The sequence below is a fragment of the Xenopus tropicalis genome, chromosome 2 (genome assembly GCF_000004195.4).
Source record: "Xenopus tropicalis strain Nigerian chromosome 2, UCB_Xtro_10.0, whole genome shotgun sequence".
Classification (NCBI taxonomy): Eukaryota; Metazoa; Chordata; class Amphibia; order Anura; family Pipidae; genus Xenopus; species Xenopus tropicalis.
In genome coordinates this window covers 20,826,678-21,403,393 of record NC_030678.2, presented here as the reverse complement: position 1 = coordinate 21,403,393, position 576,716 = coordinate 20,826,678, and the positions used below count along the sequence as shown (strand labels likewise).

The window sequence follows — 576,716 nt, the reverse complement described above, 5'->3', positions numbered from 1 at the left end:
CAGTGTGGATAAATGAGCCCCAATGTCTGCTATAGGCTTTACTTCATAACAAGGTTACAAATATATGACAACATTGCCATAGTTGTTGGACAGCCAATTAGGGGATCATTTACCAGTGCTTAATTTCAAATTTTTCAAATATTCATTGAGCACAAAAAATCAGAAAACCTTAAATGTAAAGCTTCAGCATCTAAATGCTTGCGAGTTCCTGTAGAAGTCAATGGGGGTTGCACTAAGCAAAATGTATGCGGATTTTCAATTCAAGTTTTTTGAATTTTTTGGAGAGTTTGTAGACCCATTGAAAATGATAGGCTGAATACGAATTTGACGCATTTGAGTGTTTTTTTCACAGTTTAAATCAATCATTAGTGATGAGCGAATCTGTCCCATTTCACTGCCCCGTTTTCTCAAAACGAGAAGAAATTTTGCGAAACGGCGACAAATCCGCGAAACCCGCGTCCAATTTGATGCAACCGCAACATTTTTTGATGTGTGACGAATTTTTGCTGAAGTTTCGCAAACCAATTACCAATGGCGAAATGGGGAAATTCGCTGCGAATCCATGCCTGGCAAAAAAATTCGCTCATCGCTATCAATCGCATTTTTTATAAATTTAATTTTTTTTAATAAATAAGCAAATGTAGGAGTTTGATAAAATTTTCGAGATTTAAACTGAGAAAAAACCCTCTAAAATTCACAAGTTTGAAAACTGGCAAATAAGCCCTTCTGTGTTCTCTCTGAATCTTACTCTAACTGATTAGACTAGGGGGGCATTTAGTAATGCTTTTATTTTTTTTGTTTTCATTATTCATGTTCTTTTGCGCTAAAACTCGTTTTTTTTAATGTTAAAAAACGTGTATTCTTCGCCATTTATTATGCTTCAAAACCATAAAAAACACTTATACAAAACTTCGGCATCTGAAAGCTGTTGAGGTCTTGTAGAAGTCAATGGGAGCTGGCAAATTGTAACAATCTTTATTAAAGTTGTGGTTTTAGAGAGTTTCAGGTTTTTTTTTCATTAAGACCATAAAGATTTGTAGGAAAATGTAAAAATCACGAAAAATTTGTGAGTTTCATTCTGCACTTTCATTTGTTTGTTCTTTTTCAATTCAGATCTTTTAATAAATCACTATACATTCATAGTCTTAGTGGAAATGAGCTTATTTGTGGTTTCAAAACCTCTAAAACCATACAAATCAGAATGTTGGCAGATGTGCCTCTCAGTCTAGGCTTCCAGGGCTATCTATCAAGGCAAATAGGCATTCTCCATAAATTCTGCACTAACTAATTTATATTGGACCCCCTACAACCAAGGATCTGGTCCTGCCAGGTGGCCAGGCCTACAGTTTGGGACCATCTGCCTAAGGGAGTTTACTCCCTATTTATGACATTTTTAGCTTATTCTCTTGTAATTAAACATAGAAATAGCTGGATTTATTGAACACTGAGCACTTGATCTTCTCAGTAGGTGTTACGCTTATGCTCAGATACATATCTAAGAAGTGGAAGGTTCCTGACTGATCTCATACAAGATTCCCAAGTCATTTTTTCTCTGATTTTGTTAGAATTTTTTTTTAAGTCTCGGGGGATGGGGGGCACATGGTTCATCTTTGTGCATTTTTTCTGTTTGCATTCCCATGAAACCAGTAAGCTGACAAGAAATAACATTCATTTGCGTGATTGGACTTTTTATGTGTTTTCAAGTCCTTGACTACTTTATAAAAATAGCTTGTGGCACGCCCCAGGACTCCAAAAGCAACCTTGTGCTATCCAAAGGCAACAGCAAGCTGAAACAGTATCCTGTGGAAGGGTTGAACTTGGTGGAGGAAGGGTTGAACTTGATTTACGAAGGATTGAACTTGATTTAGGAAGGATTGAACTTGATGGAGGAAGGGTTGAACTTGATGGAGGAAGGATTGAACTTGATGGAGGAAGGGTTGAATTTAATGGAGGAAGGGTTGAACTTGATGGAGAAAGGATTGAACTTAATGGAGAAAGGGTTGAACTTGATGGAGGAAGGATTGAACTTGATTGAGGAAGGGTTGAACTTGATGGAGGAAGGATTGAACTTGATGGAGGAAGGGTTGAACTTGATGGAGGAAGGGTTGAACTTGATGGAGGAAGGGTTGAACTTGATGGAGGAAGGATTGAACTTGATCGAGGAAGGGTTGAACTTGATGGACTCTGGTCTTTTTTCAACTCTATGTAAGTATAATTCAGTACTTGAATTATAATAGCATAGACATTTAAATCTATATTAAAGGTGTTAGAAATAAATATAGTGCACACATATAAGGTCAGAGTTACTGTAACATTTCATTAAGAAGAACATTGATTTTAATGATTCAGCACCAGGGAGACTCATGAACATCTTCATAATTCCATCTTTCTGAAGCAGATAAAAAAATATATATTTCTCGTTACAAATATAGCTGCTGTCCTTGTCAAGATAAGCACTTTCTTTGGTAAGAATTTTGTGTGAAGGTACTATTTCATTAACGTTGACAGCACAATATTAATGTAGTTAATAATTTTCATGCAGAATCAATGGCATAATCAATAGTATAGACCCCCTAAGACTCTGCTTTGTCATCATTTCTCTTTAAGTACTCCTAATTATTTTGCATTTGCCATATTCCTGACTTCGGAAATCTGATAATAAGACTTCATTGGGAGATAAATATTCAAAATGTACAGAATATACCTTGCAAGGGAATGGGAACGTTAACTCATCTGTGACCATTATAGTCTATGAAGTCACATATACGCTGAATTTGTTTATATTCAAGGGAAAAAGGCCAGAAAAATGCAAAGAAAATACAATGTTGCATAAAAAAAAAATCCAGCACAGGTTTTGACCCTGAGTCTTTTGAGATGTAATTAACTACAATTTACCTAAATAAATATCCTAAATCAGCTGCTCACATTGCCACAAATAGAACCACATCCATAGAGATAACATGGGATCATATCCACAGAGGTGCTAATTAAGGTAAATGCTACTACTTTTGAGGAAATGCGGGCAATTATATTCTCAGAAATACTGATACCTGTGTGCGTGTTCGATAGAACCATTAGGTTAGTGACCAGATATCAATAGTTTAAATCAAATGTCTAAATCCTTTTCCTAGAGCCCGCCATGGAAAAAAGGAGGAAAAAATGTTGCGGTCACATCAAATAAATTGCAGTTGCATCAAATAAACCACGGTGGCATCAAATAAATTGCAGATGCTTTAAAAAAAAAATTGTGGTCACGTAAAAAAAAAAACTGTGGTCACATAAAAAACTGTTGGCCCGCATCCAAAAAGTCTCCCAGTAGCCACATTTTGCAAATTTTTCACTGGGATAGATTCGCTCATCACTATTTAACAAATATACTGTGCAGGAACTAGGGGTAAGCAGGGAAACCTCTACTTAGTGCTCAGGGGAAGGTCAACAATTTGGTCACTGGCAATTGTGTGAGCGAACAGTGGGTGAGTGGTAAGTAGTGATGTGCTACTTTTTTCCCCAGATTTTTCTGTGGAAAACTTGCGGTCACATTAAAAAAAGCCGTAGGAGGGTCAAAAAAGTTGCAGTCATGCAAATAGGGGTGGATGTGTCAAAATAGGGGCGGTTGAGGCAAAATAGGGGTGGATGTGTCATAATAGGGGCTGTTGAGGCAAAATAGGCGTGGTACCATTGAAAAAGGCGTGGTCATGTCAAATTGGGTGCAGTCACTAAGGGGCACATTTACTAAGCCACGAACTGGCCGAATGCGTCCGATTGCGTTTTTTTCGTAATGATCGGTATTTTGCAATTTTTTCGGAAAATTATCGCGACTTTTTCGTTACCAATACGATTTTTGCGAAAAAACGCGAGTTTTTCGTAGCCATTCCGAAAGTTGTGGTTTTTCCGTAGCGTTAAAACTTGCGCAAAAAGTTGCGATTTTTTCGTAGTGTTAAAACTTGCGCGAAACGTCGCGCCTTTTAAGTTTTAACGCTACGAAAAAAGCGCAACTTTTCGCGCAAGTTTTAACGCTACGAAAAAATCGCAACTTTCGGAATGGCTACGAAAAACTCGCGTTTTTTCGCGCAAATCGTATTGGTAACGAAAAAGTCGCGATAATTTCCGAAAAGTCGTAGAGGCGCCAATGCATTGGTCTGACCCTGTTAAAGTCACAAACCAACAAAAAGGAAATCTTGACACTGCTTTACAGCACTTATAGTAATATACTGTAGTTAAGATAATTATATTATTATTATTCCCAAACTATTAATGTAAAACTAAAGATAAAACCACTGCTTTTCAAACTTGATTAAGTATAGAAAATAGGGGAATTAAAACAATAATGTGGTCTGTATAATGTCTCATTGCAAACTGCTCAGGGAATGAACAGATTATTTTCTTTGTCAATTAACAACATTTTTATAGCTATCGGTCCTGGCCTGAATTAAACTAATCTGCCAATCTTTTCCAAAAGTACATAATGGAAGACTTTCCTTTCTAAGTAAGGAAGGGACTCTGATGTGACATTATGTAAATTGAGGGTAACAGTGATGGCAAAGACTTGACAACTTATGGGAACGCGCTCTATGTTGCCTGTAAGTCATGGCTCGTGTTAGTCACTGGGCTGTCTGCTTTGAAAAGATGGAATGTAAGAGACATTTCCATTGCCGTCTCGCAACATGCAAGCTGCCGTACTCCCTGGCTCAGAAAGTCAACATTTTAGAGAATCTGTCATCAAGCAATTTTATTTAAGCAACTCTGAATATGATAGTTCTGATGGTGATTTGTGCGTTTAGGTTTCGCCTTTCTATAACTGAGAATAACTTAAACTGAAGCCACAATTATGTCTATGCCAATGTTATTAAAAAAATGAGTAAAGTAAAAACAGCAAAACATTGTAGAATAATGGGAAGGCTTAATTATGAATTTTCAAATTTGTGAATTTTTGTGGGGGTTTTTTTTCAATTTGACACAAAATTTTACTAAGCTTAAATATTTGCTTATTTATCAAAATATGTCTATGAAGATTCTTATCCATTCTGATCATGATATAAAGTGGTAGGGAATTCCCCAGGCAATGCTTTAGCACTCAGTTGGACTGAAGAAGTCATTTGGATGAGTGGTAAAATGTTTTCAAGAAAACCCAGAAAGTCCAGTTGCTTTAGACCAGTGGTCCTCAACCTTCCTAATGCCGAGACCCTTTAATACAGTTCCTCATGTTGTGGTGACCCCTAACCATAAAATTATTCCTAAGACCTTAGGAAATATGTGTTTTCCGATGGTCTTGGGCGACCCCTGTGAAAGGGTCGTTCGACCGCCAAAGGGGCCCCGACCTGCAGGTTGAGAACCATTGCTTTAGACTTAATTCTACTAGATACTGTATATCATGGCCTGGATGAATAAGAATCTTCATAGACATATTTTTATAAACAAGAAAATATTCAAGCTTAGTATAATTTTGCGTTTATTCAAATTGAAAAAAAAAACCCCGAACATTCACAAACCCGAAAATTCATAAATAAGCCTTCCCATTATTCTATTTAGACTGAAATCTACTAAATGCACCAAATGCTTATTCTACTTATACTCATAATATTCAATGGGTCTACAAACTCTTTATTCAACTAGATTCAACTAGTGATGAGTGAATCTGTCCCGATTCGCTTCTCCGAAAAATTAGCGAAAATTTGTAAAATAGCGAAAAATCCACAAAACGCGCTTGTCGACACGACTTTTTTGTCGCCCGCATCTTTTCTTTTTTTCTGTGGTGCACATCTTTTTTGCTGCAACTGCGCCAATTTTCATGCGCACAATTTGCCACGACCACAAGTTTTTTTGTACCTGTTTCTGTGGCAAATTATCACAGAAGTTACGTTAAACAATTTGCCAATGGCGAAATGCAGAAATTTGCTGCGAATCCATGCCTGCCAAATAAATTTGCTCATCACTAGATTCAACTAATGGAAAAACCACAATACATTTTGCCTAGGACAACTCCTATCGGCATCTACATGAACTCGCAAGCTTTTAGATGCCAAAGTTTTACATGATAGCTTTTTGGATATTTTGCACTTAATAAATATCAGGCATTCAAGTTTTTGAAGCCAATTTAAAATGACTTAAATTCAATTAGTAATGAGCGAATCTGTCCCGTTTCGCTTCGCAAAAAAAAATGTTTTAGCGATGAAAAATTAGAAAAATGCAGAAAATTACGCTTGTCAAAAAGAATTGATGTGCACGTCAAATGAATTATTATTTTTTGACGCGGGCAACAATTTATTGACCAGCAGAATATTTTTCCTCTACGACTTTTTGTGCTTGTTTCGTGAATAAATCTGCCTATACTGAAACGTGGAAATTCGCTGCGAATCCATGTCTGGTGAATAATTTTACTCATAGCTATTCATGATTAGTGATGAGCGAATCTGTCCCGTTTTGCTTCGCGGAAAAATTCGCGAACCAGTGAAAATGTCACGCGGAAAAAATGTTGTCGTCCACGACTATTCTTTTGACACCTGAGACTAATTTTTTTGACATGTGACTATTTTTTTGATGCTGCGACTATTCTTTTGACGCACAACTATTTATTTTGACGCCGCAACTATTTATTTTGACGCCCCAACTATTTATTTTGACGCCGCGACTATTCTTATGACGCGTGACTATTAATTTTGATGCCGCGACTATTTATTTTATTGCCACAACTATTCTTTTGACGCGAGACTATTTATTTTGATGCCGCGACTATTTATTTTGACACCACGACTATTCATTTGACGCAAGACAATTCTTTTGATGCCCGCGACAATTTTTGGACGCGTGACAAATTTTTCCGCTGTGAATTTTTTCATCCGTTTCGTGAAACAATCCGCCAAAGGCAAAACGTGGAACTTCACCGCGAATCCATGCCTAGAGAAACATTTCGCCCATCACTATTCATGATTTTTAGTGCAAAGAATGTTGACTCGATGCATGAATTCGTATTTGAGAATTGATAAATCACCCCATTTAATTTACATTTTAGCATTTTCTCTACATTTGCATTTTTATTTTTGGGGGGGGTCCTAATGATTATTATGTATAATAATGTTTGTATTACTATGCATAAACGCAGACTTTCCAGAACACAAGAGACATACTAAATGACTAACAAGAGAACAGACAATGACAACACCTTGAGGCCTATAAAAGAGATTGTTATGTGCATACTTGTAAATATATTATATGTACATATTTTTTAATATACAATATGAACAACTTACATATGCTTTAAGGCTTAATTCATTTTTTGTTGCTTAAGTAATTAAAAAAACATTACAGGTATGTGGATATACAATTCAACATGTTTGGGACCTAAGGCTTTTATGAATAATGGCAATTTAATTCAGTGTCATTTGGATCCCCATGCTTAGAATCGGCTAAAATACATTTAAACATAGAAACAACCATTGCAGTTGTATTGCCGGCAGCACGGATTTATGCAGGGTTAGTAAACAACGAATACACTGCTTTGTCTCATTGTTTCAGAGGGTCAGCAAGACAGGAAAGAATTATTTATTAGAACAATCCACAATGGAACATTCTAGAAAATGTTTACATAAAATAGATCCGATGATTGTATAATAAATTGTCACATAAATAATATATTTATCCAGTTATGGTGTTAATATTCTTATTATTAATTTGCGAGCCGGCTGGCAGTGATATAATCTAGCAATACTTATTTCGGTATTAGAAGTTCGAACCTTGTTTTTCTGTTAGTTTAATGAACATTCCGACATTTATGATTTATTAAATCTGATTGGTGTCTGATAATTTAATGAGAGGGGGAACTCAGTTATAGTGTTGTGCTCTGTCAGTATACTAGCGAATTCAGCAATTATATGATACATTGATGATTTTTATTCCGTTATTGATACATTATCTATCTATGCAGCACTTTTAGGAATCTGTCTCTTGTGCTCAAATGTTCCTTTACATTTGCTCATTAATACATACAAAGTTCCAGCAACTGGAAAATAATGAGTAATTTAAAGCAATCCTATTAGTTCACTGAAACGGTAAATGTCAATTCTGCGCAGTCAGTGAAAATGAAGGATGGATTTGATCGCCAGCTTTCTGCGAATAAGAAATTCTACAAATAAGAATTTCTGACCAGCCAATGAATTTATTACTTGCCAATAGAGTAAAAAATAATAATTATATGTTTCTATTGGTATAGTGCACTAAGGTGAAAACTAGAAAAATAATAAAAAGTAAACTCCACGTTGCCAGCTTAAATACTGTGGGATTCCTCAACTACACAAACGCTGATAAAAAAAAAGTATTATTTTAATAATAATATTTTTAGATAGATAGATGGATAGACAGACAGACAGATAGATAGATAGATAGATACAGAGATAGAGCGATAGATGATAGATGGATAGATAGATCGATAAATATGGAGAGATAGATAGAGAGATAGAGAGATATGGAGAGATAGATAGAGAGATAGATAGATATGGAGAGATAGATAGAGAGCTAGAGAGATAGATGATAGATAGATACAGAGATAGAGCGATAGATGATAGATGGATAGATAGATCGATAAATATGGAGAGATAGATAGAGAGCTAGAGAGATAGATAGATAGATAGATAGATAGATAGATAAATATGGAGAGATAGATAGAGAGATAGAGAAATATGGAGAGATAGATAGAGAGCTAGAGAGATAGATAGATAGATAGATAGATAGATAGATAGATAGATAAATATGGAGAGATAGATAGAGAGATAGATAGATATGGAGAGATAGATAGAGAGCTAGAGAGATAGATGATAGATAGATAGATAGATAGATAGATAGATAGATAGATAGATAGATAGATAGATAGAGAGATAGATAGATATGGAGAGATAGATAGAGAGCTAGAGAGATAGATAGATAGATAGAGAGAGAGAGAGAGAGAGAGAGAGAGAGATAGATAGATAGATAGATAGATATGGAGAGAGATTATAGATAGATAGATACATAGAGACAGAGATAGATAGATAGATAGATAGATAGATAGATAGATGTAGTAAAATGCTACATTTAACCACATTATTTTAAAGTCCACATTAATTTGCAACTGTAAGGGGGTTATTTAGCAAAATTCATATTTATGCCATTTTCATATTCTTTAATTAGTCAAATTACCTCAATATTTAAAAAAAAAATTTAACTTTATTTATTAAAAAAACTCAAAAAAATATAAAATAAAACCATGAAAAAAAACAAAAATAACTCAAATGTGTATTTTTCTCATCATTTTTAATGGGTCAACAAAATTTGAAAAACTTGAATTGACAATTTTTCCTAGGACAGCTCCCATTGACTTTGCATTTATGTTTGCTTAATAAATTTATGTTTTTATTATTCAAATGATTGAATCGCGGTAAAAAATATGAACGTTGATATCTCCCTAACAGTCCTGTTATTTGTAGCTTTTTTTTTCAAAAAAATCTGCCGAAACACCCAATATAATTGCAAAAAAAAAATCCTCACTTTAATAAAAACATTAAAAAACAGCCAACTCAGAACATAATAACATATCCTATTTAAGAATGGATAAATAAAGAACCAATTTATCTTACTCTATAGGAAAATACATTGTTACAAAAGTTACAATGATTATTTGAAGTCATTCAGGAACAATGAGACATTATTTTGATTGTAACGTAAAAAGTGTTGGCAGTTTGGTGTTCCATGAAGTCATGTGATATTTACTGCAAAATACTGGTGTTGCTTTGAAACGAAAATGATGATGTTTAGAAAGGTCCTACCTGCGTCTCTTAGTCTAGAATAACAGTGAGCATCTCTCGAAAAGCCGAATAGCCGCTCATTCTCCCTGCCCTCGCTAAAGCTTAACCGGCGCTACATTTTGAGCCTAATTACAATGGACATGTATCTTTCATTACCCAGTAAAACTGCTTTGGATGTGACTGTGCTATTTTGAAATTACCAAACAGATGGTCAATTTCTTGTGTTCATTAAAAAAAAAAAAACCCAGTTCCCATAATTTCCCTAACTTTGATATCATTGCTTGTAATGAATTTTACAAGTGGCGGAAGAGCACGGCGCCCGTTAGCAGCCTTACAGCACTGAAGCAGATTAGATGCAACATAATGTATGAATGATGTCCCTTGTAATGGAGTATTAGCAGTTTAATGTGTAAGATAAAATCACATCAAATGTTCTTAGGCAATTATTTCCCAAACCGGCTCGTCAGTTGTTACAACAATAACCATCCTTGGTTGCAGAATGGCTCTTGCAGGTACTGTATTTATTCTTTTTTAGCAAGAGTTTGGCACATCAGCAACTGATATCATTAAATCTACAAAGTACTGATCATCAACATCTGGCTGAGAACAGTATTTACCGGTATGCACTTCAGACAGACACAATACAACATAACTATCTGGGATAATTAACCCCAAGCTGCCATTTTTACAAAATGTCTCCTTTTACATTATTTACTTTTTCTTTCGTTATTAGAAGAGAGTGTATCAGTTAACAGGATCCCTATCTAATAGAAAAAAACATTATCTGATGTATATGTAGGAGCTCGGCTCTATTTATCTCAAATGTTATACTTTGCTAAATGTAAAAACAAAAGGATAAATAAAGATATACCATCTATACAAGCTATTAAACAGGCACTTAGCCAAAATGCAAGATTTGAGTGTATGATGGCACATTCCAGTGGGACCTTTCCAAAAATCTCCAATTATTGGCAACCCTGAAATGCACTGTACTACTCTGTTCTGTTTTAAAAAGAGAACTCAATAAAAACGTAAAATTAAAAAAAAAGTACCCTAAAATTAAAAACATTTCATGCTTGGGACATAGGATTGACTAGGCAAAGGCTATAAGGTTTATTCTCCTCTCTCGTAGGTATCCAATGACATGCGCTACTGCTAGTGATGAGTAGTGATGAGCAAATCGCCTATGATTAAGTGCTTCAAACGCACAAAACGCGTCAGGCACTTTTGTTTTTAAATATGAAGAAATAAAGTTCGCATTTTAGCAGATTCCTTGAGTCCGGAGTGCTTGACGTCCTACTTTCAATTCGTGATGAGCAAATCTGTCCCATTTCGCATTGCTGAAAAATGAGCAAATCTTTCAAAAGATTTGCAAAATGGCGAAAATGACGCACGTCCCCCAAAAAATATTGCTCATTTTTACGTTGCAAATTTTGTTGCCATGAAACAATATGGCAATGACGAAACACAGAAATTCCCTGCAAATTCATGCCTGGTGAATAATTTCGCCCGTCACTTGTAATGAGCGAATCTGTCCCATTTTGCTTTGTCAAAAAAAATTGTGAAACCATGGACAAATTGGCAAAAAATTGACAGCCTAAATCTTTTATCGAGGATTCAGTATTTGGCCAAATATACAAATTATTGGCAAGGTCCATGGCTAATTTTTAACAAGTTATTACTAATACAAATTCACTGGTTAACAGATGAGGCGGCAAAGTGTATGCGCTATGCATTATAAAAACATTCCATCATCTTTAACATGAGCAAAATCAAATTTAACGGCAACTGTAGGAAAAAATGATATTTTTAAAGAAAGTGCTAATGAGAGCTTAAAAAAAGATTCATCATAAACAGCGATGAAAAAACCAGAAATTTCATGAAGAAAAAAAGAAAAATTGGAATGACACATTTAAAAATATAATTAACCTTGAAAGTTCACTGAAAATTGTGCATTTGGATAAACTTTTAGACAAGAAACAGGCAAATGCCGAGGCCCAATTACAGCCTTTAGGCTGATGCTGTCTGACAAAACACAGCAGGATTAAAAGTTTATCCACCAATTAATAGCTTTTCAAAAGTTTCCATTATCCTTTAGCTAAATTCCCCCCAAATTAAAAAAAAAAAAAGGGTTTGTGTAATCAAGAATATTTGCTTGTGGGTACAGTTATGGGATCTATTATCCAGAATGCTCAGAACCTGGGGTTTTCCGGATAAGGGATATTACCGGTATTTGAATCACCATACCTTAAGTCTGCTAAAAAAATCATTTAAATATTTAATAAACCCAATAGGGCTGTTTTGCCTCCAATAAGGGGTAATTATATCTTAGTTGGGATCAAGTACAGGTACTGTTTTATTATTACAGAGAAAAGGGAATCATTTAACCATTAAATAAACCCAATAGGACTGTTCTGCCCCCAATAAGGGGTAATTATATCTTAGTTGGGATCAAGTACAGGTACTGTTTTATTATTACAGAGAAAAGGGAATCATTTAACCATTAAATAAACCCAATAGGGCTGTTCTGCCCCCAATAAGGGGTAATTATATCTTAGTTGGGATCAAGTACAGGTACTGTTTTATTATTACAGAGAAAAAGGAATCATTTAACCATTAAATAAACCCAATAGGGCTGTTCTGCCCCCAATAAGGGGTAATTATATCTTAGTTGGGATCAAGTACAGGTACTGTTTTATTATTACAGAGAAAAGGGAATCATTTAACCATTAAATCAGCGTTTTTCAACCGCTGTTCCGCGGCACACTAGTGTGCCGCGAGATGTTGCCTGGTGTGCCGTAGGCAGGGCCGCAATTTTTACGTTCCCCTTTAATAAAATCCGGGCCCTGTCATTGGTTGCGCCCCGTGTGTATGGGTGACGTCAGTACGCACGGGGCGCAACGTTATAAAAGGGCCTGTGTGCGGTCGCGTGTAGGCAGAAGTGCAGAGGCGCCGCGCGTGAGGGGAAGATGCTGCTGAAGCCGCCGAAGAGCAGAAGTAAAATGCTGCTGGGCACCAATGTATTAGGGGGGGCCACGGGGCACACTGACTTATGGGGGCACTGCTGCTGGGCACCAATGTACTAGGGGGGCTGGCTCTTGGCACCAATGTACTGGGGGGCACTGCTGCTGGGCACCAGTGTACTAGGGGGGCACTGCTGCTGGGCACAGAGTTAAATTTTTTAACATTTTCTAATGGTGGTGTGCCTCGTGATTTTTTTCATGAAACAGGTGTGCCTTTGCCCAAAAAAGGTTGAAAAACACTGCATTAAATAAACCCAATAGGGCTGTTCTGCCCCAATAAGGGGTAATTATATCTTAGTTGGGATCAAGTACAGGTACTGTTTTATTATTACAGAGAAAAGGAAATCATTTAACCATTAAATAAACCCAATAAGGCTGTTCTGCCCCCAATAAGGGGTAATTATATCTTAGTTGGGATCAAGTACAGGTACTGTTTTATTATTACAGAGAAAAGGAAATCATTTAACCATTAAATAAACCCAATAGGGCTGTTCTGCCCCCAATAAGGGGTAATTATATCTTAGTTGGGATCAAGTACAGGTACTGTTTTATTATTACAGAGAAAAGGAAATCATTTAACCATTAAATAAACCCAATAGGGCTGTTCTGCCCCCAATAAGGGGTAATTATACCTTAGTTGGGATCAAGTACAAGGTACTGTTTTATTATTACAGAGAAAAGGGAATCATTTAACCAACAAAAAAGAGGCACGTAACAAAAAATAGTAGCTTGTGTCAAAAAAGACATGCATCAAAAAAATGTTGCGCGCAACAAATTTTTTTTGACGCAGGTCATTTTTCGCGTTGATCACTAATAACTACTGGTTATTATTGAGGGGAGAGGGATTTATTATAATTTGGATTATGGTGGATTTATATTTTTTTGAAACCGCAAATAAACTAATTTCCCCAAAAAAATCACAGGAAAAACTGCAACTTTTTCTATTTGTTGCACAAAAACCATGACTTTTTCGTATTGTCACACAAAAGCCAGCATCAAAACAACCTGAAAACCTCTAAAACACACAAAGCAAAGAACGATCTTCCAGTTGTAAAAGGGACACCTGCCTTTGACTTTAACATGATCTCAACAGGTTTAGGTTTTCATTTGGATTTGTTGCTTTTTTTCTGTGACAAAATCGGGTTTCAAAAAACTCGAACCGAAAAAATGAGCTATACTGTAGTAAATACCCCCCCTTTGGATTTTAAAGATATTAACTCATTGTAGAAATAGATCTTTTCTTGTTATAGCTTTTCAAAAATAAAAACATTTAAAAGTTCCTTATATGGGTGCATAGCTATATTGCTTGTTACCATTGATACTAAATGCAAGCAATTCATATACTTTTAATTGATTGGATTTTCAATAGATTTTCTTATTTTATCTGTAATTTGATTTTCAATAAATTTTCTAATTTAGTTTTTAATTGTGATTTGAAACTTACTGCTTGTTTGAAACTCTCAGATGCAGTTTGTTTTAGTTTGATATTTTGATGTTACTAAGCTAAAAGTAAACTGATAAGGAGGAGGTCACTGTTTGACTGATTAGGGATTTCAGTTTAGCCTTCGCCGAGCATTTTAATCAAATTTGGGAAACAAGTGAAACAGGAAAGCTTTAAGATGAAATGACCAGAGGGGTAATGTAATAAATGGTCTTATGTTTGCTACTAGTATAGTGACCCATAGCAACCAATCAGCAGGTAGCATTGATCGGCTATTTGAAACAAATATCTTATTGGTTGCTATGGGTTGCTAGATGTGGGCAAACATTATAGTTTATATCACATTGCATCAGGTATCTTTCATTATTTTCTACACAAAGAAACCTGCAATGTGAGAGACAATTCATTTTCTTACTAATGATGAATTTATTCTGTTTTATCATATCACTGATAACTGGAAATATTACATATAAAAGGCATTAACTTAAAAAAAGTTTGGGAATTTACGCCAAAAAGCGCGAATATTCCCGAACTTTGCGAACTCCATAGACTTCAATGGGAAGGTGAACTTTAAAACCTAGAAAAGCCATTTCTGGCCAGAAAACTGATTTTAAAGTTGTTTAAAGGGTGCCACGACCTGGACAGTGGCATGCAGGAGGGGGATCAAGGGCAAAAACTTCTCTGAAAAATACTTTGTTGACACAGTGTTGCGTAAAACCGCAAAGGCAGCTGGCAGACCTAGCGGAAATACGCTGCGTTTTTTGCTATTTCGCACTATTAGCACCATGGAAACGGGATTTGCTTACACCAGTACTAGGCTGAAAAACGCCATGTGTGGCTTGTGTGGCGTTTTTAGGCCGAGAAAAAACGCAGCGGAAAAAAAACCCAAATTGCGAACATCGCGCGAATTAGTTCGCCGGCGAACAGTTCACTACATCTCTACTTATGGGATGATTATAGATCCCTGGTAAGGCCTCACCTTGAGTATGCAGTGTAGTTGTGGGCCCCATTCCCTAAGATGGATATTAAAGAGCTGGAGAGAGCGTAATTGTTAATGGTTGTTTTTCTCAATTTTTTCTCACACAAACGCATTGAAGTTATTGGGTGTTTTTTCACCTGGGAAACAAAACACACGTCAAAATTCTAGCACAGATATATGTTATAGGGCCATGAATATCCTGTAAATTATATACTTATAAGTGGTGCTTAGTAATGTCACAGACATAATCAGGGCTTAGTGATGTTGTTCTGTCACATGACTCACAGAAGCTTGTGTATTATAACCAATAATAATAAAATAAGATGTCCCCCCGTTGTAAGGATGTGAGGATATCAGCAGTCACCTTGAAGTTTAATGACCTTTATATAAAACCTCTTGGCCTTCAACAATGTGCATTTATATGGTCATGGAACTACTAGGTTACTTATAATATCCTTATATTTTCCACCTGGGGACATTATTCACTATATATTTATATAGATAGCTGGGCATAATTTGAATTTGTTGAACTGTTGTCTTTTATCAATCCAAAATAACTATGTAACTATTAATGGACCAAAAGTATCTCAAATTCTATATTGCTTTTGGTAGGTAAGATATATACAGTAAAATGGCCTCATAATGATGGTAGAGCAAATCTACATGAGCCTTTATAATAATCATAATAATATAATGCACCAAAAATCTGTTATTTAGAGTCATTTTGGACCCCAAAACACTCCTTTGGCAAGATGAGTCCTCATTAGTGATGAGCTTATCTGTCCCGTTTCACTTTAGTGAAAACTTCTGAAAAATTCACAAAAAGCAACTTTTTTGACGCAACTGCAACTTTTTTTATTGGTGGATCTTTGGAGCACCGTATTTTTGCGGCAGTTTTGTGAAGAAAATTAGCCAATTCTGAAATGCAGAATTTTGCAGAAAATCCATGCCTGGTGAAAAAAATTGCCCATCACTAGTCCCTATTAGTGATGAGCAAATCTGTCCTGTTTTGCTTCAGTGGATAATTTGCGATTCTTTCAAAAGATTTGCAAAACAGTGAAAAATTATCGAAACAGCAAAAGTGTCGTGCATCAAAAGAATTGATGAGTGTGACAATTTTTAGACGCGTGCAATTACGTGCATCATTGTTTTTATGCGCCCGACAATTTATTTTGAGGTGGTCAACAATTTTTAATCTCGAGTTTTTCCATGGCGAATTTTGATGATGTTTTGCAAAAATCTGCAAATGGTGAACCACATCATATATGTTCGAGAAGTGTGTGCACTAACCAATGCTGTGCAATAGTGATGAGCGAATCTGCCCTGTTTCGCTTTGGGAAACAGTGAAAAATCCATGAATTAAAACAAATGATTATTATGCAACAAAACTGAGAGCAAAAATATGCCATCTAAAAGCCGTCCAGATCAATATGGTCAATAAGGTCAATATAAAAAAGTTGCGGTTTCCGCATTATTTCCTTGTCTTTTATTATTCCTGTTTTTTCAGTCTTTTAATAAATGACTTGACATTTGTGGTTATAGTGGAGTTTAGTCGTGGTTCCAAAAAACCACGAAAATGAGAATATTGATAAATGGGTCTCTAAATGCCTGAATTCAGACAAATTCACCAACAAATACAATTTTTGCGACTATATCAAGCACCACATTTGGTTGATGTCGCTGCAATGATAATTAGCACTTGTGTAATTGTATAAATCATGGGAATTGATAGAGACAGGTTTATTTAAATATTCTGTTAGGACTTAAAGGGAGTGACAGCACTAATAAAGCCAAATAATCAGAATAGATCTATTTGACAGAGTCAGTAATTAGAAGTTAGAATACCAATTAATTCAGAGCAGATACACTATAGTTCTTTTATTGCATTTAGTTGGGAGTGATTTCTCAATTACCAGAAATACAGTGGAGAAAAGATTGGACAAACTCGCTTGGATGTAAACTCATTTACAATTAAATAACATAGTCAGACTTAGACAGCCATATTTGACCTCATCGCTTTTAAAGGACACGCTAATCACTGCTTTGCTTTACATCCATACAGTTAATAGAAAGTACAATTTACAGTTTACCATTTGTGTGAGAAGGTGGTGTTCCATCCCACAACTCACTGCCTTGTTGGTAAAGTCACGAAGGGATCCCTCTGTTAATCAATGCACTTAGTACTCTATCACAAGTTGTGGCTGTTGTGACTGTCTTGGGTGTTCCAGGTGCTTGTGATGTCATGACAGGCACAACTACAAAGCTTTAGGTGCCATCTTTGTTGTGGTTTTTTGTTTATCTTTTGCTCCTTTCCTTGTTTGGCACCAAAACTCCCTATTTAAACCTCTTCTATCAATTCATTTTTGCCCTAATTGGCTTCTGGTTGTCTCAGATCCTGCTGAAGCCTTTTCCTGTGTGTAATTATAGTGATCTTTTGACCATGATCCTTGCTGCCTGCCTTGGACTCTAATCTGGTTTTCTACTTCGCCTTGTCTGGTCCCTGCCTGAACGTCGTATTTGGTAGTCTGAACTTAGTTTGGTAGGTTCCCAGCTAGAACTACAGCAGTTCCGGGTCCACAAAAGGGAGTCAGAGAAGATCGGGGCTAGTTGGGGTTCCCCTACTTTACGGAGAAGTTAGACTTGTGCCAGCAGCCCTATGTCCTGGTTCCAACTAGTATGTAATGGTATCTTACTTTACAAGTCCTATGTTCTGTTTATTGGGTTGGCTTAGGTTTAAAGAAATTCTTAGCTAACTTTGCACACATCAGCATCATTGATAGGTATGAGAAAATCTGTCCTATTCGCTTTACCCCAAAAAAATTTAAACCATGGAACTATTTGCCAAAAGGCAAAAAAAATAAAAAGGGGTTTTAGTTTAAATATGTGTAGCAGATTACAATACCATGTATAAATTGTCCTCTTATAAGCTTTTTTTAAAGTTAAATTGCAAATTCTGTGTTTTAATTTTACAAACCCTTTCAAAAACCATTAAAATGATCATACAACTGATTTCAAAGGTGTAGATAAGCAACATAACAAATCAATAGGTTTATGTACCAGCTTTAAAAGGTATAAGTGTGTTTTATGATATTGGTATCGGCTACATTAGTATATCTGTATATATACATAGTACAGAACAATGGCCCCAATTCCTGCTTTTATAGTAAAAATAAATAAATATTATGGAACTTAGACACGCAAATGCTCTGGTAGGTTGAACACACTAATTAGTCCACAGTTTGTATATACAAACCACCTATTTAGTATGAGCAGTGTTAATAAGCCCGTGATCAAAACACAAGGGAATAAGAGTGAATTTCTATAGTAAAATATAAGATTCTCATTTAATAAAAGTCTATTAACTAGAGAATTACAGATCCTATTCCTCAGCACAGCTAAGAATTCACAGCAACCATTAATATTAATGTGTCTGTTTTCTTTGAGTACCAGGTTTTCCATAACCTCGTTAGTGGGGTTAAGAAAACTTTGATGCTACTTAATGTCCTTTAGATGTCAAAGCCCCATAACCTTAAGGGTTTGTTTTATTAGGTCATTATAACGCTACAGGAAAACTATGTTAGGTGATGAAGTTAGGATCAGTCATCCTCACATATTGGTTATTTAAGAATAAAATAAAAGCAGAATCAATTTCCCTTAACGTTAGTGCAGATAAATAATGGTGAATCTGCCCCATTCCACTTCACCGAAAAAATTTGCAAAACGACAGGAAAATTTGTGAAACAACGAAAAATCCACAAAATGCAATTGCTGCGCAACTTTTTTGACGGCCACATCTTTTTCTGTCGCCCGTGACTTTTTGTTTGCGGCGCACATCTTTTTTTGCTGTGACCATGGCCAATTTTTTACGCGACCGCAACCTTTTTTGATGAGCAACACATTTTTCCACATCTAATTTCTGAATAAGTTTCGCAAAACAATTCACCAATGGCGAAATGCAGAAATTCACTGCGAATCCATGCCATCACTACAGATAAAGCAAAATTGTCATCTAAGTAAGATTTATCAGAAAAAAGTCTATATAAAGACACCAATAACACTCATACTAATGATTCTCTGAGTCCTCTGTCAAAAGTAACACAGTATTTCTTTCATTCTATTCTGTACACATGGTTCTCTGTATTAAACTTCCTTAACTTGCTCCTCTTTCCATCCTCCCTTTTCCCTCTCCTTCCTTCCCACCCTGTTGTTATCTGAGCTAAAAGCTACAGTCAACCAGGAAGTGACAGTCAGCAGAAGAAGGAAGTGACCTCACACCAAGCTAATGTGGCAGCTGCTTTTTTAACAAACACAAAGAGTTTCTAGCACTGTTTACTCAGGTACGGTAAAGCATTTTACAAAATTAATATAACATTGTAGCTTGCACTGGCTAACTAATCTATTGGTAAATAAATCAATTGGTAATAAACTGCCTTAGTAGCTTTTCTTCTAAATCCTTAGATGCAGTTTCAAGTGACAGAGCATATATACCCAACACTTATCTACATATAATATTCCCAAAATGATGTATACATATTTATTACAAGATTGGTCATACTACTGTATGTCAAGTGGGCAACTTTCTGAGGGAACTCAGAGCTTGGCTGAAAGCTCAAAAGAATGTATCAGAAATGACTTTAGCTATTCCCTCACTGACCTTCATTCTGTTGGAATTAATCTCTTTCCTTGCTCCTGTATATGAATTTGGTTATTGCATGACCTGATTATAATTCATACATACCCCGGGGATTCAGTGTAATAAGTAGATGTCAAGTTCAGACGTCGTAGTGGCTACTTCACTCCTGAAAAATATTGTGAAATGTGTAGAAAGTTGAAAAGTGTTGCCAAATTCTAATGGAACTTTCCAACCTAATTACCTGTGTTGTCAATCTTGAGCTGTTACATTTCTAAGAAAATTATTACATTAACTGCTTTTAAGAAGTGCCAGATGTCAAATTTTAGACATAAAAATTCTGCAAACATCAGGGTATATAATTTTATTAACATGCTTTTTATATTTTCTAAATGTCTCAGGTGATGTACAGTTATTGCATATGCTTTACATATTAAGTACAAAATAAAGAAAATGAAAATAACAAACTCCTATTTGCCAGGAAAGAATGAAAATATCAAAATCTAATGGCATATGAAGGTTACCCTGACCCCTGAAGTTGCATTTACTTGGAAGTTAGTTGTTTGGAGCTAAGTAAAGCTGAAACACTTAGGGGCACATTTACTAACCCACGAACGCGCCGAATGCGTCTGATTGTTTTTTTTTCGTAATGATCGGTATTTGGCGATTTTTCGGAAAATTATCGTGACTTTTTCGTTGCCATTCCGAATGTTGCGCAAAATCTGGCGATTTTTTCGTAGCGTTAAAACTTGTGAAAAAAGTTGCGCCTTTTTCGTAGCCATCCGGGTTGGAGCTGCAGAGTGCCATTGAGCCCTATGGGGACTTTCCTTGGGCCGGGTTGGAGCTGCAGAGTGCCATTGAGCCCTATGGGAGACTTTCCTTGGGCCAGGTTGGAGCTGCAGAGTGCCATTGAGCCCTATGGGAGACTTTCCTTGGGCCAGGTTGGAGCTGCAGAGTGCCATTGAGCCCTATGGGAGACTTTCCTTGGGCCAGGTTGGAGCTGCAGAGTGCCATTGAGCCCTATGGGAGACTTTCCTTGGGCCAGGTTGGAGCTGCAGAGTGCCATTGAGCCCTATGGGAGACTTTCCTTGGGCCAGGTTGGAGCTGCAGAGTGCCATTGAGCCCTATGGGAGACTTTCCTTGGGCCGTGTTGGAGCTGCAGAGTGCCATTGAGCCCTATGGGAGACTTTCCTTGGGCCGGGTTGGAGCTGCAGAGTGCCATTGAGCCCTATGGGAGACTTTCCTTGGGGGTTGGGAGGCTTCCAAAATCATGCTAAGTCTGAAAGTTTCGCCCGCCGCTTACGAGCGCTCAATACGAAAAAGTCGCGACAAGATACGAGCGAATCGTAATGGCTACGAAAAACTCGAGTTTTTTCGCGCAAATCGTATTGGTAGCGAAAAAGTTGCGACAATTTCCGAAAAGTCGTAAAGGCGCCGAAAAAAACGCAAAAAATACGAAAAAGTCGCAAAATGTTAGTTTTCCAATCGGAATTTTTCCAATTCGGATTCGTGTCTTAGTAAATGTGCCCCATTGTAACTTCTGAAGTTTTAATAGCAGCATTGTCTTACTGCTACAAGTGTTTTGGAACTTTATTCAATAAAGTATTGTCTTGAAAGTTGAGACTGTTTTAATCTGAAGCCAGATTTTCAATGGGCGATTTTAAAGAGACGTTTTTGTGTCCCATATGTTTGGTGCCTTTGGATCCCACCTGAATTAGGAGGCAGATGAGGTGGGGGTAGGAATCGGTAGTTGTAGCTATTGTGAGGGTAGACAGCTCACTGTTACAGCTCACTTTAGGAGTAGCGATGAGCGAATTTTTTCGGCAGACATGGATTCACGTCGAATTTCCACATTTCGCCATTGGCGAATTGTTGCGCGAAACTTCTGTGAAAATTCGCAGCAGAAAAATTTGTTGCACAAAATTTTTTTTGACACGCGTCAAATTGGGCGTGGCCATGTCAAAAAAGGGGGCGGTTGCGTACAAAAAGGCGCTGCCGTGACAAAAAGAATAGACGCGGGCGACAAAAAAATTGCGTGACAAATGCGTTCGCGAATTTTTCGCCATTTCACAAATTTTCTTGCCGTTTCGCAAATTTTATGACAAAGCAAAACGGGATAGATTCGCTCATCACTATTTAGGGGTAAAAGTAAGGATCAGGACAGCCAGAGGCGCCAACAAGCAATGTGGAAGGATTAGTGATCCTGGGTGTCACCTGGCAGAGAAGGGACTCAAGTGTACAGGCTGAGGGATAGTAGTACATCCAACTGACGTTCCACTTGGAGTACTTTGTACTCAGGGATTGGACATGTTCGAGTTAGTACTATTTCGCAGATTGTCATTACTACCTAAACCACACGAGTGCTGTTATTCATTTGTGAGCTAACTGCTGGTCGGGGGTACTGTGCCATCTTTGGGCTGATCGGGCCACTGTGCCATTCTCAACCGAGACGGTTATATATAGTTTATCAAATAAACATTAGCTTATTGCTACCTCTGGCACTCAATTGATTTATAGCTCAACTATACTACCTTTTCTTCACTAAAACAGCGAGGGTCCAAAAGACAAGAGTCACATGTAATGTCGGCTCTACTGAGACTTGCTGGCAGTTGTCCCTCACGTGGCTCGGTTGAGGGCAGGTAATGGTAAAAATACAGAGCCCCCTGTCTGAACAGAGTACAGCACTGCATTTAGCCCTAGTATTTCACTACATTAATATGAATACTATAAAATAAGCAGGTTACTAGCCTCAAGTATTCTCATAGATGGAAAACGAATATGTTGTTTAGCATCTGCTGCAAGTTTTGAAAGTTTAAGAGTCAAAAAATCTAGGGAAAAGAATAGTCAGTTACTTAAAAATAAGAAAAATAAAAGGATTATATGAATATTATACCTATTTCAGAAGCTGATATACATAAAAAGATTGTCCTAGAACATTTTATCCTTATGTAAAGTTTGCTCATGAATTACTGCCAAGGTCAGTGTCAGCTCTGCTGATTGTCTACATTACTGTCGGCTGCATGGAGAACCATGCTAAGGGCCTAATTATATGACTGGCACATAATCTGTGCTCACAAAAAGAAACCCTTTTCCTTATAATAAACATCTTTTTGTTCCAGCTATTTTTATAAGACAATGATGAATATATATGTTTTAATCAAAGTACAATTCAAAGTAAAAATATATTATGAAGTTCATAGCTAGTAGTGATGGGTGAAATGTTTTGCCAGGATTTGCGGCGAATTTCCGCGTTTCGCCATTGGCAGATTGTTTTGCGAAACGGATGAAAAATTGTCGCCCACGTCAAAAGAATAGTCGCGCGTCAAAAGAATAGTCACGTGTCAAAAAAGAATAGCCATGTGTCAAAAAAGAATAGCCGCGAGCAACAAAAGAATAGCCGCGGGCAACAAAAAAATAGCAGCTGGCGATAAAAGAATAGTCACGGGCGACAAAAGAATAGCAGCGTGCGACAAAAGAATAGCAGCTGGCGATAAAAGAATAGTCACGGGCGACAAAAGAATAGCAGCGTGCGACAAAAGAATAGCAGCGGGCGACAAAAGAATAGCAGCAGGCAACAGAAGAATAGCCGCGAGCGACAAACGAATAGCCACGGGCGACAAAAGAAAAGCCGCACAACAATAGAATAGCAGCGGGCGACATTTTCACCGTTTCGCAAATTTTTTGGTGAAACGAAACAGGACAAATTCGCTCATCACTAATAGCTAGTGGAGTTCATTCATTAAAGCCACAACAAAACGTATTTTTAAATTAAAAAGTGTCACTTTTGTTGAAACTGAGTTTTTATGTAGTATAATAATGAGTGTATGGAGTAGATCCACACCAGAGCTGGACCACAACTTACTTCAGTGTAGTCCATGATATATGGTAGACATCATTTTTCTTTACCTTGTGGGATTTCATTGGTGACCCAAAACAATAAGGTGCCTATAAAGTCCACAAATTAAGCTGATTGGTGGCCAAAGCAGACAAGTAACAACCATAACATTTCAGTGTAAGGTTTGTAAAACCTAGCAACCAGTGTCTAGACATTGGGAGTGAAAAGGGTAATTACAGATCGGGCTCTTGTGGTAGGGTGTATAGGTGCAAGGTTAATATGGAAAACCTAGCAAGGTCACCAGTGTCCAGATATTAGGAGTGAAAACCCCAATCGCACATCTGGCTTTTGTGGTAGGGTGTATAGCATATAAAAGCTACAACTTTAAGTCCAACAATGAGCTACAGTAACAACAATGCTACTTTGTTAATATTTAGGGGAGAGGAGAAGAAGAGGTTGAGTTGAGGGGAGAAACTAGAGGAAAACAGTGTGGCATATAGGGTTACTAGCAGAGATTCAGAATGGAGGATATACAGTGATGTGGCGATATCAAAAGCAAAGCAGGTGTGCTTGATAGAAGACTCAAACCCTATGGTCAAGCTCTATAGACCTCCTCCATAACTGTAAAAAAGTACTGACACTTTAAGAATGCTGCAAAATGCTTCCAGTTTGAGCACTGCTACACTTACTGTGAAACGGTAATGGGATCTATTTATCAAACTGTCTCATGGTGCAATGGTCAAAATCAATGCAAATTTGCTTCCAATGTTATATCCCCTTGCACCCCTATGCTGGAGTTGTACCGGCTGTGATTCATGCACAATGCACAATGCTACGGGCGTTAAGTACACAGCAACCTCTGTGCTAGACTCCATGCTAAGTTTTTTGGTGGCAATAACGGCAGTCAAGCACTTTATTCATAACCCACATATTGATGCAAATTTCACACCAGCATTGACACAAACCAGGCACCTTGTAACAGATGCAGCATGTACAAATATGGTGGAATTCTGGAATGCAGGTAAAACATTGTAATTTGCTCCCATTCTGCCAAATGTTAATGAATGAGCCCCAATGACAACATTCTTCATTTGGGAGCTTCACTTTATACAATAGAACATTCCATTATGGCTCAAATCCCCCATATGTAATAAAAGGCACCACCAAGTTTGCCCAGGAGTAGTGATGAGCACATTTTTTTGCCAGGCATGGATTTGCAGCAAATTTCCGCATTTCACCTTTGGTGAATTGTTTTGCGAAACAAACAAAAAAAAAGACACATGCGAAAAAAAATTGTGTGACAAATGCATTTTGCACATTTTTCGCAGTTTCGCGAATTTTAATACCTCATCACTACCCAGGAGCAGTAACTCATAGCAACCAATAAGATGTTTGTTTTTATACAGGTGACCATACAGGTGTACAGGTTTTTATACAGGTGTCAATTATGCCTGCTGATTGGTTGCTATGGGTTACTGCACCTGGGCAAACTGGGTGCTTTTTATTACATAACCCCCCACAAGCTTAAAGTTGCTACTGAAGTTTTAATTCACATCTTTATACTGCTAATATTTACTATTTTTCTCCTTTATTTTCTTCCCTTTTGTATTTTACGTTCTATCTTTTTTTTTAAGATAAATCCTGTTGTGTCAGACTGTAGTTAAAGAAGTCTGTATAGCCTTGGATAGAACGACTCAATATAAAACACTACAAAACATTAGCGGTTCAAGAGAAAAACAACTTAATTCTCGGCGTATGTGACATTTCAACGGGGCAGAATGACTGGTGTTCCATTGATCTCTCCCTTTATCAGTATCGCAGGCTATTCTTCTGGCCAGCACTCCACTGCTTTTACTGGAGACTATGGGCCTGACATTTCTATAGCTTGTGTGCCCGTGTTCTTAACCCAAGCAGCCATGAAAAGAAAGGCGGATTTTCCACACGCAAGATTAATAACAGTCTGGTGGAATTCCTTGTGTAACAAAGAAGCAACAGCGTGTGATTTTCTGCGATAGGAAAGATAAGCTCATATCTGTAAATGTCCAACTCACTTATTGCCTCGAGGGGAAAAGAATGCTGAGAACTAAAAGGCTTGATGATTTTTTTCTACCTTTCCTTTTATATTCTGCTTTTATCTATATTATATTTTGTAAACAGTACAAAAAGCATTCCGCACTTACTCCCAATATAATTACACTATTAAATACAATTTTTTGCTGTACTTTTCTAAAATTGAGCGCATTTTACGTCTGTCATAGAGATTCCCCGGGGACTCTTTAAATTTATGTATTAAGTACATTGCATGAATGTGAATATGGTTCGGAGACCCTTTCCTATCCCTCTCTTTATACCAAGGCCCCCAATGATTTTCAGTTTTTTAACCAACCAACTGTACCTCATTGCTAGTGAGGGGCGAAATAGTTCGGCAGGCATGGATTTGCGGCGAATTTCTGAGTTTCGCCATTGGTGGATTATTTTGCAAAACAGGCAACAAAATTCACAGCTGGAAAATTTGGTGAGCATCAAAAATTTGCCGCCTGCATTGTAAAATTGTTGCCCACGTCAAAAAAGTGTCACTGGTGTCACACCCATGGCAAAAATAAATTATCACGTGCGTAAAAAAAAATGACAAGTGGCAACAAAAAAATTGTTGCGCGTGTAATTTTTTTGACACGAGCGTGAAAACATTGTCGCCTGCGTCTATTTTTTTGTCGCCGCACTTTTTTGCCGTAACCGCGCCCAATTTGACGCGACTGTGCCCTTTTTTACGTGACCAATTTGATGCGCGACAAAAACGATTAAGTGTGATTCATTTTTCCTCTGTGAATTTCCACATTTCGTCATTGGCGAATTGTTTTGCGAAACTTGCTGAAAAATTTGCTGCGGAAAAATTCATCACACAGAATTTTTTATTTTGTCACGCATCAAATTGGTCGTGTAAGAAAGGGCGCGGTCGCGTCAAAGGGGTGCGGTTGCATCAAAAAAGTGCGGGCGACAAAAAAATAGACCCGGGCGACAAAAAAATCGTGCGACAATGGCGTTTCGCGAATTTTACGTTGCAGTGAGCATGGCGAAAACTTTTCAACTTCTGTGTTTATGTGACAAAAAGTCACATGATTTTAGGGATTCGGATTCAGTTCGACCACAGGCATAGATTCGGCTGAATCCAAACCCTGCTGAGAAAAGCCAAATCCCAAACCGAATATTTTTGAAAGAGTAAAATTAGAGCTCGTCACAGTGAAATTCCACCACTGTCTATTAGAAAGAATAAATGTTCACATTCCCACACTGATAAATAGGGATGAACAGATTTGCTGCAAAATTCACATTTTCCCAAGTGGCTAACTTTGCACTAGAATTTTGCCATTCTTTTTGTTTTGTCAGGAAAAAGAAATGAGGAAAAACCAACCACTGACTCCAATGCATTTAAAGAAAAAAAAACATTTATTCCAATCCCAGCAGAATTTCACTTTGGCACACTCTAATTTCATTATTTGATAAATATTCCCCATATATCTCAATTCCTTTTGTGTTCCCCTCCCACTCACAGTGTTTATAATGTTAAGATGTTGACAAAACTACCTTCAATTATTATTATATATTATTTAGACCTTTTTTTAGCATTGTCTAAGCTTCATTTTGCAAAGCATATGTCAAGCCTTCCCCTTTTGTAACCATAGTTGGGAAAGAACCTGCCATTTTTGTCATAAACTATAAAATGGGCAATTTTTATTACACTGATTTATTTAATGCTAAATACTATTCAAAACCTGCATTAAATAGAAAGAAAAAAAATGTTTGTGAAAAAGGAATTATTTGCATTGTATATATTTTGTGTTAGTAAATGTTTTACATTTCTTTATAAATGTACAGGTATAGGACCCATTATCCAGAATGCTCGGGACCAAGGGTATTTCAGATAAGGGGTCTTTCCGTAATTTGGATATCCATACCTTAAGTCTACTAAAAAATCAATAAAACATTAAATAAACCCAATAGGACGGTTCTGCCCCCAATAAGGGGTAATTATATCTTAGTTGGGATCAAGTACAGGTACTGTTTTATTATTACAGAGAAAAGGGAATCATTTAACCATTAATTAAACCCAATAGGGTTGTTCTGCCCCAATAAGGGGTAATTATATCTTAGTTGGGATCAAGTACAGGTACTGTTTTATTATTACAGAGAAAAGGGAATCATTTAACCATTAATTAAACCCAATAGGACTGTTCTGCCCCCAATAAGGGGTAATTATATCTTAGTTGGGATCAAGTACAGGTACTGTTTTATTATTACAGAGAAAAGGGAATCATTTAACCATTAAATAAACCCAATAGGGCTGTTCTGCCCCAATAAGGGGTAATTATATCTTAGTTGGGATCAAGTACAGGTACTGTTTTATTATTACAGAGAAAAGGGAATCATTTAACCATTAAATAAACCCAATAGGGCTGTTCTGCCCCAATGAGGGGTAATTATATCTTAGTTGGGATCAAGTACAGGTACTGTTTTATTATTACAGAGAAAAGGGAATCATTTAACCATTAAATAAACCCAATAGGATTGTTCTGCCCCCAATAAGGGGTAATTATATCTTAGTTGGGATCAAGTACAGGTACTGTTTTATTATTACAGAGAAAAGGGAATCATTTAACCATTAAATAAACCCAATAGGGCTGTTCTGCCCCCAATAAGGATTCATTATATCTTAGTTGGGATCAAGTACAAGGTACTGTTTTATTATTACAGAGAAAAAGGAAATAAGTTTTAAAATTCTGAATTATTTGATTAAAATGGAGCCTATGAGAGATGTGTATTCCGTAATGCGGAGTATTCTGGATAATGGGTTTCCAGATAAGGGATCCCATACCTGTACAAGATAGTATTAATGAATTCTTCTATCAATTTTTTTTTTTTTTGGTAGAACTGCAATGTTCAGTTATCTTTATGTGGATGAGTCTCACCATGGTTTGCCCAACCAGTAAAGTGATCCTTTTAGTGCAGTGACTCTGCAATGGAAGTATGATCGTTAGGCCCCTAATTATCTACATTAAAAAATTTAGGATTGTACCCGAAATCCTCCGGAATTGTGCTTGGGATAAGTGAAACAAACTGCCCCAATTAACTTCAAAACCTCACTTCCCAATTTACACAACAATGTAAAAAAAATAAATCCCAAAACGGCAACATTGTGCCAAAAAATTTTGCCCAATTTTTGCCAAAAGCATTGGAGTTAATAGTCAGTTGTTTGTGTTATTTCAACATAATATAAGTTTGAAATACTTTCTCAACTGTCCAATTAAAAAAAAAAATTTGGCGCATGTAAAAATGTTTTCGTTTCACGTCAAATTGGGAGCATAAAAAAGAGGGCACGGTCACTTCACAAAAAGGGCACGGTCGCGTCAAAAAATAAAGTGGGTGACAAATGCGTTTCGCATTTTTTAGCAAATTTTATGGCTAAGTCAAACGGGGCAGATTCGCTCATCACTACCAAGCAGGGATGTGGTTATTGCTAAGGACAAGCTCTGCCTGCAAAAAATCATCAGGACAAAATCTCCTATAAATTGCCTGTGAAAATATATTTAGCTTACGGTAATGAATTCAAATCCTATGTCCTACCCAGCCATAATTGTGTCTAATGTGTCAGCTGCAACACTGCAACCTTTTTGCTCTCAGCTTGCTTGAAAGCTCCTGAAAGCTAGATTTAATAGGATGACCAGATCAATGCCTTAACATTCCACTGGCATTTTTTTTTATTAGAGATCTGAGGTAAGAAAAATGTATTGTTATATGGGTGGAGCCACACTTTAAAAAAGGGTATTAAGACATTTTACTAAGCATTATGATGGAAAATTTATATATTATGCATTTTAAGCAGAGGTGTACTTCTGTTGTGTTGTTGTTCCCAAGGTAACTTTGCAAAGAAATGAACCCAAGTACCCCATCCTCAGCAACTAGATTTTCCAAAAAAAACCAAACAAACAAACCCCTGCTGCTGGCGACCATTTTTGATCACACACATGAGCAAGTTGGGACACTAGCCTCATGTGCATGCTTGGGTCCAAACATGGCTATTTGTTCCATGAGCTCTCTGACGGTGTGCTGAACCATGCCTTTCCAGACTAGCACCAGTAGAACATGGGTCACAGTCAGCACCGCCCCGATTCTGTGCCCCTAAAACCCCCCCTTCCCCCCCCCCCCACGATCGCGTATGCGCAAACACCCCTCTCCCCCCTATGCGATCACGCATGTGTGCACGTTTAGAGGCCCATACGGAGCAGTGGGGAGAGGTCCCCATTGGTCCATATGGGAGCAAAATTTCTAAATTTCGCTGCAGCGGGGCCCCCTAGGCCGCCCTAGGCCCGGGCCTTTGTGGCCTCGCCTGGTCACAGTGGCTTCTCCCACCCAGACTGGGCCTTTGTTAAGTGGAAATGGAAGCTAGAGGTGCTAGCAACTACACCTCATTTCCTGCTATACCAGTAAATGGGAACACACAGTGCACCAAAGGTTCTTACAAACCAAACAAATTAAAGTTATAACATTGGGTTAGTTATCAAACAGAGCACAGACCTGTAGCACCCCTATGGAAAGCTACCTGTCAGGTTTCCAAATGCACCCTCAGGGTCTTTTTCAGTGGCCTGGATCCCTCACACTGGATCAGGGAACACACGCCTACCATGAATCCCTATTTAGTATGATGGTTCCTATGCTACAGGCCAGACTTGCCCGTGGGAGAAGCTACCTTTAGCTATCAATTGTGGTTGGAGCACAAACTGCTTTTACTAGCTTACCTTTCCTATCTTATGTTCATAAAGCAAACTCTGACAAAAGCTAATGCCTATGAAGTGCCCCCTGTGGCAAGAAACGCGTAAGGCTCTTTTTGTGTATTGTGTATGGATTCAATAAACTAAGAATGCTTTTAAAGTAAACTGAGCTGCTTTCAATATTGTTTATGTTTCGGTGATCCAGAATGCCAGCCTGCTGTTCTAGTTTATATTAGTGTTATAAACCTTACACTAACTACACCTCATTCACAGAGTCCATTCAAAGAATATTGTAATTAAACTGGAATAATGCAATTGCAATTATATAATCATCCAATAATGCACAATACTGTACAGTTTGTCTTGTATAAATATATATATACACAGGTATCGGACCCTTCCCAGAGACTCAATTTCAATCAAATAATTCACATTTTTTAATTATTTCCTTTTTTTCTGTACTAATAAAACAGTACCTTGTACTTGATCCCAACTAAGATATAATTACCCCTTATTGGGGGCAGAACAGCCCTATTGGGTTTATTTAATGGTTAAATGATTCCCTTTTCTCTGTAATAATAAAACAGTACCTGTACTTGATCCCAACTAAGATATAATTACCCCTTATTGGGGGCAGAACATCCCTATTGGGTTTATTTAATGGTTAAATGATTCCCTTTTCTCTGTAATAATAAACAGTACCTGTACTTGATCCCAACTAAGATATAATGACCCCTTATTGGGGACAGAACAGCCCTATTGGGTTTATTTAATGGTTAAATTATTCCCTTTTCTCTGTAATAATAAAACAGTACCTGTACTTGATCCCAACTAAGATATAATTACCCCTTATTGGGGACAGAACAGCCCTATTGGGTTTATTTAATGGTTAAATTATTCCCTTTTCTCTGTAATAATAAAACAGTACCTGTACTTGATCCCAACTAAGATATAATTACCCCTTATTGGGGGCAGAACAGCCCTATTGGGTTTATTTAATGGTTAAATGATTCCCTTTTCTCTGTAATAATAAAACAGTACATGTACTTGATCCCAACTAAGATATAATTACCCCTTATTGGGGGCAGAACAGCCCTATTGGGTTTATTTAATGGTTAAATGATTCCCTTTTCTCTGTAATAATAAAACAGTACCTGTACTTGATCCCAACTAAGATATAATTAATCCTTATTGGAGGCAAAACAATCCTATTGGGTTTAATTACTGTTTAAATAATGTTTTTAGCAGACTTTAGGTAGGAGATCCGAATTACGGAAAGATCCCTTATCTGGAAAATCCCAGGTCCCGAGCATTCTGGATAATGGGTCCCATACATATATATATATATATACAGATGGGTGACGGCACTCACATGGAATTTTCACACTGGAGACATCAGATGAAGTGAAAAAGTGAGGTTTTTATTTAATCCAACGTTTCAGTTCCAACTGGAACTTTCATCAGGGACAACAGCAGTACTGTGCAATGTGTGCACATTATACAGGAGAGACCTGTGGCTATGCTTAGCTCCTTTTGTTCTTGCACATTTCTAAAGTACAGCGCTGTCATGTCACTCGCTGGGGTTAAGTGTAATCGGCTATGTGTAATGACTCGCCCAGTAGGTACTGCCCATCTATTTTGGTCTACCTTGTTTTTCTTTGCGTATTTCACATTTTTTTTCTTTATTATTAGCTTTTGTTAGTTTTATGTTTTCCTTTATGCACGTTCACTGTATGACTGTGGTTGCCTAGCAACATCTTTGGCGCCCTTTTGGGTTTGAATAGCGTTCACATTGCACAGTACTGCTGTTTTCCCTGATGAAAGTTCCAGTTGGAACTGAAACGTTGGACTAAATAAAAACCTTACTTTTTCACTTCATCTGATGTCTCCAGTGTGAAAATTCCTGCCGTCACCCATCTTTAATCTACATTCTACTAATTTGCACTGGCACCCAGGTAGCATCTAATACTATTGGTGTGCAGCTTAATGACTGTTATATATACAGTATATATATATTATATGTGAGGTTTTTCCAATGCCAGGTGATAAAATATATGGATAGAAGTCTCAAAACTTGAAACTGTCTCTATATTCAAATTTTTGAGTTTTTAGTTGCACTTATTTGGGAGTTGGCTACACTTGGACAGTAAGTACCAAGTAGAAGTTAATGCATAACTAACATAGTAGTGATTAAAAAACTGAAAAGGGCAATGCAATAAAAATGCATTAAATTGCTAATTGTGACTCATTGCTTCCCATCAGAATGGTGAGAAAATACAAGTATTCTAATCCTATCTCAAACTAAACAGGTGTAAAAGCGATAGCATATCTGTGTTAAATAAGTGCAGTCACCACTGTACGAGGTTGCTAAAATTCTCAAGCCACATCAAGGTGAGACAGAATCTAGGTCTGTACACCAAGTTGCATGAAATGTTAAATCACCCTTGGTCCAAATAAAGTCATGGTCATGTACAAGGTTAGAGGTCTTTGTGTGTTTAGTTTTGAAGAATGAAAATTGTTGATATGTGAGAAGACTTTGATTGGTACTGATACTACTATAAAGCATCAAATCCAGTTCACTAAGCATTAGACTATAGAGCTGTGATATTTAGGGTTTTAGTTTATTTAGCGATCGTATATTTGGTCAGGGCTTCCCCTGATATAGTAACCAGGTTACAGATATTGGAAAGCATTACTGACCTTCTCCAACTGTGATTTTCTGTAGTACCCAAGAGAGGAAATAGGCATTTTCTCCAAAGCTTGCCTTAATAGGACTTGAAACTGTCCCCCAGACTCTGCTCTGTGTTATCCTTAGGGGCAGCCCCACATTTTGGAAGCCATTGCCATAGACCAGGGATCCCCAACCAGTGGCTCACAAGCAACATGTTGCTCACCACATCTTTTCATGTTTGACCTAAAAGTAGGTGCCCATTTTTAAATATCTGGCTTGTAGACAAGTTTTAGAAGCCCAGAGACACAGTTTTACCCCAAGCAGAGCCTTCTGTAGGCTAGAAGTCCACATGGGGTTACAAAATAGCCAATCACAGCCCTTATTGGCACCCCCAAAGAAGTTTTTTCATGCTTGTGTGGCTCACATACACTTTTTACAGCTGATTTTGGCTTTTGAATAAAATTGCTTGGAGATCCCTGCTATAGACTGTTCCAAGAGTCTTTCAACAATATCAATATAATGAGGTCAGATTCAAAGTAGATCTGTCTGCAATAGAAGACCATTGCTATAAAAGAAAAACTCTATCAACACAAAGCAGAACAGCGCATAAAACTACAGATTGTGGAGTAAACAAAGCCCCATATTGTGCAAATAATGATTATTAAAACCAACTGTGGAATAAAATGTATCAAAATATGAAATTATTCAAAAACAAAAGAAATCAGAAATTTGATTATATTGTTACTGTCAGTGGCATCTCCATATTTTATGGCTGAGATAATGGCAACTAATGTGCAATGAAGACGTAATTATTCAAAATAATAATAGTGCACCAATTAGACATTGTTGTGATAAACTGCTGGCTTCGTTTATTTTATGAATGGCTTTGACCTCTTCCGTTTCTTTGAATACTGACAAAGACTGAGTTCATGCGGTGGGATAGTAATACATAAAAATTAACCAGTCACCAGCTGTTCTGACATAATTAATGGATAGATGAAACCAGCATCCCTCTTTCAGCAAAATGAAATTATGCTCCAGGGGGTATGTTTAATCTTCTCAGGACAAGGTCATGTAATTAATGCAACGAAGTGTGAAATCTCTGCAAAACCCCCAAAATACCAGGAGATGAGCAGAAATTGCGCTCCATACAAATGGCTCAGTAACTGATGTTGATATCCACATGATAAATTGGTGTACCGCATTAAGAAGGCATAATTGTTTTCCTCCCAGGGGAAAATTCTTGCAAAATATCAGTAGGCAGGCACCATATTGGTAATATCATTTATCATACTCATATCACATAATGTGCTGTCTTTTCCAGATTTCCAGTCGTTCTTTCATTGGATCATAAATACTTGCCCTGTTTTCTATGGTGGTATATTCTCTTTTGCATCTCAGTGGATCTTTACTGACTAATCTTTAATGAAATTGAGTAGATATTTGTTTAGCTGATGGTTTTATAATATACAGTGCATAGCGAGCTCTATTTCATTTCATGTTTATAATTTTCATTCATGTTTCTTGCAGATCCAGTGCTTGAACAAAAAAGTACTATTAAAGGGGTGGTTGACCTTCAGCTTGCTCTTCTCAGGCCCGGATTTGTGGCAAGGCCACAAGGCATAAGAATGGGGCGTTGAATTATTTCCCTTCCTCTTCAGACTCTTTCCAGCTTTCAAATGATTTTGCACTAGCTGCTGATTTTGCCCCCTTTTGTACATGTCATATTTATCAACTGTGACAATGGGGTTAGGAAACACAGCATTCTTTCCTAAAAGTGTAAGAGAAAGTATACATTAGCGTGTAATGTGGACTGCGGGGGGAATCTTAGTGCATATAATAAATACACATATTTATATCTTCCACATTAGTTTATGCATCAGCATTCCCCTTGAAAAAGGCTGTTTCTGTGCCGAAACATTGGGATAATTCTCACCTTTGGCAAATGCATCCGCTTACTTGTGTGTCCTTTTTGTTTACCTGTGCATATTTTTGTGTTATGTATTATTTTATAGAATCATGTGTAACTGTACTGTATTGATTAAAATTGACTTTTGTTAAATCTTCTGTATACTATATAAAAGATAATTACTTTCTAATACTACCACTGTGCCTGTGATTATTTGTGTGCAAGCCCTTATTCTATCAAAATATAGGGTGCAGCCAGGTTTATTAATCCCATTTGACTAATTAAAAGGCAGGTGAGAGAGGAGCTGCCTGGAGAGGTAAAAGGGGTAGTGCTCCCACACCTGGGGGCCCCTCAATTTGAAGGAGTCACTGAGAGGAGCTCCCAGAGGGTCTGGGGGTGCTGCCTGACACTGTGAGGAGCAGAGGGAGCCGTGACCAGGTTACATAGTTACATAGTTACATAGGGTTGAAAAAAGACCAGTGTCCATCAAGTTCAACCCATCCAAGTAAACCCAGCACACCTAACCCACCCCTACCAATCTATACACTCACATACACAAACTATAAACACAACCACTAGTACTAACTATAGATATTAGTATCACAATAGCCTTGGATATTCTGATTGCTCAAGAACTCATCTAGGCCCCTCTTAAAGGCATTAACAGAATCTGCCATTACCCCATCACTAGGAAGGGCATTCCCCAACCTCACTGCCCTCACCGTGAGGAACCCCCTACGCTGCTTCAAATGGAAGCTCCGTTCCTCTAATCTAAAGGGAGGGCCTCTGGTGCTTTGATTGTTTTTATGGGAAAAAAGAACATCCCCCTATCTGCCTATAATCCCCTCTAATGTACTTGTACAGAGTAATCATGTCCCCTCGCAAGCGCCTCTTTTCCAGAGAAAACAACCCCAACCTCGACAGTCTCACCTCATAGTTTAAATCTTCCATCCCCTTTACCAGTTTAGTTGCAGTCTCTGCACTTTCTCCAGCTCATTAATATCCTTCTTAAGGACTGGAGCCCAAAACTGCACTGCATACTCAAGGTGAGGCCTTACCAGGGACCTATAAAGGGGCAAAATTATGTTTTCATCCCTTGAGTCAATGCCCTTTTTTATACAAGACAGCACTTTATTTGCTTTAGTAGCCACAGAATGACACTGCCTGGAATTAGACAACTTGTTATCAACAAAAACCCCTAGATCCTTCTCCATTAAGGATACCCCCAACACACTCCCATTCAGTAGATAGTTCGCGTTTATATTATTCCTACCAAAGTGCATAACTTTGCACTTATCAACATTGAACCTCATTTTCCAGTTTGCTGCCCAGTTATCCAATTTTGTCAAATCGCTCTGCAAAGCGGCAGCATCCTGCATGGAACTTATAGTTTTGCACAATTTTGTGTCATCAGCAAAAATAGAAACAGTACTGTCTATGCCCACCTCCAGGTCATTAATAAACAAGTTAAAAAGCAAAGGACCAAGGACTGACCCCTGCGGTACCCACTAACCACACTGGTCCAATTAGAAAATGTTCCATTTACCACCACTCTTTGTACTCTATCCTTCAGCCAGTTCTCTATCCAATTACAAATATTATGTTCTAGGCCAATATTCCTTAATTTGATCATTAACCTTCTGTGAGGTACTGTATCAAACGCTTTAGCAAAGTCCAAGTAGATGACATCAACTGCCATTCCAGCATCAAGGTTCCTGCTCACCTCCTCATAAAAGGCGACTAAATTAGTCTAGCAAGATCTGTTACGCATAAAACCATGCTGGCACAAACTAATAGTATTGTGAACTGCAATGTATTCAACTATCCTATCCCTAATTACCCCTTCCAAAAGTTTTCCTACTACTGATGTCAGACTAACAGGCCTATAGTTTTCAGGCTGAGAACGGGATCCCTTTTTAAATAACGGCACCACATTAGCAATCCGCCAGTCTCTCGGCACCATGCCAGACCTCAATGAATCCTGAAAAATTATGTGAAGAGGCTTGGCAATCACAGCGCTCAGCTCATTTAATACCCTGGGATGAATCCCATCCGGCCCTGGACCTTTGTTTACCCGAGTGACCCACGCGCCAGTAGCTAAATTACTAGAACTGGGCATATTACAAGGGAAGCCTTCATTATCTGGCTCCTCAGATGTATAGACAGATGAAAAATAAGAGTTCAAAATTTCAGCTTTTTCCCCATTCTCATCAACCAACTTACCCCCCCGTGATAATAAGGTTCCCACCCCTTCTTGCTTCATTTTTTTACTATTCACATAATTAAAAAATAATTTTGGATTCTTTTTACTCCTAGCTGCAATATCCCTTTCCATTTCTATTTTAGCTTGCTTGATAGCTTTGTGTGAGAGCTGAGAAGCGTCAGCAAGGCTTAAGGTGAAGCCAGAAGGTCAAGGTTTAGTGAGAAGCCAGCATGTTCATGGGTTTGAGAGTCACCATGGATGTGTGAAAGTCACTGGGGATGGTGAAAAACTTCAAAAAGGTTCCAAAGTGTGGAAGTTACCCTGGAAGGTGAAAGTCCCAGAAAGGGGACAAGTTTGGAAAAAGTTTGCTGAACTGTATGTTGATGAACTGTGTCCCTGTGAGCTTTATGTTCCTGTGAGCTTTATGTTCATGTGAGCTTTATGTCCCTGTGAGCTTTCTGTCCCTGTGAGCTTTATGTTCATGTGAGCTTTATGTCCTGTGAGCTTTATGTTCCTGTGAGCTTTATATTCATGTGAGCTTTATGTTCCTGTGAGCTTTTTGTTCCTGTGAGCTTTATGTTCCTGTGAGCTTTATGTTCCTGTGAGCTTTATGTTCCTGTGAGCTTTATGTTCCTGTGAGCTTTATGTTCAGGGGAGCTTTATGTTCAGGGGAGCTTTATGTTCATGTGAGCTTTATGTTCCTGTGAGCTTTATGTCCCTGTGGGCTTTATGTTCATGTGAGCTTTATGTTCCTGTGAGCTTTATGTTCCTGTGAGCTTTATGTTCATGTGAGCTTTATGTTCCTGTGAGCTTTATGTTGGGAAGAATTTGCCGTAAATAAACCTGTGTTTTTGCCTGAGGAAGTGGTGTCCCTGTCTCTATGCTCCAGATCCTCTGCATGCCTACCTGCCTACCATTGCTAATTCACCCAAAAATTACGTGTACAGACAGTCAGCATGATACACAACCAATGACAAATAATAATCACATTTGCCATTAACAAGGAACAGTCACAGACAATCTCAGTCAGCCAAACTGAAAATTAAAATCCAAAAACATAAAACTTTTCTGATTGAGAGTGTTATAGAAAAATGACATTTACAGAGTCTGCTGTATTCAATCCACGTGCAGGTTGACTTTTGATTACAAGGATATTTAATAACAAGTGGGGGAACACTTTATCCGCAGCCTCGTCACAATTACTGAAATTAACTATGGGAGAAATTAGAGAACAGCTGGAAGTTAAATACAGCATCAGACAGAAGTGTCCTAAAAATTAATGAGTGCCTTTAGATGGGCACCATGGGTGGGGTGTTTAAATTGTCATTTGGCACAAATGTGTTTCTAGAGGGACATAAGAGGGAAAGGAAGGAAAGCAGAATTGATTGTTGAGACACCAGAAACTTCTAGTTACATCACCGGCTCCAAAAACATTGTGCAGTGTTTAGTTCGTTAATGAAATAAATATAAATATAAATTCTGTCAGCTAAATATATATATATACAATTCCTAAATAAAGCAAGTCATTTTTCTTAGTACAAGCACAGGATCTATTATGCAGAATGCTTGGATCCCAGTGTTTTCTGGATAAGGGGTCTTTTTGTAATTTCAGTCACCATAGCTTAAGTCTGCTAAAGACATTTAGACATTATATAAACCCAACAGGATTGTTCTGCCTTCAACAAGGATTGATATTACGATCGAGTACAAGGTACTTTTTTATTATTACAGAGAAAAGTGCAAGCGTGTCTTCCCATAACTGGTACTGGTACTGGTTAGTCGGTTTCTGGATAATGGATCTCATACCAGAGGGCAGATTTATTAAAAATTGGTTTTATGTTTTTTTCTAATTTGAGAAAAAATGGCAGAAAAGCCATTAATGCATATACTCAATTGGAGCTTTTATCATGCTATCTATCTATCTATCTATCTATCTATCTATCATCTATCTATCTATCTATCTATCTATCTATCTATCATCTATCTATCTATCTATCATCTATCTATCTATCATCTATCTATCTATCTATCGATCATCTATCTATCGATCTATCATCAATCTATCTATCATCTATCTATCTATCTATCATCTATCTATCATCTATCTATCTATCTATCTATCTATCTATCTATCTATCATCTATCTATCTATCTGTCTATCTATCTATCTATCTATCTATCTATTTATCTATATCTATCTATCTATCTATCTATCTCTATCTATCTATCTATCTATCTATCTATCATCTATCTATCTATCGATCTATCATCTATCTATCTGTCTATCTATCTATCTATCTATCTATCTATTTATCTATATCTATCTATCTATCTATCTCTATCTATCTATCTATCTATCTCTATCTATCATCTATCTATCTATCTATCTATCTATTATCTATCTATCTATCATCTATCTATCTATCGATCTATCATCTATCTCTCTATCTATCTATCTATCTATCTATCTATCTATCTATCTATCTATCTATCTATCTATCTATTATCTATCTATATCTATCTATCCATCATCTATCTATCTATCTATCTATCTATCTATCATCTATCTATCTATCTATCTATCTATCTATCATCTATCTATCTATCGATCTATCATCTATCTATCGATCTATCATCTATCTATCTATCATCTATCATCTATCTATCTATCTATCGATTATCTATCTATCTATCTATCTATCATCTGTCTATCTATCTATCTATCTATCTATCTATCTATCTATCTATCTATCATCTATCTATCTATCTATCTATCTATCTATCTATCTATCTATCATCTGTCTATCTATCTATCTATCATCTATCTATCTATCGATCTATCATCTATCTATCGATCTATCATCTATCTATCTATCTATCGATCTATCATCTATCGATCTATCATACACAAGAGCCATGAATAGCTTGTAAATTAAATCTTTATAAATAATGCATAGTGATGTTGTCAGTTCTAATTGGTGCCTACTGCTTACTGATGTAACTTCTATCACATGACTCACTAAAACGTGTGTATTGTACTAAACATTGTACCCAGAGATCCATGGCCTGTATAAAAGCTATTATATGGTCATGGAACTCCTTAAATTTAACAATAGGGGATATATATGTGTGTGCGTGCTTACAAATGCTGTATATATTTATATATTATGTACACACATATATATAGACACACAGACACTTCTCATGAGAAGATGAATGATGACTGATACATTTACACACAGTAAATAGAGACAAGAAACAGACTAGAAGCCTTTAGAAGGTTTGTGCTAAATTCAATTTGCAGCTTCACCCCAGAGAATTTGATGAACTCTTTTTAAAGCTCCTAAAATGCAACGTTCTAGCTGATACCAGCATGAATACCAGTTTTATTTAGTAAGCACTACAGACAGTATCGGCTTAACAGGAGAGATGTTTAGGTCTTTGTCAGTATGAATTACTAACACTTACAAATAAAGCCCTTAATAATGAAGCCCCTCCCTATATCTCAGCTCTAATCCCAAAATACACTCCTTCCATCCTTCCACGTTCTGCCTCTGACCTTCACCTCTCTTCTCCTTTCGTCACTTCTTCCAATTCTCGACTGTAAGACTTGTCCCGGGCTCCTGCCTGTCTCTAGAACTCTCTGCCTCGACCCATCAGACTCTCCCCTTCCTTCCAAACTTTCAAACACTCCATAAAAACCCATCTGTTCAGGGAAGTATATTAAATGTAGATTGTAAGCTCTACAGGCCAGGGACCTCCATTCTCTTGTGTCTTTGACTCTTAACTTATTGCAGCTGTATCTTGTATTTATTTGTATTTATTGTTATACTTTGTATTTATCTATTATTATCTTAATAACCCCGTTTGTATTAATGTATTCTACTGTACAGCGCTGCGTACATAAGTAGCCAGGGCCGCCATCAGAAATCACGGGGCCCCTCACAAAAAAAAATTCTGGGGCCCCCTCCCACTAGTACACACAGATATGAGACATTGGTAGCCAGCAGGGCCCCCCTAATACATGGAAGCCAGCAGCGCCCCCCCAGTACATTGGTAGCCAGCAGGGCCCCCCTAATACATGGTAGCCAGTAGTGCCCCCCCAGTACATTGGTAGCCAGCTGTGCCCCCCTTCCCCCAGTACATTGGTAGCCAGCTGTGCCCCCCTTCCCCCAGTACATTGGTAGCCAGATGTGCCCCCCTTCCCCCAGTACATTGGTAGCCAGATGTGCCCCCCTTCCCCCAGTACATTGGTAGCCAGATGTGCCCCCCTTCCCCCAGTACATTGGTAGCCAGCTGTGCCCCCCTTCCCCCAGTACATTGGTAGCCAGCTGTGCCCCCCTTCCCCCAGTACATTGGTAGCCAGCGTCTTGTGCGGCGGTTCCTCCTTGGCGGCGGCGGCTTCGCGCTCCTCCGGCGAGGCCTTCCCTGTATGACACCTCGGCGCTTCTGAGCGCCGGCAGAAGACAGGCCCTTTTATAAGGTTGCGCCCCGTGCGTACTGACGTGATGTACGCACGGGGTGCGACCAATAGGATCCCCCGCTGACCACCAATGACAGGGGGCCCGGAATCGATTTAAGGGGGCCCGAGCTACTAAGAAAACTTTAGCACGGCCGGGCCCCCTTTTAAAGTTAAAATCGCCCGGGCCCGGGACGGCTGTACCCCCTGTGCCCCCCTGATGGCGGCCCTGTAAGTAGCATTTTATAAATAAAGATATACATACATACAAATGTATCTAAACTGATCAAACATTTATATATGTATCATAAATCAACAATCAGTATCCACATTTCTTTTGTTTCAATGTACCCACAACCCCTGTAGATTGTAAGCTCTTGCGAGCAAGCCCTCTGATTCTTTTTTTACCTTATGTATACCCTTGTTTGTTAAACTTTTTAAGATCGCTGTTTGTTTAAATATATTGTGAAGCACTGAGTAATTTGCTGGCACTATATTAATAAATGATGATGTTGATGAATGTATGTATACCTTTATGTATAACATGCAACAAGGATACGCAGCACTGTACAATCTTACAATATACAAAATTACACGCAGGGAGGATAAGTATTATAATAAATACAATAAATAAATCTAAATACACAGGGAGTAAGTGCCATGTGGTATGAATATATTATAAAGTATACAGTATTATAAAGTATATATTACAGAGATATAATCCTGAATGTACTTAGTAATACGATAGCATGAGTAACTTGAAGATATATAATATCTTACTCTGTATCAAATATAATAATGCATTTAGAGTTTTCTTTCTTTTTTTTTTTTAACTCAATTATTTGTGAAACTCAATTGATTCTCTATGTTATGGGATCTGCCATGGAATTCAGTAGAATTCCCATTTTACGCTTTTCAGGGGACCAGAAACAAAAATAGTAAAAGTTTAAAATTGATAAAGGGGATGGAAGATTTAAACTATGAGGTTAGACTGTCGAGGTTGGGGTTGTTTTCTCTGGAAAAGAGGCGCTTGCGAGGGGACATGATTACTCTGTACAAGTACATTAGAGGGGATTATAGGCAGTTGGGGGATGTTCTTTTTTCCCATAAAAACAATCAGCGCACCAGAGGTCACCCCTATAGATTAGAGGAACAGAGCTTCCATTTGAAGCAGCGTAGGGGGTTCCTCACGGTGAGGGCAGTGAGGTTGTGGAATGCCCTTCCTAGTGATGGGGTAATGGCAGATTCTGTTAATGCCTATAAGAGGGGCCTGGATGAGTTTTTGAACAAGCAGAATATCCAAGGCTATTGTGATACTAATATCTACAGTTAGTATTAGTGGTTGTATATATATAGTTTATGTATGTGAGTGTATAGATTGGTTAGTATTGTATAGATTGGTTAGTATAGGTTGTGTGCTGGGTTTACTCGGATGGGTTGAACTTGATGGACACTGGTCTTTTTTCAACCCTATGTAACTATGTAACTATGTAACTATGTAATTAGATACATTTTGTATAATGCAAAGGCTCTACTGTCTGATACAGGTTTAGGATCCCTTATCCGGAAACCTATTATCCAGAAATTTCTGAATTAGGGAAAGGCCATCTCCCATAGACTCCATTATAAGCAAATAATTCTAATTTTTGAAAATGATTCCCTTTTTTATGTAATAATAAAACAGTACCTGTACTTGATCCCAACTAAGATATAATTACCCCTTATTGGGGGCAGAACAGCCCTATTGGGTTTATTTAATGGTTAAATGATTTCCTTTTCTCTGTAATAATAAAACAGTACCTGTACTTGATCCCAACTAAGATATAATTACCCCTTATTGGGGGCAGAACAGCCCTATTGGGTTTATTTAATGGTTAAATGATTCCCTTTTCTCTGTAATAATAAAACAGTACCTGTACTTGATCCCAACTAAGATATAATTACCCCTTATTGGGGGCAGAACAGCCCTATTGGGTTTATTTAATGGTTAAATGATTCCCTTTTCTCTGTAATAATAAAACAGTACCTGTACTTGATCCCAACTTAGATATAATTACCCCTTATTGGGGGCAAAACAATCCTATTGGGTTTAAATGATGTTTAAATGATTTTTTAGTAGACTTAAGGTATGGAGATCCAAATTACGGAAAGATCCCTTATCCGGAAAGCCCCAAGTCCCAAGTATTCTGGATAACAGGTCCAAAACCTGTACCTATGTCCTGGCCATATATTTGCTGGGGAACTAGCAATGAACTTTCAGAATACTTTTAATATTCTGAACGTACAATAAACCCATTTCCTCAGTTTCAAATCCTTGCTTCAGTCCCCCAGAAGTTGTAATACATGTAATTAAATTATAGTGCATAGAATACAATTCCTGATGGGGAAAAAAAAGATCGTTATGGCTGCTTCATTGCTTGTTTCCCTAAAGTAGGTCTGGCTTGTCAGCCTGGATTTGCTAAATTGTGATTCTAAATAATAAAGCAGCATAAAAATGATTAAATATTCTGTTCCCTAAATTATTTGTCTCATGAAGAGCGCAATGTGTGGCATAAATATCTCTGAAGCATCACTTCTGTTGTAATGATCATTCCGGTGGTGCTGCACCTTATGCAATGGGGGATTTGTATAGAGATGGTATGGGAGCGATTGTGCCAGTAACAAAAATATGCAAAAAACAATTTGTAATAAAATTTCTTACTGAAAAAATCAGGGGGAAAAAACACCTTCAAGCATATTAACTGCCCTATATACAATGTAATAACTGTCTAATAAATACTAAATTGCAATTATGTGAATTATTTAACTATTTACAACTTTGATTGTATTTCCCCAGCAGAATCATCCTGTATTCTAACTTTTTAAAAATGTTTCTGGTTAATTTTTATGGACATTTGCGAATACACAAGTTTTTGTTGTTGAAAATATGCAATTTTAAAGCAGTTACATAATTCAGACTATGGAATTCTATGCATTGCCTTGCTGAGCTTCAGTGGCGTAACTTGGTCACTCCGGGCCCCCCGGCAGAACAATCTCTAAGGGGCCCAGCACCCACCTCCCAGCACGGACTTTTAGGGGAAAAGTGGGTAAAAATCATGGTAATTTCTGGCTATATTTTGCACTTGTGTTTGCATTTGTAAATGAGTCCATACTTAAATCCCAAGTACTTGATTTTGTCTCCCCCCCCAAATCCATCAGCTTTTCCCCCTCTGTCCTCTGCATCACAGTCCATCAGCAACTTATCTCTGTCCCCCACATCCATCAGCATCTCCCTTCTCTCTGCCATGTCCTTCCATCTCTATGACCTAACTGCCTGTTCCACCCTTCCATTCTCAGTGACATGGCTACTCAGGTTTTTTTCCCAGAATTCCAGTGTAACTTGTGCCTGACAGTGCCTCTTTATAAAGAGTTGCTTATTTTTAGTTAATTATTCTTTCATAAATATTGAGGGCAAATTTAAATGGGTGCCATGTACTGTAGGTGGCCAATGTAAGTATAATATTATGCCTCTTAATTATCCTCAGTGTTACATAGTTACATAGTCAAGTTCAACCTGTTTAAGCAATCCCCAGTGTACACACATAGACCCACACTGACACACACATAAACCCTATATACCAACATTAATACTAACTGTAGATATTAGTATCACAATAGCCTTGGATATTCTGCTTGTTCAAGAACTCATCTAGGCCCCTCTTATAGGCATTAACAGAGTCTGCCATTACCCCATCACTAGGAAGGGCATTCCATAACCTCACTGCCCTCACCGTGAAAAACCACCTACGCTGCTTCAAATGGAAGCTCCGCTCCTCTAATCTAAAGGGGGGGGCCTCTGGTACGTTGATTGTTTTTATGGGAAAAAAGAACATCCCCCAACTGCCTATAATCCCCTCTAATGTACTTGTACAGAGTAATCATGTCCCCTCGCAAGCGCCTCTTTTCCAGAGAAAACAACCCCAACCCTGACAGTCTAACCTCATAGTTTAACCCTTCCATCCCCTTTACCAGTTTAGTTGCAGTCTCTCCAGCTCATTAATATCCTTCTTAAGGACTGGAGCCCAAAACTGCCCCCCATACTCAAGGTGAGGCCTTACCAGGGACCTATAAAGGGGCAAAATTATGTTCTCATCCCTTGAGTCAATGCCCTTTTTTATACAAGACAGCACTTTATTTGCTTTAGTAGCCACAGAATGACACTGCCTGGCATTAGACAACTTGTGATCTACATAAACCCCTAGATCCTTCTCCATTAAGGATACCCCCAACACACTACCATTCAGTAGATAGTTTGCATTTATATTATTTCTACCAAAATGCATAACTTTGCACTTATCAACATTGAACCTCATTTTCCAGTTTGCTGCCCAGTTATCTAATTTTGTCAAATCGCTCTGCAAAGCGGCAGCATCCTGCATGGAACTTATAGTTTTGCACAATTTAGTATTGTCAGCAAAAACAGAAACAGTACATTCAATGCCCACCTCCAGGTCATTAATAAACAAGATACAGGAGAACTATACCCTAAAAATGAATATGGCATATAAATGGCCATATTTTAAATATGGTACTTACTGCACCAGTCTAAAGTTTCAGCATCTCATTAGCAGCAATGATCCAGAACTTGTCACAGGAGCTTCCTATCTTGGAAAGTGTCAGTGACACTGCACATGCTCATTGGGCTCTGAGTGGCTGTTGAGAAGCTGAGCTTAGGGGTCATAGCAAATTATCAAGCAGAAAATAAGGTTTGTCTGTCATATAAGCTGATGCTACAGGGCTGATTATTAAATTCTGATGCTAATTGCACTGGTTCCAGAGCTGTGTGAATGAATTACTAATCAGCCTTATATTGTGACATTTATATACTATACGCACAGTATATTGTGAGGGGGTCCCTAAGCTCAGGTAAGTGACAGCAGAATAGAGCAGGGAATCAGCAGAAAAGAAGATGGGGGGCTACTGGGGGCATCTTTGGGGCACAAATCTTCCCTGCTAAAGGGCTGTGGGTGCCTTGGGTGGTACAGAAGCACAAAACATAATGTACAGCATTTGCCCTTCTGCTTTAGATAAGCTTTAGTAGTTTGTTGTACACTATACTCAGAATTACCACAATACAGGGGCTTCCCTATGAAACCAAAAGTCAGCTTTTTTCTTTTGGAAATTTGCAACCTATATTTGTGTGGTATATATCTGCATGATTACACTAAGGCTTCTTAGTAATGACTTGCTCTCCTAATGAGCCAATGCAAAATCATTAAAAAGTAATTGTGTGCAAGTTTTACAGATAAGGCTTCACATTTGGACAAAGCATCCCGGGCAGAATGTAATATTTCTTCGGCAAGTCTGTACTCCTCCTCCTCTGCTTAATGAGCCGTGGAATTTCAATCGGAGACTTTTTGATTGTAGCATAAAGGAAAGCACAACGGACTTTTGTCGGCCGCATACCTGTCCCCGCTACACAGTTGTAATTACACACAGACCACTTATTTATATTTGTGCGCGGAGTTCTTTGACAAGAACGAGTTTAACGGTTTGTTCTTGGGATTTAAAGTTGTTTCTTCCATGCATAGGCTTTGTATAAAGAAAGTAATTATTTCGAAACTGTCAGGGCAAGAATTTGCTGCATGACTAAATCTGCTCGCTAATAATGACTTCTTAACTAAAAACAAAAAGGCAAATGGTATTACAAGGGTTTTCTGACCTGCTTTATTAGCAGTGGTACTACTAACATTTTCTTCTACACCTTTTATTCAGCTGATACTTGTCATTGGAAACTATATACATACTTAGCTTTCAGCAGATAAGGGCAGAACTGGAGCGCCTGCATTGGCAATGCATCATGGGTGAATGTCAATTTCTTCCTAATTAGAGGTCCATAGCTGCAATGTATTTTCTCCATCTATAGGGGAGGAATGCAGGGTCAGACTGGACCTGAAGGGCACCAGGAAAAAGGCCAGTGAGACCCAGTCCTTGAGGATCCTGTGGCCCTAGTGGGCCCCCGGCAGCCCAGACCCGACCCTTGCTGGAGCACCCGCGGCCGGCCATTCCTCCCCTGACACGTTATACACACTCAGGGGAGGACGTTGGGTGGGGGACCCAGCAGGGGGTTAGGGTGGCTTAGCTGGGGGGAGGTTAGGAGGTGCGGGGGACGTGGCCACCTGCACCACCCAGTCCGACCCTGGGAGGAAGTGCAGTACGTGGTGGGGGTTGATGTTGTGAGTGGGGTGGGGGCCCCCAGGCAGCAGCCCCGGTGAGCCCCAGACACCCCAGTCCAACCTGGGGGAATGCAATACAATTTGTTAACATGAAACTATATGCAATGCAAAAAATGAATTAGAATTTCTTTGTTAGGTTAATTTTACCTTTGCATGAAATTAATGTAGCTTTTGTGAACCGGGAACAACCCCATTCATGAGAGGACAAAAAAATGCGAATTTTACCGTTAATGAGGTAGCCAGTTTTAGAGTAAAGCTGGCCATACACGGGCGAATTTCCGCGTTTCGCCATTGGTGGATTGTTTCGCGAAACGGATGAAAAAATTCGCAGCAGAAAAATTCGGCACACGTCCAAAAATTTTCGCCAGCGTCAAAAAAGAATAGTCGTGGGCGTCAAAAGAATAGCCGCGGGCGACGAAATAATAGCCGGGAGACGAAATAATAGCACCGGGTGATGAAATAATAGCTGTGCGACGAAATAATAGCCACACGGCGAAATAATAGCCGCGAGACGAAATGATAGCTGCGGGCGACAAAATAATAGCTGTGCGACAAAATAATAGCCGCAGGCGACAAAATAATAGCTGTGCGACAAAATAATAGCCGCGGGCGACTAGATTCGCAAATTTTTCGGCGAAACGGAACAGATTCGCTCATCGCTGGTTGTTAAATATCTTACCAAAACACATTTGGGGTGCATACCCAGACCTACCGCTCAAGGAAGATCATACCATAAACAAAACAGCGGGCACTCAAGGATCCCATGGACAGGAATAAATAAATGAACTGCAGGCTTTATTTACGGACAAACACCACAGCTTTACGCATTTCGTGTAATCATAGGGACTTTTATTTATTTCTGTCTGTGGGATCCTTGAGCGCCTGCTGCTTCGTTCATGGTATGATCCTCCTCGAGCTGAATTAGCCTCCCCTGATAGGCAGAAATTGCCTGGGAGAGCTACAGCAGCGGGAAACATTTCAGCGCATAGAGACACGTATTTAAATCTCAATTAAGAATCGCTAAACCCCCATTAGAGATTAGAGCCTGATCTTACTACATCTGGGCCATTCTTATGCAATTAAAGGCTAACCCAAATTCAGATCAAGATAATTGTAAGGTCAAAGCTACTCTTGCCAGCCATGACAAGAACAATGATTATAGGCTTTTATATGTTTTTCCCAAGGTAGTAATTTTGGATTAAGTACACGTTTCCGTGGTTTTTTTTTTCTCAATAGGCCTATTAGCCCCTGCCTTAAAAATACAAACGTATCGAATATGAGGGCTTTGTGATAAGAACAATCAATTATTCCACTTAACACTGCCCTTTTTTTGATCAGCAGCAAATTGCACAAGAAAAAGAGTGAAGAGGCCAAGTAGTTAACATAGTATTTCACTTACATGAAAGTGCTGAGTTAATCCCTATCATAATGTGACTTCAGAACAACTGTTGTTTAAAAAAAATAAATAAAAAAGCCCCTGACAGAATGTTATAATTTACCTTTCTGTCAGAATTAAATTATTCAGGAGTGCGTGTACAACTTGCTTAAATTATTTATTGCCTGGAAACCATGCGACGGACAAGCTCTTAATGGGAAACGTAAAGTATTAGAGTGAACGGAATACTGAATCACCTCGTATTAAACAAATCATTGTTCATTAAAAAGAAAAACACCACGCGCTTATGCCAGAACACAGGGCTTTTTCAGTTGTAAAAAATAAAACTGTGATTAAAAAGCATTTCCAAGTAAGGGATTAACGGTATGTGATTGGTCGGCTGTGTGTTTTTGTTGAAAAATGAGGTTCCTGAAAACAACTGAATTAAAAAAATTATGTACAGGTATAGGACCCATTATCCAGAATGCTTGGGACCAAGGGTATTCTGGATAAGGGATCTTTCCATAATTTGAATCTCCATACCTTAAGTCTACTAAAAAATCAATAAAACATTCATTAAACCCAACCGGATTGTTTTGTATCCAATAATAGTGATGAGCGAATCTGTCCCGTTTGGCTTCGCCATAAAATTCACGAAACAGCGGAAAACAGAGGAAACACATTTGTTGTGTAATTTTTTTTTTACGCGCATCTTTTTTTGGCGCCTGCGTTTTTTTACACGACTGCGCCTTTTTTACGTGGACACGCCCCTTTTTGACACGGCCACACCCTTTTCGGACACGATTGCGACCAATCTGACACGCGACAAACAAAATTCCCGGCTGGCAAATTTTTCCTTGGCAAATTTTTAGGAAGTTTCACGAAACAATTCACCAATGGCGAAATGTGGAAATTCGCTGCGAATCCATGCCTGGAGAAAAAATTCGCTCATCACTATCCAATAATAATTATTTATATCTCAGTTGGGATCAAGTACAAGGTACTGTTTTATTATTACAGAGAAAAGGGAATCATTTAACCATTAAATAAACCCAATAGGGCTGTTCTGCCCCCAATAAGGGGTAATTATATCTTAGTTGGGATCAAGTACAGGTACTGTTTTATTATTACAGAGAAAAGGGAATCATTTAACCATTAAATAAACCCAATAGGGCTGTTCTGCCCCCAATAAGGGGTAATTATATCTTAGTTGGGATCAAGTACAGGTACTGTTTTATTATTACAGAGAAAAAGGGAATCATTTAACCATTAAATAAACCCAATAGGGCTGTTCTGCCCCCAATAAGGGGTAATTATATCTTAGTTGGGATCAAGTACAGGTACTGTTTTATTATTAAAGAGAAAAGGGAATCATTTAACCATTAAATAAACCCAATAGGACTGTTCTGCCCCCAATAAGGGGTAATTATATCTTAGTTGGGATCAAGTACAAGGTTTTGTTTTATTATTACAGAGAAAAGGGAATCATTTAACCATTAAATAAACCCAATAGGGCTGTTCTGCCCCCAATAAGGGGTAATTATATCTTAGTTGGGATCAAGTACAAGGTTTTGTTTTATTATTACAGAGAAAAGGGAATCATTTAACCATTAAATAAACCCAATAGGGCTGTTCTGCCCCCAATAAGGGGTAATTATATCTTAGTTGGGATCAAGTACAGGTACTGTTTTATTATTACAGAGAAAAGGGAATCATTTAACCATTAAATAAACCCAATAGGGCTGTTCTGCCCCAATAAGGGGTAATTATATCTTAGTTGGGATCAAGTACAGGAACTGTTTTATTATTACAGAGAAAAGGGAATCATTTAACCATTAAATAAACCCAATAGGGCTGTTCTGCCCCCAATAAGGGGTAATTATATCTTAGTTGGGATCAAGTACAAGGTTTTGTTTTATTATTACAGAGAAAAGGGAATCATTTAACCATTAAATAAACCCAATAGGATTGTTTTGCCTCCAATAAAGATTATTTATATGTCAGTTGCGATGAATTTCAAGGCACTGTTTTATTACTACAGAGAAAAAGGAAATCAGTTTTAAAATTCTGAATTATTTGATTAAAATGGAGTCAATGGGAGACGGGCTTTCCGTAATTTGAAGCTCTCTGGTTAATGGGTTTCTAAATAAGGGATCCCATACCTGTATTGGGCGCCCCAAGACCGCCTGTTCTGCTGTCAGCCGACTTCGATTGCACAGGCGCACCAGAACTCCCCCCCCCCCCCGTGCGCCCATGAGCAGTGGGGAGAGGATGCACTAAAGTTTCTGCTTGTCCCTGCCCTAGGCTTGGGCCTTTGTGGCCTCGCCACACATCCAGGCCTGAGAGTAAATAGAACTACAAGTTCTCTGGGAATGTTCAATAAGCTGCCTTTGGCAATGCAGTATTTATATAAAGTACAACCCCATTTCCCAGCCCCAGCAGTTTATAGTTGTCTGTTATGTTTAATATGTTTAATTTTTTATGTTTTCATGCATTTTTTGTTGTGTTAAGTAATTTATTACAAAGTGTAAAGTTCCTGCCGTCCATACTTCCTGTTCCTGTTCTGAGGTGTGGGCATCTGGAAAAACAAATTCCTTTTGACAGGGAAGTATTTTTATATAGGCACTCAAGGGCCTGTGCCTAGGGCGGCAGCTTTAAGAGGGCAGCGATTGGGTGCCTATATGTAAAAAAAAATGTCACAGTATCCACTGTTGCTGGATACTTGCCTACTAATTCCTGTGGCAGGGGGTGTGAGGGGGTACCTGGAGGGCCATGGTGCGCATGCGTGGTAGGAAGTGACATCACACACATGCATATTATACTTCCTATCACGCGCATGTGCTGTGTCACTTCCTGTGCATTCACATTAGGGGTTGAAGGTCAGTACGCTGTGGTCCGGGGCCTGGGGCAGCATCAGACCAAGATACAGCGCTGCTTTTTGACCTCCAACATTTACACCCTAAATAAAGAGATTTTTGTGGGTCGCAAGTGTTTGGTGAGTTCAGCTATCTGGCCTCCATTCACAATGGCATTCTCTTTGTTTCATATATTGGATGTATCTCAGACACAGAAATGAAACACGTTTGTAGAACCTATGTTGTATTGTTTATTGTTGCTTTATGTTACAAATGCATAAACCTTTAAAAAGTAAAGACATGGGAAGCAACACAAGCATCAAAAAAGTTCCTAGGGGTGCCAAATAAGAACTGTGATTGGCCTTTTGGTAGCCCCCCTATGTGGACAGGCAGCCTAATATGCCTCCAAAACTTTCCTCCAAGCCAAGAATTAAAAAATAAGCACCTGGTTTGGGGCCACTGAGAGCAACATCCAAGGGGTTGAGGAGCAACATGTTGCCCCCAAGTCATTGGTTGGGGATCACTGCTCCATATCATTAGGGTCCCACCCTTTCTGGAATAAACTACCAGCCTTCCTATTATTTCAGCTTATTATGGCAGCTATTATGGCAGCTTAGGGAAGACTGAAACTGCAAGCTGAGTGTTCATAGAAGGGCAAACAGGTAAAAGGTCCCTTCAAAGTAAAGTATCCCCCTTATATATGTATTTGGAAAATACATGAAAATGACATCTTGTTTAACAGTGGAATTTAATTTCCAAACAGAGAAACAAATGCTCGTGGAGTAGAAGGGAAAGAGCAATTCTGCACATTTACAGTGGAAAGGTAACTGAAGGAATGAATGAAACATGACTAATGTACTTAAGCTCTTTATGTTTTACAACATGATGGCATAATCATTGTGGGAAACTGGCTGTGTGCTGAATGCCACACTATTAAACACTAAATCAATAATGTTTAACATGCTGGAGAACCATGAAAATGAAAGTATAAAGCCAATATTGAAGCCGATATGGTGTGCGCTGTCACAGTGTTATTTTACATGCTTCTTAAAAAGAACAAAACTCTATTGATGGGGCTGTCAGATGAAGGCTGAGGCCATATTAACCCCTGTAGATACAATATCCATTAAAGGGCTTTCTCCACAGTAAAGCTTGTGATAGGGGCCACGTGAGGATTCCAGTTTTCAATGCAGCTACAGATGTGCAACCCTAAACTGCCCCACCATAAAGGGGCCATTGACTTTGACCCTGTGTGCAAAAGCATTCCTCTGTGATTAAGTGATTGTGTCTGGGGTCTGACTCCCCTCTGCAATTAATTCTTGATTGGTGTTAGGTGCAGAGAGCATCACTGGCAGACAAAAGGCAGCCCTTGTCAGCGGGGGCCTTCGGTACCCACAGGGTGGGAGGTGTAGTCAGGATCTAGGAGGAAGTCCTTTTCCAGCGAGTTCGGGCAAGGTACCGATTCGGGGAAATCCAATAGAGAGGTCAGGTCCAGGCAAAGGTCAATAAGGCAGGCAGCAAGGTTCAAGGTCAGGAACAGGCAGAGGATCAGCAACAGGAGAAGCAGGCAAGGCTAAAGAGACCCAGGAACACAATAGTAGTATTGAGCTATACTCGGGCATTGAACCTGGGTCTCTGGCGTCCTTTTATTTTTGAATTTGGCGCCATCGTGCCGGCGTCCTTGCGCCCACGTGGAGTCCTGGGCGCCGCCATCTTGGATCCTTCACCGCGCAGGGAAGGAGGACGCCGCCGAACACCTGGGCCAGGTAGGGAGCGGTGATCGCTCGTGACAGCCCTGTCCCTACTACCTGGCAGCAAGTACAGGACTCCATTGCAACCCGTGCTGGCATTTTTGACTAATGTAGTTTTTTCCCATCAAAATTTGACACAGGGCTAGCTATGTTCTTAGTTTCCCAGGTGCTCCCAGCCATGTGACTTGCTCTGATAAACTTCATTCTCTCTTTACTCCTGTGCAGCAAGTTGGGGTAATATCACTCCCTCCCCACCCCCCCCCCCCCCCCCATAGCCTATCAGCAGAACAATGGGAAAATAACCCTGTGTGCAAATGCATTCCCCTTTGCACTCATTTAAAAAAGTGATTGTGTCTGGTGTCTGACACCCCTCTGCAATTAATTCTTGATTGGTGTTAGGTGCAGTGAGCATCACTGGCAGACAAAAGGCAGCCTTGTCCCTACCACCTGGCAGTAAGAGTACAAGACTCCATTGCAACCTGTGCTGGCATTTTTGGCTGATGTAGAAGTTCTTCCCCATCAAAACAAATGTGGAAATTGGACATTGGGCTAGATATATTCTTAGTTTCCCAGGTGCTCTCAGCCATGTGACTCCCCCCCCCCCCCCCCGCAGCCTATCAGCAGAACAATGGGAAGATAACAAAATAGTAGCTCCCTTCATTCATACCCCACCTAGTGGTTGATATGATAATAGCACTCAACAGTAAAACACCCAAGTCTGACTCATGACTCCTCCAGTTACATGGAGGAAAAAACATTAGCTTATGTGAAAGCAGTTGTATTGTGAAGTCCTGTGCTTTTAGAAAAAGGCATAATGGCCTGGGATGGCTGCCTCCACACCAATATTACAACTAAAAAAATAATTTGTTGGTTTAAGAATACAATTCATGACAGAATCCCTCTAAAGGACACGTAAACCAGCTTCTTTGAAATCTATAAATACCTGTCACTCAGGTTGTTCCAAGGTTTGAAGGCTGTAGCATCTCCTAAATCACTTAGGGTTCATTCCTCTCATATAACCCACTCAGTCCCCTCCCTTAGGAATTGACTTTGGATGCTGGCTTACTGAGCATGCTCAGTTTTTCTCCACCAATCTAGCAGCCAATGAAGAGATGGCTTCAGCTGTGCATTCTGCTGGAGGAATATGTTTTTCTTCTAACCTCCTCTCCTGAGCTCAGCTTATCCAGTATAGTGCATTTTAGAACATTTTATTAAAGTAAGTTCTGCCTGTGTAAGCCTGCATTCTTGATTTCATGAATGTTATATCATGCATGTGTTGTTAGCACATGTAAATGTCACTGATGATGTAAGTATTTCATGTCTTTTAAGAGTCTCGACTCTCTGAATTGAACAAGGACAATGCTTTAGATTACTCTGCAGAGAGCCCATATACACTGAATATTCCTAATTTTTGCCCCTCATGTGGTATAAAGAAAAATATATATAGTCTAGCATTTTTAAATGATAATGTTTTAAATGTTTTAAATGTCTGAAAGTGGAGTGTGAAAGTCAGAGCAATAGCGCTTCCATTATAATGTACTTATACTTTGACATTGGATTGGCCCCCCTGCCCCTTTGTAGTTTTATACCCAAACATTAGTGTTAAGGTGAAGAGGCACTTTTTCATACAAGTTTATAGATTCTATCGAATGTGTTTGCAGAATCTCATTAGGAGCAGTGTTTAATTAGACATACGCGGGAAGCTGAATAAATGTATGTCATTACTTAACCAGATGGACCCACATTAATCAGTTATGCAAATGATAAATACAGCTTCTGGGATGGAAGAAAAGCGTCCGTATGACCAGTATCCATACAGCGATCCTGCAAAGTGTTTGTATGAAACCCCTGTGTATAGTGGGTCAGATTGTGCCATTTTGCACATACAGTGAATAATTCCTCCCATGTATAAAATGAATTCCACAGGTTTTCACAAACCATAATACGTTGGCAGCCCTTCATACAATCATAAGTAGCACCTGCTAGGTTTAAATAAGACTGACCAGATGGAATACCAAGATGCCTACACAATGCTGGCATAGAAATTGACATTACTGGCACATGGAAAGCAATGTGATCAGGCCCCCGCTTCGGGGCTGTTGCCAAGTGTTCTGATGTTGAATACAGCAGTCATTTATATGAACAGAATTGTATTTAGTGTAAATGTTGCTGAGTGTAGGCCAGGAGAGATAACATTCATACAGGTAAGTGCAGCGGGGGAAATAAAAGAAAGGGAATCTCACACAGATCTGAAATAGTGTGTCGTGGTGCAACCAGGGTCTCCACTAAAGGGAAACTGTTAGGCTGTAATGGCACATAACTACCCATTTTTATATTCTCATTGTATTATGTATACAAATAAAGGATGACAAAAATAATCTGTTATTTTGTTTGAACCCCTTCCTAAAAGACAATAGTACCATGCATCTTTTCAAGACCTTGATTTTGGACCTAAAAAATCAGTACAGGTATGGGATCCCTTATCGGAAAACCCGTTATCCAGAAAGTTCCGAATTACAGAAAGGCCATCTCCCATAGACTCCATTATAAGCAAATGACTGACATTTTTAATAATGATTTCCTTTTTCTTTGTAATAATAAAACAGTACCTTGTACTTGATCCCAACCAAGATATAATTAATCCTATTAGAGCAAAACTCCTACAGAGTTAATTTAATGTTTAAGCTATTTTTTTTTTAGTAAACTTAAAGTATAAAGATCCAAATTACAGAAATACCCCTTATTGGAAAACTGCAGGTATGAGCATTATGGATAATAGTTCCCATACCTATAATTCTGAGCAAATAATTCTGATTTTTAAAAATTATTTGCTTTTTCTCTGTAATAATAAAACAGTACCTTGTACTTGATCCCAACTAAGATATAATTACCCCTTATTGGGGGCAGAACAGCCCTATTGGGTTTATTTAATGGTTAAATGATTCCCTTTTCTCTGTAATAATAAAACAGTACCTGTACTTGATCCCAACTAAGATATAATTACCCCTTATTGGGGGCAGAACAGCCCTATTGGGTTTATTCGCTATTTAAATTATTTTTAGCAGACTTAAGTTATGGAGATCCAAATTACAGAAAGATCCTTTATCTGGAAAACCCCAGGTCCTGATCATTCTGGATAACAGGTCCCATACCTGTACAGATATGGGACCTATTATTTAGAATGCCTGTGACCTGGGGTTTTCTGGATAAGGGGTCTTTCTGTAATTTGGATCTCCATAACTTAAGTCTGCTAAAAATAATTTAAATATTAAAATATTGTTGGCTTCAATAAGGATTAAGTCTGTCTTAGTTGGGATCAAGTACAGGTACTGTTTTATTATTACAGAGAAAAGGGAATCATTTAACCAATAAATAAACCCAATAGGACTTTTCTGCCCCCAATAAGGGGTAATTATATCTTAGTTGGGATCAAGTACAGGTACTGTTTTATTATTACAGAGAAAAGGGAATCATTTAAGGAAATCATTTTTAAAAATTAAAATTATTTGATTACAATGGAGTCTATGGGAGATGGCCTTCCTGTAATTCTGAGCTTTCTGGATCACGGATATCTGTATGAAGGATCTCATACCTGTATGTGAAATTAATTCTCTCTTTACTTCAAATATATAATGCAATATACACAGTCCATTAGTAACAGGACACTAGTTCATCAGAAACTTCATATAAAGCAGAGCCAGTTATCCTAGAGAAAGTACCCATTATCCACAAAGCTTCACTTTATAGAAAGGCCATGTTCTATAGACTCAATTTTAATCAAATAAGCTGGAGCCCTGATCGTTTTTATGGGAAAAAAGAACCCCCCTATCTGCCTATAATCCCCTCTAATGTACTTGTACAGAGTAATCATGTCCCCTCGCAAGCGCCTCTTTTCCAGAGAAAACAACCCCAACCCTGACAGTCTCACCTCATAGTTTAACCCTTCCATCCCCTTTACCAGTTTAGTTACAGTCTCTGCACTCTCTCCAGCTCATTAAAATCCTTCTTAAGGACTGGAGCCCAAAACTGCACTGCATACTCAAGGTGAGGCCTTACCAGGGACCTATAAAGAGGCAAAATTATGTTCTCATCCCTTGAGTCAATGCCCTTTTTTATACAAGACAGCACTTTATGTGTTTCGTAGCCACTGAATGACACTGCTTTAGACAATATGCTGCCCGGCCATTTCTGTCCGGGTACAGCTTTATCATGCCGGGTCTGCAATACAATAGCAGCTCTGATCCCCAAAACTCAAGCAAAGTGCCTAGCTAAGCAGTATCTATGGAAGTCTCACACGTTTTGTTATATAAACTATAGAACTGCATGTTACATGAAAATAATCCTCGATTGTACAAGCCCTCTAGTGGCCTTGGGTAGCAGCACAGCCCTCATTACTCAAAAGGTGCCATAGTGATATGGATGTCACCGATTTATGGCCTTTGCCATTATTATTATTCATCATCATTTATTTATACATCGCCAGCAAGTCATGCAGTGCTGTACAATAATATTATTACAACCATGAGTCCTGCAATAAATGAACAAACACAGGCCACAGAATGATAGAAAGCCTCTGCTCACAAGAGCTTGCAATCTTTGTTAAGGCCATAAACATTTTTTCTAAAACCTGACCAGTGAGTTTAATTATAGTTCTTGCATGAAATACAGCCTGACTGGAACACGTAGTGCGTATTATTTCATTTCTGGCACAGTTTATTTGTTGCGATTGTAATAATGTCTCGGCATCCATATTTATTGATACAAACACATTATGCAGATTGTGCAGATTGCAGGCATATTATTTTATGACAGTTTGGAATGTATGGTTTGCGCTTGTTAAACTGATCACTCATTTTTATTGCAACTTATGAAGCTTTTATGAATTCTTAGAAAACTGCCTCCGCTCTCAAACCAAATCATTATCTGGTATAGGAGGGTAATGATGGGACCATCTGAGTTGGTTGCTGCTATAACATTTAGATTTGTTTGTGGGTAGAACCATAAAATGAGCAGTTTTGGGCAAAACGCTACCATGTTTGTAACCTAGACAAAGAAATGGAATAGTTTTCAACCTTAAGCTCAACTAAAAATAACATTAAGGTCAATTTTGGGCTCATTGACACAACTTTTTTAAGTCCAAAACTAATCATTATTCTATGGAGCAAGACAAGGGTCTAAATTACACATTAGGGCTTACTTACAACTGCCCCTGCCATAAATCCAGGAGTGCTAAGTGGAGCAAAATTATGTCATTAGGTGCTCATCCAGTTGTGTACGCAGGGCAGGCGTAAGTAGAGCTCCCACTTACAACTGCGGCCGCTCCCTAAAGTAGAAATAAGGACATGGATAGGAGACAGGAACAGGGTTGGACTGGGGGATGCAGGGCCCACCGGGGCTTCCACCCCAGGGGCCCCTCAGGTCTTTAGGTGCCCCATTGGCCACGGCCCCCACTGTGCCCCCCTAACCCCCCCCCGCATAGGCCCCCACCCGACGTCCTTCCCTGAGTGCGAGTAAGTGAAATGCATCATTTTGGGTCGGTTTTGGGCATCGGTTTTGGGACACCGGGTATTGTCCTGGTGGCCCGGTGGCCCAGTTCGACCTTGGACAGAAGGAGGAACACCTACAGTATGTGGCTCGCCCTTATGAATACAGCATAGCAGAATGCAGGCAGTGGTGTGTTCATTGGGGCAGACACAGGTCTCTTTGCTCAATTTTGGACCACAATTAGGGTTCCCACCTGTCTGGTTCTGAACCGAACAACTAGGTTTTTGAAAGGGCTGTTCAAGAACTCCTGCCTGGATTCCCCTCCTGACCAATCTGTTCTGCCCATGATGTCATAGCTTTGCCCCAACACCACAATACACCCCCAATATCACTGACCTGCCCACAAACATCACTAGTCTGCCCCCCGACATCATCAATCCGCCCACTGACGCTACAGTCCTACCCCCATTTTCCCCAGATTTTGGTGACCCCAATTGCAATTTATGCACCATACCAGCTAGATTTTGGGCTAGAAACACATGTCTACGTGCACTCCCTTCGGTTTTGCACTGGTCTTGACCACCTTACAGAGTTTGCAGAATTTCACAATGCAGTTGAATGTTACATTTTTGGTGTCTTTCCATAGAGTCACTGAGCAACCATAAGGGAGTTTCCCACTGTTCTTTGTTACGTTAGTCTACTTCCAACTGGTTGTGTCCCCCAGGAACATCAGACCAAAGCCACCGGGTTGCCAGGTTACTAAACATACTGGTATCTTAAAAGGGAATAATGAGATTGAGCAAAGTGCTGTGGGAAGATGATAGGGTAGAGTGTAGGGTGGAGAGGGAGACAGTGAGAGTAAAGCCCTTGAAAAAATTCCACTCTTCATCTCTAGCAATCTCCACTGAGTAAATGTAATGTAGATAAAAATATGACAGTGGGCTCCTGAAACAGCGATGTGCAGTTTTTGATCATTTTTATTTATAGAACTACTTATATTATGGATTCTGCAGCCCTTTATCTTTCCCACTCTTCTAGCTCAAAAAATATAGCATGTCTTTTAGATATACAGTATGGTCCTCGATACTGCCTCTCTATTAAACCTATAGTTAGAATCCATGGGTGGAAGCGGAGGATCATTCACATGAGCAGAGAGATTTCCCAAGCAAGTAAAAAATAAAGTCAGTATAAAAACAATAACTTCATATAAAGGGGCATTCTCCTACTATTGACATGGTAGTAATATCTCATTTTTTTTAAGGGTTACATAAAGAGCTGTTTATAACAAATGTCTAGGTGTGGTTTGTGCCATCTTTTTGTGCCATCTTCTCTGCTTACCAAAATATGGTTAAATGGCTAAATCTGGGTAACATAAAAGAAAAACAACTGCCAATGCTTCTTTTTTGTCTTGCCAGAAGCCAAAACATTAAAGGGATTCTGTCATGATTTTTATGGTATACTTTTTATTTCTAAAGTACACTGTTTACATAGCAAATAATTCACTCTTCCATTTAAAGTTTTGTTAAACCAACAAATGTATTTTTTTAGCTGTAATATTGGTGTGTAGGCGACATCTCAGTGCATTGTGCCTGAGTCTGAGCTTTCAGAATTGAAAAAAAAAACTCCAAATGCACCGGACAACGAGGATATCCACTTTGAAAAAATGGCTTTATCCATTAAGAACATCATGCCTGACGCGTTTCGTGCACAAGCACACTTAATCCTGCCTATGATTAAGTGTGATCTCCCTTAGCTACGGGTTCGGGGCTTCAGGCACCTGGACCACCTTTGGAACACGGTTAGTTTCCTTTGACTTAAGCTAATACTGACTTTGCTGGGAACTTTGATTTTCTACAAACTAGCGAAAGACCCGGGGTGTTCACACCTGGGTCTTCCTCTTCACTTGGTACGAACCACTACAATTAACCTAATATTAGTAGTGGGTTCTTGTTTGTCATATTAAGTTTTATACAACTTTCTTGACTTCATTTTATGTTTCTTTCTTTGTTTGCATATGAGCTTTCAGAAGGAGCCAGCGCTACACATTAGAACTGCTTTCAGTAACCTATTGTTTCTCCTACTCCCATGTAACTGGAGGAGTCCAAAGCCGGACTTGGATTTCTTACTATTGAGTGCTATTCTGATACCTACTGGGAGCTGCTATCTTACTCCCTTCCCATTGTTCTGCTGATCGGCTGCTGGGGGGGGATATCACTCCAACTTGCAGCACAGCAGTAAAGTGTGCCTGATTCTGAGCTTTTAGAAGGAGCCAGCGCTACACATTAGAACTGCTTTCAGCTAACCTATTGTTTCTCCTACTCCCATGTAACTGGAGGAGTCCCAAGCCGGACTTGGATTTCTTACTATTGAGTGCTATTCTGATACCTACTGGGAGCTGCTATCCCATCCTTCCCATTGTTCTGCTTGCAGCACAGCAGTAAAGTGTGACTGAAGTTTATCAGAGCACAGGTCACATGGCTGTGGCACCCTGGGAAATGAAGAATATGGCTAGCCCCATGTGAAATTAAATATAAAAAAAACTTTTAAAAGATGGATTTCAATGCAGGATTCTGCTGGAGAAGCTCTAATAGCTGATGCTTTTTAAACAAGCAAAAAAAATGTTTCCATGTCATTTTAACGTAGCTGAACATTTTGTCCCTGATACATTCCTGAAATGATTCCAGAATTGGATTTTCTTAAATACATTTACAGAAAATCACAGTCTCTGCTTTTGAGAGATTCATCTGTGAACACATAATAACATAATCGCTCTTACAACAATGATAAATTGTTAATTGTGTGATTAATCCTTTTTAAATCAAGTTTCTCTTGTCTGTAGGTGTCATGCACCAATCAAATCTGCTTCAACCGCCGCAGAATGCTGTATCACAAGAGCCATATGAAATGACAAATGGATTTTTTTTTTATATGAAATGATCTCATTTATTGACCAGCAAATTGGTAAAATTACAACCTTTCACTAATTTTTCATCCAGTTATTTCAATGCTGAAGATGCAAAGGAAGGTATCCATACACAAGGCCCGAATGTGAGTTTTATTGGGCTCTGTTTGGGTACTTATACTACTTACTGGGCTCTGTTTGGGTACTTATACTACTTACTGGGCTCTGTTTGGGTACTTATACTACTTACTGGGCTCTGTTTGGGTACTTATACTACTTACTGGGCTCTGTTTGGGTACTTATACTACTTACTGGGCTCTGTTTGGGTACTTATACTACTTACTGGGCTCTGTTTGGGTACTTATACTACTTACTGGGCTCTGTTTGGGTACTTATACTACTTACTGGGCTCTGTTTGGGTACTTATACTACTTACTGGGCTCTGTTTGGGTACTTATACTACTTACTGGGCTCTGTTTGGGTACTTATACTACTTACTGGGCTCTGTTTGGGTACTTATACTACGTACTGGGCTCTGTTTGAGTACTTATACTTCTGTATCAGTTTCAGAAATGGCATCAATAGAGTAAAGTTTAGTTTACCTTTACCTTTTCAAATTCTATACAATCACTAATGACTTTTTTCAGTTACTGTTTTGTTAAAATTATACTTTTTAATGGGATATCTGCACAAAAACGTGTTTTTTTTGTATAATGCATTATAATAATTAAAAACATACAGCAAGGATAAATGTAAGGTCATGCACCTGGGATATAAATATATGCAGCCGCTTATACCCTTAATGGGACTGCACTAGGCAAATCCATAATGGAGAAGGACCTTGGAGTCCTTGTAGATAATAAACTTGGCTGTAGCAAGCAATGCCAGGCAGCAGCTGCAAGGGCAAACAAGGTTTTGAGCTGTATTAAAAGGGGTATAGACTCACGGGAGGAGGGGGTTATTCTTCCCCTTTACAGAGCACTGGTAAGGCCCCATCTAGAATATGCTGTTAAGTTCTGGTCTCCAGTGCTCAAACGGGACATTATTGAGTTAGAGAGGGTCCAGAGAAGGGCAACTAAGCTGGTAAAGGGTATGGAAAGTCTCAGTTATGGGGAAAGACTGGCCAAGTTGGGTCTGTTTACACTGGAGAAGAGGCGCTTAAGAGGTGACATGATAACTATGTATAAATATATAAGGGGATCATATAATAATCATCTAATGTTTATTTACCAGTTGGACCTTCCAACGGACACGAGGTCACCAATTCCATTTAGAAGAAAGGAGGTGAGAGCTGGGAAGTTGTAGAACTCTCTTCACAAATCTGTTGTACTGGAAGATACATTATATAGCTTTAAGAAGGGGTTTGGTTTTAGCAAGTGAGGGAATTCAGGGTTATGGGAGATACAAGTACAAGTTGATCCAGGGACTGGTCCGATTGCCATCTTGGGGGCTGATTTACTTACCCACGAACGGGTCGAATGGAGTCCGATTGCGTTTTTTTCGTAATGATCGGTATTTTGCGATTTTTTCGTATGTTTTGCGATTTTTTCGGATTCTTTACGAATTTTTCGTTACCAATACGATTTTTGCGTAAAAACGCGAGTTTTCCTATCCATTACGAAAGTTGCGTAAAAAGTTGCGCATTTTTCGTAGCGTTAAAACTTACGCGAAAAGTTGCGCATTTTTCGTAGCGTTAAGTTTTAACGCTACGAAAAATGCGCAACTTTTCGCATAAGTTTTAACGCTACGAAAAATGCGCAACTTTTTACGCAACTTTCGTAATGGATACGAAAAACTCGCGTTTTTACGCAAAAATCGTATTGGTAACGAAAAATTCGAACAGAATCCGAAAAAATCGCAAAACATACGAAAAAGTCGCAAAATGTTCGTTTTTAAGTCGGAACTTTTCCAATTTCGGGTCGGATTCGTGGGTTAGTAAATCAGCCCCTTGGAGTCAGGAAGGAATTTTTTCCCCTCTGCGGCAAATTAGAGAGGCTTCAGATGGGGTTTTTTGCCTTCCTCTGGATCAACTAGCAGTTAGGCAGGTTATATACAGGCATAAACAGTTGAAGACAATAGACATGTCTTTTTTCAGCCTAACTTACTATGTTACTATGTGCCTTGCGTCATTGGTTCACAAGTTACTCTATTTGTAATCTTCATTCTTTATTGGAAAACACAAAAGGAGGAATAATTTGCTTTCTCCCATGAGTGCTCCATTCAGACTCTGTCACATCGACATCATTGTGTGACATTTCATATGGGCAAAGGCTCGGGCAGGGCACATTGTAAAGGGAGTCAAGGGACCCAGTGATCGTTCTATATCAGATATCATATATCCAGCCTTCGTATCTGCTCTGGAGCTAAAAGCCCTAAACAGCATATCATCTCCCACTCACATGCATTAATGTAACTAGGAGCATTCTCGCAGGCAATAAGATTCACTCTCATGCAGTACTTTTATGTCTATTAAATGGAAAATAAATGGAAAGTAAATCCTTTTTTATAAAAAGGGTCTTTTTTCCCCTTTCCCATCCACTAGTTATGATTTCACTATAATTACCTCCGCTTTGCTAGCATTTGACTTCTATAGGGATTGTGTCCATTACATAATGCATTAGTGATCTATTTTAATATTCCGAACACATCGCTAAATAACAGAGCATATTATAAAATACACATGGGAAAGGAAGAAATCATCTACTGCATTTTTATAATGACAGATATTCACTTAAAAAGTACATAGCTTGTCAGTGTGTGCTCAGGAAGTTTTTTGTTTTTTTTAATTTATTATTTTAGTTACAAAAATGCATTTATATCAAGAATTACCTGTCCTGGATAAGGCAGTGGGAGTTGTTGATACCTTATGGTACAGGCAGGAGGAAAACTGGAACAGTCCCTATTTACCTAATGAACCAAACAATACAAATATGTCCTTCATATGTTTCAGTCATTAATCATTATGCTTTTCATTTCCCTGCTAAAATGTCTTATTTAACCCTTATTGTAGAGTGAGAGAGTGTACTGCAGCTTTATCAGCATGGACAGGGTTAAAAGTAAAATCTGTCTTTTTTTTTTATAAATATTTTTTTTTCCATTATAGCTTTTTTTTCAAACACTCCAGTGTGTATAACATTTATGTACCGAGGATTCTGGTGCAGAACTATCCAGTTTTTTTATGCATGGTACTGGGTCAGTTATATGTTATACTGGGTAAGCACAAGCCCTGATTTACTAGGTGGGGCAATTGTTCTCCCCTTAGAGGGCCAGGCATTTAGCACTTGCATCTATCTTTTGTTCAGTGCAAAGTGTCCACTGCACCTTTTGTTTCTTGCCATGGGGAAAGCGGTAAGTACTGGACCACTTAAGTGCCTTTGACCCAACATCCACCCCATCCCAGCAGTGCTACAGCTCATGAAGAGCCTTGGCCTAGTCCACTACTCCCATCCACTCACTGTGGTCTAAAGAGTGATATTCCCATTCCTGCTCTCCCAGCTGCCGTAGCCCCTCTATCACACAGTCCAGTCAACACTTCTGTAGACCTCCCAAGGATCATCTGCCTATAGGTTTTTATATAGTTGACCTTTGTCCCTCTTTTATTCACCATGGGCACAAGGAGTCTTGATCCCTTGATTTGGACAGCTTCCAGTTGGCCCTGAAGTGCAATTTATTTTTATCCCATACAGGTCCATATATTCTCCTTTGCACCCTATGCCTCCATGTGTTGAGTAGCTCCATCCCTCTTTTGGTCAGGGCACATGTTTTGCTGCTCTACATGACCATGGGTTTTTCTTTGATTAATTTCAGCAAGTTTTGGAAGCTGTGATAACAACTGTTGCCGACGCTAACTTGTTACCTTATATTATGGGCACCATACACTTATAAGTAAAAAAAAAAAAAATGGTTTATTAAATAAAAAAAAGCAAAATACATAATGAAAATGAGACCTGAGCTTTTCGACCTGTAGTGTAAAGGGTCTTGATCAGGGAAAAAATATATTAAAATAAATTTTTTTTGACTTATTATTATTCCTATTGTTACTTGGGTGGGCGCTACCTTAGATGCTGCTAACCAATCATTATTGTCTGTAAGGACCCCAAATATTTGAAGCTCCCAGTGGCTTTTCATAGGTGCTGATTGCCAGGTCATTGTCGACATATAGGTCCATGTCCACATTCTTGTCCCCAGTGGTGCTCCTTATTGTACCCCAGGAATACACCAGGGGCCTAAAGACATCAAATAATGGGAGTCCATACCTTGGGAATTGATCCAGTAGCCACAGTAAGTGCAGCCTGCTTCCTGTGCTTTGTGCCTGATTAAACCAGGGAAAGGTGTAGAGCACAGTGCTTGCCGATAAAAGGGAATTCTGCCTTTGCCCAGGAATTTGGAGCACCTTCCATCCCTGCCACTGCAACCTTGACCCCTAAATAATATTCAAGGAAGGGGCATCCCAGAGGCACCCACGTGCCACCCAATCTGAGCGGCAGGTGTAATGCATCCCAGAGGCACCCATGTGCCACCCAATCTGAGCGGCAGGTGTAATGCATCCCAGAGGCACCCATGTGCCATCCAATCTGAGCGGCAGGTGTAATGCATCCCAGGGGCACCCATGTGCCACCCAATCTGAGCGGCAGGTGTAATGCATCCCAGGAGAACCCATGTGCCACCCAATCTGAGCGGCAGGTGTAATGCATCCCAGGGGCACCCATGTGCCACCCAATATTAGTGGCAGGTGTAATGCATCCCAGAGGCACCCATGTGCCACCCAATCTGAGCGGCAGGTGTAATGCATCCCAGAGGCACCCATGTGCCACCCAATCTGAGCGGCAGGTGTAATGCATCCCAGGAGAACCCATGTGCCACCCAATCTGAGCGGCAGGTGTAATGCATCCCAGGGGCACCCATGTGCCACCCAATATTAGTGGCAGGTGTAATGCATCCCAGAGGCACCCATGTGCCACCCAATCTGAGCGGCAGGTGTAATGCATCCCAGAGGCACCCATGTGCCACCCAATCTGAGCCGCAGGTGTAATGCATCCCAGGGGCACCCATGTGCCACCCAATCTGAGCGGCAGGTGTAATGCATCCCAGGGGCACCCATGTGCCACCCAATCTGAGCGGCAGGTGTAATGCATCCCAGGAGAACCCATGTGCCACCCAATCTGAGCGGCAGGTGTAATGTATCCCAGAGGCACCCACGTGCCACCCAATCTGAGCGGCAGGTGTAATGCATCCCAGAGGCACCCACGTGCCACCCTATCTGAGCGGCAGGTGTAATGCATCCCAGGGGCACCCATGTGCCACCCAATCTGAGCGGCAGGTGTAATGTATCCCAGAGGCACCCATGTGCCACCCAATCTGAGCGGCAGGTGTAATGCATCGGGCAGGTGAATTTTTGGCAAAAAACATGCACCTTTATTTTTAAACTTTTCCTACCCAACCATCCATAGCAAATAAGCCCATAAGAAAGGAATAAAGAAAGACCAAAGAACACTCTGTATTCTATTTTAATAAAACAGGAAATTCTCGAACATTAAAAAAAATGTAAACCTTCTCTATATGAATAAAAAGGTGGAGTATACAAATAAATACATAGCATTTTTCTAATCCTTGATAGCACCAGTAGCAGTGAAGGCACAATGTCGGCTATAAACAGTTATGTTGTGTCAGCCTAATGCAGACAAGATATCATTTACCCCCGGCAACAGAGATTTAACATTTGGTATGAAACCACGGGTAGATAAACATTCACACATTTGGCTGAAGGGAAGCGAGGGGAATAACCAGCTCTTGGCAAGTCTAGCTTCACCGCTATGAGTTTTCTGCTGCAAAAGGAATCCATAGGAAGCACAGTGTGATATGATTTGTGCTGAACTTTCCATGGTACTTTAATCAGCTCTCTCTGATATATTTAAGATATCCGAGCTAAGGCAAAATACAAAAGCTGAGCTTGACTGTTTTAATCCATTTAGTTCTGGAGGGGGCAGCAATACGCTGCACTGAAAATTAATGAATTGCTGAGCCTGGAGTCATGAAAAGGGTTAAAACAAGTTCTCAGTAAGGCTGCGGAAAAAGCTCCAAACTCAAATACAAAGGTTTCTTTGCTTTATGGGATAATAATGTGGTCTGCACTTTAGCAAACTTAAGAGAACTATATTTTTGATGGATTTAAATAGTTGGTACACGATAAAAAAACGACAGATTTTGACTTATAATGGATCTGTGTGTGATGGGAAAAAGCTTGGTGATTCTGACACAGTTTCAGATGTAGAGAGATAATTACCCAGCTGACTGGTCCTGTGTCAGACTGTCAGGAACACTGAAAGAGAGAGGCAAATCTGCTCGGCTTGTTAATGGATTGGGTTACTATGTGCCCCATAAGTGGACGGACCTGGCCAGGATCTCACTGCTGAATATCTTCTGTTAAGCCATATTGTTCTGGTGCTTGATGTGTAATTCAGAACAGCTTGGAAGGGGGGAACGCTTCTGGTAGCCAGGCTGTAGCACTGCCAGAATGAAGAAGGGATATTCAGTGGTTTGCTTAAAGGGACAGAGGGGATCATTTCTAAAGCAGATCTTGTTTTGACATAACACCATGAAAATCAATAGGATAGTTTCAATAGATTAACATGGTGAACTAATAACTGGTTGGATAAAAATATCTCCATCTCTATATTAAAATATTCTGCAGCTTTATGGTAATATATCTGTACAGGTATCGGACCCCTTATCCGGAAACCCATTATCTAGAAAGTTCTGAATTACAGAAAGCCCATCTCCCATAGACTCCATTTTAATCAAATAATTCACTTTTTTAAAAATGATTTCCCTTTTCTCTGTAATAATAAAACAGTACCTTGTACTTGATCCCAACTAAGATATAATTACCCCTTATTGGGGGCAGAACAGCCCTATTGGGTTTATTTAATGGTTAAATGATTCCCTTTTCTCTGTAATAATAAAACAGTACCTGTACTTGATCCCAACTAAGATATAATTACCCCTTATTGGGGGCAGAACAGCCCTATTGGGTTTATTTAATGGTTAAATGATTCCCTTTTCTCTGTAATAATAAAACAGTACCTGTACTTGATCCCAAGTAAGATATAATTAATCTTTATTGGAGCCAAAACAATCCTAGTGGGTTTAATTACTGTTTAAATATTTTTTGTAGCAAAATTAAGGCTGAATTACAGAAAACCCCCCTATCTGGAAAACCCCATGTCCCGAGCATTCTGGATAATGTGTCCCATACCTGTATAGTGCTGCACCAGAAGAATGTTTCTACTATGGGGGATCACGGGTTACAGTGGACCCTTTACTCTCAGCCATGGCCTCTGTTTAGGAAGAGGTTCCACTCACACAATAAAAGGGGTTAGTGTTTCCTAATAATCTGGATGGAGATTATTTAATATAATACAGATGCCTCCGTGGAAACAGGATCTTTTGTATTACAGTTACACATTCCTTAGTTACAGTCAGCAGCAATATATGGAGATGGAGAAAACCTTATTAAAGAATCCAACTCAAGTCATTTAAATGGATAAAAGAAGTGTCCTTTTAAGGCAAATGCGTTGATAAGGTTCTAAACACTGACTATTGTTTTTTTATGTTTTATCTACCAATTGTATTCCAAAAAAGCAGCCCCATCTGCTCAATTTATTGGGATGTGCCATGTTCTCTTTGCAACCTTGATTAACATCTCTACGTATATAGAATAACACAGAGAAAAACGGTTACATTTGCTCCTCTTCTGATGTACAGTAAACAGTGTAAAACACAATGAGAAATTAAGTAGCACTGGAAGAGCAATCAATAAAGGCTCCCATTGGAAACAAGAAGCCCTTGTTTGTCCCACGATGTAATAAGACAAGAGAACTTGCTATCTGAACCAGGAGTGACTGCAAATTCATTAGGGAATTCACTATGAAACGGAATAAGCTCCTTGAGGAAGGACACGCATGTAGTTACTTGGATCGATAGATTATTTTTACTGTGCCATGTCAGGAGCCTGGCTTAAACAAAGGGAAGCAGAATTGTTCCAACAAAGAGCATACAATACTTGCAGGATGTTCTGTGAGGTGATGTGCCTGCGGATCTTTTCTACACATCAATCAGGTCCCATACGTAGGTGTTGCCTACAGGTGAAGTTCCAATCATTATCTTTTAGGGCAGAGCAAAGGGAAAGTCAGACCTGAGAGCCCCTCTTCATCTGAATATAATGTTGTAATATGTAAAAAAAAAATCTCTTTCTGATGTTCATCTACATCTCATAGCATATCTCAAATTGTCACTCCATTGAAATCAAATATATACTTGGTGCTTCATTGACACCTAAGAGTTCCAAAAGTGCTGCTGCCCTATCCAGCCTAAAGAGCAATCATCCATGGCTGGATAAAAGGGAATGAAGGGAAGGGCTATGAATCTACATAGTTACATAGGGTTGAAAAAAGACCAGAGTCCATCAAGTTCAACCCTTCCAAGTAAACCCAGCACCCACAACCTATACTTACCAATCTATACACTCACATACATAAACTATATATACAACCATTAATACTAACTGTAGATATTAGTATCACAATAGCCTTGGATATTCTGCTTGTTCAAAAACTCATCCAGGCCCCTCTTATAGGCATTAACAGAATCTGCCATTACCACATCTCTAGGAAGGGCATTCCCCAACCTCACTGCCCTCACCGTGAGGAACCACCTACGCTGCTTCAAATGGAAGCTCCTTTCCTCTAATCTAAAGGGGGGCCTCTGGTGCGCTGATTGTTTTTATGGGAAAAAAAGAACATCCCCCAACTGCCTATAATCCCCTCTAATGTACTTGTACAGAGTAATCATGTCCCCTCGCAAGCCTCTTTTCCAGAGAAAACAACCCCAACCCTGACAGCCTAACCTCATAGTTTAACCCTTCCATCCCCTTTACCAGTTTAGTTGCAGTCTCTCCAGCTCATTAATATCCTTCTTAAGGACTGGAGCCCAAAACTGCCCCCCATATTCAAGGTGAGGCCTTACCAGGGAATCTGCATCAGGATATCCAGTCAAAAATTACCATCCCCTGACCTCCAGCATTGTTCTCTTTCTTTATAAGATGAATTACCACTATATCATATATATGGGGTGCAGTGGTCAGCATTGATCAGAATAAAGATTTCCTCCCACCCATTTTACTGTATTGCTCTGCTGAGGCGAGGGGAGCATGATTAAATGTTTGGTTACTCTATATTTATTGGGTTGCTTGCACAAATGTCAAGAGGCAGCTGGAAATCTTGATTCCAGGAAGTGCATCTTCTTGAAAAAGACATAAGGAAAGCATCACTTGCCTTACTCCATAGGTTCTGAGCTAGTTATTGTCAATATAGTCTAAGTAATTAATGGACAAATCAATTACCTTGTTCAAATGAAAGAGAAAAACAGAAGCAGCAGAGTATCCTTAATATTTTGTAATAGTAACCACATACTATATGCATTATTTTCTGTATACATGGGAACAGGTGGAGCACACTTCCTTGCTGTGAATGTAGAATATAGAATTCCACTCTACCATAGTAACCATTACCTATATAAGTAACCGTTGCCAATATTAATTACTACTGTGCCATGGTGTGTGAGGAACTGGTAAAAAATCTGCTCCAACTGCATACCTTAGCAACTTGCTCTACTACACAATGTAAATACAGGTATTGGACCTGTTATCCAGAATGCTCTAGACCTGGGGCTTTCCGGATAAGGGATCTTTCCATAATTTTAATCTTCATATCTTAAGTGCTAAAAAATCATTTAAAAATGAATTAAACCCAATAGGGCTGTTCTGCCCCCAATAAGGGGTAATTATATCTTAGTTGGGATCAAGTACAGGTACTGTTTTATTATTACAGAGAAAAGGGAATCATTTAACCATTAAATAAACCCAATAGGGCTGTTCTGCCCCCAATAAGGGGTAATTATATCTTAGTTGGGATCAAGTACAGGTACTGTTTTATTATTACAGAGAAAAGGGAATCATTTAACCATTAAATAAACCCAATAGGGCTGTTCTGCCCCCAATAAGGGGTAATTATACCTTAGTTGGGATCAAGTACAGGTACTGTTTTATTATTACAGAGAAAAGGGAATCATTTAACCATTAAATAAACCCAATAGGGCTGTTCTGCCCCCAATAAGGGGTAAATATACCTTAGTTGGGATCAAGTACAGGTACTGTTTTATTATTACAGAGAAAAGGGAATCATTTTTAAAAATTGTATTCTTTTGCTTATAATGGAGTCTATGGGAGAGGGTCTTTCTGTAATTCGGAACTTTCTGGATAATGGGTTTCCAGATAACGGGTTCCATACCTGTACTGGAAAATAAGGGTCTGTTCACCTTTAAATTAACTTATGGTATGATGTAGAAAGATTCATTTTCTATTTGTTCAGCAGCTCTCCAGGTTGGAATTTTGGCAGCTATCTGGTTGCTAGGGTCCAATTTAACCTAGCAACCAGGCAGTGGTTTAAAGAGATACAGGAATAGGAATAGGAGAGGGCCTAAATAGAAAGATAAGTAGTAAAAAGTAATAATAACGATAACATTGTAGCCTGAGAGAGCAACAGTTTTTTGGCTGCCATTTGAAAGCTGGAAAAAGTCTGAAGAGGAAGGCAAATAATTCAAAACTATCAAAAATAAAAAAACTAAGACCAATTGAAAAGTTGCTAAGAATAGACCATTCTACAACATACTAAACACTAACCTGATGGTGAACTGCCCCTTTACCCATTATACCTAGGGGGACACACAAAATGAATTGATTAACTGGCAAAGCCAAAAATTGTCAATGAAAATAAATACCATTGCAGTTAGCCCCTCTATTTATTACCCACAGAGGACAATAATAAAGCTCCACAGCCCTAGTGTATAAGTCTTACCAGAGGCCTGACATGAAAACCACACTGACCATTTGGGTTCCTTCTATAATCACTAAGTTCCATCTATATGAAAAACTAAAAAGAGACAAAAATCTCTGCTGCGCAATTAAAAAGAACTGCTCCCAAGCTTTGTGATTCTGTGCCGTATATCAAGAGCCGCACCATATGCCGTCGGACAGAGCCAAGAGTAAACTTGAGAAATTGTGATGAGTGGCATAACTTCATAAAACCGATTCTCTATGGATTCCTGCCTTGCAGGCTCTTCCTGTCAATGCAAGAGAATTGAGCTAAGGCAATTAATCTCTACAACCCTCCGTCCCCACAGTATTATGTAGCAATTTAGAATACAGTTTAAACCCTGTGTGACCAGGGGATTTTTTGCTATTATTAAGTTCATTAAACTGACTCAGTCAATAATTTAATTTGCAGAGTCCACTAACTCGGTGTTATCATGTCAAATGCCATAATAATCAGAATTTTATCAGTGCGCGGAGTAACCCAGACACATTACCTGGAAAACATTGGTTAGGATTGAAGAAATTGAAAGACAGCGATCAGTATGAGGAATTCGGCATTTTGTTGAAGATGGGATAACAGGACCGGAAAGTTGCATCAGCAAAGAATTGAATCTTCTAAAGGACAGTGAAGTTTCAAGTCAACGTTATTTTCAGCTGCCTTTATCCATTTGTCTCTTAAAAATCAAATAAATCCACCTGGATATATGGTGTATAAACCAAGATGCATCATTTCTGCAGCAATTTTCATTCCCCCCCTTATATTTCAGCTTACTAATATGCACAAGTACCATACGATAAAGCCCCGGGTGGGTCCACTTTGTGACATCTGGATCCAGCCCAGACCTGCAGAATGTACTTGGATCCACAACCTACATTGTTATCCACTTAGACCTACAACCAGCAACCTGGGCCAGCTACCCAATAACTACCATTAAACTGGAAGTGTTGTTGCTGCAAACAGGCAGTGACATTATTAGAAGTAGATGGGGTAAAAACAGTAAAACTAGATTATATTGACACCCACTATACAACCTGTAGGCCCTCCCTACCCGCATCCACAAGTCCAACCCACAAACCCGCAGGATACCTACTTATATTTGGGTAACCCGTGGATTCCTGACCCAATGCAGGACTCTAATATATGAATATTTTAAATTCTGCTACTGGCAGAATCCAAAGAGTCGGTTTTATTCATTGTACAGCAGAATCAACATTTCAAATCATCTAGTGCTCCTTTCTCAAGGCCAATTACGGACACCCCAGGCACAAGCAGGGTCAGACTGGGGGGTGCAGGGCCCACCGGGGCTCCCGCCCCAGGGGCCCTGCAGGTGCACCAGCCAGCCGTGTCCCCTACCCCCCCCAGGGGCCCCCCTAACCCCCCCACAGGGTCCCCACCCGACGTCCTCCCCGAGCGCGTATAAATTGAACGCGTCAGGGGAGGGACAGTCAATAGGGGGCGCCGGCAAGGGTCGGACTGGGCCGCTGGGGCCCACTAGTCCGACCCTGGGCACAAGTGCAAGAGCACTAAGGGGCACAAAAGTGCCCAAGTACCTCCCCTGTGAGCACAGGCAGCATTGAATTCATGGGGTGAATGCAAATAGCTCAGCTCTATTTTCTTTGTGGAATATTTATATTTTTGTGCCCGAAGCTTCATACCTATTGATTAGCTCTTTTTTGCACAGACAAAATTAATGGACACATGTTTTGAAGAAAGATTTTTTTTTTTTATTTTGATTTCATTTTTTCACTTTGTTCATATGTGGATTTTGCAGATTGATAAACAGTCACAACTTTAAGAAACATGTAAACGATCCATTTGGAAAAATAGACTTTTTATACTTAACACAAACCTTCTTTTTTTATCTTCCAGAGAAGAAAACCCATTAACCATGTGCTTCTCTGGCATTGGCTTCTCCTGCATCGCTTGTGATGGTGCCTAAGGGTTAAATATTTGCACTTTATGTAATAATTGTGATTTCTCCCAGCAGTAATGCACTCGCAATAAATGGTTGGGAAATAACAAACAGTACAACTGTGAAACATGTAGGCAGAGCTCTGCCTGATAAACACGTCAGTAACCAGCCAGTACAAAATGCATCTGAATAGAAATAAAACATGATTTAAATACCTACCTGAAACGCCTCGGGCTTAGTACAAATATTACCTTTGTTTTAGTGAAGGATTAATTCTGTCCCAACTGGCTCCAAGGGGATATTTTATGCAGGGTGTATTGTTTGTCTGCATATTCAAATGGCAAAAATAAACAGAACTGTCAGTGTTTCCTCCCATTCACTTGGCCACCAGAGCTTTTAAGCCCAGAATAGTCCAGTAAATGTTTTTAGACTCGAAAGTGCAAATAGTGAAGCAGGCATTTCCTATTAAAGTTAATAAATACCCACGCCTCATGTGACACAAGCCTTTAATGTATCTAGAGCCTTTATCACACAACAAACAGTTAGTTCATTTTCTTAGCGGGCAGTGATTGGGTAGAGTGCTGTTAGGGTTTCCACCTGCCAGTATTTCACCAGCCTAGCCAATAAAATATCAGCCAAGGCCGGGTATTACTCATTTACGGACAATGTAATAACTTGTCCTCTGCCCCTGGATTGCCCCCAAACCAACTCTTAGCCCCTCTCCCAGCTCCTTCTCTAGCCTGCCCGGCTCACTATTTCCACTTATATGGGCCCACCAAAGTCATGCCCGCCCCCATATGTCCCAGCTCCGCCCCTGATAGCGCAGACCTGCCCTCTCATGGACCCACCCCTGCCGAGAAAAGGTGGCAACCCTGAGTGCTTTTTAGCTATAAGGTTTTATTCCATTAAAAACATCAGTTAATCACAAAGTCAATATCATGAAACCAGTGGCCAGCTCATACTGTCATGACCAATGTGACCACAGCCAGTCGCAGAGGCTTCTGGTCATAGTGTTTGGAGTAGAGACCAAAGAGAAGGCAAGCCTTCCTTTTTCTCTATAATAATAAAACAGTACCCGTACTTGATCCCAACTAAGATATAATTACCCCTTATTGGGGGCAGAACAGCCCTATTGGGTTTATTTAATGGTTAAATGATTCCTTTTTCTCTGTAATAATAAAACAGTACCCGTACTTGATCCCAACTAAGATATAATTACCCCTTATTGGGGCAGAACAGCCCTATTGGGTTTTATTTAATGGTTAAATGATTCCCTTTTCTCTGTAATAATAAAACAGTACTGTACTTGATCCCAACTAGATATAATTACCCCTTATTGGGGGCAGAACAGCCCTATTGGGTTTATTTAATGGTTAAATGATTCCCTTTTTCTCTGTAATAATAAAACAGTACCTGTACTTGAATCCCAACTAGATATAATTACCCTTATTGGGGGCAGAACAGCCCTATTGGGTTTATTTAATGGTTAAATGATTCTCTTTTCTCTGTAATAATAAAACAGTACCTGTACTTCATCCCAACTAAGATATAATTACCCCTTATTGGGGGCAGAACAGCCCTATTGGGTTTATTTAATGGTTAAATGATTCCCTTTTCTCTGTAATAATAAAACAGTACCTGTACTTCATCCCAACTAAGATATAATTACCCCTTATTGGGGGCAGAACAGTCCTATTGGGTTTATTTCATGGTTAAATGATTCCCTTTTCTCTGTAATAATAAAACAGTACCTGTACTTGATCCCAACTAAGATATAATTACCCCTTATTGGGGGCAGAACAGCCCTATTGGGTTTATTTAATGGTTAAATGATTCCCTTTTCTCTGTAATAATAAAACAGTACCTTGTACTTGATCCCAACTAAGATATAATTACCCCTTATTGGGGGCAGAACAGCCCTATTGGGTTTATTCAATATTTAAATGATTTTTTAGCAGGCTTAAGTTATGGAGATCCAAATTACAGAAAGATCCCTTATATGGAAAACCCCAGGTCCCAAGCATTCTGAATAACAGGTCCCATACCCGTATATATATATTGTGTGTATAAAAATAAAAAAATGTGACACTTGGATATCTTTAATGCAAAAGTGAATCACATCAGAATCAATACGTTTGGGATTTTAAACAAATGAAAGAACCCATATAAGATAGACAGTATGTTATAGTAAAACTATTTTAAGAATCTATATTAAAATAATCTGCCATACTCAGTGATATTGATATATACCAGCAGCAAAACTCCAATCGGAATGCAATGATGTGCTACAGCCGTGCCAGATGCAGCCGTGCTCTATACTTTGTCTTTCCAATAGCCATGCTTTGCTTATCAGGCCGTTTGAGCAATTGTTTGTTCATTGTGTCTGACCGTGCACCTCTTTTATCATGTTGAGCTAAACAAGACCTGCTAACTGCAATGGTGTCAAGATAAAACAGAATCGGAGAATACATTCCTTTTTCATTTTTTCCATCATAAAATATGTGCTATAAGCATTTAAAGATGTTTCATGTCAACCTTTTATATATGTTCCACCATCACAACACGGTAGAGTGTGTTTTGTTGCTCTCCATATTGAAGGATGCAGTTCATATTTGAATTATATAGAATATAGTGCCCTCCGTACTATAAAATTTCACCAAAGAGTTCCATGGGCAAAGAGGTTACTTGCAAGGTCCTGCGATCCAAAGAAACATGGAAGTGATGTGAGCCACCCAACATTTTACATCTTACTTACTTACCCCTATTCTTTACCAGTGTACCCGCTTACTCTATGTCAGTGATCCCCAACCAACATGTTGCTCACCAACCCCTTGAATGTTGCTCCCAGTGGTCTCAAAAGAGGGGCTCATTTTTTAATTTCCGGCTTAGCGGCAAGTATTGGTTGCATAAAACCCAGTGTAAAGCCAAACAGAGCCTCCTGTAGGCTGCCAGTCCACATAGGAGCTACTAAATAGCCAATTATAGCTCTTATTTGCACCCCCAGGAACTTTACCCATGCTTGTGTTGCTCCCCAACACTTTTTTCCATTTGAATGTGGCTCATGGGTGTAAAAGGTTGGGGGTCCCTGCTCTATGTAAACACCAGACTCTTTTCTTATTTTAATCTTTCTTAAAGAGACTCCTCTTCATTGAAGTGGTTGCCAGAGGTACTGTAGACAATCCATTGACTGTGATAGCATTCTTGCTCCTGGGTGCCTGAGGGATGGTATGCGGATGAGCAGACATATTTAATGAGGCAGGCAGTGGATGTAAAGAGCTTAAATGTTGTCTCGCAATACTTTTATTAACAGCTCTTCCTTGCAATCTTGGCATTACCTTCAGCCATTCTAGAGTGGTGTGGGGTGAGGAAGAAGGGGCATGGAATTATTTGGCTTGACACTTTTATGGTACGGGTAGAAGGAAGTAGTTATTTGGGCTCTGTTCATTGTTATAGGAACTGCTGTGGTAGAAGTGCCCATAGCAATGTTTTGTGTTGTCACATTAATTTATAAATTATAAAAAGCCTTGATGTCAGAATGTGCCATTTCAAAGGATAAAGTTTACCACAATGGTTCTCAAAATGTGAGTTTCATCACCACTTGAATGTCCAGCCTTTGCCCAGTGCACCCCTTGAAAGTCCAGTCATTTTGTGAGAACTCCCCCTAGCTCATGAATTGAGTACAGATAAGAAAGTATCATTCATTTACTTATTATTATTACTTATGTACCGACATGATTTCAGTGCTTTATACAATGAAGGGATACAAATACAAGACCTAACATTTAACATAAACAGACAAACATTTTTCCAAAAATAATTTACTTGGATATTTTTTGGAAACCTGCTCGCGAGAGCTTATGTTCTAAGATGGAGAAGAATTGAGACATATGGTGAGGGTAACCAGTGTGTTGGTTAGTAAAGTGAGGGTAAGTGCAGAGTAAGCGATGAATACGATTAGTTAGTGAGTATGTGAGCAGAGAGAAGGGGGGCTTGCGGAGTGGTCAATTGCTGAGGGCTTAGGTTATAGACTTGAACGAAAAGGAGAGTTTTAAGTGACCTTTTGAAAGACTGGAGTCTCTGAAAATGTCTAATGGGATGAGGCAGAAAATTCTAGACTATAACCATTATCTCACCCTAACTGAACTTCACACTGGGCTTTCAGGAGAGTACACTGCCATTTTCTCCAATCCTCACCCTAACTGGCCTTTAGGATGAGTGCCCCTTGCCACTTGTCCTAGCCCTCCCCCCCAGGGGTTAAGCACCACATATTGGGAAATACTTATTTACATAATGGTGCATTGGCAAGGCCCATAATTTAGATTGGTTGCTATGGGTTACTGCTACCAGGCGAACTTAGTGTTTTTTTATTACATACAGTATGGGGGTTAGAGACCAAAAATAGTTACAGCCCCACTTAGATCTAAATTAGCAGAGCAACCTAAGCAACCGAGGATGTTTCAGCTGGAAATAAAAGTAGCAAGTCTAAACATGATACAGATAACAACAGGTAAACACATTATACATGCTATTTTGATTTTATGATTTCATCGGATTCTTTTGTGAAGGTGAAAATCGCCTTTAATGGTTCAGAGTTATTACTTAAGGCAAACTGCAAAATGTGTTTGCTTCGCTTCTCCATCCTCTGCAACGTGTACAAATGGGAGATTTTTCACTTTAATTCCGCTCTGTCTTTTCTTTTCTCAGCACTTTAAACAATGGAACACCTGGTTCACCCAGACAGAAAATCATTGCTCTCGAACTGACTATTGCCTGTCTCCATGAAAACAGAGCCATGAATTAGACCGTCTCTCTAGGGTCCCTTGGGAAGAACACGCAGGTCAAATAAAACCGACCCCAAAATATCCTAGTTTTGTTACGACAAGTTTCTAAAGACACAAATGTATCGCTATCCTTCTTGTAAGTGATGGAAATCTGTCCCGGGAGAGAGGATTAAATATGAGGTTGAAATGTAATACAGCAATATGGGTTTGGGTATTATCCCTCGCTTGCATTTACAGAGCACGCTCGGAACATAGCTGCAAAGTTATTATGATAAATGCATGTATGTGTGTGCTGAAACAATGCAGCCGTCACAATATTTATATCCGAATATACCATTCTGTGGCTCGGGTTTACTCAGTCCTATAAACATATCTTTAATCTCTTCATGCTGCTTATGCCAAGTCGCTGGTCAGAGAATAATCAGATGAAATAAAATGGAACTCCAGCCGTGCTTTTTTTTTATGACGGAAACAGGCTATTAAAAACCACCACCTTAAATCTCTTCACTAATAGAGACGGGAAAACTCTATGGTGTTCCGTAACCACTTCTGAAATCAGATAAATTGTGATAGATTAAAGCAACATAAACATAAATCAGTGTTGCCTAAATATTATTACCCTTCAAATATTGCCAGACTGTAAAAAGTGAACAATCCCAAAGATATATGCATTCTTGTGCAATAGCAGGGTCGGAATGGCTGTTCAGGGCCCACTGGGGCTATCACCTTAAGGGCCCACCAGCCAGATCTCAGTCCACAGTAGGGTAGCCCTGCAGATCCCAGTCAGGAGAGGACTTGGGGGCCTGCATACCCTGGCTATCAGGGAGGGAGGAAGGTGCTGGGTCAGGAGGGCCCATAAGAGCCAGAACCCACCAGGTTTTCTCTCAGTGCTGTCAACCCAGTCCAACCCTGTGCAATAGTGTGCAGAATTAAATTTATTGTTCCGTATGTCAAAATTGCAATTTTTCCAGAAACTAATCAGCAGATAGCATTTTTTGGTCACCTAAAAACAGACCTGGCACAAACATTTACAACATTATTTATCATGCACTGATCAGGAGCAAGTCGGCAATTTATTTTTTTGCCATTTTTATCTGCCCCATGGGTTATGTGAAGAACATTATGCTCCTAAATGGACAAAATGACACTCCCCCCCATAAATACAACATTGGCTGCATTTGGAAAGAATGTATTCATGAAGTGAGGACAGGGGACACCCCACACAGGCTTCCTGCTCCCCCACATCATTTAGATACGCAAGTTAAGGAGCTCTGATGGATGCAGGGTGCAAGGAAACCCTGTGCTTAACGCCTGCCCTATGACAGGGGTAAGGACAACCTGTTTCTTGTTTCTGGAATTAGACCTTGAACCCACAAAGTGCAGGTACTTCCTTAGGGGTTCTCCTGCCATGAAGCAATTGCTTCTCCCAGAACCCCTCTAGCACTGGCAAGGCGACCTAAGGGTGGCTCAGTAGCTAGAATTTTCCCTGCATTCCCTAGGTGCAAGTTCTTTCCTGATGAGCACTAAGAATCACAATTTCCCATCCCATAATCCTCTAGCACTTACATCCAAGGCATTAGTAAACAAGGCCCTTTGACTTTTGTTACATTATCTCCTTACCTATTACAAGGCCTATACACACCACTTTACATTGAAAGACTAATGGAGGTTGTATTGCGAACAGATATGTCCAACAATTTGGCAGCCTTTAGAATTTTACAAAATCTCCATGATTTCATGCCTGTTAAACAATTTATGAATAAGCGGCTGAAAATAAGAGTCTTACATTCAGAATAAAAATCCGAGATCTAATCATAATGTATCACATGGTTTCAGCTTTCAATGGATACTCTTTGTCCCATTTGTCATTATTATGTATGATGTATGTGTGTGTATAGAGACGTTTCATACATTTTCGGATTCAGGAGCCATTAGTGACAATCTTAGTGATTGGAGCCCATAGTGAGCAAGTTATGGCCTGTAATAGCTGTATACATGCCGAAGGCTGTTAATCCCTGGAGCCCTGCTAAGAAACTACAGAATACCTGCCCTAATTATTCTAAGTATGATGTTTAACAATGTAAGTCATTACAGTCTGCTTTCGGTTCTTTGTGCAACGGTAGCTATTATTCCAGGGAAGACTTCTATAACATACAAAGGAGAGCCAAGACATTTGTGTAAGGGAAAGGGGAGCAAGAAAAGACCTAAATAACTTCTGGTATGGAACCCATATATTGAAAACAAATATACACATACATGATAAACTGGGAATATCTTTTTATTACAATCCATTTAGTTGGATATAAATATTGATAAAGTAAACAAAAAAAAAACCTATTGAGTCGCTCTTTGTGGCTTGCACGGAAATGCTCAGGACCAGAAGCAGGTCTGTGACTTTCTTGTTCTAGAACTACAAGAAAATCTCCACAAATGTCATGCAAAGTCCACTATGGCCTAAAGCAGCCTACAGTTATTCTGATGAGAATTAATGTCAGCCTTATTTACTCCATACTGAAACTACACTATTGTTTAACTGTAATCCTTTGGCATTAGACAGATACAAAAGGGTTGGACAGGGGTAGGAAGGGATCGATTGGATTTTATATGTAGGTAGTTTCATTTATCAGCATTTAGGGACTGTAAATACAGGTCACAGGGCAGTCAAAATACTTGGATTTGACTTGAATTTGGTGTCAAATATTTTCCAAGGTTCCTATTCAGTTGACTTTTTTTCCTAGGACATAAAGGGTTGGAAATATGGCTTCTCTTCTTCTTGATTTCACGAATTGGGTATCCCAGCAAAGGGGCATTAAGTCATGAACATTTGCAATAACTTTACAGTTTCAACCTACCAGCTTTAAATCCCCTCCTCCAGTACTGAACATCTGTGTTTTTCTTTTAATTTGTTTTCCATATTTCACCATAGAGCAAATGAGTTAAGAGGTCACCATGAGACTAGAACTGACTACGCAAATACATTCTAGGGCTGTCCAACACTTGGCAGACATTTATTGTGACTGGGTGGATGCAATGGCGCTTAGTACAATAGCAGTGATATGTTTGCAATCTGCCTTGCTGCTGTGATCATGAATAAGCCATATAGACTGTTGTTCATTGACAGAGTTACAAGAAGCGATGGGTTCGTGCTTGACCAAACGAAAGACAAAGCCAGCTGCTAGTGGGAGCTTCCCAAAAAGGTTCTAGTGATAAACTACAGTTTTGTTCCTAGAAGAGGGGCAGGTTTATTTACTATTCAGGTTAACTGCACCTTGCCATAGCTTTTACAATGTGACCCAGATCTGAAGTGACCTAGATGTCCATGCCTGTCATGCCCTGGTCCCACCCCTGCTGTGCTTTCTGCTCCACTGTTTCCGACAATATAGGCCTATAGGGGTGACAGTTGTCTGCATTTCTATAGAGAAGGTAGGGTAGGTTTTAGGTGCAAATGACAGAGGCAGATGGACCTTTTACTGTGGGGTGAGAATCTTAAATCAGAGAGAATTCTAATAAATATGGGGGGAAATGCCATGTCCGACTGGGAAAGATGATTCCATTTCCAAACAAAGATATGCACTTTTGCATTAAATCAAACAAATAAAGATAATTAGGTATAACATTGGAATATTCCCCAATCATTTACTATTCTACATTACCCAGTTTCCGCCTGAACTATTAGTCAAATGCAAGCAAAAAGGAGTTTATTAGATTTACCATCTTTAAAACGGCCCCAGTTGATTTGGCAACATTTGGGGGAGGCTGGGGCTGTCCTGTTCTCTGGATCTAACTCTTTAGAACGTAGTGCTCATTTAATTGCAGATCAACCGACTTTCGTTCTACGAGCAGAGAATTAATTGATGAGTAATCAGCATATATATTTTTTTTTTTACCAGTCATAAAAGTTGGACTAGTTCCTAACCCTGACGGTAAGCAGGCATGAATGTTTGATGATGCTAGCTATATATTTCGAAACCATTGCAGGAGCATTTGCTATAATACCTTGCTGACAATAAGTAAGCCAATATAGACATTAACCCATTTGCCCTACAAGAAGCAGCGTTGCAGCACAAACCAACGTGTTCCCAAAGGGAAGCATTGCGAAAGAACCAATGAACCCAGCGTAGTGCGTTCTTGCTACGCTTTTTATTCATTTTAAGTTTGTATCAAAGAAGCCAAATGGGGAGAAACTGGACTTTTAGAAACAGAGCCAAATTTAAATTTTTCGGCAGGTATGGATTCGCGACAAATTCCCGCATTTTGACATTTGCTGATTTTTTCGCCTGCAAAAATTTGCTGAGTGGGGAAAAAGTTAAAAATAAGTTGCGCACGTCAAAAAAGTCAAGAAAGTTTCAAGAATTTTTTCACAGTTTCGCTAATTTTTTGGCAAAGCAAAATGGGACAGATTCGCTCATCACTAATCATTAGACATTTATCACAGTGGTTCCCAAACTGTGGGTTTGCCCACCCAGGGACTATGGAGCAGCGGCTAGGGGGGCTCAGCCTGAAGCTCAGTTAGGATGAGATTTTGGCTAATTGCCTATTTGGTCTCATCAATGCGCAAATTTGGGCCAAACAGTCAGTTGTTATACTAGATATGACTAATGGCTGATTCAGAAATGCCATGGCCAGAAATAGCGGTAGGTAGAAGAGGCAACAGTGGGGCAATAGGTACTGGGGTACCTCTTCTGTTGCCTGCACCTAGTCTGGGCCCTTGTCCAACACTGGTGGGGGGGGTGAGGTGGTGGGCCAGGTTGCCTAAGGCCATCATTTATCAGAGTGTTCAGGGTAGCCACATGTGACAAACATGATCAAGTGATCACCAAAACTTTATAATAAATGGTCCTGATGAAAGTGACCCCAATGTTATTTGTAATGAAAGGGAAGGGGACTAATACCATTGACTGATCATTGCCTATAAAACTCTGAGGAACACGTAGGTGAGATAATAAAGGATTATAAATAAACATATCACTACCACTTTAAATGCTGTGCATCTATCCTTTACTGCGCTTTGAGAGTCTGGTGAAAGCAATTTATCATCATTTAAAATCTCTTCCTAATTTATTAAAACGGCCTTTGTTTTCACGCCATAATATTCAGAGTGACACAGCTCATTAGGAGAAGCGGTGCTTCAGTGGCTGTTGATAAAAATGTCTGCGCCGGTCCCTGGGGTAATGTATTGAGCTAAATCCTCTAACAGGCAGAAAAGGCCGGGATGCTGAAAGTGGGCCGCATCGCTCACACACACACATGTACAGACTGATACTATCATGTAATGTGTGTGCTTTCATACATGTTTATTTTTGCTTGCAGGGCTGGTTTTGGGGTTTACCCTATGCCCTATTACAGGTATGGGACCTGTTATCCAGAATGCTCGGGACCTGGGGTTTTCCGGATAAGGGATATTTCTGTAATTTCGATCTCCATGACTTAAGTCTGCTGAAAATCATTTGAACATTGAATAAACCTAAAGGATTGTTTTGCTCCCAATAAGGATTAATAATATCTTAGTTGGGACCAAGTACAGGTACTGTTTTATTATTACAGAGAAAAAGGGAATCATTTAACCATTAAATAAACCCAATAGGGCTGTTCTGCCCCCAATAAGGGGTAATTATATCTTAGTTGGGATCAAGTACAGGTACTGTTTTATTATTACAGAGAAAAGGGAATCATTTAACCATTAAATAAACCCAATAGGGCTGTTCTGCCCCCAATAAGGGGTAATTATATCTTAGTTGGGATCAAGTACAGGTACTGTTTTATTATTACAGAGAAGAGGGAATCATTTAACCATTAAATAAACCCAATAGGGCTGTTCTGCCCCCAATAAGGGGTAATTATATCTTAGTTGGGATCAAGTACAGGTACTGTTTTATTATTACAGAGAAAAAGGGAATCATTTAACCATTAAATAAACCCAATAGGGCTGTTCTGCCCCCAATAAGGGGTAATTATATCTTAGTTGGGATCAAGTACAGGTACTGTTTTATTATTACAGAGAAAAGGGAATCATTTAACCATTAAATAAACCCAATAGGGCTGTTCTGCCCCAATAAGGGGTAATTATATCTTAGTTGGGATCAAGTACAGGTACTGTTTTATTATTACAGAGAAGAGGGAATCATTTAAACCATTAAATAAACCCAATAGGGCTGTTCTGCCCCAAATAAGGGGTAATTATATCTTAGTTGGGATCAAGTACAGGTACTGTTTTATTATTACAGAGAAAAGGGAATCATTTAACCATTAAATAAACCCAATAGGGCTGTTCTGCCCCCAATAAGGGGTAATTATATCTTAGTTGGGATCAAGTACAGGTACTGTTATATTATTACAGAGAAAAAGGAAATCATTTTCAAAAATCAGAATTATTTGCTTATAATGGAGTCTATGGGAGAGGGGCTTTCCCTAATTTGGAGCTTTCTGGATAATGGGTTTCTGGATAACAGATCCCATACCTGTATAGGACTAATGAAAAATCTTGCTTTTCTTGTCACTTATTTTATACTATAAAAATCTACCCTTATTTCAAATGTTTACATTTATATGTGTTCAAATCAGATGGCACATTCAGTGACTAAATAGAGAATGCTTTGCTATAAAATTCCAGGCGAATATCATTGCTGCAAAGGTTTGGGATCATTGGCACACCTATAGGGGGAGCCCCGCAGCTGCAGGGGGCCTGGATAGCAAAGAGGATCCTGTTGGATAGAGGATTATGGGTAAATGCAGAGAGCATGGCCCCAGAGTTGATGATACCTGTGAATAATTCTTTGCTTGGGGGCCAGGCCTATATAAAACACAATGGGCCCGATTCACTTAACGTGCGCTATTTTTAGCGTGCGTTAAAAATTTTATTGCATCTTAATTTTCGCGACTTTTCACACGATTCACTATAAGCATATTTTACGCACAATATTGCATGCGTTATTTAACTCGCGAAGACTATTTCAACGCGGTATTTGCCGGTACATGTGCTAAATAACGCACGCGAATAGTCGCCGCATATGAATAGTAGCTTAGAAATAGTGTATAAAAATTGTCGCCGCATATAAATAGTGTATATAAATATTAGCCACATATAAATGGTAGCATATAAATGATATCATATAAATAGTAGTATATAAATAGTAGCCACTAGTGATGAGCAAATGTGTTCTGGTTTCTTTAGTGAAAAATTATCAAATCTTTCGAAAGATCCACGAAACGGCAAAAATGTTGTGCGGGCAAAAAAATTGTTGCCCGTGGCTATTATTTTTTGACGCTTGTATAAATTTTTGGACGTGCGGTGAATTTTTGCGTGGCGAAATTTTTCATGCGTTTTGCCATTGGCAGATTGTTTTGCGAAACGCATGAAAAAATCCGCAGCGGAAAAATTCAACGCACGTCCAAAAATTTGCTGCGAATCCATGCCTGGCGAAACATTTCATCACTTGTAGCCGAATATAAATACTCGCGCAAATGAACGCACGCCATGTTAGCCATACACGCCAATACTTGCGGAAAATTACTGTATTAAAAATGAACATTTCGCTGCAAACTGGCGGCTGCATCACTCTAGGGGAAACACAGACTTGAATAAATCCCACTGCAAAGTCCATATTTTATTGCCAAAAGCTCAATTACTGTACTTTTCTATAATTATCGCCTGCCCCAAGTAGGTGTTAATTTTCGCATAGCCTAATGCGATATTTAGCGCGCAAAAGTTATAGTGAATCATGCGATCGTATTCTTTTCAGCACGGAAATTAACGCATGCGCTAAAACTAGCGCGAAAAATACCGCATGCGAAAATGGCGACTTATCGCACGCGATAATACTATGGTATAATTTTTATCGCACTTAAGTGAATCAGGCCCAATAGCCATACTGTAAAATGTATCCTTACAGACGGCCTTAGGGCTCGTACTCACTAGCGTTTTTTCCTGTGATACCCTGTGGTGGAGTTCTCCTGCGTTTCACTGTTTTTGTTTTGACTCATTTGCCCAATTGGGTTTTCGTTATATAGTGAAAACAGATAATGTTTTAGGTCCTGTTCGTGCAGTGTAAAAGTGATATACTAAAAACTGTCACATCACAATTAGCAATTGACAGTTTGTAATATGTGACTTTTGCATTATCTAAGTGCTGCTTCATTTTCTTGCTATTTTATATTACTTGGAGTCGGGTCGACGTTTCCTCGACTGGGTCTTTATATTGCTAAGGCGAGTGTGCTTTTATTTCCCCCCTGTACAATATGATGGGGTTCCATGACTGTATAAGAGCACATTCCAAGGTCACATTTAATATCCTCATAAATCACAGATTCAGTGAGTCACATGACACAAATTACACAATTAAGCATTGATTATAACTGATGATATCACTAAATACTATTAATAATGATACATTTTACAGTAAAATCATGGCTTTTCTGCATTGTTTATATTGTTTCTCAGCTCAGGCTCCCAAGTAAAACAACCATTTATGGTCTTGCTCTCTCTCTCTTTCTCCATACTCTGATACATATGGTTAAGGGAGTGCACTTCTCTCTTATACTTTCATGGGAAAACATGAAATGCATCAGTTAATAGAGCTTCTCCAGCAGAATCCTGCATTGATTTTTTTATATTTAATTTTGAAATTTCACATGGGGCTAGCCATATTCTTCATTTCCCAGGGTGCTGCAGTCATGTGACCTGTGCTCTGATAAACTTCAGTCCCACTTTACTGCTGCGCTGCAAGTTGGAGTGATATCCCCCCTCCCCCCACCAGCAGCCGATCAGCAGAACAATGGGAAGGGAGCAAGATAGCAGCTCCCAGTAGGTATCAGAATAGCACTCAGTAGTAAGAAATCCAAGTCCGGCTTGGGACTCCTCCAGTTACATGGGAGTAGGAGAAACAATAGGTTAGCTGAAAGCAGTTCTAATGTGTAGCACTGGCTCCTTCTGAAAGCTCAGATTCAGGCACAATGCACTGAGATGGCGCCTACACACCAATATTACAGCTAAAAATACATTTGTTGGTTCAAGAATACATTTTTAAATGATAGAATGAATTATTTCCAATGTAAACAATTTAATATATTAATAAAAATGATACAATAAAAATTATGACAGTATCTCTTTAACTATATATACCTCCATGTGAATATATTCTTATAATTTAATATACACACACACATACATTTTTTTTTTTTTTTTTTTTTAATATAGCACTTGTGTTCACGCTGTATATAAGCACAAGTATCTGGGAATGAATACACTGTGGGTTATAGACACATCATTGTTGGTGCAACACAAAAAGAACAGCCTCTCCTAATTTTCAAAGGCAGCAGTAAGAGCGCAGTCAACCCTCTAACCCCGCTAATCCACAAGCATAGGAGAAAATGAGCCCCTTATGGGCTGTGCAATATAGACATACACGTGTGTGGGGGTGATAGGCTGCAGTGTGGGGCTTTGGCTCTGATCATATGGATCTGATCCCTTTATAGGTTCATTAGTTCCATTGCTCCGAGAGGGAACAGGAATCTCCATGCACCCTGTATATGAGGCACACAGATCCACTGCAGAAAATATAAGGCAGCACAGTCTCACAAGGGTTAATTTGCACAGAATTAATGTATGTTCTACCATACAGTAGCATTGGCGGTATACAGTATACAGAATGAGAGCACAACTCCAATGCATTAGAGCAGTATCTGCATGCAGCCCCCATGTCTGCTATGGAGCCCAGGCGACTGTGTAACAGACTTTGCAGCAGTCAGGCCTCTCTCGCTTGTCACAGCAGCTCTGTGTGACCTTAGGCAAGTTGCTTTATCTCTGCCTGGGGCGCTTAAACTTGATTATAAACTATATGGGGCAGAGACTCCGTCTGACAGAATGTTCTGGCACAGTACTGCAGAAATCTCTGCCAGTAAGTGATATTGCTATATCTGCATAAAACAGCAAAATACACAGGGCAGAGACGGACAGGCAGGTAATGTTCCACGTTCCAGTAATGTTCCTTCTCGTTTTAAAACCAGTCATTAGCAAAGGGGTGATGCTCCCCTATTCTCCCCCAGGGGGCGTCTCATGTCTCTAATCACATACATGTCAGTGTGAGCTCTGTAATAATAAATCTTGGGCTATGTTTGGAAGGGACGGGCAAAGCTTGCATTAGTGATTAGTATCCGTTAGCTGAGCCCCAGGCCCCCACACCCCAATCATAACTGCCCTCCCCAGGGCAGGGCCCATTGGGTTTTCTCTCAGTGTCCTGACAGCCCAATCCAACCTGTTTACTACATCACATGTTATACCTCTGTGTCATCATAATTAACCCTCAATGTCCCACTCTTGTGCACATACAATGAACCAGTTCCAAGCTTAATGGGGTTGGTCACCTTTAAACTAACTTTTAGTATGTTGTAAAAAGTGTTATTCTGAAACAATTTGCACTTGGTCTTTATTTTTATTATTTGTGGTTTTTAAATTGTTTAGCTTTTTGTTCAGCAGCACTCTAATTTAGAAATGTTAGCACATATCTGGCTGCTAGGGACCACATTACCCTAGCAACCAGTGGTTTGAATGAGAAACTGAAATATGAATAGGAGAGGGCCTGAATAGAAAAATAAGGGATAAAAAGTAACCACAACAATAAAATTGTAGCCTCACAGAGCAATAGGTTTTTTTGGCTGATGGGGTCAGCGGACACCATTTGAAAGCTGGAAAGAGTCAGAATAGGAAAGCAAATAATTAAACAAACTATAAAAGATAAAAAAAAAGACCAATTAAAAAGTTACTAGGAATTGTTCACGCTATAATATACTAAAATATATAATAACAGTATTTTAGTGGTTTAGTAAGCCACTCCCAATGAGAAGATGTCTATGTGTGTGACTTTCTGCCCTTCTTTAAAGGGGTAGTTCACCTTTAAATTAACTATTATGCTGAGCCAATTTGCAATTGGTCTTCATTTTTTATTATCTGCAGCTTTTGAATTATTTAGCTTTTTGTTCAGCAGCTCTCCAGTTTGGAATTTCAGCAGCTATCTGGTTGCTAGGGTCCAATTTAACCTAGCAACCTGGCAATGATTTGAAAGAGGCAGGAATATAAATAGAGGAGAAGGATAAGTAATAAAAAGTAAGAATAACAATGACATTGTAGCCTCACAGAGCAATTGTTTCTTGGTTTCCAGGGTCAGTGACCCTCCATTGGAAAGCTGGAAAAAGTCTGAAGAGTAAGACAAATTAAGACAATTTAAAAACTATACAAAATAACTAATAAAGGATTACCTAGCAGTCTGGCTACCCTGGAAAGAATATATCAACAAAAAGACACAAACAGAGAATGGGTAATATAAACAGGGCAAATAGAACCATAAATAAAATAAATACCAAGACACAACCGAGATAGCACAAAAAGAGTAAAAGCTGAAAAAGGTTAGTGCACAACTACCGAATGTATAAGTTCTTTTTTTTATTGTTGGCATGTATAAAAATATGATGTTTAACTAAAATAATATGAGCAACAAATGTACAAGTATAAATAGAAAGTACATGAGGAAATGAGAAGAAAACTAATGTACAAAATGTATCTTTCTATGATGTTTTTGTCTAAATAAAACTTGAATAGAAAAAAAAAATAACTAATAAAGACCAGTTAAAAAGTTGCTAAAATACTAAAAGTTACCCTGAAGGCCACTTTTATAAAAGGTTAAATAGGTTCAAGATTAGTAAAATCATTTGTTGAACTGCACTGGTATAAGGCAATACCCTATGAAGCACACTGGGGATGCTGGGAGTAGTAGTTCAGACACTATGCAGTCTTATCATTTGGGGTATGTCTTGGCCTGATAAACAGCAAAATATAGCTCAACAACTTCCCTGCTCCCACCCCATAAATACAACAGGTTAAAAAATGTAACAGCTGTTTAAATACACTGAGACGCATTCCTCCTCAGTCAGTATTATGTGCAATAAATAAAAATGGGGCAATTATTTACATGTAATGCTTTAAGCAATAAACCATCCGGCAGGCAGCCGTAGCTGGCACCCAGTTATTGATGGGGAGGGGGCTGCGCCGGGCTGACATCTTTGCTGTGAATTTAGTGGTTTATGACTGCTCAGTAATTTATAGGGACAGAACAAGCGGTATATTTAGAGCCTAAATGTCCTGACAGTGTTTTTTGTTTGTTTTATTTGTCCTTGGGAAATTCTCTTTGTCTTTCAAACAAAAGAAACAAACTGTAAACTGGACTGAGTGTGCCTGCTGTATTCCCTATCCCCCCCCCCCAGGCTCTTTAGCACATGATCCATAGAACTATCCATGGCATGAGCGTAACCATAGCTGCATACCTGTGAATCTATTATCAGTTATAATAAGGGCTTAATATGATTGTATCTATGTCACAAGACTTACTGACCAAACCTTTAAATGATATAGATATGTCCAGTAGCGCTGGCTTCAGGAAACTCAATCGGACAGGGGATATTATTGGCATGTATATAGATCAATTAAGTCATTGTCAGACCTTTTAGCCTCTGGATATTTCAGTGCTAAGGAGTATGTATCATACATATGAGCAGGGATGGTAATTCATTTTATGACTGTGAAATTTTTGCAGGAGTTTAAATTAAGCACCTGCTATTACCCATATTAATTACATACATAGTTACATAGGGTTGAAAAAGTCCATCAAGTTCAACCCTTCCAAGTAAACCCAGCACCCACAAACCTATACTTACCTATCTATCCACTCACATACAGACCCATACTGACCTATCTATCCACTCACATACAGACCCACACTGACCTATCTATCCACTCACATACAGACCCACACTGACCTATCTATCCACTCACATACAGACCCACACTGACCTATCTATACACTCACATACAGACCCACACTGACCTATCTATCCACTCACATACAGACCCACACTGACCTATCTATCCACTCACATACAGACCCATACTGACCTATCTATACACTCACATACAGACCCATACTGACCTATCTATCCACTCACATACAGACCCATACTGACCTATCTATCCACTCCCATACAGACCCATACTGACCTATCTATACATCTCACATACATAATCTATATATACCAACATCAATACTAACTGTAGATATTAGTATTACAATAGCCTTGGATACTATGCTTGTTCAAGAACTCATCCAAGTCCCTCTTAACATTAACAGAATCTGCCATTACCTGGATGATCACAAGGTGACTTTATTATCCTAATATACAATAAGGCTTGACATAATTCATCAACAATACCCCCTCTCCCCAGTACAAAGTATAACATTAAGCAAATGGTGGGGTGTAGCAGAACAGAAGCCATAGCATTGCCTCCCATCCCTATGCAGCGCTATCCCCCTGAGAAGTAGTTAAGGGGAGTCAAGGCTGTTTTTCTGCATTTTAACCTGTGCAGCGTTGGAAGAAAGCCTCTGTTTTCCCACGGTCTGCCCTAATGCATTCAAAGGGAGTGAGTCCTTGTCTAGTCAACTAACCCCCCCTAGTGCTGAGCACTGTATGTGACCTGCGCAGAGCAGCCGGGAAAGCTCCTCTGTACCTCTCTGCGCTCAGCTATCATTCCCCTCCAGTGGAGAGATACATCAGAGCAGCTGGATTCTCTCAACCCTGTGTATCCTCTATCACTTGCGCCTCTTTATTCATCTCATTCCCCTCCGCTGCTCGGTCGCACAGGCTGCCATGGAGGCGACTTGTCGCAGGACAGGGAGACTGACTTTAACGATGTGCAGCTTGGGCTTCTTACATTCCCCTGCGCTTTGATAGCAGCAGCCCCAATACACAGCGCCGACCCCAGTACTGTGGATAAAACTGTCAGCTTGAGACTGCCTTGGGGGCCAGCCCTAGACTTTGTACTTAAAGAGGACTAGCTGATGGCTATTTAGGATGCCCTGTTGGCAACCTTAACGATTGCTTCATAGGAGTATGGTGAGGGGGAGAGTGGGGTTCTCTGCCACTGACTCAATTTGGGGAGAAGGAGACTTGGTGCTTATGTTAGCGGGGGGATGGGGGAAATTATATGTGAAGGGAAGGATCGGCTGGACACCTTCAAACTTCACTTGTGTGACCCCCAGCTGAGGAACAGCCAGGTAACGCTGCTGCCGGTACTAGCGATCGCTGAGCATAGGTGGGTCAGGTCTGACACAGCCCAAGTACTTGCCCTGGCACTAAGCTTCCATATCCTCACACCGTCCGAGCATCCCTAAGGCTCCCCCGGCTCATTCCCGCAGCCTAAATCCCACAGCAAACGCCGGCGGTGGTTATTTGGAAGTGTGAAGGTTTGGGAATCGGCTGCGGTTGCCCGATATGCATTGGAGCTTCTCCGGGTCGCACCGTCTGCCCCGCTGTTTGGTGTTACCAGCGTTTCTGCGCAGCCAACAGTTCTAGGATTCGGCTGAGTTGCCCTTCTGCCCCGGTGCGCTTTATATGGGATTCTGTCCTAGCGACTAACGCCGATGTGCGCAGTCCTTGGCCGCTGATTTACGCAGGGGGCTCTGTGCTTTCCAATGTACCGGGAGCTGTTCGAGGTGCTGGTTTCTGCCCAGTCCGGGAATCTACATAGGATTTGGCCAGGGCGCTCTCCTTGGTGCTGGATTCTGCTGAGTTGCGATTCCCGCAAGTGAAGAGCGCTCGACTCGGTGCTTTTCCCAGCGGTGCAGTAGGTGCGTTTCCCAGCGGCGCAGTAGGTGCGTTTCCCAGCGGCGCAATAGGTGCGTTTCCCAGCGGCGCAATAGGTGCGTTTCCCAACAGTCCAACAGCGGCGCAGTAGCTGTGTTTCCCAGCGGCGCAATAGGTGCGTTTCCCCCACAGTCCAACAGCGGCGCAGTAAGTGACCCAAGAGCGCCCCCCACTAACCCTGTCTGATTGGGAACTAAAAACATTCCACTTATCTGGCTCCAACAAATCAGACGAGAAATAGCGATGCTGCTACTGCTGCACAGGATCCCACCGCAAAAGAAATACAGCATCGTGTCTGCACCAAGGCAGTGCCCCCCACTGGGTGTAAGTGGCAGTCTGTAGCGACTATTGGAAGCCTGAGAGGTAAGGGGAACACCTGGAGTGTCAGACATCAGTCCATTTCTTTCCCTTTAACTGTGGTGAGGGGCCACAGTCAGTCTAGGCCAAATTGAACCTGCTTTTGGGAAAGTTCTTATGTACCTCATACAGCTGATCACATGTAGATTTACTCAGCCTAAACAATTCATCATCTATATTTATGCAAACTGACTGGAAGACATCAAACTGCATTCCTAACTGGAAGATACAATCACTTGAGTGCAAAGAAAGGATTCTGGAAGAAGGTTTTGTGCTTATAGTTTAGTTTGTGTCCATATGGTTGGCTGACCCAGAGAACTCACATTTCCCCAGTGGGGGGAGTGGTCATGTTCTGCCCCTGAGGAGCTGGAGATCAAACTCAGTTCTGGATTGTTACATTCCATGCTGTGGCCATCAGGGAAGGATCTAGCAGTCAAGGGGAAACTGGAGCTGCCTAGCAGGGGAGAAGGACAGTCATGGGGAAATGGGACTGGAGAACTGTCCTGGAGAAAACTGTTCTGCTCCTGTCCATAGTCGGCAGCTTCAGGGTCGGCTCCAACCACCTCTCCGACAACCAAGGTAAAAAGAAGTCATTGATTTTGTACGTATGTGTGTGAGTGTGAAAGAGAGAGAGTTCTGGGACAGATATTTCACAAAGGGGTGCAAATATGTCCATCAAGTTCAACTGTTCCAAAACCATCTTCATGTCAGACCTTATCTGCCCGCACATTAGGGAAAGTGCTTGTTATGTATTACTCAAAGCAAAACTTTCTAAATGTGCTTCTCCGAGTCTCTGCTAAGAACCCGCATAAGCGACTGTGTGTGGGAGTAGTGATAATGTGTTTATTCTGCAATGTATTTTACCTTACCATAACTCAATTGCTTGCAATTGTCTGTTATTTAAGACATACAGTAACTTCTGGGCTGTAAATATCTAATGCAGTCAGGAAAAACTTTCATAATCACTGTCAAACTGTGGAAAGAAACAAAAAACAACATTTGCTTTTAATTGGGATTTTTATAAAACCGTGGTAAAAACAACTGGCATTCCAGTATTTATATGTGGAATTACGTAGACTAGCAAGTTCCACTATTTTTCTGCCAAAGGACTGAATATATTCGCCAACACTGGAATGTGTGCGTTTTTACAATGGATTTCCTAGTCATGCTATATATATATGTACGTGTATATATGGTACATACAACACATATATATCATATAATGGTTGCAATTTCCAAGCCCATAAGGGCTCCTTGACAACAGATGGGGTCATACGCTAATCTGGGACTAAAATAAACCTGGCAAATATCAACATACTTATATTATATTCATGTTTGTTTTATTATTTTATTTACATGTTATTTATGTAATGAAACAAAACAACATCTTATTGACATTGACTGATTCTGATGTAAGGGCAGAAATTTCAGCACAACTGAATGTATAAATGAATTCATGTAACAATGTTTCTATAAAGCTGGAATTCTTTACATTCTTAATTCATTTATTTACTCATCAAATTAATATTTGGGCTGCAAAATTCCAAAGCTAATTTAATTTCCATCCCCTCCTCGACAGCTCATAGTATCTTTTGTTTATGAAATTTGTCAAATTTAAATCATCGTCAGCTGTGAGGCCTCCAGTAGATTCATGCAATGGAACAAACACAAATAAAATAAGCTTGTTGGAACCCTTGGCACTAGGGCAGGTATTGGCAGCTAATAATAGTTTAAGCTGATAACCTATGAGATCATGGATCTTTTCTTGAAGCAAAGGTAAACTGTGACTTTCTTTTTATTAGTAGACACATTTTACCTTTTTATTATAAAACCATAAACCCATCTTTGCTGTTGAAGAAAAGATTAAACTTGTAGTAGTCGCAGCCACAATGGTTTTCTACAATGTTAAGGGATGTATAAATGTGAGTTAAATACATTACTGAATTCTAGTGCTTAAATGTTTTGATGTTGGAAGTTGCTGATCTGCAGCAGTGGCTTATCCACCACTTGGCCCTCCCTACTAAACGCAATTGATGTAATTATCATATTATAGAAGACATGGTCCTTTACCAATTATGGCTTATCTTTGCTTCTCTCTGTGTTGAGCCTTTGCGTGTAGAGATGGTCAGATTCGTTATAACATCCATTAGTTGTATATAAAAAGTATGTGACCATCAAAAATCAACCTTTTGCTGGTATAAATCCTATTCAGCATCTACATAATCCAGAAATCGGAGATACAAATCTCAATCTGTGTTACATCTTAGACCAGTATTATACACTGAGTAGCACTTTTGGATTATCCCACTTGCACAAAAGGTGTCCAACTGTTTCCTAAAACTATCCATTTCTGGCTATTGCTGTTCTACACCATGAAACCTAGAGTAAAAAAAGGTCTTCCCCTTGGAAATGATCCTTTAATCACCCTACTTATTGATATAGATTACTGGTATACATAGTTACGTTGACATTTGTCAACTGTTGTCGGAGTCTTTGTGGCTTATTGGTTTCCCTGCGGCTGAGCAAACTTGCCACTTTCCTATACACACCATTTCCCCAGGATTTCATGCACCGGTATCTGTAAAAACAACAGTAAATAAGCCACTGATTAATACTTCATTGCATGTACAGTAAATTCATTTAGATTGATTAATGGCAGGCAGAATGAGTATTTACACTCCATTCAAAGTTGAGTAGATAAGTGCATCGCAAATATTTACTGAGTCGCTGTGCCAATGGTTTTTATTTGTACACTTTTCCGAGGGATAAACGGGAAATGATATAAATGTAGCTAAAAAAGGCTACAGTCTGATCATTTACAGAGTATAGTTATTTTGTTCAAACCTGTGACCAGTCAGGTTCAGGAGGCTTAGAAAGAATCATCTGTTTTATATATATAAATATTTATTTTCAACTATAAGACTGTTTAATTGTTGTTGTTAGTATCAGAATTTCTAAAGCACCAAGATATCCAGCAGCACTGTGTAATTACAGGTACTTTAGCCTCAAACATGTTATTTTCTGGATTTCGCCTTTGGGAAGGAATATGAATTTTCTGTGCTCTCTGCTCTATCTGTACAGGCAAACGTAGCAACCATTACTTACTAAGGGCTCTTTTTTTGCTTGTTTATACTATGAGCGTTCAGAATTGCGCTTTATGACATTCACATTTTGTTGTAGTTTTTTTTTTTTGCACTTGAGGAGCCAATAGAACAGAGGGTTGCTTTTGGAACTCCCAAAAATGCATTTACTTGCGTTTAGAAAAATGCGATATATGAGTTTTTATATACAGTATATATACATATATGCGATATATGAGAGCCATAATATGTCGAGTCAGACATTTGATCTAATCTGATTGAAATAATATCTGACCATATCTGACCATATGGGCACATACAATGATAATGCTAGTAATATTCATTGCCTGGTGGATTCTGGGGGTGCTTTTAATGGTGTCTATTCACCACTGAATTTGACTTCATCAATCATAGGCCACTTAACAGAGTCTGAGCACTACCAGAATCAACACTCCAGAAGATGAGAAATAATATATAAAATACATAAATTGTCGTGTAAAGGGGTGTGCCATTTGCTACCAGGGAGGCTATCTCTTTATTACCCTTCTACTGTTACTGGCACTCTTGGTTTGGGCCTTTCCCTCATTGGCACCAAGCTGCTCCGCTCAACCGTGTCCCCAATCCATTCTGGTTTGAGATACTTTTTAAATTGTTTGAAGAATTTTGGATCTAATCCTTTAGATTCAAATTCTTTAGATTGTAAGATCTTGCGAGTAGGGCCCTTCCATCCGATTCTTACTCTGTAAACCTTTGTTTGTTACATTATTGTAAGATCCCGGTTTTAATGCAGAATTAAAACATGTAGTGCTGAGTTATTTCCCGGCGCTATTTAATATATTATAATGATGATGATAAAACAAAAGAACCAATACAATGTCTCTAGGAAGATGCATAATGGGCAAGTAGTATTAGAAACACCTTTATAAAAGAAAGGGAATGCATGCAGCATGAATGTCACAATAACTCACTGTAATAGGTCTTTTAACAAGTAAAATGTGATACTAAAGTAGCCAGAGTGCCTTTAAGCATATAAGGTGCCCAAACACTGAAAAGATTTAGCTACTTTAGTGGAATCTAACAGGCTAGAAATCAGGCATACATGATAAAGGACATACACAAACGGGAAAAAATACAATAAAATACATTAGCCTCACTTGACAAGAAAAATGCTGCAAAAAATGCTGAAAATATAAACAAAATATCATAATCTGATAATAGGGCAATGTAGTATGGCCATAATAAATAAAGGGCAAAGAAAGGGCAGTACTTATATATATATATATATATATACACACACATACAAGTATCTGACACCTTATTCGGAAAACCATTATCCAGAAAGTTCCAAATTACAGGAAGGCCGTCTCCCATAGACTCTTTTTTAATCAAATAATTAGAATTTTTAAAAATGGTTTTCGTTTCTCTGTAATAATAAAACAGTACCTGTACTTGATCCCAACTAAGATATAATTACCCCTTATTGGGGGCAGAACAGCCCTATTGGGTTTATTTAATGGTTAAATGATTCCCTTTTCTCTGTAATAATAAAACAGTACCTGTACTTGATCCCAACTAAGATATAATTACCCCTTATTGGGGGCAGAACAGCCCTATTGGGTTTATTTAATGGTTAAATGATTCCCTTTTCTCTGTAATAATAAAACAGTACCTGTATTTGATCCCAACTAAGATATAATTACCCCTTATTGGGGGCAGAACAGTCCTATTGGGTTTATTTAATGGTTAAATGATTCCCTTTTCTCTGTAATAATAAAACAGTACCTGTACTTGATCCCAACTAAGATATAATTACCCCTTATTGGGGGCAGAACAGCCCTATTGGGTTTATTTAATGGTTAAATGATTCCCTTTTCTCTGTAATAATAAAACAGTACCTGTACTTGATCCCAACTAAGATATAATTACCCCTTATTGGAGCCAAAACAATCCTATTGGGTTTAATTACTGTCAATTACTGTTAATTTTTTTAGCAGACTTAAGGTAGGAGATCCGAATTACGGAGGCCACTTATCTGGAAAACCCCAGGTCCTGAGTATTCTGGGTAATGGGTCCCATACCTGTATATATATATATATAATGTACAGGGCACTGCAGGCCACAGTTACTGGCATTTCCATCTTGCAAAAATGTTGTTTATTACATTTATACAGAGCTAAAGAGGATGAGAGGGTGCTGGTACCTTCTGTATGGTATGCAGCTATTGATTGTCACTAACCAGTAACTGTGGCCTGCAGCACCCTGTACATTATATACATAATAACTTAGATTTCATATATATATATAACTTTTTGGCACTTTCTTTACCTTAACCTGCTACAAAATCTTATACAAACTTTTGCTTCATTTTGTTTCTTACATTTTTGGATAACACCTTTTAAATACATTTCCCCATTTCTGTATTTCCTATTCACTCTGTATCTTTTCTCCTTTGGAATCGCATTATTGCTGTGTTTAATGCGTCCTGTAAATGACTGTACCAGGAGTGAAATAAATAAAAAATAAAGTAGTTTTCTTTACAAAACAAATGGAGCAAATGTTTGCAAAAGAAAAAGAATGCAGTCTTTCACTCCATTGTTTGCATAGCCATCGCAGGACAATTTATGTATTTTATATATTATATCTCATCTTCTGGAGTGTTGATTCTGGGAGTGCTCAGACCCTGCTAAGTGGCCTATGATTGCTAATATCAAATTCAGTGGTGAACAGACGACATTAAAAGCACCCCCAGAATCCACCAGGCAATGAATATTACTAGCATTATCATTGTATGTGCCCATATGGTACAACCTAGGAATGCCAGATATTAAAACAAAGGATATAAACCCCATACCATTTATCTAATGGCTTAATTACCCTGTATTTACTCAAAGCAACTATGGTTTCTATTTTAATCACTTAATAATTGCAGTATAATATTATTTCTGCAGCTTGTTTGTTTGTTTTAACAATTGTACAATTGAGCTTATCATTCTCTCTTCTGGAAATCACTGCCAGTGTATTGTATTTTGTTTTGAGCTGCATAGAGGAATATAATAACACTTTTTAATTAGACCTTGTGTTTCCATATAGATAGTAAGCTCTTTTGGGCAGGGGCCTCTTCAGTTATCAGTTATTGGCTGATTTGTATGTAAAACGGTTTTTCCAGTATATACACCCATTTATTGTACATCGCCACGGAACATGTTGGCCCTTTATAAATACATGTTATACTAATACTAATAAAAACAAGATCACAAGATATTATGTTTGGCAAATATTGGTAAATAGTCACCATATTTTTCCTGCTATTCATTACCTGAATTATAATTGCAGTATATTGAGCAATATATATACTGTATATATATATTTAGACTTTTAAGGGTACAGTGGGCTTGTATTATTTCCCCATCTATATAAATCTCTGTAGCTGGTACATCACTGTACAGGTGATACCCACATACCTGGGGTTTGCCGGATAAGTGGTCTTTTTGTAATTCGGATCTCCTAACTTAAGTCTAAAAAAAATATTTAAATAGTAATTAAACCCAACAGGAGTGTTTTGGCTCTAATAAGGATTTATTATATCTTAGTTGGGATCAAGTACAGGTACTGTTTTATTATTACACAGAAAAAGAAAACAATTTTTAAAAATGTGAATTATTTGCTTATAATGGAGTCTATGGGAGATGGCCTTCCTGTAATTCAGGACTTTCTGTATAATGGGTTTCCAGATAAGGGGTCCGATACTTGTACTGTGGCTGAAGGAGAGTTGGATTCTTGATGATGCACCCTAATATATAAAAAATAATATATATATATATATATATATATACATAAACAGAACACTCAATAAGTATACTCTACTGTTTCAGTGCAAATAACATAAAAGCTGATACTGTTACGGTATTTTTATTTCTAACTTACAATTTTTACATAGTTAATCATTTACTTATCATTTAAAATTTTATCCATGAACCATTGGCTAGCCCTATGTGAAATTTCAAAGTTAAATATATAAAAATAAGTTTGCGCTTTTGAAAAACAGATTACAATGCAGGAGAAGCTCTATTAACTAAAAAAAACCATATTTTCCCATGACAGTATTTACACTGACTGCTTCTTGGGCAAATTCATAACCCTTGATTCTCTTTTGGTTTCAAGTAAAGATTCTACAGAAGCACCCTGGGATATTTATAGGGATGGGATATTTATCATTCCCTTGGAATGATAGAAGGTAGGTACCCGTTTGTATGGGAAATGGTGGCCTAGACCCTAATATTCTGAAGATCTTTATCTTCAGAATATTAAGGTCTAGGCCACCATTTCCTATACAAATGGGTACCTACCTTCTATCATTCCAAGGGGCCCTCCCTTCCTTTCTTGCTCTGGACTAAATCTTATTGTGACAGTAAGCGTCAAGAGAGTCTGGGAAATGTAATTCAGCATTTTACCATGCCAGTATACAGGGTCTGACCCCCTAACCCCCCACAGGGGCCCCCGCTGAGCCTCCCTAACCCCCCACAGGGTCCCCCTACCAACACACATAAGTTTAACGCATCAGGGGAGGAACGGTCAGCAGGGAGAACGCGCGTCTGGCCCGGCCCGGTGTCCCGGCGGCCCAGTCTGACCCTGCCAGTATATATATCTAATAGAGGAATTGTATTCCCCCCCCCCAAAAGCATAATAATAATGCAGAGTATAATAAGCATATTTTCAAGGAAGAAACCACTAGAAGACCCATCTTAATAACATCGGTTGTACGTTTTACACCCAAATTAACACACAATTTGGTGTAAAATTGCTGCTGACTGGAAAGTTACCTTTAGAGTAAATGCCATGGAACACCATCACTTTCTACAATTTCTAAAGGTGCATGTATAACTGATATTGCCTGTTGTAGAGTATATTAACCCTTAAAGTGCCATGGGTCGTGAATTCAAAGGCACTGATTGAATGAAAATGCCAGGGGGTTCCATTAGCTGAAGCGCTTCCTATTCCCAAGTTCCCCTACAGGAAAAATGGGTTCCTAGGAAATGGCTGGAGCTGGACGCGGCGGCGGCGGCTGCGGTCTACACTCAAAGGGTTAAGCAGCCTTCTTCTGTGCGCCAATAACAAGTGACAGGTGTCATGCCTGCAAACGTGCCCTTAAATGTTATTTTGATTCAGTGCGGTGCTTACAATGGATTTGTGGGGCAGAAAACAAAAATCAATAGAAAGTAAGCTTTTATTAAATGATGACATTTACCACCCTATACCTTGAATGTCAGAATGGCAAAATGTAAGTAATATTTGGATTCTCAATAAGTAAAATGGTATATTGTCAGATAAATCCTTTCATATTGTTTACATTGGAAAAGGTTACCCCTTAAAGGAATTTGTTAACATTAACTGAATTTTCATTGAATTTTTTTTATGAAAGTTTAAAAGTTGTAGTTATACCTTCTGCTCAGCCGGATTTACCAAATGCTGGCGGGGTTCCCCCATTTACAGTATGGAAGCTGAACTCATGGATAAGATATGAAGGTTTGTTTATGAATGCAGCGTTTGACACCAGGGGCAACATTAATTCCCAGAATTCTATGAGAATTTTCTATGAGGCTTCAGGGTAGCACTAAAGGGTAAGGTTATAAAAGTTGCAAAAGTTGTTTTGTCTAGCAACCACATATATACATGTACGGGGACCTGTTATCCAGAATGCTTGGGACCTGGGGTTTTCCAGATTTTTAGGACTGTTCTGCCTCCAATAAGGATTAATTATATCTTAGTTGGGATCAAGTACAGGTACTGTTTTATTATTACAGAGAAAAGGGAATCATTTAACCATTAAATAAACCCAATAGGGCTGTTCTGCCCCCAATAAGGGGTAATTATATCTTAGTTGGGATCAAGTACAGGTACTGTTTTATTATTACAGAGAAAAGGGAATCATTTAACCATGAAATAAACCCAATAGGGCTGTTCTGCCCCCAATAAGGGGTAATTATATCTTAGTTGGGATCAAGTACAGGTACTGTTTTATTATTACAGAGAAAAAGGAATCATTTAACCATGAAATAAACCCAATAGGGCTGTTCTGCCCCAATAAGGGGTAATTATATCTTAGTTGGGATCAAGTACAGGTACTGTTTTATTATTACAGAGAAAAGGGAATCATTTAACCATGAAATAAACCCAATAGGGCTGTTCTGCCCCCAATAAGGGGTAATTATATCTTAGTTGGGATCAAGTACAGGTACTGTTTTATTATTACAGAGAAAAGGGAATCATTTAACCATGAAATAAACCCAATAGGGCTGTTCTGCCCCCAATAAGGGGTAATTATATCTTAGTTGGGATCAAGTACAGGTACTGTTTTATTATTACAGACAAAAAGGAAATCATTTTTGAAAAATTCAGTTATTTAATTAAAATGGAGTCTATGGGAGACTGCCTTTCCGTAATTCTGAGCTTTCTGGATAATGAGTTTTCAGATAACAGATCCCATACCTGTACTTACAAAAAGGCTACCAGTTACTTGATGAGATGCTATGGGTTAATAGACACACATTTGAATTAACAGCAACATTAAGATCCCTTTCTCAGGTCTATGAAATGAATCTAAGTGCCACCTTGAAATGACATGTCATGCTAACTGGCACAGCTTTCCCAGGTGAGTGCTCCCTGTGTTCATTGGTTATGTTTTGACCCTGCCCTGGAGGGATTTCTGTATGTGGGTGATTTACGAAGGCATTTCATGATATTGGCATGTCGGTGCGCTATTACAGAGCGAGATACACGTATAGAAAAGGGAATTCAAGAAGCTCATGGATATTTATGTCTTGGCAGATATTCTTCATGCAGTATAGCAGGCTTGGCACGAACAGAATAGATATAAGATACTGTAGATCTATTTTTACCTAGCAAATGATCATTAGTATCTCACTGTTAAACTGGAAGTAGATTATACACAGCTACAGGGCACACTAAGGGGGTTATTTATCAAAATTGGTATTTGTATAATTTTAGTATTGTTTCCTTCTTCAATTAGTGTTGAATTTTAATTTGAAAATGCAAATATTACCTTATTTATTAAAAAATCTGCAAGTACTGTACTTAGAATTTGTCATTTAGAAAAAAAAATATTGAAAAGCTCAAAAAGCTTATATTGACTACATAACGCAAATTTGAATTAGCCCTTCTATACAACCTTGCAATCTTTTAGAAGTTTTACACAAGAGTTTTTTCACCTTTTTATTTTCACTTGATAAATATCCAAAATTTGTGGGTTTTTTTAATATATTTCAATTTCATGTTTTTTAACTCTCTGTAGCACAGAGAGGTCTAGGGAGGAGTGATGGGCAAAATAATTCACTAGGCATGGATTGGAGGCAAATTTCTGCATTTCACCAGGTGTATTTTTTTCGCAAAATGGGCGACAATATTCACCTCACTTGAAGAAATTATGTCAAAAAATTGCCGCCCGCGTAAAAAACAAATGATGCCCATGTCAAAAAATCATGCTCACAATATTTTCGCTGTTTTGCGAATATTTTTAAATAATTTTTTGTTGAAACAGGCCAGATTCGCTCTTCACTACTAGGGAGCTCTCGGGAAATACTGGGGGCCATAAAAATCTCTTATAGAGCTGCATGAAGCACACTGGCCTCATATGCTAGACCTTACTCTAGCAAGTACTAATAGCGCTCACTTGGACTAAATCAGGGACCCCAAACTTTTTTACCTTTGAGCCACATTCAAATGTAAAAAAGTCTTGGGGAGCAACACAAGCTTGTTCTGGGGGTACCAAATAGGGGCTGTGATTGGCTATTTGGTAGCCCCTATATGGACTGAATGTCACGGTCGGAACCCCAAAACTCAGAACAGTTCCCAAAGGCCTGGTCTCGGCTCACGCTTCTGCCTATAACCGCCGCCTTTCACGTCGGGAGGAGCCCTTCGCTACTCGGATGCCGCCAGGTCTTACAGTGAGGGGCCCAAGGAAAGGGTTCTGAGCAGGCAAGGGGACCAGAACCGTGCTACAGGGAGAATGGGCACAAGAGGACACAGTCGGAGATCAGGCCGGGGCCCGCAACGTTCAGAGAGTAAAGTACCAAATCAGAGTCCAAAAGGGTAGTCAGAGGTCAGGCCGGGGTCAACAACAATAAGGCAGCGCAGTACCAAACAGAATCCGGAAGGGTAGTCAAAATTCAGGCAAAGGTCGGTTCAGGCAGCAGTACAGGAAGGTCAAGGACAGGCAGGGGTCAAAACAGATCAGCAGAACAAGAACAACACACCCAGGAGCTCACAGGAGGAAAACCTACGTTGGGCAATGATTTTGCTCTAAGAACAGCTTTAAATATTCGAATCTCGCGCCAAAATGACGTCATACGCAGCGCAACACGGAAGAAGGAAAGTGCGCATACGCGCACAGCACAGGAGAGAAGGCGCATGCGCAGATGCGAGCGCACGTCAAAAAGGTGACAGAGGGCGGGCGTCCCCGCATGGGCAGCGGCGGGCGTCCCCGCCGGGCCCCTAGACCACCAGGTACCCTTACACTGGCAGCCTACAGGAGGCTCTGTTTGGCAGTACCCCTGTTGTTTATGCAACCAAAACTTGCCTCCAAGCTAAGAATTCAAAAATAAGCCCCTGCTTTGAGGCCACTGGGAGCAACATCCAAGGGGTTGGGAAGCAACATGTTGCCCACGAGCCACTGGTTGGGGATCACTGGACTAAATGATATATTCATACTCACTGAGAAGCTCCTGACTGTCTCAGGGACTCTTTTACCTCTTTTCTAGCTCTGGCCAAGGAAGACCCTTTAACAGATGGTCACCTCTCTATGTAGAACAAGTTTGGGGGTTGTAGATAATCATAGGACCATAGGATAATACCTTTGTCTACAGCAGCTACAGATTACAGACAATGGTAAATAATAGTACACGGAATAACACAATAAAATGGGATAGGAAAGATAAACCAGGTTGGTGATATCCCAACATAAAAGTTAGTGTTGGATGAACTTAGGGAATTGTTTAGAAAAATAAAGTTTTGCCTCTTGGTTGAAATTTTCTTCAGTAATTAGTGGTTAACAACGCCTGTGATCTCATTAAGTGTGCTGCTTGTAATGATACATGATTCTACTGAAGGGGCCACCATTATGATCATGTAGTATATGTGACCAGTCTCCACTTTACATTAGACATGCAGATAAAGGTTTCATAAATGCACACTGGCCCTTGTGGGCACCTTCTTAGTTCATTTATTAGAATCAAAAGCAAATTATTAAACACACTGTATCCGCTGTAAGAGTTTGCCTGGTAACACTAGTATTCAAATATTCTCTGTTATTGGTGAATGTGAGAGTTGAGTTACTGATGGAGCGGGCTGTTATATTGTGGTGTCTGTACGTTATGGTGCATAAGGGCACTGTTCTCCATAGTGGGAAAAATCTTGATCATGTTACATAGTACTGAGCCATGGGCACCATTAAATCCATCCGAATGAGGTTGTCGTGACCATCATAGACTATTCCATCAGACCCTGCAAACCCACCTCTGACTCTTTTATCTTTGCAGTTTCTATCATGTAAATTGACATCAACTCAGTGTCATTCTGAGAACCCAATTAGATGACCTTATCCATGTCAAATGCAATATTATATTTAGAAACATGAGGCTGTAATGGGTCAAGTGTATTTGTGGTGTACTTGATTCAGCGCAAATCGAAATAATCTTTCAAGCATTAGAATCTCTTGTGTGTAGTTTCATATAGTTCTGTCTGCAGTATGTCTGTGTTTACAGCCTCCAACATGAAAAGCTCTACTGCTCCAGAGGAAGGGGGTCTAACTAAAGGCATACCCAGTACTATTATTACCTACATGTACATAACCGTGTTCTTTATTTATTCATACACATTGTGAAGGAAGTAAAATACATCTCTGTAACACTTAAGAACATTTTATAAGCTGAAATGTGCTTGTAAGCATAAAAATCAATATATATATATATATGCAGCAGATCTTTCCCCTGATATGCTCTCACAAGGTGTTCGATATTGGGCTAATCTGATCATTCGGTCCTAGGACCAAACAATCAGGTTATAACAACGGTAAAAGAGTCGTCAGACTATGGAGCATATCATTGAGCTAATCGGTCCTCAATCCAACAGAAGAATCAAACTCACCCAATTATCAATCTGAAGGGACCTTTACAGGACATTACATTGTATTTACTTTACAAGAGGCCACAGTGGGCGGGGCCTAAGAGTTTTGTGGGTGGGAAATGCCCAAATAAGGCCATAAAAGGCACTTTGTATGTATGTACGTATGTATGTATATCTTTATTTATAAAGCGCTACTTATGTACGCAGCGCTGTACAGTAGAATACATTAATACAAACAGGGGGTTATTAAGATAATAATAGATAAATACAAAGTATAACAATAAATACAGATAGATACAGCTGCAACAAATTAAGAGTCAAAGACACAAGAGGATGGAGGTCCCTGCCCCGTAGAGCTTACAATCTATATGGCAGAGTAATGCAAAACTTATTAAAGACATCATATTAGGGCTAAAATGCCCTTCTAAAAGAACAAATGACAATAATTATCATTAGTGATGAGCGAATCTGTTCTGTTTCGCCGAAAAATTTGCGAATCGTTCAAAAGATCTGCGAAACGGCGAAAATGTCGTGAGACAAAAAAAATTGTCGCCCGCAGCTATTATTTTGTCGCGCGGCTATTGTTTCGCCGCCTGCGGCTATTATTTTGTTGCGCGGCTATTGATTCGTCGCCCCCGGCTATTATTTCATCGCACGGCTATTGTTTTGTCGCCCGCGGCTATTATTTTGTCACACGGCTATTATTTTGTCGCGTGGCTATTGTTTCATCGCCCGCGGCTATTATTTTGTCGCGCAGTTATTATTTGGTCACACGGATATTATTTTGTCGCCCGCGGCTATTATTTCGTCGCGCGGCTATTCTTTTGATGCCCGCGACTATTCTTTTTTGACGCCGGCGACAATTTTTGGACGCCCAGCAAATTTTTTCGCGGCATATTTTTTTAACCGGTTCGCGAAACAATCCGCCAATGGCGAAACGCGGAAATTCGCCGCGAATCCATGCCTGGTGAAACATTTCGCCCATCACTAATTATCATTAATGTATGGAAGGAAAATAACTAAAGTAGATATTAATCACTTTCGCCAGTTGTATTTTCCTATGACCTGTAAAGAAAGATACCATAAAATCTATCCCAGCAGAAACATTCTTCTGTACTTATTACAAATCTTCTGAAAGATATCAGGGTCTAGTGAACCCTGTGATTCTGTATCTATATATTTCAGTACTACAGTTTAGGCCCTTCTACAACTAGTTAAACTCATACATATAACTCATACATGTTTGATTGTTATCCCGGAGCATCACTCACATGAAAGGAGCCAGAGATTGCATTTGCAGGCAGCTATTTTGATCTGTGTGAATCTAATCAATGCGCATTTGCTACAATACAAAACCCATCTATATTTTTTTAAGCAAACAATATCGAAGCTAGAGGGTCTCCAGTTGGTAAAATTGAGTTTCATAACTCTGGGAACCCTAGAACACACAATTTGATTTTTATGCCTTGAGTTTAGAAAGCTGCCATGATTTGTTTGTTCTATTGATTCAGCTCATTCAGTTGACCCATGAATGCAACGTGTGGAGAACAGTCTGATGAACTGCTTCACTTTTAACCATCAAGAGACAAGTGAAATGACTGGAAATTCAGCCCAATATGAGTCAAGATTGAAAATAAACTAAGTTGAGGGAAAAGGAGTCAAATATTGATGTTATTTTTTGTATCTGTCTTTTTTTCCACCCTGAGGAATGATCAGACAATTTAAAGAAGATAATCTAATTTTAAAATCAAAATGGATTAGTGGGTTTTTATTTGTAATAAGCGTTTTTGTATATAAAATGAAACAAAATTGATTGCTTGTTACAGAGACAACCATGAAGTACTAATTAAATCTGTGAAAGTTGTGTATTTATGCCTTTTTGAAGACTTTTATTGGAATCTAGAAAGCAACTAACAAGGACTGAGGGAAAATGAGTGCATTTAAGTTCTTGATCATGGGCTCTAGATAAAGCCACTGTATTACAGGGTGCACAATGGTTAAAATGTCAACAGGAAGACAAGATAAAAACCCACAGAAACGTTAGCTCACATCTATTCACAAGTAATTGAAAACTAAACCATTTGTCAGGCCTGCTCAGCCCTTTCTGTGTTGGAGTAGGGACCGAGGAGGAAGATTAGTTCAGAAAATCCAACCAATCTGGCCGATCTACTAAACGACCAATCGCCATGGTACGAAAATGAATGGGGTGATAATTGGGAGCCCACACCAAAAAGTGTATGAAACTCTTGCAATTTTATTAATAAGTGTATGGCCAACGTTACACGGTCTGTATTAGCAATCTCTTTATGGATTCTATTGTTGATCGCCATACAACTGGTACCATTGTTTGAAAAACTGTAATTCTGGAGGGTTGTTAAAGGAGAAAGAAAGCTAAAAACTAAGTAAGCTTTATCAGAAAGGTCTATGTAAATACAGCCATAAGCACTCACAGTAACGCTGCACTGAGTCATCTGTGAAAAGATTTCTTGTGTCTGTAATTCATGTGCCAGAGACACACAGCTTTCTGCTCTCTCCTCCCTCAAGAATGCTAAGAACTCACTCCCCCCCCTTAGGAATGTGGATCTGAGCCAATCAGCAGGAAGCTGACTCATAGGGGCACATTTCCTAATCCTCGAATCCGAATCCGAATCCGAATCCCGAATTGGAAAAAATCGGATTCGAAACGAAAATTTTGCGTTTGCGTATTTTGCGCAACTTTTTCGTCGCGTCACAACTTTATCGTATTTTGCACAATTTTTTCGCCGCCATCGCGATTTTTTTGTATTGAGCAATTGCAAACGGCGGAAAAACCAATCCGAATTTTTCACGAAGTCGCGGAAAATATACGATAAAGTCGTAACAGCGGCGAAAAAAAATAGAAAATACAAAAAATGCGACACCGACAAAAAAATCGCTAAAACACCGATCATTAAGAAAAAAACGCATTCGGACGCTTTCGGACGGTCGTGGATTAGTAAATGTGCCCCTTAGTCTTACTAACTGAGCATGTTCACTTGGTCTGGGTGTCTGTGCAGGAGTGAGGCATTATGGGAACTTTCTTTACACAGCTCAGTGTTTTTTCTTCCTGTTTGGCTTCTGATCATCTGAATGGGAGAAACATGGGGAGACTTAAGGGCACTATTGAGAGAACTGAAGGTATGCCTGCAGCTTGAGATTAACTCTTTATTAGCCTTTCCTTCTCCTATACGGGAGGAGGGATGGAGAACATAATGAACAATAAAGCTGGTTTTAGCTTTCATGAAAGACTGGACTGCATTCATTGATGAAGTAAGTAGATTTGATTATAACATGCAGAGTATTACAAGCATTGATTAGTCTTCTGTAAATATTGGCTCTTGTGTTTCACAGCTATGTCCCAGGGAGAAAAAGGAAAAAAGTCATAAATGTTATAGACTCCTCTTGATTCCTTTGCTAATTGTCTATAAACATTTAGATAAAGTAATATACTTAGTAATAATCTTGCGGTAAAATATGTACTTATAGAAATTGCTGGGGTAAATGGCAGATTAAGTTAAGGATAAATGCAAAACTGTACAGGTAACATACATTTTGGAGAAAAGATTATGAAAATGCTTGACATCAGCTGTAAGCCATAAGCAGGGAAGTATTTAGATCTATGTACGCCCCCCAGAGGGCGAAAGTGATGTTACATATGGGGGAAATTGAGATGGAATCTATTTTTTCATTTTTTAAACTTTATTGATTATATAGGTACCTGAAAGTCACCCCCCCCCCAAAGCAGCCACCCTAGGCACAATATATATAGGGAACCTATATATATATATACAGCCCTGGCCATAAGCATGCATATAGATTCACAGGACAGGTATGGGATCCCTTATCCAGAAACCAGTTATCCAGAAAGCTCCGAACCTATATATATATACAGCCCTGGCCATAAGCATGCATATAGATTCACAGTACAGGTATGGGATCCCTTATCTGGAAACCAGTTATCCAGAAAGCTCCAAATTACGGAAAGCCCGTCTCCCATAGACTCCATTTTAATCAAATAATTCAGAATTTTAAAACTGATTTCCTTTTTCTCTGTATTAATAAAACAGTACCTGTACTTGATCCCAACTAAGATATAATTACCCCTTATTGGGGGCAGAACAGCCCTATTGGGTTTATTTAATGGTTAAATGATTCCCTTTTCTCTGTAATAATAAAACAGTACCTGTACTTGATCCCAACTAAGATATAATTACCCCTTATTGGGGGCAGAACAGCCCTATTGGGTTTATTTAATGGTTAAATGATTCCCTTTTCTCTGTAATAATAAAACAGTACCTGTACTTGATCCCAACTAAGATATAATTACCCCTTATTGGGGGCAGAACAGCCCTATTGGGTTTATTTAATGGTTAAATGATTCCCCTTTTCTCTGTAATAATAAAACAGTACCTGTACTTGATCCCAACTAAGATATAATTACCCCTTATTGGATGCAAAACAATCCTATTGTGTTTAATTAATGTTTTATTGATTTTTTAGTAGACTTATGGTATGGAGATCCAAATTACACAATGACCTCTTATCTGGAATACCCTTGGTCCCGAGGATTCTGGAAAAAGGGTTCTATACCTGTACAGTAATTGCTCTTTCTTCTTTGACATGCCCTGTGTTTACGGGACATAGAGAGAGGTAAGATCAGAACACCCTGGCAAGGAATGGGTTAAGTAGCCTCCCCAAGCACAAAAATCACCCTCTCGCCTTGCTTTCTAGGCTACAAAGTGGAGCACTCAGCAGCGGCCGTCTGTTACAACTACATAGAAATGTTGCACGACAGCAACAAGGAAATGCCATGTATTTAAAGTTAAATATTTTAATTTTACACAAGTGAGGCTGAGAGATAATGTAATGGGTACCGGCAGTCCATTCTGTCTTAGGAGAGTGCAAATTAGCCTCCTTGCCTGTGATTCAACGTATTCAATTTCCCCTAATGTGCCCTAGTTATCTACACAGTGAAATGAACCATTCACACGCTAAAATGACAATGAGGGAATTATTATAGAGCAAGAAACAAGAAAAGTTATCTTTTTTTTCTTTTTTTTGTCCAGAGCAGGTACGCGGATGTAATTGTGCAGATTGCATATTGCCGCTGTAATTGTTTTAACGCTGAAAGAGGCAAAATGTTCACGGCACTATCGGAAACAATTTCCTCTTAATGCATGGGTTTCTATTGTCGAATGAAATAATAAAGTCACGATTATAAATCTTTAGGAAAAAAAACACGCGGAATATATGCACTTATATATAATTTATAGCATGCCTGGAAAGTTTTTTTTTTATTAGTAAAGGTGACGGCACATTAAATTATCAATGACAGTGCGTCAAGGTATAGAACTAAAGAGAGAGATTTATTTGATCCATTGCTTGCCCTTGAAAGGTATGAATATATAGTGAACCTTTCTTAAGCCCTTGATAGACAAGGAGAAACTAATTATTAATGCTTTACATTGTTATTGAATTCATTCCTGAGTGTTTAATCTGCTCCCTAATAAGCTGCTTGGCATCCTATCCTCACAGCAGGTAGGGATATTATAGAAAATCTTAATTGAAATCATGTTAAGATGGGCTTTTGTCTGTTAAACATGGACCACCTGTTCTGGGCATCCATTCTACATGGCCTTCCATATGTTCTCCATAAACAGTTCATAATACAATGGTACAGGTATGGGACCTGTTATCCAGATTGCTCAGGACCTGGGGGTTTCCAGATAAGGGATCTTTTCGTAATTTTGATCTCCATACCTTAAGTATAGAAAATCATTAAGACATGAATTAAACCCAATAGGATTGTTTTGCCTCCAATAAGGATTCATTATTTCTTAGTACAGGTATGGGATCCCTTATCCGGAAACCCGTTATCCAGAAAGCTCCGAATTACGGAAAGGCCATCTCCCATAGACTCCATTTTAATAAAAAAAATTTAGAATTTTAATATTGATTTCCTTTTTCTCTGTAATAAAAAAACAGTACCTGTACTTGATCCCAACTAAGATATAATTACCCCTTATTGGGGCAGAACAGCCCTATTGGGTTTATTTAATGGTTAAATGATTCCCTTTTCTCTGTAATAATAAAACAGTACCTGTACTTGATCCCAACTAAGATATAATGACCCCTTATTGGGGGCAGAACAGCCCTATTGGGTTTATTTAATGGTTATATGATTCCCTTTACTCTGTAATAATAAAACAGTACCTGTACTTGATCCCAACTAAGATATAATTACCCCTTATTGGGGGCAGAACAGCCCTATTGGGTTTATTTCATGGTTAAATGATTCCCTTTTCTCTGTAATAATAAAACAGTACCTGTACTTGATCCCAACTAAGATATAATGACCCCTTTTTGGGGGCAGAACAGCCCTATTGGGTTTATTTAATGGTTAAATGATTCCCTTTACTCTGTAATAATAAAACAGTACCTGTACTTGATCCCAACTAAGATATAATTACCCCTTATTGGGGGCAGAACAGCCCTATTGGGTTTATTTCATGGTTAAATGATTCCCTTTTCTCTGTAATAATAAAACAGTACCTGTACTTGATCCCAACTAAGATATAATGACCCCTTTTTGGGGGCAGAACAGCCCTATTGGGTTTATTTAATGGTTAAATGATTCCCTTTACTCTGTAATAATAAAACAGTACCTGTACTTGATCCCAACTAAGATATAATTACCCCTTATTGGGGGCAGAACAGCCTTATTGGGTTTATTTAATGGTTAAATGATTCCCTTTTCTCTGTAATAATAAAACAGTACCTGTACTTGATCCCAAATAAGATATTGGATGCAAAACAATCCTGTTGGGTTTAATTAATGTTTTATTGATTAATTAAACGTATGGAGATGCAAATTATGGAAAAACCCCTTATCCGAAATACCCTTGGTCCCGAACATTCTGGATAATGGGTCCTATACCTGTACAAGGTAGTGTGTTATTATTACAGAGAAAAGGAAATCAATTTTTAAAATGTGAATTAATTAATTAAAACTGAGTCTATGGGAGACAGCCTTCCGGTAATTCGGAGATTTCTGGATAATAGATCCCTTAGCGGTACAAGGATTAACTGGAAATGCACATCCTCAGCCTTTCATTTGATATATTTCTTTATGTCCCTATGCTATGAAAATCTGTACAAGTATATCTTGTGTATATCTCATTAATTATCTCAGGTTTCTATAGATCCTCTGTACTTTCTGTGCTGTTCTTTGGAGGCTTATCTGTTATTTATGAGGTTTAGCAGTTCAACACACACCATGTTCAAAGCACAGGCCACAACCTGTTTTCATTTTCAGCTGGTTCTGTAACTGTGGGGGCTGTGCCCACAAGGTGCCTTAAAGAGGATATATTCACCTTTTTTTTTTTATCAGTTTTTGGGAAATAAATAGATAGCACATATCAATTTAGCAATAGTTGAAATTTAGGTTAATTGTTAAAAAATGAAACATTTTCAGTACAGGTATTGGACCCCTTATCCAGAAACCCATTATCCAGAAAGCTCCGAATTACGGAAAGCCTGTCTCCCATAGACTCCATTTTAATCAAATAATTCAGAATTGTAAAACTGATTGCCTTTTTCTATGTAGAATTAAAACAGAACCTTGTAATTGATCCCAACTAAGATATAATTAATCCTTATTGGATGCAAAACAATCCTATTGGGTTTAATTAATGTTTTATTGATTTTTTAGTAGATTTAAGGTATTAAGATCCAAATTACGGAAAGACCCCTTATCCGGAATACCCTTGGTCCCGAGCATTCTTGATAATGGGTCCTATACCTGTACAGGTATTGGACCCCTTATCCAGAAACCCATTATCCAGAAAGTTCCGAATTACGGAAAGGCCATCTCCCATAGACTCCATTATGTCTATAGACTTAAGTTATGGAGATCCAAATTACAGAAAGATCCCTTATCCAGAAAACCCCAGGTCCCGAGCATTCTAGATAAAAGGTCCCATACCTGTATGGAACCTGAAGGAACAATGCATTGCTACCTTTCCAGGTATCGTGAGAAGGCCCCATTTTTAAATTAAACCAAATTGTTAAAATGACAAGATCTATTTATTTCCCCAAACTGTTAAAAAAGGGGACCTTACCCTTTAAAGTGAATGGGGGAAGTTTATATCTTCATATCCCTGGCTCTATCAATGTCAGAGCACAGATTTTGCAGTCTTTCTATATCCATAGCTACAGCTGGCTCATTCCATTCTTTCTAAACCAAAACATACAGAGGAGTTGTCTGTCCATAAAATATAACATTGGCCTGATCAGTCCCATTATAAGCTGAAAATGAGGCAAGTACTGTAGGTGTCCATCAACCCTTGATTCAGGAAAAATTAATTCTGAATATGTATAATGGTCCCCGAAGTGAATGAGACAGAGATTGAGGCTATAAATAAATCCCAGTACTTAAAAAAATGTATAGCACATATACAGGTATGGGATCCATTGTCTGAAAACCTGTTATCTAGAAAGTTCCGAATAATGGAAAGGCCTTCTCACATTTCACACATTTTTTTCAAATGATTTTCTTTTTCTCTATAATAATAATAATAAAACAGTACCTTGTGCTTGAGATATAATTAATCCTTATTGAGGGCAAAACAATTCTATTTGCTTTATTTAATGTTTAGATAATTGCTTTAGCAGGCTTAAGTTATGAAGATCTAAAGTACCGAAAGATCCTTTATCCAGAAAACCCTAGGTCCTGAGTATTCTGGATAACAGGTCCCATATCTGTAGTAAAATGATGTATAATAAATACATCTATATACAAAGTTAAATAGCTTGCATTTTGCCAAGGACTGGGAACGTAAGTTGCCCTCAGACTGATAATGTGTTATGGGTTAACCCCTGCTGTGCTGGCTTGCCCATAAAAATAGGTTCAACATAATTTCTCATTTTCAACTGAACTGTATGATTGGGGGGTGCAGGGACCCCTGAGGCAGAAGCCCTGGTAGGCCCTGGTAGGGTCTGACCTGCCCTGGAGCTGCGACCAGACCAAGGGTGACAGTAGCTCCGGGGCTCCCCGGTATCAGTAGGTGCAGTTGCACACATTCATCATAAACGGCAGAATAGAAACATGTAGAATTACAGGAGCCCGCTTATACACAAGGGGTGGTTCACTTTTAGTTTGTTATAGAATGGCCTAGTCTTAGCAACTTTACCATTGGTCTTCATTTTTTATCATTTTTAGTTTTCAAATTATTTGCCTTCCTGTTCTGACTTTATCCAGCTTTCATATGGGGGGGACACTGACCCCGGCAGCCAAAAAACTATTGCTCTGTGAGGCTACAAATGTATTTTTATTGTTACTTTTTATTACTTTTTATTACGTATCTTTCTATTTAGGCCCTCCTCTATTTTCTACACCATACAGAAAGTTAATTTAAAGGTTAACAACACCTTTAATGTGCCAATATGCCCTTCCCTACTGTGTCCATTTTGAAACATTCTCACTTTGGGGCATGTTCGTGATTCTGGTTGTGTGACCCCTAAAGTGATATTGCTTTATCAGCAAATTACAGTGGCATCAATGCTTATGATCTATCCCCATCCCAGAGCTGTAAAAGTGGCCATACACGGGCTGATTGTAGCTGTCGATATCGGTCCCTTGGACTGATTCGGCAGCTTATCGGCCCGTGTATGGGGCAGAAACGACAGTAATTCCCAACCGATATCTGGTCTGAAATGGGGCAGATATCGATCAGGCAGGTTAAAAGATTTAGCCGGATAGGGGACCGCATCGGCACGTTGATGTGGTCCCCGAACTGACTGTGCCATTGCCGCCATTAGAATTTGATTGTTTAGCCCCAGGGCCAAATGATCGAATTAGCCTACATTCTGCCGATATCATCCGCCCGTAGTTGTGGGATATCGGGAGAAGATCCACTCGCTTGGCAACCTCGCCAAGCGAGCGGTTCTTAACATGTACGGGCACCTTAAAAGCCTGTAAAACAATATAGCAAACTAACTGGTTGGCTGTGTGTTATATTAGTGAGATGAATCCAATATGACTGTGTATGTCCCAGTTATGTAAAAGCTGACTAATCAACCCATGGGCCAATGCAAACTTCTGTTTCATTATTAATATGCCAAGGTACCCCTGGGTGCCCATCTTAACATATACATGAATATTTGTGAGTATTACAAGTAATATGAAATTAGCATTTCTTTTAAGGTTTGCTCCCTTTCAGCGCCGCACATGTAGAGTATGATAAGGGGATAAGTGACAACAGACAAGCGTTAGAGAGTATTTAAAACCCAAAGAAAATGCCTCCATCCTTTGATCTGACTCTTTTGTTTCCCCAGTAAAAGGCAAACATACAGTATTTATTCAGCACTTGCCTGGGTCTGTTTGTGGGATCAGGTGAATGATATAGAGATTGGGCTATTATGTGCCATTAATATGCCTTTACTAATCTACTGTCCTTTGATCCTGCTTCTGACAGAATGCTTACATTTCTTTCCACGATGAAGCGATAAACATATTTACTGTAATACCAATTATTGACGTTGCCGATAATGAATAGTGGAGCCATAAACACAGGGATCTGATGCCATATTTAGTTAAACTATTTAATAAATAATGACAAGAAATGTTTAAATATTGATATCACCATCAATTAGAAAGCTATAATCTATCACAAAGACATTATCTTATCATATTCTTGGCCATATTTTGTTTTTCTTCCCTCTGCTTTCCCGTTACCGGCCATGCTATTAACTGCTCACATAAAAAAAGTAGCTTGCAAAATATTCGAGCGGTTTACCGAATAATATCTTTGTGAGCTGGAAAGTGGCATGGTGGCACTGCGGGAAATCGGACTGTAAGCTCTGCGTGGATAGGGATCGAACTGGTCATTTTCGATGTTGAAGTTAAATTTACTTCTATAATGCTGACTACATCTGTGTGTATAAAGGATAAGTATAACATAAAGGATAAGTATACAGGTATGGGACCCATTATAAAGAAAGCTCCGCATTACGGGAAAGCCAACTCTATGTTAATGTTTGTTAATTCAAATATTTAAAAATGATATCCTTTTTCTCAGTAATAATAGAACAGTACCTTGTACTTGATCCCAACTAAGATATAATTACCCCTTATTGGGGGCAGAACAGCCCTATTGGGTTTATTTCATGGTTAAATGATTCCCTTTTCTCTGTAATAATAAAACAGTACCTGTACTTGATCCCAACTAAGATATAATTACCCCTTATTGGGGGCAGAACAGCCCTATTGGGTTTATTTAATGGTTAAATGATTCCCTTTTCTCTGTAATAATAAAACAGTACCTGTACTTGATCCCAACTAAGATATAATTACCCCTTATTGGGGGCAGAACAGCCCTATTAGGTTTATTTCATGGTTAAATGATTCCCTTTTCTCTGTAATAATAAAACAGTACCTGTACTTGATCCCAACTAAGATATAATTACCCCTTATTGGGGGCAGAACAGCCCTATTGGGTTTATTTAATGGTTAAATGATTCCCTTTTCTCTGTAATAATAAAACAGTACCTGTACTTGATCCCAACTACAGTAAGATATAATTGATCTTTATTGGAGGCAAAACAAATCGGTTGGGTTTAATTAATGTTTAAATGATTTTTTAGTAGACTTAAGGTATGGAGATCCAAAGACCCCTTATCCGGAAAACCCTAGGTCCCGAGCATTCTGAATAACAGGTCCTATGCCTGTATATGGGATTGCTCAATATTGCAATTAAAAAGTTGCCAAGAGAATGCAACCTCTATTTATTCTAGTATCTAACTAAAGCATTTATAAATATAATATACAATATACTAGTATAAATATACAGCAGGTATATAAGAAGGACTATTATTTTGCTTTTACTTTGATTTTCAAAGCTTCCATTATTCAGCTCATAGCCTTGCTGAAGCTTCCAAGGACTGTCTGCCAGGTTGCAGGCTTCCGTATCACCTCCCATAAGTCCCTGAGTGACTCAGGAGCACGTCATTAGTATGAGTATTAGGGCATGTTTAATCAAACAGTAATATGAGTAGCACTGTTCGTAATAGGAAACTCCCCAGGTTTTCCTGTAGTTAATACATAGATCTTTGCTGGCCTTGATGCAGGTCGTTGTATGGAGAGCCTTGAATGGTGGCTACTTATCACCACTGAAGTACCAAAGCCATTAAACTGGTATTTTCCACTTTAAAATCCCCTTTCCTTTGTCATGCTTGTAGTGCAGTACCCTTTACAGCAAAGGTGTATCTTTATTTCTCCTTTATTCTCCAAACTGACCCCATTTTGGAAAGCATTCTAGGAAAGGCTGCAAATGTGTGACTAGAAATGGTAAGACTCTGGGCAATATACTCTCATCGCCCAGCATGAAGAAAGATCTGCCACATCAAAATATGGTAACAAAATATCTCATGAAATATACAGATCTAAGCTTTTATGTGAGAAAAACGCTTACCCATAGTACATGGTTGGTCCGGGTGCTCAAGCCCCAGACCCTCAGCATAGGGGAGCCATATAGGATTTGAGTTGGAAGATAGGCAGTTACTCCAGAATTCCAAACAAAGTAGAGTATCAGGTATTTAGTAAAAGTAGGGTAGTTTATTTAAGTAGTACACATAAATGCTAAAAAGCCTTACGCGTTTCGTACCGTCCCGGGTACTTAATCATAGGCTTAATACGACGTATAACTTGTACCTATGTGTCGGGCAGAAAACCTTTATATCCACTGTAACTGGCACTAGCTACGCTATCGACCATTATATAAATGGTAATACCAGGAACGGAATTTATTTATTGACCTGTAGTGATGAGCGAATTTGTTCCGTTTCGCTCCGCTTTCAAAAGATCCGCGAAACTGCGAAAAATTTGCAAAACTGCGAAAATGTCGTGCGCCAAAAAAAATTGTCGCCCGCTGCTATTCTTTTGTCGCCAGCTGCTATTCTTTTGTCGCCCGCGGCTATTCTTTTGTCGCCCACGGCCATTATTTTGTCGCGTGGCTATACTTTTGTTGCCCGCGGCTATTCTTTTTTTTGCCCGTGGCTATTATTTTGTCGCCTGTGGCTATTATTTCGTCTTGCGGCTATTATTTTGTCGCACGGCTATTCTTTTGTCGCCCATGACAATATTTGGACGTGTGGTGAATTTTTCTGGGGCAAAATTTTTCATCCGTTTCGTGAAACAATCCGCCAATGGCGAAATGCGGAAATTCGTTGCAAATCCATGCCTGGCGAAACATTTCGCCCATCACTACTGACCTGTAAGAAATGTGGCAAACAAAATGTGAGCCAGACATAGGTGTCGGGCGGCTTGGGCAGGAGAGGGACAGCACAGGTGGGCTTCAGGGGGGCTCTCTTTGGCCACAAAAAGTGGGCATGTCCAAAATCCTCCCTCTCCTAACTTGAAAATCCTAAACCTGACTGTTTTGCCAAAGTGACTGTCCCTTCTCAGCCTGTCAGTTCCAGTTTCTAATGCTACCGGATTCCTGCTGCACAAATATGGCCGCCCCCTCATAGAGGAACATTGGGGATCAGATAAAGATATAAAAGCACCTGGCAAAATAATAAATATCGTGCAAATACATTGTTGAGACAGATGTAAAAAAGGTTTCATTTCTGGGGTCAGTATCTCATTAAGTGCTGGTCACAAAACACATTAGGCTCACATAGGACATATTTTTTTACTGCCGGTTTGTGGGATTCTGTAGGTGACTGCCAAAAAGACGACTGATGGTGTTTTTATCCTCAAGCTGCAGGTCATGGGCCTCGTGTCAAGACTGGTGAGCTTTATGGATTGATGCACACAAAAACATTTATTTTGTGCCTTTTGTTGACTGCCGGCCACATTAGCCAGCTGAGCGCAGTACGTTGCATCGCTACCGATGTCTGGGCTGGTGGAATTTTTTTTTTCAGTGGGAGTAAAAATAGTACAAGGCAAATTGAAATGACTGTTCTAAATGTGTATGTCACAGGGAAACAAGAATAGAAATCTCCTACTGTACATAGAGTGGGTATGGGGAGAAGGAAGCCTCACAATTATATTTACTCATGTAGTGCTCTATCACTTTCTGCAGGAGCAAGGTGTAGGGTTGTGCTGGGCAAAAAGCAGAATAACAATGTGGGTGGAAAAAATGCTATTAACTACCCTTAGTAAAAATGGGATTGTTTCAGAAGGCACCACCTCCAGTGTCAGTCTGCTTTTTGCACCTAGCGCTGCATTAATAAATCAGGTGCAATGTGCAGAGAGAAGTGGCATTGGGCACAAGGCAGCCATGTCCTGCTATAGGGCAGCTGGTATTCATATTCATATACAGGTGTCTCTGCTCCATTTAAGAGCTGAGACACCTGCGGCAATTTAGAAAAGTGCAGGGTAGGGTGCGAAAAAAAGTGTGCAAATAAAATTCCGATTTACAACCAGTTTTGCACCCTGCCCTGCAGTTTGTAAATGACCCCTTAAGTTTGAGCAGGTGCAGTACGTAGAATTTTCTGGTCAGCTGTTTAAATGCAAATAGCTGATTGGTTGCTATGGGTAACTGCACCTGGGCAGATTAGTGCCTTTTATTACATATGTATGTATATACAGGTATAGGACCTTTTATCCAGAATGTTCGGGACCTGGGGCTTACCTGGGGATAAGGGATCTTTCCATAATTTGGATCTCCATACCTTAAGTCTACTAAAAAATTATTTGAACATCATTTAAACCTAATAGGCTTGTTTTGCCTCCAATAAGGATTAATTATGTCTTAGTTGGGATCAAGTACAGGTACTGTTTTATTATTACAGAGAAAAGGGAATCATTTAACCATGAAATAAACCCAATAGGGCTGTTCTGCCCCCAATAAGGGGTAATTATATCTTAGTTGGGATCAAGTACAGGTACTGTTTTATTATTACAGAGAAAAGGGAATCATTTAACCATGAAATAAACCCAATAGGGCTGTTCTGCCCCCAATAAGGGGTAATTATATCTTAGTTGGGATCAAGTACAGGTACTGTTTTATTATTACAGAGAAAAGGGAATCATTTAACCATGAAATAAACCCAATAGGGCTGTTCTGCCCCCAATAAGGGGTAATTATATCTTAGTTTGGATCAAGTACAGGTACTGTTTTATTATTACAGAGAAAAGGGAATCATTTAACCATTAAATAAACCCAATAGGGCTGTTCTGCCCCCAATAAGGGGTAATTATATCTTAGTTGGGATCAAGTACAGGTACTGTTTTATTATTACAGAGAAAAGGGAATCATTTAACCATTAAATAAACCCAATAGGATTGTTCTGCCCCCAATAAGGGGTAATTATATCTTAGTTGGGATCAAGTACAGGTACTGTTTTATTATTACAGAGAAAAGGGAATCATTTAACCATTAAATAAACCCAATAGGGCTGTTCTGCCCCCAATAAGGGGTAATTATATCTTAGTTGGGATCAAGTACAGGTACTATTTTTTTATTACAGAGAAAAGGGAAATTATTTTTAAAAATGAGAAATATTTGCTTATTATGGAGTCTATGGGAGATGGCCTTTCCGTAATTCAGAACTTAATGGATAACGGGTTTCCGGATAAGGGATCCTATACCTGTACAAGGATACGCAGCCCTGTACAATCTTAGAATATACACAATTACACACAGGGAGGACAACTGTTATAATAAATACAAAAAATAAGTATAAATACTCAGAGATTAAGTGCCATGCGGTATGAGACACAGTAGGAAGGAGGTCCCTGCCCCGTAGAGCTTACAATCTAAGTGGGTACAAGATCCGCATGTCAGCAGCTTACCAACACTTGCAAGAGACATGGGGATAAAAGCACAACATATACACTGTACATCCTCTTTCTACACAGAGACACACACTCTGAATAAAAAATACTACTTAAACTAAAAAATGAAAAGAAAACATATGGAGATGTGTTGCTAACTGCAAAGGAAATTACTGTGGCAATCAATTTTTTGCCAGAAACTGCTGGTTCTGCATTTCCAGAGCCCATAATAAAATAGCCCTTAGCGGATTCCAGCCCGTACGTGTCCTGTGGGTATAATACAGTTATTTATTTTTTGGGAGGCGCTGATAATTTGTTCAGAATCTTAGGATCTCTCTCTTAGCTCGGAATATACGAGTGTAGGGTTGACGAGCAAAACTGTACACAAACCTGCCTAATTTATTCATAACATCCTTTGTTTTATTAGGCAATTATATATATATACGCCTATAACATGGGCAGCAGCTGGCTCCAGAGCCGGAACCGACTGGGTGAATAAATAGAATATGGGAAGGCCATCTCCCATAGAATCCATTTTAATCAAAATCAAATAATTCACATTTTTTTTAAAATGATTGTCCTTTTTCTCGGTACAGGTATAGGACCTGTTATCCAGAATGCTTGAGACCTGGGGTTTTCCGGATAAGGGATCTTTCCATAATTTGGGTCTCCTTACTTTTAGTCTAAAAAAATAATTTAAACATTTAAACATTTAAATGTTTAGGTTCCAATAAGAATTAATTATATCTTATTTGGGATCAAGTACAAGGTACAGATATGAGATCAGTTATCTGGAAACCCGTTATCCATAAAGCTCCAAATTACAGAAAGCCCATCTCCCATAGACTCCATTGTATTGATTTATTTTTTTCTCTGTAATAATAAAACAGTACCTGTATTTGATCCCAACTAAGATATAATTACCCCTTATTGGGGGCAGAACAGTCCTATTGGGTTTATTTAATGGTTAAATGATTCCCTTTTCTCTGTAATAATAAAACAGTACCTGTACTTGATCCCAACTAAGATATAATTACCCCTTATTGGGGGCAGAACAGCCCTATTGGGTTTATTTAATGGTTAAATGATTCCCTTTTCTCTGTAATAATAAAACAGTACCTGTACTTGATCCCAACTAAGATATAATTACCCCTTATTGGGGCAGAACAGCCCTATTGGGTTTATTTAATGGTTAAATGATTCCCTTTTCTCTGTAATAATAAAACAGTACCTGTACTTGATCCCAACTAAGATATAATTACCCCTTATTGGGGGCAGAACAGCCCTATTGGGTTTATTTAATGGTTAAAGGGATTGAGGAGACCGCCTCATACGTATGCAAATGTCATAACAGGATTCTGGGAAGAAATTCCTTAAGGCTCCTAGAAAAGTCCATTTACTTTGTGGGTGAGCTTTAGCCTATAGGATAAACCCATGTAAATGGAATTTTCTAGGAGCCTTAAGGAATTTCTTCCCAGAATCCTGTTATGACATTTGCATACGTATGAGGCGGTCTCCTCAATCCCTTTAGCTTGTTCGTGTATCCCCACTCCTGGCTCTACCTAAGCTGATCAGAAAACCCTGCGCTACACTGATAAGCCCCAAAAAGGGCAAAACTGGTCTGTAGTTGGGAGTTTGATCAGCTATTATCCTGGCTTCTGCTTTAAACCCAGTGGGTGAGCTTTAGCCTATAAGATAAACCCACGTAAATGGGACAAAGCCCATGTAAATGGACTTTTCTAGGAGCCTTAAGGAATTTCTTCCCAGAATCCTGTTATGAGATTTTAATGGTTAAATGATTCCCTTTTCTCTGTAATAATAAAACAGTACCTGTACTTGATCCCAACTAAGATATAATTACCCCTTATTGGGGGCAGAACAGCCCTATTGGGTTTATTTAATGGTTAAATGATTCCCTTTTCTCTGTAATAATAAAACAGTACCTGTACTTGATCCCAACTAAGATATAATTAATCCTTATTGGAGGCAAAACAATCCTATTTGTCTTATTAATATTTTAATGATTTTTTAGTAGACTTAAGGTATGGAGATCCAAAATATGGAAAGACCCCTTATGTGGAATACCCTTGGTCCTGTGCATTCTGGATAATGGGTCCTATACCTGTACTGTTTTATTATTATAGAGAAAAAGGAGATCATTTTTAAAAATGTTAATTATTTGATGTGGGAGATAGTAATGTGAAGCTTTCTGGATAACGGATATATACCTGTAATAATAAAGCAGCATATTGTACTTGATTCTGATATAATTAATAATTACTGGATGCCAAACAATCCTATCGGGTTTATTTAATGTTTAAATGATTTTTAGAAGACATAGGGGCACATTTACTAATCCACGAACGTCCGAAAGCGTCCGAATGCGTTTTTTCCGTAATGATCGGTATTTTTGCCACTTTTTGTGTCACCGTCACGATTTTTTCGTATTTTGCGAGACTTTTTCGTCGCTGTTACGACGTTATCGTATATTTTCCGTGACTTTTTTATCGCTGTCACGAAAAATTCAGATTGGTTTTTCTGGCGTTCACAATTGCTCAATACGAAAAAATTGTGACGGCGACGAAAAAATTGCGCAAAATACGAAAAAAACCGCGACAAATTTTTGTTTCCATCTGATTTTTTCCCATTCGGATTCGAGGATTAGTAAATGTGCCCCATAAGGTATGGAGATCCAAATTACGGGAAGCTCTCCTATCCAGGAAACCCTAGATCCTAAGCAGTCTGAACAATAGATCCCATACATGTAAAAAAATAATAAAAATAAAAAAAAACAGAAAAATAAATAGTGATGAGCAATTTTTTCACCAGGCATGGATTCACTGTAAAATGACACATTTCGCCGTTGGCAATTCATTTGACAAAACTGGTGCAAAAATTTGGCGTGGTAAGAATTCGGTAAGTGAGGAAGTCATGAGAAATAGTCACGTGTGTCAAAAAAAGTCATGTGGGAGTCATGTGGTTTGCCATTTATACCCCCCTCAGCAGTACAATAAGATAATTAAGGGTAGTCTGCCTTTTCTTGTGCCGTGGAACAGACAAGACTGTGATGGGTATTTGGGGAGGGGAGATAAATCTTCCATAGAAGGAGCAGCGTGAGTGAAACCAGCATGGGGACTGAAACTGATGAAAGCGAACGTTACAGGCCCCTGATCATTAGTATGTATAAGCTTGTATTTTAGCTTGGCAGCCTGACCTAGCCGCACCTGTAAAACGCTCACGCTGTGAGGGCCTCGTGCTTAAAACTGTAAATTATAAATGAAGAGACTCTGAAAATAGTGACAGAAGGCACGGCACAATGAGAAGCAGCGAGGCACAGGAATAATGCTTCCCCGGCAACTCAGCCCCACTTGCAGCAAAGAGCAACTCGGAGAAGGAGCTTCTCTCCTCTATGTGAAAGAGAATTTCGGGCAGTGGGGCATTATAGCAGGAGTTCAGTATTACTACATAAAGGCATATTGTATAAAATCATTAACTATTTTTATCCAAAGGATGACATTTAGCAGAATGTATTTTCCATCAATATGCAGAGTGATAAATAGAATTTTCAACCCCGACCCTATGACAAGTTTCTAATTTCCTTGTGTACAATACGTACAGGTATGGGACCTGTTATCAAGAATGCTTGAGACCCGGGGTTTTCCGGATAAGGGATCTTTCCATAACTTAAGTTTGTTAAAAATCATTTCAGTATTGAATAAACCCAATAGGATTGTTTTACCTCCAATAAGGATTAATTATATCTTAGTTGGGATCAAGTACAGGTACTGTTTTATTATTACAGAGAAAAGGGAATCATTTAACCATTAAATAAACCCAATAGGGCTGTTCTGCCCCAATAAGGGGTAATTATATCTTAGTCAGGATCAAGTACAGGTACTGTTTTATTATTACAGAGAAAAGGGAATCATTTAACCATTAAATAAACCCAATAGGGCTGTTCTGCCCCCAATAAGGGGTAATTATATCTTAGTTGGGATCAAGTACAGGTACTGTTTTATTATTACAGAGAAAAGGGAATCATTTAACCATTAAATAAACCCAATAGGGCTGTTCTGCCCCCAATAAGGGGTAATTATATCTTAGTTGGGATCAAGTACAGGTACTGTTTTATTATTACAGAGAAAAGGGAATCATTTAACCATTAAATAAACCCAATAGGGCTGTTCTGCCCCCAATAAGGGGTAATTATTAGAGATGTAGCGAACTGTTCGCAGGCAAACTAATTCGCGCGAACATCGGGTGTTCGCGTTCGCGCAAATTCGCGGACTTTTGCCGATGTTCGCCACTTTGGGTTCGCCGCGTTTTTTTTTGGCGCCGCGTTTTTTCGCCTTGGTTTTTCCGCCGCGTTTTTCCGCCGCGTTTTATCGCCTATTCATATACATAGGAATAGCTTGCGTTTTTTTTTTTGGCGTTATTTTTTGGCGGTTTTTTTTTTGGCGGTTTTTTTGGCAGTTTTTTTTTGGGCGGTTTTTTTACAAAGTATTTTTCAGAGAAATTTTTGCTTGATCCCCCTCCTGCATGCCACTGTCCAGGTCGTGGCACCCTTTAAACAACTTTAAAATCAGTTTTCTGGCCAGAAATGGCTTTTCTAGGTTTTAAAGTTCGCCTTCCCATTGAAGTCTATGGGGTTCGCAAAGTTCGCGAATATTCGCGAGTTTTGGCGAAAGTCCGCGAACGGGTTCGGGAACATTTTCGGCGATGTTCGCTACATCACTAGTAATTATATCTTAGTTGGGATCAAGTACAGGTACTGTTTTATTATTACAGAGAAAAGGGAATCATTTAACCCATTAAATAAACCCAATAGGGCTGTTCTGCCCCCAATAAGGGGTAATTATATCTTAGTTGGGATCAAGTACAGGTACTGTTTTATTATTACAGAGAAAAGGGAATCATTTAACCATTAAATAAACCCAATAGGGCTGTTCTGCCCCCAATAAGGGGTAATTATATCTTAGTTGGGATCAAGTACAGGTACTGTTTTATTATTACAGAGAAAAGGGAATCATTTAACCATTAAATAAACCCAATAGTGCTGTTCTGCCCCCAATAAGGGGTAATTATATCTTAGTTGGGATCAAGTACAGGTACTGTTTTATTATTACAGAGAAAAGGGAATCATTTAACCATTAAATAAACCCAATAGGGCTGTTCTGCCCCCAATAAGGGGTAATTATATCTTAGTTGGGATCAAGTACAGGTACTGTTTTATTATTACAGAGAAAAGGGAAATCAGTTTTAAAAATTAGAATTATTTGCTCATAATGGAGTCTATGGGAGATGGCCTTTCCGTAATTAGGAACTTTCTGGATAATGGGTTTCCGGATAAGGGATCCCATACCTGTACCAGCATACAAATATAGTTAAAGGCATTCTGTCATGTTATTTATGGTATAGTTTTTATTACTATATTACACTGTTTACATAAAATTCGCTAATAACTAGCAGTGATATTGATGTGTAGGTGCCATCTCAGTGCATTGTGCCTGAGTCTGAGCTTTCAGAAGGAGCCAGCGCTACACATTAGAACTGCTTTCAGGTACTAATTTATAACATAGTCCTTGAACCTTTAGCCAAAACAATCAGAGACTCTACAGAAATAACAGGAATCAAAGCAGGAGCAACTGAACACAAACTAGCACTATTTGCTGACGACATCATCCTAACCCTGTCAAACCCAAAACAATCAGTTCAAAATGCCTTCAAAATTCTAGAAAACTACAGCCAAATCTCCTACTACAAACTAAACATAACTAAAACACAAGCCCTCCCACTAAATCTACCCAAACCAGAGCAAAACAACTTGAAAAAAGACTATTCCTTCCAATGGAAACAGGAAACCCTAACCTACCTGGGAATTGAACTAGCAAACAATATCCCCAATACGTACAGCAACAACTACCCAAAACTATTAAAGCAAATACAGTCACAACTGGAAAACTGGAAACCACTATACATATCATGGCTAGGTCGAATGGCAGCAATAAAAATGATGATTTTACCTAAATTACTTTACCTATTCAGAACCTTACCTATTATGCTACCCCAAACTTTCCTCCGGCAGACCCAAACAACAATAGACACATTCATATGGAGCGGAAAGAAACCAAGAATAAAACGCAAATACATGCAACAGCTCACAAAAGAAGGAGGTTTTGGAGTCCCCAGTATAGAGAATTACTACAAGGCTGCAATCTTAGAACAATTAGCAATGTGGAACCTCTCCCCTGACCACAAACACTGGCTACAAATAGAACAGGAAAATATACAACCATTCACTCTACAACAACTAATGTGGTCCGAAAAACCTCTGCAATTAACAAAAGGCAAAACCATCTACCACACAACAATCACGGCACTAAAGATCTGGACCCAGCAAAAAAACAAAAAACATATCCATAACTTTCCAGGGAAACTCTCACCTCTTAACATACTAGAAACAAGGATTCCCAATCTATCCATATCTAACTGGAACCACTTAGGCATTTTAAATCTGGAACAACTGATAACAAACAACACAATGAAATCATACGAAGAACTACAAAAAGAATTCCAACTACCGAAACATGACCTATACAAATATCTCCAAATCCGCCATCTACTCACCCCCTACCTAAAAAACATACCAGACCAACAAACCGAATATGAGAAGTGGTGCCTCACCAAAGCAGGCAAAAAGAAAGGACTATCTAAAATATACCGCACACTACTATCCAACGAAAACGATGAAAAACCAATACACATCCAAAAATGGGAAAAAGACCTCAATGCAACATTTACCCAAACACAGTGGCTCCAAGCAGCAAACGCAGCCTACAAACACTCCCAATGTACCAACCACATAGAAAACCAAAGGAAAATCCTCTACAGATGGTACAAAACACCCTCAATCCTTCACCAGATATACCCAACGACCTCCCCAAAATGTTGGAGATGCAATACAGAAAAAGGGACACTAATACACATCTGGTGGGAATGCCCCAACATTGCCCCCTTCTGGACAGCAGTCTCGCAACTTCTATATGACACAATGAACCTACATATCCCATTAACTGCACCACTAGCACTCCTCAACCATGGCATCCAGGACTTGCCCCAAGACTTACAAAAGCTCACGTTCCACATCCTAACCTCAGCCAGACTACTAATTCCCAGACTTTGGAAAACGAGCACTATCCCAACCAAAGAGGACTTAATCCACCTCACGGATTCCAACCTCACATATGAGCAACAAGCACCTCGACACTCCGAAAAAGCAACAAGCAAAGATAAAGCCACCCAACATATATGGCGAACCTGGACCAAAACAAACATGAACATCACTTAACCCAACAATTAAAACAAATAAGAGACATGGGACTGCACACAACGAACACCACCCATGCTAACCTTCCCTCGCCAGTAGAAAAAAAAAAGGAAAAAAGAAAAGAACAAGAAAGCAAAAACCAAATCAGCAATAAAGAGACATCATTACTAGACACGGAAACCCCCCCCCCTCCCTTCCTCCTCTCCTCTCCAAACTCACCTCTATTACCTCTCTCAATTCTTTTACCCCAAGTTCGTACTGATGTATATCACATGCAAAGAAAATCAATAAAAATCTTTAGTTAAAAAAAAAAAAAAAAAAGAACTGCTTTCAGGTAACCTATTGTTTCTCCTACTCCCATGTAACTGGAGGAGTCCAAAACCGGACTTGGATTTCTTACTATTGGGTGCTGTTCTCATATCTACCACTAGGTGGAGAGCATTTATAGCAATGCAGGTGTCAGGGAGCTGTTATCTTGTTACCTGCCCATTGTTCTGTTGATCAGCTGCTGGGGTAGATGGAGGGGGGTTATATCACTCCGGACAACCTGCATCTGCAGAGAATATATAACTTTTTACTAAAAAAGGCATTATTTTGACATAAAATCAAATTTGAAAATTCAATATTATGATGTAACAGTTACCTTGGAAATATATTTATTTTACACATTTGTATTACCCCTATGCCTTACGACTTTTATAACATTTCACGAACAGTGGCTGAGATGAGCTGAGTCTGAGCCTTTAAAATGTTATGCTTTCATGAACCTTCAAACCTCTTGCCCTGGATTTACCTTGAAGATAAGCAATTTAATTGTTGAGGCATTTAGCTTTTGAGAGTCCCACTGTGTGAGGAGCTACAGAATCGCTTATGTGAGGCATGAAAGTAGGGTAACACTGCGGACGCGCCGTTATATAAGAACAGCAAGCGCTGCCTAGTTCCTCCTAGTTGACCTTCACAGTGCATTGGTTTATGTTATTGGAAATAAAACGAGTTTTCTTTCTGTCAAAGTAAGAGCTTCCAACAGAGTAGTGTAGAAAAATGAATGCTCCAAATAAAATGTTGAAAAACAGGATATATAACTTTATATACCATCTCAGGTTGTAACAATATCCTCCCTCCTAACGCGTTTCATGTCACCGGATTCTTTATCAGAGGAGGTGGGGTTTCCCAAGGAGTTTCCCTTTTTTGATGATCCAATGACACGAAAGGCATTAGGAGTGAGGCGCTCAGGCACCAATGAGCACTGAGATACCGCTATCTTTTTGGTATTGATGTTTTTTTATCAGTGCCAGATTTCTTTTCAATATATATATTGGGAATTCACTTAAAATTGTTTAATCATTGATTGCAAATCTGTGATTTTGTGCAGTTTATCAAGAAAAAAAACGACGCCAGCTCAAATCTGCAAAGATGCTATAAAAGTGAAGTTAAACTTCTGAATTTGCCAAGAGAAGAATAGTGGTGGGTGTTTTTGTGCCAATGTCTTGAAAATACATGGAAATAGTGTGATTGACAACTGTTCCCACTTTTTTTATTCTGTGCAATCATAATTTGCAAACCAACACAGGACTGGGTAGCCAAATTGGGCTTATTCAATTATTGACCCCCCAACAGGGCCGACAGGGGACGCACCTGCACCCCCCAAGGTACCCCCCATCAAAACAAGCTTCTGTTTTATTATTACAGAGAAAAGGGAAATCATTTAACCATTAAATAAACCCAATAGGGCTGTTCTGCCCCCAATAAGGGGTAATTATATCTTAGTTGGGATCAAGTACAGGTACTATTTTATTATTACAGAGAAAAGGGAATCATTTAACCATTAAATAAACCCAATAGGGCTGTTTTGCCCCCAATAAGGGGTAATTATATCTTAGTTGGGATCAAGTACAGGTACTGTTTTATTATTACAGAGAAAAGGGAAATCAGTTTTAAAATTTTGAATCATTTGATTAAAATGGAGTCTATGGGAGACAGGCTTTCCGTAATTCGGAGCTTTCTGGATAACGGGTTTCTGGATAATGGATCCCATACCTGTATATGGTGAATTGGTTCCTAAGCTTAGGCAATAGCCCAGAACATGTACTGTGGATCAGCCGAAAAGAAGTAGAATAGCTACTGGGGGCATCTTTGGAGACACAGACCTTCCCTGGTAAAGAACCCCAAGACATAGGGTATAGCATTTCTAGCCAAATTCTTGAGACTTAGTTCTCTTTTAAACTCCCATAATTTTCCTTTGGCTTTGGCAATTTTTAGGCTTTGAATTTCACTTATAAAACAGCCAAAACAATTTTTGTTTTTGCCTAACAATCTCATACATTTAATTAAAGGGCTATTTTACTGTTTTTAAGGCATGGGATATAGATAGAGATGGCCTGGTCTTGTGGAAATAAGTATATAAGTGCCTTTCTGTCCGTTCCATGCTGAGACACAGTAAAGCAAGTGCTATTTTCAGCTGACATGATGGGACATGGCACAAGTGATGCATCATATGGGCTGTCGCTGCCTGTCAGCTCCTTGCTTACTGGGGAATTTTGTGTAGTGATTGCAGCTCTGCCTAATGGGATCTATAATGCTGGATGAACTTACAAGTAGTGAATACTCCTAAACAGAAAAACAGCAGAATTATATCTCCTCTTCGCCTCAGTCATAATAAAATATTTTGCCTGTAAGATGTTAAACTGACACATTTTATCTCCGTACGTGACAACTGAAGAGGGGACAGATAAGCTTGTCGAGTAGAATGTATATGTTGTGAAGCTTAATCTCAGCACTTTAACAACAGCTCATGTTTCAACAAATAGCCTCTGGCAGTAACGATGTGACCTTTACATAACGGCGATGCATAGTAGGTACCAACAGATAATATGGGATTTGGCTCCGCAGGAGAAACACACTTTGTCAACATTGGCCATGGATCTTAATTATAAAGCGACATAGTGTAAATGCAGATTCATGTGACTCTGTTAGTGTTCCGAATGTTTAGAAACACCACAATAAATCATCCAAAAATCTGAGAGGAGAAATGACTGCTCTTACTGATAAGCTATATCTCACTTAGGCATTTGCAGAGCAGGAAAATGGAACAGTTTCATAGGTCATTAACAGGTACATCTTTCCCCTCCGCTCTTGCTGATTCAATATATTTAATGAGGGTTGCTGAAAAGAGACTCACAAATTTATGGTTTAAAATTATATATATATATATATACACATATATATATATATATATATACTTTGCAAGGTTATTTTAGCATTTAGAAAGTATTACAGTACCTTAAACAGACTATCTCTCTCTCTCTCTCTCTCTATATATATATATATACACATATATATATACTTTGCAGGGTTATTTTAGCATTTAGAAAGTATTACAGTACCTTAAACTGACTATCTCTCTCTCTCTCTCTCTCTCTCTCTCTCTCTCTCTCTCTCTCTATATATATATATATACAGTCTAGGAGAATCAGGCACTCACGTCTCATATAAAAGTCTCAGATGCCTGGGTGCAGAATGCCAAAGGTAGAGATAGTGCAAAAAAATATCCCGCACTCACAGGACTTACAAAAAATAAAGAATTTTTATTGGTCTGGTGTCTAACGTTTCGGCTGACACAGCAGCCTTTCTCAAAGAGAAAGGCTGCTGTGTCAGCCGAAACGTTAGACACCAGACCAATAAAAATTCTTTATTTTTTGTAAGTCCTGTGAGTGCGGGATATTTTTTTGCACTATATATATATATATACTTTGCAGGGTTATTTTAGCATTTAGAAAGTATTATTGTAAGCTCTTTTGGGCAGGGCCCTCTTCACCTGTATGTCCAATGTATGTAACCCACTTATTGTACAGCGCTGCGGAATATGTTGGCGCTTTATAAATAAATGTTAATGTAATGTAATATTACAGTACCTTAAACAGACTATCTCTCTCTCTCTCTCTCTATATATATATATATATATATATATATACATATATATATACTTTGCAGGGTTATTTTAGCATTTAGAAAGTATTACAGTACCTTTAACAGACTATCTCTACTTTTTATAAAGCTGGTATAGATACAGTGGATATTTATTGTAGCCAGCAACTTAAATTATTGTTGAATATACTGTATGTTATTAGGTTAGGTCATATTATTTTTGAGTCCTCAAGTCACCTAACCTAGTACAGGTATAGGACCCATTATCCAGAATGCTCGGGACCAAGGGTATTCCGGATAAGGGGTCTTTCCGTAATTTGGATCTCCATACCTTAAGTCTACTAAAAAATTAATAAAACATTAATCAAGCCCAATAGGATTGTTTTGCATCCAATAAGGATTATTTATATCTTAGTTGGGATCAGTTACAAGGTACTGTTTTATTTCTACATAAAAAAAGGAAATCAGTTTTAAAATTCTGAATTATTTGCTTATAATGGAGTCTATGGGAGACGGGCTTTCCGTAATTCGGAGCTTTCTGGATAACGGGTTTCCGGATAAGGGGTCCGATACCTGTATCACCATATCCAACTATTAGTTGGGGGAGCAACCTGGCTGCTGGAATACAGTTGGGATGGGAGCAACTTAACCTGGCTGCTGGAATACAGTTGGGGTGTTAAAAATTAGAATTATTTGCTTATAATGGAGTCTATGGGAGATGGCCTTTCCATAATTCAGAACTTTCTAGATAATGGGTTTCCGGATAAGGGATCCCACACCTGTACTGTTTTCTAATTACAGAGAAAACAGAAATCAATTTTAAAAACTGGAATTATTTGCTTATAATGGAGTCTATGGGACATAGCCTCTCTGGATAATGGGTTTCCAGATAATCAGATTAATCCTCTTCTTGGGGAAAGCCAAAGTAAGAACATTTATAACATTCTTTTTTTTTTTTTTTGTTTTGTGGCTCCTTGAATTCAAGAGAGAAACATACTATAATCAAGTTTTCAGCAAACATCCTTTAAATATCCGCTAAGGGAAAAAAGTATAATTGTTATAAAAGAGAACCTTAACAATTAATTAGCTCCAACGTCCAATGAATACCTAATGCAGCCTATCCAACATTTATAGATTAGCTCGTTACAAAACCATTAACAGTTTCTGGAGACCAGTATAAAAATATCATTTCGGATACTTTGGAATCATTTCTAGCCCTGGAGAAATGCACTTTGCTCCATAACCCACTCTCTTCCATTAAACCGTAAACTCAAACAGATTGAAACTAAGAACTTCATGACTATATTTGTTGGGCCAGTCATCTGAATTAACAGTATCAAGCATGGCTTTGAAAAAGTAAAAATCAAATATATATATATATATATATATATATATATATATATATATATGGTGAACTTATGCTACTGTATGAGCTCACAGGTGGGAGATAGTGGAATGGGCTGCACGGAATATGAAAACACTGAGGCAGCAGCAATAAAAGTGATAAAATGGAGAGAAAGGGGAATTCTACCTTCAGTGGCATTTATAAAGCTGCGGTGGGGGCATAGAAGGTTTCCGTGTTGATATAAATCAGTTGATAATGAAAGGAGCTTCATTCGTAGGATTAAGGCACATTTATTTAATGGATCCTTTGTGTACATAAAGAAGGCTAAAGAAGCTGTCATGGGTTTGTTTAAAAAACAGAACATGAATTAGACTTACAAGGCACAATATCAGAATGTTCATGGGAGATCTGAACCCCAAGTAAGGAAAGGATGTTGAAGCCTTGAAAAATGAAGCATCAAATGATAATGGAGTAAAACTAGTCAACTTTGTGATGGACAACATGAACATTGGGAGAACTTGGCTTTAATAAATAATATTATGAAAATCATTTAGTCCTATACTGCTGGGGTTGCCTGGTTCCTTTAGGTACCCCTCAACTAGAACAGAACTGAAGACATTTCCTCACAAGGAGCAGCCACTGAACTCATAGTAGAGTACTGAACATAAATAAGAAGGATAAGGCCAGGAAGAAGAAGCAGAGAGAGGAGAAGGCAATAAATAGGGAAGGGATTAATGATGATACAATACCAGTCAAAGAGTATTTCAAAACAGTAGAGCCCCAAGGGGAGACAAGATTACAGGCACAGTGATAATCTATCTATCTATCTATCTATCTATCTATCTATCTATCTATCTATCATCTATCTATCTATCTATCTATCATCTATCTATCTATCATCTATCTCTCTATCTATCATCTATCTCTATCATCTATCTATCTATCTATCTATCTATCTATCTATCTATCTATCTATCTATCTATCTATCTATCATCTATCTCTATCATCTATCTATCTATCTATCATCTATCTCTATCATCTATCTATCTATCTATCTATCTATCTATATCTATCTATCTATCTATCTATCTATCTATCTATCTATCTATCTATCTATCATCTATCTATCTATCTATCTATCTATCATCTATCTATCTATCTATCTATCTATCTATCTATCTATCTATCTATCTATCTATCTATCTATCTATCATCTATCTCTATCATCTATCTATCTATCTATCTATCTATCTATCTATCATCTATCTCTATCATCTATCTATCTATCTATCTATCTATCTATCTATCTATCTATATCACCTATCATCCATCTATCTATCTATCTATCTATCTATCTATCTATCTATCTATCATCTATCTATCTATCTATCTATCTATCTATCTATCTATCATCTATCTATCTATGATTGGATGTCTGTGACTCTACTACCCTCAAGGGTTTAAATGCCGGGGAATTCCCTACCAGCCATTTGAACTGAAGAAGCCACTCGGATGAGTGGTGAGATATTTTCAAGAAAAACTCAGAAAAGTCCAGTTGTTTTAGACGTAATTCTACTAGATACTGTATATCATGGCCTGGATGAATGAGAATCTTCATTGACATATTTTTCCATTTAGAACCAATAGAGATTCAGGCTGCTATGAGAACTTGTTTCTATACATGCTATGTAAGTTGCTTAAATGGGCAACCGGCATTAAGATGTAAGAAAGAAGAAAAGCTTTTGTCCTTATTTTGCAGATGTTATAAAAATGGGTTCTGTAATATTTGAATAAAACAGAAAATATTTACTTTCTCATGCTAATATGTGCGGATGTTTCTGATACATTTATACTGTGTGGGGACTCGGCGGTCTGAAGGCAGATGGGAGACAGGGACACCGAATTGCAGTTTAAAGCAATTTTCTCTCTACACTTTCTTCTCAGTAGTTCAGCTTTCACAAACTAACTGCAAGGGGAAATTAACCCTATCTCAGCCAGGCATATCTTTGCACCCCATACAATGTTACCTTAAAATGAACTTTAAGTATGATTTAGCCTTTGATATTCTGAGACAATTTGCAACTGGTCTTAGTGGTTTTACATTTTTTCAGCTTTTTGTTTAGTAGCTCGCCAGTGTCGCATTATAGAAGTTATCTGGTTGCTAGGGTCTTCTTTACCTTGAAACCAGTTGAATAATAGACTGAAATATGAATAGGAACAAGACTCAACAGAAAGATAAAGTAACAATAAAATTGTAGGCTCACAGTGCAATAGTTAGGCTGCCGGGGTCAGTGACCCCTATAGTAACCCCCATTTGAAAGCTGGAAAGTGGTAGAAGAGGAAGGCAAATAATTAATAAACTATAATAAACTATGAAGGAAAAGACAGAAGCCACTTTTACAGCTGTTTAAGTTAAAATCAAGTAGTTGATCTGTTATGCCCCACCCTATGCGCACTCTGTGTAACTTGTCTATACTGGTGTTGTAATAAATAGACATGATCACAATGGTCATAATGCAAAATGTTTCACCAGGCATGGATTCGCGGCAAATTTCCGTGTTTCACCATTGGTGGATTGTTTAGCAAAACGGATAAAAAAATTTGCCACAGAAAAATTCGGCGCACGTCCAAAAATTGTTGCCGGCATCAAAAAAGAATAGCCATGCGACAAAATAATAGCCGCGGGCGAAGCCAAAAGAATAGCCATGCGACAAAATAATAGCTGCGGGCAACAAAATAATAGCCGTGGGCGACGAAATAATAGCCGCGGGCGATAATTTTTTGTGCCGCACGGCATTTTCGCTGTTTCGCAGAACTTTTGAAAGATTTGCGATTTTTTCGGCGAAACGGAACAGATTCGCTCATCACTAGTACCTAGGAATTTGAGTTGGGAAAAGCTGCCTTAGGATGAACCACCCTTGTTGGCAGATCCTTTCTGTCCCTTACAAATACACTAGAGATGTCTCATTGCTGCCAAGGAAGTTCAGCTAAAATAGTCCACGGCCTTTCTGCTTCCTTCATCAACAGTTAATCAGCAACCGCTGAGTCAGCTTTTATGAGCAGCTGTTATAGAGGTTTTCCCAGTGAATGAGAGCTCATACAGCCATAGATTGCTTCTCAGTGAACTCCCCCAAAAGTCACAAAGTTTGCTCCGTGTCTAGTAACCTATAGCAACCAGTCATCAGGAAACATTCAATGGTGATTGCTTGTAATGAGCTATTAGTCACAATGCAAACTTTGCAATTTTTATCGGTGGTGTTTGTATGTTTATCTAAAAAGCAGCAGATCTTTCTCTGTTCACTATAGCCGTGTAACACACTTTTGCGTTATGCATAGTGATAAGTGAATTTTTAAGGCAGGCATGGATTTGCAGAGAATTTCCACATTTTGCCATTGGCAAATTGTTTTGCGATACTTCAGTGAAAATCTGCCCCGGAAAAATTTGCATTTAAAAAAGAGACGCGGGTGAAAAAAAGTTGCGCGACGATCGCATTTCGCAAATTTTTCGCCGTTTCGCGAATTTTCCGTTCGTTTTGCAAATTTTTTAGCGAAGCAAAGCGGTATAGATTCGCTTGTCACTAGTTATGCATCAAACCTGTGAGTTCTGACAATAGAAAATCCCGAATGCGCTTTAGTTTAGAGTTTAAGTGTAAGGAGACTGCAAAAGTAGTACAGGTATGGGACCTGTTATCCAGAATGCTTGGGACCTGGGGTTTTGCATAAAGGATCTTTCCATAATTTGGATCTCCATACATTAAGTCTAATTAATCCAATAGGATTGTTCTGCCCCCAATAAGGGGTAATTATATCTTAGTTGGGATCAAGTACAGGTACTGTTTTATTATTACAGAGAAAAGGGAATCATTTAACCATTAAATAAACCCAATAGGGCTGTTCTGCCCCCAATAAGGGGTAATTATATCTTAGTTGGGATCAAGTACAGGTACTGTTTTATTATTACAGAGAAAAGGGAATCATTTAACCATTAAATAAACCCAATAGGGCTGTTCTGCCCCCAATAAGGGGTAATTATATCTTAGTTGGGATCAAGTACGGGTACTGTTTTATTATTTAAGGAAAAAAGTGAATATTTAAAAAATATATTTTTTGCTTATAATGGAGTCAATGGGAGATGGAACTTTTTTGATAATGGGTTTCCAGATAAAGGATCCCATACCTGTATGTGCTTTTGTTCCAAAACATGCTTTGTGTGGGCATTGCTAGATGGATTCAGAGCATACAGAACATGGGGCAGAATGTAGCGGATCAGCCTTTCTCTGCCTGCATTATACAGAAAAGCATTTCTTTCTGCACTACTTACCATCAGCATGCTGTTTCATATTTTCAAGCATAATTATCCTTGCTTCATAGTTCTGTATCCATATTGATCCTGAATCTAGCATTGAGGGAAAAAAAATAATTAATGGGCAACTAAACCTAAAGTAGGTTTTTGAACAAGATGCAGAATCAATAGTTATAACACTGTATTTCTTTTCTGAAAACCAATCTGTCGGGAAGAAATAAGTATAGCGCAGAGCAAAATTCCTACAGTGACAAGTTTAAAGGGCTCATTTATAGGTATGCTCCGAATCCAGGATTTGGTTTGGGATTCAGCCAAAATTCTGCCTTTTCCAGCAGGATTTGGATCTAGCCGAATCCGCATGCCTGGCCAAACCAAATCCAAATCTTTAAAATCAAGTGATTTTTTGTCATATATACAAATTAGGATTCAGATTCAGTTTGGTATTTACCTGAATCTTTAACAAAGGATTTGGCCAGATCCCAAAATAGTGGAGTTGGTGCATCCCTACTCATTGTGCAAAGTGCAATTTCAGGTTCTTCCATAGATGCAGTGTTCCAATTACAGCATAAATGCAGCCACAAGGTGGTGAAGCCACATTATTGTAGCCCCTAACTGTCTTGATTTAGGAAGGAGAGTTGCAGGAATGGGTTTGGCCCAACTTTTTTTGTTCTTTTTTTTGTAACTTTTGCGTTTTGTAAAGAAACAGTATATATGTTGGAGTTTGTGGATAGTGGTCAACGGAGCTTACTCTCATATCTTGGGGCTAAAAAAAGGTCTGTAGAACAGTGGAAGGTTATCTCAGGGGTAGGTGACCATATGGACCATATGTGTAAATAGTTGGTCTTGTTTTGCATGAAAGATATTCTGGATTTGAAGAGTCTATTGTTGTTTACCTTGTGACTGTGACTTGGGCAATCGTTGGTATAGTTGTTGACTTCCATCTGGAGGCTATTGCTAGCCATGTGGCTGTGAGGATTTGATTAAACAGTGCCTGAGTATGTTTGTGCATTTTGTCAAAAGCCTTGTCAAAAGAAGGTTAATATTTCATTGGGGACTGGGAATCCTAGGAGGTGAGTTAACATGTTGGCCACTTCTGTCCATAGTGGTTGGAGAAGTGGACACTCCCAAAATATGTGAATTAGAGTGCCCCAACTTTTTAATTGTGATATGTTGGGAAGTACGAAATGCTGTATCCGTATTGGTCCCTGTAAAAAACATTATACATGTTTAGATGAGCGTGTATGCTATTGAAGCATTATATTTCTTATTCAACATCTTTTATAAAATCTGTTCTATAGAAAGATGGAACAATTGAGCTTACTCTTCCCTTCCTATCTTTTACTATCCATAATTGATGTCCTGTGCAAAGGTTGATTACTAATCAGAGCTCTGTTTGTTTGCAGTTGTGCTTCTTGATACAACAACAGCAATCGGTGAATTGGGATGGAAGACATATCCAGTAAATGGGGTAAGCCATTCTTTATTTATACAGCGTTATATCATTGTTGTTGTCTTCTCTTGTGGAAATACCAATACTGTTAATCTAAAAAGTTCATGTACAGTAATAATATTACAGTATTTAGATGTAGATAAAGGTGTTAGGGAAAAAAACCCCACTTTATTTAGGAAGAAAACACAAACAAAATATTCTTGGCATTTTTTTTTGTTTAAAAAACTCACACACAAGCAAGAATCCCATTGTTTCATTCATTTTCAATGAGGCTGAATAAATCCAATATTTTAATAAACTGGGTATATAAATGATTAAAGTTTTTAAAGAATATTCAAGTTGACTTATATAAAAACTCACCAGCTTTTACTTGCTGAGTTTTTTCTGGCGAGTTCCTTCTTTAATACGTCCCAAGCAGCTGAGGTTTCAGAAAATAGTTGCAATTTTTTTTGCATCTGTGTTTTTTCCCCCGTGTTTTTCTCGAATCAAGAAAAAAAGTTGATTTAGCCCCTAAATGTACATATTGGATAAATACATTTCTTTTTTTACGTTTTGTTTTTAAGTACGTGTTTAAGTATGTTTAAGCTGGTATTACCCATTAAATCTATTGTTAAATCATCAAAATGTATTTTTCATTTATTGGATTATTAAATTATCTAACTGGCCTCTTATTGAAAGCTTTTTGGTTTTTTAACTGTTGAAATCTAATTGCTGATTGGTTGCCCTGGACCACATCACCAGTAATGCTTCCCTCCACTTTCTACACAGCATAAATATACCCCATGGGTATATTGTGGTACCCATAAATTTATCATGCTGTGTAGAAAAGTGGAGTAAAACATTACCGGTGATGTTGTTAATAGCAGCCAATCAGATGCTTTGATTTGGTTTGAAATCCAATTACTGATTGGTTGCCCTGAGCAACATTACCGGTAATGCTTCACTCCACTTTTTACACAGCATGATAAATATACCCCATAAGTAATGCTTCAACTTGAACAACATCTTGATGAAAAATATGATATTTGGACAGTCAACTTGAGGGTTTTAATGGTTTGACTTACACAATCGAACAGAGTCACATTATTGGCACCATGGGTCCCGTGCACCAACTAGTGAAAACTGTGGCCTCAAACACCTGCGGTCATTCTGAAGAGTACAATCTTCATATGGTAGTGGTGTATTCCTGAGGGGCACGCGGGGGAAGCATGTAGGTGTCCCTCTCCCACCACTTACCCAACCCCTAACTTCATCATTTAGTCTTGCAAGCTAGGGAGTGGTGGTAAATGAATTTTATCTGATGAGAGGTGCAGAGCACAGCCAGATCCAGGTAAGAGATGCTCTTGGTATGGTGCCCTTGTAGGGGTTGTTATTAACTCCAGGACACAAAAACAAGAGTACTGAAGGGTCCAGTATTGCACCAATTGCAATAAAAGATAAGCAAGGAATATAGATATGGCACATTGACTAAATCATGGACTTTTTCTAAGGGTTTAGATACAAGGGGTTGTTCATGTAGTTGAAGTAGTGATGTCTTACTTGTTGAGGCCACAGTAGATGATGGGGACGTTGCATGGAGCTTCTGCCACAGTAAATTCCTGCACTAGATGGAGACCAGTGCTGTGTGGTTTTTTTTCTTACTTTGACGTACAATCAAATCCATGCAATAATGAAAAGTACATATTTCAAATACACAATATAGATTATTAAAGAGAGTTAAAGCAGACAGCTCACCATGTCCCACCACGTCACTTAGTTCAAATAGATCATTATTAAGCCATTTTCCATTGAAATGAATGTTATGACATATTGTGCCGAAGTGCACCGTGTCTTCCTCCATCAGCATACGTTTGGGAATTGCAGGCGTGTGTCTGTTCTGCTGCCAGACTAGATGAAAAAATAATAAACTGTAAACAAGTCATTGAGGACACGTTGTTTTCCCTTCTGCTAGCATGACTGGGCAGCGCAGGAGCGCCGTCTCATTCCAGCATTCCACATCAGATAAAAACTTATTATTAAAATCAAACTAATTTTAAACCTTCCCTGCTGCTCCAAAATTGTTTCTTCCCTTGGCAAGGTCATAAATGACTCCTTGTGAAATGAGAATTAGCTGAGATCCTTGTTTGGCGAAAGGCTGATTATTTGCAATGGCGTTTAATCACTCGCACTTGCGGTATCCTGTATTAGGAAAATCCTCCACTGACTCCCCATAGAGCAGCTGATTCTCGTGTTGCAGAGGAACATGCTGCTTTATTATATTTATCTTTTCGTTCTTTTCAATAAAGGAAAAACACTCAGATCTATTGGGTGCTCTACATTAGCTGAATATATTTGTAAGTGGAATCATGGAGCCTCCAAGACCTAGGGGCCCATTCATTAAAGTACGACTGAGAACTGTGGGTATTTTCTGTGATTTTTTTATTTGCCGCAAAGAGTTGGAAAGTTTTGTTATTTATTCAAGCTTCGGTATCGTGACTTTCCTTTGCCCAGGTTGGAGCTGCAGAGTGCCAGTGCAGAAAGTTTTTTTGCACCGTTTGCAGTCGTTCGGATACGAAAATTTCGGAACTTTCGGATCGTACCACGATATTTTTGTACGACCACGATGCAAATTTTCACACAATTAACGCACATCAGAAATTTTTCGGATCGCCAATACGATATTATCGTGACTAATATGATTTTTTCATAAGCATTTTTGTGATATTTGCGATCTAAAATTGGAAAACTGGGCAGCAAACTGGAAAATGAGGTTCAATGTTGACAAGTGCAAAGTTATGCATTTTGGTAGAAATAATATAAACGCGAACTATCTACTGAATGGTAGTGTGTTGGGGGTATCCTTAATGGAGAAGGATCTGGGGGTTTTGTTGATAACAAGTTGTCTAATTCCAGGCAGTGTCATTCTGTGGCTACTACAGCAAATAAAGTGCTGTCTTGTATAAAAAAGGGCATTGACTCAAGGGATGAGAACATAATTTTGCCCCTTTATAGGTCCCTGGTAAGGCCTCACCTTGAGTATGGGGGGCAGTTTTGGGCTCCAGTCCTTAAGAAGGATATTAATGAGCTGGAGAGACTGCAACTAAACTGGTAAAGGGGATGGAAGGGTTAAACTATGAGGTTAGACTGTCAGGGTTGGGGTTGTTTTCTCTGGAAAAGAGGCGCTTGCGAGGGGACATGATTACTCTGTACAAGTACATTAGAGGGGATTATAGGCAGTTGGGGGATGTTCTTTTTTCCCATAAAAACAATCAGCGCACCAGAGGCCCCCCCTATAGATTAGAGGAACAGAGCTTCCATATGAAGCAGCGTAGGGGGTTCCTCACGGTGAGGGCAGTGAGGTTGGGGAATGCCCTTCCTAGTGATGGGGTAATGGCAGATTCTGTTAATGCCTATAAGAGGGGCCTGGATGAGTTTTTGAACAAGCAGAATATCCAAGGCTATTGTGATACTAATATCTACAGTTAATATTAATGTTTGTATATATAGTTTATGTATGTGAGTGTATAGATTGGTAAGTATAGGGTGTGGGTGCTGGGTTTACTTGGATGGGTTGAACTTGATGGACTCTGGTCTTTTTTCAACCCTATGTAACTATGTAACTATATAACTATCTTCAGAAATTTTCATTTCCAATCGGAATTTTTCCCTTTCGGGATTCGAACTCTTGTTTTGATAAATCTGCCCCATAGTCTTACTAATTGAGCATGTTCACTTGGTCTGGGTGTCTGTCTGGGCATTATGGGAACTTTCCTTACACAGCTCAGCGTTTTTTCTTCCTGTTTGGCTTCAGATCTTCTGAACAGGTGAAATATTGCACAATTGAGAGAACTGAAGGTTTGCCTGCAGCTTGAGATTAACTCTTTGTTAGCCTTTCCTTCTCCTTTAAAAGTCCGAAATTCAGACTTTGTCCCTGAAAATCTCATGAATAATGATGAGCGAATTCTTTCGCCAGGCATGAATTCACAGCAAATTTCCGCATTTCGACATTGGCGAATTGTTTTGTGAAACTTCAGTGGAAATTCGCCGCAAAAAAATTCGCCGCACAGAATTTTTTGTCGTGTCTAATTGGGCACTGTTGCATCAAAAAGGGCGTGGGCATGTAAAAAAGGGTGCGGTCGCGCCAGAATGGGCACGGTCACATCAATATTGGGTGCGGTCATGGCAAAAAAGCGCAGCGGACCAAAAAAATAGCCGCGGGTGACAAAACAATTGCACAACAAATGTGTTTTACAAATTTTTCGCTGTTTTGCAAATTTTCTTGCCGTTTCGCAAATTTTATGGGAAGCGAAACGGGACAGATTCGCTCATCACTACTCATGAACCTGTTGAAAAATTCACAAAACGGTGGAAAATGTATGAAATGTGGCTATTGCACGACTTTTTTGATGTGCACAACTTTTTTTGACGTGACTGTAACTTATTTGACGCAGCCATGACTTTTTTTTTTTGCGACTTGAATTTTCGTAGCCGTTTCACAAACAAATTTGCACAATGGGGAATTTTCGCTGCAAACCCATGCCTGAAAATTTTTTTCGCTCATCACTACATAATAAATAATAAGAAAAGTCATGTTTTTTCTGTGACAAATTCAGAATACCTAAACTGAAAAAAATCAAGTTTTAGTAAATGCCCCCTAAGATTAATTTAGAAATTTCTGGATAACGGGTGGCCGGATAAGGGATCCCATACCTGTACAATCATTACATTTTCTGTAGAAGAAGTAAAGAGAAACCTTTTTGGTTCTGTGTTTTCCCAACCCCTATAAACCATTCTGGCCCTGACTGCAACTGTCCCTTATCCCTGACTAGAATATAATGTCAACATTTCAATACAAACTGGCTCCAATCTCAGCTCTACACTCCTCTTTCTGCTCTTACTCTTTGCTTTCCCTTTCCTTCTTTATGTCAGGTTCAAAAATGTACAAATAAAAACTTAAAAAAAAAAAGATTATTAAACATTGGAGTCTATGTAACCTAAAGAAATATATAAAACAACTAGTGATGAGCAAAATCTTTCACCAGGTTAAATATCAGCGTTTCATTGTCAGCTAATATTTTTGCGAAACTACGGCGAAAATTTTCACCCTGAAAAATTCACCATGAAAAAATGTCCATAGACTATGGTGTATTCTGCACAGTTGGTGAAAAAAAAACCATTGACTTAAGTGTATTTTGTGTTGAAAAAGTAGCCATGATTAAAAGTTGGCACAAGAAATTCACTGTCCCATTGACTTTCATGCCGATTTTACCATGGTTTTATGAATTAGGCCAGGTTGCCAATACCTTATTGCTGTCCTGTCCTTCTATCTCCAGTTAGAAAATATAATAGATGTTGACTGAATAGTGCTGCTTACGTCTCAGTATGCAGATTCCCCTGCTGTTTTCTATGCTTAGATATATCAGAACACCGCGGCTAATATAAATATCTCCTGGGCATTCACAGCAGGATTGGTATCATGGCGTGACTCACGCCATTCATCATTTGTACCCCCATCAAAGGCTTCCTGTTGGGTTCTATGACTTGCTGCATTATACCACATGTATCACATGACCCTCTACAGACACTGCTACATTATGATTTGACCGGATATGAATGATTTATAGAGTAGTTCCAAAGAAGATATAGATCTTTACAGGTTGGTATTTTTAGGACCGCTATGGAAGAGCAGAATGAGTCACACTCTCACGTTGAAGCTGTTATGCAGAAAGTAATTAGAGCTTAAGATTTACATTTATAAATTGATGCAGAATATACGAGTATGAGCTCCTCATTAGTAGTAGTTTTTTTTTTTTTCCAAAATCAAAAAAGTATTGCAAATCAGTGTTAATTATGGTAAATTTAGTCCATAAAAATCAACATCAAAAGTCATCAGAACAGATGATATTTAAAGTGTGGGAGGGTTTCTTTGATTAGGAGCGTGAAATGATGTACAGGTATGGGATCCCTTATCCGGAAACCCATTATCCAGAAAGTTCCGAATTACGGAAAACCTGTCTCCCATAGACTCCATTTTAATCAAATTATTCAGGTTTTTAAAATTGATTTCCTTTTTCTATGTAATAATAAACCAGTACCTTGTACTTGATCCCAACTAAGATATAATTACCCCTTATTGGGGGCAGAACAGCCCTATTGGGTTTATTTAATGGTTAAATGATTCCCTTTTCTCTGTAAAAATAAAACAGTACCTGTACTTGATCCCAACTAAGATATAATTACCCCTTATTGGGGGCAGAACAGCCCTATTGGGTTTATTTAATGGTTAAATGATTCCCTTTTCTCTGTAATAATAAAACAGTACCTGTACTTGATCCCAACTAAGATATAATGACCCCTTATTGGGGGCAGAACAGCCCTATTGGGTTTATTTAATGGTTAAATGATTCCCTTTTCTCTGTAATAATAAAACAGTACCTGTACTTGATCCCAACTAAGATATAATGACCCCTTATTGGGGGCAGAACAGCCCTATTGGGTTTATTTCATGGTTAAATGATTCCCTTTTCTCTGTAATAATAAAACAGTTCCTGTACTTGATCCCAACTAAGATATAATTACCCCTTATTGGGGGAAGAACAGCCCTATTGGGTTTATTTAATGGTTAAATGATTCCCTTTTCTCTGTAATAATAAAACAGTACCTGTACTTGATCCCAACTAAGATATAATTACCCCTTATTGGGGGCAGAACAGCCCTATTGGGTTTATTTAATGGTTAAATGATTCCCTTTTCTCTGTAATAATAAAACAGTACCTGTACTTGATCCCAACTAAGATATAATTACCCCTTATTGGGGGCAGAACAGCCCTATTGGGTTTATTTCATGGTTAAATGATTCCTTTTCTCTGTAATAATAAACCAGTACCTTGTACTTGATCCCAACTAAGATATAATTACCCCTTATTGGGGGCAGAACAGCCCTATTGGGTTTATTTAATGGTTAAATGATTCCCTTTTCTCTGTAATAATAAAACAGTACCTGTACTTGATCCCAACTAAGATATAATTACCCCTTATTGGGGGCAGAACAGCCCTATTGGGTTTATTTCATGGTTAAATGATTTCCTTTTCTCTGTAATAATAAAACAGTACCTGTACTTGATCCCAACTAAGATATAATGACCCCTTATTGGGGGCAGAACAGCCCTATTGGGTTTATTTAATGGTTAAATGATTCCCTTTTCTCTGTAATAATAAAACAGTACCTGTACTTGATCCCAACTAAGATATAATTACCCCTTATTGGGGGCAGAACAGCCCTATTGGGTTTATTTAATGGTTAAATGATTCCCTTTTCTCTGTAATAATAAAACAGTACCTGTACTTGATCCCAACTAAGATATAATGACCCCTTATTGGGGGCAGAACAGCCCTATTGGGTTTATTTCATGGTTAAATGATTCCCTTTTCTCTGTAATAATAAAACAGTTCCTGTACTTGATCCCAACTAAGATATAATTACCCCTTATTGGGGGAAGAACAGCCCTATTGGGTTTATTTAATGGTTAAATGATTCCCTTTTCTCTGTAATAATAAAACAGTACCTGTACTTGATCCCAACTAAGATATAATTACCCCTTATTGGGGGAAGAACAGTCCTATTGGGTTTATTTAATGGTTAAATGATTCCCTTTTCTCTGTAATAATAAAACAGTACCTGTACTTGATCCCAACTAAGATATAATTAATCCTTATTAGAGGAAAAACAATTCTATTGGGTTTGATTAATGGTTTATTGATTTTTTATTAGAATTAAGGTATGGAGATCCAAATTACGGAAAGACCCCTTATCCGGAATACCCTTGGTCCCAAGCATTCTGGATAATGCGTCCTATACCTGTACAGATATTGCAATTTTGCCTTTAAAATGAAAGAAAGAAGGGGTCAATGGACATAAAGGATTTGAGATAATAGAATAGCTGTTGGGTTTAGTGATGAGCCTATTTTTTCGTTGTGCGTCAAAAAAGTTGAGGCAAAAGTAGACACGGTCGGGGGGAAACTTTTCACGAATTTTCCTGACATTTCAAGAATTTTTTGGCGGGACAGATTCGCTCATCGGTATTCATAGGTAGTGATGGGCGCAATGTTTCGCCAGGCATGGATTCGCGGTGAATTTCCGCGTTTTGCCATTGGTGGATTGTTTCGCGAAACGGATGAAAAAATTTGCTGCGGAAAAGTTCACAGCACGTCCAAAAATTTTCGCCGGCATCAAAAAAGAATAGTCGCAGGCGTCAAAAGAATAGCCATGCGACGAAATAATAGTCGCGGGCGACAAAAGAATAGCCGTGCGGCAAAATAATAGCCGCGGGCGACTAAATAATAGCCGTGCAACAAAATAATAGCCGCGGGTGACGAAACAATAGCCGCGCGACAAAATAATAGCCTCGGGCGACGAAAAATAGCCGCGCGACAAAATAATAGCCGTGGGGGACCAAACAATAGCCGCGCGACAAAATAATAGCCGCAGGCGACGAAACAATAGCCACGCGACAAAATAATAGCCACGGGCGACAAAAGAATAGTCGCGGGCGGCAATTTTTTTTTGTCGCACGGCATTTTCGCCGTTTCACAAATTTTTCCCTGTTTCGCGGATCTTTTGAAAGATTCGCGAATTTTTCAGCGAAGCGAAACAGAACAGATTCGCTCATAACTATAATGGCCATAATGCAGTATTTGTATATGGTAAGTAACAGTATTGTCGTTTCCCAATATCCCTCTGATTGAAATGAGATGCATTCCTATGCACTTGATTCTTAATGCTAGCTTAATTTTGTAAATCACTGTCAGATTTTATGTCCAAGGCCCCCAGCTGCTTCCTTATTGCTTAAGCATTTGGACTGAGTACTTCATTATTATATATAGAAACATCTCCCTGTAATGTACTTTATATGCACCGTATTTCTGTGCACGATCTATAGCCATAAAATTGATGAGTTGTAAAGTGAAAGGGAAATTATCACTAAAGTACATTGTTCCTTCAGTAAAAGTCATAAAAATTCGTTAAAGGTTTCTTGGTCTTTTTAAAAATTACAGCAAGATACCCAAATTTAATTTTCAACACAAGTCTTTAAAAAAGGGACTAATAAAATTAGGATAATTAAAAATCCTATTTTCTTAACAATGCAAATGAAAAAACTGTTTGTAATTTCAATATAGACTTTTTTTGAATAATTCCTGGAATGGATTACACCAAGATAATTGAAGTACAGGTATAGGACCCGTTATCCGGAATGCTCGGGACCAAGGGTATTCCAGATAAGGGGTCTTTCCGTAGTTTGAATCTCCATACCTTAAGTCTACAAAAGAATCAATAAAACATTAATTAAACCCTATGGGATTGTATTGCATCCAATAAGGATTATTTATATCTTAGTTGGGATCAAGTACAGGTACTGTTTTATTATTACAGAGAAAAGGGAATCATTTAACCATTAAATAAACCCAATAGGGCTGTTCTGCCCCAATAAGGGGTAATTATATCTTAGTTGGGATCAAGTACAGGTACTGTTTTATTATTACAGAGAAAAGGGAATCATTTAACCATTAAATAAACCCAATAGGGCTGTTCTGCCCCAATAAGGGGTAATTATATCTTAGTTAGGATCAAGTACAGGTACTGTTTTATTATTACAGAGAAAAGGGAATCATTTAACCATTAAATAAACCCAATAGGGCTGTTCTGCCCCAATAAGGGGTAATTATATCTTAGTTGGGATCAAGTACAGGTACTGTTTTATTATTACAGAGAAAAGGGAATCATTTAACCATTAAATAAACCCAATAGGGCTGTTCTGCCCCCAATAAGGGGTAATTATATCTTAGTTGGGATCAAGTACAGGTACTGTTTTATTATTACAGAGAAAAGGGAATCATTTAACCATTAAATAAACCCAATAGGGCTGTTCTGCCCCCAATAAGGGGTAATTATATCTTAGTTGGGATCAAGTACAGTTACTGTTTTATTATTACAGAGAAAAGGGAATCATTTAACCATTAAATAAACCCAATAGGGCTGTTCTTCCCCCAATAAGGGGTAATTATATCTTAGTTGGGATCAAGTACAGGTACTGTTTTATTATTACAGAGAAAAGGGAATCATTTAACCATTAAATAAACCCAATAGGGCTGTTCTGCCCCCAATAAGGGGTAATTATATCTTAGTTGGGATCAAGTACAGGTACTGTTTTATTATTACAGAGAAAAGGGAATCATTTAACCATTAAATAAACCCAATAGGGCTGTTCTGCCCCCAATAAGGGGTAATTATATCTTAGTTGGGATCAAGTACAGGTACTGTTTTATTGCTACGGAGAAAAAGGAAATCCGTTTTAAAATTCTGAATTATTTGATTAAATTAGAGTCTATGGGAGACGGGCTTTCCGTAATTCAGAGCTTTCTGGATAACGGGTTTCCGGATAAGGGATCCCATACCTGTATATAATTTGTTAATCTTCTAACTATAAGACCCAAAGCTTTTACAAATAGACTTTGGAAGCTTTGGAAGTTGAAGTTTAGTCTTAGGGACACATTTACAAATGCACAAATGCTCAGAGCATTTATTCAAACACTCCGAGCGTATTTGCGTTACTTTTTCGTCTCCTGCGTGAGTTTTCGTGCGTCCGCGCGACTTTTTCATACGCTTGCGCAAAAAAATCGGAAAGGTTTTGCCGCTGTTTACAATCATTCGGTAAGAAAATTTGGTGACTTTCGGATCGCCAATACAATATTATCGTGACTAATACAATTTTTTCGTAAGCATTTTCATGATATTTGCGATCTTCCGAAATTTTCGTATGCAATCCGAATTTATCCCATTCGGGATTCAAACTCGTGATTCGATAAATCTGCTTTATCGAATCATTGCATTTTATTTAACTTAAAATTAAATACATGCTTTATAAATAATCCCTTAAAGGAGAAGGAAAGTCATTTTGGCATTTTACTGCCAATAGATTTGCCACATTTGTGCCACCTAGAACACTATATTTATTCAGCAGAAAGCATTACCATACCTGAGTAAAGGGCCCTAGAAGGCCCCTCTGTTTGTTTAAGATAGCAGCTGCCATTTTGGCTTGGTGTTCATAGCTTCCTGCTGTAGATCTAGCCCTTGGTAGCTCAGATTACACATTCTAAAGGGCAGTGGCACATGTGGAGATTAGTCTCCTGCAATAAATCTTTGTTACCACGGGCGACTAAACACCTTCACATACCATCCCACCTGTAAGAATGTAAATCGCCGGTGGGATGGCACACACGCCACATTTGTCTCCCGAAGTCGTCCGAAGTTGTCTCTCAAGGAAACTTCGGGCATCTATGGGGAACCGGAAGCAACGATTTTTTTTTTTTCAAATTCAAAAAAAGTCCAAATTTGCTTATTTATGACAAAGTTTCAATATAAAAAACTTGATTTAATTAAATTTGAATAAAAATGCAAGACAAAAATTGGAACGAGTCAGATTCATATTCTTCTCATCATTTCCAGTGGGTCTACAAACTCTTAAAAATAATTGAATAATTCAAAAAACTGCACAAATTTTATCTAAGACAACTTCTATTAACTCTGAGTATTTCAAATTTTTTGTGCTTAATAAATACTGAACATTCAAGTTTTGGAAACCATAATTCAAACTTGGGAGTTTTTACTAATAAATAGTGATGGGGGAAATAATTCACCAGGCGTGGATTAGCGGAGAACTTTTGCATTTCACCATTGGTAGCTGTTTTTTGTTTTGGCAAATTTTTCGCCAAAGCGAAATGGAACAGATTCACTCATCATTACTAATACGAATTTGAATCATGACAATAAATACAAGAAGACATTGATAAATCAGCCCCCTAGCCTTCAGAGGATGCTTATATATTCTATGGGGCAGATTTATCAATATGTGAATTTAGTGTTTAATACATAAAAACTCACCCACATTCTATTCATTTTTATGGTATTTTTAGAGGCAAAAGGGTTTATCAAAGGGTGAGTTCTAACTTTCACCCATTGATAAATACGCTTCTAAAAACCCCATAGGAATGAATAGAACGTGGGTGAGTTTTTATGTATTATGCTCTAAACTCACATTTGGTAAATCTGCCCCTATGTGTTCTTTCATATAAATTTATTTTTTAAATATGAATGGTTTATAAAAGTCTTCCCTACGCCCACAATTTACTTTGACTGCTTACTAGTGATTGGCGAAAAGTTTCGCCAGGCATGGATTCGCTGCGAATTTCCACATTTCGCCATTGGCGGATTGTTTCGCGAAACAGATGAAAAATTTCGCTGCGGAAAAATTTCGGCGCGGAAAAATTCGCCGCACGTCCAAAAATTGTCGCCGGCATCAAAAAAGAATAGTCGGGGGCGACAAAATAATAGCCGCGGGCAACGAAACAATAGCTGCGCGACAAAATAAGAGCTGCGGGCAATGAAACAATAGCCGCGGGTGACGAAACAATAGCCGCGGGCGATGAAACAATTGCCGCGGGCGACGAAACAATAGCCGCGCGACAAAATAATAGCCGTGGGCAACGAAGCAATAGCCGCGGGCGACGAAACAATAGTCGCGCGACAAAATAATAGCCGCAGACGACAATTTTTTTTGTCGCACAACATTTTTGCCATTTCGCGAATTTTTCGCCGTTTCGCGGATCTTTTGAAAGATTCGCGAATTTTTCGGCGAAGCGAAACAGAACAGATTCGCTCATCACTACTGCTTACGACTCGTGGGCATCCCAAATCTCTAATCCGTGCTGGAATCAGGGTTAGCCTTTGACTCGCAGCATGACTGATGTTCTTGCAGAAGAAGCAAATTATTAGGTTGAAGAACAAAACAATGTACAACCTTAAAAATCATAAGTGAAACAGAATTATTGATCATTCAACATAGATAAGTGGCTTTTCTCAACATGATCACGCTTCCCCTTTAAGAGGGCACAGGAAGCGGGTAAAGTAACGTTCTTTTTCTATGAAATGTTCTTCTAAAACAGAGGATACAAAGAACTAGTTTAGTCCGGAGCATAATAAATATACTGTTATTATAACCATGACTACTCCTAACAGATGTATTCACATAATTCCATTATGTGACTAAAATATTTTAGATGATGTCTCCAGCTGGGATAAACAAAAATGATTTATGTCGTTTTTCACCTAAGCTTTTTCATCCAAATTAGCCGCATAATAGGTTTTTGCCAATATGTTTTCCACAAGCAATACACATTCTTCTTAAAGCGATTGTAATCTCTGTACAGGAAATCACAGATACGTGTCTACAGCTTATTCCCTTCTACATTATTACATTTTCTAATAATATTACCGAAACGGTATTAAAATCAGCCTGGCGCTGTAGCAATATTTCTGGGGCGTATTGAGCTTGTACTTACGGTACTGTTTAACAAACTAGTTTTATCGTTTTCTCAGTTTGTTTGCTCGCCAAGTCTTATTTATTTCCATCACCTAATTTGACAGTAGGGTTTTAAAAAGATGAAAGGAATAAATATGTTGACAACCCGAGTAAATAAATAAAAAGCAGAATAAATCAAAAACATATATTAAATATTTAAAAAATATTTTAGAATAAACAACTTAAAAGAAAAATTTGGAAGTAAAAAGCTCTGTACATGGCATACATCCTACTGCAGGGAAATATCAGTGAACACGTTAGTCTGAGACTTTTTTGGGTCAATGTTTGATGCAAAATTTTTTCATACTCTGTGTTAGTCAGATTTTTGTTAGGAGACGACTAGAAGCTAAATGTTTTGACGGGGGGCAGCATTAATGCACTTGGTCATACCTTGGCACATTAACTCTCTCTCTCTCTCTGGCCCACATACCCCAAACCCAGGTACCCTAAATGAATTGACACAGGATGCGGATTGTGAAGGCGACAGCTATACTTAAACAGAAAGTGGAGAATGTTAAAATATCCAAAAATAACAGTAAAACAGGAATGCCTGCCACCACAAAACACTCCACCAGAGTGAATGGGTCCCTCTGCCATACCAGCCCCCAGGTGCTGAGAGAAAATGGATCTCTGCACCCCTTTATATTCACTCCCAAACCCCTTCTACCTTACTACCCCTTCACAAACCAGCTTTACTCCATGTCCCCCCTGCCTCCCTAGCCCTTCTCCGAGGAGATCAGTCATCCATGAAGACACTTTCTATCTGGTTTATCTTAAGACAGGCTTGGATTAAGAAGATGGCTTCTGGGATACATAGCCTAAGCAAACAACAATGCAGATTGTCTATCTTGCTATCACAAAGTGAAGCAATGATAAATTATTAGTGATGGGCGAATCTGTCCCGCTTCTCTTCGCCATAAAATTTGTGAAACAGCAACTAGATTTGAGAAACGGAGAAAAATTCCTGAAATGCATTTGTTGCGTGATTTTTTTTTTTGTCGCCCGAGTCTGTTTTGTCGCCCGCACTTTTTTTTTGTATGCGACCGGGCCCTTTTTTTATGCGACCACGCCCAATTTGCCGTGACTGCGCCCTTTTTTGATGCGACTGCTCCCAATGTGACGCGCAATTAATTTTTTTATGTGCGGCAAATTTTTACAGATGTTTTGCCCTTTTTTGACGTGACCGCGCCCAATCTGACGCAACCGCACCTTTTTTTACGCGACCGCGCCCAGAAACAAATTTTCCCACGCTGAATTTTCACAGAAGTTTTGCAAAACAATTCACCAATGGCGAAATGCAGAAATTCGCCGCAAATCCATGCCTGCTGAAAGAATTCACTCATCACTTTAAATTATAGTTTACACAGTTCAAGTGCAGAGATACACAACTCCCTACACAGTTTTGTTGAGTATCTTGTAGAAATCAGTCTAAAGCAAATGGACTTTATAAGTATTCTTTCACCACTAATCTGAGTGGCTCGGATGATTGGTGAAACATTTTCAAGAATATTTAGAAAGTTAATTTGCTTTAACCAGAAAGCACAACCTGGATAAATGAAAATCTTTATGGACATAAACCAGGATGTCTAAGATAATCATTAAAGTTCCATTAAAGTGTGCTTTGCCTATACCTGCTATCATTTTAGTCTTCTAGTATTCCAGTTTTGGCCCCATCTCATATCTACTCTTATTCGCTGACCCAAAACCTCCCTGAAACACCCTAGCCACATCTAATTTTATCAACTCTCCAATCCTTTCATATAGTAATAAGCACAAAAAATCTATAATGGTGCCTATGCTGCTTATCATGATGACTTGATGACCATTGGTATCTTAAATTTGTCACTTTCCCTTCAAAGGTCCATTTTGGATTAATGGGGTCTAAAGATAGCAACCTACATTAGGGTTGTGCAAATGAATGCAGTTTAATTGCACTTTGCTATTACTGCAGCCTAGCTTATTAGCGTGTGATCTACAATGGCTACTCTTTATATTTCAGTTCAAAAAATGCCTTGATTAGAAATTTGGTATCTTGGAAAATGCATTTTTTTAAGATTGATTTAAACATATTTTTTATAGGTGGTGACTCCTTTTAAGTTGGTACACACTAGGGGGCTGATTCACTAAAGTACGAGTTTGAATCTCGAAATAGGTAAAATGTGGATTAGATACAATAATTTCTTATGATTGGAAATGTCACGAAAATGCTTACAAAAAAATCGTATTAGTCACAATAATATCGTATTGGCGATCCGAAAGTCACAAAATTTTCGAATCAGAACGATGTTAACGCCGGGAAAACCTTTCTGACTTTGATTTTGGAAGCTTCCCATAGGGCTCAATGGCACTCTGCAGCTCCAAACCGGCCCAAGGAAAGTCTCCCATAGGGCTCAATGGCACTCTGCAGCTCCAACCCGGCCCAAGGAAAGCCTCCCATAGGGCTCAATGGCACTCTGCAGCTCCAACCCGGCCCAAGGAAAGTCTCCCATAGGGCTCAATGGCACTCTGCAGCTCCAACCTGGCCCAAGGAAAGTCTCCCATAGGACTCAATGGCACTCTGCAGCTCCAACCTGGCCCAAGGAAAGTCTCCCATAGGGCTCAATGGCACTCTGCAGCTCCAACCCGGCCCAAGGAAAGTCTCCCATAGGGCCCAATGGCACTCTGCAGCTCCAACCTGGCCCAAGGAAAGTCTCCCATAGGGCTCAATGGCACCCTGCAGCTCCAACCTGGCCCAAGGAAAGTCTCCCATAGGGCTCAATGGCACTCTGCAGCTCCAACCCGGCCCAAGGAAAGTCTCCCATAGGGCTCAATGGCACTCTGCAGCTCCAACCCGGCCCAAGGAAAGTCTCCCATAGGGCTCAATGGCACTCTGCAGCTCCAACCCGGCCCAAGGAAAGTCTCCCATAGGGCTCAATGGCACTCTGCAGCTCCAACCTGGCCCAAGGAAAGCCTCCCATAGGGCTCAATGGCACTCTGCAGCTCCAACCTGGCCCAAGGAAAGCCTCCCATAGGGCTCAATGGCACTCTGCAGCTCCAACCTGGCCCAAGGAAAGTCTCCCATAGGGCTCAATGGCACTCTGCAGCTCCAACCTGGCCCAAGGAAAGTCTCCCATAGGGCTCAATGGCACTCTGCAGCTCCAACCCGGCCCAAGGAAAGCCTCCCATAGGGCTCAATGGCACTCTGCAGCTCCAACCCGGCCCAAGGAAAGTCTCCCATAGGGCTCAATGGCACTCTGCAGCTCCTACCCGGCCCAAGGAAAGTCTCCCATAGGGCTCAATGGCACTCTGCAGCTCCAACCCGGCCCAAGGAAAGTCTCCCATAGGGCTCAATGGCAATCTGCAGCTCCAACCCGGCCCAAGGAAAGTCTCCCATAGGGCTCAATGGCACTCTGCAGCTCCAACCTGGCCCAAGGAAAGTCTCCCATAGGGCTCAATGGCAATCTGCAGCTCCAACCCGGCCCAAGGAAAGTCTCCCATAGGGCTCAATGGCACTCTGCAGCTCCAACCTGGCCCAAGGAAATTTTAAAGCTTGAATGAATCTGAAACTTTAGTACTCGTTGTGACAAATACGATTTTGTTGTGTATTTTTTTATTCACAGTACGAAAAAGTCGTGCAAATTAGCGGAAAAAACGGCGAAAATACGCAAGGTACGAAAACTTAGAAAAAATACAATTTTTTTGTATTCGGAGGCAATCGGACTTTGATAAATGGGCCCCTAGGTGCCACTAGAACAGATACCACAGAATAATCCTTTATACTTTGTACAAAAGAGTAAAACTTATTGGTGTAGGAGGCTGGTGTAGAGGCTGAATACCCTTCTCTAACAGCAAGAAGGTCGGTCTCCTGTGTTGGAAGCTAAAGGGACTTTTTGCACATGTTGTGATTATTGAGACATAGGGGATTTGCTCCCAAATTAGAGTTTAGAACAAAACACAGGGGCTACAATAGGGGGAAAGTTCCATCTCCCAAAATACTACAGAGTAAAGGTATATATACATATATCAAGCAATTCTTATCAGTAATTATAAATTGCAAAAAAGGATTTAAAAGACTAATAATTTTAAAGCCATTTCAAATGTAGGAGCAAGTGATGTGTTCTGTGCTGTCATACAGATGAGAAGTGTGAAAGGTCTGGGAATCTATTAATTATGATATAATTAGCCTCAGCAGGGTGATAACTCGGAAGAAAAGTGAATCCTAAATTGGCTCATTTTGAGCCATGTTTTAAAATGTCGAAAAGTTCAAAAGTTTGGATTGATATGTTTCTTACTTTTTAGAACTTCATATTAAAACTTTTATGTCTGAGCAACAATGAACAAAGCTAAAGAAGTATTTTGCAAATTTTTGCTAATAGCCTGGTGGTACAGAGATGTCCTTGGTTTTCTAACATGTCCCCCCTACATAGAATCCTCCTGTGGGACATGTGGGACTCAGTATCCTGTGGAACTTTAGAATGGACAAATGTATAGGTCTGCATACAGACAAACATCTCTTGGAAATATACAAAATCCAACCTGTTTTCATCACAAATATTCTTATTTAGAAGAGTATTTCATTTTTATTTTAGCAGATTTATTGTCCTTTTGGACAATGTTCAAGTAAGTGACTGCCAGATTTATCCTTGAGTTGTAAAAATAAAGAAAAACTTCCCGTTGACTTTAATGTATTTTGGAGTGAAACAAAGTTGCAGAACAATGGGAAGGGAGCAAGATAGCAGCTCCCAGTAGTTATCAGAATAGCACTCAATAGTAAGAAATCCAAGTCCGGCTTGGGACTCCTCCAGTTACATGGGAGTAGGAGAAACAATAGGTTAGCTGAAAGCAGTTCTAATGTGTAGCGCCGGCTCCTTCTGAAAGCTCAGACTCAGGCACAATGCACTGAGATGGCGCCAATACACCAATATTACAGCTAAAAAAATACATTTGTTGGTTCAAGAATAACATTTTAAATGGTAGAGTGAATTATTTGCTGTAGAAATAAAAAGTATACCATAAAAATCATGACAGTATCCCTTTAAGTAGCTTACAATAAACTTTATCAACCTGCTATATGTTTACAGGACTATATATTTTATATATTTTATATATATATTAACTATATAAGGCTTTTGATAATATGGATTATTATTAGTGATGAGCGAATCTGTCGTGAAACAGAAAGAGAATTCGTGAAATGGCAAAAATTTCGCGAAACGCATTTGTTGCGCAATTTTGTTTGCCGTCCGTGTCTTTTTTCTCGACTGCATCTATTTTTTTTTTTTGCCCGCGGCTATTTTTTTTTGTCGCCCACCGCTTTATTGACACAACTGCGCCCAATTTTGACACAACGGCACCCAATTTTGACGCGACTGCGTCCAATTTTGACACAACTGCACCCAATTTTGATATGACCAGGCCCAATTTGACGCGACTGCGTCCAATTTTGACACAACTGCACCCAATTTTGACGTGACCAGGCCCAATCTGACGCGACTGCGTCCAATTTGATGCGCAACAAAGAAAAAATTCTGTGCGACAAATTTTTCCACGGCGAATGTTTCGCGAAACAATTTGCCAATGGCGAAATCCGGAAATTCGCTGCGAATCCATAACTGCCGAAAACATTCGCTCATCACTAATTATTATTTTTATAATTTTTTAGAAGTTCATGAAATATCAGGAGAAAGACTGAAGATTTTACTGGGTACATTCTCCATTCGTGTTTAGCTCACAGCAGTGCTAAAAGGCCTCTCCATGTGGTACATCCCATTGTTAAAAATTGGTTAATTTCATGTGTGAAGCCACATATATTCATTATTTATTCCTATGATAACACCTCAGGAATTGAAAGCAAAAGCTGAAAACTAGAAAAGCTTAAATTTTGAAGTGTAAATAACAGTGTCAAATAGGTATTCACCGGAGTATCAGAAGATAATTGCGGCAGAAAACATCAATATCCCGGTGACATTCATTTCAGGTAAATGTTAAGTCTAATCCCTGTGCTTCTCAACCCGCAACACTTTACTTTCAATGTAGTGTCAAGGATTTTATAATTGACAATTTCTTCACAATATTAATTACCATAGCCATCAGGACACGGTCCGATCAATCGGAAATGATTTTTAAATAACACAGTGTATTGCTTTCATTTGTGTGTGTTATAGCTAATCTGCAATGAATAAGATAATTCAGGGTCTGTGCTATGTAACATGTAAGTGCCGGGACCCTTTTATCCTATTTGTAACACTAGCAACTGGGCCCCAGGGAAGCAAAACGGCCAAACATATTTTCTTTTTTGTTTTTCAAAGTCCAGATCTTCCCTGATGTTTTATTATATTATATATAGAGATTTAATGGAAAACTATATCCCCAAACAATGAAGGTCTCTATAAACAAGCTCAGGTGTAAACTCTGCTTCATATAAATAAACTATTTTCATAAAAATGTACTTTTTTAGTAGTATGTGAGTCTCTGAATGTTTTAACAACTTTTTTTAAGTTATTTTAAACATTCAAGGTTTTACAATTTCATATTGTATTCTTTTTTGCATTGGTATTCTTTTTTGCACCCAATGCATTGTTGTCAACGGGATTTTTTTTAAGCTGTGTTGCGTGGGGCTCTTTAATAGTGATGAGCGAATTTTTTCGCCAGGCATGGAATTGCAGCGAATTTCCGCATTTCCCCATTGGCAAATTGTTTTGCAAAACTTGTGAAAATTTGCAGCGGAAAAATTTGTTGCGAGGAAATTTTTTTGTTGCAGGTCAAATTGGGCACGATCGCGTCAAAAAAAGGGCACGGTCACGTCAGAAAGCACAGGCGACAAAATAATAGACGCAGGCGAAAAAAAAATTGTGTGACATATGCCCTTCGCAAATTTGTCACCGTTTTGCGAATTTTGCGAATGTTATGGCAAAACGGGACAGATTCGCTCATCACTACTCTTTAACAAATTTAGGTTCAGAAGCTGGAGTTCCCCTTTAATCTCTAGTGAAAAGCATGAGTAGAAGTACTTTTCCTGGGCAGCATTTAAACATATCCCCAGTTTATCTGTATACAGGTTTCATATCATATGTCGACAATATCTTTGGCTTGAAGTGAAAGCTAAAAGGGCCTAGTTCTTTCACTTCAAATGATTATTTCATTTATTGATTTATTTTTGTTCTAAATTTAGGGTTATCTGTCATTATTTAAATTGCTCAGCATTAAAACCCGCTGCCAATGCTCTGTACAATATACTCCCATTTGCTGTTCATTTATTTTTTAAGATTCACCCAGGGTTACAAAGTACCGTTGGCTTACATTCGAGCAGTAAGTGATAATCCATCCTGTGGCATTGGCGGCACTCTTCTACATCTTGTATTCCCCGTATCTCGTAGCCAGGGATGCTGCACTTACAGAGAAATCAGAGAAATCATGGAAAATTTTGTGCTTATGACTATTTTATATTTTTTATCATTTCTCCGTAAGAAATAGAGATTTTTCAAGGAATACACTACATGCAGCGATAGGACAAATACAGAACTGGAAGTGTTGGCAGCCAATGTGTTTCTATCTGCGGTAAAGTCAGAAACATAAATAATTAAAGAAAAACAGGACCGGTAGGATTGAGCAATCAGCAGGAAAGATCTTGTGTAAAGGGAACTAAATCAACTGAAATCCAAAGGGAAAATCTAAATTGAGAAATATATATGAATCCAGTAAATGAACATTCATGGACACTGTCTAGAGGAAAATGCTTTGCAAAGAAAGAAAAACACAGAGAAGGAGATGAAAAGTGATTTTATTGTTAGTGAGTTTAAGCATAAAAAGCAAAGTTAGTGTAGGAGGCTTGGCCTATACATCTGATTTACACATATTCCTTTCAAACGAATGGGGAGCTCTGTTGTTTTTTTTGTTGTTGTTGTTTGCTTGTTTTGTTTTTAAGATCAAGATCCCCTTTGAGGTGGCATACAGAATCAGTGTCCCCCCTTTTGCTCATAACAAGCAGGTATACAAAAAAATTGCTGCGCCAGTCCTTCAAATATAATACGAACTCTATCTAGGACAAAAATAAGTATCCACTCTATGTCTATGAAGATTCTCATTCATCCAGATCATGATATACAGTATATAGTAGAATTAAGTCTAAAACAACTGGACTTTTCTGAGGTTTTCTTGAAAACTTTTCACCACTCATCCGAGTGGCTTTTTCAGTTCAGATGAATTATATGTGTTATACAGTATGGACTTTGGTGGATAATCCCTCATCAGAGCCAATCATATGGGAGCTCACTGGCCATGTGCTTTGCAGTCCATTTTGCTGCAATGATATGGGAGCCTCCATCAATTAATTAAGTAATCTAAGGCCATTTTGTAGGATCGACAATAAACAGTGAACTACTCTAAAATGAAAGGGTTTTGCAAAATGTTTCCCAGTTGGATCCAATGCTCTAATAGTCTTGTTTATTATAGAAGACATTGCTTTTCCAAAATAGGATATTTACCTCTGCAAAGGCAGATGGTTTTTCAAGGATCTGGCTTTCTTTCAAAATGTCCAGTTATGCCAAGAAAAATACTATTCCCTTTTTATAGCAGATGCTATCTTAAATTTAATATAACAAAAGGCGTAATATATCTAATCCATAATCCAAACCATATGGGCTGCCTTGCTTAGCAGTTTGAACTAAATTGTTTATTACAATATACATTTACTTTTCACCTTAAATTGCAAAAATAAATATTCCCCTCAAATATGTTTTTCTCTTCTTTACAAAATACAAACATAGCTGTTTACTACCTGACAAGAAGATCCCTCTTGTCTGAGCTTTCAGAAGGAGCCAGCGCTACACATTAGAATTGCTCTCAGGTAACCTATTGTTTCTCCTACTCCCATGTAACTGGAGGAGTCCCAAGCCGGACTTGGATTTCTTACTATTGAGTGCTATTCTGATACCTACTGTGACCTGCTATCTTGCTCCATTCCCATTGTTCTGCTGATTGGCTGCTGGGAGGGGGGATATCACTTCAACTTCCAGCTCAGCAGTAAAGTGTGACTGAAGTTTGTAAGAGCACAGGTCACATGGCTGTGGCACCCTTGGAAATTAAGAGTATGGCTAGTGGAGACGTGCTCATGTATGGACACACTTCTAACCCAAAGCTGAAGGAAGTGGGGTTTTATACCCTTTTATTGGTGTGACATATAAAAAGACACCAGAGTGGCATGACTTGGCTAAGGAGACTCACAGTCTGTAAGTAAAACCTTGAGAGGTAAAACCTTCATATGCTTTATATGAACAAAATAGGGTTGTTATTGCCTGGGCAGGATTTATGGCTCCCTCTTGTAGGAAAATGTACCATCTCCTACAAGGTCAGTTTTCAGAACTTATGACTGAACCTGACATGTTGTTGTCAGTTGTGTTTTTTATTTATTTTATTTCTTATTGAAACACAGTAATGTTATACATCAAATGGATTATATATTCAATATATGAGCACACAAACAAGACCTGGAAAATCCTTAACACAACTATTTACATAGACATTCTCAGGTCAGCAAGACACACTTTATTTGGCAACTCTGCAGCGTACAACCTGAATGTTTCCTTATAAAGCTTTTTGTTTTGGTTGTTGGCCTGTGGAAACCTTATTTAATAGTCATTACATACTGTATATTTCACAGAATAGTTGTAGAGCAGTGATCCCCAACCAGTGGCTCAGGGCAACATGTTGCTCCCCAACCCCTTGGATGTTGCTCTCAGTGCCCCCAAACCAGGGAGTTATTTTTGAATTCCTGACTTGGGGGCAAGTTTTGGTTGAATAAAAACAAGATTTCCTACCAAATAAAGCCCCCTGTAAGCTGATAGTGTGCATAGAGGCCCCTAATAGCCAATCACAGCCCTTATTTGGCTCCTCCATGAACTTTTATGGTGCTTGTGTTGCTCTCCAAGTCTTTTTACATTTGATTGTGGCTCACTAGTAAGAATGTTTGGGGAACCCTGGTGTAAATAATGGTGTAAAATGAGCAGTGCCAAAAAAAGTCTTCTAATCCCAGATATTTATAGTCCATATAAAAAGTAAAAAGTATAATCACAAGAAGTGTGCCGGCCCAACTCCCATTTTGTTCAGCATGGTGTTTCCAGTGGGACACAAGAAGAAGTTTAAAAATGTCTACATATAGGCCCCATGATGTCTCAAATAGTAGATCTCCGAAGGGGTCAAACTTAGAAGGTTGGCAGAAAAAAATAGTTCATTTCAGTCCAGGGAGCCAGTACCTCTGTGCATTATTCTGCAATACATGTAATATGGGTTGGTGCAGCCGAACACATGAAATATAAAGGCAATAAGTCAAATTTCGCAAATGTACAAATTTATGCCCTTCTTACAGAATTGGAATGGGGTTAACAAGGCAACTATGACAGGGACTGGCTTCTGTTTTACAGGGCATGTAACTGCATAGATGTGCTTGTGATATATACAGAGGCTAAACCCTTTGCTATTTGGTATAACTAGCAGTGATTGTACAACTGTTTAAGCTCACTCTGAATGTTTTGTTGCACTCGCCTGCAGCCCCTGGCAAAAAAACTGCAGCAAACCTGTAACATAAGAGAAAGAGAGAGGGAGAAAAACAAAATGTTATATAGAATATCCGCAGCCAGCAATCAAGGCAGAATGTGTGCTAAACATTTCTACTGCTACTTTAAAGTATTCCCCGTAGATTAAAACCGAACTCTAATCTACTATTAGTACAGGAACAAAAAAAAAAAAACAAGCAACAAAAGAACGAAATAAAAAGAAAAACAGTATTTGGTAGAGGCCTGTGTGCTCTAGTGATATTCAGTTACAGCAGCCATGTGTGGGAAAAGTGTGTCACTGTAACTGAGCTTCTAGGGATACAGGAGGTCTCAGGGCCCTGCTCCCTGCAACTGGGGTAAGGTGCCTATTCAGTACTGGTATGGGACCTGTTATCCAGAATACTCGGGACCTGGGGGACCTGTTTCTTTAATTTGGATCTCCATAACTTAAGTCTGCTAAAAATCATTTAAATATTAAATAAACCCAATAGGGCTGTTTTGCCTCCAATAAGGGGTAATTATATCTTAGTTGGGATCAAGTACAGGTACTGTTTTATTATTACAGAGAAAAGGGAATCATTTAACCATTAAATAAACCCAATAGGGCTGTTCTGCCCCCAATAAGGGGTAATTATATCTTAGTTGGGATCAAGTACAGGTACTGTTTTATTATTACAGAGAAAAGGGAATCATTTAACCATTAAATAAACCCAATAGGGCTGTTCTGCCCCCAATAAGGGTAATTATATCTTAGTTGGGATCAAGTACAGGTACTGTTTTATTATTACAGGGAAAAGGGAATCATTTAACCATTAACCCTTTCACTGCCAGCCGTTTTGAACAAAGCGGAACTTCTACTGCCAGACAGTTTTTGAACATTTTGCACTGTTTCACTTTAGGGGCCTTTCCTTGGGGGAACTTTTAGTTTACCCAGGAAAACAATATATTGTTTTTTTCAGGACAACCTAAGCTTTTAAAATATGCTAGAATTTTTGTGTAATTCCAATTTTGTAACAAGATATAGGCTTCTAAATGTCTAAAAAATGAAAAAAAATTATATTTTCCATAATATAAACACATATACCAGAAACAAAAAATATTTTATGCATGAAAATACACCTGATTTGGAAAGTCCCATGTCTCCTGAACGTGCCAATACCAAATATATATAGTTTTATGGAGATTTCTCACTTGTATAGGTCACAAACTCCCAGCAGTACACTACCAAATTTCCAAAGCACTGCTCCAGAAAGCTGCATACTTTAGATTTTAAGGCCAAAAATTCCGCTAACAGAAAGTTTATCCCAAAAAATTTTACATTTTTAGAAAGAAGATATTCTGGGGAATCCAGAATAGGCACAACTGTCTGTCTACTCCAAACTATCAAGTCGCAATGCTTTCCTAAAGTTATTGGTTTTTATCAAAATTTGTGACATTTTTTTAAAATCGCTTCAAAGCTTCCAGTCTATAGTATCTTATCTCCTACAGGTCATAAAGTAACCAAATAAAACACCCTAAATATGAATGCCAGGGGTCCACTGAACAGTTTGATGCCCAATATGTATAGTTTTAGCTAAGTATGTGGCATGTAGGGGCCCCAATGTGAACATACACCCATATGTACTGTCATTTCTGTCATTTCAGCTTCTGCAAAATCAACATTTACATCATTACATGTGGGATAAAGCTAGTAAAAAGTACATTCACCCCAAAAAGCCATATATTTTTGGAAAGTGCACATTCCCCCGAATCTAAAATGGGTATCCATGTCTTTCTACTCCACAGTACCAAGCCGCAAAGCTTTCCTAAAGTTGGCAATTTTGATAACATTTCCAAAAATCCACTCAAAGCTTCCAGTTTCCAGCATCTTATCTCCCACATAGCATTAGGTACCAAGATAAAACACCCTAAATATGAACGCCAGGGGCCCACTGAACAGTTTGATGCCCAATATGTATAGGTTTACCTAAGTATGTGGCATGTAGGGGCCCCAATGAGAATATACCCCCATATGATCTATCATTTCACCTTCTGCAAAATCAATACATTTACATCATTATATGTGGGATAATACTAGTAAAAAGTACATTCACCCCAGAAAGTCATATATTTTTGGAAAGTACACATTCCCCCGAATCTAAAATGGGTACCCATGTCTTTCTACTCCACAGTACCAAGCCATAAAGCTTTCCTAAGTTTGACGATTTTTATGGCATTTCCAAAAATCACCTCAAAACTTCCACTATGCAGCATCTTATTTTCTACAGGTCATTAGGTACCAAGACAAAACACCCTAAATATGAACCCCAGAGGTCTACTGAACAGTTTGATGCCCAATATGTATAGGTTTACCTAAGTATGTGGCATGTAGGGGCCCCAATGTGAACATATACCCATATGTACTGTCATTTCTGTCATTTCAGCTTCTGCAAAATCAACATTTACATCATTACATGTGGGATAAAGCTAGTAAAAAGTACATTCACCCCAGAAAGTCATATCTTTTTGGAAAGTACACATTCCCCCGAATCTAAAATGGGTACCCATGTCTTTCTACTCCACAGTACCAAGCCATAAAGCTTTCCTAAGTTTGACGATTTTTAAGGCATTTCCAAAAATCACCTCAAAACTTCCACTATGCAGCATCTTATTTTCTACAGGTCATTAGTTACCAAGACAAAACACCCTAAATATGAACCCCAGAGGTCTACTGAACAGTTTGATGCCCAATATGTATAGGTTTACCTAAGTATGTGGCATGTAGGGGCCCCAATGTGAACATATACCCATATGTACTGTCATTTCTGTCATTTCAGCTTCTGCAAAATCAACATTTACATCATTACATGTGGGATAAAGCTAGTAAAAAGTACATTCACCCCAGAAAGTCATATCTTTTTGGAAAGTACACATTCCCCCGAATCTAAAATGGGTACCCATGTCTTTCTACTCCACAGTACCAAGCCATAAAGCTTTCCTAAGTTTGACGATTTTTACGGCATTTCCAAAAATCACCTCAAAACTTCCACTATGCAGCATCTTATTTTCTACAGGTCATTAGGTACCAAGACAAAACACCCTAAATATGAACCCCAGAGGTCTACTGAACAGTTTGATGCCCAATATGTATAGGTTTACCTAAGTATGTGGCATATAGGGGCCCCAATGTGAACATATACCCATATGTACTGTCATTTCTGTCATTTCAGCTTCTGCAAAATCAACATTTACATCATTACATGTGGGATAAAGCTAGTAAAAACTACATTCACCCCAGAAAGTCATATATTTTTGGAAAGTACACATCCCCCCGAATCTAAAATGGGTACCCATGTCTTTCTACTCCACAGTACCAAGCCATAAAGCTTTCCTAAGTTTGACGATTTTTATGGCATTTCCAAAAATCACCTCAAAACTTCCATTATGCAGCATCTTATTTTCTACAGGTCATTAGGTACCAAGACAAAACACCCTAAATATGAACCCCAGAGGTCCACTGAACAGTTTGATGCCCAATATGTATAGGTTTACCTAAGTATGTGGCATATAGGGGCCCCAATGTGAACATATACCCATATGTACTGTCATTTCTGTCATTTCAGCTTCTGCAAAATCAACATTTACATCATTACATGTGGGATAAAGCTAGTAAAAAGTACATTCACCCCAGAAAGCCATATATTTTTGGAAAGTACACATTCCCCCGAATCTAAAATGGGTACCCATGTCTTTCTACTCCAAAGTACCAAGCCGCAAAGCTTTCCTAAAGTTAGCAATTTTGATAACATTTCCAAAAATCCACTCAAAGCTTTCAGTTTCCAGAATCTTATCTCCCACATAGTGTTAGGTACCAAGATAAAACACCCTAAATATGAACGCCAGGAGTCCACTGAACAGTTTGATGCCCAATATGTATAGGTTTACCTAAGTATGTGGCATGTAGGGGCCCCAATGAGAACATACCCCCATATGAACTATCATTTCAGCTTCTGCAAAATCAATACATTTACATCATTATATATGGGATAATGCTAGTAAATAGTACATTCACCCCAGAAAGTCATATATTTTTGGAAAGTACACATCCCCCCGAATCTAAAATGGGTACTCATGTCTTTCTACTCCAAAGTACCAAGCCATAAAGCTTTCCTAAGTTTGATGATTTTTATGGCATTTCCAAAAATCACCTCAAAACTTCCACTATACAGCATCCTATTTTCTACAGGTCATTAGGTACCAAGATAAAACACCCTAAATATGAACCCCAGAGGTGTACTGAACAGTTTGATGCCCACTGTACATAGGTTTATCAAAGCACATGGCACTTAGAGAACCCCAAATATACCTTGTGCACACTAATTTCATGGCTTATCTTTACCTAATTCATAAACACATGGCAGTTTTATGAGGGGTAGAAGCTGCAGAAATGTAGGGTGACCCCTAAAATCCCTATATTTTTGGAAAGTACACATTCTGACAAATCCAACAAGGGTAAAGAGTCCTTTCTACACCAAAGTACCAATCTGCAAAGCTTTCCTAAAGCTAGTGGTTTTTATGACATTTCAGAAAATCACATAAAAATATTGCAGTTTGCCGCATTTATCTCACACAATTTCTTGCGTACAAAGGCAACACACCCCAAATAGGAACACCAGAGGTCTACTGAACAGTTTGATGCCCAATATGCATAGATATACCAAAGTCTGCGGTATGTACTGAACCCAAAATGAAAATAGCGCATAAGGATTTCTCGCCTGCCAGCTCAGCTTTTGCACACAGAGCCCCCTGACAGCCTATTATATGCAGTAAGACCCCCAAACTACACAGGGACCCCCAGAAAACCATATATTTTTGGAAAGTACACATTCTGATAAATCCAACAAGGGTAAAGAGTCCTTTCTACACCAAAGTACCCATCTGCAAAGCTTTCCTAAAGTTAGTGGTTTTTATGACATTTGAGAAAATCGCATAAAAATATTGCAGTTTGCTGCATTTATCTCACACAATTTCTTGCGTACAAGGGCAACACACCCCAAATAGGAACACCAGAGGTCTACTGAACAGTTTGATGCCCAATATGCATAGATATACCAAAGTCTGCGGTATGTACTGACCCCAAAATGAAAAAAGCGCATAAGGATTTTTCGCCTGCCAGCTCAGCTTTTGCACACAGAGCCCCCTGACAGCCTATTATATGCAGTAAGACCCCCAAACTACACAGGGACCCCCAGAAAACCATATATTTTTGGAAAGTACACATTCTGACAAATCCAACAAGGGTAAAGAGTCCTTTCTACACCAAAGTACCCATCTGCAAAGCTTTCCTAAAGTTAGTGGTTTTTATGACATTTGAGAAAATCGCATAAAGATGTTGCAATTTGCCGCATTTATCTCACACAATTTCTTGCGTACAAAGGCAGCTCACCCCAAATAGGAACACCAGAGGCCTACTGAACAGATTGATGCCCAATATGCATAGATATACCAAAGTCTGCGGTATGTACTGACCCCAAAATGAAAATAGCGCATAAGGATTTCTCGCCTGCCAGCTCAGCTTTTGCACACAGAGCCCCCTGACAGCCTATTATATGCAGTAAGACCCCCAAACTACACAGGGACCCCCAGAAAACCATATATTTTTGGAAAGTACACATTCTGACAAATCCAACAAGGGTAAAGAGTCCTTTCTACACCAAAGTACCAATCTGCAAAGCTTTCCTAAAGTTAGTGGTTTTTATGACATTTGAGAAAATCACATAAAAATGTTGCAGTTTGCCGCATTTATCTCACACAATTTCTTGCGTACAAAGGCAGCTCACCCCAAATAGGAACACCAGAGGCCTACTGAACAGATTGATGCCCAATATGCATAGACATACCAAAATCTGCGGTATGTACTGACCCCAAAATGAAAATAGCGCATAAGGATTTCTCGCCTGCCAGCTCAGCTTTTGCACACAGAGCCCCCTGACAGCCTATTATATGCAGTAAGACCCCCAAACTACACATGGACCCCCAGAAAACCATATATTTTTGGAAAGTACACATTCTGACAAATCCAACAAGGGTAAAGAGTCCTTTCTACACCAAAGTACCCATCTGCAAAGCTTTCCTAAAGTTAGTGGTTTTTATGACTATTGAGAAAATCGCATAAAAATGTTGCAGTTTGCCGCATTTATCTCACACAATTTCCTGCGTACAAAGGCAGCTCACCCCAAATAGGAACACCAGAGGCCTACTGAACAGATTGATGCCCAATATGCATAGATATACCAAAGTCTGCGATATGTACTGACCCCAAAATGAAAATAGCGCATAAGGATTTCTCGTCTGCCAGCTCAGCTTTTGCACACAGAGCCCCCTGACAGCCTATTATATGCAGTAAGACCCCCAAACTACACATGGACCCCCAGAAAACCATATATTTTTGGAAAGTACACATTCTGACAAATCCAACAAGGGTAAAGAGTCCTTTCTACACCAAAGTACCCATCTGCAAAGCTTTCCTAAAGTTAGTGGTTTTTATGACTATTTAGAAAATCGCATAAAAATGTTGCAGTTTGCCGCATTTATCTCACACAATTTCTTGCGTACAAAGGCAAGTCACCCCAAATAGGAACACCAGAGGCCTACTGAACAGATTGATGCCCAATATGCATAGATATACCAAAGTCTGCGGTGTGTACTGACCCCAAAAAGAAAATAGCGCATAAGGATTTCTCGCCTGCCAGCTCTGCTTTTGCACACAGAGCCCCCTGACAGCCTATTATATGCAGTAAGACCCCCAAACTACACAGGGACCCCCAGAAAGCCATATATTTTTGGAAAGTACACATTCTGACAAATCCAACAAGGGTAAAGAGTCCTTTCTACACCAAAGTACCAATCTGCAAAGCTTTCCTAAAGTTAGTGGTTTTTATGACATTTGAGAAAATCGCATAAAAATGTTGCAGTTTGCCGCATTTATCTCACACAATTTTTTGCGTACAAAGGCAAGTCACCCCAAATAGGAACACCAGAGGCCTACTGAACAGTTTGATGCCCAATATGCATAGATATACCAAAGTCTGCGGTATGTACTGACCCCAAAATGAAAATAGCGCATAAGGATTTCTCGCCTGCCAGCTCAGCTTTTGCACACAGAGCCCCCTGACGGCCTATTATATGCAGTAAGACCCCCAAACTACACAGGGACCCCCAGAAAACCATATATTTTTGGAAAGTACACATTCTGATGAATTCAAAATAGGTAAAGTTATTTTTGTACACCAAAGTTACACATGGCAAAGCTATGCTAAAACAGATCAGGAATACTAATATAGGGATAAAAATGTGCAAATCAGTGAAACAACAAAATAAGCCACATGACAGTGTAATTAGTGGTCAGAATATCTGATCCAATAGTCACGCTGTCAAAATAAACAGTTTTTGGGGGAAATAGAAAAAAAAAAAGAAGTAAAATGAAAAAAAATTTTTAAAATTTTTTAAAAATTTTTTTGAGTTTGTGTATACATGGGCACATGTAAAAGTTGTGTGACAGTGTGTATATGAGTGTATATGAGTGTATATAAGTGTATATAAGTGTGCAAAGTGGGAAAAAAAAAAAAACAAAAAAAAAAAAAACAACCTGTGCTAAATTGTGTTGTATGTGTGTATAAATGTATATAAATGTATGTAAGTGTGTGTAAAAGTGTGTATAAACAAAAATAAAGTCACACTTACCTGTCCTGAAGATCAGATCGGTTCCCAGCTCCTCCATGCTGCAGACGTCAGGAGGAAGTGAGTAGGAGGCGGCTCAGGGGGGAAGCAGGAAGCAGTACAAGCAGCAGATGCGATGCGATCGCATCTGCTGCTTGTAGGATGGTCCTGCGATAATCGCATCGCAGGACCATCCCCCCCAACCCCCTCCGCTCGTTGCGGAAGGGGTTTGGGGCACTTCTGTCTCTCTGCACCGGCGGCTTTTGCCGCCAATGCAGAGAGAATGGCCTAGGGAAAGAAAACGTAGGTACTACGGTGTCGGCAGGAAACTGCCTTTTTTAAAACACCGTAGTACCTACGTGCTTGGCAGGGAAAGGGTTAAATAAACCCAATAGGGCTGTTCTGCCCCCAATAAGGGGTAATTATATCTTAGTTGGGATCAAGTACAGGTACTGTTTTATTATTACAGAGAAAAGGGAATCATTTAACCATGAAATAAACCCAATAGGGCTGTTCTGCCCCCAATAAGGGGTAATTATATCTTAGTTGGGATCAAGTACAGGTACTGTTTTATTATTACAGAGAAAAGGGAATCATTTAACCATGAAATAAACCCAATAGGGCTGTTCTGCCCCCAATAAGGGGTAATTATATCATAGTTGGGATCAAGTACAGGTGCTGTTTTATTATTACAGAGAAAAGGGAATCATTTAACCATTAAATAAACCCAATAGGACTGTTCTGCCCCCAATAAGGGGTAATTATATCATAGTTGGGATCAAGTACAAGGTACTGTTTTATTATTACAGAGAAAAAGGAAATCTTTTTTAAAAATTAGAATTATTTGCTTATCAATAAGGAAAGGAACTTCACAGTACAATGCATTGTGGGTTATGTAGTTCCTGTATGCTGTCTGGAGAAGTTATTACAATTCGTAATATCAAAGTTTTAGTTCCTCCTCCCCTGCCAGAAATGATGCAGAAAGAGAAGAGCTGTTTTGCAGCTGGATTTCAGCATATAAAAATGGTATTTATTCATACTTTTTGAAGGAAGAGATTGCAGTGATAGGTGTATTAGGGGTGTCTGTGTTGTGTGGGGCTCTTTAACACATTTTGGTTTAGAAGCTGAAGTTCCCCTTTAATAAAGGCATTGCTTTCAGCAACACAGACCTGCAGAACTGTACAAGCCTACTCTCTCCCATATCTTCTCCTCTCAGACATAACCTCAGATGCTACTTCCTAGAAAGAAAATGCTATTTCCCTGGCCTGATTTAATGGGTTTCCTGTACATTTACTTTTTGATATCTAAGTATCACGACCTGAACACTATATCCAGAGATCAGCTGCCCTAGGAAGTCTCTTGTGCTCTGCGCAGACATTATTGTTTCGAAATGAAGACATTTTTTAAGGTTTAATTTATAATTTATGCTCTTTGGGGTAAAAAGAAATATGCACATCCTGCATGATTTATGCCACCTTGATCTATAATGCAATAGATTATGGGTAGTACTGATAGATTTCCCAGAATTAATCAGAAGCTTTATATTGATTTATGTCTTAATTAAAAGTTAAGCCATTATAAAAACCCTGCCCAGCTTATTATTAATTGAGAAAGTGCATCAGAAACACGACTTTATGTGCGTGCATTTCATAAATGTTTTTTAAAGCCAGTATTACACCAGTTTCAAGTTTGGACGCGATTAATAATTCAAAGTAATGAAAAATTCCTACTTTTAGGATTATAGTGCAATGTTTACTTATTCCACCCCCTCCTTTCTTTCTTTTGTTACAGAGATACTGGGAGTCACTTGCTATAGTCATGTATTAGATTTCATTGGCCATTACTGTGCTTTGATATGGCCCCAACATACAGAAAGGGCTGCTGTAGCCACAATATAACCAACTCAATATACTCTTTGTTCTAGCAGGGTAAATATTTTTGGAGATGATGTAACATATATTCCTTCTTACCCCAGGGTAATTATACAGGTATGGGACCCCTTATCCAGAAACCCATTATCCAGAAAGTTCAGAATTACGGAAAGGTCATCTCCCATAGACTCCATTTTAATCAAATAATTCTAATTTTTTTTAAATTATTTCCTTTTTCTCTATTATAATAAACCAGTAACTTTTACTTAATCTCAACTAAGATATAATTAATCCTTATTGAAAACAAATCAATGCTATTGGGTTTATTTAACATTTATATGTAGTGTGGAGATCTAAAGCCCTGCAGGTGCCCCGGCCGCCACGTCCCCATGACCCCCTCTGCAGGGGCCCCCACTGAGCCCCCCTAACCCCCCACAGGGGCCCCCACTGAGCCCCCCTAACCCCCCTGCAGGGGCCCCCGCAGAGCCTCCCTAACCCCCACAGGGGCCCCCACTGAGCCTCCCTAACCCCCCTGCAGGGGCCCCCACTGAGCCTCCCTAACCCCCCTGCAGGGGCCCCCACTGAGCCCCCCTAACCCCCCTGCAGGGGCCCCCACTGAGCCCCCCTAACCCCCCTGCAGGGGCCCCCACTGAGCCCCCCTAACCCCCCTGCAGGGGCCCCCACAGAGCCTCCCTAACCCCCCACAGGGGCCCCCACTGAGCGTCCCTAACCCCCCGCAGGGGCCCCCACTGTGCACCCCTAACCCCCATGCAGGGGCCCCCGCTGAGCCTCCCTAACCTCTCCAATAAGGATGAGTTATATCCTAGGGTACTATTTTATTATTACAGAGAAAAAGGAAATCATTTAAAAAAAATTAGAGCTATTTGTTTATAATGGAGTCTATGGGAGATGGCCTTCCCGTAATTAGGAACTTTCTGGATAATGGGTTTCCAGATAAGGGATCCCATACTTGTAATACTGTTTAATCAATTTCTGATAATATTGGTGCTCAGGGAAAAATACATTAGTACAAGGAGGCACAGGTATTTTTTTTAACAAGGGAAACTGAAAATATTATATTATCCAAGTATTTTTGTGAGTGGGGCTTAGATTTTTGGAATCTTTAGGCCTGGGCCTAGGGGGACATGATTTTAGGGGTGGCATGCTGCCCAGCTGCATTTATTTTTTCCCGGAGTACTGGGGAAATAGGCGAGTAGGAGATCTGTTTAACTCCCCTGCGCGCCAATTCCTCATTGCTCTGGAACCAAATGAAAAGCACAAGCGACAGGGGGCAGTGGGGGATTGATAGGGAGGAGATGAGAGGAGGAGCTACTATGCAGGGGGCTGGGGCACGGTGCAATATAAGGAGGCTTAGGGATGCACCAACTATAAATCTGGGGCTTTGCTATAGATTTATAATATACAATTGGTAACTGCAAGTATCGTGCCCTCCCCAGCCAGAAGTACAGCACATTGTCTATGGGAAGGGATGCTGCCTAGCAACATTTAGTTAAACTACATTTATGCCCATACATCTGATTTGCAACACTGTCTAGACCTCCCTGTAAAACTGTAATATTCCTGATTCTGTTTCACAACATATTGTAAATACCTGTTTAACTTTAAGCAGTTTGCTTCAGCGGGGACATATTTATTGGGAACTCCAGAGAAATCTTGACTCCCTTAAATACAAGATTAATTTAATCAAATGCAATATATTAAAATGTGTGTGCATTGGGGGTTTCATTTTAATTAGGGGTAACTTTCCATGGGTTGGCTCAACTTCTTGATTACAAAACAGCGTCAATGAAACAAATACATAGATTGAGTCCTTGTAAAGAAAGCAAAAGAGATTTGTAGTTTAACGGCACCTGGAGGGCTGAAAGTCGGACATCTTTGAGCTAAAGGATTTAAATATGCAGCCAGAGAAACACCACATACTTATGGGCTTACTCATCAACTGAATTTGAGTTTGATTTTCTAAATTGAATAAACTCACATATCGAATGCTCACCTTCAGGTTATTTTTCAGTATGTTGTAGAATGGCCATTTCTTAACAACTTTTCAATTGGTCTTCATTTTATAATAGTTTTTAAGTTATTTGCCTTCCTCTTCTGACTCTTTCCAGTTTTCAAATTGAGGTCACTGACCCCGGCAGCCAAAAACGTATCCTTTGTGAGGCTCCAATTTTATTGTTGTTGTTACTTTTCATCACTTATCTTTATATTTAGGCCCTTCTCTATTCATACTCCAGTGTCTCTTTTAAACCACCGTCTGGTTGCTAGGTTAAATTGGCCCCTAGCAACCAGATAGCTGCTGTCATTCCAAACTGTAGAGCTGCTGAACAAAAAGCAAAATAATTCAGAAACCACAAATAACAAAAAAAGAAGACAAACTGCAAATTGTCTCAGAATAGCACTCTCTGCATCTTAGTGAAAAATTGGGGCACATTAACTAAAATCCATTTTTTTCTGGGCTTAAAACACGATATGGTATAAATTCGGAGTAACCATGATTTCTAAAGTTCTAAAGTGTCTCAACAATGCTTTTATCGTTAGTCGAAAATATCGCAATTGCGTTCCGAAAGTCACAAAATGTTCATGCTGAAAAGTTTGTTAACGCCACAAAAACCTTTCTGGCTTTGATGCCTTCCATGTCTGGCTTTGGAAGCCTTCCATAGGACTCAATGGCCCTCGACAGATCAAACCTGGTGAAAAGATAGTCCTGATGAAAGTGTAACCAAAGCGTTAACGAATTCCCAAATGTTCGTATTCTTTGCGCAAAGAACAATTTTTTTGTGGAAATTTCAACAAAATTTTCGCATACACTCTGAAATGTTCCAATATTAGAAAAAATTGTCTAGTCTTAATTATTAGTGAATGGGCCCCTTAATACTGAATGTTGATAAATCTCCCCCTCAGTGTAGTTAGAAGCGCCAGTACCTATACGCTCTCTATTGTGCGGCTTTTTTAAACCAGGGCTTCTGAGATCGGTTAATGGAGTTACAGTACAGTGAACTTTTTCATTAGGAGACTTTTTAATTACCACATTTAACTTCCTCCAGCGTTTAAGTGATTGGAAGTATACTTTTGCTTAAAATCATTTGTAATAAAATCATTTAAAAGTAGAAGTGACTGTGAAACGCGAGATGGAATTAACTGGAATTGAATTTAGACAAACTCATCTGACATGCTAATGCTTTCCCTTCAAAAAAAGGGGCTGCTTATAAATTTAAAACTTTAATTAACGTCCTAAAAATTAGTTGGAAGATACAAATATAATTGACTTACATGAGCGATCTTCACAGGGCCACCAAAGGGGGTTTATTTGGCTTTAGTATAGTAGTTCTAGTACAGGTATGGGACCCGTTATCCAGAATGCTCGGGACCTGGGGTTTTCCGCATAAGGGATCTTTACATCATTTGGATCTTTGTACCTTTGCTTATAATGGAGTCTATGGGAGATGGCCTTTCCGTAATTCATAACTTTCTGGATAATGGATCCCATACCTATATAGTGTCTAGGGCAGGGGTCCCCAACCTTTTTTACCTGTAAGTAACATTTAAATATAAAAAAAAGTTGGGGAGCAACACAAACATGAAAATGTTCCTGGGGGTGCCGAATAAGGGTTGTGATTGGCTATTTGGTAGCTCAATGTGGACTGGCAGCCTACAGGAGGCTCTTTCTTGGAAGGATACATGGCCTTTATGCTTCCAAATCTTGCTTCTAAGTCAGAAATTCAAAAATAAGCCCCTGCTTTGAGGCCACTGGGAGCAACATCCAAGGGGTTGGGGAGCAACATGTTGCCCCTGAGCCACTGGTTGGGGATCACTGCTCTAGGGGACAGTGAAAGCCATTCAAATACACACAAATGCCAATCATTTACCTTCTGCCCTTGGCATGTAGACATTCCCAGTAAGCATGACCAGACTGATTAACTAGTTACATTTCAAGATCTAATAAGAATAAACAGAAAGTCAATAGACTGAATTCCCTTGTGAGATGAGCGATCTGCCCAATGCAATAACTGGTAACGGCTCAGGGGGCACAGGCTGGAAATCCAGTCACCCAACTAGATCTCCCACATCATTTAAAATTGGAGTTGAATAAAGACTAGCGATGGGCAAAATAATTCGCCAGGCATGGATTTGCGGCAAATTTCCACGTTTCGCCATTGGTGTTTTTTTTTTGTGAAACAGGCAACAAATTTTGCCATGGAAAACCAGGTTTGTTTCGTGAATTTTTTAAAAGATTCACAAATTTTGGGGCAAAGCAAAGCGAGACAGATTCGCTCATTGCTAGTATAGATTAGTGCTGAGTGAATCTGTCCCGTTTCGCTTCGTCGGAAAATTTGCAAAACAACAGGAAATTCGTGAAACAGTAGAAATTCCGTGAAACACACAATTTTTTTGTTGTTTTTTGTCGCGCTGGCTCCTATTTTGATGTGACCATTTTTGCACCGACCGCCACTTTTTTTGACGCATGGCAAATTTTCGCTGAAGTTTCCTGAAACAATTCACCAATGGCGAAATGCGGGAAATTCGCTGCAAATCCATGCCTGCTCATCACTAGTATAGACGTGTTTGCATTGTTAATGTGCTAACAGCAGCAGTATAGTATTACTTAGCTTGGGTTTTCATTGAGATGGTATGGTCTGTCTATCAATTCATCTATCGACCTCTCTATCTATGTGATTGTCTATCTTTATCTGTCTATCACTTGTCTATTATCCATCAATCTATCTGTCTATAGAGAGGTGTTATGACTCTGGCTTCTTCATTATATGTATTCCCACCAGGTCAAACCCATTGCAATACAATAGAAATTACCAGACAATTAAATATAAATATGATATTATATAAATATTAGCTACATTGACTTCCCCGTATTTATTTATTTTAGACATGTCATAAGGTAAGGGAATTCGGAATATGAGCTTTTAAGTTGAATGAATGTTTCAGAGTGAGCCCTGACAGGGTAAAATCAATAGCAGGGCCTTTTCCGCTTAACCAAGCATTTCATCTTCAGATTCACCAGCAAATTTCTGTCAGCAAATTGATAATCACATCACAAAATGATACTTATTCGTTTTTACACCAGCGTCGTAAAATAAATGGGCCTACTCCTTTGTAGTGACACTCGCTAGAATGGAAATGCATCATATTATCATAAAAGTCTTGGAGACGTCTCTAGATTATCTGCGGCTTCAAGACAGATTTTTTTTTATTTTGCTCCCATCTTTTAAAATATTCTGTTTAAATGTGGGCTGCTGTCGGGGGGTACAGGGGGGTCTTGCAGTCAGGGATCCAGTGACAGAGGGGAGCCGGGAGATGAAAGGGGCGGGGCTTGTGGGAAGTAGGCAGATATTGGTCAGACTGTAGGTAGCATTTTGACATTATTAGGGGGATCGGTGGGCAGATCAAGTTTAATTAATTCAATTTGAAATAAATCCATAATCTATTGGAACCTATAAAATCTGGCATTCAAAAGCCCAAGGTCACTTCTCTGTTCTAATCCTCCTGGACCCAACATCTGCATTTTGTTCTCTTAACTAAACCTGTTTTATTCCCATAAACTCAGCACATTTTCTGGGGAAAATATTTTACTCTTCTTTTTCTACTGACATCAGCACTACTGTCAAATCATAAACGTTTTCAAAGCTGGAATTACGTCTCCCATAGAGTTCTAAGGCATCTTGGACCATTTGGGCTGGCAACATTTTTAAAACTTTGATTTGATACATCAAGGGAACATTAGATTGCATAAAAAAAAAATCATTTTGAAAAAAACTACATTGTGATTTTTGGCCATGATTTTACAACCTTAAATATTAATACATATGGCTTTTATGGGGCAATTTAGTCATTTTTATAATTACAATTGTAAAAAAAATTGATACATCAACTTGCCCGAAGAAACTAAAAAAACTAGACAGCTAAAAGATTTTCATTCTAATTTTTGAGATCTTTTTTAGTTTAAGAAATCTGTAAAAAATATATTTGACATTAGGGCACATTCACATAGACACAGTGGGGTTCATATATAAACACTGAGCAAATTTGTACTTGGGCAGTAATCCATAGCAACCAATCAGTGATTGGTTTTTGCCCAGTTTTTAATAAATGAGCCCCACTGTAGTGATAAGGGAATTTTTTTGGCAGGCATGAATTTGCAGCAAATTTCCGCATTTCGCCATTAGCGAATTGTTCCGCGAAACTGCTGTAAAAAAAAATTGTTGCATGTCAAATTGTCTGCGGTTGTGAAAAATTGGGAGCGGTTGCATCAAAAAAGAAAAAAAAAGGCGCGGGCAACAACAACAAAAAAAAAGACGTGGGCAACCAAAGAATAACTCGACAAATGCGTTTCACAATTTTTTTGCCGTTTTGTGAATTTTATGGCAAGGCGAAACGGGACAGATTCGCTCATCACTACCCTACTGTGCAAAGTGCAATTTTGAGTGCAATTACCATGTTTTTTATTCTACAATACTGTTCTCCCCATCATTCTGGCATCATAGTGGACACAAACTGCAAATAATGCATCCCACAGTTGCATCCATTTCAACAAAATATATGCAAGTGCACTTTACAGCAAATCGGGCGTATTTGCACAAAATATTTTCCAAGTCTGCCTGCGTAATGTCCAGTGTTTGCCGGCATCATCTCTGGTCTTCAGCGTACAAATTACATTTTTCGCCAGGCATGGATTTGTAGCAAATTTCCATGTTTTGCCATTGGCAGATTTTTTCGGAAAACGGGCGCAAAAATTAACCATGAAAAAATTTGCAGTGCAACAAAAAACATTTTTTCTTGACGAGCATGTAATTTTTCTTGGCGCGTACGTCAAAAAATTGCCAGCCGTTTCAAAATAATGATGTGTGCAACAGTTTTTTTTTTGATGCGTGTCATTTTTGGGGTTTCACAAATTTGGAGCCATTCCGTGAATCTTTTTAAAGATTCGCCAATTTTTTGGCAAGCAAAACATTTGGATATCACTAGTGCCTATGGAGGGCGCTGGTGAAACCATGGAGCTGCCTGGTCAGGAGGTGGTGGTAGAGCCATGGTTCCCCTGTATTTATAGATGGAGCATCACCAGATTCAGAACCCAATGCGCTTGCAGATGTAAATAAGCCCTATTCCGTTTTTTTGAATTGCGGAAATAACTCTTAAATTTTATTAAATGTGCCGTTTGCAGTAATTCATTAGTTGCAAATAAAAACACACTGATCCTTCAATAAACCAAACTATAAAATGTTGCTTTAAAAGACGAACATTTGAAACCGTTTTCTTCTGCAACCATTCCCATTGTCTTCTTCCAAATAAATTACGCTCGGCAGTAATTATTTCAGACATTTGTTTGTATGTGTGACTTTTCAACTTCTGAAGTTATTCTTGAAATTAATTAGCTGAGTTATTACATTACAGGATATTTCCTTAGGTATGCAATTAATTAAGGTGAACACAAAGAGAGGGTATTGTGCTTATTAAAATGACAATTTCATTTCTTTGCCTTGTTTTATTTATAGAAGCATAGGAGCGTGTTGTATTGAATTAATTACAGCTGTACTGAATGATCCAGACCCAAACAAACTGGAGGCTAGGGAATGATAAAATGCCTATACATAGAATGACTCCTGCTGGGACAATATGACTTTCTTCCCATTCAATAGCTCAATGTTATTCCTATTATTATGCATCATTTATATAGCATCAGTATATTCCATAGCCCTTTACAAAGATTTGCTCATCATCACATTAGTCACTGCCCAAATAAAGCTGTTAGTTTAAGGCAGTGATCCCCAACCAGTGGCTCGGGGGCAACATGTTGCTCCCCAACCCCTTGGATGTTGCTCCCAGTGCCCCCAAACCAGGTAGTTATTTTTGAATTCCTGACTTGGGGGCAAGTTTTGGTTGAATAAAAACAAGTTTTCCTACCAAATAAAGCCCCTGTAAGCTGATAGGGTGCATAGAGGCTGCCTTATAGCCAATCTTAGCCCCTATTTGGCTCCTCCATGAACTTTTATGATGCTTGTGTTGCTCTCCAAGTCTTTTTACATTTGACTGTGGCTCATGAGTAACGCAACACAACAGGGGTTATATTTTATTGGGGAAGATTTGCCTACCTGTATATTTTAGGAGTGTGGGAAAATGATGAGGTTGATGAGGTCCTTGGTCGATCACATTGCTCTAAACCTTCATGGGATGTGATCATTGACTTGGGGAAAGTAATTCTGATCAGCTCAATTGGACCATCACTAATATGGCCAAAGAAAAAAAATAGTCTGTAAAGTGTAATTTATTCCTCAGAATGTGGTTTTTACATACTTGGCATTGGCAGTATCAAACCTCAATTTTTTTCTGTTCTTGTTCTAGCTCCCAGTAGGTATCAGAATAGCACTCAATAGTAAGAAATCCAAGTCCGGCTTGGGACTCCTCCAGTTACATGGGAGTAGGAGAAACAAAAGATTACCTGAAAGCAGTTCTAATGTGTAGCGCTGGCTCCTTCTGAAAGCTCAGACTCAGGCACAATGCACTGAGATGGTGCCTACACACCAATATTACAGCTAAAAATACACTTGTTGGTTCAAGAATAAAAGTTTAAATGGTAGAGTGAATTATTTGCTATGTAAACAGTGTAATTTAGAACAAATAGTACACCATAAAAATCATGACAGTATCCCTTTAAGGAGCTAAAAAGGTACACTGGTTCAGCTTCAACAGGTAAACCAGTTTACCTTTTTAGCTTCTTAATCCATTTCCTTAATGAAACAACTCCAGAAAGTTTGCAATATGATGGCTAGAGGAAACTCAGGAAAAATAAGAACAACTTGCTTTGAAAAGTGAGGGACTTGCTTAGTATGCGCCGATTCTGCCTGCCTTCTACGTAGCCATTAACTTACATCTCATTAGAAAGTCAGGGCTGCTAAGAAAATTTTGTTTTTAATGATATCAAGTAAAAGTCGATCAAAATGTAAGTCAACCAAACCGAGGGAATGACTGAATCCCCGAATGCCGTAGAACTGATGCATATTTCCCGTTTCTGAGAGTTTCCAATAAATATTGATTGCAGAAAAAATGATATTTCATGGCGCAGATCTCTCTCCATCTGTTTTAATGGCGGAATGGTAAATATTTAATACCAATGTAAAAAGAGACATTAATTCAGCCATGCAGTTACATCAAGTCGTTTTTTTTTCCCTGTCCTGAACACGAATGCAATCTTTCTTATCTTTGTGTATAAGAGACTGCAACTGTAAATGGAAAAAAAAAAAGATGAGATATTACAATAAAATGGATCATTTTGCAGGCTATTATTTTGCTCTGCTGGCTGACACCCATGCACTCCTATCTGTTATATCTGAGTCGAGATGGAGCAGCCATGTGTGAACCTGCCCTACTTTGCTTCACTTTATGCATCTGTGCATATATCTTCATTTGTTTAGCTTCAGACATTTACACTATGATTCAAAGATATATTAACTAGTAGTGATGAGCAAATTTTTTTTCGTCAGGCATGGATTCCGCATTTCGCCATTGGTGAATTTTTTTTCATGAAACTGCCACAAAAATTTGCCGTAATGAAAATTTGTCAGGTGAGGAAAAAGCCATCGAGGTGCTATGGGGTTATATGATTTTATCTACCATTTGGACACCCAATTTTGTTGCACTTCTGAACATACTCATTGTTATTTTACCTACCTAAATCTCCCTTTGATCATTGGCTTAACAATCTACACATGGAGATGTAGGGGCACATTTACTAATCCACGAATCCGAATCACGAATGGGAAAAAATAGGATTGAAAACAAAAATTTCTGAAGATCGCAAATATCACGAAAATGCTTACGAAAAAATCATATCAGTCACGATAATATCGTATTGGCGATCCGAAAGTCACGTAATTTTCGTACCGAACAATTGTAAACAGCGGTAAAACCTTTTCGATTTTTTCGTGCAAACGTCCGAAAAAGTCATGCGGCGAATGAAAAAGCCGTCCGGACACCCGAAAAAATCGGCGAAAATACGCTCGGAGTGTTCGCATGAACGCTCGAGCGTTCGTGCTTTTGTAAATGTGCCCTGTAGTCTACAGTGTACACCTTACACCTATTATGTTATGGGGGTGAGTCCTTGGTGTCATTTTCAGTCACTAGTATTAATGATGAACGATTTTTTTTGCCAGGAATGGATTTGCAGCGACTTTGGCAAATTGCTTTGCGAAACTTCGTTGTGTGTCAGTAATAGTACATCAAAATGGCAGAGGTTGCATCAAAAAAAGTCGAGCAACAAAATGGTCGCACAACACCCACGTTTCGCAAATTTTTCGCCATTACACAAATTTTTCAATTATTTCGCAAATTTTCCGGCGAAGAAATACAGGACAGATTCGCTCATCACTACTGAGTATTTCAGTCTAGTTGGTTTGGGGAACTGTTTGTGATGTCTTGATAAAGGTCCTCTGTGTACGACCGAAATGTCAACTTACACCATAACATTTTTGTACATGATTTAAGCCCCATGAGTGCTCTGTGTTCTACATGTTGATATATATATATATCTAGCCATAGCTTTCAGTGTGTTGATACCAAGCCACTCACAGCTAAACTGAATAACAATTAGTAATTCTCATATACTTATGTGATAAAAAGCCAATGCAGACTTTCTACTTTTTTATTTATTCATGGTACCAAATCTTTGCTGGTACTAAAACGTTATTTACAGACAAGGATTGTACAAGAGCTTAGTGACGCAGAACAAAACAGCTGAGTGCAGTAGTTCATTGAAACAGCTTTTAGCTAGTGAGAGGTATAGACCCCCTTGGTAATAAAGGGAAAGTGGGGTAGAACACACCCCCCAAGTTAGATGAGCCCTAGTATCTAGGCTCTGATAAGGATAGGGTTAAGCGGATGTGATGCACAGGGGATAGTGGTGCTAAAACCCCACGGCACCACTCTTATGGGCCAAACCCACATCCTTAGCTAGCACTGAGGATGCAGGAGATAAATAAGGCAAATAATCACTGACACTCTTAAGTTTAGTGAAAAATCTCAGGCTAACAAAATTTGCCCCAGGTTGTGCACTCAGTGAGTGTAAATTAATTATACACACGAGGATTGACCTAACTTAATTGTTGTTCCAACTTGGAACCTTTGTTTTTCAATAGGGTGATGGCACACAGGGTGCTTTTATTTCTCCCAAAGCTGCTAAAAATACATTTCAGTTTGCAAAGAATGGCATTTAGGTATGAGTGAACATTTTCACCTGGTACAGTCTTGCAGTAAAATTTGCAGTTTGGCCAGTGGTGCAAATTTTCATGATTCCACACTAGAATTTCACTGAAAATGATGTGAAACTTTTAGAAAAGATTTGTGAAACATTTGTGGAAGATGTTTTGTTTCAAGAACAAATATGCAAGCTTTTGCGGCTGAAAAAAAAAATTCTGAAGAATCCGTTGACGTTATTATTATGTGATTGGGGGAGGGTTGGGGGGGACTCTGATTTGATTGGTTAATGTGGAAGGCAAGGGCCTTCCCCCCCCCCAGTCTATCTAAGGGTACCGTGTTTGGAAGAAATTTCAAATATAGAAGTCGTTTTTGATTTCTATGAAGATCAGATGTAGCTTAGTGGAAATAAGTAGTGATTTTGCTACACCGAAAATTACGTGAAACTTTGAAAAGATTTCTGAAGTGGTGAAAAATTAGCAGAAAATGTAGCGTTCCCCAATAAATTGGTGCGTGTGTAAAAAAAATTTGGGGGGACGTGCACAACTTTTCCACGAATCCATGTCTGACGAAAAAATGTAGCCAAGCTAGAAATAAGCTCCTCTAACAAAGTAGGTCAATATATGCAGGTATCCTATAGCTAAACTAAGAATGGCTTAATGGCAATGTTATCGCCCTTCCCGTTGGCTCCAGTGCATTTTGGTGAAAACAAATGATGAGCAAATCTTTCTGATTGTGCTTTGCTAAAAAAAATTGTGAAACGTGGCTACCACATGACGTATGTGATGTGACCGGGACTTTTTTGACATAACTGCAGCTTTTTTTGACGCACCCACGACTTTTTTTGACACGACAGTGAAAAAATTCACCAATGACGAAATGCGGAATTTCGTAGCAAATCCATGCTGCCGAAAAAATTTGCTCATGACTAAAAATGGCCCATTATTGCACAACACGGTTGTTTTACTTGTGCCCATTGCAGTTCTTCCCAATGGTGAGCAGTCAGTTTCCCACTGATGACAAAGCGCCCTGTGTGCCGCGTACCTAAATCTGAGTACCTAAATCTGAGTACCTAAATCTGATTACTTGAGTCCATGGAGGATTAATGTTTTGATTCAAGGTCACTGGAAACCTATGATTTTTTTATATTCAGTGTCTGTATTTTGACATTTTTTTGTGTCTGTTGTGATATTTGCTTCCTGTATTTACCTGCACAATCATTTTTGCATAGCTCTCAAAAAGAGCAAATGGTGCAAACAATTTGTTGTTTCCACCGCACTATATAAAAATCAATTTCAATGTGTTCTCCCACCGGGCTCAGCCTGCAGGAAGTTCTCATTGTCCTCATTTAACCTTGATTCCCAGCACTTCAAGATACCAACATACTGTAAAGTACATCTTCTTGGAGAAAATATTGTGGATGGCACACCCAGGATTCCTTCAGTGTGCATTAAATAAATGCAATTAGAGTCGCTTAAAGTACCAATGTGCATTTATGCAAATGTAGGAATTATTATTTTAATAAGATGTAAAATGCATTCAGATTTTCTTAAACTGAAACTGTCATCAGGGAAAGCAGAAGGTTTCATTTGTGGAGCGTGGGGATTTATTATATATTATATACCGGTATATTATCCTTATTATTGTTATAGGAAAAGCTCAAACTGTATTTTGTACAGGTTTCTTCTCTTTTTTTATTTTGCTGCCTTCTTTTATTTCCTGTGGGTGCTGGACTTCTGTCCTTTTATAGGCAGATAGGGGGTGTCATTTTCTCATAAAAACGATCAGCGCACCAGAGGCCCCCCCTTTAGATTAGAGGAACAGAGCTTCCATTTGAAGCAGCGTAGGGGGTTCCTCACGGTGAGGGCAGTGAGGTTGGGGAATGCCCTCCCTAGTGATGTTGTAATGGCAGATTCTGTTAATGCCTATAAGAGGGGCCTGGATGAGTTTTTGAACAATCAGAATATCCAAGGCTATTGTGATACTAATATCTACAGTTAGTATTAGTGGTTGTATATACAGTTTATGTATGTGTTGGTATAGATTGGTAAGTATAGGTTGTGTGTGCTGGGTTTACCTGGATGGGTTGAAGTTGATGGACTCTGGTCTTTTTTCAACCCTATATAACTATTTTGCCTGTCCAAACAATACATTATAAGCAGAGCTGCCATACTGAGATGAGGACAATGCAAGGGTCTCGGCTTTTGGCTCCATTACACTGCCAACAACCCGGCATTAAGGCTGTATGCTCAGAGTAACAGTGAACCTATACATCTATTGTACATCAATAGGTAATAGAGAACTAGGCCATAGCAAGTAGGCAAGTCTATTAAAACAATAGCGCAGTTGGTGCCAGTGGTACAACTGTCAATGGTTGAACACAGTTACACTGAAACTCCTCCCCTTAACTGGGAACAGTAGACTTATTGAAGAAACAACATAGATAAAGATACTTCATTTGTACCCCAAATATTCAAGGCATAGATTCACATCCTCCCCCCCCACCAATTTGAAAATCATTATTACTCACACAACAGTTGTCTGTTCCGGGGTGTATTATTTTTTCTCAAAATGGGCTCCAAGGGACTGTACTAAAGGGGACCTGTCACGCCGACAACTGTATATGAAAGTCATTTGCAAATTAAACATGAAACACAAATTTGTTTTAATTATTGTTATTAATAATAATTGTTTTAAAGGTATTTAACAATAACAGGTGTCATTCAGTTATTGCCTGCCCTGTCTCTATGCCCAGTCACTTTCACTTCCCATTCTGCACTTCCTAGATGTCACTGCACTCCTCTCATTCCCCCACCCCCATCTTGTGCAAAGGATTGGGCAACAGGTCCCTCATACTGGCTTTTGGGTTGATACAAAGCTTGTCTTCACAAAATGGTGGCTGCCTGCTTTCTGTGAATGGGAATTCCAAGACTGAAGGAAACAAGATTTTTTTTTAAAATTATATAGTGTTACTAAAGTTTACTTTGCTTTCTAAACACAATCTGGTGATTGTCACCTTAGAACTACCCCGCACTAAAACTCCCTAATGGAGCACACACTACTTACCAGGCAATCCTGTTATCTTTGGCTTCCTCCCTACTGAGGCCTCCTGTCTTAGGCTCTCCAGCATCATCCACCCCCAGCACAAGGTGGATTTGAAAGAAACAGAACCATGCGTTACCTATCCTTTGTAGACTAGGGAACAGACACTACAGCCACTACCTCTGGGCTTATGGGAACATGTGTTCTGTGGCTGTAGGCCATAGGCATGGTTAATTTGTTCCATCCCCTACAAACCATTTCCCAAATCCAGGTAGTGCCAATCCCTGGCATTTTCAAAATGCAAGATTTTTCCATGTCTTGTAACCCATAGCAAACAATCAAATGCAAATCAACCACATTATTTACCAAAGCCTGTTGGGTAACAAAAACTACAGAACAATCTTTGGCTTAAAAAGCACTAAAACAGAACTAGTCCAATTAGATCCAGCAGTAGCGAATGTAAAATACCCTTTATTATTCAGTCATATATGCATCAAAAGCCCTTTTTGTTATAGTCAAACATACTGGCATTCCATCCATTTTTTCATATTAATTTGGATGAACATATCAGATTTATAGCATGTGTCCCTTTTCTTCTCTGGCGTTGACCCACTTTCCTTCTGCGCCCACAGGGGAGATATTCCACAGAGGAGAGTTTCTATATTTGTTTCTGTGTAAGGAATAGAAAGAGTGGGGATTATTTTATTTCTAGGCATCACAATACAAACTGTGAGAGCTTTTTGCAGCCAGGGACGTTGCTAGGATTCTAAAGGATCCAAGGCCTACACAAAGAAATCACAATGAAAACGTGGTCATTTTACCCACACACAATGGCAAGGAAAATATCAATCAACCAACCAGCTGTATTTTTGTATCATTATTTGCTTCTTCTGTAGTTGACAACCCTTTACACATATTGCAACTGGCACCTGTACTGTGATATAGATTTTTAAGTCAGCTTCTATTGTAATATGTTCAAAACCTAAACGTTTCTCTGTACAGCAAATATATGATACATTATGCTCAACATGGGGGTGCCCTAGACAGCTGACAGTTGGGTTAACAAATTAACTCTGGCAGGTGTAAATCCTGTATGTGTTCTGCATCATTCTGACTGTCCTGTTCCCCTTCCTCCTCAATTGCATGAGAAGAAAATACCATGTGGTTTCAGATGCAACCAGGGACTGCTTCCAATTTAAACAGAACTAGTGATGGGCGAAATGTTTCGCCAGACATGTATTCGCGGCGAATTTACGCGTTTCGCCATTGGCGGATTGTTATGCGAAATGGATGAAAAAATTTGCCGCACGTCCAAATATTGTCGCCTGCGTGAAAAGAATAGCCGCAGGCGACAAAAGAATAGCCACGGGCAACAAAAGAATAGCTGCACAACAAAAGATACTCCGTGGGCGACAAAAGAATAGCAGCACGACAAAAGATAAGCCGCGGGCGACGAAAGAATAGCCACGCAACAAAAGATAAGCCGCGGGCAACAAAAGAATAGCTGCGCGACTAGTGATGAGCGAATCTGTTCCGTTTCGCTTCGCCGAAAAATTCGCGAATCTTTCAAAAGATCCGCGAAATGGCGAAAAATTCGCGAAACGCCGAAAATGTTGTGCGACAATTTTTGGACGTGCAGCGAATTTTTCCGCGGCGAAATTTTTCATCCGTTTCGCGAAACAATCCGCCAATTGCGAAACGTGGAAATTCGCCGCAAATCCATGCCTGGCGAAACTTTTCGCCCATCACTATGCGCGACAAAAGAATAGCCATGGGCCACAAAAGAATAGCGACAGGCGACAATTTTTTTTGACGCACAACATTTTTGCCGTTTCGCGAATCTTTTGAAAGATTCGCTAATTTTTTGGCGAAGTGAAACGGGACAGATTTGCTCATCACTAAACAGAACATTTGGCATTTGATTGAACTGGAATGTTTATAAATACATATTTGCCCCCATAACTCATATGCATAATTCTGAACCATATAAATAAAAGCTGGAAAAATGCTTTGTAATACATGAAAGTGGGTTTAGATCTGCAGGGACAACTTGGATCCATTCTGGAGTCAAGTTCATGCACAGAGGGAGAAGAAAGCCTTACAGATAATGTCCCAGTATGGGAATGTACCGTTTCTATAGATCATGCCACTAAAGGAACATAATACTGAGGAACATATATATGGATGAAACATAAATGCACACATGTGTAGATTACTAGGGAAGAACATATTGTGTTACTCATACAAGCCATCTTCTCCTTTATTCCCATATTATCTGTCCATTAATCTTTTAGACTAGTTAGGTTCTATTTAAAATAAGACAAGGAAAAACTATGGAAAGGAAAAGTTAAAAAAATTTCACCATGCTGCATGCGCGCTAACATTTAACCCTTCCAAGACCTAATTAGCGTATGCTATTTAGGATTTGGATTCAGTTCGGTATTCGGCCGAATCCTTTTACGAAGGATTCGGGGGTTTGTCCGAATTCGAAAAAGTGGATTTGGCGCATCCATATTGCTTTAATGCCTGGTTGCCAAGTTGCCACAGTCACATATGCAATATAGAATATGAATTTCATACAAACAAAGGCTGATGCCAGTGATAGGGTGGAATAACATAAGAACTAAGTCTGTACCTTTACTTGGAGTCAATGCAGTTATATCCATATAAATATTCCTTAGTAAAATCAATCCCTGGTCTCATTGATCTAATGATTAAACCTGAGCGTCTCAGTCTTCTTAATAAGCAGATATTCTATTTGGAGTCTATGTTACAAGGTCAGACAGAACTGATCACTTAACCTCTAGCCTTCTCCTGAGAAAAGTAAAAGTAACTTCCTTCTCAGATAAAACAGACCTGTGATTTAATGCCAATTCAAATGCATTAAGCATGTAATGATCAAAAAAAATGCTACATTTTCACTTTAAAGGAGAAGGAAAGGTAAAAACTAAGTAAGCCTCTATCAAAAGAAACACAGGATTTCCTGTCTCTTTTTTTGTAAACATGTTCTTAGGGTATCTGACTTCCTCTCTCAGAAAAATCCTTCATTCCTGGGGCCAGACTCTGCGCAGTTTTCTCCTCTCTCCCTTCTTCCGCTCCCCCCTCCCATAAGAATTCATAAAACTTCCTCCCCCCATCCTTAGAAATGTGTAATCTGAGCTACTAATAGCTAGACTGCAAGCAGGAAGCTATGAAGACCAAGATAAAATGGCAGCTGCTATCTTAAACAAACTGAGAAAGCTTCTAGGGCTCTATACTCAGGTATGGTAATGCTTTCTGCAGAATAAATATAGGGTTCTAGGTGGCACTAATGTGGCAAATCTATTGGCAGTAAAATGCCAAAATGACTTTCCTTCTCCTTACGTTACTCTACACTGGCTTTTTTTTAATTTTCCAATAATGTCCTAGTGATCGAGAAAAAGACATTTTAATCGTAATCATTTTGTATCTATTTTTGTAATCAAATCTAAATAAAATGATGTTATCTTAATTCAAGCTTTCCAAATTTTCGAGATTAATTTAAAAAACGATAACAAAAATAAATGATTGAAAAAAGTCTCAGAAATGCTGATGAAAGCATATATATATATATATTTTTCCAGTTTGAACGTTTCCATTATTATTCTAGTGATTGAGAAAAAAAATGCCGTTTGAAGACTTTGAAGACTGATAAATCGTCTCATTGTGGCATATTTACTAGTGTGACTTTTCTCCTCATCTTACTTCACCAAGTTCCACTCAATTCATCAGTAGTGATGGGCAAAAGAATTTGCCAGGCACGGATTCGTGGAGAATTTCCGCGTTTCGCCATTGGTGAATTTTTCTGCGAAATGACCAACAAAATTAGCAACAGAAAAATACGCCAGGCGTCCAAGAATTGTTGTGAGCATCAAAATAATTGTTGTGCATCAAAAAGAACTGTCTTTCATCAAAAAATAATTGTATCACTCGTCAAAAACAATTGTCACGCACAATAATTTTTTTGATGCGCCACATTTTCGGCGTTTCGCAAATTTTTCACCGTTTCACAAATCTTTTATAAGATTCGCAAATTCTTGGGCTAAGCGAAACAGGACAGATTCATCCATCAGTATTCATCAGGCATATTTTCAAAATACATCTCAAATGTACTTTATATTGTAAATACGCTGAGAAATGTGCCAAATTTTCTCTTGGTGTAAATTCTTGGTGAAATTTCTTCAGTCTTTTTTTTTTCTTCTCCTTATACAATTAAAATAGAAATTTTTCCTGGCAAAAAGATGTTAATTTCACCAATGCAAAAAGAATATCCGCCAAAGTGAAGTTTATTTGCCAAAGCTTGTCTTGTAGTAAATTGCCAAATGGCAAATGATTAGTGATAAGTAAATCTGTCCCATTTTGCTTCATGGAAAAATTTGTGAAACTACAGGAAAATTCATGAAATAATACAAAATTCATGAAACATGGATTTTGTACCTATTTTAAGTCTAGCAAGTTCACCATTGCAGTCATATCAGGAATAGTATCTGTTTTCCATCTTTGTGCGATTAGCAATCTTGCCACTTCTAGAAAGTGTACTACCAGTGTTTTTTGGGCGTATTTTAGGAGGTCAAGTTCCAGGTTAAGTAGAGCTATGGTGGGGATTTTAGGGATTGGGGTGTCCATGACGATTTTGCACCTATTTTGATGCTCCCATGACTTTTTTGGACGTGCAAATTTTTCTGTGGCAAATATTCTTTGAAGTTTTGCGAAACAATTTGCCAATGGCGAAATGCGGAAATTTGCTGCAAATTATACTTCAAAGAGGGCATTTTTTTGGTTTGTGCTTTTTGTCAACGAAAACCCAAATTTGTCACCGAAAAAAACCCACAATTTTCCAAGAATTATTATGCGACAGAACCACAACAATTCCTAGTCCAAAAACACACCAGCTAAAACCTGTAGAGAACATGTAGAAGTCAATGGCAGATGTCCCTTTTACAATTGGAAGATCTTTTTTTGCTTTGTGAATTTCGAGGTTTCTGGGTGTTTTTGACACTGTGCAACAATACGAAAAAGTTGTGGTTATTGTGCAACAAATTAAAAAGGATGCACTGTTCTGTGGCTTTTTTCCCGTTTGTGTTTTCTCAGTTCGGATATTTAGATAAAGACTGCCATTTGTGGAAATACGTTTATTCGTTGTTTCTTTAAAATAAAAGTCCCCCTCCCCCCAATTTCAATTTTTGCCCTTTAGCAAATTTGCCCCTATATGTGCCCCTTGATTATCTGAATAAACAAAGATTCCAGAAGGTGGAGAAAATACACAAGCCCCAGTTCTCCCTTGTGTGCCTGCTTTTAGCAAGAAACTGAAATACTGTCACAAAACCACATGATATCTGACAAACTAAAAGCTGGAGCACTTAGACACATTTATATATGATAAGTTAATAAAAAGTTACCTCCCAACCTATTACTTTGTATCATTACATGAAACAATCATTAATGGGCAGAATAAATTGTCTTTATATCAAAATGTAAGTTTTCACATTGGATCACATTTACCGTCAAGTCCAAAGTGCTGAAGCGGAAAGCTAAGTTGAAATTTATTATGCAAGCACATTTCCAACAACCAATTACTGATGTGTAAGTACAACAATGATAAATTAGATCTAACTAAAGTGCTGGAGATGTGACAGCCGCATACTGTAAATAAGAGATTAGTACAGCTGGATAAAGAAGGGGTCTCAAGAGGCGAAAGCAGTTTATTATCGTGTAGGACATTGATTCATAGATCAAAAGTTTTGGGAAATCATTGGGGATACAAAATAATAATGTCTGATCAAACTGATCATTTGATGATCTATTCGATTGTTCCTGGGAACACATCTGTGCTCGTCAATCAATGTCATGGAAAACAGAAAAGTGCTTCAAGTACAGTTTCCTTCTGGAAAAAGTATAGAGCCACCCCCAATGAATTAGGCACATTAGTGTGTTTAAGCATGCTGTCAATTCTACAGTGCGAGGCGGAATTTCTTAGCAACATGGTGGAGGGCGCTAATGGAAGCAGTTTACACCCCTTTTGAAAACCCATTCAACCACTATTTATCACAATGGGTAGAAGCAAAATCAAAGCTTGTTTATGTGGGGATATCAACCATCATCATATGTGAAAGATTATGTATATTAAGATAACCCTAATTCCATATGCCCTCCTTTGTGGATAGCGAGCACCAGTACATAATTACACACCTAGGGCCATTTAATGTATTCCACTGCTAACAAACTCCCAACAAACCCCGCAGGTTCCCTCCACAAAGCATTAGGCAAGCAGAGTATGGCACCACGGCAGCATTGCTGTCCATGTGTCTGTGTGTGTACTCTGCTGTCTCCCCTTGTGTGGCCATACTCTGCTTCCCTATGCTGCCTTGTTTCATATTGCCTCCTACCTGCCTGTTCTGTGCCATACTCTGCTTCTATGCTGCTCTGTGTCCATACCTGCCTCCTAGTATTGCATCTTGCTGCTCCTGACTGTGTGCATACTCCTGCCATGTGCTGATGTGCATACTCTCCTACAGTACTATGTTGAAGTTGAAGAAGTGAACAATGGGTGTTAATAGCCTGAGTTGACACTGCAGGGTGAAAATGCGATATAAAAGGTGTGAAACACAGGGACATAAACAATACAGAGGTACGCCTGAATTAGGTGAGAATCATGCGAGGCCAGTTAATCTCAGTATTGATACCTTTATGCTTCTCAAGGTAAGCTAGAGCCAGAAGGGGGGCCACACAGATCGCGGCCGCATGGGCCGCGTGCGCCGTTGACAGCAGTTCTAAGCATTAGTCAGTGTCAATAGGAAAACAGAAAAACGTGCTTCACAGCAATATCAGTTTCCCTTCTAGGCAAAAAGGTATAGAGCCACCCCCCCAGATGAATTAGGGCACATTTAGCTAGTGTTCTAAAGCATTAGTCATTGTAAAGAGAGATGGTGCCTATAGTAACAGAAGATATAATAGCTTCTGGAAAGGAATTGTGGGATTGCAGGTATAGTAAGGAGAGATGGTGCCTATAGTAGCAGTGGGGGATAATAGCCTCTGGGAAGGGACTGGGGCTGTGGGATAGCAGGTATAGTAGGGAGAGATGGTGCCTATAGTAGCAGTGGGGGATAATAGCCTCTGGGAAGAGAATGGGGCTGTGGGATAGCAGGTATAGTAGGGAGAGATGGGTCTATAGTAGCAGTGGGGGGATAATAGCCTCTGGGAAGGGACTGGGGCTGTGGGATAGCAGGTATAGTAGGGAGAGATGGTGCCTATAGTAGTAGTGGGGGGATAATAGCCCTCTGGGAAGAGAATGGGGCTGTGGGATAGCAGGTATAGTAGGGAGAGATGGTGCCTATAGTAGCAGTGGGGGATAATAGCCTCTGGGAAGAGAATGGGCGCTGTGGATAGCAGGTATAGTAGGGAGAGATGGTGCCTATAGTAGCAGTGGGGGATAATAGCCTCTGGGAAGGGACTGGGGCTGTGGATAGCAGGTATAGTAGGGAGAGATGGGCCTATAGTAGCAGTGGGGGGATAATAGCCTCTGGAAGGGACTGGGGCTGTGGGATAGCAGGTATAGTAGGGAGAGATGGTGCCTATAGTAGCAGTGGGGGGATAATAGCCTCTGGGAAGGGACTGGGGCTGTGGGATAGCAGGTATAGTAGGGAGAGATGGTGCCTATAGTAACAGTGGGATAATAGCCTCTGGGAAGGACTGTGGCTGTGGGATAGCAGGTATAGTAGGGAGAGATGGTGCCTATAGTAGCAGTGGGGGGATAATAGCCTCTGGGAAGGGACTGGGGCTGTGGGATAGCAGGTATAGTAGGGAGAGATGGGCCTATAGTAGCAGTGGGGGGATAATAGCCTCTGGGAAGGGACTGGGGCTGTGGGATAGCAGGTATAGTAGGGAGAGATGGTGCCTATAGTAGCAGTGGGATAATAGCCTCTGGGAAGGGACTGGGGCTGTGGGATAGCAGGTATAGTAGGGAGAGATGGTGCCTATAGTAGCAGTGGTTGTTAGACAGCAAGAATAGGTCAATGCGATGCCTTAAGCAGTGGAGATAATAACCTGGAAATAAATTAGTAGATTGCCAGATTCGTAACATTAACTTTAGTAATTCATTTTCCAAATATGGACACACTTAAATGGAATGCTTATTGGCATATTTCTCAAACTGTATTTTTCTGCTAATATACAGTATATATATAGAATGTATATATATATATGTCAAGCAAAGTTCGCAGTTTTCCACTAATGTTTAAAATAAATCACTTTTACGAAGTTCTTCTCAGACGGTTAGTTAAGACATAAGGCACAATAAATATCATACACATGCAAATCTTGGCATTAAGCCACTTTAGATTTTCAAAAAAAAGTAACATTAAATTCTTAAAATGCCACCAAAGTAATTTAGCCAAGGAAAGACCACATCTTCCTCAGTTTTAGTTAATTAAAAACTTCCTTTGAATTGCTCTGGTCTCATCTCTGGACTCCACCAAAAATATATGTGCGTATATTATTCATTTAATGAAATGTTCCCTGCAAGCCTAGCATTGCACTGCCCAAAAGGTTACTAATGTTATCCATGGAGTTTACAGCCCTGAACTTAAGCAATCTGGCATTTTAAATTCTGTTTACGAGCAGATGTGCGGCTGATTATGATATCATTTTGCATTAGCAATTAAAATCATGCAGAACACATCTGAAAGGTTGTTCAAAATGTATTGCCACAGGCTTAATTTATATTGTTATCTGTGCTGCAGTTTCCAAGTCTGACAAAAGAGTGATTGAAGAACTCTAGTATTGTGAGGGGGAGTATTGCCTGGAAAAAAAAATGTGCGTTGTAATAAAGAAATATGGTTATTTCACGTATATTTTTCTCATGTAGTGAAAATAATGGTGTATGTCACTATGTCTGCCTTGGAGTTAGCAACGCGCATTTGTACCAATTTAATCATGTAGTAAAATGGAGGTTTCACAGATGTACGAGCGCCGGCTGAAATATCGTTTTCTTCTGCGTGTAACCAACTTTGAAGTTGTCATGAACAGAGCAAAACTCCAGTCATTAGGGCTACAGAAGGCTGATCATAGAGGAACCTGTTGGCAATTAGCATTAGAACATTCCAAATATCAAAGGCTACATGCCCAACTATTAGAGCAGCAAAGGATTTAGAATAACACAGCTAATATGACCAGTTACCACATGGTCCCCGTCCTCCACCCTCCTTACGCGTTTTATAGTAAAGCACAGTTTCCATGTTGTGATCTTAGCAGCCTGTAGGCAACAATCATTGTTATATTCTTCATTTGCAATAAACACAATAGTTACACACACCACATACAGTGAGGAACATAAGTATTTGAACACCCTGCGATTTTGCAAGTTCTCCCACTTAGAAATCATGGAGGGGTCTGAAACTCACATTGTAGGTGCATTCCCACTGTGAGAGACAGCATTTAAACAAAAAAATTCAGGAAATCACATTGTATGATTTTTAAAGAATATATTTGCATTGCACTGCTGCACATAGGCATTTGAACACCTGAGAAAATCAGTGTTAATATTTGCTAACGAAGCCTTTTTTTGCAATTACAGAGGTCAAATGTTTCCTGTAGTTCTTGACCAGGTTTGCACACACTGCAACAGGGATTTTGTCCTCCACACAGGTCTCCTCTAGATCTGTCAGGTTTCGGGGCTGTCGCTAAGCAACACAGAGTTTCAGCTCCCTCCAAAGATTTTCTATTGGATTTAGGTGTGGAAACTGGCTAGGCCACTCCAGAACCTTGATATGCCTCTTACGGAGCCACTCCTTGGTTATCCTGGCTGTGTGCTTCAGGTCATTGTCATGTTGGAAGACCCAGCCACGACCCATCTTCAATGCTCTGACTGAGGGAAGGAGCTCAAAATCTCACAATACATGGCCCCATTCATCCTCTCCTTAATACTGTGCAGTCGTCCTGTCCCCTTCACAGAAAAGCACCCCCAAAGCATGATGTTACCACCCCCATAATTCACAGTAGGGATGGCGTTCTTGAAATGCAACTCATCCTTATTTTTTCCTCCAAACACGTTGAGTGAAGTTTAGACCAAAAAGTTCTACTTTGGTCTCATCTGACCGCATGAATTTCTCCCATGCCTCCTCTGGATCATCCAGATGGTTACTGGCAAACTTCAGACGGGCCTGGACATGTGATGACTTGAGCAGGGGAACCTTCCGTGCAATGCTTGATTTGAAACCATGACGGCGTAGTGTTCTACCGACAGTGACTGACAGAAACTGTGGTCCCAGCTCTCTTCATGTCATTGACCAGCTCCTGCCTTGTAGTTCTGGGCTGATTTCTCACCATTCTTATCATCAGTGATACCCCACAAGGTGAGATCCTAGGGAGACTGACAGTCGTCTTTAGCCTCTTCCATTTTCTAACAATTGCTCTGACAGTTGATCTATTTTCACCAAGCTGCTTGGCAATTGCCCCTCACAGTGGGAATGCACCTACAATGTGAATTTCAGACCCCTCCATGATTTCTAAGTGGGAGAATTTGCAAAATCGCAGGGTGTTCAAATACTTATGTTCCTCACTGTATATAATATGTATTATATACTGTACTTACATATCTTATTAGTGCACCCTTTTAGTTCTATAGATTTGTTTTCCGGGGTGCACAACATTGAAATTGTAAATGCAGAACCGAAATAGACAATCATTCCTCCAGTTGTCCACTGTATCATGAGTATTCTGCATAAGCCTTATTAACATCATTTTGGCAAGGTTATTTATATATATTTTGAATGCCTCTTTAGGGTCAGTAAACAAATAAAAGCATAGGTAAACAATGAGTAAAGGACATTAAACCTTAGACCTTCTTATGTAAAACATGAGAACACCAACTATGCATTTCAATAATCTTCTCTACATCAATTAGTTGATGACACCACTGAATGTATTAATTTACACATTGAGGTCCCATGGGGCTTTATAGTGTTGGAACCTTTTACTTTCCATCATTTTGTGCCATTGGCAAATTAACAGAGATGCTACACTCAATGACAAAGGAGTCAAATACTAGATCCTTAGGACCTGTCTCTTGCATTTAGTTTTGTATTCATATCATTTTCTAGCCTTCAGTATTTGATCAGTGTGCAGAGTTCTTTCATTTATGATTTCTATTATATATATATATATTATATTTCCCTTCGTTTCCACTTTATGAAAATAAATGACTGAAAATATATTTTGCGACTATAATCCGGATCACCAATGTTAAGAGAAGGTACGCTAATAATAATTTGATGGCAGGATTTGCCTTATGTATTCCATTAAGCAGAGCTGTAACATAGGCTACTGTATTATCTACAATATATAGTATAACATTTAGTCAGTCAAATGAGTTAGAAGGCAAATTTATGCATTTTAAAATTCATGTTTTTGTCTAAAAAAAAAAAAGATTTTTTTTTACAATCATGGTTTTTTCTTGACTGCTTGCATTTTTATAGAGAAACATGAATTTTAAAAACTCAGTTGCCTTAATTTCACAAAACTAGATCAAAGCAGAAATGGTGATGTTTAATTTATTTTCTCCATTTGTTAAAAAAAAACAAAACTCAATGAAATAGCTTACTTCTGAAAATACAACTTCCATTAACTTTTATAGATGCTAGCCAGGCTTTAGCTTTTTTTCCATTCCAGTTTTCTAGGTTTTTTTCAATTGCTATATCTAGTTCAAAATGAATGAAATTGTAAGCAATTTTGTGGTTTTTTTGCTTCTGTTTAATTGAAACACATTGAATCACAGAAAATTGTGATCTCAAATCTTCATACATATTTTTTTAAATAATTTGCCCCTAGCAGTTGCTATACCCTGTGCCACACCTCTCCAAACTCTGTCATGCCCATTCCCACACCTTGTGTCTCAACCCTTTCTCCTTGTAGATTGTAAGCTCTTTTGGGCAGGGCCCTCTTCACCTCTTGTATCGGTTATTGATTGCTTTATATGTTACTCTGTATGTCCAATGTATGTAACCCACTTATTGTACAGCGCTGCGGAATATGTTGGCGCTTTATAAATAAATGTTAATAATAATAATAATAATATACAGGGACCCCGAATTAAAATTGGTAAAATGTCTTACTTTTTACAGAGCTCATCTTTAAACATTTATTTCTACTTTGCAAATTGGAACCTGCTAGTCTTGTTTGTTTTCAAGTGTGTTTTGTATTTGACAATGTGTATGACAACGTGCAACAATTGCTGGAGTTGGCACTTTCATTATGCAGAGCGCCATTTAGTTTCATTTGTAAAACCTGTTTTTATTTAAAGCAACACTGGTTTAATGGCAAACATAGTGAACATGTATCTTGCTGATCTGAAATACTGGGAACGGTTTGTGCAGCTATCACTCTGTAATGATATTAAATACATTCTAAAAGGTTTTGCTGGTATATTGATGTCATAAGTTCTGCTGAGACCTCACTCCTCTTCTTTCCCCTACGGGTTTAGGGTACGGAACAAGATCTCCTTCCTCCTACGATATTACAGTTTCATAGCATTATCAAGGCAGCTGTGTACTTTTAATTGTAATACTATTATGGGCTTTTAGATGCTTCCTTCCACTGTTATGTGATACAAGATGTATGACTTGTATTACTATTATTAATGGGAATGAGAATGGATCGAACCAAAAAAAAAAAAAAGATTCAAGCTCTCTGCATGGATTCAGAAAGCTGAAAAAATAGTAAATCAGAATAGAAATACATTCTGACCATGAAGAGCACTATTATCAGCTTACCTTTAACAGAATCAGGACTCTATTTTCTTGAAGATATAAAGAACAAGGGCAAAGTGATCCCTTAATGAACCTATCATCTTTGTGCCACGAGGAACACTTAGGATACCCACAGGAATGGCAGAATGCAGTCTTGTATAAAACCAGAATGTGTTTATATCTATTTAGAGTTCATTTGAGAACAAATGATATTACTGTAAAGGGCAGTAATTTCAGAGGAAGCCTTAGCAAACAACACTCCGGAGCTGTAAGATCTCCGATGTGATTTGTCATATTCATATTTTTTCAGCATGCTCATGCATTTTGCAATGGAACAATTGGAAGCTGACATTGCAAGTGCTTGGGAAAAGGATGCCGATAAAGAGAATGTTGTTGGCTGAGATCTTAAAAAGTACTTGAATGCAACATATTGGCGGTGTTGCTCAGATTTTCAAATGCAACGTTGAGCATATTTTCAATTAGACCCAATAATACCCACTACTGCAGTGATCCCCAACCAGTGGTTCGTGAGCAACATGTTGCTCTCCAACCCCTTGGAAGTTGCTCCCAGTGGCCTCAAAGTAGCTGCCCATTTTTGAATTTCTGGGAAGGAGGCAAGTTTTGATTGCATAAAAACCAAGTATAATGCCAAACAGAGCCTTCTGTAGGCTACCAAATAGCCAATTATAGCTCTTATTTGCACCCCCAGAAACATTTTCCATGCTTGTGTTGCTCCCCAACACTTTTTCCATTTGAATGTGGCTTACGGGTATAAAAGGTTGGGGATCCCTGCACTACTAAGTCATTATGAGGAAGGCTGTGATCATACAATGGCAACTTGAACCATAAGCTGAGTCAGTAACACCTTTTAGACTTGGAAAATGTAACATTATTATAGATTTTCCCCCAATGAACTGGTCCATTGTACTCCCCAGCTTCTCCAATGTAGGCTGTCCAAATATAATGCCAGGTGCAATAGCATTTTCTGTCTCTCTGACATAATCCTGTGTAGGTGTTTCATGCTACAGTATAAGTGTTTAATATCTTTGGCACCAATTGCAAGAACAAAGATCATGGTTGGACACATCAGCACCAAGACTGGAATTCTTGGATCTTCTTTCATTAGGTGGCCATCGGTCAAAGGGAAATCTAAATGTGTTGCTTTTATACTCAGCGCTACTGGACTACAGCTCTCAGGCCTTTCTTAAATTAGAAAAAGGCTTCATTTTCATATAATATTTGTTTTCATGTTAAATAAATCAAATGGGAATGGATTAACTAACGAAATACCATCCTTAGTCTTTTCTGTGACTAGAGGAAGGCAGAATGCATGATTAACTTTATCATTTTAAAGAGACATATCTTAGTCCTGACAGCCCCATTGTTTTTCTGATAAAAAAAATATATATACAGGTATGTGAGCTTTTATCTTGAAACATGTTATCCAGAAAGCTCTAAATTATGGGAAGATCATCTCCCATAAAGTCTATTATAATAAAATGATTCAAATTCTTTAAAATGATTTAATTTTTTTCTGTAATAATAAAACAATGTACTTGATCCCAACCAAGATATAATAGGCAAAACAATCCTATTGGGTTTATTTAATGTTTAAATGTTTTTTTAGTAGACAAAGTATGGAGAAGCAAATTACAGAAGGACGTTCATAACAGGTCCCATACCTGTATTGTTTTCAGGATCAAATACTAAGTAAGCAAAAGTCTTCCCAATACCTGATCTTGACCTTGATGTTTGCCTACAATTGGAGAAGACCTTATAGAAGGACTGATTATGCTTAGCCTAATAGGTAATAAAAGTTTGCCCAGGTTTCTACCAATACAACGTGTGCTTTCAAACAGGTGACAAGCAAATTCTACCTGCTGGTAAGTTGCTATGGGTATTAGACCTGTAGCACCATTTATTATAGAACCCCATTAGATTCATATTATTGCTGTGCCACTATCAAGGCTAAATGATTGATGCAAGTCTGTTAGAATGCCCTGGCTCAATTACAGCTCATAACAAGATATTTTTCACCTAGCAAATTGCTTCTCTCGCAAATGATCATTTCTTTAGTCAGTATTCCACTTTTTTTCCACTGAGAGTATTTTACAGATGCAGAAACAGTTATCACATCATTTTCTGGTTAACAACCTAAATGAAATGTGAAACAAAAGAACGTTAGATCACCTCAAGTGCATTCTTGTTTCTCTAAAGCGCTAATGAATATGCACCAACAATTCCGGGGCATGCTGAGATTTCTTAACAAAAGCCACAGTATCCAGGTCAATGTTTTGGTACCACACAGGGCAGCTTCTTCAACAAATGGGGTAATAACACAATAATTGTGTCCCTAAGAATGAACGCTGCGTGGTACCACAACATTGACCTGAATAAATCTGACTAGCTAACCAAATCCACCATGCCCTGGATGCCTTCATGTATCTCAAATGACTTATATGCAGTTAGATAAAGAGCCTCTTAAAGTTTAAGGTGAGATTTATTACTTATTTGCTCCCTTTTTGCTTCAGTTTCTCAACCTTTCTCTCTTAATTCTTAAGTACAAAAACTTTCTCCTTCAAAGTTACCACTCATACAAACCCACACAAATCTAATTAGGAAGTAGAACAACCACAGGATCCGCACTATGCTCTGCCGAGCCTTTCCCACAGCTTATAATATACAAGTAGTCTCAGTGAGAAGATAAACCATAGACTGGACAGGTATCAGACCCCTTATCTGGAAACCCATTATCCAGAAAGTTCTGAATTACCGAAAGGCCATCTCCCATAGACTCCATTTTAATCAAATAATTCACATTTTTAAAAATGATTTCCTTTTTCTCTGTAATAATAAAACAAAGTTTGAGAGTTAGTTTTGGTAATAAGATATTCTGTTCCTGCTTGTAATTTTCCATAGAGGCCAAAGCATTCCTAGACTAGGGCGCTAATAGATTTTTTTTTCTAACAAATTAGGATTATTTTTACTAATAGTTCTGTAACCATACCTGATATAATTGCTCTTTCACATCCTTCTTTCAGTGAATTCATTTAGGTGAGTTGAACCTTGTGGAAATTATTATAAGTACACTTATCAGACCCCTTATCTGGAAACCCAATATCCAGAAAGTTCCGAATTACAGAAAGGCCATCTCCCATAGACTCCATTTTAATCAAATAATTCACATTTTTAAAAATGATTTCCTTTTTCTCTGTAATAAAAAAACAGTACCTGTACTTGATCCCAACTAAGACATAATTACCCCTTATTGGGGGCAGAACAGCCCTATTGGGTTTATTTAATGGTTAAATGATTCCCTTTTCTCTGTAATAATAAAACAGTACCTGTACTTGATCCCAACTAAGTTATAATTACCCCTTATTGGGGGCAGAACAGCCCTATTGGGTTTATTTAATGGTTAAATGATTCCCTTTTCTCTGTAATAATAAAACAGTACCTGTACTTGATCCCAACTAAGATATAATTACCCCTTATTGGGGGCAGAACAGCCCTATTGGGTTTATTTAATGGTTAAATGATTCCCTTTTCTCTGTAATAATAAAACAGTACCTGTACTTGATCCCAACTAAGATATAATTAATCCTTATTGGAGCCAAAAACAATCCTATTGGGTTTAATTACTTCTAAATAATTTTATTAAGGTAGGAGATCCGAATTACGGAAAAAACCTTATCCGGAAAACCCCAGGTCCCGAGCATTCTGGATAAGGGGTCCCATACCTGTATTAGGTTTAACTGTGGTTAACTCATTGATCAAATTAAGAAATTATGTAAAAATGATCGGCAAACATGCCAAGGCTCAAAATATTTTTTGACTGTTGGAAAACTTGTTGCTTCTTAGAATCAATTTAGTATTATAGCTCTGGTTATCTTCATGGAAGTGGCTCTGTTGAGACTATAATCTGATAAATGGGCCCCAATGACTCCTAAACCATTACTAAATCATTCTCTCTTAGTGCTAAGGTCACTGCAATTTCGACATCTGTGAACAGTTAGAACAACTTTCTGAGCAACGGTGACATTTCCTCGGGTGCTCGAGATAAGTGACTCGGAACTGACTTACCCACGAAGCTGAAAAAATATATGATTTATATTTTCACTATTTCTTCTTTTGGTTATCTCTTTCTAACAGTTTTCTATGTTATATTAGTTTTAAAAATATAAGATTGTGCCCACCTCATATGAGCAGAAAATAGTATCCCTTGTCAAAAACAAATTTCTAAAAAACATAGATATAGTTACTTGTGATTTTAACCAACATTTACCAATAGGACTTAATGTAGTACTTTTATAATAGAGTGGATTGTTAATCTGTGGACTTGAGGCGGAGATAGGAGAGAGAGGACTTGAGACTTGGAGAGAGAAGGGCAAAGATTGCTGGCTAAGTTATATAGTAAAATGATATATTTTATCTATTGCTATACTACAGGTATGGGATCCCTTATCCTGAAACCTGTTATCCAGAAAGCTCCAAATTACGGAAAGCCCGTCTCCCATAGACTCCATTTTAATCAAATAATTCAGAATTTTATAATTACCCCTTATTGGGGGCAGAACAGCCCTATTGGGTTTATTTAATGGTTAAATGATTCCCTTTTCTCTGTAATAATAAAACAGTACTTGTACTTGATCCCAACTAAGATATAATTACCCCTTATTGGGGGCAGAACAGTCCTATTGGGTTTATTTAATGGTTAAATGATTCCCTTTTCTCTGTAATAATAAAACAGTACCTGTACTTGATCCCAACTAAGATATAATTACCCCTTATTGGGGGCAGAACAGCCCTATTGGGTTTATTTAATGGTTAAATGATTCCCTTTTCTCTGTAATAATAAAACAGTACCTGTACTTGATCCCAACTAAGATATAATTACCCCTTATTGGGGGCAGAACAGCCCTATTGGGTTTATTTAATGGTTAAATGATTCCCTTTTCTCTGTAATAATAAAACAGTACCTGTACTTGATTCCAACTTAGATATAAAAAATCCTTATTGGATGCAAAACGATCCTATTTGGTTTAATTAATGTTTTATTAATTTTTTAGTAGAGTTATGGTATGGAGATCCAATTACAGAAAGACCCCTTATCCGGGATACTCTTGGTCCCGAGCATTCTGGATAATGGGTCCTATACCTATACTGCTATATTGCTTGTGTCTCCCATTGTAAATAAAGTCTTGTTTGGAATCACAGACTCAAGCAAGGTTGCAGAAAAATAGACACAATCATTGCATGTATGAAAACCATTTATAAAAGGTACTAGTACCTAAACAAGCTATGAATGCAAAAGCGTTAACGTCCACATATATTGTGGGAAAAAACACAGCATTATGGGGAAAAAACATGTAAATAAGCCCTATACACTGTGCCTCCAATCCGCAATATTGACCAGTTTATAGTACAGGTATGGGATCCCTTATCTGGAAACCTATTATCCAGAAAGCTCCGAATTACTGAAAGCCTGTCTCCCATAGACTCCATTTTAATCAAATAATTCAGAATTTCTCTGTAATAATAAAACAGTACCTTGTAATTAATCCCTACTAATGTATAAATAGTCCTTATGGGATGCAAAACAATCCTATTGGGTTTAATTCATGTTTTATTGTTTTTTAAGTTGACTTAAGGTATGGAGATCCACATTATGGAAAGACTCCTTATCCGGAATACACCTGGTCCCGAGCATTCTGGATGCCGAGCATTCTTGATCCTATACCATGTCCTATACCTGTACAGGGTTCCCTTTTCATGCTTGCACCCATATGTCGAGATGTAGCGAACTGTTCGCCGGCGAACTAATTCGCGCGAACATCGGGTGTTTGCAAGTTCGGAAGTTAGCGAACTTTTCGCGTATGTTCGCAATTTGGGTTCGCCGCGTTTTTTCAGTTTTCTGGCCAGAAATGCCTTTTCTAGGTTTTAAAGTTTGCCTTCCCATTGACGTCTATGGGCTTCGCAAAGTTTGCGAATATTCGCGCTTTTGGCGTAAGTTCGCGAACGCGTTCGCGAACTTTTTTTTTTGAGGTTCGCTACATCCCTACCCATATGCACTATTTAACTACATCTTTGAAAGCGTATTTTATTAATTATTATTATTATAATATAATAAATATTTATATTATTGAGTGTATAGTATACACCAATGGATGTGGCACCTATAATGTCCCAGATGCAGCTTGCACCCATTTATAAACAGGAGTAAGTGTTATAGTCACATAGCTGAATAGTATAATTGTACTTGATATATAATACTAACACTTCTATAGCATCTGCCATATCTTATAGAATATGTGTGTATGTATTTTACAAATAACATGTATTCTCCTTGTTCTCAGTGGGATGCCATCACAGAAATGGATGAATACAACCGGCCCATTCATACTTATCAAGTCTGCAATGTGATGGAAGCAAACCAAAACAATTGGCTTCGAACAAACTGGATATCCCGCGATGCAGCACAGAAAGTGTTTGTGGAGATGAAATTTACTCTGAGAGACTGTAACAGCATACCCTGGGTTGTGGGAACGTGCAAGGAAACATTCAATTTGCACTATATGGAGTCAGATGATGCTCATGCCGTCAAGTTCAAACCAACCCAATATAGTAAAATCGACACCATTGCTGCTGATGAGAGTTTTACACAGATGGATTTGGGGGACCGGATTTTAAAACTTAACACAGAGGTTCGGGAAGTGGGACCTATCACCAAGAAAGGATTTTACCTAGCATTTCAGGATATTGGGGCCTGCATTGCTTTAGTCTCGGTAAGAGTCTACTATAAAAAATGCCCCTACATGGTGCGAAATTTGGCAATGTTTCCAGATACTATTCCCAGAGTTGATTCTTCATCACTTGTGGAAGTACGAGGTTCTTGCATAAAGTATGCAGAGGAACGAGACACCCCCAAGTTGTACTGTGGAGCTGATGGCGATTGGCTTGTTCCTCTCGGACGCTGTGTCTGCAGTATTGGATATGAAGAAGTGGATGGATCGTGCCACGGTAAGTGCTCTGTGGATTTTGCAAACATAAATACTACAGATGACCAATACATTCTTCAAGTAGAGTTGTAGCTATCCCTTCTCTCTATCATTACATATAGCCAAGAGCATGTTCATTGTAATTGCACTAGACAATTGGGCTGATGCAGTCACACTGGGTAAATTACTGTGTAAGCTCCATTTGTAGACTGAAATGTTTTCTAAAACTGTCATAGTAAATGCACACTATGGCTCCTATGTTTCTCTACCGTCCTATATTTACAAGTCGCAGGTGTTTCGAATACTTTGATACCACATATGCATCTCCTAAAATACTTTTCCAAAAATTGGAATTCAGTTGGTTTTTCCAGTATATCGCTTTGGAAAAGTGGCCTGCGCCTTTGATCTCCATGGGTGTTTCAAGACACATTAGGGTTGATTCACTAAAGCTCGATTAAACGAGCGCTATTTATAGCATGCGGTAAAAAAAAATTTGCGTCTTATTTTTCGCGGCTTAACGCACCATTCACTAAAAGGGTATTTGCGTTAATTTAGACGCGATGCTGTTTGTGTTATTTAAGTTGCGAAGACTATTTTCATGTGGTATTTGACGCAACGCGCACTAATTAACGCAGCACGCTACTTGTCACGCGAGCTAATTAATGCACGTGCTCTACTTATTGCGCGCACGCCATATTAGCCATACACACCATTACGTTCATAAAACTACTTTCTTTGAAAATGCCCATTTCCCTGCAAACTGGAGGCTACATCACTCTGGGGCCAACACAGACTTGAATAAATCCCACTGCAAAGTCCATATTGTGTTGCCAAAAGCTCATTAACTGTACTTTTCTATAATTACCGCCTGCCCCAAGTAGGTTGTTAATTTTCGCACAGACTAATGCGATATTTAGCGCATCTAAGGGGCACATTTACTAAGCCACGAACGAGCCGAATGCGTCCGATTGCGTTTTTTTCGTAATGATCGGTATTTTGCGATTTTTTCGGAAAATTATCGCGACTTTTTCGTTACCAATACGATTTGTGCGAGTTTTTCGTAGCCATTCCGAAAGTTGCGCAAAATCTGGCGTTTTTTCGTAGCATTAAAACTTGCACAAAAAGTTGCGATTTTTTCGTAGCGTTAAAACTTGCACGAAACGTCGCGCCTTTTAAGTTTTAACGCTACGAAAAAGGCACAACTTTTCGCGCAAGTTTTAACACTACGAAAAAATCGGCAGATTTTGCGCAACTTTCGGAATGGCTACGAAAAACTCACGTTTTTTCGCGCTAATCGTATTGGTAACGAAAAAGTTGCCACAATTTCCGAAAAGTCGTAAAGAAGCCGAAAAAAACGCAAAAAATACGAAAAAGTCACAAAATGTTTGTTTTCAAATCGGAATTTTTCCAATTCGGTTCGGATTCGTGTCTTAGTAAATGTGCCCCTAAGTGTTTGTGAATCATGCGTTAGTGTTATTTCTGTGCAAGAATTAACGCAATGCGGTAAAATTAAAGCATTCAGTTGCGCGCTATTTAATGCATGCAATATGTGACTTTACACATGTGATAATACTTTAGCGAATCGCTCGTTTTTTTACGCGTAAATTTTAACGCAAAAAAGCATGCGATAACGCTTAGCGCACTTTAGTGAATCAGCCCTTATGCCTCTTATGTTTCTCTGCCGTCATATATTTACAAGTTGCAGGTGTTTTGAATACTTTGATACCCCACATGCTTTTCCAAAATTGGAATTCAGTTGGTTTTCCCAATATATCGCTTTGGAAAAGTGACCTGTGCCTTTGATCTCCATGGGTTAATATCAGTGATTGTTGTTATTGGGGGTGTTCCAAGGCACATTGATCCTTAAGGGAGAACTTCTCTTCCAATCCCGTCAGTTGTCACAGTGGCTAATTGTCATTCCCCTGAAGCTAAGGTTTATCTTTGCCTAATGGTTGCCTATTTCCATAAGCTACAGTGGCCAGCAACTCCTGAGATACTTCAAATCCCTTCAGTAGGACTTGTTTTTAACATATTCTTTTTTCCTCTTTCAAACTACTACCTTATTTTTCAGATTAGATAGACCATGTCCTTAATGGGTGTAATACCCAAGCAGGGACAAGGATTAAATTGGAAGAAAATGCTCCACTGTCCTTAGCACCTATATCCCTGCATCAGTGTGAGTTATTTTGTGTGGTTTGATGTAAGAGGCTTAGACACTTGCATGGGGATCCACATTAGCAACTATAATAGTATTGATTCTTTTTCTCCTTCAATGTTACCTTCTACTAAGACCCAGCCAGGATTTGTTGCTTTCTGTTTCTGTTTTAATCTCTTTAATAAAGTAGGAAAGGCTTCTTTCAGGATCAGATGCTACAGTCTGCTCTGTTTATCAAAGATGTACATCAAATTTGAAAGCTTGAGAGTTAGTTTTGGTAATAAGATATTCTGTTGCTGCTTGTAATTTTCCATAGAGGCCAAAGCATTCCTAGACTAGGGCACTAATAGATTTTTTTTCCAACAAATTAGGATTATTTTTACTAATAGTTCTTGAACCATACCTGATATAATTGGTTTTTCACATCCTTCTTTCTATGTATTCATTTAGGTGAGTTGAACCTTGTGGAAATTATTATCAGTACAGGTATGGGACCTGTTATCCAGAATGCTTGGGACCTGGGATTTTCCCGGATAAGGGAATTTTCCATAATTTGGATCTCCATAACCTAAATCTGATAAAAATCATTTCAAGATTGAATAAACCCAATAAGATTGTTTTGCCTCCAATAAGGGGTAATTATATCTTAGTTGGGATCAAGTACAGGTACTGTTTTATTATTACAGAGAAAAGGGAATCATTTAACCATTAAATAAACCCAATAGGGCTGTTCTGCCCCCAATAAGGGGTAATTATATCTTAGTTGGGATCAAGTACAGGTACTGTTTTATTATTACAGAGAAAAGGGAATCATTTAACCATTAAATAAACCCAATAGGGCTGTTCTGCCCCCAATAAGGGGTAATTATATCTTAGTTGGGATCAAGTACAGGTACTGTTTTATTATTACAGAGAAAAGGGAATCATTTAACCATTAAATAAACCCAATAGGGCTGTTCTGCCCCAATAAGGGGTAATTATATCTTAGTTGGGATCAAGTACAGGTACTGTTTTATTATTACAGAGAAAAGGGAATCATTTAACCATGAAATAAACCCAATAGGGCTGTTCTGCCCCCAATAAGGGGTAATTATATCTTAGTTGGGATCAAGTACAGGTACTGTTTTATTATTACAGAGAAAAGGGAATCATTTAACCATTAAATAAACCCAATAGGGCTGTTCTGCCCCCAATAAGGGGTAATTATATCTTAGTTGGGATCAAGTACAGGTACTGTTTTATTATTACAGAAAAAAAGGAATCATTTAACCATTAAATAAACCCAATAGGGCTGTTCTGCCCCAATAAGGGGTAATTATATCTTAGTTGGGATCAAGTACAGGTACTGTTTTATTATTACAGAGAAAAGGGAATCATTTAACCATTAAATAAACCCAATAGGGCTGTTCTGCCCCCAATAAGGGGTAATTATATCTTAGTTGGGATCAAGTACAGGTACTGTTTTATTATTACAGAGAAAAAGGAATCATTTAACCATTAAATAAACCCAATAGGGCTGTTCTGTCCCCAATAAGGGGTAATTATATCTTAGTTGGGATCAAGTACAGGTGCTGTTTTATTAGTACAGAGAAAAAGGAATCATTTAACCATTAAATAAACCCAATAGGGCTGTTCTGCCCCCAATAAGGGGTAATTATTTCTTAGTTGGGATCAAGTACAGGTACTGTTTTATTATTACAGAGAAAAAGGAAATCATATTTAAAAATTTGAATTATTTGCTTATGATAGAGTCTATGGGAGATGGCCTTTCGATAATTTGGAACTTTCTAGATAATGGGTTTCCAGATAAGGGATCCCATACCTGTACTATCATGTTCCCAAACCAAAAACAGCCTGCATACATAAAAACATAGAGAGGGGACACCTGCTCCTGGATTCCTCCTTTGTGACGCATTTCACGCCGCTATGTGTTTCACCAATATGTACATAGAAACCTTGTCTCTGGCATATGTTATGATCTGAAACATTCATGAGTATTATTTTTATTATATTACCATGTGCTGTCAAGCCGATTCAGACTCCCGTATACAGCGGCTTTCTTCATAATGGCTGATTTCTGCCTGGATCTATAGACTTTTCAATGGCACGTTCATGATTGTTGTGATTCATGAGCATTGCTGGAGCTGAATTTCAAAGCAGAGTGATACCGTATAAAAGCTGGAGCGAAATATCCCCAAACTTTAGTATGCTCGCTGGCTGTTCCTGCAGTTCATAAAAACTAACCTTTAAATTGATTTTAGGTAAAACAAGAAAATCATTGAAGTCATTAAGAATCCTGAACTACAATATATTATAGTGTGAAGGCACTTTATCCAAATGATTTGTGACGGATAGTAAATGTTTTATGCGCACAGAGCACTGATGGAGTAATCTACACTGACAGCTTATTTTCCCTTTTCCTGCCTTTGCATCTCTTACAAAGGGCAAAATTTATTTCAGACTATACAGAGGGATCCATATTATATCACAGTCTGCTGCAGCCCCTCACATTATCTTCAACTGCCTTCCCAGCATCCTTAGTTGATGCCCAGAGGAGCTGGCAGCAGTGGTCACACAACTGGAGTCTGACAGTCTTGTTTTAAAGAATCAGAAAAGTTAAAATCTTGTGTTAAAGGGCAAATGCAGCCTTTTAATTATTTAGATTTGACTTTCACATGTAAATGTGTAATAGCATTTATAGTCAGACCTGCACAGAGAGAGCTATTTATTTTCCATATTTCCAATAAGAGGTAATTATATCTTAGTTGGGATCAAGTACAGGTACTGTTTTATTATTACAGAGAAAAGGGAATCATTTAACCATTAAATAAACCCAATAGGGCTGTTCTGCCCCCAATAAGGGGTAATTATATCTTAGTTGGGATCAAGTACAGGTACTGTTTTATTATTACAGAGAAAAGGGAATCATTTAACCATTAAATAAACCCAATAGGGCTGTTCTGCCTCAATAAGGGGTAATTATATCTTAGTTGGGATCAAGTACCTGTACTGTTTTATTATTACAGAGAAAAGAGAATCATTTAACCATTAAATAAACCCAATAGGGCTGTTCTGCCCCAATAAGGGGTAATTATATCTTAGTTGGGATCAAGTACAGGTACTGTTTTATTATTACAGAGAAAAGGGAATCATTTAACCATTAAATAAACCCAATAGGGCTGTTCTGCCCCAATAAGGGGTAATTATATCTTAGTTGGGATCAAGTACAGGTACTGTTTTATTATTACAGAGAAAAGGGAATCATTTAACCATTAAATAAACCCAATAGGGCTGTTCTGCCCCCAATAAGGGGTAATTATATCTTAGTTGGGATCAAGTACAGGTACTGGTTTGTTATTACAGAGAAAAAGGAAATTATTTTTAAAAATTAGAATTATTTGCTTATAATGGAGTCTATGGGAGATGGCCTTTCCATAATTTGGAACTTTCTGGATAATGGGTTTCCGGATAAGAGATCCCATAATTGTACAACTACTGTAATGCAGCAGGTTGTTAATCTCCAGTTTAGAGTCATTGTTAACATGATGGTGTTTGCCATATTGTTTAGCAAATAATTAGATCCTTGTACTGTAATGCTGAGCCAGACCCAGAGGAAGAGAAGGGAGATCTAGATAGGGAAAAGCAAGATGGCAACAACAGGGTGATATAGCAGCAGTAGTGCTTTGCTGAATCGTTGCCCAATGTCTTGTCCTTTAGTTGAAGTACGACTACTGTTGATGAGATGGTAGATGGAATGGATGCTGGACCTTGTAGATCCAGAGCTGAAGGGATTATGATCTGTTTTGCTCCTGCCCATGCCAAAAGTTATAGATGTGGGCCTTGAGCATAATCCAGTTGTACTGATGGCAGATTATAGTTTCTTCAAAATGTCACAGGTTTGTAAGGTGGGCACAACGTCTATGTACTTTGTACTTTGCACCTATGGAGAGTACATGTAGCACTCCTAGGCACAACATTGTGATTCCAAATGGAGTCCAGCTTTACATACAGGGGGCGGGATGGAAGGTGGGTTCCCCCAGCCCCCTGGCACATTCCTAGCTTGCATGTCGTTTATAATACATGAGCTAGGAACTCTAGGGGATGCAAGGCGGTAGGGTACTCTCAACTTACCATTTGTAAAGACCATTAAGCATAGTGCTGCCTTTTGCTAGCTAAGAGTCTGCTCCAGATTCTCAGTGTGCAGCAGCACCGACAATAAGCAGGGGAGCAAGTAGTAAGTGCAGGGCTCTTGGGTTTTCTGTACTTGTACCAATGCTGACTGTAAATGTGCCTTGATGTAGCTGCTTAATGGTTTTAGACTCTGAATCTGATGCATAACTTAGGTATACAGTAAGTGTTTGGTTGCCAGATGCCATGGGTACTAAGAAGTGGAAAAAAGAACAACATGGCTGTTTGTACATGCCCTTAAGGGTGAAGTATATTTTTTTGGCTTTCCTATAGTACATTCAATGCAGCCACCCTGTTTATTGTAGCTTGTCCCGCTTTATGCTTACCGACTGAATCGTTATACCTTCCTTATTTAAACAGGTGCACATTTTGCATGTCTTTTGAATATATCAGCATATCCTTTTGCAGCTGTGTTGCTTTTATATGTCCGCATAAGTCAGCTTAATGGATCTGGCAGTGATCCTAACGCTTTCTTAAACTGGAAGCAGAAAATCGTAAGGAATAATTCCTGCAAGATATAACCCACCAGAGCTATACAGACACACCTATATATATATATATATATTATTATATATTGTATATTGTGATTACTGTGTGTTCTGATTCAGTAGATATATTTACATTAGGATGCCTGCCTTTACATGCTGTGCATATGATGATGACTTTCCTTAATGCAAAAGTATGCATATATTTGCTGAATGCATGTTCTGTATCTGACAGGAAGAGTTGTAGTATATAATTTCCCTAACTACTCCTTTCCCGTGCCCGGTTCAGATTCCGATGCCAAATTACTAGTCAAAAGCATCATTCAGCGTTGGGTTTAGCTTGCAATCACGAATGCCTTAAGCTGTGTGACATCCTGAAAGCTGAAGCAATGGAATCCCCAGGCAGCTATAGAAAGAGTACTAAAATGCCAACCGTATTATTAAACAAGCCACCTTGAATTCCAAATGATTGTATGGCTGTTTTTGTACAAAACTGCCAACAAATGCAAATATCGTTGGTTATGAAAGTTGTAAATCTGCTGCATAGTTTGCTGTTAGAGATAAAACAGAACAATTTATATAACAAGTACCATACATACAACTGAATAAGTCTCATATAGGGAATCAAATTATACACAAAGGGGGTTATGTAATAAAAGACACTAAGTTTGCCCAGGAGCAGTAGCCCATAGCAACCAATCAGCGTGTAGCATTTACTGGTAACCTGTTTAAAAGCAAACATCTTATTGGTTTCTATGAGTTACTGTACCTTAGGCACATTTTTATTTCATATGGGGGATTGTATGCAAGAGATGGGAAACCAGCTGGTGTATGATCAACCAAACATAAAGGAAAGTCAATGAATGGCACTTTTTTGAATTTCTATCATTTTCACATGAATAAAAATGTGCCTGGTAGAATAGTTGATCAATATGAGTAGAAGACATTTGCAGCTGCTGAAGCCAATTTGAAATTTCTCCTCCTTTTGGGCTATTTTGTTGCTTTTTCTCGGCTGCTTCTGTGTGATTCAACTCCAAAGTTTCCTTCTTCCTTTTCATTTTCTTTAATTTTTCTATTTTTACACATTAAATGTATTTATTATTATCAAATGTTTAATTATTTATTAATAAGCAACCATTTATAGTAAGAGTTACCATAGCCCAGTGTCCTCCTGGAGTAAGGATCCAAGTAAGCATCATCATCTTTGCTGACATACTTGCCTTGGCTGGTCATTGCTGTCCCCAGTTGCTGACTTACTTGGCTTGGCTGATCATTGCTGTCCCTAGTTGCCCAGGTAGTGTAAAGCCATCAGCAAGTAAGAGTTGACCATACTTGGCTTGGTTGGTCATTGCTGTCCCCAGTTGCCCAGGTAGTGTAAAGCCATCAGCAAGTAAGAGTTGACCATACTTGGCTTGGCTGGTCATCGCTGCCCCCAGTTGCTGACTTACTTGGCTTGGCTGATCATTGCTGTCCCTAGTTGCCCAGGTAGTGTAAAGCAATCAGCAAGTAAGAGTTGACCATACTTGGCTTGGTTGGTCATTGCTGTCCCCAGTTGCCCAGGTAGTGTAAAGCCATCAGCAAGTAAGAGTTGACCATACTTGGCTGTCCCCAGTTGCTGACATACTTGGCTTGGCTGGCCATTGCTGTCCCCAGTTGCCCAGGTAGTGTAAAGCAATCAACAAGTAAGAGTTGACCATACTTGGCTTGACTGGTCATTGCTGTCCCCAGTTGCCCAGGTAGTGTAAAGCCATCAGCAAGTAAGAGTTGACCATACTTGACTTGGCTGGTCATTGCTGTCCCCAGTTGCCCAGGTAGTGTAAAGCAATCAGCAAGTAAGAGTTGACCATACTTGGCTTGGTTGCTCATTGCAGTCCCCAGTTGCCCAGGTAGTGTAAAGCCATCAGCAAGTAAAAGTTGACCATACTTGGCTTGGCTGGTCATTGCTGTCCCCAGTTGCCCAGGCAGTGTAAAGCAATCAGCAAGTAAGAGTTGACCATACTTGGCTTGGCTGGTCATTGCTGTCCCCAGTTGCCCAGGTAGTGTAAAGACATAGGCAAGTAAGAGTTGACCAAATGTTAAATCTGAAGAAATAGTGAATAGGTCCAAAGGTACAGTTCAATGGCCTGGAAGCTAGTTACCCAAGTTAGCCAATAACATTTGATGGAAAAGAAAAAAACAAATTAAATTTCTATTTTTTATCGATTCCTGTGAATGCTATTAAGGGTTCCTTCTGCTCTTCTCCTGAACTATAGTCCATGATAGCCTGTTTACTGGACAGATGGGTAAGTTACTTGGTGTAAACAAGATAAAAAGTAGCAGAATGCTATATATAGGACGGCCGTCTATGTAAAACCTCCCAAAGCTTTTCCAACTGACACTCTTTGGTAAACAAGAAGCTTTCAATGTTGATTGGTTGACAATAAAAATCAAGTTTATGGGGCTACTTGGACTGTGAGCAACACCACAATGCTTTGCAATGCAGAGAAATTTTGTGAGACCCCAGGGTCATGGACATCACTTCCATTGGCATAAAAAAATTGCATTTCATTATCCATGTATTATATGCGTTCTCCTAAATTCCAAGCAAGGCATTCAAAAGAGAGAGTTGTCTATTCTTAGATAAAGTTGGAGACTCCAGATCATTAACTCTTCAAAACAAACCCAATCTCTCTGAACGGAAAGCTCATGAAAGACGGCAGTTAGGAGTTTTATTCAAGCAGATGCATTCTAGTTTCTAATTTGGCTTTCTAAAACATCTTCCTTTGATTCTCGCTAATAGTGCATTCCCAGACTCTAATGTAAATGTATCTTTTCATCATTTTTAGCTTCGTGAGTCTTCAATTGTCAGCTTGGTGAATTTACACCGCTAAGAGCTGAAATTAAATTTAACTTGCATTTTTCAAGCCACTGGCTTTGTCTAAAGCATATTTTGATATTGGCATTCAGATGCAATGTACACGCTCTGCTTATTGTATGTACAGCTGATTGCAAGTTATTTTTAATCCGCAGGTGTAGTCAGCGTTACAGGAGAGTGGTATGAACATGAATTAAAACTGAAATAGTTGGTGTTTGTAAGATAAGTAAGATCTCCACTGATTTGTATATTATACAAAAGTTATACTTTTCTTTGGGGAATTCCTCCCTTTTTGCCTGCATACCCTGTAGAGGGACAGGTAAAGGTTTAGCCTGGGACAAAGTTGTTGGGGTTAGGGGATGTCATGGGTTTGTATGATATTCCTATTTATCTTGAATGTATTGCCTTATTTCATACACATGATTGCCATATTGTACAGGAGATAAATGTTTAGATTAGTCTGTATGTTGGCTAGTACTCTTGCTACTGCTCTTAGAAGCATTTTTTAGGGAGGACGTTTTATACCTTGCTAGGAGTATTTTTTGTTCATGCTTCACACCTTAATCCAGATGTATTCTTTTTCTCAGGGAGGAGTGCTAAAGGATAATGGATAAAGTAAGGAGTATGTTCTAGAGCAGTGCTTCTCAACCTTCCTAATGCCGCAACCCTTTAATACAGTTCCTGATGTTGTGGTGACCCCCAACCATAAGATTATTCCTATGACCATCAGAAATATGTGTTTTCCGATGGTCTTAGGCGACCCCTGTGAAAGGGTTGTTTGACCCCCAAAGGGGTCCCGACCCACAGGTTGAGAACCGCTGTTCTAGAGAAAGGGTTGTGTGGGCAGGCAGAGGACTGGGGAGCAACTTGAACAGTTGCCCTGAAATCCATCATGGCAATTTCAAACCCTCTTAAGAAAGCGGAACCATCTTTCACTGTTGAAGGGTAGCACAGAAAACTGCATACCTCCCATTAATACCCTTGAGGCTGTTATGGATCCATCAGCCTCACTGGATTTGTGTAACCTGGAGGAACACGAGGATCAAAGACTGCCATTGGCTGTTTCAGGATGAAACAGAGAAATTAATGAATATAATCAATAAGAGCAATGAAAATAAAAAGGAGGAAAGTATAGTAAGGGTCAGGAGTAGAGGTGGGCCAAACAGCCTTATGCCCTAGGTAACCTGGCCAGCCATCTTGCCCCTTACCCACCTCCCCACTGAGTGCATGTGTGGGTACGGCCACGCTCATGCGCAGTGACGTATTAATGTAGGGGGGAGCACAGTTACAAGCACCACCAGGGGTAAGCAACCCTGAACTAGGGGTATGCAGAAAAGGTACCTGCCTAGCACCCCCCATTGTTGCACCCTAGGCAGGTGCCTCCTCTACTTATCCTTAGTTCTTTCCCTGGTCAGGGATCTAGCTGCCATGGCTAGTGTGCTCAGCTTATCAATAAGCAGTGTTAATGTATGTTTATGAAACATACCTTAATCCCAAAGTTTAGGGGAGGGCTAAAATGATTTTGGTAAGGGTTACTTAGCCTTCATTGCAATTGCAAAGATACTTGTTTCCAGTGGATAAATTGTTGCCTTAAATAATCCCAAATATTTACTCTTTTCATGCTGAACTGTTAGGTATCATTAATGTTATACAAGAGGTCTAATTCGGGGTTTAATGTAACAAAAAAATGTCTGCGTTCATTGAGCCCTGCAGGTTAAATTGCAAACATGCAGAAGGAATGAAATCAAGCCTTTGAATAGTCTTCTTCACTAAACAAAGACTGAAAAACAGCCGCTTAAGTATCTCGGACAACAAAAGACAAAATTCACGTTTGATCGTTGAAAGGAACTGCAAGAGGTTCTTTCATGTACATTTCCAGTTAAGTAAATGGATTAGGTTTATTTTAGACAGCTATGTATCTAAGCCTTCCCTTTAAAATGGCTTTATCTTAAAAAAAAAAAGGCATTACTCCCAAAGGAAACAGTTGGAGAAGTGAGAAAACTGAGTTTAAAATTGCAGAAAGCCAACTAGAAAGCTAAACTTGAAGCAACCTCGTACCTGCATGAATCTTTATTTTTAGTGCTTTCTTATGTTACGCTTTCATTTTTCCAGCTGCTGTATGGCGCGCTGTTTATTTATTTTGCTGGTGGCTTACGGGGTCAACCATGAGGGATAAAGTATCTCCTACTGTGTGTAATGAGCATATTACAAGTCACTGGGGAGATTTGTGGTTAGGCCTTTATAGCAAAGCAGAATTCTGTGGGGACTGATAATATCCTCATTAGAAACAATAGGGGATATTCTATTAATCTTAATACCTAGGAAATGAGGCCCAACAAGAACATATGTGGATTTGTGATTCATATGTGCACATTTACAAATGGATTCACATTTTTTTTTTTTATCTTTTTGTTCTTCACACACCTCATACAAATACATATCTACTAGATATATATACAGATAGAACAGGGGGTGTTTCAAATGATCTTACTATCCAAGCAATGGCTGATTGTACTGATGCAACCCTTTTTTCAATATCAATCAATATCAATGATAAATTGGTCCCAAGTGAATTTACTTCCTTCATTATAGCTCGATACCCGCCTCCTCATAGACTTATTGCAGATAGCCGGGTTACCTAGGCCGCCTGGCTTGGCCCACCTCTGCCTCTGCCCCTTACTATACTTTCTCCCTCCGACTTAAACAGGATTAGCTTTAGAGCAGAAGGAGAAATTCTTAAGTCCTGGGCCCTTAAAGTGGCCATACATGTTACAATAATGATCTTTTCTACAACCATTGGTCACAGGAAAGATTGTTCGTCCACTCCACTAATGTTAAAAAGCTGCATTGTCAGATATGCAGGTATAAACAATAGAATTCTACCCGTATCTATGACTCAGCATTAACCTACTGCCAATGTTCTTCAAAGGCAAAGATTTTCCACCCTGGGTGATCGCTGAGACGACCAATATCAGTTGCCTTGGTCAATCTCCAATCTCCAATCTCCAATACATGCACCAAATATTCTACAAAACCTCGTTTTGTACAATAACAACGTGTATGGGCACCCTAAGCCTCAGATGAATGATTAGAAAATGGCAAAAGTAACATTAGCAAAAACAAATAAATGAAAATGTGCTCAGAACTTTCTTCTAAGCACTGCAATTTATTTTAGAGTTATCAAGATATTAGCTGTTTTAAAACTGCTAAAACTACTAATACAATGAACTGAAAAACCACAGCCCACTTGCTACAGTCGGCTGAAAAAAACAAGGAAAGTCTTGTGATATTGCTCTGTTTAGAAAATAAAGTTATTGAGCAATAAAGAGCCATTTGATGTTTCTCTGGTCCATTCTTAGCAGCACAACATCTCAAGATGTCCCTTTTATCACTAAATTAATAAAACTTTAGCTCATTGGTTGAAAAGAACAGCAGGCAGTGCCTTTGTTTCAAATTATTCAATTTAAAAATGGCTAATATTTTAAAAACTGCAATAAAAGTAATTAATGTAAATTGCATCAGAGCTCAGTAGAAGACCCTGGGCAATTTTTGAAGGCTGAGAAGTCCTTAAATTTTACTTTTGAAACAGACATCTATTTGCCAATTAAGTGCACCTGAGCACATCTGAGGTTTAAGGTCCAAGATTTCAGAACTTGTATTACATTAATAGTTTAAAAACTGCTGACATCTTGAAAACTGGAAAAATCAGTAATTAATGTACAAGTATAGGACCCATTATCCAGAATGCTCGGGACCAAGAGTATTCCGGATAAGGGGTCTTTCCGTAATTTGGATCTCCATACCTTAAGTCTGCTAAAAAATCAAGAAAACATTAATTAAACCCAATTATTACAGAGAAAAGGGAATCATTTAACCATTAAATAAACCCAATAGGGCTGTTCTGCCCCAATAAGGGGTAATTATATCTTAGTTGGGATCAAGTACAGGTACTGTTTTATTATTACAGAGAAAAGGGAATCATTTAACCATTAAATAAACCCAATAGGGCTGTTCTGCCCCCAATAAGGGGTAATTATATCTTAGTTGGGATCAAGTACAGGTACTGTTTTATTATTACAGAGAAAAGGGAATCATTTAACCATTAAATAAACCCAATAGGGCTGTTCTGCCCCCAATAAGGGGTAATTATATCTTAGTTGGGATCAAGTACAGGTACTGTTTTATTATTACAGAGAAAAGAAAATCATTTTTAATAATTAGAATTATTTGCTTATAATGGAGTCTATGGGAGATGGGCTTTCCGTAATTCAGAACTTTCTGGATAATGGGTTTCCGGATAAGGGACCCCATACCTGTATAGTGCAAATGTATTTCTAAGAGCACTCTGACCAATTTTAGATCAATTTTTTTAATATATTATTACACTATGTATATGTATACATGTATATGTATCATTGAAACGTCTTCAATGATTACCAAACAAGTCCAGTTGCTTTAAATTTATTTATACTAGATATACCATGACCTGGATGAATGAAAATCTTCATAGACATATGTAATAACAGGTTTATTTTTTAGCTAGTTACCGGTATGGCAGAGATGCACACATTACATGCCTCTGTGCTTAGTAGTGAACCAATAGCTCCTGTTTCCAACGACCTATGTACTACATCGTTGGTAAGCAAACTGACAGCCTACCAATGATAAAGCAATATAAGTTTCTGTGTTTAAGGTCAGGTTATGGGACAATTATCCTGGAATAGTGTTGGCAGGGAAAGGGTAGAAGTGTAACTTTTCCCACACAGTATGGTCCTGACCCCTATCATTAAATAAATAAGTGTCACTACTAAGCATGTCTACCGTAAATTAATAGCAACTTTATTTCTAAAAATAAACGCAGTCACACAGAGGGCAATGTACAGCAGCAGTAGGATTATACACCCCGTTCTACTAATGTCAAAGCTGCACCGGCTCCCGTATTATATTGATTCTGGAAAAACTCCCTGTGTTTCTCTAAAGGTCATTTAGGGCAGCCCTCTCCTTCATTTATCCGCATTGTTATACCTGTAAAGTCTTCGGTTTATTGAATAAATTCAAACACAACTGATGGATTCCTGTGTACATCGTAGTGTCCAATGTCTGGTGGAAATGTTGCATTTTCCTTTTAATTATGGGACTAAATAGCACACTTCATAATTTTAATAAAGATTAAGCCTTTGGCTATATATATGTCAAAGTGTTTATAGCCTCAGTCTTGTTTTGCTTTAAAGTGTATCACGCTGCTAGGGACTCAATGCAACAAAATATTGTCAGTTTTTTGTACTTTTCCTCATATTGCATTCTAATAAAAAGGCAAAGCTAAATGAAGATTACCTTGCTTTCACACTCACACACAAACGCACACACATATACACACATATACACAAACAAACACACAAATGCACACACATATACACACAAACAAACGCACACACACATATACACACAAACAAATGCACACACATGTACACACAAACAAACACACAAACGCACACACATATACACACAAACAAACACACATATACACACAAACGCACACACATATACACACACAGCATTGCATGCCCTCCATATTCACCGTAGAATACAAAGAAGTATCTAAGTTAAAACTAAGTCATTAATAATGCAGCCATCTTAACCTTCATAGTAGTTTGTCGGTGCACTTGGAGAAGTGTTTTGAATAATAACATCCCTTGGCAAAACGTGTCCTTTAATAGATCTAATAGTTGTGAAGAACAGGGAAGAAATACCTATTGGCACAGTAATTAATATAAAGAGAGCTTCAATCAGCACTGAAGAACCGGAACATAATCCATAAAGAGAAATAAATATCTTTAATGATTTTTCTATTATCTATCTATCTATCTATCTATCTATCTATCTATCTATCATATTAATGTTATTTTATAATAAATAGTGGTAAGCACTACACCTGAACATAATCCAAAAAGAAAAATAACTATTGTTAATTATTAAAATGGTATCTATCTATCTATCTATCATCTGTCTGTCTATCTATCTATCTATCTAAATATCAATCTATCTATCTATCTATCTATCTATCAATCATCTGTCTATCTATCTATCTATCATCTGTCTGTCTATCTATCTATCTATCTATCTATCTATCATCTGTCTGTCTATCTATCTATCTATCTATCTATCTATCTATCTATCTATCTATCTGTCTGTCTATCTGTACTTCTAGTAGTAAGCACTACTGCCTTGGGGTCCTCCATTCAGTTGCTATCTGGCCAATGTTTCCAAGGAGTTTGCATGATATTGGCCCCAGTGTGTGAGTATGTGGGCTGTGTGTACATGTCATAGAGTCCATAGATAGTAAGCTCCACTGGGCAGGGACTGATATGTAAACAAATATTCTTTATAGCCCCCAGCATGGGGCAATTGAAGGGACAGACTACAGGGGAATACCAGAACACAGGAATGATGGGATAGCACATTTGCCTAGATGACTGGGAAAGAATATAAAGGTAAATTATGTGGTAATAATAATAACATTGTGTATACTGTTATTGAAAGGAACCTTTTACCCAAATTAAAGGAAATCTACGAGGGGGTACTTAAAATGACAATGTTCTATTGTGGCACATAGTTCTAGAAAGTATATTTTTATGAAAATGGTTGATTTAGAAGAAACAGGTTTTTACATACAAGCAATTTTATGCAATACAATAGAGAATTACATTGTTCAGGGGGTATAAGTTTTCTTTTAATTCTTTTCCCTAAGAGAACCATAGACATTTCTAAGAATAAGTTCCACATTTGTGCTGGATTGACGATTTCTCACTAAAGTGTCAGGTGTATTCATGAGTGCTTAGCTGTGCCTAGTAGCTCTGCTCTGCTTAAAATAATATAGCCTTGAGGAAGGTTGGGAATGAAGACTGGGGAAGCAAGCATCTGTTCATGGAGGATCTAGGTCCAGCAGGAGGATTTCCCCTAGACAAATGCAGACCTATAATGGAACTGCTTGATTAATGTTGGAGTTATTTCTTAGCACTCCAATATATAGGGGCACATTTATCAATGTATGATTGTGTCCAAATACTAAGGGGCTGATTTACTAACCCACGAATCCGACCCGAATTGGAAAAGTTCCGACTTGAAAACGAACATTTTGCGACTTTTTCGTATGTTTTGCGATTTTTTCGGATTCTTTACGAATTTTTCGTTACCAATACGATTTTTGCGTAAAAACGCGAGTTTTTCGTATCCATTACGAAAGTTGCGTAAAAAGTTGCGCATTTTTCGTAGCGTTAAAACTTACGCGAAAAGTTGCGCATTTTTCGCGTAAGTTTTAACGCTACGAAAAATGCGCAACTTTTTACGCAACTTTCGTAATGGATACGAAAACTCGCGTTTTTACGCAAAAATCGTATTGGTAACGAAAAATTTGTAAAGAATCCGAAAAAATCGCAAAACATACGAAAAAATCGCAAAATACCGATCATTACGAAAAAAACGCAATCGGACTCCATTCGACCCGTTCGTGGGTAAGTAAATCAGCCCCTAAAAATTAGTGTTTTTTCTAAGTTTTAGCACTGTGCGCATTTTCTGTGACTTTTTTGTTAATTTGCGCGACAACAAATACGAAAGTTTCGGAATTCATTCAAGCTTCGATATCATGACTTTCCGTGGTCCTGGTTGGAGCTGCAGAGTGCCATTGAGCCCTATGGGAGGCTTTCCTTGGGCCGGGTTGGAGCTGCAGAGTGCTATTGAGCCCTATGGGAGACTTTCCTTGGGCCGGGTTGGAGCTGCAGAGTGCCATTGAGCCCTATGGGAGACTTTCCTTGGGCCAGGTTGGAGCTGCAGAGTGCCATTGAGCCCTATGGGAAACTTTCCTTGGGCCGGGTTGGAGCTGCAGAGTGCCATTGAGCCCTATGGGAGACTTTCCTTGGGCCGGGTTGGAGCTGCAGAGTGCCATTGAGCCCTATGGGAGACTTTCCTTGGGCCGGGTTGGAGCTGCAGAGTGCCATTGAGCCCTATGGGAGACTTTCATTGGGCCGGGTTGGAGCTGCAGAGTGCCATTGAGCCCTATGGGAGACTTTCCTTGGGCCGGGTTGGAGCTGCAGAGTGCCATTGAGCCCTATGGGAGACTTTCCTTGGGTCGGGTTGGAGCTGCAGAGTGCCATTGAGCCCTATGGGAGACTTAACTTGGGCCAGGTTGGAGCTGCAGAGTGCCATTGAGCCCTATGGAAGACTTTCCTTGGGCCAGGTTGGAGCTGCAGAGTGTCATTGAGCCCAATGGGAGACTTTCCTTGGGCCGGGTTGGAGCTGCAGAGTGTCATTGAGCCCTATGGGAGGCTTTCCTTGGGCCAGGTTGGAGCTGCAGAGTGCCATTGAGCCCTTTGGCAGACTTTCCTTGGGCCGGGTTGGAGCTGCAGAGTGCCATTGAGCCCTATGGGAGAATTTCCTTGGGCCGGGTTGGAGCTGCAGAGTGCCATTGAACCCTATGGGAGAATTTCCTTGGGCCCGGTTGGAGCTGCAGAGTGCCATTGAGCCCTATGGGAGACTTTCCTTGGGCCGGGTTGGAGCTGCAGAGTGCCATTGAGCCCTATGGGAGACTTTCCTTGGGCCGGGTTGGAGCTGCAGAGTGCCATTGAGCCCTATGGGAGACTTTCCTTGGGCCAGGTTGGAGCTGCAGAGTGCCATTGAGCCCTATGGGAGACTTTCCTTGGGTCGGGTTGGAGCTGCAGAGTGCCATTGAGCCCTATGGGAGACTTTCCTTGGGCCGGGTTGGAGCTGCAGAGTGCCATTGAGCCCTATGGGAGGCTTTCCTTGGGCCGGGTTGGAGCTGCAGAGTGCCATTGAGCCCTATGGGAGGCTTTCCTTGGGCCGGGTTGGAGCTGCAGAGTGCCATTGAGCCCTATGGGAGGCTTTCCTTGGGCCGGGTTGGAACTGCAGAGTGCCATTGAGCCCTATGGGAGGCTTTCCTTGGGCCGGGTTGGAACTGCAGAGTGCCATTGAGTCCTATGGGAGACTTTCCTTGGGCCGGGTTGGAGCTGCAGAGTGCCATTGAGCCCTATGGGAGACTTTCCTTGGGCCAGGTTGGAGCTGCAGAGTGCCATTGAGCCCTATGGGAGACTTTCCTTGGGCCAGGTTGGAGCTGCAGAGTGCCATTGAGCCCTATAGGAGACTTTCCTTGGGCCGGGTTGGAGCTGCAGAGTGCCATTGAGCCCTATGGGAGACTTTCCTTGGGCCGGGTTGGAGCTGCAGAGTGCCATTGAGCCCTATGGGAAGCTTCCAAAATCATGCACAGAAGGTTCAAAGTCAGAAAGGTTTTTGCGCCGTTTACGATCGTTCGGTATGAAAATTTTGCAACTTTCGGATCGTACCACAATATTTTCGTGCAAGGACAGGACTTTTCTCAAACTTAACGCACATCAGAAATTTTCGTATTTAATGCGAATTGTACTCGTAATTCGCTATTGAATGAATCGCCCCATAGTGTCTCCTTGAGGCATATGCGCCAAGATACCAGGTCCCAACCCAATCCCAGTTCTGCCAGCTGAGCTTTGCATTTAAGCTAAGGTAATATAAAGATACAGCCAGTAAGAAATCCACAATAAACGATGAGCCATTCTGTACATCTGTACATTGACTAAAGTGACAGCGGAATGTATGCACTGACTTATTCAAATATCGGGTATGTTTTATATCATTTAATCTCTTACTAGATATCTCAGGGTTTTATCTACTTCTCTGTCAATTCATAGTTATAAAAAAAGGGAGAGAAAAAAAAAAGGATTTTCACAGCAGTGCTAAAGATTTCGGTATTTTATTTTCATTACTGTAAATCAGTAAAATGATGCTCTCCAGAAACTGCACATTCATCACAATAACAAATATAGATTTCCCACGGGGCTCTCATTTTTTATGTGTGTGTCTGCCAGTGGGATATCTTTATATCTGAAAGCCCGTTCATTACGCTGAAAGGCTATCTTTGATTTCCATAGCTTAGATCTATTGGGTGTTATCACAATGCTGTTGGCAATTTGCTCCTCTAGACCTATTATTTTCTCCTAGTAAAGAGATCCCATAGCACTTATTAAACAGAGCACAGATTTTATTCTGCCTGGGTTTCATTTGTGATTATTTATAATAAAATATAATGAATCAAAAAGTGAATTGGTTTTCCAATAGAACGTCGCAATGTTGAGTTACCTAGGGTTACAGTGTGGGATGCCGATCCTAGGACTGTCACAATGGGAATAACACATTTGCTTATAGAGATGTGCCTAAGCTTTTGATGTGTACAGTGGCGGAAAGTGCGCTAGTTAAAACTGCTTACATTGGCTTTTTGCAACTTTAAAGCCTTGATAATTACCCATGATGTACTAGGTTTGCAAGTCTAGAGGTTATCTTAGATGAGTTAGATCCGCAATGGATGTGTACACATAGCTGTTTAATATCTATACTCTGGGGAACTGTCAACTAAAATAATAAGCCTCATTTACTAACGTGGCACATTGTGCAAATGGGAAATTTTAGACGCAAATTACTATTTTTTTATTCACAATGCAGAGTTTTTTCCCAAGGAAATTCAGCATAAAAGAAGCCTCGCTGTAAGTTGCATCCATTGCAACCTGAGCGCAATTTGAGCAGTGGCGTTCTAGTGGTGAATGAGCAAATTGTGACAAAGATTTTCATATTGGACACGGTGTCACTTTATGCACTTTTATTTGTGTGGCGTTAATAATGGCAACAAATCCCGGATTCGGTTCGGGATTTGGGCCACATCCAGCCTTTTTTTGAAGGATTCGGTTTCGGCCGAATCCACGGTCCAGCCATTTAGTGATGGGCTGTGTGCTCCCTCAGAGATCAGCTGACAGGAAATAATGCAGCTCTAACTGTAACAGGAACTAGTGTGGGAGCAAAAAATAGAACTCTGTCCATTCATTGGCTGATGGGGCCTAGCATGTATGTGTGCCTTGGCTTGTTTGTGATGCTATATTGATGCTTCTTCCTGCTGTGTTTTTTTAGGGAAGCAAAATCACCCTAGTAGCTTGCAATTTAGTAGCATTTATTATTAGCATTATTACTTACTATTTTTTATACTGGCACACAAACTCAGCACCTAGGATATGTCTGTGTATTTGGACCTTGCGTTATAAAGATAAATGATTAATTGTCAGTAATGTGCTTTTTTGAAATGTTCTTTATGCTGGATCTACAGGAAATAGACCCACGGATCAGTCAATCATGTACCCCTGTCTTAAACTTATTTTCAGGGGATTGGATAACGTTGTAATTGGCAAGCAGAGAGATAAGAGCTATAAGGCATAGATGAAATCTCTGAAGTGATATGGGCAAATAAGCAAGCTGCTTTCTGTCCTAAAATTAAATATATATATATATATATATATATATATATATATATATATATATATATATAAAGTTGCAGAATGGAGAGCACACCAGAATTTGAATGCGATACCTGGGTGCCAGAGCAGCAGAAATTGGAATAGACAGGAAAATTTCGGCACTCACAGGATTTTCATGATGAATACTCACGGACAACAGAGCATAGTAGGATGCAATAAAGTGAGATTTATTGGTCCAACATTTCGGTTCTTTACTAGAACCTTACTAGAACCTTCCCTGACGAAGGTTCTAGTAAAGAACTGAAACGTTGGACCAATAAATCTCACTTTATTGCATCCTACTATGCTCTGTTGTCCGTGAGTATTCATCATGAAAATCCTGTGAGTGCCGACAATTTTCCTGTCTATATATATATATACATATTTAAGGTTATCCTTTATATACAGTGGAGGAAATAATTATTTGACCCCTCACTGATTTTGAAAGTTTGTCCAATGACAAAGAAATGAAAAGTCTCAGAACAGTATCATTTCAATGGTAGGTTTATTTTAACAGTGGCAGATAGCACATCAAAAGGAAAATCGAAAAAATAACTTTAAATAAAAGATAGCAGCTGATTTGCATTTCATTGAGTGAAATAAGTTTTTGAACCCTCTAACAAAAAAAGACTTAATACTTAGTGGAAAAACCCTTGTTTGCAAGCACAGAGGTCAAACGTTTCTTGTAATTGATGACCAAGTTTGCGCACATTTTAGGAGGAATGTTGGTCCACTCCTCTTTGCAGATCATCTCTAAATCCCTAAGGTTTCGAGGCTGTCTCTGTGCAACTCTGAGCTTGAGCTCCCTCCATAGGTTTTCTATTGGATTAAGGTCCGGAGACTGACTAGGCCACTCCATGACCTTAATGTGCTTCTTCTTGAGCCACTCCTTTGTTGCCTTTGCTGTATGTTTTGGGTCATTGTCGTGCTGGAACACCCATCCACGACCCATTTTCAGTTTCCTGGCAGAGGGAAGGAGGTTGTCGTTCAGGATTTCACGATACATGGCTCCGTCCATTTTCCCGTTAATGCGAATAAGTTGTCCTGTGCCCTTAGCAGAAAAACACCCCCAAAGCAAAATGTTTCCACCCCCATGCTTGACGGTGGGGACGGTGTTTTGGGGGTCATAGGCAGCATTTTTCTTCCTCCAAACACAGTGAGTTGAGTTAATGCCAAAGAGCTCTATTTTGGTCTCATCAGACCACAGCACCTTCTCCCAGTCACTCACAGAATCATTCAGGTGTTCATTGGCAAACTTCAGACGGGCCTGCACATGTGCCTTCTTGAGCAGGGGGACCTTGCGAGCCCTGCAGGATTTTAATCCATTGCGGTGTAATGTGTTTCCAATGGTTTTCTTGGTGACTGTGGTCCCTGCTAATTTGAGGTCATTAACTAACTCCTCCCGTGTAGTTCTAGGATGCTTTTTCACCTTTCTCAGAATCATTGACACCCCACGAGGTGAAATCTTGCGTGGAGCCCCAGAGCGAGGTCGATTGATGGTCATTTTGTGCTCCTTCCATTTTCGAACAATCGCACCAACAGTTGTTACCTTCTCTCCCAGCTTCTTGCTAATGGTTTTGTAGCCCATTCCAGCCTTGTGCAGGTCTACAATTTTGTCTCTGACATCCTTGGATAGCTCTTTGGTCTTTCCCATGTTGGAGAGTTTGGAGTCTGCTTGATTGATTGATTCTGTGGACAGGTGTCTTTTATACAGGTGACTAGTTAAGACAGGTGTCCTTAATGAGGTTGACTAATTGAGTAGAAGTGTCTAACCACTCTGTGGGAGCCAGAACTCTTAATGGTTGGTAGGGGTTCAAAAACTTATTTCACTCAATGAAATGCAAATCAGTTGCTATCTTTTATTTAAAGTTATTTTTTCGATTTTCCTTTTGATGTGCTATCTGCCACTGTTAAAATAAACCTACCATTGAAATGATACTGTTCTGAGACTTTTCATTTCTTTGACATTGGACAAACTTACAAAATCAGTGAGGGGTCAAATAATTATTTCCTCCACTGTATGTACATTGCACATTCTTCTTCTCTTCATTTTTCCACCAACAATTGCAGAACATAAATGTATAAAATAGATGACATGGACAATTGCATGTGGGTAGGTGGAGGGTTCCTGACAGTTGTGTACTAGATAACATATGAGTAAGATTTATGTACATAGATTATTGATAGGAAAGCTGAAAATTCTGCCAAATACAAGCTAAAGATGCTTTCTTATTCAGTGGGATGTTAAAGGAGCATTATAAATTCTGGATGTTGAGGTAGAGCTAGATATGTGAAGGCATGGTGTACCAAAAGTAGGTCAGTACTGATGGATCTGATGAGTGAAGAATGGAGAGAAAGAAGAATGTGGGGGGTGGAATGTTGGTCCTTCCATAGTAGAATTATTAATGAGATTGGAGTAAATCAGACTCAGTCTATATATATGTATCAAGATTTAAAATAAGTAGGTTATAGGAGACAAATACAATGACAGCTTCAGATCTTAGTGGAGACTTCATTAAAAATGCGGGTGGCTAGAAGCTAGAAATTACTCATAGGGTAAACCAAGAACAAAATGCAAGAGTCTAAGGGAGACATAAAAATAATAACCAGAAAGTCTTCCCGAATAAATAACAACTTATTGTAGTAATTTTAGTGGAGTGGGTAAAGAGATTAAAGAAAAAATGTAGATTCAGTTAAAACTACCTGAGATATATCTTCGTTCTACTCTGAATAGCACTGAACCTTCTTGAGATCACAACCACCAAAACAGTTATAAGATACATAGGGGTTGATTCACTAAAGTGCGTTAACTCGTAATAGACGCGCTAATTCAGTACCGATTCATCAACGAATTTTCGCATGCGTTAAGTCGCATATCGCGCCCTTTAAATAGTGCGCTACCGCAATGCGTTAATTGTAGAAATAGTATTAACGCATGATTCACAAACACATAAATCACGTTAAATGCTAAATATCTCATTAGTCTGTGTGAATATTAACGCGTTAAATGGTGCGCTAATATAGCAAGCAGCAAAATATATCACACGCAGCAGGAATTAACGCACAAAAAACACTTATCGCGACTTAAATAACGCAAACAACATCACGTCTAAAAGTATCCTTTTATCGAATTGTGCATTTAGTTGTGAAAAATAAGAAGCAATAAAATTTTTAACGCATGCTATAAATAGCGCTCGAAATATCGACCTTTAGTGAATCAGCCCCATGCTGTATTCTGCACACACCATAGAAGCAAAGGGGTGTATTTATTATGCTGTGTAAAACTAATTCGAGTAAAAATCTGTGTAAAATAAATGGAAAAGATCGCCGTCTGAACGCCGGATATTACGCCATTATTTTCCATAAGTTCCGGTGGAAGAAAAAACACGTAAAAAAATTATGCCGTTTTTACACGCAAAGCCTGGCGATGTGAGGCGAATTTTCTCGCCGTTTTTTACACAGCATAATAAATATGCCCCAAAGTGTACAGAACTGCATTTGGTTTGGTCCAGCCAAATATTAAACTTTTAAAAAAGCAAGAAAACTTCTTTTAGTTTGTTGTTGTTAATTCATAAACAAGGCTGACCTGCATGTATATTGCGCTTAGTAGCATAATATCAGGCTATGGTATGGCAGCTAAACCCTTTACCCATATTTGAGCCGTTTACCCTTGACTTTCAAGGCAACTGTGCTTTATTTGCTCTCTCTCTACTGAGATAGACATACGTGTAAATATTACAGTCATTATACGGACTAGTAGGTCCCAGTACATTTGAATGAGGGGATCATTTTGCTTGTGATTGCCGCCTTTGCCGGGTTATAAATCCAAACAGGTAAATCATTTTGCTTTCTTTAGTAGTAGTTTTTCTTTCATAGTTTAGCTTTCATTTAATTGGTTGAAATGAGTTGCCTATAACTTTTATATGAAGAAAAAAAAAATTGGCCATTTTTGCTGTAGATTTGAAGTTTAACATAACTGTGAGGCATTGGAGCCACAATCTGTTCCTTTTGTTTGAATCTGACAGAGTTCCGCGTGTAACAAACATGAAACTGTACAATGCATAAGCGCATTCTGGCTTTTGAAGGGAGTGGAAGAATATGAATAATACACAAAGGATTTTAGGAAGTATTCCTATCAAAGCCCGAGCGGCTCAAACTATTGAAAGAATTACTGTGCCTTTTTGCTGTATTTGAAGTTCACTTTTTATCTTGGAATTTCACAAGCCCAGCATGGATATCTATCAGCCGCTGTACGTTCAGCAGTACATCTGTGTATGAATAGGAGATCTTGGTCTTAGTATAAATAATTTAACAAAAGGAGTCGAAGGTGGGACAGAAAGTAATAAATGGATTCTGATCATATTGAATTTGTAAGGATGGGAAACAAGAAATCTATGTTTCACTCTGGCTGCAAAAATGTTTTCTTTTATTACTTAAGTGAAAACTACTATTATTGTTTTGTACAGGTATAGGACCCGTTATCCAGAATGCTTGGGACCAAGGGTATTTCTGTAATTTGTAATTAAACCCAATAGGACTGTTCTGCCCCAATAAGGGGTAATTATATCTTAGTTGGGATCAAGTACAGGTACTGTTTTATTATTACAGAGAAAAGGGAATCATTTAACCATTAAATAAACCCAATAGGGCTGTTCTGCCCCCAATAAGGGGTAATTATATCTTAGTTGGGATCAAGTACAGGTACTGTTTTATTATTACAGAGAAAAGGGAATCATTTAACCATTAAATAAACCCAATAGGGCTGTTCTGCCCCAATAAGGGGTAATTATATCTTAGTTGGGATCAATTACAATGTACTGTTTTATTATTACAGAGAAAAGGGAATCATTTAACCATTAAATAAACCCAATAGGGCTGTTCTGCCCCAATAAGGGGTAATTATATCTTAGTTGGGATCAATTACAATGTACTGTTTTATTACTACAGAGAAAAGGGAATCAGTTTTCAAATTCTGAATTATTTGATTAAAATGGAGTCTATGACAGAAGGGTATTCCAAAATTCAGAGCTTTCTGGATAACGGGTTTCCGGATAAGGGATCCCATACTTGTACTCATAAATGCTCTTTGTCTCGCATATAAGTTGACCTCAAGTTTGCTTTTCAACTGCATCAATCTGTGGATTGTGGGGTTCACTCAGATGGTGGAAGAAATAACATATTTCTCACAAGAATAGACAGGAACTTGTGTTTTATTGAAAACAGGGGTTTTCCACTGAAAAAGTGGAATTGTATGGAATCATAGTTCCATAAAGCAAATGCAAACAAACAAATTCAATTTCATTTGTTTAAAACCGGGGCTGACTGGTCCACTGGCAGCAAAAAATCTAGAAAGCTGACTCTTTCAAAGGGCCTTAGTCTCTTATAGGTCACTCCAGCTAGAAAAGTAATTACTTTCCTATCATATATGTTAGACTTCTTCATAACTTCCTGAACAGAGAGCTTATCTGTGAAGAGGAAAGGTTTTTCTTTTTAAACATACTCTATGAGAAGGGATAATAGGGGCTGTGTTCACGCAGGGTGTCCATTTAGCACAGATTTTGATTTATTAATTCTTGCACCTGCCCTGGCCTTTCAGCCCCTGTTATTCCTCATATCTGCTCTGTCTCATAGAGCATTCTTGGAAAGACAAACACACCCACCAGGGCCTTTATGGTTACTGTTCCTCAGGTTTTATTCCAAGGCCAGTCGGTCACCATAGGCCTCAGTCTGCTAATCTTTTTGTAAATGTAATAACTACTAATGGCAGTAGGGCTCCTTTACTTTATGTCCACAATCACAGTTGCAGTTCCTGCAATTACCCCACGGTCAGTTGCATGTAAAACCACTTTAATTAAAGGTTCTTTCTGTCAATATGTGCTCCTTGCTGCTCCCTTTATTTGCTCTTGGCACCACTTAGTCCGCCCTACCTATTGATGCAGAAGAACCCTGGAGCTTCCGCCACCTCCTGTCCAGGGTTTCCTCAGTGCCCTGGGACAATCACCACAGTTGAGTTGTGAGAACAGGGCACATACCTTATTTGCACGACAAACACTCTTAATGATGCCAGGCAAGAAATATTGCCATAATTGCACCAGATTTGCAATTAAACCCACATGCAGTTGCATTCATTTTGGCGAATCGAATGTAATTGCGGTAGGCACAGTGCAATTGTGCCAAGTAAATTGCCCCTTTGCAACCAAAATGACACTGGAATTGTAGGAAAATGATGAGCTGTGGGGACAAAAACATGGAAATTGCACTCAAAATTGCACTTTACTCACTGTACTTACAGCCATAAATGAGCCTTAGTATCTTCCGGCTGTTTATATCCTCTGGCTGGTTCTGACTCCAGCTGAGTAAACATTTCCACTATATTGTTTTAAGAATCAGAACCAAAGCTAGATGCTGAGAAGGGGACACTCAAGTATTGTTTTCACTTTCAATGACATTTACAAATACCTTTAAAACCATTTAGAACATTAGTTGCTTCAACTATATTCTTTCATTATGCAAAAACATGAGTTAATATCCCCTTTAATGAGTTTGTCCCAGTAATATCTCTATGAAGCCACTATGCAGCATTACCAGGTACAAGTTCCCAGTGGCGTTTTCCCAAACTAATCAGATGACCTTCTGTAAATGCCATTAGCCAACATGCATCTTGCACAATATAATAAAGGCTCTGCTAAATTACACACAAGATTGTGTATGAGCGTATAATGACCCTGAAATTCAGGATTGCTAAAGTTCTTGGGGAATATTATGACAATGCAATATAAAATATAATAAGTAACAAAAGGTCACCTTTGGGAGCCTGGGGGCCACATAGAGACACAGCACATCCCACCACCTGTGTCGCACCCCAGAAAATAGCACATGCTGTGTCTGCTTCCATCTGCTACACGTGCGCCAATTGTGCTGCCTCTTTTATATTATTCTTGATTGTGTGCTTTCTGTATCTATTCCTGGAGGTAAAAATGCAAATGAAAGTATAAAAGTTTAACTTAGAAAACAAATGAAGTCTGTATCATCTGTTTTACATTAAACTCTAAGGGCTCAGTTTACTTATAGTGCTACATATGCACGCAGTACTGTACAGCAAAAATAGAAATGAATACAGCAAACAGGGGGGTATTTTTTTCCAAATGCAACAGTTAATAGAGCTTCTCCAGCAGAATCCTGCATTGTAATCTGTTTTTCAAAAACACATACAATTTTTTTTATATTTAATTTCACAAGGGGCTAGCCATATTCTTCATTTCCCAGGGTACCACAGCCATGTGACCTGTGCTCTTATAAACTTCAGTCACACTTTACTGCTGAGCTGCAAGTTGGAGTGATATCCCCCCTCCCAGCAGCCAATCAGCAGAACAATGGGAAGGGTGCAAGATAGCAGCTCCCAGTAGGTATCAGAATAGCACTCAATAGTAAGAAATCCAAGTCCAGCTTGGGACTCCTCCAGTTACATGGGAGTAGGAGAAACAATAGGTTAGCTGAAAGCAGTTCCAATGTGTAGCGCTGGCTCCTTCTGAAAGCTCAGAAATTTGTTGGTTCAAGAATACAATTTTAAATGGTATGATGAATTATTTGCTATGTAAACAGTTACATATGGAGGCTGACTGACTGATGAGAAGTTTGCCCTTGGCTCACTGGAACCTTAATGCGGCACTGTCTACAGATGAGGAAATATTTCCTAACTGCCTCATAGCAGATTTTTTTTCAACTTCAACTTGGAAATATAGATGAATTCTTAGGAAACATCTTTCCAATAACAATAGGGCTATAGAGTAAAAAAAAAAACTCATAGGCACTGATACAACCTTCTTTGAAAGTGTACCTAGTTACATCTAAAGTAGATTTAGTAGTAGTCCGTTTTTATGCCATTAAAATGTCAAATTATTATTTATACTTTATGCTCAATGAAGAAAGTGCTTCTCATCGTACATCTTAATACATATCTTATACATAATTTATAAGTAGAAAAAAAGCTGTAAGCATACAGTATGTCTGACCAAACCAAAAATGGCTTATTTGTATTCCATGTATCCAGTCACAAACGTCCTTTCTTTATCGATACTTTAGTACCTAATGTCATGATATCATTCTGCTTCTGACATCATATGTATGTTCAAGGCATTCTGTTGTTTTGAAAGGGCATTACTAATAATGGCATGGTAAGAAAAAGCGCCATGAACATCAGTTTTAGGGTGAGGATACAGAGGGAAGGAGATATATACGCATGATAGATAGATAGATAGATAGATAGATAGATAGATAGATACTGTAGATGTGGTAGATAGAACATCAGATTTAGGGTGAGGATACAGAGGGTAGGAGGTATATACACATGATAGATAGATAGATAGATAGATAGATAGATAGATAGATAGATAGATAGATGATAGATAGATAGATAGATAGATAGATAGATAGATAGATGATAGATGATAGATAGATAGATAGATAGATAGATAGATAGATGATAGATGATAGATATATAGATAGATAGATAGAAAGATAGATAGATAGATAGATAGATAGATGATAGATAGATAGATAGATAGATAGATAGATAGATAGATAGAGATAGATATAGATAGATAGATAGAGAGAGATAGATAGATGATGATAGATAGATGATAGATAGATAGATACTGTAGATGTGGTAGATAGAACATTAGATTTAGGGTGAGGATACAGAGGGTAGGAGGTACAGTATATACACATGATAGATAGATAGATAGATAGATGATAGATAGATAGATAGATAGATAGATGATAGATAGATAGATAGATAGATAGATAGATGATAGATAGAGGGAGAGAGAGAGATATAATATTGTATATATTTTATAGATATAATATTTTAGATATTTTTTTTAGCATATTGGCTTCAGTAAAACCATACATACAGTAGATCATATTAATACTGATCTAGATAAAAGCTGAAAAATATCTCTTTTATGGTTGAATGCCCCGGCATGGTGAATCTATCTATCTACTCCAAACTGGCTCCTCAGCTGACTAAAGTAATTTAAAGGTAGCTGTGATCCCCCTTTAATGGAACCAATAAATCCCTTTAATAATATACTGTACTTACCACATTAGGTGAAAGGATTTATTGACTAGTCCTAATCAATAAAACTGATTATGGGTTACTTGTATCTTCTCTTATGAGTTTCTGCATCATTGCAGTATAGCAGCTATGGAAGTAAGGGACCCGAATAGTTTACATTCATTTACAATGTGTAAATGTGCATATATATATACTGTATATATATATAAGACAATGTATATGTGTATAGACACAGGCACAGTGAAGGCGCATATTCATTGAACCCCCTGCCCCCCCTTTTGCTTCTTTCCAAGTCTCATTTTTCTCAGCTCCTTTATTTGTTTCCTGCCTTTGGTATATTTCATTTAGAGATATTCTGATAGTTTAAATTATGTGTCTATTGATTCCTGTTATTTGCTGCAGTGCTGGTCAAGCCTTTAATAAATTGCAAAGCATCCAGCCATGAGAACATTTCAAATTGTTATGAAGTTTATTAACTGCCCTTTCTCTCTTCCATAATTTTAACATGTTGCAAGAGATTATTCGGATCCATATCAGTATTACTTAGTACACAGAATGCATATTGATATTCTAGCTTTTAGGCTATGATGTTAGTGCCATTGGCAGTTTGGGGTGTAAGTAGAACCTGACACTTTCTTGATTTTATATGAGATGATGAATTAAATGTCCTACTCTCTGCTGAGTGATCTTCCTTCTAATCTACCTTGTCCACCTCCAATATTATCCCATCATTGTCTTTGGGTGATAGCCTCCATCTAAGTTTTCCCACTGGGTTCCCAAGACATGCAAGGTACCCAGGATATGGTTAACCACATCATGTTTAGTCCAGCCTGTAAAAGCCATGCAGCACTCCTTTTCAAGCAAAAAGGTTTCATATGGTATATAAGGTTTCATAGCCCAGGGACCCATTGCTGTATTTAGGTGTGGTGCCACCCTAGACAGATGTGCCTCTAGGCAACAAAAGTGAAGTGGCAGCTGGAGAGGGTTTTTTATTCCTTTTTTTAAAATTATTGAATATATATGCACCCAAGGACTGCCCCTAAGGCTGTTGTCCTAGGCCTTGGGTGCCTATACAGGGTCGGACTGGGCCGCCGGGACACCGGAAAAAACCCGATGGGCCCTGGCAGCCCAGACCATTGCCGGCGCTCCCCCGGCCGACCGTTCCTCCCCTGACATGTTAAACTTATGTGTGCTCAGGGGAGGACGTCAGGTGGGGGACCCTGCAGGGGGTTAGGGGGCCTCTGCTTGGGGGGGTAAGGGAGGCTCAGCGGGGGGGTTAGGGGGTGCGGGAGACGTGGCCGGAGGGGGCACATGCAGGACCCCTGGGGCAGCAGCCCCGGTGGGCCCTGCACCCCTCAGTCCGACCATGTGCCTATATATAAATACAGCCTTTCAAGGACCAGGAAGGCGATGAAGGTAAGATTAAATAAATAGAAAAAAAAAACTACAGTAAAAGATACATTTCACTGCCATCAAAAAAATGATGAAATCCAACATATTGTACTGTACTTGGCAGGAGACATAATAATTATAATTATATTTTTGTCTTTATTATCAAAATGATGAGCATTTATTCATGTTTTCATAGCTTTTCTGTGGGAACCCATAATGTTACATTTACCTTATTTAGGAAACCCCTAGTCAGTAACCTATGCCCTGTGGGAAAGTGGTATGGCCCACTGGCCAAGGGGTAGTTTACCAGTTTCTGTTCCATAATGTATAGAAGGAGTGGGAACAAGTGTTCAGCCTCTTTCTAGACTCTACCATAGCAGAAGGATGATTTCCAAAAGAGTCTCTGGTGAAGGTTATCCTCAGAAAAGGAGCCCAAAGATCTAACCCTAAAGTAACCAACCTATGTTAAAAGTGGAGTGCACGAACTGAGGATTAGGAAATAAAAGACTTTCTCCTGTAATAGCACAACCTACATGTGTGTACGATAACCAGGGCTAGTGAGCGAGAGCAGTCCTGTGTTCCACCAAGAAGAAATAATGAGGGGATAGAAATATATAGGCAACAACCTCCTTACTGTAGGGACCACAGCTGGAAGGAGACTCAAGGAAGATTTATCCCTGAGAAGCTTCCACTGGAGGTGATCCATTTAACTACACCATGATCCCATCCTATCTCTAACATGGAGTAACATACATTTGCCTCAATCAAGCATACAAAGAAAGGGTCTTTTCTGTTCAATAAACCTTAATTTTATAGTGAAGAACCTCTGGTGCCCATTTCTTTCATTACACAGCATTTATATTTACAGTTCAGCAAGAGCACCTTTCCTCCAGGCACAGTGAGGGCTCAGCTGAAAGAGGAGGTTCAATATAACAATGCGCTAGTGTTCAGGAGAATCATACTGTTGCAAATGCGCATATTCGCTTACAGTTTAACTTGCCAAAAAGGAGTTTATGAAATGATCCTGATCCAAAGAATTCACATGGCAACAACATTCTGGATATAAAGAAATTCAGCCAAAAGGTTTCATTGATTGAGGTTTGTGAGTAGGTGGCTGAGAAATATTTTGATGCCATTTTACAAAGTGATAAAGAAAGTGCAGCAGAATATGAGGATTCATCCCGTGCCGAAACCAAATGATATGTGGGAACGGAGCAGATGATGCACAATTTTTATACCAATGGCATTTTCATCATTTATTCATGTATATAGCGCCAGAAGGAATGCAGGGCAGGATATCATCACAATAACAGTGCACACTAACTCGAATATAGAAATTTGCTGTCGAGTTCATGTAGAAGTCAATGGGAGTTGTATTAGCAGAAGTTATTTTTTAAATCTAAATTTAGCAGATTCATTAGGGTTGCTTTTCATGTTTTTCATGCACTCTCTGGTACTCCCTATAACACACAAGCTAGGAGACGGGTAGGGGTTACACCTGCCCCTCATGAATATGGAACTATTCATGGGTCAGACACTGATATCTGTACAAACAACATGGAGATTTGCCCCAGCCTGTTACTACCCCAAGAACCCTTTAGCAGTAAGGACCTGTACCAAAAAGATTGCCCTATCAGCTCCCCATCTTCTTCTGTGCTGGTTTACAAGGAGGCATTCACAAATAAGTAGAGGCAGGGGTCTCCAAGCTGAAGTCGGAGCAGCTTTTTCTGTTGGCCTATACTGTTATGTTGGGATATTCCGTATAAGGGGTCTTTCCGTAATTCGGATCTCCTACCTAAAGTCTGCTAAAAACATTATTCAAACAGTAATTAAACCCAATGGGATTGTTTTGCCTCCAATAAGGATTAATTATATCTTAGTTGGGATCAAGTACAGGTACTGTTTTATTATTACAGAGAAAAGGTAAATCATTTTTAAAATTGTGAATTATTTGATTAAAATGGAGTCTATGGGAGACGGCCTTTCCGTAATTTGGAACTTTCTGGATAATGGGTTTCCGCATAAGGGGTCCAATACCTACTACCCAGTACTACCCAGAACCTGCCCACTCACTCAATGCAAAGCTTACCATGCTGGTTGGCTTACACTAGAGTTGGTTCTCAAACCCACTTTTTCTCCAGCCCCTGCCCCAACCGCCTCTTGCACACTACTGTTATTAGAGAACATATTCCACCCCCACGCACACCAGTAGCAAAGGCAGAACCACCACTGTACCCTATGCACGCGCTTCTTCTGCCTACACCTAGCTGAAGGTATCCTTCTTTACAATAGTTCATAGGAACATGACCCTCTGTTTGTCTTTAAATTGTTTAGACCCTAAAGGTGGCCATACACGTGAAGATCCGCTCACTTGGCTAGGTCGCCAAGCGAGCGGATCTTCTCCCGATATCCCCACCTACGGGTGGGGGATATCGGGGAAAATGTAGGCTAATTCGATCATTTGACCCTGGGGCCAAACAATCAAATTATAACGGCGGTAATGGAGCAGTCAGTTCAGGGACCGCATCAACAAGCCGATGCGGTCCCCGATCCGACTAAATCTTTTAACCTACCTGATCGATATCTGGCAAATTTCAGGACAGATATCAGTCGGGCATGCCCCTTGTTTCTGCCCCTACATGGGCCAATAAGCTGCCGATTCGGTCCAAGGGACTGATATCGGCAGCCGCAATCAGCCCGTGTATGGGGACCTTAACACCATCAAACAGTACAAGACTTTCTCTGCTGCTCTGCACATTACCTTTCCCCCCATACACAAATGGCTGCAAGAATGCTGCTTCCATTTGCCTGCTTGCACATAAAATAAACCAATGTCTTTTTTAATTCTTCAAAACAAATGTAAAACCGATGTCAAGAACACATTCCATAAGTAATATCATTTTCCCTGCTGTGCATGATAAGGATATTTCAAGTCAGAAAGTGCTCAGTTTTTGCAAAGCTATATAGAACAATGATTTGTAATATCCTCATTATATACAGTAGGGGGTACTTTTGTTTGCTATAATACTGTACTTGGAAAACAAGAAAATAATAGCATATATTAATGTACTAAAGGTTTAGAACACAGCATATGAAAGGTTCAACAGAGGGAGACTAATTAGTGAAGGGGGTTTTGGGTGCATGAATTTTATAATATTATATTTATTTATGATTTTACATCTCCCCCTTTTGGAAGTTGTAATATAGTCAGTTGTTTGTGTAAGGCGATAGTTAGTTGGAAGTACTTGGTAACAGTTTTACCAATAAATCATGCATGTGACTCTTACTCTCTGGGATGGGCCCTAGCATATTGTTGGAGGAAGGGTATCACAGAACTACAACCCACCCTCAGGTTGATCATATAAATAAATGGATGCCAGTGTTTCTTAAAACAAACAATAAATTCTTTATTGGAGAAATGTAGAACAATCACTTAGAGGTAAGTCACAAATTGATGAAGTGTCAGTATTCAGCACTTACTCACACAATTAAAGCGTTACCCATCAGGGTTAATAATAGGACAGTGGATTCAGTCAACTTGGAAGTGTCCAGTCCTCAGGATTAAGACCATCAAAGTGGAACTTAGGTGGGACAGCATTGAACCCTATGTCTATAAACTTGGATGCCTACTTTGGGGTGGTACACGCAGGACTCCTTCTCCTTCTAATCCTTTTAATCTCCTCGGTGGAGCCCCAGGCTGCTCACTAGCTAAACTGATCCTATCTCTCACTCCTGGAGTGGGCTATTACAGAACTATCTCTTTTAATTCTTCAAAACAAATCTAAAACTGATGTCAAGAGGAACTATCCTCACACTATCTTCATCTGCTGTTTCTACCTCTGCCCAGACCCTATCCTGCTCCCACCATCTAGAAAGATGGAATCCCAAGAATGAGGCAGAGCACCCCTTTTCCTGAACTGCCAGAAAAATACTTAAATACAGGAAAAGGAAACAGCTTCCCAAGTTAGGACCACACTTAGGTGTCCAAACTCTATGGAGAATGCCTAAATAAAGGGTAACTACCTTCAGTTCCTTATATTTATATAACCACCTATTTTATGACTAGGTTTCCTAAAAATAAGTTCTGTCATAATGCAAAAGTATGAAAAAGACAATGAATGCATAACAAGTTCACTGCTCGGTATCAGTATAAACACCAAACAGATGCAGTAGGAGTTAAGCACGCGTGCCATTCATATGATTCCATGTGGGTTGTGGGTGGCAAGAGTGAAGAGCGCTTAATTAAATGGAAATCCGTATCACACAGTCCTGTTAAAGTAATAAATAGTGATTAAAATATGTGCAATGCAGTATTTTTTGTTATATTGTTAAATATACAGGTATGGGACCTGTTATCCAGAATGTTCAGGACCTGGGGTTTTCTGGATAAGGCATCTTTCCGTAATTTGGATCTCCATAACTTACGTCTGCTAAATATCATTTAAACATGAAATAAACCCAATAGGATTATTTTGCCCCCAATAAGGGGTAATTATATCTTAGTTGGGATCAAGTACAGGTACTGTTTTATTATTACAGAGAAAAGGGAATCATTTAACCATTAAATAAACCCAATAGGGCTGTTCTGCCCCAATAAGGGGTAATTATATCTTAGTTGGGATCAAGTACAGGTACTGTTTTATTATTACAGAGAAAAGGGAATCATTTAACCATTAAATAAACCCAATAGGGCTGTTCTGCCCCCAATAAGGGGTAATTATATCTTAGTTGGGATCAAGTACAGGTACTGTTTTATTATTACAGAGAAAAGGGAATCATTTAACCATTAAATAAACCCAATAGTACTGTTCTGCCCCCAATAAGGGGTAATTATATCTTAGTTGGGATCAGGTACAGGTACTGTTTTATTATTACAGAGAAAAGGGAATCATTTAACCATTAAATAAACCCAATAGGGCTGTTCTGCCCCCAATAAGGGGTAATTATATCTTAGTTGGGATCAAGTACAGGTACTGTTTTATTATTACAGAGAAAAGGGAATCATTTAACCATTAAATAAACCCAATAGGGCTGTTCTGCCCCCAATAAGGGGTAATTATATCTTAGTTGGGATCAAGTACAGGTACTGTTTTATTATTACAGAGAAAAGGGAATCATTTAACCATTAAATAAACCCAATAGGATTGTTCTGCCCCCAAGAAGGGGTAATTATATCTTAGTTGGGATCAAGTACAGGTACTGTTTTATTATTACAGAGAAAAGGGAATCATTTAACCATTAAATAAACCCAAAAGGGCTGTTCTGCCCCAATAAGGGGTAATTATATCTTAGTTGTGATCAAGTACAAGATGTTTTATTATTACAGAGAAAAAGGAAATCAGTTTTACAAATCAGAATTATTTGACACAGCCTTTCCGTAATTCAAAACTTTCTGGATAATGGGTTTCCGGATAAGGGATCCCATCCCTGTACTAAATAATTATTTAGAGATATTTATTGATAACTATAAGAGGACTTTATTGGGGATCTAGCATACCCCATTGATTATGATCAAGCATAATCAATTCACTATTGACTCGACTGGCTTGTTGCTGTTTTTTGGGGGGGTTGCCATATCAATGTGTTCCAATCTGATACCCCCACCATATACAGCCCAGGACAAGGTTGTTTATACAACACTCCGCTCCACCTGTAAATGTTCATATTTGTTGCGGCTACGGATATGTGAGCAGGCATAAATAAAGGGCGCTCCGCTAGGCTCTGTGCCGCACACTCCCTTTTGCTTTCAAGTAAATGGTTCAGCAGTTATTCCGGCAGTCAGTATTTTTATAACAGCTTGTGCTAGTTATTGAACCTGCCAGCATCCCTCTTGATAAGTACTTGGCAAAAATTGCCAAAAGGATAGTTCACATTGATTTTCTTGCACAAGACATGGGAAGACGACTACACCGTTTGATTGCAGCTGCAGTTACTAGCTGCCTCCTTGTATTTATAGTTCTGTGTCCTTGCTGCCACACAGGCACAAATTACAGTATTAATCCAGAAGGAGAAAAAAGGAAACAAAAAAAAAAAAAAAAAGAAATTTTATCTTCTTCGCCTGTTTTGTTCTAAATTTACTGGAATACAAATAGACTTGCGTTTGTCTGGTTTTACATATTGCACTGAGATCTTATATACAGGTATGGGACCTGGTATCCAGAATGTTTAGGTGCTCCGGTTTTCAGGATAAGGGGTCTTTCTATAATTTGGATCTCCATACCTTCTGGTGCACATTCATTAAAGTACGATTGAATCTGAATACAAATTTTTTTTTTTTATACTGTGCATATTTTTTGTGATTTTTTCGTTAATTCGCACGACTTTTTCGTACCTTGCAACAATTTGTGGGGTCTTTCTGTAACTTGGATCTCCATACTTTGTCTACTGAAAAATCATTTAACCATTAAATAAACCCAATAGGATTGTTTTGTCTCTAATAAAGCCATTTTCCAGAAAGGCTGTCTCCCATAGACTCCATTATAAGCAAATAATTATAATTTTTTTTAAATGATTCCCTTTTCTCTGTAATAATAAAACAGTACCTGTACTTGATCCCAACTAAGATATGATTACCCCTTATTGGGGCAGAACAGCCCTATTGGGTTTATTTAATGGTTAAATGATTCCCTTTTCTCTGTAATAATAAAACAGTACCTGTACTTGATCCCAACTAAGATATAATTACCCCTTATTGGGGGCAGAACAGCCCTATTGAGTTTATTTAATGGTTAAATGATTCCCTTTTCTCTGTAATAATAAAACAGTACCTGTACTTGATCCCAACTAAGATATAATTACCCCTTATTGGGGGCAGAACAATCCTATTGGGTTTATTTAATGGTTAAATGATTCCCTTTTCTCTGTAATAATAAAACAGTACCTGTACTTGATCCCAACTAAGATATAATTACCCCTTATTGGGGGCAGAACAATCCTATTGGGTTTATTTAATGGTTAAATGATTCCCTTTTCTCTGTAATAATAAAACAGTACCTGTACTTGATCCCAACTAAGATACAATTAATTCTTATTGGAGCCAAAACAATCCTATTGGGTTTAGTTAATGTTTTATTGATTTTTTAGTAGACTTAAGGTATGAAGATCCAAGCTACTGAAAGACCCCTTATCCGGAATACCCTTGGTCCCGAGCATTCTGGATAACGGGTACTGTACCTGTACAAGGAGCTGTTTTATCATTATAGAGAAATAGATAATATGGTTTAACATTTAGAATTATTTGATTAAAATGGATTGTTGAGCCTAAGATGGTCTAAAGAACCAAGAAAGGCTTGGGGATATTTAATATACCACTCGAAAGTCTTTAGCACAGCCCTGGGGTATAAATACAGTCCCATAGTTTTTAATTGCTTTTTCATAAAATGTATGTATGTATGTATGTATATCTTTATTTATAAAGTGCTACTTATGTACGCAGCGCTGTACAGTAGAATACATTAATATAAACAGGGGGTTATTAATAGAGATGTAGCGAACCTCACAAAAAAAGTTCGCGAACCCGTTTGCGAACTTCCGCCAAAAAGTGCGAACTTTTGCGAACTTTGCAAACCCCATAGACTTCAATGGGAAGGCGAACTTTAAAACCTAGAAAAGCCATTTCTGGCCGGAAACCTGATTTTAAAGTTGTTTAAAGGGTGCCACGACCTGGACAGTGACATGCAGGAGGGGGATCAAGGGCAAAAATTTATCTGAAAAATACGTTGTTGACACAGCGTTGCGTTTTGTGCTGTAAAGGGCAGAAATCACACTACATTTCTAAACTTGTGTAATAAACTGCTTTAAAACGTCCGGCGTCTACATGCCAATCAAGTCGTGTAAAGGTTACAGCCGGTTCAATGTGTGGTTGGTGCTTAGTGCACTACTATGTGCAGCACACCTGTCTCCAACACACACAGACGGAGCTGCAGTACACAATGAAAAGAAGACTAGAGTAACAGTTATCAGAAAATAAAAGCAGTCCTTACAAGGACTATTGGGTTACAGCAGATGAGATCAGCAGGACAGCTGTCCCCAGCAGCTACATACAGAGCAGTAGAAAGTAGATTACTAGTCAGCAAAGCTACCTAAACTGTCCCTCAAACCCATGCACAGCTCTCTCCCTATGCTAACTCATCAAGCACACACAGGCAGAATGTAAAATGGCTGCTGGGCTTCGGTTTATATATGGAAGGGAGTGGTCTGGGGGTGGTCCAGGAGGGAGAGCTGCCTGATTGGCTGCCATGTATCTGCTGGCTCTGGGGTGAGAGGTCAGAATTTGGCTCCAGCTAAGGCGAACCCAAAATTGCGAACTTCGCTAAAAGTTCGCGAACTTGCGAACACCCGATTTTCGTGCGAATTAGTTCTCCGGCGAACAGTTCGCTACATCTCTAGTTATTAAGATAATAATAGAAAAATACAAAGTAGAACAATAAGTACAAATAAATACAAGGTATAGTTACAAAAATTTAAATGTAAAAGACACAAGAGGATGGAGGTCCCTGCCCCGTAGAGCTTACAATCTATATGGGAGGGTAACTTACAGACACAAATAAACAAATATAAGTGCTGTAGGTCACAGTGGGTGACACTGCAATATAAGTGCCAGTTCCCAGATCAGGTGCTGGGTGAGTGCTCCAAAACCCTCTACTCATTAAAAAAAACAGCATTTGGAATAAGTTTGAATTGTGGAATTTGTATCCATAAAAGTGTAATAAATGACATAGGAAATTTATTAGACCATGACAACATTTTGAAGAGAGATATTCTGTTTAACATTATATAAAGTTTTTAGCTGACCGGATAGGTTATAGAAAGTACAGCAGAACCTAATATAAAAGACAAGCTGCAGTGTAGCACTAATAGAACTGTTTGTGTCTGATGATGATAAACAGCCAAGCAACCATGTTAATAATGGGTGGTAATGAAATTTACAGTGCTGTGTAAGCAGAGACATTAACAAGTTGGATCCTGGCTATGAGCTGCACTTTCTATGCACAAGTGTTCTCTTCTAAATAGCTGTTCCTTATCTATTGACTGTGAGAATGGGTGAGGGGAGCAGGCCGACTTCCTTGGGGAAAGATTCCGAAAATAGTTTGTGTTAATGAACTTTCATAATACCGAAAGCTGAACAATAGCACATATGGGACACTGAGCAACCGAGGAAAGTGCATTCGGTAAAATTTCATCTTACAGGGCTGAAGCTTGGGTTCGGGTGAATCAGGAAGTGAGTTCTGCAATTTTCTAGCATTTTCTTGCATCAATAGCCTTTTCTTCCTTGAGTAGGATGCCTTTTTCCATGTGTTTTTAAAGAATTAAAGGCTTGCCAGGTTATATGTGTTTTCATTTGTTGAAAAAAATATGATCTTGGGAAAAAAAAACAGCTTTTTTGTTACATCGATTTACCAAAACCTGATGATCAATTGATAATAGATTAGAGAACAATCTTACAATCTCATAGACATTCACTGTGCAATATATACTTTTTTACTGATAGAAAGGTGCCCAGCTGACAACCTTTTACTGGATATCCCATTGACTTCACATAGTCGCTCTATATGATTGTGACACTTATTGCAAGATCCGAAGGGAGATATGGGAGAACTAAGAGTTAAAGATTAATGGAAACGAGTCTAAACTAGGCAACTTTGCTTCAGACATTGGAAAAAAAAGTAAATTGATCAATATCAGTAGTAATAAGTCAAATCAACTGGACTTGCTGTGTTTTTCTTGAAGACGTTTCGCCAGTCCTGGCAAAACATCTTCAAGAAAAACACAGCACGTCCAGTTGATTTGACTTGTTACTACAGATATACCCTGACCTGGATGAATGAGAAATCTTCACAAATAGATTGATCAATGCAGATTTTTATGAGCCCATATTTTAATAGTAATTCATTCTGTGCAAGTTCATACGTTGTATTAGGATCATAAACCGTACCGTGCCTTCTCCTCCTCCTCCTCCATATTGTGGTCCCAAATATTTAACTCTGGTCACATTTTTTCCAGGCTGGCTTGAAATGCTTGCATTTCTTGGCAAAATTTGTTCTTTGACCAAAGCATTAGTCTAATAGGTTGAACCTGAGCAACACTGGCATAAGACCATTAAAAGGTGCTACAACCAAATAGTAAGTTGACTTTCCATCTGTCAAGCAGAATAGTTAGGCTTCTGTTGTTTTATATATGGAATAAATAAACTTTATATTCTTTTTACTGACAACATGGCTGCTTTTTGATACAATTTTTTGGGGAATCTGAGTGCCTGCCGACATTATTCCACGTGATTTATCTCCATTGTGGCTCCCTAAGCTAAAGGTCTTGAGCACCCGGACCCACCATCACCACCGGTAAGATTCTTATACAATCTGCTAAGACTGTGATCACCTTCTTCCTGATGTTTCAGCAGAATAGTTGTCAGGATTACTATCGGGATTAGTCACAGCTAGTGATGGGCGAAAAGTTTCACCAGGCATGGATTCGCGGCGAATTTCCGCGTTTCGCCATTGGCGGATTGTTTCGCGAAACGGATGAAAAATTTCGCCGCGGAAAAATTCGCCGCACGTCCAAAAATTGTCGCCGGCATCAAAAAAGAATAGTCGCGGGCGACAAAATAATAGCCGCGGGCGACGAAACAATAGCGCGCAACAAAATAATAGCCGCGGGCGACGAAACAAGAGCCGCGGGCGACGAAACAAGAGCCACGCGCGATGAAATAATAGCCGCGCGACAAAACAATAGCCGCGGGCGACGAAACAAGAGCCGCGGGCGACGAAATAATAGCCGCGCGACAAAACAATAGCCGCGGGAGACGAAACAATAGCCGCGCGACAAAATAATAGCCGCGGGCGACATTTTTTTTGTCGCACGACATTTTCGCCGTTTCGCGAATTTTTCGCCGTTTCGCGGATCTTTTCAAAGATTCGCGAATTTTTCGGCGAAGCGAAACGGAACAGATTCGCTCATCACTAGTCACAGCTGTACTGCTGGCTATGAGAAGCCTATATGGTAGCTAACTAGATGAAAGCAAGAATGAACTGCAGTGAAAATAAGGCTTTAATAAGTGATTCAAAGTAGAAATGAATGAAGGTGAGCCAACAATGCAGGCTGAACACAAGTTCAAATGCAAACATGAAATTAGGAAACGGCAGGAAAACAAAATCCAGGCCAAGGGCGTCAAAAATGTTGTGGTAGAATAAAAAAAGGGCACAGTTGGTCTCTGCAAATTAGGCACGGCTGCGTCAAAAAAGTCACATGCGCCAAAAAAGTTCCGCAAATTTTCCAGCAAAGCGAAATGGGACAGATTCACTCATTACTACTCATCTCAATTAGTTACGGTCCTGAACTCCTACTGCCTCCTGTGGCTCAAACTGGACAAGCTGCATCACATGACCAAGAGGTTCCCAGTTCTAGCCTGGGCAGATCCTAGCAATAGTAGAGTTAATTGAGCAATGCCTATTCCCTGATCCCCATGTTTTGTTAGTGATTTATACTGTACCGGTGCATACATTTCGAAGAACACGGAATATGTATATCTATGCACAATGGATTCTAATGCAAAGAGAGTTTTCTCTAAATTTTTATAACAGAAACAAAAAAGGGTCCTGTAGTGTTAGCCCCCAATTTCTTCTCTATCTTTTGCTGTATTTGTCAATTTATTGATCCATGAATCAATCAATCTATCTTTCTTTAACTACCTATGTATCTATCTATCTATCTGTCTATCTTTAACTACCTATGTATCTATCTATCTATCTATCTATCTATCTATCTATCTATCTATCTATCTATCTATCTTTAACTACCTATGTATCTATCTATCTATCTATCTATTATCTATCTTTAACTACCTATGTATCTATCTATCTATCTATCTATCTATCTATCTATCTATCTATCTTTAACTACCTATGTATCTATCTATCTATCTATCTATCTATCTATCTTTAACTACCTATGTATCTATCTATCTATCTATCTATCTATCTTTAACTACCTATGTATCTATCTATCTATCTATCTATCATCTATCTATCCATCTATCTATCTATCTATCTATCTATCTATCTATCTATCGATCTTTAACTACCTATGTATCTATCTATCTATCTATCTATCTATCTATCATCTATCTATCTATCTATCTATCTATCTATCTGTCTATCTATCTATCTTTAACTACCTATGTATCTATCTATCTATCTATCTATCTAGCTATCTATCTATCTATCTATCTATCTATCTTTAACTACCTATGTATCTATCTATCTATCTATCTATCTATCTATCTATCTATCTTTAACTACCTATGTATCTATCTATCTATCTATCTATCTATCTATCTTTAACTACCTATGTATCTATCTATCTATCTATCTATCTTTCTAGCTATCTAGCTATCTATCTATCTATCTATCTATCTTTAACTACCTATGTATCTATCTATCTATCTATCTATCTATCTATCTATCTATCTATCTATCTATCTATCTAGCTAGCTATGTACCTATCATCTAGCTGTATGTTTCTGTTTTCTACTTAATATGTGGTTTCCCTTTCTACATCTACGTAAACACTAATATATAAAGGTGAACTTGGCAAGCAAGCTATTTTTTCCTAGCTGTTCCAGGAACCCACTGCTAAAGGTAGAATATATTATGCAAACTAAGATTCCTACCTAACATTAAAACATCTAAAGAAGTCAAGGGCTGCTCTTGAAATGCTTGCATTTAAAAGACTCTTACTTCAAAGACACTATGATCAAAGTCTACAAAAATTCTCAGAGGACACAGAGAAATATGCAGAAAGGGACTTCCTCCGCAGCCAACAATGAAATGTTTAGTTATTTGCTGTCTGGTTGTTATATAATACTTTATTACATATGTGAAATGTCTTCATTTACCGGTGACAGTTTGGCACCGCTCCCTAAATGTTAAATATTTCAAACCGAGTCTTGCACGCATTTCGCTAAAGAAAAGGGGAAAAAAAGGATAAAAGTGCCGGTTTTAATTAAATAATGGGTAGCTAAGCAACAGCATTGTAATGACCACCAGGGAAATAAAATTAAATAGATTTGTTACTGTCCAATTGGGCAGAGGCAGAAATCGTAGTTGAACATTGTGTTGTAATTGTATGCAGCATTTCAAGATAGTATGATTAAAGCTATATATTCTGTAATCTTAAAGTGTCTGAAATAGCTAAATCTCTGTAAAACAATTACAGTGTGCCATTTAATTCTTCTGAAGCCTTTGCAGAACTGACAGCTTCGACACAAAGGATACAAGACTGTTCTTTGTTCTTTGGAGATAAGTATTTATATCCCATCCTAAAACCGCTGTGGAGAGGCAGACACGAATTACACCTGCTTTGTCTTTATAGTGGCACTTTATATTACAGAAAGCCTTCACTTGTCATTAGATTAGACTGACAATTGTGTGGGAATACTGATAAATTATACAGATGTTAAGTCAGGCCATCAGTGTTGTGGCACCGGGTTATCATGGGTCCCACATAAACCTGCGCTGAAGCTTTCACTCTTACGATTGATATTTAGCTCCATTGTTATAGTTCCAGTTATTATTACATATGATTATTACAGAACCAGTGTTTAAAATTATATACAGGTATTAAAAAAGTTTAAAATCATATATAGGTATCGGACCCCTTATCCGGAAACCCATTAGAAAAGTTCCAAAATATAACAGACTCCATTGACTCCATTGAATCAAACAATTCACATTTTTAAAAATGATTCCCTTTTTCTCTGTAATAATAAAACAGTACCTGTACTTGATCCCAACTAAGATATAATTACCCCTTATTGGGGGCAGAACAGCCCTATTGGGTTTATTTAATGGTTAAATGATTCCCTTTTCTCTGTAATAATAAAACAGTACCTGTACTTGATCCCAACTAAGATATAATTACCCCTTATTGGGGGCAGAACAGCCCTATTGGGTTTATTTAATGGTTAAATGATTCCCTTTTCTCTGTAATAATAAAACAGTACCTGTACTTGATCCCAACTAAGATATAATTACCCCTTATTGGGGGCAGAACAGCCCTATTGGGTTTATTTACTGGTTAAATGATTCCCTTTTCTCTGTAATAATAAAACAGTACCTGTACTTGATCCCAACTAAGATATAATTGCCCCTTATTGGGGGCAGAACAGCCCTATTGGGTTTATTTAATGGTTAAATGATTCCCTTTTCTCTGTAATAATAAAACAGTACCTGTACTTGATCCCAACAAAGATATAATTAATCCTAATTGGAGCCAAAACAATCCTATTGGGTTTAATGACTGTTTTCTTAATAGACTTATGGTAGGAGATCTGAATTAAGGAAAGACCCCTTATCCGGAAAATCCCAGGTCCCAAGCATTCTGGATAATGGGTCCCATACCTGTACATCAGTTTTCTATAAGTAGCCTGAAACAGCTGCCCAACTGGAGACCCTAAGAGGAGACGTATTTGTGACGTATTTATGAACAAACACTATTATTATTATTACAGGTATGGGATCCCTTATCCAGAAACTCAATATCCACAAAGCTCCGAATTACGGAAAGCCTGTCTCCCATAGACTCCATTTCAATCAAATAATTCAGAATTTTAAAACTGATTTCCTTTTTCTCTGTAATAATAAAGATATAATTAATCCTTATTGGCTGCAAAACAATCCTATTGGGTTTAATAATTGTTTTATTGATTTTTTAGTAGACTTAAGGTATGGAGATCCAAATTACGGAAAGACCCCTTATCCGGAATACCCTTGGTCCCGAGCATTCTGGGTAATGGGTCCTATACCTGTACAGTACAACCTATTTAGCTGCTCTGTAAAGCTATATCACATTAACTTTGTTAACAGCAATATATGTATTTTTTCATGAAGAAACAAAAATATAGCCACGTAGCCTGTTATTTACGATGCACGTGGGCTTTTTACTCAAATAATGCTTTCAGACTACATTTTTAAATGCATTTCCACACACAATCTTTCTGGAGACCAGAATTATTATGCACATCCATTAGGCTTCCCACTATGAGAAATTATCCTCCTACTCTTTATAAAAGTAATTTGATTTCTTTTGTAGTCCTTCTCTGGAAACAAAATGAAAATACAGTAATTCCTATAGGAAGAACAATAAAAAAACAACTTCAAATCTCACAATAATTGAAATGTTTGCTTGTTTGTATATAATGTGCATTTGTTTTCAGTTTTGAATCCTTTATTGACACAATATTTTGCAAAGCCTTGTTGTAGAGATTCTACCAAAAGAAAGTTCCCCTATAGCATGTTGCAGTGCTGCTCTGCTTTATCCGGCATTGATTGTATTACCTTGCAAGTACAGGTATAGGACCTGTTATCCAGAATGCTTGGGACCTGGGGTTTTCCAGATAAGGGATGTTTCCGTAATTTGGATCTCCATAGCTTAAGTCTGCTAAAAATCATTTAAATATTGAATAAACCCAATAGGCTTGTTTTGCCTCCAATAAGGATTCATTATATCTTAGTTGGGATCAAGTACAGGTACTGTTTTATTATTACAGAGAAAGGGGAATCATTTAACCATTAAATAAACCCAATAGGGCTGTTCTGCCCCCAATAAGGGGTAATTATATCTTAGTTGGGATCAAGTACAGGTACTGTTTTATTATTACAGAGAAAAGGGAATCATTTAACCATTAAATAAACCCAATAGGGCTGTTCTGCCCCCAATAAGGGGTAATTATATCTTAGTTGGGATCAAGTACAGGTACTGTTTTATTATTACAGAGAAAAGGGAATCATTTAACCATTAAATAAACCCAATAGGGCTGTTCTGCCCCCAATAAGGGGTAATTATATCTTAGTTGGGATCAAGTACAGGTACTGTTTTATTATTACAGAGAAAAAGGGAATCATTTTTAAAAATGTGAATTGTTTGCTTATAATGGAGTCTATGGGAGATGACCTTTCCATAATTCTGAACTTTCTGGATAATGGGTTTCCGGATAAGGGATGTTATACCTGTATTTTACTTGGGAGCATTTGTTCACATAAATCATCTGCTATATATACAGTTGGACACGGAACGCTGTTCTCTCTCCCTCACCTTGTATATTGTGGGAAACTGAGCTTGAGCAGCGGTTGTAGGATATTTTTAGTTAAGGTCACCTCCAAAGTCGGACATAATCAGGGCCATAACAAGGTCACTTATATATAAAAACACTGTTAAATTTGCCATTAAGCATAGGACAAGGTATATCCACAAGGGTAATTAAGTAAATGGTCTGGAGAGAGCCGAAAAGCCTAATGAAAGTGCAGAGGTACCGTGGAGCTAAGCTGCATGCACAATTCCCTTCACACACAAAGGGTTAACTTCAGGGTCGGACTGGGCCTCCGGGACACCGGGAAAAATCCGGTGGGCCCCAGCTCTAGTGGCCCTACGGGGGGGGGGGCGGTGGGATGCAGTGCGGGCACCAGCAGGGCCCCTGGGGCGGGAGCCCCGGTGGGCCCTTCACCCCCCAGTCCGACCCTGGTTAACCTACCCGATCCCTTCCTGTGCACAGCAGCCTATAGCAAGGGGCCCCCTGTGTTTCCTTGCTCATCCCTCCTATTCCTCCTGGCATCTCCCGCGCAGCACTCCCTCCTCTGCTTTTGTCTCCGGAGCTGCATCTCTATCTCTCCCACCCTGTTCTGTCCTGGACTTACCTCTGCAATACCTGAAAACTTGAAAAAAAATATATATATATTTATATTTTTGTATAGGCATATTTGCCGTATGACAGTTATGTTCAGACAGTCTCAATTTCAAAGCATTATTTCTCTATATTTGTCAAAAGTTGTCACAGCATATAGGAGGTGATAGTCCTTGGCCATTTAATTTCTGGTGTTATTTGATGTCTGTTACATGCCCGCTGCGCTCGCAGTGGGCGGCATTTGGTTATGAAACAGCTGTGCGCTTGTTAAGATGTTTTTGGTACATGTGAAACAGATGGCAAGGACTATTGGTAAGTAGAGATGTAGCGAACTGTTTGCCAGCGAACTAATTCGCGCGAACATCGGGTGTTCGCGTTCGCGCAAATTCGCGGACTTTTGCCGATGTTCGCCACTTTGGGTTCGCCGCGGTTTTTTTTGGCGCCGCGTTGTTTCGCCTTGGTTTTTCTGCCGCGTTTTTTCGCTTCGTTTTATCGCCTATGCATATACATAGGAATAGCTTGCGGTTTTTTTTGGCGTTATTTTTTGGCTTTTTTTGGCGTTTTTTTTGGCGTTTTTTTGGCGTTTTTTTTACAAAGTATTTTTCAGAGAAGTTTTTGCCCTTGATCCCCCTCCTGCATGCCACTGTCCAGGTCGTGGCACCCTTTAAACAACTTTAAAATCAGTTTTCTGGGCAGAAATGGCTTTTCTAGGTTTTAAAGTTCGCCTTCCCATTGAAGTCTATGGGGTTCGCAAAGTTCGCGAATATTCGCGAGTTTTGGCGAAAGTCCGCGAACGGGTTCGCGAACATTTTCGGCGATGTTCACTACATGACTATTGGTAAGGCATTTTACTAATAAAGCTGTGGTCAACCTGCACCCACGTATCTGCTTCCCTGTGTTCTTTCTATCAGCTTGGTACATCAATTTAAGATATATGAAGGGAGGTAATACGTCTCCATAGTCTCTACCAGGAAAAGATCTGAATCAGGGTCAGACTGGGGGGTGCCCCCACCGGCCACGTCCCCTGCCGCACTCCATCCCCCGACATGCCCCCCTAACCCCCCCCACAGGGGCCCCCTCCTGACGTCCTACCCTGAGTACGCATAAGTGAAACACATCAGGGGAGGACGTCAGGGCTGGGGGAGCAGCAACAGGCATCGGGTCTGGGTTGCCAGGTTTTTTCCCCGTGTCCCGGCAGCCCAGTCCGACCCTGGTCTGGATCATCCTTAGGTGGGTACCAGCCCTCACAGAATGGGAATAAACATGGTAGTTCCCTAAGAGTGGGGTTACTGAGATGGAATATATAGTATCATATCTATATAAGGAGGAAGAAAAGCCACTGAAGCATTCTCTAAGCATATCTGTGTATGGTGCAAGGCGAACACAAATCATTTCCACACCACATAGAACCTTCCGTATTGTCCTGAACTAAGAAATACAGGCTAGAATATTCCCCTGTGGCACAGCCATTTCATATCCAAATAGTTATTCTTTGAGATCTGTTTAATGCCACCATGTTGTCCCATATATTATGTTTTTATAAGATCTCTCTGGTGGCCATGCAGTTAATGTCTTTGTACATACAACATTCATAGCAGCACAGCAAATAACTGCCGTCATAGTGGCAGATTCACGCAATATTTGGATTGCAATAAACATTTTGAAAATGCGATGACTTTTCAATTAATTTGCAAGTAGGAATGCCCTGGTTGTTTTATGCACATAATAATTTTTATAAAGGTCATTAAATGTGAAGCAACGTTGTAATTTAAAATGGAGGCAGTAAATGTATATATTGTTTTTGCTTGGAAGATTTTGTGTGCTAATTTAGTAAGTGATGCTTCCTATTCTGCTAGACCAGCACCTACTTTTGCATCAGGCATTTCAAACAGCAATAAACCTAATGATAAAGGTTGAGAAAGTCATTCTATCAAAGGCAAATTGATTGAGTGTCCTGTGAATGAGTTTTACTTGCTGGGACTTATTCCAGTGACTTATTTTATGTATTTAATGTGTGTGGGGTTGGACATTCTTCCTGAATTACAGTAAGGATATTGCAAATCCATCATTTCCTGAATGTCCTAAATAAGCAGAGAGAAGTTTGTTTAGATTCAGCAGCCAGGCAGTATACCCTCTCTGTGCCATTTTGTAGAAACATACCTGGTGATGAGCGTTTTTTTTTTTTAACCAGTAGTGATGGGCGAAAAAATTTGCCAGATGTGGATTTGCGGCGAATTTCTGTGTTTCACCATTGCTGGATTTTTGCATGTTCAAACCAGGAAGGTTCTAAAATACAAATACAGAAAAGGGGTGCTAAATAAAGTTCATTGAACTTACAAATTTCAGTAGATATTTCAGCTTGTCAGTACAGGTATGAGACCTGTTTACGCAGAATGCTTGGGACCTGGGCTTTTCTGGATAAGGGATCTTTCCATAATTTGGATCTCCATACCTTAAAGGAGAAGGAAAGGTTAATAAAGAGTTAATGTCAAGCTGCAGGCATACCTTCAGTTGTCTCAATAGTGCCCTTAAGTCTCCCCATATTTTTCCCATTCAGAAGATCTGAAGCCAAACACGGAGAAAAAACGCAGAACTCTGTAAAGAAGATTCCCATAATGCATCGCTCCTCCATTGACTGTGTGACCGGGACACTGTAGGCGACGCATGCGCTTTGCAGTTTTCAGCGCTACAAGCAGGCGCGCTCCCCCTGCCCCTACACAGAATGAGGAGCGATCAGAGCGAACAGGCGAGCGATGTGGGGAGCGGGGGGGTTTGAGATTGTGGCGCTGCGGGGTTGGGGGTGCTAGGTCGCGGGGGGGTGCAAGCGGGGGGGGTGTATGTTGGTTGTGCAGGGACGATGCTGGGGGAGCTGGGGGGGAACATGGCGGCCACCACAGGGTGCAAACAGAGGAAAGTTTGAAGGCACATTTTGGGACAAGGGAGGATTGTTTTAGAAAAAAAAAGGGGCTCTACAATATATTAAGGGCTTTGGTAGAAGCCTTTCCTTGCTCTTTAAGTCTGCCAAAAATTTATTTAAACATTGGTATCAGTTGGGATCAAGTACAGGTACTGTTTTATTATTACAGAGAAAAGGGAATCATTTAACCATTAAATAAACCCAATAGGGCTGTTCTGCCCCCAATAAGGGGTAATTATATCTTAGTTGGGATCAAGTACAGGTACTGTTTTATTATTACAGAGAAAAGGGAATCATTTAACCATTAAATAAACCCAATAGGGCTGTTCTGCCTCCAATAAGGGGTAATTATATCTTAGTTGGGATCAAGTACAGGTACTGTTTTATTATTACAGAGAAAAGGGAATCATTTAACCATTAAATAAACCCAATAGGGCTGTTCTGCCCCCAATATGGGGTAATTATATCTTAGTTGGGATCAAGTACAAGGTACTCTTTTATTATTACAGAGAAAAGGGAATCATTTAACCATTAAATAAACCCAATAGGGCTGTTCTGCCCCAATAAGGGGTAATTATATCTTAGTTGGGATCAAGTACAGGTACTGTTTTATTATTACAGAGAAAAGGGAATCATTTAACCATGAAATAAACCCAATAGGGCTGTTCTGCCCCCAATAAGGGGTAATTATATCTTAGTTGGGATCAAGTACAGGTACTGTTTTATTATTACAGAGAAAAGGGAATCATTTAACCATTAAATAAACCCAATAGGGCTGTTCTGCCCCCAATAAGGAGTAATTATATCTTAGTTGGGATCAAGTACAGGCACTGTTTTATTATTACAGAGAAAAGGGAATCATTTAACCATTAAATAAACCCAATAGGGCTGTTCTGCCCCAATAAGGGGTAATTATATCTTAGTTGGGATAAAGTACAGGTACTGTTTTATTATTACAGAGAAAAGGGAATCATTTAACCATTAAATAAACCCAATAGGGCTGTTCTGCCCCAATAAGGGGTAATTATATCTTAGTTGGGATCAAGCACAAGCTACTGGTAATGGTAATTATTTTTTAAAATGCTAATTATTTGATTAACAAAGTCAATGGGAGAGAGCCTTTCTGTAATTTCGAACTTTCTGCATCATGGGTTTCTGGATAAGGGATCCCAGTTCTGTACAGTGTAGTAGCCCATAGCCCAGTGGCTCACAACCCAACGTGTTTCATCAGTAAATGACTTCCTCAGGGGCAAATTCAGGTATATGACCCTCTTCTATATTTATACACCACCCACCCACCACCCACAAAGACTAATAAAGTTTGCCAATTTTTTGCAAAACTAAACTTTGAAGAAAAAAAAAAGATTGCGTCATTTGGCCACAATTTTTGGCACTGCAGAAAAAAACTGTGGTCTAAAATAATAAATCAACCCTATATTGAATTATATAGCATTGGAATTCTACCATACAATAGAATGGGTATCCCGTGGCTTCAGCAGAATTTATTAGAAGCTTAAATATTTGCCCTTACTATATCCCCATCTGTCTTTGAGCAATGCCGAGGGGGTTGAGTTTAGATGGAGAAGAAGTCCCTTGGGGGCCATGATTTATTTTTGTAATGGCCCCAATTCCATAAGGGAACATTGATTTAAGAAGCATGAATATACATTGCATATAGTGTGTGTAAGTATTAACCTTCTTGACAGCTGCGCTTTTTGATGAATAGCCAATTTGTCTAGATTTTCGTATGCATGGACTTTAAATGCAAAGCATAAAAAATGGCCTTCTAGTAGTCATAGTGGTTATCTGTCCAGTGTTGTATTTAGCCTTCTGGCTAGTAAATGGAAGGAGCACTCGGTACAGCAGCTCAGTCACATTAAAAGAGACATGACTATGAAAGCAGCAAGGGGGACACTTTATGCCCCTAATATCAGCTGACTGGAGCCTGAAAATTCAGCCCCCCATGATTTATTTAATAAGACATGACAATACACTTTTATGCCATTTGTCTTCTAAACTTGGAAATGAGTGTGGCTGTATTGGCAAGCTCGCAATGGTTACAGGCGCTGGAGCTGAAATAAGACACAGTCAGATGGGGTGTGATGCATTTAGCACTCTTCTGGTATTTGCTTTAACTGAGAAAGTACTGCTGATCCTAAGTGACAGACGAACTGTGACAGTGATAAAGGAAAATACAAGCCTCCTAGGGTGGAATTTATTTTTCAGCAACGGAGTCAAAACAGTGAGTAACGGGTCTAAAACTTAGAATAAGAACAGAATATAAACTAATTGTAAAAAAGTCTTCTCCACTCCAACCAATGTCAATCTGTGGATCAAAGCTCTTATTGATGAGATATCCCATTATTTCAGGATCTGTCGAGTAAAAAAGCATTTCCCATGCAACTAAAATATAACAGCTTTATGTCCACCATGGCATTTGATTGCCCTGCCGAGCAAATAGAGTCTACTGTACCCTCTAATCATGGCTGCTTGTCAGTATTGTGATGTATGGTATAAACCCCTAATGATCAGAAAAATGGCGGTTATTCATTATGTATGTTGACTACATTTTCTATAATTATCGTAATACCTTGGCATATATGCTGTATAGCAACAATGTTTATACTTACCAGCTATCCAAAGTCAAATTCTGCCATATAAAGGGGATATTTTAAAGATCTTAGGGCAAACTCAACTGCATTAGTCACTCCAAGCCACCTCGCCAGTTCAGATAAATTGCACTAAGTACAATTATTGATGCTGTGGGACCCCGGGATTGCTCCAACAGTCTGCATCAATACATACAAAGTACTTGCATCTAAAGACTTGGGCCCCAACAAAACATCATCCCAACACTGTAGTAGTGTTATCTAATAGATAGATGGACCTATTATGTGTTCAACTATGCAATTCTCTACTATAATGGTCAGTCTAAATGGTAATGAGTTATTTCCCAAAGTAGCCATTCTATGGTGCTTCCTGGGAGATTCTTGGTATCTTTGTAAGGGCCCTGACACACCAGGAGATTAGTCACTTGCAATAAATCTCCTCTACTGCGGACGACTAATCTCCAAATGCCTTCCCACCACTGACCATGTAAATCACCGATGGGTCACTACATATTTCCAAAGTCAACCAAAGTTACCTCACGAGGCATATGGAGGATCACAGAAGACTAATCTCCTAGTCTGTCCTTCCTTTCCTGTACAGATCATTCTGATCACATATGACAGAGATCCTATCTAGAATCAGTAGCATTTTTATGAATCTGCTGCAGTGGATAAACAGATGGTTTTGGCATCAAATACAACCAACGAACCATTGTAATCTGCTCAATAATGGAATTATAGAATCCTTTGTATTCAAACATTATATCATTTATGTTTGTCCTAAAGGCCAAGATGTAAATGCCTACCATGGAATGACTCTTTTCTTTAATGTACATTCTTCTGCCGGTGTTGCTATATTATAGACCAGTGATCCCCAACCAGTGGTTTGTGAGCAACATGTTGCTCCCCAACCCCTTAGATGTTGCTCCCAGTGGCCTCAAAGTAGGTGCTTATTTTTGAATTTCCGGCTTGGAGGCAAGTGTTGATTGCATAGAACCCAGTATAATGCCAAACAGAGCCTTCTGTAGGCTGCCAGTCCACATATGGGCTACCAAATAGCCAATTATAGCTATTATTTGCATCCCCAGGAACTTTTTCCATGCTTGTTTTGCTCCCCAACACTTTTTCAATTGAAATGCGGCTCACAGGTGTAAATGGTTGGGGATCCCTGTAGTAGACTGTTCTGTTAATACCCAATATAATTATTTTGAACCAGAATAGTCAACTATTCTTAAAAATGTTACCTTTATTAGGCAGAACAATCTTGGAAACTTAAAATAAGATAAGACACCAGCAGACACCAACAAAGACACCAGAAAACCAATACTTTAGCATATGTATAATAAGATACAACGTCTAAAAAAAGATTATAGGGCATGGAACCCCAACCTTTTTTACTCATGAGCCACATGAGTAAAGTGTTAGCAACACAAGCATAAAAAAAGTTCTTTGGGGATGAAAAATAAGGGTTGTGATTGGCTATTTGGTGGCCCAATGGGGACTGCTGGCCTGCAGGAGGCTCTGCTTGGAGTAAAACGGTGTCTCTGGGCTTCCAAAACTTGCCTCCAAGCCAGAAATTTAAAAATGGCTCCTACTTTGAGGCCACTGGGAGCAACATAAAAGGGGGCGGTGAGCAACATGTTGCCCCTGAGGGACTGGTTGGGGATTACTGTGATAGGGCAAACACTTTAGCATACTGCATTCCTTGTGGTGACCATTTTCGTAACCATAGCTTCACAGGGTGTGAATTCATACCAAAAATCTCTACATTTGTGTATAAAAAAGTGCATGATATGAATTTGTGTGGTATATGATATTCTCATATTTATCCATCATTTAAATGTCTTCATCATGTTCTTTCGGCATCATTGATTGAACCATTCCTTTCAATTATCCTGTAAAAATTCATGAAAAATGTTTTCTCTAATGCCCCCAATATCTCTTTCCATTTTATATCAAACGACTTGTTTCTGACTCCGCCATCTTTCCCTTTGGGCAAGAAAACAGATAGTTAGTGGCATACCTGATTGTGTATCTAGGCAGATGTTAATTAGTGCTCTTTGTGTCTTCCTTACTGGGAAGATGTTAATCACCGCTCTGTAGGACACTCTGTGGAAGAATGGTTTAATCAATGCTCCATAGGGATCTGTAGGAGGAAGGGGCTACATATTTTAATGTGACGCGAAGATAGTTAACCAGTTGGCTGATGGTGGAACTCACAATTCTTAGAAGCAAGAGCAGAACTACAGCCCCCAGCTTTACCAGCTAGAGAGCTTATGCATATGGGAAACCATTGGAGCCCTATTAGTTAGAACTGTGTGGGGCACTATGATTTTAAAGTCCCTTAATATAAATATCTATTTTGTGTGGTCATAGAGGGCCCCCTATCTTATATCTACAGTGGCTCACAATAGTAATATAAAAAGACAAATGGCCATTTACTTGCAGTCTGCAAGTGCTCAAATGGATGCAATAGAGAGGGATATTAATGCAATTCAATTAGGTACTTGCATCAAAATACATTCCCATGTTTCCACATGATAGCCAGTCTGTCTACCTGTTCTTCCAGTTAATTGTATATTACCAAAAAGTAAAGGATCTGTACTTTCCCTACTTAATAAGCTCAATAAAGGGGACACATAGGGGTTATGTAATAAAAAGCAATATGTTTGCCCAGGATCCATAAACTAGAACAACCAATCAGCAGATAGAATTTACTGCTCACTTGTTTAAAAGCAAACATCTTATTGGTTGCTATGGGTTACTGCTCCTGGGCAAACTTAGTGCCTTTTATTACATATGGGGGTAGGGGTGCAACAGGGAATATATTTTGTGCCCCAGTAAAGTATCCTTACAGAAACTGCACCACCACCCAGGAGAAAGCATATGCCCACTTAATAAATAAATATATATATATTTAATTAATTGATTAAAAACCTTTCATAATAACATGAATTATTATTTATTTAGATTTCATTTATTTTAATGGCACTCATGCAGGTATCAAAGTAAGGGAAGGAGCATGCTATACCTTGGGACACGCAGAAAAGATTACTTAGCTGACTAAATACAAATCTACAACTGTTACTGTATGTAAGAGTACCTCTGTGCCTCCCTCTCCCTCCAGTGAATTACTATCATTTACCTAAAACATGTTCATTATTGCAGACCTCGAAGCCCAAGTGTGCTGTAATTTCACTTTCCCCATGTTACAGAATTCACTTCTGTGACTGAAATTGAAAGCAAAAGACAAGTTGCCTAAAGAATACATGCCTCCCAACTGTCCCGATTTTTGTGGGACAGTCCCTCTTTTGACAGCTCATCCCGCAGTCCCGGATTCTTACTGAAAAGTCCCTTAATTCCCTTTGATCTCCTGCACTGAAACTAAAAAAGATACAAATTTAGGCTGATGCCACACGTGGCGTAGGGCTGATTTTTTCGGCAAGCGGAAAAACGCTTGCCGAGAATTCAGCCCTACGCCTGCTACTTGTGCCTGCACCCGAATGAATGGGACACGCTCAGGTGCAGGCACATGTAGCCGATATACGCATGAAAACAAAAGAATGCAAAGTCTCGCGTTTTCATGCGTATATCGGCTACATGTGCCTGCACCTGAGCGTATTCCATTCATTCAGGTGCAGGCACAAGTAGCAGGCGTAGAGCTATATTTTCGCCAAGCGTTTTTCTGCTTGCCGAAAAAACCTACGCCACGTGTGGCATCAGCCTTAATTAGAAGTAGCATAAATCTTAACGAGCGTCATCTGCACATAGATACATTGTTTCTCACATTTAATTAAATAAGTGAGCTTTTGCCAGAGAGCCAGAAAGGTAAAAAGCCCCTCCTTGCACTGAGATACAATTGTAACTAATAAGCTAAACAGGTCTCTTAGGGGAACTGAGACTTGCAGCTTTTTCAGCAAAACTGTAATAACACACAAAATAGGACCCCCAAAACCCCCAGAAATGTGTTCAAAATTTAAATAACCTGCCAAATGTAGTAAAATGGTAGTGATATTTATGGGGTGTGGTCGCAAAAATGGGAGTGGTCAAAACATTTGCTGCACTGTGCGCAGCATTTATTTTTGTCCCTCTTTCCATTTTCAAAATGTTTGGAGGTATGGGAATGTCCCTTTTTTCATTCCCGCCTGTTCTCAAAAGGACAGACCAATAATGAGCCACTAAAGTGACAGGTAAAACTAATGTCAAAAAAGTACTTGGACTTTATCTGATTCACTGCGCCACCCACCCCAGCGGGAGCAGTGACACGGATAAGGCATCATATATATGATAAAAGGAATACAATCACACAAATAATCAAAAGTTTGAAAATGTTTGGCAATTTAACTGATACAACATCTGTATTCATCTATATCTCTCTTTATATGAGCCCGGCCTTATCAAATTATTCTGGAATTCTGGGGAGAAATAGTGCATTTTGGGTAAAAATGGTGCATTTTATGTGTGGCTGAACCCCCCTAATCCATTCCAAGGGATTAGACCGATTCTGAATCCTAATTAGTATATGCCAATTAGGATCTGGAAGGGGTGAATGTTGCGCCCGGCGGAAATGATTCACTTCCGTGTTCACGTGGACATTTAACCCTTCCAAATCGCTAATTAGGATTCGGTTCGGCCATGACCCTGCCGAAAAAGGCCGAATCCTGGCCGAATACCAACCCGAATCTTAGATTCAGTGCATCCCTATTTATTATGTATGTTGACTACAATTTTTGTCTAAGATATGTATTTTTATACTTATCCACTATACAGAATCAAATTCTGCTACATTTAGTTGACATTTTAAAGATCTTATGGCTCATTTATTAAGTATAAACAGTATAAAGTTTTGTTGCAGTTGGTGAGCACACTGGCTTCCTTTATGCCAGGTATTTGCTTGGGAAGCTGCTCCAATGCTCCCTGCCAGTATGTTCGGATGAATTGCTCGCAGTGTGCCTATTAGCACAGCAGTGCCACAGTGGTCCGTGTCAATAGATGCAGCATACTTGCATATAAAAATGGAATTTATTCATACTTTTTGAAGGAACAGATTTCAGTGATAGGTATATTAGGGGTTTCTGTGTTGTGTGGGGCTCACCTTTAACCATTCTCCACCTGTAATGATCTTATAGGTTCCTCTGCATTTGAATTACTTTCCAGGAATTTGGCTTTGATTCCCTAGGGAATGTCATGAATCTCAGACATATTAATGACATATTATTAGTCTAGCAAGCCCTAGTAGGAGTAGTTTCAGTGTATTCTCCGAAGGTGGTTAAAAGTAGTGATGAGCAAATTTTTTTGACAGGCATGAATTCGCAGAGAATTTCTGCATTTTGCCATTGCTGAATTGTTATGCGAATTCCCGTGAAAATTCGTCCCGGACAAATATTTGCGCGTCAAAAAAAAGGATGCCATCGCAGCAAATTTGGCACGGTCACGTAAAAATGGTGCATTCGTGCGCCGTCGCTGCAAAACAGTCGCTTGAGAACACATTTTGCTTATTTTTCATGAATTTTCCTGACGTTTCGCAAATTCCTCTCCGAAACGGGACAGATTCGCTCATCACTAGCTAAGAGAGCCCCATGTGGGTTATACTCCCTGGCAAGCCTGTTATGGGGTTAGGGGCTCAATTTAGAGAAATGGAGGGCACTCCTGGCAAGAATATCCTTGCCAAAAAAATACAAAAAAACAACAATAAAGTATAAAGTATCCAGGTGCTAGGGTTTTAATAATCCCCCCATAAGAGGACTATACATATTAACACTATTGTCGCATGATCACTGTTTGTGTGAAATGAAGGTTTACTATGGAAAATATGTATATGTGTATTTATATATGTGAATATCGTTTTTGAGAAAGGTGGTATATTTGTAAAGAAATCTGTAATCAGAAAAGGTGGTTGCTAGGTGCACCTGCTAGGTTACATAGCCAATAATGGATGCGTGTTTGGGCATGGTACGCGTACATTATTACGCATGTGTCTAGGCGTGCGTAGTTACGCATATGCGAAAATATGCACAGACAATAGATGGGGCGCAATGATGTGGAGGCGGATATAATGTTCGCGGAAGTGACGTCACGGTACCCGAGCGCGCGCTTAGACGGCGATTTTTGGCGCCATATAAGGTTTAAAAACTGTGGATTTAATCATGGATACTAGAGCTCCCTTGACAAAGGCGTTTGAGCCAAAACGTTGGGGTATTCTCTCATCCAGAGTATCTGCCTTCATATCTTGTTTTTCAGTTATCTCATTAGGGGTATGTATTTATTTGCTTTTTGATGGATGTATAATGTTTAAAGTCTGATACTTTTTTGTATCATGTTTAAATGAATAAAATACTTTTTTAATTATAAATACCTCCCTGGGAACCTGGTGTTCAGGGTGTTTGTGGGGTTTTATGGGGTTAGGGGCTGCCAGCTGGGTGCCATAGGCAACCTGGTTGGCTTGGCCTGCCTTATCCCCCCCGACACAGGGCAATGGGGTTGCGGGCAGCTGAGGGGGGACTGCAGCGAGGGGGCAAGTGCCCAGAACTAGAGGTTGGAAAGAAGAGGTTCCCCCCTCACCATTGCACCCCAGGCAGGTGCCTCTTCTGCCTAGTTCCAGCCCTGATAGAACGGATGCTTAGATATTGCTAAACTGAGGGCCACAGCACGTGTATTTAGTAAAGTCAGAACTGAACTCCCTCCCGAGCTCTCAAAACGCTTACAGTTCAGGTGTGTAAATAAATGAACCAATGTTGAGAGCGTTACAATTTATTGCATTGCGCTTCTCAGATTAACACAGTTTGGGAGAGGAATTCAAATGGCACTGCCAATTACAACCTTTTCACTGTTCTATTTGTAAATTATAAAACAACCCGTCTCTGATCGATTGTAATTGATTTTACCTGTCTAGGGTGATCCAAGTGTGAGATTTTTCCCCCGGAGCTGTCAGTTGTACGAAAATAATGTAATTCTAATCGCCCGTGTCAGGTCCCGGACTGACAATGTTATAGTTTGTTTTCAGCCAATGTTTGAGGATTAATGTAATTGCTCATCACCCAGGACTGGCTACTAATTCTTTCTTTGAGATAGTTTGACTTTATCACTGGAAACAACTTTGGTATCTAATGAAATCTTTGCAATTACATTTTTGCACACATTTTCTAGTAAATACGGATTTAACAAATGCATGATAAATAGTGAGTTTTATTGTTGGTTTTTTTTTTAATTTTCAAAATTATACTTTTATTATAATGCGGGTAATTGGCAAACAATACAGGAAAAAAAATATGTGGGTGCTGCTATATTGCTTTTTTCCTAGAATTCTAGCAGCTGCATGCAGAGCTGCATTTGCTGCAATCTATCTGTTTAAAAAACAGCATTTGCCGGGAGCAAGTCTATAGCACCTATTGACACAACCTGCTGTGTAAACGCTGGAATTACCGCAAATTATTTGCCCATCATCCCCAATTAAACTATACATCTCAAATTCCACTTTGTTGTAGCAAATAACCAATTAAGGGCATAAACTTTTGGGGGTTTTTATCAATAGATGTCTATTTAGGGGAGCAAATTGCTTGGCAAGACTCCAACGCCACACCTATATCATTCCGTATTGTAACTGGAACATTTAGATTTATTATTGTATTTTTATACTGATTTTTTACTGAATTCTTTGGTAAATAAGAACACTTCCAGATTTCATGGAATCCTACATTTTATTATCCTTTTGATGAATTTGCTTTTTAGTAGTATTTTCAAGAATACTATACTACTGAAGAGGTCAATAAATTCATTAGATGATGGACAATTCAACTAAAACTAATGCATAGCACCCAAATGTCTCGCTGCACCTTTAAGTAACATTTCTTTATTATTGTCCCCTTTGCAAAGGGGAACTATCACGGGCTGATGGGTACAAAAAAAGGTACCTAATATACAATATGTATAAATCAGCAACATGATAGATAGATAGATAGATGATAGATAGATAGATAGATAGATAGATAGATGATAGATGATAGATAGATAGATAGATAGATAGATAGATAGATAGATGATAGATAGATAGATGATGATAGATAGAAAGATAGAAAGATAGATAGATAGATAGATAGATAGATAGATAGATAGATAGATAGATAGAGAGATAATAGATAGATAGATAGATGATATATAGATAGATAGATAGATAGATAGATAGATAGATGATAGATAGATAGATAGATAGATAGATAGATAGATAGATGATAGATGATAGATAGGTAGATAGATGATGATGATGATAGATAGATAGATAGATAGATAGATATTAAATAACTCAACACTGAGTTTGCTGTATCAAGGTGCAGCCTTGGGAACAATAACTGTTCAAAGTATATGATCAAAGTCATCTCCATGTCCAACATCTGATTCCAAAACTAAGCATATAAATGTGAAGTTGGACTTCTTCTTGGAAGAGTTTCCACTTGATGTTGGAAATTGTTGGTGGGATTTGCTTCCATTCATACATAGGATGTTGGGCACGGCTGTTCGGAGATCAGACCTGACTTGTTTGAGTATTCCTTTATATTGGATGGTTTAAGGCTGGGGCTCAGTAGTGTTGCTGTCATTGCTATGTGTAGAATCAGTATTATTTTCCTCCTGAAACCTTCTTGAAACTGTTGCCACAATGTAGAAGACACACAATTGTCAATAGTGTCACTGTATGTTGCAGTGGCCCCTGTGTTAACGATGATGAATGTTCCTGTCAACGTAACAATTAGAAGAGGTGTCTACATACGTTTGCCCTTATACTGTAATTAAGGTTTATAGATGACAGATATTCAACTAACCTTCTATTATCATTTCAACCACAACAAGATACAATTCTAATAAATATAAACCCGAATACATGTTACAGTTTCCCATTAAAATAATAGATAATGGATTTTGCAGCCATGCACACTCGGTGCACCTCACGTCTGATAGAATTTTATGCTCATCATTTGCATTTTTTTATTTTTGAGACAACAACAAAGCACAATTTGTTTTTTTCAGAAGCATTTGTCTGTCCTTTTGACTTTAAAAAAAAAAGTTTTGTAAAAGAGAATGTCATGCCCTTAGTACCGGCACATGGAGAAAAGACAAGCTCAGCGTGTGTGACTCCCGCTGCGATGTTAGTGAGCATCTTGTGATAACAGATAATCATCGGCAGGCTGCTTAATGTTATGATAAAGAAGGAATCGTATTCAGAGCGTCAGGTTTCATTTCAACCACTTAGTAGCTGAAAAAGACAGAGCATGATTGGTGACAAATAGGACAGCAGCTTTTTTTCCCCAGTGTAATGATATAATGTGCTAATGCACACCTGAGCCGCCAAGTTATTTGGTGTCTTGTAAGAGATATTATGTGTCAGGGTTTTACAGTTTTTAAATTTGGGAAGAAGCTCATCGTAAGTGATGAGCGAAATTATGCGGCAGGCATGGATTCGCAGCAAATTTCTGCGTTTTGCCATTGGCTTATTTATTCACAAAACGGGCGCAAAAAATTGCCATGGAAAAATTTGATGTGCAACCAAAAATTGTACTAAGGTATAATTACCCCTTATTGGGGGCAAAACAATCCTATAGAGTTTTTTAATGGTTAAATGATTCCCTTTTCTCTGTAATAATAAAACAGTACCTGTACTTGATCCCAACTAAGATATAATTACCCCTTATTGGGGGCAGAACAGCCCTATTGGGTTTATTTAATGGTTAAATGATTCCCTTTTCTCTGTAATAATAAAACAGTACCTGTACTTGATCCCAACTAAGATATAATTACCCCTTATTGGGGGCAGAACAGCCCTATTGGGTTTATTTAATGGTTAAATGATTCCCTTTTCTCTGTAATAATAAAACAGTACCTGTACTTGATCCCAACTAAGATATAATTACCCCTTATTGGGGGCAGAACAGCCCTATTGGGTTTATTTAATGGTTAAATGATTCCCTTTTCTCTGTAATAATAAAACAGTACCTGTACTTGATCCCAACTAAGATATAATTACCCCTTATTGGGGGCAGAACAGCCCTATTGGGTTTATTTCATGGTTAAATGATTCCCTTTTCTCTGTAATAATAAAACAGTACCTGTACTTGATCCCAACTAAGATATAATTACCCCTTATTGGGGGCAGAACAGCCCTATTGGGTTTATTTAATGGTTAAATGATTCCCTTTTCTCTGTAATAATAAAACAGTACCTGTACTTGATCCCAACTAAGATATAATTACCCCTTATTGGGGGCAGAACAGCCCTATTGGGTTTATTTCATGGTTAAATGATTCCCTTTTCTCTGTAATAATAAAACAGTACCTGTACTTGATCCCAAATAAGATATAATTACCCCTTATTGGGGGCAGAACAGCCCTATTGGGTTATTTAATGGTTAAATGATTCCCTTTTCTCTGTAATAATAAAACAGTACCTGTACTTGATCCCAAATAAGATATAATTACCCCTTATTGGGGGCAGAACAATCTTTTGGGGTTGAATTCATGTTTAAATGATTTTTTAGTAGAATAAAGGGGGAATGAAAAAAAAAATTGCACAAATGTTTACAAAAGTTGTATTCCTCAAGTCCAGATATGATGAACAAAATTCAGTCAATTCAGCTTCTTTAAAACTGGCATTTGGGATCATTTATTAGCAACTGTCGCTCAGAATACAGTATAATCAGTAAGTCCAACTGTACAGCACACCATGAAGTTCCAATATAGATTTAATATATACATGTTCCTTACATCATATAAGACATTCCGTGGGCACCCAGCCTATTGAACATAGCAGAAATTGCATTTCAAAATGCCAAAACCACATGCAACTATAGCTTCACGGTGAATTCCTGGTCATGTGTAAAGGTCATTTATAAGTGATAATTAATTAATGCTGATATCATACTGATTGGTAATAGCAATCATAATATAGCAGGTAATACTAAACTGGCCACTGTGCAAATATGTACTTTATAAATTAAAACCCTAAATTATAAACATTATTGTATTATATATTCTGTTATTATAAATAGCATAATAATAATAATAATAATAATAATAATAATAATAATAATAATAATAATTATAATAATAATAATAACAATAATGATACTAATAATAATAATAACAATAATGATACTAATAATAATAATAATAACAATAATAACAATAACAATAACAATAATAATAATAATAATAATAAACAAGTGTTACAGTATTCTTTTTATTCTTTGATACTCTCATATGTCATTTATCTGCCTTCTCTGCATATCGATGATTTGGCCATACATTTTATTTCATCTGCCAGTGTGACATTTCACTTTCCGTGCCACCTAAAATAATAATAAATAACAATAATAATAAAGAGATTGAGAAGAACTGGTTCATCAGTGATTCCCAGAGCACTTTCTTGGTTTTTCAGGACATTGGTTGAATTATACCGACTCTGTGGCAATTTTACACACCCACACAAGTGAATAGTACTGTATATCATATAAACACCCCCACCCTGATCCAGCTGGCTACTTATTTCATTTTGAAGCACATCAGGTCTGTGCTGCACCAGCAATTTTTCATGAAGCCATATTGACTCATATTGCGATCCATCACAAATCCTCTTTTTTGTTCTGAGTTCCCATATATTTGGGGCCCCTTGTAATATACTCAATTGTAATAATTATTGCAGGGCCCCCTACAATTGTGCCACCTGTACACTACGGACAGATGCTCTACTGTCTTGTCGCATGGAGCCATGTAAGAGTCCATTATGTTGGACCCTTTAATACAGAACCTACTGTAATTTACTCAGCACCATAGGTGGGATAGTACTAGCTTTAGGGCACATGTATATATATATAAATAGATGCATTAAGAATTGCAGGGTCAACATTTTAAAAATGTAAAGGGATTCTGTCATGATTTTTGTGGTGTAGTTTTTTTATTACACTGTGTGCATTGCAGATAATTCACTCTATCATTTAAATTTCTATTCTTGAACCATTAAACATATTTTTTTAATTGTAATATTGGTTTGTAGGTGCAATCTCAGTGCATTGTGCCTGATCCAGTGCCTTCAGAAAGAGCCAACACTTCACAATGGAACTGCTTTCCGATAAATCATTGTTTCTCCTACTCAGTGTAACTGGAAGAGTCATGGCCCAACTTGGGTGTTTTACTATTGAGTGTAGTTCTCATACCTACCACTAGGTGGGGCATGAGATAATTCTTAGCAATGCATGTGTCAGGGAGCTGTTACTTTGCTACCTGCTCATTGTTTTGCTGATTGGCTGCTGGGGGTGGGGGAAAGGGGGGTGATACCACGCCAACTTGCAGCACAGCAGCAAAGAGAGAGCCAAGTCACATGGCTGAGGGCACCTGGGAATCTAAGAATGTGTCTAACTCCACATCAAATTTCAAAATTAAATATAAAAAAATCTATTTGATTGAAAAATGGGTTTCAGTGCAGGAAGAGCACTATCAACATGTAAATAAACATGTTTTCCCATTACATAACCTCCTTAATATGTTGCACAGTGAATTTTCCAAGGAAGACACACATTGAAAACACACAAAATCCATTCTGCACACAGTTTCAGGGCACTTTATGTAAAAGGAAAGGAATGCCCTTGTGACTCATTAGTGCCAAAGAGCTTCAAAAGTCCAACAATAAAAAGATTTGTTCATGATTCCTGTTTGCTCCTTGGGGGTTTTGCAGGTGCTAACTGTATAAGGGCCTCATTACAGTTGATTTTAAGTTCTCTATAGAACAAAGATTGTTTGCACGTGAAGCTTATGGCACCAAATTGTATATTTCGTTCTGCTGCAAGTCAAAGCTTAGGTGGGTAATCTGCCAGGTGCAAGCATTCCACTTACTGCTGATCAAATCCTGAAATATGAAACAGGCTTCTCAGATGAACAAACATATTAATCATTCATTTAGATTTTATTTTTCTTGAGAATGTTTTGCTCTGTAGATCGGACATATTTCTTGATTCGGCAGATTAATAAAAGCACTTGATGCCATGAAGAGGAAATTGGTGAGGAGTTTGTGTAACTGCAGACTAGTGATGAGTAGAGATGTAGCGTACTGTTCGCGGGCGAACTAATTCACGCGAACAGCGGGTGTTCGCAAGTTCGCTAACTTTTCGCGCATGTTCGCAATTTGGGTTCACGTGGCGTTTTTCCGCTGCGTTTTTTCTCGGCCTAAAAACGCCGCACAAGCCACACGTGGCGTTTTTCAGCAAATCCTGTTTCCATGGTGCTAATAGTGGGAAAGAGCAAAAAACGCCGCGTATTTCCGCTAGGTCTGCCAGCTGCTTTTGCATATACATAGGAATAACACTGTGTCAACAACGTATTTTTCAGAGAAGTTTTTGCCCTTGATCCCCCTCCTGCATGCCCCTGTCCAGGTCGTGGCACCCTTTAAACAACTTTAAAATCAGTTTTCTGGCCAGAAATGGCTTTTCTAGGTTTTAAAGTTCGCCTTCCCATTGAAGTCTATGGGGTTCGCAAATTTCGCAAACTTTCGCACTTTCTGGCGTAAGTTCGCCAACGCGTTCGCGAACTTTTTTTTTGAGGTTCGCTACATCCCTAGGGATGAGCAAAGTTTTTCAGCAGGCATGGATTTGCGGCGAATTTCCGTATTTCACCATTGGCGCAAAAATGCGCCACACAACAAAAAAAATTACATCATTTAGTTTTTAACGCGATTGAATTGTTTTTTGCCCGCACTTCATTTTTTAATCAGTTTCACAGTTTCGCAAATTTTCCAGTGAAACAGGACAGATTCGCTCATCACTACTACAGACCCCATATTGAAAAGGGCTGACTTTAAAGAAAACTATACCCCCAAACAATGCAGGTCTTTATAAAAATATATCTCATCATTCAACTCATTCAACTGCATTCTGGGTGGCAGTGGCTGCAGGGAGTTCTTATGCCAATAGGCGCACCTGAGCGTGCCTTTGGAACATAAGTCAAAATGAACACACCATTGCCAAGGAGCCCAAGGAGAGTCTTTGGATGCAAATATCCTTAATGTGTGGCGTCAATTTGCGCATTCTACCACAATTATATTTGCAAACTAGCTAAGGTCCTTTTATGGCCTACTTCACTGGTGCACTTTACCACCTACAATAGGCAATCAGCCCCAAGATTTCTTGTAAAGAGTGCCTGGAACTTAGTAGATGGGCAAATAGATTCCTGTTTAGCACAATCAGGGGAAGTTACAGTAGGTACTTTTGCACCTAATGAGGCTGATTTAGGTGCTAAGTTGCACCAGTGCACTTGTTATAATAAACAATTAGAACTGTGCTTTCATTTTCTAATTGTTAGTAAACAGTAATCAAATATTACGGGTGATTGGTTCCTATGGGCAGTGATGAGCGAATCTGTTCCGTTTCGCTTCGGCGAAAAATTTGCGAATCTTTCAAAAGATCCGCAAAACGGCGAAAAATTCACGAAGTGGCGAAAATGACGTGCAGCAAAAAAAATTGTCGCCCGCGGCTATTATTTTGTCACACGGCTATTCTTTTGTCGCCCGCGGCTATTATTTCGTCGCCTGCGGCTATTCTTTTGACACCTGCGACTATTCTTTTGACGCCCGTGACTATTCTTTTGACGCCCGCTACTTTTCTTTTTTGACGCCCTCGGCTATTCTTTTGACGCATGCGACTATACTTTTTTGACATCGGCGACAATTTTTGGATGTGCGGCGAATTTTTCCGCGGCAAATTTTTTCATCCGTTTCGTGAAACAATCTGCCAATGGCGAAACGCGGAAATGCCTGGCTAAACATTTCGCCCATCACTACCTATGGGCAATTGCATTGTGCCAATGTAGCACCTATGTCACTAAATGAGCCTTAGAGAATGATTTACACCTTACCTTTGTGTATTGTATTCTTTAATTCTTCTGCAGACCTATCACTCCATTGTGAAAAACCTTGTGATTGTGTCACCACAGACAGAGGCTGTGTAGGCTGAAATGAAGGTGTGTGTTGGATAACCAGTTTTATTTTCAGAAGTATAATGTACTGTGACATTTATTTCTGCAGAAAATAGTATGTGCTGTCTGGTTCAGAGTACCCATGTCAAAGATCCTGCTGAGCAGCTGTCAAGTATTCACAACATAAAATTTTATGTAACATAAAGAAATGCAGAGCAGATATATCTTACAATTGCCTCTTGCTATGTTGCTACCGGAACTTCAGCATTAGATCCAGGCACGACTTGGATTTATGGATACAAAAGACAATATTAAATCAGTTATGTGCTCTGCTTAACCAACAGTATTTACTTATACCCGAGGGCTTTCTAACAAAACGAATGTGAGTTCATCAAAGGTTTAACCTAGATTGTCCTCCATTGTATTAAAACTAGGCCTGCCATAATTACATACCTTTGTACACTAATGAACGAATATAGTAAGGTTTTTTGTATTCTTTCCAGAAAAACCTGCAGCTAAGATCCTTTTGCAGCTGGAAATCACTGGGGAACAGGGCTAATAAATACTGTAGATTGCATTGTATTTGAAATGCCATACAATAATGTATATCCATTATTGTATTTACTTACTACCTAATCATTTTATATTAAATTGAATTATGTATCATTATTATTATTATAGTTTTACTATGTAAAAATTATTATAAAATATATTTTCTATGTATTCTTTAATTTATTATGTTATGTATTTATTTTTTGTTGTAATGACATGTTATACAGGTAGGACCCATTATCCAGAATGCTTGGGACCAAGGGTATTCTGGATAAGGGGTTTTTCCATAATTTGGATCTTCATACCATAAGTCTACAAAAAAAATCACTAAAACATTACATAAACCCAATAGGATTGTTTTGCCCCCAATAAGGGGTAATTATATATTAGTTGGGATCAAGTACAGGTACTGTTTTATTATTACAGAGAAAAGGGAATCATTTAACCATTAAATAAACCCAATAGGGCTGTTCTGCCCCCAATAAGGGGTAATTATATCTTAGTTGGGATCAAGTACAGGTACTGTTTTATTATTACAGAGAAAAGGGAATCATTTAACCATTAAATAAACCCAATAGGGCTGTTCTGCCCCCAATAAGGGGTAATTATATCTTAGTTGGGATCAAGTACAGGTACTGTTTTATTATTACAGAGAAAAGGGAATCATTTAACCATTAAATAAACCCAATAGGGCTGTTCTGCCCCCAATAAGGGGTAATTATATCTTAGTTGGGATCAAGTACAGGTACTGTTTTATTATTACAGAGAAAAGGGAATCATTTAACCATTAAATAAACCCAATAGGGCTGTTCTGCCCCCAATAAGGGGTAATTATATCTTAGTTGGGATCAAGTACAGGTACTGTTTTATTATTACAGAGAAAAGGGAATTATTTAACCATTAAATAAACCCAATAGGACTGTTCTGCCCCCAATAAGGGGTAATTATATCTTAGTTGGGATCAAGTACAGGTACTGTTTTATTATTACAGAGAAAAGGGAATCATTTAACCATTAAATAAACCCAATAGGGCTGTTCTGCCCCCAATAAGGGGTAATTATATCTTAGTTGGGATCAAGTACAGGTACTGTTTTATTATTACAGAGAAAAAGGAATAATTTAACCATTAAATAAACCCAATAGGGCTGTTCTGCCCCCAATAAGGGGTAATTATATCTTAGTTGGGATCAAATATAAGGTACTGTTTTATTACAGAAAAAAAGGAAATCAATATTAAAAATCTAAATGATTTTATTAAAATGGAGTCTATGGGAGATGGCTTTTCTGTAATTCAGAGCTTTCTAGATAACGAGTTTCCGGATAACGGATTCCATACCTGTCTCAGATTTTTAAGCATACCCGTACTTGTGTCAGTGGAGCTTACAGTCTAATTTATCTAGCACATTCACAAAACCCACACACACATTAGCAAAGGTTTCATCAGGACTCACTTCTCCCGTCTGTATGTTTTTCAAACATAACAAGAAACCAGAGAAGCAAAGCACAAGTGACAAGGACACATGTAAAACATCCAAACTCCATGCAGATGTTCCTTGTCAGAACTGATCCCCAGAACGCAGTGATGCAAGGCAGCAGTTCTAATTATGGTACCATATTACTCATTTTATAGATCCTAATGCAAAGACATCCCAGGCTAAATAGACTAAATAGACCCCTGGATCACTGTGTTTTCAAATACAGTTGTTTCTATTGTCCCACATGAACATGAGTAAGTTCTACTTGAAGCTGGTTTAAATATTCCATGCTGCAATTAATAAAACATAATTTATTGGGGTTCATTTTTAAACACTGGGCAAATTTGCACCTGGGCAGTAACCCATGGCAACCAATCAGAATTCTGTTTTCTGTCATGGTTCTTACAGTATACTTTTCATTTCTAAAGTACATTGCTTGTATAGCAAATAATTCACTATGCCATTTAAAATGTTATTCTTGAACCAACAAATGTATTTTATTAGTGGTAATAGTGTAGGCGCCATCTCAGTGCATTGTGCCTGAAGGAGCCAGCGCTACACATTAGAACTGCTTTCAGCTAACCTATTGTTTCTCCTACTCCCATGTAACTGGAGGAGTCCCAAGCTGGACTTGGATTTCTTACTATTGAGTGCCAGAGCTGGATTTGTAAGCCGGGTGCCCCGAGGCCGCCCCCTGTCCGTCGCCCTCCCCGCCCCCCCGCGCATGCGCAAACGTGTGAATGGCACACGCGCGCACCCCATTCCCTCCGCGCATGCGCGGATCTTTTCAATCGCATACGGAGCAGTGGGGGAGAGGTCCTCATTGCTCCATATATGAGAAGAAACTTTAATATTTTGGTGTGGCGGGGCAGCATGCCGCCCCCCAATTTGTGCCGCCCAGGCCTTTGTGGCCTTTCCACAAATCCGGGCCTGTAGAGTGCTATTCTGATACCTACCCCAGTAGCAGCTGATTGGCTGCTGAGGGGGGATATCACTCCAACTTGCAGCACAGCAGTAAAGTGTGAATGAAGTTTATCAGAGCACAGGTCACATGGCTGTGGCAGCCTGGGAAATGAAGAACATTGCTAGCCCTGTGTGAAATTTTTAAATTAAATATATAATAATCTGTTCATTTAAAGAAAGAATTTCAATGCAGGATTCTGCTGGAGGAGCTCTATTAGCTGATGCATTTAAAAAAAAAAACATGTTTCCCCATGACTGTATTCCTGTAAGTATCCGTAAAATGGAAGGCGATTTTGCACTTTGATTTTGTGCATGTGTTTGCCAATAATCCCTAAATGTTCAGATGTATATGCAATTACATATGTGTATAAAAATTAATTGCAGGCATTAAAAACAATCCATATAAAGTAAGGAATCACTTAATCTATACCGTATTTGATTAATGCTGCCATTCATAACTTTACCTTAATTGTTCCTTGTTCATAACCCCTATTAAAAAATTAATTTGATGGTCACAGGAGTGTTATAAATAAATGTAATGATTAAAACATTAAAACTGAGTCCTGTTTACTCAGCAAATTATACAAATGGCCAAGTAGCTATTGAAGCGCGGAGCGAGCACATTATGGCGCTGCCGAGTGTCCTAAACATGATCTACATAAGACCTACCATTCCATTTTGTATTTAGGAGATTATTTTCTTTGTTTATGATAATATACTGAAAACACATTAGGCATATAAGTACAGGTATGGGACCCCTGATCCTGAAACCCATTATCCAGAAAGCTCCGAATTATGGAAAGGCCATCTGCCATAGACTCCATTTTAATCAAATAATTCACATTTTTAAAAATGATTTCCTTTTTCTCTGTAATAATAAAACAGTACCTGTACTTGATCCCAACTAAGATATAATTACCCCTTATTGGGGGCAGAGCAGCCCTATTGGGTTTATTTAATGGTTAAATGATTCCCTTTTCTCTGTAATAATAAAACAGTACCTGTACTTGATCCCAACTAAGATATAATTACCCCTTATTGGGGGCAGAACAGCCCTATTGGGTTTATTTAACGGTTAAATGATTCCCTTTTCTCTGTAATAATAAAACAGTACCTGTACTTGATCCCAACTAAGATATAATTACCCCTTATTGGGGGCAGAACAGCCCTATTGGGTTTATTTAATGGTTAAATGATTCCCTTTTCTCTGTAATAATAAAACAGTACCTGTACTTGATCCCAACTAAGATATAATTACCCCTTATTGGGGGCAGAACAGCCCTATTGGGTTTATTTAATGGTTAAATGATTCTCTTTTCTCTGTAATAATAAAACAGTACCTGTACTTGATCCCAACAAAGATATAATTAATCCTTATTGGAGGAAAAACAATCCTATTGAGTTTAATTACTGTTTAAATATTTTTTTTTGTAGACTTAAGGTATTTGAATTACAGAAAGACCCCTTATCCAGAAAAACCCAGGTCCGAAGCATTCTGGATAATGGGTCCCATACCTGTATATTAATACTGTAAATATCAAGCAGTGTAAAAAATAATGACAGTAATGCAAGGACTGTAAAATAGAATGGCACAGACCAAGCCCAGTGTTTTGAGTACAGGTATGGGATCCATTATCCAGAAACCCGTTATCCAGAAAGCTCCTAATTACGGAATGCCTTTCTTTCATAGACTCCATTTTAATGAAATAATTCAGATTTTTAAAATGCATTTCCTTTTTCTCTATAATAATAAAACAGTACCTGTACTTGATCCCAACTAAGATATAATTACCCCTTATTGGGGGCGGAACAGCCCTATTGGGTTTATTTAATGGTTAAATGATTCCCTTTTCTCTGTAATAATAAAACAGTACCTGTACTTGATCCCAACTAAGATATAATTACCCCTTATTGGGGGCAGAACAGTCCTATTGGGTTTATTTAATGGTTAAATGATTCCCTTTTCTCTATAATAATAAAACAGTACCTGTACTTGATCCCAACTAAGATATAATTACCCCTTATTGGAGGCAAAAGAATCCTATTGGGTTTAATTAATGTTTTATTGTTTTTTTTAGTAGACTTAAGATATGGAGATCCAAATTATGGAAAGACCCCTTATCCGGAATACCCTTGGTCCTGAGCTTTCTGGAAACGGGTCCAATACCTGTATAGATAATAAGATGTCATTCTAATGCCTATTGGAGGCTGATAAGTTACTTTCTTTAATACAGTAGATTCCTTTTTGCAGGCTTTGCAAAGTTTAAACAAAGGTTTCTTTCATGGCAGCTGATTGGTCAATCCAACAATGCCATTAGCTGGGTCAGTCATTCTCTATTCTATTAGCTGTAAGGTATTGCTTTGCCTGCGAGAGATGGATCACTTTCCATGAGCAGGTTGTAAAAGTATAGAAGGACCAGCGCCTTAATAATGGCAATTTGTTCCCACATAATATTAACTCTCTATGCAGTTTCCACAGACTCGAGGCGGGAAAAGTGCAGATTTAGATGTAAATGCAAACATCAAGCTAACAGTAAAATCTGCCATAAAAATCAGTGAATCTAAGCTGTTCATTCACCTTCCTTTTATGTGTGTCAGTAAGTCTGCGGGGAGAGATTGTGCGGCAGTTGGATGATCTGGAACCTGACTCAGAAGTGCCGGAGCCAATCCGCTATAGGAGTTATATTTGGCATTCACTATAAGGGACCTTTAATCTCCTCTCTATAGTCGTGTTTGTTTATCGAGTGCTTCTGTGCCCCGTGCTGCTTTGTGGTTAAGGGCCGTTCTACAGTACAAAGGCAGGAAACAAATGACTGGTGAGAGATAGAAACATTGGAGGTTAGAAGATTGTTTAGAAGTGTTGTGCTGTAATAATAAGCAAAGCTGGAGTAATGGGCACATTTTGAATGCCATAGAAAGCAATACAGGTATAGGACCCATTATCCAGAATGCTCGGGACCAAGGGTATTCCGGATAAGTGGTCTTTCCATAATTTGGATCCCCATACCTTAAGTCTACTAAAAAATTAATAAAACATGAATTAAACCCAATAGAATTGTTTTGCCCCTAATAAGGATTCATTATATCTTAGTTGGGATCAAGTACAGGTACTGTTTTATTATTACAGAGAAAAGGGAATCATTTAACCATTAAATAAACCCAATAGGGCTGTTCTGCCCCCAATAAGGGGTAATTATATCTTAGTTGGGATCAAGTACAGGTACTGTTTATCTATTACAGAGAAAAGGGATCATTTAACCATTAAATAAACCCAATAGGGCTGTTCTGCCCCAATAAGGGGTAATTATATCTTAGTTGGGATCAAGTACAGGTACTTGTTTTATTTTACAGAGAAAAGGGAATCAGTTTTAAAATTATGAATCATTTGATTAAAATGGAGTCTGTGGGAGACAGGTTTTCCGTAATTCGGAGCTTTCTGGATAATGTGTTTCCAGATTACGGATCCCATACCTGTATTAAAAATATGGCCTCAAATACACATCTTATTTAGAAACTCCATTGTTGTGCTTATAGGTGAATAAACCACACACATCACAGTCACAGGAATATTCACTTACATTGTAAGCTTGGCATACCCCATGGAACATCTCTGTGTATTTATACTTATTTATTTCATTTGTTATAATATTTGTCCTCCCTCTGTGAACTTTTGTACAGCCTTGTATCCTTAGCACCTTTTACATATACATACAGTTACAAAAAAGTTGCTTTTCTAAAGGAGTGTATGGTTATGCCAAACTAACCCCAAATCTTGGGGTACCTTAAAGCATATTTCCAACCAACATCAATTTTTTTCCGACAGTACTTTATATATTTGCATCAAATCATTACACACCTTTATAATTAAATGTGATATAACTTGATATACCAGGGTGTTTAAAGGAAAACTATACCCAGAAACAATGGCATAAAACAGTTCATATAAAACTGCTTCATTTAAATAAACCATTTTCATAAAAATATACATTTTTAGTAGTATGTGCCATTGGATAATCCTAAATAGAAAACTGCCATTTTAAGAATTAAGGGCCACCTCCTCCTTTTTCAACCAAACGATATATAAAAATATTATATGCCAAATTACATTTCCCAGTGCTAGGTTTTGCCTTCTATTCATTTTTACCTGCCTTGCTGGGTTTCATAGTAACGAGAGAGATAAGGGAAGGAGAATGATCTCTGCCTGTGCAAGCATTGATAAACGCGCATTAATATCTGATGAATAAAGAGTCAATGGAAACCCCAACGCGCTGTGCTTATCGACTATTAGAAATCCTTATGGGATGTGATCCTTTTATACATATACATCAATCATTCCGCTGAGCTGCCATTCAGGTTAGTGCACTTAGGTCAAAGGAAGAATAGGCTGCGTCTTGTGAAGCCTCTGAGCAGTTCTTTTTTTATAAATAACATTGAAAGATGATACAGCCCTGCCAGCAACTCACCTTCTTTACTGTTTTTTCGTCTCATCTCATAACTCCACATACATTAAAACTGATCATATTCACGTAAAAAAGGGTAAACCTTCCACTACCGAAATGAACAAGCTTTATGGCTAGGAAACAGTTAACTCGTTTGTATAGGTAGTGCTGTGGTGTAGTGATGAGCGAATTTTCTTCGGCAGGCATGGAATCACAGCGAATTGCTGCATTTGGCCATTGGGGAATTGTTTAACGAAACTTCCGCAAAAATTTGTTGCGGAAAAATTCACTGCATGGAATTTTTTTTTGTTGCTCGTCAAAAAGGCGCGGTCGCTGCGAAAAGGCGTGGTCACGTCAAATTTGGCATGGACACGGAAAAAAAAGGCGCGGTTGCATCAAAATTGGGATCGGTCGCGTCAAAAAACAACGTGCGACAAATTTTCTTGCCGTATCGCAAATTTAATGGCGAAGCGAAACGGGACAGATTCGCTTATCACTACTGTGGTGTTGCGTATTTACCCAAAATGGACCCCTGCAGTAAAAACGCAGTACCCCTATTGGACAGCATGGATTACCCTTAAGGGGTCAGTCTCCTATGATTTTCTACCAGATAAAGTAACTGCCCCATGCAGCTAAGTAACTAGTAAAACCAGTATTTCCTTAGACAATGACTGTGGTCACATAGAGAATTGTGATAACTCGTTCATAAATGTATCTTTGTAGTCAGGCTTCTGGTTATCAGTGACCAAAATGGCAATGGAAGGTATGGACACGGAAAAAAAGGTGCGGTTGCATCAAAATTGGGAGCGGTTGCGTCAAGAAAACATGGACGCCAAATTTAATGGCGAAGCGAAACGGGACAGATTCGCTTATCACTGCTGTGGTGTTGCGTATTTACCCAAAATGGACCCCTGCAGTAAAAACGCAGTACCCCTATTGGACAGCATGGATTACCCTTAAGGGGTCAGTCTCCTATGATTTTCTACCAGATAAAGTAACTGCCCCATGCAGCTAAGGAACTAGTAAAACCAGTATTTCCTTAGACAATGGCTGTGGTCACATAGAGAATTGTGATAACTCTTTCAAGAATGTATCTTTGTAGTCAGGCTTCTGGTTATCAGTGACCAAAATGGCAATGGAAGGTGGCTTCAAAGATGGCTGATTTTGTAAGCTAGGTGGAAGGAGTCTTGTGTAGTGATGAGCGAATCTGATTCGCTTCGCCATAAAATTTGCAAAACAGCAAGAAAAATTCACGAAACGCATTAGTTTCACAATTTATCTTGTCGCCCGCGGGTTTTTTTGTCGCCCGCGTCTTTTTTTACGCAGCCATGCCCAATTTTGCAGTGACCGCGTCTATTTTGACGCGACCGCAACTTTGAATGGGCAAACTAGGCCTACTTTGGCTGTTTTAAAGGTTACAATAGTCACACCCAGGTGTAAGATACCAGATTGCTTGAGCCTATAAATAATGTATAATAAGTGCAGTGAAAAAACACTAACGTCATAAATAAAATATAGTGTTCCATGGCAATAATGCTGTGTTTGATGAGCTCCCTAGGTGCTTAATTCAGGAAACACAAAAGAGTCTTGAAACCACTAGTATAATCCAATCACTATGACTTTAATCTGCCCACTTGCTCCATTATACAGTATCAGGCATCATTGTCACTAGAGTGCTTGCCACTAATTATCTAAACACTTTCTTTAGAACTACAGTTAGTATTGATGTTGTTATATATAGGGTTTATGTATGTGAGTGGATAGATAGGTCAGTATGGGTCTGTATGTGAGTGTATAGATAGGTCAGTATGGGTCTGTATGTGAGTGTATAGATAGGTCAGTGTGGGTCTGTATGTGAGTGGATAGATAGGTCAGTATGGGTCTGTATGTGAGTGTATAGATAGGTCAGTATGGGTCTGTATGTGAGTGTATAGATAGGTCAGTATGGGTCTGTATGTGAGTGGATAGATAGGTCAGTATGGGTCTGTATGTGAGTGTATAGATAGGTCAGTATGGGTCTGTATGTGAGTGTATTGATAGGTCAGTATGGGTCTGTATGTGAGTGTATAGATAGGTCAGTGTGGGTCTGTATGTGAGTGGATAGATAGGTCAGTATGGGTTTGTATGTGAGTGTATTGATAGGTCAGTATGGGTCTGTATGTGAGTGGATAGGTCAGTGTGGGTGTGTATGTGAGTGGATAGATAGGTCAGTGTGGGTCTGTATGTGAGTGGATAGATAGGTCAGTATGGGTCTGTATGTGAGTGTATAGATAGGTCAGTGTGGGTCTGATTGTGAGTGGATAGATAGGTCAGTATGGGTCTGTATGTGAGTGGATAGATAGGTCAGTGTGGGTCTGTATGTGAGTGGATAGATAGGTCAGTGTGAGTGTATAGATAGGTCAGTATGGGTCTGTATGTGAGTGTATAGATAGGTCAGTGTGGGTCTGTATGTGAGTGGATAGATAGGTCAGTATGGGTCTGTATGTGAGTGTATAGATAGGTCAGTGTGAGTCTGTATGTGAGTGTATAGATAGGTCAGTGTGGGTCTGTATGTGAGTGGATAGATAGGTCAGTGTGGGTCTGTATGTGAGTGTATAGATAGGTCAGTATGGGTCTGTATGTGAGTAGATAGATAGGTCAGTATGGGTCTGTATGTGAGTGGATAGGTCAGTATGGGTCTGTATGTGAGTAGATAGATAGGTCAGTGTGGGTCTGTATGTGAGTGGATAGATAGGTCAGTGTGGGTCTGTATGTGAGTGGATAGATAGGTCACTATAGATTTGTGTGTACAGGTATCGGACCCCTTATCCGGAAACCCGTTATCCAGAAAGCTCCGAATTACGGAAAGCCCGTCTCCCATAGACTCCATTTTAATCAAATAATTCAGAATTTTAAAATTGATTTTCTTTTTCTCTGTAGTAATAAAACAGTATCTTGTAATTTATCCCAACTAAGATATAAATAATCCTTATTGGATGCAAAACAATTCTTTTGGGGTTAATTAATGTTATATTGATTTTTTAGCAGACTTATGGTATGGAGATCCAAATTACGGAAAGACCCCTTATCCGGAATACCCTTGGTCCCGTACATTCTGGATAATGGGTCCTATACCTGTATTGGGTTTACTTGGAAGGGTTGAACTTAATGGACTCTGGTCTTTTTTCAGCCATGTGTGTGTGATAGAACTGGGGTTCATTTGGAGGCACTGAACTTGAAGGACATTTACTATATATTAAGCAATATAAAGATAATTTAAAACAAGGGTTTGATAGTTTGAGAAGTATTTTACTTTGAGCATGAGCATATTTTAGAAACTCACTTTCTCGTATAATACTGAAGCAAAATGTTTTTTATTTGCTGCACTGTAACTTTTATCAAGTCGAAGGCATATGTGAATTTGTGATTTAAATTGGCAATTTCAGCCATCAGGATTTGTCTCTATTTTGTCAGTCTCGTTTGGCAGAAATGACAGTTGACAAGAAGCCCTTATTGCTTCTCACTCTTTCTCTTCTCATTTCCTTTATTTGTCATGTCAAAAAGTTCTTATCGATTCTTCTTCCTCCTTCTCATTAACTTTGTTATGACAAAAAGTTCTTATTGATTCTTTGTCCCTCTTCTCGTTTACTTGGCAACAACAAAAAGTTCTTCTTCATTCTGCCTGTTCTACTGCTTGTTTTTAGCGAAGTCTTTAAAGGAAAAAGAAAGCCAAAGTCACTTGGGGGTGCCAAAATGTTAGGCACCCCCAAGTGACTTTGACCACCTACCTTTTACCCCGGGCTGGTGCCCCTGTGAGGAGGGAACAGCACCAGCCCGGGGTAGCTGCCGGCGCTTCCTTCCTTCTGTTTCGCTGCGCGCGCATGCGCAGTAGAGTGAAAAGCCGAACTTAAACATTAAAGTCGGCTTTTCACTCTACTGCGCATGCGCCCACCGCTGGCATTCCGGAAAAGGAAGCCAGGAAGAAGGAAGCGATCCGCTCCAGGTGCCCCGGGCTGGTGCTGTTTTCTCCCAACAGGGGCACCAGCCCGGGGTACGAGGTAAGCGGTTAAAGTCACTTGGGGGTGCCTAACATTTTGGCACCCCCAAGTGACTTTACCTTTCGTTTCCCTTTAAGAGAAAAGGGCCCAAAGGTGGATTATGACCTGCCAGCAGATCTGTAGCCGGTGACCAGCAGATCTCAATACCAGACCATCATCCACAAACACCTCCATTAGAGAGCTTTCCAGGTTTCTTCCTATAGCAATGTGGATTTTCTCATTACTGAATATAATTAATGGTGAACTCCACTCCAAACTGTATTTTGCACAATTAAGCAACCTTTCAATACTTTACTTTTGAGTGAATATCTCCTAAATTACATTAAGTTACATTTACCATGGCACTGCAACAGAACCCTAGGGACCCTGCCCTATACATTGCGGTGTCAGTTCTAAATGAAAGAGCATCACTATACAAGGAAGACCAATGTAAAACAATACTCTCTAATCTATGTCTGCTAATTAAACATGAACATAAACCGCTCTCCTGGCACGCTACTGACAATATCCAGCCTAGATACCATAACCCATATAAACATGTTTTGTAATGATGGAAATAATTAGAGCTTTAACAATAAATATTGGATATTCACCAAGAGAGCTATACATAAATAATAATGACTCACAGCTCAACTCAACCTAATCTTGGAAGATGAACATTCATAACCATATGTGCTGAAACCACACAGTGTACTGTATATGTTTGGAAGAGAGTGATCTGATCTTTTAAAAGTCATGTCTAGTAAATACATGTTGCAGGGCTGCACTTATTGCATATACATTTAATTACAATCAGTGCAGCCCTTCTAGCTGGATTTTTGAAATGTGTCCCTGAATTTTCAAGTTTCTTCTTGGAAGTAACCTAGAATGCCAATTGTAAACATCCGCTGAAATAGCAGTGACTGTCCACAGGGTAGATAACAAAATTATGTGCAAATCAGCTTTCTTTGGCATCTCTAGTAGTGTGAAGAGAAGTTGGAAAATGATGCATATGTCACATGATTAATACCATTAGGTAAAGCAAAATGGTTCACCCAGGACCCAGTTTGGCTGCAAAAATCAGTTTTGCTGGTGAATATATTTTTGCGAATAGGTGCTAAAATTTTGTTATGTATTCTTATGGTTGCCACTTCTGCCGGCTTTTTTCACCAGGCAGTGACATCACGGGGACAGGGAAGAAGCGGGGCAGTGTCATTATTGGGCAGGGCTATGAAGTGGCGATCTGCAATTGGCTGCATCAATATCAATGAGTCCTGCCCAGTTTTCCTAATTTGGAAAACCAGGCAGGAGGTTTTGACCCGGGCAGCCCTTCCAAAAACTGGGCTGTCCGGGTAAAAACTGGACAGGTGACAACCCTGTGTATTCTGTATACCGAGTCTGTTTCAAAAGGCATGAAAGTGCCCCACCTCCTACCTGCCCCCTAAGTTGCCTGTAATTTAGGCTACGATTGGAGCACTGTACTTCCATACATAGGGCAGGCAGTAAGAAGAAGGCTGCATTGCATTATGCCAGCACTACTCTCTGGACCTTGTGCTAGATTTCCAGTCTAGGGAGAGGGCAGCAAGACCCTGGATGCAAGTTCTTTTTTAATGAGCCCTTAGTGGTGACCCCAGGGCCAGAACTAGAGAGGAAGCTGACCCTGCGGCTGCAGGGGTCCCAGGAGTGTAGAGGGCCCAATAAAGCCCTATATCAGTGATCCCCAACCAGTGGGTCATGAGCGACATGTTGCTCACCAACCCCTTGGATGTTGCTCTCAGTGCCCCAAAACCAGGGAGTTATTTTTCTCTGACTTGGGGGCAAGTTTTGGTTGAATAAAAACAAGATTTCCTACCAAATAAAGTCCCCTGTAAGCTAATAGTGTGCATAGAGGCTGCCTAATAGCCAATCTTAGCCCTTATTTGGCACCTCCATGTTTGTGTTGCTCTCTAAGGCTTTTTACATTTGTGTAACGTTCAAGTTAGTTAGGAACCAGTGTGCGACCGCTGGATGCAAAGTCTGACTCTTACGGTATAACAGGAACTCCCAGCCCTTCCCGGTCTTCACCGACGCCCTTTTGGGGCCCCGGAACTTTCTGCTGCGGTCCAAGCTGGGGTCCTGCAAACTTTCAGAGTTCAGACAAAAACGGGGTACCGGCAAGGCAAGGCAGAATCGTAGTCGGGGTACAGGCAAAGGTCGAGGCAGGTAGCAAGAATCGTAGTCGGGCACAGGCAAAAGGTCGAGGCAGGTAGCAGGAATCGTGGTCAGGGTACAGGCAAAGGTCAAAACCGAAAACAACAACAAAATGCTTAAGCAGGTACTGACAATAAACCAGAAGCCAGCTTGGGCAATGAAACACTGAAGGAAGGGGTTTAAATAGCAGTATTTTGGCGCCAAAACAGAAGGGAACCGGAAGAACTAAAAACCTGTACAAAGATGGCGCCCAAAGCTTCAAGGCGCGCAACTGCGCATGTCCGCGCGTCATCGCGCATGCGCAGTACCGTCGCGCCGTCCCCGCCGAACCCGGAAGCGTGGGCCCATACCAGAGCGCGTCTGCCGGCCGGCGCGAACTAAGGTAGGAGAACGCGCCGGCCCGGCAGAGCGCCTTACAGTACCCCCCCTTTCAGGAGCACCCACCGGGGGCTCCCAAGATTTCTCAGGAAATTTTCTATGAAAGGATCTAATCAAGCGAGGAGCATGAGTATCTTTAGCATTGACCCAAGACCTCTCTTCAGGTCCAAAACCCTTCCAATGTAAAAGATATTGAACCTTACCTCTGGATACTCGAGAATCAATAATTTCTTGTACCTCAAATTCCTGTTGACCATCCAGAAGTACTGGAGCAGGAGAAGAATGAGCAGCACAAAATTCATTGTAAACTACAGGCTTGAGTAGAGAGACATGGAAGGAATCCGAAATAGTCATATTGGGAGGAAGATTCAATCTGACAGAAACTGGATTAATAATGTCCTTGATGGTGAAGGGACCAATAAAACGTGGGCCCAGCTTGTGAGAAGGTTGATGCAGTTTGATATTTCTCGTAGAGAGCCAAACGGAGTCCCCAACATGGAAGGAAGGGCCAGGACGACGACGTTTATCAGCAGCGGTCTTCTGAAGGGAGGAAGACTTTTGAAGCGCTTGATGGGCAAGTAACCATAAATTGTTAAAGTCCCGGACCATTACCTCCGCAGCAGGAACATCGGATTTAATTAGTTCAGATGGAAGGGCCCTCGGTTGGAAGCCATACACACAAAAAAAAGGAGAGAATCCTAAGGACTCATGTCTGAGGTTATTGTGAGCAAATTCAGCCCATGGGAGTAATTCAGACCAATTATCCTGGTTGGACGAAATAAAACAACGAAGAAATTGTTCTAGGGACTGATTAGTCCTTTCAGTCTGTCCGTTACTTTGCGGATGGTATGCAGAGGAGAAATTTAATTTGACTTTCAACAATTTACAAAAGGCTCGCCAAAATCTGGAAACAAATTGTACCCCACGATCAGAAACAATACTGGAGGGAAAACCATGGAGGCGAAAAATTTCTTTGACATAAATCTTGGCTAGAGCAGAGGCAGATGGCAACTTCTTTAAAGGGATAAAATGAGCCATTTTAGAAAAACGGTCTACCACCACCAGAATAGCAGACATTTCGGATGACTTGGGTAATTCAACAATAAAGTCCATAGCAATATCAGTCCAGGGTTGTTTAGGCACAGGTAAAGGAGTCAGTAAGCCACAAGGTAGAGAACGAGGAGTCTTATGCTGTGCGCAAACTGTGCAAGAAGATACGAACTGAGATACATCACGCACTAACGAAGGCCACCAAAAATATCTGCGGACAAGATCCAAAGTCTTCTTAGTACCTGGGTGTCCGGCCAACAATGAAGAGTGAGCCCACTGCAGCACTTGGGGAACCATGGACGGAGAGACAAAGTTCTTATCCAGAGGGCAGGCAGTAGTAGAGTCATCAGAGAGCATCACAGGAGCAATAATACGTTCTGGAGCGATTATGGGAGTAGGAGGACAATCAGGGGTTTCAGTGACTAGAAGTGACCTAGACAATGCATCAGCCTTAATGTTTTTAGACCCTGGACGAAAAGAAATCACGAAATTAAACCTTGAAAAAAAAAGAGCCCATCGTGCCTGACGAGGGTTGAGTCTCTTTGCATCAGAAATATACTCTAGGTTCTTGTGATCAGTCAAAATTGTAACAGGCTCAGAGGACCCCTCCAGAAGATGTCTCCATTCTTCAAGAGCGAGTTTGATCGCCAATAATTCTCGGTTGCCAACATCATAGTTTCTTTCAGCAGCGGAGAACTTACGGGAGAAATAGGCACAGGGATGCAAGGAATCTTGGAAAGAAGGCCGTTGGGATAGAATTGCTCCAACACCGACATCAGAAGCATCAACTTCTAGAATGAACGGGCGAGTAGGAACCGGGTGAGTGAGGACTGGAGCAGAACAAAATGTGGCTTTAAGTCTTTCAAAGGCAGTTTGAGCTTCAGGGGACCAGACATTTTTGACCCCTTTCTTGGTGAGAGCAGTAATGGGTGCGACAATTTGAGAAAAACCTTTGATGAATCTTCTATAAAAATTTGCAAAACCTAAAAATCGTTGAATGGCTTTTAAGCCAACAGGAGGAGGCCACTCGAGGACAGCAGAAAGTTTGACAGGATCCATCATAAAGCCTGAGGAGGAAATGACATAACCAAGGAAGGAAATTTCAGACTTGTGGAAATCACATTTTTCTATCTTAGCATAAAGGTGATTTACTCTTAAGCGATGCAGTACTTGTTTGACGTGAGCAATGTGTTCAGGTAGAGAGGAAGAGAAAATCAGTATGTCATCTAGATATACCACCACATAGGAAAAAAGAATATCTCGAAAAATGTCATTAATAAAGTCCTGAAAGACAGCAGGTGCGTTGCATAAGCCAAAAGGCATGACAAGGTATTCATAATGACCATCACGAGTGTTGAAAGCCGTCTTCCACTCGTCTCCGTGACGAATGCGGATAAGGTTGTAGGCCCCCCGCAGATCTAACTTGGTGAAAACTTTAGCCCCGTTGAGGCGATCAAAAAGCTCAGGAATCAAGGGAAGAGGATATCGATTTTTAATGGTGATCTTATTCAAGCCTCGGTAATCAATGCACGGTCTTAACCCTCCATCCTTCTTCTGAACAAAAAAAATCCAGCCCCAGCGGGTGAATTGGATTTCCTAATGAATCCTTTAGACAGATTCTCTTGAATATAGTCCTTCATTGCTTGAGTCTCCGGGACCGAGAGAGGATAGGTCCTTCCTCTGGGGGGAACAGAACCAGGAATCAAGTCAACAGGGCAGTCATAAGGACGATGTGGAGGAAGGGTCTCTGCATTTTTCTTCTCAAAAACATCGGCAAAGTCTGAGTAACATGAGGGTAGATGGTTAACAGAAACAGAAACAGTAGAAAGGGACACAGCAAAGTTATCGAGGCAATTTGTACGACAAAATGAACTCCAGACCGTGATATCCCCAATAGACCAGTCAATGATGGGATTGTGCTTCTGTAACCATGGGAGACCTAGAATAATGGGTGTAGCGGGACACTGAATGGCCAGAAAGGTGATTACCTCAGAGTGTAGTGATCCCACTCGCAGGCGGAGAGGAGGAGTGGAAGAGGTCACGAGGCCAGGAGTTATAGGTCTGCCATCGACAGCCTGAGCAGACAGAGGAACCTTTAAGGGCATCAAAGGAATTCGAGAGTACTTGGCAAAAGACAGGTCAATAAAGTTTCCGGCAGCTCCCGAGTCGAGGAAGGCCTGGCAGGAACAGTACTTGGAATTGGACGAAATGGAGACAGGTACCAATACTCGGGTGCGAGAATTATGGGGGAAAAAACTAGCTTCGCCTAGGGAAGTTTTCCCCAACTGACCTAGGCGCTGGAGTTTCCCTGTTGAGGCAGTTGCTTAGGCTTGTTGGGACACATCTTGACAAAATGACCGGTGTTTCCACAATACATACAAAGACCTGCAGACCTTCTACGATTACGTTCCTCCACGGAGAGTCTGGTAGCTCCAAGTTGCATTGGTTCATCCATGCAGGCTGGTACGGAGGCTGGAGAGGGTGCTGAAGAAGAGAATTCTGGAACAAACCTCCGAGGGCGGTTCTTTTGAAGCTGTCTCTCCCTTAAGCGGGTGTCGATATTAATGACGAGAGAAACCAAGTCTTCGAAAAGAGGAGGTAAGTCACGAGCAGCTAGTTCGTCCTTAAGAGAGTCATTGAGACCGTGCCAAAAAGCTGCTACCAAAGCCTCATTATTCCAGGAAGTTTCAGCGGCTAGTGTACGGAAGTCGATGGCGTAGTCAGAGGCAGCACGAGAACCTTGGGTAATTCTCATAAGGCGAGCTGAGGCATTAACCTTTCGACCAGGGGCATCAAAAATCCGCTGAAAAGTGGAGAGGAAAGCAGCCGCATTGTTAATGAGAGGATCATCTTGTTCCCAGAGAGGGGAAGCCCAAGCAAGGGCTTTGTCAAAAAGCAGAGCAATAACAAAAGCAACCTTGGATTTTTCATTTGGGTAGCGATGAGGAAACAGTTCAAAGTGAATCTTACATTGATTCAGAAATCCTCGACAGGTCTCGGGATCACCTCCATAGCGCAAGGGAGAGGGAATCTTGGGTTCGGAGAGAAGAACAGATGCCGAGGCGGCCCGAGGAGGAGAGGGTGGCAAATCAGGAAATACTTGAGGCAATTGTTGAGGTACCTGTAATGCATCAAGGCGGGTGGTAATGTGCTGCAAAGTCTGCGCTAGGTGCATCTGCTGAGTCTCCTGCTGCTCCAGACGTTTCACAAAGGCTTCCAAAATGGATTCCAGCGAAGAAGCAGAGGCAGCGGCCTGAGATGGCTCCATATCGGCCCAAGCTAACTGTAACGTTCAAGTTAGTTAGGAACCAGTGTGCGACCGCTGGATGCAAAGTCTGACTCTTACGGTATAACAGGAACTCCCAGCCCTTCCCGGTCTTCACCGACGCCCTTTTGGGGCCCCGGAACTTTCTGCTGCGGTCCAAGCTGGGGTCCTGCAAACTTTCAGAGTTCAGACAAAAACGGGGGGGGTACCGGCAAGGCAAGGCAGAATCGTAGTCGGGGTACAGGCAAAGGTCGAGGCAGGTAGCAAGAATCGTAGTCGGGCACAGGCAAAAGGTCGAGGCAGGTAGCAGGAATCGTGGTCAGGGTACAGGCAAAGGTCAAAACCGAAAACAACAACAAAATGCTTAAGCAGGTACTGACAATAAACCAGAAGCCAGCTTGGGCAATGAAACACTGAAGGAAGGGGTTTAAATAGCAGTATTTTGGCGCCAAAACAGAAGGGAACCGGAAGAACTAAAAACCTGTACAAAGATGGCGCCCAAAGCTTCAAGGCGCGCAACTGCGCATGTCCGCGCGTCATCGCGCATGCGCAGTACCGTCGCGCCGTCCCCGCCGAACCCGGAAGCGTGGGCCCATACCAGAGCGCGTCTGCCGGCCGGCGCGAACTAAGGTAGGAGAACGCGCCGGCCCGGCAGAGCGCCTTACAATTTGACTGTGACTCACAAGAAAAGGCCCATACATGGGCCGATTCTAGCTGCTGATATGGGTCCCCTAGACCGATTCGGAAGCTAATCGGTCCTTATATGGGCACTACCGACGGGCCTGCCCGACCGATATCTGGCCTGAAATCAACCAGATATCGATCAGGCAGGTTAAAAATCTAGTCGGATCAGGGACCGCATTGGCGCGTTGATGCGGTCCCCGAACCAACTTTGCCTATACCTGCCGTTATAATTCGAACGTTTGGCCCCAGGGGGATGGGGTGGGGGATATTGGGAGAAGATCTGCTCTGAAGGTGTATGGGCACCTTAAGAAAGCATGGGAATTCCTGCCCTATATAATGAGCAATTTTAATATACTTTGAAAGGATAGGTAAACGTAAAATAAAAGGCTATTAAAATGGGCCGCAACCTTTACTGAAACTATCCCACTCCACGCACAATAAAAGAATACTGTATACTGATGTGCAGAAATAACATTCTGAACTGACTTATAACACCAGCGGAGAAGTCTCGGAGCCTGGAGTCTCTAGGGGGAAACCTGTTGCTGCGCCATAAATCAACAGGCTGGAAAGCAGGAGCATTTGCAATGAAGTGTGAGTGGCGCAGTATCAGTGCCAGTTCAGTAATTAGACTGTTTGAACGGCTGCCAATGATTATAGTAATGCATTGTTTCTCTTGCTATAAACGAATACATTTAAGTATAGAACGACATCACCGAGTAGATGATACTTAAGTGTTTTCAACTCCTTATTTTAGACAAAGGATTTTCTCTTTCCAATCAGCGTAAGGATTGGATAAGGACAAGAACTATTCTGTGAAATTATTTTCAGGAGTTTTTTTAGGAAATTAAACAGGATTTTATAAGTCTTTGCTGATTAAACCACCATGGCCTTCACCTTCGTGTACAACATGAACCTTTTATCTGGGATACAAATGCTTTCTGGTTCTCGCTCTTATTCGCAGCATCCCAAGTGTGCCTTACAATACAATAGAGTCATCAAGTAAAAGGCATGCTGTCAAACGCAAGAAAACAAGGCTGTGCATTTCTTTTGCTTGCAATCAATACATTGCTTATACATACACTTGAGGAAAGCTGCCTTGCCCCTGCCTTTGTGTCAGGCTTCTACCCACTGTGAAACTGTTTGCTGGCTTTAATTTAATGGAGAACTGCAGGGGAAATACTGAGTGAGTTTTACGGCTAAAAGTTTCTATAAACCTTCATTCAAACTGATATTTGGCATAGCCTGTGTCACTGCGGTGAAAATGTCCATTACACACACAAGTGCACACACACAATGATATACACAGGCACATAGGATTATTTTATATAGCCAATAGTGATGGGCGAAAAGTTTCGCCAGGCATGGATTCGCGGCGAATTTCCGCGTTTCGACATTGGCGGATTGTTTCGCGAAACGGATGAAAAATTTCGCCGCGGAAAAATTCGCCGCACGTCCAAAAATTGTCGTCGGCGTCAAAAAAGAATAGTCGCGGGCGACGAAACAATAGCGCGCGACAAAATAATAGCCGCGGGTGATGAAACAAGAGCCGCGCGACGAAACAAGAGCCGCGCGACGAAACAATAGCCGTGCGACAAAATAATAGCTGCGGGCGACGAAATAATAGCCGCGCGAAAAAACAATAGCCGCGGGCGACGAAACAAGAGCCGAGCGACGAAACAAGAGCCGCGGGCGACGAAACAAGAGCCGCGGGCGACGAAATAATAGCCGCGCAACGAAACAAGAGCCGCGCGACGAAACAAGAGCCACGGGCGACGAAACAAGAGCCGCGCGCGACGAAATAATAGCCGCGCGACAAAACAATAGCCGCGGGAGACGAAACAATAGCCGCGCGACAAAATAATAGCCGCGGGCGACAATTTTTTTTGTCGCACGACATTTTCGCCGTTTCGTGAATTTTTCCCCGTTTCGCGGATCTTTTCAAAGATTCGCGAATTTTTCGGTGAAGCGAAACGGAACAGATTCGCTCATCACTAATAGCCAATAATATACCTTGGAGGAGAATGGCACAAACTACTTGGCCCACTAAAACTTATCTTTATTATAGAGATCTCAAAAACAAAAAAGGACCTTGTATTGTAAAATATACAGATTAGAGATTAGAGGTGTTTATTTATTACCCTGCCGCAAGTGCGGGATCATTAATGGGGGCAAAATCTACCCCCTCATTGCTCATTCACAAAACACTTGTACCAAGGTTATATCTGCACTTTGCAGGGCATTTAGTAACGTTCGTTTTTTTCACCATTTGTGCGCTAAAACTCTACATCAGGGATCCCCAACCTTTTTTACCTGTGAGCCACATTCAAATTGAAAAGGTATTGGAGAGCAACACAAGCAAGAAAAAAGTTCCTGGAGGTGCAAATGAGAGCTATAATTGGCTATTTGATAGCCCCTATATTGACTGGAAGCCTCCTAACTAGAAATCCAAAAATAAGCACCTGTTTGAGGCCACTGGGAGCAACATCCAAGGGGTTGGGGAGCAACATGTTGTTCATGAGCCACTGGTTTGTGAAAAAAAAAAATGTTTTCACACCTTTGTTATAGTCAGGGACTCGCCAAGCTTGGTTTTTAAAAAAAATAAAGCAGTAAGTAGAGCTTGTAGAGTAGTAGATAAAGGCACAGCAGCACCAGCGTAACCTTTGTGATCCACAGCCTGAGCAGCACCACTCTGTTCATTCTGAATTTGAATTGAAATGGCTTGCTATGCCATACTCACATCTCGCAAGACTTGCAGACACCTTCTATAAAATACAAACAGTTCCTGACAAAAAAATACTGTATTTGCTTTTTTATATCTGAGGTTTTTACAAGTAAATATCATTTACTATCATTTACTAGTATAAGGGCCAAAAATATGGGGGCCCTTCATCAGTACTTTAGTTGTTTGTGTCTAGTGGTGAGTGAATCTGTAACGTTTAGCTTTACCGCAAAAATTTGAGAAATGACAGAAAAACTCTCAAAACAGCAAAAAATGTGCAAAATGCGTTTGGCGCGCAACTTTTTTGTCAAGCACAACTCTTTTGATGCACCTATTTTGACACAACTGCAACATTTTGATGTGGTCCTGCCTGTTTTGACACGACTGCAACTTTTTTGACGTGTGACAGATTTTTCCATGGCGAATTTTCGCTGATGTTTCGCTAAAAACAATTGGCCAATAGCGAAATGCAGAAATTCAATGTGAATCCATGCCCGGCAGAAAAAATTCGCTCATCACTAGTAACTTTTATTACTGTATTAGGTGCAAGGGGCAATAAACATGGGGGAGGGGGGGACCTACCTGTATATTATCCAGGTATAACAGGTTTAAGACGTGTAGGACAATGGCACTGTAAATGCTTTTAAAATGAGCAGCAGCATAAAAAATGTTTATTTTAGACTCTTACTAGTCTCTGAAATGTCAGATTGCTCAGTATGGGGCTTGGGTTTTCATAGAAACATTTTGCCTGCATGAAAAACATAGAGATCTGTATCATTTACCATCAGAAAAATTCAAAATGTAGTTGCACTTTTCAGTCCAAGCTTTTCAGAACCTTTTAACATTGTGTGATGTAAGATGCATGTTCCCCTCCATTACCTGTCTATATTTCTCATACACAGACATTTTAAAGTTTGGACTGTTCAGAACTTTTGAAGGTTCTACATGCCATTTAGATATTCATTTGGAGAATATTTCTATAATACTTACTGATATGAAGTTAATGAAGAAGTTTCACCATTAATTATGTGACAGAATTGAGACAAATCCACATTAGTGATGAGTGAATTTTTTTGCCAGGCATGGATTCGCACCGAATATCCGCATTTCGACAAATTGGCGAATTGGCGAATTGTTTTCGGCAAAAATTTGCTCCAGAAAAATTCGGTGTGCGTCAAAAAAAAATGTGTGGTTGTGTCAAATTGGGCGCAGTTGCGGAAAAATAGGCGCAGATATAGTAAATTGGGTGTGACCGCTTAAAAATGGGCATGGCTGCAACAAAATGTTGCTGCAATCGTGCCCATTTTTTAGCGACCGCGCCCAATTTGCTGCAGCCATGCCTATTTTGCCGGACCCGTGCTTTTTTCTGACACGCGCCACATTTCTCTGAAGCAAATTTACGCTGAATTTTTGCAAAACAATTTGCCAATGCCAGAATGCTGAAATTTTGACGTGGCAAAAAAAGACGCGGGCAACAAAAAAGTCGTACAACAAATGCATTTTTCACCGATGGGACAGATTCGCTCATCACTATTCCACATCCTTTTTACAACCAGAAGATCTTTGTTTTGTGGTTTTAGAGGTTTTCAGGGTTTTTTGACTCTTTCATTTGTGCAACAATATGAAAAAGTTGCGGTTTACACTTTTTTACCACGTCTGTTTTCACTGGTGCTTTTTTGATTCGGGAATTAGTTTAGTTGTGGTTTTAAAAAAAAAATGAAAACCATGAAAATTCAATTGTTGATAAATCTGCCTTAAGTGTTAAAGCATTAAGAATGTTTGGTTTAATATAAGTTGGTAGAACATGGTTTATATCGGTTTACAATTCGTGATATCTGTGTTATATTTTATTACACACTATACAGGATAACAAAAGAAGGAAGGCTTTTTTTGCACATAGGTATTAAAAAAAAATAATTGACTGCATTTTTCTGAAGTTGTGAGTGTCCAAGCGGTGACACCAATAGTTCTTCACACACACAAAGACCTTCAGAATTTGAGACACAGAGACATTGGGGCACATTTGCAAACTCTGCACTTATTTGTTCCAGGGCAGTAGCCATAGCAACCAATCATGAGTTTTGAGACCCAGTACCAAAGAGGGATATTTATGAGCTGGAAAGAGTGCAGCGACATGCAACTAAACTGAAAAAAAGAATAGAAGAATTAGTCTGAGGGTAGACTGTTAAGGTTAGGGATGTTTTCCCTGGAGAAAAGACCATCATGATGGGGAGATTTGATGGGGTTCTATTACATACGACCACAGGTCACCCTTCAGGCATGAGAAACAGAATATTCACCTGAACCAAAACAAAGGGCCCTTTCACCATAAAGTCAGTGCAGTGTGGAAAGCCTTTTCAGGTGATGTTGTTATGGCAAATTCCATTAATACAGGTATGGGACCTGTTATCCAGAATGCGCGGGACCTGGGGCTTTCCGGATAAGGGATCTTTCCATGATTTGGATCTTCATACCTTAGTTCTACTAAATATCATTTAAATATTGCATAAACCTAATAAGGCTGTTCTGCCCCCAATAAGGGGTAATTATATCTTAGTTGGGATCAAGTACAGGTACTGTTTTATTATTACAGAGAAAAGGGAATCATTAAACCATTAAATAAACCCAATAGGGCTGTTCTGCCCCCAATAAGGGGTAATTATATCTTAGTTGGGATCAAGTACAGGTACTGTTTTATTATTACAGAGAAAAGGGAATCATTTAACCATTAAATAAACCCAATAGGGCTGTTCTGCCCCCAATAAGGGGTAATTATATCTTAGTTGGGATCAAGTACAGGTACTGTTTTATTATTACAGAGAAAAGGGAATCATTTAACCATTAAATAAACCCAATAGGGCTGTTCTGCCCCCAATAAGGGGTAATTATATCTTAGTTGGGATCAAGTACAGGTACTGTTTTATTATTACAGAGAAAATAGGGAATCATTTAACCATGAAATAAACCCAATAGGGCTGTTCTGCCCCCAATAAGGATTAATTATATCTTAGTTGGGATCAAGTACAGGTACTGTTTTATTATTACAGAGAAAAGGGAATAATTTAACCATTAAATAAACCCAATAGGACTGTTCTGCCCCCAATAAGGGGTAATTATATCTTAGTTGGGATCAAGTACAGGTACTGTTTTATTATTACAGAGAAAAAGGAAACCATTTTTAAAAAGTAGAATTATTTGCTTATAATGGAGTCTATGGGAGATGACCTTTCCGTAATTTGGAACTTTCTGGATAAGGGATACCATACCTGTACATATAAAAGGATCTTGGACAGGCCTAATACCCAGAGCACTTTCTTGGGTAACCACAGGAATGGCACGTGCAATTAAGGTGTTTAGCGATGTTATTAAGCCACAAAATTGGTATATAATTCAATATTTTGGGTATAAGCCAAAACTTTCATGGAAAGTCTTTGTAGGGCTACAGTAAGCTCAAGGCATGGAAGGGGAAAAAAATAAAACCTGCGCATTGGGACAGCTGATAGGTAGGTAGGTAGGTCTTCTTTACAGTGACATATACAGTCCTGTAGGATTTTAAGCCCTTGTTGCACTACCATTCTCTACATTTTTAAATATTATGAGCTCTGTGCATAACAGTGGAAAGCAAACTTGGTGAATGAAGAGGGAAGAATAGTAAGACTAGTGACTGGGGGGCAGCCATGTTCCCAATAAAGCTCAGCATTTCATAGCAAAGCACTACATACAGTTGAGCACCCAACTACTTGGAGGACAGATTTACATTCACCCTGCAGTGTATTATTGTATCCTTGTAGGTACAGAAACATCACGATTTATTCTTCAGTTCCCCCTAAACAGCTTGTGTTTGTCGATGTTGTCATTAAAACATACTGTTTATTTTGAAAACAAGAGATGGTCATTATGAAAAAGAAAGAAAGCATATTAAATATTAATAAGAGCTCCCTGGATCCACGACATGAATGTATTCTCCGTATCACTTTTGGCATAGAGAAAGCATTCATGAAGGAAAAAAAAATTGTAAGAGGCGTTCACAGTTTTCAAGCTCAGCAATAAGTAATTAGAGAGCAAATTGACCTATTAATATTTATCAAGTAGCTAGAATCTGTTAATTAAAGGGCATGTTTGTTGTAGTGATTGCTGTTAGCTACTTATGGATTAATCTAGTGAAAATCCTCTGATCATCACAGGTTTCCACCTTCACATGAATCGTTCTCAGCTTTGTCTGGGCTCAGCTTTAATTCTCTTTATTATTTCCAACAACTCAACCATTAGGGATGAGTGAATTTTTTCGCCAGACATGGATTCGCTGCGAATTTCCCCATTTTGACATTGGCACATTTCTTTTGTGAAACAGAGTGAGAAAAAAAGGTGCTGATTTTTAAAATTGTAGGAACCCAAAATTTAGGAAAAAAGCTTCAGCAGGTTTGCTGCAAAATATTTATTATGGGTAGTTATAATGGGTAGTTACCACTACCCATAATAAATATTTTGCAGCAAACCTGCTGAAGCTTTTTTTTCCCTAATTTTTGGATTTCTACAATTGTATTTGGTTGCAGCACAGAGCAACAACTAAAGCTTTTTTCACAAGTATTTCATGCAAAACTCACGGATAATTTTTAATTTTTGAACGTGCTGATTTTTAAATCTATGGCTTGGAAGCAAGTTTTGGAAGCACAGAGAGTAGTACTCCAAGCAGAACCTCCTGCAGGCTAGCAGTCCACATGGGGCTACCAAATAGCCAATCACATCCCTTTATTTGGCACCCCCAAAGAACTTTTTTCATGCTTGTGTGGCTCACCTACACTTTTTACATCTGGGGTTGGGGATCCCTGATCTAACAGATACTGAAGTGCCCATGTTCTGGGTTGGTCTAAATCTATTTTTACAAAGGAACATTTCTATCTTCTATATTCTATCTTAATGTTTATTATTACTGTACTTTTTTTTTAGAAGTAGTTTCATTAGAATTGATGGTTCTCAGTGTAGGGAATGTGTGGGGGGTGTCATAATATTTTATCTCATAATATACTGTAGGTAATGTTTAACACAAGGAGAACACTACACAACTGTGCAAACAGTTGTGTCATTGTATTGTAAATAGCTTACAATTTACATTGTCGGGGGGTTGCATGCATTTGTTTATGTGTAAACAACAGTGTAAAACATCAAAGCCACCTTTTGCGGAGGTGTGATTTTCCCATGGAAAAGGTGGATAAGAGACCCTGGATGTTTAGATTTAAGGTCCCCATACACGGGCCGATAGAAGCTTCCGATATCGGTCCCTTGGACCGACTCGGCAGCTTATCGGCCCGTGTAGGGGCAGAAACGAGGGGCCTGGCCGACCGATATCTGGCCTGAAATTGGCCAGATAGTGATCGGCCAGGTTAGAAAATCCAGTCGGATCGGGACCGATGCGGTCCCCGAACCGACTGCCCCATTGCCGCGTGCAGAATTCGATCGTTTGGCCCCAGGGCCTACATGCCTCCCCGATATCGCCACCCGTAGGTGGGGATATCGTGTGGAGATCCGCTCGTTTGGCGACATCGCCAAACGAGCGGATCTGCCCGTGTATGGCCAGCTTTAGCAGACAGACAGGATTGAGGGCCAACCTTGTAAAATCTGATGCTGGTTCCCTATGCTTCTATTTTTATGTGACTGTACCTATGCTGTATAGTGTTCACTGATCGAGGAATAAATATACTTGTTTTTATATAAATACTACGAGCCTAAAGGTTATCATCGTACCCCTAGACACACAAGTGAGTCGGCACTTGTATTAACGGTATTATACTGCTAATCTGCAGTACCATTAACCACTTCCGACACTCAGTTCCGAACTTATCCTTTCTGACTTTCTGCCCTTCATAAAGATAACAGAAAAGGTTTATTTTTTTGTAGAAGGGTCATATGGAACAGACTGAACAACGATGTACTGATTTTTATCAATGTTCTTTTAATATTGTATGTTACTATGCTATTCGTATAGCAAGAGAAACTGGAGAATGATAGTCAGAACTCTAAATGGTTTGTACTGTAGAACAGTGATTGATTTTTTTTCACTCAGGAGTATGTGCTGGGTCAGCCTAGAATAAAACTGCAGCATATAATATTGTTTAAAAAGAAAAAATATATTAAGCTCCTGTTCTCATGTTTGTATAAAAAGGTGACAAGTAAAAGATGCCTGTAATTTAGTGCTTAAAAGCTCTGAGAAATAATGCCAGGCGGTGTCCTTTCTGGAAACACAGAGGGAGGACATCATTTTTCTTTCCTTAGATCTGATTTATTTCTCTACCCTTACACTCTAAAAGGATCATTAAGAACAAGATGCCAGCGGCACACACTGGATGTTATCAAAACATTTCAGGGCTCATTGACTTTGATGATAAAACTTACTTTTCAGTTTAACTAGGACTTAGGATCTCTTCATAATTGCAAAGGTGGAGTTTATAGTCCCTAAACAATGTTCTAGATATAGTGGTTGATTATTAATCAAGATTCAGAGTTTGGAATACTATGTTAAATCAGTGGGCTTATTTACAAAGTAGACAGTGCTTGGTGCACAGGTATATAAGAATTCTCTACATAAATCATAAAGCACATAGTGCACCAAATATATTTATGTTACACCTTTTTCGCACATTTTTTTCCACTCTAAACCATTCTACACACCTTTATATATAGGCCACAAAATGTAGCAAAACTAAAACTATACATACAAGTCTTCCAAGTGAGATGACCTTGATATCTTGATAATACAATCCTGAAGAATCTTGTATCCTCCTGGCATCGCTCTAAAAACACCTTTTTTTTTTATATAATTATGAGTTTTATGTTGTTCACACCAATAACAGTTCATAACAGTCAGTGAGCAATGCTGTACCCTTATCTTGACACTTTCTGCTCTTTAGATGATTAGATATTAGCAATTCTATTAATGTAGTATTCTTCTCTGCTTTCCTGGGCCATTGCACCTTTTTCCTACAACAAAGTTTAATTTTGGTTTTGAGAAATAAGATACAGTATGTTGGTAGACAAACACTAGGAATATTGCTATTGAATTTCATAATTATAATCACAATATGTTGGTTGTATCTTACTGGGAAAATGTAAATGGAGAGACAATCCAATATGGTTATACACTACATCAGGGATCCCCAACCTTTTCTTACTCATGAGCCACATTCAAATGTAAAAAGACTTGGAGAGCAACACAAGCACCATAAAAGTTCATGGAGGTGCCAAATAAGGGCTGTGATTGGCTATTGGGGGCCTCTATGCACACTATCAGCTTACAGGGGCTTTATTTGGTAGGAAATCTTGTTTTTATTCAACCAAAACTTGCCCCCAAACCAGGAATTCAAAAATAACTTCCTGACTTGGGGGCAAGTTTTGGTTGAATAAAAACAAGATTTCCTACCAAATAAAGCCCCTGTAAGCTGAGAGCAACATCCAAGGGGTTGGGGAGCAACATGTTGCCCCCTGAGCTACTGGTTGGGGATTCCTGCACTACATGGACAAAAGTATCCAGAATTCTGCAAAAATTTTGAAGTTGGTGTTCCATTTGCTGCTGTAACAGCTTTGCCACCTAAACAGACTCTACTAGAAAAGCTTCCACTATGTTTTGGAATAGTGTTGGTGAGATTTGCTTCTATTGAACCACAAGAGAATTAGTGACTTAAGGTGGTCATACACTGTAAGATTTGCTCGTTTGGCGACATCCTCTACGGCTGGGCGATATTGGGCCAAACGAACAAATTAAAACAGTGGGTATAGGCACCGTCTGGTCGAGGACCACATCAATATGCCAATGCGGTCCCTGATCCGATGGAAATATGAAACCTGTCCAATCGAGATCTGCCTGATTTCAAGCTAGAGGTCGGTCAGGGAGGCCCGTCGTTGGTGCCCATACACTGGCAGATAAGCTGCCGAATCAGTCTAAAGGAATGATATCGGCAGCAGCTAAAATCGGCTTGTGTGTGCCCAGCTTATTATTGGGTCTGGTCTGGCTCACGGTGGGCTGTATGCGAAAATTTGGTGTTAAATTTGGAGATTCTTCCACAATTAATTCACAAATGATAAACCTGATGACCTGATAAACAATGAGATTTTTTTTTGGCAGAATGAACCTGTCCCAATGTATGCTAAAAATGTTCTCTATTTAGACAAATGGGTACTTATCATATATACTGTAGTAAGCTGTGGTATGATATTAAGCTCTTGTCTAGACAGATAATAGTGAAATATAAGTATAGCATTAGCACAGATAATGGTGTAGAAGTAATTGTCGTACATTTTTTTATTAATAAATTTCAAATATTTATGGAAAAAAGCAATCTGGTTAAACATATAAGGGTTATGTAATAAAAGGTGCTAACTTTGCCCAGGGGCAGTAGCCCATAGGAACCAATCAGCAGGTAGAATTTACTGGTCACCTGTCTAAAAGCAATCATCTTATTGGTTGCTATTGGTAACTTCTCCTGGGCAGACTTCTCCCATGCATTTTATTACATATGGGGGATAGGATTAGATTTAGTTCAAGGAGAAAAACATCCCATGGCTTATGTGAAAACTCAATTCCATGGAAAAACTAGAATTGAATTAAGAGAAATGGTTTCTCCTCCAATTAAATCTAGCTCATGGTACAGAAGGTCAAATAAAATGCCTGCACATATTATAAACATCTTGATTGTATCATTTATAACAATATCTATCAAATAATAATAAATAATAGGCCAGATTCAGTTTAATGAGAATAGCGTATCTCCTTAATAAGTTCCAGATTTTTCCACTGAGTGAGATGCAGCTCAGTAAGAAAAACATATTTTATTGTTTATCACATGAAAACTCTATTTAAATCTATGGAAAAAACTGAAACTCAATTAGGAGAAATGAATCTTGCCCATAAGTTTTCATATTATAAAATAATGTTCTCTCTTTGCTTTAACCAAACCCAATATCTTTTACCTACAGTGCGAGTGGGTTGAGTCTATTTTAATTGCATATGGACGGACTGGCAGTTTGGAATAAGTGCTCACAGGATATAGTCCGTCTGTAATAAAACTCAATAAAAGAAGAGTTTAGTCACTGAATACAAGTAGAGGTATCGGACCCCTTATCCGGAAACCCGTTATTCAGAAAGTTCAGAATTACGGAAAGCCTGTCTCCCTTAGACTCCATTATAAGCAAATAATTCAAAATTTTAAAACTGATTTCCTTTTTCTATGTAGAAATAAAACCGTACCTTGTAATGCATCCCAATTAAGATATAAATAATCCTTATTGGATGCAAAACAATCCTATTGGGTTTAATTAATGTTTTATTGATTTTTTAGTATACTTAAGGTATTGAGATCCAAATAACGGGAAGACCCCTTATCAGGAATACCCTTGGTCCTGAGCATTCTGGATAATGGGTCCTATACCTGTACAGTATTTCTTTTGTGGATTCCTTCATGTGATTAAGTGATCTTTTTCTCAAAGACAAATATGGTAAATGACTCTATATTAAGCTACAATAACAAGGTATTTTATCATACAGATGAGGCAGATGTAGTGCTATTATGTGGTGAGGACATTTAATATACAGCCCATGAAATGCCTTAGCTCTTGTTTAATAAGGTCAAACTACAAGGTATAATTTGGCTTGTATTTTTTACAATAAGGCAAATCACCTGGGAGGGGAAGCAGAAATCAAAGGATAAAAGAACAATTGCAAATAATAAATAATAAAATTGAATATTTTTCTTGGAGATATGAAAATGCTGACGTTTTACCTTCAGATTCAGTTCATTTACTCTAAGGGCGAACTCAGTAAAATTGTTTTGAAAGGGAATAAAAATGATATGACATATATAGGTAGGGGACCTGTTATGCAGAATGCTCGGGACCTGGGGGTTTTCTGGATAAGAGATCTTTCTGTAATTTGGATCTCCATGCTTTAAAACTACTAAAAGATCACTTAAACATTAAATAAACCCAATAGGATTGTTTTGCTTCCAATAAGGATTAATTATATCTTAGTTGGGATCAAGTACAGGTACTGTTTTATTATTACAGAGAAAAGGGAATCATTTAACCATTAAATAAACCCAATAGGGCTGTTCTGCCCCCAATAAGGGGTAATTATATCTTAGTTGGGATCAAGTACAGGTACTGTTTTATTATTACAGAGAAAAAGGGAATCATTTAACCATTAAATAAACCCAATAGGACTGTTCTGCCCCCAATAAGGATTAATTATATCTTAGTTGGGATCAAGTACAGGTACTGTTTTATTATTACAGAGAAAAGGGAATCATTTAACCATTAAATAAACCCAATAGGGCTGTTCTGCCCCCAATAAGGGGTAATTATATCTTAGTTGGGATCAAGTACAGGTACTGTTTTATTATTACAGAGAAAAAGGGAATCATTTAACCATTAAATAAACCCAATAGGGCTGTTCTGCCCCAATAAGGGGTAATTATATCTTAGTTGGGATCAAGTACAGGTACTGTTTTATTATTACAGAGAAAAAGGGAATCATTTAACCATTAAATAAACCCAATAGGACTGTTCTGCCCCCAATAAGGATTAATTATATCTTAGTTGGGATCAAGTACAGGTACTGTTTTATTATTACAGAGAAAAGGGAATCATTTAACCATTAAATAAACCCAATAGGACTGTTCTGCCCCCAATAAGGATTAATTATATCTTAGTTAGGATCAAGTACAAGGAAAAAAGAAATCATTTTTAAAAATTGTAATTATTTTATTTACTGTAAATGGAATCTATGGTAGATGGCATTTCCATAATTCAGGATTACAGGTTTCTGGATAATGGCTCCAATACCTGTATTATTAATGTTTAAGTGAGGAGCTGCACCCAAAGCAAAAGCCAGACATATTTTCATCTTATTAGAATCCTGACCTTTTGATGATATTGACATTTTCTTGAGTTATACATTTTGACAGGCTTGCAATGAAAGTAAAAGACACTACACAATTATACAATAAGTCCATATTATGGGAGTCATAGATCTTGAGACCCAGCTCCAGTTTTTAAATAGTCCTTGGTGAACATATGAAAGAGCTAGAATTGGATAGAGCCAATCATGTTGGCTTCCCAAGAGCTGATTGCTTATATTATGTTCATTTTAGTCCAAAATGAGGAGCAAGGCTAGCTGGGAAGGAGCTTTGACCTTTTAATAAGCACTAAGGGCTCCCAGCTTGCATCCCATTCTTATTAAAGAAGTTGTTCACCTTAAAATTAACCTTTGGTATGATGTAGAAAGTCATATTCTAAGGGGCTGATTTACTAACCCACGAATTCGAATCCGAATTGGAAAAATTCCGATTGGAAAACGAACATTTTGCGACTTTTTCGTATTTTTTGCGATTTTTTCGGCGCCTTTACGACTTTTCGGAAATTATCGCGACTTTTTCGTTACCAATACGATTTGCGCGAAAAAACGCGAGTTTTTCGTAGCCATTCCAAAAGTTGCGCAAAAACTGCCGATTTTTTCGTAGCGTTAAAACTTGCGCGAAAAGTTGCGCCTTTTTCGTAACGTTAAAACTTAAAAGGCGCGATGTTTCGCACAAGTTTTAACGCTACGAAAAATCGCAACTTTTCGCGCAAGTTTTAACGCTACGAAAAAATCGCCAGATTTTGCGCAACTTTCGGAATGGCTACGAAAAACTCGCGTTTTTTCGCACAAATCGTATTGGTAACGAAAAAGTCGCGATAATTTTCCGAAAAAAAATGCAAAATACCGATCATTACGAAAAAAACGCAATCGGACGCATTCGGCCCGTTCGTGGGTTAGTAAATGTGCCCCTAAGACAATTTGCAGTTGGTCTTAACTTTGTATTTTTAATTATTTAGACTTTTGGGCCGCAACTCTTCAATTTGGAATTTCAGCACCTGGTTGATATGTCTAAATTGCCCTAGTAACCTATCAGTGGTTTGAATGAAAGACTTAAATATGTATAGGGGGGCCTGAATAGAAAGATAAGGAGTAATATGTAACAATAGCAATAGTTTTTTGGCTGCTGGGGTCATTGGCCCCCATTTAAAAGCTGGAAAGAGTCAGAAGAAGGCAAATAATTAAAAAATTATACAAAAGGAAAGTGTTTTACCTTGCTTGTGCACAATTTTATATCAAGGATATGTGGTTGCAGTTTAACTTGTGACCTGGCTGGTTCTCTTGTACTTGGGTAAAGAAGCCTTAAGACAGGACTGCAGGACCTTTTGTCAGAATGAAATCCCAGGCAGCTTTTATTGAGCAGTAATAATGAGAATGGCAAAGGCAAGTGAGTGAGATTCCCTTAAGGGTAGCATTTACTAACTACTTTTCTCTGTTATGAATTGTGTTTTTTGCACACAAAAATTCTTACAAAAACATTTTTGTTTTTTTTTCATTTTTACATTTTTTTGCATCCTTATTTCTTAAAGTGTTAAATACAATGAACAATGCCCTCCTGGGGAACTTTCTCTTGATCTCCCCCAAGGGCACTAAGGACAGAGTTATATTTATGTATTAATGTTATAGGACATATAGGCATAGTTGGGAACTTGCTGCTAGGTACAGGTTTCATGAGAGGCAGTGTAGTATAGTACAGGTATGAGACCTGTTATCCAGAATGCTTGGGACCTGGGGTTTTCCAGATAAGGGGTCTTTCCATAATTTGGATCTCTATACCTTAAGTCCACTAAAAAATAATTTAAATATTAAATAAACCCAACAGGATTGTTTTGCCACCATTAAGGATTCTTTTCAGTTAAGATCAAAAACAAGGTGCTGAAAAAGGAAATCATTTTTAAAATTTAACTTACTTGATTAAAATTGAGTCTATGGGGAGCGGCTTTCCTGTAATTCAGAGCTTTCTGTACATCGGGTTTCCAGATAATGGATCCCATTCCAGTAATATAAAACCCATGCACCTAATGTTGCTTATACCTGAACTATGCAGAAATGTGCAATAAACTGAAGCTTAAACTTAAAAAGATATATTCTTCTCCTTTTTTTAACCAAAGTAGCTTGAGGATTTAAGTAGCTCGGTGTTCTCTGTTACTTAGAATAAGTGGTTTGGCTGCTCTAAGGAAAATTAATTATATTCTAAAAATGGCCTAACAAAGGCATAATTGGTTAGGGGAAAGGAGAGAGGAGACTGGGAAATGTCCTGTAGCACAAAACTGTATTGTTAATAGATATATATTATCCCATTAACTCTTTTGAGACTATCTAAAGCACAAATGCAGGAAAATTCAGTAATGGTAAAGTACATTCACAGGTAATGTCAAAATATGAAGAATATAACTGGGCTAATTTATTTAATGATGAGAAGGAAAGACATAATGGCATAGCTTGGGAGAAAACATGAGCGAGGGCAGGCTAGCACCCTGCAATGCTGGAATATGGGGCTTAATTAGTACTTGATCCCTAATGCATTCATTCCTCTACAATCAAATGTGATAGTTGGTTTTTGCACCTTTTCCCATAACAGCGCAAGATGATATTACAGAGCAGGCAAAGGGTGACATATGAAATAGAAGCTCTGCAATGGTACTGCACATACCATACAAGGGGTATATATATATGAGGCAGGAATGGTAAAGGAAACATGGAGAATTAGCATCTAACTGACAATAACCTGTTAGGTCAATTCCCTGTGCAAACACCAAAGGTTAGGGGTATTTCTAAAAATTCTGATTTTAGTGGTTTTATAGTTTTTTTTAACCACGAATGTCGGTCATTTATCAAAAGACTCTAATTAAAAAAGCACAAACAAAAAATGTTGTGGAAGAACACGAAAACCACAACTTTTTCGTTTTGTGGTATTTGCGTTAAAAAAACTGAAACCATGGAGCAACGAAAGATCTTTCAGATGTAAAAGGGACATCTGCCAGTGATTGCTACAGCTGAACAGGTTTTAGTTGGCATATTTTTGCATTTGAATTTGTCATTTTTTTTTTTTTGTTGCATTATAATTAACAAAAACGTGTTTTTTTTCATGATAAAATTAAGTTTTGGCATCAAAAAACCTGAACCAAAAAAATTGAGCATTTATAAATCCAACCCCCCAACCTCCAATGACCTCACCTTTATAAACAGTCAAGGTTCTCTGAGTGGCCCATTTATAAAGCAGCCAAACCTTCATATATTGATTTCCCATTAATATAGTGTATATGTTCACTAGCTGCCAGTGAAACCCCACAGATCTCAAAACACCTGCAGATCATCTGATTTCTGTTCCCTGCTCAATTTGCACTGTGGGAACTGTTACATAACTTGGTGGGAAATCAGGCACGTCTACGAGATGATATCGACCTACGAAAAACATCAGATGCAGCACTTACTAAATGATTGTATTCTGTCAATAAGGGTACTTTTTGTGGGGGCTTTGAGTAAGATCAGGCATCACTTTACCTTTAATGTACACAAAATGTATCCAGTGCACCCACTTTCCATTATCTGCACATGCGTTAGCTCTGCACCCAGAAATAGCTCTGCCTAAATTTGGAGAACCTTTATTTTCCTAGGCAAGAGATCATTTATATTTAAAATAGTTTACCAAATAAGCCTTTTATATTAATACCTTGGATAAATAAAGCCATAGTAGATCAAAAAATTCACATGATTCCCCAGTAGGGTTGCCACCTGTCCAGTTTTGAGCCAGACAGCCCAGTTTTCAGAAGGGCTGTCCGGGTAAAAACCTCTTACCCTGTTTTCCAAATTAGGAAAATCGAGCAGGACTCACTGAGATTGATGCAGAGATCGGCCCGCCTCTTCCCTGCCCCATGACATCATGGGCCCACCTCTTCCCCCACCCCATGACATCACAGCCCGCCTCTGCCCATCGACAAATGCCGGCAATGGTGCCAACCCTATTCCCTTCAGGTCTGTGTTGTGTGCAATTCGGTGTAACAGACTAATGTTATTATTTCAGTTTACTATAAAGGACAGATGTCGCTTAGGTTTAACCAGTGTTGGACTGGGCTGACGGGACACCGGGAAAAAACCTAGTGGGCCCCGGCCTTCATGGGCCCTGCTGACCCAGGCCTGCTCTCACTCCCAGACAGCCCCCTTTCCCCCGACCCAATCACAGTGCATAATTAAAGAGGGGGAAAGTATGAGCTTTGGTGCCTGGAGAGAGCCCTTCGGTTTTTACAGAGGATACTTAAAGTCAGACTCCCAGTGAGCCCAGGACACCCCAATCTGATCCTGGGTTTAACCGTTTGTCACAGACTTTGTACAAACATAAAGATATTAATTCTTATATAATTCTTAAATAATTATTTTATACCAATCAGAAATGTCACACATTGTTTTCAAATCAATTTTGTAATGATTGTCCCAAATAATATCAGTTGAAGTAGTCTAATCTATAAACCCAGCCACAGACAGCAAAAACATTCATGTTTCTAAAGGCAAAGAAAATCTTACTAATATACAGTAAGGGGGTTATTTATCACTTTTATATCATTTGTATTTTTCTTATTGATATGGCTAATTGTATATTATTATTTGCTTATTTATTGGGTATGTTTTTTGTTATTTCTTGAGCCAAATAGGGAAACTGAAGCTACACTGTGTTTGGTTGATGAAAGGTAAATAGACACCCAGGAGTCCGTTATTCCAGGGGGATTATTTGTGCTCTGCTGATCTAATTATGTACCTTGCAAGGGCCAAAGCAGCTTCATTTTCCCTGCTGTTTAGTGTATTTGTATAGCTAATTATTATATATTAAGAAGTAGTTCAAAGGCAGAACTTAATGTTACTCCACTAGTGAACTCATGACACCTTTCAGTAAATGTATTGCCGAAATGTAAATAGTTGGCCCCGGATTTCATTACTTTAGAGCAGTGCTGTCCCCCTCTGGGGGGCCCCCTCTGTGTGGCCCCCCACCTGTCTGGCTGCTTTGATGGATTACCTTTGAGTAAGCATTAAATGGTATCAGTACTGAGATTAACTGCCCCCCTGCATGGTTCTCACCTCAGATTCAGGCTGTAATCCCTCTGTATTGTTTAAAATTGTAATCCTCTGTGTTTTTCACACCTTTTAATACCTGCATTGTTCACCCCCTGCAGTGTTCACACCTCAGGCTCAGACTGTAATCACTCCCATTGTTCACTTCTTCACACCTCAGACATAGGTACTGTAGGCAGAGTATGGCACATACAGCCAGCATAGGGCAGGTAGAGTATGGCACACACAGGCAGCATAGGGTCAGGGAGGGTATGGCACACACAGGAAGGGTAGGGCAGGCAGAGTATGGCACACACAGGCAGGGTAGGGCAGGCAGAGTATGGCACACAGAGGCAGCATAGGGAAGGCAGAGTATGGCACACACAGGCAGGGTAGGACAGGCAGAGTATGGCACACACAGGCAGGGTAGGGCAGGCAGAGTATGGCACACAGAGGCAGCATAGGGAAGGCAGAGTATGGCACACACAGGCAGGGTAGGACAGGCAGAGTATGGCACACACAGGCAGGGTAGGACAGGCAGAGTATGGCACACACAGGCAGGGTAGGACAGGCAGAGTATGGCAGCCCTATGCTGCTTGTGGGAGGTGAACCTGGCAGGGGTTTGTTGTGGGAGTTTTTTAGCAGTTGGAAATAGCCATTAAATGATCCCTAAGGTGTGTAATTATGTACTGGGGGTTGGTGTGCTATCCACAGGGGAGGAGGAGGCATATGGAATTTAAGGGTATATCTTAATATGACATAATTCTTTCACATATGAATGATGGTTGATATCCCCACAGTAAGGACCAAGCATTTGGGATTTTGCTGTGCTACCACCATTGTGATAAAATAGGTGTGGTTTGAAGTGGGTGTGGTTTCAAAAAGGGGAGTGGTCAAAACTGGCTTCCATTAGCGGCCCTCCACCATGTATGCTAGAGAAATTCTGGCCCTCGGCACCATAGAAGTTGGACAGCACTGCTTTAGAGTATTCAGCAGCCTCTTGTCTGGTACCGAACAAAAATCTTCAGCAAAATCTTATTATGACAAATAACATCATGGTTCTTTTATTCCTTCTGAAGGAACCATGTTAGATGTTTGATTTGTTTGATGTGTTGTCCCACAGATAACCATGTTGGATTACACTTAAAACATTCCTTATATTTTTTTGTATTTTATCTTACTATCCCCGGCTTCCTTTTTATCTCTTTCTGCTCCGATTTGCTTCAGGTAATGCAAATGTCTCTCTAACACTTTATGCTGTTTGCACTTCTACGTAACAAGATTTTCTGTATTGATGTTTCAAGTATTAATATGACAGAATCCATCAGGATTGCAAACCTAGAGCACTCACACAGTCTGAACAGCTTCTGTCACACAGTTTCAGGAGGCCACTAAGGATTCAAAGCACTTTTATGCACCCCCCCCCCCTACAGATTAGTTAGAGTTATATACTGCCCTGGCTGTTCTTTAAAACGCAGTGGGTGAAGTGCAGTCATTAAGGTATTCCATGGAAATGGAAATTGTAGGAGTGATCAAGGGCTTCCTTCCCAGAACTCCTTCTGCTTTCATACAAATGAGGACATCTCTCCTCAACCAAAATGCTTTTCCAGGGGGTTCCAGTTCCCTGATTTCCTTGCATTGTAGTGAGAAGCCCCCATTAAAAATGAAATTGGTCTGTATTTCGGAATCCAATCAATATATCATCCTGGCTGTACTTTAAAAACCAGTGTGTGATACTCAGGGCCTGATTCACTAAAGTGCGATAAAATATATTGCATGCTTTTTTGCGTTAAATAAGTAGCGATAATTAGCGCGCAATTTACCATAGTATTATCGCATGCATTAAGTCGCCATTTTCGCATGCGGTATTTTTCGCGCTAGTTTTAACGCATGCGTTAATTTCCGCGCTGAAAACAATACGATCGCATGATTCACTATCACTTAGGCGCACTAAATATCGCATTCGGCTATTCACCTACTACAGGCAGGCGAAAAATTATAGAAAAGTACAGTAAATGAGTTTTTGGCAATAAAATATGGGCTTACAGTGTTATTTATTCAAGTATGTGTTTTTTTACTCAATTTTACTAAAGTCTTGGCATGTATGGAATTTCCCTACTAATATACAGTACTATAGCGGTGAATATTTAGTCGCCAAAATATACAGTACTATAGCAGTAAATATTTAGTCGCCAAAATATACAGTACTATAGCGGTAAATATTTAGTCGCCAAAATATACAGTACTATAGCAGTAAATATTTAGTCGCGCAAAATACAAATATTGCAAATATTCTGCCAACAATTTTGTCTTTAGCCCATTTTGCTGAATAGTAAAACTTGCGCTAATTAGTACGTAGCGTATTTTCTGGCGAGTGTGATAACTGCCAATCAAATGTTTTGTTGCCAGAATAATTGCAATATTATATTTGTTCCCATTTAATAAAGTGCCTATCAAATATTTGCCATTTATTCTGTGTCTAAAATCTCCCACTTAATTTAAGCCACTTTAGCAAACGGACCCCTAAGTATTTGGCTAAATATTCTTAAATGCCCCCCCCATTTTATTATCTCTAACACTTCTTTTTTTTTCTTACTTATATTTTTATTGTTTTTTTGGTTTTTTTTTTTGTAAATAAACATTTATACAGCACCTCTCTCCCAGGGCAAAATGTCGCCAGTTTTATGCTGCCGATTGTCGCGTGCGTAATGTCGCGTCAGTTAGCGCTTGCGATAAATAGCGTGCATGCGAAAAATATCGCATGAAATACCGCACGTAAAATAGCGCAAGTGTACTGATAGTGAATTGTGCGAAAAGTTGCCAAAATTAAGACGCGATAAAATTTTTAACGCACGCTATTTATTTAAAACGCACTTTAGTGAATCGGCCCCTCAGTCTCTTTGGTATTCCATCTAAATGGAACATTTAGCGGTGAGCCTGTGTTTTTCTCCCAGAATTCCTTCTGCTTTGCATACAAATGAGGATTTATTTTTTATTGGATGCCTGGATCTATATGTGCTGATTGGAAAACCCTGTACAGATATCCAATTAGCACACCGCTCTGGCTGTATTATAACCCCAGTGGGTGAGGCTCAATCTCTAGGGTATTCCATGTAAATAGAAAATAAGAAGAGATCCTTGGTTTCCTTCCCAGAATTCCTTCTGCCAGGTAGTAGCTCATAATGAAATATTTCTAGTTTCAAGATAAAAGGCTTCAAAACCACTATATTTTTATAAGAAACAGGTAAATTAATTTACACAGTATTTGAATAAAGCGTTCTTCCCCACTGAATGCGTTCCATGCTATTCTGATTTTGTATTTATATACACCACATTACATAGCATTACAGAGATGATTTATTATTCACAATCATCTCAGCCTTTGTAAAGCTTGCAATCTAAATTCCGGTAATACCCTGGTTAGAATTGAAACCTGTACTCCGTGACACCATGCTGCTTGGCTCTATACATTCATTTCTTGTAAGCCGCCATAGACTGTTGGGCTTCAATGGTATTTCAGTCTATTTTGTCATTTTAAAGTAGTGCTGCTTGGATTATGAGATTTCCCACTCTTTCCCTCTTCTAAAAGCTCTTCGCGGTAATGTATTTTCTGTTCTACCATTACAAATACAAGATGAACATCAGATGTAGGTAAACGCTCTAGCATTCTTTATATTACAAATGGATGGAGCTCTTATGTGCATCACTTTACATTTATTCTATTTCATTTAAGTACCACATGAGCCAGGAAAAGACTGTCCCTAAGGTACTCTAGGGGAATGAACGTTTTTGTCACAGCTTTCTGATTTAATTCCCAGTATGTACTGTACTTAGGGGGGGATTCACAAAAGTGGAGATAGTCCTTTTTTGAAATAATAGTGGTGGTAAAACTGGTGTAAAACACTTTCTCCATATTCACAGAAACAGAAATCTGCCTAAATTCCGACTTTCTGTAACTGACACTTTCCAATTTTTGGTGAATGCATTTTTAAAATGCATTAAAGCTCAGTGTATCTCTTTCATATCAGTTCTAAGCTCTTCTGTTTTGCTTTGTTTCACCAAGTCTTCATTTCACACCTCTTGTAGGGGCACGATTGGGTATCAATTGTAGGGGCAAGTTTCTATCTAGCCCTAGAACAATAGGTACAAAAGCCTCATTAACACATTTATAAACAAGTAAAACACAGATTAAACAAAAAAAATCGAATTAATACAATCTTATTACCGTTATCCAGAATGCTCGGGACCTGCAGTTTTCCGGATAAGGAGTCTTTCCGTAATTCGGATCTCCTACCTTCAGTCTGCTTACAAAAATTAATTACAAACAGTAATTAAAACTTAATGGATCCAATGTTCTGTTAGGAATTCCATTTTGGGCGTTCTCCCAATAAGGTAATTATATCTAGTTGGATAGATACGTTTATTATCAGAGAAATGGGATTCAAATAACAATGGGCTGTTCTTCATTATTACAGGAGAAAAGGGAATCATTAACCATTAAATAAAACCCAATAGGGCTGTTCTGCCCCATAAGGGGTAATTATATCTTAGTTGGGATCAAGTACAGGTACTGTTTTATTATTACAGAGAAAAGGGAATCATTTAACCATCAAATAAACCCAATAGGGCTGTTCTGCCCCCAATAAGGGGTAATTATATCTTAGTTGGGATCAAGTACAGGTACTGTTTTATTATTACAGAGAAAAGGGAATCATTTAACCATTAAATAAACCCAATAGGGCTGTTCTGCCCCAATAAGGGGTAATTATATCTTAGTTGGGATCAAGTACAGGTACTGTTTCATTATTACAGAGAAAAAGGAAAGCTTTTTCAAAACTGTGATTTATTTGATTAAAATGGAGTTTATGGGAGATGGCCTTTCCGTAATTCTGAACTTTCTGGATAATAGGTTTCCGAATAAGGGGTGCGATACCTGTATATACAAAGTTTTTACCTCAAATTTGAATTATTATGCTAGTTTTAGCTTAATGAATGCAGCGATAATAGCATTTTGAGTGAATCCATTGTATAAATCTTTATTTGATAGAAAAGTAAAGCACCCCATGTAAATGTTTAGTTTTAGCAGCAGTGCCCCCCCATTAATCACTTCACTGACACTTGATTACCAACTTATCTGTGCCCCCATAGCATATCCAGAATTACAGAGATGCTTGACAGCATTGGCCCCCATCTTTAGTTGTGTCCCTTCTGTTCCCAGCAGCCATCTTGCAGATCAGCTAGTAGCCCATACACACTGGCACCCAAACTGGGATATTGGGGTACTGTGACTTCAAGGTTTGATTGACCCAACAGGGCACTGGGGATATTTTTCCTAGGCAAACTAATATTACCCTTCAGGAAATGCCCCTAAAGTGAAATGACTGACAAATACAAAATCCTGCTGGCAAAATCTTTATTCCAAGGCTCATGTACACGTGGCTTTGATGGCAAAACAACAGATTTAGGAGCCAAAGACAAATTCATAAAAAAATGCGATTTAACAGAAAAAAACTAAAAAATTTCTGTTTAAAAGACAAAAGTGATAAGAGAAAAGATATCTATCTCCACTTATATTTTGTCTCAATATCACCACTTTTGTGAGTTCCCCCCTAGATATTAGTGAAAATACTAGCGGAAAAATTTGGCAGGCATAGATTTGCAGCGAATTTCCACATTTTGCCATTGGTGGATTTTTTTTCAGGAAATGAGCAACAAAATTCACCATGAAAATATTTGCCACGAGACAAAAAAATTGGCACCAGCATAAAAAAAAAAGTCACAATATTTTCAATGAAGCGAAACAGGACAGACTAGTATTTGTTTTTTAATGATTGATGTGATATACAAATTTCCTTAAATACTCCCCCAGCATTTCATAAGGGCAGGCACTGCTACTGTATATTGTTTTAATCTGCATTAAAATAGATTATTCCTGTTCGGCATACAGTAGCACTTGGCAACAATTATATTCCTAACAAATAAATTCCTCTTCATCAAAATGCAGATGAGTTTGGGTGAGCCATATGTCTATAGAAAAAGCATTATGTTACTCTCCATTAGTTAAGATAATATTCACACTGTACCAAAATATTACTGCTTTCTCTACAATTATATTCTGGTTTTTTTTCCCAAAGAGAACCATCAGCAGCATCCACCAGAAGCCATTCTCATAACTTTTATTAAACATTAACTTTTAATATGACTGGCGCGAAGCTCCTTGACTGAGGAGATGAGTGATGTGCGCATAATTTGATTGGACCTTTCTATAATATAATCCACAGTTTTTACCAAGTGTGGAACACTGGAACTGCCAAAAATGTGCACGGGGGAGACAGGGTGGGGCAGACCACAGGGTACGCTGAATGGCTGTGCCTCTTTCCAGCCTATGCTTCCGGTTTAATTTTCATCACCCACTATAAATAAGTTGGCAAGCAGCCGGCAGAGGAGAAAGGGTGGAGGGGATGTCACTCAACTGAATGCATTGTGCCAGGGTCCCTGATATTTTTTGTCACCGGTGGCACAGCTGCAGAAGTTATTTCACTCTTATAGCATATTTATGATATCCCTGATGGCATTAAAATGCGCGGTGCTGAGTTGCACAGTACAAATGAGCTGATGTTATAAATGTAGGCACTTTGTAACATTTTGCCCAACTACTGGCTGTATGCTTTTTTTACAAACTAGATCAAGGGTCCCCAACCTTTTTTACCCATGAGCCACATTCAAATGTAATAAAAATAGAGGAGCAACACAAGCATAAAAACGTACCCGGGGTGCCAAAAAAGGGCTGTGATTTGGTAGCCCTTATATAGACTGGCAGCCTACAGGAGGCTCTGTTTGTCAGCCAATGAGTTGGTGAGCATGGGATGTTACTCACAAGCCACTAGTTGGGGATCTCTGACCCAGATGATCCATTAGAAAGTGAAAAAATGTAAAAAAAACAAAAACTCCACTCCTATCTACTTTGAAAGGGGCAACATCTCCTTTCCAACACAAGTCAGACCTCTCCTTGGGTTAACCCTGCAATATGAATATTAACTCTTTTACTGCCAACGACGTATGGCATACGTCGTGGCAGTAAAAGGGCTTAAATGCCAACGACGTATCCCATACGTCGTTGGCATTTAAGCGCAGCTCTAAAGTGCAAAATGTTCAAAAACTGTCTGGCAATACAAGTTCCGCTTTGACCAAAACAGCTGGCAGTAAAAGGGTTAATGCAAGTAGTCTTGCATTTCCTCACTTGCTAATATAGCTGCCAATACTTTTTTGTGTTTTTAAAAAAAAAAAAAAACCATTAATGGAATATACCAAGACAATAGATTCTGGGGGAGTATTCAACAGTTCTACTCATTTCACTGTAAACCTTATGTTAGCAAATAAGTTTACTGGTAACGAAGGAATGTTTCTGGTGAACATTTCTGATGAAAATAGACAGCTTGAAACAGGTACACAGTCATTTTGTGAATGTTATACACAGGGTCGGACTGGGCAGGGTCCCGGGCCCAGGTTTTTTCCCAGTGTCCCACAAACCAGTCCGACCATGATAACACAAAATAATGGCAATTACACCATAAGAATTTATCACATGGTATCTGGTATAAGTAAATATTCTTTCTTTTATACCCCATTAGCCATTATACCACAGTGAGACACAAGTGTTGTCTGAATAAACAAACTTAGCAGAATGACTGTGGTGTTTTAATATATCTTAAATACTTTTATGGGGCAAAAGATGTACTTCATGTTACTTGAAAATGTAATCAAAACCAGTGTTGATTGGGAGTGGTACTTTGTTTTCCTATGTTTGCCTTTGTGAGACAGCTCTGCACCGAGCTCGGCACAGCTATGTTTTCTAGGTAATATAATCCACAATGTACAAGCAGAGCCTCGCTCTTCATCATTCCCCAGTGACAAATTCCGAATGAAATGCACTGTGATAAATTAGAAGAGTGTATAAGAGCCATAAAACCGTATAGGTAGGGATGCAGCTGCTGCTGTGAGCAGGGGGTGATAGGTATACTTCACGGATAATGATTTATTCTCCACCTTTAATGTGCCTACAGGTATTAGCATATTGGGTATAAGAAATATTAACTGTGGGCCACATAAAGGTTTTCTGTTCCTGAAGCTCACAGTGAATTGTGAAATTATGTTGCATATTAACTCGCGGGAATGAAATGCATTTACATGTAGCCAGATATGTCCCCAGGTGATACCTCAGGCTACCCACATAGCTATAGCAGTTACGCTGAATTGGTGTAAATAGAAGGAGATAACCCTGGGTAACCTTATTTCTTTTTTAGCTACTCGACACTGCATTTAAGGCTGATGCCACACGTGGCGTTTTTACGCTGCATATTTTCTAATTCTCTCGGCGGCTGAAAAACCTACGATATCATCATCCATAGAAATAACTTGAAAAGACTCGAAGCAAACCACACAAAGGGGCAGATTTACCAATCCACGAATCCGAATCCCGAAAGGGAAAAAATCGTATTGGAAACGGAAAGTTTGCGACTTTTTCGTCGCCGTCGCGATTTTTTGTATTTGTCGCAACTTTTTCGTCGCCGTCGCGACTTTATTGTATTTTGCGCGACTAATTCGTCGGCGCCACGATTTTTTTGTCTTGAGCGATAGTAAACGGCGGAAAAACCAGTCCAATTGTTCACAGCGGCTAAAAATTCGCGACGGCGTCGAAAAAAACGCGGGACATACAAAAAATCGCAAAAAATACCAGTCATTACGAAAAAACACATTCGGACGCCTTTGGACCGTATTTGGATTAGTAAATCTGCACCATAGTGTAAATAATCTAGAAAACGCCTTAGCACGGATTTTTCAAGCGTTTGTCAAAATACGCCAGTATTTGCACAGCAAGCTATTCCTATGTATACACAAAGGCAGCTGCCAGACCTAGCGGAAATACGCAGCATTTTTTACTATTTTGCACTATTAGCACCATGGAAACGGGATTTGCTACATCACCAGTACTAGGCTGAAAAACGCCATAGTCAGGGGCTGGGTGGCTTGTGCGGCGTTTTGAGGCTGAGAAAAAACGCAGTGTAAAAACGCCACGTGCGGCATCAGCCTAAAATGTAAATTATGTCAGCCTTCCTAGACTAAAATATATCTCACTCCAAATGCATTAAAGGCAATGGGTGTTTTTTCTCATCTTATGCGCATTGAAGCCAACGGGAGTTTTTTCTCACTCCGAATGCTTTAAAATAAATGGATGTTTTTCCTCAAAATTGTTCTCACTCCAAAGGCATTAAAGTGAATAGACGATGATAATCTTTGCTGTGGATTAGGGAAAAAAATGCAGAAGGAGATTAGCCGTAAATTCATGTATGGTGAAAACATTTGCTCACCACTTTTACTCTTTGTTAAATCTCCCCCAAATAGTGATGGGTTACTGGTCTGTAACACTGAGTGATGTGCATTACGTTATTTATGGGTATGGATATGAGATCATACAGTAATATAAAACTATAGAGATGACCCTACAGTAATGGATAATATCTGCCTACTGCACTTATATACTGTACGGTATTTATTTATGTTCTTTCCTGATTGGAGCTTCCAAACCAAGAAGGTTTGGATTTAAATGATTTAGAAAGAGCCACTGGGTACACAGAATTCTACATACCTGCCAGGAATACAATAAATAATGTAGCCACGATAAACTTATGGAGAAAGTCAAGTGTTTTATTAAAAGTAGTGATGAGCCAATTTTTTCCACCTGGTATGGATTCACAGCGAATTTCCGCATTGTACCATTGGTGAATTGTTTCACGAAACTTCCACTAAAATTCGCTGCAGAAAAATTTGTTGCACATCAAAAAAAGTCACAGGCGCCTCAAAAAAAGATGGTTGCGATAAAAACGTCATGCATCAAATGTGTTACTCGAATTTTCAGGTCTTTCACAAATTTTACTAAAGTTTCGCAAATTTTTCACAGAAGCAAAATGGGACAGATTCACTCATCACTAGTGATGGGCGAAATAATTTGCCAGGCATGGATTCGAGGCAAATTTCCGCATTACGCCATTAGCAGATTATTTTGCGAAATAGGAAAATTTGCCGCATGAAAATTCGCAGCACGACCAAAAATTGTTGCCCATGTTGCCCATGCCACAATTTTTTTTTGCCACGTGACATTTTCGCCACTTTTTCGGTGAAGTGAAATAAGACAGATTTGCTCATCACTACTCATCACTACTAATGATGAGTGAATTTTTTCACCAGGCATGGATTCACAGCAAATTTCCGCATTTCTCCATTGGCGAGTTGTTTCGCGAAGCTTCAGTGAAAATTTGCCGTGCGTAAAAAAAACTTAATTGCATGCCAAATTGGGCGTGGTTGTATAAAAATTGGAAAATTGAGCGCAGTCACGGCAAAAAAGGGCACGGCCCAGGCAAAAACTGCGGGCATCAAAAAATAAAAAAGACGCGGGCAACAACAAAAATTGAGTGACAAATGCGTTTCGCTGATTTTTTGCATTTCGTGAATTTTCCTGCCGTTTTGCGAATTTTATGGCGAAGCGCAACGGGACAGACTCGCTCATCACTAATCACTACTCCTCAGTGACTGCAAACGTCTTTGCAAATTCCAGCAGGGGGTATATTATATATCCACCATATAAACTGCCATTTCATAGCAGAAATGGCATCTCCACATCCTAATCTCCTTATCAGTACAGGTATAGGACCCATTATCCAGAATGCTCGGGACCAAGGGTATTCCGGATAAGGGGTTTTTCCGTAATTTGGATCTCCATACATTATATTAAAAAATCAATAAAACATTAATTATACCCAATAGGATTGTTCTGCATCCAAGGATTATTTATATCTTAGTTGGGATCAGTTACAAGATACTGTTTTATTACTACAAAGAAAAAATAAATCAGTTTTAAAATTTGGAAATACTTGATTAAAATGGAGTCTATGGGAGAGGGGCTTTCCGTAATTCGGAGCTTTCTGGATAATGGGTTTCCGGATAAGGGATCCCATACCTGTATATAAAGGCCATAAATATTTTAGCCCATAGCTCATGTAAACCCATGGCCCTGACTCCATGTTGCAACATGAGTCCATAAGGAAATGCTGACTAGAATGTGTTTTGTCTTAATTGTCTTGATAACGCTAAGTGCTCCTGTGCTTGGGAGTCTTGAATGCATATCTGATATGCTATGTAAAATGAAGATGAGCATATTATGTACTGCTTTATACCCTATAATTTTTGGTAAGGATTCTCAATTCAGTTAGCCGTCAAATGTGTCTTCTAACAGCTGGGATAAAGCCCCCTAGCTGGGAATCTGTCACAGCAGAAGCATTTGATCAGCGTGACAATGTTGATACATTACAGGCAGATAGCGCACTGCTTTCTCGACAAGGGGAGACGTTAATGGGAAACAAAATTGTAAAGCGGCTGGATTAATTTGTATTTGCGTAATAGCGCTGTTGACATTAAAAGTGAGGTTAATGCAAAATTAATAAGTGTCTAGGGCTTGAATGCTTTCTCTGATTTGCACTTGATTATCATGATAGGCCAACTTACCTATTAGCTGTTCAGCTCTGCTTTTAATTGGGTATTAGTGGCAATAACAATAATAATAAACTATACTTGGCAACATTTACAAAAAAATAAAATCTTTGGAACACTTAGCGGTTGCGTTTTACTACCTCCCATTATACCTCACAGAAGCAGCCCAGCAGAATTCATTAGGAGTAAATATATAAGTTGGGTTTATAGTCAATTGATTTTGTCCTTAAATAGATACAGAAGAATGAGGACTCGGCTCTCATGTATGAATTGAAGATGTCTTCATTCACGTTAAAAAAGAAGGAAAGGTAAAAACTAAGTCAGCTTTATCAGAAAGGTCTATGTAAATACAGCCATAAGCACTCACAAAAACACTGCACTGAGTCCTCTATCAAAAGAAACACAGGATTGTCTCCTTTTTGGGAACATGTTCTTCAGTATCAGACTTCCTCTCTTTTAGGGTTCCTTCAGGTTTGGGGCTTGAGTCTGCTCAGTTCTCTCCTCTCTCCCTCTCCTTTCTCCCATAAGAATGCATAAGAACGCCCTCCCCCCACCCATAGGAATGTGTGATCTGAGCTTCCAATGGCTATAACTGCAGCAGGAAGTAACCAAGACCAAGCTAAAATGGCAGCTGCTATTGGAGGGAGCTTCTAGGGCTCTTTACTCAGGTATAGTAAAGCTTTCTGCTAAATAAATATATTGTTCTAGGTGGCATTAATGTGGCAAATCTATTCGCAGTAAAATGCCAAAATGACTTTCCTTCTCCTTTATGGTCATGTTGAAAATTCTTCCAAGTCATGCTGAAAATGTATCCTAGAAGAATTCCTACAGCAACATCTAGGGGCCCTAACTTATAAATAATGGTGTCCATCATTTATTAGGAATAACATTTATCGTATACAATAGGCACGGTCATGTCAAAATGGGTGCGGTCATGAGAAAAGTTGCGCGACACCCGTGTTTCGCACATTTTTTGCTCTTTTGTGAGTTTTTCAGCACTGTGAAATGGGCCAGATTCGCTCATCACTACTGCTAAAAAAGACTTTTTAGCCCTATGGCTAAACCATAAGTACAAAACTTGTATGCACCACTCTTGAAAGCACTGTTGACTGGAGTCTAGGAATTTCTTTGCAAAATCCAGCCATGGTAAGCCTAAACAACCAAAAAGAAGTTGCCTTCCACTATTCAAATATCACTAAGCCAACTAGTTCCTCTGGGTTGCCAAACTAGAGAAAACCGGAGGAGTTTTGCCTATACATAAGCATAAGCATAAGTGGAAGACAAGCTCTAAACTGATTGCTATACTGACTTAATAGGATGCTCTTATCACATACTGTAATTATCCCTTGTTCTATACCATTTTATTTCGACACAGATTCAATAGCATTGTTTTATCTTATGTCACATTAACAGTTCTGGTTTTCTGTATTTATATATTTCACTTTGTTTTAGTTTATTCTTCCTCCGAAAACCTTTCTTATCTCATTTTCGCTAATTGTTTAACGAATCAGCTGCATTTTCAAGCAGCAGTGCATTAAATATTAATGAACCTTTCACATTAAGGATAATTGTTCATTTTCTAGTGGGTCAGTAATGGAGCTCATATCAAGACCTCTTCCCCACAGCAGTAGATGACTGTAGTCATTTACCTGAAAGTATATAGAAAGGGGCAGATTTATCAAAGTAAAAAATAAGAGCTCACTACAAAAAAACCTCACCCGCTTATTTATTTATTTCTATGGGATTTTTAGTAAAGGTGGCCATACACGGGAAGATTCACTTGTTTGGCAAGGTCGCCAAGCGAGCAGATCTAGAGAGCGGATCTTCTCCCAATATGCCCACCTGACGATGTCAAATCAGAGACTGAATCAATGAGCCGTTGCAGTCCCCAATCTGGGGAACCGAAGGAAAATCAAACCTACCTGATGGAGATCTGCCCAATTTTAGGTCGGGTAGGGCCATCAGGGGTGCCCATACACAGCCAGATAAGCTGCTAAATTGGTCTAAAAGACCTGAATCGGCAGCTAAAATCTGATTAGTGATGATCAAAATTATTCGGCAGGTACGGATTCACTGCAAATTTCCTCGTTTCGCCATTGCGGATTGTTTTACGAAACGGGCAGAAAAATTCGGCCATGGAAAAATTTGGGGTGCAACAAAAAATTGCTGCACGCGTCAAAAACCATTGTCACTGGGAGTGGGACATATTTTTATGACGCATAACGTTTTCTGTGTTTTTTCCCTTTCCGAGAATCTTTTCAAAGATTCACAAATTTTTTGGTGAAGAAAAACAGATTCACTTATCACTAATGCCACCTTAAAGTGATACTGACATTAAAAAACGACTCCTCAAAATATGAATGTACATAAAAAGCTGGGGGGTCAGGTAGGTAATATAAAAGTATTGGGCAAACACTTTTATGGCAAAAATGAAGGTCATGCAAAGACAATGTTATGATGGATGTAAAAAAAGGTTTAATTTCTGGTGTCAGTATCTCTTTAAGATCTGGGAAAATGTCAAATCAGGAAAAAGTGTAAAATGATTTTATTATAAGGCCAAGTACAGGAGTCAGTTTTACTTTGAAATACAACAATGTGTTAATAACAGGGGTAAAGCAGTGCAGCATTAATGTTACACTAGCCATTTTTAGCAACATTGGGATGAAAATTTGATGTAAAATCTGGGAAAACACTATGGAAAATAATGGAAAAGCACCCACCGATATGTATTATAAATTGGTGGGACCACAAAAAAAATGTGTAAAATGCCCAACTTAAAATCAGGGTATTTATGATAGACTATCATGATTTCCTTTCAGCCTGTGGATAGTGTATATGCAACGTTTCTACATAGGTCCAACTGAATAAGCTTCATCTCCCGTCTTCATATTTACTGAATTAAATCCAGAACTGGTTGTATCTATATTAGCTTCTGGCTTTGTAATTGTAATTAATTGTTACTGGCAGCCATTGCCTCTTTGATAGTGATGAGTGAATCTGTCTTGTTTCGCTTCGTCGCAAAATTTGCGAATCTTTCAAAAGATTCACGAAACGGCGAAAAATTTGTGAAACGGTGAAAATATTGCGCGTCAAAAAAATTGTCGCCCGCGACTATTCTTTTGTCGCCCGCGGCTATTCTTTTGTTGCGCGGCTATTCTTTTGTGGCACTTCTATTCTTTTGTCACCCGCGGCTATTGTTTTGTTGCCCGCGGCTATTGTTTTGTTGCCCGGCTATTGTTTTGTCGCCCGCAGCTATTGTTTTGTTGCCCCTGCGGCTATTGTTTTGTCGCCCGGCTATTCTTTTGTCGCCCGTGGCTATTGTTTTGTTGCCCATGGCTATTGTTTTGTCGCCCAGCTATTCTTTTGTCGCCCGCTGCTATTGTTTTGTTGCCCGCGGCTATTGTTTTGTCGCCCGGCTATTGTTTCGTCGTCCGCTGCTATTGTTTTGTCGCCCGGCTGTTCTTTTGCCGCTCGCGACAATTTTTGGATGCGCGCCGAATTTTTCCGCTGCAATTTTTTTCATCCGTTTCGCAAAACAATCCGCCAATGGCAAGATGCGGAAATTCGCTGCGAATCCATGCCTGGCGAAACATTTCGCTCATCACTACTCTTTGGCTCCATCCCAACATCAGCAAAACAATATTTAACAGACTATATGGAATTGTTTCTGTATGTAAGTATGTCTATTTGGAAACCCATAACATATATTTACCTCCAGTTATAGTATCTTGCATTTGCTTCACTCTAAGCAATATTTACAAAATCCCCATTCATCTTGTATAAAGTTAATTCTCATGCAGATAAAAAAAATATAATTACAAAATGTCTCTGTGCTTCAAAAGTATATGCAAATGAACGACAAATTATTTTTTTTTTAATTAACCCTCCTACTTGTTTTTGTTTAATCTGTTTTGCTTTGTAGAATAAGAGTGAGAACCACAATAAGGGTCCCGCTATTATATGAAAGCAGTAAGCAGGTAGGCGGAGCCAAAGTTACAGATTTAGTAGAAAACAGAATCGAACTGTAGTTGAATATTTTTATTTGCATGACTTCAGTACTCAGTAGAACAATAACATTATTTATAGGGGAATATTCTATTACAGACATGAAATAGCAGAAACAACATATCCCTCCTTTTATAAGCTTTACAATATATCATTTCAAGAAAGAGAAATAATAGAGCTCCTGTAAAAGGACCCAGTACCTAAAATACAATGTTAATACCATCAGCATTGACCAACTTCGCCATCACCGGTACCGTACGTTTATAGATCGATTTCTGTTCTGATATTTGAAAATGTCTATAGGATTCTGATATAACATAATTTCCCTATGGGGGAGGAGAAGAATAGTGATGAGCGAATCTGTTCCGTTTTACATCGCCAAATAATTTGTGAGTCTTTCGAAAGATCCGCGAAACGGCGAAAATGTTGTGCGGGAAAAAAAAATCTCGCCTGTGACTATTCTTTTATCGCCCGCGGCTATTATTTTGTCGCGCGGCTATTATTTTGTCGACCATGGCTATTATTTTGTTGCGCGGCTATTATTTTGTCGCGTGGCTATTGTTTTGTTGCCCACGGCTATTATTTTGGCGCGCGCCTATTATTTCGTCTCCCGCGGCTATTATTTCGTCGCACGGCTATTCTTTTGTGGCCCGCGGCTATTATTTTGTTGCACGGCTATTCTTTTGACGCCCGCGACTATTCTTTTTTGATGCCGGCGACAAGTTTTTGGGCGTGCGCCAAATTTTTAAATCCGTTTCATGAAACAATCCGCCAATGGCGAAACGCGGAAATTCGTTGCGAATCCATGCCTGCAGAAACATTTTGCCCATCACTAGAGAAGAACATTTTTGCATTAACAGAGGTAACAGGGCAATTAAGTGCCATATGGGATTTTCATGCCCTTTTGTGGTCTGTTCAAACGTTACCAGTATGAAAGACTAAAGGGCCTATTTATTATTCTGTGTGAAAAAAACAAAATCTGGTGTTTGGACGGTGTGTTTAACATATTTTTAAACCATTTTTTCAGCAAGTTTCATTTTACACAGCACAATAAATATATGTTTTATAAATATAAGTATTATGTAGGTATGGCTAGCTATGCAATAGCCTTTAATATTTCAGATAATCCTGTACTTGCCTCTGAAATAGATGAAAGATGGAACTATGGGAACAGGATTAAACCTAAGGAACCTTAACATTCGGTTGTTGTTTGAACCTTCCAGTATATTGCTTAACAATGCTAGCAGCTTTGATTCCCTATGGCTATAAGGCTGTAACCTGGATTTAGTGATATTTTCTCTACAGATGTAGCACTTTAGGGCTTTATAATAAAGCTGATGTTATTTTCTGCCTTTACTGGTTCTTTCTTTTTTTTTATTTTGTTCTGCTTTATGAGATTTTCCTATTAATGTTAGAAATAAAGCTAGAGGGAGTCTTGCGTGTTTAGTTCCATATTTGTAAAGAAAGGAAAGCATCACTAGCAATCAAAATGGCTCATTTACAATTGCGATTTCAAGTTTTGTGTGCAAAAATGGGCATGGAATTGTGTAGTCTGTAAAGCTTGCACCTATTTGTACTCATCTGTAACTGCGATGTCCCCCAATATTTTAGTTCTGCCTGATTTGCAGAGTAGGGTGCAAGAAGCAGCCAGGGTCGGACTGGGGGGTGAAGGGCCCACCGGGGCTCCCACACCAGGGGCCCTGCAGCTGTCCGCGCTGCCCCTCCCCCGCCGGGGCCCCCCTAACCCCCCTTGCAGGGCCCCCCCACCCGAAGTCCTCCCCCGAGCGTGTAAATTTAACACGTCAGGGGAGGAACAGTCGGGCAGGGGGAGTGCTGGCAAGGGTCGGGTCTGGGCTGCCGGGGCCCACTAGAGCCGGGGCCCACCAGGATTTTTCCCGGTGTCCCAGCAGCCCAGTCTGACCCTGGAAGCAGCACATTTTGGTGCGAGTTGTATACTTTGTCGCTGCCTTGGTTGGTTGGGTTGTAATTCCAAGGTTCTCTATGGGGCACATTTACTAAGACACGAATCTGAACCGAATTGGAAAAATTCCGATTTGAAAACGAACATTTTGTGACTTTTTCGTATTTTTTGCGATTTTTTCAACGTCTTTATGACTTTTCGGAAATTGTCGCAACTTTTTTGTTACCAATACGATTTGCGCAAAAACTGGCGATTTTTTCGTAGCGTTAAAACTTGCGCGAAAAGTTGCGCCTTTTTCGTAGCGTTAAAACTTAAAAGGTGCGACGTTTCGCGCAAGTTTTAACGCTACGGAAAAATCGCAACTTTTTGCGCAAGTTTTAACGCTACGAAAAATCGCCAGATTTTGCACAACTTTCGGAATGACTACGAAAAACTCGCGTTTTTTCACACAAATCGTATTAGTAACGAAAAAGTCGCGATAATTTTCCGAAAAAATCGCAAAATACCGATCATTACAAAAAAAACGCAATCGGACGCATTCGGCCCGTTCGTGGGTTAGTAAATGTGCCCCTATGTGTGTAGTGCCTACGTGCACCAGTTGAATATTGCACAATCACAATTATTAATTTACACACATAGCCAACATAGGGCCAGATTCAATTCAGTGAGAAAAAGGTTTATTACTGGAAAACCTATGGATGAAATTCAATTTGAGATGCAATTCAATTCAGTAAAACTTATGTCACGGTTTATCACATAAAAACTCTATTAAAGTCTATTGGAAAAAACTGGAACTGAATTTTTTTTTTTTCCAATTGAATCTTGTCCATAAGTTTTCATGTGATAAACCATGAGATAACTTCTTCTCGCTGAATTAAATCCGACCCACTGTGTGCAGTTTTGTGCCTAGTACTTTGGACTGGTTTAGTAAATGAGCCCTCAAGTCTTTTTAGGGAGTTATTGAGCAACAAATGTGAAATGAGATTTGTGAGAATGGAGCTTCAGAAAATATATTGCAGAAACAGCCAATTGGAAATGAATGGTCATGTTTGGTGCAATAACACCATATACCTATACCCATTTGCAAAATAACCAAACTGGCAACTGTGGTTAATCGCATTCTGTTGAAATGCTGGACCTCAGATTTCTGTTCAGGTAAAACAATGTCAAAATGCAATGCTAAGGGAATCAATCAGTTAGATAGCGGGTGTAAGTACCCCTTTCTCAAAGCTTTTCCATTGGATAATAAAGCTTGTGCTGTTTGCCTATCCACATATGTGGCAAAATAACCCATGATCATAATGCATGGCAATGGCTACAGTGAAGCCTCAGAACTAATCAGTTTTAAAGACTCATTGTTTTTAAGGGAAGAGTCACCTTTATTCATCTCTGGAAATCTTCTTCTAGCAATAAACAGGAATGTACCATAACTATAGACTCATCAGAACCAACAAATTGGTTTAGTTCTTCATGAACCGCTCTGAAATTGGCTTTGTGTTTTTTATACACCCACAAATCAGATCGGGTGGTTTGAACGTGTGATTGAATTAGGGAACATTTCTCTACAGCATATTTTACAGATATGCCACACAACCTTGTCAAGAAAAGCAGCTTTTCCAGTAACCTTTTCCCTATCTGCAGTGAGACATGAGGGGGAGTCACAGTGCAGATAAGGATTTTTCTGTGGTGGTGCTTGTCTATCGCATCTAACGCCCAATGTGCAAGTGACTTGGAAGTTAAAGGTGCCCATACACCTTAAGATACACTCGCGGATCTTCTCCCGATATCCCCACCAACGGGTGGGCGATATTGGGGGAATTAAGGCTAATTCGATCCTTTGGCCCTGGGGCCAAATGATGGAATTATAATGACAGGCTTAGGCAAAGTCGGTCCGGGGACCGCATTAACGAGCCAATGCGGTCCCCGATCCGACTAGATTTTCTAACCTGCCCGATCGAGATCTGCGCGATTTCAGGCCAAATATCGGTTGGGCAGGCCCATCGGTAGTGCCCATACATGGGCCGATTAGCTGCCGAATCAGTCTAAGGGACCGATATCGGCAGCTAGAATTGGCCCGTGTATGGGGACCTTTAGTCTATTCAAATTAGTACAATCAGATCTATCCTAGGGTTCTAGATCAACCACTGTTTATTTATTCTATAAAATACTTGGAAACCTAAATGTGTGCCTTTATTATCATCTTGAATACACCACATAAAGCCTATTCAGTGTGTTTCCAAAGCTCATGCTTATGTATTTCTCTGGTTTAGCAGGCAATGTTTTGTTCCTTGTTTATCTGGGGAAGGCAGTTACTGGGCCATCGCACCTCTGGAAACAATAAATGGTCCGCAAACAATAACATTAACTTTTATGTATATAGCTCTAATATATACACACATTCAGCATGAAGTAAAAAGACATGAATTTTATGAAAGATATGTAAACATCCCCTCAGATTCTGGCTTAAGGCTGGCACAAGTGTAACATTATAACACAATTATTTACTGTTATTGTAAGGAAACAGACAACATTGAGTTCTGCTCGGCAGAATTTACAATCTCATTTTGTTGTCTAAGAAACAGGGAGATAAAGTGACTTGCCTAAGGTCAGGATGAGCTTACACAGAGTGTCTAACCAGGATTTCTCACTGCCACAGTCAAATGACAGATGAAATACAGGGAAGGGGTGAAAGGGAGCATTAAATGTCTTGTTTTGTTTTGCAGCGTGCCGCCCAGGATTCTACAAGTCGTTTGCTGGGAATATCAAATGTTCCAAATGTCCTCCACACAGTTTCACCTATGCTGAGGCAACAACTGTGTGCCAGTGTGAAAAAGGTTTCTACAGAGCTGAGAAAGACCCTCCGTCTATGGCTTGTACAAGTAAGTTTGTGTTAGAATCCATATTCTATACCCTGTGATCCAAAGCCTCCAAATTTCAAAAATACTTATACAGGTATGGGACCCGTTATCCAGAATGCTCGGGACCAAGGGTATTCCGGATAGGGGGCCTTTTCATAATTTGAACCTCCATACCTTAAGTCTACTAAAAAAATCAAGAAAACATTAATTAAACCCAATAGGATTGTTTTGCATCCAATAAGGATTATTTATATCTAAATCGGGAGTCATTACAAGGTACTGTTTTATTATTACAGAGAAAAGGGAATCATTTAACCATTAAATAAACCCAATAGGGCTGTTCTGCCCCCAATAAGGGGTAATTATATCTTAGTTGGGATCAAGTACAGGTACTGTTTTATTATTACAGAGAAAAGGGAATCATTTAACCATTGAATAAACCCAATAGGGCTGTTCTGCCCCCAATAAGGGGTAATTATATCTTAGTTGGGATCAAGTACAGGTACTGTTTTATTATTACAGAGAAAAGGGGATCATTTAACCATTAAATAAACCCAATAGGGCTGTTCTGCCCCCAATAAGGGGTAATTATATCTTAGTTGGGATCAAGTACAGTTACTGTTTTATTATTACAGAGAAAAGGGGATCATTTAACCATTAAATAAACCCAATAGGGCTGTTCTGCCCCCAATAAGGGGTAATTATATCTTAGTTGGGATCAAGTACAGGTACTGTTTTATTATTACAGAAAAAAAGGAAATCAGTTTTAAAATTCTGAATTATTTGATTGAAATGGAGTCTATGGGAGACAGGCTTTCCGTAATTCGGAGCTTTCTGGATACTGGGTTTCCGGATAAGGAATCCCATACATGTAGTATAATGACATATAATAGTCATATATAAACTTTATAATGGGTAGATAATTTGAAACATTGCTTTATCTGACATCATCTGCATTGAACCCTAAATTTCTTTCCAGCAGAGTGAGGGGGCATATATCTCATCACATTATGTATCACAATATGGCCACATCAGATGATTGTCTTGCATTTTGTTGCTGTGATACTCTGGGGCAATTCTAGCTACCTATAGCAACCAGCAGACGTTTGCTTTCATACAGCAAGCCAATGAGGGCTTCCTATATTTGCTAAACAGAAGAAATGTAAGCAAGTCTGCCACTGGTGTTTGCTTATATGATTTTTAATTCTGCCTCCTTCCAAACTGGAATTAAAATACAGATTTAGGACCTCTTATCCAGAATGCTCGGGGCATGGGGTTTTCCAAATAAGGGGTCTTTCTGTAATTTGGATCACCATACTTGGGTGCATTAACTAAGCAGCAACTTTTTCGAGGCAGGCTTTTTTTTCAAATGAAAAATATGCCAGCTAAATTGTTTAATTATTACACAGAAAAGGGAAATCATTTTCTATAATTTGAATTATTTTTTTTTTTTTTTTAAATGGAGCCAGTAGGAGATCTTTTCCATAATTCTTGCTTTCTGGATTATGGGTTTCCTTATAATGAGTCCCAGATCTGTACTAATAATTTGCTAGGATCAATAGAAATTCTGCCTCTGGCAACAAAAAACAAATTAAGCAAGAAACATAGTCATGCACATATTTGTAGTATAAGTGTAGTGATTAATAGCAACTAGTTAGTAATAACCATGTACCTTAGTAACCCATAGCAACCAGTAAGCAGTTGTCATTTACTGTAAGTACAATAATGAAAGCAAACATCTAATGACTGATAGGGGTTACTGATCCAGGAACAGTTTTGCACCTACTTCTACATAAAAATGTATTTTATCTTCCTATTTAAAATAGTTTGGAAGTGTAGGGCACTCAAGGGGGCTGATTTACTAAGACACGAATTCGAATCCGAATTGGAAAAATTTCGATTGGAAAACGAACATTTTGCGACTTTTTCGTATTTTTTGCATTTTTTTCGGCGCCTTTACGACTTTTCGGAAATTATCGCGTCTTTTTCGTTACCAATACGATTTGCGCGAAAAAACGCGAGTTTTTCGTTACCAATACGATTTGCGCGAAAAAACTTGAGTTTTTCGTAGCCATTTCGAAAGTTGCGCAAAATCTGGCGATTTTTCCGTAGCGTTAAAACTTAAAAGGCGCGACGTTTCGCGCAAGTTTTAACTCTACGAAAAAATTGCGACTTTTCGCGCAAGTTTTAACGCTACGAAAAAATCGCCAGATTTTGCGCAACTTTCGGAATGGCTACGAAAAACTCACGTTTTTACGCGCAAATCGTATTGGTAACGAAAAAGTCGTGATAATTTCCGAAAAAATCGCAAAATACCGATCATTACGAAAAAAACGCTATCGGACGCATTCAGCCCGTTCTTGGGTTAGTAAATGTGCCCCAAGGAGTTAAGTCCCCTGCTAGCTCAGGAATACCCAGTTACAGTAGCTGTGATCTATACCTTGGGAGATGGAGGTGTTCCTATAGGACCAAGGGTGAACATAGTTTCTCCTCTTTGGACTCTACCTGGTGCTGGATTTTGCTGGGGATCCTGGAGCATAAGGCCCCAGTAAGAAACTCTCTGCCTTAAGGGAAGGAGGACCTCAGTGAATGAGGTATTAATAGTGGTTAGCAGATCCTTTAACTGAACACATGGTAGCTGTACACAGGCCCGGATTTGTGGAGAGGCCACAAAGGCCCGGGCCTAGGGCGGCAGAAGTTTAGGGGCAGCATGCCGCCCCGCTGCAAGAAAAATTTTAAATTTGGCTCCCATACGGAGCAGTCGGGACCTCTCCCCACTGCTCCGTATGGGAGTTCAAAGGAGCGCATGTGCACTGGTGGGGTCGCTTTCACGCATGCGCACTGGGGGCATGCTTTCACGCATGCGCACTGGGGGGCGCTTTCGCGCATGCGCACGGGTGGGGAGGGGGCGACCAACAGGGGCGGCCTCGGGGCGACCAACAGGGGCGGCCTCGGGGCGACCAACAGGGGCGGCCTCGGGGCGCCCAAAACAGAAATCCGGCCCTGGCTGTACATGATAGCTAGAAAGAGCAACCTGTTTTCCACCAAGGGGATCTAGTGTGGAGTAGATCCTCAGGTGGTATTCACCAAGTGTAGGGACTGAAGTTGGTAGGAACTATGTGTGTTATCCCTTGGACCACTATGGAGTCAGTTTGCATCACTGGGAGACAATATCTGTGATGTGTGAGTAGAACCCTAGTAAAAAACCTTCAAAAAGGAACTAAAATGTTCTGAAAGCTTGCTTTGATTATCTTAGTTAGCCAATAAAGATCTCACCTTTATACCACTTTTGTTATTTTTATTTCAAATGGGTTACCCTGTAAACATTTTGACTGGCTAACATGGTACATCACCTTTTTTTCTGCATCTAGAACCCTAGAGAGAGAGAGAAAACTTGCTGAATGTTATACCACAATGCCTGATGTTGAATTTACTAAGAAATATTTGCTGCTACCTATAAAATTAATCTTTATTTGTCCTGATATCCCTACCTACGGCTGGGTGATATCAGGAAAATGTAGGCTAATTCGGCGGCAATGGCACAGTTGGTTTGGGGACTGCATCAACGAGCTGATGCGGTCCCTGATCCGACTGAATCTTTTAACCTACCCTGGGGCGGGCACCCTAGGCAACACGGTCGGCCTCGTCCCTGCACCACTTTATCGCATCGACGTGGTGTGTGATGCGGCGCGACGCAAAACTGTACTAGGGGTAGGCAAGAGAGGCTGCTGCCTGGCACCCCCCAATCATTGCGCCCTAGGCAGCTGCCTCTTCTGCCTACCCCTAGTTCCGGCCCTGAACCTACCCGATCGATATCTGCCCAATTTCAGGCCAGATATTGGTCAGGTATAGCCGTCGTTTCTGTCCCTACACGGGCCGATAAGCTGCCGAATCAGTCCATGGGACCAATATCGGCAGCTACAATCGGCCCGTGTATGGCCACCTTTACAGTTAAGACAAATCTAGCCCCTTCCTCCACCTAAGGAGGAGCAGCTGGGTTATGGCCATTACAGCCAAGAAAGGGTTACAGAATATATTCTGATTTCTACATTCTTGGAAGGCTTGGAGCTCACTGAAATCTTAAAAATAAAACATACATTTACTAGATGGAAAAGAGCCCCAATACTCGAGCTGCTTATACTAATCTCCCCTTCCATTATAAAGGGGTTTATAGAACAATGTCGGCAGTGGGCATACTGGTGCCAGGCGTATTCTATGCGCAACTTCATCTGGGCATAATTTATAAATGATAACAAAGCAATCAGGCCATATTCATAAACAGCCCAGTGACACATTATATTGTTAAATCTGAGGATTAGAATTAATTGTCCCTCTTTGTTCCAAGTTCTAAATCTTACTAAATGATTCACTGTATGTCATTACAGCTTAATATTTGCATGAAATCACAGTTTAGCCAGGATAATTTAATGGCAATTAAAAAGCTATTTAATCGTCATGCAAATTGGGATAAGGGCCCTTCAGTAAAGAGGACATATTTTCTCAGTCTTGCGTCGGAGTATTTTTTGTTTCCTGCAAGTACCCATATAATAACTAAAATAATATGAGTTATACATAGATTTCACATGAGCTTCCAAATCATGATAAAAAAAGGAAAAGGAAATGAATAAATGAATGTCTCAGCTGTCAATCAGTGTTGTGTTTCTGAGTAATACATACAACATCTGATCTGCGTAATGAAAGAGAACAGAATTCCAAACAACTGTCCAATATGCATTAATTCAACAGTTTTAGTGATAAATGTAATTGCAGTTGAAAGCAGTGTTTGTTTATCCCTTTTTTTTGTTCTCTGGTTCTGATACTTGAAACAAATGCAGCCGAAGCCAGTTGTCCCCTCAGTCTGCTAATCAGCCAAATAGATACTACAGTACTTTTAGTTTTGATTCATGCATGTAAATAAATAATGTATATTAGAAAGTTGCTGGAATTGGAATTACATTTTGCTATGAGCTAATTGGGATAATTGCTGTAGATGCAAATTGTATATAGTACCATTATATCCAACTGTGCCCATTGGGCACTCAGCCACACCCTTTGTTGACATAGAATAAGGGCATAATGGTAGTACAGAGCACTTAATGATAAGATAAATAATCTCTGTAAGGGCTCTGGCACAGGGGGAGATTAGTCGCCCACGACAAATCTCAACTGTTCGCGGGCGACTAATCTCCCCGAGTTGCCATCAGTTGCCATCCCACCGGTGAAAATGTAAGTCGCCGGTGGGATGGCACACGCGATGGCGCGATTTCAGCAAATCGGCGAAAATGCCTCGCGAGGCTAATTCGGCGATTTGCCAAAATCCCCTGCGCAGCGTGTGCCATTCCACCGGTGACTTACATTTTCGCCGGTGGGATGGCAATCCAGGGAGATTAGTTGCCCGTGAACAGGGAGTTTTGTCGCGGGCGACTAATCTCCCCGTGTGCCAGAGCCCTAAAGCACTGTGTATATGTGTCAGCAAGTGCATCTTCCACCACTTTTACTACGGGCAGTATGAAGGAATATGTTCAGGGGTGTGTTAGGGCTTCCTGCCGCCATTAGACAGCCAAATCATTGCTGCCCCTTGCCCCTTGCGACAGTGCTCCCTGCACTAGAAGAGCAACAATCCGATATTAAATACTAAAACTGAGATCATGTAGAAGTCAATGGCAGATGTCCCTTTTACAACTAGAAGATCTTTCTTTGCTTTGTTGTTTTAGAGATTTTGGGGGTTTTTTGACACTGGCTTTTGCACATAAATATGGAAAAGTTGCAATTTTCATGCAACAAAACAGAAAACTTGCAGTTTGCAGTGTTTTTCTGTGTCCGTGCTTTTTCAGTTCAGATTTTTTGATAAAGGACTGACTTTAATGGAAATAAGTTTAGTTATTTTTTCAAAAAACTATAAAACCATGAAAATGCCCCCCTTAGTAAGCAACCTTTGTGTAAATGTGGTTGGAATCAACGTTTACCTATGTTACTGGCCATGCTAAAACCAAGTTTATCATATCGTGTAAATAATGGAGATACCTAAGGGCAGCAATTATCACATTTAATATAAATGCAATAAACTTATAGACATTGCAGCCCACCAGATCCCCACTTGTCCCTAGTGTTAGGCTCTAGCTCTGCATAAAGTAGTTTGTGCAACAATCTTAGAGATTATTTTTTGGGTAGGTGAGACAAGGACATTGAATAGCTGAGACCTAGTAAGTTCTATCTTTTGCATTGACCAATCCCTGGTGCAATTGCTCAAATGATAAACTAATTACTCTCCCATATATCTGAGATTTTGCTAATGCCCAAGATGATCCAAAAGTAAATGTATGTTTAGTGAAATGCATACTTTCAAGACGTGTCTAGATTAAAAGTACTCATGTTATACGGGCACAAATTGGAAACTAATTTGTCTTTTGTTACTGGATATTTGATCAATAACAAGATTCTGTTTTTTATGGAGAAGGTACACAAAAAATATATTAATTAAAGCTATATGCTCAGTGTGAGAGGGATCTATAGCAATATTGCAAGGCTGGATGGCCCTTATAAAGGTAAAAATGATGCAGGGGCTTACAGTTAAACTGGTGGTGGAACATAGCTTGGACTTCTATAATATACTGTAAACTTAAGAACTGTAGCAAAACATAATGTGAAATTTGCCAAATGCCCTTTTTACCCACCCCAAAAGCAGCTCTGATATAACTTTCCCCTGTGTTTGAAGCTACTACTTTATACAGTGCTCTTTAATTGATACAAACAGTAATGTAAAGAAAGTTGTGAGCCTCATATATCGAGCAGCCCCAGAAGCAGTAATCACAAAGAGCGTTCATTCATTTGCCCTTGCCAAAATGTTTTTGTAAGTTTCCCCACCGCTCTGTGATTTCCCTAGAATAGGTTACATTTAGATTTGCTACAAAGCTTTTGTGGCCACTTATCTGCGTGTGTGGTTGTACGCTCCAAGGTCTAAGAGGTCGCTAATGGAATGAGCATCAATAATGGGAGTTTTAACGTTGACTGAGACACGGTTACCATTTCCAAAATAAGTGGTATGTGCAGCCAGAATAAATACTCTGTGCTTTTGCCATCTGTACTGGTGTTAAGTTCTCTGACTTTCTGTGACCTTGCAGCTATCTGCAGCCTTTTTAGTGTAAGCCACGCAGCCTCCATGATGAACTGAAATATCCCAAGGGGCACAACTGTCTGCATCATCAAAGCACTTACAGTAGGGTTGGAACTTAGTATGTTAGACTACAGGTTAAATGCAATTTCTCTCTAAAAAAAACATAGAGAAGTAGTAAAAAACCTTAGTGTCACAAAACAGTATCATAAATGACTCTGCTTACAAGTATATTTGAGATAGAAAGGAACATATAAGACATAAATATGTATTGTAAGATTAGTACTACAGCATTTAAGCTATGTGCAACATTCCTGAAGATGCCGCTTCCCCTCCGGAGCTCAATGCACGTGTTCGGTGGAATGTATTTCTATAATATGTTAGGTTTAGAAATACCCCTGATCACCTGAAATGTACTTAAAGGTATATGCAGTTTTTGTCAGTTTGCCCATGGGTTTGAGAGTGCAGATAACAGATAAGCTCTGTAGAATCCCATTGTATTCCACAGAGCATATCTGCTATTTAAGCTGTTCCTTTTTTTATATTTTCAGATTTGAATGGCTGCCCCCATGGCTAGGCAGCTGCTTATTTTTTATAATCTTTAGTAGTATTTCTAAAGCTGAAGATTACTTTAAAACAGTTTTTTTTGGTGTTGTTGTTCATTTAACCAGGCCTGAAGAGTTGCTACTCTAAGTGGAGCATACGTTATACATAACTCTTAGTTTATCTTAGACGGGCCCTCCCTTTAGCATTGGAGGTAGGGTTTCCACATGTCCTTCTTATATACATTACAGATCTTCAAAAACCTGGGTACCAGCAGTTCTCAAAAAAAATAGTGAACTGCTAATTTCAACAGATTTATTACTTTCAAAGATCAGGCTAGAGCTCAATACCTATCACAGATTAATTTCTCTGATCACATGGGCAAGGAAATGTATTAGTTACAATCATGGGTAGTACTTTCTAATGAGTGTCCAGCCCCAGAATCAAATGGCATCACAGTGGAATTCCTTCCTGCCACTTCATAACCCTGAGCCTATCCCTATGCCAGCAGGAGACTCCTAGGGTTCTACATACCAGAGAACTTGTGGCACTTGTCTGGGACTTATGTTCTGTATTGGTTCTAATTCAAGTATTTTTATTTCATGAGTTTAGGACTTATCCTTTAGCTTTCCATGTTCCAAGCTTGGCACATATTCACCCTTCAAAAGAATGAACCTTTGGACTACTTACAAGCTTTACATATAGTCTAGAACAGTGATCCCCAACCAGTGGCTCGTGTGCAACATATTGCTCCCCAACCCCTTGGATGTTGCTCTCAGTGCCCCGTAACCAGGTAGTTATTTTTGAATTCCTGACTTGGGGGCAAGTTTTGGTTGAATAAAAACTAGATTTACTACCAAATAAGCTGATAGTGTGCATAGAGGCTGCCTAATAGCCAATCACAGCCCTTATTTGGCACCTCCATGAACTTTTATGGTGCTTGTGTTGCTCTCCAAGTCTTTTTACATTTGACTGTGGCTCACTAGTAAGAAAGGTTGGGGACCCCTGGTCTTGAGGTAGTGCCTTCTAAACTCTCCAAAGCAGGAACTGTATCACTACTAGGGGAACCTTAATCTTTATTACTACTTAAACATAGAAAAACATGTTTTGTGGATACTACTGCTCTTCTTTATTCACTATTGAGAAAGCACAGTGACAGGGATGTCCAGTTTGTTGTATTCCTATGTAATTATTAACATAAAAACTAATGTGGAAGAATACAGTTCACAGAGATTTATGCTGAATTTAGTTTGTGTTCTACTGTCCTTAAAAAGATGTAAAGTAATAAGAAAGTTTCTGTTGACTCACGTTTATACTGAAAAATCAATGGTACCAATAAATTATTTATAGGGTTTCTTCAGTGATTGATGAAAACAGTGGGCATCTTAATATTTGTAAACCCAAAGCAAATAGACTTTATCCGTAAAGAGAAATAAGATTGAAGTGGACTTGGCACATGGTTAATTGATGTTTTATTTAGGAAGGTATAAGGCAACAGAATAGGGATCTGCAAAGAAAATGGTGTAGTTCTCATTTCCAGGTGATGAAAATATTCTGACACTTCTCTGGGACAAAATAAGGTGTTAGTTGCAAGGAAATAAAGTAATAATACATTTTATATTCAGCATGAACATTTTTTATCAAGGTAAAAAAAAAAATGTAAAAAATAAAATGATTTTATATCCTTGTCTGTCCCGGCTCTGGCATATTTACCTTTGTTTTGTTTGACAAACAGTTGTAATGTGTATTATTACAGTGAGTTGCTTGTGGCACTGCTGGATCAGGGCAATCATATTGCCCCTTGCATTCTAGAACAGTAATTCGTTTTTTGTTTTTTTTCCTTTTCAGATAAATTAAATGCAGTACAGGGCAAAATGTCTCTTTCATGGACGGTTTTCAATAGATAATAAGGGTTGCAGTTCAACAGCTACTAGTTTGATGACATTTGTTAGGCTTGATAGCATGCAAAGGAGGAGAATTCCCCCACATTAAAAAACCTGCATTGAAAGCTTTTAAAAGACATGTAAAGCCTACATTTTCCTACAATGTATATCATTTGGGGGCATCTCCCCCAACCAAATATAAATCCCCTCCGTTTGCCAGCACCATCACATTTTTCTAAAACAAATAGCAGCTTTCACCCCACAGCCATTTTCCCTCTGACATCAGTGGCATTTACATCTGTAAAAATCACATGTGCTCTGTTCATGCAACAAGGATGCAGGCTTACACAGGCAGAACTTACTTTGATTAAAAAAAAAGTCCTGGATTTTGAATTGAGCACTGAAATGATTGAGCTCAGGAGAGGAGGTTCAGAGAAAAAAAATAGGAGCAGATAGCTAGAGCAGAGTTTCTATCAGAACCAGCAGTGCCATCTCTTCATTGGCTGCTAGACTGGAGGGTGTGTTTAGTTACCTGAGCTGAGATGAACTGAGCATGCCCAGGAGCCAACAGCCAAAGTCAATTCCTGAGGAGGGAGCTGAGAGGTTTAGAGAAGGAGAGGGAATTCTAAGTGCTACAGCCATACTATTAACCTTTGAACAACCAGAGTGACAGATATTAAAAGATTTCAAAGAAGCTGTTTTGTGGGGGGTTACATGTTCTTGAAATAGTTTTAAAGATAATTAGTCTTATCTCATCAACTTAGCTTTGCATTATCTCTCAAACTGTGGAGTAGGGCCACCTAGGTAGACTCAGAGCCTAGGCCCGGGGGGGCAGCCTGAAGGCCATTGTAATACTTCATAGGAATGCATAGTTACTACCCTTTAAAGGGCTATGTATTTGTAACTACATTGTGAACTAAGTGGGGGACCTTGATCAATGTTGGGGCTTAAGGGGGAGCTTAAACCAAATAAGCCCCAAAACCATGGTGTAGCTGCAGATATTACTCACTCAGCAAGTGTAGGCTTCATGTAGGGGAAATGTAAATGCAAAATTACCTTACTTGCGGTGAGGCTAACTGGATATACAGAGAGGAGTCTAAACTGGAGTTGGTTGGATGACAAAAATGTAGACGAAGACAAAAAAAGTAATATGGGAATCATTAATACAGCTTTTGTAGAATAGTATACAACTTTCTACTCTCTACAGTGACATGACAGGGGGGAAGGGGTAATTAGCTTCACATCTTGGTAACATGCAGAACAGAGAACCCTGTATAATCTCCACTATTTTTCTGTGCAATAGCTTTAAACCTTTACTTGCCAGGCAATTTATAATGAGCCAGATTGTAAGTTGACTGGCAGCTCCAGGCTATCACTAATAACAAGCTGTAGATTCGACGATCTGTGGCACTTAGGGGTTAATTCAGAATGAGAGATTGTGTATCTGTAAACCTACAAAATAAATAGATAGAAATCAGAACAGAAAAAAAGAACAGAGGAAACTCAACAGAATAGAAAAAAGATCTTCTTGACTTTAATTCTAAGCCATGGGTTTGAAACGAGATTGACAGCAGTTATTTTTATGAGCAGTGAATGAAAAGCATTGAAGAGGAGTAATAATTACAGGGGCGGACTAAATGTCAGCTGGGGGCAACATCTGCATCAATAAAAAATAGGATCTTTCTAAGCCACACTCATTAAAACTGAAGAGAATAAAGAATCCCATGGAGTGCATAACTACAGGAAAGTCATAGCTTCTAATTATTATATTTAAACTGAGATATACAGTTGCCTTATCTGTGTCTTCAAGTTATGTTCATGATTTATGTCTCTAAAATACAAACTATCATTAAGTTATTGCCTATCTGTCAGTAATATAACTCTTTGCTTTATCAACCTGTAACTTTTCAATTCTCTATCCCACTTCTCACCCCCATCTAATCAAAGACAGCACAGTGATACTGACAGAGGTGTAATGTCCTGACGAGGTGTTTTCAGTCTGCTGTACACTAGCCAAATGGGCTTTGGAGACCCTATATAAGAAAGTTGGAATTCCATGTCTAATGTTTACTAAGACTACTTTAGTACTTGAACTTTCTGCTATGATAGATACATAAATTCAGCCTCAAGGGTGCTTGTGAGTTCACAAATAATGTCAAATAACTAGAGGTAAAAGGCAGTAACAGAGCAGAAAATATGGATGCAGTCATAAAAAATCTCATATCAACGGTGTTCAGGAATCTGTAAAGGCCAACAATACAAAATTGGAAGAGGTCATAGAAGGATAAGCCCAACTGTCAGTCATAAATTGGTATTTTTCACCAATTTGATATTAGAGTGTATGAGCAAAAACATCTAATCTGATCTCACATTTTGATAAATCTGCCCCTTAGAAATTTGTTTGATATTAGTTTACAAGTATTCTGCTACTTGTATGTTTTGTTAATATTTACCTGTAGGTCAGATTCCTTTAAAGAAGAAGGAAAGGTAAAAACTAAGTATTTTTTATGAGAAAAGTCTATGTAAATACAGCCATAAGCACTCACAGAAACGCTGCGCTGAGTCCTCTATCAAAAGAAACACAGGATTTCTTGTCTTCTTTTATGTAAACATATGTTTTGGTATCAGACTTTCTCTCCTTTAGGGCTCCTTCAGGTTTAGGGCACGAGTCTGCGCAACTCTCTCTTCCTCACCCCCCTCCCATAAGAATTCATAAGAATTCACTCCCCCTTCTATCAGAATGTGTGTTCTGAGCTGCCAATGGCTAGTGCTGCAGCACAAAGCTACTGAGACCAAACTAAAATGGCAGCTGCTTATCTTAAACAAATGGAGAAAGCTTCTAGGGTTCTTTACTCAGGTATGGTAATGCTTTCTGCAGAATAGATATAGTGTTCTAGGTGGAACTACAGGAAAGCCATAGCTTCTAATTATTATATTTAAACTGAGTTATACAGTTGCCTTATCTGTGTCTTTGCCCCAAAAATGGGGCAAATTAAATGCATAGGCATATTCAAGTGGAACCCTTGGCTGTTCTGCCAAGGGTGCCCTAATTTTGCAACGGAACTACATCAGAATAAACATTCAAGCCTCCTCAATAGATTCAAGTTTAATAGTGGCTTCTGTTGACCAAACTGGCAAATTCTTTTTAATACAACACGTCTTATTTTACCGACTGTAAAAAAAACTATAACAATTTGCTGTAAAAAGCCATGGAAATTTATAGCTGATCATTACGCCACTTTATTATTTCCAAAACTGTGGTAAACTGAGGGTGAAATAAGTAAGTAAAAAAGTCAATTGTTTTGAGTTTTGTTGGTTATGGGCTTTGGGACATAGACATAGCTAATGATGGATTACTGTAAAAATGGTTCCTCTTACCAAAATAAGTAATGATCAAATGTGAAGGGTGGACATTAAAGAAGAGATAATCATATTCCATGTTTCTGATATCCTTTCCCGAGATGAGCTGGGAACTTTAGCTCAAGGGCTGCGGTTTCTTTTATTTAGTTGTTAGCCTTGCTTTTATATCGATTTATATCAGTGCTGTCCAACTTCTGGACGGAATTTTTCCTACGTGGTGGAGGGCCGATAATGGAAGCTAGTTATGACCACTCCCCTTTTTGAAACCGCACCCACTTGAAACCACACCCGTGTTATCACATGACCATACCCATATTAATGGTTGTAGTACAGAAAAAACCTGCCATTCTCTGCCTTCCCTACCCTGCCTGTGTGTGCAATACTCTGCCTGCCCTATGCTGCCTGTGTGTGCCATACTCTGCCTGCCCTATGCTGCCTGTGTGTGCCATACTCTGCCTGCCCTACCCTGCCTGCATGTGCCATACTTTGCCTTCCCTTCCCTGCCTGTGTGTGTCATACTCTGCCTGCCCTACCCTGCCTGTGTGTGCCATGCAAATTTGGATAAATAGGCCTCCCTGTGAAAAAAGAGTAGGAGAATGACACGTCATGCAAAATGTTCAGATGGCATCTCAGTGCAAACAGATCACTCATACAATACATACAACACACAATAAATTTAATACAGGTATAGGACCCCTCTAACCACAATGCACGGGACCAAGGGTATTCCGGATAAGGGATCTTTCTGTAATTTGGATCCCCATACCTTAAGTCTACTAACAAATCAATAAAACATTAATTAAACCCAACAGGATTGTTTTGCATCCAGTAAGAATTATTTATATCTTAGTTGGGATCAAGTACAGGTACTGTTTTATTATTACAGAGAAAAGGGAATCATTTAACCATTAAATAAACCCAATAGGGCTGTTCTGCCCCCAATAAGGGGTAATTATATCTTAGTTGGGATCAAGTACAGGTACTGTTTTATTATTACAGAGAAAAGGGAATCATTTAACCATTAAATAAACCCAAATGGGCTGTTTTGCCCCCAATAAGGGGTAATTATATCTTAGTTGGAATCAAGTACAGGTACTGTTTTATTATTACAGAGAAAAGGGAATCATTTAACCATTAAATAAACCCAATAGGACTGTTCTGCCCCAATAAGGGGTAATTATATCTTAGTTGGGATCAAGTACAGGTACTGTTTTATTATTACAGAGAAAAGGGAATCATTTAACCATTAAATAAACCCAAATGGGCTGTTCTGCCCCCAATAAGGGGTAATTATATCTTAGTTGGAATCAAGTACAGGTACTGTTTTATTATTACAGAGAAAAGGGAATCATTTAACCATTAAATAAACCCAATAGGATTGTTCTGCCCCCAATAAGGGGTAATTATATCTTAGTTGGGATCAAGTACAGGTACTGTTTTATTATTACAGAGAAAAAGGAAATCAGTTTTAAAATTCTGAATTATTTGATTAAAATGGAGTCTATGGGAGACGGGCTTTCCGTAATTCGGAGCTTTCTAGACAACAGGTTTCCGGATAAGGGATCCCATACCTGTACAAGCAAAATTTTGATGATGAAGTTGCTTTGTATTCTGATAATTAGTGACGGGAGAAAAAATTCAGCAGGCATGGAGTCGTGGGAAATTTTTTTCACGAAATGGGCGACAAAATTAGCAGCGGCAAAATGTGCCATGTGACAAAAAAATGTCGCGCATGTAAAAAAAATGATGCACATCAATATTTTTTGATGCACAACATTTTCACATTTTTTAAGCAAAACGAAACGGGACGATTCACTCATCACTACTGATATTGGCAACTAGATAAATAAGTTGTTTGTTTTTTATGCTTCCTAAATTTGTTACTGTACGACTATAATGAATATTTTTTCCTTTTGTGTTGTACATTTGAATATACCCACTCTGAATCCCTGTTTGCCTTTTCCTTGGAAAGCAGATGCCGCACAAATATTTGGTGCATATGAAATGTAATGCACTTCCTTTGTGTGACTTCTTATTTCTTCCGAATGTCCCTATTTAGGCTAGTGGGAAGTTGTAAAATATATTGGACGCTTGAAAATAGCATGAATTTTTAACACATTTTAAATTAAATCATTAGATTTCTAGCGCTTAATGCAGTTTTATACGGGTTTGAAATAAGTATTCTTGGCAGTGTTAGTAACATCCCAGTAGGAGGCTGATTACTAACTAAGACTTGATTATTGGAAAAATGATTGCTCTCTATGCTACTACAGGGAAATCAAGTAATGCTCCAGAAACAAGTCATGGAATTTCACTGTGTTCATTTTGCTTTTCTCTTTGTTCCTGATTTTTTTTTTTTCTTTCAGAACCACCTTCGGCTCCAAGGAATGCCAACTTTAACATGAACGAAACTGCTCTTTATTTGGAGTGGAGTCCACCTATTGACACTGGCGGAAGAAAGGATGTTGTGTACAATGTTCTCTGCAAGAAGTGCGATCCCAGCCAATGTGAACTCTGTGGCGGCGGAATTCGTTACGTTCCCGCACATTCTGGCCTGCAAAATGCTTCCGTCACTGTGCTGGATTTCTTATCCCATGTCAACTACACCTTTGATATCGAAGCAACAAATGGTGTCTCTGAACTTAGCTTCTTACCCAAACCGTATACGTCCATCATGATTACAACTGACCAAGAAGGTAGGATGTAGTTACGGCTTATTTCTTTTTTATATATATATATATATAATTGCATGGACAATAAAATCGATAGAAAAATGCACTAAACTATCATTTTTCCACAGATCAGTCCAATATTTTTCCATGTCGTGGTACATTGTGGGGGGAATCTGAAAGATTGTCCAGCATATCCATTAAGTATAAATGAAAGTATGTTAAGGTCATTGAATGTTTTCTTCATTTTTGTAGCCAAGGGTTTGTATAGAGCAGTGATCCCCAACCAGTAGTTCCTGAGCAACATGTTGCTCCCCAACCCCTTGGATGTTGCTCCCAGGGGCATCAAAGCAGGTGCTTATTTTTGAATTTCTAGCTTGGAGGCAAGTGTTGGTTGCAGAAAACTCAATGTAATTGCCAAACAGAGCCTTCTATAGGCTGCCAGTCCACATATGGCCTACCAAATAGCCAATTATAGCTCTTACTTGCACCCCCAGGAACGTTTTCCATGTTGCTCCCCAACACTTTTTCCATTTGAATGTGGCTCACAGGTATAAAAGGTTGGGGATCCCTGGTATAGAGGATTAAATTATTTCAGCTTTCAAAATCTGTATTTTCTCTTTGTACAATATCAAGATACAATTTGTCAGAAACACAGCGTATTTTCTTTTTCGGCAAAAGAGTATTTTTGTTTAAATGAAGCCAATTGCATTAGATATTTTCTTGCCAATTACCCTTTATTATAAAAGTCAGACAGATATGATTTTAATTACAGAAAATGAGTTCTTTACATAAGTGCAACTATCATTAAAATACAATAATCCTAATTAGCTATTCACACAGCAGTAAGTAACAAAGTTTCAAGTTTCATAATTGTTGATAGCATTGGAGAGTGTTATATTTTCTGGCCCTTGGTTAGTAAGATAAAGCAGCATGTTTATGCTAAAGAAAGTGAGAATATGTAAACTTGATCAGTATCAACTGACTGTTTGTTGTCAAGTTTGTTGGCTCATACAGTATATGAAGACAGCATATGGTTCCCACGATACAGCATTTTTCCCCAGAATTCAACCAACAGTTGCGTAAGATGCCCCAATATACGCTTTAGTTGCTGCAAGTACTCAGTTGACTTGGTGCAAGCAACCTGCTATAAAACACGTGGAATTACTACAGCTTCCAGGTTGGGTGTGTTCCAGGATTTTGTTGCATTAATGCATGCTCCCTGCAAGTACCCATAAGGGAAAGGACTGTATATGGCACCTTTTATGAAAGGCATTAATTTGTGCTGGTTTTGTGTCCATGTTAGCATCTGCAGGTGCATTCATAAACAAGTCCTTATGTTATTTATTGGTGCAGGGAATTTAAATGAGATTGCAGTTGTGGGACTCTCTCCAAATAGGAGCTGAATATTTGCTACAGTAACAAGAAAATAAATGTATGAAACTTGCAAACATGCTTGTATTTGTGGGTAGATCACAAAGGCTTGAGTCTAGGTGGCATAATCTGGGGTCAGCATGTCACCCACTAGCTGCATCTGCTCTGGGGAGCGAAGGGGAGATTTTGATAGAGGTTTGAATCTTCCTCCCAGATCCCAGTGCAGCAGATCAGGAAGGTGGTGCGAGTGCCCAGAGTGTGGGGGCAGGGGGTGCGAGTGCCCAGAGTAAGGGGGCAGGGGGTGTGAGTGCCCGAGTAAGGGGCAGGGGTGTGAGTGCCCAGAGTGTGGGGGCAGGGGGTGTGAGTGCCCAGAGTAAGGGGGCAGGGGGTGTGAGTGCCCAGAGTGTGGGGCAGGGGGTGTGAGTGCCCAGAGTGTGGGGGCATGGGGTGCGAGTGCAAAGAGTGTGGGGGCAGGGGGTGTGAGTGCACAGAGTGTGGGGGCAGGGGGTGCGAGTGCCCAGAGTGTGGGGGCAGGGGGTGCGAGTGCCCAGAGTAAGGGGGGCAGGGGGGTGTGAGTGCCCAGAGTGTGGGGGCAGGGGGGCGAGTGCCCAGAGTGTGGGGCATGGGGTGGCGAGTGCAAAGAGTGTGGGGGGCAGGGGGTGCGAGTGCACAGAGTGTGGGGGCAGGGGGTGCGAGTGCACAGAGTGTGGGGGCAGGGGGTGCGAGTGCCCCAGAGTAAGGGGGCAGGGGGTGTGAGTGCCCAGAGTGTGGGGGCAGGGGTGTGAGTGCCCAGAGTGTGGGGGCAGGGGTGTGAGTGCCCAGAGTAAGGGGGCAGGGGGTGTGAGTGCCCAGAGTGTGGGGGCAGGGGGTGTGAGTGCCCAGAGTGTGGGGGCATGGGGTGCGAGTGCAAAGAGTGTGGGGGCAGGGGGTGTGAGTGCACAGAGTGTGGGGGGCAGGGGGTGCGAGTGCCCAGAGTGTGGGGGCAGGGGGTGCGAGTGCCCAGAGTAAGGGGGCAGGGGGTGTGAGTGCCCAGAGTGTGGGGGCAGGGGGTGCGAGTGCCCAGAGTGTGGGGGCATGGGTGCGAGTGCAAAGAGTGTGGGGGCAGGGGGTGCGAGTGCACAGAGTGTGGGGGCAGGGGGTGCGAGTGCACAGAGTGTGGGGGCAGGGGGTGCGAGTGCACAGAGTGTGGGGGCAGGGGGTGCGAGTGCACAGAGTGTGGGGGCAGGGGGTGTGAGTGCCCAGAGTGTGGGGGCAGGGGGTGTGAGTGCCCAGAGTGTGGGGCATGGGGTGCGAGTGCAAAGAGTGTGGGGGCAGGGGGTGTGAGTGCACAGAGTGTGGGGGGCAGGGGTGTGAGTGCACAGAGTGTGGAGGCAGGGGGTGTGAGTGCACAGAGTGTGGGGGGCAGGGGGTGTGAGTGCACAGAGTGTGGGGGCAGGGGGTGTGAGTGCCCAGAGTGTGGGGGCAGGGGTGTGAGTGCCCAGAGTGTGGGGGCAGGGGGTGTGAGTGCCCAGAGTAAGGGGGCAGGGGGTGTGAGTGCCCAGAGTGTGGGGGCAGGGGGTGTGAGTGCCCAGAGTGTGGGGCAGGGGGTGTGAGTGCCCAGAGTGTGGGGGGCAGGGGTGTGAGTGCCCAGAGTGTGGGGGCAGGGGGTGTGAGTGCCCAGAGTGTGGGGGCAGGGGGTGCGAGTGCACAGAGTGTGGGGCAGGGGGTGTGAGTGCCAGAGTGTGGGGGCATGGGGTGCGAGTGACAGAGTGTGGGGGCAGGGGGTGTGAGTGCCCAGAGTGTGGGGGGCAGGGGGTGCGAGGTGCACAGAGTGTGGGGGCAGGGGGTGCGAGTGCACAGAGTGTGGGGGCAGGGGGTGTGAGTGCCCAGAGTGTGGGGGCAGGGGGGTGCGAGTGCCCAGAGTGTGGGGGCAGGGGTGCGAGTGCACAGAGTGTGGGGGCAGGGGGTGCGAGTGCACAGAGTGTGGGGGCAGGGGGTGCGAGTGCACAGAGTGTGGGGGCAGGGGGTGCGAGTGCACAGAGTGTGGGGGCAGGGGTGGGAGTGCAAGAGTGTGGGGGCAGGGGGGTGCGAGTGCACAGAGTGTGGGGGCAGGGGGTGCGAGTGCACAGAGTGTGGGGGCAGGGGTGCGAGTGCCCAGAGTGTGGGGGCAGGGGGGTGCGAGTGCCCAGAGTGTGGGGGCAGGGGGTGCGAGTGCCCAGAGTGTGGGGGCAGGGGGTGCGAGTGCACAGAGTGTGGGGGCAGGGGGGTGGCGAGTGCCCAGAGTGTGGGGGCAGGGGGGTGTGCGAGTGCCCAGAGTGTGGGGCAGGGGGGTGCGAGTGCCCAGAGTTGTGGGGGCAGGGGGTGCGAGTGCACAGAGTGTGGGGGCAGGGGTGCGAGTGCCCAGAGTTGGGGGCAGGGGTGCGAGTGCCAGAGTGTGGGGCAGGGGGGTGCGAGTGCACAGAGTGTGGGGGCAGGGGTGCGAGTGCCCAGAGTGTGGGGGCAGGGGGTGTGAGTGCACAGAGTGTGGGGGCAGGGGGTGTGAGTGCACAGAGTGTGGGGGCAGGGGGTGTGAGTGCACAGAGTGTGGGGGCAGGGGGTGCGAGTGCCCAGAGTGTGGGGGCAGGGGGTGCGAGTGCATGGGGGGGAGGCGAGCGACCTAGGGGCACACCACTGTTAAACCCAGCCCTGAATGCATACAGTTTTATAACTTGTATGGAATATGTACATTTAATAAATGTATTTTTTATAATTTTAGGGTTACTGACTGATGCCAGTTTATTTGCCACACTTGCTTTACAGCTTTAGCTTTGTCTATCCCTTTGTTTTTAATTTTTAATTGATTATTTATCAGTAAGTAACTCAAACAAGAACCACTGTTCAAAGTACAATACAACTACTTGAATACACAATTCAATGGGAAGGTTTTGGCAACAACATTCACAGAAGACTGGGGGTTATTTACAACCAATTTTAAGCACAATTGGCTCTTTTTTTTCGCAAAATGCAACGTTTCCGGCATACTTGCTGTCGCAAGATGCATTGCACTTGACTCAATTTCATCTGATGCATCAAAATAAATGCAACACACTTCACAGTAAATTGGATGCAATAGTGCTGAAAAGTCCAGTTGATATTTCTAATGTTTGATGCAAGACTGATGCATGTCCCAGTCCTATGGACACAAGTGCCCTGTGCCTATCGATACACACTACAAAGTGAACCCTGAAGCTACTGCCTGGCCCAGAGTTAGAGGTAAATCCAGGGATCCTTGGGTGCAACGGTACTTCATTCTGAATGGGAAGAAGGACTGAGCAGCACCAAATGCAACTACATGGAAGTGCAAAGAGCATTTAATGAATAGGGTTTAAGGCACATCTTACTGTGGGGACATTTGCTCAAAAGCAACTTTGCTTGGAGGTAATGCAAAGGAAAAAGCATGTAGAGTACTATTTGCATTCTTTTCTGTCTTAAATTCATCTTGCCATCTTATTTTTATTGTCAGTAGTACTAGCAATCATGCTGTGCTGATTTATAGCATCTTCCAGTTTATTTTGGGTATTTACACTCGGCGGACGCATGCACGGCAAAACTTTCATTTTACATACGTTTAAAGCAGATTTTAATAATTCAGTTAACAATTCTGGTATTTAGTAATGACAGGAGTTCTCCCAGCATGCAATCTGATTTTCCTTTTGATATTTTGCTTGGGATATATTATTTAAGCATCTCGTTCATTTGCCTCATAATAGTATTTGTGTGTGGCGTAGGAGAAAATAGCACCCTTTGACAATATTTAGATTTTACAATGACATTTTTTTGGTTTAAAACCACAAATAGTATTATAGATAGAGTGCTAGGTATCTCAAATGATTTCCCGTCCCATTTTTTAAGACAGATTCCAGAATAAAAATATGAATAAAAATATTCATATAATTAATAGATATTGTACATAGTGATGAGCAAAGTTTTTCGGCAGGTATGGATTTGCAGCGAATTTCCGCATTTCGCCATTGGCAAATCGCCGCGGTCGTGTCAAATTGGGCGCTTTCGCGTCAAATTGGGCGCAGTCTAGTAAAAAAGGGCGTGGTTGAGCAAAAAAATACCCGCAGCGACAAAAACAGCGCGGGCGACAAAAAAAATACCTGCGCCAACAAAAATAGATGCAGGCGACAAAAAAAATAGACGTGGGCGAAAAAAAAAATCATGCAACAAATGGGTTTTGCGAATTTTCTTGCCATTTCACAAATTTTATGGCGAAGCAAAACCGGACAGATTTGCTTATTACTATACATAGTTCATTGTGGATCCTTGGTTTATTATTATTTACTATTAAACTATAAGTCACCAAGAAAAAACACCCATAGGCTCCAAAGTATTTTGCATGGAAGAGTTATCCTCAAAAAACTTTGCAGCAAAAAATAAAACACCCATTGACTTCAGTGGGGGTTATTTATAACGACTGGGCAAATTTGCACCTGGGCAGTAACCCATAGCAACCACATTTTTCAGATAATGCTAAAGATAAAGCCTAATCACTGATTGGTTGCTATAGGTTACTGCCCAGGTGCACATTTGCCCAGTCTTTATAAATTACCACCATGTGTTTAGCACATTTTTGCCATTTCACAAATGTTCCCATGGTTTTATGAATTCTTTGGCAAAATGAGACAGGTTTGTTCATCACTAAATGTAATGTTCCCAATAACAGGTTTTGATAGCTCAGACCAGTTGTTCTTTTGCTCAAGATATGATGTATCCAATGATTTATAGATAAAGAGGATCATCCTTGTGTCCCTTGAACACTGAATTATTTATCTGCCCTATTCACTCAATCATCGTCTGTAAACAAATATTTAGCTCTTGCACAAAAACTCTACAGACTTGTTCTATCTGTATGGAAAAAACAGGCATTAAAGGTGAGCTGCCATGCCGAAAGGGAAATGAGAAATTGTAACCCCACTTTCAGATATGTTTTATTTATAAAGGAAAACAAAATCTCCCTGTTTTTTACACTTGTTCATTTTTCAATGGAAGAACAATAGTGATGATCGAATCTGTTTTTTCAAAAGATTCGCAGAACGGCAAAAAATTAGCTGAATGCTGAAAAAATTTTTATGACCCGGGTGACAATTCGCCAATAGCGAAATATGGAAATTTTGGAGTCCATGCCTGGCAAATTATTTTGCAGACACAAAAAGAAGCATAACTAACTACCATACATACAGTATAGTTAGATAGGGTTGAAAAAAGTCAATCAAGTTCAACCCTTCCAAGTAAACCCAGCACACACGACCTATACTAACCTATCTATCCACTCACATACAGACCCACACTGACCTATCTATATACTCACATACAGACCCATACTGACCTATCCACTCACATACAGACCCATACTGACCTATCTATCCACTCACATACAGACCCACACTGACCTATCTATCCACTCACATACAGACCCACACTGACCTATCTATCCCCTCACATACAGACCCATACTGACCTATCCACTCACATACAGACCCATACTGACCTATCCACTCACATACAGACCCATACTGACCTATCTATCCACTCACATACAGACCCACACTGACCTATCTATCCACTCACATACAGACCCACACTGACCTATCTATCCACTCACATACAGACCCACACTGACCTATCTATACACTCACATACAGACCCACACTGACCTATCTATCCACTCATATACAGACCCACACTGACCTATCTATCCACTCACATACAGACCCATACTGACCTATCTATCCACTCACATACAGACCCACACTGACCTATCTATCCACTCACATACAGACCCACACTGACCTATCTATCCACTCACATACAGACCCACACTGACCTATCTATCCACTCACATACAGACCCATACTGACCTATCTATCCACTCACATACAGACCCACACTGGACCTATCTATCCACTCACATACAGACCCATACTGACCTATCCACTCACATACAGACCCACACTGACCTATCCACTCACATACAGACCCATACTGACCTATCTATCCACTCACATACAGACCCATACTGACCTATCTATCCACTCACATACAGACCCATACTGACCTATCTATACACTCACATACAGACCCACACTGACCTATCTATCCACTCACATACAGACCCATACTGACCTATCTATCCACTCACATACAGACCCATACTGACCTATCTATCCACTCACATACAGACCCATACTGACCTATCTATACACTCACATACAGACCCATACTGACCTATCTATACACTCACATACATAAACCATATATACCAATATTAATACTTAGGGGCTGATTTACTTACCCACGAACGGGTCGAATGGAGTCTGATTGCGTTTTTTTCGTAATGATCGGTACTTTGCGATTTTTTCGTATGTTTTGCGATTTTTTCGGATTCTTTACGAATTTTTCGGATCCAATACGATTTTTGCGTAAAAACGCGAGTTTTCCTATCCATTACGAAAGTTGCGTAAAAAGTTGCGCATTTTGCGTAGCGTTAAAACTTACGCAAAAAGTTGCGCATTTTTCGCGTAAGTTTTAACGCTACGCAAAATGCGCAACTTTTTACGCAACTTTCGTAATGGATACGAAAAACTCGCGTTTTTACGCAAAAATCGTATTGGTAACGAAAAATTCGTACAGAATCCGAAAAAATCGCAAAACATACGAAAAAGTCGCAAAATGTTCGTTTTCAAGTCGGAACTTTTCCAATTCGGGTCGGATTCGTGGGTTAGTAAATCAGCCCCTAACTGTAGATATTAGTATCACAATAGCCTTGAATATTCTGCTTGTTCAAGAACTCATCCAGGCCCCTCTTATAGGCATAAACAGAATCTGCCATCACAACATCACTAGGAAGGGCATTCCCCAACCTCACTGCCCTCACCGTGAAAAACCCCCTACCCTGATTCAAATAAAAGTCCCAGTCCTCTCATATAAAGGGGCCTCTGGTGTGCTGTTTTTATGGGAAAAAAGAACATCCCCTATCTGTCTATAATGCCCTCTAATGTATTTGTACAGAGCGCCCATTTTCCAAAGAAAACAACCCCAACTACCATCACAGTGCTGGCACTGTGCCATGATGTAGTTTTTCTAACTGGTGCCAACTTTAAAATAAATAAGCACAGCAGATCCAGATTCAAGACTTGATTATATGTCTTGCTCTGCTAGGTTTCTAGCTGTGTTAATCTATTCTACGGTATATGGCTGATTTTCCTGTTAGTTGAATTCCTGGCTGTTCCTGAATATTCTGAATGGTTCCTGTGCTGACAGAGTCATCCGACTGTTATATGTTTGTGTCTCTCCCCCAAAATCAGCTTCCTAAGTCCTAAGTCTTGATTAGGCCCAAGATACCTATGATAAAAAGTGAGAAAATAGAGTATATACTGTATGGGGGAGAAAGATTGTTCTTTTAAAACATCTTCCACCTTATCTATAAGAATGAAATTGTGGCTGAAGCCCCAGAGCCATTTATCCCTCTGCCCAGAGCATTTGCAAGTTAAATCATGCAGCCGGTTATTGGCGTGAAATAGGTGGTCCCTTCTCTGTTATCTGCTTTCTGATTATTTTGCCATGCTTGACATTTGTGCAAAATTCCCATTCAAGGTTTAGATATGCAACAGAGCTGAAATATATTCAAGAATGTGACCTTTGCCAACATTTCAGCTATTAATATGATTTTGTGAGTGTGTGTGTGTCATTTGTCCAGCTGTGGGTTTACAATGAAGGATTCCAAGGCAGGAATAAACAATTTAGATAAATATAAATATAGATAGAATATAAATGTTATAGATGCACACTGATTTCTGGGTTTTATTTCTCAGATTTCCATATCTATGAGCTTTCCACACTGATGGGTTTCTCGGCAGCATCCACTTAGTTGAATTGTAATTTACTGAAAGAAGAATATTTCAAATGAAATTCCGATTAATTTGCCGTATTTGTCTTTCTCTCAAGGGATTTTGTTATTGTAAGCTATGGTTACTCTTCATCAACAAGCCACTTTAAGCCATATTAATCACTGTACTGTGGTTTATAGCATTATTGTTTGCTCCGTTCTGCTTAACAAGGGCACAAATCTTTGTAATTTCATGGTTTTGAATTATTTCTTAATGTTCCATTAAAGATAATATACTGCAGAATGAGTCTTTCTCAGGGAACTGAATACAGTAAAGGTCTAACCCATTTCAGCTATTCAAGCCCCAAAGGGGCTCACTTGGTCATAGATGTCAGTAATGTAATGCATGCCAATTAGATACACTACTCCTGTATCGCTTCTATATCTGTGTCATTAAAGCTACTCTCATTAACTCATTAGGGCTCATACTTTTCAGGAATTAAACTTATATATATATTTTTTTGCACTTGAAGAGCATGTAAGAGAATACCCAAAGCACCATGACCACCCTGCCCCTATGATAGGATACAGATTGCAGCTATCAATTAAAAAACGATGCAGTGGCTTACAACAAGCATAAATTCTGGCAATAAATGATAAAGTGGGGATATGTAAAGGGCACTCTTGTATTATGTTCAGCTCCATGTTGTTTGCCCTTTATTAACCTCCTTTACATCCAAAGGGAATGCTAATTACAGCAAATCAATGAAAAAAATATAAGAATGATTCACTTATTTTGGGGGCCCACACGTACACAAATATTTGCACAATTCCTTTCAAATCTAACTAGATTGTAGGAAAAAAATATCTGTTGGTTTGCTGTTAGCATAAGGTGATTGATAGATGAAACCTAGAACTCTACATTCTATTTCATTTCAAAGTCCATTCTTCAAGCTTTATTCTTTCTGACTTTAGACTCCTTAGTTTCCTGGATTTTATATTTATATAATACACAAGTTAAATGATATCCTTATAAATGGTGCTTAGTGATGTCATTTCTGTCACATGACTCACAAACCTGTTAATCATAATAAATATGTGAAATTTATGGAGTTCCGTAACTTTTATAAAAGCGCTTGGCCTTTGGCTTTGTGCCTTTATATCTTGTAAAGTGACTTATAAAATCCTTATTTTTTACAAAAGGGGTTATTATATGCACTTTCTTTTTTTTTTCTTTCTTTCTCACTCTCTTTCCCTCTCACTCTCTCCCTCTCTATCTACAGTATCTATATATCTATATATATACAGTGGTGTGAAAAACTATTTGCCCCCTTCCTGATTTCTTATTCTTTTGCATGTTTGTCACACAAAATGTTTCTGATCATCAAACACATTTAACTATTAGTCAAAGATAACACAAGTAAACACAAAATGCAGTTTTTAAATGAGGGTTTTTATTATTTAGGGAGAAAAAAAATCCAAACCTGCATGGCCCCTGTGTGAAAAAGTAATTGCCCCCTGAACCTAATAACTGGTTGGGCCACCCTTAGCAGCAATAACTGCAATCAAGCGTTTGCGATAACTTGCAACAAGTCTTTACAGCGCTCTGGAGGAATTTTGGCCCACTCATCTTTGCAGAATTGTTGTTAATTCAGCTTTATTTGAGGGTTTTCTAGCATGAACCGCCTTTTTAAGGTCATGCCACAACATCTCAATAGGATTCAGGTCAGAACTTTGACTAGGCCACTCCCAAAGTCTTCATTTTGTTTTTCTTCAGCCATTCAGAGGTGGATTTGCTGGTGTGTTTTGGGTCATTGTCCTGCTGCAGCACCCAAGATCGCTTCAGCTTGAGTTGATGAACAGATGGCCGGACATTCTCCTTCAGGATTTTTGGTAGACAGTAGAATTCATGGTTCCATCAATCACAGCAAGCCTTCCAGGTCCTGAAGCAGCAAAACAACCCCAGACCATCACACTACCACCACCATATTTTACTGTTTGGTATGATGTTCTTTTTCTGAAATGCTGTGTTACTTTTACGCCAGATGTAACAGGACACGCACCTTCCAAAAAGTTAAACTTTTAAACTAGTTAAACTTTAAATACCACAAGGTATTTTCTCAAAAGTCTTGGCAATCATTGAGATGTTTTTTAGCAAAATTGAGACGAGCCATAATGTTCTTTTTGCTTAAAAGTGGTTTGCGCCTTGGAAATCTGCCATGCAGGCCGTTTTTGCCCAGTCTCTTTCTTATGGTGGAGTCGTGAACACTGACCTTAATTGAGGCAAGTGAGGCCTGCAGTTCTTTAGATGTTGTCCTCGGGTCTTTTGTGGCCTCTCGGATGAGTTGTCTCTGCGCTCTTGGGGTAATTTTGGTCGGCCGGCCACTCCTGGGAAGGTTCACCACTGTTCCATGTTTTTGCCATTTGTGGATAATGGCTCTCACTGTGGTTCGCTGGAGTCCCAAAGCTTTAGAAATGGCTTTATAACCTTTACCAGACTGATAGATCTCAATTACTTTTGTTCTCATTTGTTCCTGAATTCTTTGGATCTTGGCATGATGTCTAGCTTTTGAGGTGCTTTTGGTCTACTTCTCTGTGTCAGGTAGCTCCTATTTAAGTGATTTCTTGATTGAAACAGGTGTGGCAGTAATCAGGCCTGGGGGGTGACTACAGAAATTGATATTGAAATTGAAAATTGAAATTGATAAACCACAGTTAAGTTATTTTTTAACAAGGGGGCAATCACTTTTTCACACAGGGCCATGTAGATTTGGAGTTTCTTTTCTCCCTTAATAACGTAAACCTTCATTTAAAAACTGCATTTTGTGTTCAATTATGTTATCTTTGACTAATAGTTAACGGTTTTTGATGAGCAGAAACATTTAAGTGTGACAAACATGCAAAAGAATAAGAAATCAGGAAGGGGGCAAATAGTTTTTCACACCACTGTAGATATATATAGATATATATATAGATATATATACATTATTATTATCAAAAGATTTAATCAGAGCCAGAATACCTTTATACCTTTGATCTTGAACCGAAATAATTGAAAAGAATTGAAATAATTGCAATTTAACCAATTAACGGATAAAAAAAAAACTATTCATATGGAAATATAATATTCCATTTGTATTTAGAAACAAAAACACATTATTGTAAGTTCTTACTGTTCTTCATTATTAAAAGAAGACCCTGGAGCTCCCTTATCTTCCATATCAATACAGCACATGTAAGTAAAGAATAATTTGGGATCAACTGGCAAAACATTAAATACAGTTAGATACTCTGGAACTTTCGGATATATTCTTCCATGAACAACTTCTCATTAGAACTACGTAGTTAAGGGGATGGATAACGAGAGAAGTGTCTTCATGCAACGAATGAATATCATTAAGACTCAGACAGACAAGAATGAACATACAGACAAGCCAATATTAGGCTCACAGATGTGATGTGCTTGTGTCTATAGAGCATATAATCAAACAGAAAGAACAGGGTTTGTTAAGAGCCCTTGCTTGGCATAATATGAACTCTACAAGAAAAACAGGTCATTGTGAATAGATTTCTAGAGGTAAATGTTCTCAGAGTTCAGCAATTATGTCCTTGCAAAGCTTTGAGAGCTTTTAATTGAAGGCTGCTAAACAGGCCATTCTATTCCGCACACTCTAGTCAGTGACAAATTGAAGTGTGGAAATCAAACACATTTCAATTAGCCAGCTCCTTTATTGTTGGAACCTGTATCGATTCCTCCATCAAGGCGCTACTATGAGATTACGTGTTTACCCCTTTAATTGCTGGACAGCAAGGACCTAGCAAAACATAACAAAGTGGGGCTTTTTGTAATTAGTAACCTCTGACATAAACCTTAATTGACTGACTCAATAAAGACAACCGCGGTCTTTCAAATTTATTCAAATACCAATTCCAGCTTAGTCTTGCTGCTTTATAGTGAGTCGTAAATGGAATATATGGAAGGCATCAAAGGAAAATACCACTTTTAATACAGCAAGTAATAGAAAGGAAACCCCTAACTCCAGTATATTGCCTGCCGCACTGAGGATCAAAGGGGTTTGTGGGTCATGAACAGTACGGGGAAGCCATTAATCATGGTTAGTCCATCTGATACAAATTCCGTTTGTAAGTGTCATGACTTTCACATAAAACTTTAGGGATAAATGTGTAAGTGAAGGTCATGGCAAAGTAACAACATGTTCCACTGATTCTAGTTGGTTGGTTATAAATTGCTGGTACATTTCATTTTAAATATCATTCAGGGAGAATAGGATTTATGTATTTCTCCCTAAGGGCAATATATATTTCCTTTATGATCTAAGAACAGCCATTGCTTTAATACAGTAAGGACCAGGTTAAAGGGGAACTCCACCCAAACACAACTTGAGCTTTTTTAAAAGAAAACATAATTTCAAGCAACTTTGCAATATACATCAGTTGAAATATATGCAGCCGTTTCATGATTTAATGTAATAATATGGTTTGGAACAGTTACTTATACACAGCCCCCTGATCCCCTGCTGGTCTGTTTGGCTCCAAACCCCAAAATTCCCTGCACACGTGATGTCAATAAGGAAAGGAACATCACAGTGCAATGCATTGTGGGTTATGTAGTTCCTGCATGCTGTTTGAAGCTGTGGAGAAGTTCTTACCAATTTGGAACATCAATGTTTTAGTCCCTCCTCCCCTGCCTGCATATAAAAATGGTATTTACTCATTTTTGAAGGAGCAGATTACAGTGATAGGGGTATTAGGGGTTTCTGGGTTGTGTGGGGCTCTTTAACAAATGTTGGTTTGGAAGTCAGAGTTTATCTTTAATATTTGTAGCTTCTTTTTTAACAATGCTTGGTGGGGGAGGACTCATGTGGCTATTGCTTTTGACTTTTACAGGGCATATTAAATTCCTTCTTACCCCAGCTGCTGAACAGTAGAACATTGTTAAGAAACACTGGCAACCTATTTTGACCATTACAGTTCAACAACTTCACTCTTTCATCCCGACACTCAGAGTTTAGATGAGTGAGCTCACTCATCATTCATCTGACCTTTGAGTTTCTGGATGAAAGGGTGGTGTAACTGAAATGTGATAGTAAAAATAAAGGGCAACGGTGGTTCTTACCATGAAACAACAGTTAATTGAAAAGAAATATATTCTTTTTTGCAAATAGATTCAACAATACATCAGACACTTAAATGGATAATCTGCCAACAGGTTTCTACCCCAGTGTACCAGATATTCATTTGTACTCTAAGGGATTATACTCTACCCTAAACCCTACTCTGGCAGGTGGTGCCTGGGGAATACTTATCCCACTATTTCTCCTCGGTGGAGCACAGAACCATTCTTGCTAACTATCCCTGACAACCTTATACCCCTGGTTTGTACTATGACCAGTCATTAGTATGACACTTGCTAACCCCATCACTGTTACCCTGGCTTCAATGAGGAATGGGTCAAACCACTTTTCCTCTGATACTGGAGCCTACCTTCAATTCGGGACCTCTATAAAGGAGTTCCACCCCCTTTTGTAGATAAGTGAACCAGGAACTGATACAATATTCCTGCCCCAGTGGCCCCAGTGGCCGGGAACTTCCTGGGCAGTAGGGGAAAGGTAACCTCTACATCAGAGGTTCTCTACGATAAAATATGCTTTATAAATGGCATATAGCTACTCATTGGCCACTACAACAAGACCAAGAGGATACAAGGGTACCAGTGTTTATTGTATTAAAGAAATAGAGATTCGCAGTGTAATGATGCCAATGAAACAATATTACTTTGCAAATCTTAATGTAACACATTTGCATTGTCTTTACAATGTGTATAAGAGGAGACTTATATATTCTATTTCATGTTCTTCTGTTCATTATGACTTAGGGGTATATTTATCATGCTGTGTAACAACCGGAGTAAAACATTACCGGCGATGTTGCTCATAGCAGCCAATTAGATGCTTTGCTTTGGTTTTCTAACTGTTGGAATCTAATTGCTGAATGGTTGCCCTGGGCAACATCACCGGTAATGCTTCACTCCACTTTTTACACAGCATGATAAATATACCCCTAAGTGTAACTGCTCGGCTGTAATGATGAAAGAAACTGTTAAACAGGGGAATCTCCTAGATTAGAATACCTGTCTATACAAATCTCTCATCCTGTAATAGACTTATCCCACCCCTACAGCTCCGTAGGGATCAGGTATCTGTATATATTCCGGCAGAGAACACTGTATTCCGAAGCCGAATATCACAGATTCTTTTCAGGATTATTTTTAACATACAAATTCATTTATTGATTTAGGCAGGAAAAATCATATGCGCTTAAATGGATCCGTGCATCATTACCCTTTAAGGGGAAAAGTTAAGCTTGCGCTGTGTAAATTTTAATAGGATTCCCGACTCAGCAAATTCTTTTTATATAATATGCACGAACATTTATTTTGCAAATAACTGAGCTACGGAATATAATGTAATGATATACAGCAACCCATACCAAATAGCCCCCGCCCTGCTGAAACGCTCACTGATGTTCAACGCTCCTATAGTTGTATAGAATAAACTTGGTTTCAATATTTATAGTTTCATATAGAAGTAAAACTATTGCCATTAATATTTCTGCAGTTCCCCTTCAATTTCCCACCTAAAGTGAGACAGGAGCCAACTTAGCGCAGCTTTGTACATTTCCTATTAGTAATGAGCGAATCTGTCCTGTTTCGCTTCGCCGGAAAATTTGTGAATCTTTCAAAAGATTTGCGAAACGGCGAAAAATTTGCAAAATGACGAAAATGTTGTGCGGCCCGCGACAATTCTTTTGACGCCCGCGTCTATCCTTGTGACAATTTTTGGACGTGCAACTATTCTTTTGTCGCCCATGACTATTCTTGCGAAAATTTTTGGATGCGCGACTATTCTTTTCTCACCCATGACTATTCTTGCGACAATTTTTGGACTCACGACTATTCTTTTGTCACCCATGACTATTCTTGCGACAATTTTTGGACGCACGACTATTCTTTTGTCGCCCATGACTATTCTTGCGACAATTTTTGGACTTGCAACTATTCTTTTGTCGCCTATGACTATTCTTGCGTCAATTTTTGGACGCCCATGACTATTCTTGCAACAATTTTAGGACTTGCGACTATTCTTTTGACGCCCATAACTATTCTTGTGGCAATATTTGGCCGCGCGACTATTCTTTTGACGCCCATGACTATTCTTGCGACAATTTTTGGACGCGGGACTATTCTTTTGACGCCCATGACTATTCTTGCGGCAATTTTTGGACGCTCGACTATTCTTTTGACGCCCATGACTATTCTTGCGACAATTTTTGGACGCGGGACTATTCTTTTGATGCCCATGACTATTCTTGCGAAATTTTTGGACGCGGGACTATTCTTTTGACGCCCATGACTATTCTTGCGGCAATTTTTGGACGCGCGACTATTCTTTTGACGCCCATGACTATTCTTGCGACAATTTTTGGATGGGGGACTATTCTTTTGATGCCCATGGCTATTCTTGCGAAATTTTTGGATGCGAGACTATTCTTGCAACAATTTTTGGACGCGTGACTATTCTTTTGACGCCCATGACTATTCTTGCAAAATTTTTGGACGCGCGACTATTCTTTTGACGCCCATGACTATTCTTGCGAAATTTTTGGACGCGGGACTATTCTTTTGACGCCCATGACTATTCTTGCGACAATTTTTGGATGCGGAACTATTCTTTTGATGCCCATGGCTATTCTTGCGACAATTTTTGGATGCGAGACTATTCTTGCAACAATTTTTGGACGCGCAGTGAATTTTTCCGCTATGAATTTTTTCATCCGTTTCGCAAAACAATCCGGCAATGGCGAAACGCGGCAGATCGCCGCAAATCCATGCCTGGCGAAACATTTTGCCCATCACTATTTCCTATATGCCTACCTATATAAAGGGGAATTGTAGTTGGAATAATCTGGGGCTGTATAGATTTCAGCACTGTCCTACATGGTATATTTCCTTTTTTTGCGTATCTGGGAAATGATGGATTACACCTAGCGGCAGATTTATCAAAGTGTGAAATTAGAACTCACCACAGTAAGGGGTATATTTATCAAAACGTGAGTTTAGAGCTTAATACATAAAAACTTACCCACGTTCTATTCATTCCTATGGGATTTACAGAAGTGTATTTATCAGATAGTGAGTTCTAACTTTCACCCATAAATAATAAATAAGCTTCTAAAAATCCCATAGGAATAAATGTAACGCAGGTGATTTTATGTATTAAGTTCTAAACTCACATTTTGATAAATGTGCTCCTAAAATTCCCCTACTGTCTATACATTCCTATGGGATTCTGAGTAGAGAGTAGAATAGAGAGTGGTGAAATTTTACTGTGGTAAGCTTTAATTTTACACTTTGATAAATTGGCCCCTTAATGTTGGGCTACAATGATTTTAGTACAACCCTACATTTCTCTATGAGTGTGCCGATATAAAGGGAATGTTGAAAGGATTAAACTGACTTGGGAGGGGGGACCAGTTCTCAGATCTGACCTACATGTCCTCATTAATGTACATGTATAGGACCCCTTATCCGGAAACCCATTATCCAGAAAGTTCCGAATTATGAAAAGGCCATCTCCCATAGACTCCATTTTAATCAAATAATTCACATTTTTGAAAATGGTTTCATTTTTCTCTGTAATAATAAAACAGTACCTGTACTTGATCCCAACTAAGATATAATTACCCCTTATTGGGGCAGAACAGCCCTATTGGGTTTATTTAATGGTTAAATGATTCCCTTTTCTCTGTAATAATAAAACAGTACCTGTACTTGATCCCAACTAAAATATAATTACCCCTTATTGGGGGCAGAACAATCCTATTGGGTTTATTTAATGGTTAAATGATTCCCTTTTCTCTGTAATAATAAAACAGTACCTGTACTTGATCCCAACTAAGATATAATTACCCCTTATTGGGGGCAGAACAGTCCTATTGGGTTTATTTAATGGTTAAATGATTCCCTTTTCTCTGTAATAATAAAACAGTACCTGTACTTGATCCCAACTAAGATATAATTAATCCTTATTGGAGCCAAAACAATCCTATTGGCTTTAATTACTGTTTAAATAATTTTTTTAGCAGACTTAAGGTAGGAGATCTGAATTACTGAAAGACTTCTTATCCGGGAAACACCAGGTCCTGAGCATTCTGGATAACGTATCCCACACTTGTACCTATAGAGCTGTTGTGTACCTGCTCTTTGCACAGTAGGTTTATTATGTCTATAACCATTGTAGAGTTAAATCAGCATTAGGCTCATTTACAAATGGTGGGGAAAAAAAGCATCTTGTATCTTGCACTTTGCCCCCTGTAAGCTGACCCCATTGCCAAAAAGCACAAGTCTTTGAGTTTGCAGAACTGAGTAGCACCTATTTATTTAGGCTGTTTAAGTGTTCTGTGTATGGGCCATAAGGGGTACTGTGCCCCATAGCACTCAAGCACTTGCATCTTTACTGTACATGATCCTTTATACAGTATGTCAAATTGTAGAGATTTCCGCACAGAACATTCCCCACAAGGTCGTCTTCATAAAGAGGAATGATGAAAAGAATAAACACATTGCAGAGGCTTCACCCCAGCCCTGCATTATACATTACATATCCATGTAAACTGGAGTGATGAAAAAGGATTAAATAAGACTGACACGGAAATGGGAAATGGCAATGTCCACCTGTATGAAAGTCATAAGAAGTTTCTATCTATTTCTATCAGTTCACATCTGAAACCTCTATTGACGTTGAATTCACAGCTCCAGATCTAATGATTCACAACAGGCCGGGTTATCAGAATATCTGAGTGCCGGGGAGAGAACCGATGACCCATTTTGCCTGACTCCTCTGCCTTAAGTGAGGTTAAACCTGTTATGTGGTTTGTTAGGCCCTGGAGGCCGGAAGATATATAAAAAAAAAAAAAAATTTCAGCTTTGTGTTCTGCTAAGATCATGTTGTATTTTCATGTGTGACTGTATTATACTTCCCAAAGCTGCTATGGAGATGGGAATTTAGAGTGAAAAATGGTTTGAATACATCAATATTATGGTATTATTAACATGCACTTGTTATTAACATCAAGGTCTCTTTGTATTCATTTAATGTTACCTCAATCTGATTAATAAGAGAAGAAATATGTTTACTGCAGGGCTGCAAAGATTTTAGCAGGGCTCTATACAAAGCATTTTCTTAGGAATCTATATTTAAAGGGGAAGTTTTAGAAGTATTTTCTAAGATAAACTGAATCTTTATGCAATTTATTATGTGCAGGGCATGGAGAAAAATGTTTACTGCCCGTTGTACCCTTCCCTCCGTACCCTTCCCTCTGTGCCCTTCCCTCCGTACCCTTCCCTCTGTACCCTTCCCTTCGTGCCCTTCCCCCCGTACCCTTCCCTCCGTACCCTTCCTTCGTGCCCTTCCCCCCGTACCCTTCCCTCCGTGCCCTTCCCTCCGTGCCCTTCCCTCCGTGCCCCTCCCTCCGTGCACTTCCCTCTGTGCCCCTCCCTCTGTACCCTTCCCTCCGTGCCCTTCCCTCCGTGCCCTTCCTCCGTGCCCTTCCCTCCGTGCCCCTCCCTCAGTACCCTTCCCTCAGTGCCCTTCCTCCGTGCCCTTCCCTCCGTACCCTTCCCTTCGTGCCCTTCCCTCCGTGCCCTTCCCTCCGTACCCTTCCCTCCGTACCTTTCCCTCCGTACCCTTCCCTCCGCGCCCTTTCCTCCGCGCCCTTCCCTCCGCGCCCTTCCCTCCGCGCCCTTCCCTCCGCGCCCTTCCCTCCATGCCGGCACTCTCTAAACTCCCTGCTTTTGGTAGTATACCGGGAGTTGGTGACCCCCTCTTTCCTTGGGAGACCACGTCTTAGAGCAGTGATCCCCAACCAGTGGCTCGTGAGCTACTGGTTGCTTATTTTTGAATTCCTGACTTGGTGGCAAGTTTTGGTTGCATAAAAACCATATGTACCACCAAACAGAGCCTCCTGTAGGCTTCCAGTCTACATAGTCAATTCCAAACCATATTTGGCAGCCCCAGGTTTTTGAATGCTTGGGTTGTGTGCCAACTTTTTTTGACATTTGGATGCGGCTTGCAGGTAAAAAAGTTTGGGGACCCCCATCTTAGAGGATCCAGTAAGTGGTAAATCAGATTTATATATCATAAATGCAGCCATTTCTGAAATGTATTGCAATGGGTAAAGTTCTTTTGCAAAGTCCTAAAACACTCCTACCAATTAATACCCTCATATAGTAGACTCCTCTTTTATTTATAAGACCGAGGCATTGGCTAGAATGAGGGAGAAATTACCTTTATTTGCAAAAGATGAGTGAGGAACTGTACTGAGGGTACAAAATATGATTTATTAGATAAGTGTTAATAACAAAATCTAACACATTAAACTGTTTTATGTATTAAAAATAAAGGCATGCACTTGTTGAATATGAAGATGGTTTAGATATCTACTATAATATATCTAGACTGTATGGAATGATGTGGGGCCTTTGATTTGATTGGTATACATAACTGTCATCTCAGCTTACAGTGCATTTACATACCTAAAGCCAAAAACACATTCTCCCGTATATGGAACAATGCGAATAAATAAATGTAATGCATTATACATAAAATCATTTTCCAGAATTCTTGCCTGCATCAAGTTTACTGTAACTCATTCAACACTAATTGAAACTCTTATAACTTGAGTTTTTTATGGTTGAAAATACAGAGCAGATGTGTCATAATGAAAATATTTCTTTAAAATGCGGACAGCCTAAATGTTGGTGTAATCTTGCCAAGGTGACTTTGGTTAGCTCAGTTGGAATGATGGATTTGGGTTTCTGTAGCTGCCGTTGCTGAATGTCAGGGAAAGTGTATATATCTCTATCACCAGGTATTTGTGCCAGAGCTGGCCGCTCTCGTGGTATTGAGTTCCAGACAGAGCCGTTGTATTTCAGGTGAAAGTGACCTTACACAGAGCGAAGGAGTTTGTATATCACAAATCCTCTTTTCTGACTCTTTATTTTAGATCATGTCCACTACAAGTGCCATAGAGTTCAGCATTATTCTTTTCCGCTATGCATTTGATTCAGTGCCTTTTACATTATGTTGAGCAATTTACTGCAGAAGGCACAGACTGGCTTTAACGGCAAAACAGTTTTGAACATGTTTTACTGTGTAAATATTCCCTCTGTGATTATAGAAATAGTGAATTATTTATCACATTACAACAGGAAACCCAGACACGGCATAAATACAGTAATAAATCATTATTATTGCAATAGAAGGCACTCCAGAACAAATAAGGCTTATAATTTGACACATGAATACCATAGATAACCTTTTTCATGCTTACTGACTTAGTGAGAATACCTTCAGCTAAAGAGAATTCTAATTTACTGCTGCAGCTTTACAGAAGTAGGTGTAGAGTTTAGCTCTCTGGGAGAATGTATAATATGGGCAATTTGTCTGAGCTTTTTATACAGATGATTATTATACTGCTGCCTTATAGGCACAATCAATAAACTTGCATTTGAGGTCTGGTTGTTCTTCCAGAAACTATGACAATGGGGCAGATTTTCTAACATTGAAACAAAAACGACACTTTTTACCCTCTGGAGGAAAAAATTAACTCTCTTGCTCTTGTTATTTCTCATGGAGAAAAAAGAGTAAGACTTCTTTTTCACTCCCAAGTGACACTTTCCCAGTAAGAGGCAATTATATGAAATTTAACCTAGTTTAGAAGTAGGATTCTGGCCATAGCTAATAATAGGTTTTAACCCACTAAGATCTGATGAACAGTGTTTTTGTAAAACAAAAAACAAACCAATAGACATAGATATTTTAAAATGGCTTTAGTGATTAATGCAAAGAGCCATGAAAAACAATATACATATTCCACTTGCTGTATTGTTGCTGTATTGTTGCTGTATTAAAAGCTTGAGGTTTTTGTTGGTGATCTACATAAAATAGCACATAGTATTGAAAATAATTTACAAATAAAATGTAAAAGGTATTAATTACATAAGTATGTCCCCCATTGTGCTCTAAAACTCTTAAGCTGGCCATACACGGGCAGATCCGCTCGCTTGGCGATGTCGCCAAGCGAGCAGATCTTCACCCGATATCCCAACCTCGGGTAGCAAGTGCCTTAAAAAAAAATAATCCGATCATTTGGCCCTGGGGCCAAACGATCGGATTACATTTGCGGCCATGGGGCAGTCGGCATCAACGAGCCGATGCGGTCCCCGATCCGACTGGATTTTCTAACCTGGCCAATCGACATCTGGCCAATTTCAGGCCAGATATCGGTCGGCCAGCCCGCTCGTTTCTGCCCCTACACAGGCAGATAAGCTGCCGAGTCGGACCGTTATCGGCAGCTTCTATCGGCCTGTGTATGGGGGCCTTTAATAAGCTCTAGTACAACCTTTTGCATTCAGAAGTCACATAATTAGTTGGAGTCTACTTGGGACCAAGTGCTACATAATCCCAAAATATACCTGTTTCAAGTTGCATCATAAAGATCAAATTTCTAAAAAAAAAAACTATTGATTCAGGAGAAGTTCCAGTCATGTTAAGGCAAAGAATATGGAACAACTGTACTTTTGCTTGGAGAAGGTAATGCACCAAAACTCAGTGACTGGGTAGGAGATCATTAGTCAGAGAAGCAACCAGGAAGACCGGGGTAATTTTGAAGGAGCTGAAGACTCTATGAAGCTCAGCTTTAAAGAAGAGTTGTATAAAGAAAGCCATTTGAAAAAACCCATATGTATAAGAAGTTTGTCAAAAACCAGGTGGGATACATGTAGAAAAGGTTTTCTGTTCTAATGAGATCTAAATGGAACCGAATGGAGTGGCAGAAAGACAACACTGCTCAGCACTCAGAGAAGGACATCCCCATGGTGAAGTGGTTGTAGCACCATCTTGTGGGAAAGCTTTTAATTGGTACAGACTGGAAAACTGGTCAGGCCCAAGGGCAAGAAGGATGGAGCCATATATGGGGCAAGTCGGCAAGAGACCCTGAGACTGATGGTTCGACCCCTAGAAGGACAATGACCCTAAACATAGCCAAAGCTACACTGGCTTGGCTAAAACAAAGACCCTCCATGTCTTAAAATGTCAAAGCCCAGACCTCTGTGGTAAGACTTGAAAATTGCTGTTCACCAATGACCCCCATCCAACAGATCTTCAGCAATTCTGGGCAAAAATTGCAGGCTCTAGGTGCCAAAAGCAGGTAGCTCTTAGAAACAATTGCCAGAGAATTGGTTAAAATAACATTTAGACTGCTTTCTGTAGACTTTAACTTGATACATAAACATGAAAAGCATTATTAAGGAGAAGACCTGCTATATATTCATATGCAAAGAACAAAGAAGGGGTTTTTCGGCAAAGCTAGGGCTGTTGCCAATAGATCCCATCTATAGACTGATGTTTAATGGTGCATACTTATTTCAGGTGTCAGGGTTACTTTTTACTTTAGTCTTAGGGGTAGATTTCATGGGCGTCCACAGAAGGGGGCAAGAGGGGGCACTTGCCCCCCCCTGGAAAAGTAGCAAAAAAAAAACAAACAAAAAAAAACCTTACTCCGTTTCTGCACTTTCCCTTTAAGCCCGTTTTGCTGTGCTCTGATTGGATCTTTCTTCTTGTGGATTCTCCAATCAGAGCACAGCGTCCTTGACAGACAGTAAAATTGACCAATCAGAGCACAGATGCACACAGGGATCGGAAGATTTTGCAAACTGGAAACAGAAATGAAGACTGAAAAGAAGAATCTGCAGCTGTAACTTTACCTAAGAACCAACTCTCAACTTTTGCTGCAGTTTTCATCCCACAGGTACTATACACAGGTACTATACCCAGGCACTATACCCAGGCACTATACCCAGGCACTATACACAGGCACTATACCCAGGTACTATACCCAGGTACTATACACAGGCACTATACCCAGGCACTATACACAGGTACTATACCCAGGCACTATACCCAGGTACTATACCCAGGTACTATACCCAGGCACTATACCCAGGCACTATACACAGGCACTATACCCAGGCACTATACCCAGGCACTATACCCAGGCACTATACCCAGGCACTATACACAGGTACTATACCCAGGCACTATACCCAGGTACTATACCCAGGCACTATACACAGGCACTATACCCAGGTACTATACCCAGGCACTATACACAGGTACTATACCCAGGCACTATACCCAGGCACTATACACAGGCACTATACACAGGTACTATACCCAGGCACTATACCCAGGTACTATACCCAGGCACTATACACAGGCACTATACCCAGGTACTATACCCAGGCACTATACACAGGTACTATACCCAGGCACTATACCCAGGTACTATACCCAGGTACTATACCCAGGCACTATACCCAGGTACTATACCCAGGTACTATACACAGGCACTATACCCAGGCACTATACACAGGCACTATACACAGGTACTATACACAGGCACTATACCCAGGACTATACCCAGGCACTATACCCAGGCACTGTACACAGGTACTATACACAGGTACTATACACAGGTACTATACACAGGTACTATACCCAGGCACTATACACAGGCACTATACCAGGCACTATACCAGGTACTATACCAGGTACTATACAGGCACTATACCCAGGCACTATACACAGGACTATCCAGGCACTATACCCAGGCACTATACCCAGGCACTATACACAGGCACTATACCCAGGCACTATACACAGGCACTATACACAGGTACTATACACACTATACCCAGGCACTATACACAGGCACTATACCCAGGCACAGGTATATAACACAGGTACTATACACAGGTACTATACACAGGCACTATACCAGGCACTATACACAGGCACTATACCCAGGTACTATACACAGGTACTATACACAGGCACTATACCCAGGCACTATAACAGGCACTATACACAGGCACTATACCCAGGCACTATACACAGGTACTATACACAGGCACTATACCAGGTACTATACACAGGCACTATACACAGGCTATACACAGGTATATACAGGTACTATACACAGGCACTATACACAGGCACTATACACAGGCACTATACACAGGTACAGGTACTATACACAGGTACTATACGCAGGTACTATACACAGGCACTATACACAGGTACTATACACAGGCACTATACGCAGGCACTATACGCAGGCACTATACACAGGTACTATACAGGTACTATACACAGGTACTATACACAGGTACTATACACAGGCACTATACGCAGGTACTATACGCAGGCACTATACGCAGGTACTATACGCAGGTACTATACACAGGCACTATACACAGGCACTATACACAGGTACTATACGCAGGTACTATACACAGGTACTATACACAGGTATATACACAGGTATATACGCAGGCACTATACGCAGGTACTATACGCAGGTACTATACACAGGTACTATACACAGGCACTATACCAGGTACTATACACAGGTACTATACACAGGTACTATACACAGGTACTACAGGCACTATACGCAGGTACTATACACAGGCACTATACGCAGGTACTATACACAGGTACTATACGCAGGTACTATACACAGGTACTATACAGGTACTATACACAGGTACTATACACAGGCAGGCACTATACACCAGGTATACGCAGGTACTATACGCAGGTACTATACGCAGGCACTATACACACACACTATACACAGGTACTATACACAGGTACTATACACAGGTACTATACGCAGGTACTATACGCAGGCACTATAACGCAGGCATTATACGCAGGTACTATACGCAGGCACTATACACAGGTACTATACACAGGTACTATACGCAGGTACTATACACAGGCACTATACACAGGTACTATACACAGGTACTATACACGGGTACTATACACAGGCACTATACGCAGGCACTATACGCAGGTACTATACACAGGTACTATACACAGGCACTATACGCAGGTACTATACGCAGGTACTATACGCAGGTACTATACGCAGGTACTATACACAGGCACTATACACAGGCACTATACACAGGTACTATACACAGGCACTATACACAGGTACTATACACAGGTACTATACACAGGCACTATACACAGGCACTATACACAGGTACTATACACAGATACTATACACAGGTACTATACGCAGGCACTATACACAGGTACTATACACAGGTACTATACACAGGTACTATACGCAGGTACTATACGCAGGCACTATACACAGGTACTATACACAGGTACTATACACAGGTACTATACACAGGTACTATACGCAGGTACTATACGCAGGTACTATACGCAGGCACTATACGCAGGCATTATACGCAGGTACTATACGCAGGCACTATACGCAGGCACTATAAGCAGGCATTATACGCAGGTACTATACGCAGGTACTATACACAGGTACTATACACAGGTACTATACACAGGCACTATACACGGGTACTATACACGGGTACTATACACAGGTACTATACACGGGTACTATACGCAGGCACTATACGCAGGCACTATACGCAGGCACTATACGCAGGTACTATACGCAGGTACTATACGCAGGCACTATACGCAGGTACTATACACAGGTACTATACACAGGCACTATACGCAGGTACTATACGCAGGTACTATACCCAGGTACTATACACAGGCACTATACACAGGTACTATACGCAGGTACTATACGCAGGCACTATACGCAGGTACTATACACAGGCACTATACACAGGTACTATACACAGGCACTATACGCAGGTACTATACGCAGGTACTATACACAGGCACTATACGCAGGTACTATACGCAGGTACTATACGCAGGCACTATACGCAGGTACTATACGCAGGTACTATACGCAGGCACTATACGCAGGTACTATACACAGGTACTATACACAGGCACTATACAGTTCTAAAGAATCACTAGCTGACATTAAATTGTTTTTTGCCTGACCTGACATCTATAGTAATTTATAATCTATCCCCTACCCTAACACATGGAGGGTAAGTTAACTCTTTCCCTCTGAAAAAGCTCATTGTGTGTTTATATATTTGTTGTTGTTTTTTGCACTTACTATTTTTTTTTTTTTTTTGTCATTGTTTTGTTCATTTATAGTAAGTTACAGTGGGGCCAATGTTGTGTATCAGTGCCAGTGTTATAGTGCCAGGGCCTGAATATCTGCCATCTGTACCCACTGTGTTTCACTGTATATAATGTGCTGGGTTTGTAAATACGGACTGCGTCTCACTGTATATAATGGGGAGTCAGTACCCACTGCCTTTCTTGCTATAAAACTAACATAAACACATCTAAAGGGGTGGTTCACTTTTAAGTTAACCTTTAGTATGTTATAAAATGGCCTATTCCTAGCAACTTTGCAATTGGTCTTCCTAATTAATTTTTTTGAATAATTTGCCTTTCTCTTCTGCCTCTATACAGATTTCAAATGGGGGCCAAAAAATATTGCTCTGTGAGGCTACAATTTTATTATTATTATAATTTTGTATTACTTATTTTTCCAAGTAGGCCCCTTAACTATTCATATTCCCATCTCTTGTTTAAACCACTACCTGGTTGCTAGGGTAAATAAGACCCTAGCAACCAGATAGCTGCTGAAATACCAAATGGAGAGCTGCTGAACAAAAAGCTAAATAACTGAAAAACCATTAAAAAATAAAAGTGAATTCGAATGCGAACTACCTCTTTAAGCTAACTGATCACAAACACAAATGTTTGCAGATCCCCTAACAGAAGTGCGCGTATGAATACTTTTACATACTAAACATTTTAGGGTAAAAAAAAAAGCACCCGCACTTTTGTACAGTATCCCTGGGAGTCAGTGGGAACGGCAAGAGGTAGTTGGGAGGTTAACTTTTTACGCCAGCAGCGAATCCACTAAGTGTCACATTAGCTGTAGGTCAGTCTGTGTATGGGCCATCATTAGCCTCCCCTAGTATCATCCTGCAAAAAAAAAAAACAATATATATATTTATATTTGTCTGTTGCAGGATGATGCTAGCTTACTTGCCCCCCCTTGGAAAATTTTCTGCGGACGCCCATGGTAGATTTATTAACATTTGAGATTTTTTTCTGAAATAAAGTAGCGTTTTTGACAACTTGTTTTTTTCAAATCATATTGATAAAAAAATCTTGCCACCTAAAGCCTAGGTCTAGATGCCATTAAAGCCAATGGAAAGTGTAACTTTAGCTTTTAAAAATGACAACTGTGCTTTTTTTCTGTGTGAGATTAAACCTTTTGAGATTTTTTTCAAATATGAAATAATGGGAACAAATATGATTGCATGAATAAATCTGCCACTTCACATCAGCACCAATAGGAACCATTATGCATTCGCTGACAAGGCAATGGCGTTACATTGTAATACTGATTCCTGCACTTGCACTTACAGATGCCTTTCACCATGATTCTGGCTTTTGAGTATCAGCCATTACCATATACTAAGCCATGCAGTAGACATAAATGAAGAGGTGCAGACAATGCAGACCTTGCCAAGTGTCTTGAGAATTTTGACTTTCTTTGAGCTCCTAACTCTTTGCCTTTTATTCTCATGATTGCTAATAGATAAGTACATATTACGCGGTATATGCTGTGAATTTGCAAGGCAATTGTTTCTGTCTCAGTGGCATTAGATCAAGTATTGATGGGACTTTTATTCTCATCTGAGCTGAGCACATTTATGGGGCATGGTGATAAACAGCTCCTTGGGTTTATTCATCTGTTACTTTGCATAAAGCTTGTGTCTGGGCAAGAACGCAAGAAAGTAATGCCTGCAAGCAAAATCCACTTATGCCCATTTATCTAGTATTTATCTCACGTCCAACCTTTCAATGTTGGGCCAAGTATGCAAGTTCATCATATCCTCTGAGTGATTTGTCAAAAACACAAGACAGTTCAAAAGAATGGAAATCCTTGCAGTTAACAGTTTCAAATTAATTTCAAATATATTCAACAAAAAACAATAGAAAAGAAAGCGTGCAGTTGCTAAGGGCAATAAGCCTAAAGAAGTGCTATGGGGGGAGTGCTATAATGGGATACCACACCGTCATTTTTACATTACCTTTGTGTTTGTGTAATGCAGATATAAAAGATTCCCATGTGATTATTTATTATTTATAGTTTTCCTCAGTTTCATGGCTCAGACTTGGGTAAAACTCCATTATAAATCCTCCCATAACTTTCCTACAAAAAATAGTATCAAATTGATTGCATATTTATAAAGTGCCATTGCAAACAAAGGACCATAGTTAACTGAAGTGTGAATTTTCTCCCCGTCTGTCTCCAAAGTTTGCCTGCATTTTCTGCAGTATTTTTCTAATTGTAGTGAAAAAATTGATGCTATAAAGAAATGATATACAGTGGTGTGAAAAACTATTTGCCCCCTTCCTGATTTCTTATTCTTTTGCATGTTTGTCACACTTAAATATTTCTGCTCATCAAAAACCGTTAACTATTAGTCAAAGATAACATAATTGAACACAAAATGCAGTTTTAAAATGAAGGTTTACTTTATTAAGGGAGAAAAAAACTCCAAATCTACATGGCCCTGTGTGAAAAGGTGATTGCCCCCCTTGTTAAAAAATAACTTAACTGTGGTTTATCAATTTCAATTTTCAATTTCAATATTAATTTCTGTAGTCACCCCCAGGCCTGATTACTGCCACACCTGTTTCAATCAAGAAATCACTTAAATAGGAGCTACCTGACACAGAGAAGTAGACCAAAAGCACCTCAAAAGCTAGACATCATGCCAAGATCCAAAGAAATTCAGGAACAAATGAGAACAAAAGTAATTGAGATCTATCAGTCTGGTAAAGGTTATAAAGCCATTTCTAAAGCTTTGGGACTCCAGCGAACCACAGTGAGAGCCATTATCCACAAATGGCAAAAACATGGAACAGTGGTGAACCTTCCCAGGAGTGGCCGGCCGACCAAAATTACCCCAAGAGCGCAGAGACAACTCATCCGAGAGGCCACAAAAGACCCGAGGACAACATCTAAAGAACTGCAGGCCTCACTTGCCTCAATTAAGGTCAGTGTTCACGACTCCACCATAAGAAAGAGACTGGGCAAAAATGGCCTGCATGGCAGATTTCCAAGGCGCAAACCACTTTTAAGCAAAAAGAACATTATGGCTCGTCTCAATTTTGCTAAAAAAACATCTCAATGATTGCCAAGACTTTTGGGAAAATATCTTGTGGACCGACGAGACAAAAGTTGAACTTTTTGGAAGGTGCGTGTCCCGTTACATCTGGCGTAAAAGTAACACAGCATTTCAGAAAAAGAACATCATACCAACAGTAAAATATGGTGGTGGTAGTGTGATGGTCTGGGGTTGTTTTGCTGCTTCAGGACCTGGAAGGCTTGCTGTGATAGATGGAACCATGAATTCTACTGTCTACCAAAAAATCCTGAAGGAGAATGTCCGGCCATCTGTTCGTCAACTCAAGCTGAAGCGATCTTGGGTGCTGCAGCAGGACAATGACCCAAAACACACCAGCAAATCCACCTCTGAATGGCTGAAGAAAAACAAAATGAAGACTTTGGAGTGGCCTAGTCAAAGTCCTGACCTGAATCCTATTGAGATGTTGTGGCATGACCTTAAAAAGGCGGTTCATGCTAGAAAACCCTCAAATAAAGCTGAATTACAACAATTCTGCAAAGATGAGTGGGCCAAAATTCCTCCAGAGCGCTGTAAAAGACTCGTTGCAAGTTATCGCAAACGCTTGACTGCAGTTATTGCTGCTAAGGGTGGCCCAACCAGTTATTAGGTTCAGGGGGCAATTACTTTTTCACACAGGGCCATGTAGGTTTGGATTTTTTTCTCCCTAAATAATAAAAACCCTCATTTAAAAACTGCATTTTGTGTTTACTTGTGTTATCTTTGACTAATAGTTAAATGTGTTTGATGATCAGAAACATTTTGCAAAAGAATAAGAAATCAGGAAGGGGGCAAATAGTTTTTCACACCACTGTATGTGGGATATTATCATGGAGGAATATTGTGTAGATAATGAGATGCAGAAGTGGCTGTTTCTTGTAATGGTAGTTCTCCAACCAAAACCTGGAAAAATACCTCTTTGCAAATATTCGCACCCTAGATAAATTAGCAAATATACAAAGTTTTGCAGTGGAGAAACCAGTGAAAGCAAAAAGATATGTTCATTTGCTAAAATATGTAAGTAAATTTAGTATGAAAAGGTTCCTATTCACCAACTGTAAAGGGATTCTGTCATGATTTTTATAGTGTAGGTTTTATTACTAAATTATACTGTGTACGCTGCAAATACTGTAATTCATTCTACCATTAAAAGTTTTTTTTAGCTATAATTTTGGTGTAAAGGTGCCATCTTAGTGCATTGTGACTGATCCTGAGCTTTCAGAAAGAGCCAAGCCAGCACTTCACAATGCCACTGCTTTCCTACTGAGTGTAACTGGAGGAGTCATGGCTGGACTTGGGTGTTTTAGTATTGAGTGTCATTCTCATATCAACCACTAGCTGGCATGGGAGCATTTTTAGCAATGCAGGTGTCAGGAAACTGTTATCTTGCAACCTTCCCATTGTTTTTCTGTTCGGCTGCTGGGGGAGAAGGGGTGACATCACATCAACTATCAGACCACAAGTCACATGGCTGAGGGCATATGGGAAACTAAGGTTGTGTCCAGCTCCACCAGATCTAGATCCTCCAGATTGCAGGTTTCTGTTGGAGGAGCGCTATTAACCAATGCATTTTGTAAATAAACTTCCCATTTTTCCGTTGAAGAATACCTTTAAGAAGTCAGCACAAGCATGGGCATTTATGCCATTATTTTACATAACTAAAGACTTGGAAAATTCCTTTTCAAATCAATGGGACCAAGGCGTTAACTGTTATTCAACAATGCACACACAAAACACATGCACAGAAATGCACAATTATTTTCCAAAACAAGCTTATAGATACAGTAACAAGACTTTACTGTACATATTCTGACTCCAATTGCTGTGATAATGACTGAGTTTCCCCAGAGACCTCTCTCCCTGGGCCTGTATGGAGCTGGGCACAGTCACTGTGGGCAATCTTTGCCAGATAGCAGAACTCACCAGACACTTGGAATCCACAAAAGGTTCTTTATTTGGAGCAGATGTATAAATCCTGGAGTGGATGAACAAATGCCGGAGGTCAAAAAGAATATTGCTTTCCTAACCCCTGGAGAATCTCCTCACACGAGGAAAGCAGGAACAGGAAAGGGATGATGGGAGGAACTGACATCACATAAGGAAGGGAAATGGGAGGGTCTACAGACTTATAAACCATGATATTTAAACCTAATACACAAATATTAACTGCTGGGGCAGCACAATACATCTGTGTCTTCCCACAACATTGTTGGTTAGATTTGCTAAGCCTAGTTGTGTTCTGTGTAAATTAAAGTACAAAAAGAGCCTTTAACCTAGTGGAAATGGCTGAGTATAGCAAAAAGAGTTTCATAACTTATTTAATGTTGAGAAGTAAAACTTTTTATAACATGGCCCATTACTGTCCTCTTTTATAGGACTTTTTGCAGCACTTACATTTCTGATGGCTACAGCTCGTTTTCTCAGCTGGTTGTCAAATCTAATCTCAGTTATACCCATGAGATCCATTGATTGTATAGTATTTTGCCCCCATTACCGATACATGAAAAAAAAAACTTGTAAATATAGAGAGCTGTAATTGTCTGGCTTTTATTGTAACCACTTATTTTATACTAGAAAATATATAAACTTGGTCTGACACATCATTATTTCTGTAGGCATTACCATACTGTAAAAATATTTGCACTTTGAAGCGTTCAGAGCACCATCAAATTCAGTAGTAGTATTGCTAAGTAGCTTGTTTTGAACAGTATTATACTGTATATATACAGGTATAGGACCCCTTATCTGGAAAAGCATTATCCAGAAAGTTACAAATTACAGAAAGGCCATCTCCCATAGGCTCTAATAATAAAACAGTACCTGTACTTGATCCCAACTAAGATATAATTACCCCTTATTGGGGGCAGAACAGTCCTATTGGGTTTATTTAATGGTTAAATGATTCCCTTTTCTCTGTAATAATAAAACAGTACCTGTACTTGATCCCAACTAAGATATAATTACCCCTTATTGGGGGCAGAACAGCCCTATTGGATTTATTTAATGGTTAAATGATTCCCGTTTCTCTGGAATAATAAAACAGTACCTGTACTTGATCCCAACTAAGATATAATTACCCCTTATTGGGGGCAGAACAGCCCTATTGGGTTTATTTAATGGTTAAATGATTCCCTTTTCTCTGTAATAATAAAACAGTACCTGTACTTGATCCCAACTAAGATATAATTACCCCTTATTGGGGGCAGAACAGCCCTATTGGGTTTATTTAATGGTTAAATGATTCCCTTTTCTCTGTAATAATAAAACAGTATCTGTACTTGATCCCAACTAAGATATAATTACCCCTTATTGGGGCAGAACAGCCCTATTGGGTTTATTTAATGGTTAAATGATTCCCTTTTCTCTGTAATAATAAAACAGTACCTGTACTTGATCCCAACTAAGATATAATTACCCCTTATTGGGGGCACAACAGCCCTATTGGGTTTATTTAACAGTTATATGATTTTTATTAGACTGGGGCCCATTCATTAAAGCACATATTTTCACAGGTTAACCACAATAATTTCTGAAGTTCGAAAATGTCACGAAAATTATTTTCCCGGTCATACGAAAATATTGTGGTTGCAATCCAAAAGTCACGTCATTTTCGGATCTGAACGATCATAATCGGCAGGAAAACCTTTCTGGCTTTGAAACTTCAATGTATGATTTTGGAAGCCTCCCATAGGACTCAATGGCACTGTACAGATCCAACCTGGCCAAAAGATAGTCACGATACCGAAGCTTGAATGAATTCTAAAATGGTCTTAGTTTTTGTGTGGAAAATAACGAAAAGCACGTAAAACTAGTGCAATTTTAACGATATTATCGTGGTCATTACGAAAAGCTGTAGAAATTAGAAAAAATACGATTTTTTTATGAAAAAAAAATTGTGCTTTCATGAATGGGCCCCTTAAGGTATGGAGATCTAAATTACAAAAAGACTCCTTATCTGGAAAACTCCAGGTCCAGAGCATTCTGGATAACAGTTCCCATACCTGTATATGTATAATTAGACATTTTAAATAAAGGCAAAGACAGTGTTATAAATGTATTTTGATTAATTAAATAGAACTAGCCTATCAATTCAATAAGGCTGAATAGACACATGTATCAAATTTAAGATCATGTTTTTTTCTGCATTGCAACGAAATTACGGTGAAAAATTAGGGAAGCACCAAATCCATTTTTTTAAATTCTGCCGAACCTTTCGTAAAGGATTTGGCCGAATACCGAACCAAATGGAAGTGTATAATTCTAATTATAAATATTTTGTGCCTGTTTTAATCAGTCAAATCTGTAATAATGAATTCATGTGACCCAGTTTTATCTTAAATATGCTAAAAAAAGTTTCATTGTCATCTTTTTCCCCCAAAGGGCGCGCTAAGTCCTTTTTCCATATCCTGTTTAGGTTCAGTTTGGTGGCTGACTTGGTATATTGAGATGTTGAACAGAGCTGCACTCTTAATTATAGTGATCTATCTTTGTAAGTTTATATAACTAGGTCTTGTGAGGATTATAAACTATTTAACTACTAGCTCCTCTACATATAAAGCCTGGAGCGTTGTGCTTTGTAAATATATAAATGCTTTGTGCGTATAAACCTAGTACAGCATCCTTATTATTCTCTACCAGCGACCAATAACCAGTGGCACAATATTTGTTAAATACAATACTGCTTTCCTTTGTATTTTATTTAATCTCCATTATTTCCATTATTCATTCCGGTCGGCCTGGGAAAGCAAATAAAAGGCTCCTATAAATGGCACAGGATGCATGAAAGCTCATCCGTCTTTAGAGACTGGATTAAGAATTTCGCTTTTATGAATGTATTTTCCAAACAAGTATTACGCTGGGATTTCATTCCTGTATTGGTACTTGTAGTTCTATTGAGTCTAGCTGTGAATCTAGTCTCTTTATTCTGCATCAAGAACCTTTCGGAACACCTGAAATCTAGGAAAATAAAGATTGTACATGATTGATCTTCTGCCATTGTGGGTTTTCTTTTAAAGGACATATCAACCCCAAAAATAAGTTTTTGCCTAATAAAAGAAAACAACAATAAAAGCAACTTTGCAATATATATTCATTACAAATTTTGCAAAGTTGCTTAGAATTTTGTTTTCTTTTATCAGGCAAAAAATTATATTCTGGGTTGGCTTGTCCTTTATTTAAACATTTTAGGCACGACTGAGCCAAAACCTTTTAACTAAACTAAACCCTTTTCTATCTCTATTGATGGCACCCTCATCAACCCTGTCGATTTGGTGCGTTCTTTGGGGGTGATATTTGACTCCAGTCTCTCCTTCTCTGACCACATTAACACCACTGTCAAAACTTGTCACTTTTTCTTACGCAATATTGCCAAAATCCGTCCCTTTCTTTCTGCTTCAACAGCTAGGCTGCTCATGCATGCTCTCATCCTATCCCGACTTGACTACTGTAACCTGCTACTAACCGGCCTCCTTAACTCTCATCTTTCCCCCCTACAGTCTATATTAAATACTTGTCGGGACCCATAGGGTTAAGCTCCCTATGGCTTTATCCCCTATCTCTTCACGCTTTTACTGTTATTGGGCAGAAGCCCCTGTACTTAGTTTACAGTGTAAAGCTATCCCTTATAGGTTTAGCCTGGTTGTACACGCCCCCTGCAGACTGATATAGTGTCTGGAAGGAGGGTGTGACTTCCTCTCTGGCTGCCGGTCTGCTACCTCAAGCACCACTCCATTGAGCCTGGGTACAGATCCGGCCCAGTAGCCACTTCAATCCAAATTAAAGTCGGGGACAGGGGCCCGTGAATGAGGAAAAGACAGCATAGCAATATTTGTAATAGCACCCTCTAGGAGGTGTGAGTTCAGTCAGACTTATATAGCAAGGGCAGATTATAGCTCCATCAAGGATAATAGCAAAGGAGTAGTCTTCCTAACAGGCATTACTGGCCTTAGATTAGGGACACAGAAGTGCTAGGGAAATAGGTTAGCAAATATGCCTTGCCCTAACCTCCAAAAGAGTATGGGACTATGCCGGTGAGCTTTCCTACCTATCACGCTGTTGTTGTTCTACCTGCCCAATCCTCTTGATGAGAAGGGATACACAGGGGAGCATCATATTTCTGCTATTGGTCTATTTTATATAGATTGTACTTCTGCATGCTGGTCTGTGTAACATCTGAGTGAGTATATTGAAATACCCTGAATACCATTGTCTTGGACAATAAAGTACTATCCAGTTATTCTGCAAGAGCTCCTGGCGTCCTATTACTTTAATCTATTGCACAACACCAGTGTGAATTGTAGTTCAACTACATCATCTAGCCCCTGACATAGCTCCCATATAGCGGAGGCCCATCCTGGGAAAAGGGGTTGCATGTAACACATGCTCTAAACCCAAACTAGCCTGGTAATAATACCCTATTAAACCAAACAAGTGTTACATACTGTTGCTAGAATTCTCCTCCTCTCATCCAGGAGAGTTCAGGCCCTCCCCCTGCTAAAGTCCTTATCGTGGCTTCCTGTTAAACAAAGAATATCTTACAAACTTCTTCTCTTAACCTTCAAAACCCCCCATTCCTCTGCTCCTCACTACATCTCTTCCCTTCTGTCTCCGTACGTTCCTGGCCGACTCCTTCGTTCCTCGCAGAGTAATCGTTTGGTTGCGCCCCCACTACTACTGCGGTTTCCCGCCTTAAACCTTTGCTACCCCTTACATTGGGAATGCCCTCCCTGATTTCCTCCGAAGAGAATCCTCACCCAGTCTTTTTAAAACTAAGGTTAAAGACCTTTTGAAGCACTCGCCCAGCACCTGATCTGGAAACTGGCACTTATATTGTAATGTCACCCACTGTGACCTACAGCACTTATATTTGCCTATTTGTGTCTGTAAGTTACCCTCCCATATAGATTGTAAGCTCTACGGGGCAGGGACCTCCATCCTCTTGTGTCCTCGACTCTTAACTTATTGCAACTGTATTTATCTGTATTTATCTATTATTATCTTATTAACCCCCTGTTTGTATTAATGTATTCTACTGTACAGCGCTGTGTACATAAGTAGTGCTTTATAAATAAAGATATACATACATACATACATACTTGCTTTGGTTTTTGTGTGTCAAAAAAAAGCTGTGCACGACTTTTTTTTGACAAGTGTAATTTTTTTGATGAGTGACAATTTTTTTTTTTGATGAGAGCGAAAAAATTTTTGTTGCGGGTGACAATTTTCTTGACACACTGAGAATTTTTCTTCGGTGACCGTTTTGGAAAAAAAAATCCGGCAATGGTGAAACGCACAAATTTGCAGTGAATCCATGTCTGCCAAATTATTTCACCCACCGCTAAATAAGAGTCTTTGGGTTACATTTATTTCATTATGCAGTGAACAAGTGCAGAATATTTGTAAAAGATATTCTCTACCCCTGTTCTATATTTATTACATAAAAAGTAGTTTCACATTTTATACCTCCTAGCGTTAATAAAAATGAGACTTTTCACAAAAGTTTAGCTATCATCCTTTATAGATAAAAACTAGAAAATCTGGAACCAAACTTCTACTTATACGGTAAAAGCTTCAATTATATACAGTAATAATATAATTATAACTCTAAGGGCCAGATCCATCAAGCATGTTTAGTAAAAAAAGCAAAACTAACCAAAAACAATTAAAGTGCTCTGTCCATTCATTGGCTGATGGGGCCTAGCATGTATGTGTGCCTTGGCTTGTTTGTGTGCACTGTGAATCCTATGATCCCAGGGGGCGGCCCTTAATTCTTAAAATGGCAATTTTCTATTTAGGATTACCCAATAGCACATACAACTAAAAAAGTATATTTTTATGAAAATGGTTTATTTAGATGAAGCAGGCTTTACCCTTTTTTTTTAATTATTTACCCATACACTAAAAATAGACACTGCTTCATAATTTAATTCCTTCTCCATAAATAGTATGTAATTCTAAGTGTGCCCACGCAACTATGCAGCCTTTGTGCCCATCTCTGGGGAATACCTACCTGGTGGGGACTAACAGCTCCCAGGAACAGCTCCCCTTACTGCTGCTTTTTACATCTCTTCTCAGGCTGCTGGAATCTGCTGATCCATACTAGGGGCACAATGAGTTTCACAGCAGGATTCCCAGTGGAGATAAAGGCTTGTTTTATTCTTAAATGTAGCGTTGGGTCATCTTACTTTCTGGAAATATTGTAATTAGTTAGAAAAAAAGAGAGAGAAAGGTAAGAGAAACATGCATTTTATCTGATAAATGTCCTTCATTCATCATCTTTTTATTTTTTCCTTCTGGTCTGTTCTTTTAATATATATTTATATATATATATATTCAGTTTGTAAAGGCTAATTGCCTGGGTACCAGAATAAAAAAACTAGCTAGCATCATAAAAGTGATTGCAGTTTTAAATGATGCTATTGAAAGAAAGATAGATAGATAGATAGATAGATAGATAGATGATAGATAGATAGATAGATAGATAGATAGATAGATAGATAGATAGATAGATAGAGAGATAGATAGATAGAAAGATAGATAGATAGATAGATAGATAGATAGATAGATAGATAGATAGATAGATAGATAGATAGATAGATAGATAGATAGATAGATAGATAGATAGATAGTATGAGGAGTTCCAGGACCATATGCTTTTATACAGGTCATGGAACTTTTAGTTGACTTCTAATATCCTAATATATTACAACAGGGGGTACATTATTTATTATAATACACAAGTTTCAGGGAGCCATGTGACACAAAGTACATCACTACACACCAATTATAACTGATGACATCACTAAGCACTATTTATGAGGATATAATTTACAGGATATTCATGGCTCTTGTGTATTTTATATTTATTGTGGGGAATCCCGGTAGTGGGATGTTGGTCTCCTGGGGCAGAGCGGGTACACTCTTGCTCAGACACCCACAAAATAAGACAAGTAAGTTCCAAAATAGGGTACAACAGGCCAGTTTGCCACTATCTAATACAACGTACATAAAGAAGTCAACCTTCTGTACAAAGGGTGAGGGCCTAGTGCCCAGTTCCTACAAACACAGATTTGTTAATGAAAAGCTCACACAAAGATGCAGCGGCTCCCTCACTGCTTGCAGCTCCTGCTTCCCTAGAGAGAGAGAGACTCCCAGCTAAAGCTCCATTTTCCAGGGATCAGGGATTAGCTGCCGGCCAATCAAGCATCTACTGTACCTGGCTGATCAGCTGCAAACTCTGGACAGGCCTTTGGAATGGAGGGCCCACCGTACCCCCCTCCATTCAATCCAGAGACCCATTATCCAACTTTTCCTAAGCTGGTAAAAGAATGTAGCATATACCTGCAACAATACCACACATTTCCCTGGAACCTAATCATGTAACTTTTTATCATTGGTGAAATAAACACCCCATCAACTACCTGCCCAGCACTTCTCTGTACAATATATATACACACACACACATACATATATATATATATATTGTGTCTTGCCTAAAAACATACAGGAAGGGTGCATTTAAGGTACATGGTATGGACTGCAGGGGGATACCTAGTGCAGATAGGGTTAATATCCCCTCTCAGTCAGATAATTAAGTGGCAGCTGAGAGAGGAGCTGCCCACACCTATAGGAACTTCATTGGATGTCTGGGGGAGACAGGTCTGTTTGAAGGAGAGACACAGTTCTGGTTGTTCCTAGTGTGTGAGAGGAGAGAGTGTCTGACAAAGAGAGGTAGAGTGCCTGCGCCTATGCTGGAAAGTGAGTGCCAGGGGACCTGTGACTGTGCCTAGAGAGAGGTAGGGTTTGGAGAGAGTGCAGCAGTGAAGCTGACAGGGAAGTAGACTGTGTGGCCTGGCTGATAGAGAGAAGCTATCTATGAACTGTAAGTGCTAGCCTGGCAGTGGTTCAGGAGAGGCCCTGGGCTAGTCAGGGAGACTACAACCCCATTTGTTAGAGACTGTTATAATTTTGATGCCATATGAAGACAAGCACCTTGTTAATTTATGAGTGAATCATAAAAAGGCAAATATATCTTTTCTGCATTTGTTAGTGTCTTTGTCTCTTCTATTTTCCAGAGCCTCTGCTAACCTGCCTACTATAGCTAATTTCTCTCAAAAATTATGACAGGCAGCTTTTCATATATATAGACAAAGTTGGCCTTTCCCCTTGCTCTTCTTGACCTCAAGTGTCAGAGGGCATGTTTATGGCAGCAAATCACTTTCATGTTTTGATATTTATTATTATTTAATTTTCTTTTTATATTATTACTCAGTAGGACAAATATACCAACTAAAATACAGTAAGACAGTCCTGGCAGATGGACAGCAAATGGGATTTAAATTTGGCTCAATATGTAGATAAAACACATTGAAGAAAGATTCGGCTCTTATTTTATCATTATTTTATAAAATGAAGTAGCAGTGTCTATATTGGCTTATACTGTCACAGAAAGTAACTGGGAAGAAATGGAATGAAAAATAAAAAATCCCATTACTGGGGACACAATTTGCACAATCATATTCACACTTCAAATCCAACAGGTCACGAAAATATTTATAATTAGCTGTCAGCAATCTATTTTATTCCCTCTCCTGGCAATTGAGCACAAGCCCACCTGTAAAGTGTAGAATTAGTGAAATCTCTGACATATCCTGATATTGATTGAAGGAAGACATATGACAGACACAGGCGCAATATTAACTTGCTTATTCACTCCATGTGCCCCTATCTTCCCTGTCTCCGTATTAAGTCAGTGACCTTTTTCTTTGACACGAGTAGGTTAGGGGTCAGTGCCCCTTTGCGCTAATCCTGGTACCAAGTGAAATGTGAAAAATGTCACTTCATAAACCGAAGGCCCTTTTTTCTCCCCCAGCAATAAATAAAGTGCTAAAAGAGAAAATGGCTGAGAAGGGATATAGATGCATTCTCCATATTTCTCGCTTTTTATGCTTTCACTCTATGGTAGCAATAAAAAAGAAATAAATATGGTGCCTTACACAAAAGGTAGTACTCCCTAAAGAGTCATCTTTTGCTTTCAGATGTGTACCAGTCTGTAAAATGCTATTCGTTTTGTTCAGCATTTTAAGCCCTAACAAAGAAATCCATCTTTTCTGTTTAAAGCCGTATTTTATGACAGGATTAGATAAGATCTGGGCTCTGTTGTGGAGCAAATGAATGTCATCAATGTAAAGGCTTGGTATAGTGTGCTGGGAACTTTATATTTACAGCTCTACAACCTTCCCTTCTGGTATCTCCAATACATTCGGCCGAGACTACATTTCTTGGGTTCATTCTGAGCACAGAGATTTATGCTTTTTCGCCATTGGATTATAGAGGTTCAACCCATTATGGTTTACAGATTTTTATAACTTTGTGGTAAATATCAATCTGCATTCTGGAAGAGTCTCTACATCCTATAAAGAGGTTAGTGACTCTCTGACTGATCTACTTTATACATACAAGTCCAGCCATTTTATATTCGATCATTTGGGAGCATCCTAATATGAGGCAGCATTTGAGCTTAAAAACTGAAAGGGTTGCTATGTTACTTTGAATTAATACTCATACTTCTAATTGTGTGTCGGGGCACTGACCCTGCCTTTAGTTTTTGATTTCCAACTAGAGCAGGACTGTTGTTTCCCCAACAAACTGCATCCAAGACATGTGCCTCGCCTGCCTACTCTTTGTTTCAGCCATGGCCTATAAAGAAAGATTCTATAAACCTGTCACTATAAATGGCAGCATAGCAATTCCCATGTAGCAAGCAAACTACTCCAATAAAAAGTTTCTTAAAGTGCTTTAACCCATAAATCAGGGGCAGGCCAAGCCGACGGAACACCCTAGGCAACCCAGTCGACCACTTCGCCCCTGCCGCCCCAATGATAAGCAGTGAGGGCAAGAGAGCACATAATAAGGGTAGGCAGGAGAGGTACCTGCCTGGCACCCCCCCATTATTGTGCCCAAAGCAGGTGCCTCTTCTGCCTGCCCCTAGTTCTGGCCCTGCCATACATTTCCCCAACATTTCAGCTCCTGCTTAGGGTTTTATTTCAAGGTTTTAGTACTTAGCACCCAGCTTTGAAGTAGAGTAGCTTTCAATTCATATATATAACCAGGGGTGGCACTCCGCTTCAGTTTTTATCTCGGGTGTAGGGTAAATGGTTTAAATATCGAAAAACAGACCAGCAACACCGAGTTTATTCCAAAAAAATCAGTTATGTATTAAAAAACAGCCAACGGGGGGCCTTACCGAAACGTAACGTTAGCTGTTCATGCGTTTTTTAATACATAACTGATTTTTTGGGAATAAACTCTGTGTTGCTGGGCTGTTTTTCAATATATATAATGGACAGAGCGGAGCACACCCTTTACAAAAACAACAGCCCTGGGTGCGGGTCAAAAATAAAAATGCAGAGAAAGAGTACTCTACACACAAGGGCTTAGTGCAAAAGGAAAAAGGTTTATTGTCTTCTTCAGGGAAGAGAAGCACAGAAGGAGCACTGTTTGCGCATGAAACATTGGATGTTTTTCAATGAACCTTTTTTGTTTTGCACAAAGATATATATATATATTCAAACACATATACACACATGAATATATATATAGTTCAAATAACATTTATAAAGCAATTCATAAGCCTATCTATTAAGGGCTTTCCATTGCCATCAATATATTGGAGCACAAGAACAGTGCATTACATAGGGTGATTAGTAGCTGATAGGTCTAGATAGCTAGAAATAGGTTTTATTGATTCCAGTCAGATATAAGTAGCTGTTAATAATCTCTGTGTGACATAAGCCTAAGGGACACTGGAGGTCGAACCAAAGTCCTCACTTAGCTCCATATTAATTGGGCAACATTTATTTACAGAGTCACCATGGAACCCTCCTTGTTTCAGTATTGATTTTACGTCCATGAAGGGCAACTCTCATTTTGTATTTTTCCTGTATGTTCTGTGTGGTTTCATGTTTACTGCCATAGTCCCTGCTTCACTATTAAGAGCTCTCACAAAGCCAAACTCATTAGGAATTGATAAATACATCTGAAGAACATAGCTCATGTGAGTGGGTTTCCATGAAAATGGAACATGTTACAGCAAAAGAAGCACTGTATTACATTTGACAATTATAAAATATAACTAATTTACAGTAGATTTGACCGCAGTGTTCATTAGTCTCAACAATCTCTAAACAATATACCAATGGCAAATTAAATTGTTGTTTTTTTCATAGTGTTATAATGATTCTAATTGGTTTCCTAACAAATGACAAGTGGCTGATAATGATAGATGACCCTTTGCCCCAGTTCAGTTTAAGTGGCACTGTCTAATGGGAAATGCTGAATGAAATAAAAACACAATAATTTACATCCAAAACAATTGAACATGTAGCACTTTTATCATTAATACTCTCCAATACCTAGTAACTTGAAATCTTTAGCAATTTTAGTATAAATTTAGCTATATGTTTAAATTACGCAATTGGATTTGCTGGCCTAAATATCAAGCAACTTTCCGTGCAATTTGAAGGATATTTCTTGCTTTTAAACCCTGCAAACAGAACGGTACCCTTGTATAGCCAGCCTTATACAGTAAATGGTACCTGCATTGCAGATGGTTCAGTCTTAGAAATGAGAGAATCTCTCCATGTGTCAAGGAGAAGAGTTTCAAAACCTTGAGGTCAGTTCAGATGCAGAAATAAGTGACAGGTAAAAGGCACAATGGTCATAGGTCCAAGCTTACCCTATGGAATTCAAGGGTTGCTATGGGATAGTAGGGACACTTGGCAAAATCCAGAAAGCTAATGAACAGATTCTAAACCTCCATGAAGGTGTATCCGACAATTCTATACTCTGATCATGTAGTAAAAACCTACTTAAATCAAACCCTCCATACATTAACTCTTCAGCAAGCCTTCACTCCTTGTTCCTGTTCTATAGAGCTACCTATCAGCCTCCATTACTCTTTCTTTATGTGCCATTTGCTATATCCATTTTTTTGTTACTTTTAAACCATCATACATACTGTGTCCGTTAAATGATAAATATATGAGAGACAAACCTTACTAAAAAACAGGCTATATTATCTCTTTAATGCACTGACTAAAGGGGTTCTGTAATAAAGGGCACTAAGTTTGCCCAGTAGCAGTAACCCATAGCAACCAATAGGATGTCTGCTTTTAAATAGGTGACCAGTAAATTCTACCTGCTGATTGGTTGCTATGAGTAACTGCACCTGGGCAAACTTAGTGCCTTTTATTACATAACCCCCTATGTATTCTTGCCCATAAATTGCATTGCATACTACAACACTGTACTTATAGCCCATAATATTCTGATACTTATAGGATCTTAGTTGGGATCAAGTACAGGCACTGTTTTATTATTACAGAGAAAAGGGAATCATTTAACCATTAAATAAACCCAATAGGGCTGTTCTGTCCCCAATAAGGGGTAATTATATCTTAGTTGGGATCAAGTACAGGTACTGTTTTATTATTACAGAGAAAAGGGAATCATTTAACCATTAAATAAACCCAATAGGGCTGTTCTGCCCCCAATAAGGGGTAATTATATCTTAGTTGGGATCAAGTACAAGGTACTGTTTTATTATTACAGAGAAAAGGGAATCATTTAACCATTAAATAAACCCAATAGGACTGTTCTGCCCCCAATAAGGGGTAATTATATCTTAGTTGGGATCAAGTACAGGTACTGTTTTATTATTACAGAGAAAAGGGAATCATTTAACCATTAAATAAACCCAATAGGGCTGTTCTGCCCCCAATAAGGGGTAATTATATCTTAGTTGGGATCAAGTACAAGGTACTGTTTTATTATTACAGAGAAAAGGGAATCATTTAACCATTAAATAAACCCAATAGGACTGTTCTGCCCCCAATAAGGGGTAATTATATCTTAGTTGGGATCAAGTACAGGTACTGTTTTATTATTACAGAGAAAAGGGAATCATTTAACCATTAAATAAACCCAATAGGGCTGTTCTGCCCCAATAAGGGGTAATTATATCTTAGTTGGGATCAAGTACAAGGTACTGTTTTATTATTACAGAGAAAAGGGAATCATTTAACCATTAAATAAACCCAATAGGGCTGTTCTGCCCCCAATAAGGGGTAATTATATCTTAGTTGGGATCAAGTACAAGGTACTGTTTTATTATTACAGAGAAAAGGGAATCATTTAACCATTAAATAAACCCAATAGGGCTGTTCTGCCCCCAATAAGGGGTAATTATATCTTAGTTGGGATCAAGTACAAGGTGCTGTTTTATTATTACAGAGAAAAGGGAATAATTTAACCATTAAATAAACCCAATAGGACTGTTCTGCCCCCAATAAGGGGTAATTATATCTTAGTTGGGATCAAGTACAGGTACTGTTTTATTATTACAGAGAAAAGGGAATCATTTAACCATTAAATAAACCCAATAGGGCTGTTCTGCCCCCAATAAGGGGTAATTATATCTTAGTTGGGATCAAGTACAAGGTACTGTTTTATTATTACAGAGAAAAGGGAATCATTTAACCATTAAATAAACCCAATAGGACTGTTCTGCCCCCAATAAGGGGTAATTATATCTTAGTTGGGATCAAGTACAGGTACTGTTTTATTATTACAGAGAAAAGGGAATCATTTAACCATTAAATAAACCCAATAGGGCTGTTCTGCCCCCAATAAGGGGTAATTATATCTTAGTTGGGATCAAGTACAAGGTACTGTTTTATTATTACAGAGAAAAGGGAATCATTTAACCATTAAATAAACCCAATAGGGCTGTTCTGCCCCCAATAAGGGGTAATTATATCTTAGTTGGGATCAAGTACAAGGTACTGCTTTATTATTACAGAGAAAAAGGAAATCATTTTTAAAAATGTGAATTATTTGGTTAAAATGGAGTCTTTCTGCATAATGGTTTTCCAGATATGAGGGTTGATTCACTAAAGTGCGATAATCGCTATCTCACGCTTTTTTGCGTTAAAAAAACGCGTGAGATTCGCTTAAGTATTATTGCATGCATTTAGTCGCATATCGCGTGCGTTAAATAGCGTGCAACCGAATGGGTTAATTTTTAACGCTATGGGCCTGATTCACTAAAGTGCGATAAAATTTATCGCATGCTTTTTTGCGTTAAATTAGATGCAATAATTAGCGCGCGATTCACCATAGTATTATCGCGTGCGATAAGTCACCATATCGCATGCGCTATTTTCCGCGCGACCGCATGCGCTAGTTTTAATGCATGCGTTAAATAGCGCACAGAAAAGAATACGATCGCATGATTCACAAACAGTAAGGTGCGCTAAATATCGCGTTAGGCTATGCGAAAATTAACACCTACTACAGGCAGGCGATAATTATAGAAAAGTACAGTAAATGAGCTTTTGCAATAAAATATGGACTTACAGTGTTATTTATTCAAGTCTGTGTTTCCCCTAGAGTGACGCAGCCGCCAGTTTGCAGCGAAATGGTCATTTTTAATACAGTAATTTTCCGCAAGTATTGGCGTGTATGGCTAACATGGCATGCGTTTATTCGCACGACTATTTATATGCGGCTACAAGTGATAAAATGTTTCGCCAGGCATGGATTTGCAGCGAATTTTTGGACAGGCGGCGAATTTTTCCGCGGCAAATTTTTTCATGCGTTTCGCAAAACAATCTGCCAATGGCAAAACGCATGAAAAAATTTGCCACGCAAAAATTCAGCGCACATCCAAAAATTTACACAGGCAGCAAAAAATATTAGTCGCGGGCAACAATTTTTTTGCCTGCACAACATTTTTGCCGTTTCGTGGATCTTTCGAAAGATTTGCTAATTTTTCACCAAAAATAACCAGAACACATTTGCTCATCACTAGCGGCTACTATTTATAAGCATCTACTATTTATATGATACCATTTATATGTGGCTAATATTTATATACACCATTTATATGCAGCGACAATTTATATACACTATTTAAAGCTACTATTTATATCCGGCGACTAAACGCGAGCGTTATTTAGCGCATGTACCGGCAAATACCGCATTGACATAGTCTTCGCGAGTTAAATAACGCATGCGATATCGCGCGTAAAATAGCGCAAGTATGCTTTTAGAGAATCGTGCGAAAAGCCGCGAAAATTAAGACGCGATAAAATTTTTAGCGCACGTTATTTCGCACTTTAGTGAATCGGCCCCATTGTGTTAATTAGCGAATAGAAATAGCATTAACGCATGATTCACAAACACATATGAAGCGTTAGACGCGCTAAATATCGCATTTGTCTGTGCGAAAATTAACACCTACTTGGGGCAGGCGGTAATTATAGAAAAGTTCAGTTAATGAGCTTTTGGCAACACAATATGGACTTTGCAGTGGGATTTATTCAAGTCTGTGTTGGCCCCAGAGTGATGCAGCCGCCAGTTTGCAGGGAAATGGGCATTTTCAAAAAATGTAGTTTTACGAACGTAATGGTGTGTATGGCTAATATGGCATGCATTTTTTCGCACGTGTCGACAATTTGTGTGTGCTGCATTAATTAGCGCACATTGCGTCAAATACTGCACGAAAATAGTCTTTGCGACTTAAATAACAGCATTGCGTCTAAATTAACGCAAATATCCTTTTAGTGAATCGTGCGTTAAGACGTAAAAAATAAGACGCAATAAAATTTTTAATTTTAAATAGCGCTCGTTTTAATGCACAATAGTGAATCAACCCTAAGGGGTCTGATAATTGTACTTTCAAGTTTTTTTTTCCGCGTAATAAAAATCTAAAATATGGTCTTTAAACCATAATTTATATATATAATCCAAATTATAAAGAAAACTAAAATACGAACGTTGGAAAATCAGCCCCTTAGTATTTACTAAACTAATCTTCACTTGAAAAAAATAAAAAATAAGTTTAGAAAAAATAGATAATAATAAGTATCACTGAACTAGTTGTTGGATCCGTTGACATAAATATAATAAATTTTGTATCATAAATGACGAGTAGCGTAGCTCAGTTGAGTACAATATCCTTTTTAACCTTGGTAGAACTATGACAATGGTTGTCCTTGAATGTTTTCACATTAATACCCTCCAGACCTTTTCCAACAAGCAAAATAAACATATGGAATGAGCAAATTACATGCTAAATGGTAAATTAGATTGATATATTGCTCACTTTTTTGTCTTGCCATTTGCAGCCGTTAAAGCCACAGTGCCATCTATACCTCATTTTCAAGATAATTGGCCAAGTAGGTGGCTCTATAAATGTTAATTGTGAGCATGCAACCAAGTGTCCTACAATTTACAGGGAATCAATAAAATCATTTACCTTAGTCAGCTTCACAAAATAGCTAGATAGCGGGATAGACAGGCATTAAAATAATTATAGTCATTAGAACAAATATGTCAACAATTTTTAAGCGGAATAATTTACAGTATGGGGAATAATGGCAGAAATAAAGAACATAGATATGTGGAACAATTGAAGTAATCTTGTTGAATTTTTCATATGAAACACCCCGCCATGACCTTTTCTCACGCTAATGAATGGCGTATTGGGTACATCGGCTGTGACAGATGGACAGATCAAAGTGGCCCCATTTGCATCTCCATAACTGCACATCATGGAGTCCAAGAAATATAGCAGCTCCGTATTCCACTTAAATACAAGCTGCACATTTTGCCTCTGTTTTCATTGTGTATCAGCCAAAGTAACCAAGGTGCTCATTTGTAATGGGTTATACTTAGGTGCAGTGCAATCATGGAAATCTAGTGCTATATTGCTGGGCAAACTGCCAGACAGGGGTTAATATTTAGTTAGTTAGTATTTAGCATTTGGGGGATGGAGCATATGGGATTTGAAGCAGGCGCAGTTAAGGAGGGTATCCATTTTGGAAAGAGAAAACGGAGTCCCACCTGCCCTCCCATTGTTACCCTTTGTGTTAGTTGTCACAAATGTGGCCTGGGTAATGGGATACAGGTTAAGTTGACCCAAGAAGGTGAGTATTTTGGGGATATGGCGAAGCAAGAAGCTAAGGGAGGATGGCCCGTTGTCACAGCCGGGCGGCGGGTCCCTGGCAATGGAGATAAATTTTGTTGGCAGTGCCGAGTTTAGCAAGTCCCACTTGTTCAATGGGACATGGTTATGGATGTTTCCTCTCTAAGAGCGATGGGTCTCTGGGAGGTGTTACGTTATATTGATACCTTGGTTGAAGCATGCAACCCTGCGTACCCACCATGCTGGAAGGCACGAGAGGCTGGTGGCCGGTACGGTTGTCATGCACTTAGTTTGGCCCATTGCCAGGGACTTCAGAGCTGGAAGGATTACTGTTTAGTGTTTGTTAATATACTTGTTAATACTGTTATTATTTACTTGTTATTTATATTTATGTTTATGTATTTTATTGCTTATGTTATGTAATAAAGCTGTGGCCAATACATTTTTCAATCGAAGGACAAGCTGTAAGTGGTGATTATTTCTAGGCCAGTAGCTTGGGGCAAAAGGAGGGCAGGTATTTGGCCCTGCCCAAGTCATGATGCTTCCTGACATTAGTACACAAGTAAATATATCCAGGACATAACGTAACTTCATATGATGTGCATAGACCAGGGCAGACAATGTCACTTATGAGGCACACATCGTGCTGTTATAGTGCTTCTCATTTCAGTAAGAAAATCAGCCTTTCACAACAGTCTGTTTCTAAATGTGGCTTCTCTAAATTATTCATGAAAGCCACACTGTTAGCCATACCTTGGGAAATTCAGAGCCTTGCTCTTGGCCCTTGTCAGTTCAGTTGCACCGATTTATAGGAAAAAAAAAAACATTTATTAGCTGGTTAATCATTTAATAAAAAATGATCAGTAAGAAGTGTTTGCTTAGGGTTATTTTTATAGAAAGAATACCTTATTTACTTGCATTTTTTAGTAATTATGTAATATATAGGGGCAGATTTATGAAAAAGTGAGATTACAGCTCACCACCCAAATTCACCACTTTCTATTCATTCCTATGGGATATTTCAAGGTGTTTTATCAAATGCTGAACTCTTAACTCTGCACCCATAAATACATCTTTGGAAATCCCATAGGAATGGATAGAGAGTTGGGGGAATTTTAGAAACATATTTATCAGTGGGTGAAAGTTAGGGCTAAATTTTACAAGCTGTTATTGCGGATAGAGTCAGGTCGACAAAATGAATGTGACAAATCACATGTAGTCGTGTTTCAAAATATAATGGGGCTGATACAAAAATTGGATGTGTAAACTACATGTCATTTTTTCCATCCAACACGAGTGTCGAAAGCACCATGCTGCAACCACGTCCGACGCAATATTGTCACATTCAGTTGAAGCTAATTTTTTTTGCACTGAAATACATTGACTGTCACGTGTAGATGCAGGAACAAAACACTTCATCTGAAGTTATCTGATCTGACATTATATTACAGCATTTTGTGAAATCCTACAAAATCTTGTGCTGTTGCACAGTGTTGCCTGGTGGATCAGATTAAATCTGTCCCACAAAATGTGATGAAAAACGCTTGTGGCGTTTAGCCCTTAGAGTTCACAATTTCAGAAATAGTTATATAGAAATCCAATAGGAATGAATAGAAAGTGAGTGAGATTTTCTGTGATGAGAAGTGATAAGTGAATCTGTCCCGTTTCGCTTTGCCGAAAAATTCTGTGTAATGGCGAAAATGGTGTGGTGACAATTTTTACGCTGCAAATTTTGTTGCCAGTGTCGCAAAATAATCCACCAATGGCAAAAGGTGGAAATTCACTGTAAATCCATGCCTGTAAAATGATTTCGCCCATCATGAGCTCTGAGTGCCCACATGTGGTGCCTGGTCCCTCACAAGCTTGTACCCATCTACATGCAGTTTAATAAACTGTGCTAACAGAGGCATAACTACAGAGGAAGCAGACCCTGTGGTTGCAGGGGGGCTCAGCGAAGTCCTAATTTTTTAAATGATATATCTTGGTAGAATAAGTTAACATATCAATATTGTGGGGCCCTAAATTGAATTTGCTGTGGGGCCCAGTGACATATAGTTACACCACTGCAGCCTAATGTTTCCATCTCTGGTATCTGCAACATAATATATTTGTACCCCAGTTGTGGTTACATTTATAGAAGGAATGTAGCACTGCAGTTAAAAACTATGGATCTCGGACGTTCCCTCTGCAGACATTCTCTCCAGCTGTATAGAGAGCCCTTCCTAGCTGACACTCAGGGCCGGATTTCAAAACCGGCCGCCCCGAGGCCGCCCCCAGTTGCACGCCCCGCCCCGAGTGCGCATGCGTGTGTGAACAGCGGGAATGCGCATGAGCGAACGGGGGAAATAGGGGTTGCACGCGCATGCGCAAACAGCGGGGGGGTAGGGGTTGGGGGTGCAAGTGGGCATGTACCGTAGGCCAAACTTGCATACGGAGCAGTGGGGAGAAGTCCCCATTGCTCCGTACGGGAACACAAATTTTAAGATTTTGGTGCGTCGGGGCGGCATGCCGCCCCCAGGTTTCCGCCGCCCTAGGCCCCGGCCTTTGTGGCCTCTCCACAAATCCGGGCCTGCTGACACTAAGCTCTGAAGTTTTGATAGCGGCTTAGATTCTGCCCAGAACCATGATGATACCTTCTTCCTGTCACTGATGAGAAGAAAATGGTTCCACAATACCCACAATGTTCTAAATACCACAAGGTACTAAAACATTTATATCAGAACATAAATAATAATTCCCAAATTGTAAACACAACCCACAAAAGATAATGACCATCATACTGTATCTCAGTACAGGCAAAGTGTTGGATGATGCTGAAGGTTTGGGTGCTTTACAGAGCTTTTTTAACCCGAAAGTCACTCGTGGGGGTCATGAGTTTGTTGGGCACTTTTTAACTGGCTAAAATACACCAACTGTATAATTATAGTATTAAAAATGCTACTCTGGCCAAATTATTTTGGCAGTAAATAAGATCTGCAGTAAATATGGCTGGATTGCTGCAACAGCTATTGAGCGGATTAGGCAGGCTAATATACATTTTTACAAATAAAGAATCGGTGACACTTGCTCCCCCTGTCAGAAGGTAATGAAATTAAATTATGATATATGATCCCTGTATAATATTTAGCTACAAATGTCATTTGTAAAAAAGTGATTATAAAGCGGACTTATAAAGCCAATTATATTATAGAATGCTAAAATTAGCCAATAATACATCAACTGAACAGGAGCTCAGCTGCAACTCAGAAATAATCACACAGACTCAGTGCTTATTTGGAAAGCTTATTGAGACCTCAGATGATAATCTAGCATAGAGTTGTATAAATCATGCACATCTTTTGGTGTGAGAAACAGACACATCAGTGAAAGCTGATATAATATGTGCGATTTCATGATATAATGCTCGGAGAATTCCTATTCTAGCGGAAGCAATAAAAATTTGTTTTCTAGCACAATTATTGAAAACCCAGGTTTCGAAATGCAGAAGAGACATCAATCATGTGATCATCACATAATTTCCTTTTGTTTCACCACCGTGTGAATATGAATGTCTCTATTTACTAGACCATAGATAGATAGATCATTTAGAGAGATACATAGAGGTCTAGCAACTATAACCTGAAATGTTTGGGATTTTACAGGAGGTTTTGCCATCATTTGGAATACCATGCCAAATATCTGTTAATGTGGATTTAACTACAGGTATGGGACCTGTCATGCAGAATGCTCGGGACCTTGGGTTTTCCGGATTAGGGATTTTTCTGTAATTTGGATCTCCATAACTTAAGTCTGTAAAAAATAATTTAAATATTGAATAAACCCAATAGGATTGTTCTGCACCCAATAAGGGGTAATTATATCTTAGTTGGGATCAAGTACAGGTACTGTTTTATTATTACAGAGAAAAGGGAATCATTTAACCATTAAATAAACCCAATAGGGCTGTTCTGCCCCCAATAAGGGGTAATTATATCTTAGTTGGGATCAAGTACAGGTACTGTTTTATTATTACAGAAAAAAGGGAATCATTTAAACATGAAATAAACCCAATAGGGCTGTTCTGCCCCCAATAAGGGGTAATTATATCTTAGTTGGGATCAAGTACAGGTACTGTTTTATTATTACAGAGAAAAGGGAATCATTTAACCATTAAATAAACCCAATAGGGCTGTTCTGCCCCCAATAAGGGGTAATTATATCTTAGTTGGGATCAAGTACAGGTACTGTTTTATTATTACAGAGAAAAGGGAATCATTTAACCATTAAATAAACCCAATAGGACTGTTCTGCCCCCAATAAGGGGTAATTATATCTTAGTTGGGATCAAGAAAAGGTACTGTTTTATTATTACAGAAAAAAAGGAAATTTTTAAAAATTAGAATTATTTGCTTATAATGGAGTCTATGGGAGATAACCTTTCCGTAATTCGGAACTTTCTGGATAACGAGTTTCTGGATAAGGTATCCCATACCGGTATTGAGAACCATTTTAATTGCTTCGCCATCTAAACACATTTATAATGTGTTAAATAACATCTATTACATGGAATTGTCTTATTAGGGCGAAGACACTCGGAGCGATTAATCGCCATGACTTTCCCACCATAGGTTATTGCGACTAAGTTGCTGCGACTAATTGTATTGTGTTTTTGCTGTGTGAATTCGCCGCCCTAGCTTTTTAAAAAGTTGCACCTACTTATCGCTGTGTGTATTTTCGCCATTAGAGAGGAACAGAAGGCAAAGAGACAGACTTGGACAATTGTTATTTAAACAATACTGTTGGCATCAATGGTTTTGCATAATAAATCCTATAGACAATAGATCAAATAAATTAAGGTTGAAAGTACTGTATGACATTTATATGTAGTAATACATTAAAACGGTGGTGTTCCACTTTATAGTCAGGGCCCCAATACCTGCTACAAGGTTACATCTATATTAAAGCCTAATTGCATCATCTATTCACCATTTTCCATACAATAGCAAATAAGTGATTACTCCAAACATCACTTTTAGACTTTAACCTTAAAGGTGCCCATACACGTGAAGATTCGCTCGCTTAGCAAGGTCGCCAAGTGAGCGGATCTTCACCCGATATCCCCACCTACGGGTGGGCGATATCGGGGAACATGTAGGCTAATTCGATCATTTGGCCCTGGGGAGAAACGATCGAATTATAATAGCGGCAATGGGGCAGTTGGTTTGGGGACCACATCAATGAGCAGATGCAGTCCCCGAACCTGCCTGATCGATATCTGGCCAATTTCAGGCCAGATGTCGGTCAGGCAGGCCCCTCATTCCTGCCCCTACACGGGCTGATAAGCTGCTGAATCGGTCCGTGTATGGCCACCTTTAGACTATGCATTTTGGAGTATCTAGGAGAACAATCTCCCCTAAGTTACTACTTGTACTCATTAAATTAAATTCTGGTAAACAGAACACCCCGATACACACAAGAGATAAGTTCATCCATTGATATAAAGTTTGGAAGTTCTGTGATATGGAAATCCCATTTATCTAATTAAGCACAGATTTTAAAATATCCCATTTAACTACAGTTTAGCACAATCTATTCAATGTGTTATTGTTTTTTTTTTTTTGACGTTTTGCCTAAAAGAAATTCTTACAAGGACAGAGTCATTGTTAATTATTTATACATTTTGTGTTGGAAAATCAGCATGTGCAAAAAAAGGCATAAGCTGCTAATGATGTGAAAATAACATAATATGCTCAGAAATGGATGTGTTGATAAGACTGACGTAAGACTGACTAAATCAGCGCACATTATTTTTTAATATCAATATAAAAACTTGTAAAGTAAACTCACAGAGTTTCTATAACTTTTTGTTGCTTTGTCTTTTAGTCTGCAAATAATGTAGCTAATTTATTTTTAACCAAAGTAATAACAATAAGGCCATAGCTAAAACATATACCCTAGTGGTTAGAAATTATTTGCAGTTCGGTAGCACTTTTTAATATCCTCCCATTATAGAGTAATACAATAAACATTTCTTTACCAGGTTTATTTAACACCAGTAAAATTACATGCATTTGAGCCATCACCTCATAGCTCTCCGCACATCTAGCCCTCCCATTTTTGCTGTCTCAAAAAGCTGTCTACTTGGTATCAGTGATGGGCAAAATAATTCAGCAGGCGGAAAAATTCGCAGGGCGTCAGCAAATTGGCGTTGGCGTAAAAAAAAAAAAAAAGTTGCTCCTATCATTTTTGTGATGCGCACAACAAAAAAAGACGCACTCAACTCACGCTTCTTGAAGTGCGGCATTTTCGCCGTTTCGTGAATGAAATCAAATTTTTCGCCTAAGCGACACAGGACAAATTCGCTCATCACTACTTGGTATCTTTGATGGAACAATTCCAAAAATTCTAGAACCTTCTTATCACAGCCCTGCTTTACTATGCCAAAAAATGAGTTATCCTGAGATGGATGGGCCCCAGGACTCCTACACTGTAGATGTGACAAAAACTAGTGAATGCAACACTCCCGGTGATCTCACCTACCTAATGTCCTGATAAGTTCAACAAAATCTGGCAACCCTGGAAACATATAAAGGGTCTGATTCTATCTGATGAACATAATGCAGTGTAGCTGTATCATGCAATTAATGTAATGTGGTTTAGTTCTGTATCAACCAACACAGTTTATCCTGTGCTCCCAAACAGAAATGCCCTTTTCTCCCCACCAACTCTTTCCACCCTATGTCCTTTCCCTCTCTCTCTCTGTTTCTCTCAGCTCATCTTGATGGATCAGTTGATGATGTTTTTGAGAGAGATATAGTGCTTGGGGTTAAGAGCAAAACAGAAACCATGAAAGTTAGACTTCTCCTGTATTTATCTCTGACATGTAACAAAAGAAAATACAGCCTGTGTGCTCAATCAGACAGTGGTGTAGGTTTTGCCAGGTCCACTTCAATAAGTACCATGTAAAAATAAAAAAATCCACTGGAGAGCCAAATGCGTTCTGTGTAGTTTATTGCTTTAGGGATGCATAGCACAATTTAGCACAACGTGCTATGCATCTTTAAACCAATAAACTACACAGAACGCATTTGGCTCTCCAGTGGATTTCTCTGACATGTAACCCTCTTTCAATTGACTGTATTGTTGATTGGGTTGAGGGAAAAAGTTGAGCAGTAATGACAGTAGACCAGATAATCTTAAAGGCATTAAAAATTAGTAAATATTGTAAAAACAGAGGAGAACAAATTTCAAGTTCAGAGATATTGGGCAAAATGTACATTTTAGTCTTTCTTACCAAAGGTCCACACATAAATGGAAAATTGTTAAAGTAAAATAATCAGACAAGTGAAGAACAAAACAAATAGATACAAGAAATGTAAGTCATTCTTGTTGGATCTTAGTGGGGCAATATAATATTAAGAGTGCCACAGTCCAGTAACCCATAGCAAAAAAATTTATATTGGATTTCAAACTAATTCAAAATGTGTAACCAGTATTGGTTGGTTGGTTGCTATAGGTTAACAGACCAATATCAACTTTCAAATTGTTATTACATTACCCCAATATTCCTATTCTAGTAAAGAGAAGGTTGATCGTAGCATACAAGTAAAGCCATGGTTGTGTATAGCACATTGTATGTGTATTGCTGTAAGGAAAAGTGCCTTACCGGCACGGCGGGGACGCCCGCCGCGCTGCCATCGGCGGGGACGCCCGTCGCGCCGTCTGCTCCCTGTGCCGGCTCTCTCCTAGGTGCGCGCGCGCGCGCACTTCCGCATTTTAAAGGCGCATGCGCGGTGACGTCATGACGTCAGCGCGCAAAGGCGCGAAATTCAAAATATTTAAAGGGCCATTTGTATTAGATTCATTGCCCGTGATAGGATTTGATCCTGGTGCTTTTCTGAGCCTTGTACACTTCGTTTCTGTATCCTGCCTTGTTGCCTTCCTGTGTTTTGACCCGGTTTGCTCCTGACTATTCTGATTATCCATATCTGACCCCGGCTTGTACTTTGACTACGATTTCGTCTCATCCTGCTGTTTTGATTACCCGGTTTGACCCTTGCCTGTCTGACTATCCTTGATTGCTGCCCGCCCCGACCTAGCCTGCCTGACGACGACCTTGTTTAACCCTATTTTGTACCGTGATCTTTGGCCTAACTGACTTTCTACAGTCGTGCCCCATTGCTAGCCAGAACTCCTGCTCTGCACCTCTCGTATAAGTCCAGGTGGCATCCGAGTAGCTGAGGGCTCCTCCCGAAGCCAAAGGCGGTCACGCTACTGGTGAAGCACGAGCTGAGACCAGGGTGCTTGGCACTAGCTCTGGTATTGGGTGCCGACCGTGACATTATCACGGGCCATGGAGGACCAAGATCACGTTGAGTCCGCTGCTGCTCCCCCCACTCCATCTGCTACTACTGAAGCGCTTCTTACTGCCCTGCTACAGCGTTTGGAGGATCAGGAGCAAAAGCAGAATTATCTCCTGCAGGGTTTTCACAACCTAACCCGCCAGCTGGAGACTTCGCAATCTCTGCAGCAGCAGCAGCCTGTTCCTAGTTTTTCCCCTTCTGTGGGGGCATCTGCTATGGGAGGTAACACCTATAGGCCCCAGGAGCCTAAAATTGCATTTCCTGAGAAATTCTCTGGGGACAGGTCCAAATTTTTCGTCTTCAAAGAGGCATGTAAATTATATCTTAGCTTTTTCCCTCATTCTTTCCCTTCTGGTGTGGAAAAAGTAAAATTTGTTATGACCCTTCTAGTGGGGGATCCCCAGGTTTGGGCCCTTAGACTGCCTCCTTCCGATCCTGCTCGTTCTTCCCTTGAGGTATTCTTTGATACTATGGCACTTCTTTACGGCGATTCGTAAACTGCGCCAAGGGAGACGGGATGCAGAGGTGTATTGCACAGAGTTCCGCCGGTGGGCAGGAGAGACTGAGTGGAACGATGCGGCCCTGCGCAGTCAGTTCCGTATCGGGCTATCCGACTCTATTAAAGATAGCCTGGTTAATTACCCCTTGTCGTCCAGTCTGGATGATCTCATGTCCCTAGCCATCCAGATCGATAGGAGACAAAGGGAGAGAAGGAGTGAAAGGGGTCATACTGCTTTCTCTGGGGTTACTTATGGGAGACCTGACTTAGTGACCAATGTTAAGTCTTCGGCTTCCCCGGTGTCTCCACCTCAGGAGGAGCCTATGCAACTAGGCCTATTCCATCTCTCTCCTGAGGAAAAGACACGCAGGCGGACCCTTGGGTTATGTATATATTGTGGGGACAAGGGTCATTTTCTCAAACAATGCACCAAGAGGCCGGGAAACGCCCAAGCCTAAATGAAGAAGGGGAGCTTCATTTGGGTGCAGGCGTTTCCTCTCCCCAATTTGCCTCTAAGGTGCAGCTACCGGTCAAACTGTCCTGGCCTACGGACTCTGTTAACTTGTCTGCTTTCGTGGACTCTGGGGCAGAGGGTAACTTTATTGAGGCCACATTCGCTGCTAAACATGGCATTCCTGTGGTCCCTCTAAGTGTTCCCATGAGGTTATTTACGGTGGACAAAAGACCTTTAGGGTCTGGTATAGTAGATAAGAAAACTGTATCCTTATCCTTATGTGTGAACAATTTCCATGTTGAAGAGATAGTCCTTTTTCTTATTGAAGGTGCCTCTTCCCCACTCATTTTGGGTTTACCCTGGCTCCAGGTTCATAACCCCCAGATTAACTGGGTTACGGGGGAGGTGTCTCAATGGGGTTCTTGTTGTAGGGGTATTTGTATTCCCTCAACTATAGCAGCCACCTCACTTGAGGGGTTACCTGCAGCCTATTCGGCTTATGCCGATGTCTTTTCCAAAAAGGCGGCCGAAACCTTACCCCCACACAGACAGTATGACTGTCCCATTGATCTGGTTCCAGGTTCCTCTCCCCCTCGTGGTCGTACATACCCTCTTTCCCTACCTGAGTCCCAGTCCATGAAGGAATATATCCAGGAAAACCTCGAAAGAGGTTTTATCCGGCCTTCTAATTCTCCTGCAGGGGCTGGGTTTTTCTTTGTGGGTAAGAAGGATGGAGGTCTCCGTCCTTGTATAGATTACAGGGGTTTAAACAAAGTCACTATTAAAAATCGCTACCCTCTTCCTCTAATTTCTGAGTTATTTGATCAGGTTAAAGCTGCCAAGATCTATACCAAGCTTGATCTTAGAGGCGCATACAATCTCATCCGTATTAGAGAGGGGGATGAGTGGAAAACTGCTTTTAACACCAGGGACGGCCACTACGAGTATTTAGTAATGCCCTTTGGGCTCTGTAACGCCCCCGCAGTTTTTCAAGAATTTGTCAACGACATCTTTCGTGACCTGCTGGGGGTATTCGTAGTGGTCTACCTTGACGATATTCTTATTTTCTCTTCTAATCTAAATGAACATCGTAAACATGTGTGTGAGGTCTTAAAAAGACTAAGGGAGAACAACCTGTATGCAAAACTAGAGAAATGTACCTTTGAAGTCTCTACTGTCCAGTTTTTGGGTTTTATTATTTCCGGCAAGGGTCTAGAGATGGATCCAGGCAAAGTGAGAGCTGTCCTAGATTGGGCCCAACCCTTTTCGTTACGAGCAATACAAAGGTTTCTTGGTTTTGCCAATTATTATCGTCAATTCATTAAGAATTTTTCTCTAATTGTAGCTCCCATCACGAATCTAACCAAGAAGGGCGCTGATCCCAGTATATGGCCTTCTGAGGCTGTACAAGCATTTGAAACCCTCAAAAAAGAGTTTAGTTCTGCCCCTATCCTTCGATCTCCCGATTCCGCTCTCCCTTTCTTTGTAGAGGTAGATGCCTCTGAGGTAGGAGCTGGGGCAGTCCTTTCCCAAAGACACCCGATAACCAATAAGATGCATCCCTGTGCTTTTTTTTCTAGAAAGTTTTCACCTGCAGAGGTCAATTACGACATAGGGAACAGGGAACTGTTGGCCGTGAAATTGGCCTTCGAGGAATGGCGTCATCTCCTAGAGGGGGCTAAACATTTAGTTACGGTCTATACCGACCATAAAAATTTACTTTATATTGAATCCGCTAAGCGCCTGAACCCAAGGCAAGCCAGGTGGGCTTTATTCTTTTCAAGGTTCAATTTTTCTTTAACTTTTAAGCCCGGGTCAAAGAATACTAAGGCAGATGCACTCTCTAGGAGTTTCAATTCTGTTTCCTCCGACTCTAGTGAGTGTACTCCCATCATTCCCAGGGAGCTAATTATTGCAACTTTGGAATCTGACCTCTCTTTCTTATTGTCCCCGTTACAATCTTCTGCTCCTATTGAAACCCCATCTGGTAAATGGTTTGTCCCTGAGGAGTTTAGGGAACAAGTATTAAGAGAGGTTCATGATTCTAAAATGGCAGGCCATCCAGGAGTTGCAAAAACCATTTCTTTATTGTCCCGCCATATTTGGTGGCCATCCTTCAAGCAGGATGCTAAAACTTTCGTCAATTCCTGTCCAATTTGTCAGAGGTCTAAATCATCTCATCAGCAGCCCCAGGGTCTGTTAAATCCCTTACCCATTCCAATGAAGCCTTGGTCCCACATCTCTATGGATTTTATTGTGGAGTTACCCCCTTCTCAGGGTAAAACAGTAATTTGGGTGGTGGTCGATAGATTTAGTAAAATGGCTCATTTTATTCCTCTCCCACACCTCCCTTCTGCTAAAACCCTGGCTGATTTATTCATTACTCATATTTTTAAGTTTCATGGGTTTCCAGTGAATATTGTTTCTGACAGGGGAGTTCAGTTTGTGTCAAGATTTTGGCGTGCTTTCTGTTCTTTAGTTGGGACGGAATTATCCTTTTCCTCTGCCTACCACCCCCAAACTAACGGTCAAACCGAAAGGGTGAACCAGTCCCTTGAGCAGTATCTCAGGTGCTATGTGTCCGATAATCAGTCCACATGGTCTGAACTACTTCCCTGGGCAGAATTTGCATACAATAATGCTACCCATTCCTCCTCAGGGAGGTCTCCTTTCTTTGTCGTTTATGGGTTACACCCCAAAGCATTTTCTTTTTCTGGCTCTAATTCCCCCGTACCTTCTGCCAATACCTCTGTCTTAAGGTTTTCCGAAATCTGGTCGCTAGTTCATGAGTCACTATCTGCAGCTTCCCTAGCCCAGAAAAAAGCTGCTGACAAATCCCGTAGGGATGCTCCCCAGTACAAGGTGGGGGATTTAGTGTGGTTATCAACCAAGAATATTAAGTTAAAGGTTCCCTCTCCCAAACTGGGGCCCAGGTTTATTGGTCCATATCCCATCATTGCAATAGTTAACCCATCTTCTGTCCGTCTGCAGTTACCTCCTAATTTCAAGATTGCTAATACTTTTCATGTTTCTCTCCTTAAACCTGCTGCTAACACTCGTCATTTGTCCGTTCCTCCCCCGGTGCTGATTGAAGGTCAGCCTGAATATGAGATCCAGGAGTTCCTTGACTCCCGCCTGGTGAGAGGTAAGTTACAATATCTTACCAGGTGGAAAGGCTTCGGCCCTGAGGAGAACTCCTGGGTCTCAGTTGATGACATCAAGGCTGACCGCCTTAGGAAGCAATTCCATTTTAGGTTTCCTGAGAAGCCTGGGGGTCCAGTGGCCCCCCCTAGAGAGGGGGGTAATGTAAGGAAAAGTGCCTTACCGGCACGGCGGGGACGCCCGCCGCGCTGCCATCGGCGGGGACGCCCGCCGTGCCGTCTGCTCCCTGTGCCGGCTCTCTCCTAGGTGCGCGCGCGCGCGCACTTCCGCATTTTAAAGGCGCATGCGCGGTGACGTCATGACGTCAGCGCGCAAAGGCGCGAAATTCAAAATATTTAAAGGGCCATTTGTATTAGATTCATTGCCCGTGATAGGATTTGATCCTGGTGCTTTTCTGAGCCTTGTACACTTCGTTTCTGTATCCTGCCTTGTTGCCTTCCTGTGTTTTGACCCGGTTTGCTCCTGACTATTCTGATTATCCATATCTGACCCCGGCTTGTACTTTGACTACGATTTCGTCTCATCCTGCTGTTTTGATTACCCGGTTTGACCCTTGCCTGTCTGACTATCCTTGATTGCTGCCCGCCCCGACCTAGCCTGCCTGACGACGACCTTGTTTAACCCTATTTTGTACCGTGATCTTTGGCCTAACTGACTTTCTACAGTCGTGCCCCATTGCTAGCCAGAACTCCTGCTCTGCACCTCTCGTATAAGTCCAGGTGGCATCTGAGTAGCTGAGGGCTCCTCCCGAAGCCAAAGGCGGTCACGCTACTGGTGAAGCACGAGCTGAGACCAGGGTGCTTGGCACTAGCTCTGGTATTGGGTGCCGACCGTGACAATTGCCAAGACACAGCATTGACCTAGTCAGCAATGGAGACTAGCAGTTCAATATAAACCTATCGTACAATAAACAAATGTTTCAGGCGGGCATTATCTTTATCATTCTGTAGTGAGTGTATTAGATGACAATAGGACAGCCCTAGCAAGGTTTGTTTTCCTTCACCCACTGGCCTACCAGGAATGTTATTCTCTAAGGTAAACAAAACTCTTCTTCTACTTCTCTAAACCATCTATTTCCTTCAATAATGTGTTACTGCGTTGTTATGGTAGTGGTGCAGGAATAAAGATCTGTCTTGTATTCGTAATTATGCCTATACTTTATAATGATTGTTTTCCTAAATCCTTTATTGAGTATTTTTATTTATAAAACATATTTTTGACTTGAGACAGATCTCTTTGGTAGTACAATTTATCCATGTAATGACTCATGCCCATGCAGAGACCCCCACTTCATGAAATGATTAGTATTTTGATACAAAACATAATTTACATTAAATGGGTTTTTCAAATTGTGTACAATATTATTTTTGTTTTCAATTAACAATTCAAAATTGGATTGTTTGTTATTTTCTTACAGCCAAATAAAATAGGGTATTATCCAATTAAAACTGTGTCACTGAGTTATCCCTTCATTTCTGCCACAGATTAATAGGATTTTTACTTTCACAAACAACACAAAAGTAATCTAGCATTAAGTAGAGCAAAATGTGTCCAAGAGACTCACATAGTTAAAATTACTATTAAAAAGAACTAGTTGAATTTATGAACTGTTTGTGCTGCACATCCAGCCCTTTGAGGGAATTCCTAGGAAGAGTCCAAGTAGTTATGTTTAAAATGAATTTCATTTATTTTTCATTTTTATTTCCTTAAGTTTCATCAACTTAAGTTTTTAAGAGTTACCACCTGAATAGTCAACACTGTCTTACACTTAGGGGCACATGTACTAATCCACGAACGGACCGAAAGCGTCCGAAAGCGTTCTTTCTTAATGATCGGTATTTTTGCGCCGTTTTCGTCGGCGTCGCAACTTTTTTGTATGTCCCACAATCTTTTCATCGCCGTTACGACTTTATCGAATATTTTCCACGACTTTTTCGTCGCCGTCGCGAAAAAATCGCATTGGTTTTTCCGCCGTTTACAATTGCTCAATACGAAAAAATCGCAACGGCGACTAAAAAGTCACGCAATATACGATACAGTCGTGCCGGTGACGAAAAAATCGGGCAAAATACGAAAAAAAGCGCGACGAAAAAGTCGCAAAAATTTTGTTTCCAATCCGATTTTTTCCCATTCGGGATAGGATTCGTGGATTAGTAAATGTGCCCCATAATTCTTATGGTTAACCTTAACTCATGAAGTGGCAAATCTTCTCCTAGGGCTACTGAAATGTATTCATGGATGTGCTAGACTTCCCTTTCTCTCCATCCTCTTCTCTTCTTCAGAACTACTTGTGCAACATCGTTTTACCATTTTATTGAATGATGTCCCTTTTTTTACTAAACCATCTCTTCCCCAGTAAATCAAAGGTTGGATAAAGGTGAACATCTGCCAATTAACCAATCTCTGCAGGCTAGCAATTTTAATCATTTAAAAATTGTAACGAAATTGTAGAAAAGAAATCATTCAAAATAAGGCTGTTCAATAAACCATTATAATTTGTATTACAACATAACTCAAGACAGGTTTTACTGGGACCAGGTTATGAAATAAGAAGGCTATCAAAAGTTAACAAGCAAAACGTCCTACTGTTTTCCCCAACAGACTTAAAAATTTCCTGGCTGAAGGTTTCCAAAATATGGTGGACACTTGATACTCAGGGTCTCCTCTTCTTTTTTTGCCCATCACCTTCCTTTTATTTTCCTTACTTCATACCTCTACTTGCAATCTACCTATCTATATCTATCTATCTATCATCTATCTATCATCTATCTATCATCTATCTATCTATCTATCTATGTATCTATCTATCATCTATCTATCTATCTATCTATCTATCTATCTATCTATCAATCATCTATCTATCTATCTATCTATCATCTATCTATATATCATCTATCTATCTATCTATCTATCTATCTATCTATCTATCATCTATCTATCTATCTATCTATCTATCTATCTATCTATCTATATATCATCTATCTATCTATCATCTATCATCTATCTATCTATCTATCTATCTATCTATCTATCTATCTATCTATCTATATATCATCTATCTATCTATCTATCATCTATCTATCTATATATCATCTATCTATCTATCTATCTATCTATCTATCATCTATCTATCTATCTATCTATCTATCTATCTATCTATCTATCTATCTATCTATATATCATCTATCTATCTATCATCTATCTATCATCTATCTATCTATCATCTATCTATCTATCTATCTATCTATCTACCTATATATCATCTATCTATCTATCTATCTATCTATCTATCTATCTATCTATCTATCTATCTATCTATCTATCTATCTATATATCATCTATCTATCTATCTATCTATCTATCTATCATCTATCTATCTATCTATCTTTGTATCTCTATCCTAACCTTGGATATCTTGCAAGCTTTCCAACAAGTATGCAAGGCAAGTTAAGTTCATTTCTTTATTGCATTTCAAACTCATTTAAAGAGCTAAAATGAGTAGAGTAGAGGGGTAAACCAGAGTTTACATTCAGTGTCATATTACTGTAGATCCCACACGACACATTTGCATTAGAATTTATGTTCCAGACAAATTACTTTTCTCACAGGAATCTTATTGTATCACCTAATGTGTTGTAGAACATTAGTTTAGCAAACACATCACGATACCGTACCTTGACTAATGACTGCTTACAGTATGTGTCAGTAAACACATTCTCTTATTTTCTTTCTCGGCATTCAGCATTAGCTATTCACTAATTGTGCATTATTCCAGACAGGCTTGAGTTTTGCCTGTTGTATTGCTTTTCTCATTTACAGATAAGTAGTTTTATACTTCAATACGAATCATCGTTTTTTACCTTTTCACCCTACCATTTATTAGTCTGCCATTCTCTTGCTTATTAACTGTACTGTTGTACATAATATATGTTTGTAAGAATATTTTTGTGTACAGTCAACAATGTAAAAAGTGCTTTCAACCATACATTCCAATATAAGTTCCATACAGGATGTTTTCTTTTTTTGCAGAGTGATTCAACTAAATTGGAAAACAGTGATGCACATTGGCAAATGAGGTTCAACTTTGATGAATACAATGTTACAAAAAAAATAACATAAATAATATAAATGCTAGTTGTACGCTAATGAAAAGTGGGTTGGGGCATTCTTAATTGGAAGGGATATGGGGATTTTTGCAGACAACAGACTGTGCAACTCTAGGCAGTTTCAATCAGTGTATTCTAAAGCGAACAAAATATTCTCTTGAATTAAAAAGGGCATTACCTAGAGGGGTAAAAACATAAATTTCCCTCATTAAAGATCTCTGTTAAGGCCCTACCTTGAGTATGCCGTTCAGCTTGGCCTTCAGTCTTTAAGAGGAATATTAATGAGCTGGAAAGAGTGTAAAAGTGGGAGATCCAAAAGGTGGATATAATATATATATATATATATAGGATCACCATATTGTCTGCTATATTCTGCTAAAAGTCATTTAAACATCTGCCACCCATATGGATCCTTGCAGCTTAGTTACCATCAAGTACAAGGTACTGATCTGGAAAGGAAATTATTTTTAATAATTAGAATTAGTTGCTTAGAATAGGCTCTATGGGCCTTTATGTTGTTTGGAGTTTTTTGGATAATGAGTTTCCAGGTTAAGGAACTCATGTGCTAGGGATAATTTGGTAAGGTTGAACTTGATGGACTTTTTTCTTTTTCAAACCAAATTAACTATGTGTCTATGCAACAAATCAAAGTGTCATAGCACCTCATCCCAAAATGCATTAGAAAAAAAAAACTGTCTTTCAGCTTAGGCTGGAAGTGGAATATTGACCCAACAGCTGCTGGTTAATATAGGAATATAGGGATGCACCAAATCCAGGATTTGGTTCGGTATTCGGACAAGATTCGGCCTTTTACAGCAGGATTCGGATTCAGCCAAATCCATGGTCCTGGCCAAAACGAATCCTAAAAATCACGTGACTTTTTGTCATGTAAACACAGAAGTTGATTCAGATTCAGTTCGGTATTTAGCCAAATCCTTTACGTAGGATTTGGGGGTTTGTCAAGTTCTGAAAAAGGTGAATTGGTGCATCCCTATAGTTATATAAATAATATGTTATTCTATTTGCCCTACTTTGAGCCTGTTGCTGTCTGTTTAGCATAAGTGTTACTGAAAACTCAACCTTGTAATGCTTGTTTTAGCACAAATGTGCCTTTGGAATCTTTTACTCGTCTGTTTTTTTTTTACACATGGTTACATGAAGTCAAGGAAAGTACTTTTAACTGCTAATTTAATCTCATTCAAAGAGCTACGATGATCGGAGGAGAGGGGTAAAACAAAGTTTACGTTCAGCGGCTTAGAATCAGCGGCTTCAATGTATTACTCCAGTTTGGTGCCATTTTACAATTGATTCCCAATCACACATTTGTACAAGAATTTATGTACCAAACAATTTACTTTTCTCGAAGGGATGTTATTGTAAAACTTAATGTGTTGTAGAACATTAGTTTTAACAAATGCCAGTCTGATACCTGTACCCTGACTAATGACTGTCATAGTGTCTGTAAACACATTCTCTACTTTCCTCCCCGTCTACTATATTTAATTGTGTGTCTGTGTAATACACAAAGATTCTTTTGTAAAATGTTATTTTCAATGGAACTTTTAGATATTATCTGTGGGATACAGTAGAGCAGGGAATTGGATTTATGCACAGTAATATTATATACATTTCACAGTATTGTTTCATTGAATAGAATTTTCCTTAATATTTTATTTCCCTTTTTTTATAATGTATGAGGATAGGGAATGAATATTAATGAAAGTTGAGGTACAATTATATTGAGGAACAAGGCCTGTTGAGTGAATATGCTCAAGCTGATAGGGTGATTTATGCACACATTTAAAGTCATGCATCTAGTGAAGAGCGAAAATTTTCAGCAGGCATGGATTTGCAGTAAATTTCTGCGTTTCGCCATTGCTGGATTTTTTCCCGACAAAAAATTGTTGCGCAACAATTTTTGGGGAGGAATTGTTATCTAGTGACCCATTATCCAGAAAGCTGCAAATTACAGGAAGGCCATCTTCCATAGACTCCATTTTGATCAAATAATAAAATAGTACATTGTATTTGATCCCAACTAAGATATAATTACCCCTTATTGGGGGCAGAACAGCCCTATTGGGTTTATTTAATGGTTAAATGATTCCCTTTTCTCTGTAATAATAAAACAGTACCTGTACTTGATCCCAACTAAGATATAATTACCCCTTATTGGGGCAGAACAGCCCTATTGGGTTTATTTCATGGTTAAATGATTCCCTTTTCTCTGTAATAATAAAACAGTACCTGTACTTGATCCCAACTAAGATATAATTACCCCTTATTGGGGGCAGAACAGCCCTATTGGGTTTATTTAATGGTTAAATGATTCCCTTTTCTCTGTAATAATAAAACAGTACCTTGTACTTGATCCCAACTAAGATATAATTACCCCTTATTGGGGGCAGAACAGCCCTATTGGGTTTATTTAATGGTTAAATGATTCCCTTTTCTCTGTAATAATAAAACAGTACCTGTACTTGATCCCAACTAAGATATAATTACCCCTTATTGGGGGCAGAACAGACCTATTGGGTTTATTTAATGGTTAAATGATTCCCTTTTCTCTGTAATAATAAAACAGTACCTGTACTTGATCCCAACTAAGATATAATTACCCCTTATTGGGGGCAGAACAGCCCTATTGGGTTTATTTAATGGTTAAATGATTTCCTTTTCTCTGTAATAATAAAACAGTACCTGTACTTGATCCCAACTAAGATATAATTACCCCTTATTGGGGGCAGAACAGTCCTATTGGGTTTATTTAATGGTTAAATGATTCCCTTTTCTCTGTAATAATAAAACAGTACCTGTACTTGATCCCAACTAAGATATAATTACCCCTTATTGGGGGCAGAACAGCCCTATTGGGTTTATTTAATGGTTAAATGATTCCCTTTTCTCTGTAATAATAAAACAGTACCAGTACTTGATCGCAACTAAAATATAATTATCCTTACTGGAGGCAAAACAATTCTATTGGGTTTAATTTATGTTTAAATGATTTTTAGCAAACTTAAGGTATGGAGATCCAAAAGATCTGGAAAGATCCGGAAAGCCCCAGGTCCCAAGCATTCTGGATAACAGGTCCAATACCTGTACATTGATTTAATCCATACACAACATTGCTATAGTCTCTCTCACTCCCATTTTCATTCTTGCAAAAATTGCTTCACTGTCAAGGAGAGTTGTAGAGCAAACATAACTTTCTTCTGAGTGCTCGGAAAGCACTTAGAGGAGGTTCTCAATGAGATAAAAATGAGAAGGAATACTCTAGAGATCCATCAGGTACAAATCAGTCCATTACTTAAAAAAATAGCACTTTTAAGCAACGCACATACTGTTTTATTGGTACCCATTTCAATGAGAGCGGCTGATTTTTTTAGTATCGCGGGGAAAACTCGATTTAGGAATTCTCAGGGCAGCATTCAGCACCAGATGCTAATGGCACGTGAACCTCAAAGGCCGTATTATAGTGGCCATTTGCATAATACATAATGCATCAGATACAAACACGTTGACTTAACAAGGCCTCTGATTGAACCTTTCAAAAAACACCAAATTCAAAAACAAACTTGCCAGGAGAATTCAACCTTCACTCTACAGTAGCAAAATATTATTTTCTGCATTATAGTAAGAATAAGTTCTTTTTCTCTTTGTTTGATAAAATAAAATGTATTTCTACAGACCTGATATCCCCCCATGTATTTTATTTCCTCATCTACTTTGTTGAGTAGACAATGCTTTTCATTGTTGACATTCAGACCAGACCAAATAAAAGTATCTGAAAGGCTGAAGACTCTTCGCCACTCATTATTTTGGCTACACTTTGCACTCTCTGCTTTTATAATTGTTGAAATGTCTTTTACTATTCATTGTTTAGCTTAACTGATGCTTTGGGCCCCAATGAAAATATAAAGTATACTGTATATGGCATGTCTGTTAATTGCTGAATTTCAATCCAACTGATTGAATATCCTCTTTATAATTTCGATATGTAAGGCTAGGCCTCAGTCAACATTCTTGGTATGGCGGTTGATGTCAGTATGTCAGTACATCACCACTTGGGCAGTAGCATCAATGTCATCGTGCCAATACTGGGAACTGAGCAGCAGTCTGGGCTCTTGGGGCAGATGTCACCATACAGTGAGGGAACATTAACCAGAGATGAGCCCCACCAATGAAAGTGCAACTTACCTGCTCAAAGCTCCCCCTAACCTGTTGTTACAAGTAAATATTTCTGTTCTGGTTTAGGAATTTTGCCTGATTCCTGCATGTTACTGACCTCTGCCTAAATCTTGAACACACTTTTTAACCCATTGATACTCTTAAATTGTGCCTTCCCCTTTCTTGTCTTCCTGCCTGTGCCTAATAAGGTTTAAGCCTGATGGCCAGTATCTGTGCCCTTGATCCTACACACCGCACTGACACATCTGCCCATCTGAAGGATGCTTAGATTCTACAAACTTAGGATTTCTCATACTGACTCATTTAAAATTGAAGCATGAATCACCCCCAGCAGCAAATAAGAAGGGAAACCATGATAAATGGGGCCATTCCCATGAGCAATTAGAAGGACATAACAGAAATAAAAGTGTGTACCTTACAAATAAGCAGGTAGTAATAAACCCCAGTGCAAAAACATACTGTACAGTATATACGTTAGTAATATATGTATGAATACTTGGAATTGCACTTTAAGACTTGGTTTAAAGAGTCTAAACAGTTATACTGAGATGTATAAAGATATGCTGATTACTACAGAACCCATAGCACTAAAAAAGAATTGTTCAAAGGAGCTAAGCTTAACCCAACAGCAGGAGATCTACAGGTAACTTTAAGGCAAATTATCACATTTTACTCAATCTGTATTATTGTTGAGCATACCCTAAAGCAGGGATCCCCAACTTTTTATAATTGTGAGCCACACTCAGATGTAAAAAGTGTCAGTGAGCCACAAAAGCATGAAAATATTTATTTGGGGATGCCAAATAAGGGCTGTGATTGGCTATTTGGTAGCCCCATGTGGACTGCTGGCCTGCAGAAGGCTCTGCTTGGAATAAAACTGTGTATCTCTGCTTCCAAGACAGAAATGTAAAAATGGCACCTACTTTGAGGCCACTGAGAGCAACATCAAAGGGGGGGGGGGGTGAGTAACATGTTGCCCCTGAGCCACTGGTTGGGGATCACTGCCCTAAAGAATAGTGCCACTTGCCAGGACTGTTGGCATTTACTTACCTTGACACAGTGTGCAGAGTACAATTTTAAAGCAAAATTGCCATGTTTTCCCACAACGAAGCTTTTTTCCTAGATTTCCAGCATCACTGCAGATGCAAACAAGGGTTTCTTTTGAAGCAATTGGCTTCACCTACCATAGTTGTGCCCAGTTCACCAAGATGGATGCAACTGGACTTCATCGAAACTTGGTGCAGTTGTGCTGAATATTTTTGAAGCCTGCCTGGCATCATTCCCTTTGTTCAGTGTGTTATGTCTGCATCCTATTCCTTTAGTGGTGTGCCGCACATATTGCTACAGAGCGCTGAGGAAACCTTGGAGCTAACGCCTGGTCAGGTGGTGGCAGTAGCTCCAGGGTTTGTGTCAATAGGTGTAGCAGTGCTCGATTCGGAGCAGGAGGGAGAAAGAACTGAGAAGTACCAAGTGCAACTATACAGAAGTGCAAAGAGTGCACCTTTAATGAAAGTGGTTTTAAGCACAATTTATCGCAGGGAAAAGCACAAGTTGCCCACAATATAATTTTTATACTGTGCTGCACAATATCATTATTGCCAATTAATAAGAGAAGAAGACAAGGAAGGTGCAAGGTGCTCACACAATCCACATAGGCAACAGGTTCTGTTAAAGGACCTGGGCAGGGAGATGTGTGTTTGTGGAATGAGCTTGATTTAATCATAGTTGTTTAAACAGTAAATAATGGATGTCAAAGTGTATTGGAGATTCATAACCAGAAATAAGTAGTAAAGAGGTCAAGAAAGGCAGTGTGCATAGCTAGATATACCCAGAAGAACATTATTGTTATTATCTTTGCATTACACTAATTATATACATTTCTGTGCGCACAACTGCTCTAATGATTTACAGATCTGTGCACTAAATTAGAATAAGTGACTTGCCAGAGGCATCAATAAGTTGACATCTATAAACCAGTGACCAGTGAGCTTATCCACCCACCAAGCTACATAATCTAATATTACAAGGGAAAATATTTTTGTTCTGGGTTTAATTGAGATGTATCGCTGCCATTACCGTTGGCTTTGTGTGCACCTAACGAAGAAAACTCTAGTGTGTCCCTTGCACTCAGGTTTACAGGGCAAAATAATGGTCACATTCATTAGCTGCTACACCGCTTGCAAACATAACCTTGCATTAAGCACGGCTTAGTGATAATAGATTACTTTGTCCTGTTATAAAGGACTTTAAAGCTATTATTTTTTTCAGAAGCAAAGTGATATCTTAATCATTTTTATTTCTTCCCTGCTAACATCAACATAAAGCCTGAAAGGCGTAGTCTTGTTTACTTTGTTCTTACAATATATGGTACAAAGTCCATACTTTTTTTTGGCAATAATGATTTCTGCTTGTAAAATTAAATAGTAGTACAGTTTAAAGGGGAACTTCACATTGAAATTAACTTTTAGCATGATGTATTATAGACAGTGGAATTCTGCTAAGTTGCTTAGCAATCACTCTTCATTTTGATATATAGAGCTAAATTACCCAAGTAGCAACCACTCAGCAGTTAGAAAGCCAGAATCGTGGATCAATAGTAGACAACTGGATTCAAATATAAACAATTAAAAACAGGAGAACAAGAAAAAAAAAGCCCACAATATAAGTTGAAGTCCAGAACAAGGCAGAAAAGAATGCCAGTAGTAAAGAACTCAGGCTTCCAAATTGATATCTTGCAAGAAGATAAACAGAAATGATTAATTTGACAAGGTGTCTTTAAGAGGATATAATGCCAATTGTAAGACATATATGTTAAAGTATGGGTCTCTAAGGCAAGGTAAAGTACCAAACAACAGGCCCTTATTATACCCAGCAATAAAAACTATAATCTATTATTATATAGGCATTTTTTTTTCTTTTAAAACAATGGGGGTGTGGGGCATAATAAATCACTTGGCATTCGGGTTTTTTTGTGGTTTCAAAAACCTCGAAAACAACGAAAATGAGAATGTTGATAAATGGGCATTATTAACATCATTAACACAAATATAGACTCTATCTATTTCTTTCTTTAGAATAAGGACGTGTTAATGTTATTCTTCAACCAACAAATATATTTTGTAGCTGTAATATTGGTGTGTAGGTGCATTGTGTCTGAGTCTGAGCTTTCAGAAGGAGCCAGCGCTACACATTAGAACTGCTTTCAGGTAACCTATTGTTTCTCCTACTCCCATGCAACTGGAGGAGTCCCAAGCCGGACTTGGATTCCTTACTATTGAGTGCTATTCTGATACCTACTGGGAACTGCTATCTTGCTCCCTTCCCATTGTTCTGCTGATCGGCTGATGGGGATGAGGGGGGGGGGTATCACTCCAGCTTGCAGCGCAGCAATAAAGTGTGACTGGAGTTTATCAGAGCACAAATCCCATGGTTGAGGCACCCTGGGAAATGAAGAATATGGCAAGCCCAATGTGAGCTCAATTTCAAAATGAAATAAAAAAAAATATTTTTGAAAATGGATTTCAATGCAGGATTCTGCTGGAGAAGCTCTATTAACTGATGGGTTTTGAAATCTACACGATAATATTCCTTTAAGATACTGTGGTACAACACAGATCTGTTGTCTATTATTTGCTAAGCTAACAAGGCTGCTTTCTTATGACTTTTTTGTGCTGTGACTCTTTGTCGATAGACAACATAGTGATCGTTTTGACCTTGCAAACTGAGAGCAAAATGACTCAAGTGGAGGAATATATCTTTTTTTTAACGATCTCTTGCACTTTTACAAAATCACAGTTTAGTAAGACGATCCCATGAACAGCATCCTAATATCTAAAAACAAGCAGCTGAATATGCCTGCTATCCAAATTGTTCCCAAGGCTTTGGTGTTGGAGCAAATTAGCAGTAATTCATATTCAAACACCCACAGTTGGCATCTGAATTTTACAAGCTTTGTGGAAAGGCAGTCCCAGAACACCATTACGGTAAGCAAGAAAGTATTATAAGGGATGTTTATGACAGGTGGCATTGTTTTGCTGGAATTTTTATTATCTACCTCTGGGGGCCAACACTGTGTATCGTATCAGGCGGGGGCATTTGTTTGCTAAGTTCTGGCTGCCTTTGATGACTGATACACGCTTATAGTTAATGCGTTTGGCTCACCGGCGTCTTTTATAGATACCCATGATTCTCCAACCTCAGATGTGAGAGACAAGGAATGGAAGGGAATGAAGCACATCCTGGGAAAATATTGAATGGGAAAAGATTTGTTTTATAGACTGGAATACAGCAAAGCTGACATAGATATTCTTTTACTTCAATTATTTCTGTGTGCAAATTGCGTACATTTAATAGGTTAGAGAGTTCAGGTTTGAAAATTAGCATGCCCAGCATAGTCTTGTCTGATATATATGTAGCTGGATCAGTACTGGATCAGCTGTTAAGGATTAAGTCCAGTGTTTCAGCTGACTCCAAACATCTGGTTGCACTAAAGTTTAAGTGCCAGGGGAACTTCTACTTGCCCCAGGCTTAGCAAAGCACATGTAGAGTTCATATTGATGCAATTCATCACATGGTTGCCAATGTGTCCTGCCTCTGATCAAAATGGTAGTCAACTGTGCCTACTGATACTTGAAAACCATCAGCAGGGGTGGCCAGACCTTTTCATTCCGAGGTCGACTGATGACCGGCTTCATCACGGCTTCATCCACGGGGGATCAACTGGTGGACCATGATCAACGTATTGGCCACCCCTGCCCTAGAGCTACCACCGCCCTGGACCTGTCATTAGCTTCAGAGTTTCCAATATGTGCACCAGACTTGCACCCAGTGAATAAGAGGCTAATTTCAATGCAGGGTCTGGTGACACATTACCCTCTAAAAAGGCTACATGCAACCGACTGCATCAAAACACAAATTCAGTTTTATCCATTTTAATTCATTTGGCAAAATTGCGGTTGATGCAACCCGCATTGTGGTTGCAATTATGTTGGAATTATAGGTAATAACATTGGATTATGGGTAGAAAAACATGGCAATTTGCTTCCAAAATGAAACACTACACTTGAGTTTATAAATGATCCTTATTGTGTCATCGTAGAAGAGCCCATTTGTCTTCAGATTAACCAATCATATCACTTCAAGGGCACCTTTAGTTGAAATGTTCTTAATATAAAAAAACACTTTGTGGTCTCCCAAGGGTTTGAAATGTAATATATAATTACATGCATAAGGGATTTCTATCCACAAGTACAGTGAGCAAAGTGCAATTTTGAGCACAATCACTATGATCTTTTCCCACAGTTCAGCATTTTTTCCCCAGAATTCCAGCAACATTGTGGATGCAAATGGGCTGCACCTACTGCAATTGTGTCCGATTCCCCAAAGTAGATGCACCTGCGCTTTGTTGCATCTGGTGCAATTGTGCCCAATATTTTTGAAGCCTGCCTGGCACCATTTCTGGTGTTCCCTGGTTTAATTTCTGATGTTCGGTGTGTAAGTAGCATGTACCTCCACGTATTGATGCTGAGGGAACCCTGGAGCTAGCGTTTGGTTAGGAGATAACCACTGCCTCCTGACCAAACTCTAGGACAGGGATCCCCAACCTTTCTTACTCGTGAGCCACATTCAAATGTAAAAAGACTTGGGGAGCAACACAAGCATAAAACATGTTCCTGGGGGTGCCAAATAAGGGCTTTTATTGGCTATTTGATAGACCCTATATGGACTGGAAGACTACATAAGGTTCTGTTTGGCAGTACATGTGGTTTTTATGCAACCAAAACTTGCCTCCAAGCCAGGAATTCAAACATAAGCACCTGCTTTGAGGCCACTGGGAGCAACATCCAAGGGGTTGGGGAGCAACATGTTGCTCACGAGCCACTGGTTGGGGACCACTGCTCTAGGGGCACCAATCTCAATAGGGTTCCTTTGTTTCAATAGGCTTAGCAGCACCCAAATCGGCTGAGCGGCACCAGTCTCAGTTACATGGAAGTGCAAGAAGAGTATTTTTACGCTTAATGAAAGTGGTATTATGTGCAATTGACTGTGAGGAAATTGGGGAGACTGCATCTGTGCTTGAAGTCTACAGATAGTTCTATAATTAAGCAAAATCAACCCTACTATCATGACCTCTCTGGTAACAACTTTTCAACCCCACAATTGCACATGATTTAAATCAGGGGTGTCAAACTCAATCACATAAGGGGGCTGAAATCTAAAACACAGGCTAAGTCACGGGCCAAATTTTTTATTAATATACTTAGTAAGATACTAAGGGGTATATTTATCACAATGTGTAAAAAGTGGAGTAAGACATTACCGGTGATGTTGCACATAGCAGCCTGATTACTGATTGGATACCTTGGGCAACAATACTGGTAATGCTTCAATCCACTTTTTACACAGCATGAGAAATATACCCCTTAGTCTTAGTTACTATGTGAGGAAAATGGAAATTGATCAGGCTGGATGGTCAGACACACTCACCAAGGGCCACATAAAACAACCAGGTGGGCCGGATTTGGCCCCCGGGCCTTGTGTTTGACATATATTATTTAAATAGATCCTTTTTTACAATGTTATGAATAGCGTGCTATTGTGTAGCGCTGTGTGTCCAAACAAAGTCGTCTCCATCAGTATAAAAAAGAGATTTTAATATCATCAGTAAAGCTATCTCTCATTCCGAATAATAGCTTGCTCCGGTATATACAATATCTCCATTGGAATAAGTATCATACTCCAGCTATCACATCTAATTCATAATAGCATTTTGTCCAGGTATATATGTTATCTGTCATTGACATGGAATGCCACACGAAAACATGAAAGGCAGATTAGAAAGATCAAGCTGCAACGCTTGTTTATGATCTGATTTCTCCTGACTTTCTGCAGCGTGTTTATCAGGTAGACAGAAGTGAATCAAATGCATTATCCAGGGGTCATTTATTACATATACACAGATCAATGCTAAAATTGTTCATGAGCAGAGTGTAGCCGAGGCCGTTCCTTCATAGCAAAGTGTCGATGCAGCAGGATAATGCTACCGGTACAGGCAGGGGGTGTCATCACTCATAAACATGAGAAATCCAAAGTCGCCCAGACGCGATCACTCATTTACGCTGCTTCTTGCTCCGGCTTCCCATACGAAATGACACGTCTTAAATCAATAGCAACTCATTTTTAACATCCGTACATTTTCACTGAATTACTGTCTTGTCTGCTTTATTATGAGATGCACCCGGTTTTCTTTTTGAATATTTTCTTCTATCAACGGCTGATCGGTAGTTGTGGTTGCGGTTCCTAAGAACAAATGGATGTCAGGTTGCTTTCTACTCCTAACCTGTTTCAGGGGAGTGTGAAGGTTACAGTGACTGAATGGAGAAAACTTTGGAAAGGAAAACATGACATGCTTGGATTTCAGTGAACTTTTTGACGAATGCAAACAAATAATACTTAAATGTAAACCCTATATTATCCTATCATGTATATAAGCAGGTTCCATTACCCACACCCAAACCACATCATTTGTATTGCATATATGGTGCCATCGGTCAGTTGGCACGTGTCAGCTTCATCGTCAGACTTAGCTAAAGAGTTCAGCAGCGTTTTGTTTTTTTTAAAAAAAAACACTTTTTTTTATATAGGCAGCTAAGAGCCATCCCATAAAGCTGGTACCATAGGAACAGGCCACTCCCAAAAGCCACCCTAGGCATAGGCCTACTGTATATAGTAAATATTGCCAGGGAGGAATTGCCAGTGAGTCCATTTCATTGCAGGAGCGGCCCTGGCTACTGAGCATGCTCAGTTCTCCTTAGATCAGGTTACAAGCCACACCCTCCAGTCTAGCAGCCAATGAAGAGATGGCATTGCTGGTTTCCATAGAAACTAAGCTCTAGCTGCGCACATGTTTTTTCTCCTAAACTCCTCTCCTGAGCTCAGCTTAACCAATTAACCATTACAATGCTCAATCCAAACAGGACTTTTAATTAAAGTAAATTCTGCCTGTGTAAGCCTGTATTCTTTATTTCATGAACGTAAATGTCGTCAATGATGTCAGAAAAAAAAAACATCAGCTATTTGTATTAGGAAAATGTAATGGTGCTGGTGAATGGAGGGGGATATATGAAATACAAATGATGCGATTTGGGTGGGGGTGTTGAGTCCAACTTATATACATAGCAGGAAAATGTAGGGTTTATGTGTTCTTTAATTTGATTTTCTCCTTTGGAAAGCTGCACCTCAATCAAATTATTAGGTACAATGGGCACATTGGCACTAGTCACATGGTTATTAGGCCCCTTCCCCTGTGTGTATGTTTAATGTGCCTAACAGTTGGGCCCACTAATAATAAATAAGGACAAAAGAGTTTGATATTCACAGTGAACATTCTTAGCATGAACAATGTTTGATTCTATTTGTACTGAATTCATTGCTTATGTCTGAACCTTAAAATCAGCAATAGTGCAATCAATACTTCATTTCAGCGCTTATGCTTATACTTCCTTCTCCTTTTGTCCCAGCCCCGTCATTAATTGGCATGGTGAGAAAAGACTGGGCATCGCAAAACAGCATTGCGCTCTCCTGGCAAGAACCTGACTATCCAAAAGGGCTTATTGTGGACTACGAGATCAAGTATTATGAGAAAGTAGGTCTTGCTCAGCATTCCTGGAAAACACTCAACATGCAAGTAGTGATTTATTTCTAAATGTTAAGCAAAATTGTTTCCAGCACATACTTCATGTTTTCAGTTGTGAAACCAATGTAAAAGCATTTTTATCTGATGGTGTTTTTGGCTCGGCAATCGCCAATGCAGCCCATTAAACCTAAAACACAAATGACTTGCTGTATTAAAGGAACGGTAACACCAAAAAATGAGTGTGTTTTAAAGTAATTAAACTATAATTTACTGTCGCCCTGTTACAACTGGGGTGTTTGCTACAGAAACCCTACTATAGTTTATATAAATACCCCGCTGTGTAGCCCCAGGGGCAGCCATTCCTGCTCTGTTACAACTGGGGTGTTTGCTACAGAAACCCTACTATAGTTTATATAAATACCCTGCTGTGTAGCCCCGGGGGCAGCCATTCCTGCTCTGTTACAACTGGGGTGTTTGCTACAGAAACCCTACTATAGTTTATATAAATACCCCGCTGTGTAGCCCCGGGGGCAGCCATTCCTGCACTGGTACAGCTGGGGTGTTTGCTACAGAAACCCTACTATAGTTTATATAAATACCCCGCTGTGTAGCCCCGGGGGCAGCCGTTCCTGCACTGGTACAGCTGGGGTGTTTGCTACAGAAACCCTACTATAGTTTATATAAATACCCCACTGTGTAGCCCCGGGGGCAGCCATTCCTGCACCGGTACAGCTGGGGTGTTTGCTACAGAAACCCTACTATAGTTTATATAAATACCCCGCTGTGTAGCCCCGGGGGCAGCCGTTCCTGCACCGGTACAGCTGGTGTGTTTGCTACAGAAACCCTACTATAGTTTATATAAATACCCCGCTGTGTAGCCCCGGGGGCAGCCATTCCTGCACTGGTACAGCTGGGGTGTTTGCTACAGAAACCCTACTATAGTTTATATAAATACCCCGCTGTGTAGCCCCGGGGGCAGCCATTCCTGCACTGGTACAGCTGGAGTGTTTGCTACAGAAACCCTACTATAGTTTATATAAATACCCCGCTGTGTAGCCCGGGGGCAGCCATTCCTGCACTGGTACAGCTGGGGTGTTTGCTACAGAAACCCTACTATAGTTTATATAAATACCCCGCTGTGTAGCCCGGGGGCAGCCATTCCTGCACTGGTACAGCTGGAGTGTTTGCTACAGAAACCCTACTATAGTTTATATAAATACCCTGCTGTGTAGCCCCGGGGGCAGCCATTCCTGCACCGGTACAGCTGGGGTGTTTGCTACAGAAACCCTACTATAGTTTATATAAATACCCCGCTGTGTAGCCCCGGGGCAGCCATTCCTGCACTGGTACAGCTGGAGTGTTTGCTACAGAAACCCTACTATAGTTTATATAAATACCCCGCTGTGTAGCCCCGGGGACAGCCATTCCTGCACTGGTACAGCTGGGGTGTTTGCTACAGAAACCCTACTATAGTTTATATAAATACCCCGCTGTGTAGCCCCGGGGGCAGCCATTCCTGCACTGGTACAGCTGGAGTGTTTGCTACAGAAACCCTACTATAGTTTATATAAATACCCCGCTGTGTAGCCCCGGGGCAGCCATTCCTGCACTGGTACAGCTGGGGTGTTTGCTACAGAAACCCTACTATAGTTTATAAAAATACCCTGCTGTGTAGCCCTGGGGGCAGCCATTCCTGCACTGGTACAGCTGGGGTGTTTGCTACAGAACCCTACTATAGTTTATATAAATAAGCTGCTGTGTAGCCATGGGGCAGCCATTCCTGCACTGGTACAGCTGGGGTGTTTGCTACAGAAACCCTACTATAGTTTATATAAATACCCCGCTGTGTAGCCCCGGGGCAGCCATTCCTGCACTGGTACAGCTGGGGTGTTTGCTACAGAAACCCTACTATAGTTTATATAAATACCCCGCTGTGTAGCCCCGGGGGCAGCCATTCCTGCACTGGTACAGCTGGAGTGTTTGCTACAGAAACCCTACTATAGTTTATATAAATACCCCGCTGTGTAGCCCCGGGGACAGCCATTTCTGCACTGGTACAGCTGGGGTGTTTGCTACAGAAACCCTACTATAGTTTATATAAATACCCCGCTGTGTAGCCCCGGGGGCAGCCATTCCTGCACCGGTACAGCTGGGGTGTTTGCTACAGAAACCCTACTATAGTTTATATAAATACCCCCGCTGTGTAGCCCCGGGGGCAGCCGTTCCTGCACTGGTACAGCTGGGGTGTTTGCTACAGAAACCCTACTATATTTTATATAAATACCCCGCTGTGTAGCCCCGGGGGCAGCCATTCCTGCACTGGTACAGCTGGAGTGTTTGCTACAGAAACCCTACTATAGTTTATATAAATACCCCGCTGTGTAGCCCCGGGGACAGCCATTCCTGCACTGGTACAGCTGGGGTGTTTGCTACAGAAACCCTACTATAGTTTATATAAATACCCCGCTGTGTAGCCCCGGGGGCAGCCATTCCTGCACTGGTACAGCTGGAGTGTTTGCTACAGAAACCCTACTATAGTTTATATAAATACCCCGCTGTGTAGCCCCGGGGGCAGCCGTTCCTGCACCGGTACAGCTGGGGTGTTTGCTACAGAAACCCTACTATAGTTTATATAAATACCCTGCTGTGTAGCCCTGGGGGCAGCCATTCCTGCACTGGTACAGCTGGGGTGTTTGCTACAGAAACCCTACTATAGTTTATATAAATAAGCTGCTGTGTAGCCATGGGGCAGCCATTCAAAGCTGAAAAAGGAGAAAAGGCACAGGTTACACAGCAGATAACAGATAAGTTCTGTTGTATACAATGGGATTCTATACAGCTTATCTATTATGTATCCTGTGCTTAAAATGGCTGCCCCCATGGCTACACAGCAGTTTATTTGTACTACTAAAGTAATGTTTTTGCAGCACACACATCAATTTTACCAGTGTAGGGCAACAATACACTATATTGTCATTTCTTTAAAACACTTTCATTTTTACATGTTACTGTTCCTTTAAGAGCCTTGTGTAATACTGATAAATATGTGCTTATTGGTTTTAGACACTTATCAGCACTAAAATGGTAAATTATGGCTATAGCAATCAGATTACTAATTCATTATCTGATTACACCCTGAATACCTAGTGAATGAATACAATGGGAATCAGCAATATTTAATCAATGTCAAAAACAAAAGAAATACTAAAGGAGTGTGTCTAGGGGGAGTAATCATTAGCTTTGTGCTACTCTTGGGGGCAGATTTATTATAATGTGAGATTAGTGCTCACCACGGAAGTAGTCAGAGTTCACTTTTTGTTAAATACGCCTCTAAAAATCTCACAGGAATGAATAGAACATGGGTGAGTTTTTATGTATGAAGCTCTGAACATTTTGATAAATCTGCCCCTTCCTACGGGATTTTTTTAAGCGTATTTATCAATTGGGGAACTTTCACCAATTACTAAAAATGCTTCTTAAAATCCCATAGGAATGAACAGAAAGTGGGTGAGTATTTATGTATTAAACTCACTCATTTTGATAAATCTGCCCGTTGGAGTAACAGATATTCTGCTGATTTCATTTCATCTTTTTGAAAGTGGTGTTATTACTGGAAGCAACATTTAGTTAATAATGCCCAAATACAGACTTCAAAATTGTGGTAAGTTGTTTTGACACCGTATGATACACTTTATATCAAATGTAAAACCGATTTAACACCAAACTGTACAAAAACTCAATATTGGAGAATGTTTTTTTTGTGAATATAAAGTTTTTTTCCCTAAGGTTACTCAGGATACTCCAATTTTATGAATAACCTACTATATATCAGAGCCTCTAAAGAACTAAACAGCCAAAAGATCAAAATATTAGTCTAGAAATGCTGTAATGTTCTAAGCCAGATGAAGATCCATTCCTCTGAAGATGCCAAGAATTACTTAATAAAGGACTTTGACCTGAAATATGTTGGCTACATGCAGTAACTGTTGCTGGAGATTCTTCCCTACCTTACTATTGATTAGCAATGTCTCTATAGATGTTCCATGTAGCTCTCAACCTTTTTATCCAGTTGAGGTAAAGATCCATATCTCTAAAGATGCCAAGAATCACTTAATAAGGGACTTTGACCTGAAACATGTTGTCTACCTAGTAGAAGACAACATGCAGCAACTGTTGCTGGAGTTTCTTCCCTACCTTACTATTGATTAGCAATGTCTCTATAGATGTTCCATGTAGCTCAACCTTTTTATCCAGTTGAGGTAAAGATTCATACTTCTAAAGATGCCAAGACTCACTTAATAAGGGACTTTGACCTGAAACATGTTGACTACCCAGTAGAAAACAACATGCAGTAACTGTTGCTGGAGATTCTTCCCTACCTTACTATTGATTAGCAATGTCTCTATAGATGTTCCATGTAGCTCTCAACCTTTTTATCCAGTTGAGGTAAAGATCCATACCTCTAAAGATGCCAAGAATCACTTAATAAGGGACTTTAACCTGAAACATGTTGTCTACCCAGTAGACAACATGCAGCAACTGTTGCTGGAGTTTCTTCTCTACCTTACTATTGATTAGCAATGTTTCTAGAGTTGCCCCCTATAGCTCTCTGCCTTTTTATCCTGTTGTGGCCTTGCACATGTATAGTATGACTTTGGTTAACAGCCCTGCAGCAGCAGTTTCTTTACATCTTTGAGATGTAACATTACATTCTACAAGTGAATGATTGTGTTGATCCCTACACTAGCTACCCTACTGCTGTTCTGAGTACACTGGGCATGTGGAGTGTCACTGACACCAAAATAATAGATTAATAAGATAAGAAAGATAGGGAGCTTGTTTGAAAGATTTTTTACTGTTGTAGGGTTGCTGTACCCCAGGTCTGTGCCCCAGGGCCGGTGCAACAAGCACTTAAGATACAGCATTTCTACCTCCAGTCTTCAGTTCTCTTTGAATCATATTGAAGACCAATAGAGCGGTTGATAAAAGAGAACAATATTATTATTATTTATATAGCGCCATCAATGCATGCAGCGCTTTACAGAATAGAGGGGTACAAAAGACATGTTAACATGTACATATAAACAATTCACCAAAATGGTTTGCGGTTACATTGGATGAGGATCGGAGACACTAGGGGGAGGGCCCTGCTCGCAAGAGCTTACATTCTCTAAGCTAAGCAATGGAGGGAAGGTTTAAAATCAAGTCTAAAGATTGTAACAGAATAATCAACTGAATTGTAATTGATATCCACAAATTTTAACTACATTGGCAAACACAAAGCCAAAAATATTCTTAAATAGCAGAATGCCACAAGTTAAATACAAATGTTAAGTTAAATTTATACTAAATGCAATGAATTATACTCAATGTACCGTACTCCAGGGTAATTGTTCAACTTTTTCACTAATGATTTTTAAACCCCACCATCAACCCAGAGAGAGAGAGAGAGAGTACACAGTCTGTTGGCTGTTGCAACTGGTCTCTGCTCCATGTAATTACTTGTTATCCTTTGGAAAAGTAGATTATTGTGTTGCATTGAAAATAAACTCATCGGAGGAATTCACAAAAGTGTTGGTAAGAAGACAGTTCTAAAAGTGACAGTCTCCAAATTGCGAAAATGTTTCACAAAAGGGGTCTGGTAGTTTTATAAATTTCTCAGGAAATATATTTGTGAATTTTTTGGCGCAGTTTTCATTACTGACATTTTTGTGACTTCCCCCATAGATGATTTTTTTTCAGCTAGACTGTGACTTTTTTACGCACTTGCAATTTCTTCCTCACTCAGTGAATTTTTGCACGAAAAAAATCCGCCAATGACGGAATGCGGAATTTCACAGTGAATCTAAGCCTGCCGAAAAGTTTTGCTCATTACTAGTTAACATTTATCTTAAACCTCCACAAAGCCAAGCATAGTGAACTCCATTTGTTTTCAGAGATCCTTCTGTCTCTCATGAAGCACTGCATACAGATTAATTTACCAGAGCATACTCTAAGGGCTCTGGCACACGGGGAGATTAGTCGCCCGCGACAAAACTCCCTGTTTGCGGGCGACTAATCTCCCCGGATTGCCATTCCACCGGTGAAAATGTGAATCGCCGGTGGGATGGCACACGCGGCGGCGCGATTTCACTAAAATCACTCCGCCGCGTATACCATCCCACCGGCGATTTACATTTTCGCCGGTGGGATGGCATTTCGCGGAGATTAGTCGCCCGAGACACGGGAAATTTGTTGCGGGTGACTAATCTCCCCGTGTGCCAGAGCCTTAAGGCTGATTTCCCACGGAGCGGTCTAGTTAGATCTAGCGATAGAGCTCTGCTATGGCAGGCAACTAATGGCTCCAAAATGCCTTTCCACAGGCAACAATAGGAGTTGCCAGTGGAAAGCCCTTCGCATTGCTTTGGTTTTCCACTTTACCAAAATGATGCGATGGCCTTTCCCCTCCTATTGTTGGCGGTGGAAAGGCATTTCGGAACGGTTAGTCGCACACCATAGCAGAGATCTTGGGTAACCTGAAGTCGCGCAAAGTTTCCTCCTGCAGGCAACTTTGCGTGACTTTGGAAAATGAAGCGATGCAAAGAGCTTTCCACCGGTGACTCCTATTGTTGCCGGTGGTGGAAAGTCTTTTCGGAGTGGTTTGTTGCCCGCAATAGCACAGATCTATAGCGGCCAACTGTACCATTCCATGGGTTCTTACCCAAAAGGTTTGGAGGAAACCTACTGAGAATTGAATTAAGACTTACTAAAGGAATATCCACCTCATTGTTCTGCATGCTGATCAAGAAGTAATTGTGTACTCAGCTAAGCAAATGGAGGCAGTTTGCCTTTTCACACTCATCGCCCTATTATACATATCTATACTGATAGGGTAATCTCTCATTTTGTGCAGTGTTCTTTCCTGTGGCCCATCCCTGGGTTCCCCATGATAGAGTTCAGCTGGAAATAACTACAGGTATAGGACCCATTATCCAGAATGCTCGGGACCAAGGGTATTCCGGATAAGGGGTCTTTCCGTAATTTGGATCTTCATACCGTAAGTGTACTAAGAAATCAATAAAGCATTAATTAAACCCAATAGGATTATTTTACATCCAGTAAGGATTGATTATATCTTAATTAGGATAAAATACAAAGCACTGTTTTATTTTTACAGAGAAAAAGGAAATCGATTTTAAAAATCTGAATTATTTGATTAATATGGAGTCTATGGGAGACAGGCTTTCCGTAATTCAGAGCTTTCTGGATATCAGGTTTCCGGATAACTGATCCCATACCTGTACTATGTTTGGGCCAGCTTTGGGAGCAGATTGGCACTGATAAATTGTGGAGCAGCCTAATTTAACATGAACAAATAGAGACACCAGATAATACAGAAGCACAATGTGCTTGGGGGAAACAATATAATATCATCATAAACACACAGAAACACAATATCTTCTTTAAGCAGAGAGATAAAATCCAGTAACAGATATTATTTAATCCATGGGTTTTCATGAAGTTTTATTGTTTAAGTACTGAGCTGCTTCAGCTATAACAAATAATGAAATGGGGGAATGGAAAGTAATTGGTTCCCTTGTTCTGTAAACTCTCATTTTACTGTTCTTAACATTTAGCACTAAAACATAATAAGATAAAGGGCAGATTTATCAAAGTGTGAAATTAGAGCTCACACAGTAAAATTCCACCACTTTCTACTGACCCTGACATTGAAATCAACGCTCCACCCTATAACTCTAAACTTATCTCCAAGTACTCAACAAACTGCTTATTATGTTCTTTTACAGTAATAATCAGCTTTATGTTTTTACATGATCAAGTTTTTTGATCTTGTGACCTACCCAAACTCATCGCTGCACTCTGGCCCCTCCTGGCTTTTTTCATGCACCAATAACATTTATGCTGCCCTGTTGCCCTGAGCAACTGAAAATGAAAACAAGATCATTATTTAATTAACAGCAAGGTGCACATTATTAACTGAATGAAGACAAAAAGGAACACCAAGAGCCCCAATAGTGTAATATGTTTTTACAAGGAGTAATGGTAGAATAAGCAAATTAATACTCACAAGCCAGGGTTACCAATAGGCAACCACTGTATAGGCAGGTGGGGAGATTATCCTGACCCCACTCAGGAATAAGAAGTCGCTCTCTGTAGAAGGAAGAAAAATGGGGATAACACCCCTCCACTCGGGGTGGACTCGGTATAGTGATAAGACAAAACAGAGGCACCAAAAGGATAAAATTTAGCTAAAAACACTTAAAAACCCAATGTGTAATTCAGAGGAGGTAGTAGTAAACTTACCTCCTCCAGGCAGACACCAACAAAAGTGGTAATTTTCAGTAATAGTTTATTCACAACAATATTGCAACGCGTTTCGCAGGCATTTCCTGCTTCATCAGGCAATGTAGAATAGGTGCAAAAAAAACAACAGTGTCTTTGTATAAAGACTGAAAATTACCACTTTTGTTGGTGTCTGCCCGGAGGAGGTAAGTTCACTACTACCTCCTCTGAATTACCCATTGGGTTTTTAAGTGTTTTTAGCTAAATTTTATCCTTTTGGCGCCTCTGTTTTGTCTTATCACTATTATTAACTGAATGCACACCTAACTTATTAAGTCACAGGGTCAGAAGGAGGCACTATGCAAGGAAACGTGCAGCGGGGAGTAACAGCTGGAAAAGAAAATGGCGGTGTCAAAGTATTTCAAACCGGCTAGCTTTGAGCCAATAGTGCAGCAGAATAGTGGGTTTTTTAATGCATTCAGGAGGGGGGGGAGTGATGAGGGACCTCTGGGTAATGTTTCATTTTGGCACATTTTGCTTCTTTAAAGCAGAACTAAAGCCTAACTAAAGAAGTAGGGCAGAAAGGCCCCCACAGCCCAGATCTGTGCCCCCAAAGATGCCCCAGTAGCCCCCCCATCTTTTTTCTACTGATTCCCTGCCCATGCTCTGTGCTGCTGGCACTGAACTTAGGGACCCGCTCACAATATACTTTATCTAGAATATAAATGTCAAAAAAACATGGGCATTTATTAATTAATTAAGATTCTCATTACATGGCAGCTCAGAAACCAGTGCTAGTATTATCAGAATGTAATAATCAGCCCTGTAGCATCAGCTTCTATAACAGGTCAAGCTCATGTTCAGCTTGATAATTTGCTACAATCCCTAAGCTAAGCTTCCCAATAGCTGCTCAGAGCCCACTGAGCATGTGCACTGCCCTGGGCCAGTGGTGGGCAAACCTATTATATATTAACAAAACAGCGATTGAAATTTCTTTTGAGAGCCAAATATTTTGCAGTCACTGGCTCACGTGCATGAAAGGAGCCTCCCCTGCACTGCGTATCCCGCCCCCCGCCTGCGCCGCGTCCCCCGTAGCCCAAAGACCAACCCCTCCTGCTGATTTTTGCTACAGGCAACGAAAATGCAATCGCACTGTACGTGCAGGCCAGCACCTGGAAGAGCCAAATTCAAGGGGCTAAAGAGCCACTTGTGGCCCCCAAGCCGCAGTTTGCCCAACACTGCCCTGGGCAGTTCTAACAGAATCCAAGATGGGGAGCTCCTGTGACATGTGTAAAGACCTATATCTTTACTACTCTAGAGATTCTAAAACATTTGGCTAATGCAGTCAATTCACTATGTAAAATATGGAATTTCTAGCCATATTTATTTTTAGGGTTTAGTTCTCCTTTAAGTGCTCATTCATAGGGGTTAAATAGAAAGAGGCTTTGTTTTTACTTCAGTCTATGATTCATAAGAATAAGATTGCCATCAATATGGATCGTTCATTATTTCCGAATGCTATCATGATACAGCACCGTTAGTTCATGCAATCTGACAATGATGTTAATTAGCACCACGGAAATACTAATTTTATACTAAGAATGGTATATTCCCTCTGTTAGATGGGTCATTAAGACGTTTAATGGAAAGTAAGGTCACAATTTTATCTTTGCGTGTCCACATTTCTCTAGAATTCTGCAATAATGTCACATTAAACTAGCTTACCATACAAAAAGTTAAATGAGATGCAGACGCTAGTTTAATGAGAGGATAGTGTGTTATCTCCAGTGTATCCAATTGCATAAAATACAAGCTAAAAAGAAAAGGAAACCCCAAGTGAAGGAAATGCATTGAAAAAGTAGAAGGGTAAATATTTATTGTATTCTCTCGGCTTTACTTGGTTGGTACAGGTATGGGACCTGTTATTCAGAATGCTCGAGACCCGGGGTTTTCCGGATAAGGGATCTTTCTGTAATTTGTATCTCCATAACTTAAGTCTGATAAAAATAATTTAAATATTGAATAAACCCAATAGGATTGTTTTGGTTCCAATAAGGGGTAATTATATCTTAGTTGGGATCAAGTACAGGTACTGTTTTATTATTACAGAGAAAAGGGAATCATTTAACCATTAAATAAACCCAATAGGGCTGTTCTGCCCCCAATAAGGGGTAATTATATCTTAGTTGGGATCAAGTACAGGTACTGTTTTATTATTACAGAGAAAAGGGAATCATTTAACCATTAAATAAACCCAACAGGACTGTTCTGCCCCCAATAAGGGGTAATTATATCTTAGTTGGGATCAAGTACAGGTACTGTTTTATTATTACAGAGAAAAGGGAATCATTTAACCATTAAATAAACCCAATATGACTGTTCTGCCCCCAATAAGGGGTAATTATATCTTAGTTGGGATCAAGTACAGGTACTGTTTTATTATTACAGAGAAAAGGGAATCATTTAACCATTAAATAAACCCAATAGGGCTGTTCTGCCCCCAATAAGGGGTAATTATATCTTAGTTGGGATCAAGTACAGGTACTGTTTTATTATTACAAAGAAAAAGGAAATCATTTTTAAAAATTAGAATTATTTGCTTATAATGGAGTCTATGGGAAATGGCCTTAGCGTAATTCAGAACTTTCTGGATAACGGGTTTTCGCATAAGGGATCCCATACCTGTAATAAAAGGTATATGTAGAGTTATACAGTATACATTTTCAAAAAGGCTAGATAATGTGGCTAAAAAATTCATGCAAACCCCCTACCTCAGTGCTACATTGGCTGGCCGGTAAATCACCCAAGTTGTGCCAAATTCTCTCCTTGAATACAGACCAAATGAACTTCAGCAAAAAGGGACAATCACCAAAGGTGAAATAAGGCTGGAATGATTTGAAATGTTTTCCCAGCTTTTGTATCTTTTCAAAATAATATAATAATAATATTTAATGGAGGCAAAACAATCCTATTGGGTTTATTTAATGTCTAAATTATTTTTTAGCAGACTTAAGCTATGGTGACCCATAACCTGGAAAGCCCCAGACCCCAAGCATTCTGAATAACAGGTCACATACCTGTACTAGCAGCACTCCTAAAATATAAAGTAAGCAATCCAAATGTATCCATAAATAATATTCTGCATTTCTTAGGGACCTTTATCTCTAACTGTATATACACTTATGTAAATACTGTATGCATATATATATATATATATATATATATATATATATATATATATATAGATAGATAGATAGATAGGTAGATATACATATATAGACTTATGTGTATGTACTGTACCTACTCTGCATTTGGTTTTAGTATAAGTACAGGTATGGGATCCCTCATCCAGAAACCCATTATCCAGAAAGCTCCGAATTACGGAAAGCCCGTCTCCCATAGACTCCATTTTAATCAAATAATTCAGAATTTTAAAACTGATTTCCTTTTTCTCTGTAATAATAAAACAGTACCTTGTAATTGATCCCAACTAAGATATAATTACCCCTTATTGGGGGCAGAACAGCCCTATTGGGTTTATTTAATGGTTAAATGATTCCCTTTTCTCTGTAATAATAAAACAGTACCTGTACTTGATCCCAACTAAGATATAATTACCCCTTATTGGGGCAGAACAGCCCTATTGGGTTTATTTAATGGTTAAATGATTCCCTTTTCTCTGTAATAATAAAACAGTACCTGTACTTGATCCCAACTAAGATATAATTACCCCTTATTGGGGGCAGGACAACCCTATTGGGTTTATTTAATGGTTAAATGATTCCCTTTTCTCTGTAATAATAAAACAGTACCTGTACTTGATCCCAACTAAGATATAATTACCCCTTATTGGGGGCAGAACAGTCCTATTGGGTTTATTTAATGGTTAAATGATTCCCTTTTCTCTGTAATAATAAAACAGTACCTGTACTTGATCCCAAATAAGATTTAAATAATCCTTACTGGATGCAATACAATCCTATTGGGTTTAATTAATGTTTTATTGATTTTTTGGTAGACTTAAGGTATGGAGATCCAAATTACAGAAAGACACCTTATCTGGAATACCCTTGGTCCCGAGCATTCTGTATAATGGGTCCTATACCTGTAATAGAATAACAGGGATAGGCAATTGCAATGACTCACAACTAAAAGCAGTGTAGGGGGAAGGCTTCCATTCTACAATTTAGTAAATTGCTTTTGTGGCTTCAGAGCAAATAGAGGAGTCTTAAAGCCACAGGGTCCCACGCACATGAAGCCAATCTATAGATGACAAATTTAGCATATTCCCATGCAAACTAAAAGCCCATAGGCGCTCTGCAGTCTGCAGTCTGAAATAAATTACTTATCATGCCCAAGTGGTAATCATATTGCAATAATACACGTCAGTTCCCAGTACCTGAGTTTGCCGTATAGCAGATATTGTACATAACTCAAAATTCTTTTCTTCTGTTCGGCTCGGAAAAAAAATTCAGAAAGCCTTAGGTCAATTGTCATGTTATCATTCAGCAGAACATTTTTATTGTGAGAAAATAGAATTAGATTATTATTTGCAGACTAGGCTTGCTTCCCCTAATAAATTATGTGAAAGCAGAACCATAACAGAGTTAAATATAATTACTCTGAGTTTCTCTACATACACTTCTGTGTATAGATGGAAAATGTGTAGGGTAAATTTTTTATATTTTCCTTACATGTTCTCCAAGAGCATCACTGCTCTAGCATATTTATTAAGATGTTTGTTGGTTGATGACAATTACAGGCTTTCTTGGCTGGACTGAAGAAAAAATGTTGTCCATATCTTCATGTAGGAAACCAAGGCGTGGGCCTGAATACAAGGTCCAAACCCAGAATCCCTTTCCCTGGGTCATGGGTAATCAACCTTTACTATAGATTCTACCAGGGCTTTTGCAGGAAACTCCATGGTGGCTGCATAGTGAATATTTTACTTAACAGTAATGGCAGTGATCCCCAACCAGTGGCTCGGGGACCAACCCCTTGGATGTTGCTCTCAGTGCCCCCAAACCAGGGAGTTATTTTTGAATTCCTGACTTGGAGGCAAGTTTTGGTTGCATAAAAACCTGCTGTACAACCAAACAGAGCCTCTCATAGGCTGACAGCCCACATAGAGGCTACCAAATAACCAATCACAACCCTTATTTGGCACCTCTGTTAATCTTTTAAATGCTTGTGTTGCCCCCAACTCTTTTTACATTTGAATGTGACTCACAGGTAAAAAAAAAAGAAAAGGTTGTGGACCCCAGAGTTATGGTATGAAGAGACTCGACTCAAAAGTTCTGCTGTTTCAAAATGAAACCTTTTTTTGTGTTTTTGGACTTCGGCTTTTGGGTTGAGTCTTTTTACACCCCAGTTGTTTAGAAATATATGCATTGTGCAGCCAGTAGAACGGGAATGGGTACTGTGGGTCTAACATATTTTAAGAATTCTCACACTAATAGGGTGATATATCAACGTTTGAATTCAAACATTTTTCACAATTCAAGTTTTTTTTGCACTAAAACGTTCAAACTTGTTTGTCCGATATATATTAAGGAAAGAAAAAAAAAAACAAAGTTGTTCTAGGCAAAATCAAACTATGGGGCAGATTTATTGAAATGTGAGTTTAGATCTTAATACATGAAAACTCACCCATTTTCTAGTCATTCCTATGGGGTTTTAAGAAGCCGCTGGGTTCACCCATTGATAAATCTGTTTCTGAAAATCCCATAGGAATGAATAGAAAATGGGTGAGTTTTTATGTATTAAGATCTAAACTCACATTTTGAAAAATCTGCCCCTATATTTTCCATTTAAGTTTTTTGAGTTCAAGTTTGTAAACTTTTTTTTATTCAAACAAGTTTTCCACATTAATAAATAAGCAAGCATTCAGTAGCCTTTACACCTTTAAAATGTGAGTTTATTCGAATTAGAAAAATATCTCCAATTCACAAACTCAAAAGCCCTTTAGGGGCAGATTTTTTAAAATGTGAAATTAGAGTTTACTACAGAAATACCCACCCATTTTCTATTCATTCCTATGAGATTTTTAGAAGCGTATTTTTTAAATGGTGAACTCTAACTTCCACCCATTAATAAATATGACGCTAAAAATTCCATAGGAATGAATAGAAAGTGGGTGATTTTTTTCTGTGGTGAGCTCTAATCTCACATTCTGATAAATCTGCCCCTAAGATACACAATGGAGTTTAGAACTTAATGCAGCTTTGGGATCTGTTATCTGGAAACCTGTTTGCCAGAAAGCTCAGAATTACAGAAAGCCTGTCTCCCATAGACTCAATTTTAATCCCATAATTCAGATATAAAAATTGATTGTCTTTTTCTCTGTAATAATAAAACAGTACCTGTACTTGATCCCAACTAAGATATAATTACCCCTTATTGGGGGCAAAACAGCCCTATTGGGTTTATTTAATGGTTAAATGATTCCCTTTTCTCTGTAATAATAAAACAGTACCTGTACTTGATCCCAACTAAGATATAATTACCCCTTATTGGGGGCAGAACAGCCCTATTGGGTTTATTTAATGGTTAAATGATTCCCTTTTCTCTGTAATAATAAAACAGTACCTGTACTTGATCCCAACTAAGATATAATTACCCCTTATTGGGGCAGAACAGCCCTATTGGGTTTATTTAATGGTTAAATAATTCCCTTTTCTCTGTAATAATAAAACAGTACCTGTACTTGATCCCAACTAAGATATAATTACCCCTTATTGGGGGCAGAACAGTCCTATTGGGTTTATTTAATGGTTAAATAATTCCCTTTTCTCTGTAATAATAAAACAGTACCTGTACTTGATCCCAACTAAGATATAATTACCCCTTATTGGGGGCAGAACAGTCCTATTGGGTTTATTTCATGGTTAAATGATTCCCTTTTCTCTGTAATAATAAAACAGTACCTGTACTTGATCCCAACTAAGATATAATTACCCCTTATTGGGGGCAGAACAGCCCTATTGGGTTTATTTAATGGTTAAATGATTCCCTTTTCTCTGTAATAATAAAACAGTACCTGTACTTGATCCCAACTAAGATATAATTCATCTTTATTGGATGCCAAACAATCCTATTGGGTTTAATTAATGTTTTATTGATTTTTTAGTAGACTTAAGGCAGTGATCCCCAACCAGTGGTTCGTGAGCAACATGTTGCTCTCTTACCCCTTGGATGTTGCTCCCAGTGGCCTCAAAGTAGGTGCTTGTTGTTTAATTTCTGGCTTGGAGGCAAGTTTTGGTTGCATAAAAACCCAGTGTAATTGCCAAACAGAGCCTTCTATAGGCTGCCAGTCCATATAGGAGCTACCAAATAGCCAATTATAGCTCTTATTTGCACCCCCAGGAACTTTTTCCATACTTGTGTTGCTCCCCAACACTTTTTCCATTTGAATCTGGCTCACAGATGTAAAAGGTTGGGGATCCCAAAAGGTATGGAGATCCAAATTATGAAAAGACCCCTTATCTGGAATAACCTTGGTCCTGAGCTTTCTGGATAACGGGTCCTAAACCTGTACATAAAAACTCACCCACGTTCTATTCATTCCTATGGGATTTTTAGAAGTGTATTTATCAGTTGGAGAAAGTTAGAATTCACCATTTAATAAATACACTTCTAAAAATCCCATAGGAATGAATAGAACGTGGGTGAGTTTTTATGTATTAAGTTCCAAACTCACATTTTGATTAATTTGCCCCAGTAGGATATTGTGCCAGGCTTATAGAGAGTTTCTGTTCTCTGGAGCAGCTGAATGGGTCCCACCTTCTATTAGAAGTCACTCTTTTGTGTTGCGGGTTGGAAGCGGAAAACATGCCAGCTTAGTGAACAAACCCTCCAGAAACATTTTTCCAACGTTACAAAATGATAGATTACCAGCCTCTGTTTCCTGCTAAGACCTGGATATATTACAAATGGGCTCATAAGGCTCTGACATTGCATTCCTTTGAAGCAGACTTAATATTTTACCCTGGAACACAGCTTTTGTTCTGAGCAATGTTTTAACACAGAAGAAAAGACGAATTTAAGGCTTCTGTCTGCGGCTCCGGGGCACTTCCACAATATTTCTATTTAAAATGAGTTTCACTGCCATTCATTAAAGGCAAAAAGATTTAAACCACCGTCCGGCCCTTAAGGAATAAGGCAGTTCCTTCATTTACAGCGGCCCTCATATTTCTTGCGCTTTTTCCTATAGACTCAAATGATATTTGCAGTGTTTCGAAATGTCTTTACTGAAATGCTGTGTGTTAAGCCGTATACAGCAGCAAGATAAAAAAAAAAAAAAAGAGCAATATCAAGACCTGAGTAATGATCCGGAATAATCCTGCGAGCGACAATAAAGCATGCTCTTTTAATCCACACTGAGGAAATTCTTTGAAAATAGAAATTGCAGACGCAGAATTCTGCCCTTTTGATATGAAACTGGCGTCTGTTTGATGGAAGATGAAAGTTAACCTCTGAAGCGCCACGAGTGCTCGCAGGGTTGCGCAAGGTGATGGGGTTTTTGTTTGGAACACTGAGGGCCTGTGGAGCCGTACGCTGGTGTTTTCTAATATTCCCGCTGTTTACCTCTGGCTTTTTGCTGACCTTGGTATTGTATGGCCGGCTGCTACACAGAAAGGAAAGCCATAAAGGCAAAAGAAAGTCGGTTGCTTGGGAGTTTGATTCTTATGCTGGGTACAATATTGGATTTCTGCCGACTAGAAGAATTTCTGCTTTTTGTTACATTAGTCTTCTATACTTACAACTAGCTCAAATGTCAAATGTATTGTATGGCCCTCCAGGCTCTGTGAACTGTATATCCCAGCATGCCAGGGTACCCAGGCTTGAGAAAGGCACAGTTGGTTGCTCTATGTAAACACAGGTGGTATATTACAGGAGAAAAAAAACAGAGTACATCTACAGGTACAGGACCCATTATCCAGGAATCCATTATGCAGAATTAATCTCCCATAGACTCCATTTTAATGAAATAATTCAATTTTTTAAAAATGATTTCCTTTTTCTCTGTAATAATAAAACAGTACCTGTACTTGATCCCAACTAAGATATAATTACCCCTTATTGGGGGGCAGAACAGCCCTATTGGGTTTATTTAATGGTTAAATGATTCCCTTTTCTCTGTAATAATAAAACAGTACCTGTACTTGATCCCAACTAAGATATAATTACCCCTTATTGGGGGGCAGAACAGCCCTATTGGGTTTATTTAATGGTTAAATGATTCCCTTTTCTCTGTAATAATAAAACAGTACCTGTACTTGATCCCAACTAAGATATAATTACCCCTTATTGGGGGCAGAACAGCCCTGTTGGGTTTATTTAATGGTTAAATGATTCCCTTTTCTCTGTAATAATAAAACAGTACCTGTACTTGATCCCAACTAAGATATAAATAATCCTTATTGGAGCCAAAACAATCCTATTGGGTTTGATTAATATTTAAATGATATTTCAGCAGACTTAAGGTATGGAGATCCAAATTAAGGAAATATTCCTTATCCGGAAAACCCCTAGTCCCGAGCATTCTGGATAACAGGTCCCATACCTGTATTATTATAATTGTATTTTTACACAGAATCTATGGATGGAGCATAGGCCATTGTAATAATTTTTTTTAGGTATGGAGATCCAAATTACATAAAGACCCCTTATCTGAAAAGCCCCAGGTCCCAAGCATTCTGGATAACCTGTCCCATACCTGTACCAGATTCACTTCTATGATGCTGACAATGAATTGTCAGTGTTATTATCCTTGTGCTTGCCCTGGGGGTCTTGGCATTTACACATATCATTTTGCTAGTAAACAAGTTTTCATTAAAATATATTAAACACAACAGGTTGTGAAGCCCAACTCTTGCATTATGGTGGCGGCTCACAGGATGTCTATCAAAAAAATTGCCTCTCCCACTGCTGACCAAGTGCAGCCATTAAGACTTACAGGAATCGCCACCTATATTTATCTTTTTGCTCACAGGGCCCATTTACTAACCATCTGGTTTTTTTTTCTTGATTCGGATTTTTAGCGCTAAAAGTTGCAGAAAAAAAAGTTGCTAATTTTCCAAGATTTACTATGCGCCCGAGCCGCTAAAAATCCGAATCTGACAATTCGCCATCTAAAACTTGCCGAGATCATGTAGAAGTCAGTGGCAGAGGACCCTTCCCTTTACTTGAATATCCTTCTTTTGTCTCAAAACTTTAGAGGATTTGAACAATTCGATAAAGTAGAGGTTTTGGTGCAACAACTCGAAAATTTAGAGTATTCAAAAAAGACGCCATTTTTCTTGCAAAGACTTTTTAGATTTGATTTTTTTAGTAAACGTCAGACATTCAAGATAACGAGTTACGTCAAATTTTAAAAATGATAGATTTTTAGTTAATCTGCCGCATTGAGTTTTCTTTGATAAATAAGTCCAAAAATATGAAACCTTATGTTAGGTACCTGAAGTTATATATATATATATATGTTCACATGAAGGTATACTTAGGGGCTGATTTACTAATCCACGAATCTGAATCCAGAATGGGAAAAAAACGGATTGGAAACGAACATTTTGCGACTTTTTCGTATTTTTTGCGATTTTTCGTAGCCGTTATGTCTTGCGCGAATTGTCGCCAACTTTTGCATAGCCATTATGACTTTTGTGAATTGTCGCGACTTTTGAATAGCCCATTATGACTTTCGCGAATTGTTGTGACTTTTGCATAGCCATTATGACTTTCGTGAATTGTCGCGACTTTTGCATAGCCATTATGACTTTCGTGAATTGTTGCAACTTTTGCATAGCCATTATGACTTTCGCGAATTGTTGTGACATTTTTTCGTATTGAGCGCTCAAAAAATTCGCGACAATTCGCAAAAAAGTCGCAAAATACCGATCATTATGAAAAAAACGCATTGGATTGTAAACTTTTTCGTATTTTTGCAATTTTTTTCGTCACCGTCGCGCCTTTTTCATAGCCGTTATGACTTGCACGAATTGTCGCCGACTTTTGCATAGCCATTATGACTTTCGTGAATTGTCGCGACTTTTGCATAGCCATTATGACTTTCGTGAATTGTCGCGACTTCTGCATAGCCATTACGACTTTCGCGAATTGTTGTGACATTTTTTCGTATTGAGCGCTCAAAAAATTCGCGACAATTCGCAAAAAAGTCGCAAAATACCGATCATTACGAAAAAAACACATTCGGACGCTTTTCGGACGTTCGTGGATTAGTAAATGTGCCCCTTATAGTCATAAGAATACAATATACAGATATAGCAGATTTTATTGGGGCATATGATGCACATAATGAATATGCCAAACCATTCATTATCAAGGGATACAGAGTATGAGGCAGATTTATCAAAATGTGAGATTAGAGCTTTATACATAAAAACTCACCCACGTTCTATTCCTATGGTGAACTCTAGATTTCACCCATCGATAAGAATTCCTTAGGGATGACTAGAACATAGGTGAGTTTTAATGTATAAGCTCCAAACTCACATTTTGATAGATGTGCCCCTTAGTGAGGGTATACAGGTATGTACCGAATGCTTGAGCTGAGCTTGCTTTACTGTAGGGGGCTGATTTACTTACCCACGAACGGGTCGAATGGAGTCCGATTGCGTTTTTTTCGTAATGATCGGTACTTTGCGATTTTTTCGTATGTTTTGCGATTTTTTCGGATTCTTTACGAATTTTTCGGATCCAATACGATTTTTGCGTAAAAACGCGAGTTTTCCTATCCATTACGAAAGTTGCGTAAAAAGTTGCGCATTTTGCGTAGCGTTAAAACTTACGCGAAAAGTTGCGCATTTTTCGTAGCGTTAAGTTTTAACGCTACGAAAAATGCGCAACTTTTCGCGTAAGTTTTAACGCTACGCAAAATGCGCAACTTTTTACGCAACTTTCGTAATGGATACGAAAAACTCACGTTTTTACGCAAAAATCGTATTGGATCCGAAAAATTCGTACAGAATCCGAAAAAATCGCAAAACATACGAAAAAGTCGCAAAATATTCGTTTTCAAGTCGGAACTTTTCCAATTCGGGTCGGATTCGTGGGTTAGTAAATCAGCCCCTAGGGCTAGAAAGGAGGTCATCTGCTGCCGCTGGTTACTAAAAAGGCTCAGTATCATGTTTACTTTTGTTTTGATGTCTAAAAAAAGCTGAATATCTCAAGATTCTGTAAGGATAAAATTGGAGGAATTGTTGTCAGCACGCTCCACTTGAAATCTCTGTAGCAGCAGCTTATCGGCGGGTGGTGTAATACAAAAGAAATTGAACTTCCCGAGATAAAACTGTTTGCCATTTTGAAACAGCCTCCTCTGTTCTATAAAACGCCAAGATTCACACAGAATGGCAGTTTCTCAAATGCACGTATTCTCGAGATTGAATATTATACCCCGTATATAAAGTTTATTATGGAAGGAAAATAAATGGTAGGATATAAAGCTTTACCAAAATCTAGATTCATTCGGTACTGTTGCAACATACAAGAAGCTTGTGTATAAAATCAGCAGATTATAACCCTGGGAAGGTTGATGGGAAAGGAAACTAGGGACATGGGTGGGCAATTAATAAGGGAGTAGGGAATGTGTTATGGGGATTAATGAAATGGCGGTAGATTTATCAAGTGTGAAATTGGAGCTCACTACAGAAAAACTCACTGTTTATTCCTATGGGATTTTTAGAAGCGTATTTATAAAATGGTGAACTCCAACTTTCACCCATTGATAAATATACATTAATCATTGATAAATACACTTTCACCCATTGATAAATATACATTCATCATTGATAAATACACTTTCACCCATTGATAAATATACATTAATCATTGATAAATACACTTTCACCCATTGATAAATATACATTAATCATTGATAAATACACTTTCACCCATTGATAAATATACATTAATCATTGATAAATACACTTTCACCCATTGATAAATATACAGTTTTTCTGTAGGAGGAGGGGGGCTTGGAAGAATGCAAACTGATGATTTTTTTTAATTATCGTTATTAATAGTGTTACTACCAAAATCTTATTAATAACGATAATTCAGTTGCACAAAAACCTTTACTTTTTAAATTGTTGCACAAAAAACAGCATAAAAAATCTAAAACCTCTAAAGTTTGGAAGCAAAAGAAGCATCCGCCAGGGAAGGGTAGAGATCTCCCATTGTCTTCTATATGATCTCGGCAAGTTTCAGCTGGCGAATTGTCAGATTCGGATTTTTAGCAGTTTTGAGGCATAGTAAATCTCAAAAATGTGTGTTTTTAGTGCTAAAAAAATCCAAATCGGAAAAAAAATCAGAGCTTTAGTAAATGGCCTCCATAGTGTATATTTTATTTATTTTAATCTTTATATTTTAATAATGTTGATTGACAAAAAATTGTGAGACCGGATATTTTTTATGAAACTAATTAAACTTATAGTTACAAAGTGGTCATTACATATCCTTTAATATTTAGGATTCAATACTATATACAGTATATAGTCTATAAATTATTATTATATATATATTATATAGTATATACAGGTATGGGACCCCTTATCCGGAAACCCATTATCCAGAAAGTTCCGAATTATGGAACGGCCATCTCCCATAGACTCCATTGTAATCAAATAATTTTAAAAATGATTTCCTTTTTTTGTAATAATAAAACAGTACCTGTATTTGATCTAAACTAAGATATAATGAATCCTTTATTGGAGCAAAACAATCCTATTGGGTTTATTTATTGTTTAAATACTTTTTTTAGAAGACTTAGGGGCACACTTACTAATCCACGAACGTCCGAAAAGCGTCCGAATGCGTTTTTTTCGTAATGATCGGTATTTTGCGGCTTTTTCGAGTGCTCAATACGAAAGTCGCGACAATTCGCGAAAGTCATACTGGCTATGAAAAAATCGCGACAATTCACGAAATTTGTAATGGCAATGAAAAAGTCGCGACAATTCACGAAACTCATAATGGCTATGAAAAAGTCACGACAATTCACGAAATTTGTAATGGCAATGAAAAAGTCGCGACAATTCACGAAACTCATAATGGCTATGAAAAAATCGCGACAATTCACGAAATTTGTAATGGCAATGAAAAAGTCGCGACAATTCACGAAATTCATAATGGCTATGAAAAAATCGCGACAATTCACGAAATTTGTAATGGCAATGAAAAAGTCGCGACAATTCACGAAATTCATAATGGCTATGAAAAAATCGCGACAATTCACGAAATTTGTAATGGCAATGAAAAAGTCGCGACAATTCACGAAACTCATAATGGCTACGAAAAAGTCGCGACAATTCACGAAATTTGTAATGGCTGTGAAAAAGTCGCAACAATTCACGCAAGTCGTAACGGTTCCGAAAAAATCGCAAAAAATACGAAAAAGTCGCAAAATGTTCGTTTTCCAATCCAAATTTTTTCCATTTGGATTCATGGATTAGTAAATCAGCCCCTTAAGGTAGGAGCTCCAAATTACGGAAAGACCCCTTATCCGGAAAACCCCAAGTCGGTATATAGGTATATACCGTAATATAGTAAAAACTTAGGATAATGTCAATGTAAATCAAGTTATAGAGCAATCATTTCACTCCACTTGAATATATTTACATACAAATCAGAGAAATATCCTAATTAAGAAAGACATATCCTAATTTACAAAATTAATTGTGGAATTGAGAAAACGATAGTTGCTAATTTTTAGTCTGGAATTTTCAATGGCAGAAAAAAAGCAAGAAAACCATTAATCAAATAATTATTCATTAATGTTGTTACCTACATTGCAAAAGAATTTATAACCAAAACATTCCAAGAAGAGATATAGAAATAAACAGAAATTTGTTTTTGAGTTTCCTGATTTATGTACTGGATCCCAATCTTTTGAGACCTGTATAAAGGAGAAAACTGATAAAGCCAAGATACGGTTAAGAGTAATCTTGTGTCAGTATTAGAAATTACATTCAATTTTAGTGGAAAAGGTCATCTGACATTCTCCTGCGTTAATCATATTTACCTTATAATGTGCAGTGTGACTATGGATATATTTTTCTTATCAAAAATCATATATGAGCCATGTGTTGGCAGAAGATACTGGCACTACAATAAACCCCGAACTTTTGAGATTTTAGATTTGTCATAAATCAAGTGTGGAAAGTAACATTTATACGGTAGACAGTTTGTATTATAAATAAAAAAATATTTATAAAAATTGTTAGAAACAACAGAAATCTGACTTTAAAATATATTTTTGCCCTTTATATAATTGTCAATCTATATATAAGTTCAATCACAAGGTAAAAAAGAATTTTCTTCTTATTTGCTGTTTAAAATGCAATCCATAAGCAACAGCTTTCCTGGCGTTAGAGGGGAAAGGTTCTGAAAGATTGGGTGAAACCGTATCCAATGCTTTGGTTACAAGTCAAGACGGTGACACGGATACCAAATGGAACTTGGGAGAATAAGGTGAATCCTAGAATTACCAATCACAAAATGGATTATTGCTGAGAATAAAGACAAATAATCCTGGATAAAACCCTAGATTTATGTTAAGATCTAGAAGATGTTATCAGTGGGTTCATTTTGACATGGAGCTTGTGTAATAATAAGGATTTGAGACAGACAAACCCTATTGGGTACCTGTACTTGATCCCAACTAAGATATAATTACCCCTTATTGGGGGCAGAACAGCCCTATTGGGTTTATTTAATGGTTAAATGATTCCCTTTTCTCTGTAATAATAAAACAGTACCTGTACTTGATCTCAACTAAGATATAATTACCCCTTATTGGGGGCAGAACAGCCCTATTGGGTTTATTTAATGGTTAAATGATTCCCTTTTCTCTGTAATAATAAAACAGTACCTGTACTTGATCCCAACTAAGATATAATTACCCCTTATTGGGGCAGAACAGCCCTATTGGGTTTATTTAATGGTTAAATGATTCCCTTTTCTCTGTAATAATAAAACAGTACCTGTACTTGATCCCAACTAAGATATAATTACCCCTTATTGGGGGCAGAACAGCCCTATTGGGTTTATTTAATGGTTAAATGATTCCCTTTTCTCTGTAATAATAAAACAGTACCTGTACTCATGGGCGTCCGCAGAAAATTTTCCAAGGGGGGGCAAGTAATCTAGCATCATCCTGCAACAGATAAATATATATATATTTTTTTTTTTTTTTGCAGGATGATACTAGGGGAGGCTAAATATGGCCCATACACAGACTGACCTACAGCTAATGTGACACTTAGTGGATTCGCTGCTGACGTAAAAAGTTAACCTCCCAACTACCTCTTGCCGTTCCCACTGACTTCCAGGGATACTGTACAAAAGTGCGGGTGGGGGTGCTTTTTTTTTTTACCCTAAAATGTTTAGTATTAGTAGTAAAAGTATTCATACGCGCACTTCTGTTAGGGGATCTGCAAACATTTGTGTTTGTGATCAGTTAGCTTAAAGGGGTAGTTCGCATTCGAATTCACTTTTATTTTTAATGGTTTTTCAGTTATTTAGCTTTTTGTTCAGCAGCTCTCCATTTGGTATTTCAGCAGCTATCTGGTTGCTAGGGTCTTATTTACCCTAGCAACCAGGTAGTGATTTAAACAAGAGATGGGAATATGAATAGTTAAGGGGCCTACTTGGAAAAATAAGTAATACAAAATTATAATAATAATAAAATTGTAGCCTCACAGAGCAATATTTTTTGGCCCCCATTTGAAATCTGTATAGAGGCAGAAGAGAAAGGCAAATTATTCAAAAAAATTAATTAGGAAGACCAATTGCAAAGTTGCTAGGAATAGGCCATTTTATAACATACTAAAGGTTAACTTAAAAGTGAACCTCCCCTTTAGATGTGTTTATGTTAGTTTTATAGCAAGAAAGGCAGTGGGTACTGACTCCCCATTATATACAGTGAGACGCAGTCCGTATTTACAAACCCAGCACATTATATACAGTGAGGAGCAGTCCATATTTACAAACCCAGCACATTATATACAGTGAGGAGCAGTCCGTATTTACAAACCCAGCACATTATATACAGTGAGACGCAGTCTGTATTTACAAACCCAGCACATTACATACAGTGAGACGCAGTCTGTATTTACAAACCCAGCACATTATATACAGTGAGACGCAGTCTGTATTTACAAACCCAGCACATTATATACAGTGAGAAGCAGTGGGTACAGATGGCAGATATTCAGGCCCTGGCACTATAACACTGGCACTGATACACAACATTGGCCCCACTGTAACTTACTATAAATGAACAAAACAATGACAAAAAAAAAAAAAAATAGTAAGTGCAAAAAACAACAACACATATATAAACACACAATGAGCTTTTTCAGAGGGAAAGAGTTAACTTACCCTCCATGTGTTAGGGTAGGGGATAGATTATAAATTACTATAGATGTCAGGTCAGGCAAAAAACAATTTAATGTCAGCTAGTGATTCTTTAGAACTGTATAGTACCTGGGTATAGTGCCTGGGTATAGTACCTGGGTATAGTACCTGGGCATAGTGCCTGGGTATAGTGCCTGGGTATAGTACCTGGGTATAGTGCCTGGGTATAGTGCCTGGGTATAGTGCCTGTGTATAGTGCCTGTGTATAGTACCTGGGTATAGTACCTGTGTATAGTGCCTGTGTATAGTGCCTGTGTATAGTACCTGGGTATAGTACCTGGGTATAGTGCCTGTGTATAGTGCCTGGGTATAGTACCTGGGTATAGTACCTGTGTATAGTGCCTGGGTATAGTACCTGGGTATAGTACCTGTGTATAGTGCCTGTGTATAGTGCCTGGGTATAGTACCTGGGTATAGTGCCTGTGTATAGTGCCTGTGTATAGTACCTGGGTATAGTGCCTGTGTGTAGTGCCTGGGTATAGTACCTGGGTATAGTGCCTGTGTATAGTGCCTGGGTATAGTACCTGGGTATAGTACCTGGGTATAGTGCCTGTGTATAGTGCCTGTGTATAGTACCTGGGTATAGTACCTGGGTATAGTGCCTGTGTATAGTGCCTGGGTATAGTGCCTGGGTATAGTGCCTGTGTATAGTACCTGGGTATAGTGCCTGGGTATAGTACCTGGGTATAGTACCTGGGTATAGTGCCTGTGTATAGTGCCTGGGTATAGTGCCTGGGTATAGTGCCTGTGTATAGTACCTGGGTATAGTACCTGGGTATAGTGCCTGGGTATAGTGCCTGTGTATAGTACCTGGGTATAGTGCCTGGGTATAGTGCCTGGGTATAGTACCTGTGTATAGTGCCTGTGTATAGTACCTGGGTATAGTACCTGGGTATAGTGCCTGTGTATAGTACCTGTGTATAGTGCCTGTGTATAGTGCCTGGGTATAGTGCCTGGGTATAGTACCTGTGTATAGTGCCTGGGTATAGTGCCTGGGTATAGTGCCTGGGTATAGTGCCTGGGTATAGTACCTGGGTATAGTGCCTGGGTATAGTACCTGTGGGATGAAAACTGCAGCAAAAGTTGAGAGTTGGTTCTTAGGTAAAGTTACAGGGGCAGATTCTTCTTTTCAGTCTTTATTTCTGTTTCCAGTTTGCAAAATCTCCCGATCCCTGTGTGCATGTGTGCTCTGATTGGTCAATTTTACTGTCTGTCAAGGAAGCTGTGCTCTGATTGGAGAATCCACAAGAAGAAAGATCCAATCGGAGCACAGCAAAAACGGGCTTGAGGGGACTGCAGAAACGGAGTAAGGTTTTTGTTTTTTTTGCTACTTTTCCAGGGGGGGGCAAGTGCCCCCTCTTGCCCCCTTCTGTGGACGCCCATGCCTGTACTTGATCCCAACTAAGATATAATTATCCCTTATTGGGGCAGAACAGCCCTATTGGGTTTATTTAATGGTTAAATGATTCCCTTTTCTCTGTAATAATAAAACAGTACCTGTGCTTGATCCCAACTAAGATATAATTACCCCTTATTGGGGGCAGAACAGCCCTATTGGGTTAATTTAATGGTTAAATGATTCCTTTTTCTCTGTAATAATAAAACAGTACCTGTACTTGATCCCAACTAAGATATAATTACCCCTTATTGGGGGCAAAACAATCCCATTGGGTTTAATTAATGTTTTATAGATTTTTTAGTAGACTTTGGGTTTGGAGATCCAAATTATTGAAAGACCCCTTATCCTAAATACCCTTAGTCCCAAGTATTCTGGATAACATGTACAATACCTGTAATTGCTTACATGTAACTTAGCTTGTTAGTTACAAGGACCAAGGCTTCCTCCAAGATCCAGCAGGCAACCAGCAGTTAAAAAGCCAAACAACACCATGGGCGCTCAAAGTATGTGCAGTTATACTGGATCAATAATTTCTACAAACTGAAGTGACAGTTCCAAGGGAAGTGGCAAACAGTGCCTGAAGGTTTGAGAAAATGAAGGTATGAAGCAAGCTACTGAACTTGTTTCATTGATGCTGATACCAATGAAATAAAAGGAAACCTTCATCAGAATGTGAACAACTATCAGGAGACCAATGAAAGTTTAAAGAGAAAGTCATATTGGAATGAATTTCTAGTCTGAAGAGCACATTCATATTTTGAGACAATCTGTAAAGGTCTTCTGTATTTTTTGTCTTATCCTTATATTGTCCCTTTCTATTAGGACTCTCTTTAATGTGAACTTTACAATGTTGCATGGCTGCTGAGGTCAGCCAACTCTACTAAAGAGAAAGAAGATTCATTCATTGTAGTTTTTATTGTAATTATTAGTTTTTACTACTTCTCTCTCCCCTCCGGCCCTATCACATTCAATAACAAATGGTTCATCCAAACCAGTGCCGGAGATACCAGGAGGCTTGGCACCACCTAACAGTTTCAATTTTAGACTGGGGAAGTGCAAAACAAAATATTTCAAAAACCAGAATGATAACAAAATACATGGCTCTTTTTCTGAGAATATTATTGTCTACGGCTTTGATCTGCAACTGTGGCAATCTTACCCCTGGGAAGTCCTAGAGCAGCCCAATTTTTTGTTTCAATGATGTTCACCTTTGGACAAAAGTCAGAAAGTAAACAGCTCATGAAAAAAGTTTTTTCTAACTGATTTTGCTTTATGAAAATAAAATAAATATTCTTCTTTGCCGGTCTTGAAGGAACCTCAGATTCCTAGTCCAACTTGGTTTACTGTTTTTGTACGTCGTAGAGTTCCAAAGACCCCAAACCTTCCTTCTAGTTAACGTGCATATCAGTTATCCAATTGGCTGGTACACTTTAGCCAACTGGATTAATGAAATGCAAATTACAGGGGTGTGCACAGTAGCACTGTATTCCGAACTTACTATTTTGTCATCTTGTTAGAAAGGTCCACTGTCGAAAGCAGGGGGTCGCAAACCGCCCCCCCCCCCCCCTTCCCCTGAGTTGGGGGAAGAAATTGGAGATTTTCTCAAGATTGGCAAAGAGAAGCTGAAGAGCTAAATATCTTGGTAACACTTTGGAGCAAATTCATCAAAGTACGAGTTTGAATCACGAAATGGGTAAAATTCGGATTAGATACGATAATTTCTGATGATCACGAAATTTCACGAAAATGCTTACAAAAAAAATCATAATAGCCACGATAATATCGTATTGGCGATCTGAAAGTCACAAAATTTTCGTATCCAAATGATCGTAAACGGCGGGAAAACCTTACTAACTTCTGTGCATGTTTTTGGAAGCCTCCCAGAGGACTCAATGGCACTCTGCAGCTCCAACCCGGCCCAAGGAAAGTCTCCCATAGGGCTCAATGGCACTCTGCAGCTCCAACCCGGCCCAAGGAAAGTCTCCCATAGGGCTCAATGGCACTCTGCAGCTCCAACCTGGCCCAAGGAAAGTCTCCCATAGGGCTCAATGGCACTCTGCAGCTCCAACCCGACCCAAGGAAAGTCTCCCATAGGGCTCAATGGCACTCTGCAGCTCCAACCCGGCCCAAGGAAAGTCTCCCATAGGGCTCAATGGCACTCTGCAGCTCCAACCTGGCCCAAGGAAAGTCTCCCATAGGGCTCAATGGCACTCTGCAGCTCCAACCCGGCCCAAGGAAAGTCTCCCATAGGGCTCAATGGCACTCTGCAGCTCCAACCCGGCCCAAGGAAAGTCTCCCATAGGGCTCAATGGCACTCTGCAGCTCCAACCTGGCCCAAGGAAAGTCTCCCATAGGGCTCAATGGCACTCTGCAGCTCCAACCCGGCCCAAGGAAAGTCTCCCATAGGGCTCAATGGCACTCTGCAGCTCCAACCCGGCCCAAGGAAAGTCTCCCATAGGGCTCAATGGCACTCTGCAGCTCCAACCCGGCCCAAGGAAAGTCTCCCATAGGGCTCAATGGCACTCTGCAGCTCCAACCTGGCACAAGGAAAGTCTCCCATAGGGCTCAATGGCACTCTGCAGCTCCAACCTGGCCCAAGGAAAGTCATGATAACGAAGCTTTAATTAAGCCGAAACAAATTGTTGCAAGGTAGGAAAAAGTTGTCGCAAAAAATACACACAGTGCCCCTTAATTTATTTTAATGTTCGTAATGTAACAGGCTGTTTGCATTTGTCCGAAAGTGAACATTTACATTAATGTCTGATACAGTAATGATTCTTTATATCTGAACAAATAATGGACCCCGAAATTAACTTGAACAAATAAATACCTGATTTTTTTGTCCACGGCATAAAATTTTTTTTTTTAAGAATTGACACTCTTTGAGCCTCTAGACGAGTCATTGGGCGTTAGATGTGCTCATAGCAATCCATGTCAAAGTGGTACAATGAGATGCTATTTGGGTAGGTGTGTGGGAGATCCATCTCCTGGACAAAATGTTCTATATAAGTAAATAAGGGAATGGAAATTGACACCCGCTATTGTGTACTAATGTAAGCATTTTCATTTTCTCTACAAAATATGCATCATTTATTATTAATGCTTTCAAAGTGTCCTTTCTCAGTGCTCCTGTCAGAGTTAACAACCTATTATTGTGTGTTCCTCACTGTGCTGTTAATAGCTTTACTGTTTTCTATGGGAATACACCTGCTGCTAATGAAAGTATTTATACCACTGCAGATATGTGATGAGGTTGGACGGAACTTTTTTTGTTTTTTTTTCCACAGTGACCTTGCACAAACTTTGCCCATCTACATAGCAATGCAAATAATGAGCCAATAGATTGTCAGTCTAAACAGCGTTTTGCTTCTCTTTCCAGACCGTGTTATTTCCTCCGCTTCATTAAATTAGGCAGCGATCCACGCTAAAGAAAATATATATTTTATCTGGCTCTGAGAAAACATTCCAAATCGTGTATGAAATTAGCTTTCTAGTTGGACTTTTGCGCTAGAGTTGTGCCTGGTTTTTATTTTAACTGTACAAACAGAATGTTAATGATGTTCAAACAAATTAATCTTTATTCTAAATTGTGTTGATTATTGAAATTGTTTTCTTTCATGTTGCTTTCAAGAAAAAGGCAGAATACACAGTATTTGTATTGCAGACAGAGTTGTGCAGTCACAGATAACGTAAACATTAGCATCTATGGCCCAGTTCCAATGCATGCTGGTTATATCTCATTAACACCAAGCCACCCCAACAATACACTCCATTTTTTAATGAATTTTAATTGAATAAACTCATATATCGAGTGCTCGCTTATTTAATACTGTGGTTCAAATAAGAAAACGTAAATACCTCGAATAAAACTTGAAAACATGAATATCTCGAATTGAAAATATGGCTTAACTTTGCCTAGGACAACTCCCATTGACTTCTATAGAAACTTGGTTGGTTTTCTTTTTTTATTATTTGTGGTTTTTCAGTTATGTAGCTTTTTGTTCAGCAGCTCTCCAGTTTGGAATTTCAGCAGCTATATGGTTGCTAGGGTCTTGTGTACCTTAGCAACCAGGTAGTGGTTTGCATAAGAGATTGGAATATGAATAGTAGGGGGCCTGAAAGAAAGATAAGGAATAAAAAATAACAAAAATAATTGTAAGCACAACGCAATAGTTTTTTTTTTAGCTGCTGGGCTTTGATCCCCATTTGTAAGCTGGAATGATGTAGATAAGAAAGGCAGATCATTTAAAAACTATAAAAAAGAAATAATGAAGAACAATTGCAAAGTTGCTAGAAATAGGACATTCTCAGTACAAGTGAGGGAATACAGGGGTAGGGGGGATAGCTCTCAGTACAAGTGAGGGAATACAGGGGTAGGGGAGATAGCTCTCAGTACAAGTGAGGGAATACAGGGGTAGGGGAGATAGCTCTCAGTACAAGTGAGGGAATACAGGGGTAGGGGGGATAGCTCTCAGTACAAGTGAGGGAATACAGGGGTAGGGGAGATAGCTCTCAGTACAAGTGAGGAATTACAGGGGTATGGGGAGATAGCTCTCAGTACAAGTGAGGGAATACAGGGGTAGGGGAGATAGCTCTCAGTACAAGTGAGGGAATACAGGGGTAGGGGAGATAGCTCTCAGTACAAGTGAGGGAATACAGGGTTATGGGAGATAGCTCTCAGTACAAGTGAGGGAATACAGGGGTAGGGGGAGATAGCTCTCAGTACAAGTGAGGGAATACAGGGGTATGGGGAGATAGCTCTCAGTACAAGTGAGGGAATACAGGGGTAGGGGAGATAGCTCTCAGTACAAGTGAGGAATACAGGGGTATGGGAGATAGCTCTCAGTACAAGTGAGGGAATACAGGGGTAGGGGAGATAGCTCTCAGTACAAGTGAGGGAAATACAGGGGTATGGGAGATAGCTCTCAGTACAAGTGAGGGAATACAGGGGGTAGGGGAGATAGCTCTCAGTACAAGTGAGGGCAATACAGGGCGGTAGGGGGTAGGAGCTCTCAGTACAAGTGGGGAATAACAGGGGTATGGGAGATAGCTCTCAGCATACAAGTGAGCGGAATACAAGGGGTAGGGGGATAGCTCTCCAGTACAACGTGAGGGGGAATAGCAGGGGTAGGGGAGATAGCTCTCAGTACAAGTGAGCTGAATACAGGGGTAGGGGGGATAGCTCTCAGCTGACAAGTGAGGGAATACAGGGGTAGGGGAGATAGCTCTCAGCTACAAGTGAGGCCGATACTAGGGGCATAGGGGAGATAGCTCCTCAGTACAAAGTGAGGGAATACAGGGGTAGGGGAAATAGCTCTCAGTACAAGTGAGGCGAATACAGGGGTAGGGGGGATAGCTCTTCCAGTACAAGTGAGGGAATACAGGGGGTAGGGGAGATAGCTCTCAGTACAAGTGAGGGGAATACAGGGGTAGGCGGGGATAGCTCTCAGTACAAGTGAGGGAATTACAGGGGTTAGGGGAGATAGCTCTCAGTACAAGTGAGGGAATACAGGGGTAGGGGAGATAGCTCTCAGTACAAGTGAGGGAATACAGGGGTATGGGAGATAGCTCTCAGTACAAGTGAGGGAATACAGGGGTAGGGGGGATAGCTCTCAGTACAAGTGAGGGAATACAGGGGTATGGGAGATAGCTCTCAGTACAAGTGAGGGAATACAGGGGTATGGGAGATAGCTCTCAGTACAAGTGAGGGAATACAGGGGTAGGGAGATAGCTCTCAGTACAAGTGAGGGAATACAGGGGTATGGGAGATAGCTCTCAGTACAAGTGAGGGAATACAGGGGTATGGGAGATAGCTCTCAGTACAAGTGAGGGAATACAGGGGTAGGGGAGATAGCTCTCAGTACAAGTGAGGGAATACAGGGGTATGGGAGATAGCTCTCAGTACAAGTGAGGGAATACAGGGGTAGGGGAGATAGCTCTCAGTACAAGTGAGGGAATACAGGGGTAGGGGAGATAGCTCTCAGTACAAGTGAGGAATACAGGGGTATGGGAGATAGCTCTCAGTACAAGTGAGGGAATACAGCTCTTAGTACAAGTGAGGGAATACAGGGGTATGGGAGATAGCTCTCAGTACAAGTGAGGGAATACAGGGGTATGGGAGATAGCTCTCAGTACAAGTGAGGGAATACAGGGGTAGGGAGATAGCTCTCAGTACAAGTGAGGGAATACAAGGGGGATAGCTCTCAGTACAAAGGAATACACAATACAAGTACACATAGCTCTCAGTACACAGGGGTAGGGGAGATAGCTCTCAGTACAAGTGAGGGGTACATAGCTCTCAGTACAAGTGAGGGAATACTAGGGGGGATAGGAGTTGATAGCTCTCAGTACTACAGGGGTAGGGGAGATAAGTACTACAGGGTATGGGAGATAGCTCTCAGTACCAAGTACAAGTGAGGGCAGCTCTCAGTACAAGTGAGGGAATACAGGGGTAGGGGAGATAGCTCTCAGTACAAGTGAGGGAATACAGGGTTATGGGAGATAGCTCTTAGTACTAGTTGCCCCAGGGACTGGTCCGATTGCCATCTTGGAGTCAGGAAGGAATTTTTTCCCCTCTGCGGCAAATTAGAGAGGCTTCAGATGGGGTTTTTTGCCTTCCTCTGGATCAACTAGTAGTTAGGCAGGTTATATATAGGCATTATGGTTGAACTTGATGGACGTATGTCTTTTTTCAACCCAACTTACTATGTTACTATGTTACTATGTTACTATGTTACTATACTAAAGGTTCACTTACAAAAATTACCCATATAATTGTACAAACAATACAAACAATTGGCCCATAGATACTGTAACCCAACTGCACACTCTTCCTTCTGTTTATACTTTTGTTTTGCCAAGTGGAAAAAGGAAACTTTTTGTGATGCCTGTTTGCTAGGGAATCCTTTCAAAAGACTGAAATTGAAAACAAAAAATAAATTTTATGACTGGATCTACATTTACAACAATACATTTTCTTCTATACTATTCTGTACATAATAAAGGAAAGGGACCTGTTATCCAGATTGCTTATCTGGGGTTTTCCAGATATGGGGTCTTTCTGTAATTTGGATAACTTCACCTTTACCAGTCTACTAAAAATCATTTTTTATTAAGATCATTAAAAAAGCCCAATAAGATTGTTCTGCCTCAAATAAGGATTAATTATATCTTAGTTGGGATCAAGTACAGGTACTGTTTTATTATTACAGAGAAAAGGGAATCATTTAACCATTAAATAAACCCCATAGGGCTGTTCTGACCCCAATAAGGGGTAATTATATCTTAGTTGGGATCAAGTACAGGTACTGTTTTATTATTACAGAGAAAAGGGAATCATTTAACCATTAAATAAACCCAATAGGGCTGTTCTGCCCCAATAAGGGGTAATTATATCTTAGTTGGGATCAAGTACAGGTACTGTTTTATTATTACAGAGAAAAGGGAATCATTTAACCATTAAATAAACCCAATAGGGCTGTTCTGCCCCAATAAGGGGTAATTATATCTTAGTTGGGATCAAGTACAGGTACTGTTTTATTATTACAGAGAAAAGGGAATCATTTAACCATTAAATAAACCCAATAGGGCTGTTCTGCCCCCAATAAGGATTAATTATATCTTAGTTAGGACCAAGTACAAGGTTCTGTTTTACTATTACTGAGAGAAAGGAAATTACATTTTTTAAATTCTAATTATATGATTAATAAGGGGTCTATGGGAGATGGCCTTTCAGTAATTTTGAGCTTTCTGGGTAACACGTTTCCAGATAACAGATCTCCTACCTGTACAAAGTTACCTTTGACTTCCTTGGCTAACCATATCTGTGTTTGAGAAGATAATTGTTTTCTGTATAAATAAAAACCAAACTGCACTAAAACATTGTACTTCCATAATTGATATAGAGTACCAAGGCCTCCTCCTAAATCTGATGCAAAACACAATTGATATCATACATGAGAGACCCTGTGTGTGTGACCGGTGGGGGGATGAGCAGAATTAACTGTTGACAGCAGTGGAATAGTGGGTTTTGCCTACAAGGTTCCCTATTCTCCAGCCAAGGGCTGACTATGCTGTATATTGCATATAATTGATCCAATGAGAGAAGCTATATGTTGAAGTATATTAGTGTGAGGTCCCACAGGCCATGACATTTACATTCAGGTAGTTATTACTCTATATCTAGGATTGTTTAGGCTTTGGGCACAATTGTTATGTAATAAATACAGAGCAAAAGAACAGTTATTAACTACAAAACCAATTTTACATTTGATGTTTCCTTGCACATAGATATATTTTCTATTTTCTAATATTCACATAAATGTAGTATTTTAGCTTTGTTTTTTGTGTTTTGGGGTTACAGCTATATGTTATTCTTATTAAAAATGATAATAGTATTTATTGTTATTATAAATGTCCTTCATGTAGGTTACTGTCTAAGGACCCTAACATTTCTCAAAATAAACTGGTTGACTGAGGGGAAATGTTATTAGTATTCCAGGCTGTGATTTTCTTTTTTTCCCCCAAAATCATGTTTCTTTTGCCTGAATGTAAAAAAAACCATAAAAATCTTGCAACCTAAAATTTGCTGAGATGAAGATCATGCAGAGATGTTTCCACCAAGAGTTGAGGGTAGAACATTGCAGTAGGTGACACTTATGTGGGATCCGCAAATAACTACTTGCAATTGTCACTCATGAGTGATTATCACCTTTCAGATGATCCCAATAGGAAGCAGTCTATGCCAAGTGGCAATAAATACTCTCCATATTACACATCCCTTATCTATTTTGAAACATGAAATTGTATTTTTATTAGATACACTATATTTATGAGGGCATATTCCTTTTAATACATACATTGAGCAGAGCCAGGTTGCAGATATGTATCCTATACACATAGGGGCAGATTCATGAAATCACAAGTTTGAATCCCGAATGGGATAAATTCGCATTAGATACGAAAATTTATGAAGATCGCAAATATCACGAAAATGCTTCCGAAAAAATCGTATTAGTCACGATAATATCGTATTGGTCCGAAAGTCACAAAATTTTCGTACCGAACGATTGTAAACAGCGGGAAAACCTTTCCGATTTTTTCATGCAAGCAAACGAAAAAGTTGTGCAAGCGACAAAAAATTCGGCGAAAATAAAAAAAATGTAAATCTGCCCCATAGATTAAATTAGCAAAAAGACTCAGGATTTAAACCTTAAATGGGGTGTTGAATGGTGAATGGTGTGAATTTCTCTGGGAAACCACTGACCATTATAGGAGCTTGTGCTGGACAATAACTTATATCTTATCCTTCTTCACTGTTTCCATGGAATGTCTCTCATGTTCTTGAGAAAACTCCTGTTTCTTTAGCCCAGTGACCCCAACCAGTGGCTCAGGGGCAACATGTTGCTCCCCAACCCCTTGGATGTTGCTCTCAGTGCCCCCAAACCAGGTAGTTATTTTTGAATTCCTGACTTGGGGGCAAGTTTTGGTTGAATTAGGTTGATTTCCTACCAAATAAAGCCCCTGTAAGCTGATAGGGTGCATAGAGGCCCCTAATAGCCAATCACAGCCCTTATTTGGCACCTCCATGAACTTTTATGGTGCTTGTGTTGCTCTCCAAGTCTTTTTACATTTGACTGTGGCTCACAAGTAAGAAGGGTTGGGGATCCCTGCTGTAGCCCCTGTCTGATCCTTGATTCTCTGCCATTCTTCAGTACTCTAGGTGATTTCCTGGTTCTGGCGTCTGTCCTGCTTATCTGACTCCGCTTCTGTCTGCCACCTGTCCTGATGTCTGGCCTGTTCATCAGACTCTGCTACTGCCTGTCACCCACTTGCTATGAGAACATACTGTTCAAGGAACTATTTACTAAGGTGACCAGATCACCTGAAAATTCAGGGACACATCTAATAAATACATGTTGCAGGCCAGCATGTAGCACAAATAGATGAAATATTTATTCAGTTTCCAGCCGGTCACATATATCCAACAGTACTGTTCCGATCAGCATTCAGTTCCACTGGGCAACACAGACAGGTTTTCCCCATAATAAAATCACATCCTTTTCACTCCGACTAGCCTTCCCCAACGTCACCCCCACTGGGAGCTCACTCCCCACCTGTCCACTTGACAATCCGGCATTCCTCTAATGCCCTTCTCTGAACAGGAATTTTCTGGCGATGTCCCTTGCCAAAGGCCTTTTCTGCTAGTGCTAACACTGACACTTCATCCCTTACTGTGGCATAGCCAAGGCTGCTAAGCCATCTACTTCCTTGTTGGGGTGTGGGCTACCCATGCTAAACAGCCTGTCTGCCTGAAACGCCTAGTGTTTCTCACTGTGACACCCCCTCTGTTTATCCTGCTGATCAACCATCAAAAAGCCCCAAACTGGGTGTGATACCCTGCTTATTTACTTTCTGCCCTATGTTTCCCTCTAGTGGCTGGAGGCTCTATTACACCTAATTTTCCCAAACTTGCAAAACCCTGTTACCTAGTGGCTAAACTGCAAAAATACATTCTACAATAACTAAAACCTATGCTGGGGAATTAGCAATCACTCAGGAACCCCCTATAAGCACTGAATGTATTTAAATTAAACTGCAATCTAGATGTGTCTCCAAATTTTCAAGTGATCTGGTCACCCTACTGTTACCGGTGTCACCCGGCATATGGACTCAGCCTATTGTTCCTGACAAAGGCAGTTGCATTAGTGAAATATTAATCCTTATTAGTTTACAGAATAAGTTTGGCCTCCATCATATCTCATGCATTGTTGAAGCCGATCTTGTCTCTAATCAACTTGCCCAATTTCAGAAAAGACAAACAGCACTTATTAAACAATACATCATGTGATATTCACACTATTTAATGTTTTTTTCTCCCATTAACATTTGAACTTCATATCAGATCACCGTACACAACAAATATATATATGTGGTTCATGCACGACTAAAAAATATGTGTCTGAAAGCAAAGTAATATTATAAGACACCAGAGCGGGGACACAGTGCTGTTCTAACCATGTGAAAATTTACTAACGCTTTCAGGGACTGTGAATTTGCTCCTCGGGGAGTAGTTTCTACTTTATTACCTTCACAATTTATGCTTTGTGAGGCATCCCGCACTTCATCTTGAAACTCCAAGCTCCAGCAAATTTTGTTTCATGTTAAGCACAAGCAGATTGCATATGATGTCGGTGTTGCCCTACATAAAAATAGGACTGAGCCAAAGAGTTTGCAGTCAAACAATAACAAGTAGAATTTATTTGTTTGGGTTTTTTTATTTTATAACAATTTTATAACTTTTTTTGTTTTTAGTTTTTACACAATGCATTATTCATTGCTTCAGCCAAAAAATATTATTTTGTTTGGTTTTAAGACCTAATATATATAAGCAATAATATAACTCAAGCAGTTCAAGTTCAAGAGAACTGGTTCCGCTAACTGATCACAGTCTTGGGCAAAAGCAATGAGCGGACGATGAGCCCAGATGCCCCTTCCATCAATGTTTCACTTTTTTCATTTCTCTTTGCCTGAGAAGCTGATTTTGTAAGTTGCTTTATATTCATCAAAAGGATCATCTCGGTCCCTGAACGAAGTCAAATGCATCTTTCTTGATATAAGGGTGTATTGCAGCGAGATCCAGATAAGTGAGAATATGTGAGCTGTAAATACTTTAGCCCAACAATAAAAAAATAAATTTTTGAAGGAACAAGGATTATATGCTTTTATCAGCTCTGCTCCAGGTTACTTTAGGTCTGATGGCGCACCATGCAGGCTTACAAAAGATCATTATGGATCCATCAGTTCTGAGTTCATAATGAAATCAAATCAGAAGAAATCATTTTGCACTGGTCAGCAAGCAATGCTGATTGAACTGAACATTGTGATTTGGTAACTCATACTTAGGGGCCTATTTATTAAAGTATGATCGATCTGAATCCGACTTTTCCATACCTTGCGTGTTTTCGCCATTTTTTCTGCTGATTTACGCAACTCTTTCGTACTGTGCGTCAAAAATTACGCGACAAAATCGTATTGCCGTGCCGAGTACGAAAGTTTCGGATTCATTAAAGCTTCGGTATCGTGACTTTCCTTGGGCCAGGTTGGAGCTGCAGAGTGCCATTGAGCCCTATGGGAGACTTTCCTTGGGCCGGGTTGGAGCTGCAGAGTGCCATTGAGCCCTATGGGAGACTTTCCTTGGGCCGGGTTGGAGCTGCAGAGTGCCATTGAGCCCTATGGGAGACTTTCCTTGGGCCAGGTTGGAGCTGCAGAGTGCCATTGAGCCCTATGGGAGACTCTCCTTGGGCCGGGTTGGAGCTGCAGAGTGCCATTGAGCCCTATGGAAGACTTTCCTTGGGCCGGGTTGGAGCTGCAGAGTGCCATTGAGCCCTATGGGAGACTCTCCTTGGGCCGGGTTGGAGCTGCAGAGTGCCATTGAGCCCTATGGGAGGCTTTCCTTGGGCCGGGTTGGAGCTGCAGAGTGCCATTGAGCCCTATGGGAGACTTTCCTTGGGCCGGGTTGGAGCTGCAGAGTGCCATTGAGCCCTATGGGAGACTTTCCTTGGGCCGGGTTGGAGCTGCAGAGTGCCATTGAACCCTATGGGAGACTTTCCTTGGGCCAGGTTGGAGCTGCAGAGTGCCATTGAGCCCTGTGGGAGACTTTCCTTGGGCCAGGTTGGAGCTGCAGAGTGCCATTGAGCCCTATGGGAGACTTTCCTTGGGCCGGGTTGGAGCTGCAGAGTGCCATTGAGCCCTGTGGGAGACTTTCCTTGGGCCAGGTTGGAGCTGCAGAGTGCCATTGAGCCCTATGGGAGACTTTCCTTGGGCCGGGTTGGAGCTGCAGAGTGCCATTGAGCCCTATGGGAGGCTTTCCTTGGGCCAGGTTGGAGCTGCAGAGTGCCATTGAGCCCTATGGGAGGCTTTCCTTGGGCCGGGTTGGAGCTGCAGAGTGCCATTGAGCCCTATGGGAGACTTTCCTTGGGCCGGGTTGGAGCTGCAGAGTGCCATTGAGCCCTATGAGAGACTTTCCTTGGGCCGGGTTGGAGCTGCAGAGTGCCATTGAGTCCTGTGGGAGGCTTCCAAAATCATGCACTGAAGGTTCAAAGTCAGAAAGGCTTTCCCGCCGTTTACGATTTTGTGACTTTCAGATCGTCAATATGATATTATTGTGACTATTCGGATTTTTATGTAAGCATTTTTGTGATATTTGCGATCATCAGAAATTATCGTATTTAATCCGAATTTTTCCCATTTCGGGATTCGAACTTGTACTTTCATGAATAGGCCCCTTAGGGTTATTTTATTTGGCATTTATACATTAGTTTGAATGGTTTTTAGTGGGTCCATAAAAAAATACTAAACATGGTGAGCTGAGATACCTGTAGAATTCCCAGTTGGATCTTCAATAAACTTTCTAGTTGTATTGATTACCCCTTACAGGTAGTGCCAGAAAAACCAGTGCGACTCGCCATGGGCGTTGTCCAGTCACATTAATGGGAAGTGCAGCCAACTGATTCACAGTCACTTTTTTGCCTTGCCAAGTTAAGGAAGTGTTAGGAGATCCCAGTCAAAAACTAGGCCCTTCCACATTCAGTTAAACCTTGCAGAAGTCTTCTCTCAGATCTCCATACTATCTAATTTCTCTTGCTGCTCTTTCATGCACTAGTTAGTCATCTCGTTTTATTAGCGAGCTCTTCAAGCTCGAATGATGTACTCCTGCTGTGAGTCCAAACTAAATTGCAGGAATAGTTGGGTTGAAAAGGTAAAAATTGTTAATTTGATGGAGTGCACAAATAAAAATAACAATAATAATAATAACTTGTGTATTAATATGGATACAGGTATGAGGCCTTTTATGCAGAATGCCCAGGACCTGGGGTTTTGCGAATAAAGGATTGTTCCATAATATGGAACTCTATACCTCTACTATAAAATCATTAATTTAATCCAATAGGATTATTTTGCCCCCAATAAGGACTAGTTATAGGGCTCATTCACAATGCCCAGGGCAAAAAAAGGTTGCAAGTCTCCTTCTGCAGGGAGTGCTGGATTTTGAATCTGGTGCTCCATACAGGGATCAAAAACCCCATGGGAAGTCTTGTTAAATGAGTACTAAGTACTAATTCTCTTGTGCTCCTTAGTGTTCTTACCCTTCTGCCCCCCCTGGGGTCGTAAATTACCCATTATATGTTTGTTGGTATCAAGTACAAAGTAATATTTTTGTAATTATTACAGAGAAAAAGGAAATCATTTTTAAACATTTGAATTATTTGACTAAAATGGAGTTTATGGGTGAAGGCCTTCCCGTAATTCTGAGCTTTCTGGATAATGGGTTTCTGGATATCCTGTACACGTATTAGTGTGGCTATTTTTGTTATTCCTATAATAATATTAAAACTACTACTACTATGTTGTTGTTGTTATTATTATTATTATTATTTAAATAAAACCATTATGTGAAACAGACATATTAAACAGTAAGTACAAATTGGAAGTGAATAAAACACCAGCAATTGCCTTATTTTATCAGTCCCCAAGTGAATATTGTAAAATACATGTGCAGTTGCCATTTCATCCCAGTTATTCTCCATCCCATACAATAAATGGCATTATTACTTTCCTGCAAACCCAGGAGATGTGAGTGTGCATTGGGTTTCAGGTCGAGCTATTCCTTGTGTAAGATAATCATTTTCCGATAGTCATAAGGGCCTTGATGAGTTTGTGCTTGAAGCAAATAGGTTGGTGAGAGGCTGCCATGCTTCAGTAGTGTGAGATTCAATTTCTGACGCCTCATACTGCAGAGATTTGTGGCGCCCATAATCTCATGATGATTTATCCACCAACATTCACTCTGGTTAAGTGAACTGTAAGTGAACTATCCACAGTGCAAGTCAAGCCAATGGTTGGGACTAGATTAACTAGAGTAAATATATACTGGTATAGGACCTATTATCCAGAATTCTTGGGACATGGGGTTTTCCGGATAAGGGATCTTTCTGTAATTTGGATATCCATAACTTAAGTCTGTTAAAAATCATTTAACCATTAAATAAACCCAATAGGGCTGTTCTGCCCCCAATAAGGGGTAATTATATCTTAGTTGGGATCAAGTACAGGTACTGTTTTATTATTACAGAGAAAGGGGAATCATTTAACCATTAAATAAACCCAATAGGGCTGTTCTGCCCCAATAAGGGGTAATTATATCTTAGTTGGGATCAAGTACAGGTACTGTTTTATTATTACAGAGAAAAGGGAATCATTTAACCATTAAATAAACCCAATAGGGCTGTTCTGCCCCAATAAGGGGTAATTATATCTTAGTTGGGATCAAGTACAGGTACTGTTTTATTATTACAGAGAAAAGGGAATCATTTAACCATTAAATAAACCCAATAGGGCTGTTCTGCCCCCAATAAGGGGTAATTATATCTTAGTTGGGATCAAGTACAGGTACTGTTTTATTATTACAGAGAAAAGGGGATCATTTAACCATTAAATAAACCCAATAGGGCTGTTCTGCCCCCAATAAGGGGTAATTATATCTTAGTTGGGATCAAGTACAGGTACTGTTTTATTATTACAGAGAAAAGGGAATCATTTAACCATTAAATAAACCCAATAGGGCTGTTCTGCCCCCAATAAGGGGTAATTATATCTTAGTTGGGATCAAGTACAGGTACTGTTTTATTATTACAGAGAAAAGGAAACAATAACAATTAGGATTTTTTACACAAATAGACTCTACGGAAGATGGTCTGTCTACCTGGATAATAGGTTTCCAGATAAGAGATCCTATACTTGTATCTTGTTATGTGTCCTGTTAAATTAGCCAAAACAATGTTCATTGGGTGTGATAACAGCATTCTTAAGATTGGTATAAATTGAATGCATTTCTCTCTTTCGCCAACAGGACTACCCCCGGATAGCGCCGGCATTTTGGCACTACCTGCGGGTAGAAGTGAGTAAATGGGTCTTTAAAACGCACACCTTGTTTTTCATTCCTGTGACGGCGCACTGTCTCTATCTATTTAACTCCGAGCAGCAACGTTCTCTTATCATTTCGCTTGATATTCTCCAAAACCAAACGACCATTTCATGCCTCTGATTCAGGGCACAGTTGTGGCAACTGAAACTGTTAGAAAACTACATTGGAGTAGACATTTGTTACATAAACACATTGCACATTTCACAAATGGCTGATGTAGAACTACACTGATTATTTGGACTCAGCATTGTAACAGCATCTATCTCTTTTTGTCTCCAGGAACACGAGCAGCTCAGCTATTCCTCTACAAGATCCAAAGCTCCGAGTGTTATTATCACAGGCCTGAAGCCAGCCACCAAGTACATATTTCACATCCGTGTCCGCACTACGGCGGGGTACAGCGCCTATAGCCATAAGTTTGAATTTGAAACCGGAGACGAGAGTAAGTTTATTTAATGATATAATTACAAAATGTTTTCTAATTCCAAAATAATGTGTGCAAATGGAATTGAAATCACTTGCATGTAGGCCTTTCTTTTAGGAAAACTAGGTGAGAGGAGCACGGGTGGGACCCTGATGGTGCAGAACAGTGATGTGAAGGGGTGGGAAATTATAGGGGGGAGGAGAGATGATGCAAAATGGGTTGGACCAGTGAAGTAAGTGCCGGGCTGGAGGCAAAGCGACAGGTACTTTGTGAGTATGAGCAATAAGTCCTGGCTTTAAGCAGGGATTTCGGGCAGGTTGTGGGTGTGCCAGGGGCTGAATAACAGGTAGTTACAAATTCAACAGCAAATACATTTTTAGTAAAAAATTGTAATCCTGTCCCCAGCTAGGTCAGTAAAATACCCACAGGTGGCAGCCCTACATGCATGGAAAATATATATTTATTAATATCAGAATCTGATCTGTGCAGTAATGCATTAAATCTTAGAAAAAAATAGCCTTACAGCTATTATTTACAGTATACTGCAAGAAAGCAAATGTTTGATTGGTCGCTGTGGTTTAGTTCACTGATTCATCATTACAGATAGATAGGGGGAGGCAAATTAATCATGGCAAAAGAAACTCACTTCCCACCAAAATCCCATTATTTTATTCATCTTTAATTTTGTTTTACACATTAGCACTACTTTAAGGTAACCTATTGTTTCTCCTACTCCCATGTAACTGGAGGAGTCCCAAGCCGGACTTGGATTTCTTACTAATAAGTGCTATTCTGATACCTACTGGGAGCTGCTATCTTGCTCCCTTCCCATTGTTCTGCTGATCGGCTGCTGGGAGGGGGGGGAATATCACTCCAACTTGCAGCACAGCAGTAAAGTCACATGGCTGTGGCACCCTGGGAAATGAAAAATATGGCTAGCCCAATGTGAAATGTCAAAATTAAATATTAAAAAATCTGTATGCAGGATTCTGCTGGAGAATCTCTTTTAACAGATGCATTTTGAAAAAAGCTTGTTTTCCCATGACCTAAGCGTATTTATCAATGGGTGAAAGTTAGAGTTCACCATTTGATATATACCCTTCTACAAATCCCATAAGAATGAACAGAACGTTGGTGAATTTTAATGTATTAAGCTATAAACTCACATTTTGATAAATCTGCCCCTTAGTAAATGCATCCCAGGGGTTGCATCTAACAAAAGTAGGTAAGATAAAAAATGTGAGGGTTATACTAGTTTGCTTCTTTAATAGGGAAATGTAGGAAATAATATGAATATTTACAGTGTAAACCATATGTTAAACTTTATATATTTGTCTGAATGTTTCTATGGAACAAAGGATATTTATTATGCTTTGCTCAGACAATTTGTCCTCCAGCAATCACAAACTGCAGCTCCCAGCATTCTCAGCCAGTCAACAGCTTGGGCTTTGCAGAACAGAGCAGCTGGTGTGCTGCGGGTCTCGCTTGCCTGATTTAAAAAGATGAATATCTGATGCGGGCAACAGTTGCTGAGTTGCATCTAGATGCCCAAATAAACTATTGGCTTTATTAAAATTGAAGTGGTTCAGCAGAAATGACTTTTGAACAACAGTAACTTCAAGGTTCTTTCCGGAACGCAATTTGTGCTGCCTCAATAATTCCCCACAGTTAGATGCATCATTACTGGGAGCAGCCAGAAATGGCAAAAAGTGATTATTAATAGTACATTATACAGCAGATGCATAAATAGCTGACCCTGCATGACTACGAGGCTGTTTTAAAATCAATAATATAAAGCATACATCTTTTTTATTTTTGAATTTTTGTTGTTGTCGTTGCCAGATGAAGCGTTTCATAAGTATGCAAACCGCTCGCCTGTTTGATCCACGGCTCATAAATATTTGCTTCCCAACATTCAGCCAAACAAATATTGGTTCAGGCAATCCCCAGCGAAGTAAACAGTTGAGAACTTCTACAAATGCTCTGCCATTAGGGAAACTGATGCTTCCTAATGCCGGAGATGAGCCGTCATCTATATTAGATGTTTGCTCCAATTAAAGGGAACCTGCCACCCAAAAACTCTGTCCCCCATTGGAGGTGACACGTAAAGCCTACATTTGCCTACAATGTATATCAGTTGGGCACGTCTCTCCCACCCCAATGGCATCATTTGTACTGTATATATCCCCTCCGTTTGCCAGCACCATCACATTTTCCTAAAGCAAATAGCAGCTTTCACCCGGTGGCCATTTTTCCTCTGACACATAATCAATTACATTTAAATCTGCAAACAGCATACACACAGACCCTTATTCAGCATACATTTCATCAAGAATACAGGCTCACACAGGCACAACTGTCTGATAAAAGTTCTGCTGTGTTTGAGCTGAGCTCAGGAGAGGAGGTTAGGAGAGAAAAATTAAAACAGACAGCTAGAGCTGAGTTTCTATGGGAACCAGCAATGCCATCTCTTGATTGGCTGCTAGACTGGAGGGCATGTTTAGTAATCTGAGCTTAGAACAACTGAGCATGCCCAGAAGCCAGAAGTCAAAGCAAATTCCTGAGAGAGGGGGCCGAGTGGGTTACAGGAGGAGAAGGAAATCTAAGTGATTAAGGAGATGTTGCAGCCTTACTATTAACCTCTGGACAACCAGAGTGGCAGGTATTGAAAGATTTCAAAGAGGCTGTTCACTGATTACATTTTTGTGTGTGGGGTTTACATGTCCTTTAAGATCCTTCTTCAGGGCAGAGTTTGTCTTTGGGGGTTGCAAGTAATGATGACAACCTGCCCATAATTGGAAACCCTACCCTGATACTATAAAAACTAAAAAATCAGTGTGCTTTTGTGCTCTTCCCAAACATCTGTTCCTTCAAGCCCCTTTTCTTTTGGGTCATTCATAAAACAGAGGAAGCAGCACCAAGAGACCCAAGGTAGCCTTGAGCCCTGTACTTAATGCCTTCGTAGGGCAGGTGTAAAGTACAGGGGTCCCTTGTACCTGTAAGTGCTGTGCTCTATCCACATTAACAGCTGTCTGACTGGGGCAAATTTATCAAAATGTGAGTTTAGAGATTAATTCATAAAAATTCACCCACATTCTATTCATTGCTATGGGATTTTTATAATGGTATTTATCAGTGGGTGAAAGTCAGGGGCCCATTCATTAAACCACAATTTTTTGTGGTTAAAATCACGATATGCAGAGTCACCACGATAATTTCTGGTGTTCGAAAATGTCACAATCATTTTTTTATCAGTCGTACGAAAATATGATGGTTGAGTTCCGAAACTCAAAACATTTTCGGATCCGAACGTTCGTAAACGGTGCGAAAACCTTTCTGGCTTTGAAACCATCAATGCACAATTTTGGAAGCCTCCCATAGGAATCAATGGCACTCTACAATTACAACCTGGCCAAAAGCTAGTCACGATACGAAAGCTTGAATGAATTCCGAAATGGTCGTAGTCTTTGCGAAAAATAAGACTTTTTCGTGGAGGTTAACAAAAACCACGAAAAAGTCGTGGAATTTTAACAAAATTATTGAGGACATTACGAAAAGTTCTATAAGTTAGAAAAAATATAAATATTTCTCAAAAAAACTTAATTGTGGTTTAATGAATGGGCCCCATAGAATTCACCATTTGATAAATACACTTCTAAAAATCCCATAGGAATAAATAGAACATGGGCAAGTTTTTATGTATTAAGCTCTAAACTCACATTTTGATAAATCTGCCCCTAGTGTCCAGGTATTTATTTGAATGTCACAATGAACTATGAGTAGGCAAATACATGAGGGAAAAGATAAACATTAAGCAAAAATATATCAGTTAGTCTGATTTCTGGTTGATAATGTCACAGACCCAGAACCAAGACTGTATTTAAGTTGAGCTTTGGAGGTAAATAATAATGAAATAAAGATAAAGAGCAAATTCAAAGGTAATTACTGTAGGTACTGGGGTACCTCCTCTAGACCCCTCCCCCCAAAACATGTAATTATTTTATAAAATCATCTCATTCCCTAGTTCTCTAGTGGAGTCGTTAATGCAGAGTGGAAACTGAATCTAGGAAGAATAGTTATTAAAAAGTCAGTGATGCCGCAAACTCTTTTCTGAAGGCACAACTGCAAATAGTTTCTGGTTTGAGATTCTCAGCAAGAGTTTTTATAACCTGCTTCCTCGTGAGAAGCAATTTTAGCCTTAAGTAAGTCCAATTCCCAAGCCAGTTGTGCTCTGATAAGAACCATGAGGTCAAGAGAGCAGCAATTTCAAACATTTCAATTCTTAAAAAACAAACTCTAGCTTTCTTACTGATAGTTGGCTCTTTCTTGACTCTGTAGCCGAGAACTATTTTTATTATATTTAAAAGTCTTAAAAAGTCATTATAATTTCAAATTATTTGTCAGAACCAAGAACAGAACCAAGAGCAGCTTCTGTCCTATACAGGATGTCATGACATTTTTAACGGAGGACTATCATGGCTATGAGAAGATAATTGCCCAAAAAGTTTGCAGGAGCTTGGTCGAAATTTGAAAAACATGAAGAGTCAATGTGCATTCTATTGCAATATATTTTATTGTTGGTTTTTATAAAGAGTCCAAAAGCCAGGCAACAATCATAGAACTGATTCCCAGGCCTCATTGTATGCCAAGCCATATATACGATATTATCACAAATCATGGCTTATTGGACCAACTCATAAGCAATGAGCCCATAATGAGCCACCGGGTTCTAGGGTGCTATTCCAGTCACATAATTATCTTCATTAACATTAGAATGAGTTTTGTGTCCAGCCCCTTTTGGTGCCCTTTTTGCTTTCGTTCCCCATTTCTGCATGGTGTCCTTGTCTAGGGTGGCTAATTCATCCCTCAGTTCCCTCACAAGTTTATATCTAGTTCTATCCTGGGTTTTGACTCCAGCCTGTTTTTGATCATGATTCTTGCCATTTGCCCTAACGTTTTGGCCAGTCATTGGCTATTTTTGTTTAACCCTCATCTGTACTTCACTTGGCTAGTTTGTTCTCTGAAGAGTCTGAACTGTTACAATATTTTTTTACTATTTAATACTGTAAACACTACAGAATGTAGACAGATATTTATATGTAGAATACATTGGTGTGTTGCTAATATTGACATAACCAGTAAACACCTTAGCCTTCAATGGGACAACACAAAATAGGACTGATTCCTCCAGATTTCAAAGAATCATTAAAGGAGAACTAAAGCTTAACTAAAGAATTAGGCTAGAAATGCTGTACATTATGTTTTGGGCTTCTGTACCAGCCCAAGGCCCCCACAGCCCTTTAGGAGGGAAGATCTGTGCCCCCAAAGATGCCCCAATAGCCCCCCATCTTCTTTTCTGCTGATTCCCTGCATATGCACTGTGCTGCTGGCACTTACCTGAGCTTAGGGACTGACTCACAATATTCTGTATATATACAGGATATATAAGGTAAATGATACAGATTATTAGTGCATGGCAGCTGTGAAGCCAGTGCAATTAGCATTATAAATTAATAATCAGCCCTGTAGCATCAGCTTATATGACAGACAAACCTCATTTTTTGCTTGATAATTCGCTTCAACCCCTAAGTTAAGCTTTTCAACAGCCGCCCAGAGCCCACTGAGCATGTGTGTGTCACTGACACCTCTAATGGAATGCAGTACGGTGACCCCCTATGACAACTTTGAATGTCTGGATCATTACTACTATAGAGATGCTGGACCTTTAGGCTGGTGCAATAAGTTCAGTATATAAAATATGGCATTTATATATATCCCTGTATATAGGCAAGGAAAATAGAAGGAAATAGAAGAAAACTTGTTTGGGTGTTTTTTTAAGCTATGACAGTTTCCCTTTAGAAAAGTCTACACTGCAGTGCTGATGTTTTACATTTAAAAGCGCTTTTCTGTGAAGGAAAACAATAATTCCTACTAAAGAAACAATTTGTTAACCCACTGAACTGAACGCCTGTTCCTCTCTCTCTGTTCCAGCATCTGATCTGGCTGCAGAACAAGGACAGATTCTCGTAATAGCCACGGCGGCTGTTGGCGGATTTACACTTCTGGTCATTCTCACGCTGTTCTTCCTAATCACTGGGAGGTAAGAGCGGAACACTGAAAGTAATTATGTCTCTGCACATATAGAAAAATCAGAGCTAACATTTCACAGTGTTAGACTTGCTGGGAAAATTCTGTTTTCCTGTGACTAAGCTCATTCCTTTAACCCTGCAGTGAAGCCATTGCTTGTATAGTGCATATGGGCAATAACGAGTGCTTATGTTTACCTGGGAGAGTTTTGCCCTGCTCTGTGGTTATATAACTTTCCTCTAAAAAGATGTGTATCTTTTTGGCTTGTCATCCTTATGATTTGGAGTGAGTGTTCTCAAAATCAGTCAAATAATGGTCCCTGTGAGTAAGGGTTATCTATCGGAGGACTAAATCCTTTATAAGGTACTACAGATGCACTGGATACATTGGACAGCTGAGCAAACCAACGAGTTGTAAGAGGGCTAGTACCCAGGTGGGCAATCCACCAAAATAGGGAGTTTATGTAATAAAAGACGCTAAGTTTGCCCTGGAGCAGCAATCTGTAGCAAACAATCAACAGGTAGCATTTACTGGTCACCTATTCCAAAGCAAACATCTTATTGGTTATTATAGGTTACTGCTACTGGGCAAACTTAGTCTCTTTTATTACATATGGGGGCGCATGTGTTAAAATAAGGATAGAGATTTCATGTCCCCATTAAGCAGTTTCATGTACATGTTGAAAGACCAGTTCATGTTTTAGGAAACACTGGCAATGAGGCACATAGCCTAATACATCATCCTCCTCCAACTATATACTGTAGACTATATATATATAAGACAGTTTTACAAATGGTCTACTCTCTGGTCCAAGTAACTTTGGTGTTCCTACTCAACTTGGATTCTACCAGTTGCAGTGTTAACCAATTACACACACAGGACTTGATCTCACAATGACTTGGGTGCCAGTGGTGCTTGCAACTCTTTGTTAGAAGTTATACAATCTCCCTTTTGGTATTTCTTAGATCTGTGATCCCCAACCAGTGGCTCAGGGGCAACATGTTGCTCACCAACCCCTTGGGTGTTGCTCCCAGTGGCCTCAAAGCAGATTCCTATTGTTAAATTTCTGGCTTGGAGGCAAGTTTTGGAAACACTGAGACAATGTTTTATTTCCAGCAGGAGTACATACAGGCTTCAGTTCCCTATCAGGTCAGCCTAGCTGCTGATTGCAGGGATTTTGCAGAAATAAATCAGCCTCTACTTTTTTTTAAGCAATTCTTTTATATTTAGATGAGTATAATGCACTGGCACGTTCTTGTTTTTCACACAATACAAAATACAGCCACAATCCTTTCCTATGTTATTGTGTTGTGTATCTTCCAGTTTAACACAGGTGGAAAACCATATATGGTCTATGGTGTTTTCTATTGTGTTTTGCAGGCAATTCTTTGCACTCTAGCACCATCTAGGGGCAGGATTTAACACTCAAAAATGGAGTCTGGACATGGAGAGACAAAATGTGAAAAACTTGCTGGCTGCATCTGTCTCCATTAACCCATCATTACATGCTCAAGAATTATAGGACTTATAGTTCAGCAACATCCGGGTTTCCTAGATTAAGAAAGAGGGTTTACTTATATCCTGTATGCCTATCTTGTTCAAGTCATTTCCTTTAAACAGCCGTGCACTTTATAGAATTATGTTTTTCTTTCATACCAAACCATGTCGTAAAACCCCATTCCTTTGTTAAGATGTTGTTTAAAGATCCAATGAAATGATCATTTATGCCTTGATTTCTTCCCATTAAAGTGTTCACAATTTTATTCTGCTTTTGTCAGAGGTGAAGTGCCTGGAAGATGATGTAATTGAAAGCCGTAATTTCTCGCTCGGCATACTGATTAGCAAAACTAAGAGGCTGAAATGATTAGTTGGGAATTTGTTTACATGGAGTCATATTTCTTCTTTATGAAGTGCTAAGCATTGATTGTTAAGGAAAAACTCGCTCGATTTAATCCCTCCTTTTCTCTCTTTATTCCTTCTCTCTCTCTGTGACTCTGCAGTTTCTTTTATTACTAATAAAAATGGTTTAAAGTAGTTTCATTTAAACTTGCAAAATAACAGTCATTTTCCAGCTTATGAAGGACTTACTCAGAGTAATTCAGTCATAAGGGCTAGGCACAACTGAAGTTCCAAACACTGAAAAATGACAGCCCCTAGAGGGGGATTGCACCTAGCCCCTTTAGCCTTGATACCGCACCAGATTCAATATCCAACTGTTGGGTGCAAGAGAGCCCTGTATTTGAATCCTACGGTGGGCATTGTGGCTCCCCAGCACATAGAGGTTTCCAGATATCCCCATGTTCTGAGATACCAGCAGACTATGGATGTTCTAGGTGTCACCAGTGTGAAGCCCAACACCTGCCCCTTGCTGGACACAGGCAGCACTGTACTCCATTCTAGGAACACAACATGGGATTGGGCAAAGGTGAACTTCCATCTTACCAAATGAGGCCCATGAAGTTAAACTAAATTGGTTAATTTGATACAATAAAGCCGTGCCAGCCATTATTTAAAGGAAAAGGAAAGGTAAAATAAAGCCATAAGCACTCACAGAAAAGCTGCGCTGAGTACTCTATCAAAAGAAACGCCGGATTTCTTGTCTCCTTTTTTGTAAACATATTCTTTGGTATCAGACTTCCTCTCCTTTGGGGCTCCTTCAGGTTTGGGGCATGAGTCTGCTTAGTTCTCTCCTCTCTCCCTCACATAAGAATGCATAAGAACTCACCCCCCCCCCTTAGGAATGTGTGATCTGAGTTTCCAACAGCCAGAGCTGCAGCAGGAAGCAATGAAGCCCAAGCTAAAATGGCAGCTGCTATCTTAAACAAAGGGAGGGAGCATCTAGGGCTCTTTGCTCAGGTATGGTAAAGCTTTCTGCTGAATATATATAGCTTTCTAGGCGGCACTAATGTGGCGAATCTATTGGCAGTAAAATGCCAAAATTACTTTCTTATATTTAAACCAGGAAAGATCACAATTCCCAAATAAACCATATGATTATACGTTTGAAGTCAGCACTTCAAAGCAATTTGGCAAAATTCAGCATAGCTGTGCTGAAAAATGAAAAATGTATTGACTGATGACCCGATTTGGTGGGTATAGAGGGTCACCTATAAAGCTGGACCTGCCCACAATCAGCCCATGGACCAATCTGTCAAATGTGTCCGTTCACATATTTTATCATGGAACAACAATATCTAGCCAATAATCCTACATAAGATGGCTATCCTGCCCTTTTTGTCCATTTCTGGGCAGCTTAAATTGGAACTACAATAGTTCTAAAAACTATAGTGGATATTTAATAAATATTATTCACTAACAGCCTTTCAAACATTTTTTTTTACATTACATTTTTTAAAATTATTTTTACATTGCTTATAAGTGAGTTTTTATTTCTCACTTTTTTTTTCCTGCTGCAAAAATGTAGTCCTGCTGTTTGCAAGGTCAGCAATCAATGGCATACTGGAACCAGTATTATTTGTCAAATAAACTCACTGAACATCTGCTGCAGTTTGCTGGGTGGTTTGTCATTACAATGACACGGCAAAAGAAAGAAAGGTTAAGAAATTAAGATAGTTAAGAAAACACTCATAGATGGAACTTTTGCCAGAATTCGCAGTATTTTTAATTATGTCTAGCAGATAAGTAAAAAAAAAAAATGAGCTGATGCTAAGAACACATTTTAATGATAAAAATGGTACATTGCATAAGAGTGTGAAATAGGAAAAGGGTAATTATTTGAAAGGAAGCATATTCTAGCAGCTGTTAGCAATAGTCAATGCACCTTTAATGGTGCAGATAACATCCAGTGTTTCATTACCCTTTTCTTAGAATCCAATTAACTATAATTCTATCAGTACTTATAGAAAGCCAAGGAGACTCTCATGTCTCTATTTTCTGCCAAGGATTAACTGCCCATCCTATAGCCCACCTTTGCTAATCACGCGTGATGAGGCTGAATCGGGCATTCTCTTGCTTCTTTTCATCGGACATAAGATGGCGTGCTTCCACCAGTATAAAATACCCATAAGGGTCAAGTGCCAAAGGTCAAGCGTCAAGGGCCCCAAACTGCCAGTAATTCAATAGATTGAATAACAAAAATACAGTAGGCACATCTGAAGCTTAGAAGTAGCAAGAAGTGTTTTATTGGCTCACCAAAGTGGCAACGTTTCAGGCCTATACTGGGCCCTTTGTCAAGCCTGGCTTGTCAGTATAGGGCCCAGTATAGGCCCGAAATTTTGCCCTTGTTCCTTCTATGTGCATTGTGATTTCAAATTTTTTTTCAATCAACCGAGCGATGGCGCAGCAATATATGAACATTTGAGGTCAAGTGACTATAAAGGCTGTTTCCAGACTGAACTTGACATTAAAATACATAGAACCTGGTTGTTCCGAAAATATTTTAATTCGATTACAAAGACCATGTTATTGAAATTCAATCCAAAGCCGCCTTCTATAGCCTCGCCACGGTGAAGACTTTATGCCAATTTAGCTTCAAGGGAAAGCAATAAATGTGTTCCTTTCTAAAGCAGGCAATCAGATCTCTCCAAGGATCATTCGCTGTTTATTTAATCAAGAATAACCTTGAACACCTTATGTTGTGAATAAATTATCTGAGATAGAATTAAAGATTAAGTATAGCTTCCCTTACTGTTTTAGAGAGCTGCACAGCTAATTGATTGGCCTCTGTTTACCCGTTTGATAGCTCTCCTGTGTCTGAGAAAGCTGTCTTCATTAAGAGACCACCGTTTACTACCACAGACACCCATAAACTAGAGCTGTAAGACAAAGAGAAACATTGTTTTGATGTTTTGACATCAATCTAATGACCAATAGAACAGATAGTTGGTGGTTTTTAATGGTAGACTTCCAATAGGAAGAAGAGATGAAGGAGGAAACAGTACTTTCTTCATATTTTTTTCACCTCATTTTCAATTTTGGAAGTTGACTCTACTGTTCCATGACTTGAAAGCTGTTGACCTAAGGCTGATAATGACCTAAGGCTGATAAGGACCTGAGACACGTCCCAGCAGACAAAGAGGATCATTACATTTCCCATTCCACCTTCCAAAATACAAACAGTATGGGCTTCAAAGGATCCACAAGGGTCACCTAAATAAAAAATGTCTTTATTCAAAGCTGCATTAAAATTCATATCTCCAAAGACGCCGTACACGTTTTGTCCCCCATGGACCCTCCTTCCAAATAGCCCTTCTAAAATATTGCCAAATTCATATGTTATTGGGAGACAAAAATTATCCTTACACAATAAATGTCAGATGTGTACATTCTATTTTAACAGCCTTTGGGTGGATTCCATCAAATATAGGTAACTACAACTTTGGTCTCGGGGGGATACTTGGAGATACAGTTCTGAGCTAGAGCCCTGGAGGTTAAATGGCAGCTGATAGATGTATTAATAGCTATAGCCTCTGATAGACCCCCTGTCCTTGCAAAGTAATCTTGAGATTCCTGATAGGTTCCATAAATGTGCCGAGGGGCACTACTCCAGCTGCCTGCCTCTGTTGTAAGATATCAATTTATTTAAAAGCATCATTTCAGCACGGTGATAAGAGGGGGTTCATCAGAAAGTGTTCTGTGAACACTGGGCAAGGAAATTGTAAATAAACACTCAATTTCGTGAGAAATTTAAAACAAATTTCACTTTGAAGAAGTGGATTGGTCCCTTCCAGATGAGTTTTGCTACACTACTTAGAATTAGCAATTTGATGAACTCTCGCATCATAAGGTTTCTGATGGGTCTATTCGTATTGGAGAGGCAGAGTGAGATAAACACCTGCTGGGTTATCCGCTGAGTGATTATCCAGCGCGTGCAAGCAGAATGCATTCCAAAACCATTGCAAATAACATGCTGAAAAGTGTAATGCCATAGATATGCCAACCTGATTATAGGATATCCTTGGAAACTGTGCCTTTTTGTATAGCAAAGGCTTTATACTCCAAATAAACCAACCATGTAATTGGAGGTCCAAGTTAAAGTGTTTGAAAGTTTTAGTGAATATGTTATTATTCATATTTGTGTTTAAATGTATGCTCTGTTGACCTAAAACTGACATTTATGACCTAAAACTGACATTTATGACCTAAAACTGACATCAATGTAAATGTCCCAATCATATGTGTAAATGAAAATACTAATACTAGTAACAGAAAGTTTTGTGCAAGGAATGAAATTAGAACCGGATCTATACAAACAGATATAAATATATATACTCTAGGGGTCCCCAACCTTTTTTATTGGTAAGCCACATTCAAATATAAAAAGAGTTGGAGAGTAACACAAGCTTGAAAAAAGTTCCGGGGGGGGGGTCACAAAAAGGGCTGTGATTGGCTATTTGGTAGCCCCTATGTGGACTGGCAGCCTACAAGAGGTTTGGTTTGGCAGTACATCTGGTTTTTATCCAACCAAAACCTGCCTTCAAGCCAGGAATTCAAAAATGAGCACCTGCTTTGAGGCCCCTGAGAGCAACAACCAAGGGGTTGCTCGTGAGTCACTGGTTAAGGGTTACCACTCTAGATACTTGATCACTCTAAGGTTAATTTACTGTAAGAAGATGTTACAAGTAATTGGGGGAAGAATATTGGTACAGGTCATCATCATTTATCCATGGCTGTGTTGGCTGCTCGGTGCCTTGAGTTCCCGTGACGCACCTTACCATATTCCACAGTCTAAAAAGTTGTGAGAATCTTAAAGCATATTTGTCAGCTCCAACATATAGTTTGTACAGTGATTCAAACACTGCAGGGCTGTCCTACTAGGGGGCAGATTCTAGGTCATGGAGACCAGAATAGTTTTGTGAAGTTTGGTTAGAATGCTTTATGTTGTCCTTGGAAGACCAGCTTAAAGACCGATTAGAGTAGGATTTGGGGGTGAATATTTATTTGCCGCCCCATGGTCAATTTTTCCTTCCTCCTTAGTTTTCAGGAGAGAAAATAGGCATGGTGTCCAAATCTTACCTTACCTGGTCTCCAGTCTACCAGTCTTTGCCCCCCCCATGGATAAACCCCCCAGTTTAAAAGTCACTCCCCTACATTATTTTTAGACTTCATAATTTTCCTACTGTTCATTGTGGCCTGCATTAATTTGGATTTCTGATGGGGCTAAAAGGAACAGGATTAACAGGTACGTGGCCATTAGGTTAATGGAACATATTTCCTAAAATATGCCCAAGTGATTTCACCCATATCAATCAATTACATTAAGTTTTAATCTGCCTGATGCAGATATACAAAGTAAATTTCAGATTTAGTTACCATGGCTCACTACGCTGGGGTATATTTAATAGTTTTAACATTGTGTGTGGGGCACACTATATCTATGACTTACTTTTTCAGCTCTTTTAATCAGAAACCTGAAATTGCTGCTTCCTCCCTATCTCCCCACCAGTCATCTCTAGTGAAGAATATTGCATCCAATTTCAAAGTTGCTTCCCGAATCCTCACTGAATCTGTATTCAGTGACGGCTTTTGCATTTTATACCCTTCAAATCTCTACTTTCACCTCTACCGCTAAAGACCATCTCTTGGTTTCCTATCAAGTGGTGTATAAAATATAAAAGCAATCTTCTGTCTTTCAGATCATCACATTCCTCTGCTTCACTTTATATATTCCCTCTCATCTCGAGCACAGCCCCTCGTTGTCCTTCTATTCAGCTCAAGGCAATCTCTTGTCCTCATATCTGGAGATGTCTCATGTTGGAAAATGTTCTTCCTAACTGCCCCGTCTTCTGATTTCTCTCTCTCAGTCAATTCAAACGGTTCTTAGAAACCACTTTCTAAGGAAATTCTTTCAATAGCCATCATGCTCATCTATAGACCAGTATTTATGCCTCACTACTTAGGATTGCTGTGCCATTTCCCCCTTATTAACTGCAAGCTTTTGGGACTGTTACCCGCTGTATAGTATCGTTTGTATAGTGTAATTGCGGAGCAGCTGGAGGCCATGATATGACATACCTGTATGAAAGGGTTGTTTTGATATATTCTTGTTTTTCCTTGTTCTTATAAATATTTAACCACCTGTTTAATTGCTTTACCAATAATTTGTATTGCCCTCGTTCATGTAGGCTACATATAAATGACATCATAAACCTGAATTTGATTAGCGCTGGGTTTCTCAAGATGCCACGGAACAGCTGTTGAAGTTTTATTATACCGATTCCCATGGCAAAGCGCTGTGGCTCCACATTAACCCATAACTAAAAGGGCACGTACCACCTTTCTCAAAAATAAAACACTTATGGTGAATTCTTAGCGAAAGGATCTCATGAGGAAAATGATTTTAATTAGTCTAATTAATGACTAAGAAGATGTGTCTTTGCCTTGTAACACGTAGTGACAGTACCACTCTCGACACTGTGAGTCCTGTAGGAAAGTGCGGCAGACATAGGATTTATGTCGCCTCAAACTGTAAATGTTTTTTTTTTATTCTCAAAGGTGCCAATGGTATATTAAAGCGAAGATGAAATCAGAAGAGAAAAGAAGAGCCAATTTACAAAATGGACATTGTGAGTATGGCGTCTTGCACTTTTTATTCCCGGGTCACTTTCACTCTTGCACTAGTGTCTTGCACCATTATGCTTTAAAGCAGTACTCGAGCTGTCAGGGTGCCTCCCCTAGGGACTTCTGTGGGTTCACAGAGTTGTCAACCAACTGCATGTCATGAGGGAGATAATGATCCACTCCAGGCCTTTTTGAGACCCTATTTCATGTTATCATTTAGCATTAAGGTATGAAAAAACCAATGCTGGATCATTATCTCCCTCGTGACATAGGGATGACTGACAGCTCTGCATTAAAGCAATGGAAGGGGGCAGCTGGAATGACATTGGATATCCATTCAAATATATTAAAGCGACTGTATATTATGATCTTTTGTTGAACTAAAGGGGACTATATCCTGTTCTATGTCTTTCTTCTGCAGTATTAAATATCAAATATCTGTCATTGATTATATATATTTGTCCACATCAGTTCATCAGACCATCCCTAGTCAACAAGGGATCACAAGCAGTTCCTACTGAATTGCAGCCACTGTACTCTGGCTTTCATATACACTGTACATAGAAACCAGTTATCCAGAAATCCATTTCCAGAAAGTTCTAAATTACAAGAAGGCCATCTCCCATAGATTCCATGTTAATTAAATAATTCACATTTTTAAAAAATGATTTTGTTTTTCTCTGTAATAATAAAACACTACCTGTACTTGATCCCAACTAAGATATAATTACCCCTTATTGGGGGCAGAACAGCCCTATTGGGTTTATTTAATGGTTAAATGATTCCCTTTTCTCTGTAATAATAAAACAGTACCTGTACTTGATCCCAACTAAGATATAATTACCCCTTATTGGGGCAGAACAGCCCTATTGGGTTTATTTAATGGTTAAATGATTCCCTTGTCTCTGTAATAATAAAACAGTACCTGTACTTGATCCCAACTAAGATATAATTACCCCTTATTGGGGGCAGAACAGCCCTATTGGGTTTATTTAATGGTTAAATGATTCCCTTTTCTCTGTAATAATAAAACAGTACCTGTACTTGATCCCAACTAAGATATAATTACCCCTTATTGGGGGCAGAACAGCCCTATTGGGTTTATTTCATGGTTAAATGATTCCCTTTTCTCTGTAATAATAAAACAGTACCTGTACTTGATCCCAACTAAGATATAATTACCCCTTATTGGGGGCAGAACAGCCCTATTGAGTTTATTTAATGGTTAAATGATTCCCTTTTCTCTGTAATAATAAAACAGTACCTGTACTTGATCCCAACTAAGAACAATCCTATTCAGCTTGTTTAATAGACTAGGAGGCAGATTTATCAACATTCTGATTTATGCGAAGTTTTTGAAGCCACAAATAAACTCATTTCCACTAAAAATAAAAAATGTCTAGTCAGTTATTAAAAGAGCAGAATATAAAAAGCATGAATTAAAGTGCAGAACGAAAAAAGAACAGGGCAACCTTGAGTTTTTGTAAGAATTTATGTGCGTTTACAATCTAAAAACAATCCCCAAAAACCTTTGCCTAGGACAGCTCCCATTGACTTCTACACAACCTCAACAGCTTTTAGAAGGCGTAGTTTTATATTTGCAGTTTTAGAGGTTTCAAATTAGCATTTTTTACACAAAATAATTGTGTTTTTAGTGTCAAAACAACCAAATCATAGAAAAAAAAATAGCCAATGGTAAATATGCCCCATAGCGTGGATATCAAAATTACAGATAGATCCCTTATCTGGAAAAACCCAGGTCCTGAGCATTCTGGATATAAGGTTCCATACCTGGATTAGGAAAAGGCTTGAACTATGAAATTACTTATCGGGTTTAATAGTAATACACCCCAAAGTGGAAGCGGATGAAGTCAGTGGTTTTATTAAATGATAAATATGACACTAACCGGCTTCAAGCATTTTCATACTTTGTATCAGAACTTATACCTCCATAGCATATATTTAATACATTTTTATCCAAATTAAATAGCAGAATGGAAGAAAGATTAAAAATGTAAAGTAGAGCAATAAAAACCCTACCTCTGATCATAGACATTCATGTAAAGCAACCTCAGACATAAAAGCACACAAAGAAGCACGGCGGAGTCTGTTTGGGAAGCTAAACAGGATTATAAGAAATAGGAGTATAATCTGATTGTAGTTTCCCTTTAACTGTATGTGAAGCAACAGCAGGTGTCTAGCGAAGGATCAAATATTTATCATGTGGGATTAGACACAAAAGCCCCTACTTAAGTAATGATGAAATTCTGCATCTCTGACAGAACGTATTCCTCTTTGCCCAGGAGATGCACAACAAAAGGAAAGTCAGAGATAATAAGGCGCATATGTGCGGGTAGCGCAGGTGTACTGTAAGGCAAACAGGGAGATAACTCTCATTCTAGGGAAGAAAGGCACTATTAGCAACATCCCATGTCTTTAGGTACTGATACAAATATATATAAGGATTAATAGCTGTATAATAATATTAGCATTTGTTAGAGAGAAATTATATCATTATATAAAGGATTTTAATTAAATTGCACCGGGGCAGTTACCCATAGCACCCAAGAGGCAATCAGCCAGTTAGTTAGCCTGCACACTCTGCTTTTGCACCTCCATTGTGTGCAAGTACATGCCCATGCTTTCCCATATGATACCCATAATTATTCAGCCATTGCATGCCATGTACGGAGGCAAGTTTTCACACTTATTTTGGTGTCACAATTGCGCAGGAATTTTGGGGGTAACAAAAAAAAAAAAAGCATTTCAGGAAGAAAACATGGAAGACTGCACCAATATTTTGCACTTTACATATTTAATTAAAAAGCAGCAAAAACTCAACTTCCAGTTTTAATTAAAGTGGCCCTTACTTCTCATCCCGCCAAAGCTGCTGTATGTATTGTATCGCTGCTTTATGAAACCAAAGCTACGACTGTACTCTTCAGGAAGTGAGGATCATCATTTGATATAATAATAAAAGTGCAAAATACGGCACGGAAATCATTTCAGCTCATCTGATTATGAAAATGTACAGCACAAACTTGTTATTTGAAAGTTATTTTGTTTTCTGTTCCTATCAGATCAGGCAGCCGTATGGAAATGTGCTGTTGCTCTGTTCATTCCAGAAAATGTAATACATGTGAACTTTCTGATACTTTCCTTTTCTACGCCCTTAATAGAAATCCATGTTTGGTAATAAGTACAAAGACAGGAAAATCAGCAGCTTTCTCCCTAAATAATGACACGGGCAAGAAATAAAGTAGTGGGTGACTCCATTTCCTATTTCATATTCACCCACTATAGGAAGAATCCTTTTCCCTTATTCATAGGTGCACAAAGGGCAGCCAAAGCGCTTGACCTCCCTCATTTGTGCATTATAATACAAACACCTTTAACCTTGTTGTGCTTAATATCACTTGGGTGCAAATCCCTCAGGACAAAGTCTCACAATGGCTAAATAATTTGGTATGGGTTGCTCCTCTTCTCATTATTCTGCTCTTCCTGAATTGTAAATCTGTAAATACATAAAAGAACCAAGGGAATCACAAATAAGGAAGGTTTAAAGCAAGTGTTCAGAGGAGAAGAATTTATCTAAGCAATACGGTGTGATGCCATACGCTTTGAACCCAACTCAAAGTCCAGTGAGGGTGAATGATAGTTTCCTGTATTCAGCCAAGGAGTATGAAAATCTCTGCTTCCCTGCCTCTTCTCCATCACTGATTTTTCTCATTTCCCAATACTTATTAGCCCCCATCAAGTGTCAATTGCTGGTCTGTTTGCCCATCTACCAAATCAATAACTATTTCATTATGGTACATTCCAAAAGTTAATACCCAATGTTCTCAGCATTATATCCCTGCACTCCCAGGGATGGGCGTGAACCCTTAAATCTCCATTATCAACTTGATCAACATGATTTAAACTATTGAGTGCTGTTCTCATACCTACCACTAGGTGGGGCATGGGAGCAGGTATCAGGGAGCTGTTATCTTGCTGCTTTCCCATTGTTCTGTTGATCGGCTGTATGGGGAGGAAAGGAGAGGTAATATCACTCCAACTTGTGGTACAGCAGTAAAGTGTGACTGAGGTTTATCAGAGCGCAAATCACATGACTGAGGGCACCTGGGACACTAAGAATATGTCCAGGCCAATGTCAAATTTCAAAATTAAATATAAAAAAATCTGTTTGCTCTTTTGAAAAATAGATTTCAAAACAGATTCTGCTGGAGAAGCTCTATTAACTGATGCATTTTTTAAAAAAACATGTTTTCCCATGACAGAAGCCCTTTAACTCTATGCTTTTTTTTCTGTATGGAAAACACATATAATGTAAGATCCTTGTTTCTATTTTTATTCTTTCTAGTGCAATTCCCAGGTGTGAAAACCTACATTGATCCAGATACTTATGAAGACCCTTCCTTAGCTGTCCATGAGTTTGCCAAAGAAATAGATCCTTCCAGGATACGCATTGAAAGAGTGATTGGAGCAGGTAAACGGTATTAAAACGATTCCCTTTATCTCTTGCTTTGACCTTAGATTCTGTCATGTTGGGTGATTTTGCTTGTCATTATGAAAATCTCTATTTTATAGTCACCATTTATAGTAACATTGAATACACGCAGGCAACATTAGAGAAAAGACAAAAAGTACATCATACTATGTAGCTCCCTGGAGACGATATATCTTGTCACCTTAAATCCTATGGAAAAATTAGAACATCTGTCTTATATACACTTTATACTGTTTATTAAAGAGAACAGGAAATAGTTCAGTATGAACTTAGAGTTTATTATTTTCATAGAAAATTGCTTCATTGTCTATTAGTATTTAAGAGTGCGGACTGCCATAAGGTCTAACGTGTTGTTGATATTGTCAACAGACACATATTTGTCTTATCCAATAGAACAGCTTCTAGTTATTAAATAAAAGAAATGTTCAAATTCACAAATTTCTAAGATCGTTGTAAAGACTTGAATAACAATTCTGGCAAGCCATATATAAGCTCCTAGGTACAAGAATATTTACCTGCTGGTTACTGGACAATGACAAACAGATACCTGTATTACATTATGGCCTCCATGTAAAGAATGTAAAGATTCTGCACAGAAATGTAGGCCCAGAGTTTGCGGTGGATGTGATTTATTTGGATATGTTCGTACCATATTATGCACAGGCTATAGAATGCTACTGTTTTGGGGTAAACAGAACTGAAATAGAAAATTGTCCACAGGATAAAGGGTATAATCTAAAAAGTAGTAGGAAATCTCACACATGAAATTTATTTGGTGCACAAAACAGTCATAAATTTATCTGAAATTAAAAAAATCAATCATATAAAAAAGACAAAGTACTCCGTGGTCCATAAGGTTCCTCCTTACTAACGGCCTCCTCTGATGAGGCATCCAATGATGCAAAACTTTTGTAGGGACTATGGAACATTGTGGTCCCTCTGTCCTTGGAGTTTGTTTGATTTTTTTTAATACACTTATTGTTTTGTGCACAAAATAAAAGTTTCATGTATGATACTGCCTACTGCTTGTATTACTATATTGTTTATTTGGGGGGTATTTTAGGGCAGTAGTCATACGTGTATCAGGTGGGTTACTCCTACGTACTTGTTATAATTGATTATAAATATTATCATTATAATTGAGTGTGTCAAGGGTGGAAAGTGTTGATAAACGAGGTCTGGAGAAACTGATCTTTTAGCGGGGGCCTCCGGGGACTATCCTTTAGCAATTGTTTTGCATTTTTCAACTAATGGAGCACCCTAAAAATCCGAAAACCTCTAATACCACAAAGCAAAAGAATATGTTCCAAATGGAAACCGGACAGTTGCCCATTGACTTCTACATGACTTTGACAATATTTAGATGGACAAAGTTTTCTATTAGTGGTTTTGATGCTTAAAGGAGAAGAAAAGGTAAAAACTAAGCAAGGTCTATGTAAATACAGCCATAAGCACTCACAGAAACCCTGTGCTGAGTCCTCTATCTAAAGAAACACAGCATTTATTTTCTTCTTTTGTGTACACATGTTCTTCAATGTTCTTCCTTCTCTGAGAAAAATCCTTCAGGGCATGACACAGGTCTTTGCCCCTCCCATCTCAACTCGCTCCCCCTCCCAACTGTGCTGTGTAATCTGAGCTACCCGCAGCCAGAACTGCAGCATAGAAGCTACTGAAACCAAGCCAAAATGGCAGCTTCTATCTTAAACAAACAGAGAGAGCTTTCAAGACTGTTTACTAAGGTATGGTAAAGCTTTCTGCTGAATAAATAGCCTTCTAGCTTGCACTATTGGCAATAAAAAGCCAAAAAAACTTTCCTTCTTCATTAACAAATCACAACAAATGTGCATTTTTTTTACACAACAAATTTGACTTTTAGCACAAACAAAAAAAAACACCAATTGTGAAAAATTTAAAATACGAACATTAGTAAATGCCCCCCATAGACTAAGAAGTAACATACGTGGGCTTTATCTTCTGTGACTGCCTTTTTACCCCTGTTTGCATGTTGCAATATTTCCTCTTGCTTGTGAATGGCCTTGCTGCTCAAATTGGTCAGCAAGCAAGTCTGTAATCTCATCCTTGTTCCTATATAATCTGGATAAGCAGTTACCAGGGAAGGCAGCTCTGGCTAGAAAATGATACTAACTGCTATATAGTCATAGATTATTATTATTAGTTCTTCAATGAAAAGCCTTCCATTGGTATTCTCCCCAAACATTTCACACTCCTCCCCTAACAGATATTACTGCTGTCACTTATTACTGAATTAAAAGAATAAAAACGTAACAACTTCGGCGCAAATGGTGACTTTATTAGGATTTTCACCAGAGGGCTATTAAATGGAAATTACTTTTTTTTTCATAGGTGTATTTTAATTAAAACCAAAAAAAATGTAAGACATTACAGTAACTATCTTTTAGGAGTTTGTGCATGTTGATGAGCTATTGTTCTGTTCCGGTAGGCTTGCACAAACACCCCACTGGGGCTTCTCTATCCTTACAATGCCCTTAACTTTGTATGACTTCTCTTTTTCTCGGTATAAAATACCAATTCTGTTATTTGTTTTTTACAATAATGCTCTTGCTTAATTGAACTAATGAACTCTTGTTTCATCAACCGCAGCTAGTAAATTCCACGTGCTTACTCTCAAACTGCTGCATGCTACATTTCAGTGAAATAATCAACATTCCTTACATTTGGCATAAATACAAGCGCTTTAGATGGTGTGCATATTGGGAATATAGGCATCAGTGAGATCACATTTACTGCATTACTTTTCTATGGTATTGTATGTGTATATGTTATTATATAAATTAACTACTAACATTCCATCACCCATATACACACACAAGTTGGTGCATATAAGTATTTTACGACATTATCATCAGGAGTTAATATAAGTTTATGTTAAATTGGAGCCACCCTATTTACCTCAGATGTGAGCCCTCACATATGGTGGAGTCCAGGGCGTTGTGCAACTACAACACTTGGATGAAAAATGGGCACTTGTTTCCCTACTTTTGGGCAATACAAAACCCACAATTTTTATCCCACTAAACACTCCTCATTGGAGCTAAAGGCTGCTCACTAGCTAGCCCTGCATATCACACCTAGTGTGACCTATTAAAGAGCATAACCTGACACTAACTAGGCCTCTGTCTAACCTAAGTTCCACTGTTCTCCTAAGGTGGCTCCTCAGGTGGGCTCCTGCACAAAATGGACGCACATGAGCACATGGCTGCTCTGACTTATGTATTAGTGCCCATTGCCATCTAGTGATCAAACTATTGAACTACACTGGTCTTACTTTGACCCAGCAATAAGGGATTTACCCTTTACTTAACATCTGCCTTGAGGGTCTTCTGCAAATTAACCAGAGTAAATCCCAAACAAAACACACAAGGGCTCAGTTACTGCTGGTGGGGCAGAGTATAAAGTGTAAATACAGGCACAAGCTTGCATCGTTTTGGCACTTTGCACCTGCCCTGCCATCCTCACCTGGGGGAACAGTCCCTTGCACTCCAGAATGGACTTTTGTCCAATTAGTATATTTAAAATTGCGCCCAGAGCATCTGTAAATGAGTCCTGATATCTGCTTCTATGGACCATATGTTCTATATAATGGTCCAGATCCCTTCAACAGTTTCTTATCAAAAACGATGGGGATCTAGGGAAAAAGGGAAGACTCCTGAATGACTCCCATCACCCATCAACCACAAACCATACAATATAGAGCGTTGATTTATAATCTGTGGCACTGAAAGGTTACATAGGACATGTCTGGATAACAGATCCCATAAATATTAATGTACTTATAAATGTTAAGAGCACGACAGCCACAGACAGTAGAGTCCTGGAAATTACAATTCTTTTTCACCAGACCATAGATTCTACATTTTGAACATCAAAGTCTTCATCAGCAACATTGGTCTGGGTGCTTCCAAATGGACCTGGAAAATGTACTATCCCCCTTTGCTTCCCCAACAGTGGATATTGTGGACAACAGAATAATGCTGCTAGGGAAGGAAATTAGAACAATATTAGAGGCAACGTCACATCTTAGGATTGCAAAATTTTATTAGAAATCATATTAAAGATGTATGCACTCCCCCTAAAATGGTGCCCGCGGTCCCTCCGGTGCCTGTATATAAATAGGACCCTACTGTTGGTGTTTTAGAGGGTTTTGAATCATTTCATGAATGTATCTCCAAAACAGATGGTGTATTGCCGTGCCTGGAAGTGATGTCCCAAACTGGCAGCTTCAGTAGTCAGTAGTGATGAACGAATCTGTCCCATTTCGCTTTGCCAAAAATTTTGCGGAATTGTGGAAAAATTTACAAAGCATGAAAAAAATTTCCCCGCTTGACAAAAGAAATGACGTGCATGAAAAAAACTGTAGTTTTTTTTTATGCGTGGCAAAATTTTTCCGCCCATTTCGCAAAAAAAATCCATCAATGCCGAAATGTGGAAATTCACCGCAAAGCCATGCCTACCAAAAAATTTTGCTCTTCACTGGTAGTCAGATAACAGCCCCATTGTATTGGGCTAACATTTTGGTGAAACCCAGAATTTGGGGTCGCCATAAGCTTTGCTTATCTCTACTAACAGCATAAAGAAATATATCAAGGCATTCTTCTACTTGGCCCAGAATCACCTTATCGCCCTCATTTATTTTCCAATGAAGCTTAGTTGCTTCGCTGCTCACAGTATTAAATAGCAAGCTCATATGTATGAATTTGTGCAGCTGTACGTGTTCCCTGGCTTCAAACCCAATCATTAGTCTGTGGAATCCACATGTCGTGGGTTAATACCAAAATTAGAACAGAAATCACAATTACCCATTTTTCGCTCTGAATTTTTTATCATCTAAAGTATCTATTAGGCAAAGTATATTCCAAAAGCCCAATGAATTTCTGAGCATGGCTTAATTTTCATTCACAATGCAACACCCACATCACACATTGGTGATTTTACTCAAGTACAAGCTCTCTGAAATGCAGGCGTATCATTTACATAACCCTCTCATATTATAAAGTCTATGTGCAGAAATGCAATCTTATTATATCATTAGGCCGTGAGCTCTGATTAAGGCTCACATATTACTAGAGCCTGCCACAGTAACATGAAAAAAATATGTTTGCTACAGCTGGCTTTTCTACTCTAATGGTAATTCAGAGCCATAATTTACGCTAACCGAACGAGAGCGCAGCACGGCTTCTTTCCTAATAATACATCTAATGTGTCTAAATAAGTAGAAAGCTAAATAAAACGTCAAAATGCCTCTCTCTATCACCTGCTGAATGAAAGGTAAAAGCACTCGGTTACCATAAATATTTAGGGGCATATTAAATTCACGCAGGATTAGCTTCTGCTTTGTATCGGGTTTTATTCACAGTTCTTTATAAATAACATTTATCTTCGCTGCTGACCTTGAGATTAGTCTCTAACAGGAGTAAATTCTCTCGGCAGAGTATGGGAATGCTTTCTGAGTGCAGGGCATTCACAGGCTCGGTCAGCAGTTCTGTTTCCAGTTTAATTATGTATTGCTTAATAACAGGGATGTAGGATAAATATGGTTTCATAACAAATGGTTTCAACTGAGCAGAAGTATATAATAAACATTGGGTTGGCTTGGACTAGGTTTTTTGTTGTGTTTATGTTTTAAGACACTTTGGGGGCCAATTACTAACTGTCGGATTTTTTTATTTCCCAATTTGTATTTTTAGCATAAGAAAATACCAATTTTTCCAAGATTTACCATGCATCAAAATGGCTAAAAATCTGAATCCGACAATGCGCCGGTTAAAACTTGCTGAGATTATGTAGACGTAGAAGAGAAGAGGTTTTGAATTTGTGACACTGGTTTATTTGTGTGACAATTTGAAAAAGTTGCAGTTTTCATGTGACAAGTAGTGATGAGCGAATCTGTCCCGTTTCACTTCACCGAAATCTTTGAAAAGATTTGCGAAAAGGCAAAAATGACTTGCATCAAACTTACAATTTTTAGTGCCCGTTTCATGAAAAAATCTGGCAATGGCAAAACGCTGAAATTCCCGTGAGTCCATGCCTGCCGAATTATTTCACCCATCACTAGTGACAAGTAAAAAAAGTTTACATTTTTGCAAGTTTTCCTTTTTCATTTCAGATTTTCCTTAATGTTCCCGAATCCAGAAACACCGTTTTCATAGCATGGCCTAAAAGCAACATATCCAAACTGTTACATGATTTCATAGGTCTATACATTCAAAACTGTATTTAAGAACTTAGGTACACAGTGGGTATCAATGGGGGATTTTTAATAAGCCCCCCCCCAAGGGCCACGCACATGAGCATCCATTTAGCTCACATACAGAGCACTGGGGAAAGGGCACTCTGAAAATTTCTGCATGTCCTCTCCCCAGTGCCCCGAATGTGAGCAAAGTTTAGGTGCGGCTGGGTTGTGGCCTCGCTTATACACTACTTTTATATACATATATAAATACATATATATGTTACTGAACCTTATCTGTAAGCTGGTTTGCCAATAGTGGTAGAACTTAATGATATGAAGAATGAGTTTGAAACCCAGTTATGATTTATTTAGGCACTAGGGCTATGTCTGCAAGTGCAGTGAGCAAAGTGTGCAATCTGCATGTTTTTTTCCCCATAATGTTTTTTCCCAGAATTCCAGCATTGTTGTGGTTGCAAGGGGTAGTTGGGTCTGACGAATATTTTCATAAAAAAGTCCAGTTGGCTTAATTACTGGTGTTTGTTGTGCGAGTGATGCATGCGCACTATTCCTTACATGCAAGATGCCCATTGATGTGCTGATGGAACCCTGGAGCTACCACTTAGTCTCAAGGATGGTGTAGCTCCAGGGTTCCTCTCCATTAATAGGCACAGTAGTGCTCAATTCGGAACAGCACTTGCTCTTAGAACTATATGGAAATGCATTTCGACACAAGTACCTTTAATGAATGGAAATTTACACACAACTGACTGCACAAACCAACTGCGATTGCGGACGTAAATTATGTCTACAATGATTATTGCTAATGATGTCATAAAAGAGTCATCACTTAATTACAAGAGAAAAGCTCACCAAGCAATAAGCCTAGAAATGTTGCACCCTAATATTCTGTACGAGTCCAAGGTCACCAGCCCTTTAGTACTGAAAAATCTGTTCCTTCAAAAATGACCACAGTAACTTCCCATCTCCTTATGTGCTCTTGGCTGCTATCAGTAAGCTGAGGTTAGGGACCAACTCACAATATACAGTATTTAGACAATAAATGTACAATGTAAAGCTATTTAGTAATTAATTCACAATATATGGAAGCATAGAAAACAGAATAAAAACTAATTATTAATTGGCCTTGTACCATCAACTGCTCAGTCTTATTTCCTATCCTTTGGACACAGACTTCTCTGTGTGTATTATATAAATGGAATCTCTAGTTTTTGACTGTTGAGGAGTTAAGAGTTTTAGTTTGCTGGAAGGTTGTAGGATGGCCATTTGTGCTTTAACCCAACTTTTCAAGGACTTCTGGTACCTGCTGTCCTACAGTAGAGTATGTCCTAGATTAAAATGTCTAGAGCATGAATTAGAATGTTCCAAGAAATTAAGAAAGGGATCATGGGAAATAATGCTAATTACATTAATACGGTCAGGTTTTATTCTCGTAGATGTGACTACAACTGATTTATGGTTATCTATTTGCCTTAAGGCTCTGTTTTTCCTTCTGCTGTTTTCATAAGCACAGCTTTTGTACCGTACAAGTACACTTGGGCCTCATTACTCATTGAAACGTGTGTGTTATAAAACAAATGTACCCCAGTTGTAAAATATGACTATTCTAGAAGTCACCTTAAAGTTCCCAAAGTCGAGAAAGGTGATCATGAATCTCTTCTGTCACTTGGAATAGCCTTTAGTTTTACAAAAGGGGGAACTTATTTAATATATATTTTATACCAGAGGGTAAATGTTTTCCTTAATTACACTTGAGTATTGGTATACATTTATCTCCATACTTTTATATGAATATGGTGAAAGGTGTCAAATTGCTACCTATTTGCTGAAAGCCTAACAGAGATGTTGTAATGGCCATAAAAGGCTTGATTTTATCAGTCGGTTTTGTATAAAATTGCACCGGCATTGTTCTTTGTTAACCCCAAATATGAACCCACAATCTCAAAGAAATCTAGGAGTGAACCTTGTATCTAGGTAGGTTGTAAAATCTGAGCAACACAACAGCTCTTTCTCTCTCTCCTAAGACCTGCCACTATGGCTACACAACATGTATCACCGCCTGCCTCCATGTCTATAGTGTATTTGCACTGGAGGTTAAATAAAAGAGAATTTATTTAGTATATTATACTCTGAGGTTTATCATTTTGCTTTCTATCAATATATTTGTACTCATACAAAGATGTCTTCTAGGAGAGTTTGGAGAGGTCTGTAGTGGAAGATTAAAGACCCCGGCGAAGAAGGAAATCCCAGTGGCCATTAAAACTTTAAAAGGAGGATATGTGGACAGGCAGAGGAAAGATTTTCTGCGAGAAGCAAGTATCATGGGACAGTTCGATCACCCAAATATTATCCGACTGGAAGGAGTTGTCACAAAAAGTAAGTCTTTTGGCAGCGTAGCTGACTGTTGCTCGATATGTACAGTATGATTATGCATCATTTCAGGAGTGGTACCAGAATCAGTGCATTCATTTAAACTCTTCATATAACCCACTGTGAGAGGTTCTTAGCTCAGATTTTGCTTTGATTATTGTTATGTTTTGCAGTAGCTGATACACGAGAGGAAAAAAGGGACAAAAATAGAGGTGAAATTAACAAATTAGAGAGAAGAATGTGAACTAAGTAGAGATGCATAGTCCTAACAAAGAAAGCAAAAAATAAAGAGAGAGGTTGACACCGGGGAGAGAAAGTGGAGAAGATATGCATAGTGAGAATCACACAATAGAAAAATAATAGAATTAAAAATATAGAAAGGGAGCAGAAAGTGAGTAGGTATTAAGGGGGAGAAGAAGGGGCAATGGATAAGGGGAGATAATAAATAGAACAGGGAATGGGACAGGGAGTAAGAAACCATAAAGAAAGGGCATAGAAGGAAAAGAGAAAATAACCAATTGCCAGGGGGCGAGCTTAGTAGTCGGTGAAGAAAAGCCATAAAGTCTAAAAAAGGTCATTTTCAATTTTAAAAATACTGTAAAAGCTATTTTTATGATTTACCCCCTAGAACTGTTACATAAACCAACTGTTTAGTTGCAGTGGCAGTGAATCTTTGCTATTATAGGACTGCTGTACCACAGGGCTGGTACTGTAAGATGAAAACATAAGGCACATCATTTGTGTATGTTTGTTGTTGGGCTAAAGTTCTCTTTTAATTTTAACATTACTGGTTTTGAGTAGACATCAGTGAATTCATGGAAAAGAATCCTACTGAAGCTTAGTCTACATTTTTTTATCAGTTACTGGATTGTTATTGATTTAACTGAAAACCTGAATTGCAGAATCACACAATAGAAAAATAGTGGAATTAAAAATATAGAAAGGGAGCAGAGAGTAGGTAGGTATAAGGGGGGGGAGAAGGTACAATGGATAAGGGGAGATAATAAATGGAACAGGGAATGGGACCGGGAGTAAGAAACCATAAAGAAAGGGCATAGAAGGAAAAGAGAAAATAATCAATTGCCAAAGGGCGAGCTTTGTAGTGGATGAAGAAAAGCCATAAAGCCTAAAAAAGCTAATTTTCAATTTTAGAAATATAAGCTATTTTTAGGATTTACCCCTCAGAACTGTTACATAAACCAACTCTTTAGAACCAATACGCAAATCAATGTCAAATATGTTGCTAATTTACTGCTATACACCCAAATAACTCCACCAATACCCAGTTTATATGGTCCCTGTTGAAGCTAAATGTAATGAATAGGCTTTTACAGACCATAAATAACTACACTAATCTGCCCATTAGCAATGCAGCGGCACGTTTGGTCACTCTCTATTCAGGACACGGTATTCTGGGTGTTGTAAAACCAAGTGAAAGAAGAAATCTGCTAGGGTGAGGGAAACTACGGCCCTTTTGACTCAGCTGCTCACTTTATGCAGGCAATTTTACAACTGCCTCCACTGCAGACTCACACTTGTCTAGCACCTAATTAGGCCCTAAAACAATTTTACAATGCATTTAACAGCTCTCCAGACCAAAATCATCTTTTAATTACTTACAATACCGCAACCTTTTCCCCTAGCCTTGGCTGATATACGAGCTGAGTCTGTAGGATAATACTGTTACTATGCTAATCGCTGCAATTTTGAGTAAGATTTGTTCACTGAGTTTTATAGCTTTACTAGATGCTGTATATTATTTTAAAAATGTCTGCAGCTTAAAAGACTTCTATAAAAATCAAGTCAGCAACGGGGAGTTTTCCATTGTTTATGATAGCAGAAGGTGGTTAATATGGCTGAACTGTTGATTTCCTGTTACAGTATGGTAGTCAGATGAATAAGTGAAAGACAGATTATTGCATCTGCCCACAAACACATGCACAGAGTAGAGCAACACAATAAATATATATATAGTAAGTGCATAGAATGCATATATAGATATTAGTCCTAGTAGGTATTTTGTATTTTATTATATACAATATATAGAATAAAACCATGAAAAGAAACTCAAATACCTCAAATTTGTATTTTAATCTTGATTTTTAATGGCTCTTCCTGGGGTTGAGGTCAGGACCAAAAAGGACGCTGAGTTCAGAAAGTTCAGCACGCGCGATCCAATGGGGTTAAACAAGTCTCTTAGTTGAATCAGAGCAGAGCATTGGGGCAAAGCAGAGGGTTAGAAACCTGTAGATCAAGACAAGATAACAATTTAGGCACACTCAGGAACTTTCCGAGAAATAACCGATATTTGACCAATATTGAATCCAATTCTTCAGCACCTTTTTATTTTGAATTTTCGCACTGAAATGTGATGCGTTGAGGTTACACGGTGCACTAATGTAGCAATCTGGCCATGGAAGCTGCCATCTTCTTGGAAGAACTCTATTGACTTCTACATGACCTTTCAAGTTACTAAAATGATTTTTAGCAAAAACTAAAACCAATTCAAATCGTAGAAAAAAAATATGAACATTGATAATTAACCCCCTTAGGCAGACATTACTAAGGTTCAGGCCTTAATTAATTGAATGCGATGGTATCCAAAGTTGATCAGAGTGAGAATTGCATCATTATGATGTGCTGTGTTTTGGGGTGTGATTCACTGGGCACAAGTCTGCTGTGTCTACTGAAGGACTATGGAACAGGCAGTGTAGAGCAGGACAGGCAGAATTTGGCACACACAGGCAGAGCAGGACAGGCAGAATGTGGCACACACAGGCAGAGCAGGGCAGGCAGAATGTGGCACACACAGGCAGAGCAGGGCAGGCAGAGTAGTAGCCACTAGGCTATCCTTCCTCCTGCCACTTGTAGGAGGTTGGATAGGTTGGTTCTGGTTTCTTGTCTGTTACATATGAGTGGTTGTCCTAACTGAGTGAATTAAACAAGGGTTAAAGCCCGCTGCTTACACCAAGACCTGTACAACTTGGTATCTTACAGCAGCCCCTCTGGTATTTGCCAGAACCTACAAATTGCCCGTCCGAGCCTGTAAACAGGGGGCATCTTCAGTGGCAGTGAATCTTTGCTACTATAGGACTGCTGTACCACAGGGCTGGTACTGTAAGATGAAAACATAAGGCGCATCATTTGTGTATGTTTGTTGTTGGGCTAAAGTTCTCTTTTAAGTAGACATCAGTGAATTCATGGGAAAGAATCCTACTGAAGCTTAGTCAACATTTTTTTCACTAATTACCGGATTGTTATTGATTTAACTAAAAACCTGAATTGAAAAAGTCATATATTCAAACTAAGGTGTAACCTGAAGCCCTAGAAAGAATAATATCTGTTTAACTTATATATTAACCATGTAGGGAAATTCCAGTTATTATTCTGAAATGTTGATCCTGTTGAGGAAATGAGAAGTTGATGTTATTGTGATTCACTGCATTGAAGCCTGTACCGGAGACCCGGACACGTTATTGTTGGTGCACCTTGGCCTTACTTGTGCTGATGATTGAATACCCACCCAGTCACTTAGTATATTTCAAATTTAGTCCAACTGCTGCTAATGCTATAGAACTATACAATTTTCAGTTTCTGTCCAAATGGGTTGAATCTGTGTTTAATCTAAAGATGATCTAAAGAGGGGAGAAGACCTTGGAGGCTTAGTAAGGACTTGCAGTCCACCAGCAGCCAAATACAGGCACGTGGGGAGGCGGAGTTACAAATGTGGGGGGAGTACAAAATATTTTTTTTTTATCAAGGCCCGGAAAGGTTAAGTTATGTCCTTGTGCCCGACTATAGGTGGTTTCCCATCCTTCAACTAAACTTTGGATCTTGTGTCTGATATTTCCATGGCATCCCCTATCACCACTCAAAAGACTAGAGGGTGGGAGACTGGAACCTATTAATTATTTCTACATTAAATTAAAATGACACTGACGTGTAATTGTACTCTATGTTGATTCCCATCTCAAAGCAGTGTTTATTTTAATTAGAGCAAAACAAAGTACAGATGCATACCTAAACTAATTAGAAGATCTTAATTATGGATGGGAAATAGTGACAGCTTCTCGATTTTTTTTTTTTTTTATATCAAAGAAGAAGAATCTATTGTTATTCAGCATAATCACTGTCTCTTGCCTTCATAATACAAGGGGACGTGTAATAAGAAGCTAAGAAGTTTGCTAATACTAATCTCCTATTTATGGAGCATTTCATCTTTTACCGAGATACAAAGGAAGCAAAAGTCTAAAATATCAAAATAATCTTCAATTATCTTTTCCTTGTGAGGTGCACATGTTCATTTGGTTTCGTCAGCCTCAAATAATACAGTTCACAAATCAAAAGCTAAACTGCTGCTAAACACTGCAATGTCTGAAGAAGATGAAATAATAGTGATTTGTTCAAACTGGAAAAAAACTTAACTTGAACAGGTTGCAATCCCGCCAGTGATTATATAGGCTTTATCAGCATATCGCACATTGTGAGCCAGAACAATTTACAGCCGCCTTGGTTAAGCATCCAGCCTATTTCATTTGTATTAAAGGAGAAGGAAAGGTAAAAACTAAGTAAGCTGTAAATACAGCCATAAGCACTCACAGTAATGAGTCCTCTATCAAAAGAAACACAGGATTTCTTGTCTCTTTTTTTGTAAACATGATGTTCCAGTGTCTGACTTCCTCTCTCAGAAACAGCCTTAATTCCCAGGGCCAGGGTCTGTGCAGTTCTCTCTTCCCGCCCCTTTCCTCTTCCCCCCTCCTACCAGAATGCTAAGAATTCCCTCCCTTAGGAATGTGTGATCTCGGCTATAAGGGCTAGACTGCAGGAAGGAAGCCATTAAAAATGGCAGCTGCTATCTTAAGTAAACGGAGAAAGTTTCTGAAGCTGTTTACTCAGGTATGTTAATGCTTTCTGCAGAATAAATATACTATTCTAGGTGGCACTAATGTGGGGAATCTATTGGCAGTAAAATGTGAAAATGACTTTCCTTTTCCTTTAAATAACAATTTATCTACCCTTTTTTTAAAAAAAATATAAGCAAGGAATTGCATAACCATGTCCATAGGTTCCTTTATACATGTCAGGGAACTGAGGGGAACTTATGATCAGTGCTGGAATTGGGGAGGGATGTGCAGGGATGCTTTATCTCCATGTCTTTATTTTTGTGAAATAACACCCCCTTTGGAATCCCAGAACTTTTTTTTTCGCTCCTCTCCACTGCTGCATGCAAATCTAACAGAGAGGTTAAGAGATAAAAGAGCATATGGGATATATAAGAGAGGAAAAGACTGCAGGGAAAGGAGTAGAGAAGTTTTATACAGATGAAGAAGGTAGTGGCATTAGAGGGTTATATTCAACAGGAGAAAAGAAGAAATCAGAGGAAACAAGAAGACAAAATAAAGGTAGAGGACAGTATCAGACTGATGGAAATAGCAAATAGCAAATCTAATTGTGGGAGGGGATTGATTTTGTCACATCACGCTATGTGCAGCAGTAATAGCATCCCTCACTTTTTTTTGCTCCAATTGAAACACTGCTTATGATATACTTATATTAGAAAGAAGGAAATGCATAATTTCCTGCACTCACATATCTAAGGCAAAACCTATGAAGTACTATTATTTAAAGTGTACATTGTGCTTCTCTGAGTATTCCCTGGCACAAATAGCGCAGTACTTGCTCAACCCTTCTACCAGTATTCACCTGCAGCAATATTGCAGAACCTTCCCCAGTATTCATGTCAGCAGTGGTGCAGTACTTCCTCGGTCCTCCTCCCAGAATTCCCCTGCAGCAATGGTGCAATACTCCGTCAGTCCTCCTCCCAGAATTCCCCTGCAGCAATGGTGCAATACTCCTTCAGTCCTCCTCCCAGAATTCACCTGCAGCAATGGTGCAATACTCCCCCAGTCCTCCTCCCAAATCCACCTACAGAAATGATGCAATACTCCCCCAGTCCTTTCCCCCACTTTCCCCTGCAGCAATGGTGCAATACTCCCCCAGTCCTTTCCCCCACTATCCCCTGCAGCAATGGTGCAATACTCCCCCAGTCCTTTCCCCCACTATCCCCTTCAGCAATGGTGCAATACTCTCCCAGTCCTTCCCCCCACAATCCTCCTGCAGCAATGGTGCAGTAATTCTGCTTTCTATTCCAGGCAGCCTTTTTCCTTATTCTTCTATTTTATCATAAAAAAAAACCTGAGGTCTAGAAATGAATAAAAGCATTGATTTCTTTTATGGTTCCCTTTGGATACTTTCCAGCGCGAGGAATTCAATGAATGCGCAGATTCACTTTATTAGATATGAGTTATTTATGATTTTCAGGGGCCAAACCATATCTGCACTTCGTTGGTTTGGCAGTCGGAAGGTGTGATACCGTAGCTTTATTCAATCAACATGAACGCAATTTACACATAATACTGAGTAAGGGTCTGCTGGGCTGTGAGAAATAATTTATCTGGAGATCAGTTTGTAAGTCCATAAGGCTCCGTAGCAAAGAAACCTCAATTTTCTCCATGAATTAGCAGATTTCCAGGCGGCTTGGTCGTACAGCATAGAGCTCCATCAGGCTGGAAACACAACATGCAGTGGAAGACATAGACTAGAGCAAAAGGCAATGATTAGGGGATAAATGAGTGTATGCAACTGAGTTCATATATAGATTATACATTAGGTATTTCATATTTAAAAAACAACTTTCCCTGTCTGCATTTCTAAATACAAAGTGCTTTGTTTTATCGAAGACCTATCTTATATCCTATATTTATAGTTACTGTAAATATTTATAAATATATCTCAAAAAAGACCAGCAAACCAAACACCAAGTTTATTACAAAAAAATCAATTATGTATTAAAAAACACATGAATAGCCATCGTTATGTTTCGGTCCCCATCGGTACCATTCGCAAGGACCCAATGGGGACCAAAACGTAATGTTGGCTATTCATGTGTTTTTTAATACATCATTGATTTTTTTGTAATAAACTCAGTGTTGCTGGTCTTTTTTGATAGCGGAGTGCCACCCTTGTTTTGATATATATACTGTAGGAATCAGCCACTATATGAAAGGGTATTTGATTTTTTTATTTCTTCATATACAATTCATGAATATAACAAGAGAAAGTTACAGAAACAAGACAGAATCTAGTGGAGTTTAGAACGGCGGATTTACGTTTCACGCACAGGTGGTGATTATGCTAAATAATCGCCAGGACATGGGCATTGGGCACAGAGCAACTCCTAGCCACACCCCCCACCCTACTCCCCGCCCACTCACGTTCCCCATCTGCTCTCAGGATTTCTCTACAGCAATAGGGCAAGCATATCCTGTGTTCCGGGTCCCCCTGTCCCTGGGTGGAGTCTGCTTACTATATATTTATGTCACTGGGGTTTCACTTACTTTACATTTCTAAAGTCTATTGATGCTGCTTTGGGAACCCCTTCAACCCAGGCAGTAGCTTCAGGGTTCGCACAATGGCCTGACTCAATCGCCGCAGTGCAGTTGTGCACAAAGAAAAGGGCCCGCATGTGACTCTCATGACAAACACAAGAAATGATGCCAACTGGACTAAGAAAATTTCCAGTGCTATTGCGCCTGATTCGTGCTGAAGTGCAAGTGCCAAGGTTAACACATCAGCTATAGTTGCAGCTCTCCCCTGGTGAGACCCCAATAATGCCGGAATTTTTGTAAAAAATGGGTAAAAAACATGGAGATTGCAGCTATTTTACACACTGTGGCATCACTTATACAGTACAATATAATAATGTGTACAATGCAATACAATACAGTACAATATACAGTATGTGTTTTTAAGGATTTTTTTGGGGGAATATATTTATATATATATAAGCATTGTATAAACCATGGGTCCCCAACCTTTCTTATTTGTGAGCCACAGTCAAATGTAAAAAGACTTGGAGAGCAACACAAGCACCATAAAAGTTCATGGAGGAGCCAAATAAGGGCTGTGATTGGCTATTAGGCAGCCTCTTTGCACCCTATCAGCTTTATTTGGTAGGAAATCTTGTTTTTACTCAACCAAAACTTGCCCCTAAGTGTCAAGTACAGCACAGTGATAGGTATATTAGGGGTCTCTATGTTGTGTGAATTCCAAATTTTGGTTTGGAAGTCAGAGTTCCCCCTTTAAGCACCCTGTGTATGCTGGAGCAGAGTTGAACTAGGTGTTGAAGGGCCCACTGGGGCTGCTGCAGTGGCTCCCCACTACCCCCCCAGCAACCCGCCCAACCCCCTCACCCAATCGTGCGTAAATTAAATTTACCTTAATTATGTTGGCGGGAGGGAGACTGGCAGCCCAGGGGGAGTGCCCAGTGGGGATTGGGTCTGGGCTGGCCCATCGGGTTTTTTCCCGGTGCCACACCGGCCCAGTCCGACCCAGGGCTGAGGGTGCCCCAGTGCTGCAATGTTGTTCCCAGTAAAGGGTTACAGATATCAGCCGAAGGTACCTGAAGTCTCCCACGTTTTTTTTTCCACTTGAAAAATTGGCTTTACAGAGCGGCACAGATTTCGGAGTCCTTGACTTCCAATTCATAAAATCCCAGCTGAGAAAGTCAGTATTTGGTCAGCAGGGCTTTGTTACTGCGAGGAAGCAAGGGGAAGAATGCCTGCGGAATGAGACATCCTGCCTTTGTTGTCTGATTAGGGCACAGCGAAATATTAATGCTGAAGTTCAGACACGCCGGCTTATTTGCTTGGATCTCGCAATTTGACAGAATAACGATTAGAAGACTCACTGCACGGAGGGCACTGATAAGAGCTCAAGCTATTTATTTGATAGGTATCGCAAGTTGCAAGAAGCTGTGAATGTGGGAAAAAACTTTGATTAATAGAGCCGTAACCCTGTGCTCATCACATTCCTTTCCAATAGAAGCCATTACTTATCAGCTTGAAGCTATTACTGGTGCATACTCAAGACATTTACAGGCATGCCTATTCATAACATTGTCACCGCATATTGAGCTTCCATATTTACTGCCGGCGTAACCGTTACTGGATTCCTATTCCTAGAGGAGAGGCCGACGCATTCAGCCGTAACAACAGAAAGAAGTATAATTATGTTAACATTCGCTGGAGCAAAAAGGCGAGAAATAACCAGGCATTCCAATGATATTTAAGGTGTTTTGGAAAATATAATTTACTGGGAATAAGATATTACGCCATGTGGTCCTCCGGCTATTCTAGACTTCTGTATACTGGATCCCCAATGGAGCTGCATACGAGTTATATTTCTGCTACAATATCGTTATTCCCCAAGGTTGTCTTATGGCATCTAAATCTAATTACACACACTGCGTGTAAACCATTTAGCAAATGACTGCAGATGTAGCTAAATGGCATAGCCTTAGATATTACACAGGATAACTCTGGCTACATCCAAGTTTTACATGACAAGCCCATATGCATAGACAAAGGTTTAGTTGGCTCCTCTCATATTCAGGCCCTTCTGCAAAACAATCTTCGGAGGGGCCCAGTGCGCAGCTTTTCCTACCTTGAATTCACTGCCCACCCACTTCCCACCCCTCTCCAGTGTCCCCCGCTTTCCAGCCATAGTTAGGAGAGTGGTTGGGGGGTGGGGGTTTATCACCTTCCATAGCTATAGAGGAAGCAAACCCTGCGGTCCCAGACTCCCGCAACCAGGTAGTCTGCTTCTCCTATAGTTACACTGTGCTCATATTTAATCATAAACCCCAATTTTTGTGGGGTCCACAGGCATATAGCATTATTTCTCTCTATTAAGTGTATTCTATAGCTCTATACACAGTATAGGAAAGGGATTTCCCATATGCACACTGCATACAGAAACAAAACAGAGGTGGGCTCCAACCGAGACACTATCATAGTTAGAAGGAACATTAATGTTTTGGAGGCAAGAAAAGCAGGAAATATTATGGGGGGGTTAGCAGGAAGGAGGGCAGCACCCCATCCAATATGGGTGGGCTGGGTTTAAAGCAGTTAGGTCCTGGTCATGTTCTGGGCATGACTGTCACAGCTTGTAGAGGAATGCTTGCCACAGGCAGGGGGCATTTGTCCCAGTTTTATTCATAAGTTGTTGTATCCTCAGACATAGGTCAACTTACAGGATTAAAGTACCGGGGGAAATGCAATACCTGAAAGTGACGTCACATACGCCATGGATGCTTTTCAGTGGCAAAATCGCCACTGAAGCTGAAAAATTCTACCCAAATTCTATACAACTGTATCAAATTACATCACCTATGCCATTTATTATGCTGTGTACAATGAAATTTGCAGAAAAAGGGTGTAAAATACTGTGTAAAATAAATGTAGACATTCGGCATCCGAACCCTAAATTCTATGCCGTAAGTTCTGATGGAAAAAAAAAATGTGTAAAAAAATTACGCCGATTATATGCTGTTTTTTACACGGCATAATAAATCTGCCCTTTACTGTGTATGTGTGGCCGGAATTCACCGCAGGACTCCTGAACAAATAGGGGGGGTTGGCAGCTTTGCCTTGGCTTAGTGAGCATTCCTGGTAATTGTTATTATTTATTGTTGCACTGTTTATTTTTTGTTTGTTAATAAAGTTGTGTTGTGTATCCTTCTCAACTTAGATAACTTAGGTGGGGGGTGAACAGCTGGCCTGTTTGATACTGGCACAGTCAGGTTCAGTTGTGTATAATCAGAGGAGAACAAATTGTATCCTTCTAAATAACCTATAACACAACAAAGCCTGGTCAAAGTCACGCACTTGGTAGAACATTTTCTACTGTTCAGTTGTAATTTACACATTTAAAGCAGGCACAGATGTGCTTCCCAATCAAAATCTCTACATGCAAATTTCCATTGCTTAATTAGGATAACTGGATTATTAGCTCCCGTTACTGCTTCCAGTTTGACCTCTTTAGTAACAGTAAATGATTCTACTTTCAAATTTACAGTGAATATTGAACTCCAAATCTGCATCGAATTGCAGAAATAAAACCCCAGGGCTTGAATCTACTACCCCGATCCACAAATACTGTATATGCAGACACTTTCATACTCAAGCTCAAAGCTTTTTATTCCACTGGAAAAAAACAAAAGCAGTAAATAAATGAAAAACAAATAAACTCCATCCAGCCTATCATGTGTGCTGACATAGACATTTGCCTGAGAAACATTTAGTATATCTGTGTGTGTGGGCAGAGAAATTATACAGCATCAGATGACCCAATCTGGCAGTTGTATACAAGGCTAGGCCTGGAGAGGAAGGTCCTGGGACTGGAGGATTTCCCAGTAAATGAGTTCAGCAAAGCAGAGGGGATCTCCTGAGATATAGATGCCGCCAAGTCCCTTTACCATGTTGTTGCGTTATGTCTCTTCTAGTTAACACAGGGGACGCAAGGTCTATGGCGACTTCTATTGTGCTTTGCTGGGAAGTCTTTGCACTCTAGCACCATCTAGAGGCAGGATTTAACACTACAGAATTGTTGGCTTTCCTTAGCAAGTGGATCAATTTGGGGAGAACAATCAAATTACTGCACTACAATATAGCGCTGAGTGAACTTTCTTTTACTCAAAAAATTGTGTCTGAACATTATGAAATCTAAAAACTTGCTGGCTGCATCTGTATTTTCAGGGTATCTAAGAGATATAGGAAGTGAGCTAATGAGAGTAAATAAGTACTATCTTGAGCTCTGTCAAGGAGTGGTATTGTAGTTTATGGTATTAGTACTTTAAGTTCTAGGGTTTCTGATGGATATGATTAGGTGCTCAGGATCTAAACATACTTTTATTGAGGCTTTTTTTTAAATGGCACCTTCAGTTGGCAGGATCCAGATACAGGTTTAACAGCTGTCAAGACAAAATATACCCAAGCATATCCATGAATAGAGATGGAATGGATGAATGGATTCAGTTATCTTAAGTAGTTAATAAGTGCCTACACTTGACAGAGTAATAAAAGATGTTCTGTTTTTGAGATATATATATAATCCATGCATAATATACTGTATATAATATGTGTATAAAGGTACATGTCACATAACTTGTCTGTGGGAGACAGTCTGAAACTTCTAGCAGACTTAATAGGCAACTTTAGCCTGAGCTTTCTTTAAGAAAGAGCTACATTTTCTAATTGGGCCAGAGTTGTTAGTGGGTCTGTCTTTGGTCCTTTTCTTTTTAACTTATTATTATTATTATTATTATTATTATTATATATAATATTATTATTAAAGAAACAGAAAGGAGCACACCCTTCAAGCAGAGGCAAATGCCCTCGGTGCTGGTCAAAAAATTCAATAGATAGACAGAGTACCGCACACATAGGGACTTTGTGAAAAACAAAAAAGATTTATTGAAAAAGATCCGACGGTTCGAGCACCAAACTGTGCTCTTCCTCAGGGAAAAAAATAATAATAATATTATTATTATTATTATTTTTGCTGATGACACTAAATTGTGCAAAACTATAAGTTCCAGGCAGGATGCTATAGGTCTTGCTTCCAGGGAAAATGACTACTTACATGACGGCAAAAATAATGGGCTAGTGTTCCCTGTCGCTTGGCCAAACCAGAAAGTTCCTTTACACAAAAAGACTGAAACAAATGTAAATGGAAAGAAGGGAAGAGGTGTGAGGGACTTTTTAGGATTGCCTGGGGGGCAGGAAACACTGGCCTTTATCCTTGCTGACATAAAGGGTGGCCAGGAACAAAAATAATAGTAAGTACCAAACGGCAGGAATTATTTTCTCTTTTACAAAAGGATTTATAGAACCATAGTAAAAGCAGAAAACTAAGTTTTCTGCAATCTGTGATATGTCGGTGGTATATGATACATGTTTATCTACACATTTCAGTGGTTATTTTGCTGCCTAGAAGAATGCTGTAATCAAATCCCATAATTAAAGATTAAGCAATCTGCGGCATTTATAGCGTATTGTGGCAGTTGGAGGAACAAAGTCATTCATTTTATCCTCTTGTTGAACAAGGGGAAGTGTATCGTTCTTTGTGAGCAGTGAATATGCTCGTAGCAAGTGATTCTCAAAAGGCAATATTACTGAATAACTGAAAAAAAAACCTACAAATGACAGAGAAAAATGATCTGGTTCTGCGCTTTTCCTGTAAATCGTTACATATAAATTCGTGATAACACGGCTTACTTACCCGAAATCAGTGATTGAATTGTGATGGATGGGTTGGTTCTTTTGCAAGACATTAAGGAATAGGAAGCAGTAGTGTTTGCTTGCCTCTTACTACTCACTAACAGCCTGTGCCACTGGGCTCTGTGCTGGACTTCACCACATCTCTGATTATGAGGACTCCTTACCACTTGTTCTACCCCTACTGACGCAGAGGAACCCTGGTGCTACCTCTACCTTTGGAACCAGTAATAGCTTTAGGGGTTCCCTCGGTGCCCTTTGTCTGCATCTTAAGAATCGATCACACATATCACTCTCACATGGAACACCCTGACACACGTGTGTGTACATACATGCTGGCAGGGGATGGAAAATAATCAGCAATTGGTAAGGGACAAGGACTTGTACTAGGGGCAGAAAGAAATATGTTCCTCCCCACTGTTGTGCCCTAGGCACGTGGCCTCTTCTGCCTACCCCTAATTCCAGCCCTGGCTTTACTGTATGTGGGTGAACCAAAGTAATTTCCCAAGGCATCTCCTACTATATACTCCCAGTTTCATTTCCAGCCAGGTTTGTGAAGTTATTTTATATTTAGTCACAGGGTCAGTAGTGGAATTATTTTTTCTAAAGTTTTACCTCTAAGGTAGCTGAATATAGGATTCCAGGCAATCAGCAATTCCAACTCTTGATCCATTTGCACAATCCTCCAGTTTATCTCACTAATACTGGGAATCAAACTGGAATTGAAACTGCTGGAGAAAAACCCCATTCTGATCAGTAATTTCCTTTACATTTTGCTTTACCTTCTCTCCTTCCTCAGAACCTTTTTACATTAATACTCTACTGTATCTAAAGGATAACCTCTTTTTTAAATCCATTTTTTATTTCCTCCGGTCCCTTTCTTATCAACTTCTTCTTTGGTCTTAAAGGCTCTCAGCCCTTGCGCTTTTGCTAGATTAAACTAAGCATCTAAAATTCCAGTTTATGAATGTACCATTGTGTTTTTATCCAGTCATTCATGTTAAATGTTTGTCATAAAGCCATCCAGGTAACTAAAACTAAAATTGAAGTCAGTCTCTATTATACTGATATATAAAGGTTTATAGTACTTTGGTAATAAAATCCCTGTAGAGTTCATAAGTATGGCCATGTTTCCAATAAAGAGGAGAAGATAAAACTTGCATAATTTAAGTAAGTATGCAAGTATGCCTCAGGATGAAGCTAGGTGCAATGTTTGAACCCACTGGGCAAGGTAAAATATGACAACATAGGGTAACTCTAATGGCTTAATAGTAGTGGGGGGCACAACCAAAAGATTGCTGTGCGGGGAATAAAGGAGTCGGCCAGGAACGTACGGAGACACAAGGGAAGAGATGTAGTGAGGAGCAGAGGAATGGAGAGCTTTGAAGGTTAGGAGAAGGAGTTTGTAAGATATTCTTTGTTTGATAGGAAGCCATGATAGGGACTTTAGCAGGGGAAGGGCCTGAACTCTCCTGGGTGAAAGGAGGAGAATTCTAGCAGCAGTATTTAATATAGACTGTAGGGGGGAAAGATGGGAGTTAGGGAGGCCGGTTAGTAGCAGGTTACAGTAGTCAAGTCGGGATAAGATGAGAGTGCCAAGATCTCTTTCCGGATACCCAGCTGTAAACCATTTAGGGGGCATTTGAGTTGGACAGATATTGACTGCCCCAGTTATTCTTGTTATTATTGGAGGATAACTGTTAAGGCAATATGTATCCATACCCTTATAGGGAGGAAAGGGGCACTGATCAAGTATTGGACCAAACTGCACTCATGGTATTGGGAAACAACAAAAGAATGTTAGCAAGCAGGGATAATCAAAGTGAAATCACATTTCATTATATTTCTACACATATATTTTGTTTTGTGTGTTTTTTTGTGACCCTATAGAAAATGCCCTGATATAGTACTGCATTTTTATTGCACCAAAATAATAGCATTATTTTTTAACGAGTAATTGAATTTTTAAAAGAAAAGGAAAGCGATGAACTAATATTAGTTTAAATTATTTAATTTAAATTTGTATACTTGTATGGAGATACAAACTATGGAAAAAAGACTCTAATCCAGTAAACCCCAGGTTCTGGGCATTCTGGATAAAAGGCCCCATACTTGTACAGGTATAGGACCCGATATCCAAAATGCTCGGGACCTAGGGTATTCCGGATAAGGGGTCTTTCTGTATTTTGGATCTCTACACCTAAAGTCTACTAAAAAATCAGTAAAACATTAATAAACCCAATAGAATTGTTCTGCCCCCAATAAGGGGTAATTATATCTTAGTTAGGATTAAATAGATGATACTGTTTTATTATGACAGAGAAAATGGAAATCTAAAAAATCTGAATTATTTGATCTATGGGAGACAGGCTTTCCATAATGCGGAGCTTTCTGGATAACAGGTTTCTGGATAACTGATCCGATACCTGTACTTAATAAAATAAACCATTAAGCATGAGGCTGTGACCAAGACAAGAGGTCCTCTGCACTCACCCAATATCAGTATATAAAGGACATATGTAATTAAAGGCACTAAGTTTGCCCAGGAGCAGTAACAAATAGCAACCAGTTAGATGATTGCTTTTAAACAGGTGACCAGTAAATGCTTCCTGCTGATTGGTTGCTATTGGTTACTGCTCCTGGGCAAATTTGGTGCCTTTTCTTACGTAACCCCCTAGGGCATTATAATAAAAAGCACTAAGTTTGCCCAGGAGCAGTAACCCATAGCATCCAGCAGGAAGAATTTACTATTACCTCTTTAAAAGCAATAATCTTATTGGTTTCTATGCAGGGCGGAACTAGGGGTAGGCAGAAGAGGAAGCTGCCTAGAGCGGAACGATTAGGGGGCGCCAGTCAGGAGCCTCTCCTGCCTACCCCTAGTCCTCCTTCTTTGTCATTGCCCCCGCCGCTTGTCATTATTGGCTCGTTGATGAGCCAACCGACCAAATAAGCCTAAATTCACCCGATTTTGCCCAAACGTAGGAGGTTGCCAAGCGAGCGGATCTTAACATTTATGGCCACCTTTAGTGCCTTTTATTACATATGGGGGTTTGTGCATTAAGCTACTAAATATACCCTCCCCTTTATACAAAACAAGGGTTGTTTGTCCATATATTGCACCCCTAACCATACCTACTGCACACCCAGTACCCATATTTTCTGTGGATACCCCGCCCCTTGTAGAAGTCTAGCTCAAGTTAATAAATACATAGAAACCACTGATCTATGGGAATGACTTTGGGACTATGGGAAATTCTGTTTTCTTCCTATTTCTGCATTTGCCATTTATGTTTATACAATAGACAAATTTAAATAATAAGCTATTGAAATAAGCCATTCAATGTGCTTACAATGATCTATTAAAGAATGTTTTTCACAGGGTTATAAGTTGAGCAGGCTGTGTGGAGAGACTTTCCATGTGCATGTGTTTAATGCCTACAGATAAACAGTAAATTATTATACCCACAGGCAGATGCAGTCTAGCACACGGTGCACTTTTAAAATATGACATACAACATTTCTACAGCTCACTGACAGCCATTCTCTATGGAACTGTATTTTTATATAGAAGACATTAGTCAGTATAAATAATCAGTGCATATAACTGTTCCACGTTCCTGTTTCTATGCCTGCAAAATAGAAGCCATTGATTTTTTGACTAGCAAATCTATAAAATTAATATTTTACATGAGACATGTATTATTTCATTTATAGATGAATTAACCATACGCTATATATTTACATGTAATTATGAGTTATTTTATTACAGGTATGGGACCTGTTATCCAGAATGCTCGGGACCTGGGGTTTTCCATAATTTGGATCTCCATAACTTTAGCCTGCTAAAAATCATTTAAATATTAAATAAACCCAATAGGACTGTTCTGTCCCCAATAAGGGGTAATTGTATCTTAGTTGGGATCAAGTACAGGTACTGTTTTATTATTACAGAGAAAAGGGAATCATTTAACCATTAAATAAACCCAATAGGGCTGTTCTGCCCCAATAAGGATTAATTATATCTTAGTTGGGATCAAGTACAGGTACTGTTTTATTATTACAGAGAAAAGGGAATCATTTAACAATTAAATAAACCCAATAGGGCTGTTCTGCCCCCAATAAGGGGTAATTATATCTTAGTTGGGATCAAGTACAAGGTACTGTTTTATTATTACAGAGAAAAGGGAATCATTTAACCATTAAATAAACCCAATAGGACTGTTCTGCCCCCAATAAGGGTAATTATATCTTAGTTGGGATCAAGTACAGGTACTGTTTTATTATTACAGAGAAAAGGGAATCATTTAACCATTAAATAAACCCAATAGGACTGTTCTGCCCCCAATAAGGGGTAATTATATCTTAGTTGGGATCAAGTACAGGTACTGTTTTATTATTACAGAGAAAAGGGAATCATTTAACCATTAAATAAACCCAATAGGGCTGTTCTGCCCCAATAAGGGGTAATTATATCTTAGTTGGGATCAAGTACAGGTACTGTTTATTATTACAGAGAAAAGGGAATCATTTAACCATTAAATAAACCCAATAGGGCTGTTCTGCCCCCAATAAGGGGTAATTATATCTTAGTTGGGATCAAGTACAGGTACTGTTTTATTATTACAGAGAAAAGGGAATCATTTAACCATTAAATAAACCCAATAGGACTGTTCTGCCCCCAATAAGGGGTAATTATATCTTAGTTGGGATCAAGTACAAGGTACTGTTTTATTATTACAGAGAAAAGGGAATCATTTAACCATTAAATAAACTCAATAGGATTGTTTTGCCTCCAATAAGGATTAATTATATCTTAGTTGGGATCAAGTACAGGTACTGTTTTATTATTACAGAGAAAAGGGAATCATTTAACCATTAAATAAACCCAATAGGATTGTTTTGCCTCCAATAAGGATTAATTATATCTTAGTTGGGATCAAGTACAAGGTACTGTTTTATTAGTACAGAAGAAAGGAAATCCTTTTTAAAAATTATAATTATTTGCTTATAATAGAGTCTATGGGAGATGGCCTTTCCGTAATTCTGGATAAAGGGTTTCAGGATAAGGGATCCCATACCTGTACAATGCCCCTAGCTACCCTCAGACTCCATGCTATTGTGTTTCATGCAGTGTTATCCATTGACTGTGAGATGAATGCACAGCTATGATGGCAGACTTGTGCCCTAGGTCTTTTCTAGAGCTTTGATTGGCAAAATCTGTGCCCCATGGTCAGCCCGTACCATTTGTACAACCTACCTGCCTTTTCTAAATATTTGACATGTTTAGTCTGAAAGGAACAAGAACTAAAAACAGCTTTCTGAAAGGCATACACTGATTTTCCATTAGAATTGGACTTCGAATGCTAAACAATGAGAAGAAAGGATGCGATTAAGTCTGTGACTGCGTGGTGTGCTCCTAGATAGCTTTCTCAGTGGATATAGGAAAACATTTATAGAGTTCTGTATGCAGGAAAGGGCCACATTGCTCACTCAATCACCTCCAACTGTTTGTTTCAAAGCAGCCTTTCTATTTAGCCCTTGGAAGCCTAAAACCAAGCAGAACCTGCAAATAGCTCAAATATACCGCAGGGACTAAACTACGAGAAAATGCATCTTGTAACATTTATTTGTGAAGGGATTTTGTAAGCAGGAAAAGGAGAAGAAAAAAGAAAATGTACGGGGCGAGATTCTTTAATTCACATATGTGCCACCTGCAACCTTATGGCGACCACATTTTATTCATTGCTGCAATATTTTAGAAGTGGGATGGACAGTTCAAGGAAATGAAGATTTGTTACCCCCCCCCCCAAAAAAAAATATGATCAGTGAACAGCCACTGTTTAAATAGTACGGGTGTAGCATCCCCTGAATCACCCAGGATTCCTTCTCCTCCTCTAACCAACTCTGCCCCCTCCCCAGAGCGCCCCTAAATTAATCTTACCTGGGGGAGAGAGAATGGCGGATCGGTGGAGCACCCTGGGGGGATCGGGTCTGGGCCACTGGGTTTTTTCCCATTGCCCTGGCAGCCCAGTCCAACACTGGGTGTCAGAATGTCCTATATACAAGTATCGGACCCCTTATCCGGAAACCCATTATCCAGAAAGTTCAGAATTACAGAAAAGCCATCTCCCATAGACTCCATTTTAATCAAATAATTCACATTTTTAAAAATGATTTCTTTTTCTCTGTAATAATAAAACAGTACCTGTACTTGATCCCAAGTAAGATATAATTAATCCTTATTGGAGCCAAAACAATCCATTGGGTTTAATTACTGTTTAAATAATTCTATTAGCAAACTTAAGGTAGGAGATCCGAATTACGGAAAGACTCCTTATCTGGAAAACCCCAGGTCCCGAGCATTCTGGATAATGGGTCCTATACCTGTATATTGATAATGAGTGCAGAGGACCTTTTGCACCCCCGCCTAATGGTATAAGATTTAGTGGTAAGTACAACTCCCCCTTTTTTGCTATACTAAAGTGCAATTTCAAGCACAATGTTTTTCTCCACAATTCCAGCACATTGCAGTCACAAGGGGGCGATGAGCTTGGCGCAACTGCTCTGCACCTACCGCACCTTTGGTCACCATACCTTATGTTTACTAAAAAAGAATTTAAAAATGAATTAAACCAATAGGATTGTTTTGCCTCCAATAAGGATTAATTATATCTTAGTTGGGATCAAGTACAGGTACTGTTTTATTATTACAGAGAAAAGGGAATCATTTAACCATTAAATAAACCCAATAGGGCTGTTCTGCCCCCAATAAGGGGTAATTATATCTTAGTTGGGATCAAGTACAGGTATTGTTTTATTATTACAGAGAAAAGGGAATCATTTAACCATTAAATAAACCCAATAGGGCTGTTCTGCCCCAATAAGGGGTAATTATATCTTAGTTGGGATCAAGTACAGGTACTGTTTTATTATTACAGAGAAAAAGGAAATCATTTAACCATTAAATAAACCCAATAGGGCTGTTCTGCCCCCAATAAGGGGTAATTATATCTTAGTTGGGATCAAGTACAGGTACTGTTTTATTATTACAGAGAAAAGGGAATCATTTAACCATTAAATAAACCCAATAGGGCTGTTCTGCCCCCAATAAGGGGTAATTATACCTTAGTTGGGATCAAGTACAGGTACTGTTTTATTATTACAGAGAAAAGGGAATCATTTAACCATTAAATAAACCCAATAGGGCTGTTCTGCCCCCAATAAGGGGTAATTATACCTTAGTTGGGATCAAGTACAGGTACTGTTTTATTATTACACAGAAAAAAGAAAATAATTTTTACAAATTAGAATTACATGATTAGAATTGAGTCTATGGAAGATGGCCTTCTCGTCATTTGGAACTTTTCATTTGGAACGGGTTTCCAGGCTAACTGATCCTACACTTGTATATAATTTCTATTATTATATATATATATTATTCTACAGAATAGAAAGGGCAGGAAATACACATTACATCTAATTGCTTATATTCATATTCCTTAGACATGAAAACATTATTTATTATGTCAGAATTCATTTGGGGCTATTTTAATGTTGTGGCATATGCTATGCGCAAAACTGTATGGTAGTGGAAGTTGCAGAACAATATTTATTACTTTGACAATGACTGGCGGTGAAGAGGCCTCTAGGCAAAGTCTGCACATAGTCCTAATTAAGTACCATGGGTTTAACAGAAAGATATTTATTTATATGTCTGTAGGACAACTTTGTGCTTTATTAGATGACCAAATCATCAAAATTAAAGGAACACAGTCAACAAATGTTTATTGTTCATACATGAAAGAACATTCTGGAACCTAACAGTATACTTTTCTCTGTAATAATAAAACAGTACCTGTACTTGATCCCAACTAAGATATAATTACCCCTTATTGGGGGCAGAACAGTCCTATTGGGTTTATTTCATGGTTAAATGATTCCCTTTTCTCTGTAATAATAAAACAGTACCTGTACTTGATCCCAACTAAGATATAATTAATCCTTATTGGGGGCAGAACAGCCCTATTGGGTTTATTCAATGTTTAAATGATTTTTTAGTAGACTTACGAATTACGGAAAGATCCCTTATCCGGAAAACCCCAGGTCCCAAGCATTCTGGATAACAGGTCCCATACCTGTATATATATATATACTGTATATATATATATATATATATATATATATATATATATATAAATGTATCAGAACCTTAGTAGAGGCTAAGCAGGTTGAAGGAATCAGTTCAATACAAGATAATCACTTCCAAGTGTTTTATGTGTCGGAGCATACTGGGGCACCAACTAATTAAGTGGCTTACACCTTTCTACACAATTTCTATTCTGTAGAATAATATATATATATAATAATAGAAATTATATACAAGTGTAGGATCAGTTAGCCTGGAAACCCGTTCCAAATGAAAAGTTCCAAATGACGAGAAGGCCATCTTCCATAGACTCAATTCTAATCATGTAATTCTAATTTGTAAAAATTATTTTCTTTTTTCTGTGTAATAATAAAACAGTACCTGTACTTGATCCCAACTAAGATATAATTACCCCTTATTGGGGGCAGAACAGCCCTATTGGGTTTATTTCATGGTTAAATGATTCCCTTTTCTCTGTAATAATAAAACAGTACCTGTACTTGATCCCAACTAAGATATAATTACCCCTTATTGGGGGCAGAACAGTCCTATTGGGTTTATTTCATGGTTAAATGATTCCCTTTTCTCTGTAATAATAAAACAGTACCTGTACTTGATCCCAACTAAGATATAATTAATCCTTATTGGGGGCAGAACAGCCCTATTGGGTTTATTCAATGTTTAAATGATTTTTTAGAAGACTTACGAATTACGGAAAGATCCCTTATCCGGAAAACCCCAGGTCCCAAGCATTCTGGATAACAGGTCCCATACCTGTATATATATATATACTGTATATATATATATATATATATATATATATATATATATATATATATATATATATATATATATAAATGTATCAGAACCTTAGTAGAGGCTAAGCAGGTTGAAGGAATCAGTTCAATACAAGATAATCACTTCCAAGTGTTTTATGTGTCGGAGCATACTGGGGCACCAACTAATTAAGTGGCTTACACCTTTCTACACAATTTCTATTCTAGATCGATATCTGATTGTGCTCGAAGCAGAGTTGCTCTAAATGGCATCAGCTTCCATAATAGTTACAACAGAAATAAGAATTCCAACAGTTTTTAGCAATGAGAGAAACTGGCCTATTTTGCCTCACTGAAATATTCAAAAAACCACCAAAAAAATGTGGGAAATGGTGGCAAATGCATTGGAGTCCATAGTAAGGTGTCAGTGTTTTTTCTGCATTTTTTCCAGCGCAAAAAAAAAGGTTTTGTTTATGGCAGAAATTCTAATACTGGCAATAGTGAAACAAAACATGGCAAAATTCTAGGACAGATTTGCTGCAAACTCGAATTTCACAACAAAACTCTACCAGGTGTGTCTGCTGATCCCTAGTTTTTAGGCCAAACAATTACATTGTCCTTCCCTGGACAAGCAGATCCTTATAGATAGTATATGGCCAGAAAATGAAAATCTGATTATAGGAATTTATAGGGTTTTTTAACAGGGAACTCCAGATTCTGAATCAAAATTTGTTAAAGAGCCCACACAACACAGAAATTCCTAATATACCTATCACTGTAATCTGTTCCTTTAAAAAGTATGAATAAATACCATTTTTATATGCTGAAAACCAGCTGCAAAACAGCTCTTCTCTTTCTGCATCATTTGAAATCCTAGCAGGGGAGGAGGGACTAAAACATTGATGTTACAAATTGTAACAACTTCACAGCTTACAGACAGCATGCAGGAACTACATACGCACAACACACCTGCAGGGAATTGTGGGATTGGGAGGATGCAGGCTAAAGGCAGGCTGAGGACAGTCGACTACTGTCTCAAAGTAGTCAGCCAGATCAGCAGGGGAACAGGGGGCGGGGCTAAGGGAACTGTTCCAAACGATATTTTTACATTAAAAATCATGAAAAGGCTGCATATTTTTAATTGATGTAAAGCTTAAGTTGTTTAAGGTGTTTGGGTCGAGTTCCCCTTTAATATTTTAACAATAAATTATATGAACGTGTGATAAATAATCAAGCTTCAGATGTTACCTTTATTTTAGGGTTTTATTGCATAGCTTAAAAAAAGTCCCGCAATGAGCAATTTACTCCAAATCAATGAGAGGTTAATCTAGAGGCAGAGCTATCACCTGTCAAAGTGCACAGTGTGGGATTGATCCAAGAGTCCTGTAGTCATTTAGAATGGTAATTGGCAACCCATGCTTTCAACTCCAGTGATTCTAGATTACGACCAATTAGCTGAAGGTGGCAATCAGCACAAATGGTCCCGACCCACGTGGAAGGTGTTTTGTTAATTAGCTGAAATGGAATTGTTCTTATTCACTAAACTTTGGAAAAAAAGCTTCAAGGTCCTTGTAATTTGGTGACATGGAGGTCACACAGAAGTTCAAAAACCTCAGCGGTTTCAGCAGCCTATAATGTGTTTACAGTTATTGAACTATCCAACAAGCAGGTCATTATAACAGCATTAAGCTTTGGCCATAACTGAGCAGTTTGTTGATTCTGAGAACCTACAGAATCCACGTTTATCACAAAGTTCTAAATTCTATAGATAATGTTCACTCAAAATATCCTGTATTGCAAGATCTTATGACATTCTTACAGTGTTTTGTGAACATTGACGAGGGCAACCTGTCCAACTGTGCCAGTGGAATAGTGTATTAAAGGAGACTGAAAGGTAAAAACTAAGTAAGCTTTATCAGAAAGGTCTATGTAAATATAGCCATAAGCACTCACAGAGTCCTCTATCAAAAGAAACAGGATGTTTTTGTTTGTTTTCCTGTGCCAGAGACACGCAGCTCTCTCCTCTCTCCTGCTCCCCCCTCCCTCAAGAATGCTAAGAATTCCCTCCCCCCCCCTAGGAATGTTTGATCTGAGCCAATCAGCAGGAAGCTGACTCATAGTCTTACACACTGAGCATGTACACTGGTCTTGGTCTTGAAGCAGGAGCAAGGCATTATGGGAAATTTCTTTACAGATCTTCCTAGGAGGCTTCTGATCATCTGAACAGGAGAAATATGGGGAGACTTAAGGGCACTATTGAGAGAACTGAAGGTATGCCTGCAGCTTGAGATTAACTCTTTATTAGCCTTTCCTTCTTTCATCTAGTAGAATTAAGTCTAAAACAACTGGACCTTTCTGAGTTTTTTCTTGAAAACGTTTCACCACTCATCCCAGTGGCTTCTTCAGTACAGTCACAGGCCTCAAGGGTTTAAATGCCGGGGAATTCCCTACCAGTCATTTGAACGAGTACGTTGGTGCTAGTAAATTTGCTTGACCACAACTGCATCTGCAGAAAATACATCACTTTGTGGCTGAGATTTTAGCAATCTTTATAAAAAAGCATATGGCCTTCAGTGAGCTGTGATCCTACACACGGAACCCAGAGTTTATATCACAGCAGGATTGAAAGCCGTTAACATAATTAAGTGAAATAAAAAAAAGCGAATTTTCTGAAACAGGAATATATTTAGTAGCAGAAACTGTTCAGCCCTAATGAGAAGTGTTTAATAAAGAAAACCAAGATATTTTTCAAAAAGGACCATTATGGGAGGAGGATACCCTAGTATTGCAGTTAATCATTAAGTGTAAGTGGAGCATTTTCTGTTCAACATAAGTTTTAAATCAAAGGCAGATGAATTTCCAGGCTTGGCCATAATTACACCGCGATCGTGGTTTATGTTTTGATTGCTAATGCTAAACAAAGGTACTAATATTAGTCATTATATACCGTTTGTGTCTCCTCGTTTAAAGATGCAGCTTAATAAACCAATGAACCAACTGAAAATAACTCTTTCTCTTTCATTCTCTATTCCGTAACCTCCACAGGGATAATTTACTTTGCAGAGTTCCTTCCCCCGGTAGCATAAGACAGATGTAGTTCATTAAAGTAATACAGATAATCTTTCTCTAACAGCTGGAGATATATAACCAACGCATAATACACCTTTATTCTTCCTAATGAAATTCTTTGCTCTCCTTGCAGGCAGACCTGTGATGATTGTGGTTGAATACATGGAAAATGGATCCCTCGATTCATTCCTGCGGGTAAGGAGTCTTTTTCCAGTGACATTTGAACAAGAAACAATTCTAAGGCTGATTTCAAATCATTTATCACAATTTCATTTTTGAATAATGCTGTTTATGGATTGTTTTTCCTTTTTTTTGTTCTTTAAGACTTGCAGTTTTTTTTTCTCCTGGGTAACATTATTATAGCGCTATGATACTTCATAGAGTGTCTCTGGGAAATAAGAAGACTTGAACTTCATAAAATTGATTGCTCTTTCAAGAAAAAGCTGCCATTTAGGAAACGTCTTTCAATAAATGTATTGGGAATAAAAAAAGGCAGTTTCAACAGAACCACAACTTCTTCTTACACATTTTGTAGCTATAGGCTGGTGACTAAGGAATGCCATTCAGTATTAGGGCTGTGACAGACGGGGAGATTAGTCGCTGCGCAACAAATGTCTACTTGTCGTGGGCGACTAATCTCCCAGAAATGCCATCCCACCGGCTAGAAGAGTTTCCTCTTAAGGCAACTTTGGCGATTTTGGCAAATTGCCGCGCTGTGTATGCCATCCCACTGGCGATTTACATTCTAGCCAGTGGGATGGCATTTCAGGGAGATTAGTCGCCCGCAACAAGGGAGATCTGTTGCGCAGTGACTAATCTCCCCATCTGTCACAGCCCTTAATGTTATAGGTACATTGAGGGCCCATTTATTTAAGGCCATGTTTTTTTTCACCATTCATTTTTTTTGTGCAAAAATAAAAAAATTTGTGGAAAAAACAGTATTTTTTCGCCATTTATTATGTTACAAAACTGTGACAAATCCGGATAGAAAAATATGCAATCTAAAAGCTGTCGAGGTAATGTAGAAGTCAATGGCAGCTGTCCTTTTATCAGTTGACTTGGAATTTGTGGTTTTAGAGATGGTGAGTTTAATATGAAATACAAATATGAGAGTGCTGATAAATGGGCCTCTATTCTTAATATCTGTATTTGTTCAATGATCCTAGATTTATATTCTAGTCTGCACCTCTTTTCCAGCTCTATGCAGGGGGGAATGTGGCAGCACCATTAGGCAACGCCCACATTATGTCATGACATGGCTAATACTGATAGGTGCTCACTGGCAGCAATGGAGGCTCACTCTATATAGAGAGAAAACTTTCTAAAAAAAAAAAAAAAAAAGAAAATCAGCTTTCTAGAAGCTATGAAATGTCACAGACATATAATTATAATTACTTCTGATTATTTCCATTCCTCAAATTCAAGCCATCTAAAATAGTAAGGTAAATCAGGGAAAAGCAGGTTCTCTGAAAAAAAAAACATTTTAACAGTAATGGCACAATTTAAAAAAATTGCATTAAAAATTGAATTAAAAAACTACAATTTTAGATTCGAAAATATATTTTCAGATTTTTTTTTGTCAAAATCACTAAGAAATTTGTGTTTTCATAGATTTTAAAGGAGAAGGAAAGTCATTTTGGCATTTTACTGCCAATAGATTTGCCACATTAGTGCCACCTAGAACAATATATTTGTTCTGTAGAAACCATTACCATACCTGAGTAGAAGCTTTCTCCATTTGCTTAAGATAGCAGCTGCCATTTTAAGTAGCTTCCTTCCTGCAGCTCTAGCCGTTATAGCTGAGATCACACATTCCTAAGGGAGGGGGAGGGAGTTTTTAGCATTCTGTGGGAGGGGGAGCAAGAATAGAACTGCGCAGACTCTGGCCACGGGAATTAAAGCTGTTTCTGAGAGAGGAAGTCAGATACTGCAATATCATGTTTACAAAAAAAGAGACAAAAAAACCTGTGTTTCTTTTGATAGAGGACTCAGTGCAGCATTACTGTAAGTGCTTATGGCTGTATTTACATAGACCTTTCTGATAAAGCTTAATTAGTTTTTACCTTTCCTTTTCCTTTAAACGTATACCACTAATAAAAACTTTTGCCATATAAAAGCTGTAAGTCCACAATGATTCATGAAAAAAAACCATAAAAAACCATGGAAAATGTATGGTTTCTGCGTTCTTTTCGGTTTTATTCCCCATTTTAATTCATTTGTGCTTTTTCAATGCAGATCTTTTAATAAATAACTAGACATTTGTGGTTTTGATGGAAATTATTATTTGTGGTTTCAAAAAACTTTAAAGCTACTAAAATCAGAATGTTAACAAATCTGGCTTTTAGATTTGAGAGTGTTAGTTCTCAGAAAACTATATTTTATCTCTTGGACTTTCCTTGTAAATGATTGATTCTTTCTGATTTATACTCTTTAAAATTTACTGTAATGTGTCCATTTCTGAGGTCGTGGACTAGTCTTGTCATAGATTGCATCCTTTCACATGATTCTAAGCCATAGGGGCTGATTTACTTACCCACGAACGGGTCGAATGGAGTCCGATTGCGTTTTTTTCGTAATGATCGGTATTTTGCGATTTTTTCGTATGTTTTGCGATTTTTTCGGATTCTTTACGAATTTTTCGTTACCAATTACGGATTTTTGCGTAAAAACGCGAGTTTTCCTATCCATTACGAAAGTTGCGCATTTTTCATAGCGTTAAAACTTACGCGAAAAGTTGCGCATTTTTCGTAGCGTAAGTTTTAACGCTACGAAAAATGCGCAACTTTTTACGCAACTTTCGTAATGGATACGAAAAACTCGCGTTTTTACGCAAAAATCGTATTGGTAACGAAAAATTCGTACAGAATCCGAAAAAATCGCAAAACATACGAAAAAGTCGCAAAATGTTCGTTTTCAAGTCGGAACTTTTCCAATTCGGGTCGGATTCGTGGGTTAGTAAATCAGCCCCCTAGAGTTTGCAGAGAATCACCTAAAATACAAGCTCAGGCAATTGTCCTAGGGAATAATGGAGATACACTTTTGACATTTTGGCCCTGTTTGTTTGGATACTTAAAAATGTCATTTATAAAACACCTGAAAAAGCACCATGAGTTATTGCAGTCTTGGTATAGATGATCAATAGTAGGCATTGGAGTCATGAGTGTGAGGGTAGCATGAAAACTGATTAGGTGAAGTAGCAGAAGAACTGAGATTAAGAGAAGTTTAAGACTTTGATATCAGCCAGGAGTCTGTGCAATCCTCCAAAGAAACATTAAATGAAGTTGAGAACAAGGGTGACCCCAACCATTTGTATTTGGTTTGCCTGATAGTCCACAAGGGGGTCAGCATTGAGATGGGATTCCATTTTTAAAATGATGATATTCAAATGATAACACCCAGGGGGTAGGAGATGTTTTGCTTATTTATGTTGACATGGGTTCCCCTGTGTTTCAGTAAATGAAAAATTGTAGATCCTGCAATCTTGGGTTGTATATATGACATTTTGAATATAGGCTACCTATTACGTTAGACATTTTTCAAGCGCAGTAATTTTGTTAAAATACCGATATGGTCATAGTTTTATTTATTGATTTTTTTTCTTATAAAAATAGATTGTCCCTTCAATTAAAGGTATTTCATCACAAGAAATGTCAGGGCTGTCCCAGCTGCATTACTGAATGGTTGAGGGAGATAATTACGAATATGTATCTTATCTCATAAGGATTTCACATGTCAGGCTGAAAAGTCAGGTTTGTCAAAGAGCAATATGTGTCAGGAAAATTTCAAATGAATGTCACAATGTCCACTTGTCCATTTGATGAAACCATAACGAGAAGTGCTTAAGAACCAAGTCATTCTTGGCACGTGCTCAGTTTTACATTCTAATTTTATTAAATATCAGTAGAACACCTAGGAGGAAATTAAAAAAAAAATCCTAATGCAGGTGCATTTTTATCCATCATATATTTATTATAAATCAGCAGCCGGGATGGTATAAGTTTGTTAATGACATCCGTTCAGTTGTCCTCTGTCTATAGCCTTTTCTTACTGAAAAAAACAACTTCATCAACTTTATTTTCTCTAATTGCAGCATCTCCTGATTACCCCCTCCACCCCCTCTTATTGCTGCTTCATTTCATCCTGCCCACAGAATCACCATCACCTGCCGTAAGCGTCATTATCATTATTCACCCCCGAATACATATCCATTGTCCCCTGACTGCCTACTCATTCTCTCTCCGACTGCAGTTTCATTAGCTTCTGCCTTTAGCATCATTAGTGTCTGTCTGCCGTTTAATTATTTGATTTCCCCCAACTTCTTGTTCATTCTTCTCTGACTCTAGCTTCATTATATCCTGCCTGTGGTTTTATTCTCTTCTCCCTCTAGCTGCCCACGTAGTCAGGGATCCTATGCAAAAGTGTCTAAATTTAGTTCCGTGACATACTTCTGTCGAAAGTCTCACTTCTTGCAATTGGCTTTGGCTACTATGGTGATGTATTTTATTGGTTGACAATAATATAATAATAATAATATCAAAGGATTTTGTAAGGTTATTATTTTTGCCTGACTGGATGTTTAAAGAACATGTAAGGGAGGATTTATCAACATTCAGATTTTCATGGTTTTTTTTTTAAAACCAGAACTAAACTCATTTCCATAAGTCGTTTACTAAAAAATCGGATGTGAAAAAGCACAAATGAAAAAAGGTTGCGGAAAAGACATGAAAACCGCAACTTTTCTGACTTGTCACACGTAAACCGTGACTTTTACATATGTTACGCAGAAGCCAGTGTAAAAAAACCCCTGAAAACCTCAAAAACTACGAAGCAAAGAAAGATATTCCAGTTGGAAAAGGGACATTTGCCATTGACTTCTACATGAGCTCAACAAGATTTAGCTGGTATATTTTGCATTCAGAATTTTTGCAGTTTTGATGTATATTATATTGTGCCACATTTGCATTCTTTCTGTGACAGAAAACCCGAACTGAAAAAAATGAAACATTAGTAAATGCCCCCTGTAGGCTTCCATCTGTACTCAGAGATCAATGTTACATTGCAAACGAGACACAGAAATATCATATTGGTTTAGGAAATCATTGCTTTGCCTTGAGACTAAGGAACTGCTAAATACCACAGGCCAGTGTAAATGGAACATTGGTCTGACAATTTGATAAAACACACAATTTGCCAGAAATATCATATTGTGTGCCATATTGCTTTACAATTATCAGAAAATGTGTTGGAAATGAAATATGTATAAAAAGGGAGCATAGGCTATTGAGGAATTTTTATGATGTACACCTTTTTTGAAATATTGCTTGCCAAATGTTCTGTTAAAAATAAACAAAAAATATAGATTATTGCAGATTCGCTGTAGATCAAACAGGGAAATTCAAAAGCTAACCATTCTCCCAACTCATACATATATACAGGCAAATAGTTGATCTGTGCCATAATGTTGTCATTACATACATATATGGCTAGATGGTTCCATCCAAAACCTGTTTTCCATTTCCTTTATATCATTAAACTGTAGAATTGTTCTAGAAATAGCAGCAGCATCAAGGTTTCCTATATGAAAATATTTTGGAGATGAACCGCCTTCATTACAACCATTAAAACAAAAACTAATGTTGTAATATCATTGTCTACTGACAAGCAACATGCAAAAGAGGTGTACAGAGCAACAACCCCTTACTGAGACAAAACACCAAACCTGCCCCCTGAAGTCCTATGTTTCACATAAAAAATTCTGGGAATGAATTCCAAACAAACTCTTGGAAAGTCCCATTTACATGGATTTATTATATAGGCTAAAGTGTATATACTGGGTTTTAAAGCAGAAGCCAGGATAACAGCTGATCAGATTCATTTTGTTTACTTGTATCTGTACGAGGCAGTCTCCTCAACCCTAATGATTTGTTTGTGAATCCACACGGTGACTCTACCTAAGCTGATCAGAAAACCCTGCACTACACTAATGAGCCCCAAGAAATAGCAAAACAGGGGAGCTGTGCTGCAACGTCTCAAACACGTCCCTGATCCAGGCAGAACTCAGTGCAATATAGACAGATTGTAGACGGAGCACATCCTTCCATAAAATATCACTTTTATTCAAACGATTAAGACCATCACAGAGTTAGGCACCCACAGCTTTACCTAATGAGCCCAAAGAAAGGCGAAACCGGTGTGTAGTTGGGAACCTGATCAGCTATCCTGGCTTTTGCTTTAAAACCTAGTGGGTGAGCTTTAGCCTATATAGGATAAACCCATGTAAATGGCACTTTCTAAGAGTTTGTTTGGAAACTATTCCCAGAATTCCTTTTGTTTACTTGTATCTGAATGAGGCAGTCTCCTTAACCCTAATGATTTGTTTTTGTTTCACATAAAACCTGCACATCTAATTAGGCTTGGCATGTTTAGTGTCTCGTGTTGACCGGTGTTACTTTTTACAATTGCTACAACATGCTATTGTTCCCATTGTTATATATTTCCGTCTGTGGAAAACAAAAATCATTTCCTAAATGCACTAAATAATTAGTATATATAGATATGTACATCTCTGTGTTGAGAATCCTTTCTGCCTTGGGTGTGATTACAACTGGGACAAACTAGGAATAATGCTTGTTATTTGTCATGGAGATGAACAGTGTGGATCCATTGTATTGTGCTGTTTATATGATAGGCGCTTTTTATTGTTTGTCTTTCTTTACCTTGACGGCGCCGGAGAACTGTGCTCAGCACTACTGATTAGGCAGAGCAAGTGAAGCAGAATAGAATTCTTGTATGATTGGCTTCGTACCGCAGGTTTTATTTTCAGAACAGAAAAAAAATATGGTGCCTGGCTCGATTCTATATAGAGATACACTGCTTAAGGCCGGATTTTTTTTTTTTCAAGTTTGCTGCTTTTAACAAGATGCGAATAAAAATGGAACTTTATAAAAGCACAGAATTAATTTTCATTTTGTAGGGTCATGAAAGTCATGAGAGAAGAAAGGAAAGTAATTAAAATCATATTGCAATTTCCAGTGGAAACCATGGGTTTTGTTGTGATTTATCTTGCTAGACCAGGGAAATGCTATAAGTGTGATATAGTTCACTGAACCAGTGTTGCTTATTGTGATGCTTTTGCAACTAGGGATCCTCTTTAATAAGAGCCTGTTAGTGAGTTTTTAGACTTCACTTTGAAACCTGCAACACTCATTAATAACCATGCATAGAGTTTGCTGGAACTAATAACTTCACCAGTATACAGTATGCCTCTATTGGCTTCCTCCCACAACCAGTGAGGCAGAAGAAATGCAAGAGTCTCCTTCTCAAAAGTTGTTAATAGACTTAAGAACTATAGGGTTTTGATTTGGCATTAATTATCCTCATCCTGTGCATGACTGTGATTTGTTTAAAGCTATTAAAAAACACAATTGCAAAGAAAAAATGTCACAGCAAATGCGATAATGAGGTATTGTCACGAATCGCAGCAAAAATCAAACTCAAATGGTAATAAAGCAACACATAAGCATTTATATATATATATATATATTATATATATATATATATATAAATGTATATATATATATATATATATATATATATATATATATATATATATATATATATATATATATATATATAAATGTATAAAATATATAAATGTTTTGTATATATAAACAACCAGTTTATATTATGAGAGTACCCCAACTGTCCTGACTTGTTTCTCTATATAGGAATTGCAATTAATATCCTGCATTTGCAAACTTCAAAACTGCTGGCCTAATTCTTTTCTCAGTTCAATTACCAGTTAAAAATGTGTGATATCATAGATGGCTTAAGATGACAGATTGCGACTGTGAAACTTATCAGATAATGAAAACCTCCCACTGGTGTTAATGAATTTGAGGCATTAAAAAAAAAAGAGAAAAAGAAAGGAATTTAGTTGTAACAACTTCAAGTTGACTTCAAATCAGAACTGGAAACTTAACTTTGTCTCTCTCTCTTTCTCTCTCTCTCTCTCTCTCTCTCTATATATATATATATATAGTGATTTATATAGTGTTTGTAGATTTACAACACGTGTGCACTGTAAACTTCATGCAATGAAGAATGCAGGCTTACACAGGCAGAACTTACTTTAAAAAGTCCTGTTCGGATTGAGCACTGTAACAGTTAAACTGAGCTCAGGAGAGGAGGTTAGGAGAAAAAAAAACATGTTTCTTCAGCAGCAGTGCTATCTCTTCATTTGCTGCTGGACTGGAGAATGTGTTTGGCTGCCTGAGTTGAGAAGAACTGAGCATGCTCAGTAAGCCAAGAGCCAAAGTTAATCTCTGAGGGAGGGGGCCAAGTGGGTTTGAGAAGGAGAAGGAATCCTAAGTGATTAGGGGGACGCTCCAGCCTTACTGTTATACCAAATGGCTGTTCCCTAATTAAAATTTTACTGTGGGGGGGTTTACAAGTCTTTTAAGATATGGAAGTCCCTCTCAGATCTGCCATTTCCAACAAATGTAATACTCCATCTTTGGGATATGTGGGAAATTATCTCTATTAAAGTGAATGTTGTCTCTGTAGAATGGAATTGATTCCTCACATACTGTTGTATCTCTGCAGAAACACGATGGTCAATTTACAGTAATCCAGCTGGTGGGAATGCTACGAGGAATTGCCTCTGGAATGAAATACCTCTCCGATATGGGTTATGTACATCGGGACCTTGCAGCCAGGAATATCCTAGTCAACAGCAATTTAGTATGCAAAGTGTCAGATTTTGGACTTTCTCGGGTGTTAGAAGATGACCCAGATGCTGCATATACAACAACGGTAAGTCATGATTATGCTTGTTTTATATTTAAGGATCAGTACGGGCAACCTCTAACCCAGTGATATGCCAGCAGTGGCCCACAAGCAACATGTTGCTCTCCAACCACTCTGATGTTGCTCCCAATGGCCAATGCTTAATATATAGAGCCTTACTTCAACCCATTAATATTTGTATTCTTACTGTCTTTCTTCTGTACACAATATACTCCCATTGCTACTACTGTGTTAGTTGACTTAACAGTGAAGTTAGAAAGAAAGATACTTGGATCTATTAGGTCTGTCGAATCTATTAGGCCTGCCTATAAGCTAGTACCATGGATGGGGTTTTCACACTAAAGCTTTTACCCTCCCAAAATTATACCATTTTTTTTCTTCCCTTCAATTACCACCATTTCCCAAGACTAAAAACTGTGCCCAGTGTTCCATAGTAGGTTGTGTTTGAGCTTAACAAAGTTGGCCAAAATATAGTTAATATCAATCAGTTCTTAATAATCTATTTTCTAGTTTAATTGCTATTTTGGCCATATGCACCTCATCACTGCTGCCACCACCTCCATTGCCTAGAACTGCATCTTGTTGGTCTTCTTAAATGGAAGAGTTGTACCTGATATTGACTTGCTACTTGCACCTACCCTTTATGAGGTGTACATGTGGGAGACCCAGGGACATAGGCATTGCCACTCTTGCCCCCAACCCCCCTTATTCAGATACACAAGTTAGGGAATGTTAGCTTTGCACCCTACATTGTATTTTTATCCAGTGTGCTATTTAGGTTGCAGCCAGACCCCAGATGGAAGTGTCTTATCAGCAATAAGAATCACACTTATTGCTATTGCTCTGCATGACTGCTACTTTGTTTGCCCTGGTGCAGTAACCCATAGCAACCAACCAGCAGGTAGCATTTACAGGTCATCTGTGATAAAGCTCACATGTTATTAGTTGCACAAGAAACCTTGTTGCTCACCTCTATGAATATATTTATTTCTGTCTGGATGACAGATTCTTTTATTAAAAAAACTGGCTTTTTCACCTAACATACAGTATCTTGAACTTGTTTTACCTTGAAAGAGGTGCAAAAATAGTCTTCCATATAAAATCTATTTTTAGAGCATATGCTGTCCTTTTGAGAAACACAATTGCTTCAGTAATTGCTCTAGTAATTTGCCTCAGTCGCCAGCAGCTAAAATAAATGAATGTAACAGAACAAAAAGAAAAGATGAAGGAATGGGGTTAAAAAGAAGACATAAACCTTAGAGCGCGGGAGAAGAGCACAGTGAATAAAATATAATGGATACAGTGAATAACATACAGCATAATAGAGAGTAGAGGTGTGTGTGTGGCCAGTTGAGCCTCTGATTATGCAGGAGAGGAGAATCATAGATCGTGAACATATATGATGGCTAGAAGGGTTTATCAATGGGCAACCAGGAGGACCTTGATGGGCAGTCCATAGATTCATTGGGGAAGAAGTTATGTGATAAGAGGTAGAATACGTTTCAGAAAAACAATGAACAAGAAGAAAACAAGAAGAATGAATGCAAAAAGTAAAAACATAAGCATACCCTGTCATTATTTGGGAAAGTTGTAAGATTCTATATTCTTACCCCCTCTATCTAGAGTTACAGATCTTTAAAAAAAGTAGACAAAGAATCCAAAGCAATAAGTGTTTATTAAGTGAACATATATATATATATATATATATATATTTGGGCACTAAATCAAGCGATTGTTACAATATTAAATTATTATTGAAGCTAAAGGATATATGAACAGTATATACGGCTGATGATTAATTATGGAGTCTACTTTATAGTTATCACCATTAATAACATAGTGAAGCAGTTTAGTGATGTGCAGATCAGGAACCTCTTTCTGTCTGAACTAATCCCATGTAATACATGTAATACAATAATTGTGTCAATTTTACAAAAAACACACCTTAATAAATTCATGAATGCCACCACTTTTCACTCAACATTTTTTTCCTCAGCCACACTGATTTTAATAGGTTTTACAATTGAAATGTAAAGTAATGGTGTACATTTAGAGAGTAAATCAAAATACAAACCATCACAAATATCATAACTATCAAAGGAAATGTAAACCCTTCAACAACAAACAAACATGGCAATTTTGCTATTTATTTATTTATTTGGTCAATTGCTGTTCATTTCAGTCAACTGGATAGTCGGTAGAAAGTTACATTTGTGAGAAAAGGAAAGTATTGTGATGTTGCTCAGCTCAGAAAAAGTTGGTGAGCAAAGAAGAGTCATCTGACCTTTCTCTAGTCATTTCTAAGCAGCACAACATCACACAACTTTTGTTTTTTAATTCAACTAATTTTCTACCAACTGTTTCCAGTTGGTCAAAATAGACAGGTGGTGCTTTCCTTTGAAATGTATTGCATTAGTAGTGTAAAATTGCTAATATCATGCAAACTAGAAACAAAAACATAATAAATGCAAATGGCAAAAGTGCCATGTTACATTACATGAGAACAGCACAGTTTCATAAAAAGGACTTGATATTGGGCCTATTTACAAAGTCGTGCAAAAAAGGCAAATACACCATGTATGTATGTATGTATATCTTTATTTATAAAGCGCTACTTATGTACGCAGCGCTGTACAGTAGAATTCATTAATACAAACAGGGGGTTAAAGATAATGGATAAATACAAAGTACAACAATAAATACAAATAAATACAAGGTGCAGTTGCAATAAGAGTCAGAAACACAAGATGAAGGAGGTCCCTGCCCTGCTAAAATCCAGCATATTTATAAAGCTATGTATAGAATTTAGCTCATTGTAAAAGCAGATTATTGTACACATTTATTTCATTGTAACTCATTGGACATAACTTTATACATAGGCCCCTATGTGTTTTATTGCCACGTGTGCTCCTGATCCAGCTACTTGGTGCATCAATCTATGAGCCTCCTGAACACATTTCACTTGAAATTAAACAACACATTCACCTTGGAATTATGAGTAATATTCTCGTTCTGTCAGACTCTAGAACAAAGTATCGGGCTGTTTAGAAAACAAGCTGCTAGATGTCTAGTAAAACTGTCACCTTTTGTTTTGTGGAATGGGTTACATAGAAGGCCATGTACTGTGTGCTTGCAAGGATAAAATGTAACTGTGCTGAGAAAATATTTTCTGTGCAAGAAGTAATAGTGTCAATTCTGTGAGATCCAATACGATTATATGCGATGCTCTATGGTCCATGCTGATGGATTTGTGAGCTCCCTATTCAGAGATACACCCCCGTTACTTTTCAGCAACATCTGTTATATTAGTTAACATTTTTTTAATTCTTTGTTTTACTTAATTTTTTTTAACCAAAATAAAAAGCAGTACATAGAAAGAAAAAGGGAAAATAAAGAAAATCAATACAGATCCAAGTAAAGTAACATAGCAGAATGAGTCATAGGGGCAGATTAATGAATACATAAAAACTCACCCACGTTCTGTTCATTCCTATGGGATTTTAAGAAGTGTATTTATCAATGGGTGAAAGTTAGAACTCACTTTTTGATGAATACACTTCTAAAAATCCCATAGGAATGAATAGAACGTGGGTGAGTTTTCATGTATTCAGCTCTGAACTCACATCTTGATAAGTCTGCCCCAAAATTCAAGCTGTTGGCTGGAGAGTACATACTGTAAGATCAAGTATAGGATAGATGACATACGAAGCGCTATGTCCCTTCTTACACATGTATATATTGTAGAATGGGGTTCAGGATATGGAGTCCCAATACATAGTTCCCTGATTAGTCCCTAATAAGTTAAAAGTTTAAATATAAAAAATAATCCCAATCAAAAATGGATTCCTATGAAATAAAATTGGTTTAGTTGATGAGCTTCAGTTGATGTTCCCAAAGCTTTCTACCTACCCTGGTTATTTATTTTGTAAATGTAAGATGTAGAGTTTCCAAAGGCTGGGTTCCACCAGTGCAGAGTCAGAACCTGCGCCGACCACCACGCATTTGGTGTGTAATTGTTACAGGGGGTTGGTAGTGTGGTTATATAGATTTCTGGAACACACCCAGCACTGTGGTTATCTTTTCAGTTATAGTGCTTGTAGACGTGTGGCCATGTCAGCAGATGTATATAATACATTTTTTAAAAACATATGAGGCCTAGCACAAGTAAAGAAATTATGCTGAGATAGCATTTATTGTGTCACATCATAGATAACGTTTCTGGGGTATATACCTATATGTGTCACCTTGCCAAGTAAAAGTATTTTTCCTTGGCTGGTGCAAGAATCCCTTTAAAGTTGTGTCAACACCACCTGTCGACGAGGAACGGTTTTTTTTTACGTGTTAGTATACCTTTACAAGGTTTTCTGCACTGCCCAGGGCAAGATGCTTTTTGCACCACTCCATTTAGTGCCACCTTCTCCTAAAAGACCATCTTTGAATTCTTTGCAGGCCTTGGGAGCATGAAACACAAACACACGCATCTGTTCCAAACTTAGACATGCACCAAATACAAAAGGGTGCTTTTATCCTTGGAAACTCACCCTAAAACCTGTTGCCTCCAATGGTTATGCTGATCTTCAGTGCTAGACCAAGTTATGGATGTGCCCGAGGCAGATCACACACTTATCCATACCATCCGAACACACCAATCAGTGTGTGTTCCCACGGTGACATGTGGCGAGCGGAAAGGGAAGCAGGGCAAAGATCCCCCCAAAGTTACGTACTAGGAGGCAGGCAGACAGAAGATGTACGTGCCTTGCACCCCCCACTGTTGTGCCCTAGGCTTGTCCTTCTTCTGCCCCAGCCCAGTTGATCTTGTCTTAACAATTACAGTAAACTGTTATTAACATGTGTAAATTCCACCTGGTAATAATGATAACATCTTATCAATCCTTCAGCATGAAAAATATGTCTAGGTCCTTTCTCCTGACGTGATTTATATCAGGGAGTAAGGATCCCTATGGGTGCTCAGCAGCTAACACTAATACCCTATTAAACAGAATTGTGTTTGCTTAAAGTAACTGAACCAATTCTGATGAATTGACACAGGTACCAGCTTGATAAATATATGACAGTAATTATAAAGACTGAACAACTTGATTTCACAATTTGAACTTTAATAAATGTAAGTTTGTTAGATACCTGTATTCTCTTTAATTCTCCAGTTTAGAACAGCAGTGAAAGAACACTGTATGCTTTTAAACCTAATTTGAAACTGATTGCCCCTTTACATAATTCCCTGCAAATTAAGAACACGCAGTTGAAAAAAGTAAACACTCCTGGAGACGAACAAGGAAATAATACAAAGGCACAAACAGAGAGCTGCACACAGCAAATGGCATTTGAGTGGAACGGCTCAGAACACTGTGTGGGAGTTCCGACTACATAACCTATAATTAGGAAGCAGTTTTTTTTTCCACATCGTTTCTGTACACCTTCCAGAAAACTGCATGTGAGGAAAACAAGGCGCACTTCTTTGTTTCTGCAGGAAACATTCCCACAGAGAAAAGAACATGTCGTTTTATTGCGTTCTCCATTTGTACACCCCGGCCCAAACCTGCTCTCTTCATCATTCACTCCTTGTTTTCTTCAAAATATCATGTCAACATAAGAGTCATTAAGCTTGAATATCCAGCTGCACAGTTATTTTCGGTTGAAATAGGACAATAGTCCATAAAGTTTAACCAATACAAACATACACACACACATCCATAGCATAAGATTATGGGGCGATAACGCTTATTGCCTACTTTTTTGCATTAAAAAGTGTACGATAATTAAGTACCAATTCATCAAAGTCATTTAGCATGCACTAAGACGCATATCGCATGCGCAAAAAAATGCACAATCGCAAAGCGTTATTTATTATATTATTATATATGATTCACAAACACATATGAAGAGTTAAACCTGCAAAATATCGCTTTAATCTGTGCAAATATTAACACCTACTTGGGGCAGGCGGTACTTAAAGAACATTGCGGTTCATGAGCTTTTGGCAACACAATATGGACTTTGCAGCGGGATTTATTCAAGTCTGTGTTGGCCCCAGAGTGATGCAGCCGCCAGTTTGCAGGGAAATGGGCATTTTCAGTACAGTCATTTTCAGAAAGTAATGGTTACGTGCGTAATATCGTGCACTAATATAGCATGCGGTGAAATATATTGCGTGTGGTGGGAAATAACGCACATGGCGGAAAATAACGCTTCTTAATTAAAGATAATAATTAAAAATAAGAAGTGATAATATTTTTTACGCATGCTATAAATATCACTCCTTATTTCGGACTTTAGTGAATCAGCCCCTATGTATGTTGTTTTTTTTTCTACTGTCTACTTCCTGGTACAGCATGAAGCCCCCCCCCCCTCTTCCTGGTCAGCTCTCCTCATCTCTTCGACTACAGGGTAGGTCGAAAAGGAGAGCCTTCTGTGCATGCCTGACAAAGAAGAAGCTTTTGGGGAATGCACAGAGAAGCAGGAGCCAGTATGCAGCAGCAGCAGCAGATTTTTTTCTGTGCCCATATATATATATATATTCACTGTGCGTTCCTAGAAAGCTTCTTCTCTGTCAGATATGCACAGAAGGCTTTCTTTTTCGACTAGATGAGATGAGGAGAGCTGAAGAGAAAGAGGGGAAGGAGTTTTACACTATACCAGGAAGTAAAGGAAAGGAGCTGGAGATTTATCAACTTATAAGTCAGAAACCAGACTTATAACTAACTTATAAGTCAGAAATCAGACTGAATGCAGGGACTAAGGTATGTTATTCTGGGGTTTTTAAGAGTAACTTCAAAGAAAGAAAAAAAAAAAGTTTTACTTCTTCTTGAAGTTCCATTTTGCCAGTCCTGAAGAGATCTCCAATTCCCCACCAAAACACTGCTTGCAATAGTGGACCCTGCCGAGAGGATGACAAGCAGTAAGTTCAGGATCCAGTGCTACTGCGCATACCCCTTTATTTTGCATGTCATTGATCCAATTGGCTGAAGTGTGCCAGCCAGTCGGATCACTGATCTACAAATTAACCAAAAGTAAGGCAGTGACCCCCATTTGAAAGCTGGAAAGAGTCAGAAGAAGGCAAATAATTTGACTATGTTTAAAACTCTCCTAAATATCTAGGATATTCCAGCCACATATGAGATGACTATGTTGTTCACCTTTTATGCGCCTCCCCTTTGTGTGTTTGTATGGTGTTTTTACTTGGCCTCAGTGCTGTTTTGACAAAGGCCCAGTCTGGGTATCCTCAAGTTTTCCCAGGAGTTTGCCCAGGAGCAGTAACCCATAGCAACCAATCAGCAGGTTGAATTTTCTGGTTATGTGTTTAAAAGCAAACTCTTTTTGGTTGTTGTGGGTTACTGCTCCTGGGCAAACTAAGTGCCTTTTATTAAAGGAGAAGGAAAGTCATTTTGGCATTTTACTGCCAATAGATTTGCCTCATTAGTGCCACCTAGAAAATTATATTTATTCTGCAGAAAGCTTTACTATACCTGAGTAAACAGCCCTGGAAGCTCCCTCTGATAGCAGCTGCCATTTTAGCTTGGTCTTTGTAGCTTCCTGCTTCAGTTATGGCCTTTGGAAGCTCAGATCACACATTCCTAAGGGGGGGGGGGGAGTGCGTTCTTATGCAATCTTATGGGAGGGTGGAGAAGGAGAGGGAGAGAACTAAGCAGACTCAAGCCCCAAACCCGAAGAAGCTCTAAAAGAGAGGAAGTCTGATACCGAAGAACATGTTAACAAAAAAGGAGACAAGAAATCCTGTGTTTCTTTTGATAGAGAACTTTCTGTAAGTGCTTATACCTGTATTTACATAGACCTTTCTGATAAAGCTGTTTTTACCTTTTCCTTCTCCTTTAATATGGGGGTTAGTCCTTAGATTCGGCATTGGTTGCCACCGTTTCTGTGTAGCGTTCTTATAACCCCCAGTTTATGGTTCAGGGGATCATGGGAATCAAACAGCAAATACTGATTATTATGTGTGGAATTCCTTAATTTAATATTCAGGTTTCCCCCACTTTGATAAATATTGCACAATCCAAAAATGCCGGTTTGGTTCTTTAGCGATTTATGTTCATAAACATTTTGTTTCCACCATTCATTTGTAGATCTTGAATAATTCTTGTGTTTTTAATTGCAGACATAAATTAGTTCCATAGCCCCAATGTGCTTTTATCTTCTCAAAGCCAGGTTTCCCCATATGCAAGACTATAGGAATATTAGAAAACTTTGTTACTTAAGGAGCAATTACTGACACATTATGAGCAAGAGATAAAGCCGTTATTGGTGGTTAATGGAATGTAGCGTAAATTAGCCCGGATCTTTCCGTATTCCATTTTTCTCTTGCTTTGTAATTGTAGGCAGGGTCAATTAAAACATGGGTTGTTACAATATTATTATTATCCAGCGCTGAAAGGGGTCCTTGACATTGGTGTTGAATACATTTATAAGGGCTACATCTTTGTATGGCGGTTATGCAAATTCGAAGTCCATTTAGCGGGAACAGCAATTATTCTAGTAAAGGGGAGAACTTGACCTTGCAAACAGATTCCCATTTAAAGTTTTCTTCTAAGCACTCAGAGACCACTTTGGAACATATTAAACACACCCAGTGTTTAGAGGTTATAAAATTAATTGCGGGGCTGGACACAGGCATTCATAGAGAAAATACAAGCAACAGAGTATTTTGATCTTGAGGATAAGTCGTCACTGAAGACTATTATTGCATAATCAAAATGCATTGAAACTATAAAAATAATATCTGAAAAAGTAACATAGGGCTCTCTAGTCGGATGCAAATCATGTGTTACAGCATTTCCCCCAGAATTCCAGCATAATTGCAGACTCCCACTACGTAGCATTCTACCTTACCTTAGTTGTGTGAACTGAATGCAAGTTGCTGCTCGTGGTTTCAGTGCAGAATCAGTAATGCATCTTAATACAATTCAGAAGCATCTATGAACACAATGCATTAGGGCAGGGGTGGGCAAACTATGGCATGTGGACCACGTCCGGCCCGTTGGTCTTTTTAATCCGACCAGCCGAGGATTGGTGTGTCTCGCTTTTCCTAACATGACCACAGTCCCAGATTGCTACTCATGCCATCAGAAAATCCCGACTACACGAGACTTGGCATCAAGATAGCATGTAAGTGCAGCGGCGCAAAATCTAGGGGACTAACAAGCGGAGACGGCGTCTGGTGCTGGCCCGGCCCGTCTGTCAAATTTTAAAAGTCAATGTGGCCCCTGAGCCTAAACGTTTGCCCACAAAGTGGAAGGAAGGACATCGAGCACACTTCGGACACAAGGAACCGAAGGCCTAATCCTCTGTAACAAGGCCTCCCAAGGCCGGGGAACCTTGTCATTACTGCCAGGTCCAGGCTGACAGTATTTGAAGGTATTCCTAGTGCCCATGCAAGCAGCTACACACAATTCATTAAACCAGGCTGGATGGACCCACTCCGTGCATTGCTAGAAGCATGTATGGCCACAAATACCTTTGTGAATATCATCAATGCACACTCAATTTGGCATCAGTTCTATGACTTACATTTGTAAATGAGCCCTCATATCTCCGTTGTAACCTCACTTACTTACCTTTGTATGTCATCAATATATCTTCTCCAACCAATCGTTTGACCTGAATAAGTGACTCTGGTCTTCAAACTACCCTTTGTACATTCATATATTATTAATACAGGGATAAATCCCCCTATCATTTAGGATGACAGAATTTAGACTTATTGACAAAAGCCATGACTTGGCCACACATTAAAAGACTTCTTCCCTTGGGTAAGATATAGAAGTGACCCCCACAGTGTTTCATGTCACCCATTTATATAAATAAATATAAAGAATGACACAAACCAGAGGATTATGCTCAGCTCTCAGTCTCAGACTTTGTCACACACCTATCCCAATAGACAGCTTTATTTATTTTCCTTCATCATTTTATCTCTCTTACTGCCCTTCTACAGAGGCTTACTGTACCTGCCCGTATATGTGCTCCTAGAGCAGGTTCAATTGTAGCTACTGGGGCAAGTTATAGTCCTACAGATGGGCCGCACTTATATAGCCATATTTTTTGCATTTCCTTTACACCTAAATGATGTGCAGTTTCTCATAAAGTTTTCATTTTCCAATAAGATTATGTTTTTTCAGTCTCTGGACTGAATCGTTTTTCTTTAGCTTTGTCATTGCATTTTTGGGCATTTTTAACTTAGCAGGGAATAAAGACTGCTCGCATTATTCTTTTTGTTCACTGTAAAAACTGTTGCCATGTCCTTCCAGAAACAAGTAATGTAACAAACTATCTGGAACCAACTCTAAAACTAATTTAACACAGTCTTATTGTACTGATGGATGCCAGTGTTTAGGGCAATCTGTGTTTGATAGTTAGTTTGTTAGGGTATTTGGGCGAGTATTACCTGACTATCACATAATCAGTCAAAATGGTATTCAGTGCTGCCCTTTGACATACTATTTAGTGGCCAAGGAAATCCCTCATAACCTTTTTGTGGTGTTTTTTCTTTTTTGGGCCTTGCCAACCTTGCAAAACTCTGTAGCCATTCTACGGAATGCAGAAAACTACCAATTGGAGCTCATGTCCATGTGTTCTATACCTATGTTCTATTGAATCCTATGGGATTTTTAAAAGCCTATTTACCAATGGGTGAAAGTAAAAACTCATCATTGGATAAATATGCTTGTAAAAATCCCATAGGAATATATAGAACGTGGGTGAGTTTTCATGTACAGGTATGGGACCTGTTATCCAGAATGCTCGGGACCTGGGGTTTTTATTTAACCATTAAATAAGCCCAATAGGGCTGTTCTGCCCCCAATAAGGGGTAATTATATTTTAGTTGGGATCAAGTACAGGTACTGTTTTATTATTACAGAGAAAAGGGAATCATTTAACCATTAAATAAACCCAATAGGACTGTTCTGCCCCCAATAAGGGGTAATTATATCTTAGTTGGGATCAAGTACAGGTACTGTTTTATTATTACAGAGAAAAGGGAATCATTTAACCATTAAATAAACCCAATAGGGCTGTTCTGCCCCCAATAAGGGGTAATTATATCTTAGTTGGGATCAAGTACAGGTACTGTTTTATTATTACAGAGAAAAGGGAATCATTTAACCATTAAATAAACCCAATAGGACTGTTCTGCCCCAATAAGGGGTAATTATATCTTAGTTGGGATCAAGTACAGGTACTGTTTTATTATTACAGAGAAAAGGGAATCATTTAACCATTAAATAAACCCAATAGGGCTGTTCTGCCCCCAATAAGGGGTAATTATATCTTAGTTGGGATCAAGTACAGGTACTGTTTTATTATTACAGAGAAAAAGGAAATCATTTTATACAATTAAAATTATTTGGTTATAATGGAGTCTATGGGAGATGGCCTTTCCGTAATTCAGAACTTTTTGGGGTTTTCGGATAAGGGATCCCATACTTGTATTAAGCTCTAAACCCACATTTTGCTAAATCTGCCCCTAAATGCGCTCTTCCCCTTTTCACCAGATTGGCATAAAGTTCTATTTCTCATTCATATGATCATTTCTGTAACTAAAGTCTTGCAGTTGTGAAATGGTGCATGCTTATTATTAATAACATGTGCTGAATGCCCAGAGATATATTATACAGTTCACTAGAAGCCAAATTGTGCATTGCTGAATGAAATTATGGATGAGCCATTTTATCACAATTACCATTAAAATTAATTACCGCTCGCTTCCTGTCATATGACTGAATCACTCAGTTCCCATAGATAGAGAAGAAGCCATACAACCTTTGGTTATGTGTTTAACACCTGTGCCGCTGCATTTACTCAATATATACCCAAATGTGGGGTTCTACTATACTGAATAACGAGACATTAAAATAAGGAAAACAATGTCAACAGCGCTGTCCAAAGAAGGAAGAAATAGAGCAAGTAGTTACCCAGGTGCTTAGCAGTAAAGCAACAATCAATGAAGTTATTAGCGGGCAGCTTAGAAGCTGGAATTAGTGCGGCTTTATGGTTATAATTGTTGCACCGCAACATTTTTTTTGCCTGAAACGAAACAAGTTTTGCATTTAAGGAAAACTAAAAACAACTGCTGCACATTAGGGGGCAACTTTCATAATTTTTTTCTGCAATTTGAGTTTTTTTTGCATTACAAATCATGAATATGAATAACATGGCTTGTTTAAATGTACATGTAGAATTTTTTCATCTAAAAGCTTGCATGGTCATGTAGAAGTCAAAAGGAGCTGTTCTAGGTAACTTTTTTTTTTTTTTTTTTTTAAATGAGCGCTCACTCCAGGATCCAATAGTCGTGGTTAAAAGAGAAGAAGCTTTATTTCACATAAATCCTGATAGTTTCCTGCCAGGCAAATGTTCTTCTTCACATAAGTTATGAAGAAGAGGAGCACTCTAAGCATGTTAACATTAAGACTGGTGCTTAATTTTCCTTTTAGGAGCAAAACTCAGACACATTATACCCCCAAAGCAATGTAGAACTTCATAAAAATATATAGCATAAAAGAGCCCATATGTGAAGCCCTCCTTTATCTAAATAAACCATTTTCATAAAAACATACATTTTTAGTAGTATGTGCTATTGGGTAATCCTAAATAGAAAATTGCCATTTTAAGAATTAAGGGCCGCCCCCTGGGATCATAGGATTCACAGTGCACACAAACAAGCCAAGGCACACATACATGCTAGTCCCCATCAGCCAATGAATGGGCAGAGTTCTGCCTTTTGCTCCCACACTACTTCCTGTTACAGTTAGAGCTGCATTATTTCCTGTCAACTGATCTCTGAGGGAGCACACAGCCCATCACTAAATGGTGGCTCAAGGGAAACTATGTAAAAGGACAATATTTACTGATATATATATATATTCCAGTTTGGCAATATTCTTTAATAGGTCACTTAAGATAATATAAATTATCTGTTGGTTAAGTATTCATTCTGGGGGTATAGTTTTCCTTTAAAGTGGACCTGTCACCCAGACATAAAAAGCTCTATAATAAAAGCCCTTTTCAAATTAAACATGTAACCCAAATTCATTTTTTTATTAACACAGCTATACCCATTATATAAGCATTTAAAAGTACCAGCTGACAATAATATATTGCCTGACCCGCCTTTATGCCTTAGACAGAGAGGTGGGGCAGACAGTTACTTTCACTTTCAATTCGGGACTTCTTAGATGTCACTGCTCTCCTCACATTGCCCCTCCCTTCCCACCATCTAATTGTGTAACCGGTGCATGGATATGGGCATCAGGTCCCCCCATACTGGCACAGAAATGAGATTTTAGCAGCTTGCCTTAATAACAGTGTCCACAAAATGGCCCCTGCCTGTTTTCTGCAATTGTGAATTCCAAGGCTGAAGGAAATAAGTTTCAAATAATTTATATAGTGTAACTGAAGTTTATTTTGCTTGACAAACACAATAGAAAACAATTTGTAATTATTTCTTAGGGTGACAGGTCCCCTTTAAGCTTAATATCATAAACATTGAATTTGACTTTGGTTTATAAAGCACTGACCTTTCACAGGGTAACCTGCCTGTTGTTTGTTGCTCATTTACTAAATTAAAATGTTATCAGAAATTATACACATCATTATACTCAGCAGTATAATCGGGGGTAGGGGGGCCCAGGTTCATCACCCTGCGTCTTTGTGAAATCATGAAAGTTGGATTTACAAACAGAATATCCTCCAGAGAAAATCAAAAAAGGATTTTTGGTTCATCATCAGCTCAGCCTTACCCGTTTCATGCTGTTGTTAGCACGTATTCATAGGCTAAGTATAGTGCAAAACGTGTAAGGCCGAGTGATGAACCTTCAATAAACCTATTAAACAAGCCTGTTTCCTGGGGGATATTCTGTTTGTGATTTCAGATTGCTCATTATTTACCCCTGCAGCCAACCCCATGCTTTGCCTGTCGCCTCTTACCTGTTTTACTGACCTCTTGGTGACTGTCATATTCCCCAGTAACAGCATTGAAGAATCTTAATCATTTCCTTATTATAGGTTCCTTTTTGTTAATATTTTATACATTTCCTTTCTACATTTTAAAGGAAAAAATAAACTTTTTTCCAGTACAGAAAGTTACTATTTGAATTATTCCCAAGCAGAATCAAGAACCAATTAGCAGATTTTTAATTGAATAAAGGTTACATGAACATGTGCAAAAAAATAAAAAAGCATCAGTGAAATTCTGCATATCTGTGTGTCATTCATTCAGTACCAAAGTTTGTATATTCTCAGAATAATTTGTCTGTTAAAGGAGAAGGAAAGATAAAAACTAAGTAAGCTTTATCAGAAAGGTCTATGTAAATACAACCATAAGCACTCACAGAAAGTCCTCTATCAAAAGAACCACAGGATTTCTTGTCTTTTTTTTGTAAACATGATATTCCAGTGTCTGACTTCCTCTCTCAGAAACATCCTTAATTCCGAGGCTGTGCAGTTCTCTCCTCTCTCCCCTCTCCTGCTCCAACCTCCCACCAGAATGCTAAGAACTCCCTCCCCCCTCCCTTAGGAATGTGTGATCTCAGCTATAATGGCTAGAGACTGCAGGAAGGAAGCTACTTAAAATGGCAGCTGCTATCTTAAGCAAACAGAGAAAGCTTCTAAAGCTGTTTACTCAGGTATGGTAATGGTTGCTGCAGAATAAATATATTGTTCTAGGTGGCACTAATGTGGCAAATCTATAGGCAGAAAAATGCCAAAATGACTTTCCTTCTCATTTAATTGCAACAAGTTACACACCCTCACAGGCCTGGATTGTCTAAACTGTACCCAACCAGAACCCATGACCCACCACTCTCCCTGCATTGGTTGGCTTCCTACACCCAATACACTTATGGTTCTGGTACCCGCTGGAATTACAAATTACGCTCTATAACTCCAGATAGCAAAGAAACAGATTACAAAATGAAACAGGGGAGGATTGATTGTTGCTGTAACTTTATGTGCCCTTATATTGCCAGATGTCATCATGTCATGTGTCATTTTGGTTGATTGAATTTGACAGTCATTCTCTGGCTTAGCCTCATTCGAGAATATAAAGCAAATACATGTCACGAAGACTAAGGAAACATGAACAAGCTATCAGCAGACGTCAGTCATCCCCCCATACAGACTTTATACTATAGTCCTTACTACCCAAATTGTTTTTTCTGCAATGAAAATGACCTATATCCCATCCATGTGCTATTTCTCCAGGATGCATCTCTATATACATAGATGGGCAAAACCTTTCATCATCTAGCTCCTGTTAGTGCTGGGCACCATTGTTTGATAATGATCTGTCCTCATATCTATGTGGCTTCTTAACCATAGGGCTTTATTTTAGTTGACTGGAACCTTGCAATATATTTTTATAGAGATATACATTTGGGGGTGTTGTTTTTAAAGCATGGTGGAAGCTGTTGTCTAGCAACATCAGGGTTCTTTCTATTTTTAAAGCAATATTTCTCAATTAAGCCTTTTCCCAGCTCTTCAGCTCTTCAGGGACAGTGATAACAAGTAAAATGTAAAAATAATTCTCCCATCTGAATAAATGTGGCTCCATGTTCCACATCCATGGAACTGAAACTGTTAGCATTAAACACAGTTTTCCTGTTATGGAAAAGCTACACAGAACTATGTCCTCTCTACTGATGCTTGATTTTAATATCATAAAGCTAAAATCACACAGTAATCTCTCCATGTCATATCGACAGTCTCATTGTGCTTGCATAAAACCAAAATTCCCATGTGACGTATGTACAGATTCCATAAGATGCTAGATCATCTAAAGCCTTGATTCAATTAGGATAATGACATTCATAATAGAAAAATTGATGCCATTAAATGTTTTTAGTAACCTTTTACACTGATAATTACTACGATAAGTCTCAAGCGATTGTTACTTTACTTTTACATTAAGGCTTAAATGTGTATATTCAGTACCTATATGGGTTTAGAGAAGGGCTGTATGAACCAGAGGCTTATTACTAGTAATTGCTTGTGTCTGTCTTATAAGGCAAGAGCAGAACAATTATAGTGATAATGGCACAATAAGTGCAAGGTGGAACACCGCATCAGTGATAGAGTTCTCCTGCCAAAAGCCTAAAATAAATACTAAATTATCCCATTTTTATTAAAAATTATCACCAAAAGGGCAAGACTTCCCCCAAAAAATAATCCATTCTGGAACCCTCCCTTAGCTACTACATAGAAAAATCATAACATATAAAAAAGGCTTAAACTACAGGGAGTTTTCCTACTACAATAATTGTTTTACAGATTGCCAGAAACCTAAGGAAAATATATATAAGTATCTCTATAGATACTATCTCGTCTAACTAACATACACTCACATGGGAAAAAGAGCTGAATCCAGTAGGTAACATATTAGCAATGCACACAGCCATTAAACAAAGGTCTCAAAATCTTTCTTATGAAAATAACATACTTTTAAATCAATAAGCCAACCTGTGCATCTATATCATCCAGAATTACTTTGTTCAGTACCACGACATGGCAATCTTTATAATATATTAGTCCAGCTATACAAATTTCATAATTGCATAATTCAAAGTGTGCAATTCCAGACACAAATCACCATATTTTTTACTCTCCAGTGCAGCATTGTTTTGATAATTGCAGACATGCTGCAAATCAGGAATCCCCAACCTTTTGGTAGCCTCTATGTGGACTGACAGCCTACAGGAAACTCTATTTGGCAGTACAACTATTTTTTTATACAACCAAAACTTGCTTTCAGTCAAGGAATTTAAAAATAACTACCTGCTCTGAGGCCATTGGGAGCAACATCCAAAGGGTTTGGGAGCAACATGTTGCTCATGAACCACTGTTTGGGGATCACTGCATCATGTCTGCTGGAATTGCGCCCAATGTATTCAGCCACCAATTGGATGCAGCTGCATGTAGAGTTGGAGTCTCATCTCTTCTGAAGCATGTATTTAAAATTACATTTGCATCTAATAGACTAAGCACAAGTCTTTTGGGTCTATTGGTGCAACCAACTCTGGGAACCCAGACGAAGAACCTCCAGGGTCCACCAGTGTCAGTAGGTGCAGAGGCACACCATCCAATAGAAGAGGCATGATGTACACATTGAAAGCCATGCAAAAGTGCGGGAGTGTGTTTTAGTACCTTAATGAACTGGGTCAATATGCACTCTCTATTGCATCCATTTTAAAGCAGCACACTTTTGAGTGAGTTAATAAATTATCCGTAGTGTTTCTGGATATAAAGCTATGTTGTTGAAAATACAGCAGCAAGACTGGACCTCAGCCTAACCCACCCAACTGCATCCTCCTCGTAGATGTGTATACTGTATATGGCAACAGTCCTATACATGTCCTAACATTGCTTAATTGATGGGTCAGGACCATAAACTATACTTTATTCACATACTTGGTCTCCCATTGCCCTATATTCACATGGCCACTCGTCATCTTAAAAGGATATCTCATCTGCACAACTGCCCATCTGTCATACTTCACTGGTCTGTCTAACCTTTCAAACAAGCCTTTCAAAACAAGCCTATTGGGTTTATTCAAGATTTAAATGATTTTTAGCAGACTTAAGGTATGGAGATTCAAATCACAGAAAGATCCCTTATACGGAAAACCCCAGGTCACGAGCATTCTGGATAACAGGTCCCATTCTTGTATAGCAAAACCAATGGGGAAAATAAAGCACATAGGGTTGTTCCAGCCAATAAAGGAACAGGTACAAAACTGGTTGGCTCAATATCATACACCCACGTATGGTGGGGAAGCCAAGATCACTAGGAGGCAGAGTAGCCTTTCTACTAATTATAATTTGCTTTTATTCAGGGTTTATGCCACAAGACCCCCAATGCTAGCATCCCCCCCCCCCCTCGGGTTGATGTAAGTGGTGGAATATACACGCGTTGCTTTGCTATTTTATTTGTACGTTTCTTTGTGAGCAGCTGGGAATCTGCTTAGCAAAATAATTCCTCCCAACAGATGGGCATCAACTCTGTCTGGCTTTTTTTATCAACTATTCTGCAAATATTTCATACAAATAAAATTCTCTAGTCAAACATTTCCAGTCGTTAAATAAAATGTTGTTAAAGAGACAGGATTGAACATAATTGTGGAATCAAAAAACCTTTACTTTCTTTCCTACCTCAGAGGTTATTGCCTGGCCAAATCCAGCATTCCTCTGACCAATCTGATGTCAATGTGGCGCTGTTTCTATAATAGTCATATTAACACATGAACAGAGGAAGAAGGTGATTTTTGCCTTTGTGTGAGCTAATTAGACATTTATACACAGACTTATTTACCGTATCCTAGGGATAGTCTACCCCAGAACCATGTGAACACATGGAAGTAAAAATACAGGGACAATTTTATCTGGAAACCCATAATCCAGAAAGTTCAGAATTACAGAAAGGCCATCTCCCATAGACTCCATTTTAACCAAATAATTCACATTTTTAAAAATGATTCCTTTTTCTCTGTAATAATAAAACAGTACCTGTACTTGATCCCAACTAAGATACAATTACCCCTTATTGGGGGCAGAACAGTCCTATTGGGTTTATTTAATGGTTAAATTTTTTCTTTTTCTCTGTAATAATAAAACGGTACCTGTACTTGATCCCAACTGAGATATAATTACCCCTTATTGGGGGCAGAACAGCCCTATTGGGTTTATTTAATGGTTAAATGATTCCCTTTTCTTTGTAATAATAAAACAGTACCTGTACTTGATCCCAACTAAGATATAATTACCCCTTATTGGGGGCAGAACAGCCCTATTGGGTTTATTTCATGGTTAAATGATTCCCTTTTCTCTGTAATAATAAAACAGTACCTGTACTTGATCCCAACTAAGATATAATTACCCCTTATTGGGGGCAGAACAGCCCTATTGGGTTTATTTAATGGTTAATTGATTCCCTTTTCTCTGTAATAATAAAACAGTACCTGTACTTGATCCCAACTAAGATATGATTAATCCTTATTGGAGCCAAAACAATCCTATTGGGTTTAATAACGGTTTAAATAATTTTTTTAGGGTAGAAGATCTGAATTACAGAAAGACCCCTTATCCGGAAAACCCCAGGTCCTGAGCATTCTGGATAACAGGTCCCATACCTGTATTACCTGGTACTATTGTGTAATATTATGTGTGAACATGATGGGAACCTTAGATTGCAAGCTCCAATGGGGTATGCTGTATAATATCTGTAAAGCACTAAAGAACACGTTAAAAAAAAGGATAATAATATCAATAAATAAACATTCATTATCTAGAGACACAGTTTAAATCTAAAAACTATATTAACTTCACGTTACATATAATGACAAGGACAATTCATTCCATGACATTTGATTTAAAGCCCTTATTAATGATGGCCCAAGCCATTCCAAGCTATTACCCAAGGCATATGATACTTGTATCCTCATTAAGGAGGAAGCTTGAGATCCTTGTGGAATTTATCATTACATTATATTCAGAATTAATTCAGCATTGTCTGGAATCAAAGGGCAGAAAGACTGTGTATTGCTGGGGTGTTGGAGCAATGCTTTCGGCTCATTATTGTTTTGAAGGGCTGGGTAGCTGTATGAAAAAATACATATACAGTATATGGTTGTTACTGGGGGCAGGTTCTGTTCAGTAGAGAAATGACAGATTTGATGAATCCACTCCTGCGCTCCTATCATTTAGAAATCGCTTTAAATAGCAAGCGAACACTTTGCATATTTTGGACATGTTCTCCAGTCAGTCTGAAACAGAACAAAGAAACCCAGGGAATTCATTACAATTACAGATTAGCATTATAACTACGGTGGGACATAAGTCTCAGACTGAGGCCTCGGATTATCTTTATCTGAAATCAGTTTATTTCTCCCAAAACCTAGGGAGCCATAAAAGCCCAGATTTGACACATATAACATTTTATCATGGTTATAGTATAATTCATAAAGCCAGCCTTATCCATGTATAAGTTTGGTTAGGCCTTACTGCTCAGTGGTCTAAGTACAGTATGTATGGCTATTCCGATAACCTGTTATGTTAACCTATTGAATCACAGGCTGTACATATGGATTATGTCTGCCATTAAGTTACCACGGCATGTGGATGGGATATTTAGCAAATCGCAAGTGAGAGGAGTCACAGCTCCCTGTGTAACTTGCAATTATACAGTATCTACTAATGCAGGCTATTGATTTGCCCAACAAATTGGCTAAATTGACAAATCTGACCTTTCACTCATGAGAGTCAATTTTGAAATTACACCACAGTTGACCCTGGTATGGCTTCCGTAAGGTTGTTGCCAAATTACTGCTTTTTTAATACTGTGATTTTCATTTTCAGGGTGGCAAGATTCCCATACGATGGACAGCTCCCGAAGCAATAGCTTTCCGCAAGTTTTCTTCTGCCAGCGATGCCTGGAGTTATGGCATTGTTATGTGGGAAGTGATGTCATATGGAGAAAGACCCTACTGGGAGATGTCAAACCAAGATGTAAGTATTGCAGGCCACAGCAGTGGTTTGGAAAATGCTCTTAGTACAAGTTGATCCAGGGACTGGTTCGGTTGGCATCTTGGAGTCAGGAAGGAATTTTTTCCCCCTCTGCGGCAAATTAGAGAGGCTTCAGATGGGGTTTTTTGCCTTCCTCTGGATCAACTAGCAGTTAGGCAAGTTATATATAGGCATTATGGTTGTACGTGATGGACGTATGTCTTTTTTCAACCTAACTTACTATGTTTCTATGTTACTATGTACACTCCTATGAAGTCAACAGCTTGCTAGTAATCTTTGGAAGGTGTATCTGGTGTTCCTTCAGATAATAGTTTGACTTAGTTTGTCATATGACAGTGGGATCATTTTTTTTTTGCAATTTCACCTTAGACTGACATTGCTATAAACAGTTCCAATATGTTAAATGTTTTTCAAACAGTAGTGACATTAAGTATGTATGTAACTGCAAATTTGCAGGGGCAATTTTTGGCAAAGAGGCTATTCTGAGTCTTACAGACCAGCCATATGCCTTACCCTTAAATCATCCCTACACTCTGACTAAAGCTACTTGAACTGTCATTTAGGCAAAATCACAGCCTTGTCTCAAGAGGAGGCTGTCACTCTTTTGAGTTGAGGTCCTTTGTGCTCCAGCCATAGTTCATGGACCACATGTACCCATTATTGCATGATCTTGAGCAGGGGTCCCCAACCTTTCTTACTCGTGAGCCACATGTAAAAAGACTTGGAGAGCAACACAAGCACCATAAAAGTTCATGGAGGAGCCAAATAAGGGCTAAGATTGGCTATTAGGGGCCTCTATGCACACTATCAGCTTACAGGGGGCTTTATTTGGTAGGAAATCTTGTTTTTATTCAACCAAAACTTGCCCCCAAGTCAGGAATTCAAAAATAACTACCTGGTTTGGGGGCACTGAGAGCAACATCCAAGGGGTTGGTGACATGTTGCCCCCGAGCCACTGGTTGGGGATCACTGATCTTAAGCATTAATTTTCTCATTATTAATAACAGATAGCTGAGGAATGTTGCTTATCAAAAGGTTAACTGGAGATTGAAGTGCTCATTTATTATTGCCCCAGATTGGAGTACAAGGGCATTAAGGGATACAATATTTTGCCCCTAGCAGTCCAAGCACAGAGCACTGTATAGATCAAAGCTCTCTAACTCTTTGCGCTCAAACTAAGAGCCGTTTTGAGTGCAACATTAGAGTTGGCTACAGATGCACAACCAAAGGTATTTATGGATGTTTTACTTTATTACAATGCTCAGCACGTTTATTCATTCTTTGTATTCAAGCGGCCGTTCTTGTATTTACATTATTTTTATTACAACAATATATACCAGCAAATTATTTTGCAGCCGTCCCAAGATGACATATTAATATGAAAATTCATACAAATTAATTTTTTAAAAAAAGGAAAAGCACATAATGGCTGAGGGGTCATAAATATAAATGTTATATTTCATTACAAAACTAAAAAAATAAAAAAGCATAAGTACATTAATTACATATTGTTGCATTTTTCCTGAAATGTAATAAAATATTTTAGAATGAGATGAAAGTCAAAGAAAGTTTAAGCTGACGGTTATTCACAGCCATGCGGGAACAGTAGTGATGGGGGGCTGGAAAAACAAACCATGTTTCAAATCCAGCTACTTACATCCCCGTCAGGACTGAAACTAATTTTAAATTTAAACCCAATCTGAACCATCACATAATACAGCCCTGAGGATGAACAAGAATGTTAAATGAACAAAGGGCCACTCTCGCAGTTGTCCATAAATTGACTTAGTACAGTTCAATCCCACCACCCACTCAGTCCCACACAGATCTACCTACAACTTGACACAGGCATCACTGTTGTATAGACCTGTTCATCACTATAGGACAGAAGCAAGTACAGGTAATGGACATGTTATCCAAAATGCTTGGGACCTGGGGTTTTCCAGATAAGGGGTCTTTCCATAATTCAGATCTCCTACCTTAAAATATTTAAACAGTAATTAAACCCAATAGGATTGTTTTGCCTCCAATAAGGATTCATTATACCTTAGTTGGGATCAAGTACAGGTACTGTTTTCTTATTACAGAGAAAAGGGAATCATTTAACCATTAAATAAACCCAATAGTGCTGTTCTTCCCCCAATAAGGGGTAATTATATCTTAGTTGGGATCAAGTACAGGTACTGTTTTATTATTACAGAGAAAAGGGAATCATTTAACCATGAAATAAACCCAATAGGGCTGTTCTGCCCCAATAAGGGGTAATTATATCTAAGTTGGGATCAAGTACAGGTACTGTTTTATTATTACAGAGAAAAGGGAATCATTTAACCATTAAATAAACCCAATAGGACTGTTCTGCCCCCAATAAGGGGTAATTATATCTTAGTTGGGATCAAGTACAGGTACTGTTTTATTATTACAGAGAAAAGGGAATCATTTAACCATTAAATAAACCCAATAAGGCTGTTCTGCCCCCAATAAGGGGTATTTATATCTTAGTTGGGATCAAGTACAAGGTTCTGTTTTATTATTACAGAGAAAAAGGAAACCATTTTTAAAAATGGGAATTATTTGATTACAATGGAGTCTGTGGGAGATAGGCTTTCTGTAATTCAGAACTTTCTGGACAATGGGTTTCCAGAATAAAGGGTCCGATACCTGTAATAGCAAGTAATGTTTAGTAATGTAATAGTAAGTAATGTTTGCACAGCAAACCTTATTTATTCTAATTCCAGAACTTTGGGTTTGGACTGTGATTTTAAAGTAGACTTTTGCATCATAACCTAAAGCAAAGCTAAAATTCAAACTCTAAAGTTTGTGCCAAACAGATCATCAAACCATATGAAATAATGAAAAATAATCCAGCAATATTTTTGGGGGGTGAACTCACCAAGTAGCATAGGGGGCCTAGGTACACATGCCCCAGACTGTCAGCTTAGGGGACGTATGTCCAAACAAATCTCTTGAAAAAGGCTGGCACAAAAACTGGACCACTGAAAATAACGTGGTGCAGTTCAACATATTTTAATTAAAGAAAGAGCATCTCAAACATAAATAGCCTGATGTGTTTCGTGCCAAAAAAGAGGGCACTTATTCATAGGCTCGCTGGCTTATGTACCTGCCTGGCAATAACCCTCACCTGCATGTAGTCATATTTAGGTAGCCCAATTCAAAACCAGAATGACATTTTTGTTTGCTTGCAACTCAGTCTGTAAGCAAAGTTTTACAGCAGGCTTATGTGCAGGGGCTATACCCAATCAACTTAACCTCCTACCACAAAAAAGCCAATTAAATCTCTCTTATCACAGGAGCAAGCAATCACCACTAGTGTTCCCTGCACAACTCTACCTTGGGAATTGTTGAGCACTCTGCTATTTCTGAATATGATGTATGTGCCAATCATTACCTCCGTGTAATACAAAAGTTCACCCCGGCGCATTTATCATTTGGAACACTACTCAAAAAATCTTCTTTTCAGTTTGTTAGCCATGAATATATAAATTAATAGGAGCTTTAAAACTGAGGGGGAGAAAAGAACAGCTAATGGGTTTCAAACAATACTTAAGTAATTGCCTAGGAAAACTGAACAAAGAGAATATCAGATGATGTGTGCATCTCCCAAGGGTAAGCGCAGATCCAAAATGGGAATGTCACCGCATTGTTCAAGACGCTCGAAGAAAAATCTTTAACGATTTCTACACAATTTATTCATCAGAGGCATATTTTTATTGCTGCTAAAAACTAACATGAATGCCTCCAAAGGGAGAGCGGCGCAGCATGTACATTGTTATAGAGATAATGGCATTACTTAGTAAATGAACTATGAGCTGTACTAGTCAATGGCACTGTTACATGAGAATGTTGTTTCTTTATATTTATTTGATTACAGAATAAAACACAGTAAGTTTCTTTATAATATCACCATCAAAGATCGATGGATATCATTAGCTTTCAATGTGAAGCTTGGTTATTATACTGGGGATTACATTCACTGCAAAGTTCAACAACTGGACCTCACAGTGATGTTGTTTTTTCATAACAAACTAATAATGAGATAGGAAGGTACTCTTGTGTTTTAATACTTCCAGCCCTGATAGGATTATATAAACTCACAAGTAGATCAACTCCAGAAACATATAGGAGATCAATATGTATAAAAAATGGGTGGAACTAGACCTGTCTGCAAATTGGAGTTAGAAAAGATGTTTCCCCCCTTATGGAATAAATTAGCAGAAGATATAGGGGTTTGTTTGTTATTGGCTTCCACTGACTCAAGAAGCTAAACAGAAATAATAATGGGGAACAGTGGAAATTACTTTAACATTTCTTTTTTTCAACTTTAATAATTTCGTTACTTTGAGGGAGTAACTGGATAACATAAAAAGTTTACTCCAGGCGTCATATCCCACCAGAACAAATCAGCAGATAACATATACCGGTCTGTGAAGGTTTGCTAAACTGGATAAAGGGGGCTCTTCAATGACCAAAAAATCAGGCACTTTGTGGGGGATTTTTTATTTTAAAACAGCTATGCCTATTAGGGCAATGACAGATGGGATGTTTTATCTCCTGGCCATCAGCAGGGGACAAAATATTTCCCGTTTACTCTCCACCTGCTATCATGCGAATCGCCACTACGGAAACATTTTCACACAACTTCTTTCCGAAGTTGCCTGAAGTTTCGCCACAAGGGTTTTGGCAACTGTGCCAACTTGCATGTTAGTCAGTGGAGAGGAAACAAGGGATGTTTTGTCGCCCACTGTAGCTGAGATTAATCACGGGGGACAAAGCGTCCTGTCTGTATATGCCCTTAGACAATACTGCTCATTTAGGCAGACGCAACTGTGGTTGTGCAAATATGAATGCAAGTTGTTGTGCACATTGACACCATTCTTCAAAGGTACTTGTGTCAAGAGATGCTCTTTTCTCTTTCCTATAGTTGTGCTCAGGGCCAATGTATATTCTCCATCTACTCTTCCAATCCTGCACAAGTGCCTTTTATGCAGGGGAACCCTGAAGCGTATTCCAGAGTTTCTTTTGTGAACTCAGTGGGGTACATCTATTAAAGTACGACAGGTCCGAATACAAAAAATGTGTATTTTTTTAAAAGATTACAAATTTCGCGTATTTTCTGCGATATCTTCGTTAATTTGCACAACTTTTTCGTACTTTGCAACAATTTGCGCGACAAAATCGTATATGTCGCACCGAGTATGTAAGTTTTGCATTCACTCGAGCTTCGGTATCGTGACTTTCCTTGGGCCGGGTTGGAGCTGCAGAGTGCCATTGAGCCCTATGGGAGACTTTCCTTGGGCCAGGTTGGAGCTGCAGAGTGCCATTGAGCCCTATGGGTGACTTTCCTTGGGCCGGGTTGGAGCTGCAGAGTGCCATTGAGCCCTATGGGAGACTTTCCTTGGGCCGGGTTGGAGCTGCAGAGTGCCATTGAGCCCTATGGGAGACTTTCCTTGGGCCGGGTTGGAGCTGCAGAGTGCCATTGAGCCCTATGGGAGACTTTCCTTGGGCCGGGTTGGAGTTGCAGAGTGCCATTGAGCCCTATGGGAGGCTTTCCTTGGGCCGGGTTGGAGCTGCAGAGTGCCATTGAGTCCTATGGGAGGCTTCCAAAATCATGCACTGAAGTTTCAAAGTCAGAAAGGTTTACGATCGTTTGGATAATTTCATGACTATCGGATTGCCATTCGCAAGCGATCGTTTCAATACGAAAATTTCGGATCATAAGTACAAAATATTCGTATTCAAACAAACAGAATTTTTGTGACTTTTGCAAACATCAGAAACTATCTGATTTCATGATTCGGATTCGTACTTTAAAGGGAAACGAAAGGTAAAGTCACTTGGGGGTGCCAAAATGTTAGGCACCCCCAAGTGACTTTAACCGCTTACCTCGTACCCCGGGCTGGTGCCCCTGTTGGGAGAAAACAGCACCAGCCCGGGGCACCTGGAGCGCAGCGCTTCCGTGTTCTGGCTTCCTCTTCCTGAATGCCAGCGGTGGGCGCATGCGCAGTAGAGTGAAAAGCCGACTTTAATGTTTAAGTTCGGCTTTTCTCTCTACTGCGCATGCGCGCGCAGCGAAACAAGAGGAAGGAAGCGCCTGCAGCTACCCCGGGCTGGTGCTGTTCCCTCCTCACAGGGGCACCAGCCCGGGGTAAAAGGTAGGTGGTCAAAGTCACTTGGGGGTGCCTAACATTTTGGCACCCCCAAGTGACTTTGACTTTCTTTTCCCTTTAAACAAAACTTGCAGCCTCAGTTGTGTTTGTTTTGATTCATCAGATGTAATCACAGCTGGAAATTATGCTGGAATTTTGGGGAAAACACTTCAACCTGGGATATTAGCATCCAAAATGACAGTTTGCACACTTTGTAAGCCCTTAAATCTTTTATAAAATTGAGACCCTCTATTTATGTCCTGTAAAGAAACAGATTGTCAAGTACTGGACATTCCTTTTCATGTTCATGTCTATGCACATATCCCTGAGGCTCAGGCCTCGAAAATATGATGTTTTGATTCCACAGGTATCAATAGATATAATAAAAGCTTTAGCCTTGCCACTACTTTCTATTGGATTTGAATTGTTGAATAAATTGTGCCAGAAGGTTCACTGGGGTAGCCCAAGCAGCAGGCCATCAGAGTAGAAGGTGCACAGATCAGATATTAACAGAGCCATCTCCAGGAATAGCCATTGGCTGTGTACATACCTACTCACTCACTTTCATCTGGGAGACCACAACTTCTTTCCTGAGCTATTAGCAGCACAGCATGAAGAATTCCACACTGACTAAAGCATTTGATTAAAGCATAATCAACTAAGACATGCTCTATGTGTTTCCTATGCTGCTCGCCAGGTTCTAATTTAACATATTAGTCATATGCTTCATAAATTATCTACAACCCTTAGTCTTTTGTAGACTTATAAATAACTGTTCTCGCAGCAGGGAGAAATTTGCCATAGGAATAAAAATGGAAATTTTTGTACATTATTAAAATTGTCAACTGTTATTAACAGGAATATGGGGTAATGTAAGCTTTCAACAGAACAAATGTATGCAATATCTTTTGTATTTAACTTGGTAAACCTATAGCACCACATCCACCAGTAGAAAAAAAAGACTATTGCATTATGCAATTAAAGTAATGGTTGCATCAGGTCTACTTAAGGTCCCCATACACGGGCCGATTGTAGCTGCCGATATTGGTCCCTTGGACCAATTCAGCAGCTAATCGGCCCGTGTATGGGCACTACCGACGGGCCTGCCCGACCGATATCTGGCCTGAAATCGGGCAGATCTCGATCGGGCAGGTTAGAAAATCTAGTCGGATAGGGGACCGCATTGGCTCGTTGATGCGGTCCCCTGACCGACTTTTCCTATACCCACCGTTATAATTCGATCATTTGGCCCCAGGGCCAAACGATCGAATTACCCTGGATACTGCCGATATCGCCCACCTGTAGGTTCTTTATAGTTTGCAGTGGTTAGGGTTAAGGTCTTTAGCAATAGATTACAGTGTGTAAAGGGCACTTTTCAGACGAATATCATCATATTTTTTGCCCAAAATGCAGTGTTTTTTCCCAGAATTCCAGCATTATTGCAACTATTGCATAAAAACAAATGCAACTGGCCGTGCACGTTAAAAATTGCATCACTGTGTGATTCTTGTGGTACTAATCTGCTACACCTATTAGCATAACCAGCTGTAAGTATTGTGGAATTATTGCCATATTCAGGGTGACAGTTGCTCCAGGGTTCACCGGCGGTAATAAGTGCACTTGCGCACAATTTAGTGGAAAAGGGAGAATGACGCACAATGGTGCTAAGCTCACTATATGTAACTGCAAGGAGCATTCAAATACACTAAATGTGATTGTTGTGAAATACTACAGCCGAAAAGAAGCCGTCCATACTGCAGGAAGGCATACTCAGTGGGACCAATGGTAAATTTATAGGAAAGGAATAGAAATTAATAGGTACTTACAGCGACTCATTAGGTTAAATGTGGGGTCTTGTGTATGGAATCACACCTGGAGGTAGCAAGGCTGGTAAAAAAGAGTTTTATATGTAACTGCATAACTTATGAGAGTTGTACATGAAATGTATCAGGCAGGATGTGTAAATAAAGTGTTTCTGATTCCACATACTGTCTGGAGTGCTGGACTTACATTTTAGTGGAAGATAAACAGAATCTACCAAACAAGTGGTTTTGGGAAGTGGTGGTGGGGTTGGAACCTACTGTATATTACCTTATAGCTATCCCCATGTGTTTACATTGTGTTCCCTCACTAATTAAATTGAGGCTAGAAATATCATGGAAACCAGACAAAGATGGGTCCCTTGTTTACTGTATATGTGTCTCATGTGTTTATTTTTCAATCAGGTCATTCTGTCTATAGAAGAAGGTTATCGGCTTCCTGCACCCATGGGCTGCCCAGTTTCACTCCATCAGCTAATGCTTCATTGTTGGCAAAAAGACAGGAATATTCGGCCCAAGTTTTCAGATATCGTTGGCTTCCTGGACAAACTGATCCGCAATCCCAGTGCTCTGCACATCCTTGTGGAAGATATCCTGGGGTAAGGCTGGTGGGATATTTTGAATTACTGAATATATGGTACACTGCCCTTAAAAGGAGCTGCTTGCTGCGATGGAATGGGGTTTAAGGCAAACAAAGCCACAATAATAACAGGAAGCAGTATATAGTTTTTAGCTATATAGCTTTAACTTTCCATAAAAGTATAAAAAACTATGGTTTAGCCACTACTAGATTATTCACCCAACTCTAATCTATATAAAGGGTCATTTATGACTGCACATTTTTTGATGTAACATTATTACCCTCTAGCTATAGAGAAGTCTACATGTGGTACCCAAAAGATCTTTAGGTGGCCATACCCTGCCCGACTGTAGCTGTCCCTTAGACCGATTTGGCAGCTTATCGGCCAGTGTAGGGGCACCAACGACGGGCCTGCCCGACTGATATCTGGCCTGAAATCGGGCAGATTTCGATCGGGCAGGTTAAAAAATTTGGTCGGATGGGGGTCTGCATCGACTTGTTGATGCGGTCCCCGAACCAATTGCACCTATTACAGGCATTCTAATTCAATCATTTGTCCCCAGGCCAAAAAACCAAATTAGCCTGAATTTACCCTATATCCCCCACCTGTAGGTGGGGATATCAGGAGGAGATCAGCTCGCTTTGCAACCTTGGCAGGCGAGCGAATCTGTACGTGTATGGCCACATTATGTATGTATGTATGTATAACTTTATTTATAAAGCGCCACAAGGGTACAATCTTACAAAATACAAAATTACACACAGGGAGGACAATTGTGTATATATATATATATATATAAATACAAAGGGAGTAAGTGCCATGTGGTATGAGACACAGTAGGAAAGAGGTCCCTGCCCCATAGAGCTTCCAATCTAAGTGGTTGGGTAACGTACAGGCACAAATTGGAAGGTAAGAGTGCACTAGGTATGGGCATTTGCCCTTAAGCGCAGGACTGGGCAAAATAATGTTTTAGTGCTCCAGAAGGTAACAGCTGAGCTTTTTCTTAGAGAGAGTGGGTGAGTGTTCCCTACGGAGGGATTCAGGGATAGAGTTCCAGAGGTAAGGAGCAGCATGATAGAAAGACTACAAACACACTTAAGGACTACCCCTGGTAGTCTACAGAATGTACCTTATAGAGAAGTGCTGCCAGATAGTTTTAATTGCACTTATAATCAATACTGATTTGACTGCTTGTTTTAATTGTGCACAGTGGTAATTACCAGACTGGAAATAGAATGGGACTTTTTACTTGGCATGTTGGTGACTGTTTGAGCATCAGTTCTGAATCTCACTCATGGCCAATACATTTTTCTCATGTTTAAGAGACTCTGCCACCCAATAAATATTTCAACAGAGTTTAGAATCCCACTATGAATCCTCAATTCTCCAATGTAAAGGGGGACACAACCAATGAGATGTGCCAGCAATCAAATGGGTCCACTGGGAGCAAAGCATTGCAGTTGTAGCACTAGAGATCCTAAGGGATTACTAGAGGCAACCTGCAGGAATTTGGAATATACTAACTATTTTATATATTATTATATTCAGTGCTGGTAAGCATAGGTAAACTGTCTTGATTTCATTTTGCTGAACAGACCAGAAGCTTCATCTCCCGTGCTGGTAACATATTTACCCTGCTATAGTAAATGTCAGTTCTATTTTTACAGTTGTGGATGTCAGTTTAAAAATGTTCATTTCCATTCACCCACTGCCACATTTAATGTTAGCCTGGCAGATATAATGCTAGCACAGCAAATGTAATGTTAGCTTGCAGAGCTGAAATTACCTCACACTACACTCCTATGAATAAGCCTGTTATTTAAATTAAAGTTCAATAAGAGACCTCACAGATTGTATTAGTGGTTGCACATGATTAAGGGCTTTTACTTAATATTTCTCTTTTATGCAGCTCCAATAAAAGTGCGCTGTGTAGGCCCCGTACAATTTTCTATTTATGGGCATTAATAGATTGTAATAAAATTGAATAAATAACTACAGTAGCTGTGGGTGTCTTAAAAAAAAGAACTGGCACTAAATCAGAACGGTCAATAAGCCCTTTCCTAATTACACAGCAATTAAAACGTTTTTAACAGATAAGGGCATTTTTTTACATTTACTATTATTGGCAATGATTTTCCTTATTCAAAAATGCTCGAGAAATTTTTCCCCCCATAAAAAAAATTACTATAAGAATTAATTGCGGGAAGTTATTAGAGACAAAAGTTTTTTTTCATTTTCTAATGCTTTGGTCCACTGAATAAAACAAGGAAATACTCAAACCTTTGGCCTTTTATGTAATAAATTTACAGGAAAAACACCATTGTAAATTTCAAATTAGCAGGGGAAAACCTCAACCTTTGATAAATCTGCCCCATGCTATACAAAATATTGTTTTTATTCCACTGGCCCCTCTTGAAATTAATGGCAAACAATCTCTGCATTCCCATACCCAACACATTTTTTAAAGACAAAGTATTTTGTTTCTACTATGTGCCAAAATCTATTCTAGGGACCACTGTGATGCCCACAACTCTGAAATTAGACTAGACCAGGGGTCCTCAAACTTTTTAAATAGGGGGCCAATTCATGGTCTCTCAGACTTTTGGGGGGCCGGACAATAGTCCTCAAACTACAGCCCCCCCCCCGCTGCATCCACAAACTATGGCCCACTCCAGCTCCCTGCTACGTTGCCAAACTACAGTCCGCTCCTGCGTCCTCTGTCCCCCTGCTCCCCGCTGCATCCTCCCGCTCCCCGTTGCATCCTCCCACTCCCTGCTGCGATGAGGCTGACAGGTATAGGACCCATTATCCAGAATGCTTGGGACCAAGGGTTTTCTGGATAAGGGGTCTTTCTGTAATTTAGATCCTCACACCTTAAGTCTACTAAAAAATCAATAAATTATTAATTAAACCCAATAGGCTTGTTCTGCATCCAATAAGGGGTAATTATATCTTAGTTGGGATCAAGTACAGGTACTGTTTTATTATTACAGAGAAAAGGGAATCATTTAACCATTAAATAAACCCAATAGGACTGTTCTGCCCCAATAAGGGGTAATTATATCTTAGTTGGGATCAAGTACAGGTACTGTTTTATTATTACAGAGAAAAGGGAATCATTTAACCATTAAATAAACCCAATAGGGCTGTTCTGCCCCCAATAAGGGGTAATTATATCTTAGTTGGGATCAAGTACAGGTACTGTTTTATTATTACAGAGAAAAGGGAACCATTTAACCATTAAATAAACCCAATAGGGCTGTTCTGCCCCAATAAGGGGTAATTATATCTTAGGTGGGATCAAGTACAAGGTACTGTTTTATTATTACAGAGAAAGGGGAATCATTTAACCATGAAATAAACCCAATAGGGCTGTTGATGAGGTTGAGGATGAGGTTATGTCTTGCTTTATTATTTCGTATTATACTTGGAGATGTTATGAACTCCAAATGGATCAATTTGCATTGTGTAATGGTTGGACTGTGCAAATGGAGGTGCAGGTCACTATGAGTTGGACATATGGTTTTGTAGAAATATGTATAAAAGAGACAAAGGATAAGGATGATTATAGTCAACTGACATCTTATTGACTCTACTCATTTCCATATGATGGATTCTTCTAATTGCACCCTTTTTCTTTGCAGAATGCCCGAATCCCCAGGTGATGCACCAGAATACCATTTTGTAGTCACAGTAAGCGAGTGGCTTGAATCCATAAAGATGGGTCAGTACGCCCATAATTTCATGGCTTCAGGGTTCACAACGTTGGACATGGTTTCGAGAATGACCATCGAGTAAGTACTTAATTTGTAAGGTAAATCATTTCTGGTATATCCACAAAGAAAAGGACTAATCTGTAGTATAACAATATATATTAAGCTTTAGCTTTTTACACACAGGGAGGCAGAGTTATGAATTTTCATATTTCTACATTTTTTTAAAAATCATGAGTGTGGAAAATAATTATGATTAAACTCTATCAAGTTTTTTCACAATCATGATTTTCTTTTCTCGATTTCTATCATTTTAACAAAAAAGCTGAAAATGCTGTGGAATAAAAACTGGATTGTAACAAAATCACATTGTTTATTTCATTTTTAAAAATGTGATTGTTTAAAAAAACAAAAAATGTAATAGCTCGAATGTTGAAAAAATACACTGACTTCTACAGAAGCTTGTCTAGTTTTAGTTTTTTTTTTATTTACATTTTTTTGATAAATCTGAGAAATTTTAATTTGAACTGAAATAGAGTTTTTGCAGAGATTTTCTTGAAATCCAGAAAAAACCACAATCCTAAATTTTAATAACTTTGCCCCTTAAGGTTGTTCCAGCCATGCATTTCCTGGGCATTGGCAGTCAAACTTCTATGTGCCCTATTCTTTGAGGTTAAATCATTTTATATATTACATAGTTATATCATGTGTCATCTTTAAGAAAAGACCATAGTCCATTGTGTTTAACCCCCCTAAATGAACCCTAGTGAACATAAATATATAGACACATACTTATACTAACCTATCTATACACTGACATATATAAACTAAATATACCAACAGTGTCGGACTGGGACCCCAGGGGCCCACAAGAAAACCTTAGACCATGGGCCCACTTTCCAAACTATTTTTCCTCCTTTTTTCATCCAGCCTCTTTATTCTCCTAGTCTCTTTTATTTACATGCTAGCATCTATTCTTCCATCTATTTCTCCTCTTTGTTCCCATTCAGAAATAGGGAATGACCATGAAGTAAGCCAAATGGTCAGGAGCAGGAGGGCCCACTGACACCTGGGCCCACCGGGAGTTTTCCTGGTATGCTGGTGGGCCAGTCCGACACTGTATACAAATACCTATACTAAATTGGCTGTAGATCTGAAGATCACAATAGCCTTGGATTTCATCCAAGCCACTCTGAAAGGAGAAGGAAAGTCATTTTGGCATTTTACTGCCAATAGATTCGCCACATTAGTGCCACCTTGAACGCTATATTTATTCAGCAGAAAGCTTTACTATACCTGAGTAACAGCCCTAGAAACTCCCTGATAGCAGCTGCCATTTTAGCTTGGTCTTGGTAGCTTCCTGCTGCAGTTATAGCCATTGGTAGCTCAGATCACACATTCCTAAGGATGGGGGAAGTGAGTTCTTATGCATTCTTATGGGAGGGAGGATCAGGAGAAGGGAGGGAGAGAGGGAGAAAACTGAGCAGACTCAAGCCCCGAACCTGAAGGAGCCCTAAAAGAGAGGAAGTCTGATACCGCAGAACATGTTCCCAAAAAAGGAGACAAGAAATCATGTGTTTCTTTTGATGGAGGAATCTGCCATCACAACTTTACTGCCCTCACTGTGAAGAACCACAAATAAAATTTCAGGGGAGGACTCTAGTTTATTTGGTTTATGTAGGTTTAATAAGGTGGGCAGAAGGGTAAGGGACCTGGTTTCTGTATTGTAGAAATGGGCTGGTGTTTTTGGTCCACGTATCATCATTTATCAGTTTGGTGGAAATAGCAATAAGTGTTCCATCTGCCATCGCCAAAAAGTCACGTAAAAAGTTTCCACATATGACTAAAATGCATATTATCACGTTATGTGAAGCAGCACAGAGTTAGCTATTGATGTGAATTTGAGCATTATAATTCTACTGGATAGGTTTCGGGGATGACTCTCCAAATTCACACAATAAGAAAGAATTGTTATCTGTTTTGTCTGTTACTTTATGGAAGTAGTCATGTGTGCATATTCATTTGTTCCCTAGTGACATAAGAAGAATTGGCATCACACTCATTGGGCACCAGAGAAGAATAGTGACCAGCATACAGACTTTACGACTACAGATTATGCATATACAGGAAAAAGGATTCCATGTATGAACTTAGTAGAAACAACTGTTTTGTGCCTCAGCATTTCTTTAACAGAAGATATTCTTATGCCTCATTTGGGACTTTCCCCCATCTCTAGATGATCAAACTCCTTATAAAAAGAGAGAGAGAAGAAAATGCTTCCAGAGTGGGGATTTTAAAACAAAACTCAGAAATCTAAAACTGACATATTATCCTGGGCCCTACTGCAGACCGACTGCTTCCTGGTGATGAATGACAAAGAATGGATGGACTGGTTTGATAGTTTATAGTTGGCATTGGACTCAACTGGGGTAACTCTAGCTTCCTGTTTGAGTATCTCCTGGAAGACATGGTGAAGACTGTTGACTTACCTTTGCTACATGGTTTACCGTTTACACTATAAAATGTGCAATTTAGAATAAGGATGCAAATATAAAACAATATAGCTGAACTAACCAGCTAGCCCAAAACACAAGTTGATCTTATCCATACGTCAAGGTTCAGAGAATGGCGGAACAACAAGGTGACTTTCCAGGCATAAGTGATGGTTTGATGTAGTAAGCTTGTGTGTGTGACTATTTCAGATGAAACAAGTGTACTTCCTAAAGGCCCAGGACTAAATTATACCTGTAATGCTCTATATTCTTGTACTTTTACAGTTTAGAATCTGAAAAAAAATGTCTTCTAGTGTTTTTATTAAATCTCTGCCTCTTAAAACCCTTCCATAGAAAGTATTGGGGGGATGGTGTAGCCCTGCAGGTAGGATGTGCAGGTAATAATTGCTGGTCCTTTGTTTTCTAGGATATTTAAAAGCACACAGAAAAATAGATAAGCAAATATCATATGTATATGTGTTTCAGTATTAAGTCTTCTTAATGATTACATATAAAAATATTTATATTAAGCTTAAAAAATATTTGTTTCCTTTCCGTGCATAATGGCATAACGTGCCTTTTTATAGGGTCTTCTATTTAACAAAATTGCTGCTTCTCGGAGGCCCGGTCCGTACTGATTCCAGTTTATTTTACTTTTTTTTTCATTGCTGAGACTGGTTTCTTTTATTCTGTCTGCATTACTCTATGTCAGAGAACAGGCAGAATGTGGTTGTAGGTACAGAAGACTCAAGCTAGAGTAAAGGGAACCCAAGCAATGCATGAAGTCTAGAGACTCCATCTGAGGATGATTATATAGATCACTGATGATCAGCCTGAAGCCCTCTAGCTGTTATTTAACTATAACTGAACTACAAGTCACCATGATATAAACAGCTAACAATTGTTACACAGTATAAATGAGTTCTTTCAACTACATTTCCCCACTTGGGGTCCCTTATATACATCATGCATCTACTTTTTTAAAAAAAATTAACAGAGCCTAGGGGATCGCCACTTTATGAGTTAAAATCAGTCCCACAACCATGTCTCAACCTAGTAATTAGTTGGACTTTGGTCCAATCCAAACCAACTCAAAAATATAGGAGGTGTCCTACAAAGAATAGATACAGGTATGGGATCCCTTATCCAGAAAGTTCTGAATTATGGAAAGGCCATCTCCCATAAACTCCATTATAAGCAAATAATTCTAATTTTTAAAAATGATTTTCTTTTTCTCTTTAATAATAAAACAGTACCTGTACTTGATCCCAACTAAGATATAATTACCCCTTATTGGGGGCAGAACAGCCCTATTGGGTTTATTTAATGGTTAAATGATTCCCTTTTCTCTGTAATAATAAAACAGTACCTGTACTTGATCCCAACTAAGATATAATTAATCCTTATTGGAGGCAAAACAAGCCTATTGGGTTTATTCAATATTTAAATGATTTTTAGCAGACTTACGTTATGGAGATCCAAATTACAGAAAGATCCCTTATCCGGAAAATCCCAGGTCCCGAGCATTCTGGATAACAGGTCCCATACCTGTACCATGTTCAATTCAATGTTAATAAGCTGCAGCTCTTCTTCTTCTTCAGCTCTTCTTCTTCTGTTTTAGAATATATTACAGTTCTTTGTTATCAAACCCAAACAATATATTGTATATTTTGATACCACCCTAAAGAATGAAATTCTAATGTAAATTTCAGAAATGTTATATTGTCAGCAATATTCAGATAGATATAGTAGCTTATAAGAGATAAAAGATGATATTACAGATAAAAGCACATGTGACGTAGGTGAGATGCAAAGAATAGCTGTGGTTATACAGATGCTTTATTTATGGTGTGGAATAGTTTTATTCTAAATTGTGATACTCAGAAGGCAGTGCCAAGTGTATCTTTCTAATATGTGTCCAGTAAAAAGCAGCTTCTTAAGATGAATGTAAACATCTGTCTCTGTAGTTATGTTCCACAAATATCCTATAGGAATACAGATGAAGGACATTAATTCTTATTTGCTGTAAAGGAAATATAGAAAGGAATAGGGTAAGACTACATCACTGGTTTAGACACCAGGTTCAATGGGATAATCAGCAAACATAGGCCATATTTCATCATTTTGGCACACATGCCCTTTTGTCCATTTGTGCTGCCAGAGATCTAGGAAGTAATATGTAATGCCCTAAATGCATACTAGGGTTGTGTGGGGGCTGAGATGGGCATGTAGACAATGGGCATGTAGATGATGGGCATGTAGACGATGGGCATTCATAGCAAGCACAGACAGTAGATAAAAGCTCTGTTCTCGTGCCTAGTATACCCTGATTTAGGTACAGTACAAGGCCCTGCTGATATCACTTATATCAACTTAGCAAGAATTCATTAAGTGCATTTCCACAATTAAAGGTCTTCTCTCCACTGTTACATCTCAGTCCATAAAGGTCCCGATAGCGGCTAATGTCCATCATCATCATCATCATCAATAAATGTTGCAACTGACATCTATAGTCATTTTGCACTGAATTGCAATTAATTCCAATACAACCTTTCAGAAAAATATGATGTTGATGTTTAGAAGAGATGATAGTTTAATATGATGTACAATGGTAATTGATAGCTTGTGATTCTCTAAAAGCAGTTTACTCAGGTGTCAGTTGAGAAGTTCATAGCTGCCAGTTACCTGTAATTTCCAAGAGCGGCCCCTTGTAAATGACCAACTGCGCAGAAGCGTTCCTATGATCAGAGAGCAATTTCCAGTAACTGTACTATATTGGCATGTGTTTAGGGTGGGAATGGTACCCTGTACGCTAGTTTTAGGCCCAGCAGAAAACCTTGGAAATGATTAAAGGTTGCCAAGTGTGGAAATATAAGTTCATAGTTACATAGAGAATATAAATAAAGGGTAATGAATACTGTGACATAATCCTAATTCCTGATCATCACGTTGCAGGTTTCCAATCTCAATATGTCAGCGTATCCTCTGTCTTTGTTTTCTGTTTGTCACACGTAGACATCTGTTTATTAAGTAGCTTAAGAACAGACATTGAAAATCATATTGCACCGGAAAGTATAAAGGTTTTCTAATGGATTGTGTGTATTTCTTTTTCCACATCAATGACATTTATCAGAGATCAAGTGAATTCAATGCTCAGTTGCTCTAATGTGATAAAAGAGGCTGAATAACCCAGTTATGTTATTAATATTCAATATACCTCATAAGGGGACATTCTGTATTTTTACTAGCCATACGCTTTTGGGTTATCAATTATAAATCAAGCCACATCATTTCTACTTGCAAGCATGACTTTTATCCATGTATCCAACGGTTTTTACAGCACATATTTATGCATAGAATGTCTGCCCCTTTATCGCCAGAGAATCCCGCAACAGGGTCAAATAATATATATAATAAATTTATGGGTTGCTCACAGCATGTTTCTGGCTCCTGATTTGATGTATGAATATGGAGGAACCTAAACTATGTTATTAATGGTAAATATGTCAATCAAAACTGTCATAAGTCAACAAGCCCAAGCACCATTTTATTAACCACACTGTGCAACTTTAGAACCCAGGAACCAGTTGGGAATGAAATGCCCTTTTCTTTTAGCAGATACTTGAATGGAAAACCCGCTGCCTATGGCATTCACTTGTGATGGTTGGGAGGCTCTTGTTAAAGATCATTAACATCTATATTCCCAAGTAATGCCAGCCTGCCAGCCCAAGTTTCAGCTCTGGGCAACAGAATTACCATTCCAGTGACTGTCAATAGAGAAGGGCATTTGATTTACATTGCCCTCTCTAAATACCCTATGTGACCTCTAGAATCTCTAGACCCTTTTTCATGCAAGTATGGGAGCTGAAAGCTCAGAATTATGGGGGGGATGTTTCCCATAGCATCCTATTTAAACAAACAATTGTGTTGAACATAATGAAAAAGACTAGCTTATGTTGGAGAACAGAGGTGTGGAAGCATGCAGTATGTACATTTGACTGTTAGTTGCAGTGAGAGCCAGTCACAAACTACCTATCAATTTAAGTGACTATGAATAAACAAAGCTAATTCTTTTTGGTTGTCTTTTTTTGTATTTGAATAATGGAAATATTAAAAGAGGAATGTCTAATAATGTTCTGCTTACAAGGCTTCCCCTTACTCCTGTGATTCTGCTTGTTGTTCCTTGTTCCCATAGTCCTCCTTTTGTGCTTCTAAATCCTTCCTGTCATTCTAGGTCAAGTGTAAAAACGCTTACCAAAAAAATTGGGGGGTAAGAGTGGGCCAAGGCATTGTAGCATATCCGAAAGGTGAATGAAAAGGACCATAGTGATTAATAATGGCAGAGATTTGCATCTGTAGGCTAAGAAATATAAAGAAGTCAGCTTGCATTTAGTCCAGGCTAAGGCTGTTGAACTGGAAGCGAGCAGGCTGGATGTGGTCCCCCAAAGGATTTTTATGGTCCAGTCTGCTTTATAGACTTTATATACTTCACTCTATAGCAGGGGTTGGGAACCTTTTTGGCTGAGAGAGCCATAAACACCACATATTTTAAAATATAATTCCGTGACAGCCATACAATATGTTTGCTCGCGGATGCTGCGGGGCAAGGTAGGGTGGGTCCCAAGGATGCCGGATGCAGATGCGATGCGGAGAAGGGCGTGGCCTGCACTCGGCGGATAGAGGACATCTTGTATCCGCCGAGCGCAGGGGCAATGTAGGGTGGGTCCCAAGGATGCCGGATGCGATGCGGAGGAGGGCATGGCCTGCGCTCGGTGGATAGAAGACGTGTTCTAAGAGCCACATCTGGCTCCCAAGCCATAGGTTCCCTACCCCTGCTCTATAGAATCATCATTTTAATTTAATCTAGTCCTTGAAAATGCTATGGGAGAAATTAGTGGCCCACTGCATGTAATAAGTTGGACAGCACTGGTGAAGACTATTAAATTAAAGAAGAAGGAATCACTTGGGGTGACAAAAGCTAGGCACCCCCAGTGATAGTATTGTTATTGTTGTATTGATACCCCACACTGCTCCTGTTAACAGAATATGCCGCCAGTACGGGTTTATTCATAACGAGCACCATGAAGCAATGCATTTCTTCTGCTTCTTCTTTCTTGAAAATCCCAGGGCCTACAAATGCACAGTAGAGTGAAAAACCTGGCTTTTCTTGCACTGTAGTGATTAATAATAATAATAATGAGATTTGCATCTGTATGCTAAGAAATATAAAGAAGTCAGCTTGCATTTAGTCCAGACTAGGGCTCTCGAACTGAAGTTCTGCGTCTTTTTTTGACACAACTACGAAAAAA

At 39.2% G+C, this 576,716-nt stretch overlaps 1 protein-coding gene across 2 annotated transcripts; it reads left to right on the top strand.

Annotated features, from left to right (window-relative positions):
- Positions 1-93,086: 93,086 nt before the first annotated feature.
- On the top strand, positions 93,087-572,604 carry epha6 (EPH receptor A6). 2 transcript variants are annotated; one of them, XM_031896584.1, is made up of 18 exons: positions 93,087-95,514; positions 142,255-142,319; positions 209,170-209,833; positions 336,359-336,514; positions 351,757-352,086; positions 430,818-430,942; positions 473,959-474,006; positions 474,313-474,475; positions 480,449-480,557; positions 488,999-489,069; positions 493,428-493,553; positions 501,994-502,179; positions 527,416-527,477; positions 535,887-536,096; positions 556,467-556,616; positions 565,027-565,220; positions 568,847-568,996; positions 570,949-571,063. In XM_031896584.1, the coding sequence occupies exons 1-18, from the start codon at positions 95,412-95,414 to the stop codon at positions 571,061-571,063; spliced, it is 3,027 nt and encodes a 1,008-aa protein (XP_031752444.1). In that variant the 5' UTR covers positions 93,087-95,411. The 2 variants fall into 2 exon arrangements, with proteins under 2 accessions (XP_031752444.1, XP_017946906.2); XM_018091417.2 differs by lacking the exon at positions 473,959-474,006 and having other exon boundaries at positions 570,949-572,604.
- The last annotated feature ends 4,112 nt before the right edge of the window (positions 572,605-576,716 follow it).

Excerpts from the sequence above, each read along its gene's own strand:
- epha6 (XM_031896584.1), top strand. The coding sequence starts at position 95,412 with ATGGGGAAATGGGACTGGAGAACTGTCCTGGAGAAAACTGTTCTGCTC. Across the intron at positions 352,087-430,817 it reads GATTACAACTGACCAAGAAG|CCCCGTCATTAATTGGCATG; the intron begins GTAGGATGTAGT and ends CTTTTGTCCCAG. Across the intron at positions 527,478-535,886 it reads CCCTCGATTCATTCCTGCGG|AAACACGATGGTCAATTTAC; the intron begins GTAAGGAGTCTT and ends GTATCTCTGCAG.